Here is a 576,716-nt window from a genome sequence, read left to right on the forward strand (position 1 = left end):
GGGCAGCTGTCTGGGCACCACGACCCAGCAGGGCCCACTGCTGCTCCATGCTCTGGGCCTTTTTTTTTCTGGACTGATGCTTTAAGCAGTGACAGGCAGCCAGATCCACCCTTCTAATTTTCCCAAGGTGCCTCTGATTTAGTGATGCTCGTAGAAATTGGGGGAAATTAACACTGCTGTCCAGTGCTACAATCTCAAGCATGCCATTATTCAGCTGAATGGTTTTTTATTCCTCTCTCCTAACCGCATATTTAAAATCTGGAATTTGCCCTAGAGGATTTATGGATCACCCTGTCTCTTCAATCAAATTCTTTCATTTTAAAAGCCAGAATTTGCCTTAGTGGGTTTATGAATTGCTATCCATTTTGAATGCAATCCTTTCATTTTGACAACCAAATGGTGGGTGGCTGTTAACTTTTTCCCTCGTCTAAACATATTCATCTAGAGGTAAACCCCATTAGATTCAATGACACTTACCCTTGAGTAAAATGTTTTGGGGTCTGGGGATCACAGCCTTTACAACATCATAAAGAAGACTAAAATGTATTTGGTAAAAAGAATCACTTACCATTCTTAAGAGGTCAAATCCATCCTTATGTTTCATAGTTGTGGCTTGATTAAGGAGAAAAACAGAGTGCATTAACTTTTTGCAGGTTATTGCTGTTTAAACGTTCAGTTAATCCAAAGTTTTGGAGTACTTTGGTATAACTCCTGGGCACACAAAGTCAGTTCTCAGTATAACACTTTTTCTTCAACAGCAAATGTTTTTCCATTGGCCTCTTTAGGCTGGCTGGATAGTTCAGTCAGTGAAGCTTCCAACCTGCTGCCCAGCTCGCTCTGGACAGAGTCAGCCATGTGGGTAAAGGAGACATAATTTCACTGAATCTGTCACCAAGATTTGTCGTAGCCAGTTTCCTGTACCGCAAACAGAAATTGAAAACCTAAGTCTTTCCTTTGGACTTTTAGCGACTCTCCTCTACAGCAGGAGGGGGATGGGGTGCAGCTCGGCCCAGCAATCCCAAGCTCTTTCAACGCACACATGGAAAATGTGTTCAACTGTTTAGATAATCTCGCATCCATGTCCCTCTACTCATTGGTTAACTGGCTGCTCCTATGTTTATGTAATTGCATGGTTCACTTCAAATGTAACACCTAAAAAAACCTTGCCCAAGGTTGAAATGAAACGATTCATTTGTTTGCTATTTTTTTTTTCAGAGAAGAGAGGGAAAGCCAACACACTGCATTCATTTCAGCCTTAGTGAAAATGGCTTTCATAGATGTTTGTGTGAAAAGCATCAAGGAAGGAGTAGGTGAATGAATGAAAACTCTGTAGTGATCAGCAGCGCTTAACAGTGGGGGGACAGAAGTAGACCAAAATACTCCCAAGAACTGTATAAAATGTGGCAATAATGCAAAGATTTTGGAGCCCAAGTGTTCCTCTGCCCCCCCCCCCGTCTTACATACACACTCCCTAGCTGGCTTAAGAGTTTATTCAGCTGTTTTAAATCATGTGCTTTTCAGTTTCTCCTCCTCTACCAAGGGCTCTTACCTCTTGAGCATTTCCAGATGGAGGCTTTTGTGAGGGACAAATGTCCCATGCACCCTTCACCTGCAGTGCTTTTCCTTCATCCTCCACTCCACCCTCCAATGCCTCAAACTACTACAACCAGTTGCCGGAAGCCTCAGGAGGGGAGAGTGTTCTTGCACTCAGGTCCTGCTTGCGGGCTTCCCCCAGGCACCTGGTTGGCCACTGTGAGAACAGGATGCTGGACTAGATGGGCCAATGGCCTGATCCAACAGGCTCTTATTATGTACAATTGGCCTCTGTGAGGAGGTCATGCTTAATCCTATTTTACAGATGCAAACTGAGGTTGAGAGTAAGGATGGGGGAAGAATTTGATTCAGTTCACAATTAAAGGCAAACTTAGCTAATTCGCACTTTCCGAAACAAGATGCAAACTGAGACAAAGCCACCCTTTGAAATGTGTCCTTCTCTGAATTTTGTAATGCAGTTCTCCAGGCACATAATGTGTACAAAAATGCACACACTAAGGTAAAGTGTGCATAAAATGTACACATTAATGAAAATAATATACAAAGTGGTTTATATCTGGGGAAATTGCTTTGCGAAAATGTGTGTTAGGCAATATTTCATACAAAATGTGTTTATTAGGAAAAATTTGCACTAAAATACTGATAAATTTTTATGAGGACTTTTTTCTTTTAAATGCAAATTCAGTGGAAATGTGGAAAACTGAATTTAAGGTTGGAAAAATGAGAAGGTGAAAGTAGCTGAAATTGACATATTCGCCCATCCCTAGCTGAGAGTCTGTGAAGTGCGTAAGACTTCCCTCAAGCGCACACACATACAGGGATGAGGGATCTGTGGCTCTTCAGATGTTGGACTCCAGCTCCCATCATCCCTGATTATTGACCATGCTGGCTGGAGCTGATGGGAGTTTTAGTCCAACAACTCTAGAGGGTCACATATCTCCCATCACTAATGGAATATATTTAAATGTGATGAATCTTACTATGTCAGGGTTTTCTAATCTTCTCATAGTTGGGCCACATCTTTTTTTCTGAATTAAAATTGAAGGCAATGGCGCACCAGGTAATAAGTTTTTAGAGGGGGGCCCTCTGGACATAATGGTCTTACGGGGGGGCTTGTTAGATGGTAATGTGATTGCTTCACTTACTTTGAAATGTTGTAAGAGGGCCCCAGCTGTGTTTGGGGACCTTCCTGTTCATTCTGCCAACTGGGTCCTAGACTCCAAATTCCTGCCTTGAGTGCACTACTGATTGAAGGTATACTAAGTGTCATTATTACACCAAAAAGAAAGAATTACCCACCTTCAGAGAAGTTCACCATTGTGTTTTTGAGTGAGTCGCTGTTCTGAACATGACTCCTGATTGGAAAAAGGTGAGAGTTGTGACTCAGGCTGAAATGAAAGAGTCTCCTCTAAGGGTGATTGATTGATTGATTTTTTTTGCATCTTTAAATTAATGCTGATGGGATGCTCCAATCAGACCTGGTGCAGAGATGATACAAAAGTATATGCCCCCAGTGGAGAATTATTAAAAGGAGGAAGACTAGACCAGTACATCAACCAGAGACAAAGTGGGCACACTCCTTGGTTGGGATAAGTGCCTTGGTTTCATGGTGTCCCAGTGTAATTAATTTATTTATCACAGTGCTGTTGCATTTTGCATTGTCTGAGAATCAGAAGCAGCTCAGCAAGTGGAGCAGAGTTATTATAGGAGGTTGCTATTGCTTACCGAGAGAGATGAGGCAGTGGGGAGGTCACCGGAAGGAGCACCAAGTTGGCTCCTTTGGTGCATTTCTACCACACCAACATCCCAACTATCTTCCCCTCCTGCTAAACAATTGCAACCCACCTGCTGGGAAGCTAGTGCAGAGGTTGGAAAAGTTACTTTTTTGAACTACAACTCCCATCAGCCCAATCCAGTAGCCATGCTGGCTGGGGCTGATGGGAGTTGTAGTTCAAAAAAGTAACTTTTCCAAGCTCTGAGCTAGTGTAGCAGTTCCGCCCCACCTGGGAAGCCACTGCTGCTGGGAGTTGCTAAATTATGTAAATCTGTGGTCCTAGCTTCTGCCTCCTCCCCAAATACCCATTGGAACAATGCTACACTATGAAGTAGTGAGCAGATGAGCCTGACACTTTTACACTCTTTATTTTTAATTTTAATATTTTTAGTCCTTTCAGTATCACTCCCCCATATATGTATGCATATAATGTGTGTGTGTATGTATGTGTATTGTATTTTATGCATTTTAATTGTACTTTATGTATTTTAATTTACTGTAATGTTTTGTGTTTTTATTGTGTATAGTTTTATTATGTATGTGTGTGATTTTATTGCAAGCCGCCCTGAGTGCCCTATTGTAGGGTAGAAGGGCAGGATAGACATATTTTAAATAAATAAAATAAAGAAATAATGAATAGTGTAGTTCTGGGTAGAGGGGGAAACTAAGGGGGGAAAGTTGGGGGGGATGGAGAAAAAAAAATTTCCCCTAATTTTTTCCAGGTCTTCAACATCTCTAGTTCTGGGGCATTCTGGGGACAGCAAAATGGCAATAGAGACAGCACCTTTTGAGTCTTTGTGGGCCCTACCCTCAAAAACTGGTATCCTGAAATGCAAAAGAAAGGAGACATTTTTATTTCCTCTTTCACATGCACCTCCCCACCCCATAAAAATTTGCCCCAAAGTCCTGAAGTGAGAGCTTTCGGCCTAACTCAAGAATACAGAATTTTTTAACTGTTAAAATTCTGTGAGTCACTAAATCTAATCTTCAATCTGCTAGATCACATTCACAGCTTGCAATAAAGACTTCCTAGGCTAGGGGATTCCCCAGGAGTAGACCGCAAGTCTGACTAGGCCTCCAGTTGGCTCCACCAACTTTTAATTAAGAGGTCATTTTACTAGCCCAGCTCCTCTCTATTTTTTACTTTTAAGGAAAAGAAGCAACCAATCCACGTGCATTTTGTAGAGATTGTTTGCCTTCATGTACGTATTCTGAATTGGCAAGAATCTCTGTCAATATAGCTCTTGAGGGCAACTTATCCTACAGTCCCCTGACTGAGAACAATCAGGGACCAGGAATCAGGTGTCTCTTCATCAGGTGATGGAGGTAAGGCCTCCAAACCTGAAGGGGAAGGGCATGCAAGGCCAGTCCCAGAACCACTGCTACCAAATGGACCTGTGGGGCTAGTGCCCCCTTCCCCTGGCCCAAGGATGGGACACTGCCTCCCCTCTGACTCAGAGGACTCCACAGCAGAAGACTCAGGAACACCTGAGGCTCCCCAACTCCACCCCAGTATGATTGATTGATTGATTAAATTTATATCCTGTCCTTCCTCCCAGAAAGAGCCCAGGCCAGCAATCTCCAGTAGATTACTGGAGAAGACTGGGCCCCTTTAAGTCAAGCAGCATCTTGCAGCACAGGTGGTGCTAACAACCAGGCTGCACCTGCTGTTGCTGCTATATAAGGGCTCAGCTTGTTTCTTGCTGGTGCAACTTCAGAGCTCTGTGTTCTGAAAGACCTGTCTGAACTGTGTCCTGCCTTTCACTCAGTTTGGGGCTTGCTACAAGGACCTCCTAGTAGCCCAGTGCATGTGTCTTAGGTATGAAAGAATATCAGTGTTGTTATTGTAGGCTTGGACCTCCCGCAAGGAAGCTGTGTTGTTCTGGCCTCGGGCCAGTGGTGCTGTCAGTACAGGGCTTTGGGGCAGAAGTCCAGGGCCTTGAAAATCAGAACGGGAGTACGAGGGGGCCCAAACATAGAAGGGCTGGCTTACCACATTTTGAAAGAAGTGTAAGCAAGATACAATCCTGTCTAAAGAACATTAACCCCAGAGTCTAGAATTACCTTGCTATATTGCTGCCTCAGATGAGCAGAATAAATTAGCAATCTGTGTTCTAGACCATAAACTTCTCTCTCTTGAACACTAAAATCTTCATTATTCCTCAACATCTTGAATTTATTTAATTGAGCAACTTTGCTTTTGCCTTTATTGAGCAAACTGAGAATTTTGTTCATCAGGTGTCAGGGCTGGCTTGACCATGGAATTAATTTAAGCTGTTTGCATCAGACAGCAGATTCCAAGTGGGGTTTTTTGGGTTTTTTTGCCATGTTCTTGCTTGGAGCCTCAATCTCTCTGTAGCATTTTTAAAAATAAAAAGTGGGAGAGGGTGTCATTTTTTTCTTCAAGGGCCAGAATGACCAAGGCAAACATCCAAATGCAGCCCTGCCTGGAACATTTTCAAAAGAAGAAACTGATCTGTGGTTGCTGGATGGGGAATTTGTAAGAACATACAGCAGCTGGATGGGTAGGAAGGAGAAGTTGTGTGTGTGTGAGGGAGAGGGAGAGGGAGAGGGGGAGAGAGAGAGCATGTTAGATGAAAACTTGTTTCAGTTTTTAAGTACATAAATAGCAGTTCTTTCCAAAACATGCCAGGGAGGGTGGAAGGCCCAATCGTTAGTAGGGATGGGATCTGCTTGGTAGTGCTGGTTTTTGGATCACATTCCACTGAACTAGCAGGTGGTTATGGTCCATTTTCATTATCCTTCGCTGTCCTTTGCTTTTACCGATTTGTTTTTTCCTCCCCCCAAAATACTGATATTGTTATAGTTATTTCTAACAATGTTTTCCTATCAGAAAGGAAAGTGGCTTTCTCTCTGCCCTGTGGTCAACCCAATCCCCCCTTTGCTTCCTCCTGCTCCTGAACCATCGAGGATCTCTCCCTCCCCCCTCCCCCAGCCTTGGGAGAAAGCAAAAGATTGACTGGTCAGTTACTGTGAGAGAAAGGGAGATTGCCTCGTCAGTTTCACTTTAGCAAAGCAAAGACCCATGGTGACCAGTTTCATGTTAACTCAGCAAAGACCCATGCTGGTCAGTTTCATGTTAACTCAGCAAAGACCCATGCCGGTCAGTTTCATATTAGCAAAGAGGCTGATCAGTTTAAAGTTAGCAAAGCAAAGGTGCATGCTACACAGTTTCACCTTAGCAAAGAAAGATTCACGCCAGTCAGTTTCATGTTAGCACAGCAAAGTTCCATGGTAATCAGTTTTGGGTTCCCACAGCAACACAGTACAGAGAATACAACAATAATATGCTTTTTAAAAAAAATCCAGAAGAAAAGCTGCAGAAGTTCACAGTATTCAGGATTGGTCCATAAAGACCGTGAATGTGCAAAGTGTGGGGAAGTCCGGTGCCAAGTTCAATTTTAGCGAAATTCTCATCCATCCCTAATCCATATTCAGCAGTGATGGGGAGCCCTCCTTCAGCCCAAGGGCTGCATTCCCTTTTGGGCAATCTGCTGAGGGCCACATGCCAGAAGTGAACAGGACCCCAGGGAAAAGTGGACAGAGCTATGAATGTAAATTATACCTTGTACAGTAGGCTAGGTTTAACAAAGACTCACATGCCCATCTCCACCCTCCATCTAGGAAAGCAAGGAACATTATCCAAGTTCAAGGACACATTTCAGCCAGGCAAAATCACAAGAAGGGTTCAAAGCAGGGCTATTGAGAAGTGTGGCTTAGGAAGGTTGTAGCCTGGGAAGAGACCCAATGGCCAGACAGAGAGGCCCAGAGGGCCACAGTTGGCCCAAAGGCCTCAGGTTCCCCACCCTGAAGTACAGTACACTGGATCCATAAATCAGGTTGGCACCCTGTAGCCTTGATAGCAGGAGCCAGAATTTGTTTCTTTTCCCCCTCTGATAGTTTGGATCTATACTTACATATTAGCATATGCAAGTTTGCACCATGAGTTTGTGCCCCGAATCCTTTACGTACCCAGCAGTGCCCCTGCTTCCAGGATGAAACTGTTTCACCTAGGAAACAGTTAAACCGCCTGGCCAACTTCTGCCTTCCTGCAGAAAATGCTAAGCACACTTTGTCCATTATATAAAACTCAATCTTGGTTCATATTTTCCTCTCATGCTTTCATAGCTGGGCATGGGAGGAGGACCTTGTGACATCCTCCAGATACTTGAACGGGTTGGTTATAAAAGCACAGACTCTCCAACAGAAAACAACTCTTGCTTCCAACCACACCCTCTCCAGGCCCTTGCTGTGCAGATGGATTTCCCATTTTCTACACTTTAGGCTCAGACTAAACAATGCAACGTTGGCAGATCTGGTCGCTATTTATAGAGAGAATATATCTATCGCTTGTAACTAAGGAGATGGATGGCTATCTCCCAAGGAGGCAGGCTTGTGACAAACCATAGCATGATATTTCCACCTGGAATGTGCTATCATTAGGGTAGTAAATTCCCAACAAATTGGGGGGCCTGTTATGCCAGGTTCATAGCTGTCTTTTGCCACTTCATAGTGAGACACTCAACAGAGCTACAAACCAATCTGCATGTTCAGTTTCAAACTAAATGGGAAAGTAGCAGGCTGCCTCTTCTTCTGTGCGTGATGCCAACTTCAGAGAAACCTCCAGATTTTTGAGAACATTTTCCTCTTTTGTTTTCATTCCATGGGGAAGGGCCATGGCTCAGTGGTAGAACATAGGAAAACTGCCTTTATACTGAATCAGACCCTTGGTCCATCTAGCTCAGTATTGTCTACACTGACTGGCAGCAATTCTCCAGGGTTTCAGGCAGCCTTCTCTCCTGGCCTTACCTGGAGATGTTGGGGATTGAACCTGCAACCTTCTGCATGCAAAGCAGATGCTCTGTCACTGAGCTATGGCAACTGCTTTGCATGTGGAAGATTCCAGGTTCAGCTAGGAGAGACCCCTGCCTGAAACCCTGGACGGTTGTTGTCAGTCAGTGTAGACAACACTTAACTAGATGGACCAGTGGTCTGACTCAGGATAAGGCAGCTTCCTATGTTCCCATTGTAGTCTTAGGGCCCCAGATCACAATTTAAGAACCACTGGGCTTAGACTTATCACCTGTTGGGACTGGCTCCAAGTTTGAAGAGACCCTGGGCAAAGTAGTTTCCCATGGGTCCCCACCTACGTTAATGGGATCTGGTAGGCTTACCTGGTGGCAGGCTGTAGTAGAACTCAGGGTAGCTGAATCTAGCTGCCATTTTAATTTCCTGCAGTACCCTTGACATGGCGTCACTCCAGGGCAATGTGGGAAATTAAAAACGTAGCCTGGTAAAAGAAGAATTAAATGGGGGGGGGAACAAGGGAGGCACCAATGATTAGCTGTGCCAAGGCACTGGGACTTCAGCAACCATCCACGGATGCCAAGCCACCCGTTCCTTACTGCATGGAACTGTTCCTTATTTAGTATTGAAATGTAGTGTTACTTTTCAAGTAAAGATGTACCATTAACTGCAACACTTTTACTTTAATACATTACAAAGATTGATGATGATGATGATGATGATGATGATGTGGTCGGCCCTGCAGGTGTTTGAGAGGATTTCTCTCTTTGGTTTTCATTGCATGGGCCATGACTCAATGGCAGAATATAGGAAACTGCCCTTATATTGTGTCAAACCATTGGTCCATCTGGCAACGGGTCATCCTTTGATGTCCTTGGAGCAGACCAGAGCAGAAGTCCTCTGAGTGGTCTGCTCCCAGCCCCACTCTAGGAGTCCACCAAAACGTTCTGTTGGCTCCTGAAGACCAGTACCACCCATGTTTCAGTGCTGCCAGGAAGGACGCCAGGATGGCATAGTCACATAGGAAGATGGCCCCACTTGCTCCCTCCACCCCGCCTGCATGGGAGCACAAATTGGGGTCCCTAGTAAGTTGGGGACTCGGGACTTAATACATTACAAAGACAGATGGTGATAATTATGATTTTATAATTGCTTCTTATGAAATTTCCCAAAGCAATTTAAAAATGCAAGCATCAACAATAGGTCATACTTACATACAATTTCCAGGTCAGTGAAGATACAGAATTGTTAATGTATACGTCCCTTTTTTGCAGTCCTATTTGGGTATTCATTGTTTCCCTTCCATCTCAACCGTTGTCTGTAGAGTGGCAGTGCACTGCCAAACTCTGCCACCTCTGGCACCTTCCCATCTCCCATTTTCCAGCAGTTGCTAATGGTCCCTAGCATAGCAGTGATGGACCAGGAAGTCCATGATAAAAAACTGAATTCTCATTTCTGCCCTCAACTTGCTAGATGGCCTAGAATCATAGAATTGGAAGGGGCCCATAACAACATCAAGTCCAACCTTCTGCTCAATGCAGGAATCCAAATTGAAGCATACCCAACAGGTGGCTGTCCAGCTGCCTCTTGAATGCTTCCATTCAAGAACGATTTAAGCCTCTCTGTCTCAAACTCCTACACACACACATGAAGAGGTTGCCAGATCAGGCCAGTAGCACATCTAGTCCAGCATCCTGTTCCCCCAGTGGCCAATCAGATGCCCATAGGAAGCCTTGAAGCAGGACCTCAGTGCAAAGAGCACTCTCCCCTCCTGCAGTTTCTGGCAACTGATGCTTGGAATTGGATTGCTTCCAACATCTGTATTTTGGGATAGTAATACAAGTTTGCTTTAAGAATTGCTAAAACAATTTTGAAAAACATGGGCACCCACAGGAATTTTTCCTAGGGCCGGAGGCAAAGTAGAACACTGAAAGTGGGGAGCGGGTGAGTTTTTCCCTAAAAATTAGAAGAATGGGGCCTGCAAGTTTTACCTCATATTTCAGATTTTACGAGGCCCTTCTTTGCGTGGCCCCACTGAAGGAGGTGCAGAGAGTGGCAACACAAGAACAGGCCTTCTCAGTGGTTTCCCCCCCATTTGCAGAATGCTCCCATCAGGAAGGTACACTTGGCACCATCACTATCCATCTTTTTGCCAGAGCTTGGCAAAGTTACTTTTTTAAACTACAACTCCCATCAGCCCAATCCAGTGGCCATGCTGGCTGGGGCTGATGGGAGTTGTAGTTCATAAAAAGTAACTTTGCCAAGCTCTGCTTTTTGCACCAGGCAAAAACATTTCTCTCCTCCCATTGGCATTTGGTTCTTAACATTGGAAGTTTTTTGGAGGGCTTCTGTTATGTAGCCTTTCGAAGAAGCGCTGCTCTATTACCTTACGTACTGTTTTCGTTTAACTTTTTAATATATTTTTCACTCTTTTATTTTTTATTAACTGTACGTTGCTTTGCGTGCACACGTGTGTGTAGAAAAACGACTAACAAATGTAATTAATTAAGTTCTACTCAAAGTAGATCCATTGGAATTAACAGACCTAAGTTGTTCATGTCTATTAATTTCAGTGGGTCTACTCTAAGTAGGACTAGCATTGCATACAACCCTGGGAATTATGATTCATCCATGAGGGGCAACTTGCCCTCCTCCCACCCCTGTTCAGAAAGCGCTTGGAACACTCAAACGGCTAAATAAATGCTACATTTCCCTTCCTCCCTTCCTTCTCATTTGTTATCTCCATCTTTTGTTTTTAACCTAATATAGTCAGAATCCAATGTATCTCTTTAAATGCTTACTGTGCAGCTGTTTAGTAGTGTTATAATGTGCTTCCCAGTCTGTTTTCTAATAGAGTCCCAATATTTGGTTTTCCTTACTTTTTCTTTTCATTTTTAACCACTGCTGTGAGCAGAAGTTTCCACTGAGCGGTGTACAGTAATGCCTAAGCCTATATTTTTCTTTCATGAGTGGTTAATTTAGAAATAGAACCTATGAGTATGTATGTGAAGCCCAGACTCACTTCAAACTTGCATTACCTCACGCTAGTGATGAAAAGTCCTGTCGATTTTGGTTCTGTCAGTTTCTCATTTTTCCAGTCTTCAGTTCTCCACGTTTCTGCAGCAATTGGTAGGTGTGTTTTTTTTAAAAAAAAATCCTCATGAAAATTCTCCAGCATTTTAGTGCAAATTTCTCCTAATAAACACATTTTTATTGGCAGTTTTGACTAATGTACACTTTTTTTGCAAGCCATTTCTCGTCATGTAATGCATTTTGGCATGTTATTTTCACTCATATATTAATTTTGATGCACGCTAACGTGCATTTTTGTAAACATTGGTTGGCGAACTGCATTGCAAAATTCAGATAAGTACAAATTTCAAAGGATTTTGGTTCTCATCTTGTTTTAGAAAGTGTTAATAGGATCGATTCAACTTGAAATGCGAACTGAATCAAAATTCTCGCCCAGCCCTATTATCAACTATGTTAATTCACTGAAATGCATTGTAACAATTCCCTATTGTTACCAAACATTGTGGTTGATCCAAGACAGAGTGCTTAGATGGCAGAGGTTGGTGAGTTAAGGCACAGGGCCTCCAGCAATTTTTAACTGTCCAGGCAGCAACCTGATTGTGAGAACTTGCAACCCTACTCCCTAGTCTTTACAGCCATTTGCAAGCTCGCTCAGATCACTTCCAGATGACTTGTTTACTGAGCATTCATTCTGCTTTGTTTGCACGACAAAAGCATCAAGCAATTGCTATCCCACAATCCAGTGCATTTTACCATCACTTTCCTTAACCGCAAAAAGTTTTGGTTTGGAAGGAGGTTTGTTGTGCAAGAGTGCCAAATCCACTTTAATTGCGCAACCTGGCTCTGCCGGCATACGATTAAACCCCACCCCCAAAATAGCAACAGCCTGGAAGCGGCCACACACACAAAACAGACAAATTAGCAGACACCAGAAGGTTAGCTGTATTGCCGCAGCAAAAACAACCAACTCTCCTGACTTGGCAGTGTAAAGACTAACACATTGATCATGGCAAACACATTCCGCAAAGACGTCATTGTTGGAATCAGCACCTTTGTGCCTTCAAACACTCTCTTTAGACTTAGATTTGTTCTCATTCCCCCCTCCCCCCCTCTGATTTAAATTAAATTCAAATTAAAACCAGCCTGTCCTGATCCCAAGTAGAGGTGCATTTGTCCAGATTCTGCCAGTGATATAATTGCAAACCAAGACAAAAAGGAAATAACTCACTCACTCACCTGCAAGATGGTGACCCTCCTTGTTTTCAGATTTCCAGAAGACATGTGTCCCCCTATAAGCATTGGCTGAGTATTAGCAATGTGGCCACATTTTCCCTACATTTTGTGGAAACTGAGTTGCCTTTTTGATTTGGTGAGGCTGGCTCCTCCCACACATTCCTTGACTTGTTGCTGCTCAGAGATCTCGCCTGTCCCAACTTCAGTGCTGCCATACCAGCCTGATGGGACCCTGTCTGTGCATGAGGCAGAAAACTACAGGGAGATCATGCATGAGCACCCATGTTGTGGAGGTTGCACAGGAACATAAGCGTCAGTGGTTTTCACAGTTTATGAAAAGAAAACTCAAGTGTAAATCATTTCATAAGTGTGCCTGGGCAGAAATAGCTTTTAAAAAAGTTGTTTCTTATGAAAATGACCTCTATTTACCCTGCGCTTTCTGAATTAGCATCCTATTTATACAACGGGCTTTATTTTATTGCAAAAAAGCAACAACACCCTGAATCGTGTCCAGCCCACACATGCTATGAACAAAAAGAGCTTTCAGTTTGATTCAGGTCTTTATATAATGTGTAGTTCTTGAAGCTAAACAGCTTACAGTAGTGTTGTGTAAGAGGCCTAATGTGCGGCATAAATCAACTTTGCCCGCTGGAGTTGGACTGGGGGGCAGGGGGGAGAGAGAGAGAGAGAGAGAGAGAGAGAGAGAGAGAGAGAGTCTGTGTGCATGTGTGATGAATGAATGCTTTGTTCAGAAAAAAAATAATTGCTTGCAGGGGAAGGTTGAGCACATTTATGCACATGCTGGCATTATGGTACAAATGGCTAGTCCCCATCTCCTTGTAATTGAATTTCATAGAAAGCAGGCGCAGGGGTTTGTCATTCTTTCAGTGTGCTTATGCAAAGTATGTGTTAGAGTCTTTCTCTTTGAGTGACACCTGGAGACAAAATTCTGCCACTGCCTACAAGAGCCCTTAAAAAAAATGATGCAGGCCAGCAAGAGGTTTGACTCTCTAAACTCAAAAGACCGTCTGGAGTTTTGGCCTGAGAGCTTTTAAAAGGGGAAATGGGGAAACGTCAAATGCACAAAGGAGTCAATTTCCCTTTTGAAAAGTGCATGCATGCAGCTCTCAAAATGCTTTGCCATTTTGGGGTGTTTGGGAACAGTTTGGGAGTTCTTCTGCAGGGACAATGCTGATTTTCCCTGACAAAGCTATAATTCCCAGGGTTTCCTGGAAAGAACAATGGGCTGTTAAACCACTCTGGGAATGGTAGCTCTGTGAGGGGAATAGGGTCTCCTCACAACTCTCAGCACCCTTAACAAACTACATTTCCTAGGATTCTTTGAGGGGAAGCCGTGACTATTTAAAGTGATATGATACTGCTTTAAATACTATAGTGCAGATGGGACCTAGGGCTAGCATGGGATACAACTTTGTCTCTCTAATCTTCAAATGTGGACAGGCAGGAAAAGGCAAGTGCACTTTTCAGACGGCAGTCATGTGGACAGCAATATCTGATCAGTCTGTCTGTCCACCTTGCATGGTATTGTCTTGCCGTGACTGACAGCAATTCTCCAGCAGAAAGAGGTCTTTTCACATCACCTCCTAGCATCTAGCTGATCCTTTTAACTGGGGATTGAACCTGAAACCTTCTGCACAGAGACCATGTACTCCATCTCCCCATGGTCCTAGCTCAGGATTCCTCTAGCTGTGGTTCCTCCTTAACTTTCACGGGAACTGAAAATGTGCTCAGGAATTCACCCAGAGAGTGCACAGGAGTGTTTCACACGAACCCTATGACTTCACATAGGGTACTGCCTTAGGAGTTGTATCTACCCTTCACTAGGGATGGGCAAGAAATGCAATTAACTTTGCAGTTCAAGCTACTTCTATCAAATCCACACTTTCCAAAACTCTGTGAGAACTGAAACACAGCCATCCTTCAAAATTCACACTTCTTCAAATTTTGCAGTGCAGTTCACCACCCTAACAATGTTTACCGCCCTGGGCTCCCGCTAGGAGGAAGGGCGGGGTATAAATTAAAAAAAAATAAATAAATAATACAAAAATGTTAGGGTAAAGTGTGCATAAAAATGAATACTGTATATGAGTGAAAATAGCATACAAAAACATACATTATATGACAACAAATGGCTTGCAAAACGTGTACATTAGTCAAAACTGGAGACAAACATGAATTTTCATGAGGATTTTTTTTAAAAAAAAAATCGCAAATCGCTGCAGAAACATGGAGAACTGCATTTAGGACTGGAAAAAATGAGAAACTGAGAGGACTGAAATTAATTGATCTTTTCCATCTCTGCCTCTCACTGATCCACAGGCCGAACAGAGCCATGCAGGATCAGAAGGTTTAACACTCAGGGCTCATCCAGACGACTGCAAAATGTGTGACACGCCCGCTACGTGTGTTCATTATTTTTTGGTCGTCCAAATGACGTCTCGCGCGGTTACGCATTTTTGCGGATTAAATCCACTCCTTGCAATAGCTGCAAAAATGCGATTTGCTGTTTAAAATTGGGAATCATCCGCTGTGCCTTCAGGAGTTAGGATGCAATACCGCAGACTTTACAGCTGATGGGCAGTTCTTGGGCATTTCCCCTTGCCCCTTCTCCTCATTCCAGCCAATCACATATCTGCACTTTTGTGCATGTGCGAGAATAAGCCCAGGAAAATTGAACCAATCATCGCAATGGTGGGGTGTTGGGGGGGTCTGCAACTACTGTGCAGATGCATTTTATTTTTTGCCAGCCTGCAAACTGGGCGGCCGCTCTGGGTGAGATCTGCAATGCACAGCAAGCGAGAAAGAGGGGATGGTCGGTTTCAGCCTGCCTCCGGAAAGCTTTGTCAATTTCATTGTACTTGCTGGGGTTTTTGCTTCAAATCAGAAAAGCATACATTCGTTTAAGTGTAATATTGCAAATACAAACTTAGAAAAGGGCTTCTGGTCGGTTCCAAGCCTGCTCCGGAAAGCTTTGTCAATTTCATTCTCCATGGGAAGGAAACGGAGAAGGAGGGGGGGTGACATGTCTTGCTTTTTTGGAGAAATAAGTGCAATTGCCAGCGTGTGTATCTCCTTAAATATCAATAAAGGCAGAAAAGCATACATTCATTTAAGCATAATATCGTAAATACAAACAAGGCAGGCGTGAAACCGACCAGTAGCCTTTCCTTCGGAGGCGAGAACTCCAGCCATATTGTGCTTTGTTGCAAAGGGGGAGAGGAGCATATGTAATTTTTTTGCTGACCAATTGGTTGATAGGGGGAGGTTTTAGAGGCGGAGCTTGGAAAAAGCAAAAAGAATGTAAGGGTCTTACCGCTGCGTGTGCGGGTGCAAAAAAGCGTTTTTTTTTATTGGGAAAGATGACAATCAGATGACAAACCGAATATGGAAACCGTGGATTATTCCGCTCCGTTTGGATAAGCCCTCAGACTGGGCTTGGCTGGGCTAAGGTAAGTGGTAGGGACACAGGACTGAAGAGGAGGAAAGGTGACTCCCATCAGCCCCATTCAGTATGTCCAATTGACAGAGATGATGTTGGATGAGATGTCCATCAGTGTCTAGTGGTTTCTCACCCCTTCCTTGGGGGATGGACTGCAAAAAGAACTCAACCAGAGATTGAGGGTGCAAGGCAGAATGATGGGTTAAAGGGAGCTCAAGGAAGCTGCTAAGTCTGGGTGGAACTCATCGGGTCAAGGAGCATAGCCTTGAGGAGTCCAGCAGGGCACAGCAGGGCACAGCAGGTTATATTTCTGCATTATTTCTGCTGCCCTGGGCTCCTACTGGGAGGAAGGGTGGGATATAGGACTTGGAGAGAATAATCATCTACAAACAGATGCTGCAATGTGGCCAACTATACTTAAAAGACTGGGGAAAATGAGAAACTGAAATTGACAGATTCCATCCTTCCCTACCCTTGTCAGCATCTCTGAACCAGCTGAAGTGTGTTAAACAATTGTTTCGTGTAATGTTGCATTTAGGAAGAAGAGAGCTTCTGCCCAAGGCATTCTTTCAGCTGGAACTGACTGTACCACCAGCCCTGCTAAAAGTTAGAAACGTCTAGATTCCTGAACTGGGTGGTCTGACTCTGGTCAGCTTTGCTCTGCTATTCCATGAGTGGCAGGGCTTGACATAAGTCAGAAGGCAAGTCCCCCATCAGTACATATGCAAGCATATACCAGGAATTCCTCTGCGTAAATTATCCTTCAGCAACAGAGCTGGAAAGCAAATGCTTTCCAGGTTCTTGACTGTTAATATGTTACTTACCATAGACTCCTTGAACTGACAAAATGGTTTAGAAAGCCCAGAGGTGTGAGAAAGCGGGTGGTTGATGGTGGGACAAGCCATAGTCTTATTTGAGATGTGCTCCTTGGTCCAGAGAACATGGTTACTCGTCCTTAGGGATGAACAGACCCGTTTAAATTTATTTATCTAATTATAATTATATTTGTATACCGCTATTTCATGAAAAGAACATTCAAAACAATGGATTGATTCCATAAAGGAATCCACAGAGCTGAACTTACAAGATCTGAAAATAAATGTAAATGTACTGCCTTCAAGTTGATTCCGACTTATGGCGACCCTACGAATAGGGTTTTCATGAGGCTGAGAGGCAGTGACTGGCCCAAAGTCACCCAGTGAGCTTCATGGCTGTGTGGGGATTCGAACCCTGGTCTCCCAAGTCGCAGTCCAACACCTTAACCACTACGCCACACTGGCTCTCGAACAGGGTGGTTTATAACAGATGCTACTGGAGGCTGCCGATTCATGGGGTCGCCATAAGGTGAAATCCCCATCTGCACTATACACGTAAAGCAGTGTCATACTCCTTTAGCCAGTGATAGCTTCCACGAAAGAACCCTGGAAATTGTCATTTGTAAAGAGTGCTGAGAGTTGTTAGGAGACCCCGATTCCCTTCACAGAGCTACAATTCCCAGAGTTCCCTGGGAGAAGAGGGATTGATTGTGAAACCACTCTGGAAATTGTAGCTCTGTGACGGGAATGGGGGTCTCCTAACTCCAGAGCACCCTTAACAAACTACAGTTCCCAAGATTTTTTAGGGGTGAAGCCATGACTATTTAAAAGTTGTATGATACTGCTTTAAATGTACAGTGCAGGCGGAGCCTAAGGCCATCTCATTTCTATGCAGATTTTAAAAGGAAATATAAATATTAAGTAAATAAATGAGTAAAAGTCCTTACAGGGTGGTCTGCTGGCTCCAGCACTGCCTCTGCTCTTTTGTTTTATTTTAATGGTAAAAATTTGGCAGCAGACATTTCCCCCCCCCATTCATTTCTCCCTGAGAGCAACGGATCATCATCAAGTCGTTTTGCTCCCAGGGGAATGTGCTCTGTTCCATTCAGAGTGTGCAGTGGCAAGAAGCCCCTCGTGCTAGCCACTGCTGGCTGTGAGCAGCTGGATGGCTTCCGGAGCTTTGTAAAAGAAGACAAAAAACATTAAAAACAAAGAGAAGCTGCACTGCAGCCCTCTGACGGCTTCGTAATGGGATCTGCAGGATTCTAACGTGTACTCTAGCGGACTCATGGTCTGATCCAGGTCATGATCCACCTGGATCGGATCAAGTAAATCCGCTTTGGAATCCAAATCCTGCCGATTCCTCTTCCATTCCTATTCAACTTGTATCTGGATCAACCCTATACCTCCTCAGTGCATAATGCAAGTTTTGGAGTTACACAGAATACTTCTATTCCGCAGTCAGACCGGAATGGAAAGATAGCTAATTCACAGATCTAGGGCATGGGCTACAAAACAGGGGGAAGGGACCAGGATGAAGGGCTGAGCAAGATACCATGAGTGGCAAGTGATAGATGGAATAGTCATAGAGCACACAAGCTGAAAGCGCACCCAGAAAGTCATCAGCCCAATGACTCACACAAACAAACTGAGCCACATGACAAACTCATAAGAACATAAGAAGAGCCTGTTGGATCAGGCCAGTGGCTCATCTAGTCCAGCATCCTGTTCTCACAGTGGCCAACCAGGTGCCTGGGGGAAGCCCGCAAGCAGGACCTGAGTGCAAGAACACTCTCCCCTCCTGAGGCTTCCGGCAACTGGTTTTCAGAAGCATGCTGCCTCTGACTAGGGTGGCACAGCACAGCCATCATGGCTAGTAGCCATTGATAGCCCTGTCCTCCATGAATTTGTCTAATCTTCTTTTAAAGCCATCCAACTCTTTGTAAAAGAGCTCTGCTTTCCAACCAACTCTCAGTGTTGCAGCAAAAGGATCGCGTTACCATTCTCTGCACCAATAATGCGTTCTAATTGCATGGCTTAGTTAAACTTGGTTTGGGGCTAAGTGAATAATAATATGGCCATACAAAGGGAACCCCATGGTGTATTCATCTCTAGAAAAAAAGCTACAAGGGCCACCAGTCAAGACTGGTCCAACACATATCCATGTTCAAATCATGCAGGTAGTGATCAGTCAGTTGAATTCTCTAACAGAATGACAGGAAACTTGTCGCCCTCCAGCTCTCATGATCCCTGACTGTTGGCCTTGCTGTCTGAGGCTGATGAAAAGTCAGAGTCTCAACAACATCTGAAGGGCATGTCTTCGGGAAAGGTGCTCTAACACATCACAGACATATATCGATATAGCCTAGTGACATCTGGAAGGCACTATGTTGGCTACCATTGATCTAGATCCGCCTTAGATCATTAAACTGAAATAAACTATTCTTCCTGTGATTAACCTTCCTTTTAAAAGACGCTGCCATCTAGTGGTGATCAGGATAGAAAAGTGTATAGTGTTTGTCAAAAGAACATGAGATTATGAGTTTGTTGATATTGTATTTGGGATTTCTTTTTCTTTTTTTACAGAATAATGTTATTTATTTATTTATTTATTTATTTACATTTCTAGACCGCCCTATAGCAGAAAGCTCTCAGGGCGGTGTACAACAAATAAAATCACAATTAAAATATGAGCAAGTGTGGAAAAATATATATATATATAGTACAATTATAAAACATTAATAAAATTGCCATTGATGTTTTAAAATATCCTTGTGTATTTGTTTAGCTTGAATGGAGAAAAAGTGAAGCACCCTCTAACTGCCAAATTTCATCTTCAGATCTCTCTCACACATGAACACAAGCAAAACAGAACATTTATATAGATATATATTTTTAAAGCATGGATTTTAACAGGGGTTTGTTTCTGTGTTGAGTTCACTGTTTTGTGCTCTCCTCTCCTCTGATGGAGGCTTAGGTCTATTGAACATTGTAGTTGATTCGTTGCTAGGATTTCCAGTAACCATGACCCAGTGATTCTTGTCTTCTTCAGCTCTGTGGGTATCCAGATAGGTGTGACAATTGACTTCATACTCCTTTCCAAAGTATGTCCTTTAAAAGAAGACAGCAGAAATTTGACCAGTGGTTGGGAGGGAGGGAGGAACAGCAAGGTGGTGTCAATGCTTATGTCTTGTGGCAGCTAGTATAGATGGGACTTTGAGATATCAGGAATTAGGGTTGAGCAGGATTACGGTTTAGAGCAAACCTTCCCATTTTGCTGCCTTTGACCCATGCATGGTTGGGAACACCGATCTGCAGATTAACCCACATAATCAACAGACTGAACCGTGCACAGGTCCATGCTGGACTTACGAGGTGACCCAAGGAATGCCTCCTTTTTGTATATAGGTACAAGGGGGCAAAAGGCTGATATAGCACAGAGGAGAGGAGAGCCTGGCTGGGAGTCCAGAGTCTGTGAGTTCAAATCCCCGCTCGTGTCTCCTGGGTGTCAAGGGACAGCTAAAGATCACCCCCACAGGGAGTGGCTCAGGGGTTACGTGCCCTGCCACCTGTGCAGCCGTGGGCAAGCTGCATAGTCCCAAGGAGCCCAGTTGCCCCCTAGTTGGCAGTTGCGGACAAGGAAGGGGCTGGCTTGTGCAGCTGTGGCAAGCTGAGCAGGCCCTCACCAGCTGGGGAGGACTAGCCTCAGAGGGAGGCAATGGTCAACCCCCTCTGAATACTGCTTACCATGAAAACCCTATTCATAGGGTCGCCATAAGTCGGGATCGACTTGAAGGCAGTCCATTTCCATTTTCACAAGGGGGCAGCCATCTTTTCTTCTGTATAATTTCCTAGGAAGGGACTGCATGTTATGACATACAGTCACTCTTCCTCAGAGCATATCAATTTTTTAAAAAAAATATTGTGTGGCCACAGACCTGCTCTACGCAGCTTAAAAGGCAGAAGGAGGAAGCCCCTCAGATCACCTTATAAGTACTTATTTTTTTCTTTTTGTAAAAGTGTGAGGATTTTTTTAAAGGATGTTTTGTTTTTGCTTTGTTTTTAATATGTTTTTATTGTTTTTGTTTGCCGCCCTGGGCTCCTTCTGGGAAGGAGTGGGATATAAATTATTGTTGTCATTGTTTGTTTTAAAATATTTTTTTTCTGGGGGGAAAATCCACTCATGAACAGGTCAAAATAGAGCCAACTGGAGGAAAAACCTGAACCAACATTGGAGAAAAATATGGCAATCCATCCATTCCTACCAGGGATCAACACACTTGGGCAGTATAGGTCCCAAATGTGATATGAGTCACAATGCAGCAGCATCAGTCACAACGCTCCAAGATGCTCAAACAAGAAGTCCACAGCCTTCCTGGCGCCCAACACTGTGGCCATATCTACACCCTAGATATAAACTGGTTCAATAGTAACTCCCCTTCCGCTGGGAACTCTGGACCCTGTGGTTCTGTGAGATGGGAAGAGGCTAGAGGACTCTTGCTGAAGTGTTTTCAGCAGCCTCAACTTTGGCCACTTCCATACATGCCAGTTTGGAAGCTGTTCATGTGGGCAAACGTTGCACAGCTGCCGCATGACGTCCTCATTAAAATGCGGATTTGCTGTTTCTGCGGGGAATCCAATAAGTGAAAAATAGACAAAATGCTGGAATTGTAATTTTGGATTAAATGGGGGTGGGAGGGGGAAAAAGGGGGTGGTATTTTGACAAGGATGATATCATGTGCACACCGTGCAAAACTTGCACGGGTGAGCAGCACCGAGTCCACCATAAACTGTCGTGTGGAAATGTCCCAAATTACAGTTCCTAGGATGGTTTGGGTAAGGCCTTTGGGGTTAAAACTGGTATAAAGCCAGAACATATTTGGAGTGTAGATATGCCCCTGTGGCAAAAGTTGCTTACCTGATCCAGAAGGTCCTAGGAACTGCCAACCCCTGATTTGTATGGCTGTGAATAATGAGAATCTTTGTGTTTGCCTAGAAATGGGAGAAGGGGGGAAATGAAAGGGGGGAAATAATAAAGGGGAAGAGGGTTTAAATCCTAGGGTTGTGTCCAATGGAACACTAAGTTAAATTTGCTTATTAGTATACTTGTTCCACAGGCAAAATGATTTGCACCAGTGGAACACTGTTGCACAAGAGCATACCTAAGAAGGTTGCTGGTAACTTCGTTGCACAATAGGTCGTGTAATCTGTTGTACAACGAGTTTCCACTAGCTCAACTATTGCATTGGATTCCTCTGTTGCACATTAAAGCTTGCCCTTGTGCAAGCAGACAGAGAACATTGGATGCATCCCCTATTGTTGACACATAAATTTGATCCAGAATCAAAACCAAAGTAGCAGGGAGAGGTGTAGCAAGAATGGAAGAATTAACATTTGAAAAAGTGTAGAAAAGGTGAGGTTATGGAAACTGGAGAAGAGTTGGAAGCAGAAGATGAAGATGGCTTGATGGATAAGGAATGGAAAGCTGTTCCCAAAATATGGACCAACTAAGAGCTGCGCCCCTGCTCACTCTGCTCACCAACCCCGCCTACTCCCCACCAAGCCCCCTCACTACCTCCCTCCTCCCTTGGCAGATCACCAAAGCTCCCCACCCCCTACCTTTACTCCTGCCTGCTTCTGTCTCCATCTCACTGCTCCACCGGTCTCAGATATCTGTCATCACGCTGTAGTTTGCAGTGCCACCTGTTGGCAGCCATGCAAACTGCAGCTGCATAATGACTTAGAATTTAGTATGTGATGACTTAGAATTTTATGCATATAGGAAGACAATATAGCAGAGGAAAAAAGAGATAAGGGTTAAAGGAGGCAGCTAATGGCTTCTATAGCACAGGAACTTTTACAGAGCCAATACAGCAAAAGTGGAAGAGGTGGCTGAGAAAGATGAGAGAATTGAGTCAGGAGTCAAGGTACTCTTAAGAAGCTCTATATCATTTTCTTACAGGAACTGGGAACCCTTCATACTCCATGCGAAACTGTGGGTCCAGAAATGTAGCTTGCCAAGAAGCCAGATAAGAAAGTTCATCCGTCAAGAATGCAGGCTGGCAAGACGATTTCTTAGCCATATTTATAAAACTTTTGTGGTCGCTTGCTAGAAATAGCTGAAAATGGAAACATGCGTGAATGATTTGTCTGGGAATTAGATGGACAATGTTGTAGATTGACAGAGACAAAAGAACAAGCATAACAAATACTACCTAGTTACAAATCTGGGTCTAGCATTACATTTACATCATACTGTATTCTGGGTGATCATCACATGTTGTGCTCATCAGTTTGCTATATGAACTAATCTGGTGTGAATGATTGGGTGGGAAGTCTTTGCATAACTTCAGGAAATTAGAGGCAGTGTTGAAACAGAGTTAGAAACCCAGTCCTTGCCAAAAAAAAGAATTCTACCCAGTTGCATTGATCAAAGCCATGCAAAAAACAAAGTTAACCATTAGCATCCAGCCTGATGAAGAGTTCTGGAGATTTCAAAAGCTTGCTCACTATGTTGTGACAATTTGACCCAAATCAGTGGTGTAAAAAAGGTAAAGGTGTCCCCGCACTTATAGTGCGAGTCGTTTCTGACTCTTAGGGTGATGTCTTGCGACGCTTACTAGGCAGACTGTATATATGGGGTGGGATTGCCAGTTCCTTCTCCGGCCTTTCTTTACCCCCCAGCATATGCCGGATACTCATTTTACCGACCACAGATGGATGGAAGGCTGAGTGGACCTCCACCCTTTTACCGGAGATTCGACTTCCTCCTTCCGTTGGAATCGAACTCCGGCCGTGAGCAGAGCTTCGGCTTCAGTGGTGTAGTGGAGTAGAAATGCGGGGGAGCATAGCTCCAAAACATTTTTTTAGAAGAGGAATTATGATGCCATCTGCTGGAGCACCAGAATAATTGACGGTACAAGCTTGTTTTGGCAAGTAATGGACTGCTGTCAAGTCTATCCCAACTTAGGCAAGTAAATGAAGTGATAATAAGGCTTGTGTGTGCGTGCGTGGTCTGCTGCTCTGCATTTGGACACCTATTAAAACAGCAGTTCCCAAACATTTTTTCCCACAGACCACTTGAAAACTGCTGAAAGTCTTAGCAGACAGCTTAATAATTTTTCTGTTTGTTGCACCAATTGTAACCCCATAGAATTCACATTGTAATAAATACAATATCAAAAATAAAATAAGCAATAAAATGTAACTACATCAATATGACTATTTCATGGGGTGGAGGTGCCATCTCCTATCTTTAACCAGAAATCCACAGAAACACAGCAGAGCATTTGAATGAAGTTTGCAAACTACCATTTGGGAACCGCTGTCTTAAGATATCGTAACCAAATTTTGTGTGATGGTTCCTGAGATGAAGCAGCAGGTTTGTGTCTTTGTTTGGATATGATTGGACACCATTTTGAATCAAGATAGCAGAATGAACCTTTCAAACTACACTGATTTTAACTACTGATTTCAAAACCACTGTTTTTTTTTTATTTCTTAGAATTCCCAAACAGTGCAAGTTTCAAAGCAGCTAAAAAAAACTCAGAGTGGTATGACAATGGAACCGATGATCTAGGGAGGTGGCAGACTCTCCAATACTGGAGCATTCCTGTTGGGTATGCTTTAATTTGGATTCCTGCACTGAGCAGGGGGTTGGACTCGATGGGCTTACAGGCCGCTTCCAACTTTATGGTTCTCTGATTCTATGAGTTCTACCTGAATGCCTCAAAACATCTAGAGGGCACCAGGTAAGCAGTTCTGAGCTTGGTGACATTCTTCATGAGAGGCTGGTTAGGAGTCCCAAGTAAGCTGCTCTGAGCTTTCCAAAGGGAGGGGCAGGATACAATGATGTAGCAGCAGATGATAATCATAACTGTAAGCTGTACTAGGCAGTAGCAATGGGGACCATTAGCAATCACCATTGCATACTACATATGTTTATGGTAACCTAAAATTACAGAAATTAACATTATATGCACTATACTGTTACGCCTATTTACTTACCATTCGATCTGGAAACCCTCCTGTTGTTCCAAGGCCAAAATTCTGCCCAAATCTAACCGTCTCTCCCATTGATTGTCCTTCAGTGCTTTAATAAACAGACAAAAGTCGGTATGTTAATAGAAGATATGTTACCTATCATTTATTAGGAGTGTGCAGCAGATTTGAATTAATCCCAAATTCCAAGCTAAAGCAAGGGGCTCCTGAGGAATTCTGGGCTTGTCCAAGGCAAGGCAGGATCTGTACAAGATGCCCCAGACTAAAGTAGGTGCCCCCACCCCAAAGCGCCTTATGGCACCTTGGCAGTACAGACACACAAAAAATCACAGTAGAAAACTTGTCTGCTAAAGTAAAACTAATGTCTCTCAGCTTACCATGTAAGAAAATGCCAGGGTAGCAAGGGGGGGGAGAAAGAAGAGTCCTTGTTGGGACTGACAGATCAAGCTTTTAATCAAAGGGAATGATTTTACCTGGACTCTGCAACCCCAGTGGTCATGGGCTTCTTGTTCACAAAACACTAGGGAATACTGATTCTTTTTTACCCACTGGAACTGTGAAGGCTGCACTAATGAGAAACCCATTGCAGCCTTCTGAAATTGGACAGGATTCAACCATGCCTACAAATATAATCAAATTCATTTATAGATGTCTCCTGTTTTTTTTTTTAAAGAAATCTAAACTTTAATAGTGCCCATCCCCCCAAAAAACCCTGATCTATTTGCCTGTTATTTGCCAGCGTTATCTACTCTGGAGTGGCTACTGTGCCTGCAAATTTCATCCGCCTCTGTCAAAAGGAAAATATTTATAGCCATTTTTTAAAAATTTCCCATACATCCTACAAATGAAATGAAACCTCATTTGTTCTGAAGCGGACTTTGCCTGAGCTTGAATCAGGCAGGCTCCAAAGCATGTTGGACTAAGGCAGGCTTCCCCCCGCCCCAAAAAAACCCCACCAAATCAAGATCCAAACACAATCCTGTGGTCAGTGCACACCCCAATTCATTTATACTGCATCACCAAAGTGTATTGTATTTTACAGTATGTGTGTATGTGTTTCACACCACACACTCAGTGGCCATTGCTGTGTTATGACCTCTGTTACAACACTAAACTTATAGTGGCCATTGTACCTTGACCCACACTTGAGGATCAATATGGTATAATGGTTTGACCAAGAGCAGGGTCAGTTACCATATCTAAGCCAAACCTAAGGATATCTTTTTTCAGTGGTGGGGGTGGTGGAGCTCTGTATGTTGCCTTGAGCAGGATATCTAATAAATGGCTATATTAGGGTTGGATGTGTTCTATTTCCAATCTGTATCACTCCTGTGTGTGTCCATTCATAAACCTGTTTTGTCCTGTTTCCACATCAATCTGCAATTTTTTTTTAGAATCTGCATGAAAATGTGTATTTAAATATGTGTTTTTGAACACATGTTCTCAAAAAATACACGTGTTTTTTCTCTTAAGTACTACAGCGGATTGCCTTCTTCAACAGGGTGTTGGACTAGATGAACTTTTGAGTTCCCTTTGAATTGTTTCTATGTTTCTGTGATTCTAGGAGTGAGTATAAGGCAGTCTCCTGTGCTCCTGTGTTGGAACCAATACATTTTGGGATTTAAGAAAAGCAAAGGAGAGAAAGACAGAAAGTTCCACTTCTAGGAATTTATGAAATGATGCAACCAGAGAGTCTCCCACCTTATAATCCGAAATGCATTCCGGCCAATTGGGGCCACACTTTTAACTGCGCTCAATCCACAGGGGGCTGTTAGTTCAGTCGCTGTATGCACAAGCATGTCACTAGGATTAACAGCCAGGGACAGATTCCCGGTCACACCATGTTCCTTCTCCGCCGGCGATCTGCTGTTTTCTAGGCTCACCAGCAGAACCGTATCTCCAAAGTGAATAAATCCATCTTTTGAAATGGAGAGCTGTTCCTGTTGTTTAAGAGGGGGTGGAATCTCAGCAGATTATACCATGTCGTGAATGTTCACGTCAGTTGTTTCTTAACTCTGACCCCCATCTGCACTATACATTTCAAACAGTATTATACCACTTTAAACAGCCATAGCTTCCCCCCAAAGAATCCAGGGAATTGTGGCTTGTTAAGGGTGCTGAGAGTTGTTAGGAGACCCCTCAGAGAGCTACAATCAATCTCTCTTCCTAGGGATCTCTGGGAATTGTAACTCTGCAAGGGGAATAGGAGTCTCTTAACAACTCTCAGCACCCTTAACAAACTACACTTCCCAGAATTCTGTGGGGGAAGCCATGAGTGTTTCAAGTGGCATGATACTGCTTTCAATGCATAATGCCAATGGGGCCTGAATATGATCAAGTCACACTATCTACTGCATTCACCAAGTACAGGTTGCAAGATCTACAAGTACAAGTCGCAAGGCCTGGCAAAAGCAGCATCCAGTCAGGGAAGGGCTGTAGGTCTGTGGCAGAGCACATGCTTTGCATACAAATGGTCCCAGTTTCAAACCCTGGCATCTACAAGTAAGCCTGGAAAAAGAGCCCTACCTGCAACCCTGGAGAGTTCCTGTCAGTCAGTATACATCAGCCTTCTCCCATTCTGGCGCCCTCTAGATGTTTTCAGGTGCAACTCCCATCAGTCCCAGCCAGCATGGCTAATGGTCAGAGATGATGGGAGGTGTACTCCAAAACACCTGGAGGGTATCAAGTTGGAGAAGGCTGGTGTAGCTGAGCTAGACTGAACAGTGGTCTGACTTGGGTATAACGCTGGTTCCTAAGACCTATTCAACCATTTTGCCTTATGTGCTAAATGAGTCCGCTAGAGGGGAGAGGAGGGACGGTGAATGCTATACCTCCGCTCGCTTGTAAAGAGTGGCCGCACCTGCTGCCAGCGTGTAGACCTCAGAAGAGTATGGAGAAGGGCTGTAGTTCAGTGGTAGAGCATCTGCTTTGCATGCAGAAGACCTCAGGTTCAATCCCCGTCATTGCTAGGAGAGAATCCTGTCTGAAATCCTGGAGAGCCACTACCAGTCAGTGTATGCAATACTGAGCTAGATGGGCCAATGGCCTGACTCATTATAAGGCAGCTTTCTATGTTCCTATAGACAGGAGTAGAGCAGGCTCTCAGCTGTAGCTGGTTGCCCTCCAAGTCTTCATTATGGAGGGTGATGAGAATGGCAACAGGAGATGGAGAATGGGTGCTTGCCTCCACTGAGTGTGTCCCCCCTTGGCCCAAATATGGCTCCAGACTCTCTGTCTTCAGGGAACACTTCCACCTCTCTATCTTCAGGGAACTCCCACCTAGACTCATCTCCTGAAGAACATGCTTATTTTTTCACTCGTATTACATACACACACACACATTGCCATTACTCCCAGTTTGGTTTCATCTGGAGATCTGATAGGCATAATATGTGAAACAAAATCAATGCCAGATTAATAATAATACAACATCACAAATGAGGACCCTTTGCATGCATTCCTTGAAGGCACATAATATTGCATCTTTGCTAAAGCTAAGCAGGCGAGGATCTGGTGGGAAATGGATGGGAAATTATCTGGGAACCACATGCACACCACCTTGAACTCCATCACAGAAGAAAGGTGAAATATTTATTTTTTGGTTGTTTGTTTATTATCTGATTTATATCCCACCCTTCCTCCCAGCAGGTGCCCAGAGTGGCAAACAAAAGCACTAAAAAAGCTTTAAAACGTCAGAAAAACAGACTTTAAAATATATTAAAACAAAACATCTTTAAAAACATCTTTTTAAAAAAGGTTTAAAAACATTTTTAAAAAAAGGTTTAAAAACATATTAAACAGCAGTTCCAACACAGACACAGACTAAGATAAGGTCTCTACTTAAAAGGCTTGTTGAAAGAGGAAGGTCTCTTATTGGAAGAGGAAGGTTTTCAGTAGGCACAGAAAAGATAACAGAGATAGCACCTGTCTAATATTTAAGGGGAGGGAATTCCAAAGGGTAGGTGCCACAACACTAAAGGTCTGCTTTCTACGTTGTGTGGAACGGGCCTCCTGATAAGATGGTATTTGCAGCAGGCCCACACCTGCAGAGCACAATGTTCAACTTGGTATATAAGGGGTAAGGTGATCTTTCAGGAATCCTGGTCCCAAGCTGTATAGGGCTTCCTGCACCAAAACTAGAACCTTGAACTTGGCCCGGAATATCAATGCAACAAAAAATTGGTTACCTTCTTTAAAAGGTTCTCTTTAAGTTTTTTTGATCTCTGGATTAGAAGCTCTCCTCTTTCTCTTTTATATAAGAAGTCTTTCAGGAGTTCCTGTTTTAAAACAAAATTTTAAAATGTGAGCTCGGTGATTTAACATTATTGCTGCTTGGTCTGAATATTACAACCTCCACCCACTGCAAACAGTGGAAAAGGCAATCGAACCCCAGAAGACTGCTGCATTTCACTGTAATGAAGTGTGCAAAATTATGACAGGCTCCCACCAAGTTGACCCAGAGGAGGTAGGGTTTAGAAAGCACAAAGCAAATGACAGAACCCAGAGAGGCTTTTACAAAATCAGAAAAGGGGGGGGGGAATCAAAAGAAGCATTTTTCTTCACTGCCTCAAATACGGGGAAGCTCACAAACAAACCTGCCTTTTGTTATGGACAAAGCATTTATTATAAAACTAGGGGAGCAGAAGATTAGTCAAACGTACTTACAAAAATGTGTTTATGATGAGAAATTCGCACTAAAATGCTGAAGAATTTTCAGGAGGATTTAAAGGAAAAAAATCTGCAAATTGCTGCAGAAATGTGAGAGCCAAATTTAAGATTAGAAAAATGAGATATGGAGAGAACCAAAATTGACAGATTATTCCATCCCTACCTGGAAATAGACAGATGTGTCCATTCCTAACATAGGGGCTGTTCAGACAGGATATTGAATATGCATAGACAAGAGGCCGGAGTCCTTGCCATGATCCTCCCCCCATCCCCAGCATTTGCTGTACAGCTTTTGAAATCTGCATAGAAACATCGCGGCCTAGGGAAATCCAATTCAAAAAGTATATGGAATACAGCAGGGAGTTTTCAGTTACCTCTTCCAGACACACATCTTCGTTCCAGTTGCCAATAAGCACCCCAGGGCTGTACTCTCTGCCACTCATGCTAGTCCTCACGTTGAACATGCTGGCTGTCTCAGAAGTGGCCCACTAGGCTGGCCTTAAAGTGGGGGAAGTGGGTGCCGTTGATTGAAAAAACACAACACCCTGGCCAAGGCGGTACAGACTGCCATTCTAAGCGAGAAGGATGATCTCTGTGTTGGGTTTACGCAGGTTGCCATGGGGACCATGTGTGCCTGGGATTGGCCCTCCTGGAGGAGAGCTGTTGGCCAATCAGAACAAAATAGAATAGATGAGGAAGGAGGTGGGAGCTCTGGCATCCCTTTAGCTATGTGGCATAGCTGTGGCCAGGCACAGATGGGACATATATTTTATAAATAAGAGAGAGGGAGAGAATTGAATTAATGGTCTGGTTTTATTTTTTTAAGGGATAGTGTTACAAAAGAACTGTGTCAGCGAAGACACACCTTGCAGCTCAGGTTTTACCTATTCAAACTGGATTTGAACATTCCGGGTGGGATATAAATGTTAACCCACACACAAAGAAAGCCAATGGATTTGTACTTGCCAGCTGTGTTTGTTTTGGCTGGCATATCATCATCTTGCATTTAAAGCTACAAATCCTTCCAAGACAACTTACAAGTAACATTAAAATGCAATAGTAAAGGGTTCCTCTTGAATGGTGTTTTTTGCAGGTGTATTCTACAACCTGTTATTGACACGATAACAGTGCATTAGTGGTGGATTTATCCTGAATTGTCCACACATTCCGCTTTATTAGTAGTTCTAAGATGCTTCCACAGTTTCAGTTGCCAGGCCCAGCCTCCAAGATGTCTTCTGTATCTTTAAAAGTTGTGCAGGGGAGAGGGAGAATTCCACCTTGTGGTTTTTCCCATTACAGTGTTGCAAGAACACCTGCACTTGGCTGACTTTCTCTTCTCCTAAAGATACAGGATCAGTCTCAGGCCCTGAACCTGGCAACCCTAATTGTGAGGTAGAGGTCCGGGTAGTTCTGCTGAAGCCAGCAAGTTTTGATTCCATAACCATGCAAAAATTAAATCAACTGAATTTTGGGAGTAGGATCTGCACACTGGAAGTGAATATATAAACACTCATAACATCTGAGTGAAAATGCATACCAAAGTTTGCTAGGAATAGCTTTAAATTCATGTTTGAATTCTTTTTTAGCCTCCTCAAAAATGTCCTGTTTGCTTGATTTGCTTACTTACTGTATCATGCTAGAAATTCCTAATTCACCTAATCTGAAATACCTGTTTTCCTCAATCACATGTTGAAGATCAACATTGTTACTGCATCTAACATTCTAGGTGCTGAGATGATTGTGTGGACCAATAAGAATTTTAGTACAACAGCTCCATCTTGTGGTTTATTTGGGTCAACCCATTTTCTTGCTTATTGACTATGCTCATTTTAAAGTGGGGTTACAAACTCCTCCTCTGTGTGGCTTATATAAGAGGATGAATAAGAGTTAGTTTTGCTTAAGATTATTGATATTGCCAAATCAGAATTTTGGAAGCAATGTGAGTGATGTAGATTTTGTACCATTTAGCATAACTGAACAAAACTCTTCGGCATCATAAAGAAATTGTGTTTTAGAATCTGAATTTCTCATCATCTTTGAAAAACCTAAGGTTTTAATTAGGATGTCTGGTTTATCTCAAGAGCCTTTGCACAGATGATGTTTTAGTTATATATGCATGTGACTTAACTACTTAAAAGGTAAGTTGCTTCTGATGAAATCATTTTTCAGTTATATGGAACTGGATCTCTGGGTATTCATTTCTTCTTTCCCTTCACAATCAAGCCAATGTTTAATTAACTTCCTCTGTTCACCAACATAGTTATGCAATAATGCAAGATATCCTACAGATGTTTTTAACAAAGCACAAAAAGAGATGCTTATAACCTGCTAGCAAACTGGTTTGCAGAATTATGGGTGGCTCATGAATGATTTCTTCTTTGTGAGATTGTAAGTGTTAGAAACCTGGTGAATGTTGATATTTACTGGTGATTCTTAAGATTTTTAAGAGCCCTAGTGGGAAATGCTAGAAACATTTGTGTTAAGCCTTCGTTTTGACACTTGCAGCCATGTCTTTTAATGATTAATGGTGGAAATGTAATGTTGCTCATTAATATATAAGCCCCATCCGCACTATACATTTCAAGCAGTATCATACCATTTTCAACAGTCATGGCTTCCCCCAAAGACTCCTGAGAACTGTAGCTTGTGAAGGGTGTTGAGAGTAGTTAGGAGACCACTATTCCCTTCCCAGAGCTATAATTCCCAAAGTTCTCTGGGATGAGTGATTGGTTGCTAATCTACTCTGAGAATTCCCTGCTCCCAAGGCTTGTGAAACGTGACATTAATAGTTATCTTGGGGGTCACTAACCTGGCTGTTCCATTACTGCCAGATATTCCTGCTTTCATTTTTTAAAATTTAAAGTATATTAGAAATTACCATAAAAACAATACATTTAAGACTTTCAACCTTTTTACCCCAGAATGACAACAAACTACATTATGCATTACATATATTACTTACATGAAGGAAGGTTAGAGGAATGTACAGTTTATCATTTATTTAATTTTATTCAGGGGGGCAGGGAAGTTTTACTCATTTCCATTAAACGACACCATATTTCACCAGGAGCACTAAATTGTATTTTGTTGGGATGATCCATCCATGTGATTGCCTCTCCATATAAGACAAATAAGGCCACCAACTGGCAATAAAATTCATGGGATCTCCTGCGCCCCGTACTTGATCAGTCAGTTTTTCGGATATAGCTATGAATAAGACTTGTCTAAACCAATTATCCAACTAAGTTAGATGCATCTTTCCAACCTTGAGCTATCAGTAAGCATGCCACAATCAGCATATAAATAATCAGTGTCTTATAGGGTAATCCAGAATTTCAGTCAACAAACAAAAGTAGAGATAATGTAGGATCCAGATAATTCTCCAGCCTAATAATAAAACTAATCTCCTTCACCGCTATGTTCCAAAACTCTTGGTCATATTCACATTCCCACATCATTTGGAAATAAATGGTCCTCTCTCCACAGCCCTGCCAAACCAAAGGAGGCCCCAAGTGGAACATATGTGATATTTGAACTGGAATTAAATATCACCAATAAACCATTTTTGACCGAGTTCTTCCAAATGCTGACGGAAACTGAGAGAAAGAGACTAAATCCTATTCCAGCATGATGAGTCTATATCTAATCTGCAATCAGTTTCCCAAGCCATCTGCAGAGTTCCCATAGACTAAAATTGTACATTTAATAGGTGTAAACATATTCTGGATGCCAAACCCTTAAAATTATCCAATGTTTCTAACACATATTTTTCAAGAGGTTTGAGTTCTGTAGTTGTCCCATGCTTTTACTTCCAGTTTTGCAATAAAACGGCTGATTTGCCTGACCTGAAGCCAGTCTACATTAAAATCTCATGAACGAGTCATTAGTTGGGTTCAGATAAAGGATTATTATCAAAATAAAAATCACACAAATGAGAAAAAAATCCTGCCTGTTCTAATATTGCTGATAAGGCCTCCTTATAAATCACCTGAAATGAAGGAAAAATGGTAGTGGAGTTAGAGGTGATCCCATGCATATAAATTTACATTGCCATTTTTCCCAAGTCTCCAAGGAACATTTTGTATGTGGGTTAACCACACAACTCCATAAGGTATGTGAAATTGGCATAAGAATCATAATATTCAATGGAAGGGGGAGAGGTTCCATTCCTACTTTCATTTTAGTTATTTTTTTTTACATGTATGTCCTGTCTTTTTGTCCTATCGGGTCAAAATGCTTTTGATGATAATGCTTATCCTTTTATTCCTCATAGTGGTGTTGCTCGGTACTTAAAAGAGACTTGAGGGGGGATTTGCACACCATCCACCCTGTAAGCAAAGTTTTTTTCCCCCAAGTTTTTTTTTAAAAGGTGGGAAGGGGCAGGAGATCTAGGGCCACCACCACATAGCAACACCCTTAATTCCTCACTGGGGTGTCTAACTGCATTGAATTGAATTTCCACCTGTTTTGCTAGGATTTCAATTTGTCAGCCAGTGGAATACAAAGCTAGGGGGAAAGAAGTAACTTACCTGAGGTCTAAAATAGAGGTGGAGGGGGCGCATATCATTGGGGAGCAGGGCCAGAGGTAAAAGGATGTGTATGTGACCTTTGTACAGTATGTTAGTTTCTACACACACTCACACATCCCTCTCTGTCCTTCAACCAAGCAAACAAGAAGCATTATCAGTTCAAGGGCTTTTTCCAGCCAGGCTTCAAGGAAGATGCAAAGGGCACCCAGTGTGTCTAGGAAGGAGGTGTGGCCTGCAGAAGGTTCCACAGGCCAATTAGAGAAATCTAGAGGGCCACATATGGCCCCCAGACTTGAGGTTCCCCACCTCTGGTCTAGAATAAAAATTGGAGAGGGGATAGAACTGCCACCATTAGGTAAATGTTGAGGCTTTTCAGTTCCCTGTTTGGGCTGGGTGAGGGAAATGAAATACAATATGGTGGATATTTAAGTACACAGCATAGTTCCCTAGGGGATTTTGAACGGTTCTGTTGTGTGTGGGTGGTTAGGGCTGGGAGAGAGGGGAAGACGTCCGGCCTTTCCTACTGTTGCTTATCAGTTCAGCTCCTCAAATGGTAATAAAGAGTGGGAAGTCTTGGTGGTGCAGGCCTGGGCGTTTGCAACTGCCAACAGCACTGTAAACATTGTGGTGTGTAGATCTTCAGTTAGCAGCTGTTCAGGCCTCCGTCTGCCTAGATTAGCTCTCTGCCAGGGGACTGCGGCGAGACGCTGGTCACTGCGGTTCCTTCTCTTCTTGAAGCAGGATCTTGTCAGCCAGAGTTAGCGTGCCGTGCTGTGGGGAAGTCCAGGATCAATTCCCTCGTCAGCCCCACAGCATGATCAGAGCCGGGCCAAAACACTCGAGGAGGATACAAAGCAGAACTTGTGAGGGGTGTGGCTCAGGAGGGTGTATGGTCTGGAGAGAGTCCCAAAGGCAAAGAGAGAGGCTGTGTCTGGGCCAGCATGGGATGGTTGCTATCTCAAAGCCTAACTGATCTCACAGGATTGATGGGAGGATAAAAAGGAAACTACTGTGTCCCCTGCCCCAATCCCTTTTGGAGAGAAGTCAGAGCTGCAGCAGAGCTTTAGTTCTAATAGCCCCAAGACCCTGGAACTATCTTTCTAATAAGGCTCATCAATAGCTCTGCCTATTCACCTTTCCAAAAAGGGCATTTGATACCTCAGACGAGAAAGTTGGAAGACTTTTTGCTTTCTAAAACTGTTTTCACTTACTTCTCAGATCTTATATTCTCCCTGGGGCTTTTTTAAAGAGTGTTGTTTTTACTATTATGCTTTTTCATTGTGATGACTTTGATGATTTTCTAAGCCACATTGAATGGGGGTAGACCAGTCTTGTGTTTAACCATTCTCCTGGTTGCCCATGGTGACCAGGAATCCCATCCGGGCGAGTGCTTGGAATTCCCTCCGGGTAAAGGATCTGGTTAGCAAAGCCAGGTCGGAGTCGTCTGCATCTCCAGTCCGATCAATTTCTGTACTGGCAACGGAGGAAGTAAAGCCATTTCTTCTGTAGCCAGTACATAAGCCAATTAGGCCAGAGAATTGGGGACAAAGTATTCTGCTTTGCCGGCCCAGCTGGCTTCCGTGCAAGTGCTGGATCGGGCTACATCTCACCCAAGTTTTAAGGTCTTCTTACTTGCATGTGAAGCTGTAAGCAACTCTGGACTTGGTTACCGGAAAGACCAACTTCCCCGGTAAGAGCATTAAGATGCACAAACAAAAGCCGGCTAGCATGGCTTTTTCACAATTGGCACCCATGTTGTGGAATGCACTCCCTGCTGAAATAGGAGAGACCCCCTATCTGTGCTGGTATTTTGCTTGCTTTTGAAGCGGTGCCTATCTACATAGGCATTCCCTTGATCTCTCAACCTGAGTCTCCTGTTTTAATTGCCATGTTGCTGTACTGGGATTGTTTTATTGCTAATTTCCATTATGGGTAGTTATATGTTAATGTTTGTGCAACTGGTTTTTATACTTTGGAAAGCACTTAGAAGCCTATGTTAGCATTAAGCAGTACATAAATTAAATGATGATGATGATGATGATGATGATGGCAGGTGATAGCTGGAGCCAGTACAGGAAGCACTTTCCGGCAAAAGAGAGAGGGTATGTGCGTGCAAGAGGAACAGAAGGAAGAAAAAAGAGACCTTTCCTTCATCACTGCCTGTTAAGAGGAGGGAAGAAGAGTAAAATAACCAGGGCAGCAGGGGAGGAAGAGAAAGCAGGGTGGGTCAGCATGGGACGGTTGCTATCTCAAAGCCTAACCGATCTCGCAGGACTGATGGGGTTAGGGAGGGTAACAGCAACTACACTTCTGCTAGCCTTCAAAATATATAGAAAGGTTTTTTGCAAGCATTTTATTGTCATATAATGTATTTTTGCATGTTATTGTCACTGACATATTCATTTTTATGCACACTTTCCCCTAATATATACATATTTTGTAAACATTGCTTAGTTGGAGAACTGTTGGAAAATTCAAGAAAGTACAAATTTCAAAGGATGGGTGTGTTTCAGTTCTCATATTGTTTCAGAAACTGCGGATTCGATAGGTTCAGCTTGAAATGCAAACTGAGTCAAAATTCTCGCCCATCCCTAACACACACAAACACACACACACACACACTAGCCTGCTTCTTTCTCGTAAGAACACCCCACCTCCATGTGAGTAAAAAAATAAGCAAATAACTTCTACGGGGTCAGTACCTGGGAGCGGTTTGGTCTAGAGGAGAGGATGAAAATGCTTTAAAATAAATAAGTACTATTTAATAAACTATTTATTTAATAACCACACTCATATCTCATCCTTTAGCCAGAAAAGGCTCCCAGAGCGACTTACAAAAACTGAGTCCCTGCCCTTGGGCCGACAATCTAAAAAGATATGACACGCAAGGAGAAAGGAACTGGAGGGAGGAGGGGGAAACCAGGCTCGCTGATGTCAGTGGCTGTTGGCAGTTGTGGGTGTTTTGCCGTTGATAAAGAGGGGTCATTGTGTACCCCCCTGATCAGATTGAGGTGCAGAGCAGGTGACAATCTCCAGGACAGGGCAGCTCCTGCCACACAGTTTGAATCATGATACACTACCAGAATCACAGTAAGACTATCATAGAACGGTAGAGCTGGAAGGCACCTGTAAGGCCACTGAGTCCAGCCCCCTGTTCATTGCAAGAGTCTAACTTAAAGCACACCCGACAGATGGCTGTCTAGCTGCCGCTTGCCTGCTTTCAGTGTTGGAGAGCCTCCCTAGTTCCATTGTCGTACCACTCTAACAGTGAGGACGTTTTTCCTGATCTTCAGCTGAAATCTGGCTTCCTGTAACTTGAGCCCATTATTCCATGTCCTGCACTCTGGGATGATTAAGAAGCGATCCCGGTCCTCCTGTATATGGTAACCTTTCAAGTATTTGAAGAGTGTTATCCCCTCAGTCTTCTCTTCTCAAGGCTAAACATGCCCAGTTCTTTCAGTCTCTCCTCACAGGGCTTTATTGTCATTGATGTGTTTATGATATAGAACCAATCATTTGTACATCCACACCAGTAGACATCAGAAGCCCTTATCGGGGGGAGGAGGGCAAAAGGAATCAGTGAGGGGTTTCTCCCTCCCCACCTCCTATGTTTTGTTTTGTTTTTCAACAGGATGGAGAAAATGCTGAAGGATCTGTTACTTGCTTTAAAATTTAATTTTTATTTAGAAGGTCTCCTGTACACAGAGCTGGCGCTCGATCAGTTCTATTTTTAATCAGAATGACTGCAAGAGCTCATGTTTGTTGCCCTTCAGTAGAGGAGTGTCAGCTAAATTCATCTTTGCACACCCATTTTGGCTGTCCATTTCCTCTTGAACAGGAAGTCCTCCATCAGGGGGATTTTTTTTAAGCTTTCCACATATTCATGGTGTTGGGAAAGGACCCACCCAGCCTGCCCCAACCCTCCTAGAAGCAAAGTCATTCTCCGAAGTTCACAGCTGGAAAGATAAGCTCCATAAAGCTACCACGGGAATCAGGAACTGTTTCTGACTCTTCCCACTGTGCCTCCTCCCACACACACACCCTGTTTCCATTCTCAGCACTCATTCCTGTTTTCTCAGTTCACCTTCCTTCCTTCTTTTTATGGTCCAGATTAACAAGTGGAGAGTAAAAGCAGAACACATGACCTTGGCAAACGTATGTTGCCAAACTGGGCCAGCTCCAACCTTAAGAGGGGCCTTGGGAAAGAGACCTAAGATAGCCCCTCCGTACATCGATGGGCCCTGGTGGTCTTAGCTGGCATCAGCAACAGTGCTCTGAGTAAGCCCTAGGTGGCCGGGGGGCAGTAATTTAATTGTCCACAGTGCTCCCATTGTTACAGTGCTCTGAAGCATTGTGGGAAATTAAAATGACGGATCCCAGAGCCAGTCACCCAGTGTCCTGCCTGAAGTCGCCACCCTGGACTACTGCTAGGAGGATATAAATCAAATAATAAATAAATAAGTCGAGGAAACCAGGCTCAGACTCAGAAAAAATGGAAATGGACTGTCTTCAAGTCGATTCCGACTTATGGGCGACCCTATGAATAGGGTTTTCATGGTAAGTAGTATTCAGAGGTGGCTTACCATTACCTACCTCTGAGGCTGAGAGGCAGTGACTGGCCCAATGTCACCCAGTGAGCTTTGTGGCTGTGTGGGGATTCGAACTCTGGTCTCCCAGGTCGTAGTCCAACACCTTAACCCAGCCTTTCCCAACCTTTGGCTCCCCAGATGTTGCTGGAATAGAATTCCCATCATTCCTGACCATTGGCCTTGCTGGCTGGGGCTGATGGGAGTTGTAGTCCAACAACATCTGGGGACCCAAAGGTTGGGAAAGGCTGCCTTAACCACTACACCACACTGGCTCAGGCTCAGACTCAGCTGTGGCTTTTTCTCTTTTTATTAAAGTAATAGGTGCATCTAAAGCACTTCGCCTCATTAACCTAACTACTCTTTCTATTAACTTGGTACCGCTCTACCTCTGACTGAGTATGACTTCTCAACTCTAAGATGTTGATTCAGCAGCTGGGTCCCCCCCCCCGAGTCCCCTTAAGTAGGCTTGGATCTTGTGCACAAACAAAGGCTTCTCCTCAGTGAAGTCTGTTGAACTTCCCACCTCAAACACCTCTGAGCACAGGGCAAACGTGGTTTGATCTCAGCTCCCCCCTCTGACAAAAGGGGGCTGCTAGATGTCAGATCAGGTGGGCAGCACTTGGCTGGGAAACATCTGATGTGCAAGGTTGAATCTCTGGTGCCAGCGGTGTGTCCCGTTGAAGAGTGTCAGATGCACCAAGTGGTGCTTCCATAGGGCAGTCAGGAGCTGAGGTGGCTGAGCTGTCCAAGACGGGGGCTGTCGCACCCTGAGAGTCCATCCCACTGTCTACCCCCTTCCCAGGTTTCTGGTCCAAGTCCTCATCCTCTGTGTCGCCCTCATCTATCCGCCCCTTCCCTGCTTGGCTCATGACACCCAGCCCTGATTGGAGGAATGCTGATGGGAGTGTGGTGGGGAATTAACAGCAAGCATCAGCAGTGGGCCTCACCAGACTGCTGGGGGCATCTCTGCTTACCCCAAACCTGGTGCCAGACACGGAGTTATTAGAAGGTGGCCAAGATACTCCACAGGTCGAGGGCTTTGAGGAGTAGGGAGGGCCTCCTGGGACCAATGGTGAGGATTCCCTGGAGGAGTCCTCCATTGGGAGACCTGCTGAAGAACCTTTGGAGCTGCCAGAGGAGGTGGAGGACCCCTCAGCCCTTGAGAACACCAGTGCCATAAGGCCCAAGTCCAGGCGGAAGAGGGATGAGGTAGCATGCGCCTATGAACCCAGACTCATGGTGCAGCTCATGAGTAAGGGGCATACTCATGAGTAAGTAATCCCTCGAACTCCCTTACTATCAGCAGCTGAGGTTAGAGTGTAGTCTATAAGGTCTCCCTCTTGAGCCTTCTAGTTGCTAAAAACAGCACATGTTTCTGGCTTCTTGGTCCTGATGCTAGGGTCTCTTCCTTGCTGAATTTCCTGTGATATTTCTTGAATTATTTCTTGCCCTTGCTTTTGGATCACATCTGGACCAGAACTGATTCCCTGTGTTTGACCTTGGTTTATTTGGTCTGTGCAGTGGCAACTCTGTCTCTGTTGGAGAGTACTTTGGTGACAGGCTGATACTTCTGGGAATGGGACCTTAGTCCCTGAGGGCACACCCTGGAGTGTGACAGCAGCTGAGAGTGCCATGTGCTGACATTGGGTGTGTTCTGACACCCACATTTGCCATGGTGGGATGGAGTAGGCCAGCTGTTTCCCCATTCTCTGGCAGGAGTGATTCAGAAGCTGCTATAGCCCACAACTTGCCGTGTCATCTGAACCTGGAATTGTGGCTAATCTTAACTATGGTTAGGTGAAACACGTTGGCTTTCTAAACCATGGTTGGAAATTGTCTCCATAGTTAGGATCAACCACAGTTTGCCAGATTTGGCTGACACAACAAGCTGTGGCTAATTAAAAGCAGAAGCAAAGGTTTTTAAACAACTCCTTGTGCCTGTGCCATCATAAGAGGAAAATGGAAAGCACGTGAGCCTGGAGGGAGACTAGGCTCAGTCACGTCTTGCTAATCCATGATTTAAGATTGTGTCTGAATGTTAAAAATGTGTGTAGTAGTCCTTGGACTTTCTAGAGTAGGTATCTTGGGCATTTGTTTCCATTTTTTAAATTATTATTATTTATGGCTTGATTTTCTCACCAAGTGACTCAAAGCAACTTATATTTCAAAGCTCAGCAAGTTTCTAGCCCTTAAGAAGTCTGTGAAGATAGACTTAAGAAGTCCCCTTAAGAAGTGTGACATGAACATCTTATGTGATTTTTGTAAAATTTGAAATGCTCAGGGTTTCAATACCTTCGATAATTATTTGTCCTTCCTATGACTATCAGAAGCAGAAACTCTGCAGAATTTGCATGGTAAATATAATACATATCGAGTTCTTGCCTTGGCACAGAATTTTGCATTTTTCAAAGTGTAAGGTGCATGTCTCAATTTAAATCACGCCTATGTACTGTAATTTCTATGTGGGTCCCTGAACGACATCAAAGTGCAAGCATAGATCTAGAATTCTGCTTTTCCTTTTTATTGGCCAACTTGGCCCTCTGTTTTAGTTCCCACCCGTGTGATATAATTCCTGGAAAAATTGCCCTTGCATCAAATATTTGACACAAAATCAGTAAACCACTGTGAAAGCCAATGTTCTGTGCTTCTGAGGTTTTGGCAATGTACAGATATGACTAAAATGTAACTCACTGGGTTCCCCTCTGGAGTCTTGTCTTGGGAGGTTTGCAGAGAGTGGAACCATTGTGAGTCATCACTGGACAAGCGGGAAGGGAAATCACAGGCCTGGGTTGACATGAGACCTTAATGACACTAATAATTAAAATATTAGCAATGTCACTATTGTGATATTAGCAACTTCATACAGACACTATTACAAGGTTACAACAGGGGGTTATCAGAGCCCCAGAGCACTCTGTTATCTCAGGGTTCACCTGGTGGGTCTTTAATGCCCAGAGAGCCATGTCATCGCAGAATTCCTCAGGGATCAGCTTTACAAAGACACCCGAAGTCAAACAAATTACTGGCCTGCTACTGTGCTTTCGGATCAGAATAAATTTGCACATCATTCCCCAGCCAATGAACATTCAGCCTTCGCTCTTTAGGCTCTCATACATGAAACCCAGTCCCTCTGGACAGAATCTTATTACCCCTCCAGGGGTGTAGTTGTCCAGGGTCTTGGGGTGGGGTGTCTTAGATTCCTTACTTTTTGGGGAGCAGGGTCCCTATGTCTCCAGCCTTCTACATGACCCAATCAGCATGAAAGGGGGTGTGCTGGCCACTGAGAAGAGTCTTCTAACCTGCTTCCTTGCCCTTTCCTATTGATTGATTGGAGCCAATCGGAGTGAAAGGAGGTGAGTCAGCCACAGAGAAGACTCTTTTCAGTAGCTAACACTCCCTCATTTCATGCTGATTGGCTCCTGGGGATGTCTGCTATTGTGGGACAAGACATTAACAAGGATCTCATTCTCAATCCAGCAGCAAAATGGGAGGTGTTGCTGTGACTATAATGAAGGGTCTGAATTTGCCACTCCACTACTGTTCCCCTCTCTAGTTCCCATACCTTTTGTCTGCAATTCTATCAGTCCATCTGCTTTTCTCCTTCTCTGGCATGTGCTCTCTTTCTCTCCCCCTCCTGCCCTCAATCTTCCTTCTCTTCCACTCTCAATCCCTCCCACACTCTCTCTTTCTTTTACTCTCATGCTTCATCTTTAGCACCATCCAAATGGCACTTTCAAGCAGCGCTCCAAACTGCCCTGTTCCTGCACCCCCTTGCCTGCCAGAGCTCATCCTGTGTGCTGCAAGATCCTTTCCCTGCTTGCTGGGCCGCTTCCACCGGGTCTGGGAGGGTGAGGTCCTGAGTGGTTCCAGCTATAAAAGCTGCTGTTCCCTGAAGATGCCAGAGGCCATCTTGACAATGGGGGGTTGTCTAGGGCAGCTTTTCCCAACCTTTGGGTCCCCAGATGTTGCTGGACTACAATTCCCATCATCCCTGATAGGGCTGGTGCCAGAAGGTGGCCAGATTGGGCCCTGGCTGAGGGCCCCTGCAGGTCAGAGGGGCCCCTGAAGGGCCCCTCCTTAGGGTGGTGCTCCCATTCCATGATCCGCGGCAGTGTCGTGTCCTGCAATCTGACCCTGCTGTGGATCGTGGAGAGGGAGCTCACAGGCACACACACACCCAATATGGGCTTCATTAAACCCACATGCATACCCCACCTAACTCTCCTGTCAGTGTGAACGTTGTGTGCACTGTGCGTGCACGTCATTCACACAACACAAGAGGTAAATGGGGTGTGCAAGCAAGCTTATTACTCCCGCACCTCCTGTATTGGGGGGCTTGGGCTATGGTACCATGGGCCCAGGTCAGGCTGGTGCTCAAGGGCCCAGTCCTACCTGGTGCCGGCCCTGATCCCTGACCATTGGCCCATGCTGGCTGGGGCTGATGGGACTTGTAGTCCAGCAACATCTAGGGACTCAAAGCTTGGGAAAGGCTGGTTTAGGGGCTCATTTAATCAATTGGCATATTTTAATCAGCAGTTAACGTTTGGTTTGCATGAACTGTTGATAAAATTACCGTGCAGCCCAGAATCTAGGCCAATTCTTGTAATAAATCCTATCTATACAATTTGGTGGGGGTGTTGCTATCTCATTCTTTGTAGACTATTTGGGGAGAGGCAAATAAGGCTTGAATTCAGCTCTGCTGCTGCCTGTTTCTAATATTAGAATGGAGGGAGCAGTTCACTTCCTGGAAGCATCAGCTTGCTTTTTGTTCTTCAGATTTTCTTTACTTAGTCTTACTCTTCCCCTCACCCCCACCAGCAGTTATCAATGAGCATGTGGAAGCAATTATGATAAACGGCTTATGATTAAATGCAAAGTACCACGAAGATTTGTAGCAGTTGAGCCTTCTATTGGGTGGGGAGGAGGGTCTGCGAAAGGCATGGGAATGGTTACATCCTTAGATTTCATGATTATTTATTGGATTTCATGCCCACCCTTCAGCAAAAGGTCCCAGGGTGGGTTGCAGTTATATGAAAACACAATCAGTCAAAACAATTTACGGTCAGAAGAATTAAGCTGTATTACTATCTCAAAGCACTGTGTTATTTTCATTACTAAATGTAGTATTATTAAAAAATAATAAATCTTTTTAACAAGCCTTCTAAGGGGAGATTTTTTTAATCCCAGCTGGTATCTGCATGCATTTGAAATTGTTCTTATATGCAGTTGTGTTTATATAAGCAATTGTTTTAACTGTTTTTATAGGTACAAGTTTTGCATATGATTTTTATTTTATTGTGAAGATCGCTTCAAGATGCTTCCTAGGAAGCAATTCATAAATAACATTAATTATGAAATCATCATCAAATGGTAGGTGATTCATATTCTGTCAGAGTAACTGGCAACGTTCCCCACTGATTTGGACAGAACAGGATTACACAAGGGACAGTGGCCTGCGCTATCCATGCAGAATTTCCCCAAAGGTGTTATACAGAGTAATCTTAAGTCTTCAGACAGAGGCCAGACAGCCATCTTTTGCAGATGCTCAGCCAGGGCTGGCACCAGGCATAACTGGACCCTTGGGCATCAGCCTGCCCTGGGCCCATGGCGTCCTACTCCCCAACACCCCTTCCTGATGATGTAGGCAGCATGGAGATTAAATAGGCCCACCCACCCCTACCTATTTCCAGTGTCATTGTGTCAGCGTGCTAAAGCACTGCTTCCACATGCCTGCCATCACCCAAGATCGTGGGGGGTCAGCCCTTTACGGACACCCCCACTGCCATCTTGAGTGATGGCGGGCATGTGCGCTCAGCATGCTGATGCAACAATGCAGGAGGTAGGTGGGACGGGTAGGCTTATTTAAGTCCACTGCGCCTGAATCAGGGGTGTGTGTATGTGTTGCCTGGGGGTTCCCACTCTGTGATCCAAGGCAACCCAATGCTGGTGCGGATCACAGAGTGGGAGCTCCACCCTCCCAGCCTAAGGAGAGCCCCTTCAGCCTCAGCCAGGGCCCCACCTAGCTGCCCACTGGCACCAGGCCTGTGCTCAGTTCTGGGTTTCCTGTGTTGCACCCACCCCAATCTCTGAGCTGTGTGAGGCTGCAGGTCAGTGGAGACTGCAGTGTCTTTAGGATATATGGTTTGTTTACACACATATACAACCTGAGTGTGAGAAGGAGGGGTTCTCAGCATTAACAGTCCAACAGATTGTGGTTCCTCATCAGGTTTCTAGGGGAGTCCTCCAAACCATAGCTTGGGGTTCAGCAAAGAGAGCAGGTAAGCTTCTCTGTATTTCCAGCTTCCCAGCTTCACCCCAGACAAACTCTAACTCACACAGACCATTTCTTGGCTCCAGGATGAGGACGCCCTCTACTTAGGTGAGGCAGGGAGGATGGCCTTTCTCCTGAAAAAGTTCCCAAAGCAATAGGACTACTCTGGGCCACCTCTTTTTGATATGCAGGTCAGTACATCAAGTAAACCAAGAAACTAACTTGGCCAGAACAATTAACTGATGAAAGGGACTGGTATGATTAGCTCAGCAGGCTCTTCTACTGCAGATCCCAACTTCCAAATACAGAATTAGAGGCTTGAAGGTGGTCCATATAAATCATCCATTTGAACCCTATAAACACCTGTATCAAGCAGTGACTTGGACCAGATGACCTGCAAAACCCTCACACCTCTTATGATTCTGTGTCCCCCCTCCCCCCCAATGGAAAGGTGTGAATTTCTAAAAGTGGTTGCGTTTTGGGTTGCATATTGTTTTGAAAAGAGCATTTTTGCACTTCAAATGTGAACTGAATCAAATTCCTCCTCCATCACTAACTTCAGCTCCAGCTTCTCCTCTCTTGCCCCGCTGAACTCTTTGCCCGGCAGCCTGTTTATTTGCAGACTGGGAAATCTTAACTCCAGCTACACAGGAAGTGTCTGCCTAGCGAAGCTAATACAAACCAGCAGGACACTTTGCTTCCCAGTGTACATTCTCTCACTATGATGTCACCCCATATTGTTGGCTTGGGGGCAGAGACTTTCTTATGACTTTATCTGCAACATGCCATCAAAGTGGATGGACCATTTGAACACTGTCAGTCATTGGTGGCAGCTGACACACGTGCAGAACATAAACTGGATGAAGTCCGTTGAATTTACATTACTTCAAGAATAATTTAACCTTCCCCTTCCCTGCCACCCTAAACTGGGATGGGCTTGCCGTAAAACTGACTGACACTCCATAAGCTGCAACATACATATACATAACTATGTATGCATGTAGAAACATATCAGTGTCTCACTTAATATTGCACTACAGTCTATAAGAAGAGCCTTGATGCTGGATCAGGCCAGAGTGAGTCCATCTAGTCCAACATCCTGTTCTCACATTGGCCAACCAGATGCCTGTGGGGAGCTCACCAATCCATCTGTGCAGACTCCCTTGAAATGATTTACACAAAACCAGGGCCGAATCCACTGGTTGTGTATCACCTAAGCATTTGAACCAGGCCTGAGCACTCTTCAGGTCTATCCTATTATGTGTAGGTAAAGTGCACCCAAGATATCATATTTGTGTTTATAGGCTTGCATGCCTAAGCATTATGCTCTGTTACAGAATTCAGGGGGGAAACTAAGGGGGCATCCCCCCCCCCAAAAACAGCACAAGAACAGAATATGCTCAATGGTGCAGAATGCTGAGAGTCTGGGATGCGGGGCAGAATGGTTCCAACAGAACTCATTTTTCCATCTCCAAAAGCTCCTCCTAAACTGTCTTTGTTTATTATGTAGTTTAAACTGGAAATCTAGGAGAAATGGGAGGATCACTACCTGTTATGAATGATTACCTCTTTTAAAATAATGAATAAAATGTTTTTAAGGCAGTTTTAAATTCTCAAGGAACTGTGGTTTGTTTAAACTGTGTTTTCAGAACAAGCCAGGATCTGAAACCATGGTTTAATCCTGGCATCTCCTCACTAACCATAGTTCAAACAAAACACAATTCCCCAAGTTCAGCTTTCATGGGGAACTGTGGTTCGTTCAGAAATGGAAGCAAAAGCTTCTAATCCCCTCCTCACTGCTAAAAAAAAAAAAGGAAGGTTGGAGCCCAAGGCTTACCATAGCTCATATACTCATATACAGTGTGCTAGCATGCTGATGCAACAACACAGGAGGCAGTGGGAATCCATGGTTTTCCAAAACATCCGAACTGTGCATTGAATTGTTTTTCTGTTTTTCAGGACCTTGTAAACCCCATTGTCTTGCCTACCAAGACAATCCTCACTAAATGAATATGTCTTGCAATTCCTTACATATGTTCATTAAATTAAAGCAGATTTTGGTTTCCCTTTTCCATGAAAGAAAAAAGTGGACTGCTCTTACTAAAGGTGTGCAATTTCAAAAATGCTTTTGGGTTGCATTTGGTAGGATTGCATGGATTCAGGTTAATCAGTTTCCTGCTTTTTGCCCAGATCAGATTAATTGGTTTCCTGGTTTTTCACTGATATCAGGAAATAATGTGCACTGATATCAGGAAAATGTGCAAGTAGAAGAATGATAGCATTAGCATCATGATGATACGGCATTACCAGATGCTGAATGTAATATCACTAGGCCATCTTTCTGCAAAGCATGCAAACTACACTTTGAATCGGCTTCTTCCAGATTTGAACAAAGCAGCTGAAACCAAGGTTGTTCCCTCTTCTGTAATTTGGTAACTACCATCCTTCTTTTGATTCCCTCCCTTCCAGAATAGTTGAAGGTTGGGTCTTGCCAAATAGTCGTTATGACAGTCATTCATTTCTTGTTGACACCATTCTTCCTGAATTCAGCAAACTCCGCAGGAAGTCTACTCATAGGAGCTTTAACGCTGTAGGTGTCAGCCTATCCTCTGGTATCTGTCTGGCATTTTATTGGGGGGGGGTGAGGAATGCAAACTGCAAGTTCAGAGAAAGGTGCAGGCAATTTCACAATGCCTCTAATCACAGTGATGAAGACTACAGTATCAGCCCTTCCAGATGCTACTGGAGGAAGACCTTTGACAGTTATTTCTGAAAGGCTTTCTGTGGTGAATGAATGAAGTGAGTTCTGGAGGTTGAACATTTCTTGATGCCGTCTAGTTCTTTAAGATGGATTCTGTTCCTTAAATAGATAGGACATTCCATTCTAAAGTTTATATCAAACTTTATATCAATTATGTTTAATTCTGCCAGTGGTGGTAGACTGTCTCTGTTGTTCTGCATTTCTTTGGGTCGTCCTGGAATCTGATGTAATGTTGAGATTTGCAGTTGCTCCTCTATAAAGCAAGGCAGGGGGGCTTGTGGCCCCTCCAGATGCTAGTGGACTACATCTCCAGCACCATCCTTCATTACCAGCCAAGCTCACAGGGACTGATGGGAGTTGGGAGTCCAACCACATCTGGAGGACCACAGGTTCCCCATCCCTGCTCTAAAGGTAATATCAAGCCAAGCTGACAAGCTACATATTGTGTTGCTGTATTGTGCCATTGTGTTTTCCTTACCCCAAATACAGAAATTGGCTGCTTTTGTTCACAAGCAGCTTCAGATATAGCAGCATTTGGATTCAGCAACTGAGGTTCTAAGATGCATCGGTTCAGGTTTTTACTCATCCTTAGAACAATATCCTGTGATCCCAGTTTAAACTGGCCTGGTATCAGCACCCAACACCCTTGGGCAGCTTCCAGCAGGGCTCCTGTGCCAAGTCAGGGAAGGGCTAATATTTTCCCTGCCACTCTCCCCATGCATGGATCAGCTAAAAACAAGATATGCTTAAAAAACACACAATAGAATTATTGTCCCTTTCCCCATCTCTAAATTTTATACAGACTCAATCAGTTGATTCATTACTTGAGGCCCCAGTCCTGAACCTGCTTACCTGAGAACAAGGGTGGTTGTTTTTTTCCAGTTTGCAGTTGGAAAGCTGATAGTGCGAGTTTGAAAAAGGAGTGGGTGGGGATTACACACATTAGATTAAACATTTATTAAGCACTTAAATGACAGGCAATGTCAGGAACAGCATGTACCCAAATGATGTAAGGGTAGAATGCATTCAGTTTCTATACTTAAGACAAACTGTCCAAAGCATATTAAAACACCTTTGTTTTTGCCAGAACCTCTTCTGCACCTTCATATTCCAGCAGGTAATGCTTCATTGCATCCTTGTAAATAAAGGTGTGTTTGCACCTGTTAGTTACTGAACTACGGCAGATTCATAAATGAACTGTTGCTGTATAGTAAATACCGCAAATAGCAAATTTACTATTTGCTGTATAGTAAATAGGTAGAAACCGCCTTTGGAAATATGTGCAGTTGGAAAATCTGCTTCTAAAAAAGCCCAGCCCAAGAGCGAGTACCATGGGATTTAGTGGAACTTTTTTTCAAGTAGAAATCCATAGGATTGTACTGTAGAATTAATATGATTTATCGAGTAGGATTAATTTTTCGATGAGCATTGAGTATGTATTGGGGGGGAGGGGAGACCCTTTGCATTTCCAAGCATCCGATACGACAGCACTGCCTGACAATCTGTGTTTACTCAGAAATAACTCCAACTGAGCTCAATAGGACTTGCTCCTAGGACATGTGTTTAGTAGGGATGGGGGAACATAGGGAGATGCTGCTGGTTCAGGCCAGCGGCCCATCTAGTCCAGCAGCCTGTTCTCACAGTGGCTAGCCAGATGCCTATGGGAAGCCTGCAAGCAGGACCTGAGCCCAGGAGCACTCTCGACATTTGGTTCCTTATTTGTGCTTCTTGAAAACATAAGTAGACGCAGACACGGCTATCCTTTGACGTTCACACTTCTCTGGATTTTGTGATGCAGTTCTCCAAACAAGAAAGGTAAACTCAAATGTGTACGTTAGGGAAAGGTGTGCATAAATTGAAGATGTTATTGAAAATAGCATTCAGGAATGCATATTAGGCAAAATTGCATACAAAGTGTGTATATGAGGAGAAATGCTGAGGGATTTTCATGAGGTTTTTTTTTTAATGCAAACTGATGTGGAATTCTGGCAAACTGAACTTAAGACTGGAAAGACAGAAAACTGAAATTGAAAGAGACCACCATCACCATCAATGCTTAGGAGTGTAGCCTTAAACCAAGAGTCCCTTGTGAGCTGTGTGGCTGGATTGGCTGCTGCACACACACACATTTATTTATTTATTTATTTATTAGATTTATATCCCGCCCTTCCTCCCAGATGGAGCCGTTTCTTGCCTGGCATGTGTTTGTGTTTAGCTTGGCATAGGCACTGGGGGGCGGGGGCTAATCTCTAAGCAAGGCAACAATGTCCATGGAGGTTCTCTCTGCATGATGAGAAAACAGCCCTGTTCCCCCTGCCTCTAGCTAGATTTCTGCCCAGAATTTAGGAAAGTGCACAGGGTTTGACGATCTGGTCTGGAGTTTTAGGGAGGGCAGGTTGCTTCCCCACCCATTGCCCCAGGCCTCCTTATCAATGCTGGCCCCTGATGCCATGAAAACAGCCATTGCTACTTGCTAGGATCTTTATGTTATTACAGAGGCACGAGCGTACCTGCTAAACGTGGTGCGGTGGTAAGCAGTGAGTTGCCAATTTGGTGAGTGTTGTGGAGAAAAGATGCCATTTGAGCAGGTGTGCAGCCATCAGTTGTGCAACCCTGAGCCAAATTAGATGCGACATTAAATGCGGCTTTGAATGTTGGGGTATATATTGCATTTAGAGATGAAAGGATAGATCGACTTCGGGTGCCATTTCTCCTGTCTTAAATTCAATTCTCCGGGTTTCTGCAGCAATTTGCAATTTTTTTTAAAAAAATCCTTATTTTATTTATTTATTACATTTATACCCCTCCTTTCTTTTCATGATAGAAACCCAAGGCTTACATATGGTTCCCAAGCAGTCTCCCATCCAGGCACTGACCACACCTGACCCTGCTTAGCTGCAGCAGGGTGCTGGCCTCATTCAGACCATAGCTTGGGAACCTTCAGCATTTCAGTGCAAGTGTCTCCTAAGAAACCAATGTTTACTTGCAGTTTTGACTAATACACATTTTTGCAAGCAATGTCTCCTAATATAATGCATTTTTGTATGTTATTTTCAACAATATATTCATTTTATACACACTTTACCCTAATGTATGCATTTCTGTAAACAGTGATTAGCTGAAGAACTACATTGTAAAATTTGGATAAGTGCACATTTTGAAGGATGGCTGTGTTTCAGGTCTTGCATTGTTTTAGAAAGTGTGAATTCAATAAATTGGCATTAAATGTGAACTGAATTGAATTTCTCCCCCTTCCGTAGTTCTCAGTTTGGGTTAACAGCAGTGAGGATTTCTCTCTCTCTTGCTTCCCCTGATCTCTTCATTTAATAGTGAAGTTATTTATAGTAAGCATCTTCATGCAATGTTCTTGCCAGTGAAACAGATGTCACATGAATATGCTATCATAAAAATAAGGGTGAAAGGCTAAGGGAAAATATAGAAAGCACCCACCTTTTATTTGAACTCTACAATAACAGGCTGGGTGTGTCTGCTGTAAAACTGCAACTTGTCCAAAGTTTAGCAGAAGGGGAAGTGTATGGGAATCCTTTCTGGTTCCATAATCTGTTTTGGTTAAAAACACATCTGACACTGTGGCTTCACTGAATGAAAGTCACCTTTGATATTTTGAAATACAGAAGAGTTTCTTTCCCTTAGCTTCATTTTATTTTATCCTTGAGGAATTGTGAATGAATTTTGCAGAATGCGTGAATTTGTTTGGGGAGAGGGAGTTGTTGTTTTTTAAACTGTCTTCAAGAAGAGATCCTGAGCAGAGTATCAACCTATTGAAAGATGACCCCGACAGCACAGGCTTTATGCTAACAGTTGTTATGAAATCTAATGCTATTTCAGTCTTTATGAATGAGGCGTTCAAGCTGTTGTTTACTGAAGACATGTCTCCTCCAATCCCATTTGGCAGGGTAGGGTGAATGAAATTCTCTGACATTTGAACAAATCAGCAGTAGAAAAATACAGTTCAACCACAGAACCTCATAGATAGTGAAATTAATTCTAGCAGCGTAAAGCAATCTTGCAAATAAGCCCACAAACATAACTAGTCTCATATTAATATTTACCAGCCCATTTACTTATGATAGTCATTTCTGGCCTAAAATCAAAAAGGAATCCACTTTTCTGACGTTTTTCTGTCTGATCGCCTGGAGACCATTCTTGTTCACCCCCAGAAATCAAGCTAGAGGCTATTTACAAGGGCAGCTTAATGCTGGAATAAGGCAATGGGCAGTGGTAGCTCCATGTCAGTGGGGCAGTAGAATCTGCTCTGGGTTTTTGTCCAAACTTTCAAGGAACTGTTCAAGGTGATGAAGCATCTTGGACAGTTCGTTGTAAGTTTGGACTAAAACCTGGAGCTGATTCCACTGTCCCACTGACACGGAGCCACCAGCCGCCACTGGAAATGCATCCCAAGAACATTAGAAGAGAAGCTGGACTAAAACTGCGCTGCTGAATCAAACCAGTGGCTTATCTCATCCAGCATTCTACTTCCCACAGTCACCAAACAGAAGCTCCCAGGAAGCCCACAAGTGGGACACAAAATCGGTAGCCCTCACCTGCTGTTTTTGTCCCCAGTATCTGGTGCTTACGGAGATAAGAACATAAGAAGAGCCTGCTGGATCAGGCCAGTGGCCCATCTCGTCCAGCATCCTGTTCTCACAGTGGCCAACCAGGTGCCTTCCTGTGAACCTCCAGATTCTGTCTCACTAGCACTGATAATAGCCCATTTGATTCTTGTAACAACTCTATGGAGTAAGTTAGGCCAAGGGTTGGAGACTAACCCAAGGTCATCCAGTGAACTTTATGACTTTATTATTGTCCATTCAAGATTCAGATTGGACATTAGAAGGAACTTCTTGACAGTAAGGGCAGTTCGGCAATGGAACCGACTGCCTAGGGAGGTGGTGGGATCCCCTTCGCTGGATGTCTTCAAGCAGAGGCTGGACAGCTATCTGCGGGAGATGCTCTAGCTGTGGATTTCCTGCTGTGAGCAGGGGGTTGGACTTGATGGCCTACAAGGCCCCTTCCAACTCTATGATTCTATGATTCTATGATTTTATATCCCACCCTTCTTCCTGAAGGAGCCCAGGGCAGCAGACACAACGATAAAACATTTTTTTAAAAAAAATCTAAAAACAATTGAAAACCTTCTCTCAACCAACAATCTCAGGGTTGCCAGGAACAGTGTCTTTCAGCTTTCCAAAGTCTGGGTAAACAGGAATATTCCTCCTGAAAATAATGAGAGAGACAGATGCACCTCATCAGGGAGGACATTCCATGAATGGGGAACCGCCACTGAAAAGACCCTGTCACAGGCAACACCGACTAGGCAGCCCCCTGTGGTGCCACCACCAAGTAGTCTTCACCTGTTGATTGTAGGGTGCCAGATGGTTGACACTGGAGCTTTTAGGACCTTGGGTCCCAAGCCACTTAGGGCTTTATATAGGGCCCCTTGGGAGTGGTCATCAGGAGCTTTGGGGCGAGGTATCAACAGTATGCTGACGATACCCAGCTCAATTTCTCCGTAACATCTGAATTGGGAGAGGCCGTGCAAGCCCTGGACTGCTGCCTAGACTCGGTGGTTGGCTGGATGAGGGCCAATAAACTGAGCCTAAATCCTAGCAAGACAGAGGCACTGTGGGTTGGTGGTTCCCAAGTTTGGATAATTGGTCAATTGCCTGCTTTGGATGGGGTTGTACTCCCTCTGAAAGAGCAGGTCTGTAGTCTGGGGGTGCTCCTGGATCCATCTTTGTCGCTAGTGGCCCAGGTGACCTCCATGGCTAGGAGTGCCTTTTACCAGCTTTGGCTGGTAAGACAGCTGCAGCCGTTTCTGGACTGGGATAGCCTGACCACTGTTGTCCATGCACTGGTAACCTGCAGGCTGGATTACTGTAATGCAATCTATGTGGGGCTGCCCTTGAGGTTGGTCCGGAAGCTGCAGCTGGTGGAAAATGTGGCGGCAAGACTGCTCCCTGGGGCAGGGTATTGTCAACATGTCACCCCGCTGCTGAAAGAATTGCACTGGCTGCTCATTTGCTACCGGGCCAAGTTCAAGGTTCTAGTTTTGGTGTACAAAGCCCTATACAGCTTGGGAGCAGGATACCTGAAAGACCGTCTTTCTTCCTTTCTTTCTTTTACTTACTTACTTACTTACTTACTTACTTACTTACTTACTTACTGCATTTGTATACTGCCCCATAGCCAAAGCTCTCTGGGCGGTTTACAACAATTAAAAATATTAAAAACAAATATACAAATTTAAAAACACATTTTTTAAAAAGCAATTCCAACACAGACACAGACTGGGATAAGGTCTCTACTTAAAAGGCTTGTTGAAAGAGGAGGTCCAAAAAGATAACAGAGATTGCGCCTGTCTAATATTTAAGGGGAGGGAATTCCAAAGGGTAGGTGCCACAACACTAAAGGTCTGCTTTCTACGTTGTGTGGTACGGATCTCCTGATAAGATGGTTTTTGCAGGAGGCCCACACCTGCAGAGCACAATGTTCAACTTGGTATATAAGGGGTAAGGTGATCTTTCAGGAATCCTGGTCCCAAGCTGTATAGGGCTTCATGCACCAAAACTAGAACCTTGAACTTGGCCCGGAATATCAATGCAACAAAAAATTGGTTACCTTCTTTAAAAGGTTCTCTTTAAGTTTTTTTTATCTCTGGATTAGAAGCTCTCCTCTTTCTCTTTTATATAAGAAGTCTTTCAGGAGTTCCTGTTGTTAAACAAAAATTTAAAATGTATGTAGTGAGGAACGGACCTCCTGTTAAAAGATGGCATCTGTGGGAGGCCCTCATCTGCAGAGCAGTGATCAACTGGATATATTATATAAGGGGTAAGATGATCTTTCAGATATCCTGGTCCCAAGCTGCATAAGGCTTTGTACACCAAAACCAGAACCTTGGACTTGGCCCGGTAGCTAATGGACAGCCCATTAAAGACTAATCTCAAATTAACAAACACTCTAGGCTTGTTCAGACATTACACCAAATGCTTTCTCTACACAAGTACAGGTGAAAGTATACGGTACAGATTTGTGCAGGTCAACTCTAGTGTAAGCAGCTACACAGACACTACACTTGTTGAATATTAAAGGTGAATAAGTGCACATCTGTGTATGCAGATTACATTTGTTGAATGTGTGCACACTGCTACTGTAAAAACTGTGTTGCCCTCATCCAACTTGCCTTTCCACCAGCATGCAGAATTTAAGCAAGTTTCAGTGTTAACCATTTTCAATGACTTGTTGGCATTACAAATGTCAGCCCTAGCTTATCTGACATTGAAAAATGGCTCTCTGAAAATGAGTTTTCTTGAGTGCCTTTCTTAATTTCTCAAAGGGACCCTGAGAATATCATCCGAGTGTTGTGTGGTTTAGCTTTTGGCTCTCTTCCAGTGTGTATCCATAATCCCTTTTCTACGTGGGTTGTTTGAAGTTTCATTTGCATTTGCAAAGGGGCATTAGCATGTTGATGGGAGAAGCTATCGGTTTGCCAGTCTAATTATGGCTGTGCGAGGGCGGGGTCAAAAAGTGACTCTGCAATGTTGGTATTGTACGTGGAAATACGATGTGGAAGTGTGTGTTGTGCAAGAACGTAAGAAGAGCCCTGCTGGATCAGACCAAAGGCCCATCTCATCTAGCATCCTGCTTGCCCAGTCGCCAACCAGGTAGAGGAAAATAGGAAGCTGTCTTATACTCAATCAGACCACTGATCCATCTAGCTCAATATTGTCTGCACTGACTGGCAGCAGCTCTCCAAGGTTACAGGCAGGAGTCTTTCCCAGCCCTACCTGGAGATAGTGGGGATTATTATTATTATCTTTATTTATACCCCGCCTTTTTTCCAAACTGGAACTCAAGGCGGCTTCCAGATAAAAATAAGTACATATCATTGAACCTGGGGCCTTGTGCATGCAATGCAGATGCTCTGCCGCTGACCTATGGCCCTTCCCCTTCAGTACCCATGAGAAGCCTGCAAGCAGGACCAAGCCTCCATATCTGTGAACTGGGAAATGGCTAGTGTAACGCCACTTTTAAGAAAGGGATCCCAAGGGGATCCTAGGAAATACAGGCCAGTTAGCTTAACTTCTGATCTGGAAAAACCGGCTACTGCCCCCCCAAGAGTGTGCTTGCTTTGCACTAGGAAGGACCAAGTGGGTCCTCAGAATTAGGCATTCTGAGTGGAGTGGCTGTGAATGCACCTGCCTTGCTGCAATTTGCTGCAGCAGCTAATGATGCTTATAATTAGGGGTGCGGAAGCTTAAAAGTTGATGTAACTTTAAACTTCAGATGAGGCCACATGGATATTCAGGAGTTTTATCACCAAAGATTTTCTATAGAGAGTGGCCAAGTTGCTATCTCGCAGCCTAACCTATGTTACAGGTTGTTGCGAAGATAATGTGCTAATCCCATGTATACTGCTCTGGTCTTCTTGGAAGAAAGATGAGAGAAATAAATTTTAGGAGACCATCTGACTATAACATTTATGAGGAGAAATAACATAGCCAAAGGACCCATTATTAATAACAGTTTAGAACAAATTGCATTCACTAGAGTGAGTGCTAAAACATGTATATCTCAGAGTCAAAAGTCAGGGTGAAGGAGGCACCACCCTTTTTTGGATGGTGGACGCATTTGGATTTTTGAGCAAATGTTTTCTCTCTGGTCCTTCTCTCCTTCCTCCCCATAATCTATCTCTCACACATGCACACACCACTTTTTCAAGGGATCTGGGTAAAAGTCTGCTCCTGTAGAATTAATCTTAGCCTTGAAAAGTACATAGAGCTGAAAGAGGAAGTGGGAAAGAGTGTCACACTTCCAACTTCCTCTTTCAGCTCTGTGTACTTTTCAAGAGAGAAAAAAGTTACCCCTCTGACTACCTCATGGCTAGGGATGGAATGATCTGTCAATTTCACTTCTCTCCATTTCTACTCTTAAATTCGGTTCTCCATACTTCTGCAGCACTTTGCATTTTTTTAAAAAAAAACTCCCAAAAATCCTTCAGCATTTTAGTACTAATTTCTCCTAATACATACATTTTTGTATGCAGTTTTGACTAATGTACACATTTGCGCAAGCACTTTTTCCTAACAGAGTGCTTTTTTATATGTTATTTTGGGCAATGTATTCACTTTATGCACACTTTCCCCCGATATATGCATTTTATAAGCACTGCTTGGTTGGAGAACTACATCGCAAAATTTGGGTAAGTGCAAATTTCAAAGGATGGCTGTATTTCAGTTTTCATATTGTTTCAGAAAGTGCGGATTTGATAAATTTAGCCTTCAATGCAAATTGAATTGAATTTCTCACCCATCCTTACTCATGGCCAAGCTCAGAGGCTTTGTGGGCACCAAGGGAAGACCATGTTGGTGACCCCCAATATATAGCATCAAGAGAAGATCAAGTGCTTTCAGGTACATGGACCAGCCTTAGAATCATTCCATATTAGCTGGTGTTACTGGAATCGCCCATTTTTGCCCCTTTAAAACTGACAGGAGACCTTTTTCCTTTTTTTGAGTTACTTGAAAAGGGGTTTGATGAATTACTTTCTGTTGTGGGCACATACGTTTGTTCTACCGAACAGGTTTTGCAGGTAACAATACAAAAAAAAAAACTTGCAAAATTTAATGGAATAAACAGACACACTGTGAGCAGAAATCCCTTGATGCTCTGATGGTGAGGGATATATCATCTTATATGACTTATACAGGTGACTACCCAAGAGAATGAATTTAGTAACTTCATTTAATTAGACTCAGAGAGCTTAGCAGCTACATAAAAACTGCAATCAGCTTCACCAATTATTTCTAGCCCTATCATATCATGTGATGGTTGTGAGCTTTTTTCAGTTAAGCACTGACATTGCTCTGCTTTGGGGCAACCCTGCCCTTGTTACCTCTATGTTCTTCCCAAGGACTACGTACTAGGTCGTTTGAAAGGGGGTTATTCTGACCCAAATCCTGCATCTGCTTAAAGCGCTTAAGATGCTTCACTGAGTGTCCTGAACATGTTCAGGCTGTGTTTTTACTTGGTAAAGCAGGTGTCAAGGTAACATGCAATGTAATGGATAACTCAGTTGAGGTGTAGGGCTGAAGCTTTAAAATCCAATCTCAAGTCTGATTTTTAAAAAAAACTTCAAATTTCTCAAACATGGATGATGAGAGAAGACAGATGTAATATTCTTATGAGTGGTCACAGCGGATTCTTCACCTGAGTGGGAACCTGGCTTTGCAACTTGGGCCACTTCCAGATGAACTGTTTTATTGAGCAGTCGTCCCAATTTGTTTCCACAGTGCTTGAAGGGAGGTTCAGCGATGTTGGCTGTTTGTTGAGCATTCATTCTGTTTGCAGGGAGGTTAGACAAAGTTGAATCAAGTAAATGTTATCTCACACTTTCCAGTGCATTTCCTTGTTGCTTTCTTTATTGCAAAAAGTCCATTCATGGGCAGAAGTGGATTTGTTGTGCAAGAGCTCTAAATCAGCTTTAACTGTGCACCCCCAAACCTGCCATTATACAATTTAATCCCACTCAAGGAAGCACCCTTGGTGTGTGCATGTGGGCCCGCCTACATCTGTGTAAGTCAATTCGCATGCAAGAAGAGCCTGCTGGATCAGCGCACAGGTCTATCTAGTCTGTCGTCCTGTTTCTGCAAAATAGTCAATTGGATGCCTCTAGGAAGCCCTGCAAGGAGGGCATAAAGTTAATATAACCCCCTCCTGCTCTTACTCCCCAGCAGCTGGGGAATTCAGGGATACAGGAATACCCCGCATTAACGTACGCAATAGGTCCAGAGCGAGTACGTAAAACGAAAATGTACTTAAAGTGAAGCACTATCTTTTTTCACTTATTGATGCATATACTGCACTGCAATCGTCATATACGGGCATAACTGATGTAAATAACGCATTTATAACTAAAATATACACAGTAGGCCTTATTTTAAGAAAAAGTTTGTAGTTGGAAACTGATCGGGCGGTGGAGTCATGCCGTTAAGTGTCCGTTCTTGCGAAGCGAGCGTACGTAAACAGGGGAATGGTGCTACTGTAAATATGTCCGTACCGAGTGTCCGTAAAGTGAAGGTCCGTATAGCGGGGTATTCCTGTATGCCTCTGAATCTGGAAATTCTTCAATCCTGCTGCTCTTCTGGAGTGTTTGAAGGCTGCTTTTGTCATCTATATTTTGAAGTACCAAATACACATTTATATGCACATTCTTTTGTCCATCATCTCCCCCCCCACACACCATTATGAGTATTTTAAATACAGCTGCAAAACTGGACATTAAGGAGAGTGCTGGTGATGTCGCAAGCACTAGCCAAGAGGCGCCCAACACAACCAACTTTGACTGCAGCTGACTTTCCCCCAGCATGCTAGAAACCTTCAGAACCATTTTGTTTTGAGCTGACTCCAGGACATTCAAATGAACCTACAATCATCATCCTACTTAACATTTGTATAGCACTTTTATGTGTTCAGATTGCTTCACGTGCATTGTCCAGTTGTAATCCATACGACAACCCCACAAGTAAGTTGGTGTTATTACAATGTGGGGGATGGGACAGACTGAGGCTGAGAGGGAGTGGCTTCTGATGACCTGGTGACCTCATGGCAGAACCATGAAGACAGGAATATAAGGCTTACCATGAAAACCCTATCCATAGGGTCGCCATAAGTCAGGATCGACTTGAAGGCAGTCCATTTCCATCTTAAAAAAAGAAAATTGCAGAAAACAGGACAGAAGCAACTATGATTCAATGCAAGCAAATTTGACATGGAATGGAACTAGATGGCATAACCCTAGGGACCCTTCTGTGTGCAAAGAGTACCACTGCTGTCTGAAGCATTTGATGTGGGCATCTTCTTTCTGGTCTGAAGTTCTGTACCAGTTTTTGCATTGGTGAAATCCTTGACCTATACTTGTAAATTATAGGCCTGTGGTATGGGGATTAACAGCAGGGCAACAAAAATGGTTTTGGAGAGCTTCTATGGTTGCCAAGAGACGTATGCTTCATGCCTGCAAAGATAAACATCCGCCATCTATTATGCAGTGGTCTGAAGACCTTAATGCCCTTGCTACCTTCAAATGCACTTTTTATAAATGTCAACTTTTCTGGATACCTATGTAGATAGCATATATTGAGTTGTATGTATAAACTCAGATGGATGTATTGATGGTTATTGAGTTGTTAATGTGTGCTGATGGCTTTTTTGTTTTTTCTGTTGTTTTTGTTCATTTTCTCTCTTCTCCCTTTTTAAATAAAATTTGCATTAATTTTTTAAGCTGCTTCTCTGTACTTATGAGCCCTTCCCATGACATGCAACTCCCCCACATTTTACACTTGAGTAGGGATGGGCAAGAAATTCAATTCAGTTTGCATTTCAAGCCAAATCTATCAAATTCATGCTTTCTGAAAATATGAGAACCGAAACACAGCTATCCTTTGAAATGTGCATGTCTGAATTTTGTGATGCAGTTCTCCAACCAAGCAATATTTGCAAAAGTGTGTCTGTTAAGCAAAAGCTTCCATAAAAATGAATATACGAGTGAAAATAACTCACAACAATGCAGCGTATGACAAGAAATAGCTTGCAAAAATGTGTACATTAGCCAAAACTGTATTAGGAGAAATTTGTATTAGGAGAAATTTTGCACTAAAATGCTAGAGGATTTTCATGACTTTTTTTTTTTAATTGCAAATTGCTGCCAAAATGTGGAGAACTGGAAAAAAGAGAAATTGAGAGAATTGAAATTAACAGATCTTTCCTTCCCTATTCTTGAGTCAGGTGAAGCTTTTTTAAACACAGGCCATCAAACCAGAAAAGTGGTGTGTTGGGGGGGAGAGAGATCACTCTTTTACACATACAGAAGGCATTACGTCACTGAGGGGATGGAAATGGAGAACTCAGAGGGAGTGGGCCAGGCATTCTTTCCTCTTTTTATACAGGAAATGGGTGAAGCCTTGCTTGAAATCATTACTCAGACTTATTTCTCTCTCTCTCTGTTTTGCTGTGAAGGAAACGTCTCCCGATAGCACAGGCTATTGGTTTCCTGTTGCTAACTAACGGGGGGGGGGGTTGCTGTTGTTTTTTGCAAGGCCAAGAATGGAAAGGAAGGACAAATATTTGTCACCATGAGACCCTGGGATTATAAGTTCAACATTAGCTTGCATTTGGGCTGAAAAGGAAATTGCACAGAAGCTTTTAATGAAAAAGCAGGCTGGTTGATAATTAATAGGACATTTTTATCCCTGTGGGATGTAGTATGGGGGGAAGAGAGAGAGCAGGGAGGAGGAATGCGTGCATGCGAATGACTCTCCCCAGCAAGTGCTCCCAAACTTAACCAGGTACAAAAATTTTCAAGTGCTGTTATTTAGGGTGGTGGTAGGGAATGTCAGGCCCACCAGGGATTGCTGTCTGATCCTTGGGGTAGAGATCAAAAGATCTGTCCATTTTGATTATCTCTATTTCTCATTCTTCCAATCTTAAATTCAGTTCTCCACATTTCTGCAGCAATGTGCAGATTTTTTAAAAATACTCGTGAACGTTCTCCAGTGTTTTAGTGTGAATTTATTGTACTAAACACATTTTTGTAGGCAGTTTTTATACACTTTTGCAAGCAATTTCTCATAATGCATTTTGAATGTTATTTTCACTAACATATTAGTTTTTATGCACACTTTCCCCTAATATATGCATTTTTGCAAACATTGCTTGGTTAGAGAACTGCATCGCAAAATTCGGATACCTGCGAATTTTGAAAGATGGCTGTATTTTGCTTTTCATGTTGTCTTGGAAAGTGAGAATTTGAAAAAAAAATCAGCGCCAAATGTGAACTGAATCAAATTTTTCCCACCCCTACTCTTGGGACTCTTGCCCAGGCCATACCCCTCACCAGCTCTATTTCATGCCCTCCTTGAGTGTTTTAGCCTGGTACTCTGTCTCTGTGTGTTAGCCCTCTGTACAAAGGTACATGTATTACTCCACCCACTTTTGCCTCTGGCTCCCACAAGGTTGCCCAGATGAGAATGCGGCCCTCAGTTTTTTTGGAGGGGAAGGTCCCTCAACCATGTTTTAGAGGAAGCATAGAAAAAGGGCAAATTCTTTAGCAAGCTATTAAAGGCACAGGCCACAAGGTCCAAGATGGCTTTTCCTGCATAAGGTCTATGGAAATGATTGTGGGTGCACCTTTTGGAATGTGGTGCCCCCTGTATTGTTCTTTTGGGCACCAGGTAAAAACCATTGCATTTGCCCAGTGGCCTTTTAAGTGTTTCAAGCACCTGATACGGCATGGTGGATTGATTTTATTGCTCTGCGATGGTTTGTTTTACCACAATATATACCATTTGTTCTCTTCATCCAATATACCCACGGTGGGAAACCCGTGACCCTCTAGATGTTGGTGGACTACAGCACCGATGATTCCTGACCCCCTTGCTATGCTGGCTAGGGATGACTGCAGTTCAACAACATTTGGAGGTTCTCCAGCTCTGCTGTATACTAATAGCAAGCCCATTCTCCAAATGTGGGTTGTTATATAGCCAAAACAAAGCCACACAGAGAGAGGAAGGTGTCAAGAGGGGAAACGCCAAGGTTTGCAGAAGTCGAGAAAAAAAGTAGATAAAGAAACCTCCAAGGGGATTTCCCCAATGAGGACTCAGCATGGTCAGTGAGCTCTGAATGCTGACTGTTGGAAGAAAGGGCGGGAGAGAAATGGCAGGGGAACGGAATGGAGTATTCTGGAAAAGGGCATGGCTCACTGGCACAGGAATGCATCTTTTTTTCTCTTTTTTGAAGATTGTTTTATTCTGTTGCAGACTGCACCTTCCATCAGCTCTGTGAGGGGAATAGGAGGTCTCCTAACAACTCTCTGCTCCCTTAACAAACTACATTTCCCAGGATTCTTTGGGGGACGCCATGACTGATTAAAGTGACATGAGATTGTTTTAAATGAATGGTGCGGATGTGGCCAAAATATCCTTCCTATGCGCCTCAAAGTGCCAGATTTTCCCACTGTCCTTTTGGATTTTATAGAATTGGATTTACAAAGGGTGGGAAGAATGTCAAGCTGCCTTTCTTTCTAAAAACAAGAGCTGCTTTCAGTTAACTTTGATTTGGGAACTTTTTCAAAAGAGGGGAAGAAATGAGAGAGGGAAGAGCCTTCTAAACCAATTTTGTTTATAGCCAGACCTGCCAACATTCCCTTAGAAACCCCTCAAATCAGAACATTTTCCCAGCACAGAGTGTGATGCACCTGCAGAAAACCCCACAATTGTATGTAGCTTTTGGCCTGTTTAAAGTGAAACTCCTTCAACTGTGGAGTCATTTAAGGACATGGCAACTCAGTGTGTTGATTGTTTCTGCCATTCATGGAAAAGCGTCTGCACTCTTGAACTTTCTATCAGTTGAAATTTTGTCAAAGAATAAGGCAGCCTTGCTCACTGACATCTCCTTCATTTTCACCACTTTCTTTTTTCCAATTTAAAACCAGTTTTGACATCAAGAGCAGGCAAAAGGAAGAGAGAGAGGTCTAAAGGTCCATTGCTGGGAGGTTTATGGTAGATTGATTTTTTTTAACAATAACAAAAGGTCCCCCCCTTGCAAAAAAAATTAGGCTGCTGAAATGAAGACAACTGGGGAAATGGTTTTGCATGAAGGAAAAAAGGACCCAGAGTCTAGCTTAAGCCTTAGAATTTAGAACCTGCATGAGCCAGGGTGTCAATTTTGGTTTCTCTCTATGTCTAATTTTCTTCAATCTTAAATTCAGATCTCTACATCAACATGCAATTTTTTAATTTTAAAAAAACTCATGGAAATTATCAGAATTCTAGTGCAAATGTCTCCTAATACAGTGGTTCCCACCCTTTATGAGTATGGAACTCCCTTTGTAAGTTCAACATTTTTGTGACCCCACCCACTGATTGTAATTTTAATCTCTGTTAATTGAAAAATGATGTGTGGCAAAATCTCATCTCCAAATATCACTTTCCATAAAAAGCTCCCTGCAGACAGGGAGGTGTTGCTTTCTTTTCTTAATGCAATGGTCCAATCAAATGGGTATCTCCTTCCCCCACACAGTCTGAGGATGTACAGTCCTGTCTCCCAACACCAGCAGGTTACAGTGTTGCACTAAGAGCCAGGTTCAAATCCCCAGCCAACCATGAAGCCCACTGGGTGACCTTGGGCCAGACACAGTCTCTCAGCCTGACCTAACTCACAGTGTTGGTGTAAGGATAAAATGGAAAGGAGGAGGGACCATGTGATCATCTTGAACAACTTGGAGGAAACATGGGATATAAATGCAATAATAATTAAAATGAATAAAAACTTTCAGCTGCAGTATGTGGACCCCAGCCTCAACCAACCTGCTGAGCTTTTTAAAAATCATCATCATCATCAAGAAGCAGCAATGTAGTAGCAGAGGGGATGCTAGGTTGTAAAGACAAAAGGGTGGATAGATTGAGGAGGGGGGTTAGTGCTTTTAGGCCTTGGGATGATCATCGCAACTGATGACTTGGTTAGCGTGCACTTGGGGAATGAAAGTGGAGCAAAAGACAGATCAGTGCATGCACACACACAAGCACACCTGCCCCTCCTGCAAGCATTTGCAGGTGTGCATGCATTTGGGCACGTGGAAGGGGGGAAGCCCTTAACTACTGCAGCATCTTGGAGAGAGAGGCTGGGGGCGGGGCAGAATGTAGGCGGAAGAAAGAAGAGACACTGGCGCACACACACTTAGCCTCAGAGATGGGGGGGCGAGCAAGTCCTGAGCTTCCTCACTGTTCCTTGGCTCCATCTGGGCCAATGGCAAGATCTGGGCAGCCTCACAAATAAGAATAATTTTTAAAAGGAGGTGGCAGCAAAGCAGGAGTCAAGAAAGGCAGGCAGGCAGACTGGCTGCCAGGAAGGAAGGGGGAAAGCAGCTTTTCCTTGCAGCCTCGCTTCTTTTTACTTCACAAAAAGCCCTCTCCTCTCATTCCGAGTATGGGCAGCAGCAGCAGCGGCAGTGCGAGGAGACGGGAGTTGGGATAGTAATCCCCTCTCAGCCTACTTTGGCATCTGCCATATGTGGTGTAGGCTGATGCCTGCCCTTGGCGCTCCTGAAAGACACTCTGGGGATTCAGCAAAGTCCTCCCCTCCCATTTGGAGCAAGGAGGGGAGATGTCAGCAGCAGCGGCAAAGGGGAGCAGACAGCGTCCAGGGAGTGAAGCGTGTTTTTTTTAAAAAAAAAATCATTTGTTCGCAGCCCCCTCTGGATCACTTTGTAGCCCTCCTGGGGGTCACTGCCCCCAGGTTGGGTACCACTGTCCTAATAGACGCATTTGTCTATGCAATTTTACCTAATACAGACATTGTTGCAAGGAATTTCCTGCAATATGTTGGATTTGTGTATGTCATTGTCACTAATATGTTGTAGACATTTTATCCTCGAATATGCATTTGTGTACATATTACTTCCCTGGAGAACTGCATTGCAAAATTCAGAAGTGTGAATTTCAAAGAACTGCCATGGTTCAGTTTGTGTATTGTTTCAGAACGTATGAATAAGGGTATTAAATACAAATTAAATATAAATGGAATCAAATCTCTCCCCCAACTCTAGCATGAGATAAGGGCTAGAATGGCAGGAGGAGCTAATCTGTGGCCTCCCAACACATCAGCTCTATCACCCAGTATAACCAACAATCAGGAGGACCACAAATATCTGGAGGACCACAGGTTGATGGACACGTAAACATTTCCATGAATAATCCCTTCTCAGGGCAATACTCAAGAGAGTATTAGTGGAGACTCTAGAGCAGCCTTTCCCAACCGGTGTGCCTCCAGATGTTGTTGGACCACAACTCCCATCTTTCCTGACCATTGGCAATGCTGGCTGAGGCTGATGGGAGTTGTGGTCCAACAACATCTGGAGGCACACTGGTTGGGGGAAAGGCTGCTCTAGAGAGATGAGAGCCGGTGGGGGAGGAACTGGAAAAATTTGGGGTGGGTGGATGGGAGACTTTTTTCTAGTTTTTTTCTGGGCCTTTACATTTCTAGGAGACTCATGCACATAAGCATCCTTAATTAACTCTGCTGGTGTTGCCATGTTTGTGTTAAACTTGTACAGGGGTTCCCAAACTTCATTCAGGTAGTTTATTTATTTATTATTTTATTTATACCCCGCCCTTCCTTCCAGCAGGAGCTCAGGGCGGGCTATGAAGAACACTTTCAATTAGAATTCTATGGAAGTCAAGCTAATACAAGAAAATAAATTTTTAAAAATGCAGTTTAAAAAATCATATAGTATCTTGGCCAGCACATTACAATTGCTACAAGAGGCAGAGAAAAATCAATAAGCGGTCCACCAAGACTCTCAGCAATTTTCAAATGGTCCATGGGGGGGGGAATTGGGAACCCCTGATCTGAAATGGAAAGTCGATTCCAAATAATGGTGATCCTATGAATAGGGTTTTCATGGTAAGCAGTATTCAGAGGTGGTTTACCATTGCCTTCCTCTGAGGCTAAGAGGCAGTGACTGGCCCAAGGTCACCCAATGAGCTTCATAGCTCATTGCATGCTTTGGTTACATCCCGCTTAGACTACTGTAACGCGCTCTACGTGGGGCTGCCTTTGAAGACTGTTCGGAAACTTAAATTGGTACAAAGAGCTGCAGCCAGAGTGCTAACCGGGGCTGGTTACAGGGACCATACAACTCCCCTGTTACAACAGCTCCACTGGCTGCCAATTTGTTTCCGGTCACAATTCAAAGTGCTGGTTTTGACCTACAAAGCCCTATACGGCTCAGGTCCAGGCTATTTGACAGATCGTATCTCCCTACATGAACCTGTCTGGGATTTGAGATCTTCAGGTGAGGCCCTTCTTGTGTTCCCCACACCTTTGCAAGTACATATGACGCGGACACGAGATAGGGCCTTTTCGGTGGCCGCCCCTAGGCTGTGGAACTCCCTTCCGAGTGAGGTACGATTAGCTCCCTCCTTGCCGTCTTTCCGGCGACAAGTAAAGACTGTTTTATTTCAACGGGCATTTGGGAGAGAGAACGACCAAGATTAAATGTCATAGGATTGGTGACTACAGTATATGATTTTATTATTTTAAATTGTCCGCTGTTTTTAACGTATGTTTTATGGTTTTTAATTTTTCTCATAGTTTAATTCTATTTTAATTGTATATTTCTGTATGTTTTAATGGTGTTGTTTTTAGCTGTAAGCCGCTCTGAGTCCTATTGGAAAAAGGGTGGGGTAGAAATAAAGTTTATTATTATTATTATAGCTGTGTGAGGATTTGAACCCTGGTCTTCCAGGTTGTAGTCCAACACTCACCCCTGATCTAGTACATTAATATTTCCTTTTTTTCCTTCATGGAACTCAAGGCAGCATTCTATATAAGTGTCAGGCCCAGGATGTGACTCAGGAACCAGACCAACGGCTGTAGTTAATTCGTGTTTTATTAGGGTAATGTCCAAACAAAGACTGTGTTTTCTCATGAAGCAATACAGGGATACAGGTCCTGCGGCATTGGGAGAAAGTTGACAGAGCAAGGGACTTCTTCCCGCCTGTTCTTTAAGAAGGGGCCAAACGGGCGCGCAATCTTTCGCTCCTCCTTAACTGCCCCTCAGGTACTGCCCACCTTCCCCCCTTCTCTCCTGTCTTTTCAGCTGTCTGCGTGTGCGCGGTGAGGGGGGAAGCATCACCCCCTCCTCTTCTGAAGTTTCCGATTCCAGGATGGGGGATAGGGGAGGGGCTGATGGTAAACTGCCTCCCTGCTTTTTGGCTGTGAGCAGCCCTCCCTCTTTCCCCTCTTGCTCTGAGCCTGAAAGAGGGGGAGGCGTGAGAATGTCCAGGGAGGGCTCAGGCTCCCCGTTGCTAAGCGACCTTATCACTGGCAGTTCCTCTGTTTTGTCTTCGCTCCAAAGGGGGGAAGTTCCTCCCCCTTCCCTCTGCCATCCATCCGAATACTCTTCTCCCAACTCTCCGGGATCCAGCTCCCCGGGATTGGGACCCCAGCTCTGCCTTCCGACACCATCCCCCCTCCCAGGCTGTGCCCCCCTCCCCTTGTCTGGCTTGGGACGGTGGGGAAAACGTTGATGGAAAAGTTTTACCAATTCTGGAGCATGCACATCAGCTGCATCTTCCCATGATCTGTCAGCCACCCCATAGCCTTTCCAGTGAATCAAGTACTGCAGCTTGTGGCGTCTGATCCTGGAATCTAAGATCTCCTCAACTTCAAACTCAAGCTGCTCATTTACCAGGAGTGGAGCTCCGGGAGGATCCTCCGGCCGTAACTCACTGGGAGGGGTGGCTTTCGTTAAGAGGGATCGATGGAACACAGGATGTATTTTAAACGTGTCAGGCAGCTTCAGTTGGTATGCCACGGGATTGATTTGAGTTTCTATTTCGAAAGGACCCACCCTCTTGTCTTGTAATTTTCTACATTTGCCCGGCATCTGGAGGAAGCGGGTGGACAGCCATACCTGGTCTCCCGGTTGAAGGGGGGGGGCCCTCCTTCCTGTGCAGGTCAGCAACTCGCTTGTACTCCGTTTTGGCTTCGTTTAACTGCTGTTTCAGTGTCTGTTGCGCCGCTTGCAATTCCTTAAGGAAGTTCTCAGCTGCCGGTACCAGCATTCCTTCTGAGCTGCTTAGAAAGACTTTAGGATGGAATCCATAATTAGTGAAGAACGGGGTTTGTTGAGTGCTGGAGTGCAGAGAATTGTTGTAGGCGAACTCTGCAAAATGCAAATATGATACCCAGTCAGTCCGTTGATAGGACACATAACTTCGTAAATATCTTTCCAAAACGGCGTTCAAGTGTTCCGTCTGCCCATCTGTCTGGGGGTGATGGGCGGAGGAGAGTTTTAATTCCGTCTGCAACTGTTTCCACATTGCTCTCCAAAATTTGGCTGTGAACTGAGTTCCTCGGTCTGAGACTACGCTGTTTGGCAATCCATGCAGCCGGTAGACTTCTTTTATGAATAACTTGGCCGTTTCTTTAGCCTCTAAGGCCCCTGCACAAGGAAGAAAGTGTGCCATTTTGGTAAGTAGATCCACCACTACTAAGATGGCTGTCATTCCTTGGGACTTGGGTAGATCAGTTATAAAATCCATGGAGAGGTCCTTCCAGGGTTCGTGTGGGACAGGCAACGGTTGTAACAGTCCTGCTGGTGTCCCTGTTTGTGTTTTTGTCTGCAGACAGACAGAGCAGGACTTTACATAACTCTCAATATCCCGACGCATTTTAGGCCACCAGAAGTCCTTGGCCACGTTCTGAACGGTCTTGTAAATCCCAAAGTGTCCTGCTGTGATGGAATCATGACACTGGCGTAGGATTCTGAGCCTTAATTCCCCTTCTGGCACATATCTGGCGGTTTTGAACCATAACAGTCCATTTCTCCAGTGAAAGGTTACTTCTGAATCTTGACCTTGTCCCGTCTCCTGCTGATATTTTAGCATGTCTGCATCTTCTTGTTGTGCCTTTTTGAGTTCCTCTTCCCATGAAGGCTGGCATACTCCCAACGTTAATTTCTCTGGCGGGATTACGTACTGAGGCTGGTCCTCAGATTCACTTTCTTTGTATTGTGGCTGTCTGGATAAGGCATCCGCTCTCTGGTTTTTGGCTTGGGCATGGTAAGTAATCTGGAAGTTAAACCTAGTGAAGAACTGGGACCATCTTATCTGTCTCTGGTTCAGCTTTCTGGCGGTTTGGAGGCTTTCAAGATTCTTGTGGTCGGAGCGCACTTCAATTCGATGAGAGGTCCCCTCTAGGTATTGTCTCCAGTTTTCAAAAGAGTCCTTGATGGCCAGCAGCTCCTTCTCCCAAACTGTGTAGCTCTTCTCTGCAGGCTTTAACTTCCGAGAGAAGTACGCACAGGGGTGCAGCTCCTTCCCTTCTTGGTCTAATTGTAGCAGGACCCCCCCGATGGCAAAATCTGAAGCATCTGCTTCCACTACGAAAGGGCGGTTCGGATCAGCAAAGCGCAGAATGGGCTCAGTAGCAAACCTTCTCTTCAGCTCCTCAAAGGCCTCGGTGGCGTTCTCTGTCCATTGAAACTTCTTCTTCCCCCTTAAACAGTCAGTCAGAGGAGCTGTTAATTTGGAAAACCCTGGAATGAACTTTCTGTAATAATTGGCAAACCCCAAAAACCGTTGTACATCCTTTTTGGTGACAGGTTGGCCCCAGTCCAATATGCAGCTTACTTTCCCTGGGTCCATCTCCACGCCTTCCGCTGAGATTCGATATCCAAGGAAGTCTAGAGACTTGAGGTCAAATCCACATTTCTCTAATTTAGCATACAGGTGATTTTCTCTCAGTCTCTTCAACACCGTCTTCACATGCTGGTGGTCTTCCTGGTTCTTTGAGAACACCAGGATATCATCTAAGTAACAGATTACATACGTGTCCAACAAGTCTCTAAACACATCGTTCATGAATTTTTGAAAAATTCCTGGACTTCCACAAAGCCCGAACGGCATGACCAGGTATTCATACTGTCCGTAAGCGGTCAAGAATCCTGTTTTCCATTCATCTCCCTCCTTCATTCTGATCAGATTGTACGCTCCTCTCAAATCCAACTTCGTGAAGATTTTTGCAGAGCGCAGTCGGTCCAGCAACTCTGAGATCAGGGGCAGCGGGTAGCTGTTGGGGATGGTGATCTGGTTCAATGCACGATAGTCGTTACAGGGTCTGAGTTTCCCCCCCTTCTTTTTCACAAACAATAGTGGCGCTCCAGCAGGGGATTGTGAGGGGCGTATGAATCCTCGCCTCAGGTTTTTATCCAGGAATTCCTTCAGGGCCTCCCTCTCATTCTCTGTGAGAGAGTAGATTCTCCCTGATGGGATGCTGGCTCCTGGCACTAGGTCAATCGCACAGTCGTAAGGGCAGTGGGGGGGTAAAGTCTCTGCCTCTTTTTCATCAAACACATCTTTGAATTCTTCATACTTTGGCGGCAGGGTCACTTGCTCGATCTCTTGCACTGCCCCCGCTAGGGTGTTCTTGATTCCTTCAGGTTGACAGTTCTCCTGGCAATACTGTGAGGTGAACCACACCACCGCCTCCTTCCAACTTATTTTGGGTTCATGCTTTGCTAGCCAGGGCATTCCCAGAATCACCTCAAAGTTCGAGAGATCTGACACGTATAGCGAAATGAACTCTTCGTGCCCAGGGATTTGAAGTTTCACTTCCTCCGTGGCTTGTGTCACCCCTCCTGACTTCAGGGGTCTCCCATCGATAGTCTCCACAGCTAGGGGAGCGTCCAGTTTCCACCGGGAAATTCCATGACGCTTGACTAACTTTGCATCAATAAAATTTGTGGAGGCTCCACTGTCAATTAAGGCAGTGGAATTAAACACCACTCCTCTGGAAGTTGTAATCCGAATAGGAAAGACCAACACCCCCTTTGAGGGAGGTTGGATCGTTGGGGGGCCTTTATACAACGCTGCCCCCAGTCCACCAGCCTGCACGTGGACTGGGTGTTCTAGTTTCCCGACGGCTCGGCTTTCCCCCCTTTCAGTCCACAGTCTCTGGCCACATGGCCCGGCTTTGAACAATAAAAGCATAAACGTTCCCGGCGTCGTCTTTCCTTTTCTTCTTCCGACAGTCTTGGCCTAGCCCCTCCCTGTCCCTCAGTTGCATTACCTGCCATCCCTGCAGTGGGAAGGGTCTTGTTGCGGGATGCCGAGGCTGAGTATCTCGGGACCTCCTGCTTCCTTTCCAGGCGCCTTCCTTCCATCCGGTGATCTATCTGTAGGCATAGCCGGATGAGCCCTGGTAGGTCAGCGGGGGGGGAGGTCCTGGCCAACTCATCCAGGATTTCAGCATTTAATCCACTCCGGTACATAAACATCAGGGCGGCGTCACTGTAACCAGTTTCCTGGGACAGAATTTTAAAAGCGTTAGTGTACTCGGAAACAGTCCCTTTAGCTTGCTTCAGAGCGCCTAGTTGCCGCGCTACTGTTTCAGCCCTTTGCAGGTCTTGAAACATCTCGGTCATCTCCTGTATAAATCCTCTGTACCTTCCTAAGACAGTATCCTTTCTCACGAGATACGGAGTCACCCATTTTGCAGCTTCTCCCTCCAGGAGGCTAATCACGAAAGCTACTTTAGCCCCATCGTCTGGAAATTCCGTGTGCCTGACATCCAGATATAACTCACATTGAGCCACAAAGGTTGCCAACTGATCACTTTGTCCCACGTATTTTGGGGGCAATCCAATGGGAACCTTCACTACGGCAGCTGGAGGGGCTGTTCACATCTGGTCTATCGTGGCCTTCAAGGTTTGATTATCAGTCTTCAGCGCCTTGACTGCTGCTAGCAGGGCTTGAACATCCGTCTGCAAATCAGCTACCTTAGTCCTGAAGAGTTTCACTTCTTCCATCTCAGAAGTGGGGTTCGTCCCCCCCGCTGCTTCCTTTGACATCTTGTCCCAGTCAAGTGCGTTGAGGGTGATTTAGGTGGCTCTGTCAAGCTGTCAGGCCCAGGATGTGACTCAGGAACCAGACCAACGGCTGTAGTTAATTCGTGTTTTATTAGGGTAATGTCCAAACAAAGACTGCGTTTTCTCATGAAGCAATACAGGGATACAGGTTCTGCGGCATTGGGAGAAAGTTGACAGAGCAAGGGACTTCTTCCCGCCTGTTCTTTAAGAAGGGGCCAAACGGGCGCGCAATCTTTCGCTCCTCCTTAACTGCCCCTCAGGTACTGCCCACCTTCCCCCCTTCTCTCCTGTCTTTTCAGCTGTCTGCGTGTGCGCGGTGAGGGGGGAAGCATCACCCCCTCCTCTTCTGAAGTTTCCAATTCCAGGATGGGGGATAGGGGAGGGGCTGATGGTAAACTGCCTCCCCGCTTTTCGGCTGTGAGCAGCCCTCCCTCTTTCCCCTCTTGCTCTGAGCCTGAAAGAGGGGGAGGCGTGAGAATGTCCAGGGAGGGCTCAGGCTCCCCGTTGCTAAGCGACCTTATCACTGGCAGTTCCTCTGTTTCGTCTTCGCTCCAAAGGGGGGAAGTTCCTCCCCCTTCCCTCTGCCATCCATCCGAATACTCTTCTCCCAACTCTCCGGGATCCAGCTCCCCGGGATTGGGACCCCAGCTCTGCCTTCCGACAATAAGGAGAATATATTCAGCTAAGTCCTACTTAGAGTAGACCCACTGAATTTAATGGGCTCCTTCTGGGAGGAAGGGTGGAATACAAATGTAATTAAAAAAATAAAACAATGGCCCTACCTAAGCCAGGCATGTCTATTAACTTCAATGGGTCTACTCTGAGTAGGAGTAGCACTGATTATTATCCAGGGTTCCCAAATGGCCTCCTCGGCTGAGAGCAAAACAAAACCCCAAAGCGTCTGAAATATTAAAACTACTCCCCAGGGAGGAACAAAGAGGATCCTCCCTTTAGGCACACCCAGTCCTTCCTTAAATTAAACACACGTTCTGGCCAGGCTCTCAGTCAGTAACTAAGGCTGTAAACACACTAGTCGCCAGAACAAAGTTTTTCCATTACTTCCACACCTGGAGGGGGAATGGGTTGATCTGCCAATCAGTTGCAAAATCTCTTGGAAGCTGAGTTTTAAAAATCCCACCAGGTTTTACAGTAAAAAGGGGTGGGCCCTGACCAGAGTCGTTTTCAGAAGAGAGAGGTGGAGATGCACTAGAACCGGCAGAACAGTGAGTGTGTTTCCACCCTTAGAAACATTTCACTGCTGCTACTTCTTGGTTTGCCATATTTGTGGCCCATCCACAAGTCCGATGAAATTCTAGACGCTGGGCTTAATGGTCATACACGCACGCACACACCCTTTACATAGCAATGTACATTAGGCTCCGTACTCACCCTACATTTAAAGTGCATGACTTTCCCCAAAGGATGCTGGGAACTGTAATTCCAGCATTAATTCTCACAGAGCTACAATTCCCAGCACCTCTAACAAACTAAGGATTCTTCGAAGGAAAAAATCATGTGCTTCAAATGTATCGTGGACGTGCAGCCTTATTTCAAAATGTGGTAAACTGGCCCTATTGTGTTTGGGTACCCTCACACTGCTGAACAGGCTGTGTCATGCCTTAGCTAGAGGATTCCTCATCAGAGGACAACCTGGAGTCCCTGCTATTTAATGAAGCCCAGGACCCAACTAGATTTGGGGACAAGGAGGAGTCAGGACTCTCAGATGATGCTGTTGCGGCAGGGGGAGGATCCATGCAGCAGGAGAGTTCCGCTTCAGAACCTGAGCTCAAATGGACCCCCAAGCCCATGTGACCAACCGCACCTTAAAAGACAGCTGAAAATCCACCCCGTAAGGAGAAGTGCCAGCCTTCAAGGAAAGATTCGGGCGTCAAGATCTCCCCATGAATAAGATCCTCCTCCCAAGGAGACTCTCTTTGACAACTACTTATGAAATTCAGCTGGATCCTGGATGTGGTTCCAGCTCAAAGGCCTCAGTGCCAGGCTGGAAGAGCCACTGGGACAGTGTATTTCTACCAGCACCGTGGATTCTGCTTGCCTGAGATCGGATCATGGACTGGTCTGCTGCTGCCTGTATCCACAATACCTCTGTTATCTGGAAATTCCCCTGCAACCTGGGACCTAAGGAGAACAGGACAGGATAGGACGCCTCAAAGTCCTCCCCTAAAGGCACTGTGCCTGAAACACACATCATTTCCCATTTTTCATTACCTATTATGGTGTTAAATCACAGGAAGAGGCAAAGGAAAGCAGAGCATTTGATTCCATTCACACACACCCCTTCAAGACCATTGGAAAGCTTCTATTCATCCACCCTTCTGGCTTCTGATGTTTCATAAGGCATTGCTGCTCCCACACTTCCTAACATATAAGGAACAGAAGCTTGCTTTTAAAGGAAAATGAAAACTTAGATTTTCAGAAAGCTGAATTCTGCAGCCAATACATTTTTGGTGCACACCTGCACAGCCTTGACTGCAAAAGTTGTGCTGATTAACTGCTGCACCCATAATTATTTTTTTAAAGGCAGTAAATTATGCAAGATGCCTCTCTACCCTTACCGTGGACTGTTTCATACAAATTCAGAACTCACTTTGGGGAAACAATTAAGAAAGCAAGAAACTGCACAGTTTTAACAGTGCCTGCCTTTCTGTGAAATCGACCTGCTCCCTGCAACACACGCTTTCTTAAGAAACAGTAGCATCTGGATTCAGCACAGAGTCCTGTTTCCCCCTCCTCTCCCGCCCCACAACAAACAGGGGGGCACGCGCTTGCAACAATTCAGACTGGAAGAAAATAAGTCAACATTGCACATACACTTGCACTAATGAAAATATTCTAAAATGTGTCTCAAATTATATACCTGCTGCTTCGTTTCTGCAGGCTTCCACGCAGGTTTCTGAGTTCATTAACCTTTTAAACCTTTTAAAAAAAAATCACTGCTTAGATCGGCTTGAATCGAAGATAGCAACCCAGAGCTGGCTCCTCAACATCCCCAGACCTGCAAATGTTCAAGGTGCTTGCCAGCTCTTAAGCAAGGCAGAAGGGATTCGTTGAAGGCAGCAGCCTTAGACTTAAAGCTGAAAAACTGTCTTGTTCCCTTTTTACCGGGCTTTGCAGGCCGGAGTGCATAGAAAATGGAATTCAAAAGCTGTTCCAAACCAGCCTGAACAGCTTATTCACACACGACATTTGCCGGATTGTGCGCACACACAGACACGTGCTACATTTTAGCAAGAGCTGGACAAGGGGATCCCTTCTGTGTAACTGCAGAGCAGCAGATGGGGGGGGGCTGGCACTGGAAAAGGCAGGGGGACAGCTTAGATTCTTCTCCTTCACCAGGGGATTGCCTTCATTAATAAGTAGAGGCCAAAATCTAGCTTTTTAGGCCATGAAAGCAAAACTTGGCCCGCCAGCAATGAATAAGTGCACGCGTGCACTCACACGGGGGGGGGGGACTGAAATGGCTTGAGAGGCCTTCAAACCATGACTTCAGCAGGAAATTAGTGGGAAGGGAAAGGGTGTGGTCTGACAGGCCCACAAACATACTTACTTCTAGGAAAACCTCTCCGAGCTTGGGCAAGATGCAGCATTTTCGCTCTCTCTCCCCAGAACTGGTTTGTCATTTTGAAGCCTTTAAAAAAAGCTAACTCTTTAATCGAGCCAACCCTGCCATTAGGGAGCGAGGTGGCTGCAACAGGCAGCTAAGTTTGGTTTCTTGAAAGGGCAGCAAATTGTTATTTCATATATTATTGTGCTTTTAGCTTCCAGAGAAAGGGGAGCAGATGCTTTGGGGGGGGGGTTATGCCCAAATAGCTTGGCTGGTTACTATGCACCTTGATGGGGGCGGGCAGGGGCGCTTTGCTAGTATGCCACAGAGAGCAAGATATGATGCCCCCCCCCAAGTCTTTCCACCTGCTACTTGATCTTTCTAACTGGAGACGACAGCGACTGCATGATCTACCGAGCTGTGGTTTTTTTTATTTTAGTTTTTTTGTAAGTAGATCATACAAGTGTGGTCACCAAAAGCAAATCTGTGGAAAGCAATTTCACTGAGGCCTGGTTCACACCGGGAGGTCAGAGGTTTGCCTGGCCACTCACTTTAATCTCTTTTTGGTGTCGGGCAAAGCCTTGTTTTCTCCCAGGCTTTTTAATCATTTAAATGTCTTTCACCAGCTGAATATTTAAAACGTAATTTTTTTTTGTTCGCTGTTAGCAATGGCAATCTCTGATGGCAATGGTTTTTTGCTTGTAGACCCTTTGGCTTCCTTAGTTTTCACCAGCTTTGTTGTGGTTCATTTTGCTGCTGTCGTTTTAACCCAGGGATGGGGAATCTCCAGCCCACGGGCCGAATTAGGCACAGGCTACAGTTTGGCCCACAAGGCCATTTCTCCCAAATCACAATCGTCTACCCCACACCTGACATCAGGTGCAGGGCAGATAGAGACGCAGTTGCCAACAAATAATTAGGAGCCGTAAAGTGCACTCCTTCTTTGGCAGGGCTTGCTGTCAGTGCCAATCAGCTGATCAGCAGTGACAGCAAGCCCTGTGGGATCAGCAGCAACCCCTGGCTAAAGTGGGCTTGCTGTCAGCACTGATCAATGGTGATAGAAAGCCTGCTGGGATCTGTGCTACAGAGTCCCTGATGAAAAACTCAATAGTGCAGCTGATCAGGGCTTACAGCAAGCCTTCAACTGGGGCGTGCTTTTAAGCGCAAGTATTCCTTTGCATGAATTCAAGCCAGCAATGCAAAGGATCTCAAAGCTGCTGAAGCTGCACCTGCAAAAGGAACTTTGTGTTTTGCTTTGGGTCACCTGATGTCATGGTGACATCAGGCAATGGACAGGTAGGTGGCCCCTCCCACCTGTCAAAATGGCCTGCAGGGCAGGGTGCAGAGAACTCCTTCTGGGAGGAAGGGCAAGACGTACATCAAATAAATAAATAATAGAATGACCTGCCAGCTGGAAAAGGTTGTAACCAATATTGGCATTGATTACAGTATACCGGATGCTTTTAAAACCACTTTTATTCTAAATTGCAGGGAAACTTCAGCAAACGGCAACTAATTAATTCAAGGAATGATAAAATGAGGGGAAAGGAGCAGCTTCTGCTTCTGGAGCTGCTGTCAGCTTGGGAGGCCCATTCCAGTCCACTTACCCACACTACCATTTGCCTACTCACCCTCTCACAGCAAGGAGAGTTCTCACAGTGCAGTAAGTGAACAGGCAGCCACAGCAATTTGTCCTTCTCCAGGGCTGTAAGAATCCACAGCTGCTCAAGGGCAGGCAATGGCAGACAGGGCCGGAACAGAGTCCTCCAGCTGACCGTAGCAGAACCGGGTCCTCCCACAAACTGGAAGGCTTCCAAAGAGGCAGAAGCTCTGTGTAAACGATCCTAGATCCTCCCCTTTGGGGAAGTGCTGGGGCTAAGTGGCAGAGCATTTGCTTTGCATGCAGAAGGTCCTAGGTTCAATCCCGGGTATCTCTAGGTGGGGCCGGGAGAGCCTCCTGGCTGAAACCCTGGAGAGTCGCTGCCAGTCAGTGTGGACAATGCTGAGTTAGATAGACCAAGGGCCTGACTCAATACAAGGCAGCTTTCCTACATCTGCAAACTAGAGCAGGATGCAAATCTCAGTTAATGAATATTTCACAGGAAGAGACAGAAATAATGTTCTTTTCATGCATTTTAATACGTATCTGGGCCAAAGTGCATATATAAACATTAACCATGGGCCTAGTGATAACATGCACCCTACTATAAGCAGCAATGGTTTAATTCTTGATTCTAAATTGGTTGCAAAGCTGTCAAACGCAAGTATAGTGGTCTAGAGTGAATGCAGTTACATTGGCAAACTAATGGCAAGAATATACCCATCCCCCAAGTCCTGTGATTATGGGATGCACATTCCCAGAGCTATAAATCACACATATTTGCATAACATTTTCGTAAGGAAAGGCAAATACTGCGCAACACTAAAGCTCTTTTTGCCCTCAGTTGCCAAGAGTTCACTTGGTACTGCCTATTCAAGGGTCACCAACGGAGCGCCCATGGGCACAATGGTGCCCTTAAGGTCCTCTCCTTGAAAACTGAGCCCCTCCCCCACTCACTGCCCCCTTGGTCTCCAGGTGGTGAGGGTGGTTGCCTTTCCCCTCTTGAAAAGTACACAGAGCTGAAGGAGGAAGTTGGAAGAGTGACACTCTTTCCTACTTCCTTTTTTTCCCCCTCTATGTGCTTTTTAAAGCTCAGATTAGTTCTGCTGGAGTAGACTTTTACCCAGTGCCCACAGTTCTTATTCAAAAATAAAATGTGTCCATGGGCTTTTAAAGGTTGGTGAGCCCTGGTCTATGTCATAGCCTTGCCCATCCTGGAGTTCTCCAGATGATTTAGACCAACCTTTCCCAACTAGTGGGCCACCAGGTGTTGCTGGACCACAACTCCCATCAGCCTCAGCAAACATTGCCAATGGTGAGGAAAGATGGGAATTGTGGTCCAACAACATCTGGTGGCCCACTAGTTGGGAAAGGCTGATTTAGACCAACTCCCATCAGTCCCAGCCAGGCATCATGGATGATGGTCAGGGATAATGGGAGTTCTGTCTAAAACAGCGTTTCCCAACTAGTGGGCCACCAGATGTTGTTGGACCACAATTCCCATCTTTCCTGACCATTGGCAATGCTGGCTGAGGCTGATGGGAGTTGTGGTCCGGCAACATCTGGTGGCCCACTAGTTGGGAAAGGCTGGTCTAAAACATCTAGAGGGCACTAGGTTGGCAAAGGCTGGCCTACATTGTTTGAAACTTAAATATCTGCAACTTTAAAGGATAGACACAGAATCTATCACTTGGGTCACTTGTGAAAAAGGCAACTAATAAATCCAGAGTGGTTGTTTTTTTAATCAACTCTGAAATTTTCAAGATTCTGTAACCAGTCACTTCTGGCCAGTGTGACCACGGAAATGATACAGCTGTCCTTATGAAAGATACACTGAATACATGCATCCGAGTGTCACTAAAAACCTAAGAATATAAGAGCCCTTCTGTATCAGGCCAAAGACCCATCTAGTCCAGCATCCTGTTCTCACAGTGGCCAACCCAATGCCTCTGGGAAGCCCACAAGCAGGACCTGAGTGCAACAGCACCTTCCCCACTTGTGATTCTCAGTAGCTGGCATTCAGACATACTGCCTCCAACAGTAGCACTAAAGCTACAGTCCTGCATCCAATTATTTTACTTTTGAAAAAATTGTATCTTATTTTTGGAAAAATATATATAATTAAAATCTATGAACGTCCAGGGAGCTAACAAAGTACAAACTTGCATGTTTACCTTGGAGTATGCCCAAGTGCATACAATAAAGATTGTGCTGTTGATGTTCACTGGATTCGTCACACATATATAAGCTGAGACCACAAAGCCATAGGTTGGGATATATGAACTCTCAAAATGCCTATTGTGTTCCATTTATTCATCAGATTTTGAAAATCTTTTGCCCCCTGCTAAACTCCCCAAGCACAGGGGAAGCTGGTCTGTTAGGGCAAATGGGATACTGCCCCACTAACCTCAGCCTGCCCCCAGCCAGTCCCCAGCGGGCTACCTTCTTCCACCCAGCCCAGGTTGTCAGCTTCCTTCTTGTAGTTTCAGTATTGCGCCCTTGTAGAACTCAGCAGGGAAGAGGACAAACCTAGAATTTGTTGGCTCCTCCCATCATTGGCTCTGGCTCCACCTACTGTTGGGCTCCCTGCCTTCCGCCCTACCAGCCCCAACAGGCAAAGCCACTGTGGTTAAGCAGTCGTCCACTTTGGCTACTTTTAAAATACGAAAACCACCAATGTACTCACTGACAGTGCAATCTGATACCTGTCTACTTCAAAGCAAGGGTCATCATTTTTAAAGGCGCTTACTCCTCAAGGAAATGCTTCTAGCACTGCAGCCTAAGTTCAGCTGCTGGATCAACTAGGACCGACCTGGAATGCAGACTTTGCAAGCTTGTTTTGTTCGAACAGAAGTTAAAAACATGTTTCCTAATTTGCCAAGCTAATGTGTCATAGGTGAACAAAGAAAAAAAAGCATTAACTTTTGCTTTCTGTTCCGAGGCAGAAGTTGCCAAAGAAGGAGCGAGAAGGCTCAGGGTCTCTCTCTTTGGTTTTGGTTAATGGATCATACTATTGCCAAAAAAATAACAACAATAACGATAATGATGATAATCTACCCCACACTATTTCTGCATTGCAAAATACACTTGTAGTACCTTTCACTGGTAGATAAATAAACTTCCTTTCACACATTCCAGATAAATAATGGGGGGGGGGGGAACGAGCAGAAACCTGTACAGGGTGAGGCAAGACAGACATACCTACACACTGAAGGAGCCAAACCTTCGAAAGATGAAACAACAGAGAAAGCTTGAGGCATCCCGGGATTATAGAGCAGTACTGAAAAGTGCTCATTTCCATGCTTCCACCCAAGTCTTAAAAACAAAATGAATCAAATTTATAGCTAATTCACTGAAATCCACTGCCCAGAGAACCGTTTGCCATGTTGGTCTGCTACCCCGGAAGCAAGCCCTACGGAGCTCAGCAGACCTTACTCCCAGGTAAGTGAGTATAGGATTGCAGCCTAAGACTCACTGAATAAGGGGCCTTGCTTCTGAGCAGAGATGTAAAATTTCCGGAAATTTTGAAACCATAAAAAAACCAAAATTTTCAGAAAAATTGAAAAATGCAATATTAGCACTTTTTACAGATTGAAAGTCACTTTGTTACTTCAGGAACATCAAATGTAATCATGTACAAGTTGGTTTGGCACAGAATTATCACATTTGGTAATTCTGTACATTTTATTCAATTATTACAAACTGAATTTATTTTTTAAGATTTTAACTTTTTTTTGTTAACAAACGGATCTACAAGATCCTGAACTGTAAGGAATACCTGAACTGCAGGAAACCTCTTTCATTTTGCTAGTTTATGAGGAGCAGGCAAAAAACAATTTTTAAAAAACCAGAAGAAGCCATCAACATTAATAACAAAGAAAATTATTTATGTCTCCGCTAGTCCTCCAGTGTCAAGCAGACATAAAGCATCCATTCCCATAGAAAAAACTGAGAAAAGGGGGGGGGGACCAAGATGCAATGAAACATTTTGTTCATCATGCTAAAATAAAACATTCCATAATCCATTTTTCTTCATTTTTTTCAATTTTTCCAATTTTTCAGAAAAAAAACAAAAAAGGCTTCGAAAAAAAGGGGGGGACGTTTTCCTGAATTTTTCTGGGCCTTCACATCTCTGCTTCTGAGTAAACATGCATAGGATTGCACTGCATGGTTGCTATCTTAGGCACAGTTAGGCTGCAATCCTACAATACTTAGAAGTGGCTTAGAAGCCATTCCAGCATGTATGTGGTATATAAATTCATAAACAATACTACTACTTACCTGGGAGTATGCCCCAGTGAACTCAGTGGAGCTCACTTCCGAATAGGCACATCTAGGATCACACTGAAGTGCACCCAAGTCCATAAATTTTTGCTTATCAAACTCCACAATCAGGCTGTTAGACTTAAAGAATTAATGTTTACTATTAAGTCCTTGGTAATGGGGGGGGGGGGGCTGAACAAACAAACAGCAGCCTCAAGAATATTTAACGAAGAACATTCAATAAATGAAAGTAAAAGTCTCATCAGGCAACAAGCATAATTATTAAAGACGTAGCTTTTGCATAAGAAGCCCAAGAGCTGGAAAGAGAAGACAAAAAAACCCCCTGCAGATCCTACAAGCACTGCTAACATAAAGAGGAAATTGCAGAGGGTTAAGAGAGTTCCAAGGCCTGGCAAGAAACCAGGAAATTTAAAGCAAAGACTCAAACTTCAGCATGCCTAAATATAGTCTCTCCCATAGCATATGGTATGGCAAAAATCATTTACAGTACATAGCCCCGCAGAGCCAGCTAACATTATTAGTGGCTCAGTCTGCGTCAGCACATGGACAGGCCAGCCAAATCCAGAGGCCAAGAGGTATTTTGAGAGTTTCAGTGGAATGATCATTTCACAAAGATGGCAAAGAGTGAGAAGCCCTGTGTGTCTTTCACATGCCCAAACAACATCTAGATGAACCTTCCCCAAGTTGGTGGCCTCCACCCTCAGTCCGCCCCCAGCCAATCCCTACCCGGCTTCCTTCTTCCACCCAGTCCAGGTTGTCAGCTTCCTCTTCCTTGTAGTCTAAGCAGGGAGGAGGATGGGAACAAACCTAGAACTAGTTGGCTCTGGCTCCACCTACTGTTGGCCTCCCTGCTGTCTGCCCTACCAGCCCCAAAGAGGCGCTAGCCACCATTGTCAGGTGGTCTTCCACTTTTTTGCTCATTTGAAAACCACCAATCTACTCACCAAGAGTGCAAACCTATACATTGGCTGGGGCTGATTAGAGTGGTAGTCCAAAACATCTGAAGGACACCAACTTGGAGAAGGCCGATCTAAAGAAATGGACCCAATATCCCAGTATCGCAAGGAACCCTGCTCTACATCACTTCCTGCCACCGGTAGGGAAACGTATGGAATCATGACGTCAGGAAACAGAGAAAGCTTGTCTAGGCATTACTAAGGGGAGGGTGGGCAGAAGAATGAAACAGGGTGCCATTTTTGGCAGTGGTCCCATTGTTAGCATATAGCCAGAGTGTGGCACAACAATATTCTGGACAATGAGAGCCGCTTCAGGTCCCTGCCTGAGCCCAAAAGCTGAGCCGGTGGTCTTGGATAAGTTGCCATCACTGAGCCTAAACAATCCCATAGGTATCGATAATCCCAGGGGTGCCAAGGACTGAAGGGGGCTTCTATGCACATTCATCTGAAAGCCCATTGGCCCATTACAGCAAATGGGCACTGCCTACATATGTCTTTACCTGCCTGCCTTATATCCAGTCCAGGGGTTGGCAATGACTTGTCAGCCTCCCCCTCCTTAATCTCAATGTGCTGCCCCTTGTAGAATCCAGCAAGGAGGATAGGGGCAAATCTAGAATGAGTTGGCTCTGCCTGTCATTGGCTCTGGCTCATCTACCCTTCACCTCCCCACTTTCTGACCCGCAAGTCTCAATGGGCACCAGCCGCCATTGCACAGAAACCTCCGCTTGACTGGGCGCACTGATAAGGGAACACAACACACTCAGAAGCTCCCTTCAGACTGAAGCGGAACCTTCAAGGACTGAAGAGCAGTCTGCAAGCACAGGGGTGTCCGGAGTGGGGCTTACATGCATGGCCCCCCTCCCACTCTAAACCCTCACCATGTTCAGGCAAACAAGTTTATTATGAGGTGGGAAGGATGGGTGTATCCAGCACTAGTCCTATTCACAGTAAACCCACCAAAATTGACAAACTTAGGTTCCTCAATTTCAATGGGTCTACTCCAAGTAGGACTTAGTTGGATATAGCCCCATTCCCTTCAACACCATCCCAAGCCTTTCCTCCTGTACACTTTGTCATCACCACACACAATCATATTAATCCAAAATGATACCCCCGTGCACCTAGAATTAGGTACTTCCCTTGGGAAATACAAATGCAATGAATATGAGATAATGATAAGTTAGAAGTTACAGGAAGTCTGATTTCAGCTAAATAGCAGGAAAAACGTCCTACCTGTTAGAGCAGTACAACAGTGGACCAATTTACCTAGGGAAGTGGTGGGCTCTCCAACACTGGAGGCAGCTGGACAGCCACCTGTCGGGGATGCTTTAATTTGGATTCCTGCACTAAGCGGGGGGGGGGGGTTTGGACCTGATGGCCTTATAGGCCCCTTCCAACTCTACTATTCTATGATTCTATAAACCCACTTTCACAAACCACAATTTGAGCTGTAGGTCCATTTAGAAGTGGGTCACATACAGAAGCCTTTCTGTAGGTAGGTTAGTAGGCCCTGGATTTAAACAGATGGACTTGTGGCTTATTGAACAGACAGCTGGATTAAATGAAGTCAGGTAAACCTTTTTCAACCTGTGTGCAACCTCTCCAGGAGTTGCATGCTAGTGATGGGTGTGGTCACCACTAGGGATGGGCGAATACAGTGAGGGCTGGCCATTGGGGTAATGCCCCACCAACCTGAGTTTGTGCTGCCTGCCTGCCTGTTAGCCTGCTCCTTCTTAGTGTCAGTGTTGCCCCTTATATAATTCAACAAGGAGGAGGATGGGGACAAAACTAGAATTAGATGGTTCCGTCTGCCATTGGCTCTGGCTCCACTTACTGTTGGGCTCCCTGCCTTACGCCCCACCAGTCTCAAAGGGCACCAGCCACCACTGGGAGAATATGTCAGTTTCTGTTTCTCTCCGTTTCTCCTTTCTTAAGTTCAGTTTTCCACCTCAGTTTGCAAATGATTATTTTTTTTTAACAGACTTCGTGAAAGTTAGTCAACATTTCAGTGTCAATTTGGAATGTAGTTTTGCTTAGTATATGCATTTTCACAAAGCAATTTTGCCTGCAAAATGCATTTTTGTGTGTTATTTTCTAACATATTTATTTATATGCACACAATACCCTAGTATATGCATTTCTGTAAGGTGTAATTGACTTGAAGGCACATAACAACAACTTGGCTGGACAACTTCACTGCAAGATTCAGAGACAATTTTCTGCCATCCAACTTCTAGTTCTTGCACTTCAATTTTTTTTGCCTTTATATCCAAAAGCAGGCTGGGTATATTTGGGTCACAGCAAATGGTGAAAAATGAGGGCTCAATGACCCCTTGGGAGCCCAACCTTAATCAGTCTTATCATTCCATTATCACAGATGAGTTATGCCTCAACAGTGTGGAGTTCCCAACTATGTGTGCTCGCTTTGTAAAAGAATTAACATGCCGTATATCCATTGATCACAAGGGCAAAGGAGCCACTTTGTACTATTTGTCTATCTAGTATTGTCTACTCTGATTGGTAAAACATCTTTCCAACTGGAGTTGCCAGGGATTGAACCTGAGATCTTCAGCATGCAAAGCACGAGTTCTACCATTGTGCTATGCTCCCTCCCCATTCCAGTGAAAGAAAAAAAATAAACCATGCAAGATATGAAGCCACCTACTATAAATCTCTGGGAACCAATGCCAACACCTGGATGGCCACAGGTTCCATATCCCTACCTTACAACTTCAACCCTTCACTTCAGCCAAACAGATGATGCAGGATTTTACTACAATGACCTTTGAAGAGTTCAAAATATGAGTTAGGCTTACAGGGGAGGGGGAGGACAAAGGAAAGGAAGGTATCAAGCAGGGCTGTGGAGTCAGTACGCCAGACCTTCGACTCCGACTCCTCTATTTTTCTACTGTCCGACTCCGACTCCTTCATAAATGGCAAATGTATATTAACTAGTAATAACAAATTTACTGTAGTAAAATGGTAGCACAAGGCATTTCATCACCACCACGTGAATCCAGAGGTTGGAAAAGTTACTTTTTTGAACTACAACTCCCACGAGCCCAATCCCTGGGGCTGATGGGAGCTGTAGTTTAAAAAAGTAACTTTTCCAACCTCTGGATTCACGTGGTGGTGATGAAATGCCTTGTGCTACCATTTTACTACAGTAAATTTGTTATTACTAGTTAATATACATTTGCCATTTATGAAGGAGTCGGAGTCGGTACATTCTACCGACTCCGACTCCACCCAAAATTGCTTCCGACTCCACAGCCATGGTATCAAGCTTGGGGATGGGAGTTTTCAGCCCAAATCTGGCTCAAAGCAGACAGGCCAGACAGATTCTTTACCATTTTGCTCAGTGGTGGGGAACCTCTGGCCTGCAGCCCTAATTTGGCTCACAAGGCCATTTTCCCAGAGCAACGCCCACCTGCTCTACACCTGATGTCACAGGTTTAAATGGATAGTTTTTATTATGTACATAGTGTACATCAGTTAAGAGATTTTAAGAGCAGTTTAGAAATGCTTTTAACTTAGTAAAAATAATTATGTATGGAGCAGGAAAAAGACATGGCTACAAAGGAACCACCAGGAGCCTTAAAGCATGCCCTCATTGCTCCTTGGCAATTGGAGCTTGTATTCATTCAGCAACTCACCAAATGAAAAGCCGTACTAGGTACACATTCACACCATACATTTATTCCACTTTAAACAATCGTAGCTTCCCCAAAGAATCCTGGGAAGTGTAGTTTTTTTAAAGGGTGCTGAGAGGTCTTAGGAGACCCCGTTCCCCTCACAGAGCTACAATTCCCAGAGTTCTCTGGGAACAGAGACATTCACTGTTAAGCCACTCTGGCAATTGTAGCTCTGTTGAGGGGAATTGGACTCTCCTAACAACTCTCAGCATCCGTCACAACCTTTCCCAGGATTCTTTGGGGAAAGACATTATTTTTTTGAAAGTGGAGTAAATGCATGGTGGGAATGTGGTCTAGGATTGGTTCCGCTTGGGAGTTCCCAATCAGAGTTCATGAGCGGAGCCAATCCCTGCTGAAGGCGAAATTTCTGGGCACCTGCAAACCCTTCTGGAATTGACTGTGCTCTGAAATTCCCAAGTAAAGTTGCTTTCTGCCAAGGCAGGGATCCTTTCCTTTTACTCAAGCCAGACTGTAGAGGATCCTTGTCAAAGCATAGTTTGCACGGCCCAAGACTCTGGGCCCCATCTGACCTGTACATTTAAAGCAGTATCATACCACTATAAACAGACATGACTCCCCCAAAGAATCCTGGAGAGTAGTTTGTTAAGGATGCTGAAAGGTGCTTCCCCTCCCAGAGCAGCTTCTCAATCAATCCCTTTCCCCAAGGGTCTGTGAGGGGAACTGTAGCTCTACAAAGGGAACTGGGGTCTCCTAACAACTCTCAGCACTCTTAACAAACTACCATCCCCAGGATTTTGTGGGGGAAGCCATGACTGCTTAAAGTGGTATGAAACTGTTTTAAATGTGTAGTGCAGATGGAGCCTCTGTTTTTGCTGCAAGAGACTAACACAGCTACCCCTCTCAAAATTCAAGACCACCAGAAACTCCCCAAACCGTACTTTTTCATGGTTAAATATAAAGACTAGGGCAAGTTTAAACATTGCACTACTTAACAATTCTGTAAAACTGGATTACAAATCTTTATAACTTGGAATAAAGACTTTGCAACTGATTCAGTGACATACATTACCAGAAAGGCCCCTTACCATTCTAAAAGACCTTACTTTGATCTATGGGAAGTGGGGATTGGCTCTTTAAAATGAAAGAGGTGAGGAATCCATGTCATTCATGACACTTTAGCTGCCCTAATGTCTCCTGTTCTACTCTGGAGGTTGTTGCATGGACAGACCCCAGCAAGTCAAGACACTGGGTTGTATTCAGCTCAGTCCTACTCAGAGTAGACCCACTGCAATTAATGGACCCAAGTAAGCCATGTTCATTAACTTCAATTGGTCTTCTCTGAGTAGGATGCATTGAATTCAACCCACTGCAACCTATTAGGGATCATAGCTCAGGCTTGCATGCTAGAGTTCTCCAGTTCCAACCTTGGCATCTTCAGCCAAAAAAAAAAAGAAAATATGGTAGAAAAATGGAAACGGACTGCCTTCAAGTCAATTCCGACTTATGGCGACCCTATGAATAGGGTTTTCATGTTAAGCAGTATTCAGAGGTGGTTTACCATTGCCTTCCTCTGAGGCTGAGAGGCAGTGACTGGCCCAAGGTCACCCAGTGAGCTTCATGGCTGTGTGGGGATTCAAACCCTGGTCTCCCAGGTCCTGGTCCAACACTCGAACCACTACGCCACACTGGTGATGGTAAAAACCCATGCCAGAGACCCTGGAAAGCCAATGCCAGTCAGGTCATATCCACACCACACAACACATTTAAAGCGCATGGCTTCCCCAAACCACAATTCCCAACACTCTTCACAAACTAAAGTTCTCAGGATTCTTTGGGGGACGTCATGTGCTTCAGATGTCTAGTGTATATGTGATCTCATTTTCAACAATAACACTGCCCCCATCTAGCTTACATAGTATGATCTGGATCAGTGATTCCCAAACTTCCCACACACACACACACACACACACACACACACTGACGACTTAAAAATTGCTGAGGGTCTTGGAGGACCACTTAATGATTTTTCTGCCTGCTGTACTAGGTGCTGTATGATTTTTAATTGCATTGTTATTGCATCTTTTATTTCTTCTATTGTATTACGATTTGCATCCCACAGAATTCAAATTGTAATTTTTTATTTCTTGTATTTTCTTGTATAGTATTACAGTTTGAATTCGATGGAATGCAAATTGCAACAAGATACAAAAAATAAAAGTAGAATTGTCGTTATACGCCTTCAAGTCGATTACGGCTTATGGCGATCCTATGGATCAGTACCCTCCAATAGCATCTGTTATAAAATACAATTGAAATCGATTGAATATTTAACATGCACATGCCACAGACCACCTGAATGAAGCTCAGGGACCACCGTTTAGGAACCCCTGATCTGGTTTAAAGCAACTTCCTATGTTCTATGCCCAAGGTGCAGAATCTGGTACACCCTCACTATCACTTATCTTCTTCCACCAAATGACAATACTGTCTCATTCCAAAGGGGCGAGGCCACAATTTGCTCTCAATACACACACAATTTTACGCATCGGTTCAATGAGCCCAAACAGCCTCCCCTAATGAGAAAATGCAAACTTTGCTTATTTACAAGTAGATGCCAGCCACATACAGATAGCTCTCACCTGAAGTAAAAAGCTAGCTGGCTGGATGGAATTACAACAGCAGCAACTGAAATGCATCAACAACCAGCTTGCTCTAATCTGGTGGCTTTCAAAACCTCCTGCCTCCAAGGGCCATTTTCAGCCTAGGCACACCTACCACAGAACCTTTGTACACTGCAGAGTATTCTGAGGAACGTCCTGTGAGGAAGGTTTTGAACTGCAAAAACAGGTCAGGCAGGGAAGTGTCCAGATCCACAGGACCTCTGAGAATGTGCCCTATAAATGTATCCAAAGCTTATCCAAGTGATGATCAATAATGTGGGGTGGAAATTTTTCCAGGGCTTTATTTTTCTGTGGGAAAAAGCCCCTGTTTTATAAGTTCATTTGTAAGAAAGCAGGAAGAAATCTGCTGAATTGCATCTTGTCATGAAGTCCAGCATCCTGTTCTCACAGTGACCAACCAGATGCCTATTGGAGCCCACAAGTAGCACCTGAGCACAACAGTATTTTCCCCACTTATGACTCCCAGCATACTGTCTCCGACAGTGGAGGGAAAACAACGAATGGATGCCAATGGCAAACAAAGCACTAGGCAAGCTTGGCGGTTTTAACTTTGTATGCTGAATGCAAGTAAAAGGAACATGCTAAATTAGATCACTCTCTAGATCATTAGAAAACTTTCCAATGCAAACCAAAAATTTTCCAATGCAAATTTTGCAAAGGAAATCTTTTCCAGAAAACTCTTATGTCTGGTAAAGATTGAGAATAACGGGCAAGCTCTTCAAAGAAGCTTCCCTACCATTGCCAAACTTCTCACTAAGAAACCTTTGATCAATTTCCCGGGAACACCTTTGGAAAATCAAATCACAACCCTGGGCAGCTCCAACAGGAGTGGACCAAGAAGCACTTTGAAGAAAGGTTCTAATGGAAGGATCAGACAGATACAACTGATGCTCTGAACACTCATCAGCACCACCCTAACTAAAGGCAAGCCTACCTTCAGGACACAGAGAGTCAAAAAGACTGCATGGTATTTCAAAAACAATATAAACTCAATATAAACCCAAGGTCAATGCCATTTTTAAAAAATCATATAATCCAAGGCACACCTCTTGAACAAAGCAGATCAATCCATGTATTCCAGACTACAATTCTAACTCCTCGGAGTTAGATCTAGATCTGGATCTAGAACCTGCTCCTATATATGTTTACCCAAGAACAAGTTTCATTATTATTGATTCCGCCTGTATCCCATCCTTCCTCCAAGGGTATCAAGGCAACATACATGTATCTCTCCCCATTTAAGCTTAACAACCCTGTTTAGGAGTGTACTTCAAAGCCTGAGAGACAGCAACTGGACCACAGTCATCTAGTGAGCTTCATGGCCAAATAGGGACTCAAACACAGATCAATCTAAGTCCAAAACTCTACCCTCTCCACCCCATCTCCAGTGGATCTTATTGCCTATAGGCACACATAAGACTGCAGGTCTATGATGTAATCCTATACATTTCTACTAAAAAGTCCCAATTGAGTTAAATGGGACCTACTCCTAAACTCCTTCGAAGGCTGCAATCCTAAAACCACATTTTAGGAGGTAGCTCCGCTGAACACTGTAGGACTTACTTCTCAGTACAGATGTAAAGGATTGTGGAGCATGTCTCAACAGTGCAATCCTATAAATGTTTACTTTGATATAAGCGCCATTGAGCTCAATGGGATGAAGAAGGTCCATCTAGCCCAGCATCATGTTCTCATAGTGGCTAATCGGGTGCTGACGGGAAGCCTGCAAGCAAAAACATGAGCACAGCAGCACTCTCCCCCATTCATATCCCTCAGCAACTGGTATTTGGAGGCATCCTGCCTCCAACATAGGAGGTAGTACACAGCCGTTATGGCTAATAATAGTCACTGGTAGCTTTATCCTGATTAGCCTTATGTCAAATCCCCCTTTCATTGAACTTGTCAAGGATTATCAATACCTCGGCACAGTGATTAACCAAAATGGAGACAATAGTCAAGAAATCAGAAGGCGGCTAGGACTGGGGAAAGCAGCTGTGAGAGAACTAGAAAAGGTCCTCAAATGCAAAGATGTATCACTGAACACTAAAGTCAGGATCATTCAGACCATGGTATTCCCAATCTCTATGTATGGATGTGAAAGTTGGACAGTGAAAAAAGCTGATAAGAGAAAAATCAATGCATTTGAAATGTGGTGTTGGAGAAGAGCTTTGCGGATACCATGGACTGCAAAAAGACAAATAATTGGGTGTTAGAACAAATGAAACCATAACTATCACTAGAAGCTAAAATGATGAAACTGAAGTTATCATTCTTTGGGCACATAATGAGAAGACATGATTCATTAGAAAAGACAATAATGCTGGGAAAAACAGAAGGGAGTAGAAAAAGAGGAAGGCCAAACAAGAGATGGATTGATTCCATAAAGGAAGCCACAGACCTGAACTTACAAGATCTGAACAGGGTGGTTCATGACAGATGCTCTTGGAGGTCGCTGATTCATAGGGTCGCCATAAGTCGTAGTCGACTTGGAGGCACATAACAACAACAAGGTGGTCATCACTACTTCTTACGGGAGTGAATTCTATAGTTTAACCTACTGAAACCCTTAGGCTAACTCTGTAGCAGTGGTTGTCACACTCGCACCCTCCAGACCACTTGAAAATGGCTGAGGGTCTTGGCAGACCACTTCATTTTTCTGCCGGTTGTAGCAATTGTAATGTGCTGTACGATATGTTATTATAGATTATTGTTAGACATGCCGTGGACCACCTGAATGAAGCTTACCTGAACCATTCAGACCAACCCACTCTCCATTTCGAAGTACACTCCTAAAACCTCCCATTTCTCCAATTCCAACTTTTTAAAAACATAAACACACCCCAAAACACACCTACATAAGAGGGGGTGCACTGTGGCAGAGCAGAGGAAGAAGGGAAAAGAAAGGCAGGAAACCAGAGTGGGAAACTGAACCAACCAATCAAAATAAGCACACTGTATTTCTTTCCTTTCCAAGTAAGAGTGGCGAAGTGTTTAGAGTACTGGACTAGGGCCTAGGAGGCCAGGGTTCAAATCCCCACTCAGCCACAAAGCTCACTAGGTGACCTTGGGCCAGTCACTGTCTCTTAGCTTAACCTACCTCACAGGGTTGTTGTGAGGATAGAGAAAGAGAAACATGTATGCCACCTTGAGCTCCTTGGAGGACAGATGGGCTATAAATGCAACAATAATAAAAAGTGTGGTGTTATTTTTAAAAAAAGAAAATTAACGATCAGAGAATGAAAGTCTACAGAACACTCAGTTTGAAACCTGTAGTGGCACCTGTACTACTCATCCCCCCTAGGGATCAAGGCATACAGTACAAAACAAGGGGGCTGTTGTCATATATGTATTAAGAGAGCCACAGAAAGACATCTGAGAAACAACATTTTAATAGATGAAATAAATACTCCAGTACATGCAAGATTAAAAAAAAGACACTGAAAAAATAATATAAAAAAACCAAATCACTTTCTTCTTACGAGTGTAATTTCTCCCACCCCTGTTTTAAAAACACTCACAGTAGCTTTTTCCCCCCCAGCTTGAAAATCACATCCAGTCTCCGTTCCTTTCTCACTCAACACATCAAATGCACTTCTAACCTAACACTTGATTCAAAAGTAATCATACAAAAAACAAAAAGGTAGCTACATCCATCATTTAAAGTTTTGCTTCTTTCAGACTGTATGAAAACTGAGGTAACAATTTTTTTCCTTCCTGCACAACTGAACAGTAAAGTTTAGAAGGGAAATTTTTGGAAGACCAAAAAAAAGTTTTAAAACCGCATCCAGCGCGATTAAGGCTCTCTCTCTCTTTTTTAAAAGATTCTCCCATCTCCCTCCCAACCTATAAAACCTTAGACTGTTGTTGTAACCAATTGCTTGTTTGTAGACCTGGTTTTAAAAACCTATGTAACTGAACCAACTTTGATGGTCTTAAAAAAAAAAAATCCCTCTCCCCAAAATACCAGCCATTCACTGTTGGTTTGTTTCTACATAGGTTAAAAGGTGACGCTTTTTGCTGCCTCATTTTTTAAAAATTTTAAAATTAAAAAAAAGTCAAAAAATTGGGCGCATCGACACAAATTCTTTGGTATACATAAAAAAAGGGTCAGGAGAGGGAACCTAGTATGTTTGTGTTAGCAGTGACCATGGTATATCTAAATTGAAAAGATTAATTCACAGAAATTGAGTTCGCTGGCGGTAGAGTCCGAGGTGAAGATCTTTCCCTTAGTGCCTGAGATAACAGATTGCAACCATCCGAGACGGCGCAAGCAGAGTTCCGCAATCGTTCCCTGTATTCAGTTGTTTTGGAGCTACTTTCGGAGTGTTGGGCTATATCCCTGAGGCATTGGGTCAGGAGCACGCATGCGGAGACGACGCTCATTGCGCCCCCCAAAATGGCAGTCTGCACGGCTTTGCCCTCTGGGTTAATGGTGGCCGCTTTGCCCAAGAACTGAGGCTCGGTGGCAAAGCCCACCAATGCACAGACAGACTGCACCAAGGGTCCACTGAACAAGACACACCGATTGCGCGTCAGCTCGCTGGGCGAAGTCTTGACTTCCTTGACACAGGCCAAGAGTGCCGAAGCACTGGTGCTCATACACTTAACACTGAGCTTGAACTGCTCCTTGGCAAACTTATCCTTGGATTTCTCACTGGCTAGGACACAGATGTCCGTCAGGAATTTCAAATTCTTCGACATGTTCTGGGAGACCTCCAGCAGGAGCTGAGGGCTCATGTCAGCCAAAGGGGTGATCTTCAAGATCCCGCAGCCGTGCTCCACCTCGTGCTTACACCTGGTCACCTTGTAGCGATCCACCAGGCCAGGTAATGCTGGCTGAGCCCCTGGGGTCTCCACCGCAGCCAGGTAAGCAGCATGGGCAGAGCACTCCGTCAAGGAGACCACCAGGTCCCCCATCTCCACCAAGATGCCGCCCACCTCCGCAAAGCGTCCCATGTTGAGCTGGCTTTGGACATCATGGGTCAAGATGGACAGGCCTTTTGTCCTGGCAATGATGGTGTCCCGGCACTTCTCGAAGGACTCCCCAAAGACGGACAGACTGTCCGTATTGACCGGCCGGCTCTCACTGGACAGCAGGAGCAAATCCGCCACGAGTTGCATCTTGATCTTGCAGTGGTCACAAATGGAGATGAGCTTCTTCCTTTGCAACGTGCCGCTGCTGGGGGTGGATGCCTCACTAGTGGACTTGCCAGAGCCGCCGCTAGCCATAGTGCCTGGGGGGCACTCGCATGCCTCTTTGGACCCCGCTGCCGCCACCGCCACCACTCCCACTCCTGCCACCTCCTGAGGAGTCCCCACTCAGCCCAGCAAGATCTCTCTGCCTTTTCCGCACCATCATTCCATTAATCTCCACGAGTAAAAATAAAGTCTTTGCGGGCAGGAGGAAGAGGAGAGAGTCGGCGGGCGATCAGCCCACTCTGAAGGGAACCTGGTGCTACTCCACCTTCACAGTGAAATGATACAAGCCTTGGAAACAAGTTTCGGATCTCCTCAGCCCTTTGGCGGATGCTAGCAGTAGCTCTCAGGAAGAGTCAATCCCGGATTCCGCAATGGCATGGTCAATTACCTTGTCTTTTTCCCCAGGGATGGTCCTTTGGAGAGAAGCGTTCCTAGCAAAGAATCCAAACAATGTTTCAGCTGTTGCAAAAACAACAACAGTAACAATCATGGGGGGGGGGAATCAAAAATAAAAGTTTCCTGCAGAATAAATTACAGAGGCGGGTTTCAATTCGAGAGAAAAAGAACCAGGGCGGGGTATATATATATTTTAAAAAACATTAAGAAAGGTGGGTGAGGAAAGTGACGATCCTGTTACCGTTTAGCTCCTTTCCAATCCAAGCTGTCCCCGCGGCCCGGAAAGGGGCGAGCCAACGCCATAGGCTCCTTTAAAAGCTCCCGAGAAGGCAGGCAGGCATCTCTCCCTCTCTCCCTCTCCCCGTCGCTATCAGGAAGAACAGCAGAGGGTGTGGCCCGGCTGAGCTCTGGCTGGGGAAACTGGCCGCGCGCAGGAGGAGGAGGGTCGCTTTGATTTGCTCGGCTGGCCCAAAAGTGTTTTGTACGCACCTCACCTCCGGTGCAAAAGAGGACACGGCCGATCGACGAAGGCTAGGCGTGGAGGGCGGGCGGGAAGCAACGATTTCCTCTCCCCTCCCCACCCCCGACACACACACACACGGAACCCAATCCAGCAGCTGGGGAGGAGGGAGGGATCCTCAGGGTCACTCGCCGCGCTTGCTCCTTTTCTTTTCGCTGCCTCCCCCCCCCTTTTTTTTTTGCTGCCGCCGCCGCCGCCCAACTGGCTTCCCCGGCTAAGAGAAAAGAGGCGTCCTCCGACGGCCCTCCAGGGGCGCGGGCGCATCCGATCGCCGCCGGGAAACAGAGAGGAACTTCAGGCTCTCCCCGCCAGAAAGGGGGGCGGCTGCGCGGGGCTGCCTTTGCAACAGATGGGGCAGAATCCCAGCCGGCCGCCCTGCGCCTCCTCTCTTACCCTATTTCCTCCCTCTTCATCTTCTTCTCTCCAGCCCTCCCTGGCTGAATCACCAACTTCAGGGGCTGGAAGGAAGATCCCCACCCTCCTCCTGTCTCTCTCTTTTCCACTTCCCAAACTCTTTTTAGGAACCGGCGGCTCTCATCAGCTGCCTCGGCCCGGCTGCTCCTGCATGGCTGGGGAAAGGGCGGGCGACTGCTGCCTTTTTTTTTTTCTCCGCCTCCGCTCTAACCTCCCTCCTAAGCCTATAGCGATCTTTTGTGCGGCCTGTCGCCGCCCTTCATTTTAAACGCTGCCCTCCCCACGGCGGGCGGCTCCACGCCCGCTGCTGCCTTAAAAGCTCCACCCCAGGAGGGGGAGAAAAAGAGGAGGAGGCGCCACCATCGCCGGTATAAAATAAGCGGCGGCGCACTTGCAGCGGCCGCCCCTGTTACGCACGAGATCCGCTTTGGGGTCGGCGCGGTTGCTGTTCACATGTGGGAGCGTGCTGGCCCCTGTCCAGCGCGAGCTTAACCATGTTTGGTCCGAACTAAGCCTCCCCCCCGTTGCTTTTTCTCATTAAAAGGAGTTCCTTCCCCCCCACCTTTCTTTTTTTTTTGCAGCGATTCAGTGAAAGGCTGTCAACTGTTACCAAACATTACCGGGAAGTCCTATTGAAATCGGGTTTATTTCTAAGCATGCCGACCTAGGAGGAGGTTGCTGAGGCTGCTTTGTGTCTTTCACGCACACGCACCTACATCAGCGTATTAAAGCTCACTAAGATCTTTGATCTGCAAAATGAACGGTGCCAATGGTTTAGCTGAAAGCGTTTCGAATAGAAGCGGATTTGTTTTGGGTTTTCTCGTTATGGAGAGGAAAACAACATCAGTGAGGTCAGCCTGTGGGCATCGCAACCTGATTGGACTGTGGATTTCTCGTTGGCCAATTAGGCGACAACAGACTCGCTCTTTTTTGAAAAAATCAGTATCCTGTCTTTCGTAGTTGGAACATTTTCTAGCTTTACTCAGAAGTAACAGTCCACATAAAATGATCAGAACTATGCATAATAAGGAGAATTAACACAATTTAACAAGCTGTGACCACGTCAAGGCTGTGGGAGACTGAAAGCAGGCGTTTTAGCCACACCAACCATGTGAAGCGCATCCAAGCTGCATTTAAAGCACTTGACTTTCCCCAAAGAATCATGGGAACTGTAGTTATTATTATTATCTTTATTTATACCCCGCCCTTTTTTCAAACTAGAACTCAAGGCAGCTTCCAGATAAAAATAAGTACATATCATTAAGAACCTATAAAAATATATAAACATATAAAATCAGCATTAAAACAGGATTAAACTATTAAGATGTTAAAACCAATTAGATATACTCTTAAAATACTGCAACCCAGTTTAGGAGCATACAAGTAAAACAATAACATACAGCATCCTCTTCAGTCACTACCCTTAAAACCTTCAGTTCTAAAGGCCTGCCGGAAGAAAGGAGTCTTTAGCTGTAGGGAGGGAGTTCCAGAGCCTAGGGGCAGCCACCGAAAAGGCCCTATCTCGTGTCCCCACCAGTCACACTTGTGAAGGTGTTGGGATCGTGAGAAGGGTCTCTCCTGAGGATCTCAGGGCCCGGGCAGGTTCATATAGGGAGATATGGTCTGACAAATAGCCTGAACCTAAGCCGTATAGGGCTTTATAGGTCATAACCAGCACTTTGAATTGTGTCCGGAAACAGACTGGCAGCCAGTGGAGCTGTTGCAGCAGGGGAGTTGTATGGTCCCTGTAACCAGCCCCAGTTAACATTCTGGCTGCAGCTCGTTGCACCAACTGAAGTTTCTGAATAGACTTCAAAGGCAGCCCCACATAGAGCGCGTTACAGTAGTCTAAGCGGGATGTAACTAAAGCATGTGTCACCATAGCCAGATCAGACGACTCCAGGAATGGGCGCAGTTTAAGGGTGATCTGTGGGGGAGAGCCCAGAATTCTATAGGGGAAGTCATGTACTTCAAACGTGCCTTAGATGTGCTTTAAAGGTATGATGTGGGCGTGCCCTCAGTGGCATGAAAGAATGCACAAAGGTGAGCTCTGAGAAAGGAGCAGGAGAGAAGAGGGGCTGCTCTTATATAGGCTCTGTTCTGTGACCCCTCTTCCCCCACACAAAGATGTCTGGAAGGGTGTGACAACTATATTTCTTTGTTTAACAAGATTTGTATACAGCAAATCAGAATTGACTTAAAGGCAGTCCATTTCATTTTCATTTTTAAAAAATCTTAAGAGGTTTACATAAAATAACATAAAATATTCATTTACAAACAGTGATAAAAACAAACTTTAAAAACAAGTATACATAGTGGGTGGTACCCAGTGCTAGTCTTACTCAGAGCAGATCCATTTAAGTTAATGGGTGTGACTGACTTAGCTTCATAGGACTTCGTTGGATACAAGCCAATAAAATGTTTGAAATATAGATATAATCTTTAGTTTTAAAAACAAATGTACCTGTAAAACAAGCATGTGTCTGCGTAGGCTTGCCTAAACAAAAAAGTTTTAGCAGGTGTGAAAAACAGTACTGCGAAGACACCTGCCCGACAGCAATAGCCAGAAAGTTCCAAAGAATAGGGGCTGCCACGCTAAAAGATGGATTTCTCATATGCAGGGAGCAAATGTTATGTGACACTTGTAAAACTTCCTGTTCCAGACTGATCTTTGTCTATGCCAGTGTGGTGTAGTGGTTAGAGTGTTGGGCTGCGAGCTGGGAGACCAGGGTTCTCAACGAAGGCTCTCCTCCAGGTAGGGTTACCATCATTTCGTCATTTCAAAAAGAGTACATTTGGCTTCGATAAGTGAAAAGTAAGAATATGCTGTTGCACCATCTCAAAAAGAGTACATGTACTCTTAAAAGAGTACGATTGGTAACCCTACCTCCAGGTGGACCTGCCCTCTGAGGCGAGGCAAGTGGTCACCAGACCTTTTTTACCCCCAATCTTTCTCCCTACTGGAGCTCTCTCCCTAGAGATACTCATTTCACAGCTCCTCTGTTATCTCTTTGATGCCAGATAAAGATTTGTTGTACTTCCACCCTAGTCAGAGGCAGCATGCTTCTGAAAACCAGTTGCCGGAAGCCTCAGGAGGGGAGAGTGTTCTTGCACTCGGGTCCTGCTTGCGGGCTTCCCCCAGGCACCTGGTTGGCCACTGTGAGAACAGGATGCTGGACTAGATGGGCCACTGGCCTGATCCAGCAGGCTCTTCTTATGTTCTTATGTTCCAGGCTTTTAAAGTTTGGTGTCTTTACCTACTTTTAACTGCTACCTTTAATTGCTTCTATGTTGGTGGCTTTATTATAATCCCTTTGTTTCATTGTATTGTATTGATTTTATTGTTGTTAGTCTTTAATTATGAACCACAAACCCAGACAGGCAACAAACACAGGAGAGCTATGGGCTGGTAAGTTGCATTTAGTTGTGCAGACTTGTTTTAACTTTTAACTAAACTGTTCTAGTGATATGCATGAACTTGTCCTATAGCAATTCAGGCCATTGGCCCATCTAGTCCAGTATTTCCTACTCTGGCTGGTGGCAGCTCCCCAGGGGCTCAGACTGTGGTCTTTCCAGCACCTGCTAGTGGGAGGTGATTTATGTATTTGAAGCATTTTCATCCCACTCTTCAGCCAAGAAAAGACAGTTAGAGCAGGTTATAAATCTCAGTCCTGCCCAGGGGCAGCGCCAGAGGGTGGCCAGGTCGGGCCCTGGCCCAGGGCCCCTGGGGCCTCCTTAGGGTGGGTGGGTAGCACTCTCTTCCATGATCCATGGCAGCATCGGCTCCGAACCCTGCTGCGGATCACAGACAGGGAGCTCCCAGGCACTCCCTCTACTACCGTGCAGGCACGCAACGCCCACCTGCATGCCTCACCTACCTTTCCCTTGAAGTAAATGCTGGCTGTGCTGCAGGTGCATGCCTGCCATCAACCAGGATGGCAACTGAGGTTTCCCTAAGGGCTGATGCCCCTGCTGGCACAGCGCGGGCAGCATTCACTTCAAGAGAAAGGTAGGTGGGGCATGCATGTGGGTGCCAGGGCCCAGGGAAGGCTGGTGCCCAAGGGCCCTAGCATGCCTGGCGCTGGCTCTGGTCCTGCCCTCAGGCTTACAGTCTAAAAGAGGGGTTCCCAAACTGTGGTCTGTGGACCACCAGTCAGTGGTGGCTGGTGCCCATTGGGACCAGTGAGGCGGAAGTCCAGGAGCCCTACAGTAGGTGGAGCAAGAGCCAATGACAGGCAGAGCCAACTCATTCTAGTTTTTGCCCCATCCTTCTCCCTGCTGAGTGCTACAAGGGCAACACTGAGATTGAGGAGGAGGAAGCTGACAACCAAGGCCACCCCCTGGGCTGTGGGGGCTAGCTGAGGGCAGACTGAGCTTGGTGAGGCAGCGTCCCACTAGCCTCCACTGCCACCAGTGGCCCATGAGCTTCATTCATGTTGTCTGTGCGTGTCTGTGGATTTGTGGTTGAAGATGGGAGACAGCACGCCCATCTTACTGAATATTCATATTGATTTTTAATTTTATTTCATTGCTTTTAATTTTTTTATTTTGTATTTTATTGTATTACAGTTTGATTTATATGGAATTACAATTGCTACAACAGGCAGAAAAAAAAACCTTAAGTGGTCTGCCAAGACCTTCAGCCATTTTCAAGTGGTCCATGGGGGAGAATATTTGGGAATAATCTAAAATACAACACAAAAGAGAGACTGGGAGGATTTAGAAAAAAAGAAAATTCAGACACTGTTGTTGTTTTTTTAAGTTCTAGAGATGCTCAAGATTGAATCATGGTTTCCAAACCTTTCATAGAATCATAGAGTTGGAAGGGGCCTTGTAGGCCATCAAGTCCAACCCCCTGCTCACAGCAGGAAATCCACAGCTAGAGCATCTCCCGCAGATAGCTGTCCAACCTCTGCTTGAAGACATCCAGCGAAGGGGATCCCACCACCTCCCTAGGCAGTTGGTTCCATTGCCGAACTGCCCTTACTGTCAAGAAGTTCCTTCTAATGTCCAATCTGAATCTACGCTCCTGCAACTTAAAACCATTAGACCTACCCTCTGGGGCAGCAGAGAACAAATCTGTACCCTCCTCTATGTGACAGCCCTCCAGGTACTTAAAGAGTGCAATCATGTCACCCCTCAGCCTTCTCTTCACCAGACTGAACATGCCAAGTTCCTTCAACCTTTCCTCATAAGACTTGTTCTCCATACCAGCTATCATCCTCGTCGCCCTCTTCCGAACCCGCTCTAACTTGTCTATATCTTTCTTAAAATGAGGCGCCCAGAACTGAACGCAGTATTCCAGATGAGGCCTGACTAATGCAGAATATAGTGGGACTATTACTTCCCTCGACCTGGAAACTATAGCTCTGTTTATGCAGCCCAAAACCGCGTTTGCCTTTTTTGCCACAGCATCACACTGCTGGGTCATGTTCAACTTGCGATCCACTACAATTCCAAGGTCCTTCTCACATGCACTACTGCTAAGCCGGGTATTTCCCATCCTGTACCCGTGCATTTTGTTTTTGTGGCCTAAATGCAGAATCTTTCATTTGTCTTTATTGAATTTCATTTTATTAATTTCAGCCCAATTTTCTAGTCTATCCAGGTCCCTTTGGATTTTATTCCTGTCTTCCATTGTGTTAGCTATCCCTCCCAGTTTCGTATCATCCGCAAACTTCATAAGGCTTCCCTCCACCCCATCATCTAAGTCATTGATAAAAATGTTGAAGAGTATCGGCCCCAGGACAGAACCCTGTGGCACTCCACTCGAAAACTCCTTCCAGTCTGAAGCAGACCACTCTTTGAGTACGGTTTTCCAACCAGTTGTGAATCCACCTGACAGTATTTCCATCTAGTCCGCATTTGACCAGTTTGCTAATCAAAAGGTCGTGGAGGACTTTCTCCCCAACAGACCACTTGAAAAGGGCTGAGGGTCTTGGCAGACCACCTAAGGTTTTTTTCTGCCTGTTGTAGCAATTGTGCTGTGCTAGATGTTTTATGAATTTTAATTATAATTTTTCTTGCTTCTTGTATTTCTTGCGTACTGAATTTTATTCCATACATAGAATTCTATAGAATTCAAATTGTAAGTGTTCTTCACAGAAACATTGTGGAACTGAATGAAGCTCATCCACGGATCACAGTTTGGGAACCCTTGCTGTAAGAACAAGGATGGGGAACTTCTGAAGTTCATGTGGTCATTATGGCAACCCCCATAACCACGCCCATTCTAAGATTATGCAACAAGAGCGAAGCATTGACCAACGCAGGCTTTATGGCTTCCATACGCTGGGTTGCATTCAACTAACTTTTACTCAGAGTAGACCTATGAAAATTAATGGCCATGCCTAACTTTGTTGTTATGTCCCTTCAAGTCGATGACGACTTATGGTGACCCTATGAATCAGCGACCTCCAATTGCATCTGTTATAAACCACCCTGTTCAGATCTTGTAAGTTCAGGTCTGTGGCTTCCTTTATGGAATCAATCCATCTCTTGTTTGGCCTTCCTCTTTTTCTACTCCCTTCTGTTTTTCCCAGCGTTACTGTCTTTTCTAGTGTGGGTCCATTAATTTTGATGGGTCTATTCTGAGTAAAAGTTAGCTGTTTACAAACCCAAGCTAGCTTTTTTTTCCCCCTCACCCCCTTCCACTATGCTTAACAAAGAGTATTCCGATGGACTCAAAAACTTGCTTGTTCTTTTGCAACATTTTGCTTGGTTGTAAAGGGATTTTGGAATTTTGCAAAACGAAAATGGCAGTCTAACCCTTAGACATGCTTGGTAAGGTCACCTACCTCTTCAGCTTCTTTTTTGGTAGATTTTTCTCTGAGCAAAGTTTACTTGTTTGGCATGCAGAGGACTGGTAAACAGTGCTCCAGGTGGTGTCATCATTCTCCCTTCTGTGAAATAAGTGATGGCCACAGATTCCCCATCCCAGATCTAGGACTTTCAGCATGCAAAGTATGTGCTCTGTCACTGAGCAATAGCCTTTCCATTTATATGCATTGTTGCTCACACCCTCAATCCCATAACAGTATTTTGTCAAGAGCCACTTTGAGGAGGGAAAGCCAATTAATTAAGCTCTGATAGCAGTCTTAAGGCAGGATTTCATGTGAATGGAGCTTTTCCTAGCAAGAACAAAGTGGCTACTTAAAAATTATAGCTAATCTATAAGTCTAGAGAACACAAACAATGCATCTGTTAAACGTCCATTTAGAGCATTTTAATACACTCCGGAAGGCACCCAGAGTTGCTGCGGGACATAACACTTCAATTATATAGCACAACTCAGGAAGGGTGGGAGTCTGCTTATTTTGTGCTTAAGCACTTTGGTCTCCTTTGATGTTAACAAAAACAGGCCTGAAGGGAGGGTCTCAAATTCCTGTTCATGGTGGTGACCCTTTTTTTTTTTTCAGTCTGTTGTTCATACAGACTGACCTGGCAAAGTGCTTCTGTTTTTCAACCCAAGGACATTGTGGGTAAAAACATCCAGAAATTATCTGTTTTGGTGTGTAGATTGATCTTTGTCTATGCCCCAAATTGGTCACCTGATTGTGCATGAACCACTAGCAAAGGTAGTTAATTTTATTTTTTTCTTCAAAAGAAATTATATTACCCTGCGAGAAAATATATTACCTTTTGGAAAGTAACTAACAGAGCTATCCTAACTATAGAAAATGAATGTAATTTATGCCAGTGTAAGTTACTACTATTAAGATACCCTTCCTACGGCCTAGGAGACCAGGATTCGAATCCCCACACAGCCATGAAGCTCACTGGGTGACCTTGGGCCAGTCACTGCCTCTCACCCTCAGAGGAAGGCAATGGTAAACCACCTCTGAATACCACTTACCATGAAAACCCTATTAATAGGGTCACCATAATCTACTTGAAGGCAGTTCATTTCCATTTCCAAGAGGTATTTGAAGGAATTTGACACCATTCTTTTTGCCAATGTACATTCTTCTGGTTTGCTAGAAAACACTTACTGTAAAAACACACTTACTGTTCTGCCGGTTCCAGTGTGTCTTCATCTCTCTTTTCTGAAAACAGGGCCACGTGATCACTCAAACCCCACCACTTTTTACAGTGAAACCTGGTGGGATCAGCTAGAGTGCATTTTTTAAAAAAAAATTCAAATAGATTTTGCAACTGATCAGCAGATCGACCCGTTGCTCCTCCAGATGTGGTCAATGGAAACACTTTGCTGTTGGCGACTTGTGTGCTCGCAGCCTTAGTCCCAGCAAAGAGCAATCACATCACCAGATATGGGTGCAGAAGAGATATTTAGTTGTTTTATTTATATAGCTTCTTTCTGTCAAAGTGCCAAAAGCAGCTTCCAATCCCAAATATAATAAATGGGTTTCCTAGAGTGAGCGATATTGACCCGCTGGAGTTGATGGGACTGCTCAGAGAGTGAGTAAAGACCTAGGCTTCAAAAAATTTACAAGGTATAGCGTGAAAAATTTAATTAGGGACTGTGAGTCTCAAGACGTCAAGGGCATGTACAGAGTGCAGCTCCCTTGCCAAAGAGGAACCTCTGCATTTAATAAGATGATTCCACAGTACAACAGGATTCTCAGACCGTGCTGCTTTATTGCTAAAAACACTGTATCCATGTGCAGAGTTTCAAGTTTTAAACAATTATTTTTTTACAGTGCCTAATGAATAATTCTTAACATCCCTCTTTTCTTCCTCCAAGATATTAAAAACAAGCTGACTTTTGGAAACTTCAATGAGTTTTTTAAAAAACTTGGGAGCTGCACCCCCCCAACATTCCTAAGAATTTGGGTTGAGATCAATGACAACTTTATAAGCTCATCAAGAGGTCAATGAACTCGGAAGTTTGGGAAACCCTGATATAAAACATGGAGTAAGAGTCCTCCCCGGGCACCTGACTGGAGCTGATAGTATGTGCTTCCAAGCTTCAGACTTCCTTCAGGATGCACAGGTCTTAAGCAGCACCTGGGAACTTGAAGGGGGACCAGCTGTCCGAACAGTCCTCTCAGGCCATTGACAGTCTTTTCAGGAGTCGATGGTATGCACTCCCTGGCCTGAGCTTCCTCACTTCTCAGTGTTCAGCCCAAGAGGACAGGACTACTTCTTGGCCTAGATCCTGCTGCAGAAGGGAGGGTCCCAGTCCAGTTGATGGAGTTGCCACAGCCGGTGGAACATGGCAATGGCACGAGTGGCCTCCATGAAGGGAACATAAGAAGAGCTCTGCTGGATCAAGCCAGTGGGCCACCTAGTCCAGCATCTTGTTCTCACAGTTGCCTCTGAGAAGCCCGCAAGCAGGACATGAGTGCAACAGCACTCTCCCCACTTGTGATTCCCAGCAGCTGGCATTCAGAGGCATACTGCTTCCAACAACCCCAACAACCTGAGTGGGGCCCAGTCCCAAGCGACAGATCAGTAGCCCATGGTGACCATGCTCCATAGAATATGAATGTGCAAGCCTCTCTCAGGCACGGAGTGGCCATTCATCCTACTTTACAGTGGACAGTCCTTTAATGTAGCTGAGTGATAGAGCATCTGCTTTGCATGCAGAAGGTCCCAAGTTCAAGCCCTGGCATTTCCAGGTCGGGCTGGGAATGCTCCCTGCCTGAAACCCTGGAGAGCTGCTGCCAGTCAGTGTAGACCAAGTGTGGGGAACCTTTGGTCCTCCAGATGTTGCTGAACGACAGTTCCTATCATCCCTGGCCACTGGCCATGCTTGCATGTTCAGTAGGATCTGGAGGGCAAAGGTTCATCACACCTGGTGTAGACAATACTTTATTGAGGTAGATGGCCCAACGGTCTGACTCAGCAGAAGGCAGCTATCTATGCTCCTATATTCTGCATTCCTATTTGAAGGGCATAGGGCAGTCCTCTATTTGAAGGGCTGTCTAGCAAGTCCAGTTTAAAGATGAAGAACCGTAAGAAGAGATGGGGGGGGGGAGAGCCTTGAAGTTGCCCATCGGCACCTGACAGCAAGCTGAGCAATCACACGGGTCACAGTCTTTCTCACTACCGTGAGCTGTTTCTTGTTTAAACTCATAGTAATTATTTCTAAATGTGCAATTAGCACGTGCCAATCTCCATCCTGTTTTCTGTTATTCTTTTCGAGGCAATGCATTTCCTCTTAGCCACGGAGTCTACACATGTAGGAGAATGGAGCGCTAGAACTCTGAGATCTACCACTTCAGGCTGCCATGTTGAATGGTTTCCAAACGGTGGTGGGGAAACTCCCTGAAAGTTTTTATTTCTTTATTGAAGGCAACTTAACACATCGGACAGCCTTCTGTCCTACTTTGCTGTGCTAGCTTACCAAGTCAGGCAGGTCCAACTAGCTTAATATTGTCTACCCAGTGATCAGTAGCATCTCTCTAGGATTTGGGGTGGGGGTGCCTTTCCTAGCATACCTGGAGATGCTGAGGAATGAAGCGCCTGCATGCATCTGCTCTACCACTGAGCCACCTCTCGCCTCTGGTGAAAAAAAGTGGTTCACAGAGGTGCGGGCCTGGGGTGGGGTTGGAAAATAGTGTTGCCTTGATAGCAAAACCTGTCCTTTACCCTGATACTGTACTGTATTGCAATAAAGATTTATCTTGCAAAAGGATAAGCAAATCTAGAAATTATCATTATCATTATTTATTAGTTTATAAGAACATAAGAAGACCCTGCTGGATCAGGCCAGTGGCCCATCTAGTCCAGCATCCTGTTCTCACAGTGGCCAACCAGGTGCCTGGGGGAAGCCCGCAAGCAGGACCCGAGTGCAAGAACACTCTCCCCTCCTGAGGCTTCCGGCAACTGGTTTTCAGAAGCATGCTGCCTCTGACTAGGGTGGCACAGCACAGCCATCATGGCTAGTAGCCATTGATAGCCCTGTCCTCCATGAATTTGTCTAATCTTCTTTTAAAGCCATCCAAGCTGGTGGCCATTACTGCATCTTGTGGGAGCAAATTCCATAGTTTAACTATGCGCTGAGTAAAGAAGTACTTCCTTTTGTCTGTCCTGAATCTTCCAACATTCAGCTTCTTTGAATGTCCATGAGTTCTAGTATTATGAGAGAGGGAGAAGAACTTTTCTCTATCCACTTTCTCAATGCCATGCATAATTTTATACACTTCTATCATGTCTCCTCTGACCCGCCTTTTCTCTAAACTAAAAAGCCCCAAATGCTGCAACCTTTCCTCGTAAGGGAGTCGCTCCATCCCCTTGATCATTCTGGTTGCCCTCTTCTGAACCTTTTCCAACTCTATAATATCCTTTTTGAGATGAGGCGACCAGAACTGTACACAGTATTCCAAATGTGGCCGCACCATAGATTTATACAACGGCATTATGATATTGGCTGTTTTATTTTCAATACCTTTCCTAATTATTGCTAGCATGGAATTTGCCTTTTTCACAGCTGCCGCACACTGGGTCGACATTTTCATCGTGCTGTCCACTACAACCCCGAGGTCTCTCTCCTGGTCGGTCACCGCCAGTTCAGACCCCATGAGCGTATATGTGAAATTCAGATTTTTTGCTCCAATATGCATAATTTTACACTTGTTTATATTGAATTGCATTTGCCATTTTTCCGCCCATTCACTCAGTTTGGAGAGGTCTTTTTGGAGCTCTTCGCAATCCCTTTTTGTTTTAACAACCCTGAACAATTTAGTGTCGTCAGCAAACTTGGCCACTTCACTGCTCACTCCTAATTCTAGGTCATTAATGAACAAGTTGAAAAGTACAGGTCCCAATACCGATCCTTGAGGGACTCCACTTTCTACAGCCCTCCATTGGGAGAACTGTCCGTTGATTCCTACTCTCTGCTTTCTGCTTCTTAACCAATTCCTTATCCACAAGAGGACCTCTCCTCTTATTCCATGACTGCTAAGCTTCCTCAGAAGCCTTTGGTGAGGTACCTTGTCAAACGCTTTTTGAAAGTCTAAGTACACTATGTCCACTGGTTCACCTCTATCTATATGCTTGTTGACACTCTCAAAGAATTCTAATAGGTTACTGAGACAGGACTTTCCCTTGCAGAAGCCATGCTGGCTCTGCTTCAGCAAGGCTTGTTCTTCTATGTGCTTAGTTAATCTAGCTTTAATTATACTTTCTACCAGTTTTCCAGGGACAGAAGTTAAGCTAACTGGCCTGTAATTTCCGGGATCCCCTCTGGATCCCTTTTTGAAGATTGGCGTTACATTTGCCACTTTCCAGTCCTCAGGCACGGAGGAGGACCCAAGGGACAAGTTACATATTTTAGTTAGCAGATCAGCAATTTCACATTTGAGTTCTTTGAGAACTCTCGGGTGGATGCCATCCGGGCCCGGTGATTTGTCAGTTTTTATATTGTCCATTAAGCTTAGAACTTCCTCTCTCGTTACCACTATTTGTCTCAGTTCCTCAGAATCCCTTCCTGCAAATGTTAGTTCAGGTTCAGGGATCTGCCCTATATCTTCCACTGTGAAGACAGATGCAAAGAATTCATTTAGCTTCTCTGCAATCTCTTTATCGTTCTTTAGTACACCTTTGACTCCCTTATCATCCAAGGGTCCAATCGTCTCCCTAGATGGTCTCCTGCTTTGAATGTATTTATAGAATTTTTTGTTGTTGGTTTTTATGTTCTTAGCAATGTGCTCCTCAAATTCTTTTTTAGCATCCCTTATTGTCTTCTTGCATTTCTTTTGCCAGAGTTTGTGTTCTTTTTTATTTTCTTCATTTGGACAAGACTTCCATTTTCTGAAGGAAGACTTTTTGCCTCTAAGAGCTTCCTTGACTTTGCTCGTTAACCATGCTGGCATCTTCTTGGCCCTGGTGGTACCTTTTCTGATCTGCGGTATGCACTCCAGTTGAGCTTCTAATATAGTGTTTTTAAACAACTTCCAAACAACTTCCTAGTTTATATCCCGCTTAATGCCAAAATAGGTTTCTAAGAGGTTTGCAAAAGATAAAAAACTAGTTACACAGACATTAAAATGCAGCCATTCATAATTAAAATACAGAATAAAACAATTCCATTAAAACATTGAAATATTTCATTTCATTTCATTTTATTAAATTTATATACCACCCATAGCCGAAGCTCCCTGGGCGGTTCACAACAATCAGCATAAAATACAATGAAACACATATTTAAAACAGTTTTTTTAAAAGCTTAAAATTTAAATTTAAAAACATAAACGTTTTTACACATACTAAAATATACACATCCATAACTGAAATACGCAATAAATCAATCCCATTTTTTAAAAAATGCCAAGCTTTGCTAGGTATAATCTGTGTTTATACTTGTTATATTGCTGTTGGCTTTTATTTCTTGTGAGCCACCTTGGTATTTCTTCTTGAAATGAAAGGCGGGATCTAATGATGACGATGATGATACAGGGTTGTTGCGAGGAAAAAATCAGGAGGGGGAGAACCATGTTTGTACGCCACCTTGAACTCCTTGGAGGAAAGGTGGGATATAAATGTAATAATAAAAATAAAATAATGTATTAAGGGGATTGTTTTGCTGGATTCTGCTTTGGTCACCTACACTTACTTTAACAATCAATTCTCAGGTTCTCTCTATGTATCAAATCTGTCATGAGCACGGAATATAATATTGTTTCCTTTTTGTTTGTTTCAATATCAAAGGTAAACTGTTCGGTGGTGGTGAAGCAAAAGATTTTTTTTCATTTAAAAACCATGATTCTTCTCTTCCATCTCTCCCCCCCCCGCGACGTAGTCTAAAGTGGTACAGCCCAACCGCCCACTGCGGTGGGTGGAGCGCTTCGGCTCTTTCCCACCACCCTCCCCTTTTCTTAGCTTCAAAGATCGTCCCGCCCTCTTTCTCCTCGCGCCTGCGCAGAGGGGGCAGGCGCGAATGGGCCGTGGGGTCATTCTTCTCAGTCCCGCCTCCCCGCCAAGGGCCGGGAGAAGATGGCGGCCGCCTGCACCTGCTTGGGCCTGGTGTTGGTACTGTGCGTCCTGGTGGCCGCCGCCTTCGGGGCGGAAGAGGCGAAGGGAAGCCCGACCAAGCACGCGGCGAAAAAGAAGGACATTCGGGACTACAATGACGCCGACATGGCGCGGTTGTTGGAGCAGTGGGAGGTATGCAGAGAGGAAGAGGAACGGGTCCGAAATGGAGGGGGTGTCTGTGGGGAGAATAATGTGAGGGCTCTAGTTAGGGTGGTGGAGGAATGCCATGGGGGTCCAAAATGGGGGAAGGGGAGAGCGATGTGTGTTGAGGGGTGTTGGTTTCCTTAATTGGTTTCCAATTTCTTGGAGAAAACTTGGTATTGGACTGCAGGTGAGTAACTTGCAAAAGGCTGAATCCAATTTCCATCCTACAAGGAGAAAAACCATTGGAATTAATGAACCTAAATTTGTCCTGCCTGATAATGTCAATAAGCCTACTCTGAGTAGGGCATAGTTGGATAAAATCCAAAGAGGGAGAGAGCGGTTCTGGTGAGAAAAGAAGTTGATTTGAGGGGTGGGTGGATTGACGTCTCTGCTCCAGAACCAGTTTAATTGAATGCAAGAATTATGATGGCACAGTCTTGGAGGAGAGACTGCCTCTGAACATGTGCAGAGCGTATTCCTCATTGCTGCTGAAGAATGGGGCTGCTGCCAACTGAAGAACTTTGAAAGAAGAACTGTAACATGGGATTGTAAGAAAACCTTGTGTTGTGTGGATCAAAGCAGTACTTATATTGGTCTACTCTTCTTGTAATGTAGCTGGGGGGTTGTGCGTACAGTGTGACCCAAAGTGTAAAGTCCAGTGTAAATTGCTATCCACAAACTGCTATTCTGTTTTATTTGGATTCAGGTAAGTACATAATAATTGCTTTTAATACAGATTGATGGTTTTTAAAAGAGTGGCAAACTGACTTGTGGAGTGGGCTGCTTGGCACATAAATGTACACCCGACACTTGCTATGCTGAGTGCTAAATTGAAAAGCAGATTTCTATTTCTATTTGTGCTCTGTTGTTGCAGCAGTATAAGAGACAGTAAGAAAGATACATCAGATAGAGTGATACACGGAAAATCTCTGGTATTTAAAACTCAACCTCTTTGAATAAGTCTAGTTTTTCTAAGACATACCTTGTTGCATCTGAACTCTAAAGTATCTCCTGTTTCAAAATATTCTTAAGCATTCCTGTCCTTTGTTTCCAACACAGAAAGATGATGATATAGAAGAAGGAGACCTTCCTGAGCATAAGCGTCCATCTGCGCCAATAGACTTCTCCAAGATTGATCTGGGCAAGCCTGAGAATATCTTGAGGATGACAAAGAAAGGGAAGACTCTTATGATGTTTGTCACTGTGTCGGGAGAACCTACAGAAAAAGAGACAGAACAAATTACAAATCTATGGCAGGGAAGTCTTTTCAATGCTAACTATGATGTACAAAGGTAAGGTTTTTGTATTTGAGTTGCAGACCTGCTCCTGCTACCTGGTTTAATTTTAATTTGGTATGATCTCTGTTTATACTGTAGGGCCAGAGAAATTACCACCTCCTAAACAGTCAGTATGGTTTTGACATTTTAAGTTAATACCTTCTATCTTTTAAATATATTAATGAGAATATGATTGTTTTGTTTAAAAAAAGCTCAAAAGAATGTCAAAGAACTTAGAAAGATTGATACACCTGATAATTCATAGGTTTATTATTCAATCATTTTCTTTTTCCTGACTCAAAAGATGAAGTGCTTATTGTAATGTAATGTACTGTGAAAATTAGTTAATTATTAATAAAAAATAAAGTCTGATCATTTTCATTTGGTAAAAATAATTAGAAATAACCTTGCATTTCTCCTGTTGAGGGAAATAATCCAGAACCCTTTTTAAAAGAAAGTGCATGCATTAAGGCTGCAATCCAATATACATTTACCTGAAAATAATCATCATTGAAAATAATCGTCATTTATTGTTGTATAAATGAACATGGGATTTGAGCTATAAAGCAGTTGACTCTAGGAAGAAGGTGCATTGTCAACCTGCTTGCAGTAGGCTTCAAAACAAGAGCATGGAATTTCAGTTTGCTAGTGGGTTGTGACCAAGATGGACACATGTGCCTTTAATGTTAGTATTCCATTTGGGTATGCATGTCCTTCCTCCTCCCAATTTTGGTTCGAATGAAGAAGCACTAGTAAGAGCATAAGAAAAAGCCAGCTGGATTAGATCAAAGCCTATCTAGTTCAGCATCCTGTTCCCTACAGTGGCCATCCAGATGCCTGTGGGATGCCCATAAGTAGAAGCAAACTCAATAGCGCTCTGTCTGTTGTGTTCCCCAACAGTTTGTAGTTAAAGATTATCTCTAGAGTTGCAGGCAGTAGTACATACAGTCTTCATGACTTATCCACCATGAACTTGTTTAATCCCCTTTTAAAGCCACCCAAATTGGTGTCTGTCGCCACATTTTATGATAGTGGGTTCCATAGCAACTCTGCACTGTGAAGAAGTGCTTCCTTTTGTCTGTCCTGAATCTTCCACCATTCTGTGGAGGAAGCCATTGTGCAAGTAAACAATTCTTTATTGTGTTGGTTTCACCTCCACCCAAGAAAACCCTCTTGAACCAAATGCCTGCACTTGATAGATGTAACTCATGAAAATATGCTTGAGAGAAGCAGAAAGGACTGCCACATTCTCTTCTGGGCAACATTCAGAGGGCCACATTCTGGTGGTGGGTGGGGCCAGAGGCAATAGTGGACAGAGCAATGAATATAAACTACCTTTATACGTTAGACTAGTTTCTACACATACCCCTCTCTGTCCTCCATCCAGACAAGCAAGCAAGAGGCATTATTGCACTTCAGTGACACATTCTCCAGCCAGATAAAAACATTCAGGGTGCAAAGCAGGGCCAGTGAGGGGTGTGGCCTGGAGACAGTTCTGAGGGCCAGATAAGGAGACTTGAAAGGCCGCATTCAGCCTCTGGGCCCAAGGTTCCCCATCCCTTGCTGCTGCTGTCCTCCATCCCTGTTTTTTGTTTTTTAACTTGTGAAAATTCAGCCTATTGCATATCCAAGGCAGTAAATCACAGTAACAATATTTCTGAAGTGGATAATAAAGCCTGCAGTGCAGAAACGCTTCCACCCCCCCCATTCTGAGACAGGCACTTCTTGCTTTCAAAAAAAGCAGATATACCACTTAAATCCTTCAGATCATCTATCCTATTTTTGGCTCTTTGCTAATTGAAATGTAAGGTTTTAATACTTCAAAGACCTTGCACTAATTGAATGCCTTTGGAAATCTAAATCTAGGTTTATTGTCGGATCAAATCGTGCCATCTTTATGCTGCGTGATGGAAGTTATGCGTGGGAGATCAAAGACTTTCTAGTAAAACAGGAGAGGTGTGCGGACGTAACTTTGGAAGGTCAGTTGTACCCTGGTAAAGGAGCCAAGGAAAGCGAAGAAGTAAACAAGATCAAGCCTCAAAAATCCGAAAAGAAAAAAGATACAGAAAAGAAAACTGGATCCCTCAAAAATGACAACCGTGCAACCAAACCAAAAGAAGATCTATGATAAGTTAATTGGACTGAACTCTGTAAAGGAGGGCAGGCAAGGGGTTGGGGTGGCAAGTTCAGAAGGAGAAAAATAAGGTGGCTTTTTGAGTTTCAAATACTGATGATCAAGGAAGCCGTTTACTTATTAATGAGAGATGCTTAGTAACACCAGTGTTAATGCTTAACATCAGTGGATTGCCTCTTTTATATTGTGGCTTGTTTACTTTCAAGCAGTTGGTTTTCAAGTTTAACTTCAGTATTATGGACTTTGCTCCAAAGAAAGAGAGGAGGAGTGTCTGTACTGTTTGAAGTACTGTTGCCAGCTATTTTGGAGGGGTCAGTGCTATGAATGGTTAATAATTGGTGATGAGTACTTGAGAAATAAGGTTTTCTATGAGTTTCTACCTTTCCAATATTTTCATTAATGAAAATAAATGATACACTTTGAGAACCCTTGAATCTTGAAAGTGACAACTTCAGAATGCCAGTGATGGTGCTGAAGCAGATTCTGGGAAGCACAGTTTTGAGTCATGTGATGGGTATTTTTTGGTAAGTTGGTTTACTTCCCTAAAATGCTAGTGTTCGAATGCTGCCCCAGCTGAAGTAGGAAGAAACTTTTCTATTGAATTAACAGGTTTGGGGTTTCCCTCGTTTAATGGACCAGTTCATTTATTCCAGTCTTCCTCAGCCTGAATGTTTCGGACTACAACTCCCATCATCCCTGACCAGTGGCCATGCTGCCTGGGGTTGATGGGAGTTGTCCAAAACATTTGGAGGGCACCAGCCTGAGCCACATGATTTAAATAGGGTAAAAAGGAATGTAAGAAGAATGGTGCAGTTAATCCTGACACTAATTTAAATGGGCTTGAGGCATTCCAGGATTTCAGTTATTATAAACTGGGGGCTTGTTCTGTTCAGACGCACCAGCCATAAATGGAAAGCTTTGAAGTTGTGTTGATTTCCTTCATAATGTTAACCCAAAAGAACACTGAGTTAGCACAGGTATTTGAGATTGGTGGTCACGATACCAGATTGGGTGATTCCACACTTGATTGTTCTGAATGTAATTTGTATTTTTATGGTGCCAAAAATGCTTCCAATATTTGGAATGTCCTTAATTGTTTATATATTAAAAATGTTTATATATAGATAGATAATTGGGGAGATCTTGCCATAAACGTGTTTTGCCAAAAGTTTTTCCCTTCCTTGAGGCAAGAAAGTTCAGGATCTGAATTGCCATGAAACTCACTTGTGAAGAAGGAAATGTAGTGCTTTATTGAAGCAAAAACTATTAGTTGTGACAACCAGGCCCTAAAACACTCAGAGTTTATCTTATGTTCTCTGTGTCGTCGTCGTCGTCCTGGAAGCCCCAGACAGCTGACAGAGAGATCCCTTACAGCCCTGTTTAGATTTACACCACTCCACTCTTCCCTGCAGGCTGGTGCCGAGCTTCTAGCTGGTGTTGAGGCTTGTGTTCATTCTCTTTCAATATTTCCTAGTTGTCCAATCAGGACAACCACCTCCCATACACTGGGCCCTTGTGCAGGCCCCAGTAATGCTAGCAGAGCACCACAGTTGTGGGATGGAGCCCCTTTCATCAGTCATGCTCTCATGCCAGCAGTAAGCAGCTGAGCATCAAATCCCTGGAACCCAACCTGATAAATACTTGCCTGCATGGCCATGGCTCTCAGTTGCTCTGTGGCCTCATCAATATTACCTATGGGGCAATTGTTATTCCCAGTCCATTGGGGCCGGGTACCTCCTCTGAATCGAGGCAGTGCACTGCTCTAAAAGCGTACCCATTGTCCCAGGAGTTGGATTTCTAAGCAACTGGTTAATTAGAGTATCCTTTGATAAAGCTCCCAGTCTAGTTTACTCTTCTGCAGTCATATGAGTGCTGCCAGCACCTTGATCCCATAGTTTCAACACCGGCTGGAAGCCTCGGTACTGGCCTGCAGGGAAAGAGCAGCAAAGTGAGTGTTTTAGGGCCTGCTTGTCACAACTGATAGTTTTGCTTCAATAAAGCACTACATTTTCCCTCTTCACAAGTGTGTTTCATGGTCATTCAGATCCTGAACGTTCATGCCTCAGGGAAGGGAAAAAACCTTTGGCAAAACACACTCTGAACACTCCCTCCAAAATGTCAATAAATTTGTACATTTTTTCCCCAAGCAAATTGCCGTTTGAAACATAAAGTACTGTGGATAGATGCTGCTGTGTCTAGTGATGCTTGTCAGTTCAGAATGGCCACTGGATGGCACCATTTTTGTGCCAAATCAAATGTTGAGACATTCTCAATTGCTTCTGCCCTCCCTTGCTTCAAAAGCAAGCAATGTAGATGCTTTTTTTTGTTGCTCAGAGGAGCTTAAAACTTGTCATGTGCAAGACATGGCACTTTTTAAAAGATGGCATCTGTTTAACATATTGCCTGCTATATTCATCTAGTGAGTGCCTGATGGAAAGCAGGCTGGTCACCAGTGGTAAGTTTTTTAAAGAAAACAACCGACCTCCAGGTAGCAGCATTTTTAGGTCACAAATGAATGAAGGTGGGCAGTTAGCAGGCTAAGAAATGTCTTACGGGACTTACTTGCATGGCTAATAAGCGTAGAGATTTGCTGTGGCTCTTCTGGATCAACAATTTTAAACTTACTTGCAGTGCGGACTCCACAAATGCTCGTTTACAGCATGGGCCTTCAGCCTGCGAGTTGGGATCCACAAGTAGGTCCCATCGTTAGCACTGAGCAGACAAAAGGTGGCAGCACCAAAAGCAAGAGAGGAACAGTAGAGGCAAACCTAAAAAGGCTCTGGGAAAGTCAGTGTAGAACTTCATAAAAGTGTGAAAACATTGGACATTTTCCTGTTTTGTTCAAGTTAAACATAATTTTTTAGTCACCATTTTGAAGTTTTGCCTGTCTCCCCCCCTGCCCCGCACAACAGTGGCACCATTTTTCCTTTTTTGTTCAGGATTTCTTTTTGCGGGGAGGAGCGAAAGGGAACAAAGAGGGGAGGCAGCTGTGCCATGGCGGAACTGTGAATAGAATATACCTTGTTTTTATGGTAAGCTGCTCCTATTTAAAGGGTAGAACATAAATCCTGGTAGTAATAAATAATAAAACAGTAATTTAAAAGGGTGACCAGCTGCCATGGAAGGATTTGGATCTGGACTGTGGTGCTGTGGGTAAATCTTAACCCTTGTCATACATCCCATTTTCTTCCACCCCTCCTCAAAATCTGGTGTCTGCCCCATGGAGTTATGCTTTCCCCTGTGAGCAAATACTAGGACTCTTTTGGGGGGGTGTCTTTGAGAAAACACTTCAGGGGAAGAATTTAAATGCCCTTCCCTAGTGCCATGGTCCTGATCCAAACTAACCTTCCGTTGTGGCTGCCATTAACCCTTTATAAAAACCATGGGAGACTATTGACTTATTTGCAAGGCTGACTTCATTAGCTGCGTCATTATTTATATTTATTATTTGATTTATATCCCACCCTTCCTCCCAGCAGGAGCCCAGGGTGGCTTGTCCTTAAGTTTGTGAAGCTGGTGTGGCTTCTCAGCACCCAACTGCCTGTGTCTATTGCAATGGGCTTATATGCGGAAGTGAGTTCTGTGAAGTTTATTGTCTTCATAAAAAGATTCTCCAGTTTTAAAAGTTGCAGAAAAGTGGCTCTGCAAGTCTTTCATTCAAAAGTGATTCTGTAAGTTTCTTTTGCTCACCCTTGCATAATCATAGGTGGACCTTGTACATTTTCTAATTGTGGAGCCCATAACCCTGGCATCTTCTTTGCATGTAGAAGCACCCAGATTCTCTTCTGGGTATTTCTTTTTAAAAAATATGGGAGGAGGTAGAGGGGAGAGAGATTTGTTATATGCCTTCAAGTCGGTTACGACCTTTGGTGACCCTATGAATCTTTTTGGATGTATTCATCGGGTTTTCATTGTTAGAGGTATTTAGAGGTGGTTTACCATTGCCTTCCGCTCTAAGCCTACAACACCTGGTATTTCCATGCAGTCTCCCATCCAAGTACTAGCCAGGCCTGACCCTGCTTAGCTTCTGAGATCAGATGAGATCGGGCATGTTCAGGGTAGTATGGCTGTAGGCTGTGGACATAGTACAGCTGAGGAAAAATCTGCCTGAAACGTTTGAGATCCACCAATAGTCGGAATAAACAAAACTATTACTTTGACCAGCCAGTAGTGTGACTTGGTGTAAGGCAGCTTCATACACAGGTAAGTACGAAACTGCATTTTTCTCAGCTTGATTAATTGTTGTGAAACCTATAGCCATTTCAAGGACAAAGCATCCTTTGAAAGAGAATCTGATCTTACTTTACCTATTCAGCTGCAGTACAGCCAGTGCCATCCACCGTCGGCGCTTTGGCAAAGAGACAGAGGTAATGATGGTTTTTGTAGCAGCTTTGGTGAGTGACAGCTAGGATTTGGAGGGCAACTTGTTTGAGTAATGGTGAAATTTTAGAAACGGGAAAAACTAATGAGGCTAGCATAAATAAATTGGGACAGTTGCTGCATACAAAACAAGATTAAGTAATAGTTTACATGAATGCAGAATAATTTCTGCGTAAACATGCATAGGATTGTGCCGGTAGTCGCAGAAAATAAGCCATCTCAAGTGGGAGAGAGGCAATAAATACTGTGGCAGGTCTCTTTTGCCCCATTCTGTAAACGGAAGAAAAAGGTAATGTCTGCTCAGCTAACTTGACTAGCTCTGTATTTGAGGCCTAAAAATCTGGAAATGGCCTGTTTTGCTTAGGTATGCGCATGCATGCCATTCTCTTCATGGATCCAAGTCCATCAGGCAGATCCCGTGAGAGTTTTTCTTTGCTGAAGCAACCTTCCTCTTGCCTTAAGAGCGCCCAGGGCTTTGGTGGGATGTTTCTCCAGCTGCTGCTTGCACCTTTGAGAGAGCATGTATTTGTTGTTCAAGCATACCTTCATCTTTGGGTTTCCAAGGTCTGTGTTTGCCATTTAATTAATTTCCTTGCATTTTCAGCAAAGGAGCTCTGACTGGAGTTGAACCTGCTAGGTCTACGAGAAGTGGGTGAGTGTGCTCTGTCAGCAGCAAGCCACTAGAGGGTAGTCAAGCAGAGAGAAAAGCAGCTGCAATTTACTGCATTTGCTTGTTTGGCGCTCCAGCATGGCCATCTAGCATCCTTAAATGCCTTGGCCAGGTTTTCTAAAGCTTTGATTTCTTTAGGCCCTCCAGGCTGTGAGGTTTTTTTATGCTTTGTCTCTGTGCTATGCTTAAAACATCAAAGGCAAATTTAAGTGTGTTGTACACAAAATCCCAAGCAGAGTTGCCATTTAGATCAACAGCTGGGGCAACTTCTGTTTTCAATATTTAAATCATAAGGGAGGGATTGTCTGCTCATTTGGCGAACTTAAATTGGTGGTGGTAGTTGGATGGACCTGGAAAATTTCATTTGTGCCTCTTTTGGGGTGATAGAGTTGGAGGGGGGAATTGTTCGCCGAGCTGCCCGGCTTGTGTTGGTATAGGTCTTTTGCCAGAGGAGCATAACACAGTTAAAATCTTGACTGTGGTGCTGTTGAACTACAACTCCCATCAGCATGGTCAGTGGTCAGGGATGATGTGTGGTGTTGTCCAGCGGGAGGGGGGAGAGAACAGGCTCCCCACCCCTGTTCTAAACAATCCCTACAGTTCACTAAGTTTCCTATTACTTCAGCCATGGAAGCCGTTCCTGCCATTCACCCCAGTGTCCCTGGTCATCTTCCAAGTCTTAACCCTGTCTTCATGGCAGCCCCAGAAATCTATTCATATTCTAAGTTTGACCGCAAACCCAGTCTGTGGAGGGAGCTGGCTGTTTTCCATAGGCTGTCCATATTTCACCACACCCCTCTCTCCTGGCATCCCTTGACTATGGCAGGGAAGCTCTCCTACATTTCTTCCTACTGTGCAGTTTCAGTCTTTTGGGCCCAGCACAGCAGCTACTCATTAAGTAATGAAGACAGTTTGTGCTATTTCTAGCTACCTCCCTAGTGCCTATCGTGTGCAGTTGCTCATCAAACTCTAGCTCACTTTTTCCTAGCCAGCTCACCCATGTAGCTGCTTTGGGTTATCAACCTCTAGCAGCCCAGGCAGGAAATCTCTATTGTTAATTTGAATGCTCCTCCTTTCCTTCTCAGCATCTCCTCTGTTCCAATTTCAATTTCCTGCCACCCATGCAGATGCTTTTGTTCCTTTTCCGTCTTCGGTTGCTCTCTACTGTGATGCAGTCCACAGTCCAGACCCCTACAGTCGGCAGTTCTGATCTCCTGCATAGATTTAATCCTATGGGCCAGGGCTCGCACCAGACACCTCCAGTGGCTCCTACCTCCCCAGAGAGACATAGGAGCCAAATTCCACAAGACTATCCTCAAATTCCTCAAGTGGTAGCGTCTACACAGACATCTCCTCAAAGGAGTTCCAATCAAATTTCCCTAATGAATTATAGTCACAACAGATGCCAGCCTTCAGGGCTGGGGGCCCCACAGTCTGCATTACATGGGACACGGGGCACAGGAGAGAAAAGGCAGAGCACAGATTGGCTGGATCTCAGGGCAGTGGCCATAGCCTTCAAACCCTTCAGGAACATACTTCTTCACAGGCATGTCTTGGTCCTAACGCCTTGGCCATACCATTTGAACAAATGTGGCTCCAGATCATGCTCCCTTCAGCTGGAGGTGCAGAGCATCATGGAATGGGTGGAACAAAATTTGGCCTAGCTGACAGTACAGCACACTGGGGGAATGTAACAATGGACTTTCTTACCAGACATGTGCTTCTCCCAGGGGAATGGGGCCTCAGTATCATTCAAACTGGGCCATCCAGTCCTTCTCTGCATCTCATCTCAACCACAAGACTCAAGTTTTTCTAGGAGTGGAGCGAAGGTGTGCACTCAGCACCCTGTGGCCCCAGGGCCACCTCTTCACCTTCCCTCCAACTTTACTTATTGCAAGAGTACTGCAAAAGGTCAGGCTAGAACAAGCAGAGACCATATGGTGGCTCCTCAGTGGCCCAGGAGACTGGTTCTCTGATATGCTACCCCTAGCAGCGTCTTCACTACTAAGGCTTTCTCTGTCCACAGATTTTCCCGTGCAAGGGCCCATTGGGCATCCAGATCTGGGGTGGCTCAACCTAGCTGCCTGGATATTAAGCAGCAGGCACTCAGCAAAGCAGGACTTGCACCAGCAGTTATAGACACCACGTTAGCATCCAGATGGGTGGCCGTTAACAGGTTATATGAGGCAGTGTGAAAGCATTTGTCAGGTGGTGTACAAAGAAAAAAGTGGACTTTCAGAAACCTGACACTAAACATTTTACATTTTCTACAGGATGGCTGTGATCAAGGTCTTAAACCCAATAGCTGGAAGTGCCAACTTGTGGCTCTTTCTTCACTCTGGGCCAGGCCATGCTGTCCACCCATCTGCAAATCAAGCACTTTTTAAAGGGGCAGCACTACTTTCTCCACCTGCTATTCATAGGTTTCCTTCATGGAATCTTCACAAGGAGCTCAATGCCCTTTCTATAGCCCCATTTGAACCTCTGGCCTCAGTTTCCCTGAGACTCCTGACTCTCAAGAATAGCCTTCCGGATGGCTATCACCTCGGCCAGGAGGGCAGCAGAACTGAGCACCTTGTCAGTTCAGGGCAGCCTCTCCGTTTTTCATCCAACCAAAGTGATACTTGGAACTAAACCTTTTTACACTCTTTAAGTTAATTCCACCTTTCATAGGTCTGACAAACTGATCCTCCCTTTTGCCTGAACCCTTCACATCCGTCAGAAAAGTTATGGCACAAATTGGATGCGACGCTGGCACTGAAAATTTACTCTTGAGTGCACCAAGTTATTTAGTTGTTGCTGGGAGGAAGGGCGGGACAATAATAATAATAATAATAGACTAACCACTAGCCTGTTTATTTCTGTTCATGTTTCCTCTGGGGGAAAGAAAGGTCAACTGGCAACAATTGTAAAATGAATTAAGGCCTGTTTCATCCTATCCTATGAGTCCCAGCACCTTCGGTCTTCCAGTCACATCTCACCTCACTCCACTGGGGTGGCAGTGACCTTGCTGGCATTAGCAACTAACCCTAGCAGTGTTGAAACCTGCAGAGTGGCCACCGGGGCAGTGCCATCTGTTTTTATTAGACACTACAAAGTGGACATGGATGCTTCCGCTGAAGGGTCTTTGGGCAACATGTCCTGCAGTCAGTGGTATCTTCACAGTGAGCTCAACTGCGAATTCCCATCCAATGGCTTTAGGCTCTGGTTGGTCCCAAAGTGGCTATGTGGGAGAGTCTGCTAGGAAAATCAAACACTGGTCACTAACCGTGAAAGGGTCTTATATAGCAGACAAAACCCACATAGCCACGCCACACTCTTCACTCATGTGCTCACTGCTGCAACATATAGATTCTTACTGTTAGGCTTAGGTGTTAAGTGCTTTTTGTGGGGGCATGGCCCTCTTTCTATGTTGTTTCTAAGGTTTAACTCCAGATACACACAATCTTAGGGCTTGGCCAGAATGGAAACTGACACAGAGGAGATGCTGATAGGGAGAGGAGGAGGAGCATTCAAATTAACAATAGAGATTTCCTACCAGGGCTGCTAGAGGTCGATAACCCAGAGTGGTTATGTGGGCTTCGTCTGCTAGAAATGGCTTCATTGTAAGTGACCAGTGTTCCATTTTGTATGCCTGAACTATAATGTTCATGGAGAGTAGGGATGGGGGAGAATATCTGCTAAATTGGACTTGGTACCAGATTTCAACTGAATTCAACAGTTTGCTATCTTTTTGGACCAGCATCGATTTTTTGAGGTGGGCCATGGCTGTAATCAGCACGGCTTCCCCCCCCCCCAATTTTACGCAATTGTCTTTGTAATTTCATCTATGCAGATGCATTTGTAACAGTGTGTAGGTGTGAAAATAAACCACGTGGAACACTGTGATCATTTACCCAGCATTTATGCTAAAAATTACACCATTTTTTTTTGCAACCAAAAAACACACAAAAAATGGAAATGGACTGCCTTCAAGTCGATTCTGACTTATGGGCGACCTTATGAAAAGGGTTTTCATGGTAAGCGGTATTCAGAGGTGGTTTTACCATTGCCTTGCTCAGGCTGAGAGGCAGCAACTGTCGCAAGGTCACCCAGTGAGCTTCATGGCTGTGTGGGGATTCGAACCCTGGTCTCCCAGGTCCTAGTCCAGCACCTTAACCACTACACCACACTGGCTCTCTCAAAAAACTCCCACAAAACAGTGGATCAAATTGGCAAACACCAAAGCAAGCAGGAACGAAAAAAGGGCAGATTGGGATGGACTATCAGAATGCAAGCATACTGGAACTAGGTGGCAAACCCCATCCCTAATGAAGAGAGATCTAAAGAGGCACAATTGGGCTTTGCTTCACTCTCTTCCCCAAATTACATGTGTAACGCTGTTTTACTAGTGTATCCCCAACCAGCCATTTCAGTGGGCCTAAATGAACACGTGAAAACAATTGACTGATGTGACACCATTCTAAGACTTTGAGAATTCTGTCTGTGCTATCAGATCATTATGCTAAATAATCAAACACAAGAACACGGTTGTAAAAGTTCCATTGAAAATTTATTCCAATAAATGTGATGTATTCCAAACAACTAAATGTTAATTAAGTTGTAAGCAAAAACTCTTGGAAATAACGTTCCAGGAGTTTTTGTCCTCATAGAAACAGGCTGCAGCCCTTAGAAATTTTCAAGTGCAAAGCAGATTAGCTGAACATTTCTACAATCTTGTCACATTGTAAAAACAACAACCCATAACAGCATTTCTGTCTCCAGCTTTAATCTTCTTTGTGCCTTTTGCAATAAATAAATAGAAAATATATCTATTTCATCAGGAGCTTTAAGAAAATATACAAATCACTATACAAATAGTTCCGAAAAAGGACCAGCTATTTCGGGTAAAATATTTGGATTGACATGTGCACAAATGAAACAAACAAAAGATCTCATAATGCTGACAGCTGTGTATGTTGGCTCACTGAAAACTATTTTGCTACAATACAACCTTAGAAAAGCAATGTTTAACAGATTGTGAATGGTCACTTACTATTAATCAGTACTTAAAGAAGGGGACACATTGAAGGCAGTTTGTTGATCCTTAAATCCTTTCTCCTCTTCCTCTTATTTTAAATAAAACCTTCTGGTTGATGTCTCACTACGGGTGCCGTTACATATGGAGGGGAAACAGATACTTTAATGGCTTTTAAAAAAATTAATAATAAAGCTGGTAAGATTCTTTGAAGCTGGAAAAAAAGCTCTTAAGAAACTATACCATTTGCCCTTCATAGTGACCAATTAATAAGTAACTATTTGCCCACAGGGCAGACTGCTATAATTTGGTTCTTTGCTTGACCTTTGCAAACTGCCTTTTGCATATGGCAGTGACAAACTCTGCAACAGCCTGCAACCATCTGCAACCATGGCAACATTAACAGATAATTGGTATATGTACAGAAATAGGATTTGAGTGTGATATCACCTTGTGCTTATAAAATTTGCTGCTGACAGTGAGCACCAGCACACCAGAAAGTTTGTGAGAAGATGAGGAACACTAGCATGATCAGCAAAATATTGTCAGTTTTTGCCATCCATCTAATACTAACTTCAGCTTACATGCTCATATATACATAGCCAGGATCTCAACTTAGAAGTGCATGTGTGTTTTTTTTCCTGAGTAGATGTCTGAACATTCGAGATGAGTACTAGAAAGTTGAGACTAGAGAAGGAGCACTTTGTACATGTCCACTGATTCACAACACGAGACCCCTACGGACGAAGGAGACCATTGCCCTACACAGAGGCAACAGGATGTGAAACAAACTCTCATACCCCAAATAAGTTTGTGAGAGGACAACAACAGACCTATTACTAACACATAGATCAACAAACTGCATCCTAGACTACTTAAGGAATGTTGGTTGTCTGATGTGGCCATTCAACTCATTCACAATAAGATTTATTTTATGTACATCAACAAAATATATTACATCTTGAGTGTGTCATGGGCCCTGATGCATTCTCTGTTGAGGATGTGCTAAGGAGCAGAAAGACAATTCCTCACAATTTCATTTTCTTTACCACTGGAACTGGCAGAGCTTGGAAAATCCTCACTGCAGTGTCATCCGTCTTCAGTTTTACCCAGAATGGCCGGAAGCTGCCCTTGTAACCAACAAAAGCCATTTTATCTGGGGGGGGGAAAGTAAAAATGATAGATGAGGAGAGAAGCTCTTTGTTGTCTCAGGCTTGCTTTGCAAAACTTATAGTTACTCCTAAATGACTGTGCCCTAGAATAGTCAGTCACAGAACTGACCAGAAGGGAGGCAACCATGGACTTACTCTTAAATGGCACCCAGGACCTGGTGTGAAATAAGGGTTCTCAAACTGATTGGGATCATGGCGTTATCAAGTACATCATGTCTATAATACAATTGCCAGGGAAGTCAAACACAGTCACATTTGACTTCAAAGGAGGAAACTCCTCAAAAATGAGACCGGTAAAAAGGAAGTTGAAAGATAAAGTGAAGGAGGTCCATTCTCTCTGAAATGCTTGGGAGTTATTTAAAACCACCATAATGAAAGCTCAGGTAGAATGTATACTGCAGATCAGGAAATGTACCACCAAGAGCAAGAGGATACCAGCATGGTTAACAAAGCTAATAAAGGCAAGAAACCTCTTAGAAAACAGAAGTCTTGCCCAGATGAAAAGAACACAAAGCTTGCCAAAAGAAATGCAAGCACAATGCAAACAAATAGTGAGGAGCACATTTTTAAAAACATTCCTGAACCAATATCTGTATTCTGCAACATTTCAGAGTGCTTTTCCAACACAAAGCCCTAAGGAGTGTTGCCTCTTTAATAAAAGAGGTCTCCCTGCCTAAAAATATTTTTGAGACGCTGTTCCTTCCCCTGAATTTTCTGAGCTTTCACATCTTGAAACTCAGTGGAGTTCCAGCAGCTCAGTTCTACTGAGCCTAAAATCTGATGTGGGGCAACACTTCCTCTGGCCCAATATTCTTCAACAAGATGTTGTGGACTACAACTCCCATCATCTCCAGCCAGCCTGGCAAATGGTTAGGAATGAGATAGGTTGTAGTCTAACATCATCTGCAGTTTCCAGGATTTGAAGAACACTGTGCACTGAAACTTCTAATATGGAAATGTATCTTTCACAATTATAATACTTCAGTAACTATAAAAAAGGGTCTGTTTTGGTTTTTTTAAAAGTTATTTACCTTTCAATTTAAAGCCCTTCTCTGCTCCAAGTTTCTCCAGGACATTAGTCCACGGGCCTTTTGAAACGAGCCTTCCTTTTGATGTCATCACTACTATAGAACTGTAGGAGACAAAGACATTTATCAGCAATCTATTCCTCCATTAAGTGATTTATTCAGCGAAAGCTACCAGCAGTGCAACTCTAGGATGCTGGTGCCTGTATCAATCCAATCATGCATAATTTGTTTTGAAGGTTAGCAAGCATGTAGAATAGGATCACTTTACATCTGATTTCGGAAATAGTTGGTATGTTTAATGTCTGGAGGAGAGTTGAGAGATTAGCATAGCGGCTGTCCTATAGCATGTGACATCCACACCCGTGGGTTTTCCAGCTGTTGCAGCTGGTCTGTACATAACTTTGAATAAGATTATTCAGTCAATGCGTGCAAGAACACAGATTTATTGAACTTTTTGAAATCCATGCATGGCTTTCGCCATGATACAGCAAGTTTTTACCCAAGGCCATATCATAAAGCAGAACTCGCCATGCAAAGTGGAGTCATTGCAGAGTAGGTTTTCCCACACCTGCCTGCCATTTACATGGATCAGGAGTGGGACAATCTCCACTCACACTAGGGATGGACAGATCAGTCAATTTCCTGCCCATTTTCGGTTTGAATGTATTCATTTAAACTTGTTGCGTACTGTTTATGTATTATTTTATTAAATAATAATTATAAATATAAATATTATTAAAATATTTATAAGCTGCACTTTTCGTAGAATTGTATCAAGGCAGCTAACAATACAGATACAATATTTAAACATTTAAAAACCAGTAAAAACATTAAAAACAATAATAAAAGCATAAATAAATACTGCATTATCATGTTAAACAGCCTGTCTAAAAAGTTCAGTTTTCAAAAGACGCCTGAAAGAAAGGAGGGATGGTTCCTGCCAAACCTCTGTTGGTAGGGAGTTACAAAGGGCAGGGCCTGCCACAATAAAAGCTCAGTCCCTAGCGGAGGCCAACCAAACTTCAGGGCTGTGGGGAACCACCAAAAGTGTCCTAACAGAAGATCTCAATGATCAAGATGGAACATAAGGAGTCACTTGGCCCAAGCTTAGGGCTTTGTGAATTATCACAAGTACCATGAACCTGTCCTGGTAGCAAATTGGCAACCAGTACAGCTCTTTCAGCAGTGGAGTAAAATGTTGCAATAATCTGCACCTGTGAGCAGTCTGGCCATTGCATTTTGCACTCGTTGCAGCTTACGGAGCAGATATAAGGACAGCCCCACATAAAATGTGTTACAGTAATAGAGTCTTGACGTTACCAACTCATGAACCAGTGTGGTCAGGCTATCACGGTCCAGGAACAGTCACAGTTGACATACCAGCCGAAGCTGGCAGAAAGCACTCCTGGCCACAGAGCTCACTTGAGCCTCTAGTGACAGAGATGGATCAAGGAGTTTCCCCAAACTGTGTGCCTGTTCCTTCAGAGAGAGTGCAACCCCATCCAGCGGAGGCAATTGACCTGTCTCCCAGACACGGGAACCACCCACCCACAGGGCCCCTGTCTTCCCAGGATTCAAGCTCAGTTTATTGACCCTCATCTAGTCCGCCACTGCATCTAGGCACCGGTCCAGAGCTTGCACAGCCTCTCCTGATTCAGATGTAATGGAGATATAGGGCTGGATATCATCTGCTTATTGCTCACTTTGCTCCGAAGTCCATGATGATAGTCCCAATGGCTTCATGTAGATGTTGAATAGTACTGCGGACAAGATAGTACCCTGTGGTACTCCATAGTGTAAACTCCAGGGGGCTGAGGAGCATTCTCTCAATATTACTCTCTGCAGGTATGAATGGAGCCATTGCAGCACAGTGGCACCATTGCTCATCCCACAAAGCCAGTCCAGAAGGATACCATGGCCAGTGGTATCAAAAGCCACTGACAGATCAATCAAGAGGAGCAAGGTTGCATTCCCCCTGTCCTCTCTATAAAGGCCATCCGTCAGGGCGATCAAGGTTAATTTGGTTCCAAACCCAGGCCTGGATCCAGATAATCAGTCTGCAGCTGTTCTGCCACAACCCCCTCAATCACCTTTCCCAGGAAGGGAGTATTTGCGATTGGGCAACAGTTGTTACAATCCATTGGGTTCAATTCTGTAATGTTTTTGGGGGGAGGGGAGATGCATGAAATTTTGCCTGTTTTGTATGTACTCTACCTTCAAATACGCATTTGGAGGCATATTTTGAGCCAAGAACTATGTCACAAATTTTGGAGACGTGCAAAACCCGAAGAATAACTATGTCCTGACCCACACATTAGTCTGAGGAATGTGAATTGGATTGGTTTGCTCAAAAATGGAGACTGAAAGAAATCTTTGAGCATCCCTAACTCACTTGGTGAATGAATTCTGCTTCACAGTATGGCTAGGGTGTGGATTAGAGATGTGTTCATTTAAAAAACATTCTCACCCTAACTTTCTGAAAGCTCATGGCTTCCATTTTGCCATGGGGAGTGCTGTCCCATGACAAGAACAGTCATGCATGAGTTGATGGCACAGGCCACACAACTTCCCCTAATCCATTATTTCTGTTTAGTGCTCAATCTCCAGGATTTTTTCCTCCCACATGCAAGCTTGCACCCCAATTAAGATATTTACGCCTTCATGTAATTAGCTATTTTTATGCTTTCTCTGTTCCTGGCCAACCTCTCCTCTTCTAACATCAGGGCATTTGTTTTCCATTTTTAGTGTTGAATTTGTGAAACCATTCACTGTCTCTGCGTACATACTTAGCAAGAGACGGTGACGCTATTTCAACAGCATCTTTTTGCCCATAGGTGACATGGAGATCAAAGCGGCGGGAAGCTTCCATGTCTTTGTGGATCAAGGCAAGTGGCTATTGAACCCTGTTGCATGACAGCATTTTTTAAAAAAATACTGCCGAAAGGGTTAATCCTCTTTCCAGAGCTCCTTGAAGCGCCTTTATTTCTCACTAACTTACTTTTCCCGGATGTTGTTGACATAGTTGTCTATCTGTGCCGGGATTCCTTGTAGAATGGAGTTTCTGAAATTCATCCGATCAACAACTTTCCCATCGTGCCCGTCAATCACAACTACTTGGATGCCATCATCAGAAAGATAAAACTTCCTGCCATCAACCTGGGGAACAATTCATGCTCTTATCAGGGAGACCAGAACAAAAACAATTCATAATCCTGGATGTTCAGAGACAGGTTGGTTTCAAACACTTTGGATTTTTTAAAAAAAGAAAATATATATATTGAAACATTCCCCCCCCAAAAAATCTTAATTGTGTGTTGTTGCCTTAGAAAGAGTAACACTTAAAATTACCCAAAATTTATGTTTTGCACATCCCCCTTTACTGTATGCTATTGAATTGTGTTTGTTGAAATATGACTTTTTTTTAATACGTATTTTTTATTTTCCTTTTACATGTGATGAAATGTGGCAGCCTATGGCTTTAAGCAATAAAGATTCATTTCATTTCACACTCCCCATTTCTGTTTGTATTAAGCATCTGAAAATAATGGCAGGGGAGTGAAATAAAACAAGATCTAACAACCCCATACATTTTTATTTTTGAACAAGCAGTTCTGAAAGTATTACTGGAAAAGAAGTGACAAAACAGGCTGATGGGAATATCCTAATATACAAAGACTTGGATAATGATACTTGCACATATTAAGAAACTTTTAGGGTATTTATTGCCTTTGGCTGCCATAAGATCAATATTTTCAGGGTATTTATTGCCTTTTGATCCTACGGCAGCCTTGTTGGGCATTAGAACCATACCACAAATTAGAAGCAAGATGGTTGCCTTATTTTCATGGTAGCAGAGTTCCAAATTGCAACAAAATGGAAAAATAAAAAAAATTCTAACCAACGATGGCGCAACCATGAATAAAATCATATCAAATTTAGTGATAGTTTTGTAGAAAATGGTGCCTAGTTCTAAATCGACTTCTCTTACTAGAAATATAAAATTAACTGTGATTCTCTTCCATCTTACTTTAAAAGAATTCAGTAACAATTTGTTACTGAATTCTTTTAAAGTTCTGTTGAAGAGAATCAGAGTGGATTTTGTATTTCTAGGAAGCTTCTGGATTGAAAGACTTTATTTCTAGAGATTCCTCCAGACAATCCTTTGGAATAATCAAGACTATGAGAGATACAATTTATTTCCTTGATGCTTATTTGTTAATTTACATATTTTATTATAAATTGTGACCCACAGAAGAGAACTGTGTTACTTATTTTAAAATAAAGTGAAAAATGCATCTTAAAAATATAGCAAATTTGTGTTGCTTTTAAATGTTTTTATGTTGCTGTAATCCACCCTGATGTTTTGTGAGAGAGTGGTATATAAATACTTTTATAATTAAATGAAATAAATAAATTATTTAAGAGCAAAGAAACACTTACTGAGATATATGCAAAATCACCCCTGAGATGGAAGTATTTGGTCTTGTAGCTGTCAAGCTTCAGTTCCACAAAATGGTCCTTTTTGTTCTATTTAAAACAGAAAATCAAGTTGGTATTTGCACTGGCTCCCAAAGCCATTCTAATAATGTGTTTTTTTTTCCAAACAGATTGGTTTGGGGAGTCACTTTCACGTGTTTTGTGGTTCTAATTCAGTGATTCTTAAGTGGAGTGATCTACAAATCTGCGGAGTGGGAATTCAGAACTTTTGAGGGCTAATAGGGAGCATTCCGGATTTTAGACAGTCCCTTGTCTCCTCTTGCAATACCTTCTGACAGCCAGCAGAGGAAAACTCGTATACTAGTCACCCTGCCCTAAGGATAAAATCTCAGATCTTAAGATTTCTCTCCCAGACCCTTAAAAAATTGGCCCACAGCAAAGAGAAGGGCTGTGTGCCAGAGCATCTGCCTTGCATGCACAAAGTCCCAAGTTCAAACCCTGCCGTCTCCAGGTGGGGCTAGGAGTATCCCCTGCCTAAAACCCTGCAGAGCTGCTGCCTGAGGTAGATGGACCAGTCGTCTGAATCAATATAAGACTTCCTAAATTCTGAGCAGGGATAAGCATAAGTTTTGAGTTTGTGGGGTTGTGCTTTGCTTCCTATTCTACTGGGTTGCTGCTGAGCAAATTGAATCAAAATTGAAGGATCCAATGAAGGTTGATGCCTAGGCCAGAATTCAGCATGGTGTACATGAGCCCTGACTGGATTTCCTGATTAACAATGCCTCCTTCCTACTTGGGACCAAAACAAAATGAGTCCTTTTTTTGGCCATAAAATGAGACTCAAGTATGTGTGATGAGCTTCCAAGAAGAAAACATTCAAACATTTAATCAGAAACGAAGTCCATCCAGGAAAATTGAAACAGTAAATCAGCTACTCTACCAAATGTGTGCTCGGCAGCTTTTTAGGCATCGGAACGTCCACCAAAGGTTTCTCTGCATATTTTGGATAAGCCTTTGCTTGGCAGTCACTGGTCCCTGCTTTCTTGGGGATGTTTGCTTTGATCCTGATTCGCTCACAGCCTCTGATGGAGCAGAAGGCGAAAGGTTCTTTTTCATGCTGAGCCTTTAACTTGAGAAACAGTAACCTGCAAAAAAGATGAAGTGCGATGAGCATCCCTGGCTTTGCCAGAGCAAGAACGGGATATACAATGGCAGACATAATTTCCCTTTCCTCACTGACAGAGGCTCAAGCATTTCCATGCACACAGATCAGGTGTGCTGCTCTCCTGTGCATCATTCTCGCTTGTAACTGCTACGCCTCATACAGTTAGAGGCTGCTCCAGAGATCTCCCAGCATTTAGGTGTGGCAGTATGTGTGTGTGGAAGGCAGCCTTTGCAAGCCCTCCAGCTGTTTTGGGACTACGACTCACATCAGCCCCAGCCAGCACAGCTGTAGGCATGCAAGGAACACCACTCTAGCATTTTCAAGCTGATCTCTCTTCCAGTGTCCCTTGGGTGCCCCTTGTCTTTCAGCCACTAAGCAAGAGGGTACATGGCGTGTCTCATTCCACAGCACTGTGGCCCTTTAAAGGGAGGAAATGTATGAGGCACTCCCCAGAGGCACTGCCAGGTTTGTGGTGCTTTGCATGGACCCCCTCCCCCATGCCATGCTGGCTGTTCCTCCCCCCTGTTACTCAAGCCACTTTGCTTTCTCCCACCCTGCTGCCGTTCTTGACATGCTTGCCTGTAAACAATTCTGCTACTGCTGCTCCACTTTTTTTCCCCTTAAACACGTTTGGGGGGCGGCTGGGCCAACCTCTTTCTTTCCCTCCCTCCACACTACCATGCAGCCTGCTTGCTTTTTAAAAAGGAAAATGGACGGATGGCTTGGCACGCTGCAAAGTGCTGCGACAGCCAAAACTCCAGCTGCTTGCCGTCTTCATTTTCCCAGAATGAGCCCCTGAGCCCCACACATAGTCGGTGCAGAGGCACGTTTGGGGAAATGACGTGTGCAGGCGGCTGAAGACCAGCAGGCACAGGGCTTTGCAGCACACACAGCTTCTTGCTGCTGCCACCACCGCCCCGTTAGCTAAGCGCCCAGCTACCACTGGTTTTCTGGCATCAGTCCCAAGGTGCCCAGACGGAGCCAGCCCTAGGATAAGTAACGCCCCGGGCGAGGAGTGCCTTGGCGCTTCCCCCTTTGATCAGCTTTGCAGGGCCACCCAGAGGGTTTATGGGGCCTGGTGCAGGTGTGATATTCGGGGGACCCTGCTGCTGCCCCCCACCAAGGACCCATGCATGTGTATACAAAGCTGGGGGACACATGCAAAAATTACTGCTTTTTGCCACCCTAGCTCACTGTAGATAGTACATTAAAAAAAAGCCACTGAGCTCAGCTTGGTGCCTGCTGCAACTCAGCTTGGCAGCCCAGGCAACCACCCACCTTGCCCACCCCTAAGACCAGCCCTGTGCACAGATAACAAAGTGACTGGGCACTTCCCCTTGACTGTGGGGCCATAGCTCAGTGGCAGAGCATCTGCTTTCTATGCAGAAGGTCCCAAGTTCAATCCTGACGTCTCCAGGTAGGCCTTGGAAAGTCTTGCTGTCTGAAACCCTGGAGAGCTGCTGCCAGTCAGTATAGACGATACTGAGCTAGATGGACCAGTTGTCTGACTCAGGAGAAGATGGCTTCCTATGTATAGTCCTTGAAGGGGGCACAAAGGAGGTTGCAGCTACAATGGCTACTAACCACAACAGCTACGATCTGCCTCCACTGTCGGTATGCCTTTGAATACCATTTGCTGCAAACTGCAAGTGGGAAGAGTCCTGCCTTCCCATAGGTATCTGGTTGGCCACTGTGAGAACAAGATGCTGGACTAGATGGGTTCTTCTTGTGTTCTTATGAAAATTGATCATCCCACAGGAAAAGACGATCAAATCTCTAGAAGTGTGTGCATTGGTGGAGGGGGGGGGCATATATGGCATTGCTTTCCTTGCTGAAGAGGAAGGATCATCAAAAGGGGGGAATGGTCAATAGAGCTGAATTTGAAAGATAACATATAGACAAGACACGAGGATGCTGTTTGTATATTCGTTAAAAACAGCCCCACACCCAACACATCTCTGTGCTACCCGCAAAACAATTCTGTGCTTCAGAGAACTTTAGGACATGGGACATTTTTGCTCTTTCCTTACCCAGTGTCCTCATCCCAATAGTAGTATCCTTTGGAAGGATATCGATACTCAAGCTTGTCCATCTGAAGTGCCTGGTAGAATGTCCCAGTTTTGTTGGTTTTCTTCAAAAGGCGATCATGGATGTCAGAGAGAATGGAGAAAGTTGTCCCTTTCGGATAACAAAGCCCAACTTGGATCCAGTCATTCCTAAATAAATACATCATCATCACATCACCCCATATTATTAAAAAAACCAAAACCCCACCCCCAACTCTGTGACTTTTCCAGAACATGTCTCAAGCCAAGTCAAATCCCTCTCTCCAAGATAAAATGTAATTATTTCAACGGTGGCTAAATGTTTAGGTGTTGGGTAGAATCAGTTCCAATAAATTTAAAGATCCTCTATAGCAATACAGAGCAATTCCTTGGTAGTGGTAGTGAGTCGGGGATTAATCTGGCCCACACAGTGTCTCAAATATTTCTTGGAAGAATGATGTCAGATCTGGAAGAATGCTGTGGCCTTTATGACATCTTCCTTTATTTCTTTTTTAAACAATTTGCATCTACATTACTGGATTGGAATGCTCTTTTTTGGGGGCATACACTCACTTGTTGAAGTTAATGAGCCAGACAACCAGTTCCTCAGGAGCGGTCTTGTCCCAATGGATAGTGTAGCCTTTGTGTAGAGTGATCACAGGCTGGTATTGCTGGTAGTGGGTGCTTTTGCTGAGAGCCCCCTCCAAGTACAGGGGATGTGTATAGAAGTCATTTTTGATTATTTTCATCCTCAGGTTGGCCGATTTGTAGGCTTGAATGTACACCTGAAGTAGAAAAATCATTTCAGTTGGTTGAAGTACATGGCACAATTACTTACCCCAATGGTTTTCAAGCTTTCTACAAGCAACTCTTGCCATTTACTTACTTACTTATTGCACTGATATCTCGCCTTTCCTTCACAGAGTTTGAAGTGGCATGCAGTGGGCCTCCACCTCCTTACATTTTTTGCACCAATGCTGAGAATGTGTGGCTAAACAATGGCCATCCAGTGAGCTTCATGGCTGAACAGGGATTTGAGCCCAGGTCTCATAAATCATAGTACAACACTCTAATCTTCACATTTACTTGCTTGCAAAGCAACCTCTGACTGTCTGCAGTGGATTGCAAGCACATTGTAGAGGATTCCAGGTCATACTCTAGGACAGCCGTCTTCAACCTTTTCAGTCCCAGAACTCACCTTTAGCCCAAAAATGTATTTGGGGACCCACCTCTTAATTTGTTTACTATTTTATTTAATTTCACTTAATTTTTTACATACATGTGTTTGTATGGTGGTAGCGCTACTGTTGTGACTACCTTTTGCAACCTAACAGGGCTCCCAAACCACCAGCTAAAAACCAGATCTTCTAAGGCAGGCATGGGGAACCTTTGTCTCTCCAGATGTTGCTGAACAACAAATCCCATCACCTTAGCAAGCATGGCCAATGGCCAGGGATGATGGGGTGTGTGGGTCAGCAACATCCGGAGGGCCAAAGATCCCCCCCACCTGTTTCTAGGGCCTCACTCCTTGTGAATCGAGAGTGCCATGCTGCAACTGCAATGAAGGGGGAGCCTTGGGCTGTAAATACCAGTCGCCAGAACAAAGCGTTTTCATTGGCCAAACTTGGAGGGGGAACGGGTTGATCTGCCGATCAGTTGCAAAATCTTTTTGAAGCTGAATTAAAAACAACAGCAACACTCAAGCTGCTCCCACCAAGTTTTACAGTAAAAAGGGGCAGGGTTTGACTAGTGTCGTGTGCCCCCATTTCAGAAAAGAGAGGTGGAGACACACTGGAACAGGCAGAACAGTGAGTGTGTTTCTGCCCTTAGTAATGGAAGATGAGTTGTCTTTGAAAGATGCTTATCTGCCTTTCCTGGTAGCTCCCTGAAGACTCCCTGATAAAGCTTCCTTGGAAGCCGAGAACTGCCTGGAACATCATTTTGAAAAACACTGAGTCATATAATAAACAATTATTAAATTCACACAGGCTAGAAGTACCACTGGGTTTTCCCACCCCAACAGAGGCTCTGGGGCTACAAAGGCTACATGAGTCCGAAACTGTCTTTTGTATATGTGACTAGTAAAAATCCCCTTCTTCAGAACAGATGAATGAAGATGAGGAACAGAACTTCTTGGTTTGGAAGTGCGATTTCTTGCGGGAATGCTAGATCCTGTGAGATCATTCTTTGCTTTTCAAGAGCATGGCAATGAGAGAAAGGGAGTGCAGAAGAGAGAGACCAGTAACCCTACCGTGATGTTTATTGTCTTTCACTTCAAGCCCCACCCTGCTGTGAAGATCAGAAATGCAAAAGAACTGCGAACCAGCAGGCTCCAAATCCATACGCCCCAGCAGTCTTACCTGTGCATATCGTCCACTGCAGATAGAACCCCTCCAGTCAGGGACATCGATGCAGTCTGGATGCCTGATCAGCCAGTTATCTTCCTTTATAAGATACGACCCAGGATACTCGGACACAGAGCCATCTACATCATGGAAAACGGATGTTTTATCCCCATCCATATCCAGCCCGTTGAACCAAGGTCCTGGTTCTCCAAAAAACACTCTAGAGGTTAACTGAACAGAAGGAGGGGAAAGAGACACTGACATATTAATTCTGAACTGATAGCTTAATAACTGCTTGGATCTATTATTTTTTCAATCCATAGCTTAACACAGGAGAGCCAGTGTGGTGTAGTGGTTAAGGTGTTGGATTACGACCTGGGAGATCAGGGTTCGGATCCTCACATAGCCATGGGCTCCTGCTGGGAGGAAGGGCGGGATATAAATCAAATAATTAATAAATAAAGAAAATGAAGCTCACTGGGTGACCTTGGGCCAGTCACTGCCTCAGCCTCATGAAAACCCTATTCATAGGGTCGCCATAAGTCGGAATCGACTTGAAGGCAGTACACACACACACAGCTTAACAGAGCAACTACAACAGGACTTGAATAAAAAATTGTTTGATAACCTCATAACATTTCTGAGAAAAACTCATTCAGACTTCCGAGAGAATAAAACAGAATGGGCTTCTCAAATGAAATCTAGTGAAATTCCTACTGCAGCTGTTGTTCTCGGTAATGCTTTCTCTTTCATTTTTATTTATTTATAGAAACTGTCATAACTTGGTATGAATTAATATGAATTAAAATATAAACCTTCACAATTGAAATAGACAATAATCCAATCCCATTAAAACATCACAAGGTTGTATTTATGCAACAGACTTCCATGTGTGCGGTGGAACTTCCTCTTCCTCTCCTGCCACTTGCACTCCTCCACACACACTTAAAATTTGCTCGAGAGAGTTGGGGGATTCTGGAGTAGGTTTGGGGGCATGTGGGAGAGTGGAGAGGAAGGGGAAGTACCATTGCATGAGCGTAAATCTGCTTGTGGAGCATTAGATACAACCCACACCAATTAAACAGGAGGCTCAGGCCAAGAGATCAAAGGAATGCCTGTATAAACTTGGGATAGAATCGTCTCCTTTTTTACATTTCATTTAAGTGTAGCCCCCAATGGTTGTTAATAATCCAATTCCCAATTCCTCCGATATCTTTTCATTTTTCCAGTCTCTGATTGTTTTTGCTTTGCAGAAAGTTATCTATATTATAATCGTTGTTTATTCATAAGTCTCCACTGATACCAATATTTATTCTGAATTCTGTAATTATTGCCTGTTTACATTCCTTTTCAAGTGCATTGCAGAGCAGATTAAGGCAGATAATCAAGTCACTGTCTTCCCCCCTGCTGTTTACAATTAACACCTTTTCCCCTTTGCTGCTTTTTGTCTGTCAGTTACAATCAACACTTCATTGACATCAGTGAAAGGGAATGCACATTTGAAGAGCTCACATAGAAAGTAGACTAATAAAAGTATCACTCACACTATCAATGATTTCAAAGTGAATTTAAAAATAAAATTGGAAAAAAGAATTAATTGGAAACCAGGCACAGAGAGTTGCAAATTCTCTCTGCAAAAATAGAGAATATCAGAAATAATAATCTGATGGCAAATCCGATTATTGTAGAAATGGAGCCCCTCATTTGTGTAAACAGGTGCATCTTCAATTGTGAATGCATTCTGTAACACTGGTGCTACTGGTGAAAAAACCTGCCTCCATGTTACCACAACTGGATAATTATCAGGCTATGACAAGACTAACCAGATTCTATTTGTTGATTGTAATACCCTTACCAGACAATGGAGGAGAAGGTCTTTCCACTTCTCCCAGGCATTTTAGCATGTGTTTTTAAGTTGTTTTTTTAAAAAATAATAATTGTTTTTTGTGTTTAAAATTTGTATTTTTGTTTTTGTTTTTAATTGCTGTAAACCACCCAGAGAGCTTCGGCTATGGGGCGGTATATAAATGTAATAACTAAATAAATAAATAAATACAGCTTTCTATTTTTCAATGGCCCAGTTGTACATAATAATAGGTGTGTGAATATGCCACCCCATGTGCATCGATCAGGTCCTTCCACTGGAAATAATATGGCAGCTCTTGCAAATAAAGCAGTCCTATTCGGGAGGCATGCTACTGTAAGTCACCTGTCCCCATCCAGATGCCCTCAGACTACAGCTCCCATCATCCCTGACCTTTGATCAAGCTGGCTGGGGCTGATGGGAGTTGGAGGGCACCAGATTGTGGAAAGCTGCTGTAAACAATCCCTGAATTCTATTGACGGTGTATAAGGAGCTGCCTTATTCTGAGTTGGATCACTGGTCCGTCTAGACCAGTATTACCTCTGCCTCGTAGCAGCTCTCTGGCAGAGAGATGCTTTTTACAGACTGATGTTTGTGTCACAAGCAAAGCTATCGTATGAACAGGTATCAACAGGCCAAGGATGGTGAATCTGGTGTCCTCCAGATGTTGTAGGACTCTAAGGCCACATTCACACCAGACATTTATTATCCCACTTTAAATACTCATGGCTTCCCCCAAAGAATCCTGGGAAGTGTTGTTTGTGCAGAGGGCTGAGAGTTGTTAGGAGGCTCCTATTCTCCTCAGAGAGCTACAATCCCTGACTGGCTTAATAATCTCTCTTCCCAGAGGACTCTGGGAATTGTAGCTCTGTGAGAGGAACGGGTCTCCTAACAACTCTCAGCACCCTTCACAGTTTCCAGCATACTTTGGAGAAGTCATATGACAAAAGTGGAATAATAGTGGAAAAGATGTACAGTGTGGATGCAGCCTAACTCCCATCAGCTCCAGTGAGCAAAGCCTGAGGTGAGGGATAGTGGGAGCTGTAATCCAGCAACCTCTGGAGGGCCACAGGTTACCCACCCCTACTGTTGCAAAGAAACTGCTTCAAAGAAACTGCTTCCATACAGGGCCATAGCCCTTGTGAAGATATACAAATAAGCAAACAGGCAGTGTTCTGCCCAAGTTGGCTCTTGCAACTTCCAGAATTGACTACATGGAGCTGCCTTTTAAAATGGTACAGAAGCTTTAATGTAGGGGTGGGTGGGTAACTATATTTCTGATTTTTGTACACCCTCTTGGGGATCTGTTTAAAGGGTAGGGTAGAAATCTCTATAAATCAAAATCAATCCCTTAACGAAACTATTCACTAAGTTATTTTTTTAAAAACTGCTTCCACTTTTGGGTGATCAGAGGCAAAAGAGGACAGGACAGCTTCCCCTTTAAAGTTTCTGGAGAAGAGAAAATTCCCTCTCCTACGCAACTATTAAAGGAGCAAGACTCCTGTCCTCTTTTGCACTGGCTATCCTATCCACTGGCCAATAACTACAAATGCATTGAGGAAGCTGATAAACCCTAAAGGTAAAGGTAAAGGTGTCCCCGCACTTGTAGTGTGAGTTGTTTCCAACTCTTAGGGTGACGTCTTGCGACGTTTACTAGGCAGACCGTATATATGGGGTGGGATTGCCAGTTCCTTCTCCGGCCTTTCTTTACCCCCCAGCATATGCCAGGTACTCATTTTACCGACCACGGATGGATGGAAGGCTGAGTGGACCTCGACCCCTTTTACCGGAGATTCGACTTCCTCCTTCCGTTGGAATCGAACTCCGGCCGTGAGCAGAGCTTCGGCTGCGTTACCGCCGCTTACCACTCTGCGCCACGGAGGATCTTGCTGATAAACCCTAGACACTTAAAAAAAAAAGTTTCATTAATATTAAACAGAATTAATTAGGTAAGGTATGTTTAGGTTCTGGGTCTTCTGCATCCAACCATCACCCCAAGTGTCCTCTTGGATTCCCCCCTCCTCTGGCCACAAAAGCTTCCGCTTGTGCACCCTGCTTCAAATATTGCAGCATCTGAATCAGCCCTGAGCTGCCATTTTAACACACTAGCTTGTCCCTATGAATTGTTATCTGTGCAGGGCAACTCATCCTCAAATTCACTAAACCAGGGGTGGGGAGCCTCAGGCCCAGGGGTTAAATGCAGCCCTCCAGGTTACTTGATTTGGCCCTCAAGACTCTAGGCCATGCCTCCCCCTGAAGCCACAACTCTTCCCCGGCCCTCCTCAAATTTTGCACAGTCCATCGTTCAAAGATAAGAGTCACATCTTTTGCTCCACTCACCACTACCATGCATTCTCCAGAAGGCTGCCCATAAAGGAATGCAGCAGTTGGGCTAAAAAAATAATAATTCCACCCACCCACCCCCACTAAAGCCTGTGATGGTAAGCCCACATTGAAAGCTGACTCACCGGGACATCCTCAAAGAATATGCTTGTGACGTTGTTGTTGGGGCAACTCTGCCAAGCGTTGTTCAGGCGGAATGCTAGGGCACTGGTGTGGCGGCCTTCCAAGGCCGCAAACTTCCGGAAGGTGCAGTTCTGGACATTGATTGGCCCGTCATAAAATTGAATGCCTCTAATAGGGAAATTCCTAAAACACATTTTTTAGAAAAGAAAGGAAATGATTGATCTAGTCACAACGTGCTATTGTAAACATAAAATTAATTGTAGCCACACATGGACCCTGAACTTCTGCTGACAATTTCACACTCAGTTGGAAAAATCAGCTTCTATAATCTCTAGGTCTTTTTTTTTATGTTGAGGGAAACCTTGTGATTCTTATTAGTTCAACTTGGGGTGTCTCATGTCTTGGCAGATCCTGCTTGTTTGCTTGGCGTTCTTAGAAGGAACTTTGGGGGAATTTAGGCCACTGACCTAAAAAGAAGGAATAATATCCTCAAGCCAGTCAAAAGCAAAATTTGGCTCATTGCTCCAGTCTATTAAGCAGTAAGCTGCTTTATTCACAGCAGGGATAACATCCCAAAACAGAGACTTAATGAGCACTGAAATACAACCTTAAACATAGCACTATTAAATGAAATGAAAATGCAGCTGTTTTGTCAGAGATGGTTTCAAATTAGCTGAGATACTCCAGAGCTTGCTGGGCACAAAACCAAACCCTAAATACCAACTCTGGAGTAAGAGGAGGGGGAGAGGAGAGAATATTTCTTATATACCTACTTCTAGAACAGATTCATACCTTATTTGGGTGTTATGGGAACCAGTAGATGCATTTTAACGATGACCAAAACCTCAATATAATCACCTTTTTGAGATGCTGGACTGCAAAAGCTGTGTATGTGTACCCCAAAATTTGTATGTTTGACCCTAAACGATGCATTTACATTTTTGTATGTATTTTAAAATATACTTTTGGGTGCACTTTGTTATTGTATTGCAAAATTGGAAGTGCAAAAACCAAAGGAGAATTGTGTTTTGATCTGCATATTAGCCCAGGAAGTGTGAAGCAGGCTCGTTTGCTTGGAAGTGCAGACAAACCAAAAGCCTTGAGAATCTCTAATTAGAAGACAAACCTATTTTTTGAAAGTTTTCTTTTACAATTTCTCATACCAATAACACATTAGACCAAAACAGTATTTGGGTTTTTAAACAGATGTGCACTTAACTCACAGTCCTACCCCTTAAAAATGGGTCCAACCAATTAATCAACTGAAACTATCGTTGGGTAATCTACTAATCAAACTGATGGAAAGGTACAACTCTACACAGATGACATTGTTGTGAGGTTTTGTACATGGGGCTGCCCTTCAGGACAGTTCAGACATTTCATTTATTACAAAATGGGGAGCTACACTATTAACTAGGGTGTATGGAACACATCTCACCAGTCTTAAAATAAGTCTACCCTAGTTCCGGATCCATTTCTAAGCCCTACTCATGGTGCTGGTTCTAAACTTTAAAGTACCAAATGGTTTGGGACCAGATTATATAAGGACTGTCATGTTCTCCCGATTACTGAGAATTTCTTCAGAGGGCTCTCTTTGAGTCCCTGATGTCAGGCAGGTAGGGAGTCATGAGAGGGCCTTTTCAGTGGTGCACCATGACTTTGGAATTCTCTCACTAGGGAGATTTCCTAGGGCACAGTCCTATGTCCTTCAGGCACTAGGCAAAGATTTTGCTGTTTGCCCGAGTGTCTTAGTGTTGCATTTGGAAGTGCTGTTTTTACTTTGGCCAACACTCCCGCTCTGTGTTTTTTTTTTTTAAAAAAACTTCTATATATTTTATGCATTTTTCTCTTCTAGATTATGTTGTTTGCTACTTTTTGAGAGGCTTGGGCCTGCTAAATTATTTTTTTTAAAAACCGTAAATTAATAAAAATTACAGGAGTTTTTAAACTATGTGCTAATTGCTGTTTGTTAGGGCTCATGAGCTGTAAAGGCCCAGGGATCCCCTCTTGCTCTCTGCACCAGTCTCCTCCGAAGAGGCTGCTGCAGATCAGGGGTACTGATCAGCAGGGCTTGGCATCTGGAATGTCTTAGGAGCAGCTGCCCATCATGGAATAAAGGAAAAGAAAGCAGGAATAAGGGAAAGTCCATTGCATGGTTGTCCGTCCATTTGCATTATGCACAAAGGTGATTTGAAAACACACGCATACATACACAATTCTACACTGCTCTGGGAGCCTGAACAAAATGGAAAATGCCACAAACTAGAGTAAGACGCACTGGCCAATGGGAAGAGTCCGTCCGCTGTGGTCCAGGCCCCCAGGCCCCCAGACATTGTTGTCCATAGTTTCGGTCCCCAGGTTTCCACTTTCACCTACAAAGAGGCTGTTTTTTATTTCTTGTTTTGATCCATCATCGTGTGGGAAGGTTCCACCACTAGAAGAGATTGAGCATTGCATGTTAGCAAGACTGCTTAGGTCAAATCCTGCTTTCAATGACTGGTGTAAGTAAAAAATACACAGAACTTAAAAAGAGAAGTCGGGAACGCTTACCTAGCCAAAGTGAGTCCAATGCCATTGTCAGCAAACCTGCAAGGAAAAGAACACATTTAGAACAGATACCTGGTGGGCCTCAGGTTCAAGATGGTACAATGATTGGGTCGCCTAATTTCTCTGTGGGTTACTCTCATCCATTGTGTAGAAATATTGGCATTTCCTTGCCTCGTGCAATTTGACATACAAAAAGTCTTGCTCCTATCCACGCTGGCTTGATGCTAAACCATGGCTTGTGCCAACCATGGTTAGGAACCAACACCATGTTTTATGCTTCCTGACCTACCACAGACATAACCATGGTACTGAGTAGCTTGCCTGATTTTGTTCCACATCTACTGAGTTTTGTGAGTTCACATCTGTTTCCATGCATAGCAGCCTCTTGAGGTAGAGCAATGGCCATAAGTGTGGTTTGTCAATGGTCTGTGAACTCAGACAAAATAGCAAACCACAGTTGTGCATGGATAATGGCTGCAAAAGAGCTTTAAACTGAATTTAGACCAGTCTTTGCTAACTTGGTGTCCTTCAGATGTTTTGGACCACAATTCCCATCAGACCCAGCCAGCCCTGATTTGTCAGCCCCAAAGAAACCCTCATCTTCAGGCAGACATTAAAAGATGATGCCATGATTAAACTAAACAAACCATGGTTTTGTGATCTGATTTCTTTCTGCATCCCAATTTTCTTTGTGCATCCAGGTGTACACCAAGAACTTCCATCCATACAGGCTGCCCAGATCTCTCTGCACATCAGAACTGTTGTGCTTGCAGCACATTGCTGGATGAGAGTGAATGTGGGCAAGTATATCACTTGATTTTTCTGCCACCACTCACCATATGCTCAGAGGCACATGTTACCAAATTCTTCCAAACTACACAGGAAGTGAATTGGACTGTGAAAGCCCAACCCAAATTGTGTTTGCATTTGACAAATTTGTAGGGCAGTACAATATCTCAGAGAGGAGGTCAGGTCTCCTGCTCCCCTGGTGCATTTACTATAGCTGCCCAATTTCCCTGCTTTTTAAAGTTTGATAGAAGTATCTGTTGACTATAGGTACATTCTTAAACTGCAAGGTTTTTTGCCTATTAGTGAATATTCATTTTGGTCATAGTAACCAAATCTTTCATTATAACTTTGTTTACAAATGTTTGGCTGCAGCCTTCAACACACTTACTCTGGAGTAATCCCATAAACCCCAGAAATAATTAGGGATTGTGTCTCTGAACAGAGGAAAATTACAAATATGATTTTATCGCAAGCAAAGTGGAAGGGGGGAACGAGGTTGGAAATCACTGAAATTATTACGCCACAAGAGGGCAGGCATGTTACATGACTACTTTTTGCACAGAATTCCTGCAGCTTCCAAGGCTGCCTATAAATGTTGAAAGATGTGTGTGTTGCAATTCACATTAGCATATATTTGTCCTGGTGTGATATATTACAGTAACAAATATTAAAATGGCCAGATCCCTATGTCTATAAAAATGCTAGGTTATGAGAGTTGGAGGCTGATTTGGAAGAAATAATTAGTGCCAACAACTTAACAACATGGAAAATACTTTCATGCTCTGCTGAAAACTTTGAGATATTAGAGTTGCTTGTAAACACTCAGCTATGAAGACATTTGGGGTGGCCGGTGGAGGGGAGGGCAAGTGATTAAAAGACAGAAGCAACCACGTGTGCATGCAGGACTAGACATCTTCTGCTCTCATTTTATTTGTATGCATGCTACACAACGGCTGGCACAGCAGTCCAAACCTTCTTTGTGGCACCCTGGAGGTGGGGGTGTTGGGTTGGGCAAAAGCATCCCTCCCTTCATCACTGCTGGCCTCTGCCAGTGGAGTGACACCAGCGTCATTCCGCCAGCACAGAGCTCACTTCCTCCCAAACGTGCAGGAGGATGGAAGTGCTACTGGCAGAAAGTCACAAAACGGGGTATTCCAGGGGTAGGAATGGGCTCATCTGGCCTGGGATCCAGATTTACCTCCCCACTAAAGAGCGTTTGCCAACTAGTGGGCCACCAGATGTTGTTGGACCACAATTCCCATCTTTCCTGACCATTGGCAATGCTGGCTGAGGCTGATGGGAGTTGTGGTCCAACAACATCTGGTGGCCCACTAGTTGGGAAAGGCTGGACTATAACCATCCACACCCGGCAAAATGGACTGAGGTAGCATGGTGACATTGGCAAAAATCTACAGTATGCAAAATAGTGTATCGCCTTCCTCACATGACCCAAGAAGGGCACAGCCCTTCGTGACAGCAAAAGGGGTGGTGCAAAGCAGGCTGTCCCCACAACATGCTCATTGTATAGACCTGTCCACATTCACACAATGCTTCCGGCATCATTTTCTCCGAGTTGAGGCTGGTCAATAGGAAAACGGGCACTGTCCCATCAACTTCAGTCTGCCCTCAGCCCACCTCCACAAGCTGGGGTGGTTGAGGGCCAATAAACTGAGTCTGAATCCTAGCAAGACAGAGACTCTGTGGGTTGGTGGTTCCCAAGTTCGGAAAATTGGTCAGTTGCATGCTTTGGATGGGGTTGTACTCCCTCTGAAAGAGCAGGTCTGTAGTCTGGGGGTGCTCCTGGATCCAACTTTGTCACTAGAGGCCCAGGTGACCTCCGTGGCTAGGAGTGCCTTTTACCAACTTCGGCTGGTAAGACAACTGCGGATGTTTCTGGACCAGGATAGCCTGACCACTGTTGTCCATGCACTGGTAACCTCCAGGCAGGATTACTGTAATGCGCTCTATGTGGGGCTACCCTTGAGGTTGGTCCGGAAGCTGCAGCTGGTGAAAAATGCAGCGGCGAGACTGTTCACTGGGGCAGGATATCACCAGCATGTCACCCCACTGCTGAAAGAATTGCTAGGTACCAGGCTAATTTCAAGGTTCTAGTGTTGGTATACAAAGTCCTATACAGCTTGGGACCAGGATACCTCAAAGACTGTCTTATCCCTTATATACCCAGTCGATCATTTGCTCTGCAGATGAGGGCCTCCTGCAGATACCATCTTATCAAGAGGTCCGTTCCGCACAACGTAGAAAGCAGATATTTAGTGTTGTGGCATCTACCCTTTGGAATTCCCTCCCCTTAAAGGTGCCATCTCTGTTACCTTTTCGGTGCCTACTGAAGACCTTCCACTTTCAACAAGCCTTTTAAGTAGAGACCTTATCCCAGTCTTTGCCTGTGCTGGAATTGCTTTTTAATATGTTTTTAAAGCTTCTTTTTTTTAACAAAGAGATGTTTTTGAAGCTTTTTAAAAATGCTTTCAAAGATGTTTTGTTTTAATATGTTCTTAATGGTTGTTTTGTTTTGATATATTTTAAAGTCTGTTTTTATGATGTGTTAAAGTATTTTTAGTGCTTTTGTTTGCCGCCCTGGGCTCCTCCTGGGAGAAAGGGAGGGATATAAATCAAATAAATAAATAAGTTGGGCCTGCCTTCTCCTGAACATAATAGTAGAGGAGTTAAAACCTCTAGACATATGATTGGTCCTCTGTGGCAGAGTGGCCAGGTTGCAACCTAGAGATGCTGTCTGTCTCTTTAAGGCGAGGACGAGAACCTATGGCCCTCCAGATGATGCTTGACCCTGACTCCCAACAGGCCCAGCCAGCACGGCCAGTGGGCAGGTAGGGCTGGGAGAGCCCCCTGCCTGGAATCCTGAACTGCCAGTCAGTGTAGGCAGCACTGCGCTAGATGGACCAATGATCTGACTCAGTGTAAAACAGCTTCCTCTGTTCCTAAAAGTTACAACTGAATTTTTCAGGGTGGCGCGGGGCTGCAACTTTGGAGCCATGAGACAGACAGGTAAGATCTCCAGGATGCTACAACCTGGCAGTTTTACCCCTTTGGAGAAAGAGAAAAAAGAAAGAATCTGCTACCCTTTCCAGACTTTTCAACTGACCGTTATTTACACAGCCCTTCCACAAGCTGCACATGTCTTACCTCCCTGGCACTCGGATTCTTGGCAATAGCATCCTACCACATAAGACAAAGCCATGAGCCCAGCTGCTTATATTTTATTTCAGGCTCAAGCAGATTATGTAAAGTTCCTTTGCTGCTGCAGCTTATTATAATGGGTCTCATACTGACACACACGCATGGGTATACAGACTAGACACACAAACACTCCTACAAGCCCTGCGCTAAAGGCAAGTCAGGTTTTGTTTCTGGGGGGGAAATCCCCAAGGTGGCTTGCTTCCTTGCTGTTTTTCATTTTTTGCATTAATCTCAGCCAGATGAAAGATGCCAAGCATTCTAAATAGGCCTCCCTACTCGCTGTAAATATCAAGCTGAACTTTGGAGGGTTGAACGGAGGCAATACTCACTGGCAGTCGTCCAACCACACATCTCCTCCCCTCAGCCAGGCTCCATGGTCCTGGTTCTTGTAAGCAATAAAGCGTTGAATGATAGCAGGTTCTCTGGGCTTCAAAGGGTCGGCGTCTTTATGTGGGCTGTACCTGGAAAGGCAACAGGCGAGAAAAACGTAGTCAGCAACAGAAAGGGCTGGGTGACCTCTAGAGCTTTTAGAGGTGGTGATGTGTGGTGCTCCTATGACCATTTTTATTATTTACTTCCAGTATTTCTAGAGTGCTTTTCATCACAGATGGTCTCTGTACGTGGGACCGCAGTATCTTGTGGAACGCCTCTCCCGCTATGAACCGACCCGGTCACTTCGCTCAGCGTCTAAGGCCCTCCTCCGGGTACCAACCCATCGGGAAGCCCGGAGGACAGTTACTTGATCTAGGGCCTTTTCTGTAGTGGCCCCCGAATTGTGGAATAGCCTCCCCGAAGAAATACGCCTGGCGCCGACGCTTCTATCTTTTCGGCGCCAGGTTAAGACCTGGCTATGCTCCCAGGCATTTTAAAGCGTTTAATGTTACAATTTTAAATCTCTTTGTTTCAGTTTATTTATTGTGATATTTTATATTTCTGTACTTTTAATCTTTTGTACACCGCCCAGAGAGCTATTCGCTATGGGCGGTTTAAAAATGAAATAAAACAAATAAATAAAATAAAAATTCAGCATCAAGTGCAAGCTTCTCAACCTTTTACGAAACAAAAAGAGAACCCTCCACTCCCCGCTGTAGCTTTGCACGTGCAACAATTTATCTGCAGAAACTTTCTCCATTATCACTGTAGTCTGATAAATATAAAATGTAATGGAAAACACAGGAACAAGATAAGAACATAAGAAGAGTCAGCTGGATCCAGCCAGTGGCCCATCTAGTCCAGCATCCTGTTCTCACAATGGCCAACCAGATTCCTAAGGGAAGCCCACATGTAGTCTAGTATTGTCAATAGTGACTGGCAGCAGTACTCCAGGCAGGGGTCTCTCCTAGTCCCACCTGGAGATGCCAGGGATTGAACCTGGGACTTCTGCATGTAAAGCATGTGCTCTGCTGCTGAGCTAGGTAACAGAGGTGATAAACAGGATAGCTGGTGCAAAAACACAACTCTATTTGAACTTGTTTCCTTTCCCTAATTCCCAGTTGTAGCTTCTTCCCCACCCGGCCTCCACAGAGAGTTCAAAGGAAATGTGAAATGGATCGTTAAGGAATGATTTAGTCACCTAATGCTGCAGCCTCTAGGTAAGATACGTTGTTGTGTATATTTGTTAAGCAGAGAATAACAGCAGTCTGAAATGCGTGTGTGCCGGTGTGTGCGTTTACCTAAGTAGCAGGCTTTTACCCTGCATTGAGACCACTGAGACTTAAGACTTAGTAAAATAAGAAAAGCTACTTTATTTATAGAAATACATAGTAGATAGAAAGGCATACCTAGTTCTAACTAACTAACTAAGTTGGAGGCACAACGCCGTGGCTTGGGAGTTGCCCTCATGGCTAGGAGAGAGAGAGCAGAGACAAAGATGTCTCCTATCTCCAGGACAGTCGAAGAAGAGAAGAGGAAGAAAGGGCGGAAGGAGGAGGGACAGATAAGCTTCCTTAAGATATATCAGTCTAACAATGTAAGGAAGTCAGTCAGAGCATCACAGGTAAAGGTAATCAACCTAGCCATCTGGAGGACCCTAACTCTATCTCCCTTCTGGAACATAAACAAAAGAACAAAACAGGAGTTGCTCTTGCCCCACTTCCAACAAGATATAAGTAGTATTAAAACAATCCAATAGACAAAACCAAATAATCAATGAACAAACAAATGAGCTGAGCAGTTAAAGCAGGTAACCCCCGCTGCCCCATTAAAATAAAAGCTAAAGGGGAAAGCCCACTGACAGTTCACAGGCAGCAAGAAAATAAAAGATGCTAAAAGAGTTTAAATATGTTATTTAAAAAAAACAAACTCTCTGAAGGACCTAGAAGAAAAGTGAAAGGTTTTTGCCTGGCACCGTGATTATATTAAGGTAGGCGACAGGCAATCACCCTTGGTGAAAGCATTGTGCAAAGTGGAGGGCCACCAGTGAAAAGGCTCTTTCTCTTTGTTGCCCATCCAATGAACCTCCAAAGGAAGGAGCACTCAGAGGAAGTAAGGACCAGGTAGGCACATACGGAAAGAGGCATCCCACAAGGTTTTTGACCAGTTTGCACACCGTTTCCTGTTTAGTCAAATTCATTATTGGGGAACTCTTGAACTCTTAAAATTTGCTTCAAAAAAACCTTGGTCTTTGCGCTGCCTAATGACAGTGAGTTCTGCAAGAGAACTGTACATTAGATGAACAGAACAACCTCTCCCCTTCACGGGAGACTTTTCTCAAGAAAACATTTGCTTTTGCAAGTTCCTACCCAAGCCATGAAAGACAAGACGTATTAGCTCACAAACGCTTAGTCATAGAGACGTGAAATGCTCTCGCAGCGTTTTGAGGATTTGTCAGGGGAAGCAGCAAAAGGAAGCTGTAAGGAAAGCTATCCCACAGCTGCTGCCTACCAGCTGCCACTCTGGTGAAAGAAATTGAGGTAGCCCTGCAGAATAGACAGCTATCCCTTCTCCCCGCATGTCAGCTTTCTTCAGCTGCACTAAAGTTGATCGCAATGCAGCTTGGACAAACACAACAGCTCAACAGCAGACTTGCACCAAATACCGATAGTGATACTGAATAAAAATTCATGACTCGACAAGGCAGGCAAGAGCACATTTGTTCCGGTCGCTGACAGATATCCAGAGCGTACTTTGTTTCACTTAATAAACCAACATCTTGAGCAAAACTGGGAAATGCAGAGTTCCAAAAAATTAGTCTTATTTTGGCAGCGTCAACCTTCTTGTAATCAGATTGGCCTACATAGCTGGGAAGAGCGATCCCTGATTAAAGGGTTTTTCTTTTCTGTTTTAAGTTGAAGCTACAGGCTGATGCAGATCTGGAGTTGGTCTCTAATAACCTTCTCCACTAGAAGCAGAAGTTACTGAGATGACAATCCAAATTAATGGAAGTGTAATATATTTAAAATTCTGGATCTCTAAAAAGTGTAAGGCACAACTTGAAGCAACTGATGGTAAGGGAATCTAGACGAGTACTCTGAACTTACAAAAGTGCGGGGAGAAGGGATAGCTGTCTATTCTGCAGGGCTACCTCAATTTCTTTCACCAGAGTGGCAGCTGGTAGAAGAGACGTATCTCAGTGGTGGAGCACATGCTTTGCATGCAGAAGGTCCCAGGTTCAAGCCACAGCATGAGAAAGTCCCCTGCCTGCAAACCTGGACAGCCACTGCCAGTCAGTGTGGCAACACTGAGCTAGATGAACCAAAAGTCTACCCTCAGTATAAGGCAGCTTCCTATGTCCCTGAAACCAAAATTCAGCATTAACAACAACAAAAAACGAATCCCTGCAACTGCCCAAATTATGCAGATTTGATTGTGCTTGCTTATTTTGCTGAATTTATTCTAGTGTACTTGGAGAGGAAAGGAGCTATGCAATGCACTTATGGCCATATTCCTGACCTCTGGAAATTCTAATAAGTACCCCTGCCCTGCTCCCCTCCAAAAAAGTCTGGCTCCAAAGATTTAGCTAAGCCTTGTCAATGCACTTTCGGTACCGTTTTTGCAATCATCAGGACCAGAAGCTTATTTCCTGATGCATGAAAAAGTGGAGGTTCTCGGGATGCTAAATGATGCCAAACTTTGGGTGCTTTCTGACGCATGCTTGGAATCGGGCCAAACGTTTCAGACCAGAAGCAACTTGATCATAAAGTGATTATCTCTGTAAGAGAGGGAAGTGGCTTAACAAGAGGGGGCTCCTCCAGGCATAGTGAGCAGCCTGGGAAGCCATTGATATGGCATGAACAAAGGTCAAGGCCCACAACCACAAGAAGAGAAACAGGAAGCGCTATGGAGAGTCTTAACAGAGAGGACTAGAAGCAAAACTGATGCAGGCACGACAGAGGGACAGGGTAAGGACTTAAAAGAACTCATGCGCTGCGCTGGGAACAGGGAGTTAGCATTTCCAGATAAAGAGGAAAGCTGCATGAGAGTAGATCTCTCTCGCCCACACGCATCCCAAAACCATGCAAAGGGTTCCCGTGGATATGAATAGCATTCATTTCCCCGCCTGAGCTGCAGAGAACTCTCCAAATATAACCCACAGAAGTCAGATTACCTCCCCGCAATCAAGGTCAGGATGGGCCTTTTGTCCTTGGCAGACGCTGGTGTTGTTTTAACTCCATTATCTATGATCATTCCAGCCTGGAAAGAAGGGGGGGGGGCAAACAACTTTTGTCAGCCGTATGTACTTTTACAAAATCTCCATGGGCCAAATTCTTAGGAGAACATATATCAACGTATACGCAAACATATATACATATAATATGCACACACATACATGTTTTCACTGGGTTCAGTGGAATCTGGCTTCACACCAGCAAAAGAATTTGGAATATTATCTGGCACGGAACAGATCGTACCATCATTTTTTCTTAGCTACTTTGGGAGCTCCAATGTTTACCAGGAGCCTGTAATAATTAGTTGTATTAGAGCAAGGGTGGGGAACCCTAGGCCCATGGGCCAAATGAGGTCCTCCAGGCCTCTCTTTGAGATTCTTCCCCAGGCAACACCCTCTGTTCCCAGGACATGCCTCTTACGGACCCTTAGAGGCCTCCACGAGTGCTTTTGCCCAGCTAGATTGTGTCCTTGAACTGTGATGATGTTGGCCTGGATGGAGTGATGTGTGGGTTAGAAACCTCTGACTTTTGCATGGCTGGAAAGGTTACAGATCACACCTGTTCCTCCACTCACTTTTTATTATTCTTTATTCAATTTATTTGCCTCTGGCCTCACCCACCATGGGCATACGGCCCCTGGAAGATTGCCCACGAGGCAATGCGGCCCTCGGGCTACAAATGTCCCCCACCCCTGCATTAGAATCAATAGGGATACTATTCAGAATAAATTAATATGTTTCTTACTCCTCCATTGGCCTTTCTAGCATGAAATCTGTGAACTTGCCATCCTGGATTTAAAACCCAATGCAGAGAGATAACACATACTAACCAGAGCAACTGTTTCGGAGAGAGATGCAGAACCTGTGGCCCTCCAGATATTATTGGCCCACAACCTCCATCATGCCTGACTATTGACCATGCTGGCTGGGGCTGATGGGAATCCAGCAACTTTTGGAGAGCCACAGGTTCTCCATTTCTGGTTTAGGAGAGTGGGGTGGGCATAGATCTGCCCGCCCCACTGAACGTTTTTGGTATGTTTGTTTTCATGCTTCTTAGAAACAAAAATCAGAGCACAGAGGAGTCTAGTCAGCCATGGAGGTGTCCAACTACTAGACACATGAAATACATTAAGGCATGTAATGTTTTGTCTCGCTTGGATGCTGACTGCAGTTCTCGTCTCTCACACACATCAGTTGCTGCTTTGCCATATCTTGGCATTTGAAATAACACTCTCATGTATATATAGACAACACAGAGGCATGTGTATGTAGCAAAGCTTACAGATACTGACAAAAAAAATGGAAAGATCAGCTGGGAATTAAAAAGGGGGAAAAGGCCTCCTTATCCATCATTGTCCACCTACACTACAGCCAAAAGCTGGAACTAACAAATGAGTATTTGCAGAGAAAAATGCTGGAGGATTGTTTGCTGTTGATTTTATAGAAGCGGGAATGATGGCCAATAATGGCATTCAGACTCAGAAATTGGAAAAGGAAAAAGACCATTAGGAAAAAAAGAAGAGACAAAGTTAATCCCCATTGCATGTGTACTCACTCGATAGTTAGAATGTGCCCGGTTGTTATAGAACATTCCCATTGGAATGTGCTCGGAGTAGCCAGGGGGGTACATTCCTGCAGAGAGTCCCGTCGGTACGTGATGTAAAACAAACCAAAACCCAGTTTCCTGCAGGAGAAAAACACACAACAGATTTGGCCTATGCTGGATGTTTGATACGTGAGGCATTAAACAGTAAAAAGGAGAAGCCTGGACATTTTGGGTGGACAAAGCATACCAATGCATTTTGAGAAACCATGCTTCAAGAGTAAGCATAGTGTCGTGGTTAGAGTGTTAGACTAGGACTGGGGAGATCTGGGTTCAAATCCCCATTCAGCCATGAAGCTCACTGGGTGACTTTGGGCCAGTCACTCTCTCCGAGCTCAGCATACTTCACACAGTTGCTGATATTAATTTATTATTGTATTAAATTTGTTACTCGCTTTTCTGCACATGTATGCACACTCAAAGCAACTTAATAGAAAATTAAAATAAAAAAGTTATATATGTACATAAAGATAAAAACTGTACGTAAGGCGGTGGAGCAACCCTTCTTCAGAAGGCTACACAACAGAAGCCCTTCAAAAGCCTCCCAAAGTTAAGAACCAAAGCCCTGGGAGAAGAGAAATGTTTTTGCCTAGCACCTAAAAATGGATAATGATGGCACTAGTTGTACCTCCCTGGAGAGGGCATTCCACAAACGAGGGGCCACCACTGAGAATGCCCGTTCTCGTCTTGCCACTCTCTGCACCTCCTTTGGAGGGGTCACCCAAAGAAGGGCCCTCCAATGCTGAGTGCAGGATCCGGGTTGGTATATATAAGGAGAAGCTATAAACGTCTGCTGAATCTTCTTCGGATACATTTCAGTTGATGAGGCCTGTTGACATGGACATAGACAATGGAGGCCTGATGATACATGTCTTTTCGACCCTTGTCCTTTTTAGCTTATTAAAACTTGCTGAGGGGGTGGATCTGGGGTATGGTGAATGTGTCTTTGCAGGAAGGAGTGGTCCCAACCACCCTGAAAGAGGCGGTGATCCAACTGCTCCTGAGAAGGCCACCCTGGACCCACTGGTTTGTTGCGACAACTACCGCCCGGTCACAAATACTCCCCTTTTACGGAAGGTGACTGAGAAGGCTGTAGGGCAGCAATTGCAAGTACTCTTGGAAGAAATAGATTATCTTGACCTATTCCAATCTGGATTCAGGCCTGGTTATGGAACTGAATTGGCCTTGGTCGCCCTGATGGATGAACTTTATTGGGAAAAGGACAGGAGGAAACACTAAAGAACCATATGAAATAAAAAAGAGGGGCAGCCTTGGGAAGGCTGCCTGCTGTGTCTCTGCATGTACCACAGATTCCTTTGGATTCGGAGACATGCTTAGAAGAGAGTGATGCAAGCACAACATGGAGCAGGGTCTCACTTTAGGGAATATAATTCCCCCATGTCTCTGCGCTGAGTCTAATTGGATCATTTCTCATTTTCACTCAGAGAATGCTGGCTGTTTGTCTCTGTGAGAGTCACTACTCTGAGCAATATGGGGATATGCAAGTGGAAACATTGTGGTGGAGTAAGTGTGCAGGTGCATGAGCACACATGCTCTTTTGAAGGCAGTTTACTCTCAATCTTTCATGCGCCAGGTGTCAAGCATAAAGAGTGCCATCAATTTTAATTTGGGTGCAGACAGCAGTATCTCGGAGCTATCAGTTATTTAAGAAACAATGGGTCATTTTAAACCAACAGTCAAAGAATCATGGGAGCTGAACATCTGATCATCAGAACAGAGCTTGGAAAAGTTACTTTTTTGAACTACAACTCCCATCAGCCCCAGCCAGCATGGCCACTGGATTGGGGTGATGGGAGCTGTTGTTCAAAAAAGTAATTTTTTCAAGCTCTGCATCAGAAGCCCATAGGTTCCCCACCTCTGCTGTCAAAAAATGAATGGAAGCGTGCATGATTGACAGGACAGGTGGGGAAAAGTTAGGTAGGAATGGATTTTGTTTCCAGTCCAAACTGGATGAAGTCATTGCATTTGGTTTTCAGAAGAACCCCAAATGCCAAAAAAAACCCCAGGTTTTGTTCCATCAAGTACTTAAAGGATTGGGGAGGGATAGGAATTAAACTCCCAAGGTTATTCCAGCTACTCTAAATTTGTACTCACTTCAGATCCTGCAGCTGCACAGTTTATAAGGTTGTTGTGTGGGTTGGCCAGCCAGAAGGTGGAGACGGCACTGATGGAGAGATCAGAAAAGACCAACGTGAAAAATGATTTCCAAAGGGGGCACGCAGAGGCAGCGGCATTTTATTTACTCAGGCTAGGCCAGGTCAGATAACTGAGCAGAAAAGTTGCCACCTTTGCAGATTGTAGCAACTGGGGTCCCATCCCAATCTCTCTCTCCCTCATCAGGACATGGCCTCGCTCGGGGTAGACCGGTAGAGCATCTGCCTTGCATGCAAAAAGGCCCTGATTCAATCGCTGACATCTACAGGTAGGGCTGGGAGGAAACCCTGCCTATAATCCTGGAAATCCACTGCCAACCATTGCAGACAATACTGAGCTAGATGGACCAATGGTCTGACTCGGGATAAGGCCGCTTCCTACGTTTCCATCATCATGTTCACAGCTGTCACACTTGTGACACAGCTCTACCTTGAAAACCGTCAGGGATCCCAGGAGGAATTTCTATGCCTACGAAATATCCAATACCAATTACATTTTAGGGCATGAGAAATGCTTTCTCAGACAAGCCAACAAAAAAGGGAGAGAAACTCTAGGACACCCTGCGTTTGCCAGGGGTTTGCTAAGTAAGAACTTCATTGTTTCTCTGGGTTTTCTTGGTACTGGAAGTTCCTGAAAGTTTTGAAAAGTGCTGTTGACCTTTCCAGTTGCTGCAGGGTTTTTTTTTTCCCCCAAGTTCTGTTTGTTCCTTCTCTTCCCCATCACCATTAATTTTTGTCCAGCAAACAGTTTGATTTTCATGGCCAGTCACTTACTTTGCCAAGTCCTGGCTGATGCTAGAACTATATCCCATACTGCCTATTTTCCAGGATTCCCATGATTAGTAAAACATGGTAAAATGTTTTGATTTCCACCCAAACATCCTTTATATTATATTGTTCAAATCTCATACACGACCCCATCATAAAATGAGATCTAGTTTGCACACAACTACCCCAAACCATGGCTAAGTGTGGCTGCGAGTGGACAACAGAAGTAAGGCTATCCCTGTCCAGATAGGCCACCAGCCGAAGCTGACAGACGGCTAGTATTGTCTACTCTGATTGACAGTGGCTCTCAGTGCCTTGGGCAGAATCCGGTTATTTTTAAAAACTTGAAATTCCACCCAGTGAATCTGGTGCCTTCCTGCATGCAGAGCATAGGCTCTGCCACTAAGCCATAACTGCACCTGGGAAAAAAATGTCATTAACAGCAAGGGATGACTTGTGAAAGGAGCACTTATCTGAAACAAGCGATTGCCTCCTGCCTGTATGTTCTAATGATTTGACTTATGTAGGAGAGATTAATTGCATGCGCCTAAGTCTCTTCCACTGAGATCAGCAGGATTAAAAGCTTAATTTTGGCTGGATCGCACCCAGTATTTTGTTGGTTTGGTAACCTGCCAGCAAGGCACACGCATGCAAAATGGAATTAAAAATTTAGGTGATTTTTTTTCCCCCAGGAAGGTACAGAAAAAGCTGAACAGAGTGTAGAGATGTTAAATTACTCCCAAACCGGCTATAATGTTATGCTACGATACACCAAGCAAATGTAAGCCAAGGGAAATTAAACAGTTTTATTTTTCAACTTACTTGCAATCTTGTCTAGGTTTAGGGGTGTATCCTGGGTAAGCTCCTTCTGTAATAGTCTTGCACATTCTTGTGTCCCGGTCAGATGGGAGCAATGTGCTCGGTTTCACCAAAAGTCCAAGGCAGTGATCAAAAGTATTGCGCACCTCGGGACCATCTTCAGTAAAAAAGCAGTGCCCCAAGGTGTCATAACCAACAACATCCTTGACCTGTGTACAGAAAAAAAAGGGGGGTGGGCATGAGGCTGGTTTTCCTAAATGCTCACAATAGCCTTTGTTTAGAATGTAATTGTGACGCCCACAGCGTTAATTATGCTCAGCTTTACAACAACCTGTTGCTAGGGTTATCTAAGAAGACAGGAACATGGGAAGTTGCCTTATAGTATTAACTATATCTAGCCTAGTATTGCCTACTCTGACTGGCAGTGGCTCTCCAAGGTCCCAGCCTCTCTTATCACCTATAAGTTCAACCTGATCCTTGTAACTAGACATGACAGGGATTGATTCTGGAGGCCTTCTAAAATGGGTTGTATTCAACTAAGTTCTATTCAGAGTAGACTCACTGAAAGTAATGAACCTAAAGTAGTCATGTGCATTAATTTCAATGGGTCTACTCTGAGTAGGACTAGTGCTGAAATAATGTTCCATCAAGCTTGTCTACATTACAGTTTGGAACCATTTATTTTTTAAACCAATTTAGAGCTGAGAATGGAGACAAACAATTGTGTGGGAATTTTTCCAACAGAGATGAAGGGGGCATGAGATCACCTGCTGTCTCTAATCAGAGTTTTGCAGGATCTGGGATACCGCAAACACTACCATGGATGTAAACTGGTTTAACAGTCATTTTGTTCTCCCAGAGGTCTCTAAGAATTGTTATTTGGGATTGTGTGTGTATGTGCCACTTTATTGCTCGAGTGGTCACAGGTATGCCCGGGAGCATGTACGAAGAGCCCTTCATTCATTCCGTTGCCATTGTAACGAACCCACCATGTGAATACCATGTGAATATCTATAAAAAGAGCATCAGGATGCCCCTCAATGGGTTGGAAACACAGTGAGTTCTTTTTAAAAAAACCACTTTCTGTGCATTTATTTACAGTAGGGCCCTGCTTACCGGCGTTCCGCTAATGCGGCGGCTTTCATTCCCCGTTTTAAAGCCGATTTTTGCGCTTTTGCAGCATTTTCGCGGCATTCTCATGCGACATGTCCCATTATACTCAATGGGGTTCCGATTTATGGCAATTTCCGCTTTACGGCAGGGGGCCGGAACGGAACCTGCCGTATAAGCGCGGCCCGCCTGTATTCATAAAAGTATTTATATACCGCCCACTCACCAAACGTCAGGGCAGTGTACAGCAATATAAAAGCATTTAAGAACAACACAAAACAATCATTAAAATGAGTGGCTAGCTACTCAAGAGACATTTGAAACAGCTGTATGGACCTGTCAGCGCAAAAACATCTTCAAGAGACACCTGAAAGTCAAATGAGGGGACGCCTGCTGCATCTCTGCCAGAAGAGTGTTTCACAGTGTGGGACCGGTGACACTCAGTGCCCAGCCTCTGGTTAAGGCAGTCAGGCCTCTGTAATACAGGGGACAACTAACAGTACTCCTCCGAATGATCTCAGTGATTGGTCTGGGATATATAAAATGTGCATGTGCATATAAGATGACATGGCTTTAAGTCAGAAGGTTTATAGATGTGACATCTAAATTTGGGGGCAAAATTGTCCCTTTCAGCAAAGGAAGAGACATGAATTACATATTGAATTACTGACACCATATGCTGCAGCTTGCTGGCCCTGATGCATATCCCTTGGAGTACTATCCTCTGTGAATCTTGGCAGACACCTTATCGGGCTCCAAATATATCAATATATATATATATATATATTTCTGGCTTGACATACTCTCTCCATTCATTCCGCCTCTCCACAACAAACCTTGGTATAAATCAGGCCAGAATTTAATGTTGCGGTTCAGCAGATTGTAACACACTCATTGGCAAGGTAATGAGGAAAGCAGAATGTGGTGGACTTTTAACACGCTACTTCTAGTGAGAATAATGTTTCAGACATTTTAATGTATAAAGATGGCAAGATCCCAAGCCCATCTACATTTGCTCCGCTAGGATAGAACACGATTAATGTAAGATCATTTTGATACAAGATTAGCTACCCATTTATAATCTTTATTGTGTGAACAATCCAGATAGTTAAAGACAGGCTAAAAGGGGGGAAATCCACATCTTTTCAATGCATCTTATGGTTGAAATGCTGACTATTCATTTATTGTGTCATTTCTGCTGTAATCATTTTGTCAGCACTTTTACACCCAAATCCTAAACCGTTTTACTTGGAAGCCAGCCCTGTTATTTTGGTGGGATTTATTCCCAAATACAGCTGCAATTCTACGCACATTTGCAGAAGATCGTCATGCAAGTATACTTCAAAGTGAGCGCAACTGAGTTCAGTGAGGCTTACTCCCAAATGTGTGTGCAGAGAACTGCCGTTTCATTTTCTTATCAAATTATTTCTAGCTGGCTTGTGTATATATCCAACCACACAAGTAACCTGCAGGAGCTCAACTCCAGATGTAAAGTTGTTCTGCTGGACCACATTAGAAGTTACATTCTGGTTTCAGCAGCAGCCAACATCTGGGTCATTCATCCAAATGTGTGACGGGGTGCATTCCAATGTTTAATTACATACACCCACTTTTCAACTATAATAGGGAAAACAGTATCAGACAGCAGGGCACACAAATTATTTACTAACTATTTCTGCAAACAGCAGAAACATTACAAGAGGGGGAAGGCCGTCGTGCATCCCCTCCTTAAGAAACCTTCCTCGGATCTGGAGGTTTGTGACAACTACTGTCCAGTTGCAAATAACCCCTTTTGGGGCAAGAGCGTTGAGAGAGAGAGAGTAGTGACTGTTCAGTTTCAGGCTTACTTGCAAGACCCATTTCAATCTGGCTTCAGGCCCAGTTTCAGCACAGAACTCCTGCTCCGCAAGGTACTTACCGTCGCGGGGCGAGATTTGAGGCCCGGGATTGAAGCCCTAGCCGCCATGTTAAGGAAGGGTAGGCGCGCCAGGACTGGCGTGATGCCATCAAGGCGCGCCATGGATGACGGGAGGCCAAGCCTATTTAAGCTCACACCGGCCCCCCAGCCACCTCTTCTCTTCTTCGGCACCCGACCTACCCTCCCTCTGCTGCAGTGTGATTAATTTGGTCACTTCGGGGCTGACTAGGAATTTTTGACTTGCCTGCGTATTTTAGCCGGCGGGTTTCTTTTGCCTACTCCATACTGTGGTTAGCGGTGAGGGTGCTCAGGGTTAGCACGGGTGCATTATAGTTATTAGGTTGATTTGGCTGTTTGATCTTAATATCTTAATAGGTCGCTTTATGGCAAGGAAGTGCGGGAAAGGTTAAAGGTGAAGGGCAGCTAGGTGACACCTTTAGGCACCTTTGGAGGTGATTGGCGGTTCTGGAGGCCTGCAGCTCCGGGTTATACGGCCTGAGGGCAGGATACGGGTCGCCTTTGAGGCCAACATGTCTCATCCACTCGGAGTTTCAGGGCACCAGGGGCAGGCGGTGACCCAGGTTGGCCTTCCTACACACCCTATGGGTGTGGTCAGGGCAAGGGGTTGGCAGATTGGCAGCCCCTTGCCTGGCAGGGGTTGAATCTCCCCAATAGCTGCAAGCAGGCTTTGCCTGACTCACCAGGAGAATCCCGCACTTATGTTCCCCTCTGCAGGTTCATTATACAATGTGAATTTGGTTAATAAAGTGGCCCATTATTTAACCCAAATATATATTGTGTCTGTGTCTTATTTCACCCCTGGGCTGCAAACAGTCCTGGTCTCCTGGTTGAGCCTACCATTTGATTACTGTAATGTGCTCTACATGGAGCTATCCTTGACAACGGGTTAGAAACTGCAACTAGCGCAGAGTGCAGCCACCAGAATCTTCAGCAGCTCAACAAGCCTGGATCATATAATGCTGATTACATGGGCAAGAGCCGTCGCTCTGGTAGATTACCTGCAGAAGGTCCCAAGTTCATTTCCTGGCATCTCAGGACGGTTTGGAAGACACCCCTGCTTGAAACTGTGGAGAGCTGGTGCCGTTCAATGTAGGCAAAGCTGAGCTAGATGGACCAGTCTGACTCACTATAAAGGTAGCTTCCTATTCAGAGCTTGGAAAAGTTACTTTTTTAAACTACAGCTCCCATCAGCCCCAGCTAGCATGGCCACTGGATTGGGCTGATGGGAGTTGTACTTCAAACAAGTAACTTTTCCAAGCTCTGGTTCTTATCATTCTGAAGGATCTGCACCAGTTGCCCATATGCAACTGAGCCCAATTCAAGGTGGCAGGCTTGTTTTATTCCAGCAGGCATTTTAACTGAATTCCGATTGTATAGTTTTAACCAATTTGTTTGTTTATTGTATCGAGGTATTTCTGACTGCTTATTGTCATCAAACAATATATATACATTGTCAAAATAAAATTAAAAATAAATAAAATAACTTTGAAAGCCCTGAACGACTTGGGACGGAAATATCTGAAGGAGTGCTTCTCCCTGTGACACAGGACAGGGCCTTCCCTGTGGTGGCTCTGAAATGATGGGGATATTACCCACTGTATGTTTTATATTTGCGTATCTGCACCGGAAGTTTTCATCATTATTTCATTGCTTCTGTTTTATGATATCGAAGGTTTATTGTAGCCTGCCCAGGGGTCATGAAATTAATTAAAGGCAGGTTAGAAATGGAAAACAACTAATAAGTAATAAATTACAAGAGCAATCTTGTTATTTATGCAAAGGCTGTCAACTGATTTTGAAGACTTGCAGTAAAAACTGCAGCAGGGGTCTTAAATAGCTCCTTAAAAACTAATACATTTATTGCAGCATATGCTTTTGTGGATTACAGTCTATTACTTCATTGGATGCATGGGATGTTCTCCTAAATTGGGTGTAAGAAGAAAAAAAGGTATGCAGTGGGGCCAAAGGGCAATGCAATGCAAAAAGTACAGCCCGTGACATTCAATTACAGCTTAAATAGATGCAACATAAGAACAGCAACCAGAAAATCCCTCTAGGTAGCTGTTTTCTTCATTCCTATCAACTTGGCCGCATTCCCCTATTCCTTGCTTTTTGCTGTGGAAGTGCCCAGGAACATGGCTTCTTACCAGAATTTCTGTGAACTAAACATAATTCTTCTTTTTTGAAAAAGGCAAAAATGAGAGGCCGAATGCTTCCAAATCTTCTAAACTGATCCGCCCATTTGAGCCGCTGCAATGTCACACTCTGGATATTTGAGTTGGCAGAGGCACCATGAAAATCAATCAATGCAGGATCAGGGCTTAAAATTAGAATCAGTGATGAGGGTTTAGACTGGCTCTTGTTAATCAGCAGCTGTGCCGCCACCACCGCAGAGGATGTGTTTACGGTACCATAACTAGGAGAGTTTCCACTGCTTAACAGGCCTCTGGCAATCGTTGCTTTGCAGTTAATATATCTATTAGATTCTTGGCTGATCTGACATGCTAACTCTCCGTTTGGCTTCAAATTGGAAACCAGTTGTACAGTCTTATGTGCTTAATTCAGGTAAAGGAAAATTACAGCCAAATGTAAGAGCTATGGCAAAATTATACCTGCTTAATCTAAGAAGAGCCCTGCTGGATCCGATCACAGGGCCATCTATTTCTGGGCTAGCTTACAAACAGGGCCTGAAAGCCACAATCCTCCCCATTTTGGTCCCAATATCTAGTATTCAGAATTTCAGAGGCATTGCTATTTTGGTATACAAAACATTTATTTAGCTTTTATTCATTTAGCTCAGGTGCAGGGAACCTTTGATCCTCCAGATGTTGAGGAACTACAACTCCCATCAGCCCCAGCAAACATGGCCAATAGCCAGCAATGATGGGAGTTGTAGTTTAGCAACATCTGTAGTTCCAAAAGCTCCCCACAACTAGGGATGGAAAGATCTGTCAATTTCGGTTCTCTCCATATCTCATTTTTCCATTCTTCAATTCAGTTCTCCTTATTTCCGCAGCATTTGAAAATTCTCCAGCATTTTAGTGTGAATTTCTCCCAACAAACACATATTTGAGGCAGATTTGACTCATTGCAAGCAATTTCCTGTCATTTAATGCATTTTTGTATGTTATTTTAACTCATATATTCATTTTTATGCACCCTTTCCCCTAACATAAACATTTTTGTAAACTGGCGAACTGTATTGCAAAATTCAAATAAGTGTGAATTTTGAAGGATGGCTGTGTTTTAGTTCACATATTCTTTAGGAAAGTGTGAATTTGATAGAGTCAGCTTGAAATGTGAACCGAATTGAATTTCTCACCCGTCCCTAACCCACACCTGATCGAGCTGTTCCTTTTCCCTGTCCGCATTGCTTTCGCTGCCTGCGTTAACCCACCAACTCCAAGCATCAAGCCATGACAAGCACAATGGAGTACAGCAACAACCCCCACCTGTTTTGTTGTCTCCCTCTGGGTAGTTGTATAGATTGGGCCTGGAGGGAGAAGGCTAACAAGTGGGCAGTTTATTTGGGGGCGGGCAGTGCACAGAGAAGATCCCAAAAGGTTGAGTTGGCACTGACAAGGACAACTGAAAAAAACCCTCTTTTCTTTATGAATCTTCATTCATAGGATGGGTTTGTATGTTCAGCCCTGCAGTTGTGCCTTCAAGTCGATTATGACTTATGGCGACCCTATGAATCAGCGACCTCCAAGACCATCTGTCATGAACCACCCTTGTTCAGATCTTTAAGTTCAGGTGTGTGGTTTCCTTTATGGAATCAATCCATCTCTTGTTTGGCCTTCTTCTTTTTCTACTCCCTTCTGTTTTTCCCAGCATTATTGTCTTTTCTAGTAAATCATGTCTTCTCATTATGTGTCCGAAGTATGATAACCTCAGTTTCATCATGTTAGCGTCTAGTGAGTTCTGGTTTAATTTGTTCTAACACCCAATTATTTGTCTTTTTCACAGTCCATGGTACACACAAAGCTCTCCTCCAACACCACATTTCAAATGAGTTGATTTGAAGATTTATAAATAGTTGAAAATCAAAGAGCTCTCAATGGTGCACAAGTAGAAGTATAGATTAAAAAAACAGCTAAAATCTACACACCAATGTTTTCAAAAAAGCACACACAAATATGCATAAAACCATAATCATACACAAATAAAAATCAATAAGACGTAAGACAAATATGGCCAACTAATTTATATGCCTAGGTAGGCTGGCCAAAAAGGCAAAAAAAAAGTTTCCAGCAGGTATCTAAAGCAAAAGAATTGTCTAAACAACATTTCTTAACAACTATTTTTAATTATTGTTCTTATCAGCATTGACCTTTCACCTGGAGGTCCCACAGCAGGTTACAACAACTAAACAACACAATATTAAAATAATTAAAAGCAGAGTACAATTACAATAATAGGGTGGGTCCTCAAAAAAACCCCTCAAGGGCCAAAGGCCAGGATAAAGAGGTGCATCTTCAGCACATGACAAAAGGAAGGTGTCAGATGCACCTCTGTGAAGAGGGAATCCCACAGCTTGCCAAGAGAATGCCCTCTCCTGGGATGCCACCCCCCGCAAAAGTCTGACGCCAATGGAAGTGCCAAGATCCCCCAAGAAGGCAAGGATGCCCGCCTAATGTCAATGGGCAAGGAGTTCCAAAGCACAGGTACTGCCACAGTAAAAGATTGACTCCTCACAAATGTAGCATGGTGACTGAATCAAAGTTTCTTACCAGCAAACCATTGGAGCCATGGACTGTGACGCAACGAGAAAAGGCATGGTGGATGGCAATGTCTTTCACGTAGGTAGGAGGGTCGTAGCCTCCCTTCTCATCCACGTCTCTGGACATGTGGAAGTGGATTGGGTAGTGTCCCAGTGACTGCTGGCCCATGTGTTTCAGCTCCACCCCTTCCATATGCACAGCTTTAAAGCCAAGACCAATCTGGAAAACAACACACACTGTCGAACCACAGCAGGGAAGTCTTGAAACTTGTTTCCATCCCTTTTTTTCTTAAAAGGACAAGCCACTTTTTAGAAAAGTGTGATCCAGCCTAAGCAAAGCAGTTTTAAGCTTCTCTGACCTTAACGGAAGAGACTGCATATTGTGAGTCAGGATATATCTTGGAGCTTCCCCAGCTGCTTCCGAAGCATTCAGGGGGTTACCTTACTCTGCACCTGGTATCGTGGCTCATTCAACAAGAGCACCAGATGCTTACGCAGCACATTCAACAATTGTTCCTCTACAAGAGGTTTGTCGGGCAGCCACTTGGGCAAACCCAGATACATTGATCAAGTACTATAAGATGGACATTTACGTATCTGCAGCCGTGGGGAGGAGAGTTCCTTAGCAGGTGCTGTCGGGTCATTAAGGGGCACGTACCCACCCACAGAGGTGGTCAGCTCTGGAACATCCCATTTGGGGGTGTCCTGGTGCCCACCATTTTACTCACCTGGGGGCATCAGGACACTGCCAAAGCCCACCCTGAGATGTAACATGAGGATGAATAACACAAGGTAAATGGGGGGAGGTTGAAGGGTCAGGGAACTGACCTAGTTTGCAAGTTCATGTTTCATGTTGGCTTCAGCAAATTCAATGTTATTTTGAGTCATGATGGTACTTGGTGGCGAGGCCACTGAATCATTACACCTGACTCTTAAGATGCTTTCAAAGTGTCCTGCTAGGGGTTGTAGCCAACTAAGTCCTACTCAGAGTAGACTTATTGAAGTTAATTGATCTAAGTTAGCCATGTCTATTCATTTCAATGGGCCTTCTTCGTGTAGGACTAACACTGGATGCAAGTCAACATTTTTGCTTTTTGGGTATGTGTGTGAAGATTTTTGTAAACCACTGAAGAGACTGTTGTTTAGTATTAAGTGGTGTATAAGTATGTAAAAGAAATAAATTCTCATTTTAAAATTAGTGCACTTTAAATGTATATAAAGTACTGGGTGGATCATGCCCACAGCATGTAAAAAAATCTGCCCTCAAGGCTGTAGACACACCATACATGGCTTTCCCCAAAAGAAACCTGGGAACTTTACTTTATCCTTCACAGAACTACAATTCCCAGCACCCTTAACAAACTACAGTTCCCAGGATTCTTTAGGAGGTCATGTGTTTAAAATATATGGTGTGATATAAGATAAATATGGTACATATAAATAATGGCTCACTTAGACAAATTTAAAGTCTGTTTATAAAAAGGGACATCTAATTATTATTTGAGAGCCAGTGTGGTGTAGAGGTTAGAATGTTAGACTATGACCTGGGAGACAAGGGTTCGAATCCCCACATAGCCATGAAACTCACTGGATGACCTTGGGCCAGTCACTTCCTCTCAGCCTCAGAGGAAGGCAATGGTAAACCCCCTCTGAATACCACTTACCATGAAAACCCTATTCGTAGGGTTGCCATAAGTCAGAATCGACTTGAAGGCAGTCCATTCTATTATTATTTCTTTTAAATTAATAAAACATGTATGGTTATATTTAGATACTTCCAAAACTATTTTAACTATGATATTAAATCCCTTGGGTATTATCTGTATGCTCTTTTGTACACAGCTATAAATTATTTGTGCCATTGTGTGTAAATCATCTGCACTACTTGTATAGTACTATTATTATTAAAATTAAAAATAATAATTAAACATAATAATAAATGTACGGCACATGTGCAGCTGGAGATTTGTATACGCTATTTAGGGGCTCAGCATCATGTCAACTGGCAATGTAGAGGAGATGCACCACTGCAGAAAAAAAAAGGATAAATGATACCAAGCAATACCTTGATATGGCCGCCAAAGGTGTCAAAATCAAAGAAGGAACACAGATCACTGTTGTAACTGTAGCATCTGTCTGCCATCTCTCCTATCACCACAATGTTGCGGCTGAGCAGGCCTACTTCGGCCCTCATGTCAACCTCATCAACCACCTCTCCCATGTGAAGATACGTTGCTTTTCCTATATGAGCAGGAAATGAAAATTCGGCATTAGAACAAATCAATCATATATTTAAACTTTTTAAAATTCATTTCTATTTTTACTTAATTTTTAAAATTTATTTAATTATTACATTCAGATCCTGTCTTTCCTCCCAAAGGGAACCCAAAGTGGCGAACAAAAAGTGATAAAACACATCTTTAAAAACATCTTAAAAAGGAATTCCAACATAGGCGCAGACTGGGATAAGGTCTCTACTTAAAAGGCTTGTTGAAAGAGGAAAGTCTTCAGTAGGCACCAAAAAGGCAACAGAGACAGCGCCTGTCTAATATTTAGGGAGGGAATTCCATAGAGTCAGTGCTACAACTTTAATGCTCAGCTTCCTATGTTGTGCGGAACAGACCTCCTGATGAGATAGTATCTGCAGGAGGCCCTCACCTGCAGAGCAGAGTGATTGACTGGGTATGTAAAGGGTAAGACAATATTTCAGGTATCCTGGTCCCAAGCTGTATAGGGCTTTGTACACCAAAAGCACACACATGTATACATACAAAACATTTTTACATTGCTTAATACAATAGGGCCCCGCTTATACGGCAGGTTAGGGACCAGGCCCCCGCCGTAAAGCAGAAATCGCCGTAAAGCAGAACCCATTGACTTTAATGGGTCACGTCGCACGAAAATGATGCGAAAATGCCGCAAAACAGCAAAATCGGCTTTAAAACGGGGAATTTCCCGATTGAAAGCCGCCGCATCAGCGGAAAGCTGTAAAGCGGAATGCCGTAAAGCGGGGCCCTACTGTATTTCAAAAATCTCTAAGTGGTGTACAGTCTGAAAAACAAAGAGTTTTTGTATCCAGTGCAAGTCCTACTAAGGTAGGTTCATTCATTTCAGTGGGTGTACTCTGTGTAGGACTAGCATTGTATATTATCCAAACAATATATCATTAAAACAAAAGCACAACCAATAAAACCGGGATTAAAAACACATAAAGTCATATACAAGCAAATACAACTGAATTTCAGAGGACTCAAAGCACGTAAAACGGTGCCCAGTCTTATGGGTCAGGGAAAGCCTCTACAAGGCATCTGAAGCAACTGATGGTTGCTGCTTCACATAGGGCTGAGGAAAGGTCCTTCCACGCAACAGGCGCTACAGCAGAAAACGCCTGCTTTCGAGTCACCGCCCTATGATATTTTTGTAGGGTGCGGTGCCACAAGTAAAACTGCAGCAAATGATTGAAGTGATGACAGGTCTATGCAAGAAGGGCGGTCGGCCTTTCAGGTTGGATCATGTTTACGATGGCAAAACGATTAGCACAACCAGGCAACACCAGAGTGATCAGTACGGAGGTGGGGAGAGGATGATGGAACAGGGCGGGGAGCAGAACAGTGTGGGGAAGAAGAGGAAGAATGACACGAGAGAGAAGGGGCCCTTAGCACTGAACAGGATGAGTCCAGTTCTGTTTGCTAGCCTTTGACCTACCTTCCACTAACAGAAGGGGAAGAAGCTTCCCCTTCTGTCAGGAGGTGGAAAGACTATTTCCCCCGATTCCTCTTTCCCTCAGCAGCCTCCTGCACCTCCTTCCAAGCTGTTCTGGAGTGTCCCCTTAACTCTCTGGAGCAAATGTTCAGGGGAGGGGGATTGCTAGAAATCTTTTCCAGCCCCTTCCATTGACGGAGGCATCTTCTGGGTCAACAGGCCTTCTGGGGACAACTGGATTCAGTCCTTCAGGGCTTGATTATTCCACCGTGATGCCAAGGAATTTTATAACAGAATCGTATTGATATGAACTTTTTGATTTAAGAAATTTCCAAAAAACTGATTCCGCCAAATGATGCTGCTTTATACTGAGTCAAGCAATTGGCCCATCTAGCTCAGCGTCTTCTACACTGGGAGAAGCCAACATGGTTCTCTCCAGATATTGGACTCTACTCCTTTCAACCCAAACAACCTGGCCCAAGATCAGGGATGATGGGAGCTGTAATCCAACAGCATCTAGAGGGCACCGCAATAGCGACCTCTCGTCTATGTTCCGTGGTGGCTGATGCCCATTGGAGCTGGTGGGGCGGAAGGCAGGGAACCAGAGCTAATGATGGGCAGTGCAAATTAACACTAGTTTTGCCCCTCTCTTCCTCCCTGCTAAACAGTGAGACGGAGGAGGAGGAGGAAGCTGACAGCCATGGCCACTCCCTGAATTGGTTATAAGTAAGAAGGCAGGCAAGTGTGGACTGAGGCTGGTGGGGCAATGCCCCACTAGCCCCAATGGACCAGTCTCCACTGTACACACTGACTAGTAGTGGCTCTGTTTTCAGCCAGGGGACTTTCCCAACCCTACCTGGAGATGCCCAAGGCTGGACCTGGGATCTTCTGCACGCAACGCATATGTTCTACCACTCGGCTATGATGGCCGTTCCCTAATCAACCTAGGCTGCATATGCATCGTACATCCAAAGCACATGACATTCCCCAAACAATCCTGGGAGATGTTGTTTGTTAAGGAAGCTGGGACAACTTGCAGCTCTGTGAGGGGGAAACTGCAGTTGCAGGATTCTTTGAGGAAAGGCATGCGCTTTATATGTATGGTGTGTACATGGCCTTATTAACAGCCTGTTCACTATGAATGTTTCCAGCTAAGTAAGTGCCACCAAGTTCAGTAGGGCTTACTTCCAAGTATGCACACACAGGATTGCAGCTTATATATTGCAACATGAAATAAACGTGATTCCTTCCCGCTTCTTCCCCTCAACCGGTAAAAATACCTGAACCAGAGAAGTCTTTTAAAATCTCTCTCTCTCTCTCTCTCTCTCTCTCTGTGTGTGTGTGTGTGTGTAATACATCTGTGTATTATCCACAAATGGCATATGTACACACCACCTCTCCCCTGATTTGGCTATTTTGCAGGGGGGCGGGAGGAAGCAGCAAAAGATTACATTATAGCCCACATTCTGAACTGGTCCAGTAAAAACAAGCAATACACTCATTAAATAAACACTGTGCTAAATAGGGGGGGGGGGTTTAAAAAAGAAAAAGTTTTACATTTGCACATATTTTGTTTCAGGAGAAGCATACACATATACCTGGAAATAAATGCCAAAAGCTGAGAAATATCCAAGAAAGAATTACTTCTTGCAGAGAATGTATAGGAAAAGGGTTATCTGCCTATAAAAAAAAACTGTTATAAGAATGCTCATCACTCTGACCAGGAGGAGTGAGTATTTCAAGGTCCTTGGAAGCTGCAATTACAGTAAAAAGGGGTTTGACTAGCGTCGTGTGCTCCCATTTTCAGACAGAGGTGAAGACGCACTGGAACTGGCAGAACTAGAATCAAGTTTGCCATTTCATTTGCACAGGCCATTCTGGTTCTAAATTCTTAAACCCTGTAGCGTGGGACTAGGGTTGCCACATTCCAATCCCACAAATCCAGGCAGGCTAATTTGCATATCATGCAGATTATTTGTAGATTATGCAAATTAAGCATATTAAAGGTTGCATTATCCCATTGTTTTGTTTTTATGCCTAGTAATGACCACCAAAAACTGGGGGAGGATGGGAGGAATTAAAACAAAAACTTACATTTTCAGCCTTAAATGCCTTGACTCTAGTTTCCAACACTATGGAATATTTATTTGTTTAAGAGGATTTAGATTCTGCCCTTCCACTGTTAAAAACAGAGCTCAGGGCAGCTTATGAACATAATAAAAACAATAAAAACACACAATCAATGTAAAAGCACAATAGAAACACAAAATAGAAACAAACACAAAAGATGTCAATGCAGCAGTATAAAACAAACACAAACGTAAAACAAAAAGTCAGCAAAACATCAATTAAAAGCAATATTTGACTGAGAGGTTGCCCCCACCAACAATTAGGAAATGTGAAATGAAGACACCACTACAAATTGTAACGCAGTTAGAAATTGAGATTTCAATATTATTAGTTTAGTCAATCATCTTATCTAACGAGAGTAGTCTGAGCATGTGAGCAGTGTCTTTCGTACACTGATTCCCACATACCAGATCAGGGTGAGGGAAAATGCAGCCTTCTTTGATAAAGGCTGGAGCTTGATGGAGACTTGAGTGCTGGCACCTCTTTTAAAAAATGCAGTGAGTTCTAGACACCTGGCAAGCTGTGCTAGCATTAGACAGGGCAGCTGTTCCATTCCTATTGGCCTTAAAGGGGAAAAAGTCACTCCTATTGGTCTCAAGGGGGGTAAGGTTACACCCCCTCTGCATTGAGAAGAGAGACTCGTGTGTGTGTGTGTGTGTGCACGCACGCACACACACACACATATCCCTGGAGAGAAAATGAAGCAAGGTGATCTTTAGTGGGGAGATGCCTGCCCATCATTTTGAAGAAGTCTATGTATTACTAATGTTCATTGTTTTGTGTGCCACCCTGGGCTCCTTCTGGGAGGAAGGGCGGGATGTAAATTGAATAATAAATAATTGTAGTGAGCAACAGAAGGATATGTATTAAAAATACTTTTTAGCCTTTTCTGAACTGCTGCTCTGCCAGGCAACAGGGTGAGCGAGGCTGCATTCCAACACAACTTTACTTGGGAGTAAGCACCAATTAATAAGAAGGGGGCAGGGCCAAAAATGCAAATGCTAATACAGCAGCCTTTTCTACAGAGGGCTTTGCTTTTTATATCTTGTATTTGTTTGGGGGAGGGAGTGTTTGGTGGATTCAGATCCCTTTATTCCATCCTCCATGATGCTCCCATTGCATTCACCACTTAAGGGACATAGCCAGAGACACAGAGGCAATTGAGATGAATGCTGCTTGAGTGGCTCGGGGGTTACGTGCCCTGCCACCTGTGCAGCCGTGGGCAGCCTGCATCGTTCCAAGGAGCCCAGTTGCCCCCAGCTGGTAGTTGTGGACAAGGAAGGGGCGGGCTTGTGCAGCTCTGCCAAGCTGAGCAGGCCCTAGCCAGCTGGGGAAGACAAGCCTAGAGGGAGGCAATGGTAAACCCCTCTGAATACTGCTTACCATGAACGCCCTATTCATAGGGTCGCCATAAGTCGGGATCGACTTGAAGGCAGTCCATCCATCTCCTACCTGACTCAGCTAGTAAGTCTACGGATAAGAAGCAGAGCTGCACGTGTTGATCAAGTGAGCATGTGCAGTTTTCTAAACTGCTAAATTCTTTTTTTTTTTTCAATAATTTTTATTCAGATTTTCATAAAACATACAAGACGAAATCATAAAACATTCAAAGACAAAAAACAAAATCAAAAATAGTTAAACAAAAAGAAAAAAAGAAAAAAAAACAAAAATAAAAAATAAAGAGTAAAATATTGACTTCCCATTTGTCAAAGATCAAATCAGTTATAAGTCTATAATATATAACAATCCTGTCTCTTAAGTCATATTATAAAATCACTTTCCTCCAGTAGTTATCTTACTTAATCATCAAATCTCATAAACATTACTTTATTCTTTCCACAAAAAGTCAAAGAGAGGTTTCAATTCTTTAAGAAATATATCTATCAATTTTTTTTTCCAGATAAGCATATCGATTAATCCATCTCATTACTAATTATGATAATCTTATTGTCATAACCATAGTCAAAATAAACATTTCAATTAATCCATCACATCAGAATCTGTTAGGTTCAGTAATTTCAGTAGCCATTGTTCTATTATCCCTATTAGTTCCATTTTCCATCTTCCATCTTCAGTAGTCTTGTTAAGTCCAGTAATTTCAGTATCCAATCTTCCATTATCAGTATTCCATAATAATCTTGCTGTCAAAGCCATAGTCATATAGTAAGAGTCTGATGGGAATTACCTCTATCCCAAATATTTTCTTGCCATCCATTCTGAATAGGTTGCTGAAATACTGCTGTAAAATCATATCTCTGTTCTTTTTTTCAAAATACACTGGGTCATCTCTTGAAAGTTTTTCCATTGTCACATGGCTGCAGTTAATTCCATAGATTTTCTCTATATTGGGCTCCATCACATCATTCCAGTCCAGAAGATTATCCATGCCATTGATAACTTTATCTCTAGAATCTTCATTAATTTCTTCAGAGATAACATTGAGTTCCAAACAATAGATTTTATTTCTAAAGTCCATAGACTCCAAATCTTGTTCCTGTTCCACGTTTGTTCCAATCTCCGGGATCTCCTCTCTCACAGGGACCCCTGTTCCAGTCTCCAGGGTCTCCTCTCTCACAGGGACCCCTGTTCCAGTCTCCAGGGTCTCCTCTCTCACAAGGACCCCTATGTCTTTAATCTCCTGTGTCTCCAAACAATAGATTTTGTTTCTAAAGTCCATAGACTCCAAATCTTTTTCCTGTTCCACGTTTGTTCCAATCTCCAGGGTCACCTCTCTCACAGGGACCCCTATATCTTTAATCTCCTGCTTCATTTTACTCAATTCAATTTTCAGCTCCTTACAACCCTGTCGCAGGTTTTGTTTCGTTATCTCAATCTCATCCATTATTTTCTGAAACATAGTTATTTCCAGATTCTCAGCCACTTTCTTAATTGCCATTTTAAAAGAAAAATATAGGAAAACCACTTCTTATTTCAGCAACAATTGGGTTAATACTCCAAACTTGGTGACATCACAGTATAAACAGAGCAGACAGCCTTATCTCTCCATGCTTAAGTAAACAAAATGCAGTTCCCAGGATCGAAACAATTAATGGCGGTCGTCAGGAAACAGATTCGTCAAAATAAAATAGACCAAAAAGAGAGTAGTCTCAGACAATATAATATTCTTCAAAATAAAAATCTGGAATAGAAATCCCTCTTCTGTGTATATCTTTAGAATGCAAATCCAGGACAGCTTTTTGCAACAAAAACAGAGATAAGCTATTAATTAGTGAGTAGCAGAGAGAAGTTATGGCTCCCCAGTGAGATGTCAAAAACCGATCAATCTGGCAAATCTCTTTTAAACAGCAACAATTTAAGTCAAGTAAAAGAAAAATATAGAAAGAAGGGTGCTTGCCTGTTAGTGCGTTCTCTCTTAGAAGATAAGATGAACGTTCGCTTTATCAGATAGAGCTTGTTGTTGAAAATCCGTCCCACCTTCGTCGGCTGGACCTCGTCCCATAAATTAATGAGATCTGGTCGTCCCAACAAAAATAGGCTTTGAGGTTAATCTCTTCGTTTCTCCCTACCCGGGAGAAGTTTAATCAGTCAAAAAAAAAAAAAAATCTGACTGATATATCTGAATAAGCTTCTTTTGAGGCAGGAGCCCGTCTCAAAAGCAGGCACAGGCTAAGTCACCCTTCCCGGAAGTCCTAAACTGCTAAATTCTGCATATGCAGCAGAAGGCAGACTAAAATTCTTGATTTTCCCAGGACAGCTGTGGTCTAATTGGCTAAGAATAATGGAAGGCAGGAGTAGACTGATTTTTCACAAAGCAATTGGGCAGAAAACTGCCTCCACATTTTTGCCTTGTATCTCTGGATCCACAAGGGCTAGAGACTTGATTTTTAAAAAAAATGAAAGCTGGGAATCTATGCCACCTAATGGGCTAAGCAGGCAGCAGGTAGCATGGCTAGAATTTGATACAACCAGGCTAACTGGGCAATATGGCAACCCTAGATGGGACAAGGCACATGCCTACAGGACTGTCTTGTTGTCCATTGGGACTAGGGATGGGTGAGAAATTCAATTTATCTTATTTGCACTTTCTGAAACAATATGAAAACTGAAACACAGCCATCCCTCAAAATTCTCACTTATCTGAATTTTGCAGTGCAATTTGCCAACCATGCAATGTTTACAAAAATGCATATGTTAGAGGAAAGTGTGCTTAAAAAAATGACTTTATGAGTGAAAATAAAATACAAAAATGCATTATATGATGAGAAACTGCTGGCAAAAATGTGTACATTTGTCAAAACTGCCTACAAAAAAGAGAAAGATTCACAATAAAATTGCTGGAGAATTTTCATGAGGATTTAAAAAAAAATCGCAAATTGCTGCAGAAATGTGGCGAACAGATTTTAAATTGGAAAAATGAGAAAGCGAGAGAACTGAAATTGGCAGATCCTTCCATGCCTAGCTGGGATATTCGCTGCAAGTCGCCCCCCGTTGCAAAACCGCTATCTGTTCCAAATCTTGCTACAATACGCCTTCACCTTACACAGGAGACAGAGGGAGTTATCACACCCACTATTCACTTCCATTGACAATCGATGGAGAAGGTGGTATTATTTGATCCTGCTGCGACTGTTGTTTGCTGAAGCAGATCTGACCACAAGGTGTTATCAGATGGAGACCTGGCGGAGCCAGAAAGAGGAGATTTCTGCAAAACTTCATACGAAACTTTGATAAGGAGGGCAAAAGAATTCATCTGTGTCCAGTGGTACAGATAGTAAATAAAAACCAGCTCCCCCCCCGTCCTTTTCAGTGTCCATCTATTTTCTGTTGTGGCACCTTAAAAATGGCTTTTCTTTATCCCCAGTATCTGCATTGCTTCATTTACCTCCATTTTCAAAAACATTCTTTAAAACATACCATTAGTTCACTTTTATTATGTATACTCCTGTCAAATTCCTTAAAGGCTGCAAAGTTAACAAGAGTAACATACATGCTTCAGATAATTTGCTATTGACTCAGAGCAATTATATATATTCTGCTGTCAGTTTGCTATGCAGTTTAATAGCATGAGTGCAAAACAAGAAAAAAGAAAAAGCTGGTTTTCAACATCTGACATAAAGACCTGCTATCTGCAAACAGAAAACACACATAAAAACCAAAAGATGTCCCTGGGTAAGGTTCAAGCAGTGGGCAAATAAGCCCTTCAAGTAATCCATTGTAAAAGTTGCTGTATTTATTTTGTGTGTTCTCCCCCTGCAACATTTTCTTTAATCTCCCACAATTTTTGGCTTATTTTCTGTTTAGTCTTGCTGGGCAGATGATGTTTACATGGTAAAACTTCCCGTTAGAATGTTTTCAGTTTTGATGCCGTTGGATTCTTTCTGTGGAATCATTTCACATTTAAAATGCAAATACATTGAAGGGGCGTGGCGAGGAATGGCGAGAAACTGAGTTCAGTTTTACATTTAAAGGCAAAACGATCTAATTTGCACTTTCCGAAACTATATATTATGAACTGAAACACAGCCATCCTTCAAAATTCACACTTCCCCAGATTTTGCGGTATAGTTCTCCAACTAAATAATGTCACAAAAATGCACACACTAGGATAAAGTGTGCAGGTTAAGGCATATATTACTGAAAGTATCGCACAAAAATGCATCATATTAGAGGAAATTTGCTTTGCAAAAATGTGCACATTAGGCAAAATTGCATATAAAATATGTATACTAGGAGAAATTTGAAAAATGAACGGAAATGTGGAGAACTGAACTTAAGATTGGCAAAATGAGAAACCAAAATGGACAAATTCACTCAGCCCTAGGCATGGTACAAGTTTTCTAAAATAATTTTCTTGGGTATCCTACACAACTCGCTTTATGGCAACTATACATGCCAAGGTTTTAGAATAACAAGATGCCAGGCTTGCATGTGCTAGGGTTTTAATTAATACTTGCAGAGACATGCTAAGAATGTTAAATATGCACTAAGAGAGTTCTATATATAACTAACATGCTAGGTGTTTGTTTTCATATTGTGCTTTTGCTGATTTGGTGTGATTTGAGATAAGGAGATGGGTGGTTGCTGGGCTTTCCCCCCTCTCCTTATGGAATGATGATACCATATTCACCCCATACAATAACTTTGAAATAGGATGTAAATGGCTGCAGGAGGTTAATTTTACAAGTTATGCCATCAATGAAGAAACTAGAAATTTATGGATTGCATCCAGCATATCACAAAGTTAAAATCACTTAGCAGCAGGGCTGGCGCCATCCATGACTGGGCCCTTGGGCACCAGCTTGCCCCAGGTGCACGGCTCCTGCCTGTTTCACCTACCTCTCTCTTGTCTCCCATTGCTGCATGCAATCTCTTGTGCAAAGAGTTTCTACTAGTGTAACCGTTCCGTTGGATTACTCTGCTGAGCAACATTAAAACTTGCCCTTGCACTAGTGGACAGAGAACCTTGGATATAGCCCTATGTGGCCAGAACAACATGCATGTGCTTAAATGCATACACACAAAAAAAATATGTAAAAGCCGGTGTAGATGTTCAAAGGAAGCGTCCAGACAGAAAGCATGATTGGTTTGTGCTTCCCCTCTTTACACTTCTGGGTCTTGCATTCAGCTGCCTTGTTTCCCTGCCCTTAAACACCCATTGCTCGCCTCTTCCTTCCTATGCATTTGCGTCTTCCTCTTCCCTACCCAATATTTGCCATAAAACTTTAGATTTTTGCCACAGAATAAATGACACAGAAGAACCTAATGAAAATCTTACTGATGAATCGGTTCTTGCTAAATCTTGGTATTCTGTAAAATTTACAGCACTGGCATCTCACGCAGCTAATTTGCTCCCATCAGGTGTAGTGATGGCCACCAACTGAATAACTTTAAAAGGCAGTTAGACATATTAATGGAGGATAAAGCTTTCAATGGTTATTGGTCACGGTGGTGATGTTCTGTCTCCGGTGTCAGAGGCAGCATGCTTCTGAATGCCATTATGGTATGGGATTATGGGGATCAGAAGTGAGGAGAGTCCTGTTGCACTCATGCTCTGCTTGTGGGCTTCCCATTGGGGAATCTGGTTGGCCACTATGAGAACAGGATGCTGGACTAGATGGACCACTGGCCTGATCCAGCAGGACTCTTCTGATGTTCTTACAATGAGAGAAATCTGGGTTAGGAGCTGCAATATGGATTATTAGGCATACTCTCCTTTTTGCATGGAACCTATGTTGTCTTAGAACCTCTCCCCATACTAGCCCCCCAATCTACCTATCCCATGGTCCTGATCTAGGTTTTCTTGATAGGGGAAGTAGGAGACATTTGTGGCATAGAGCAGAGACTTTTTGGTGGTTGTCCCAAGGTTGTAGAATGGGGTCCCAGAGAAGATTCATTTAAATAGCTTGGTCCCGGCTTTTAGAAAATAGCAGAGTGCTATCTTACTATCCAGAAAGAGTTGCTGGGACATGTGATGCTGCTATTGTTTTCTATTACTTTCATTATTTTTTATTCCTTTTAGCTTTGCAGGGTGTGCATATGTAGTTTTTTTTATGTGGTGTCCATCAGCCTCCTGAAGCATAGGGAGAGGCAGGATCAAATCGCTCTCTTTTTTTAATGCACAGGAGACCTGTCGTGGCACGAATTCTGTTTTGCACAGTGTTGGCTAACATGAACGCAAGGCACGCTGCCAATTTACATTAAGCACTTGGTGCACAGCCACCTCAAGGGGCATATCTGAGAGACTGATGTGAACGAAAGCTGTTCATATGGAGGCAGAACATCTCACCCTGTAGAACTGTAAATTAGATTTGCTGTTAAACAGATGCTTACAGCAAGCACACCCAAGGTTTTTGCTTGGTGAATCCAGAGAAGCAGTTCTTGTGACATCAGCCACTCGGTAAAGTTCTGCACACTTTTCCAAATATGCATAAATTAGGGCATTTTCCTAACACAGAGACCCACATTTCCAGGAGGAGCCATAGCTCTGTGGCAGAGCACATGCGATACGTATAAAAAATCCTTCCTGAGTTCAATTCCTGGCATTTCTGGCAAAAAGGATCTAAGGTAACACATCTGAGAAAGACCCCTGCCTGAGCCACACAAAGCTACCTTATTACTGAGTCACTCCGCTAGCTCTAGCCAGTTATTGCCTGCTTTGACTGGCAATATTTCAACAGAGGGTTTGTTTTGTTTGACAGCAGTGGTACCATATACAGGCATACCCCGCTTTAACATACGCAACGGGACTGGAGCGTGTATGTAAAGTGAAAATGTACTTAAAGTGAAGCAATTATCTATGCATGTACTGCCGGCAATCGCCACTAGATGGCAGCGGCGTCATGCCATTAAGTGTCCGTAATTGCAAAGCACCCGTACGTTAAGCGGGGTGTGGTGGCGTATGGAGCATGTACGTTATAGCGAGGTGACGTTAAGTGAAGCGACGTTAAGCGGGGTATGCCTGTATCACAATGATGATATGTGGGAAATTTAACTTGGGATCTTGACCTCCTACATGCAAAGCGCCCTACCACTGAGCTATAGATCCTGGAAAACAGTCAAAATGGACTGGGCTGGAAAGAACACTCTACATTCTTATGCAGAAAGCAACATTCAGTCCATGAGTCAGGAGGACCACTGATCTGACTCTGCAGAATGCCGCTTTATATCATCATATTTAAGAAATATATTAAACCCACATGCAGATCATCATGTGTGGTAACCATCTACACAGACACGTGAGGTTATGTAGATAATCACATATATTTCACTGTGTGGAAATGCACTGTAACAGCAACAAACTAATTGCATATGCAGCCGTCGCATGCAACAACCTACATATGGGGCTACACAGTATTTTTCCTATACTTACTCGGGCGGGGGAGGAAAAAACCTAGTAGGCACAGAGATAGCTAGGGTGGCATAAATGCAAAAGGGACTGAATGCCAAATATCAAGAAGCAGAGATGGGGGAGAAATTCAATTCAGTTCACATTTAACAGTGAACTTTCTGCATTTGTACTTTCTGAAACAAGACACAAACCAAAACACAGCCTTCCTTCAAAACTCACATTTCTGCAAATCTTGCCGTGCAGTTCTCCGGCAAAGTAACGTGGACAAAAATGCATACCAGGGTAAAGTGTGCAAGTATTAGTGAAAATAATATACAAAAATGCATTATATTAGTGAAGACTGCTCTGCTGTATGTTAGGTAAAAATTAAATGGTATATTAGGAGAAATTTGCACTAAAATTCTGATGAATTCTAGAGAGGACCTTTTTCTTTAAAAAATTGCAAATTGGTGTGGAAATGTGGAGAAATGATTTTAAGATTGGAAAAATGAGCAAATGGAAATGACAGATTTGTGCAGTGTGGAGGATAACACCACCAATTTGCCTTACAGCAGGGATGGGGAACTTGTGGCCCTGCAGTTGTTGGTGGATTATAACTCCCATTGTCCATGACCACTGAACATGATGGCTGGGGCCGATGGGAACTTGGGTCCATTAACATGTTTTCTTGCTCTGTATGTTCAGAGAATCAAATAGAAAAATAAAAAGAAACCTCAGAAAAAGAAACCAAATGCACAGTTATAAGATGGGGAAAACTTGGCTTAGCAATGCTACATGTGAGAAGGATCTTGGAATTGTTGTTGATCACAAGCTGAATATGAGCCAACAGTGTGATGTGGCTGCAAAAAAGGCAAATGCTATTTTAGGCTGCATTAACAGAAGTATAGTTTCCAAATTGCATGAAGTACCTCTTCCCTCTATTCAGCATTGGTTAGGCCAGTTCTGGACACTTGAAAGGTTATCACACAGAAGAGGGCCAGGATTTCTTCTCAATCGTCCCAGAGTACAGGACACAAAATAAAGGGCTCAAGTTACAGGAAGCCAGATTTTGACTGACCATCAGGAAAATTTTCCTGTTAGAGCAATATGACAATGGAACCAATGACCTAGGGAAGTGGTGGGCTCTCCAACATGGAAGGCATTCAAGAGGCAGCTGGATAGCCATCTATTGGGGATGCTTTAAGCTGGATTCCTGCATTGAGCAGGGGATTGGACTCAATGACCTTATAGGCCCCTTCCAACCCTACTATTCTATGATTTTATGAAATGGTACCATGCAACAACATTTGAAGACACCAGCACCACCCATCACTGATTGCTGCTCATTGCCTACTTTATCATATTGCAGCCTTTCCCAACCTTTGGGTCCCTAGATGTTGCTGGACTACACCTCCCATCAGCCCCAGCCAGCATGGCCAATGGTCAGAATTATAGGAACTGTAGTCCAGCAACGTATGGGGATCCAAAAGTTGGGAAAGGCTGTCATCAAGCGTAACTATGGAATAAACACATTGGTATTTGTGATGCAATCAGCCATAAAGGGCCAAACAGTATTATTTCTTCCTTTAAAAAAAAGAAAGGAAAAGAGTATAGATGAGCAAACCCTGAGAAACAAACCCTACATCTGATCTGAGAAATATCCGGCCGCTCTAATGTACTTCTCCCACGATTCCCACAAGTTGAACATGAGCCTCTTCGGAAGTCTGCTGATAATCGGGTTTTTGCAGCAGTCAGATGCGAGATATATGCACAGATGAACTGTAATTGGCCATCTATTAAAGGGTAGGTTGGTCTGAACAATTACACCCACCAGTTTATTCATGTTTTTATCTGGTACATTAAACGAGTGTTGCATCATTTCTGCCTATTTGCAAAACTTATCAAGGGTTGGATGTTTCACATACAGTTACATATCTATAGATAAGGCAGAGGCTTATTGTTGTTTGTTTGATCTTCCATTCTACTCTGTTCCACCCTTTCCTCTTTTCTATATCGCTTGCTTTTGCTGTGTTCATCTCCAGAGTTCTGTGAAGCCCAGATGCGAAGCATCAAAGAGTTTGAACCCATTCCCTTGTGGGACGGGACTAGATAGTAGACTCAAAACACACATGCCCTTCAGAAAAAAAAATCTAATAGTGATTGGAAAGCTGAGAAACATCATTCAGATTAGAGATACTTTTCTGTACCCCTTGGCCTGGAGACAGAAATCTGCGTGCATCAAGTGCATATAATGAAAAAAATGGTGGGATTTTAATAACCTATTAACCATCCATTTCATGTTTTGACAACTTCATACAGAAGCTCCCCACACTTTCTTTTTCTGCCCCTATGAAATTTAAACAGGAAAAGCATATATTGAAAAAGCATCAAACAACCCAATCAAAATCTAGGGAGAAATTCTGAGTAGCTGCTTTATGGCAGGTATTGCACTCCCTCTCTCTGATGCTGGGCAATTTCTGCCTCTTTTGTGACACCAGTTTATCAGTCTTCATTTGGGTGCAATGGCTTATAGCTATCTTCAGCTAGACTATTCAAGTTGTTGTATCTCCATTCATTAAAGGTACGTGTACGCATGTGAGAGTGTGAGATTCTTATGGAGCACAGCTGAACGCCCCACTACTAACAGTCAATAGTTGGCCAATTCCCATCTGTTGCTCTTACGTTTTGTTTATAAAGGAAGAGTAATTTATTAGCAGGAACTGTTAAAAATAGTTCAACTCGTTCAGCCAAATATCCTATGCAGAGTGTATGAAAATATTGCTAAAAGATGAGGACACTGATTATAATTATAATTTTGCTCACTCATGATGAGAGACGTTATAAAACTACTGTTTTGTGGCTTAACCAGGTCTAACTACATTGTATTAGGTGAGTGTCATTAATGCAACAAACCTTTAATACCACCATTCTCTAGCAAGACACCTTTATCTTTTAATAGTGGAAGGGCCTAAATAAATTTAACAGGTATTGTGTTTTCCCTAACACAGAGCTGCAATTATGAGAAAAACCTTACCGGTTGCAATTCTGCCTGTCATGCTGCTTTAAAAGGCTCAGAAGCGCTGTCTATCCGTAACTAGGGATGGAAAGGGCTGCCAATTTCTGCTCTCTCAGTTTCTATTTTTTTTTCAATCTTAAGTTCAGTTTTCCACATTTCTACAGCAATTTGTGATTTTTTAAAAAAAAGCCTCATGAAAATTTTCCAGTGCAAATTTTCTCCTAATAAACACATTTTTGTTTACAGTTTTAACTAACGTACACATTTTTGCAAGCCACTTCTTGTCATATAATGCATTTTTGCATGTTATTTTCTTTCATATATTCATTTTTATACACACTTTCCCCTAATATGTGCTTACGGTTTCGGCCCAGTGTATCTGAAGGAGCGCCTCCAGCATCACCAATTATGCCGCCTGACAAGATCAGCCACACAAGACCTTCTCTCGGTCCCACCAGTTAAACTAGCTAGGCTGGTGAGGACTAGAGAGAGGGCATTTTCGATCATGGCTCCCACCCTCTGGAACTCCCTCCCGTTCGATCTTCGCCATGCCCCCTCCCTGTCATGTTTCCGCCGGACCTTGAAGACCTGGTTGTTCAGGCAGGCCTATGGGATTTCTGGGGTGGGTTAGTCTTTTAATTGTTGTTATTAACTGGTGTTTTATTAATTACTGATTATGGTCCTTTTTGGTTTTTATATTGTATTTTATTGTAATTTGTTTGTCGCCTAGAGTGGCCGTTCACTCGGCCAGATAGGCAACTCAAAAATAAAATTTTATTATTTATTATTATTATTTTTGTAAACACTGTTTGGCTGACGAATTGCATTGCAAAATTTAATTAAGTGCGAATTTCAAAGGACATCTGTGTTTCAGTTCTCATATTGTTTTGGAAAGCGCAATTTGATAAATTTGGCTTTAAATGAGAACTGAATCGACATTCTCATCCATCCCTATCCATAACTGAGTTAGAACCTGTTTTTTTAAAACAAGGCATTTCCAGAATGATCAACTGCAAACCTTTTGAAGTGAGGCAGGATTCAGTATCCCTAACTGTCCCAGAATCTCTATGAGAACTCCAGGAAAGGATATTCTAAAGTCCTCCTGTGTCCAGGAGATGTCCTAGAAACAAGAGGAATTTTCCATCGATGCTACCTAACTATGCAACTGAGGCCAGGACTATGCATTGCTTGCCCAACTTGAATGCTCATAATCCAATACTTCAAAGCAATGCTGGGAGAATGCCATTTGCAGGGGAGAAGCAGCAAATAGGAGGAAGGTGCTTAACTCTTCCCTTGCCACTTTTCTTCTGCAAGGTTTACAGATTTTACAAGGTTTACAAGGTTTTCTTCCCATGGTTTACAGATACAGATGGAACCTAAGAAGACATCCCCTTCCAGTTTTATTTTCATTGACTATCTCCCAAGATTGTTCTCATGATGTAGTGTATGTCACACACATTTAATGTGGTTTTTCCAACCTAAGTGTTTCTGGAGAAAAGGAGAGGGGAAAAACACCACCAACTTTGCTGATACATTTTCTGGCAGGAAGCCTGCCATCGTTAGTCATGAGACTATGATGCATTTGAAAGCAGAATAACATTTCCCTTGGCACAAAGCACCAAACTCCTTTCAGCCCATTCAACAATGAGCCAACAAGAGTTGCTACTGAGCAGGTTATGTTGGAGACAGTGGGACGTAGTGTTGTTAAGGAGTGATCTGTATTTGAGGCCTTGGTTTGATCAAATCTCTCTTTAACAACAACAAGACCACCAGTCTACATTTATATAGTGCTGATTGTTCCAAGTGTCTAACTCACATTATCTCGGCAATCCTTACAACAATCCTATGAGGTAGGCCAGTTTTATCCTCCCCATGTTGTGAAGGGAGGGGAGGGCTTAAGCTGAGGCATAATGACTTGCCTAAAATCACCCACTGACTTTATGGGAGAGGCAATATTTGATAGGTCTCCTCCATTTTCATGCTATTCTACATATCACTCCTCTCCTCTATATCATTTTTTCCTGACTTCTTCACTATTAGGCTGTGGACACACTAGTTGCTTCAAAAGCAACCAGAATGGTTTTTCTGGTTGCATTTTGAAGCGACTCTGCCCTTTGCTGGCCACACCTTCCTTCCCCACTGCTGCCTTCAGACCTTTCAGGACCGCCCACATCAAAGTGTTGGGCCAGTCAGTGTCTCTGAGCCTGCAGCAAAGTGTTTCCATTGGCCACATCTGGAAAACAAAGGGGTCAATCCACCAATAACTTGCAATAGCTCCTTGAAGCTGAATTTTTAAAAAAATGCACTGGAACTGATCCAACAAGGTTTTAAGAGTAAAAAGTGGCAGAGTTTGATTAGCGTCCTGTGCCCCTGTTTTGAGAAAAGAGAGGTAGGGACACACTGGAACTGGCACAACAGTAAGTGTGTCTCTACCTTTACATTCAGTTCAAGCCTTTTCTGAATTGGTCTCTATATCTTGGTCTGTTACCAAGTCTATATCTATTACTTGGTCTCTATATCTGTTACCTTGCTTCTTAGGTTGTAAACACACTAGTCACCAGATCAAAGTGTTTCCATTAGCTACACCTGGAGGGGGAATGGGTTGATCTGCCAATCAGCTGTGAAATCTCTTTGAAGCTGAATTTTAAAAAACATGCACTCAAGCTGCTCCCACTAGCTTTTACAGTAAAAAAGGACAGGGTTTGACTAGTGTCGCGTGCTCCCGTTTTCAGAAGAGAGAGGTGGAGATGCACTGGAACCGGCAGAACAGTGAGTGAGTTTCTACTCTTCCTATCCACCTTCTCTTTTCTTCTTTGCCCCCTTTGTCCATCTGTCACCAATCTTATTTTTAAAACCAATATTTCAACCTCTTTCCTCCAATTTAAAGACACAAGCTTACAAGGAACTATAACAGTTCACTTATTTTTAGGCATAAGGTTTAATAACGCTGGCAAGAGAAAGAAGGCGCTTACAGACTCTCAGCATTTTCAGGTGAGATTTGATCACAGGCTGCCAAATTCATATTGCACGATTAAAGCTGGTTTGGAGCTCTAGAACAACAAACCTACTCCCCCCTCCAAAAACAAACACCCTTTTTGCATTAGGAAAGTGATAGGAAAATGCCCTCGAAAGTGTGGGATAACAACTGCTTGATGCAACATCATCTAACCTCTCCACAAACAGGTCATCTGGAGGCAACCAGAGAAACAATCTGTAGAGCATCCTTGACAAAAAAGAAAAAGAAAAAATGTATTCCCAAATCAAGCATTCCAAGATGATGTCCTACCTGCCACTTTGACTTCATTGGGCCCACAGGCTCTGCATGGCAAGATCTGGAATTCTTCAGCTTGATACATGGAATAATCTGTACTGGCCACAACAATCTTATCTCCAACCTTCCACGATTGCACATTATCGGCCAATCTCAAGATGGTGCTGTTTACATTGGTATCAACCATTACTGTAAGCTTGGGTCTCACTGGAAAACCAATACAAAAAAAGGGGGGGAGGTGTTGTTGTTGGAGAAATAGTAACATACTTCTTCACAAATTGTTCACTTAACCTTCTTTTTTAGGGCATGTTTCACATCAACAGCAGCAAGTGGTTGACTGACCCCAAGAAAATGTGAGACAACTCTTCCAGCTGTGTTGCAGGGTCTGGCTTTTTTGGTTTGCAAAACTCAACAAGTGTAACAAAATAGGCTCCATTCATTATTTACTGGCTGGTGTGTTTTTCCACTAAGCCCTTAACTAAATTTAAAGGCAGCTCTTAGTGGCCTGGCTGCGCCACACCCTCTCAGTCCCAGCATTTATGGTCACCCAGAGCTGTTATTTAAAGATGCTGCAGAAGCCGTCTTCGATGTAATGATGGTTTCTCATTCTAATCAACAAAACAGCCACCCTTTTCCTCTAAAGAATGAAGGTCAAAAGAATTGCACAGAACCCCCACTTGGCTTAAAATGAAGGAGTGCAAAAGAAAACTATTTCTTCCTGAAACAAGTGACGCTTCTCCGATAGTGATGGCATAAAAGGTTCACCAGCAGGAATAAGCCTTCCACTTATTGAAATATTTGATGAGGGGAAGAAATCTCATGGACCCTGTGAAACATCTCAGTGGAGTTTTGACTGGGTGTTAGTTGGATAAAACCCACTGGAGACACTAAGTCCTACTCAGAGTAGACCCATTGAAACCAATAAGCCTAAATTAGCCATGTCCATTAACCTCAATGAGTCTACTCTGAGTAGGACTAGCATTAGATGCCACTTAATATGTCACTCTTGGGCCTGTTAAACACGTACAGCGACAAGGGATGACCACATAACAGCTCCACTGGATCACACCAAAGCTTATCCAGTGCAGTATTCTGTTACCACACTAACCAACCAGATGCCTATGGGAAGCCCTGAAGCAGGGCATGAAGGCAACAGCCCTCTCTTGGAGGTAGCATGCAGCAGCCTTCTTCAGCCTTGTGTTCCCATATACAACTCCCATCATCCCTAAATATTGGCTAAACTGACTGGGGATGGTGGGAATTGTACTCCAACAACATTTGGAGACCCAAGGTTGAAGAATGGTGGTATGCAGCCATTGTGACCAGTAGCCACTGACAGCCATATCCTCCATGAATTCATCTAATTCTCCGGGGGAATCTTGAGGCAGGAGAATGGATTGTACCTCTTCAGACAAACCCTCACCATTTTTTTATTTTCCGCATATTAAAAAAACACCCAGAAAGAACTCCATGCAAGCACAAAATAAGCAGATCAAGAAGCAAAGTTAGAACCTAGCCCTCTCCATCTTGTGCTAGTTTTCTACCTGCAGGGAGTTATTCAAATGCTCCTCTGCACAAAAATATTGGGTTGTATCCAATGCTTGTTACTCATGTCCATTCACTTCAATGGGCTTACTCTGAATAGGACTAGCACTGGATATAGCATTATTTACTATTACTATTTCTAGTAACAACAATATGATTATGCATCTCAGAATTCTGCCACCTCAGTTCTACTGCATGTGTAGGTCACACTACTGCAACAGTAGCATGTGATTTCCTGCATCCTTTAAAGATATCTTTAAAATTGCTGCGTGCTTTGTGACTAACGTTTCACAGATGCATGTGAGGATAAGTTGCTGGACGAGGATGACTAGTAACTTGGTGGGCAAATGGGAAGCTGGTCAGCAGAAATGGACTTTTTTGGGACGAGAAAGACGCTCCAGAATTAGAAGATGTTTCAGACTCAGAAAAAGCCTCCATTACTTAGGTATTTATAGCCCTGAGGTAAAAATCCTACTTCCTTTACAATAAATAGGTCAGTAGAGGCAATTTCTACTCAGAGTTCAAAATGAGTCACATACCAGGTTTGCCACATAAGAAGCGCACTCTGTAGTTATGGCAGCCTCCAGTAGTCTGTCCAGGGCCGCGGCAAAAAAACCTATAATCACGGCCGCTTTTGTAGAGAACCTCTGTTGTCAGTTTCACTCCATCAAGTGTGACTGCCTGAGATGAGAACAGAAATGCAAAGTGGGTAGTAAAGGTAAAGGTGTCCCCGCACTTGTAGTGCGAGTCGTTTCCAACTCTTAGGGTGACGTATTGCGACGTTTACTAGGCAAACCGTATATACGGGGTGGGATTGCCAGTTCCTTCCCCGGCCTTTCTTTACCCCCCAGCGTATGCCGGGTACTCATTTTACTGACCACGGATGGATGGAAGGCTGAGTGGACCTCAACCCCTTTTACCGGAGATTCAACTTCCTCCTTCCGTTGGAATCGAACTCCGGCCGTGAGCAGAGCTGCGGCTGTGTTACCACTGCTTACCACTCTGCACCACGGAGTAGTAATCAAGCATAAAAAATAAAATGAAGACACATGCTCAGCAACACCTGCGCTATGAAAAAAACACCACACAGGCGTTTTGGTTTCGCATGAAACTATGCACTGAAAACAGGAACATAAGAGGAGCCCTGCTGGCCAAAGGCCCATCTAGTCCAGCATCCTGTTCTCACAGTGGACAATCAGATGACTACGGGACGCCCACAAGCAGGCCTTGGATGCAACAACACTCTCCACACCTGTGATTTCCAGCAACTGGTATTCATAAGCAGAGTGCCTCTCACAGTGAAGGGAGAACAAAGGAGAACAGAGACTGAATTATGCCACTATGCAAAAGCTGGTACCTAATTTTTTTTTTTTAAAGGTAAAAAAGTTGGCTTGTGCCGCAAAGACCAGTATCAAGGCTGATATTATTTTGGAGGTTTACTCAGAGCCTACCTCCCCTAACATCTGTTTTATTTCATGCCACTACTTGTTTTTTTAAAAGTACAAGAACCAATCCACCAGGAATAAGTTCACATTTTCAGATCATCATTTAACAAGACTTGGCAGAGTACAGTGGCCAATGCTGCAATCCTATACACCGGGAAGGGGGGCCTATGGCCCTTTGGATATTCCTGAACTACAGTTCCCATCAGCCCTGATCATTGGCCATGCTGACCAGGGAGTTGAGAGTCCAACAACATCTGGAGGGCCACAGATTCTCCATCCCCAGTTCTAACAGATACATGATGTCACCTCAGATGTTGCAACCTTAAAAGGTAAAGACAGCACAAATCAAGCCTTGGAACTGGACAACATCCATCCACATGGTCCTCTGCCATAAGTGGGCACATGAAGTGACTTTAACTTGAAAATGGGAGTTGCAGAATCTGGTCCCATCCACACAATCAGTCATGACTTACCCCAGAGGATCCTGGGAACTATAAATTGTTAAGGGTTGTTCAGAGACCCTTATTCCCCTCAGAGAGCTATGATTCCAAGAGTTCTTCAATAAGAGGGATTGATTGTTAAACCAGTCTGGGAATTGTAGTTCTGTGAGAGGAATAGTGGTCTCCTAACAGTAGTCTCAGCACCCTCAACAAATGACAGTCCCCAGGATCCTTCGGGGGAAGCCGTGACTGTTTATAGTGGTATATGAGTGCTTTAAGTCTATAGTGTGGATATGGCCTCAGTCCTTGAATGAGAAATAGATACATTGTCTTATCTGCCTCCCAGTTGGCTCTCAAAGTGCCTGTCTTCAAGCGTCTCTCTATCACCACAATTTATGCAGAGCAGTAAGAAAATAAGAGGCTGCCCAAAAGCCCTGTGGTCTAATAAAGCATTTCCATTTTCCAGCTACCAATGAAATATACAAAGGTTGGAATGGTCGGTTGCCAACTGGAAGGGAGAAGATTGTGAAATGAAGTGGACGTAGCAATAGGGAGTGACCAGTCACCTTGGCTGTCATACCTGGATATCAATGGGGTGATCACAGACTTCAGGGTGAGCAGCTCTGAAGTCTGAAAGTCTCTCTCCATCTTTGGATTTTGCTTTTTCAGGCTTCTCAAGGAATTCAGTCCATTCAACATCTAGGAGGAGGAGAGGAAAAGCAGTCGACACAAGGAAAGGTCATTTTGGACATTTTGCGCTTCAGAGATGTTGGTGCCAAACAGTGTTAACAAGTCTCTTCAGCAACTGCCCACTCCTTGGCTGTCTCTATAGGTCTGTCAGCTGCTGTTTGGGGATGTTGTGAAGGGCATCAAGCTAGGAGATGGGTTTGGGGTGGGGTGAGCATGCTGTTATTAACACAAAATATGTGGACCTAGCAGAGCTAAAGGTCAGTCAGTAGTGTTCCAGTAGTGAAGTAAAGGCACTCTGGAGAAACCTACACTGCGTATACATCATACATTCAAAGCACATGACTTCCCCTAAAGAATGCTGGGAAGTATAGTTTGTTAAGAGTACTAGGAACTGTAGCTTCGTCAGGGGTAAACTACAGGCCCCAGGATTCTTTGGGGGAAATTGTGTGCTTTAAATGTATGGTGTGCACACAGACTTAGAGCAATTGAAAATGCAACATTTTCACATGTGTTTTAGATTGTGTTTTAATTTGTTTTTAAAAGATGTGTTTTTAAATGTGTATATTTGTTTTTAATGTTTTTAGTTATTGTAAACTGCCCAGAGAGCTTCGGCTATGGGGCAGTATATAAATACAATAAATAAATAAATAAAATAAAACTACAGAATCTAATAAGAAAAGTTCTTGGACTGTCTTGCTGTAAATTGTTGTGGAGATTCAAACACAGGAAAGCATCAAATGTGTCCTGGCATAAGCTCCATATATATATATATTATGTATTAATTTGAATTGCTACCTTCGCTTATTATGGAAGTTTTAAATGTTTGGTATCTAGTTTTACTTTGCTATGGCCCATAGACTAAACATTATTATAGCAATGCAGCCAGTGGACACAGCAACCACCTAGAAAGACTACAGCAAGCTCTTAAAATGGTTTTCTTTCTCAGATATGGTTATGCAGAGACCACATGCAGCTCCCTCCTTTGGTGCCTGGTCCCCAAACCCGAAGAGAGAGAATGAAGGGGAAAGAGGAAGCGAAGGAGTGACCTCCCAGTCTTTTATTTGGCCTCATCCATTGCCACATGTTTGTGGCCCTCGGCCACTAACCCCCAGGGAAATGTGGCCCTCAACTCTGAAAAGGTTGCCCACTCCTGCTCTGAAGGAATGTGATTTATGCATCAAAGGATGGGGATGGTGGGGAAGATTTCCAACTTCATTATTTCGCTGCCTGCACAGTGTCACTTTTCAGATTAGTGAAAAAGGGTGTGGGTATGGGTGGGAAAGTCTCACCTTGAACCCACTCACTGGTTGAAGACACATTGAAATGCTCTCCATTCTCTGCTTGGAACAGTTTGAATACTTTGGCGATGGCTGAGCCTCTGTGTCCTGCAAAAAGAAGAGTACAACAACTAACTAGCAACCCCAGAACTTGTGGGTGATCACAGACAGGCTGTCAACACTTCAACATATCTGCTTCCCTTGGGATTTGGGACAGGTTTGGTATGTACCTGCAACATTTCAAACGCAAGTGCTAGATCTTGGCATAGTCCCTCACATCCATCATGGGATGTTTGCTCCCCTGCTGAAAGGGAGAGTCTGCAAAATCAGCAGAACTGAGTTTGGAGAATTAGAGATTTGGCGTGTGTGTTTTCACTCCTCATCTTATAACTACAGAATGAGTTCTGATGTCGTTTTGCGAGCCTTAAAGAGGCTCTTAACAATACAGTGATAAGAACACATGGATTCCAAATAAGGATGGAAGGATCTGTCAGTTCTCTTATTCTACCCAGGATTCAAAGGCCTTCTGCAGGAGTGGGTGAATCTGTCAATTTCTCCTGCTGGGGGGAAGGGCGGGATAGAAAGCAAATAAAAAACAAATAAATTTCTCTCAGTTTCTCATTTTTCCAATCTTAAATTCAGTTCTCTACATTTCTGCAGCCATTTATGATTTTTTTTAAAATAAAAAAATCCTCATGAAAAACCTTGAGTATTTAATGCAATTTTCTCCTAACAAACCCATTTGTGTATGTAGTTTTGACTGATGTACACATTTTTACACACAATTTCACCTAATATGTATTTTATATGTTATTTTTACTAATACATTCATTTTTATGCACATTTTCCCCTAATGTATGCATTTTTGTAAGCGTTATTTGGTTGGAGAACTGCATCACAAAATTTGGATAAGTGCAAATTTTGAACAATATCTGTGTTTCGATTCTTATATTGTTTCAGAAAGTACTAGAGAGATTTGGCTTTAAATGTAAACTGAATTGAATTTCTCCCCTATCCCTAATTCCAAATTCCAATAATCTTTTGGGATAAACACAAAATTGTCACTTCCTTTTTGCAAGAAATTCAGACATCTTCCCTCAAGGAAGCTTCTCTGTTCAGGGGCAAAACTGCATTATCCTACCATTTAAAATGCTGCCTTTTCTCACTCTGAAACATCGAAAAGAACCAACAAAGAGAGAGAATTTTGTGGAACACCTTTGCGTGCACACACTAATGCATGCCATTTGCATTTGGGAAAACGGATGTTGCTTTGAAACACTCTGTTTCTGCCTCTTCTCCCATCTGCAACGTGTATAGTGACACAAACACACCTATTACAAAGACAACTTAAGTTGCCAGTACTCTCTCTTCACAAGAAAATGGACCCTCTTAAAGGCTAAACCTGGAACTTCCTACTGCTCATGCAGCTGGGAGTGCAAAATGGCACAATATCAGGTAACGTCTAGGTTCAGATGTACCATGAAATAGGGATGGAAGGATCTGTCCATTTTGGTTCTTTCCGTTTCTCATTTTTCCAATCTTAAATTCAGTTCTCCACATTTACACAGCCATTTGCAGTTTTCTTAAAAAAAAAATCATGGAAGTTCTTCAGTGCACTTTAGTGCACATTTCTCCTAATAAACACATTTTCGTAGGCAGTTTTGAGTAAATACATATTTTAAGCAATTGCTCCTAACATAATGCATTTTTGGTGTTATTTTCACGAATAGGTTCATTTTATGCACATTCCCCCCTAATGTATGTATTTTTGTAAACATTGTTTGGTTGGAGAACTGCATTGTAACATTCGGATGAGTGCAAATTTCAAAGGATGACTGTGTTTCGGTTCTCATATTGCTTTGAAAAGCATGAGCTTGTTAGATTCTTTAAATGCAAACTGAATAAAAAATTTTCCCCATTCCTACCATGGAACCAAGGTTTGTTTAGCTAAACCATGGTTTTGCTTTACGTTTGAACCTGCCCACAAGCTGTGGTTTATTTGGGACTGACACTAAGTCCTGAAGCCACCGTTTGGTCTGCAAACTGTGCAAATGGTACTTGTTGCCCTGTCACAATTTACAGACTGATAAATAAAGGGCCACTGTTCTGCCTTAAGAGCTGCTACACAATGGAGACAGGAGAGTCCAACTGAGCAGATAGGATCCAAAAAGCAAATAAGCAGCTCTAAACCTTGGTTTGCCTATGTCTGGAAGCTATGGTGTGGGTTCTTTACTATGATTAACACAAACCATGGTTTCAGGTTATATGCATACCAGGCCAATGCATATAGCATAGAAACCAGAATGACTAATTTGAACCCTTTTTTTCAAGCTGCTTTTTCCTTATAATTACCGTGGTATTCTATGTGGTCTTCAACAGAAGAGGATGGGATCCCTTTTACTGTAATAAAGCTCCAAGGATGCCTGAGAGATCAAAAGAAGAACAATATTGCATATTTATTTATTGCATAAAATGTGTGCACCTTCTTAGAATACTGTTTGTTTTGTGTTCTTCATTTCCAAGCCACCCAACCAACCTGATTTATGAGCTACTCCAACCTAGGTACGGGAAATGCCCTCTTTCCACCTCCTTTTTTCCTCCACACAAAAAAGACACCAGTAAGCAATCCTTTTCCTTATCCAAATGCACTTATTTCCTTCAGGTAGTAACAAAGTAGTTATCATGTTTAACTGAGGATCTAATCCTGCTGATGTCATGCTAGCATAAACCTGGGCTGACTAAAAGGTACAAAATATTCAGACTTGGGAGGGGAAGCTTGTTAAAAGTTCAGTGAGATTCCTCTCAAGAGGGCTGCTTGACGGATAGACTCATAAAGAACTTGTTATGTGACAGAATCAAAGCTTTGTAGAAAAAAATGTCTAAGAAATGGAAAATATTTGGCCTTCGTCTCCACTCTATGGCCTTTAAAAGAATCTAGATTTGGCAAAAGATGTAGTGAAATACAAAATGAATAGTGGGGAGAATCGTATAATGGACATTTTCTTGATTAACTGGCAATCTGTTGTTGTTGCTTTAAAGGGGCTCAGATGAATCTATGCTTGCCAGGTCTCTTGCAAGATTTAGGAATTAGGTTTATATGTTCTGATCAAACCCAGGTGAGTAATATATGCTTTTTGATAGTTGCTGGCATTTTCAAGCCAGATAGCTTTGGAGATCACTAAGAACATCAGCAGAAGAACAGACTGTATAAAACAGGTACAAACAACAAGGACTGAATAATCTTTGTAGTTTGTAGCAAGGGAGCTTTCTCTGCTATCATTAGTTACACAGTGGCAGATTAATAACATGCACCACCACAAAATGAGAAGTGCACTGTGAGAAATTCAAAATGGCAGACAAATTTCTACTGAGGATTTAAACATTAAAAAAACACTTAGAAGGCTACTGACAACTCATTATTCAGAATAATGTTTATGGCACTTTTCACTGTTCAAAATCATATCTCACTGCTCTTTAAAGCAGTTCCTCTTGACTGACACCAGGTGCCTCTGATTGCACCTCTGTACTCCAAAATAACTACCATTCTCCAGCTACAATCCCTAATATGGACTAAAGTCTGTTTTTGCTCACTGAAAAGAACTGAAATGGTGGTAGGGAAGTCCACAAGGGGTTTTGTGTGTGGAGGTAGTGGGGTTGTGCTCTCATGCAGGGGGAGAGGATTAGGTAGTATTGCTTGGCAACAGAAGCAGGAGGCAACTTGGGATGAATACACATGGCTGATGAATGGCTAGCAGAAACCAGTATCAGGGCATGCTCACAACGTCATTGGCTCAGACGGGACTGCCTCTGACCATTCAATGGCAGCACAGGTGCACACACCTCTATTGCCACTAAGCAACATCTACAGGGAATGGTGTGGGATCGATTTGAGTTGAAATATCATAGGCAGGAATGGAAGGAGGGGTCCATTTCAGTTCTCTCAGTTTCTCTTTTTTCCAGTCCCAAATTCAGTTCTCCACATTTCTGCAGCAATCTGCAAATTTTTAAAATCCTCTTGAGAACTCTTTAGACTTTTAGTGTGAATTTATCCTAATAAACAAATGTTTGCCTGAAGTTTTAACTAATGCACACATTTCTGCAAGCAATTTCTCCTAATATAATGTATTTTTGTATATTATTTCCACTAATATATTCATTTGTATGTATACTTTCCCCTAACATATGCATTTTTGTAAACATTGGATGGTTGAAGAACTGCATCCCAAAATTCAGATAAGTATGAATTTCAAAGGATAGCTCTGTTTTGGTTCTCATGATGTGTCAGAAAGTGCAAATTTGATAGATTTGGCTTTAAATGCTGACAGAATCGAATTTCTCTCGCACAAGAATCCAATTCCTCAAGCATCCCTCGTTACATCCCCTGTGCAACAAACCCAGTGGAAGCTACAAACGTAACTGCTTGAGAGGAATCTGCCAGGGAGCCAGGTGTTTACTGCTGGAAATGTTTCCTTCACGCCACATGGTGAAGGCATTTGGAAAGCTGTGATCTCCATCCAAATAAATGGGGTGGGCTGGGAGGAGAAAGGGCATGCCAATTACTTAGAATGTCAGGAGATATTTTTTTTCCCTCTCATGCGTGCCTCTCTGTTAGAATCAGAGCAAATCAAATGAGATCCATTTGGTTAAATCAGAGTGGCCGAGGAAAAATATATTCTTTTAAAAAGAAAAAAAACACAAATAAAGCTCACAAGGTACAAAGGCAAAAAATATGTGGTCCATAGTCAGTACAGAGCAGAGTCTTCAGCAGTGCAAGCCTATGCATATTTACTTAAAGGTAAGCCCCACCATGCACAGCATGGTTTACTACCAGGTAGGGATGGAAAGAGATGTCAATTTCGGTTCTCTCAATTTCTCATTTTTCCAATCTTAAATTCAGCTCTCCATGCTTCTGCAGCAATCTGCTATTTTTTTAAAAAAAAAATCCTCATGAAAATTCTTCAGCATTTAAATGCAAATTTCTCCTAATAAACACACTTTTGTATGCAGTTTTGACTAATGCCAGCTGAAAATAAAATTGGAAAAATGAGAAACTGAGAGAAGCAAAACTGGCAGATCTTTCTATCCTTCCTGTCAGTGGCTCTCCAGACTTTCAGACAGGAGTCTCCCTTAGCCCAATCTGGTGACGCCGGCGATTGAACCTGGAATCTTTTACATGTACAACAGGTGCTCTATCACTCTGGCCTTTCCCCCAAGGTTCCTAGTAAATTCTCAACTGTCATAATAAAACCTGCCCCAGCAAAGTTACTGAATCTCTTTTGAACTGTCTGATTAGCTTCTGAATACTCCACGTGGCAAGGAGAAATAATTTTCACTGTATGAGATGTTTTTGCTATTTTTAGGTACAGGCGGGATACAACAGGGCCTCTGTGTTGGTCGAGTTGACAGAACGGGCTCCTACCGAAATCCAAGGTGGAGGAAATGCTTGCTGCCCAGTTTGGTCATTGCTTTCCTGGCAGAATCATCCACGTTTTTGGAGCCTTCATCATTCACCGCAACCGACAGGATCATGCCATCGCCAACAGCGTTCAAATATCGCACAAAGCGGATGCTTTCGCTTTTGAGTTTGTAGGTGTCAAATCTAAAGAAACAGACAGGAGCACATTAGCAGTCATAGCAGCATCATATAATTGCCACAACATACCCCTCTGTAGATGCAGCTGGAGACAAAATAATAAGAGGAAGGTTGCTCTTTTCTGCAGAATCTCTTAGCTGATAGTGGTGGGTTTCAGAAAAACTTTACTATTCCCATTAGCAGATTCTTGTTGTCACAGAGTAAGCTATGCTGCTTTGCAACTTAGTATTATATTGACTTTTGAGCACGCACATACACCTCATACAGTAACTGTCACAATCCTACAAAAGTATCCACTTATTTTATATCCTGCTGAAACTGTCCAGATATCTTTTTATTGAGCATTCATGATGACTTGTGCCCTTTATGGTGTCGGGCGATTATACTGCAAAAAAAAATTGGGGAATGGGGGATACCACTTTACTTCCAATCCACGCATGTCCTGTAACTTCCTGCTGAAATCCTGGAGTTTTTTTTACCACAGAAGTTCCAGTTTATTTTTTCGTCCTGCTTCTGTTGTGCCATGGTGCAAGAGAGCCACTCCAGGAGGCAACAATGCAGTAACACTGGAGAAGAGTCCTAGGTCACATTCACACCAGACAATTATGCCACTATTATTCCACTTTAAACAGTCATGGCTTCCCCCAAAGAATCCTGGGAAGTATAGTTTGCGAAGGGTGCTGAGAGTTGTTAGGAGACCCCTATTCTCCTCACAGAGCTACAAATAGTAGTTTAACAGTCATTTTCTCTTTCCAGAAAACTCTTGAGAGTGTAGCTCTGTGAGGGGAACAGGAGTCTTGTAACAGCTTTCAGCACCTTTTATAAACAACACTTCCCAGGATTCTTTGAGGGAAGCCATGACTGTTTAAAGTGGAATAACAGTGGAATAAATGTCTGGTGTGAATGTGGCCTTAGAATGACTTATAAAGCAGAATGGTGTGTGGATGGTCCAGTGTAATTCTGTCCCTAAGGTACTATTATTGTGTCATAGGAACTTAAGAAGTGCCTGCTGGATCAGGCCAATGGCCCATCTAGTCCAGTTTTCTGTTTTCACAGAGGCCAACCAGATGCCTATGGGAAGCCCACAAGCAGGACCTGAGCACTAGAGAGCTGGCCCTTCCTGCAACTTCCAGCACTGGGATTCAGAAGCATGCTTCCTCTGACCATGAAGACAGAACATAGTCATCATGGCTAGTAGCCACTGACAGCCTTATCCCCCATGAATTTGTCCATAAGAGTTTTGTCCAACATGTTGCAGCATACACCGAGAAAAGACCCACCAATCCAGTGAGGTCCTATGCCTCAGCAGGCTTATCAAAGCGGCTGACATCGTTAATAGAATACAAGAGCCGATTTTAAAACAATCTAAAGTCAACAGCTCAAGCAAGTAGCAGCGAATTCAAGCTATCACTCCTCCAGGAAAAGCCTTCATTCTCCAGGGAGGCACACTTGGCTGACTCGCTTTTGACCTCCAGAAAACTAGCAAACTCCTGAGAGAGAGAGAGCCACAACAGAACAATCTTATCAGCCCATCTGGATGTACATCTGGAGCATGCACTTGCAATAAACAGTGCAGTAAATCAACAGATTCCTGTTGTAATGGTGTTCTCCTTAACAGCTGCTAGTGTGACAGGTAGAAAATAACTGCTGGAGGGTGCTCATCCCATCCTTTGAGCATGCATATGTAAAGGACCTTATATTTCAGCTAATCCCCTGGCAAAAGCCCTAGAATTTCCCAAAGCTAGCTATGCCCAGGCATGGATTCTGTAAGTGGAACTGCAGAGACCATGAAAAAGAATTTTCCCACAAATAAAGTAGCACTTGCCAAATCTTGTCTATGTTGACTAAAATATTAATGATTAACAAGAGGAAGGATGGGGGAGAAATTAGAGTCAGTTCGCATTTAAAGGCCAATGTACCTAATCGGCACTTTGTGAAACAACGAACGAACCAAAATCCAGCTATCTTTCAAAAATGTGCACTTCTCTGAATGTTGCAATGCAGTTCTCCAGCCAAGTTAATTAATTTGTTTGTTTAGTTTTACACCTATATTCCATCTTTCCTCCAGGGAGCTCAAGGTGGCACACACAATTTTCCTCCCTCTCCATTTTTTCCTCACAGTAACCTTGTGAGGTAGGTTAGGCTGAGAGACTGGGACTGGCCCAAGGTCACCCAGCAAGCTTCATGGCTGAGTGGGGATTTGAACCCTGGTCTCCCAGGTCCCAGTCCAACACTCTAACCACTACACCACACTGGCTCTCTCTAATGTGTACACAAATGCTTATCCTAGGGCAAAGTGTGTATATAAATGCATATTTTAGTGAAAATAGCATACAAAATGCATTATGTTAGGGGGAACTGGGCTGCAAAACTGTAGGTTAGCCAAAATTGTGTAGACAAATGTGTATATTAGGAGAAATTTGCACTACAATACTGAGAAATTTTCATGAGGACTTCATTTTTTTTAAAGCAAATTGATATGGAAATGTGGAGAACTGAACTTAAGACTGGTCAAATGAGAAACTGAGAGAAACCAACATTGGCATACCGACTCACCTATCAGAATGGATAACTGATCCTGTCTTTGGATCAATGACATGGACAATGATCCCGCGATGTCCCCAGCTTCGTTCAAAGTAATAGCCTCCTTCCTGCAAGCCACCTGGATTCAGAGTCTTGTTTAGGAAAGTCCACGATAGCTTTTTTTCACCGTGGACCTCAAGAGTCCCACCACTGATCACGCCAATATACTTCTGCCCAAAGTAGCCATCTGGCTGGCTGCCATCATCAGCGCTAAGGAGTTAAAAAAAACCTGGATCATTTGAGTACATAAAAAATGTGAAGAGCTCCAGAGTTTTTAACAGTCTAGCTGGATCTACGTAGAACTCCCATTCTGATCAGATCATCATGCTTTAAGTATTGATTAAGGAAGATATATGTCACTTGTGCATGCAGGACTGTCAGAGTTAGCCCAAAACGTTTTGCTGGCTGAGGTGGTTCAACAAATGGCACCTTCTCCCAAGTCAAGATGTATTGTACACAAGGTGAGCCAAGTTATTTCTGGCACCAGAAACAGAAAATCCCATAAGTACCTTGCCATGACAGCAATGGAAAATGAAATGGACTGCCTTCAAGTCGATTCCAACTTATGGGCAACCCTATGAATAGGGTTTTCATGGTAAGCAGTATTCAGAGGTGGTTTATCATTGCCTTCCTCTGAGGCTGAGAGGCAGTGACTGGCCCAAGGTCACCCAGTGAGCTTCATGGCTGCATGAAGATTCAAACCCTGGTCTCCCAGGTCATAGTCCAACACCTTAACCACTACACCACACTGGCTCTCCCTGGCAGCAATAGTAGAATTATAATAAATTAAGCAGCTAAGAATGTGCTGCCCCTTTCATGACCTCCAAAATCAGCTGCTTAAGGTAGTTGCTTCACTCTGCCTAATGGTAGGGCCAGTCCCAGACATTGTGGAAGGATCCATTATTTGAACTGGTATTTGCATCTGAGACAGTGTCTAATGACCACATATCATGATAATATGCATTGTGTGAAATGTACAGGTTGTAGCCAAATCTTTTCTACTCAAAGTAGACCCATTGAAATTAATCACCTAAGTTAGTCATGCCCATTAATGTCAATGGGTCTGCTTCGAATACGACAAATATTAGATACAACTGTATACTTTTCTCATAGTCCTGAATGTGGTTGCAGCTTACTTCAATTTTTACAACATCCCGATGATCATCCTTTCCATGCCATTTTGTGTTTGGGAGAAATTGTTCACACTTTATAAGATGTTTATAAATCTGTAGGGGGCTGCCTTTGTTCTGACTGCACTTCCAGACGCTCCTCAGAAGGTTAGCATCTCATTGCCAATGCTTTTATGCCAACTGCACTGTAGCATTTTTCCTGCTAAGTGCATATTAGAGAGCCTCGACCAATGTGTGTGTAAAAAAAAAAAAGGAAAAAAGGCCTTGTAGGCCTAATCTTCAAAATTATGGGATGGATGGAGGCTGTTTAATTACATACCGTCCATACAAGATGATTGTCAGGTTGCTCCGGAAAGGACAGTTCTCACTCCCAACATGAAGCCCTCCATCATTTTCAATCAAAATATGTCGAGTGCGCAAAACAATAGGGTTTGTGTTGTCCTTAATCACTAGCTTTCCTAAATGAAAAAAAAAAGAGTTTTGTTTTGATGGTTTGGTAAGATCTTAAATCAACCAGAGTTAAGCATATCCTTTTGTACTAAATGAACTCAGGTTTCCTGATTGTGCCACTTTTAAAAATGCACAGCATGAGGGCTTCTACTTTCTGCAATAAATATATAGATCAAAATTCTGAACTGAGAAAACCTGAATTCTGGAAGCCATATAAAAAGTTATAGCTACATTTTATTTTGCTTCAGGTAATCATACGGAGGGAAAAGGTGTCACATGGGTCACTCAAACCTACCAGAGGATCACAGGAAATCTAACTAATCCCACCCCAATCAACTTTCTGAAATTTCAGCAGACAAGTATCTTCACACTTCACCATAAGGATTAGAAACTTAAAAAAAAAAACTACCCTGAAAGCTGATAGTCTCAAAGTGCTCAATTCTACATTATGCTGTTGGCACAGAATATGAACATCTCCGGCCTTAGCTCTTATTTATTTATTATTTATTTATTTTATTACATTTTTAGACCGCCCTATAGCAATAAGCTCCCAGGGCGGTGTACAGCATAATAAAACAGGTTAAAATACAAAAACACAATAAAACATAATTAAAAATTTTCAATTTTAAATTCAAATTTTAAAATTTTTAAAATTTTTAAAATGCCTGGGTGAAGAGGTAGGTCTTTACCTGGCGCCGAAAAGATAGCAAAGAAGGCGCCAGGCGTATCTCATCAGGGAGGGCGTTCCATAGTTCGGGGGCCACCACTGAGAAGGCCTTAATGAAAAAAAATGTCAACCCTGCTTAGAACAGCCTGAGAAGTCATACCAATCAGGGATAGAAAGATCTGTCAATTTCAGTTCTCTCAGTTTCTCATTTTTTCAATTTTAAATTCAGTTCTCCACATTTCTATAGCAGTTTGCTTTAAAAAAAAATCCTCATGAAAATTCTCCAGCATTTCCATGCAAATTTCTCCTAATAAACACATTTTTGTAGGCAGTTTTGACTAATGTACACACTTTTGCAAGCAATTTCTCATCATATAATGCATTTTTGCATGCGAGTTTCACTCATATATTCTTTTTATATGCCCATTTCCCCCTAATATATGCATTTTTGTAAACACTGCTTGGTTGGCAAACGGCATCGCAAAATTGGGAAAAGTGCAAATTTTGAAGGATGGTTGTGTTTTGGTTCTCATAATATTTCAGAAAATGCAAAATAGGTAAATTTGGCTTGAAACAAGAATGGAATCAAAATTCTCACCCATCCTTAATGCCAACTGGGTCAGTCACAAGAAAGCACAAGGATGGAATAAAAGCAGATTTCAACACCCTGAGAAAGATCTCTGAATCAGAGTTTGGAAGAGAGAGACAACCAGTGTGCCCACCCCTTGAAGTTAAGCAGGAAAATACTAATCCTCTCCTAGTTTTCCCCTGTGCAAATTAACCGATGCAACGTGGGCCACTTTATTCTACCTACAAGCAGAGAGGTGCTTACAGAGCAAAAAAACCCACATGGAGAAAGTTGTTTGTCACTACCAGTCATCACTGACAACACCAGGGTGCCTTTTTACAGCAGTTTGTGACTTTGTCCCATCTTGTAATTATGTGCCCAGTGCATGATTAGCAGGGCGTTGAAAGAGGAAGTCACAAAGCAACAGTGATCAAACATGTTGGTTTGCCTTTGCAATTTTCCCAGCCAGGACAACAAAACAAGCTTAGCTACTGAACAGAACACACCTGAGTAAATCTCATTCACCAAAACATCCACCACCCCAACACTGAAGCTGGGTTTATCCACACGAAATCTAACATAGCTTTCCCCCAATAAGCTACATATCAGTGGATTTCTCTGCTTTTATCTCTCTTTTTTGTACGTGACCCCATCTGCACTATAATGGCGGCTTCTCAAAGAATCCTGGGAACTGTAGTTGTTTAAGGGTGCTATCTGCTGTTAGGAGAACCCTATTCCCCTCACACAGCGACAATCCCCAGAGTTGCCTGGGAAGAGGGATTCATTGTTAAACCACTCTGCGAATTGTTGCTCTATGAGGGGAATAGGGGCCTCCTAACAATTCTCAGAGCCTTTAACATACTACAGTTCCTAGGATTCTCTGGGGGAAGTCATGACTGTTTAAAGTGGTATAATGCTATTTTAAATGTATAGTGCAGATGGAGTCTCTGTATGAGTGAGCATTCAAGCATGGGTATATGTAAGTCACTTTGAGACTTTTTTTGTAGAAAACAATGAATAACTGCTAATAATAATAATAATAATACAACCCCTTCCTCCATACGGATTACACTGAAGTGACATGGGTTAGGAAAAGATGTACCGCTTGATTTTTTTTATATAAACCACCTTTAGTCTAGATCAAAATTCTGCACAACTCTCTGCTTTTATCATCATGAACAACAACTTCTGCTGCCAATATCAGTTCTGCTACCACCTCAAGCAGCAGCAAACTAAAACTGTGAGCACACTAGTCACCTACAGCAAAGCGTTTCCATTGGCCACACCTGGAGGGGCAACAGGTTGATCTGCCAATCAGTTGTGAGATCTCTTTGAAGGTGAATTTTTAAAAAAGGCACTCAAGTTGCTTCCACCAGGTTTACAGTACAAAGGGGCAGAAGAGAGGTGGAGGTGCACTAGAACTGGCAGAACAGCAAGTGTGTCTCTAAGAAGTAAAAGGTAGAAAGGAAGTGGTGGGAAAATCCAACTGAAAACAAATGGGATTGCAATAAATGAACAAGAGGACTGTCATGTTAACAAATAAATAACTATGGGAAGCCTTTAATAATGAAAAAGAATGGTGTAACTTAACAGAAAATAAATCTTTAGAACACCCTGGGCCAGAGACTGAACGTTGCAATCTTGGTGCATATGCTCTAAGGGTAAGCCATATGGACCCTTCCAAGACAACAGAATGTAGGTGCCCATTTAACCAACCTCCACTTGTGATGATGATGGAATGGACTGTGGCAGAAGATGCTAGCAGGAACTTTTGGCCTTGACTGATGTTCACCCAGTTATCTTCATTATGCCCAGGGTTCCAGAGTTCCAGCTCCGGATCCAAGTCAGGACAGGATGAGACTGCTCGTGCTGGAATATATGAAGGAAACAGTTAACAAAATGGACCTGCTTGTCAGATGTAATGGGTATAACGGTACCAGGAGTCGGCAGACAAAAGGCCTGGCCAGTGAGATATCATCATCTTCATCATATATCCCATCTTTCCTCCAAGGTGCTCAAAGTGGTATACATGCTTTCTCACAACAGCCCTATGAGTTAGTTTAGGCTGAAAAACAATGGCTGGCCCAAGGTCACACAGTGAGTTTCACAGCTAAGTAGGGATTCCAACCCTGGTCTCCCAGGTCCTAGTCCAATACCCTAACCACTTCACCACATACCGCCTCCTTCCCTATAGACCCTCTCAGGTGCTGAGATCAGCAGAGGGGGCCATTTTGGTAGTTCTGCCACCCTCAGAAACTGGGGTGGTGGTAGCCTGGGAGAGGGCATTCTCTGTGGCAGCCCCTAAGCTGTGGAACTCCCTCCTTCTTCTGTAGGGGACATGTCCAAATAATTCCTTTTGTTCATCAGTAGCTGGCAAGAATTCTTTTCACTGATCTGACACCTGAACAAGAAGAATTGTTTGGATACATTCCCCCAAGAAGATTGTTTTGAGAATCTTTTCTCAGAGATTTAGGACTAATGGGAACATATCTGGAAAAGACTTAATGATTGAAACAGATCTATAACCGGTTGTTCTGTAGCATTAATGTTCATTGTCCCATTTTTATGTGTTTGTTCTTTGAAGTACATTACAAGTATATTGACATATCAGTGGGCCTTATTGCTATATACACAAGTGTATCTTAGGAGAAATTCTCACCAAAATGATGAAGAATTTTCATGAGGATTTTTTTTTAAATGAAGATTGCTGCAGAAATGTAGAGAAATGGATTTAAGATTGGAAATTTGAGAGAACCGAAACTGACAGATCCTTCCATCCTTAACATTTCTGCATTGTAAATTCTGAACGGTTGCCTTTGATGGCCCTTGTGCATCATTGCTGGTCAGTTTTTATTATGCTTGTTTTAACTGCTGACTGTAATTATATTACAATATTGTTTTGTTGTATGTAGTTCTATTGTTGCGAGATGCCCTGGGCCCCCTTTGGGGAGGAAAGGCAAAGTTTAACTTTGAAATAAATCTCCCCCCTCACACATCCTGTGATCCTTCTCTCTAAGATACCACAAACTATTAGAGGCTTCAGTAGGCCTGGCCTCTTCTCCTCTCCCCTTATTTTTCTTCCCTTGCTCAACATTCCATAGGTCCTGGAAGTTCACAGGTTCTTGCCAGGCCACATTATGCTTTCTTAAACATTTACAGAATAAATATGCTTCTGTGTACCTGGGGAGACCCTTGAATAAGCTAAAAGCACTAGGTTATTTTTTGAGGGCCCCCATAAGAACATAAAATTGCTGTTGGATCAGGCCAGTGACCCATCTAGTCCAGCATCCTGTTCACACAGTGGCCAGGCAGATGCACCTTTGGGAAGCTGTCAAGCAGGACCTAAGAGCAATCTCCCCTCTTGCGGTTTCTGCTTTGGAAGCAGAGCAAGTCACCATAGCTAGTAGCCATTGATAGCCTTATCCTCAACGAATCTGGCTAATGCTTTTTTAAAGCTGGTGACCATCACTGCCTCTCGTGGGAGGGATTCCATAGTTTAACTATGCTCTGTGTGAAGAAGTACTTTCTTTTGTCTGACCTGAATCCTTCCATCTGGCTTCCCGATAGCTACAAACTGCTGTTAGAGGGTGTAAGGAGAGACTAACTCCAGATACCAGGGACCAACTTCAGGTGAACTTCACATTCATAAACTTCCTTATGACATCTGCCTGTCTGCTCATGGGAGCTGAATGTCGAGCTAGAGGGAACATGGACTCGAGCAAAAGAACAAATTAAAAATGGGATGCTCTGTTGATTGGGCTGTACAAATACTTTCGGAAACCTCCGTCTTGGCTTCTAGAAGGAGATACACAGATGCATGAACAGAAGGGACACTTTTAATAGCCTATAATAATGACAACTTAAGCAAATAATTCAAGTACGGCATGGGAGGATTTTACCTAACCCAGATGGTTGATGGTTAGGCGTAGGAAACAAATCAAAGAACTGATTGCAAGCTCCGTCAGGGACAGGGACAGCTTTACAAGGTACATCTTTGCATCTCCCCTTCCTGCCTCTGTACCCCCTTGCCTCCACATCCCATATGAAATTTCACACCCAGCTATGAATTTCCTCACCACCACCCCCTCCCTGTCCCAGAGGCAAGATCCTATTCTAGCTTTGCTCTGTCATTGCCCAGGGAATAAATAATGGCCCTGTGCATATAACATTAATTTTCACTTCCTAATTAAAACTTCCAGAGAACAAGAACCAAAATTGGTGGTTAAGAGAGGGTCGCCATTTTGAATTCTGAGCATCCATCTCTGGAACGATGTGTCATATAAATAGAGCAGGTTCCAAAGTAGGAGCAGGGAACCTGCGGCCCTCCAGAGGCTGCTGGCCTACCGTTCCCTTCTTCCCTGACCACCAGCCACATTGACTGGGGGATGATGAGAGCTAGAGTCCAACAAGGCCTGTGGGGCACCCATGTTCTAAAGAGTTCACGATGTGGCAGCAACCTTGCTGAAGCTAAATAGGTCTGGGTCTGGATAGTGCCTGGATGAGAAACCTCCTAGGGCCCTAAGGATACCACATTGAATTACATGTTGGAGACATGAAGAGTTCAAACAAAGTAATAAAAAAAAGTACAGCTTTTGGAGGTTTAGGGAGAGATGGATGTAGGGGTTTAAGCTGCTTTGAGCTTATGGGACAGGCAACATATTCCTAGTTTAACATGTTTAACAACTGGGATGCCCGCACCATTATGGCAAATTTAGTATTAAATGGGTGAAGAGGATTAAGGGACACCTGAACGTTAAGCCTTAAACTTGCCCAGGGATTAAGATCTACTGTAGGTGTGGGAACCTTTGGCCCTCCAAATGTTGCTGAACTGCAATGCCCATCAGCCCCAGCAAGCATGGCCAATGGCCAGGGATGATGGGAGCTGTAGTTCAGCAACATCTGGAGGAGCAAAGGTCCCTACACCGTCCTAGACATAAGAGAGAAATCTGATTCAGTTCGCATTTACAGACAAATGTATTAAATTCACACTTTGGCTTGCAAAAACGTCTACATTCGTCAAAACTGCATACAAAAATGTGCCTATTAGGGGAAATTTGCACTAAAATGCTGAAGAATTTCCATGAGGATTTTAAAGAAAGAAATGAGCAAATTGCTGGAAAAATTTAGGGAACTGAATTTAAGATGGGAAAATTTTTATTAATTTATTTTTATTTTTATTAATTACATTTCTAAACCGCCCTATAGCAACAGCTCTCAGGGCGGTGTACAACAAGATAAAACCACATATTTAAAATACGAGCAGGTGTGGATTGCGCCATACAATAAAAAAACATATTTAAAACAAACTAAAATAAAAATAAAATAAAAATTACAAATTACAATTAAATTAAAATTAAAATTAAAATAGCTTAAAATGCCTGGGCAAAGAGGTGGGTTTTTACCTGGCGCCGAAAGGATGACAAAAAATGAGAAACAGAGAGAACCAAAACTGACAGATCTTTCCATCCCTACCCACACCTGCTCTAAAGAGACCCATACAAAAACGCCCACTTGTTAAACATTTCAGAAGGTGCCCTGCTTTCAGGAGAGGCTCCCTTCCCAGATCAAAACTCTTTCAGCATTTACACCCCTATTTTCTTGTTGTTGTAGTAGTTTAAAAAAAATTAAAAGGGCGTTCCTGGCATTTAACATTACGTGTGTTTTATTAATCCCATCATATCTTACTTATCAACCATCTCAGACCCTATGATTGGCAGGGAGAACTTGGTGGTGGTGCCACTGAATGCTGTCCAGTTGGCACTGACCTTTGGCAGGGCCTTTTCAGTGGTGGCTCCCCATTTGCCAAATGCCCTCCCCAGTGAGGTGCATCTGTCTCCATCACTATTAACTTTCAAGAGGAATTTGGTAACATTCCTGTTTACCCAGTGAACGGGGTCTGTTCCTTGCAACCTGAAGTTCACTGCTGAAAGCATGTTTTCCAGTTTTATTATTTATTTATTAAATTTATATCCCACCCATCCTCCTAGAAGTTGTGCTTTAGAATATTTTAAACTGTGTTTTAGAATGTTTTTCATTGCAATTGTGTTTTGGAATATTTCAAACTTTTCTTTAGCATGTTTTCATTTTTTCTTCTCAAATTGCTTCATTTAAGTTTGTCACCCACAGTTCCTTCGGGAGGAAGGGCGGGATATAAATTCAGTAAATAAAGAAATATTATTGTTTTAAATCACAGATTTGTGATTTCTTTTTACAATTGTGTTATAAATGTTTTATTTATAAGCCAGTTTGGAGGCCTCATGCTCACAAAAGCAGAATAAAAAATGTGGAAAATAAAATTAATAGTGTAGCCATTCAATTAAATCCATAGACTTACCCATACATGCAGCAGGGAGCATATATATCAGGGAAACAAAATTGATGACCAAGAACATTTTTGGATATTAAAATGTTCTTTGAAGATATCCCTTGTCTTCTGAAGATCTGTGAAGGGGGAGGAGAAGGAATAATAGTGAGAGAACTGTTCAGATTTTGCACAGATATGTTTTATGCAAAAATTGCATCAAGCATGATTAGGCTTGGTTGTATGACTAAGCACATAGTTTCTCCCTTTCCTTGACTCAACAAAGTATGCTTTCCTCTACACCCACCTCACTTCACCTTTTATATAGTCTTAAGATAACACCAAATATCAGTTGGCATTATAAAAAACATGAATTTGAGGTGGAGCAGAGGAAGAAAAATCATGCTGCATGTTACAGGATAATCCTGAGGAATGCTGTACAAGAGCACACTAATGATAGAGCCCAGCATGCACGGAAGAAAGAAAAAAGTGGCAAAAATTGCACCAAGGTTCAAATTCGACAAACCGGTGTCAGCTCCAAAATGTGCATACTCTTAAAAAACCCCACCCACCACATCACAACAAGCAAAGCCAGTCAGACTGTACATCACACAAGCAGGCATTCAGGAGAGTCAAGCAAACTGGCTACAACAATACTGATGAAAAGTTGTATGAGGCATGTAGTTTTCAAAAAGGAATTTATTGTTTCATTTATATACCACTCAATGGCCAGAGTGGTTTACAAGTACAAAACCATTTGAAGAAAATATTAACACACACAATTAAAATACACAATAAAACAATCTAATCAATGTATGAAAACAAGCATCCATAATTCAGATATGCAATAAAACAAGACCATCAGAACAATGAAAACAGGATGGCCAGGTCAGCCTTATTCATTTAAAACATTTTCAAAAGATTTCTTGGACAGATGGCAAAAAGTCACAAAACACATCAAAGTAATAATCAACAGAAGAACCATTGACAATAGAATAAATCACAGAAGAAATAAAAACACAACAGAGGTTAAGAAGCCCAGGGAAATCAAAAAGTCTCCAACTGATGCCTAAAAGATTTTAGCACAAGGGCACTTCCAGGCTGTTGCTATTTTTGGGTGGGATTCAATCACATATGAGCAAATTCGGGTTATGCAATTAAAATTGATTTCGAGTCTGCGCGCAACAAACCTATTTCCCCCCAAAACCAGTAAGGAAAGTAATGGGGAAATGCATCAGAAAGTGTGGGATAATGCTTGATGCAACGTCATATAACCATCCAACAAACAAATCAAAACCAATGCTCTACAAATAACTGACGTCATCTAACTTCCCTGAAAACGTTGTGCAAACAAATCAGGAAGGGGGCTCAATAAATAGGTCATATGGAAACAACCTAGCAGTCAAGCAAGCTTCCCTAGGGACCACAAATGAGGCAACACAGCAAAGAAGGCATTTTCCCCAACTCAATACGCTGTCAAAATGGTGCGGACTGCCAGACAAGGGTCTGCAAAGGTCTTAAGCTCTTATGGGCAGCTTGATGTGGAAGGTGGCATTGCTAAAGTACAAAATGAATATAGCTGAACACAAACCCAAAAGCTTAAGAGAAGTTTGAGTGTAAGAATCTCTCCCCCGCACCCCTAAATTCACAACTTTCCAAATATTTCCCCGAGTGCACTTTTAGAATTAATTATCCAAGCCAGCAGTGGAGGCTGTTCCATTAGGGCACTGATCCACCAAGTTCAGTCTGCCTTCAGCCACCCCTCACCTGCCTATCTCCTTACTTTCAACCAGTCTAGGGAGTGGCACTGCCCTTTACCTTCCTCCTCCTCCTCCTCCTCAGTCAGTGTCACCCTTGTAGAACTCACAGCAGGGAGGAGGATGGAGACATTAGTTGATTCCATGCATCATAGACTCTACCTCCGCCAACCATTCGGTTTGGCTCCACCTACTGTTGGCCTCCCTGCCTTCTGCCCTACTAGTCTTAAGGAGTATCAGCCTCCACTGCTTTTATGGCTTTGATGATATCATCTCAAGATGTGAACTTTTGAGTAGCATCAACACAGCTACCCCAGAGCAATGACGCAAACTTTAGACTGGCTGAGATATATTGATTAAATAAAAAGGATGCCAGAAAGTTTTTTGGGGGGGGATGCTGGGGGTTGGGGGGGGAGAGCTGGCAAACAAACACACAAAACTGGTAGGAAGCTACTGTGGACGGTTTTACATTTTAGGCAAATCAGAATGCCAAATAGTTTTATAGGATTGTGTTGAAACTAAGTACATGGTTGATGTTTTAACAGTGTTTACATTTTGTAAGCCAGCAAGGTTATAGCAAGGTGTTTCTTCAGTTACCCTAAAGCACAGTGGCCACCATTAACAGTTAACATTGGCCAATTTTTTTAAACTTCAACTTGAAATCCTGCCATTGCATACAGGCAAAAAGTTATGATTCATTACGAAATACATTATCATGGCACTTTAAATGTAGATCAATGGTTAGAGATGGAAGAATCTGTCACTTTCAATTCTTTCAGTTTCTTTTTTTTCTAACCTTAAATCCAATTCTCCACATTTCTGCAGCAATTTGCAAAATTTCTTTTTTATAAAAAAATCCTCATGAAAATTCATCAGCATTTTAGTGCAAATTTCTCCTAATAAACACATTTTTGTCTGCAGTTTTGACTAACATAATATTGTTGCAAGCAATTTCCCCGAATATAATACATTTTGTAAGCTATTTTCATGAACATATGCATTCGTATGCACGTTTTCCCCTAGTATATGTATTCTTGTAAAGTTTCATTGGTTGGAGAACTGCATTGCTAAATTCAGAGAAGTGCACATTTTGAAGGGTGCACATTTTGTTTCAGCTTTACATGCTAACTGATAGATTCAGCTTTACATGCTAACTGAATCCAATTTCTCCCCTATGGCCATGGTGAATCATTTCTTTTTCTTTTTAGCAGCTGCGAGGGCAAAAAGGTTTGGACAGCACCATTCTAGCATAGCATATATGGAGACCTTCACACCTTGTGCGGTTTTACTTCTGGGCTGTTATGGAAGATGACAGAATGAGAGAGAAAAAGCAAAGCTCCAAGTGCAGGGCCCAGAGCATCCTGCTGCTGTCTACAAGTGCCATCCAGGCCTCATCTGCACGATATATTTAAAGCAGTATCATACCACTTTAAGCAGTCATGGCTTCACTCAGAGCATCCTGGGAACTGTAGTTTGCTAAAGGTGCTAAGAGTTGTTGGGAGACCCCTTATTCCTCTTCACAGTCTCTCAGTTACCTGACTCTCTTGGGAAGAAGGATTGATGGGAGTTGTAACTCTGTGAAAGGAAGAGGGTTCTCCTACCAACACTCAGAACCCTTTAGCAAACTACAGTTCCCAGGATTCTTTGGGAGAAGCCGCAACTGTTTAAAGTAGTATGATACTTCTTTAAACGTATAGTGCAGAAGGGGTCTGATTCTAGATGAGCCCCCTGAATTAGTATCTGGAGAATACAGCAGTCCCTGAGAATATTAAAATTGGCCATTCCATTCCTCCAGGACGAAACTGCCGAGTCTGAATTCACATGGCGTTTTGAGCTCAACAGAGAACTGAAATGGCTAGCTCACTACAGAAAATAAGGAAACACTCCTTGGGTGTTTATTCATCTTGCTTTCATTATCAGTTGAGACCGAGTCAAACCCTCCCATCATCCCTGACCATTGGCCATGCTGGCTTGGGCTGATGAGAGTTCTAGTCCAGATCATCTGGAGGCAACAGGTTGGCAAATGCTGCTCTAATTGTTAGAGACGGCAATCCCTACACAAGAGGAGTTGGTCGGGTTTTGAATTACACTGGCCGCTATGTGGAAAGGTCCCTGCCATCATTCTTTGGCAAATGAGACTCTTCAGGCACAGAATTAACAGTATAAGTTCAGAGTCATGTATAAGAATTTGGTTTGGGGGTGGGGGATAATTACATGCTTTCAAACTGGGGAAAAAATCCTGTAGTCTCCTATTTATCAGTGCCTAAAGCCAAGAAGAATGTCAGAATATTGCCAGCTGGCCCTTTTCATAAGCCTTACAACCCCAGAGTCATGTGGAAATAAAGCAATTGCATTTTATCTTAACTTGAACTGCTGGCCTGTTATTAAGATCTACTGTGAAGTAATCATTTCTGTCATCAGATGGCCATATATTTTTTAAATGTTATACAGGAGGGCCAAAGTTGTATATCCACACTAACTTGCCCGCTTGCCCCAGTGATTAGGGATCCTAGACTTCCAACATCCCAAACAACACTCTGACTGTTGCCCTTCCTGGATCCAAAAAATGTACATATCCTTTAGTCAGTTACTGGGTGCAAAGCATAGTGCTGTACCTCCTATATATTTTGGAAAGGGTTTTTGTCTGCTTGCTATGCATTTGGACACTCCTTAAGATATCGTAACCCAAATTTGCATGATGGGTCCTGAAATCAAGGAGCAGGTTTCTTCTATCTCGAGGTACATTTGGATGCCATCTTGAATCAAGATGGCGGATGGAACCTTTCAAAACTGCACAGATTTTAAGCACTGATTACAAAACTGCACTGGATTTTTGGTTTCTAGGAATTCTTGAACATCACCAGGTACAAGGGTGTTAGCTGATGTATAAAGTCCTAAGTGGTCATTTTCTGCTGGGGATCATGGGGCTTAACTCTCTGTTCATAGGAGTCCTCCACCTCCTGTTAGCCCACTTTCCCTCAAACAGTCTCCCCCCCCTCCATTTTTGCTTGGGAAGGGAGGGGACAGGTAGGTAGGTAGGGGACAGGTAGGGAAGGAGGGGGAGCAGTAGCTAAAGAGAATTCTATGGGTGTTGAACACACACACACATAAAATGCAACTTATTTTGAGGACAAGCGGCTGGGTTTTCGCCCATCCCGAATTAAAACAATAATAAAGTAGAACCTATGATAAGTCTCATTGGCCTTCTGTATAACCACCCACAGGAAGACTGCCTCATTTTCAAGAGTTCAGCATGACATCAGATAGCTAAAACATGTTATCAACAACAAACGTCAAGCCCTGCAGACTGTACATAATAGCTGGGTTTCAACCTTCCCGGGCTCCCTACATCCCCCCTTGCTTGTTTCTCAAATTAAGTTTGTATGGATTGGCAAGAAAAATGACAGCAGTGTGTGGAAAGTGATCCTCAGTAACTGGGCCATGATCATCCCAAGACAGACACACATTTTTAAACTTACCTTTATACTGATGTAACCATCCCTAGATCTTTAAAATAAGACCTTAGAGGTAAGAAATCCAATGAAGCCGAATGATGCTAACAACACATGTTTGCTTGTGCATCTCTTATATATGTACATGTGACTGTGCGCGGGCGCGCACACGCAAAAACACATGGAGAGAACAAATCTACACTATCATTTGAAGTTTGCCCCCATTTCCTGCTCAAGGTAGAAGACCCAAATTAGAAGGTTTAGAGGGTTTATAATGTCTATTGAAAAACCCTCACAGCACCCAAAGGGGTTGATCCCATCATCCTACAGGACCATCATCAGGGGACCAGATCACCGAGCACCCAGCCAAGACCCACATCCCTGCTGTAGTGATGTGGTGTAACTGAGAGATACTTCCTTACAGGAAACAAAGGGATGGAGAGAGTTCTCTTCACCTGCATGCAAAAGTGACAAGAGTGAGGGGATGGATGGAGCATCAAAAGGATTTAAGAAGAGCCCTGCTGGATCAGGCCAGAAGCCCATCTAGTCCAGCATCCTGTTATCACAGCGGCCAACCAGATGTCCACGGGAAGCCCGCAAGCAGAACCTGAGCGCAACAAGACTCTCCCCTCCTGCACTTTCCAGGTATTCAGAGGTAGACTGCCTCCCACACTGCATACAGAAAGCACAGCATTTGCCAGCATGCAAGTGCAGTGATGGAGAAACAAGCATCAGCGTAATTTCTGCCTATAAGGCATCTCTTAAAAAGCTTTAAAAAAAAAAAAGTGGCAGGCATATCAGGCAGCCAACACAGTGAAAAATCTTGATAGTCGCTCCAATTCCAGCTGCATATTCTCTACTAGGCAGCAAAAATGTAGCCATTTAAAAGCTGTTTGGCAATAGCGCAAGTGGGATTTGCATCTCTTATTCTGGCTAGAGGCTTGCTTTGAAAAGATTCCCAGCTGTTGGGATGCTTCCAAAGACCAAATATTAGCAGACAATGCTAAAAGTAGATACAGGAAGCTGTTAGTCAGGGCCGTGAACAGCTGTTTACCGCAGGTGTCAATCTCCTGGTATAAAATTACTGCAGAGAAGGGTCTCAGCCTGTCCTAATTCCTGCTCAAGACCCAAATAACAGATTTGTGGGCTTAACAGTATCTTTTCTTTAAAAAAACAAAACCTCATAACACCCAAATATGTTGATTCCTTTCTCTTGCAGTCTTTCTTCCTCTACATTTGCTAGAGAGGGTCAGTAATGCAATAGGTCTGCTTTGCACTCTTCATTTCAAACAAAAACAGATTTTCAAAAAGCTTTAATTTTAAAATTGAACTAATTAACCAGAATTGTGTATACTTCTCATGGCAAAAAGGAATAGGAAGGAGATCAAACTTTCCCACTGTGAAAAGCTGGACTCTTCAATCAAACGATGAAAATTAAGCACATCGCATCTACTTGTTTACTTTGCGTAACTTACTCTGATAATCAGGGGAAAGGGCAAATATACAAGACGCTGAAGCTTTATTGACAGACCACCAGGATAGGTATACAGCCACATAGCAACACAGCCTTCTGAAATTTCACCAGGGGTTAAAGCCTAACTTCACACATAAGGACCAGAAACATGCTTTTTTAAAAAAATTGGAAAGAGTTCTGTGTAACTTAAAAACGTTGGTCCTATAAATAGTGAGTTGTCTCACTAAGTCAGTGAAGGCCTACTGAAATCAATGGACTCAGGTTAGCCGAACCCACCAATTTCAATGGGTCTGCTCCAAGTATGATTTGGTTGGATTCCATCCAGGGTCACCTTATCTAGTGGATGTCCTCAAAACTTGATTTGCCAATGAAGCTAACATTTTCCTGCACCAAAAGGGAACTGCGTATTGTTTCCTCACTATATAGCACCACCTCTGCAAATTCATAATACCAAGTCTTCCACATATTCCAGAAGGTTTAGGCTCCAGTGCTCTACGGCACAGAGCTGATGCACTTATCCAGGAGCAAGTTCCACTGAAGTCAGTGGGGCTTGCTTCTAATGAGACATGTGCAGGATTTCACAGTTATTCTCCCCCCCCCCCAAAAAAAACCCCAAAGTGACCTCCACTATATTTCAAGAATCTACTGCATGCTCACTTGCTCAAATTACTTCTGTCAACCGGCCGTGGAAAATATACTGCTGTTAAAACGGAACCAGAAGATGCTCTGTTCTGGATGTGTCTTCAGAGACCATTGATGTTACCTAGGCTGGTGCACTCTGGATTCTGTAAGGCAATCCGGACACCAATAGATACCCCCTCATCAAAGGCTAAGATGAAAATTATACAACATGTTGGGGTGAGGTCTGACTGTCCTAATCTACTCAGAAAACAAAAATCATTGGAGACACAGACGGATAACAGCTTGAAGGGTACCTGCAATCTGCCCGAGAGACCAGCTGTATTTGGGTTTCCTTCACTGATTCTTCACGGCTAAACAGATTATATTTTCCTACAGGGTGCACAGACGTGCCTTTCCGGTGGCCCAGCAGGTGAACTGCTAAAATCTTCTGCCATTCACTGCTCTTGAAACTGCTTGCCTTTTGAAGGAGGGTGGGTGGAGTGGGGTGGGGGTTGTTTTCCTTTGTGCCTTGGTGGCACCAGCCTTGTTTACGAGTGGCTCACCTCACCTTGCCTCCCCCTCTTTCAGGGAGGATTTAGTGTATGTGTAATTTTCCAGAAGGCCAAGCTTATTGTTTCTTCAGCTTCTGCACTGCCAGTTCTGCCCTTGCTTTGGAAGGAAAGTTTAGGGCATTATCATATTGGTGAGTGAAGGCCAGGCCTCTCAGATAGAGGAAAGGGGGGGAAAGACATCTCTCTCTATCACAGCATATGTTCTGGAACAGTTTGATCTCAGTATAACCCAGAGTGCTTTGATGTAAGCCTGACTCCGCCTTCAACACAAAAATTAATCCCTCTGTTGGGTTAACAAGAAAGGAAGAAGGCATGTTATGTTTCACAATGTGATAGCGGCAGCGCAAATGTCTTTTTGGAAACGCCTAGACAACAATCTGGAGCTGTTCAGATTAGGCTGTGTTTGACAGGTTTGTGGATGAAGAACACCAGAAGAACCTGCTGGAGCAGGCCAATGGCTCATCTAGTCCAGCATCCTGTTCTCACAGTGGCTAATCCAGATGCCTGTGGGAAGCCTGCAAGCAGGACCTGAGTGCAAAAGCATCTTCCCATCCTGCGGTTTCTAGCAACTGGTATTCAGAAGCATACTGCCTCGGACTATGGATTTCTATGTGGGATTGCCCAAAAATTGCTATTGGCTGCAAAGGTTTAGCATTCTGAGCACCTCCAGTTTTGTTTTGTTTCTAACCAGCTTCTTATCCTCATTGGGCTGGAATCTCAGGTGTCAGGAGAGGAGAGGCTGAGCACATCCCCCCCAATGCACATCCCCCCCAATGGCCAAGGGTAAGGCTCCTAAGGTCCCACAGAGTTCTTTGTCTCCTCCCATAACTAATAAAAGCAGAATAAATTTCATAGGATGTTGTGAACCCTAATTGTATTGTTTTTTTTAAAAGTCACAAAATTCCAACAATCCTTGATGCAGAATCTGGATGACTTTGGTGCAGACTTTCAACTTTCTTCTAACACAAACTTACCTGGTTTGCAAATTGGGGCTAGGCTTGCCAGCAGCCCAGGAGAATGACAAATCCAACTCTTTGAGCAGAGGTTTGCATGCAGAAACCTACAGTGGAAGCTTTTCAGGGCCCAGAGTTTAAGGCTCTGTACAAACCATACATTTAAAGCACATTATTTCCCCCAAAGAATCCTGGGAACTGGAGTTACCCCCTCACAGAGCTACAATTGTCAGCTACAGCCCTTAAAATAACATGCTCTAAGTGTATGGTGTCTATGCAGCCTAAAAATGATTGACAGCTGCTAATTGCTGCAGATCAAGTGGTTCACAACACCCTCACCAAATAATAACGCCAAGAAAAACAGAAGGATAAAACTAATATTCATTAGTGTGCATGGAAGTATTTTGAAGGATGCTTGTGCTATGCATTGCTTTGTTTCAGTCCCTCCACCTCTCCTAAAATACTCAAAGATTGAGAGGATACAGTACATTTAGGAATTCACATTTTTGTCAGCAGCGATACATTTAGCATGACTGATGTGCAATTAACTGCTGAGCTATCATTGTCTTGTGCAATGTAAAACATAAGATAAAATTAAGTGTGGGGTGAAAATGTGCATTATGTGCCCCATAAGCATCTGCCCAAGGTCTTCTCTGACATTCCTCTCCAGAACGAAACACACTTCAAAGGAAAAAGGAAGACAGCTCTCTTACCTGCTGTTCAGCAAATCAGTTGCAGGGCCTCCTTCCCCTCTCGCATCTGCTTCCTTTCTGGCAGTCTCCACTGGGGTCTTTCTGCCACACAGCTCTCAGGGGAAAAGAACCCTGTTTTATTTGACACACTTTTGAGTCACATTAGCAAGTTGGTGCTCCGTGGTTTGGAAGCGAGTCAATGACATGATGTCAGGAGGCAGGCATGGCAGCCAGATCGAGAGGGAAACTTACTCACCACCAGGTCCCAGAGCCACATAGCTCTGCTCTGTGTCCTCCTTGCTTAATTGGAGGATGGAGGGTTGTGTGTGTGTGTGTCTAGGCATCTGATTTCTGGGTGGCTGGAATGTAGCCCACTGTACAAAAATGATAGTCTCATCTAGTGCTCCACCCACTTTTTGCCTCTGGCCCCACCCACCATTGGCATGTGGCCCTAGGAAGGTTGCTCATGCGGGAACGTGGCCCTCAGGCTGAGAAAAGCTCCCCATGCCTGCTTTGAAAGTCTTCAAAGTCAGAGGGCAGATAAATTTAAGAAACCCTACCGTGGTTACCTTAGCGAGAGCGATCAGCAATCCATCAAGAGAACAACACAGTGGTGTACCACACTGGCCTCACCAAAAGAACTGCAGCTTGACTTTATTTTTAACAATCTATCTATATAATTATACTGAAGAAGATATTGACACCCTCAGGAAGGGTGAGTGTAAGAGGTGCAGCTTTCTTCGCAACAAGCCTCAGAACACAACAACAAGGTCGTTTTCTATTTGTAGATGTTCCTCTGTTTGCAGCTACAAGAAAGCTTGGGTTAGCATGCCTGACAAGGACCCAGGAGTCTAGGGTTCAAGTCCAGACTCGGCCAAGAAGGTCACTGGGTGACCTTGGACCAGTCCATCTCTCAGCTTGACCTACCTCACAGGGCTATGTTGAAGATAAAATGGGAAGGGTGAGAACCAAGTATGCCACCGTGAGTTCCTTGGAAGAAAGGTGGGATAGAAATGTAATAGAGTAAAAATCATCATCCTAATGCCCCGCCCTCACAAAAGCCTAATTAATCCTCTATGCAAACTCAAGGTAAAGGTGACAACACGCCCTGGGACCTTTTCTGCTAGGGTTTCTAAGTAAAACAGTTAATGTAGGTAGCAGGAGATGGGGGAGCACTGCTCTCAAGTCTTCCCTGACATGGTGCCCTCTAGCTGTTGTAGGATTCCAGCTCCCATCAGCCCCAGCCAGCATGATGGGAGTTGTAGTCTAACTACAGCCCAGAGTGTCCAGACGGCGTCCAGCCACTCTGAAAAGGAAAACAGCTAGAGTAGTAATTAAATGTGGATACTGCCTCATTTAAGGCTACATCCTATACTTGCTTACCTCAGCATAAGCACCATTGGACTCAATTATATTTACTTCTGAGTAGACCCACCTAGGCTGCATGGTAAAGAATTTGGAGCCTGAGCCTGGCAATTTACTCCAAACTGAAATGCTTGCAAATCCACCACAAAACAGATGGATAAAATGGTATAATCCTTCATTGCATGGCACATGCCAAGTTAAGCGGAAAAGGAAACTTTTCCTCTGAAATTAGGGGTTGTATCCAACTACGTCCTACTCAGAGCAGACTCACTGAAAATTTTTGAGACTAATAATTTTTTTATTATTATGTTTATATCCCATCTTTCCTCCAAGAAGCTCAAGGAGGCACACACAGTTCCCCTTCTCCTCATTTTATCCTTACAATAAGCCTGTGAGGTAGGTTAAACCAAGAAACAGACATCCAGTCAAGGTCATCCAGTGAGCTTCACGGCCAAGTGGGGATTTCAATCCTGCTCTCCCATGTTCTATTCAAACATTATAACCACTACACCATACACCGCAATGGTACAATGTAGGCAGTCATTACAGTGACATTCTCCACCTTAGAAGATGTTCTTGACATATACTGCATTTTATTAATCTTCCCTGCAAATTTGACCTTTTAGATCCATTCCCTGATGAACTGTTTTTTGTTTGACAAAAGAACCAGATTGTACTCAGCAGTGAGCTCTAATCTGGTTTTTTAAAAAGACCTTTAGGGGTGGTTCCTAGGGGACATTTGCAATTTTAACATGATCTAGGCATAGCGTAAGTTGTACCTAGCCTTAGAACCAGGATCTGTCAACTCAGCCCTTTGTCTGCATTAGGGATGCAGGCAGACAGCAATTTCCATTCCATGCTGTGTCTGTTACAATTAGCGCTGTTTCTGTTCCACTACAGGTTGGCTTCTGCTGAAACATATGTTATTTGTCTTGCTATCTGCTATGGCTGAAACTAAAGTAATTATGTAATTAATTATGTAATCAACTTCAATGCATTACAATGGAAGGGAAACAGCAAACACAATGCAGAAAATCATGTGATAACATTCGCAGACTAAAAACAACCAATAGCAAATATCACTTGTATTTGCTTGCATGTTTTCTGTTGCTGATCTGGAGTGAATATGCAAATTGCAGTAATTTCTGCTCCCATTTCACTTTTTGGCTGAATCCTCTGACATCCCTAGTCTGGGATTTACCTTGAAGCAACTGCTTCAAGGATCAGATACCAGAAACACCAGCATCTTCCCGATTCTGTGTGTACCATCTGTGTATGCCAAAAAAAAAGGGAAGGGTGCTACAGGTCTGGGCCAGCACCACCCATCCCTAGAACTAGATTGACCATGGCAGGGTTCAGTCCTGACATATATGAAGTGATAATAAAGAGTGCATCTGTGCACATGCAGAGTGCATTTCATTTTTCACGGATTAATTCCACATCTCCTCTATATTTTCAGGATTAAAGAACCAGCCTCTCAGGATAGAGATCCGGCTTCCAGCCAGACTTAAAACCACAGCGCTATTCTGTTTAGAAATGAGCCAAGTCCCAAATTTCAAAACAAACACACACTACACTTTCCCCCCCCCACTTAGTCAGATCAAAATATATTTATTAGCCATAAAATAAAGTTATTTTTAAGATGCACTTCCTGCTACAATCTCATAAAAACAAGAACCCTGGAGTTATGCCACCTCCTTGCAGGCAAGCCAATGAACACAGCAGATTCAGTTGTGTTGGTTTTCTTGTCTTTGTGGTGTTGTGCCGTCCCCTACAAAGTCTTGAGGTTTTGTTGCATTAACTGAGCATCCGTATTCTCTCAACATCAGGGGTACGTAATATTGGAGAGAAGCAGATTTCTGATCAGCAGCTTGGTTGTGGATTTTAATCCAGTATGGTTTGGGGGTTCCTTTATATCCAAGCATTGCAAAACTGCCTATGTGGAGAGAGAGAGAGAGAGAGAGAGAGAGAGAGAGAGAGAGAGAGAGAGAGAGAGAGAGAGAGAGAGAGAGAATTGGATGTGATTACTATCAGAGAGTTAGGCAAATAATTTGCATTAATCAGTACAATGTGCGCACGGTTAGGTTTTCCAAATTCCTGGTAAGTCTTGCTCTCATTCTATGGAAAATGAATTGATGATTGATTGGTATGTAGATAACCAATTGCTTTCTTTCTTTCAATTAATTTAAACTTTCTTTAAATTAGTTCATTAAATGTACAGTGGTTCCCATAAGCAAATGGAGGACTGAAAATATAAAACAATGCCAACACAGTAACAAGACAGAAAATGTAAAAATGCATAACCGTAAATACAAAAGCAATGAATACATAGACATAAATATAAAATCATTGTCCCAAACAGACAGATGTTTTCTTTTATCTTATTGCAACAGTACATAACAAATGCACTTATTTTTTCAAATAAATAGTTAGGTCATCTACTTTTCCTAACCCACATTATGTTAGTTTTCACCATATGAACCAGCTCCCAAACGTTTAAAGTCCAGTCTTCTAGCAATGGGGCTCATATTTTCCCCAACCTCAATTGTGCCATAGAAAATAATACCCTCTCTTGAATTAGTTCAGAAACCATAGCAGAATAAAAGAAAGTACCCAAAATTTAAGTTAGAGTGCAGTAATCACAATAAAAATTAATACATAGAATATATACATCTCCTTAAAATGAACAGATCTTTGCTTATAAAGCAAACTTTACTAAAGAAAGAATATATATGGGGGTGACATGAGATTATGTCAGGAAACATATTGTTATGCACGCAGTTGTTAACAGGTGTATTAATCATTTGTACATCCTCGAATGGAACCAAAACTTTTACATAACCAAATAATATAACTAGAGCATCTGCTGGCAAATCATAATCTGAATTGATTATTAATTTCATTTAGTAGAGCCATCCAGAAAATTCTTACTTTATGGGAGGACCAAAATATTAGATATTATTGACCTTTTTGAATACATGCATGCATTTAAGAAGTACTATTAACAAAAACAATCATGGGTTCACAACTGCAAAGTCATTCTGAGAGTCCCCAAGCAGAAGGTTTGGGATTTGAACCTTAAAAGAAAAGACTCACACAGACAGAATGAAAGGACCCAGGGTTGGTGTGAATCAGTGGTTAGGATTTTGCATACCAATTGTTGTACCAGTGTATATTGCCACGTTAACTTCCAACCCAGTGTTGCTGACAAATATTTAACATCAGACTGTCAGCATTTGTTGATTTGCTCATTTATTTACTAATTAATTATCCACTCCTTTTATGATGCTTTGCAGTGGAGGCCATATAGGGTATGCAGTGGGACCCATAGTCTCTAGAGGGCCCACCAGACCCAGAAATCTTAAGTTATCGTGTGTGTTCATTTGATGGCATGCAACAGTTCTCCAATAATTTTGGTTTGTTTTTAATTTCCCTCTGACCAAAGCATGCCAAGATTGAAGCTTGCCCGCCACTACCAATCAGAGAGGCCTGTAGTGGGAATTTCCCAGATGCTAAGACATGCACTGAGGTAGTGGCATTAGTACACATATCTTAATGCCACTTTCTGCTACTTTTTGGAGAGCTTCTTGCTATAGAAAACCCTGACAAGTCAGAAGTAGGCTTTCCTGTGCTGGTGACTCTCTCTCTTTCTGACTACTGCAGTTATTTATGTTTAAGAACAGAGTGGTAATGTAAAGGCTCTCCTACTATTGGTGTGAACTCTTTTAAAAATTATTACTACTGTTCGACGAAGCTCTCCAAAGTGGAACTTTCTAGATATTTCCAGAAATAAACACAGCTGTTTGTGGAGTGAGTTGACAGAAGCTTTGTGTGTGCTCTCTCCCATCCACATACTAAATTTGGAGGGCTCTCCAATGTATTTTGCACAATGGCCCACCAGAAAGTCTGTCCATCGTTAATGCTTTTCCTAATGTACTTGCAAAAACTCTTATTTAGCAGGGAGCCATGCAATCAAATATGACGTCATGTGATATGATAGGGTACTTCCTGCCATTTTTACAACACTTGGCGAACTTGAGAGACAGGGAATTGCCCTGAAGACTTCCAGAAGAGGAACCATCCCTAAATGTCTTTGACCATGCCGGGCAATTGTTAATGCAAAGAACTTCCCATGTTACTGAAGGATTGCTGAATTGGGAAACCTCCTGCCACAGATGTTTTGAAAGACATCTCTGTGTTGCACCTAGGGATAGATGGATCTGTCAAATTTGGTTCTCTCGGTTTCTCAATTGTCCAATCTTAAATTCAGTTCACACATTTCCACATCAGTTTGCATCAAAAAAAAGTCATCATGGAAACACATCAGCACTGTAGTGTGAATTTCTCCTAATGAACACATTTTTATATGCAATTTTGCCTAAAACACACATCTTTTTGCAAAGCAATGTCCCTAAAGTAATGCATTTTTGTATGCTATCTTCACATATAATTAAAATTATAAAATAATTGTAATTAAAATGCACACTTTAGTCCAGTATATGCATTTTTGTACATATTATTTGACCGGAGAACTGCATTGCAAAATTTAGAGAAGAGCAAATTTTGAAGGATGGCTGTGTTTCATTTCTCATGTAGTTTCGGAAAGTCCAAATAGGGAAGATTTGCCTTTAGATATGAACTGAATCGAATTTCTCCTCTGTCCCTAGCTGGGAGTTCACAGGAGCTTACATAAACAGGCTGCAATGCACATGGAGTCCATGGACACCATTCATGTGATCAAAACCACTGCAAAATGAATGCTCCATTTGCATGTAAATGCTCTACATATTTAAGCTCCTGTCATGAATTCTGATGAATGATTGGGGGCGGCAGGATGGTAAGGAAGGAAGGGCAGGGCAGGTTGACACAACCTCATTGCACATACAGGTTGAATGCCAGCATAAGGCTAATGAATCCACTGACAGCAAAAATCAGGCCTAGTAATTAAACAAAGTATTTCTCTTCCACGCTAGGACGACTCCCAAGTGGAATGCGACAGCCCCTTTCAAAAGTGTAATGGGATTAACAAGTGTGAGGGCACATACCACACACCTTGAAACTGGCAGGGGATGGATTTTTTAATTATCCCAACCATGATGATCCAGACAGGAATTTGCTTAGCATGGAATTTGGGCTATGGAGAGAGAATTTAAACACCCCTGCTCTTTGCTTAAGTATAAAGGAACAAGCCACAGGTGGCCACTTCTCCAAGAGCTCCCATAATCATGAGTGGCATGGTCCCACCAACACCATGTTGAGGAATTTATCTATTACTGAGGAAAAAGAATCAGCTACCAAATGTCCAGTACCTTTTACTTACAAAGGCATTTCTGTGAAGGTGTTTTTCAACTTCTCTCACCCCCATCCCTTACCCTAAACTGAATAACACACAGTGGGTACAAGTGCAGAAACAGAACCCTCAGCTGCTCAGTGATCAATAAGGACCAGAGGCAAAATTAGCTCATCAGCACCTGAACTATTCAGCAATATTATGAAGGTGGTTCGGCGTGGCTACTTTTAAGTTAGGCATGGGAGAGAGTTCCGTATCAGTTAGCATTTCAAGGTGAATTCAAACTTCTTGAAACATAGCTGCCCACTGAACTTTGCACTTCTCCAAATTTTGCAATGCAAACAAAATAAGGGGGGTATAAAAATGTGTGTATAAGGGTGAAGTGTGCATAAAAATACATACATTCATAAAACAAAATACAACAATGCATTATAATAAGGAAGGTTTCTTGCAAAAATGTATGTATTAGGACCAAAAAGCTTTTACAAAAAGTTTGCAAACTGATTTGGAAATGTTGCAAAGTGAATACTGGAAAAATGAGAAACCGAGAGAACTGTCGGATTCGTCCATCCCTGCTTCAACATTACATTTCAGGCTGAATTTCAGACTGAAATTCTTTTATTATAGCATCAGCTTTTCATGGGTAGCACTAATAAAAACCATAGAACGGCGTCCAAAAACCTTAACAATACTAATGATCTCTGACTAGAAATGAAGTTCAAGTCCATCGTTGACCTCTTAAGGAAGTAAGCTGAATCACAGGCAGCTGGCTGGCTGACATTCTTACCAACAGAAGAGTGTTATTCTTTTACACACACACACACACGTCATAAAAACCCCAAACCCCGTGAGATTTGGCTGTATTGCCTGCCTGCTTTTTAGTGGAATAGGTGCAAATAAAAATCAGGCTGCTGTAAGAGAGGTGGCAATGACATTTGCACATAATGGAGTTTATAACACAAACTTAATGTCACACTGGCTGGGACACAGATTTCCTATATGTCCTTAAAAAAGGGATCAAAAAAGAGAAAAGGGGAAGGAAAAGATCCCTACGGAATGAAGGGATTGGTCTTGCTGAGTTTGTTACTCTCAAAAGACAAGCTGCAGAACTGCACCATGGGAAGAGCAGCTTTTAAACACAGTGGGTTGTATCCACTAGCTAGTCCTACTCAAGTCAACTCATTGAGGATAACAGACATGACTAAGGCTGCAATCCAATACACACTTACCTGGGAATGTCCCAATGAACCCAATGGAGCTTGCTTCTAAGTAGACGTATTGGATTGCAGTCTAACTTAGGTTCATTAACTTCAATGGGTCTACTCTGAGTAGGACTAGCACTGGATACAATCCAGTACAGCTTCTCAAAACTGATTCCAGCAAAAACAGCTGTCAGGGTGGTTCAAAGGTATGCAAAGTAAAAATAAATAAATAAGGAGCAGGCACCGCAAGCGCACCAGGCCAGAGTTATCACATTCCTTTAAAATTGTATATCCTGTCCTATTTTGAGCTCTTAGGGTAATTAAAAAGCAAAGACAACAACATCTCAATAAAATTAGGTTAGTTAAAATAAACTCTGCACCCCTTTTCTCCGTCTGTGATATTTTGGGCCTAACATATCCTTGTCCTTAGATGACCTCTGGAGTATGTTCCATCTTTGCACTTGAACTTTGAAAGAAAAACATTCCTGACTTGAACGCCACAAAAAGAAAGCCTTCACATTACTTTTTTGGATATGATGCACAAACAGTCTTATGAATAGGTGGTTCTTGGTCTATCTGAATGGCCTCTAAACAATACAGATATGTAGGGCTTACCCTAGGCTATTTTATAAGCTTTACCCCCGTATTAAATTCTATTAAGTTAGGAAATATGAGAATATGCTTGGTTTACTGTTCACAGTTTGTTTGAGCAAAACACTCATGGTTCCCAGGCTGGATGCAACACTACTTATTTTTTAAATATATATCCCTGCAGCCCCTCCTCCCAAATGAGCCCAGGGCGGCAAACACATCAAACGCTAAGCTTGTTAATGGCTTGTTTCTCCCGTGCTTTAGCAGGAAGCAGCAAAGCAGGCACAACTGACACACTCACAGTAAACTATTGGTGACGGTTTACTGTGACATGCGAACGTACCCAGTGTGTCTCTGAGCAGTGGTGCAGTTAGGTCTGGATTCTTTTCTTAATGGTCTGACCGGGGTGTAGGGACACCCCTCTTTAGATGGCAATGTGTATTACTTTACTTCAAATTGTGCTTAAGTTCAGCCCTGCTGCAACTGGGCCCCCTCCTGTCCATTATGGGGCCCTGGGCATCTGCTCAAGGTTCTGTCCTGACCTCCATCACAGAGAACTACATGTTGGGGACAACCAACAGGGAGGCCTGTTGCCTTCATACTATACTTATGAGCTTCAGGAGGCATTGGGTCTCTTTAGACAGACTGCGTTCTGAATCAGCAAAGCAAGTCATATCTTCTGACCTAGATTTGGGAAGTCAAGTGCTATCAGTGTGGCAACAAGCCTGGGAATAATCACTTCAGTGAAGCCAGTGCAATAACTATCACTGTCAAGCACCCGTCCAGTCAAGGCTAGCTAATTCCATCTGGGAGTCATCTGAAATTATCTGTAACTTTTTGGCCTGAAAGTAAGCTGCTACCCAAAACAACTTCAAGGATACAGCTTAACAAGGACTTGCACACGACCTGCTGGAATATCTGTTTCTAGCCTTGTAAAGCGAAGAAGAAAATGTTGCTTAAAAATAGTCAAAACACTTTGGAAATGTTTACCACGGAACAGGTTTCATTTCTGAACAATCACCAAAAAAAGACAATCAGGCACCTTTCTGTTTTCTTACTCTTACTCTTCCATTACATACTTGCTTCCAAGCTACAGAATTTCCTATTGCAGCAAAATAATAACTGGAAGGTGACAAAAGGCCACATCTGCACCATCCATTTAAAGCATTATGATACCACTTTACCAGTCATGGTTTCCTCCAAAGTATCCTGGGAACTATAGTTTGTTATGGGATCAGAGAGTAGTTAAGAGGGGGGGCCCTCCCCTCACAGAGCTACAATTTCAGAGTGGAATTTTAACAATCAGTCTCTCTTCCCAAGAAACTCTGGTTGCTGGACTACAGCTTCCATCATTCCTAACGATTGGCTATGATGGCTGGGGCTGATGGGACTTGTAGGCCAAAGCACCTCAAAGGCAACAGGTTGGGTGAAACTGCTGTACACGGCCACCACTGCAGCAATGGTGGAAGTTGAAATTGCACTAAATACATGTACAAGCAATTTAAAACAACAACAACAACAACAAGACAACGTTGGTACATTTCCTTCAGAACAATTTTTTGTGAAAGGCAACTAATTCATACAGTTTATATAAGAGTCATCTTTCGCTATATAAGAAGTCACATCATTCATATACTCACCTTTTTTGTGGAAAGCAATGGACTTTGCTGAACCTAACCTTGTAAAAACAGACATCTCAGAGGTTCCCATTGCTTCTGCAGGGTCTCTAGTACATATAAGAACAATTGATCTGGAAGAGAGAAGAAAAGAACAGTAGTTTGCATGGCACAGAGGGATGGAAGGAACTGTCCATTTCAGTTCTCTCAGCTTCTAATTTTTTAAACATTAAATCGGTTCTTCACATCTTTGCAGCAATTTGCATTTTTTTAAAAAAAAATCAGCAGAAAATTCTTCGGGATTTTAGCAGGATTTTGTCCTAATAAATACATTTGTGTATGTGGTTTTGACTAATGTACACATACTTGCAAGCTATTTTTCTTAATATAAGGCATTTTGGTATGTTATTTTCACCAATATATTCACTTTTGTGCACACTTTCCCCTAAGATGTGCATTTTTGTAAACATTGCTTGGTTGCAGAACGGCATCGCATAATTATGATAACTGTGAATTTTGAAGGATGGCTGCGTTTCGATTTTCATATTGTTTCAAAAAGTGCGAATTTTATATATTTGGTTTGAAATGCAGACTGAATCAAATTTCTCCCCCATCCCTAATAGCACGATGGGAAGAACTGCACCCTCTTTCTCTCCGTGGGAATCATTAACAGTTCAAGAAAACCCTTAAACAAGTCTATCCCCAGAATTAAGAAGTAAGCATGAACTCCGACAGGCCCAGAACAGCATTAAGACATGGATGGTGTCATAACCTGAACATAACAGGAACCTGAGGTACGTCAGGCCAGGATTCAACCAGCATGATGTCACAAATCTGGTATCTCTCTCATGCACTCATAGAAACATAGGAAGCTGCTGTACACTGAGTCAAACCAATGGTCCATGTAGCTAGCATCGTCTGCACTGATTGGCAGTGGCTCTCGAGTGTTTCAGAAAGGAGTCTCTCTGAACCCTACCTAGAGATGCCATTAGGGACTGAAGCTGGGACTTTCACCATGCAACACAGATGCTCTGATCTTGAACTACAGCCCTTTCTCTTCAAACTCTCAGACTGCATATACCATACATTTAAAGTACTCCCCGCAAAAAAAAAAAAGAGAGAGAGTTCTGTTAAGGGTGCTGCACACTGCAGCTCAGCGAGGGGTAAACTCCAGATTCCAGGATTCTTTTTGGGGGAGGGATGTGCTTTAAATGCCCTAACTCCTACTAAGTTAAGCCAGCCCTCAGCAAAACAGTCTGGTCTACAGTAGGGATAGCACGATCTGTCCATTTCGGCTCTCTCAGTTTCTCGTTTTCTTAAATTCATTTCTTCACATTTTTGCAGCAATTTGCATTTTAAAAAAAATGCTCACGAACATTCTCCAGCATATTCGTGCACATTGCTCCTAAAACACATTTTAGTGGACAGTTTTGACTAATGTTTTTGCAAGCCATTTCTCGTCATATAGTACATTTGTGCTTGTTATTTGCAGAAATATATTCATTTCTATGCATACTTTCCCCTAATATTTTTGTAAACATTTGTTTGGTTGGAGAACTGCATGGCAAAATTTGGATAAGTGCGAATTTCGAAGGATGGCTGTGTTTCAGTTCTCATACTGTTTTGGGAAGTGCAAATTTGATAGATTCAGCTTTCAATGCAAACTGAATCAGTTTCCCCCCCATCTCTCATCTACAGTATACTCAGTTGCCATTTTACACGTCCCTCTTCCCTCAATCTCTGGGAGAGGGAGTCTCTTCCTCAACCCCAAAGGGTTCTTTAAACCTTTTATATCCCTTAAACATTGTGCAGCTGGGTAGTGCGGTTTCTGTTCACAGGCAGAATTGTGGCATCTGGTTCTTTCTGCCCCCCCTAAGGTCAACACCTTTCATAACCTGGCCCTGCCTTCCGTGGCTCCCTATGAGTCAGCATCAAGTTCTGGCTACAAAGCAGCGAATGAGAGGCTTAATAAGACAAGCCAGACCAGTCAAAGAAACCTCTTACCTTGCACGGCAACAGGCCATTAAATACCCAACTACAAGGATTATTGTACAAGATAGTGCTGGGCATGGAGATGAAGGCATGGGGTCAAATTTCTGCTCATCCACAAAGTCCACTGGGTGTCTCCCAGGACAAGCTACTGGCTCTCAGCCTTGCATACCTCACAGGGTTTTTATGAAGATAAAATAGGCTAAGTCTAAAGTTGCTGCCCTGATCTTCTTAGAAGAAAAGACAGGATGTAAACAAGGCTATACTACTTGGAGTCAGTGTAAAACAGCAACTGCTGTGTGGGAATTAACCTGGGAGAGCTAAGTTTGGTGTAATGGTTAAGGTGTTGAACTTTGACATGGGAGACCAGGGTTCGAATCCCCACTCAGCCAATGAAACTCACCTTGGGCCAGTCACTGCCTCTCAGCCTAACCTGCCTTACAGGGTTGTTGTGATGATAAAATGGGGAAGGAGGAGAACCATGTATACTACCTTAAGCTCCTGGGAGGAAATGAAACAAATAACTGAAAATCAAATAAATAAGTTCAAATCTCTCAGGTTACACAATTGTGTCTTAGCTGAACATCCGTAAGATGTTAGTAGTCTATTAATAAATAGCATTTGCATGATGTATTATTGTTGTTGTTATGTCTTAATTGCTTACTGCCTGGGTTCCTTTCGGGGGAAGGATGGGATATAAATTTAATAAATAAATAAATTAAAAAAATAAATTTAATCAATAATATTCAAAAGAACCTCAAAGCAATGTATAAAACAATATATAAAATAAATATAAAAACTACGTAGAGATTTTTGAAACATTAAGTATCATATAAATACTTTTAAATAAATTAATCAAAAATTCAAAACCTACTAAAACAATATTATACCATTCCAGAATTAATAGCGACCAGCCCAGGATCAGCCTGCTGGAAAGGCCTAGCAGATTAAAAATGGGTTGTATGCATTGTTATGCATCCTCCAGATTTAAATGAATGGATATGAACAATGTCAATGGGCCTACTCTGAGAAAAACAACCCTACATCTTCAAAAGCCATCAAAGGGTTGGTGCCGGTCTGATTGCCACTGGAAGAGAGTTCCACAACATTGGGATGCTTCTGGAAAAGCCATGGGTTGCATCTAACAAAGTCAATGGGCGAGTGGAATGATTTCCACTCTTCCCCTCCATCCCCTCCCCCTGCTCCCCCATCTTGGGCACCTGGTGAAAGTTCCCCCCACATCTCTGGAGCAAATTTGTGGGTGGTACAGGGGGCACGCATGGGGAGGGGAGGAAGAGCAGTTCCTTTGCAAACCCCTTGTCAGTGTCACCACAGAGCAGACGCCAGGGGCATGTGGCATGACGAGAAAAAATCACCGCAGTAGCTACACCAGTTATATTGAGAGAGGTGGTGGCTGCAGAGCACTCAGGTCTGTGGTCGTGAACTGCTCTGGAACGTCCTGGATGCAAAATCTGTTTTCAGGTTATTTGACCTGCTTTTGCAAGCGGCCAGGACTTTTTGTCTATAAATCTCTGTTGTTCCATGTTTATGTGGCGACGCAGAAGAAACCACAAGGAATGTGGAACAGATGCAAATACGGAGAAGATCCAGCCCCACCGCTGAAAACACATCCAAACTGAAAAAGACTCAACAGACAGACCGGGCAAATCCAGTCAGTGACTTGTATTTAAAAAATAAAATAAAAAACGGAGAAAGTTGGTGGAGGAGAGAAAAAGAAAGAAAAAACACCCGGTTTTATTGGAAAGTCTAGCAACACCTCTGATTTTAATCTGCCAAAGAGGGGGAAAGTGGGGGAGAGAGGGACAACCTGGCAGGAATAAATAGGACAAGTTTCATAAATGGGGAAAAATGCAGTTGTCAGCTGCCAGGAAATTGCTGTGATTTTAGCTGGTGAAAGTAGCAGAACCGAGAATGGTTAATAAGAAGAAGACACAAGAAAGTCTTGTCTACTGATTGGTGGAAAAGAAACCGTTAATTTAACAGTGGCTGCCAGCTTCAGCATTGCTTCCAGCTTTCCTGAGCCACATTTCCACCCGCCGTGACCTAGGAGGCAGCCTTCCGAGACACACGGAGCTCGGAGATTTCATTTTCACAAGCTTCTGTCAGATTCTTCCAGGCATATGTTTCAGTTACAAGAAAGTAGGTCATTTCCCATCTCCCACCCCCACAACTCTTGTTCCATCACCCACCTCTCCTTTACAGTTGTTTCAACATAATCGGTTATGGCGCTGGCAACTTTTGAAGTACTGCCTGCATCAAAGGGCTGCCGGCTCACCACTGCGCCGGAGCATGCGTCTAGAACCAGGAACAGTATTCCCCGGTTGTGGAACAAGAAAAGGTCACTGTTGACCTGCAACACAGAAAAGGGTAGAGTTAGCTGCAGGCGATCCATATGCAAATATCAGAGGAATAGATGTGTCAGTTTGCAGCCTTCAGTAAGCCCATCGATGTCTTGGAACTTAACCTAAGCTAAAGATGCATGGAATGGCCTGGGAATCCAGCAAGTTATTTCATTTTAACCCACACTTCTTCCAAAGGACTCAGGGCATCGTAGACCAAGGATTAGGAACTTGCGACCCTCCTGAGGTTGCTGACCTATAACTCATCATTGGCAGTTCTGGGCATGATGGAGGCCAAGTCCATCGTCATCTGGAAGGCCACAGGTTCCCCATCCTTGGCATGCATCATCACTCTCCCCTCCCCATCCTTTCCTCCTCACAGCCACCCAGATGAGGGGGTGGTTCAGCAGCAGAGCATTTACTTTGCAGACAGACAGTCCCAGGTTCAATCCCCAGAAAGGCTGAGACGGTCCCCTGCCTAAAACCCTGGAGAGCAGCTGCTAATCATTGTAGACCAGGTGTGTGAAACCTTTTGCCCTCTAGATGTTGCTGAACTACCACTCCCATCAGCCCCAGCAAGTATAGTCAGTGGTCAGGGATGATGTGGGCTGTTGTTCAGCAACATCTGGAGGGCCAAAGGCTCCCCAAACCTGGTGTAGATAATACTGTGCTAAATGGAACACTGGTCTGACTCCATGTGAGACAGATTCCTACATGGAAGCAACACAGAGACGACTGTTGCAAGGTCAGCCAGTGATCTGAATGGGAATGTAAACCCAGATCTCTCTGGCCCTGGTCTGAATGACTACACCACTTGGTCTCTCACTGAAATGCATTTGGTAACACCAACATGCATATTTCTGCACGTACCTTAACAAAAGCCAGCCTTGAGTAGTTCTCCAGATCTGCCCTTCTGACGGACTGGATTTGGATCCAAACGTACCTAATGGAAGGTGTACTAGTAACAGCCACCTGCATTTATAAAATGACATCCACCTTGAATTAACATACACAAAATTCATTGTCTTGGAAAGTTGCATTTGGGAACCTGTGGCCCTCCAGATGTTGCTGGACCACAACTCCCATCGTCCCTGACCAATGGCCATTCTGTCTGGGGTTAAACATCATAAAGAGGGCATAGCTGGCTATAGAACAAGGATTAGACAAATCAGACTATTGCAAGCTACCTTCAACCCACAGGACAAATACATTCCAGAAAGAGTAACCCCCTTAGTGGCCAATAGCTGGAAACAAAATGGGGCCTGCAACAAAATGTTGCAGCTTGGAGTATTGCCCATTCAGGGTTCCAAGAGTCAGCATTCAGCATGCTCAAGACTCACTGAACTATTCTGGGGTTCTCCTTCCCCCCTTATGTTTCTTGCTACAGTTTTTTTTTTGTACTTCTGTAAACCTTTTGGGGTTCTCCCAAACCTGCTGATACCTCCCCTCTTGGGTGTAGAGGGTGCCACCTGAGGACCTGCCATTCAGAGAATGACGTCGTTCAGTGGTAGAGTATCTGTTCCGCATGCAGAAGGTTCCAGGTTTAATCTCTGGCATCTCCAGGTAGGCTGGGGAGAGACCGTAGTCTGAAATCCTGGAGAGCCACTGCCAGTCAGTGTAGAAAATACTGAGCTAGATAAACGAATAATCTGACTCAGCATAAGGCAGTTTCCTATGTTCCTGTGAGTATGTCGGATGGAATGTCTGCGTTCAGGGTTATGACCTCACTCACAGAGGCTGGGAGAGACCATTCGGAGAAAACAGCTCAGTTCAAAAGGTTGGCAGGCCGGCTGCAACAGTCTCCAGGAGTGTGTGCAGAGTTGCCCACAGGCTTGCACCCTGGTGGGGGAAATCCCATGAAGGCACCAGCTTTACTAATTGGTTGTCTCTGTGCTGTGGTTATACAGCACATATCTCAGCAGCTACATTTATAGCCCAACACATATGGACCAAGGAGCTTATAGAATCCTGTGCGGGCTGGAAGATTTGTTTACAAGCTCAGGCCCGGGGTGGGGCAGGGGCCTGCACAAGGTATATGCATGGGAGACACAGAGCTTCCAAGGCAGCCCAAGCGTGCATTTGTTGTGTGGCTCTCTCTTGAAAACTCCCCCAGTATCTGGATAAACTACCAATGGAGGCACAATGTTAGGCCTTTCATCTGACTCCAACATGACAATTACATTCTTAAAAATGCAGTCAGTGGTTACATCCTTCAACAGATGGTTTTAAGGGTAGCAATTTTGTGCAATTGCAATTTGGGACACTCCTGGTAGTGGGAGAGGACATGGTTTCCCTGCAGGGCAAAGGTGGGCACTGTTTTTCTGTCAAGGGCTGCATTCCTTCAGGGATAATTTGTCAAGAGCAGCACACCAACTATAGACAGGGCTAAACCCAGATGGGGGAAGCCTAGCCCCTTTCTCCCCACCCCACCCCGCTACTTCCTTCTTGCCCCCAATCCACTTCCTCTCCACTAGGGAAGGTCAAAACTGTTAGTTTTGGTTTCTCTCAATTTCTCATTTTCCCAGTCCTAAGTTCAGTTCTCCACATTTCCACAACACTTTGCAATTTTTTTAAAAAAAGTCCACATGAAAATTCACCGGCATTTTACTGCAAATTTCTGTGAATATACACATTTGTATGCAATTTTGCCTAGTGCACACATTTTTACAAAGCAATGTCTCCTAATACAATGCATTTTGTATGTTATTTTCACTATGTATTTACAAGCATGTGTCAGTCCTAGTATATGCATTTTTGTATACATTGGAGGCCTGCACTGCAAAATTCAAAGAAGTGCGAATTTCAAAAGATGGCTATGCTTTGGTTCTCATGTTGTTTTGGAAAAATGCAAATTAAGTAGATTTGCCTTTAAATGCAAACTGAATCAGCTTTCTTATCCAGCTAGACAGCTAGACTGGTGCGGACCAGGGAGAGGGCGTTCTCGGTTGTGGCCCCCACCCTCTGGAACTCTCTCCCTTATGATCTCCGACATGCCTCCTCCCTGGTGGGTTTTCGCCGAGCTCTTAAGACCTGGCTATTCAGGCAGGCCTATCGGAATTTTGGGGTGGATTAGCTTTTTGATATATTATTGGATGTTTTTGATGTTAGCTTAATTGATAATTATGTTTTGATTGTCTATTGTATTTTCATATGTTGTTGTAAGTCGCCTAGAGTGTCCGATAACTCGGACAGATAGGCGACTAACAAATAAAATTTTATTATTATTATATTATTATTATCTCTACTCTCCACCCGGCGAGCTGCCAGTTGAAGGGCAGATCATTCTTGCCAGAGGTCCAAACCTATCTCTTGCAAAGGACTTTTGAAGTTAGACTGAAGGCCAAATAAAATTAGGCTGAGGGCCACAGGGTGCTCACCTCTGTCACAGGGGACCACTGGATCAATCCCCAGTATCTCCAGTTAAAAGGAATCTCAGAAAATACCTCAGCATGAAAGAGGGGGGTGGGACTGATAATTGCATCGACTCTCAATAATCTGCAATCTGCCATAGCAATTGAGGATCTTGCCTTTCAAACAACACACTCTGAGGTTTTTTGAGACACGAGGAAAAAAAGAGAAAAATTAGCAGCAATAAGGAATATCGCTATTGTAACAAGTAGGCAATATTATGACTTTCAAAAAAACCTGTTGCTTCAGTTCAGTACATGATTGATATTCTGTAGTTGACACCTTGACGATGGGTCATTTTCACAAGTGAAGGTAGTGGGGGGAGGTGCAGGAGGACAATACTGTAGAAATTTCCAAACTCTGTTTGGTATGTTCTAGTGATAAACCGGCCTTGCTTGACTGAGCACAAGGAGGTTAAGTGTACCGCCTTCTTGAAACAGAAAAACGGCTAACTGCCCAACTCTGATGGGGAGACTCAAGTATCCAAAGGAATTTTAATTACATTTGCTAAAAGCTTGCAAGCAAGGTATTTTCCACAGCCTATATATTTAGGATGCACTTACAATTCTGCTGTGTAAAATGAAACCCTCATGTCTTGTTGCAAATTGTCCACAACTGACTGAGAGACTATAGAAGGAAAGTGTACACTGAACACAGAATTATAAAAACTTTCCGTAATATTCAGGATTAAAGTACAGGGACTAGAGTCCAGAGGGAGAGTCTGGCAGTGGACAACAGATCCCTGCCTAGTAACTGTGCTCCTCAGAAGGGCTGCTTAGTATGTACTAGAAACTAGGCTTTTAGTGTTGCAGCTTCAGCCTTCTGGAATCAGTTGCCAACTAAATTAGACAACAGCCTACTGTGTGGACAGACCCAAAGTTACCTGTTGAGAATCATGACTAAGTGGGTGATTTGAACACCAGTGTCTCTCTTGCCCTAGCCAAAACGTGTGGATCTGTAATAAGTCCTTTGAGTTGGCACTTTTTGAGAACAAGTTTGTAGGTGTGTTTGTATGTATGGGTGTGTTGTTTTAGAAAAGGTTTCTCCTTACCATGGCAATCTAACCACTATACCCCATGTAGTGTTAGACTTGGACCAGGAAGACAGGCTTAAATCAGCAATGCAGCTCACTGGGTGAGTATGGGTCTGCCTTCCTGCACTTTAAGCCTACTTTGCAGGGCCTAAAATCCAAAGGGCAACTTCAAAGGGCGCATCCAAGGCCTTTGCAGAACCCCACAACTTTCCCCCTAGGAATGGTAAATCCCCATGACATGCCACAAACTCTTCAAGGAACTCTCACTGTTTCAAAGGAGGGTTGCCACATAACACAGAGAGCTACTCTTTGAGAAAAACAAGTCCAAACCCCATCTGAGAATGCAGATCTCTCCACACAGGCCTAGGAATGGGGTAGAAATTCAATTTAGTTTGCACTTAAAGCAGAACCTATCAATTCCTCACTTCCTGAAATAATACAAGAGCCAAAATACACCCATCCTCCAAAATGTGCACTTATCCAAATTTTGCAATGCAGTTCTCCAATTAGTGTTTACAAAAATGCATATATTGGGGAAAGTGTGCATAAAAGGAATATACTAGTGAACATAACATACAAATATGTTCTCAGTCAAAACTGCATACAAAAATGTGTTTATTAGGAAAAATTCGCATTAAAATGCTGAAGAATTTCCATTTTTTTTTAAAAAAAAATGACAAATTGCTGCAGAAACATGGAGAACTGAATTGGAAAAATGAGAAATGGAGAGAACTGGAACTGACATATCATTCCATCCCTACATAGGCTTTTGAATCCTGGATAAGATGAGAGAACAGAAATGGACAGATCCTTCCATCTCTACAAAGCCTGTCCATCTTATGCATGTTTTTATGTATAAATAAAACCATACATACTAAAGACACCTCAGTCTCCAATAACCTTCATTCCAAGGAAACTGAACCCTGGGTAAGCTCTAGAACCCCTGGAAGTCTCTCACTACTCAGAGACTGGGTGTGTGTGTGTAACAGCTTAAAGGTAAAGATGAAGGTGTCCCTGCACTTGTAGTGCGAGTTGTTTCCGACTCTTAGGGTGACGTCTTGCGATGTTTACTAGGCAGACCGTATATATGGGGTGGGATTGCCAGTTCCTTCCCCGGCCTTTCTTTACCCCCCAGCATATGCCGGGTACTCATTTTACCGACCATGGATGGATGGAAGGCTGAGTGGACCTCGGCCCCTTTTACCGGAGATTCGACTTCCTCCTTCCATTGGAATCGAACTCCAGCCATGAGCAGAGCTTCGGCTGCGTTACCGCCGCTTACCACTCTGTGCCATGGAGGATCTTTACGGGTAACAGCATAAACATGCAAATTTAGGGTAGTATCCAATGCTAGTCCTACTCAAAGTAGACCCATTGAACTTAATAGACATAGCTATCTTACATTCATTAATACAACCCATAGAAAAAGCTGTTCAAATTTAAATAGAAACATAATATATCACCACCACCCCAGAATGGGGAAGACTATGACCAGCTGACCTGTGTGCCTGTTCTGTCTGCTGTCCAGGTACTGCTAACTTTTTCATGGGAAACCTCAACCCCCTATTCCCCCAGTTCTAATATTCTTTATCTTAAAAGCAGGACTTGGAATGTCTATCCCTTCAAACAGAAGGCTGTAAAGTAGGACACATGGCCACCCTATGCTATAAACTGGACTATTATACTGAGATCTTGGTTTAAGAAGCAAGCATTTTGTGCAGGGTGGACTGCCAATGTCAGGGAGGGATGAAAAGAACCAAGGACCCCTCCCCAAGAATTCCAAAAAGGCCACCCTTTAACTTTTCCCATCCCTGTCTGCATTAATGCAACAAAAAATAACTCTATACTGTACCCAAGGAGCTCCACACTGACTGCAAGGCACAACCTGGCGCTGAATCCTTGAGGGCTGAAAAGGTTTTCTCCCAATGTCTTTTCCTAAAAAAGGATTAGGAGCACAACTCCAGGGAAGTCTGGAGGACATCACGGCTGTTATTTTTAGGCGTTCGCAGCCATGCTGAGTGCAGTAGCTATGCCCCTTCCGAATTTCATGTGCTTGAAGGTGGACAAAGAGATACCTATTAATATGAAGAGCACGGCAGAAAAGAAAAGAAAAAAGTGAACCACAGTTATTGGCCCAGTTCACACATTACACTAAACCATAGTTGAAAACAAACCTATGTGAATGAGCAGTGTGCTGGTACACATTGCTCAAAAGTTCCTGCAGTGCTTCTCCTCTTGCTGACCTACTGCAGACAAAACAAAGCAGAGTTTGTCTTGTTGCATCATTTTGAATTCACAGTAGACGCAAAATTAAAACCCAGGAGACTTTCCTCTTTGCAACTCCTTCTGTTAGTCATTATATCTGAAAGGGTACCTCCTTCCCTATAGACCAGCCTAGGGATTAAGATCAGCAGAAGTGGCCCTCCTGGTAGTTCCACTGTTCTCAGAGGTTCAGTGCGAGGTGGCTCTTGAGACAGCCTTCTCAACGGTGGCTCCAAGAATATGGAACTCCCTCTCTACTGAAATGCATCCGGCACCATCTCTTTCCAGCTTCTGTGTGCTGAAGATGCACCTCTGGCCTTTAAAAACTTAAGAATTCATTTGGATGTCCTCAATGTGTTATATGGCTGGTTTTTTATGGGTTTTTGTTATTGTTTTAGTGTTTATCTGTCCTATAACTTGTCATGAGACCTTTTGGTGACAGATGGGTAAGAAAATAATACTAATATTAACACTAATAATAATAAGCCTGTCAATATTACTACTTATTAATATTAAGTATTAATGTCTAATTATTAATATTAGAAATTAATTATTATTGTTATGTATTATGCTATACCAGGAAAAAGTGAAAGGAAGATTCCCTTCTCAACCTGAAATATAAGATGCATAAAGTATCATCTGCTTCTGTTAAGCTGTAGGGGAAAATGAAGCATAAATTTGCTGCTACATAGTAAACTTGCTGAACCCTGGAATTCCAGTTCAGGTCAGAGCCAAAACAAACAAATAATCAAATCCATGTGCGGAGCACTCGAAGATGACAATTATGACATGTCATCATAAATAACTGCATGGTGAAACCTCACACTGATAAACAACCTATTTGCATCATTTGGGATAACATTATGTACAGTTCCACAAAGAAGGAGTGGGTAAAAACAATAGTTTCCCAATTCTCATTGTGAACAGTACAAGGTATGAGAGTGCCCTTTGCATTCCGGAACAGACACTCCAGGGTCTGACGGGTCAATGGTGTCATCTAAACATAGAACTCGAGGTTCTATTTTTAGCTCAAAAGCTGACATTTATAAATCGAATACAGCCTTGATAGTCAGGGTTAAGCAATGCAGATACAGAAAACACATTTTTGAACACAATGTACATTTTCCCCAAAAAACTATTCCCGCAGATGATTCTATTGTCTCCCTCCATTCAGTTGGCTTTAAAAAACAAAATTAACTACAAGCATGTGGTTTACGTCGTGGACAAACATATGCAGCTGTTACTATTATTAGTTAGCTTTTTATTATCTGTACCACAGAAGCACCAAAAGTTTGTTACTGAACTTGGGGACATATAAATATGCACATGTGCAGCACATCAGTTACAATAGCACTGGGGCCATATAGGAGGGGCTGTAGCTCAGTGGTAGAGTACATGCTTTGCACGCAGAAGGTCCCAGGTTGAATCCCCAGCATCTCCAGGTAGGGCTATGAGAGCCCCTATCTGAAACTCTGGAGAGCCACTGCCAGTCAGTGTAGACTAGCGGTTCCAAAACATAGTTTTCCTCAGAGCTTGGAAGATTACTTTTAAAAAGTAATAAATTACAGTTACATGGCCCCCAAAAAGTAGTAATTACCGTTACAATTACAATTGCTCTGAAAGTAACTGATTACTTTACTTTACTCAAAAGTAATCGCTACAATTACATTTCAGTTACTTTTTTTTTTAAATACGCCTACAAGGTGCTGGCCTTGGCTGCTGCACATCTAAGTAGCCTAAAACAACATTAAAAATAAGCACATACACACAGAGGGTAGTAGAATTTTTTCCCATAAGATTAACAGAATGGCATAACAGAATCTCACATCCCCTCACCCCACCCCCAGCAATGATGATACCCCAACACACATATTTTTTGTATATATATATTGCCTCCAGCTCTTTTCTCCTTCCATTCCTGTCAATTTTTAAACAACTGTTTTCTCCACCCAGTCTCGCTTTCCACCTCCTCTCTCATCACCTCCTAAGCACCCACAGAGCATGAAGGAAGAACAATGCTGCACAGAAGCCCAATTTGAAGCACATGATTTTTATTCACAGATCAGAGGAGCAGAAGACTTCCCCTGCTCCCCCCAAGTAATGCGCAAAAGTAATGCTGGAAACATTACAATTACTCCTCAAAAGTAATGAAGTTACTACTCATTCTATTACCAGCAAAATGTAATGAAGTTACCCACTCGTTACTCAAAAAAGTAATAAATTACAAGTAATTCGTTACTTGTAACTAGTTACTTCCAAGCTCTGGTTTTCCTCATGGACCACTTAAACATTGCTGACGGTCTTAGTGGACCCTTTAATGATTTTGCTGCCTGTTGTAACAATTGTAATGTGCGGTGCTAAATGCTAAACTAGCCATAATGGCTATGCTCTGCCTCCATAGTTAGAGGCAGGATGCTTCTGAATCAATCAATCAATCAATCATTTATTATGGTCAAAGACCAGCACTATAAAATGTAAAAACAGTAAAACAATAAAACATATCAGTATTATACAGAGGAGGAAACAAGGGCAGCAGCCTGAGATAATATGGTACTAATGGTGTTGAATTAAGGTATCCATGGCCCACCCAAGATTAACTATTATTGTTATTTGCCATGCTTCCGAATATCAGTTGCTGGAAACCTTGGGAGGAGAGAGTACTCTGGAACTCAGGCCCTGCTTGCAGGCTTCCCTTGGGCATCTGGTTGGCTTCTGTGTGAACAGGATGCTAGACTTGATGGGCCGCTGGCCTGATCCAGGAGGCTCTTCGTATGTTGTTGTTGTTGTTATGTGCCTTCAAGTCGGTTATGACTTATGATGACCCTATGAATCAGCAACCTCCAATAGCATCTGTTATAAACCACCCTGTTCAGATCTTGTAAGTTCAGGTCTGTGGCTTCCTTATGCTGTCTGATTTTAACTGTGTTTTTTTGCCTCATTTCGTTCTTATACAGCACATTTTATTGTATTACAGTTTGCATTCTATAAAATTCAAATTCTATAAAAATAGAAGAAGCAATAAAATATAATTAAAAATCCATATGAATATTTCATGCAGGCATGCCATAGACCATCTGAATGAAGCTTGTGGACCACAGATTGCCATTTGGGAACCCCTAGCACAGACAACACTGAGCTAGATGGACCAATGGTCTGACAGTCCCTCTCTCTGTGTAGTCTCAAACTGACGAGAAGGGCTAGGGGCATGCAATACACCAGCCTTTCCCAACCTTTGGGACCTCAGATGTTGCTGGACTACAGTTCTCATAATTCCTGACCATTGGCCATGCTGGCTGGGGCTGATGGGAGCTGTAGTCCAACAACATCTGGGGACCCTAAGGTTGGAAAAGACTGCAATGCACGTGTTAGTGACTCACTGGCAACTTCAGTGGCCAACCAAAAAGTGCCATGTACACAGTGATCACTCACCCTGATGCACTGTCAAAATAATAGAGCCGTTGATCAGTACTATCCAACACTTGATGGTGCGACGAGGCTGCCCGGTAGCGCAGCACGCTGTGTGCTCTGCCCGTCTGTCGCTGGTAAATGTCCCCCACAACAGTGAACACTGTTCCTTTCGGGTAGCACAAGGCAACATGCAGCCAGTCTCCCCTGATGGGAAAAAAAAAAGATCAAACATACTCATTGGCAAAAATGTTTTCAAGCTATTAAAAAGAAACTGTCTCCAGCTGAGTGATCTATCTTCAAGACAGAAAAAAACCCCACAAATGTGTCTTAACAATTCCCAACCCAGCCCTTTCTTTCACATGCCATGGAAGATTCACATCTGCTGTTGGTTACTATTACTGGACTGGCACAACATCCACAGAAGCTGAAAGGAAAAGGCTCCTCTGGATCCTCAGGCCACTGGATTAGGCCTCAGGCAGTTGCTTCAGGACTACCTTAAAATGACTGGCTTCTCATAAACTGTGATCAGTAAAGAGACTTGGTATGAAAATTGAGCATCTGCAAGGGTGGACAAGGGCTGTTGCTCAGTGGCAGAGCATCTGGTTTGCATGCAGTAGGTCCCAGGTTCAATCCCCAGCATCTCCAGGTATAGCTGAGAGAGGCTCCCTGCCATTTTGAAACCCTGAAGAGCTGTTGTCAGTCAGTATAGACAACGCTAGATGGACCAATAGTCAGACTCTGTATAAGGCAGCTTCCTGTGTTCCTGAGCTTGCAATAAACCAGCCTTTCCCAAACTTTGGGTCTCCAGATGTTGTTGGACTACAACTCCCGTCAGCTTCAGCCAGCGTGGCCAATGGTCAGGAATTATGGGAATTGTAGTCCAACAACATCTGGGGGCCCAAAGGTGGGGAAAGTGTGACACTTCCTCCTTCTACCACGTGCATGAAGGAAGGCTGCAGGTGGGAGAATCCCCCATGAGGAAGTTGTTGATAATATTATAAATTATAATCAGGCCTGGCACCAGCAGGCGGCCAGGCTGGGCACTGGCTGAGGGCCCAGCAGTTGAGAGGGACCCCTACAGCTGGGGCTGGGTAGATGTAGCTCTCAGGCAAACCCCCCTCACCACAAGCTGGCTGCACCACTTTCCATGTTGCACCGACAACACCCGGGGCTTAAATAGGCCTGGCCATGGTCAGCATGCATACTTGCCATTACCCAAGATGATGATGTGGTCATCAACACGCCTCCACCACAATCTTGGGTGATGGTAGGCATGTGTGTACAGTGTGCTAACATGCTGATGTGGCAGGGCCTATTTAAGCCCCCAGCAGTTTCACCACACTGCCATTGCCTTTGAGGGCCCACTGAAGTCTGGTGCCCAAGGGCCTGCTGCAGTCTGGTGCCAGCCCTGATTATAATTATAATGATGATGATGATGACCACCCCCTACAAAATTCAAACACGATACACAACTTCCCACAAATGAAACAGATAGGGTATCAATAAGAAGTGTTTCAACTAGCCTTCTCCCCATGCTAGCTTTCCAAATGCATGGAAGTTTTCTGGAGAATTCACCAGAAACAGTGTAGTCCAGAAAAGACCATACCACAAGGTTTTTTTCTGGCAGATATTTGGACTGTCATTAAGCTCTGTGGCTGAAGAGCAAGACACCTAAGATTTAGAGAAAAGCTTACACAATACTGGAGCAAAATATACTGCTATGAATTTGTCATGATATTCTTTATAGTCAACGTTGGTTTGTTTATTAATTTTGTATCCCGCCCTTCTTCCCAAAGGGCCCCAGGGCTGCAACATCAAAATGTAAAAGCAATACAATCTAAAATAAAATGAAACATACCCTAAAGCATTGAAAAACAATTAAAAGCCATCTAGAAACATTTAGGTTGCCATGGCCAATATCTATCAGCCATCAAATGCCTGGGTAAACAGAAACAGCAAATGTTCAAAGAAGCCTCAGTTCAAGTTACCATGAAGCCACGACTGGATTCCAACCTCATCTCCCTCATTTGTATACAAACTCCTGTCTCCCAAAATCTTGTTGATGACAGCCATACAAGGAGAGAGGGAAAATGGTCAACTTTGAGGCCTCATATTCTTGCTTGCCCTCTCGGTATGGCTTTCAGCATCACCATGGTAACACGGTCAAGCAAGGTCTAAACCCTGTATTAAGCCAGAGCCAAGAACCAAGTTATTCAAGGAAATATAGATCAGAAAAACTCAAAACAGTAAAACATTTCCAGCAAATGCCTTCCCAGAATTCATGCAACCTGAAGAAGCCTTTGCAGAACATATTCTGGAAGGCCACCGTTTGATTCCTTTATTTTTAAAAAACCACAAACCAAGATTTCTGTGGTAGTTTTTTGGGCCCTGTTCCATTTTCAAAAACTGTGACTCACTGATGCTATGTGCATTCTGGGTAACAGAGGCAATGGGAAAATGTCACTCTGTTGGTTTGCCCTGACAATACAGCCCTCTCCCTAAATTAATATGTTTCATCAATTATCTCTATTGCTGAGTCCCTATTTCTTTACATCCATCCCTGGTAAAGTGTTGCTCCAATTTTGTCTTTTGGGAACTTTTTTTAAAATGTAGTGAGTGGCTGGATTTAGACATGATGGTTTGTGTGTCCAACTACATTTTACTAACAGTAGACCCCTTGAAATTAATGGATATTACTAACTTAGGTCCATTAATTGCTGCCCTGGGCTCCTACTGGAAGGGCGGGATATAAATCAAATAATAAATAATAAAATAAATAATTTCAGTGAGTCTGCACTAAACAAAACCTTGGTCACGTCCATGCCATTCATTTAAAGCATTCTCACACCGCTTTAATAGCCATAGGTTCCCCCAAAGAAGCTTGTAACTTCAGAGTATTGTGGGAAATTAAAATAATGGTTTCAAGTTGCTTAGTGCACATTGCTGTACTGCTGCTGCCTGCCAATACAGTTTAGGCCACCAGGATCCACAGAGTACTTTGCCAAGAGCCTCCTGAAACCTACAGCCGGCCTCATCACCATCTCTGTCTCTGCATGCAAGATGAAATATTACTTCATCCAATGGTGGCTGGTGCCCATTGAGACCAGTGGAATGAAATGCAGGTATCCCAAACAGTGGGCGTGGGCCAAGCCAATCAGAGGCAGATCCATCTAATTCTAGATCTTCCCATTCTCCTCCCTGCTGAGTTCTACAAGGGCAATGCTGATGAGGTCACATCCACACCAGACATGTATCCCACTTTAAACAGTCGTGGCTTCCCCCAAAGAATCCTGGGAAATGTCATTTGTGTAGGTTGCTGAGAGTTGTTAGAGACTGTTATTCTCCTCACAAAGCTCCGATTCTCAGAATTCCCTGGGAAGAGGGGCTGGCTGTCAAACCACTCTGGCCATTAGAGCTCTGTCAGGAGAAATGGAAGAGGAAGCTGACAGGTAATGCAGCCACATACTGGGACAGTCGTAAGTAAGAAGGCAGACAGGTGGAAGGCTGGGCAAGGGCAGGATGAGGTTGGTGCCCGCCTTGCCCTAATGGACCTGTCTCCACTGACTGCACTGACTTTCAACAAGCCTTTTAAGTAGAGATCTTCTCCCACTCTGAGTCTGTTTTGGAATTCCTTTTTTAGATGTTTTTAAAGCTTTTTTTAAAAAAAGATGTTTTCAAATTTGTTTTGCTTTAATATGTTTTTAAAGATGCTTTTCTTTAGTATGCTTTAAAGTATTTTGTTTTTAAGATGTTTTAGAGCAGCCTTTCCCAACTAGTGGGACACCAGATGTTGTTGGACCACAACTCCCATCAGCCTCAGCCAGCATTGCCAATGGTCAGGAAAGATGGGAATTGTGGTCCAACAACATCTGGTGGCCCACTAGTTGGGAAAGGCTGTTTTAGAGTGTTTTTGTTTGCCACCCTGGGCTCCTTCTAGAAGGAATGGCATGATATAAATTAAATTAATAAATAAATAAATCTAATAGGAAATGTGCTGCATGCATCCCTCTTATTTATTTTCCTTACTTATTTTAAAGTTTAGCAGAAAAACAACAAATCTAAGTTTAGCAGAGGCTGCCAGAATTCAAATGAACAAATTGGGGTTTGGGAGGGGGAAGAAGAGAGATTATTTGCTCCATTTTTAGCACAAAGTCTTTTTACCTTTAACCCATTTTATCCCCTGCCAAAGTATCCATTAGTGTGGGGTCATTCGCTGAACTTATCTGGGATTTTATTTTTTTTTAAAGGGAAATGCAACACCACTTATTATTTCTAAAGCTGGCCATGAAAAACATGCTGGATTTTCAAAGTCACTACCCCCTTCTGTCCCCATCAAACCCCCCCCCCCGGTCAGTCAACTCACTTTGGCCAAACAGCTTGCAATCATTGTAATGGGAAACGTGTCCAGGAATTCTTCAGTCAGCTGTCCTGTTATACCCCATTCCTCCACGTTCTTTATGAATTCTATTTTTATTTAACACTTTTCCTGCGGATGGTGACATCCAAAATGTTGCAATGCTGCAAAAATGTTGCCAAATTGAGAAAGTTGTGGTAGTTCTATCTTCAGGAACTCAGTGAGCTTGAGATAATCAAACATTTTTTTAAAAAAAACCGAAGCATTCCTATAAGAACAACAGGGGAAAGGACCATAGCTCAGTGGCAGAACACATGCTTTGTGTGCAGAAGGTCTCTGGTTCAACCCCCGGCATCTTCAGATAAGGCTAGGAGAGAATCTAAAATCCTGGAGAGCCTCTGCCAGTCAGTGTAGACAATGCTGAGCTAGATGGGCCTGATTCAATATAAGGCATCTTCCTGTGTTCCTAATGCAATGATGATGATGGATGGATGGACTGCCTTCAAGTCGATCCCGACTTATGGCGACCCTACAAATATGGGTTTTCATGGTAAGCGGTATTCAGAGGGGGTTTACCATTGCCTTCCTCTGAGGCTGAGAGGCAGTGACTGGCTCAAGGTCACCCACTGAGCTTCATGGCTGTGTGGGGATTCAAACCCCGGTCTCCCAGGTCGTAGTCCAACACTCCAACCACTACGCCACACTGGATCTCTCCTAATGCAATGAAATGGGGTTATTCTCAGAAAGAAAGAAAATCCAGAGTTGTGGGTCTACAAATTTATCCATATGCAATAATTCACAACTGGAATGGCAAGGACTATGACAGACAACAGAAGGGCTATGAATCTGACTTTGGCTTCCAGAGTCTAGTACAGCCTATCCTTAATTCTTTCTCCCTTGTAAAATATGATAGATTTGTTGACCTACTAGGCAGCATGATGGAAAACCCAGGAATCAAACAGATCATTAAGGCCTGGTTGGTATATAGCCAAATTGCTAATACAACCGAAATGGATGCTTTGTACTCTTTGCATTTCCACACTCCTATCTGTTTGCCCGTTTGTTTGAAAACAAAGGTGACCAGTAACTCAGGGTTGCAGCCAACTATGCTTTACTCAGAGTAGACCCATTTAAGTTAATGATCATGACTAGATTAGGTCTATTCATTTCAATGGGCCTACTCTGAGTAAAATTCCATTGAAGGTAACATTCAGACAGCCAGTATGAGGCTTCTACAGCAAAATATAATAATATATAAGTTTAAAACAATATACAAGGCATTTTGGTAGAAAAATGGCAGCGATTAAGAGGAATTTTCCAAGAGTATGTGGCAAGTTTGTAATATATTTATTTATTTTACTGGCTTTGCCCCTGCAGTCTGTCTGGTAGAAACTTAGCAGGATAAGGCTTTCCCCATCACATCTCCATGGCAGGAAAAGCCTTACCACCTGATGTCTGGCTGACTGGCTGCTGTTAAAGACCAGATCTTTGAAAAGAAAGATAGCAAACCTTACTGAATATCAAGAGACAGAATATCTGTTGAAGCTGATGGTGCACCCAATTAAATGGAACCAAGGCTAGGTAGAAATCAAGCAGATTTCTGTATACTGTCTGTTCTAGCAATATAGTTCAGTTTGCTTGGCAATCAGGATCTTTTTTTCACTTTTTATTTATTTATTTATTTATTTATTTAATTTATTAGTCGCCCATCTGGCTGGTTGTCCAGCCACTCTGGGCGACGTACAAGATAAAAAACAATACATTAAAACGTTAAAATTTAAAACCATAACAATAAAAACCTAACCCACCCCAAAAGCCTGCCTGAAGAGCCAGGTCTTCAAGGCCCGGCGGAAGCTCATCATAGAAGGGGCATGGCGGAGATCATTTGGGTGAGAGTTCCACAGGGTGGGGGCCACTATTGAAAAAGCCCTCTCTCTAGTCCTCACCAGTCTAGCTGTTTTAACCGGTGGGATTGAGAGAAGGTCTTCTGAGGCTGATCTTGTTGAGCGGCATCCCTGACGATGCTGGAGGCACTCCTTCAGATAGACTGGGCTAAAACCGTGTAGGGTTTTAAAGGTCAAAACCAACACCTTGAATTGGGCCCGGTAAACAACCGGTAGCCAGTGCAACTCCTTCAGCATTCTTCAGATTTTTATTATCAAAAAAATATTTGTCTCTCTGCTTTCCATCCCAAATATTTGCTTTTGGAGAAGGGTCAATATTGACTGCTGCAAAGTTACCACCTAGCATGGCAACATGAAACACCTCCATAAAGCTATGTTGAACTTTTGAAAAATTCCAGTGGCAAGAATCTCAACTCTACAGCTTCTCTCCCTGCATCACTGTCATCCAACAATCCAAACAGTGTGCTTCAGAATTGTTTTTAATCATTTATTTACATCCAGTAGCGTAATGGCAAGTTCGGAAGTGCAGGGTCCCTTCGTGTTAGTCACAGCCACCCCTCCCCCTTTTTCGCTGCTGAGTTGAGAATGAGATCCTTGTTAATGCCTTCTCCCACAACAACAGACATCCCTAGGAGCCAATAAGCATGAAAGGGGAGAGTGTTAGCTACTAAGAAGAGTCTTCTCAGTGGCTGACTCACCTCCTTTCACTCCGATTGGACAAGGAAGCATGTTAAAAGACTCTTCTTCATGACTAACACACTCCCCTTTCATGCTGATTGGTTCACAGGATGTTGGAGACACAGGGACCCTGCTGGGACCCTGTTCCCAAAAAAGTAAGGGGACTAAGACCCCCTGAGACCCTGGACGGCCACACCCCTGTTTACATTCTCCTGGAAATGATTGACAAGAAAGAGGCAATTGCTGTTTTGCGGTCCCTCTTTTTAATTGCACAGTTTAATTGACACTTGCAGGGTTGGCATGCTTGAATGAAACACACACACATACCTGGTGTGATACTTTAAAAAAAAAAAAAGCAGTTCAGCAAGTGGCAAGTCAACTGGTTTCATGGAGAAATCTGAAGAAAGCAGAAAAAGGAAGAAATAGCACTTGCAGTGATGCTCAGTGATTTTGTTTCATCTGCATTTTAAAGCTAACCAACCCAATTTGCACTTCCGAAACTAACTCACAGATTGGAAGGCAGATGTTTTAGGATTAAACACAAACAAAAATATAGATTTTGCGAGGGAAATATATTTGAAATAATGCAGATTTTTGTGTACTCCAGTGGGGATACTACCACAAAAGAAAGGGGTGGGATTCAGTGTGGGATATAAAGTAATACTGAGAAACAGCCCTGAGAGTTCACAGTGCATATGCAGCTATAGCTGCACTAGGCACATGTTTACAAACAACAGGCTGCAGCCCTCAAGACCTACTTTTCAAACCAGGCTTGACGAAGCTGTAGCTTCAGCGGCAGAGCAACTGCTTTGCATGTAGAAGGTCCAAGGCCCAATTCCTGGCATCTCCCAGTAGGGAATGGGAGACCCATGCCTGGAATCCTGGAGAATTTCCACCAGTCAGTGTACACCAGGGGCGCCAACCCTTTTCCAGCCAGAGGGCTGCATGGGCAACTTTCTGGGGGCCACATGCTAGTGATGAGTAGGGCCAGAGGCAATAATTGGGCAGAGAAATGGATGCGATTCTTGACCTTTGGTTCAGTAGACTATATTCCAGCCATACAAATTCGGAGCTTGCTTTCTACACACGCCCTACATCTCGCCATCCGCCCTCTGCACAAGAACGCCTGAAAAAGCATTTCAAGAGGGTACAGGGTGGGGTATCTGATTTGGTATAAGGCAGCTTCCCACATTCCTAAGCGTAGATGTGGCCATGGCTAAACCTCTTGTGCCTTTTGTCATTCCACATCAGCTAGGAAAAAAGCAGGCCTTTTAATTCTGCCCCACAACATAAGGGGCTGAGCTCTGGAAATCAGGTCATTTTAGGTAGAGCCATCAGCTGAGACACTAATTGGAATCCTAATTGCAGACTGCATAACAGCATTTAGCAGCTAATAGCCCTCCGGCTTGCCAAGAGGTTCCCCCAGCCATCTTCTTCCTCCTCCTCATTTATTCCTTCCTTAATGATGTCAAACAACAGAGATGATTGCTCATAAGGCGGGGGGGGAGTGGAGAAAGAGAGAGAAAAATAAAATAATTCTGTAAGCTGGGCATGTTTGCAACAAGCGCGTTCAAGCCCTATCCTATTATCCTTGCTTTCCCTCTGGAACGCACCACTGGTAAAGAATTTAATCATTGAATGACTAACAACTTAGAGGGCAAGAAAGAATAACACTTAAAAAGGAGGGTGTGATCAACAGAGGCATGCTAAATGCATGCCCACAAAGTCTGCCAACGTTGCTGCTTGCTCAGAGACAGAACTAGGCATTCAGCAGACACACATGGGGCCAGGAACGCTCCCCTGCCCACAGCTTCTCCCTGCCAGCACCAGGCAAGAGTTGTGGGCGGGAGTTGATTTCAGCACCTGCCTTCCCACACATCACTTCAGATTGAACCTATTACCCACTCCCAGTTGCTTTCTGGCTGTTCAGCAGAGATCTGGGTGCACATCATTTACCTAGCGCTGCCTAGAGACTTCTCTTGGAGGAAGGGCAGCATGGCCTTTGTGTATCCTGGACCAAACACATTCAGAATTCTTATTCTAGCTCAATGGGTGGGTGAATCTGTTCATTTCCCCCCCCCCATTTTTCATTTTTCCAATCTGAAGTTTCCATGTCAGTTGCAATTTTAAAAAAAACCCAGTCCTCATGAAAATTTGCCAGCATTTTAGCTTTGTCTCCAAATATACACATTTTGTATGCAATTTTGCCGTATACATATTTTTGCAAAGCAATGTCCCCTAATACTGTATAAAACATTTTGTATGTTATTGTCACAAATGTATGCATTTTTATACACACTGTTTACCCTAATAAACACATTTTTGTACACATATCTTGGCTGCAGAACTGCATTGCAAAATTCAGAGAAGTGCAAATTTCAAAGGAGGGCTGTGTTTTCAGTCAGGATGTGCTACAGTTCTGCCCAATTCAGTTTTGGTACTGAATTTTCCATTAATTCATTTATTCCCAATAGTTGAAGATCAGATTTTAATGTAGTGAATTTCCACTGCTATTTGTGAAAATTGACTTTTTTAAAACAAAATAATCCCCTTCTCTAAACATTGATTGTAAGAATAATTGATGGGTATTTCCTTTAAAAATATTGGTATTTCCTTCAAAATATCAGTCTTTTTAAAGGGAATATCGATATTTCCTTCTAAATATCAGTATTTTCTTTTAAAATGTCAATATATATTGATATTTTTTCCAAGCGAAATAAAAACATGGATCAGTAAAAGAAGAGGCCAGCGGATAAAGAACAAACTCTAATCGATGCCAGCCTGTTAGGTCAACAGGATGCTTTCAAACCAACACCGGCCAACGGATCCCATCCCTAGTTTTCAATTCATGGTTTCAGAAACTGCAAATTATATAGGTTCACTTTTAAATGCAAACTGAATCAAATTTCTTCCCCATCCCTATAGCTGTGAAAGAAATCCCAATCAAAACAAAACTTTCACGTCTGCCTATAAAACTGAATTCATCTTCTGCTTTCCATGGTCTTTAAATACACATAAGATGATGCCAGTGCAGTGCCAAAAATTCCTCCTGCATTTTGTCCCCAACCATCCTCCATCAATTAAAAAGAAAAGAAATTGAATTCAAAAATTACTGAAGGGAGAGAAAATGTCAGTGAAATTCTCATGGGTGGGGTGCATGGATTTCAGTGTGCTTACTTTGCTTTTGAGGAGGCTGAAAGGTCTTTGGGAAAGCGCCCTTTCTTTGATTCTGCAAATTACCTCATTAGCAGTTCGCAGTCTGCAATCCTTCCAGGCTCCCACACTTCAAATCAAAGCCCAGGAAAAGACATTGTGAGGTTACTCCTCCCATGGGGCTTTTCCAGATAAGAAGTGTGGGCAGCTGGGAAGGCTGCAGAATGTTGGAGAAATGTTTACTGGGAAAAAAGAAAAGAAAATCCACACATTTCTCATCTCACAACCATAACGTAATCTCAGAACTGTCCTACATTCTAAAGGATTTCTAAAGTGGCTTGAGAAGGAGGCAGAAACCTGGAAGCTTACAAGAAATTGGAGTGCAGATTTCTGCACAGCACTAAAATATACACCAGCATTATCACCCCCATACAGCAAATTGAGTGGGGTGTGTGCGTTGAGGCTAAGAGATTAATAAAGTATCCTACCGCTACCTTAGCAAGTTCATGGCCAAGGCAAGATTAAAATTGGTGACTTGCTGGCCCGTGGCTCACAGGCCAGCACTAGATTTTACGGGACTCTAATCCTCCTCTCTTCCCTACTTCCCATACTTGCAATGCATTCTACACGGGGCTACCCTTGCATCTGGCTGGGAAGCTCTAGTGGGTGCAAAACGCTGCAGCTAGACTGTTGATTGTGGATACACTATGGCCAGCACATAACTCCCGTGGTTAAAGGCTTGCACTGGCTACCCGTATGTCACCAGGCCAGGTTTGTGGTTCTTGTATTAATTTACAAGGCCCTTAACTAGCTGGGTCTAGGACAGCCTTTCCTAAGCTTTAAGTCCCAGATGTTGCTAGACTACTACTCCCATCCGCCCCTGTCATCATGGTCAGGAATCGTGGTGGAACTTTAGTACAGCAACACTGGAGGACCCAACGGTTGGGAAAAGCTGGTCTAGAATATACTAAAGATTGCCTGATCCCTTATATCCCAGCCCAATCCCAGAGATCTTTGGGTCTCTGTTGGTGGTCCGCCATAGCTCAGATGCAAGGCTCAGAACTACTAGAAGCCATGCATTCAGGTTCTCAACAGCTGCGATTACCGTACACAATAATGACAGAGAAAGAAACAGAGAGCGGCCATTTTCAGTGGGACCCCTGCTAAAAAGAAGGAGTTTAAGCTCAGGGGTGGAGCATCTGCTTTGCACACAGAAGGCCCCAGGTTCAATCCCTGGCATCTCCAGGTAGGGCTGGGAAAGACTCTTGTCTGAAACCTGAAGAGCTGCTGCCAATCAGTGTAAACAATACTGCTCTAGATGGACCAACAGTCAGATGAAGGCACTTCCTGTGCTTCTGCCTCTCCTGTTCCAGACTCGACCACTATTTCTAGGCTGCGCTCCTTGCCAGACACCCTGAAGCATCCCAGTTCCTGAGGCTGAGCCAATAAATCTCAGCTCAAGAATTTTAATATGTGCATTCCTTCCAATCTTATGTTAAACATTCCAGCACTTCACATAGCCACAGTTTTAGGCTGAACAGTCAATTACAGCCTTTTTCTTGGCCTTTTGTTCTGCTCAGTTAGTTTTAATCTGAACTGACTTGCAATGAACCGGCTAAGATAAGCTTCTTAACAAGGGTCTCTGGTTAATGTTGCTATTGTTGGTTCAAGATAGAGTACGAGTCTGCAGACTTACAGCACTCGCCTTCACTGCCAATTACACGGCAGAAAACACGAGGAGGGTTTAAGATAAGGATCAATAGTGGCAGACACTCAGGTCAGCCCACATATCTATACACTTCCCTCCCAAGTTAGAGGTAGCGTTGCTAACTTTTCCAGAGAGAAACTGCTGCTCGTTTGAACCTTAGATTTGCAATGTGCAAAGTCCACTAACAGACTTGTCCTGCGTCTGTCCGTATCTCAGCCTCGCGGGAATCAGACTTAAAGGTTCCACTTCCATAGTGTCTCCACAGCATGTTACTTTTTGTCTAATGCAAGTTAACGGCAAACATTAACTCACTGGGGAACCAAAGGGGTGAACTCAAGCACGCCATTAGAATGGTGTGTGTGTTCAGATTACACCCTGATTCTGGTCACCTTCCCAGCCTGGTTCAGATGTAACAGCCTGGGGGCCAAATGCAACCCTCCTGGACTCTCTGTCTGGCCCTCGGGACTCTCCCCAGGCCACACCCACTGGCCCTCCTGGAGTGTGTTTGACTGGCTGGCTGGTGGACGGAGAGGGGTGTGTGTGTGTGTGTGTAGAAACTAGTCTACTGTAGAAAGCTAAAATTCACATTCATTGCTCCGCCCACTTTTGCCTCTGGTCCTGCGCACCAGTGGCAAGTGGCCCCTGGAAGACTGCCCAGGAGGGACTGCAGCCCTTGGGCTGAAAAATATTCCCTATCCTTGTGCTAAATCATAGCCCAGCATTATGAGAGCGAGCCTTGGCAAGCCTCAGGTTTGTGTGCTCCCTGCTCTCGGCACTATGGGCACGGTACATCAGATGCTGACAGAGGACGACCCTCATTCTGACCGTAGAGGGACAGTGCAATGGGATGGCAGAAGCACAGGCAGCCTCACAGTCCATGTTGCTCTGACCCAGGGAGCTTTCATAAGGGCCAGGCTGTTCCATCTGATCTCTCCTGGGCCAGTTGTTTTTGAAGAAGCTGCTTAGCTAGTCTGGACCTTTTACACCTTTTGATGGCACAGCAGGTGAATTCCCATTTGACGTTTCTCAAGGTCAAGGCCCACTGCAGGGTCCAGGCATGACAGCTGCCAACACTGTGGGAGGCAGTATGTTTCTGAATGTGTGTTGCTGGGAATCCCAGGTTGGGAGAGCGCTGTTGCACTCAGGTCCTGCTTGCAGGCTTCTCATAGGCATCTGGATGGCCACTGTGAGAACAGGATGCTGGACTAGATGGGCCACTGGACTGATCCAGCAGGGCTCTTGTGTGGTGCTAGTGTGGTGCAGTGATGAGAGCAGGGATGAGGAGCATGTGGCCCTGTAGGGGTGGACTCCAACTCCTATCAGCCCCAGCCAGTGTGGCCAATGGTCAGGGCTGATGGGAGTTGCAGTCAGGATAAGGGAGATCCTGGTTCAAATTGCTACTCAGCCAGGAAACTCAATAAATGACCTGGGGCTACCCCTGCCTCCTCTCTAACTGCACATGGGGAGGTGGAAGAACCACATATGCCACTTTAGAGGAAGGGTAGGATAACAATCAAATGAACATGGGGACTAACAAAAGGACAGGAAGGATGGTTCCACCTTTGGAAGCAAAACAAATAGTCCTTCAGCATTGGAAAGCCGAGGCCACATCAAGCACAGAAAACTGGATACATGACCTTCTGCAGCTAATAGCCCATGAGAAAATTCTGGTCTATAAACTACATTTTTTTTAAAAAAAAAAATCAAACTTCCAAGAGGCTTGGAGCACATTTTTGGAACATTTCACCAAGTAAAATCCACAGCTAGAAGCGGGTAGCACAATGCATAGCAGGGATGGATGCTTCTCCAACTTCAAGGGGTTCATCTGGGACCCCAGCAGAACACTGACATTTGTTTACCGGAACTCTCATCTGACCATGTGAATCTGAACATTGCATAACACGCCAAACAACTGAGCATCAGAAATGAAAACGTGGTAACCGAAAAAGGGGGGCACGAGGGAGGTGGGGGAGCTTGGAGAGAAGTGGGAATAAGGAATTGTACTAATGGGAAAACCCTAATAAACTACAGATTTAAAAAATCCACGTGACAAATTCTCTGGGAAGGGTTGTTATCCAGATTCATCTGTACCCATGAATGAGATCCATGCTAAATAAAGACCTGGCGCCTTATTCAACCAGCCGCATGCCATTAAACATGCCTAGGCTTCTTAACAAACACTGCATGCTTGAAGCCTACTTAACAGCACCTTCGAGACCACAAAGTGCCAAGCACAACCCAACTCTTCAAATTCTCTTGACATTTTTAATTTGAGAACATTTCAACCTGCAACTAAAGCACAGAGAGACCAATTTACTGGAACGAGGAAATGCGATCCATTTTTGGCGCCTTCCAAGCAAGCAAAGTCAAGAGATTCCAACGTGTACACCGCAGCTTGTTGCAACGAGCCCTTACCTTGGTTTTATTCCTGGCCCATGTTTTCACCCAACATTGCCAAGCTGCGCCCATCCTCCCCCGCAAAGTCTCCTTTCGGCAATCTCCTCTTAACAAGCTGAATGGCTATTATGAGCATCAGTGAGTTCTTTGCTGTTTGCAAATGGGCAAAAAGTCATTCTTCTATTGGCAACCTCAATCCTTGCACGAAACAGAACAACAAAAAAAGAGTACACTAAATATGAAGATGCAGTTGGCCTGCCAATAGAAAGAATCCATTGTGTAAAGATCATAGGCCTCTGGACTGGGAAAAACCAAACTTACACTCATAGTTGAAGCAGGCCAAGAACAAGGACCTCAAGTATTTCAATCAGTTCTACAGGAGACCAACTTTCATTCTGAGCAATTAAAAGTTCTCATCGGCATTCACTGTTCTTCAGCCAGAAATCATCTTCTGTTCCCCTTTTCCCCCACACCCCATCACCATGGAACAGGATCAAGAAGTTTTGAATTGCACACAGGTTAGTTGGATTCCCGCATTGAGCAGGGGTTTGGACTCAGTGGCCTTATAGGCCCCTTCCAACTCCACCATTCTATTATTCTACTGCTACATATTATTTTAAACTTTTCACCATTCATGGTGTTTTATTTTGCTCATCTGACCAAAATAATAATAATTTCATTTTGTTCTCAACAATCGGACACTAACACGCCATTTTTTGAATTTTGCAGCTAATACTGATTTCTGCAAGCAGTTGTAGAATAAGAGCCCATCTAGCGCAGCAGAACAGCCCTCTTCTGTGGCTGGCTCCCCAAGATCTGGTATTTAGGCATACTGCCTTAGATCCTGCAGGCCACATGAGTAGCAGTCGTTGCTGAAGCCCTCTTCCATGAATTTATCTCCCTTGAAAAAGCCATCTAACCTAGTGGTGGTCAACACATCTTGCGGCAGCAAGTTCCAAGGTTAATCATGCATGTTGTGAATATGTTGTTTTGTCCATACCGAATCTCCTGCCAGTTTCATTTGGATGACTCCAAGTTCTAGCATTATGAGAGATGGACAACACCCCCTCTCTGCCCATTTTCTCCATGCCACTCTTAATCTCACAAAGCTTTTATTGTGTCCTGTTCCCACCAGTCCCCTTTTTTTTCTAAACTAAAAAGCCCCTTGACAGGTGAGGTACATCAGATCTTTTTGATTGCCCTTGCAGTTTTTTCCAGCATTACAATTTCAGACTAGATATGGGTCAGCCAGAACCAAACACCATATGCCACAGAGATGGTTCTCCATTTCCTGTGCTTCTCCAGATATTTGTACATTTATATTTACACTTATATCCCATTCTTCTGGTGCCTACCAGACCACGCAGGACAGCCACCAACAGTTAAAATCAGCCATAACATACAATTGAAAGAATTATACAAAACAAAAAGAGCAGCATAGATCAATAGGGTCTGTTGGTTCCATGTCACTGGAATCTGCTCTGGGTTTTAGTCCAAGCTTCCAAAGAGCTGTCCAAGGTACTGAAACCTATTCCCACAATCGATTCAGCACCTTGGACGGGTCCTTGAAAGTTTGGGCAAAAATGCAGGGTGGATTTCACTGTCCCACTGACATGGAGCTACTGGCCACCACTGGTGTAGATTAAGGCCCCCATCTGCACTATACATTTAAAACAGGATCATACCACTTGAAACAGTCATGGCTTTCCCCAAAGAATCCTAGGAACTGCAGGGAGTTGTTAAGAGACTTCTATTCCCCTCAGAGAGCTACAATTCCCAACGTAGTTTTAACAGTCCCTCGTCCCAAGGAACTTTGGGAACTGTAGCTCTCTAAGGGGGATAGGGGCTTTCTAGCAACTCTTGCTACCCTTACTAACCTACAATTCCCAGGATCCTTTGGGGGAAGGCATGACTATTTAAAGTGGTACAAAAACTGCTTTAAATGTATAATGCAGATGGGGCCTAAAACAAAAGCACTGGATAAAAGCTTATCAATCCAAACACTTATCTAAATAGAAAGGTTTATGAATTATAATTCCCATAATCCCTGACCATTGTCTATACTGGCTGGGGCTGATGGGAGTTAGAATCCCAACAAGATCCAGCAAGGCCTCAGGGTCCCCCATCTTTGGTATGCAGAGTTATGATCACTAGTGTGTGCTGAATGTCAACTAATAAAGCCGTTCCTCTCCAAAATCCTCTTCCCATTCATCTTGCCATTCCACTCCTTCTCATGGAGTCTTGGCATTCTAGGTTCAGCAGACGAGTTAACCACACAGGTCTGCAGTGTCAGAATTACAGATGACCTCAGGAACTATCTAAATCCCCAGTGTTACATTCTTTATTCCCCCTATGAGCTTTTTCTTAGCCAACACTGAATATTTACTCCAGAAACACAACAGCGGCCTGTCTAAAACATCAAGCATCCCTGCTCTCTCAGTCCATTGGGGTAAAAATAACTTAATTATGCTATCAAGCTGTGCTTAGCAAGACAGGGAGACAGCCATTAAGCATGTCAATCATGCTTCTTCATTTTGCACAATATGCATTTTGCACATTCTTCCCCACATTAAAAAAAAAGGCGTATTGGGGTTAATCATCATCCACGTTGTTTGTACAATTCCCCTATCAACTTAATAAAATGGAAGACCAACTAGAACAGCCACAAACATAACTTGTCTAGTCTTGCTGACATCTGCAATCATTTCCTTGCCAATTCCAAAAGTAACTGAAATGTGCTATTTAAAACTAAAATAGTAGTCAATCTTAGCTAAGGTTGGAAGGATCTGTCTGTTTGGGTTTCTCGGTTTCTCATCTTTCCAATCTTAAATTCAGTTCTACATTTCTGCAGCATTTCCTTAGAAAAATAAATCCTCATGAAAATTCTCCAGCATTTTAGTGTGAAGCTCTACCACACACATTTTAGGTACAGTTTTGACAAATGTACACATTTTTGCAAGCAATTTCTTCTAATATAATGCATTTTTGCTTGTTATTTTCACAAACATATTCATTTTTATGCACACTTTCCCCTAATATATGCATTTTTGTAAACGCTGCTTGGTTGGAGAAATGCATCGCAAAACACACAACTTGTCTAGTCTTGCTGACCCCCGCAGTCCTTTCCTCCCTGATTCCAAAAGGAATGGCAAAGTGCCATTTAAAACAAAAATAACAGTCACTTTTCTTAGCTGACATGGGATGGGATGACTCTTTGGGTAGATGCATTAGTTGATGCCAGCTTATGATTAGAACTACCATTCCATAACAACACACAGAAACTGGTATTAAAGTCAGAATCCAACACAATTCTAGTCCTTAAAAGGGTTGATGCAAGAACCACATCCTGCTATGGTCCTTTCCCAACACCCCAGGCCTTCAAACCCTGACATTATTTTTTATATCAGTTGCTTTTGACTTCTCATCTCTGAAAAACCAGTTTTGCACTCCTTTGGGCCACATGTGCAAACCTTGCCATCTGACCTGTGCACATCTCCTTTAACAGAGAACTAGACTTTCAAACGGACTCCCCAGATGCCAGCAATCAGTTCAGACAAAAGTTACAGTAGCACGCTTTATTGAGGCTCTAGAGAGCTCTAGAGTTGTGAAGACATTATTTCACTGGCCCTACTTCAGAGGATCCTCCAGGCTGAGGAGCTATTGGAGTACCAAAACTATTGGGTTATATTCAACTGAGTCCTACTCAGAGCAGACCCATCGAAACGAATAAACCTAAGTTAGCTATGTCCATTAACTTCCGTGAGTCAACTCTGTGTAAGTCATGCATTGAATACCACCCATGGCCAATACCTGCAAAAAAGACACCCCTCATTTTAAGAAAAATGAGTACGTGAATGAAATTTTTACCTTTTATTTTATTGAGCTGGTTGTTTGTTTGTTTATAGACCGCTTAATGCCAAGATGGATTTATGGTGATATTTCTTTTGCAAATGAAAGGCGGTATAGAAATTATTTTAACAATCAAACAAATAACAAAAACCTGGACTACTGATTTAACCGAAGTGACAGGGAAGCCACATCGAATATAGCTAATCTAACCATAGGAACATATTAAGCCGTACACCAGGGTCAGGCTGCTTGTTCATCAAACCCAGTACCATCTACTCTGACTGGCAGCAGCTGCCCAGGATGTCAACCAGAGCTCTTGCTCATTGCTTCTTTTTTATTTACTAAGGCATGAGGGGTTGAGCCTGGGACCTTCTGCATATAAAGAATGTGCTTTACTACTGAGCTATGCCCCCCATACCAACTGCAAAGTATCACCAGCCTTTTTTCCCAACAGCTGGGTTACATGTTTGGCTACTGGTGACTTGTGCCAATTTTGTCTTTTTACATCAGAGTAAGGTAAAATTAGAACTAAACACCATTTTCAAAAAGAGCTTTAATGTGTCACATAAACATTATGAGGTGGGGTGGTGAATCTGAACTTCAGAAGAGCTCTGCTGATCAGGCCAGTGGCCCATCTAGTCCAGCAATAAGTTCTCACAGTGGCCAGATGGGAAGCCCACAAGCGGGACCTGAGAGCAACAGCAACTGTTATTCAGAAGTGCATTGCCTCTGACTATGGAGGTAGGGCATAGCCATCACGGCTAGTAACCACTGACAGCCTCATTCTCCATGAATATGCCTTATCCTCTTTTAAAGCCATCCAAGTTGGTGGCCATCACAAAATCACAGTGTTATGCACCTGATTTTCAAGATAATTACCATCTCCCAAGCATGCTCCCTGGACTTTTCAAAACTGTGACTCCAACTCGAATGGAGTTCTTGAGTGAAGAAATGATATACAAATTTGGGGCTTGCCTATCTCAAGAAGGAAAGAAAAGGTGATCTGGGCAATGTGGAAAAAACTACCAGTGAATGAATGTATGTATTTTGAAAAACTGTCTGTCTTATGTTGGGGATTGCCTATCTCAAGAAGGAAAGAAAAGGTGATCTGGGCAATGTGTCTGTCTTATGTTGAGTTGTATTGCATTGCATTGATTGTATATTTTATGCGGACATGCTGTGGCCGACCTTAATGAAGCTTGCGGACCACTGGTGCTCCAGGGACCACAGTTTGGGAACCCCGTTGTAACCAAATGTAGCATGATGGTTCTTCGGGTCAAAGAGCCGGTTTTTGACTATGCTTGGATACCATTTTGAATTAAGGTGGAGGATTTAACCTTTCAAAACTAGACTGATTTTAGCCACTGCTTTCACAACTGCATTGATTTTTTTGGTTTTTTAGAATTCCTGAGTAATGCCAGGTATGAGGCTGTGACATACACACACACACACACACACACACATATACAGAGTGCTTTTTTGTGACTGACCAGTACAGAGTACCATCACCTCTTCTTTTTTTTTTGCTGGCCACAACACACACACACACCCCTACCTTAGTAGCCTTTTCATAACAGAAAACAGGAGAGAGTGAAAAAGGTGGGATCTGGGATGGAGCAAGAGCCTAGATTACTGCATATCAGTTCTGAGTTATTTCAGCAAGGAAAATTCTGGTGTTTTGTTTTTGAGGTTTATATTACAGAAAAATTAAATAGTAACAGCAGTGTTTAGACTCCAACAGGAAAAATGCAATCCTGCATAGGCAGTCCTCATAGCCACTGCTGCCCTTTATAGAGAGTGAGAGAGATGGGAAATAAATCATGAGCGAAGCAGCTAGTGTAAACTAATGAGAACAAACAGCATGCCAGGGATCTGTTGGATTTAATCTTGAGGCCAGGATGCCAACAGTAATTTGAACCTCTTTCCAAAAAGAACGTACTGGAAGGAGAAACAACTCTGCACATCAGAGAGATGGCAGCAAAAGTTAAAAACAGAGACATCTCCTTTTTTTGTCTTTTGTTAATGTCATTCTTAGAAGCTTTAAGTAGGCCAACTTTTTCAGAAGGTTGAAGGGGGGGAAAGGCAGCAGGAACCTGGAGCAGCTTTACAGTTTAGAAAATCCCCAGCAAACACCACAGAACCTGTCTCGCCACACATTCTCCACCAATAGTACCTATTGAAGTTGACTGGGTAAAGGACGACATCTTCCGGTGCTCTGCCATCCCACTGGATAATATACCCTTGCTCCAGCATCACCACAGGCTGGTACTGCTGGTATGGTACCCCTCTGTTCACTCCCTGTAGCCTCAGAGGATGGGAATGGTATGCAGCTCTGGCAATTGATAAGGTCAGATTCTCAGGACGCCTGGCTTGAATATAGAGCTTAAAGAGAAATTGGGGGGGGGAGAAAAAGAGATGGACATTAGGACCAATCAGACTCAGCCTTCACATATGCATTTGATCAACAGCATACCCTTTAAAGACTTTTGCCAGCAAAGGCTCTGAGCATCCAGAGTTGAAGGCAGTGGACCACATCCAGCATACACAATGCAACAGCAATGCAAATAGCATTTTGTAGAGCTTTTTTTTCTTTTTAATTACAGGCCGCCTACGTGTCCCAAAAAATGGAAATCAACAAATTAGTTATCATTCCCAATGAGACACCCAGAGAGGGGGCAACGAAATGCTCCTTAAAGGGAAAAATAAAGTCTCTTAACTGAGAACTGAAATTGACAGATCCTTGAACCCTACTTATCAAAAGTCTTTCCCAGTATAAACCTACTCAGAACTTTTTGTCATCATCCAAGGCCCTCCTTGAAGAGCCCCTGTCTCCAGCATCAGTATATTGGGTTGCCACAAAAGACAGGGCTTTTTCAGTTGTGGCCCCATGACTGTGGAATTCTTTCCTAGGGGGGCTTGCCTGGTGCTGACATCGGTCTTACCGCTACCCCCAGACATTTGGTTGCTAACTTACGTGTTTCTCTGCAGTTTGCTGATTTTGTTAACTCCTAATACACATGTTTTTGTATACAGTTTTGACTAATGCACACATTTTTGCAAGCAATTTCTCCTAAGATAGTGAAAATAACATTAAGAATGCATTAATATATTCATTTTATGCATACTTTTCCTTAAATGCATTTTTATAAACATTGGTTGGAGAGCCACATTGCAAAATTTGGATAGCTGATAATTTTGAAGGATGGCTGTGTTTTGATTTCCATATTGTTTCAGAAAGTATGAATTTAATAAATTCAGCTTTAAATGCAAACTGAATTGGATTTTGCCCCCATCCCTACCAATAAGGTACATGTCCCCAATATATGTTAATAAACAGCAATTATGCTAGTCCTGCCTAATGTGCTCTGCGTCATGCTAGAGAAAGCGACAAGTAATTATTGTTTCTCCGACAAGGATGTAGTAAGTGTTACAAGAAGAAAGAGAGAGACTGAGGCAAGCAGCTTTGCGGTTAGTGAGAAATGTTTCTAGACTGACTGCATTTCTAACTGCAGCCAACACATGCAAAATTTCAAGGATTATAATCAAGACAGATTTCCAGCACAGTTGCTTATTTCTAACACTCATTTATACCTGCATATTCATTGTTACTATTTAGACTGGAATGACTGACAAGTCTTATCTTGCACTGCAATGATAGTTAAGAATTGGTAGCATGAAGATGGAATTGCAAAGCTAACCTGAGTGCAGGCTGGGTACAAGATACGGTTTTCAATTATCCTCCCACTCACCCCCCCCCCCAAAAAAGTTATCTAAGCCTGGGTTAGAAAAATGTAGCGCTACCATTTTTCTGGCCTTTTGCCTGAGCTTTTAATATGTGACTGGCAGGTTACAACTGGAAGATTTTCCATTTATTTGAATAAAAAAAATTTCCTACCTTTCAGTGCAAAAACTCTTGCTATAATGATATAATAATGCTATAGCTCATGCTATAAGCTGACACACAAATAGGAGGTCAAAGACCAGAATGCTGAAAAGATATAGCTTTATTCTGTGCACAGAGGCACCATAGATTTCTTGTATATAAAAAAATTCTTGTATAAAATATGTTAAAGCCCAACGCGTTTCAGCTTGTGCAGTCAAGCCTTCATCAGGGGCTAAAATACAAAATATTGAATATTTTTAAAAAAAACTTACTAACAACTTAAACACACACATTCATTTCTGGAAGAACACAGTTACAGAAATGTTGCAGCCAAATGTTGCTTTCATTAATCTCAGAATATAGTTACAAAACTCTAACAACTTAAATACATACTAACAACTTAAACACACACATTTTCATTTCTGGAAAAACACAGTTACAGAAATGTTGCTTTCATTAATCTCAGAATATAGTTGCAAAACTCTGACAACTTAAATACATATCTAATTATAAAAACAATTACAATTACAAAAATAATATTGCAGTCAATATTGCTTCAATATTTTCAAAATATACTTACAAAATTAAACTCTTCAAAAAAACATTAAAACAAACTTTTTCTGGTATCTTCCTTATCGCTGTTGTCATGTGAAGCAAACTGAACCCAAATTCAAAGAATTAGATACTATGATTCCTAATGGGTTAAATGAGGAATTCAACCTGTTACCTCTACTCTAATTCAGAACAAACACAGTCAACTTAAGTCAGATGTGGTGAAGTAATTATCAAGCAGGTTCAACTCATTGCATTTTGCAGAGTTCTATATTTCTTTGAATTTGGGTTCAGTTTGCTTCACATGACAACAGCGATAAGGAAGATACCAGAAAAAGTTTGTTTTAATATTTTTTGAAGAGTTTAATTTTGTAAGTATATTTTGAAAATATTGAAGCAATATTGACTGCAATATTATTTTTGTAATTGTAATTGTTTTTATAATTAGATATGTATTTAAGTTGTCAGAGTTTTGCAACTATATTCTGAGATTAATGAAAGCAACATTTCTGTAACTGTGTTTTTCCAGAAATGAAAATGTGTGTGTTTAAGTTGTTAGTATGTATTTAAGTTGTTAGAGTTTTGCAACTATATTCTGAGATTAATGAAAGCAACATTTGGCTGCAACATTTCTGTAACTGTGTTCTTCCAGAAATGAATGTGTGTGTTTAAGTTGTTAGTAAGTTTTTTTTAAAAATATTCAATATTTTGTATTTTAGCCCCTGATGAAGGCTTGACTGCACAAGCTGAAACGCGTTGGGCTTTAACATATTTTATACAAGAATTTTTTTATATACAAGAAATCTATGGTGCCTCCGTGCACAGAATAAAGCTACATCTTTTCAGCATTCTGGTCTTTGACCTCCTATTTGTGCTTCCAGTGAATGCTTCACACTTTTATCTTGTTATAAGCTGACACAACCTACGATATACATTTATTGATAATGGTAACATAAAATAAGACATCACAAAATAGGACAGAATTATTCAAAGAATATAATGGGGAACCTCATTTAACTTAAAGACACAACAGAAGGAAAAGGTCTCAGCAGTCTGCCTAAATTCCAAAAAAGAGGGGGGCAGAGTTCCACAAGCTGGGTGCCACTACAGAGAAAGTCCTGTCTTGGGTTCCAGCCAATCAGACCTCCAGGGGCAACAGAAGGTGGAGCAAGGCCACGGATGACCCATACAGTGGCCTGATTCACAGGGGTTCACCACCCTGCCACCTGCAAAGACCTTCACTGATGTACCCAGGGAGGGGCCCAAGCTCTTAGCTATCATTTTTAAAAAATATAGCCCTCCTAGAAAGAAAGTCATGAACCAAAATGTGCAGGTACCCTTCTAAGCAATTTCTGTGAAATGAGCCAGCCTGGCTGCTCCCACCTGTCACTATAAGTGAAGTCAGAGTTGTGATTGATAAGTGAGTTGTTTGGACACCAAGAAATAGAAATTCCTGAAGTATGAAAGGGCTTCTGTTTCCCCCTCTCCTTTAGTGCACATTTCTTGCTTCTGTTTTATTTTCTAGTAGCCTTTGGAATCTCCGTAGCTGCCCTCCCTTTTCACTTAGCAACCAGGATGCATCTTGCCTGTCATGGGTTTATCTGAGATCAGGTACTCCCGAGAAGTTGTTTCTGTATATATTACTACAAAATAAGTGTGGGTAGATGTTCCCCAATTAGGAAATGCAACATGTGAAAACTTTGAAAAGAGACTGATGCATGTCTCCTGCTGTGCAAGAGCTGATGTTCATGCACTCATAAAGAATTCACTGTTTGTTAACTTACAATACAATGGTATACATGACTTTTTCAGACATAAGTCTGTGTTTAATGAGGCTCACTCCAAGGTAAGTGGGGACAGGATGCCAACCTAGGCTTTGATTTAGGATTTGGCATTGTAGGAAAACAGAGTTCTTGTGTCTTTAACAGTTGTTCCTCCATAATCAGGACCAGCAAGACATAGCTGACTTCCCATTGTAAAACATGAGGTTTTCAGGGGATTGGGGGGAGACAAAAGCAGCAATAACTATACTCTCTTGAATTTTGTATTATGCTATGCCCCCCCCCCATGGCAGCCATTTTGTGACTGACACCCTCAGCACTCTGTCAAAATTTTAAATGTACCCCCTGGTCCACAAAGGTTGATGACCACTGCACAAAGTCAAACCATGGCTTAGTGTGGGCGGGCTCCCAGAGAGGAGATCACGGCTGCTTTTCTCCTTCCCAGTTGTCCTGCATCTTGAACCAGGCTCATAGTTTAGCACTTCTGGACAAACCTTGGTTACAGCTCATGGTTATTCTGGAGAGAGCTAAACCACAAGCCCGGGTTTGGACACCATGCTAAGCTAAGCCATGGTTTAGTGCAGCACAGCAGCAAGGACAAATGGGGAGAACCAAAACAGCTGCAACTTCTTTTTCTGGAGCTTGCGCATTGATGCTAAGCCATGGATTGGCTTAGTGTGACATGCAACCAGGGTAACGTGGGAAAAGGCACTTGTGACATCCGCCTCCATGCCTCTCCATGATTCTACCTCCTGATACCCCATGCTTGGATCAGAAAACCCCCCATGGGACATCTGCCTCGTCCTGTGTCAGACATATCCTCTGAACCACAAGTTTCAGCCTCCCACCTTTCTCCTCAAAAGGTGACCACTGGTGTACACTGATAGCAGAACTGGAATAGGGATGGTATGGAACTGGACCCTGTTGCGGTACGTACGTGACCAAGCTGACACACAGGATTTAGAACAAACAAAATACTCTATTAATTACAAGATGTTAAATATTATAAATAATTAGTGTTGTTATAGTCCCTATCCACCCTACCTACTCTACCCCTCTAATCCTAATAAAATCCTCCTTCAACACCCTCCCAATCCTATCCCTCCTAAAAACACACCCTAACTCTTCAAGAGCTAATCCCTGTCTCCTCTGACAAACCCGCTCTTCTATCCAAAATTCACTCGCAACTCTCACTCACACACTCCCTCCCACCTGGCAGTCTTACATCATCCACACCTCCTAGCATTCTATTAACTATTTCATAACAGAACACATTTTAAAACAAGGTTAAGCAGGTGGTTTTGCCACAGCGCTCCTTTAAGCATTCTGGTCCCAAGCCAGTTAGGGCTTTATAGGTAATAAGCAGTCTACCATGAAAGATCTGCCACAAATTTTCAGAACTCCAGGCCTATGGCAAACTAAATGAGTACACATGTGAGCACATACATACACGGACATTCAGATGCAACTCTACACAACATAGTGGTGGATTTCAAAAGTTTTAAACTTGTGGGAAATCTACAACATGAACTTTCCCCCTGAAGAGCCCCTAAGCATCTGCCCCAGAAACATTGTGCCTGGCAAGGGATGGGGTGGGGTGAGGTGAGTCCTCCAGGACACCCACACCAGTTTACAGGACCCATGGCCTGTTACAGTCATAAGTAACTACTCCCCTGTGGCCAAGCACTGAAGATGGGATAATGGTGGACAAGAGGGAGTAGTGGATGGACAAACTTCATAGGAGTTATAGTGGGATGTTACCTTAGAGGTCATCCAGTCCAGCCCACAGCTCAGTGCAGGAATCTTCCAACTTTCTCACAAGCCCTGCCCTGATAAGCTTCTGAGAAATTGCAGGATTCCCCAAAACAGAGCTTTAAAAGCCCCTGCATTGCAACATTTAAAACTGTGAGAACAGTATTTGGTTCATAGTGTCCAGCATCATTCCCTTCCCCCATCTCATATACATGTACACACACACACACATTTACACACACATTTACACATATGCATGGACTAAACTCAAGCCCAGCATAAAAATAATCAAAATGTGCATGGACTAAAAGGCAGTTTCACCTTCTGTCCCACCAATGAATGCAGGGTCTTGTCTCCTGGAACCAAAAACAGAAGGGGAAAGAAAAGCAGATTTGGTAATGGAGTTTCCAAAGATCAAAGTGAAGCAAAGAGTTTCATGGTCCTCCATGACTGGATTGGTCCTTTTATCCCTTTCAAGGCTAAAATTCAGAGCATGCACACACCAGTCTGTCTAAAAAAAGACCCAATCCTGAAAGCAATGGCATTTTGAAAGCTAAAATTTGTGCTCTGTTTCAAAGCAAATATCTCTTCTGCACTCATGCCAGGTTCTTCTGATGTCCCCTTCAGTCCAGGCAAGTTCTGAACAGAAGTCCCCACAGTTTATATGCTGATTGGATGGGAAACTCTGGTAAAGAAGGGACAGGTCCCAGAGAAAATTACTGTTTGTTCTCGCTTAAATTCAGCCAAGGAAAGTTTCTAGGATGGAAAAAGGGTCTCACTGCATGGAGTGCTATAATGGGTATATATAAATACATCACAGAAAAAGAAAAGAAACAAAGAAAAAATAGCTTCACTTGTTTGCAGGTCTGAATTTAATGCAGAACCAAACAGCTAGATGCAAAGCCATGATCCATATGAAGGGTAGGGCTGTGGCTGAGTGGTACAGCGCATGTCTTGCATGCAGAAGGACCCAGGTTCAGTCCTTGGCATCCTCAGGGAGGGATGGGCAAATCTGTCAATTTCAGTTTCTCATTTTTCCAATCTTTAAGCTCAGTTCTCCGCATTTCCACACCAGTTTACAATTCCACCCTGCCCGAGTCTTCATGAAAATTCATCAGCATTTTAGTGCTAATCTCTCCTAATATACACATTTGTATGCAATTCTGCCTAGTAGACACATTTTTGCAAAGCAATTTCCCCTGATATAATATATTTCTGTATGTCATTTTTCCTAATATATGCATTTTGATACATGCTTTACCCTAGCATATGCATTTTTGTACATATGTTTTGGCTTAAAAACTGCACCCCAACGATTCCTCAAACGATGGCAGTGTTTTGGTTTGCTTATTGTTTTGATGATGATGATGGACTGCCTTCAAGTTGATTCCGACTTATGGCAACCCTATGAAAAGGGTTTTCATGATAAGTGGTATTCAGAGGGGGTTTACCTTTGCCTTCCTCTGAGGCTGAGAGGCAGTGACTGGCCCAAGGTCACCCAGTGAGCTTCATGGCTGTGTGGGAATTCAAACCCTGGTTTCCCAGGTCGTAGTCCAACACATTAACCAGTACACCACACTGTCTCTCTGTATTGTTTTGGAAAGTGCAAACTAGGTAGGTTTGCCTTTAAATTTATTTTTATTTATTAGATTTATATCCCACCCTTTCTCCAAGTAGGAACCCAGGTGGCAAATGTGAACTGAATCAGATTTCTCCCCCATTCCTATCCTCAGGCAGGGATGTGAATCGCCAAAATGCAGCACGTCCTTATGACCTGTCCATGTGATTGCCATTTGTCTCTAGAAACATGGAGACAAATTTGCACATGGCCAGTTTGCAACATGAACATCAAATTCTGTGTGCCCCATATGTATGACATCACCTATAGTGAATACATATGTGTATTTCACCGTGTTGGTTGTGCAACAGGAAGCTCCGATAGGTTCTTTTGCCAAGTACACATGGCAAAATAAATAGACACATAAGGTGGTTCTTAGTACTAGCCCTACTCAGAGCATACCCATTGAAGTTAAAAAGATATTACTAACAGAGATTCATTAATTTCAGTGGGTCTGCTCTGAGTAGGACTCAGTTGAATACAACCCGTAGGATGGTGTACATGAAGCATCCTCAATCGGAAGCAGAGCGGCAGCTTTTGGATTGCTTCTGAGATTCATGTAAGCCCAAGGGTAGGCAGAAAGTAGATCAGGATCTACTGACAGATTTCTGGCTCACTTGCAGTAAATTGGCAATTCCGACTCTCAGAAGTCTAACAACAAGTTATTAAGTTATTTTCCTCCCTGAATTAAGTTGGTGAAAAAGAAAGCTTGATTGCCACTCAAATAGAATTAGATACATGGTTTGTAGTGGTTTTTCTCCCACACACACTTGGGGGTCAAATTATATATTATATTAAATGCGTACCATCAGCATTTCTTACAAAATTTAATATTAAGTGCAAGTAAGCCCAATTTTCGATGAAACTTGCAAGCACATGGAGCGGGGAGATTTAACCCTTCCCTCCCCAGCTATGATCCTGAAAAATACCCCTGGTGTGGCAATGAGAAAGCAGGGAAAGTTGCCACTGGTGCCCAAGAGAGCCTTTTCTTCTTTTTATGCATGAAATGTAATGTAGGGATGGTGGAACCTGTTGTCCACCAAAGATTGTTGGACTCCAGTTCCCATCAGCCCCAGCCAGCATGGCCAATAGTCAGGGGTGATGGAAGTTGGAGTCCAGCAACATCTGGGGGGCCACCTGTTGCTCCATCCCTGATTTAATGCAACCTGTAGTTTGACCTTTAAAGATGCAGAATATTGACTATGTTTCCAATCAAAATGCTTCAGTTAGTTAGGCAGGTGACAAACGAACAAAAACAAGCAAACAAACCCTACTTTCCTCCAAAATGAATGAAAGTACATAGATGAAGATGCAGTGCGACCTCAGGTCAATCAGATCAGACCTTTGTGTGGCCTTAACATCTCTCTATTGTCTAAATTTACATTTTGGGACAATACACTGCTCTGTTCGACAGGTGATCCCAAGACTGCATGCTGACGGGAAAACTGGCCCATAAATTAAATAAGATGCTGAAGCAGACGCTCGCTGAATCTGAAGCCCAATTTCATGTTTTACATTCCCTAATGAAGTCAGGAATTCTCCTTGCTAATGAGAAAGTCCTGGAGAATGTTAATCACATATCCGAGGCTTTGAGAGACAAACAGACAACAACAACTGTCCAAGCCCTGTTTTTGGCAGCCAACACTCCTGCTTTCCAATCGCTCTTCTAATGGTAACCAGCAGAGCCACATAAAACTTAGCAAAGGGGGGAGGGAGAGCGCAAAGGGAAAGTTAAGCAGAAGGCTCATTGAGCCTTTGGACAAGCATTTATGAAATGGACAGAGAATGACATCCTAAGAATCTTAAAATTTATCATTTCTTCTCAAAGCAAGTTTCTAGCACTCATGATTGCCAGGGTAAAACAAGTGGGCAATATCTGCCTCAACTGCAGAAACAAGAAAGAGCCTTTTGTTCGGGTATCCCTAGGATGGAACCGTAGCTTTCCCCCTTCCTAACCGCAGGCAGAAACAGCTGGTGCAGGAGCAGGGGAGGGGGTCAAACAACCTATGGTTCAATGTCCTTGTTTTCTCTGGTAAAGACAGCTAAGGCTGCTTCAAAGGCAAGCGGCTGACTTCGGAGTGGCAGCTCCCTGGGATTGCTGCAAAAGGCATGTGCTAGAAGGAGGCTTCCAGCTACAGATGCCTGTGCTGCTTGTAGGAAACGTAAGCTAGTACCGGAGCAGAGAGGCTTCTAAACGCTTGGTGCCTTGTTAAAAAGCCAACATGCAAACAAGGCCTGAGAGTATTCATATCGTCTCCAGAAAGAGAGGGCAGACCCTCCCAGATACAACAGTGCTGCTCTCAGTAAACACATTCTACTTCTGACTAGATTGGGGATAGATCTAGGAGCTTTCCTTTGGAGGAAAGTGGTTGGGGGGATGGATACCTTAGTAGGCAGGGCTAGAGTCAAAAGTGAGCAGGCACACCCTTTTTGTCTCTTCCCTTCCCTCTCCTTTCTTCATTCATCATCCATTCATTTTTCCTCTCACACAAGGATACAGAGGCTCCTCCCCTGCCAGCTAGCCTGCCTCCTCCGTGGACCCCCAGCCTCTCCCTCCCCCCCATTCTGCACCCTCCTTTCATATGCACAGCATTGTCAGAGTTGCTTTGCATCAATCCATTGAAAATGTGCAACATCCCTGTATATGCAACAATTGCCCAGAGTTACCTGTGCGTACTTCCCAGCGCATATCATTCCATTCCACCTCGGGACGATAAGGCAGCCTGGGTGACGAATTAGATAGTTGTCTGCCCTGCCCACAAAGGTGCCTGGATACCCCGTCACTGAACCATCCAAATCGTGGAAAATCGAGACTTTGTCACCATCATTATTGTTGTCTCCAAACCACTGGCCTGGCCTGCCCAAGAATACCTTGAGCCCAACCTTTAGAGAAAGAGAAAAAGTAGCACACAGTCATCATTACTGCAACTACTATGCTATATTTCAGGTTTCTAATTGCCATTCATTGCTCATGTCCCACATTCTAAACAAGACCATATTATAAAACTTCCATGGTGGAAATTCCAGGCCTTATCACAAGTTCTCTGTGCCTTTGTCAACTGAATGGCAGGGCAGAAACACAACAAGTGAGGCCTTCCCATCACTGCATTCCTATGCTGGAAAATATGCATTTGTTGAACTTCCGTCTGCTATGTAACTCTTAAAGCAAGGATTGGGAACCTGTGGAACCCCAGATGCTACTGGATTCCAACTCCCATCAGCCCCAGCCAGCATGGGAGTTGTAGTCCAGCAACATCCAAGGACCCCTGGTTCCCTACCCCTGCCTTAAAAACAAAGAACTTCTCTCAAGGCCAAAATGTGGCAATTCTAAATTGCTTGCTTGACATTTTCCCAGTGCTACTGTTTTAAGGTACTTGTAGCCCCCACCAAGGTGCTCCAAAAGATGCAATGGGCTTACACCCCTTGATCCTCACAACCATAATGCAAGTTTGTTTAAAATGAGAAACAGCGACTTACCCTCAGGCTACCCAGTGAGCTTTATAGCCAAGGAACAATCCGAACACAAGTATCCCTGGCCCAAGTCCTGGAATGAAGAATCTGTGGCCATCTAGATGATGTTATACAACCCCTTTCAGCTCCAGCCATCAGGGGATGGTGGGAGTTGTAGCTCAACAACATCTGGAATGCCACAAGTTCCCCATCCCTGCATTGACTGACAGTGGCTCTCTTAGGTTCCCAACACCACCACCCTGCGCGATCCTGTTGGAGGTGCCATGGATGCTGGCATCTCTGCGCTCTTCCACTGTATCTGCAGCCCTTCACCACTGGCATCATTGCACTCCAAGCTTCTATGCCCTCACCATGTAACATAAAATGAAGTCAGGAAAGGAAACTCAAAGCATGATGCCAGACCCACACATTTCATCTTTCCAGATGTTTAGGGGAGAGAAGAGGAGGAGTGTGGCAGGCCCACATCCTCTGTAATGTCCAGTTCCAGCTCAAGGTTTGCAATATTCAAGATGTGGTCTGCAGGATCAGACTCTTGGAGTTTACAGACTCTGCTGTTTGCGTGAGCCTTTGGGCTTGCTCTGCCTGGCTGCTTAGCTCTATGTGCTTATGGGAGGCCACCACCGATGACTGCCTCACCCTCCGTTTGACCTTAAGGGCAACTTGTTTAAACAAGTTGCAATATGTGATTCACTGAAAGGCCTGAACTTCCCTTCCCCACAAGGATACAAGCAGCAGAGAGGTGCATGACACACCCATGCTTTGCACACCCCCAAAATAATAATAATCAGAACATCAGAGGGAAGGTTCTGAGTATTCAGGATGAATATGACAGTCAGTCAAGCACTGAAATGCTAGACAGAAAGCTGCCTTCCATCAAATCAAACCACTGCTTTAGGGTTGCCAGGTCAAACCCTGGAATTTCAGGGGCGGGGCCCTACTATGTGGGGGGCAGGCCCTGGAGCTGGCTGCATCCCATTGGGATGTGTGTGTTAGGAACTGAGATGCAGACAGTTCCAAAGCTGGTTGTATGTGAGACAATGGACCTAAATCTCCCCAGGGAAGGAGAATTTGGGCCCATTGATGTGCCCCCATCTTGGATTCGGTTGCATTCAATGGGGGGGGGTGAAGAGGTGTGGCAATTGGCCTCCCCAGGGAAGGGGAGATTTGGGCCTATTGTTGCACCCCCCTGGCCAAAACCAGAAATTGGGGTGCATCGCCTGGAGACCCCAAAGAAACAGAGTCTCTGGACCTGGCAACGCTATTTTCCATCTACCTCAGCATTGCCTACATCAGCATCCTTCAACCTTGGGTCCCCAGATGTTGTTGGACTACAACTCCTATCATCCCTGAACATCATCTAAGCTAGCTGGGAATGATGGGAGTTGTAGTCCAGCAACATCTGTGGATCCAAGTTTGAAGGACACTGGTCTACACTGGCTGGCAGTTACGCTCCAAGTCTCCTCACTTACACTTCTCTCCATTCTGATCAGCGAGGCATTGTTCTGAGGGCTTATCTGCCAAGCATTCTTCATGAAGAAGCCAATGGCGCTTGCATGCCTGTCAGCGGTGGGGGTAAACTTTCTAAATGTGCATTTTGTCAGCCGGACAGGACCATCGTATATTTGGAAGCCACGTATTGGAAATGTCCTGCAGATGATTAAAACAAAAAACAAAAGCAGAAAAAAGAGGTAGTGTGGCTTGTAGTTATAGCTATTCCTGAAAAGTTACAAATTTATTTTTATCAAGCTTTATTTGCCCTCCAGGGAGCTCAGAGCATTACAAGGGGCTGTCTCATTTCTTCTTGTGAGAATGCTGTGAGGCAGATTAAGTTGGGAGATAAGGGGTGTTCAAATGATCCCTGTCATGTAGAGAGATGGGGAAATCTGTCAATGTTGGTGTCTCTTAGTTTCCCATTTTCCCAGTCTTCAGTGCTCCACATTCCCACATCAGTTTGTGATTTTTTTTTTAAAAAAAGGCCTCATGAGAATTCATAGACATTTTAGTGCAATACTTTGGTAATATACACATTTTTGTATGCAAGTTTGCCTAACGTACACATTTTTACAGACCAGTTTTCTCTAAAGTAATACATTTTTGTATGTTAAGTAACATATGACTACGTATGGGTAGGTGGTTCCCGAGTTTGGATAACTGGTCAATTGCCTGCTTTGGATGGGGTCGTACACCCTCTGAAAGAGCAGATTCACAGTTTGGGGTGCTCCTGGATCCATCTTTGTCTCTAGAGGCCCAGGTGACCTCTGTGACTAGGAGTGCCTTTTACCAGCTTTGTCTGGTAAGATAGCTGTGGCCTTTTCTGGACCGGGATAGCCTGACCACTGTTGTTCTTGCACTGGTTACCTCCATTCTAGATTACTGTAATGCACTCTATGTGGGGCTGCCTTTGAGGTTGGTCTGGAAGCTGCAGCTGGTGCAAAATGTGGCGATGCGACTGTTCACTGGGGCAGGATATCTCCAACATGTTACCCCACTGTTGAAAGAATTGCACTGGCTCCCATTAGTTGCTAGGCCAAGTTCAAGGTGCTGGTTTTGATGTATAAAGCCCTATATTGCTTGGGACCCATAAGACCATATTGCCCCTTATATTCCCAGTCGATCACTTCGCTCTGCAGACAAGGACCTCCTACAGATACCATTACCAGGAGGTCTGCTCCGCACAACATAGGAAGTGGACCTTTAATGTTGTGGCACCGACACTTTGGATTTCCCTCCCTTTAAACATTAGAAAGGTGCCATCTCTGGTATCTTTTTGGTGCCTACTGAAGACTTTCCTCTTTCAACAAGCCTTTTAAGTAGAGTCCTTTTCCCGGCCTGTGTCTGTTTTGGAATCACTTTCTAAAATGTTTTTAAAGATTTTTAAAAATATTTTATTTTTAAAATGTTTTAAGATGTTTTTAGTGTTTTGTTCTTTGTTTGCCACCTTGGGCTCCTTCTGGGAGGAAGCATGGGATAGAAGTATAATAATAATAATAATAATAATAATAATAATAATAATAATAATAATAATAATAATAATAATAATAATAGTACATATGAATTTTTATGCACTCTTGGTGCCAGTATATGCATTTTTTCAAAACTCCCAGCATCCTTCACAAACTACACATCCCAGGACTTGGGCGGAACCATGTCTGCTTAAAGTGGAATAATAGTGGAATAAAGATATGGTATTAATGTGGTCTAAGCCAAGCCACAGCGTAGTAGCTCAGTGCAACAGCAAAAAGCCCAGGGAGGAGCAAACCAGTTGTGATCTCCTCCCCATGAGCCTGCAAATTTGCTCATTCACACTAAGACATGGTCCGACTCAATGTAACATACAAAGCAGACCGGTACATGCTCCAGAAACACCCCCAAAACTCAGTTTTCTACATCTGCTTCTTATTTCTACTCTATGAACGTGCATCTGTTCAACTTTTTTTTTTTTAGTTTGTTAATTCTTTTTGTTTTCACAACACTTCCCCTGTTCTACTCAGTGTATACTTCTCTTTTGGAAAGTTCCACCGTCCTCGCTTTCCATTCTGGATGCATGCCATCTCAATTCCCTGAACTACACTTAAGTCTATTGTACAACATTTCTGTACAATTATTTATCTTTCGTTTCAGTATGACAAAGACCATTGCAATTTATTGAGGCCAGATCCCCCTCACTTTTTCACTCATCTACCCAGAATTTCTCCCCCCCCACGCCCCCCCAAAATCTCACAGTTTTGCTCCAGCTTTCTTCCTTGACTCATTTCTGCACCCAGAACCATCCTTCATAGGAAAACTCCTTGATTTACAGGTGGAACAAAAAAAGCCAGTTACCAGCATTCTATCACACTCTAGCACAGCCCCCCCCCAACATGGTGACCTCCAGTCGTTGCTGGCTTACAACTCCCATCAGCCTCAGCCAGCATGGCCAATGGTCAGAGATAATGGGAGTTGTCATTCACAACATCTAGAGGCAGAGATGGGGCAGAAATTTGATTCATTCTGCATGTCAAGCTGAATCTATCAAATGTGCACTTTCTGAAACGATATGGAAACTGAAATACAGCCATCCTTCAAAATTTGCTCTTAACTGAATTTTGCAATGCAGTTCCCCAACAAAACAATGTTTACAAAAATGCATGTGTTAGGGGAAAGTGTGCATAAAAATGAATATATGAGTGACAATAACATATAACAATGCATTATATGACAAAAATGGCTTGCAAAAATGTGTACATTTGTCCAAACTGCCTACAAAAATGTGTTTTATTAGGAGAAAATTGCACTAAAATGCTGGAAATTTTTCATCTGGATATGTCTGAAGTAAAACTCACAAATTGCTGTGGAAATATGGAGAACTGAATTTAAGACTGGAAAAATGAGAAACTGAGAGAACCCAAATCGAGAGAGCTTCCCATCTCCGTCTGGAGGGCACCACGTTGGCTAACCACAACTCTAGTAGTGCCTCGGGAAATATCAAAGAGAAGGGCTGCAGATAAGATTCCCATCACTCCTCCTAACAGTGAACTTACACGGCTTGGGACCACAATACCTGATGGAACGCCTCTCCCGATACAAACCCACCCGTACACTACATTCAAGATCAAAGGCCCTCCTCCGGGTGCCTTCTCTGAGGGAAGCTCAGAGAATGGCAACAAGGGAGAGGGCCTTCTCAGTGGTGGCCCCCAAATTATGGAATGATTTGGTTGACGAGGTGCGCATGGCGCCAACACTTATCTTTTCGGCGCCAGGTCAAGACTTTCCTCTTCTCCCAGACATTTTAGCATGTGTTCTATATTGTTTTAGATTTTTAAATTGTGGTTTAAATTGTTTTTTAAAAGATGTATTTTAAATTGTATTTGTTTTTAGTTATTGTAAACCGCCCAGAGAGCTTCGGCTATGGGGCGGTGTACAAGTTTAATAAATAAATAAATAAAAATTAACTCAGGTGGAGGGTGCCGAAAGAAATGGAGCCAAGTTGGGGCCACTGAAAAACAAGGGGGAGGTATCACAGTGCCCTGGAGAACCACAAGGTTTGCAGAAGCACCTTAACAGAGAGGAGGGGGGAAAGCAACAGCCCAATGAGGACTGAGCATGCTCAGTTGCCACAGAATGTTGAGTGCTAGTTGGACAAGGAAAAGATGGGGCAATGGTGACAGTGGAGGCCAAAGAGATGGAATGGCCCATTGGAGGAAGGCTTAATTGGCTGGCTGGAACAGGAGGGCTCCTTTGAAACCTCTTGTCCCAGAGTCCCACTTGGTGAGCTCCAAGAACCAAAGTTCATGGGTTGCAGCCCGGGAGATGGGGGGAGGGCAAAATTCAACCCGCAGTCCAAACAAGGTAGGATTGCCCACCAAACAAGCGCATGGCTGCCATTCAGGATATGGGAAGAACAAAGCATTGCACTGGGGACAAAACTGAACAACCCCTGTCAGAAACGAAGGAAGCTGCTTTATACCGAGTCAAGTTGCCGGTCCCTCAAGCTCAGTATTGTCTGCACTGACCGGCAGCAGCTCTTCAGGGTTTCAGACAGGGGACGTCCCCAGCCCTACCTGGAGATGGCGGGGATTGAACTTGAGACCTTCTGTATGCAAGGCAGATGCTCTGCCACTGAGCTATGGCCCTTCCTTGATCCTCACAACCCATTGCCAGATGGTGGCACCGACAGGAACGGCAGGGACTCCAACCACAAATGGCCTGCTTGTCACGACAACGGCAGTAATCATTTTAAAAGCACCCGTGATATGTTACTCCCTTTTCAGGAGGCTTGCATGCTTGCAGGAACTCCCAGTTCGAATACATTTCTCCCATGCCAATTCATTTCCAAAGGAAACCACAATCTGTGAATGACCTACTTGTTTCGGGGCAGTGTCCTATATTCTCCGTTGGCTCCTCTCCCCCAGTAACTGTTTTGCCCTCCCCGGGAACCAACATTGTTGCTCTCGCCAACAAAGACGGAATGAGTCACTTCTAGGCTGCAGCCTTCATCTATGGGGAAAGTTCCATCGCTATAATTAGACAAACAAGAACAAAACAAAAATCAGATGGCAAGTATGAGCACAGTTCAAAGCCGTTCTGCCAGTGGAGGTGCGTTTGAAATCAGGCCCGATTCTGGTGTTATAGCAGGTAACGGCAAAGGGCAACCAAAATGATAGAAAAGGCTGAAACACTTTTGCTCTTGAGAAACAGCTAAAACAGTTACGAGAAGGGTCTTAGCTCAAAGAGCATCTGCTTTGCATGCAGAAGATTCCCGATTCAATCCCGGGAATTTCCATGTAGGGGCTGGAAAAAGCTCCTGCCTATAATCCTGGAGAGCCACCACTGTCAGCAATACTGAGCTAGATGGACCAATGGTCTGACTCAGGAAAAGGCAGCTTTCTACAGCGTGGTGTAGTGGTTAAGGTCTTGGACTATGACCTGGGAGGCCAGGGTTCGAATCCCCACACAGCCATGAATCTCCCTGGGTGACCTTGGGCCAGTCACTGCCTCTCAGCCTCAGAGGAAGGCAATGGTAAACCACCTCTGAATACCGCTTACCATGAAAACCATAAAGGGTCGCCATAAGTCGGGATCGACTTGAAGGCAGTCCATTTCCATTTTTACATTTCCATCATCATTCTCACAGCTGTCACACTTGTGACACAGCTCTATCTTGAAAACTGTCCAGGATCCCAGGAGGAATTTCTATGGCTACAAAGTTATCCAATGCCAATTCCATTTTAGGGCATGATAAATGCTTCCTCAGACAAGCTAGCAAAAAAAGGGAGAGAGAAACTCTAGGACAGTGTTCTTCAACCTTAGGTCCCCAGATGTTGATGGACCACAGTTCCTATCATCCCTGACCATTGACCATGCTGTCTGGGGATGATGGGGGTTGTAGTCCAACAACATCTGGGGATCCAAGGCTGAAAAACAGTGAAACCCTGAGTTTGCTAGGGATTTGCTTAATTAAGTAAGAACCTCATTGTTTCTCTGGGCTTTCTCGGTACTTGAAGTTCCTGAAAACTTTAAAAGGTACTGTGAACCCTTCTTGTTATAAGGTAGCTTCCTACATTCATCTGCTTTATCATTTATAGGAATACAGAAAGATGCCTTAAACCAGCTAAGAGTCTTTGTCCATCTGCTACAAGATGGAGAACCTGAGGTCCTCCAGAAGATGCAGGACTACCACTCCCATCATCCCTGACCAGTGACCATGCAGGCAAGGTCTGATTGGAGTTGGAGTCCAACATCTTCCAGAGGTCACCAGGTTGGGGCCTTTATGGCATCATCTGGAAGGCACCATGTTGAGACATATGTATATGGCTTCCCATTCACATAGATGGACAAGGGCCTTTATCTAAAACAGGGATATGGGGAATCCAAAAACATCTGTCCCCATCCTTGATCTACCTCGACTGGTAGCAAAACTCCAGGTTCTCAGGCGGGGGAAAGAATTGCTCTCTCCCATCACCTTTATGCTTAAAAAAAACTCACCTGGAGATCCTGGGACTTTCCCTAATCAAAACGCACACTCTGGGACTGAGCTATGGTCCCTAGATGATGGCTTAAGCACGGGGCGAGCAGGGATGAGAAAGGTTTACAAAATTATGACTGATACGGTGAGAACTGATAGAAAGAAATTTCTCTTCCACCATAAAATAGTGGGGCATCCAATAAAATGGGCGATAAATTCAGAACAGATGCAAGAATAATTCCTTTGCTCAGTGCATAAGATATGGAATTACTGAGCCTCTGATGGCTTTTGTGCGGGTGTTTGAAAGGCTATGCATTTTCACTTAGGATAGGTCTGTCAGTGGCTATTAGCTACAGTAGCCAAATGCAGAGATGAGGAAACTCTGGCCCTCCCAGAGCTTGGAAAAGGTACGTTTTTGAACTAGAACTCCCATCAGCCCCAGCCAGCATGGCCACTGGATTGGGCTGATGGGAGTTGTAGTTCAAAAAAGTAACTTTTCCAAGCTCTGGACCATCCAGATGTTGCTGGACTCCTATCAGGCCCCATCAGCATGGCCAATGGTCAGGACTGATGGGAGCTAGAGTCCAGCAACATCTGGAGGACCACAGATTTCCCATCCCTGCATCCAGAGAACCACACACACACACACACCCCTCTCATAATTAGAGTACTGGTTTCATACAAACATGACCCTGTTAAGAAAGGAGAACTCACCTGGCTAAAGTGAGCCCGATCCCATTGTCTGCAAAACTAGGAAGGGGCAAAAAAGAAAACATACAAAAAGATGTGAGTTGGAGGAAATGCGGGGTGCTACTTTCTCACCCTCCACCCCCAACCGCACCTTACAGAGGCAGTTCTTTACTGATTTATAGACCATCTACCTGGGAACAATCGCACCTCCAAAGCAGGGTACAAGCTATTAAAATATGGCATCAACTAAGTTATACTCAGTAGACCCTTTAACATTAATAGATCCAAGATAGCCATATATTAATTTCAATGAGTAACACCGGAAACAACCCCCTATCATTATCATACACACCGTATTGGCCTGAATATAGGCCACACTTCCCCCCCCCCAACTTGCTTCTATAAAACCCAAGTGCAGCTTATATTATCATGCTCTTATAGGTAGAGAAGCCATGATTTAAGATGGCCCTTGGGAACCACATGGGACTTTGGTAATTTTTTTAAAGGATCACCGGTCATTCCTGACAGATGGTGCTGGATGCCTAATGAGTTACTCATTGTGAGATGAATCTAGATGTTGCACATTTTTTTTAGATAATAAAAAAACACTGGATGGTGCTAGAGACTGATGAGTCCAGCCTATATTCGGGGGTGGCTTCTATTCGGACCATTATGGTCATTTTAGCACAGGAAGCAGCGGAAAAGAAGTGCAGTGTTTTCAAGACACCTACCCACAGTTGCGGAAGACAATATCTCCACCCCTAGCCCAGGCTCCGTGGTCGTTATTTTTAAAAGCAATAAGGCCATCAATTACAGCAGGGATCCGTGGCTTTTTAGGGTCAGCGTCCTGATGTGGGCGGAACCTGGGGAAAAGAATGAGGTTAAATCACCAAGACCCTAGCAGAATGGGATATTAGATACACAAGCATCAATACAGAAAAAAGCTATCCATGCTCCCCAAATACTTCAACTGAAACAAAGCCTCAGCGTTCCGGTATTTTTGGCCACAGGAAAATGTAAGCTGGGACGCATTCAAAAATGCAAGCTGGGTTTATGACTGCTCATGGTACTGCATGGCTAAAAATAGCAAGTGTTGGAATAGAACAGTAGAAGCCCCAAGGAGTGGAGATAGTTCATCATTCTGGAAGGTGTCCCAGGAAACCCTCCTGGCAACTTCTCATCTCCCTTTCTCTATCCCAGACCATGCATCAAACTTCTGAGGCTTCTCAAATGTGCAGAACCCTGGGCAACTTCAGACATGCATAGAGCATCACGGGATTGGTCTACACCTGTCTGTGTGAGAGGGCTCCACTGAAAAGTGTTGTGTGTAGCTTGATGTGCAAATTCCAGCAGTGGTGTTTGATGGTCTGCAATGGCTTAATCACATGGGCTAGACATGATCTGAGGTTTCAGTTATCAGGTGGCAAATGTGCATGTGTGAGGCAGGCCTGGCCTTTGCATGAATTCCACACTCTGCCACCATAAGTCCCTACCCATCCACCTTGCGGAAGGGGGCAAGGAGAGGTAATTAATTTGCACAATCGAGGCTTCCGGATGTTCTGTCTGGCAGAAGTTGCTCAAAAGTTTGGCTTAAGGGTCAGCCATGAGCACTCATTCTATTTAGAGCCCTCAAAGCAGTGTACAAAAGGTCAAAATAAAATTATGCAAAATTATGGAACAAGCCAATCTTAGGGATAGAAGTTTCTGATTTTTTCCAATATTAAATCCAGTTCTTCACATTTCTGCAGCAATTTGCAATTTTTGTGTGAATTTCTCCTAATAAACACACTTTTATATGCAATTTTGACGATTGTACACATTTTTGCAAACCATTTCCCCCAATATAATGAATTTTGAATGTTATTTTCACTATATATTTTCACTAATATTGCAGCCCTAGGCTTCTACTGGGAGGAAGGGCTGGATATAAATTTAATAAATAAATAAATAAATACATTTTATGCGCACTTTTTCCCTAATATAATGCATTTTTGTAAACATTATTTGGTTGGAGAACTGCACTGGAAAATTTGGATAAGTGCAATTTTCAAAGGATGGCTATGTTTTGGTTCTTACATTGTTTCAGAAAGTGCGGAATTGGTAGATTTTTTTTCATGCAAACTAAATCAAATTTCTCTCCCATCCCTCATCTTGAGTTTTAGATCCTACAACTGGTCTTTGTTTTCCACCTCCCAGAACTGAAAGTCAGACAACCATTTCACAAAGTGTAGACATCGCCTGGCAAGATTTTCATGAGCTACATAATTGATTTATCGCTCATAATAGAATGGTGTAACATGAAATTGACAGAGAAAAAAGTTGCATCTAATAGATAATTGGCAATCTGCTAATTTCGTGTCTGAACTAGGGATGGGTGAGAATTTCGATTCAGTTCACGTTTCAAGCCGAATTTATCAAATTCGCACTTTCTGAAACAATATGAGAACTGAAACATAGCCATCCTTCGAAATCTGCATTTATTAGAATTTTGGGGTGCAGTTCGCCAACTAAACAATATTTATAAAAATGCATATATTAGGGGAAAGTGTGCATTAAAATGAATATATGAGTGAAAATAACATGCAAAAAGGCATAATGTGATGAGAAATGGCTTGCAAAAATGTGTACCTTTGTCAAAACTGCCTACAAAAATGTGTTTATTTGGAGAAATTTGCACTAAAATGGTGGAGAATTTTCATGAAAAAGTTTCATAAAAATTTGCAGATTGCTGCAGAAATGTAGAGAACTGAATTTAACATTAGAAAAGTAAAAAACTGAAAGAACCAAGACTGACACATCTTTCCATCCCTAGTCTGAACACATCAATATGAAGTTCCAACGAGTAGGTGCTGCCACACTAAAAGAACAATTTCTATAGCAGCCAAGTGTTCACAGTTAAATCTTACTTGGACCACAAACTCACCAGATAGCCTTGAGGAAACTGCTATTCTCTCAACCTATCCTCTTATCTGCAAAATAGAGACTAATAATACTGACCAATTTGATTATTGTTAAAGATTACCTTTATAGTTTCTGTTAAGTGTTCTGGACACTCAAATTGTGCTGTACAAAAGGTGAAGTGTTACAGACCGATTCTCCAGCTACCCTGACTTATTTTTAAATTTTCTATTTAAAAGAAGTGGGTGAGTCTATTACAGACAAAGTAAATTCTCAACGTTCTATCATGGACTAGCATGACCAAGAAACAGAACCAGGATAAGGCTAGGCCAATAAGAGCAGGCTTGATTGTCGATGGCAGGGGTTCTTGGAAGCTGATTTCACCCCACCACAGTGGGGTCCCATGAATATGCACACCTTTACTTTTGCAAATGGACCACTGAAGCACACCAGTTATCTGTGGACAGCTTATATTTTATTCCAGTTTTCTCTAAGCAGCTCAAGGCGGTATATATGATCCCCTCCCCATTTTGTCATCACAACAACCTTGTGAGGTAGAGTAGGTTGAGAAAATAGTGATGGGCCCAAAGTTTCCAAGTGAGAGTTTTGTGGCAGAATGGAGATTTGACCCTAAGCCTCCCCAGTCATAGTCTAAAACTCTAACAACTGCACCACACTGTCTTGCAGTCTCCCATCTCATTAGATGTTGAATATTTTGCCAGGTAATAGACTTGCAGACCCTCACACTCCAAAATACAAAGACAGAAGCACTGAACAGACTGAAAATCCGTCTAAAGCAATAAAATTAAACTCAACATGCCGCAAATGGCAGCATGACATTTTGTTTACACACCTGGCGTTATCCACCGTCAAATATTCTCGAGGATTTTCAGCACTGGCTTTCGTCGTCTTGACTCCTTTCCCAATAAACAAGCCAGCCTGGAAAATTATTATACAAGTATATTTTTCACCATCTGAGTTCAATTATTTCTGAACAAGCAAACTATGCCGTACATGGTAAAGAAGATCGAAAGCTTATTGCAAAGGAGGTGGCAATATTAAGGGTGGAAAACCTGTGGCCCTCCAGATGTTGCTGAACTACAATTGCCATCAGCCTCAACAAGCATGGCCAATGGCATTTATGCATTTATATGCACACTTTACCCTGGTATGTGCATTTTTGTATACATTGCTTGGCTGCATTGCAAAAATTCGGGAAGGTGCAAATTTCAAAGGATGGTTGTGTTTTGGTTAGCCTGTTGATGGGGAACGTGCAGATTTGACCAGTTCACCTTTAAAAGAGAACTGAATTGAATTTATCTCCCATCCCTACTAAGGAGTTGCTCAAATATGCAGAAACCATTCTTATTTTGAGGTAGCCCCATTCCACTTCCACACTGATAGGTGATATAGACTGATAGACTGCCCAAGTGTGCTATTAAGGTGAATGATGAGACTTGGGAATTGTGGAAGTAGACAAGGGGAAAGCTATAAAAAGGAGAGAAATCATTGTCATTGGGAGTCGCTTGTGGACACACATGCGCACACACATGGATGCATGCGCGTGTGCACAGGAACATAGGAACCGGCCTTATGCTGAATTAGGCCATTGGTCCATCTAGTTCAGTACTGTCTATGTGGACCAGCAGCATCTCTCCAAAATATCAGATAGGAGTCTCTCCCAGTCTTACCTGGAGATGTCCAGGATTGAACCTGGGACGTTCTATATACAAAGCAGATGTTCTACCACTGAGCTATGGCCCTTCCCCTAAGGAATGCACACATGAAGCACAGCACCATATATACACATTTGCTAAAACATATTGATGTATCTCTGCTGGTTGTGGTAAAGGTTCTGAGAAAGATTAGGGAATAGCCAATGTCAGAGAAGAAGGCAGAGCAAGGCAGAAAATGGCTTCTGACTTACCACTGACTGAGCAGCTCAAATCCTAGAGCAGGGCTGGGAAATCTGTGGCCCTCTAGACGTTGCTGGACTACAGCTCCCATCAGCCCCAGCCAATATGGCCAATGGACAGAGACGATGGGAATTGTAGTTCATCAGCATCTGGGAGGACCACAGGTTCCTCATCGCCATCCTAGGAAAAAGGCAGGGCAGGCAGATGGCCCAAGGAAAAGAGGAACAGAAGCACTAGCTGTATGCAGATAAAGGTCACATCCAATGCTCTGCCCACTTCTGCACCTGGCCCCGCCCACCACTGGCATGCAACCCCCAGAAAGTTGTCCATGATGGAATCGGGCCCTTGGGCTGAAAGTGTTCAGTATTTGCAGATGTTCTGAACGTGCCTTAAAATTGGAATGGACTCTGTTGTTGTAAAATGTCCCCAGAGGAGTTAGTTCAGATTGGCCCGCCGGATATTGTCCTTCAGACTGTCCAGTAGGAACCCGGTGGAAGATGTACCATATTCCAACATCCTGAAGAAGAACAGGAAAATAAAACAAAACAGAAGAATCCTCAGATCCTGCTCTGGCCACATTCTGCCTGCCTGACGCAAACAAGCACAACAGAATTAAACTTCAAAAGACATCTAAAAAACACAAAAGGACATTTAAAAAACAACTGCTGCACACATCTGGATGATTTTTTGTTTTAATAAGGCATCAAAGCACCCTGAAGATGTGCCTACATGATGAAAAATTCAAATCCATTTGACTATTATGGCTTCCCTGCAGAGGAGTCCCAGGGAACTGTACCCTCATGATGAAGACAGCATAGGCCTGCACACACTTTGTAACTTGCCAGTTCGTCAACCACAGCTGAGACATAGCTCAGCGGGAGAGCATCTGTTTGGGGTGTACAAGGTCCCAAGTTCAATCCCTAGTATTTCCAGATGGGCCTGGGAAAGAACCCTGCTTGAAACCTTGGAGAACCACTGCCAGTCAGTGTAGACAGTACTAAGCTAGATAGATCAATGCTCTGACTGTATAAGGCAGATCTCTATGTTCCTAAGTTGCCCAACAGCAGCTCCATAAAAAAACTCTTCTTTTGAGTTTTACAAGCAGTGAAAGTATTGGGGCGGTCAAGGGTAGCAAGCCACTGGCAGTCCACAAAATGTGGCTGGTGGACCTCTTTTGGCATGGCACATCGTAATTTGTGTCAGCCAGTGTGGTCTAGTGGTTAGAGAGTTGGACTAGGACCTGGAAGACCCGGGCCTGGATCCCCACTCAGCTATGAAGCTCATTGGGTGATCCTATGCCAGCCACTAATCTCTTAGCCTAGCCTACCTCACAAGGTTGTTGGGAGGATAAAATGGAGAAGGGAAGAACCGTGATTGCCACCTTGAGATCTTTGAAGGACAGGAGAGAAAAATAAAATAAATAAATTATCCAGGCTTTGTTTAGAGACTGAGAATAGCAAAAAGGGTTTGCAGACACTTTTGGGATATTCCAAACCCATTCCCAGGAATATATCAGTTAAGGGTCTAGTTTTTCTTTGTGGATATACAAAAATATCTAGAAATTGCTAGTATTTCACCCAATGGCTTAGTAAGGAGGAAATCCTACTTCCCAATTTTGTGGTCAATGAATACAAAGGCATCAATATGACTCTTGAGGACACAGTGTTCATATTTCATTTCTTTACTAGAAGTTAAGAGAAAGATAGCCCAGTTTGTACGTAGGTTGTGGTTTCAGCTAACTTATAATGTCCTCACTCCCTGTCTGTGTATTCTTTGCCACAAAATATCTGCCAACAGGCCCGTAGGAAGTTCTTAGCATTCTCACAACAACTACAATAGCCAGAGTTCCACTGGGGGCCAGGGAGGAACCTGTTTAAAGAACATAATTTAAGATTCTAATGCAGATATGCTTTCATGGCTGAAGACAAATGTACAGCCTTGAACTGTCTAAAATGAAATTACCTGAGCACCGGCAGCCGCATTCTCTACAAGATTATTATTCGGGTTAGCAATCCAAAAGGAGCTGACAGCCCTGGGAAAAGAAAGATTTATTTGAAGTCACTACACAGGAAGAAATGAAAATATTATGAAACTGCAGTGACTGGAGCGTGGCCACGATACCGCCATTAAGCCTAAAAACTCCACATAATGCAATAAATTGTATCCTTTATGTGAAGTTAAATGCCTTAAGTGATGTCAGGCATTTCATGGAAGCTCATTACAGGCCCCATTGTAAATCGTAATTAAGAAACCATTAGCAGAAAATGATTTTGGCTCTGCAGAAGAAACAAAAAGCAGTGTAAAAAACCCCCCAACATTTCCTTTCAGTCTATCACCAATCTCTGAACCCACATTTGTTGGGCCAGTTGATGGCAGTCTATCAAGGGTAGCGATTGGCAAATTTGTCAATTTTGGTTTTTCTCAGTTTCCCATCTTTCCAGTCTTCAGTTCTTTACATTTCTAAATCAATTTGCAATTCTTTTAAAAAGCAAGTCCTCAGGAGAGTTCATCAGTGCTTTAGTGCAAATTTCTCCCAAGAAACAGATCTTGGTATATTATTTTGCAAAGCAATTTCCCCTAATGCAATGCATTTTGTATGTTGTTTTCAGTAACATATGCATTTTTGTATACAATATTTGGCTGGAGAACTGTATTGTAAAATTCAGAGAGTGCACATTTCAATGGATTGCTGTATTTCAATTCGCATAGTATTTCAGGAAGGGCGAATTTGGAATATTCACCTTTAGCTTGCTGAAATTAACAAGTCACCTTTACAAACCAGTGACATTTGGTTCAAAATTCTCTCTTGATTTTCTTCAATGCAATTGCAAACAGTGCAACTTAATAGGATATATACACACTAGATACCAAGTGCATTACTGTGTTCTGTATTGGCCACCCACTAAACAAGATGGGTAGGTAGTGCAATAAACAATGTACTACTGTAAATAGTCTAGATTACTGTTTTTCAACCTTGGGTCCCCAGATGTTCTTGGACTACAACCCCCATCATCCCCAGCCAGCTTAGCCACTGGCCAAAGGATCATGGGATGTGTAGTCCAACAACATCTGGGGACCCAAGGTTGAAGAACACTGGCCTATACAACCATTTTTACTTTTCACCCAGCCCCTTGTTTAAATTAGGGGGGGGGAGAATTATTGCATGTATTCTATGGATGCATGCAAGAATTTCCTCAGCTGAAGTTTTACTTACATGCAGTCCATGCTCGGGACAGGAACATACCCACCATAGACGTTCTCACGTATGGCAAGGCACATGGCTTCATTGCGGTCCGTTGGCAAGATGGTGCCTGCCTTGGTAAGGAGCCCCAGGTTGTGATGAAATGTATTCCGCTGCTCCGTCCCATCTTCCAGGAAAAAACAGTGCCCCAGGGTATCATAGCCAATAGTATCTTTCACCTAAACAAACCATGCACACAGAAAAAGAACTATGCTTGTTAAAAAAATATAGGGTTATTTTGTCTCAGTGGAGACTGGTGGCTCCAATGTCAGCGGAGCAGTGAATCCACTCCCGGTTTTAGTCCAAACTTTAAGGAGATGTCCAAGGTGCTGAAAGGTGCTGAAACCACTGACATTGGAGCCACGGGTCTCCACTGTCTTCTCTAATGAAAAGTGTTGCATCCAAAAATCCAAGTGTGGCGATGGCCAACATGCTATTCCAATAGTATCTGGAGGGCTCAACTCCCAATGGCCCCAGCCAGTATGGCCAACTGTCAGGGATGATGAGAGTTGTAGCCCAACTTTAGGAGTACAAGTTGGTTTCTCTTGTCCTAGTGGGTCAAGATGTGTCCACTGATAAATATTCTGGCCTCTATCCTCAAACATTCAGCATTGTTTTTTTAAAAGGAAAACTCTCTTTAGTCTAAGGCTGAGCCAAAATCCAATGACAAGCACAGGAAGGAAAGCCGTGTGCATGTGTTTGTGTGTGAGGCAGAGGGAACTACAAGCCTCATCTCTCATTAATCTTTCCCATCCATCCGCCCTGTTTGGTGGTTCTTGTGGTACAGCAATGAAGTGCCCTACTGCTTCAAAGAGCTTTTATATTGTTAGCCCACATGATGCCAAGTGAGGATTGGAAAAATTGTCATCACTCCAATCTGGCTTTAGTGTACAAGGACCATTACTCTCATCAGCCCCAGCCAGCACTGTCAGTGGTTGGGGATGATGGGAGCTGTAGTCCACCAACATCTGGAGAGCCACCAGTTCTTTATCCCTGCCTTAAACGATGGCAACTGGCCTGGAAACTACCCAGTCCCTTGTGGTCAAGCAGAGTTTTGAATTCAGATCAAATGTTCAGTCTATTACACCACTTAATTGTATAAACAGCCTTTTAGGATAAAATCCTCTCAAGGCAGCTTTCAACATACAAGTCCACAAAAAACACATGAATGTTTACAATCCCAAATCATAAAATAATGCAACGGATAAACAATCTAACAAACATACTAATCAAAGAGAATTCAGCGCAGAAGAATGAACGAATATAAATAATTCTCAAACAGAGGAGCCCCATAAAAAGCAGCCTCAGAGATCCTCATTCGAGGCAGTTGAATAGGCCTTTAGTCCCCATTTGAACACCTGCAAAGATGAGGCATGAAGCATTTCAGTTGCAACAGAATTCCTTAGGCATGGGGCCACAGTCAAAAAGGCCCTATTCCTTGGGTGCACAAGCCTGATTACTCTGACAGACACATATATGCACAATGTATCAAATCACACTGGAGGACAAGCATTTGGCATTTATTTTTAAATTTTAGATTTGACAACAAAAAAACACCTTTAAACATATGGGACTGCTTTTGTTAAGGTTTGTTTTGCATTGACTTATGATCCCTCCTGCTACATACCCTCTGACACTACACACACACACACACACTTCTGGCTATAGGCCTGGATTATGCATTCCGATAAACATTTTGGCCAGATTCCTTCAGCCTCATGTTGCGTGATAGGTTGAGTGTCAAAGCAAACGATGATAGAATGTCATAGAACAGCCATCAACACACATCGCTGGAGAGCTCGAAGGTCATTTATTGTGTTGCAGAGCTATATATAAATTTGCTGTTTGGAATCATCCCAAAGCATCTCAAATTTAAAAGCTCAGATGGGCCCTAAATTGCTAGAAGGAACAGACTTTCGCTATGTATTTGCCCTGCTCTCGTTATTCCAAGACCTTTCAAATATGCAGTAAAGCATTATCTACCCTGACATAATCAATCCAACAATTAACCTTATTTAGATTTCTGCATTTTGTCCTTCCTCTTTCTGTATGGAATGCGGACATACCGCAACACACACATCCACATCGTTTTCAAATGCTGTGTTCTGTTCTTTTAGGAACATAAATCAATAGGACCGTCTCCTAAATTTTGCCTGGATTGCATCCCATGGGACTAGGCCATCTTAGCAACAACAACAACAAAATACTTTTAATCTTTTTTTGCTAATTAAGGCATGTTAAAATGGGTGGTAATTTGGAAAACCTTTGACAAGGAGAACATGAAAGACAGATGACGGAATTTCAGATAACAAACTGTAATAAAAGTGAATCTGGCTGGACATCAGGGCTATAAGAAAGCATCATTTTCTGTTCCACCCCGTATGTATCACATGCAGCCCTGTTTCTGTTCCTCTGCAGTCTGTCTTCTGCCAAAACCCATATTATTCATCTTGCTGTCCGCTGTGGTGAAATTATATCTTATGTAATTTACATAACTATGTAAATTACATTCTCATTAATTACTCCATGCAAAGAAAATTCAATGCAAAAGGGGGCGGCGGCATGTAATCAATTACATATTATCTGTGGACTAAAAGAATCAACCAGAAATATTGATCATATTGATGTCTTTTCCAGACATAAGATAAATAAGCAAATATTGGCAATTTCTCCTCCCATTTTCATTGGCGTTCTCTAACATTCTTAGTGGCATCAGCAGGAAAAAGGAAAACAAATGCCTACCAAAAGACCATTGGCTCCGTGGACGGCAACACATCTTGAGAAGCAGTGGTGAATGGCCAGGTTGTCTAGGTAGGATGGTGGGTTATAGCCTCCTCTCTCATCCACATCTCCCGTCAGGTGGAAATGTACAGGATAGCTGCCCAGTATCTGCTGGCCCATGTTCTTCAGCTCCACTCCTGCCATGTGGACAGAGGCAAAACCCTTTTGGATCTATTGAGACAAAGAGACATCAAAGGAAAGAGCGCGTGGCAGAAAGAAGAAGCACAAAATGATACTTGGACAAGCACTTTTTTCCCCCCACTGAACAAAGCGTGTGCAGAATTTTTTTCCAGTTTGAAAGGTAGCTCAGGATGGTAACCGTGGTGAGAAACACCGAGTAAATATACATGTCATCTAAGCTGGGTGGATGGCCTGATCCCGCAAGCTGCTAAACAATGAAGAAGAACTCGGCATGAGGCACCATGGATAGCTGCACCGTTGCAACTTAGCAGCTTCACCCTAGGATTGCAAGTAAGATCCAGGCTGTAGCATAGAAACAGCCGCGTAGGTTGAAGCTTCTGATGCTTTGATTTGGATTCCTGCATTGCGCAGGGGGTTGCACTTGATGGCCTTATAGGCCCCTTCCAGCTTTACTATTCTATGATTCTATGATTCTGTGCTTGCTATGTTTGGTGACCTGTAGTAGGTACTTTCGGTTTTCAGTTATAAAGCCCCATATGAATGGAATTCAGAGAGTCCAGCCACAAGGTAGGGAGCTGTTCCCATCACTGGCAGAAAATTTAGGGGAGAGGCAGAGTAACTTGGTGCGCATTGCCATCTTCAACTACCACCCCCTCTTCCTCTACTGCAGGGATGGGGAACCTCCCATCAATTTATTTATTATTATTATCATTACTGGCCATGCTGGCTGGCACTGAGAGGAGCTGAGTTCATCATTATTTGGAAGGCCATAGGTTCCACATCCTGTGCTCTACCAGAAGAGCCTCCAAGAGAGTGATGATACTCTAGAGTGACCAAACAAGGCTTCTCTAAGGTGGCAACATCTTGCACAAGATAGAGATGTGCTGGGAGTAAAATACCAGTGCATGTTATAAGTGACCTGAACCAGTGGGGAACAACTGCCCTTTTCCCTCTGCTGATTTTTCCTCTGAAGTGTTCATTATTTTTGCAGGATTTGCTCCTCCCCTTCCTCCTTCTCTTCCTGCCTTTGTTCTCAGTTAGTCACGGTTCCCTGAGTAGAAGCCACATGGTTGCTTCAGCATGTATGGCTCTGCCTTGTCATAGTAATAAACTGTAAAATTTCTTTACTCTTCTAACTACCCGTCTTAACAGACCAGTTATTTCTGCACTCTACTGCACTGTATACCTACCCAAAACTCTAACAAAATGCCCTTACGGACTTTTACGAGAGATGGGGGGGGAGGCAACAGTTACAAACAGCTCTCATTTCCAATTTCCATTTGAGCACCACTCATACGTGCAAGATTTTGAGATATTGAAAAACAGGAGACATACTCTAGTCCAGATTTCTAAGATATCATGTCCCAACTCTTTTACACTGGCTCAACTGAGAACCAGTTATCAAGTGTTACACTGAATCTCCTGACTCCATGATCCTTACTGGGCACCTTAGCAAAGTGGTGCCAGTCTGGGAGACACTTCCTCAGCCAGCTGAGGAAGGGAAATCAGCCAAGTAAGGAAAAAAATCAAGGCACCTGTGCCAAAGGCAGAAGTTTGGTGGGCAGTGGCACAGCAGTGATTGACAAGGGAAGGAACAGTAGCCAGGGGGTGAGGAGCAAGAGGAAATGGCTTTTGACTCTTGCTTTGGAGCCTGGAGGTGCCTGCCATGGACAGAACCCTAGACCTACACAATTGTGTACATTTTGTTAACCAAGGATTATATCCAGCTGTCCTACTCAGAGTAGACCTGTGGACACTCATGAACCTAAGTTACTCACATCCATTCATTTCAGTGGGTTCATTCTGAGTGGGCCTGGTATTCTGAGTAGATGGGATGATCTGTTAGTTTAAATTCTTTCGGGTTCTGATTTTTTTTAACTTTAGTTCTGAACATTTCTGCAGCAATGTGAGATTTAAAAAAAATCCTCATGAAGACTGTTCAGCGTTTTAGTGCTAATTGCTCCTAATGCATACATTTTTAGGTGCAGTTTTGACTTGATGTATACTTTTTTTGCAAGCAATTTATCCTAATATAATGTATCTTTGTATGTTATTTTCACCAATATATTTCTGTTGGGCACACTTTTTCCCCTAACATATGCATTTTTGTAAACATTCCTTGGTTGGAGAATTCCATCGCAACATTTGGATAAGTGTGAATTTCGAAGGATGGCTGTGTGTTGCTTCTCACATTGTTTCAGAAAGTGTGAATTTGATCAATTCGACTTTAAATGCAAACTGAATCAAATGTCTCCCCCAGTAGGACTAGCACTGGATACAACTCCCAGACTTTTGGGTACTTCTTTTTAAGACTGGGAGATTCAGATCCCGAAATATCTGGATTGGGTTTGGTCGATGTTCACTGAGAATGCACTTACTTTAATTTGCCCTCCAAAGGTATCAAAGCTGAAAAACTGGCAGTGGTTTAGTCCATAACAAGAATCCTCCATCTCTCCTTGGATAAGTATATTTCGGGTCAAGAGGCCGACCTCTGCCCTCATATCTACACCATCTACAATCTCACCCATATGAAGGTAGAGAGGACTTCCTGGCAAAAAAAGGAAAACAAAGCAAAGATCCACCAATCTGTAATTATCCATAAAAACCATTACAAAATATCAGGGGTGTAGTGGTCCAGGGTCTCAGGGGGTCTTAGACCCTTTACGTTTTTGACAGCAGGGCCCCAATGTCTCCAGTGTCCTATGAGCTAATCAGCATGAAAGGGGAGTGTGTTGGCCACTAAGAACAGCCTTCTAACAAGCTTCCTTGTCCTTTCCTGCTGATTGGAGCCAATCAAAGTGAAAAGAGGTGAGTCAGCTACTGAGAAGGCCCTTCTCAGTAGCCAACACACTCCACTTTCATGCCGATTGGCTCCTAGGGACTTGTTGTGGGAGAAGTTGCACGTGGAAAGACCTCTGGAGTCTGGAGATGACAACTGAGAGTGAGCGAGGGGGCATGGCTGTGAGGGGACGTGGCATGGCTGTCATGAAGGGTCCCTGCACCTCTGAATTTGTCACCACACCACTGCAAAACATTTCTTTTAAAAAACCAAATCTAACTATCTTCCTCATGTCCCATACCAGTCCCATTTGGCCTGCTGCTCTGGGTGCAAAACTGAGTCTTGTAATACTGATCAAGAACAAATGAGAAGGGAAACAGTAAAAGTCAGTCTGCAGCCCCTTAGAAGTGAAGGAAGGGGAAATCATTGGAGGGATAGAGTATGTGACCAGCATTTTCCCAAGACATTCAATAGAGGAAGGGCCACAACTCAGTGGTGGAGCAACTGCCTGGCAGGCAGAATATCCCAGGTTCAATCCCTGGCATTTGCAGGTCGGGCTGGGAATGCCCCTTTCCTGAAGAGCCAATATCAGCCAATGTAAACAACACCACTATTCTTGAATGGATGAGCGTACATTGCCCTATCCACAGCATCAGTCTTTATTACTTGCAAACAGTTTCCCTGTCATCTGCTCAGTGATCTTGGCTACCTTCATTCATAACACTGGGAGCTGGACAAATTCAGGAGCTGTCTCTACCAAGGAGAGTTTAGGGAGGCATGGTCGCTCATACCATCAATCTTCACTTGGTTCCTCTGACATTCAGGGCAAGGCAGAAGATTAAACTCTTCAGCTTGATGCATGGAATAGTCAGTGCTGGCAACGACGACCTTGTCTCCAGGTAGCCAGCTAGTCACGTCATCCACCAAATCCAAAACGATGCCTTTGGACACTTCCACTTTAAATCCGTGGTGGGGTACTCCTGGCAAGGGAAAAAAACAGAGTGGGGTTGAGACATGAGCCCACCATCCTTCACAGTCTTTGTATCACCCTTCACCAACTGGGCACCCTCAAAATGTTTTGGGGAGCACCAGGTTGGTGAAGGTTGCTTTATACCCTCCAAGAAAAACTAACTTTCTGACCAGGGACTTCAAAGTGTTGATTTAGTGGAACAGTAACAAGGATAGATAACAACTGGGAGGCAGAAGAGAAACTAAGTTGAACTGTTATCACTGAGAAACAAGATTTTGACAAGAGATACAACTGAATACTTCAACAAACAGACAACTAACATTATTAACAGACTTACACCATTGGCATGCAAGAGATCAAACAGTTCTCTCTGGCTTTCCCCCCCAGAAAAACCTAAAACATCCTTTCTAAATGTGCATGCGTGCACATGCATTTTAAATGGATATAGTCACTGTAAGAGATCAGGATCCGTTTCTGCATGGTGCCATGCTAACAGAGAGCCACTGTGGTATAGTGGTTAGCATGTCAGACTAGGGGCCACATCGGCACCATACATTTAAAGTAGGATTTTACCGCTTTATGGCTTCCCCCAAAGAAACCTGGGAAGTGCGTTCTGCTGCTTGTAGCTATGACTAGCACTATCTTTCTATGTAGTACTATTTAGGGATGTGCTAGAATTCCTGCCCAATTCAGATCTGGTACTGAATTTCCCTTTAATTCACTTTTTCTCAATCATTGAGGATCGGATTTTAACATCGCGAATTTCTGCGGCTTTGTTTTGAAAGCAGACTTTTTTTCAAAAAAAATCCCGCCTCTAACAACATTGATTCCAGAATAATAATTTATTGATATTTCTTGAAATTTGATATTTCCTTCAAAATTAATATTAATACTGATATTAATATGAAATATTAATATTAAAAACCACAGATTGCTCAAAGCAGCAGCTAGCAGATACAGAATGAACTCAGATCAGTGCCAGCCTGTTAGGTTGATGGAATGCTTTTGAACCAGCGCTGGCCAACGGATCCCATCACTAGTACTGTTTCAGTGATTTTTATAGTGTATTGTAATATATTTCAGTCTCTAGTTTGATTAATTTCCCTTTCATTGTTCGCCATCTTGAGCAATGCTGTTGGAAAGGTGGGAGAGAAATATTCTTAATAAATAAATAATAAATAAATAAATTGTGCTTTTTGCTTCAGCCTGTTGCTTTATTCATATGCAGATTTAATTGATCAAATACACTAAAGCTTTCTGTAAACTAAGTGACAGTTCAGAATGGAGGGAGAGGCTCATACCCTAGCGAACACCACTCTTGCAGGCAGGAGAAAGACAGCATATAAAGCAAAATAATACTTGAATAAGAGATTAGGGAAAGGGCTTTAAAACCTTTGATCCATCCACTGTAAGCGGTGACTCTAAAGGCAATGCCATCGTAGGTCTTAAATTCCTTTGTTGCTGTTGCCATCCATCTTGTCCCATTTCCTTGAGATGGCTTTGCATCCTCTGTGATGGAAGACGCATCTCCGCTGAGGATCCCAACCAGGACCCAGGGTTGTCTGGGGGGAGGAGGAGAGTTAGAAGGGGCTTGTGATGCAGAATGTAACACCCAGGTATCAAAATCCTTTTCGCCTAGTTTTAATTTTGAATTTACACACGGCCACTCCTCTTGCCACTTCAATGCACGCAAAATGATGTTCACTTTTATTTAGTCAATATAAATAAGTAACAATGCACAGATCTATATTCTAGTATTTTTTTAGAAAGCTAGTCTGAACAAACTTGTACCCAGGGACAATACTTAGGGTGGAATTTGCAGATCCAAAGGGAAAAAGTGGGGAGTTGTATAGTACCTAGTTCCATGCTAGCATGCAACTGGATAATAGGCTCAAAATTCAGTTCTTTTTCTTTTCTTTTCTTTTCTAGTTTCTAGTCCTCATTAATGTAAATAAGACTTTACAGCAGTATGTGCATGTCTCCACCTGACCCACACTCAATGTCATATATGACATCAGGTGTGGGGCAGGTCGGCATGGTTTGGAGAAAATGTCCTTGCGAGCAAAATTTAAACCCCTGGTGGCCACGTTTGACCCGTGAGCTGCAGGTTCCCCACTGCTGCTTCACCCACATGTATAGGACTGAAAAGGGCACAGCAGTAACCTTTTCCATCTTCCTAAAGCACGACAAGTTCCTCCAATAACTATGGCTCCCATCTTTGCTTACTATTAACACCACTTAGAGACAATTGTACTTGAGCAGTATAGAAGTTGACTAAATAAATAAAAAAAATTAATTGGCCATTCTGACTAAGGCATTGAGAGCCAGAATCCATCATCAACTGGAGGGCCACCAGTTCCCCGCTGTAAATGTTTGTGATCAAATATATACTGCAAGCACATGATGTTCTCTCGGAAATGCACCTGCTTCCAGGGAACTAGACGACAGGAAGGAATCCTCAGAAGTGCAGCCTTATGAGGGCAGTTGGTTAGACAATTTTGCCATGGTGGACTGACAGATAAATTCAAGAAGTTCTGATTAAGCATAGAAGCACCCTAACTGCAAACAGCAACAGAGCACAATGGCTATTCTGCAATCAACCTGTGGACCCAGTAACCACAATACAGCCAGCCTCACAGACAGCTGGTGAAATTCACCAGCAACAGTGTACAGTTCATCTTGATCGAGTGAGCACAGGCAAAGCCTCCATGGAGGTTGCACCCAGGATGTTTGAAGGCAAAATGGGACCGTCTACGAGACAGAATGCAACCTCGGCCTTTAAACAACAACACAACAGCAGCAAGATGAAGTAGGCTTTTGACTTTTGATTAGTTCAGAATTGCATGTTGGATCCTGTACTCAGGAGTGCAAGCACAAGTTCTCTCAAGCTCTGAGATCATCTACCTTTGGCGCAAAACTTCCACAGAGTGCAAAAGTGGAAAGACTTTTTGCACAAGTGCAAAGAAGAAGAAAAGAGAAAATGTGTGGGTTGGACAGCAGTACGTACAACTGTTAGGAGAAAAGGCCAGGAGCTGTCCATGGTGGCACTACAGGTTTTTCAAAAGAACCACTTTTTGAATTAATTTGCTGCTACATCCACCGACTACAAGCATGCACATGGTCTCACTCTCTCTTATGATAAGTATCACACATTAACAGACTTCAGAACAGTTTTGCTGGGATACCCTACACTGCTGTAGCTGGATATCCCTACAACCTCATTTAAGGCACCTTGGAACTGCTGGTTACATTCCTTCTGATCAGAAGCCAAGACTATTAAAAAAACAAATACAGGGAAAATGCCAGTTAATTCAATTGGCAAGTGGCACAGACAGGAAATGTGGGAGGTTTTAGCCCTGAGGCAATAAACCCAAGTATCTTTATTGCCTATGGAAGAAAACAGGCCATAGAAAAAAGTATTTCCATTGCTTCTTAACCTTGTAGGGTTTCATTTGCTGACAAACCTGACACCCCAGTTCACCCCTTCCTTGTGGTCTCTTTTTGCATCTATTTCCACACTCTAAGCCCTTTCAGGCAGGGATCTTTCCTCTCATTGTTTAGAAAGCACCATGTACATGGATGGCACCAAACCACCATCAACAACCAGTTAATCCTAGGTGCCCAGTTAGTGTTGATGGATGACATTTATAAGCAAATGCTGAAGAAACAACAGCATCTATCAGTGAAAACAAGCATAACATGTTAATGATCTAATTCAGGGAGGGCAATAGGGAGGTAACATCTACGTGGCCTGCAGAGCACATCTGGAAGCCTCTGCAAAGCCATTTGCCTGCAGCAAGATCCCTTAGCATTTTGGCAAAGAAGCCACCCCTCACGGGCATTCTCATATTGGCTGCTAAGCTTTAGGGCCGGTAGAACAGGGATGAGGAACCTGTCCCCTGCCCCGATGTTGCTGGACTACAACTCCCATCATCTCTGCCCATGCTAGCAGGGGTTGATGGAAACTGGACTCCAACAACATTAGGGAGAGCCACAGGTTCCGTCTTCCGTCTGGTGACTCCATGTCAGTGGGGCAGTGGAATCTGCTCTGGGTTTCAGGCCAAACTTTCAGGGATCTGTCCAAGGTGCTTTAAATGCATCTCTGCATCCTGTGTTTGGGGGCCCCATAGCTGAAGAATCCCACTCTTAATTGGGACTGCTTCAGCACCTTGGATAGTTCCTTGAAAGCTCAAACTAAACTCCGGAGTGGATTCTGCTTCCCCACTGACATGGAGCCACCAGCCACCACTGCCTATCCCTTTAGTGGAAGTAGACTCCAAAGCACAGCACAGTTTGAGCAAGATTTCCCACTCAAGTCCAGAGGACTTGAAACGACCCAGATTACCAAATGATGGCTGGCTACATAAGCCAGGACAAAATTTGTGGACATTTGCACCACCAACAAGTCCAAGAAACAAAGCTTTTAATGATGTTTTGTTTTAATATATTTTACATTCTTTCTGTTTTAAAGTGCTTTGAGCGTTTTTGTTTGCCTCCCTTCTGGGAGGAACGGAGGGATATAAATTGAATAAATAAATGAAAGTAAATTAATAAACTCCTAGAGGGCAAAAGGAGTGGAGTGGGCCAGGGTGGGGATGCTCATCCCCACTTCCTCCTCTACACATTGTTAATTACAAAAAAGCAACAGAACCCCTTGGCAGGGCTCTTTATGACTGAAAACCCCAAGAAGAACGTAAAGCCATCTCCATTGTGATAAGCTTCCATCAGGTTTCCCCAACCTGGTGCCCACCAGATGTTTTGGACTGTACCTCCCATCATCCCTGACCATTGGCCATGCTGGCTGGGACTGATGGGAGCTGGTGCCCACAGCTATATCTGGAGGGCAAGTACGTTGGAGAAGACCGGCCTACATGTTTGCAGAAGGGCAGGCGTGCAAATTAGAAGCCATGCTTTTAAGATTACCTGTATTGCAAGTGCTGGATGTATTTGCTGTGTAGCAGGCTCCTGAGGAAGTGTCTGGTCTCCAGGGTTAAACTCTTTGCTGCAGAATCCCCCACGGCCACCGCGATCACATTGCCTGGGGCTTGATGGGCAAGGAATTCCCTTAACCTGCGGCTTTCATCGACAAGGAGGTGGGTGTCAAAGCGTTCGGCGGCCACTACCTGGGCTGTGCCCACATCCACTATCCGAACGTTGAGGCCGCGGCTACTCCAGTGCTTTTCAGAGGCGTACGAGCCATACCGGAGCCCCCCTGGGTACAAGGTTTTCACCAAAGGGGTCCAAGAGCGAGGCTTCCTGCCATGCAACTCCAGAATCCCTCCTCTGCCCACTCCCAGGAATTTTTTGCCATAGCCTTCCACGTCGGCTCCCTCAGTGGATTTCCCATACAGAGAAATGATGGCCTTGGAACGGTATGGGCAGCATTCAGAGCCCACATAGAGCGCCCCTCCATCCTCCAGAAGGATGCTGCGAGCTCTTAAAGTGATCGGCTGTTCTGGATCATCTGCAAATACCAAGATCCCTGGAATGGAAGCAGAGGAAGGCAACAATGTTCTGAGATATGTGGGCTAGTATAGCTCAGTGCAGAGGTGGGGGAACCTCTGAGGCTGAAAGATGTCTTAAAACCACAACTCTCAACATCTCTGACCACTAGACCATGCTGGCTGGGGCTGATGAGCCAATAACATCTGGAGGTTCCTTGCCTCCGGCACAGCAGCGAAGCAAGTGAGCTACAAATTGGGAAGCCCCCAGTTCAAATCTCACCCCTGCCATGAATGCACTAGGTGGCCCTTGGCAAGCCAGTCTGAGTCTCCCCATCTGCAAATCAGGGGATAATAAGAACCTTACAGGATGGTTGTAAGGACTAGAAGTGGACACTGCACGTGAAACACTTTGCATATCTGAAAGCACTGCACAGTGTTAAGAATTATTATATTATCCCTTTGGTTGGCAGCAAGGCTAGGAACCAGCAGAGAAAGGCAGTGAGCAAAGACCATTACTTAATTGCTGGATCACATCAGCCACAAGGAAACCAGGCAGGATTCATTCAGACATGCATGTCTCTTTTCACTTGATTTCTCTGCACTTGACGAGTGGCAGCTGAACGTGTGAACTACTCCATCGAAACATATTATGTTGGAGAGAACGTGAGCGTTCTTTCACAGGCACATGTCATTGCTTGATGCTGTGCTCACCTGGTGACAAATAAGCATGTCTGAACCAACCCATATAGTCAGTGGAAGCTGGTGCCCAATGGGACTGGTGGGGAGGACGGCAGGGAGACCAGCAGTAGATTGAACCAGAGCCAATAGCAAGTAGAGCAATCCCCTGAATGGTTGTAAGTACAAAGGCAGGCAGACGAGGGCAGACAGAGGTTGGTGGGGTGGTGCCCCATTTCCCCTAATGGACTAGCCTTCAATCCACATCATTTCACAATTGCTCGGTGGATCAAGTGCTGGGCTTGTAAGACCTGGGTTCAAAGTCTCACTTGGTAAGATGCTCACTAGACAATTGGCCAGTTGCTATCTTTACCCCTAAGTCACCATGCAAGGTTGTTAGGGATGTAAGTGCGATGTTGAAGCAGTTTGTACTATATTAAAAAAAAGACCTGTCTGAAAGTGAATGAAATTGTTCAACAGAACAGGGAGCAGAAAATGACCCCCAAAATGCCTTATCTGCCATCTCTACCCAGATTCCCATTAAAACCTTTATGGGGAGGGTGCTACACTCCTTTAACAACTGCATCCTAGGTGAAGCAGCTACACCTGTTGAATGTCAACTTGCAAGCATGCTGTCAAAAGATAGAGCAGCAGGCTCAAGAGAAACTTCTGCATTGCACTGGCAAATCAGACACTGGTTTTAAAACATCCCTCCACCTGTTCTGGGGAATGACAAAAGATAAAATGTGCATATGCACAAGGATCAAGTCGTTATGTCAAAGGCAAAAAAAGAAAAGGAAAAAAGAACCACTCCCCTCCACCACCACCTCTGCAAAAAAAAGAGCCTGAGGCCCCTTAAGCATAATTGTGGTCCAAGCTTTCAGAGATGCATCTAGCAAATGTTGGCTCTAACCCACCAACTTTACACCAGGAAGAGGCAAAAGGTAAATCCAGATCTACCAATAAATCTCTGGGTGATCTGGAAGGATTCTCTCAGCTGTTTTAACAACCACCACCACACCACACTACTTCCAACTTTTTCTTTGTTAGGTGGCAGAAACAAAAAACAGCTTGGGGACAAACCAGGTGTGGATTTGTGCGTGGAAAGGCCGAGAGAGTTTAGTGCTTGAATTGAAGGGGGGGGGAATCCTGGATTGAGCATGTGCTTAGAGGCAGCCCCCATCCCTCAGTTCTAAGTGTATGTCTTCTCCCCCCTCCCTCCCTCCCATTTCACACGTCTCTGGGTTTGAGTCTTAGTTCTAGGAGACTCTATGCAACCTCCAGGTTCAAGAAGCAAAATACCTCCGAGTACCAGGAAAGGGCTTTGTGTCCCACTGTGGCTTTCCAGAGGCATCTGGATGGCCACAGGGTGCTGGACTCAGTGGGTCATTTAGATGTGAACCAGCAGGGCTTTTCTGAAATTTTTATGGGTTACTACCCACACTTCACAGACAAAAAAAATGCCTGAAAGCATGAAAGGGGAGAGTCCTAGCTACTGAGAAAACTCTTCTCAGTGGCCGACTTACCTCCTTTCACTCTGATCAGCAGGAAAGGGCAAGGAAGCATGTTAGAAGACTCTTCTCAGTGGCTAACACACTCACCTTTCATGCTGATTGGCTCACAGGATGCTGAAGATGCTGGGACCCTGCTCCCAAAAAAGAAAAGGGTCTATGACCCCTGAGACCCCCGACCACTCCACCCCTAATCACCACCCCCAGGGTTAATAGCCTCCTGCTCAGCCAAAGCCTCCCCTCCTTACCCCCTTCCTGAATGAGCAGGGAGTGGAACGTGGCCGAGGTCTCCAAGCGCAGAGCCGTCCCTCGGCCCACGACGGCAGCGTAGGTGCTGTTGTGTCCTGGGCGCCACGGGACGAAGTGCGCTGCGGGCGACGGGCAGTGGCTCCCTGCAAAAAAGAGAGAGGGACCCAGGCTGCAATTCTTCCTAGGCGCGGTTCATGGGGAGTAAGCCCCCTCGAAGAGAGCAGAACTTACTTCCCCAGTAGACATGCAAAAGAACGGAATCGACACCCGCTGGGCTCGAGAAGCGCCCGAGCGTTGCAGTTACCCACCTGCCTGCGCGCTGCGGCTCCGCTCCAGGACTCAGGCGCTCGTCGAGGACTGCTCAAACGCTACCGTCTGCGGGCTCCCGAAGGAGCAGCTTCCTGGCCCATCGCGCACAGGCCAGCCTCTCCAAGCAGATCCCGCACCTGCTGGAAGGCGACCTTTCCCCTCTAGGTACGCAGCGCCGGCAAAGCGCGCCGTCGAAGCTCCTAACTTGTAACAGCGGTTAGGACGCGCGTTTTTCTTGCGGAAAGCAGCCGTCGAACGCACCCGGGACCCTAACCAGAATAAGCCCGGATCGTCCGTCTCTGGCATCGGCGCGCTCATGGCCAGCAAAGGCAGCGTTACGCACACGCGGCCGCGCAAACCGGCGAGCGCTTTCCCCTCTCCGTCCGTGAGCGCTCCCTTACCTCGCGGCTGTAGCCTACGTCCGCCTCCGCCTCCAATAACCTCTGCAAAAGCTTCATCATGATTATCATTATTGCACCGAATTAAGATCTCCCTTCAGATCATGCACCAGATCACGCACGCACACACAAGCAGAAGTGGGAGCTGGAATATTTTAGTCTCCCTTTCTGCTCCCACGGGCGCGCACACAGACATCCCTCAGTTGCCGGCAGCGCCTCTGCGCTCCGGCATCCCCGCGTTTCCACCAGCAACAGCACCTCCTGGCGGCGGCGCCTCGATTTCAAACTCTTGGGAATCTAGAGAAAAGTCCATCATCTCTTACCTATCTGCTAGACAAGGCGCACGCTTTGACTGAGCCCTTTTGCAACAAACACTTATTTTTCTCCCCCCTCTTTTTCTCCCCTTCCTCAAGACCTCTCGAAGGGTTCTTCCGCTGGCGATCGCCGATGCTCCTTTTCGAAGCGGGATGGGTGGGTGATGTATTTTGAATGTTATTTATTTATTTTAGACGGGTGCTCCGGACCCCAAATGCTCTCCGTGGAGCGCTCCGTTGCCCGGCTTTTTTTCCTGCCACCAGCTTCCCTATTTATAGGCGATCGCGGAGCCGCGCTGTTTACACCAGCTGAGCGCTTGGCTCCGCCCCGGCCTGTGACGCCTTGTTGCATTCTGGACATACCGCGCGGCGGCTGGCGCCGAGTTCCAAAAAAAGGGGGGAGAAACCCCGTTAAAAAAAAAAAAAAAGACCACGCGGATCTCGATCTCTCTCTTCCTCCCTCGTTGCATCTCGATTGCTAAACCTCCCCAGACCAGCTGCAGGAAGCAAATCACTCTTCCCCACGTTCGCGGGTAGAGGTGATGTCAAATCCAAGAGCTCGGAAGCGAATTGGTTCGGGTCCAAGCTTGTGTAAACCTTGGCGAGGATTCGGAAAGGAATACACCCCCCCAAGAGTTCTCCTCCAAGCAGATCCACGCGTGCGTTTTCCTAAAGGCGCCTGCCTGCTTCCTCTCGCGTGTCCCCACCTAGCGCTTTTTTCAAGGAGGGAGGTGCGAGCGCGTGGGCAGGACGATCCTATGCGCAGCAAGAAAGCCTGCGCGGCTCGAAGGGGCTTGCGCTCAGCTCTGCTCTTTTTTGCCCAATTACGCTTGCCTACCTAAGAAACAGCCAGTCTTAAGGAGCTGCCTACAGGGTTGGCCCGGAGATCCGTAAGGTTTCTCTGAGTCTGACCTGACCTACCTCACAGGGTTGTTGTGAGGATCAAATGAGAGAGCGGGAGAACCATGGAACCTGCTGCCTTGAGATTTTTGGAGAAAAGGCAGGATATCAAAAGGTAATAAATATCAAGATTTGTTTTCCTTACTTCAAAGCAGCAAACTTGGGGTTATTAGCTGGGGGGGCGATATAGGAAGCTGCCTTATGCTGAGTCAGACCATCTAACTCAGTATTGTCCACACTGACTGGGAGCAGTTCTCCAGGGATTCAGGCAGGGGACATTCCCCGCCCTACCTGGAGATGTCGGGGATTGAACTTGACACCCTCTGCTCTACCCACTGAGCTATGGCCCTTCCCCACAAACTGTGTCTTTTCCTCCCCTTAGCACAGCTAATAGCAAGGGGGCTAACTTTATTTATATCCCACCTTTCCTCCAAGGGCCTCACGGTGGCGTACAAAGATGGTATACAAGGTGGTGTTCAAGGTGGTATACAAACATGGTTCTCCTCCCTTCATTTTATCCTCACAACAATCCTGTGAAGTAGGTCAGGTTGAGAAAGAGTGACTGGCCCAAGATCGCCTGGTGAGGTTCAGGACCAAGGAGGGATGTGAACCCTGGTCTCTCAGGTCCCAGTCCAACACTCTCACCAGGACACCACACTTTGAACTCTTCCCACTGCTGTCTCCCTGATCAACTTAGCAGTTGTCCCTGTGCCTCCACATCTATGCACGCACGCACACACACCAAAGTGTACTGAGGCTTTGCAGTAACAAAAACACCACTGGGAGATCAGATCCGTGGCACTGGGGGAAGTTAAAACCATGGCTGTGCCCCAACTCTGCCACTTGATCCTAGGGAAAATGGTTCAAAGGGATTCCTGAGCAATGGGGGAGAGGGGTTGCCTGGGACGGTGTGTGGTGCTAAAGCCAGGCCTAGGCTTAATCCCAAAGGAGGGGGCATAGGATTGCAGCCCTAAGTTCATTTTGCAAAGCCAGAGAAAGAGATGAAAGAGAACATTTGAGTCAGGATGCCAGTGGCAAAGACGAGAGAGGAATAGGTCAAAGCAGCCCCTTTCCATAAAAGTATAATGCACGGATGAGGAGAAGGGCAATGGCTCATTGGCAGAGCCCTTGCTTTGCATGCAGAAGGTCCCATGTTGGGCTGGGAGAGACCCCTGCCTGAAACCCTAAAGAGCTGCTGCCAGTCAGTGCAGATGGACCAATGGTCTGATGGGTACAAGGCAGCTTCCAGGGTTTCCACGGGGCTCTGCTACTCTTTTCAATGAGACAGGATGTACCGTCTCTTCCAGAAGTACTATCCAGCTGTACTAACCTGAGATACAGACAGAGAGAGAAAATGCATCATCTTCTGGCAATGGAAGGGTTGCAATGCAGCAAGACATCCATGATGAGAATTTGTACAGAGAAACATTTTGTTCTTTCTTCCACAATTAAATTACTCGGGATGGGTACAAATGACAGACATTGGGAAACTGGCTTGGAAGAGGCATTTATAGACTTGCTGTTTTCACTCCACCATGATGCGTACATACCCTTGTTTCTCCTGTTACCACCCTGGTTTTGCACAATTCTGCAGCTGTAGGCCTCAATCCTGAACATATTTACCTAGGAGTAAGCCCTATTGAACACTGTGGGTCTTTCTTCTGAGTAGGCACATACAGGATGGCACTGTCAAACTTCTAGGAGGAGAGGGGAGAGGAAGACATCCAAATCGGCAGAAAGAAAAAAGGGGGGGGGACCCCAGGATGACGAAAGACCAACGCGGGTGAATGATGATCAATAATCTTGTTTATTGAGAACGTTATAAAATATATGCCCAACGCGTTTCGGTCAGATGAATTCCAGCCTTCATCAGGGGCTATAATACCCAAATATAAAACCTAATTACTCAACTTTAAACATGAAATTACCACTTACAGCATTCTGTTTCATCATGTTAAGAAATTTTTAAAACATCTTTATACTCACGTACCACAAATAAGATATCTTAGTTATTCAGAGTTTCGTACAAAATCAATCCGGAACAGTGTCTCAATATCATCAAATAAATCTGGTAAAAACAGAATGGTGAAACAGAATGCTGTAAGTAGTAATTTCATGTTTAAAGTTGAGTAATTAGGTTTTATATTTTTGTATTATAGCCCCTGATGAAGGCTGGAATTCATCCAACAAACACGTTGGGCATATTTTTATAACGTTCTCAATAAACAAGATTATTGATCATCATTCACCCACGCTGGTCTTTCGTCATCCTGGGGTCCCTCCCTTTTTTTTCTTACTATCAGACTTCTAGCAAGGTAGTCATCTTTGAATTATATTTAATTTTTGACAGACCAATGTATTACCATAGTTTGAGGGCTATTTCCCCCCGTTAAATTGTTCTTGGTCTTCAAAGATTAATAAGGGCTTTTCAGGTCCAAGTTACAACTAGACCAATATTCTGTTTCCATCACTGGCCAGCTAGATCCCTCTGGGAAGACCACAATCAGGGCACAAAAGCAGAATCCTACTCACGTTGCTTGTCCTCAGTATCTTGTACTCAGAGATACAGTGCTTCTGATTATGGATGTTTCATTAAACTATCCTGGCTAACAGCTGTTGATCTACCTAGGCTCCATGAATTTCCCTAAACCCATGCTATCTATTGTTTTACTGTTTTCAGAATGCTTTTAAACTCTTTTTTAAATTATTGATGTTTGCCAGCCTAGGCTCCTTCCAAAGGAGGGAAAGGATATAAATTGAATGAATTAATATCTAGTGTTCCTCACCACCAGCATAAAGGCTAAGAGATATACACTGCAACCCTATACATCAGGAATGGGCAGATTATGGCCCTTTAGTTGAGCTCATTAGTGGCCTCAGGCAAGCTACTCTCAGGCTTCCACCTGCAATGTAAGAACAGCACCACTGACATACCTTACAGGGCTGTTGCAAAGATCACAACATTATGCCTGCAGGAAGGTCCTGAGCTCAGTGGCAGAGCATCTGCTTTGCACCTTCCTAGTGTTTTTGCCTAGCTGGAACATCTCATTGAACCTCTTGCTTACCTGGATAGAGGACAGAAAGGGCAGTGGAAATGTGTATCAAAACAAGTCTATTAGACAAAGCTGACATTTACATACATTGCTTCACCAACCTTGGGCCTTTAAAAGATTTGACACCCAAAGGAAAAATCAACTGATGTTCAGTTTCATCATCCAACATTGTGGAATGATATCTGTCAGTTTTCTCCTGAATTGGAGAAGACACGCAACCTGGTTTACCTAGTCATTAATCTAAATTCTTTCACAGTCACTGTGGGAGGAAAAAGGTTCCCCACCCTTGGAATGATATGTATTTGTTTCTCCCAAACTGACCACTGGGCAGAACAGCTAATATTGTATCGAAGGAAGTCCTGGGACTACTGACAAAGAGGAAACCTGTTGAAATGAATGGACCCCAAGTTAGTCATGTCCATTAACTTCAATTGGTCTACGCTGAGGATGGATGCAACCTCCTAACCTGTTTTCTTGACCAAACCCAATCTAGGTTTACTTTACCTAGTCATTCATCTGAATTCTTTCACAATCGTCCAACATTGTGCAATTACGTCTACTGGTCTTCTCCCAAACTGACCACTGCGGTGGACACCCAACCTGGCTTCTTGGCAAAACCCGATCGATATCTACTTAATCATTCATCTGAATTCTTCTATAATCATTTTTTTTATCTTGAGTTTAGTAGTCATTTTAAGATTTGAGAAATGTCCTTCCCACAATCTGGGGTACAATCACTAATGTCCTTGAAATTGTAATATTTTTGCAACACACTCAACAAATCTTGTTTACTTGTATGTAACTCCCACAAATTTCAATAGGGCTTACTCCCAAGTAAGTGCACAGAGGATTGCAGCCTCAGGCCACTTTTGTTTTATTAATATGAATGTCTTATGACTTTGCTTTGATAGACAGTTGGTTTTATAATCCTTAGTCTACCATCTGAATAAACAAAGTTTCTGAATTCTTCATGTCTTTGGAAAAATAACATAAACAGCCTCCACCCCCCACTCCCCACTATCTAATGTGGAAAAGCTTGACTACATGATTTTGCTGACTATATAAACCAACTATATATGTAAAATTGAGCACTATATAATGTTAGTGCTCAAATTGCAGGGTTGAAGAGAAACCCCCCAGCCCCCTGACATTTTGACACCAACCTTCTTAGCTATGGTTTTAAAAGATGGTGGAGGATGTTTTGGCTGAAAAGTGGGGGAATGAATCAATGGGTTGGTCTTAGGATAGGGGCCTCCTTCCTTTTTGCCCATACTTAGAGATGGGCAGATTTGTCTGTTCTGGTTTCTCTGAGTTTCCTATTTTTCCATTCTTAAATCTGGTTCTCTACATTTCCACTTCAGTTTGCAGTTTTAGAAAAAGTGTTCATGAAAATTTGTTAGCAGTTTCATGCAAATTTCTCCAAATATACACATTTTTGCCGAACAAAGTCCCTAATATTATGTGGTTTTGTATATTATTTTCACTGATACACATTTATATGCACACTTTACCTTGGTAGATGCAATTATGAACACATGACAACTTGCATTGAAAAATTTGGAGAAATGCAACTTTGAAAGAATGGCTATGTTTCAGTCTTCATATTTGCGTCAGAAAGTGCAAAGGAAATGCCAGTACATCTCTCTTGGATAAATCAGGTGCATTCCTCCAGATGCTGGAGAGGATGCACATCAGCTGGCACTTACTGCTGTATGTGGTGGGAGTGCACCTGAGTATAAATATTCTGGAATTCAATATTCAATGAAATTTAACTAATAACTTCCCAACATATAGACAGAACTCCACAACTGGCAGTATTAGATTTCTTTGTAGGAATGAATAAAGATATAATAAAGAAAATGTTGATAGGTCATTTATTGATGGCTGCCAGAATCACCATAGCGACACATCTGAAAACACTGCAAGGAGGCACAGTGAATTATTGATATCAAGATATATGGTATTGGCTTTTATGGAAAGCTAACGGCTAAACTGAGAGTATCCCGAGGCATTATTAAGAGGGACAACTTTTTTGAAACCTTTATATAACTTATGTATACCAGAGGAAGCATGGTAGGAATCCTCCACCACATTGTGATCGGATTTGGAATGCATAATAGTTTTGTATTGAATTTATATGTTGATCTTTGAAGTATTTTTTATCAGCTTTAGTAAATGTCCAATATGAATAATTGGGTGTTAGACCAAATTAAACCAGAACTATCACTAGAAGCTAAACTGATGAAACTGAGGTTATCATACTTTGGACACATCATGAGAAGACAGGATTCACTAGAAAAGACAATAATTCTGGGAAAACAGAAGGGAGTAGAAAAAGAGGAAGGTCAAACAAGAGATGGATTGATTCCATAAAGGAAGTCACAGACCTGAACTTACAAGATCTGAACAGGGTGGTTTATAAGAGATGCTATTGGAAGTCGCTGATTCATAGGGTCGCCACGAGTCGTAATCGACTTGAAGGCATATAACCGCTACCTTGTATTTATTGTGTTCAATGATAAGTGGCGAGGGAGATCATTCTTGGGTTGTTATATATTTTTCCTTATGTCGTGCTGTACTTGCATGTGGGGACTTGGCTGATGTATATTTTTGTTTTAAAAAGTTAATGAAAATTAAATAAATAAAGAAGTGCAAAGTTTGTTAGTTCACATTTAAATAAAACTAAATCAAATTTCTCCCTCATCCCTGGTGATGGTGTCTCTTAATGAGAATAGCCACCAACTGCATCGTTTTACAGAAAACGGAAGCTCTGGGTTGCTTCCCACGACGCTAATCAAACTGCCTTCTTGAAAGATCTGGAAGAATAAAAATCATGCAGGAACAGAGAGGAGCGGACCTTTCTTTTTCTTCCCCCCCCCCCACCGGTCCACTCCCTGCTGACTGGCCTCCTGTTTCCTCCCTTTTGCCCAGATGGAGGAAGGAAGAACTAGTCACTTTTCACCGATGAATGAGATTCACATGCATCAAGCCAGTAACCACCCAAACTGGGCATTTCTCAGAACCCTCTCTCTGTCTGTCTGTGTGTTTTCCATAAAGAGTTCCTCTTTAAGATGTGCAATCCAACAGTATCCCAGTAAAAACTCCACTGAGTTCATTTGAACTTGATCTCAAGTAGGGCTGGGGGAGAAATTCAATTCAGTTTGCATTTAAAGGCAAATTTACCAAATCTGCCTTTTCCAAAACAATATGCAAACCAAAACACAGCTATCTCCTTTGAAGTTCACACTTCTTCAAATGTTGCTGTGCAGTTCTGCAGCCTAAGACTGTGTACAAAAATGCATATCCTATGGTACAATGTGCACAGAAATGCCTCGTTTGGAGTGAAAATTACACACCAAAATGCATTATATTAGGGAGAACTGCTTTGCAAAAATGGGTACATTAAGCAAAATTGGCATATAAAACATGCATAGTAGGAGAAATGCACATACAAAAATGGATGAATTTTCATGAGGACTTTTAAAATAATAATAATAATCACAAACTGATGTAAAAATGTGGAGAACTGAATTTAAAATTGGGGAAAAGGAGAAACCAAAGCTGATATTTGCCCATCCATACTCTCAGGTAAATGTGCTTAATACAGATACAGCCTTCCTGCACTTTCTGCCCTAACCATGCCTCTATTCCACAAGTCAGCACATGTTATTGGGAGTCATAGCAAGTGGAACCTACAACAAAACATTGCATTCTTCCGTCTTAATGGCCCCATTTTGACTCCACCTCTATTGGCACTCGTCACCTGTGATTACTATTAGAGGGAGAGATGGTTACATATGGAACCTCCAGGTTCAGAGGCCAGAGGCCACTGAGTACCACAACAGTGGAGGAGAGCTGTTGCCTTCATGCTCTGCTCGTGGGCTTCTCAGAAGCATCTGGCTAGCCACAGAAGGAAACAGGACACTTCTCCTGATCCAGCACGGGTCTTTCTATGATTAGACAAATTCAGGGAGGAGAACTCTTTCAGCAGCTATTGGCTATGACAGCTAAATTGAACCTCCATGTACAGAGGTAGTACATCCCTGAACACCATTGTGGGAAATAGGATGCTGGTCTGACTGCGTACGGTCCTTACGTCCTTAGATCTGGCACACAGGAATGTAAGAGGAGATTACTAAATTCCTTTTTTCAGCCTGAGGGCCACATTCCGTTCTGGGTAACCTCCTGGGTACCACATGCAAGTGGTAGGCAGGACCAAAGGCAAAAGAGGGTGGAGCAACAAATGTAAATTTTACTTTTGCACAGTAAGCCACTTTCTACACACACTCTGTCCTTCACCCAGACAAGCAAGAGGCTTTATCAGAGTTCAAAGACGCACTCCAGCCGGGTAAAAACACTGAGGGTGAAAATCAGGGATAATGAGGGGTGGGGTCTTGTTGAGGGGGCGTGGCCTATAAGTTCCAAGGCTCAGATAGAGAGGACGGAAACCAAACATAGGGAAGCAGATTAGAGTTGCACGATGGGCCCTCTTGCAGGTTTCTCACGAGCATCTGGTTGGCTACTGTGAGAACAGAATGCTGGATTAGATGGACCACTGGCCTGATCCAGCAAGGTTTTTCCAATATTCTTACGTCTTCTGGCATAGCAACTGTTAGGCCAATATTGAGCCAAATATCAGAGCAGCGTCTTTGCAATCTGGCCAATAGATTGCACTTAATAAATTTCACAATGGCTCAGTCATAGTTCGGGAACTTAGGAAGCTTCCTTATATCAGGTGAATTTAACTGTCATGACTTCCCACCCATCCTCCACCATGCTAGGAATTGCAATTTGGGGGAGGGGGTGCTGAGAGTTAGGAAGCTGCTTCATACCAGGTTAAAGTGTTCATCTGGCCCAGCATTGTCTAACCTGACTGACAGTCGTTCTCCACGTTCTCAGGCCAAGGCTCTTCCCATCTCCTGCAACCTGATCCTTTCAACTGGAGGTGCCAGGGACTGAACCCGAGACCTTGCATATGCAAAGCATGTCCTCTGAAACTGAGCTGTAGTCCCACACTTAACACTGGAAGTTGACAAGATGGATTTATCATCTAGTGACAGAATACTATCTTGCAATGGCAGCTGGTGCTTCAGCACCTCGGACAGCTCCTTCAAAGTTTGGACTACAACATGGAGTGGATTCCACTGCCCCACTGACATGGAGCCACCAGCCACTACTGCTATCTTGGCTTCAACTTAGTTTAAATGTACCAAAAATGGCAATTCTCTTTCATTTGATGTTGCACAGCTGCCTGCAATCAGCCAGGAAATCTATTTTGGCATGAAATTGTTTTACTCTGCTTCTTGCAGATTCTTTCTTATGCTGCATTATACTCTTATTGTTAATCATTTTATTTTTAATTTAATTTTAATTTGTCTTATTCCTTGTTGTAATCCCCTTTTGAGAATTCTGTTAGAGGGCAACCGATACATATTGTTCATGTAATGAGCCAGTGTGGTGTAGTGGTTAGAGTGCTGGGCTAGGACCTGGGAGACCAGAGTTCAACTCCCCACTTGGCCATGAAGCTCACTGGGTCACAGTCCTCAACCTAACCTGCCTCACAGGGGTGTTGTGAGGATAAAATGGGGGAGAGGGAGAACTATGTATGCCACCTGGAGGACCTTGGAGGAAAGATGGGATATAAACATAACAATAAATATAAATACATTTGGAGAAAGGGGAAGAGAAAAGAGAGAGAAAGTGAGAGGAGAAGGAATCAGATTTAAAAAAGAAACAAGCATGGTTATCAGTTTTGCAGGTAAGGATTAAAGCTGGGCCCTGGTGATCATGCCTGAAAAGACTGACAATCTTATGCAAATACTTAGGATGCTGCAATCTCACTTTCACCAATAGAGGTCTCCTTCACACATCAATCATGTTGCCTTTCCTGTTGATCTCACAGAAAATGTTTGCCCGGGTCATCATACTGTGTATGTATTCCACTTAAACCAAGTTCATAATATGCCGGCGCAAAGGCCCTTGCTATAGATACCAATTTAGATGGAAATGGCTTATAGTAAAATAAGGAAGTAAATAAATAAATGTCAACAACAGAATTCCCCTCCATTTCCAATGTTCAGGTCTAGAGTGCAGTTGCTTAAGTAGACAAAAGGGCACCATGAACACACAAGAGGAAGGTTGCAGCAGGAACCCCAAGGTTTGCAGAAGCTGCAGCGAAAAGATCCTAAGGGGGGGACCCCCCAAACAAAACAGTGTGGGCTGAGTGTGATCTATGGCCATGGAATGCTGACTGACCATAGAGGAAGGAGATGGAATGGAGTATCCTGAAAGAAGATATAACTATAACCCTGGACAGGAGCACATTACTCTGCAACATTTTGTTGCAACTCCCACTTGTAAGTATTACCAACATTTAAAGACAGAAACTGGAGAGAGAAAGAACTGTGAGAGTTCACAGCTTATTGACCAGCACCAGTATTTCTACATTTACATTTCATCCCCTCCCATGGAATAGCACATACAGTGGAAAGGAAACCAATGTCAGCATCTAGGAAATTCATTTTCCAAACCACTTTGTAGCCACATCTTAGCAGAACAGCAGCTTCTCATCTTATGTAGCTACCCCTGGTGATGTGGCTTTAAGAACAGCTTGATTGCCAAACATTTCCAGACAATCCTATTTATCCCCAAGCTCTGAAAAGCTTCACATACTGATTTGAACAACTCAAACTCCTGCTAAAGGCAGAGGAGCAGGACCAGCAGCCCCACCAGTTGGCAACCCTATGAGAACACCCCGAGTTCAAGTTCCTCCCACCTTCAGGGCAGGGGTGGGCAACACTTTTGTTGTTGTTGTTGAGGACTGCAGTCTCTTGGGGACAACCTGCCAAAGGGACTTTTGGCAGTGGGTGAGCCAGAGCTGGTAATGAACAGAGCCAGGGACAAATGCGTCTTGGACTAGTTAATCCAGAATAAAAACTACTCTACTTCAATTTTCACTATAGGCGGCTCAGATTAGAATTCCCAATCCTGTGCAGGTTTACTCAAAAGCAAGCCCCACTAGGTTTGATGGGGTTACTCTCAAGTAAGTATACAGCAGATTTTTATTTATTATTATTATTACTATTATTTAGAAAATAGACCAATACAACCACTGTTCTTGAAAGCAAGTGAAAGCAATTCCTTTCTGATTTTAATGTGCTACACATGCATTTATATGCATGCAAGATATGCATCACACATAGAAGTGCTTGCAGAACCTTTAACCTGCAACATAGTATTGACACATAAATGCTTATGTACACAGGATCTGCTCACTCACGCAATCTGCCCACTGGGACAGAAGAAGCTGCCTTCTACTGGGCCAAAGTATTTTTCCATATATCCCAATACTAGCAACAGCTCCTGAAGGTCTTAGGCTGTGGACCTTCCCATCACCTGATTTTAACCAGAGAGGCTGAGGCAGCAAAGCCCCTAGGGCTAGACTAGGGGACACAGGTATGGAGCCCCACAGTGCCCAATGGACCCACAAATGCCTCAGTGGTGCCACAGCCAAGGGGTCTTCATTTTTCTTAAAAGGAGAAATGCTGTACTTGCTTGCAGCAGCAGAGCTCTCTATGTGCTATCATGTGGTCATGTGGGTGACCTAGGAAGCGCTGCTGACCTAGAAGCCTGCATCAAAGCCCTGCGCTGCTGTGAGCAAGCGCAGCACTTTGGCTTAACAATTTAACAAATAGACCCCTCAGCTACCTTGTAAAGCAGGCTTGGAGAGCCTCTAGCAGAGGAGACTGGTGGCTCCGATGTTAATGGGGCAGTTAATCAGCTCCAGGTTTTACTCCAAACTCAAAGCACCTTGGGCATGTGGCACTTGGCCTGACTCCATGTGGCCTTCAGAAAGAGTGACAAGGTGCAAAGAAAAAGTTATGCATTGCTGCAAACTCTGCCCAATTCTGACTCTGGCCCCACCCATTGTGGGTTCTGGCTCCACCCACCACCAGCTGTGGGCTCTGTTCGATTTTTCCAGGAGTCAACACCCCTTCACTGAACAGTGGCCTTCCCCTTTACTACAGAGAAACAGACATAATCTCCTTGCACACCTACCATTGTGTTTCACTTCAGTCTTAGCCAGAGGTTTCCTTGTTGCCAGCATCCGTTTCCTTAACAACGAGGGCATCTTGGATTGATTCATTTCGACCACCACGCCCATGTTTCTCAGTAGCTGACAGACCCAGTGTAAGGACAAAGGTTTTATTTTGGAATGCAGGCGCTTTTGGGGATGAAGACGGAGTTGGGGCGGGTCGTCCGGATGGTCACAGGTTTGGCGTTCAACAAGATCAGCCGCCAAGCTAGGTCCAAAAGCTTTCGCCAATACATGTCGGGAAAACTTCAAGAGCAGATCACATGTCCCAGGCTCACCTTCCATCTTTGCTGTCAAGTTCTGATTAGTTAACAACTGCTTTTGCTCCTCAAGACTCAGTGGGCTGTTACTTCCGAGCAGGTCCATGAGTTTATGAGATTCAGGGGCCCCAGGGAGAATCCTCTGAAATAGTTCCTTACAGTCTGTATCCCATAAAGAACTGTTCAGATGCGGGCTGTTTTCTGAAACAATCATAAATGTGGTAAGAACTCCACTCATGACACTTCTTTGCCCCTAAAAACATTTATTTTCCTGACAGATTGTCACAAAGTGATTCATTGGACTACATACATCTGTGTAAAATGCACCCTGTTGACATACACACCCCTTTTTTTCCTTTGAACCAGATAGATGATCTGGGACCAGAGTAACTTTTGGAAGTGTCTTATCCTATACCTATGTGCCTGTTCTTTAAGTTCAGCTCAGAAAGGCTTGTCTTCCATCCCCTCATAAAGTAAGAGCCCTACTAGATTAAGCTAAAGGCCCATCTAGTCCACCATTCTGTTCTCACAGTGGCCAGCCTATGGAAAGCCCACAAGCATGGCATGAGTGCAGTAGCCCTCTCCCCACTTGGGTTCTCCAGGAACTGGTATTCGGAGGCATCCTGCCTCTGACAGTGGAGGTAGAACAGGTGTGTGGGACCTCTGGTCCTCCGGATGTTGCTGAACTTCAACTCCCATCACACCTGGCCATTGGCAATGCTTGCTAGAGCTGATGGGCATTGTAGTTCAGCAATTTCTGGAGGACCAAAGGTTCTCCACAACTGAGAGAAGAATATAGCCTTTCTGGCGAGCAGCCATTGACAGTAAGAGTGCCCAAGGCAGAGCCTCTTTGCAGTGGTGGTGTGGCAGGTTTTGAATAGTCTCCCCCAAGATAGGCCTACTAGGCAACAGCACCATTTAGAACAGGGATGGGAAATAAGTGGCCCTCCAGATCAGTGGTGGCTGGTGGTTCCACGTTGGTGGGGCAGTGGAATCTGCTCTGAGTTTTAGTCTGAACTTTCACAGAGCTGTCCAAGGTGCTGAAAGATCTCACCAGACTCCAACTCCCATCGGCCCCAGCCAGCATGGCCAATGGTCAGGGATTGGAGAAGTTGTAGCCCAGTAACATCTGGAGAGCCACAGGTTCCCCACCCCTGAAGTAGAGCTTTCAGTGTCACCTGAAGATTTAGAAGCAGTGTGGTGTAGTGGTTAGAAAGTAGACCTTGGGCAGGAGAAATCCAGGCTCAAGTCCCTGCTCGCAATATGACTCTGAGCCAGCCGTCATCTCCTAAGCTTTCTCCATATCACAGGGCAGCTGTGAATCTAAGAGGGGGAGGGGGAGCCACGTACACCAGGGGTGGACAGAAGGCAGACTGGGATGTACCCGATGGTTCCGGCAGACTTGCAACTTGGGCTTGTGACTCCTAATTGTTTAGCAATAGCAACAATAAAAGTCTTTCTAAGGCTACTGATATGTAGTAATTGAGATGTCGATTTGGACGTGGGTACATATTGGTAGGGGAGATTTAACCCTTCCCTCTCTCACCATAATCTCGACATAAAAACATCAAAAGAGCCTGCTGGATCAGGCCAAAGATTCATCTAGTCCAGCATCCTGTTCTCACAATGGCCAACCAGATGCCCATTATTGGAAGCCCACAAGCAGGATTTGAGCACAAGACCCCTCTCCTCTCCTGTGGCTCCCAGCAAGTGGTGTTCAGAAGCATGCTGCCTCCCACCATGGAACAACAACAAAATGCCCCCTTGCACTGCAGGCAGGATTGAGGCAGCCAGTCCGGGGCCCTCCAGATATTGTCGGACTGTGGCTCCCATCATCCCTAACCCCTGACCATGCTGGCTGGGATCTGGAAGGCCAGCAAGACCTGGAGGCCACTACATCGGCTACCTGTGACTTAGGGATTCCTATTGGCACCGAAAAAGAGAGCTCGTAGTGGCATCAATGGGACCTTTCCCCCCTCCTAAGCGCACTGGTTGTGGATGATCTTCACTGAGCTTGCAGTGCAGGATGGGAGGGTTAAACTTCCCTTCCTTGTGTGCTGGCTGCTGTACTGATAAACAAAATTGGGAGTTGGGGCACAGCTGTAATTCAAGAAAGAAAAAACAATGTGATTTCAAGTGATGCAAGCAGACATGTGTAAACAGGCCCCCAATCTATGCCTCATCAGTAAAGACAGGAAGGCCTGGAAAAAAACCGGATAATTTTCAGGAAAAAAACACCCATTTTTTCTGTTTTTTCCCCATTCCCCCTTTTTTTCACTTGGGAGGGAGAAACAGGAAAATTTGGGGGAGGGAATGTGCCCCCCCCAATTTGTCCAGGTTTTTCCTGGCCTTCACATCTTTACTCCTGGGGATCAATATGCAGTTGGTTCTACCCCTGAGTCATTTTGCACCTGGATCACTGATGGACCTGGGGATTCTAGTAATAAAGGAAAGGAGATACAGCAGTTATTTAGTCTGTCCTTGCCTGATATATAACACCTGAGTTTCTTGGTTGGGATTTAAAAAATGAAATGGAAAAAAAACACCACCATTTCCACTGTCTAGGGGCTTTTTAAATGTTGCGCTGCTGGCTTGTGCTATGCTGGTCTTTTAAAAAAAATGTTTTATATCGTTTAGGGGGGGTTGTATACTGCCTTGGGCATTTTTAAATGGAATAGTTGGTTAGTTAAACATTATGAATAAATACACGTACTATACGTAATCCTGGACACAGCATTTTTTCCTAGCTAGTTTACAAATTCATTTTTGGGGTGGGAAGTGTTTAAAGAAAGGGTTTAAGAAAAAACTGCCTGACGGCGACAGACCACTGGTCTATTTAGCCTACATTGTTTACACCAGGGACGGAGAACCTGTGTAGAGGTGTGAATGCCCTGGGGGGGGGGGGAGAGGTTTTCCCAGTTTTCCCCAATTTTTCAGAAAAAACCCCCCTGAATAGATTAGGGGGGGAAAAACATTTTTCCTGATTTTCCCCCAGTTTTTTTTCCCCACGCCTTCACATCTCTAAACCTGTAGCCCTCCAGATGTTGTTGGACTTCAATTCCCATCAGCCCCAGCCAGCATGGCCAATGGTTACGCGTGATGGGAGTTGGAGTCCAGCATCTGGAGGGCCACAGGTTCCCCACAGAGTGGCAGTGGCTCTGCAGGTTTTTGAGATGGGAGTCTTTCCCAACCCTACCAGGAGATGCCAGGGACTGAACCTTGGACTTTCTGCCTGCAAAGCAGGTGTTCTGCCACAGGACTGCAGGCCCTAACCGAAATCAGGATCTAACTCTGCCTGAGAACCGGAAGAGCTGCTAACAGTCAGAACAGAGAAATAACTGGACGAGATGAATATGCAGCCTTGACCTGGAACAAGGCAGCTTACGATATGCCTCTTTTTGTTATGTGACCCTTCACTGTGTCTTTTTCTTGCAAGGGGAGAAGGGGTATTGGCAGTCAGCAGAAGACCACTGACAAAGGTGAGAAAGAAACATGAAGGTTTATTCATTGCTAGCATGTACATCCATCTCTCCGAGTAGCAGGTCATAGAGACACATCCTCACAAGACGGAGAGAGGAGAAGGTGTGGTCCACGAAGAAGCAGGAGGAGATGCTCAACCAAACAAAGTGGTAAGTGAGAGGAACACAAGCATTACTCTTCCTGTCTAGCACCCCTCATCGGTTCACGTCACTGACAAGCGTTGTTGTCGTATTCTGACACCCCTTCTCAACCATGCTTGGTCAAGTCCACAAAGTTTGTCTCCTTCCAACAAAAGGAAAGCGTCAGCCACAAAGGGAAGTCACCTCTGTTGCTCCACCCAGTTCTGCCTCTGGCTACACCCACAAATGGCATGTGCCCCCCCCAATATTGCCCATGAGGGAATATGGCCCTCGGGCTGAAAAAGGTTCCCCCTCCCTAGTGTAGGAAAACACCCACGATCACAAAAATAGGAGATGCTCGCTCGGGTTCTGCTGGCCATTTATGGGTGAAGCAGATTTATTTTATCAGGGCAATGGATTGAAATTGTGGTTGAAATTTCTTACGTAAGCACCTGGCCGGCGAGCAGGCAGACAGGAGGAGGAGAAAGCTGGTCAGTGCCAGAAGACCAGAAACAGGCACATGGTGGTCAGCTTGGACCTTCAGGTGAGGCAGAGTTGTTTGGCAAGGCAGTTTCTCTGATCTTCTTTCTTGCCAGAGGGAGGGTGACTTTGAAAGACCAAAAGGCAAGAAACTGGCCCGGCGAAGGGCTGTTGCTGCTGAAGGCAGCGGCTTCTTGGAGGGACGGAATAGAGAAAAAGCAGCCGGAGGCCAGGGAAATCCTGCAAGAAATGTAAAAAAGACAGCTTTCCACAGCGGCATTCCCACACTGTCTTCCTCAGCAGTAGAGCGTTTGTTTTGCATGCAGGTCTCAGGTTCCATCTCTGGCATCTGGAGGTAGGACTGTGAATGTCCCAACTGAAACCTTGCAGAGCTGCTGCCCTATTGCCAGTGTAGATAATATGGAGCTAGACAGGATGTTCCTATCAAATGTATCTCCATGTGCAAATGCAGGGGGAGGAGGGCAAACCTCCAGATTCATATGATAGTCATTAGAACTCATTTTCTGCATTGAAAATGCAAAACAAGTACCAACACACACACACCCAATGCCCAGTGCAATCCTCACTGCAGGTCTGCAATTAGGCACACTGGTTTTCTCTTTTAATAGGAGCAAGCCAAAGTGGAAGTAGACATCCTTAAAAGAAACACAGGCTTCCCAACTCTGCTCTCCTCAGGAAGCAAATGTGGGGTTGGAGAGGGGCGTTTGGAGGAAAGATGTGCGGGTACTGAATTGATCACCTGCCAGATTCTCTCCTTGCAAATCTTCACCCCACCCAACACACACCTATTTCCAATGTTTTTCTGTTAGGCCACATTCACGCCTTACATTTAAAGCACACGGCTTCCCCCGAAGTACCCTGGGAGCTATAGTTTACCCCTTAGAGAGCTACAATTCTCTGCACTCTTAACAAACGAGAGTCCCCAGGATTCTTTTTTTGGGGGGAGGGGAAGGCATGCAAGTTAAATGTGCTTTAAATGCAGATGTGATGACCCCTGAAGTACGCTTCTTCAAATCCCTCCTCCAAATCCATTCTGAGAAGCCATTGGAAACAATCTCTGACTCTTTTCTCTTTCTATGGAAACCACATCAAACGCGTATGCTTTCCCCACTTACCCTCACCCCTACTGCCCCTCATGTCAAATTTTAAACTGTAAGCTTTTTGGGCAGGGACCTGACTTCTTCCATGTTCTTACTACACAATGAAATGATTTTGGCAGGAGAGAAAAGGGCCCGAAGAGTCGCCTCAGAACCTCTCAGAATTGTTATCTTGTCACAGTTAGGAACACAGGCCCCGTATAGCAAAAAAGTTTGTTGGACAAGGACTTGGGAGACCCTGAGTTCATAGAATCACAGAATAGTAGAGTTGGAAGGGGCCTACAAGGCCATCAAGCCCAACCCCCTGCTCGATGCAGGAATCCAACTCAAAGCATACCCAACAGCTGCCTCTTGAAGGAGAGCCCTTATTCAGCCACAAAGGTCACTAGGTAGCCTTGGACAGATTAACCGTAGCCAGCTTCAGCACCAGAATCCCCAGGGCGCTGCCGAGATCCCAGCACCCAGCCATGGCCTGCTGCTGATGCCAGTCTTTGCCCCCTTGTGCCACAAGAGTGGTTCTGCGAACCACACAGCCCTTTAATTATTTACAATGTTCTGGAGTGGCCCTACACTGAGGGCATTGGTTTGTCTCCAACCAAGTTTTACTCAAGAGTAGACCCACCTAAACGAATGGATTTGGGTTAGTCATGTCTATTAATGTCAGTGGATCTCCTCTGAGTAAAACTCAGCTGGATACAACCCATTATCATTGCAATGGGTTACTTACAGACAGCTCCTTGAAAATTCAGACTAAAACCTGGAGCGGATTCCGTGGCCACGGAGCTATCAGCCGCCACTGCTTACAGGTGCCCAGTTCAGATTTACGCCTATCCTTTGGAAACACCCAGTCAGGGAGCCATTTGGAGAGGGGCCACAAATGTAGGAGGCCCTACCAGTGGACACTTTGCTGGGGACCCCCTCAAACGTGGAGCCAGCCCTGCACGTCAGAGGGAACATAGGAAGCTGCTGTATAGCAAGTCAGACCACACGCCCACCTAGCTCAGGAATGTCACGGCTGGCATTCCCAGCCCTACCTGGAGATGCCAGGGATTAAATTTGGTAGATGCTCTACCACTGAGCTACGGCCTGACCCCAAGGGTTGTTGAATTGCAATGCAATGCAATTGGACTTTGGACTTAATAGCCTTGGAGAAGGCTATCCAGGCTTGAAACGCAAGGATTTTAAGAACACAGGGACCCAAGGAGAGCCCTGTTGGGTCAGGCTAGTGGCCCACTTAGCTCAGGATTGTCTACCCCAGTTGGCATTCCCAGCCCTACCTGGAGATGCCGGGGATTGGATGTGGGACCTGCTGCATGCAAAGCAGATGCTCTACCCCTGAGCTACGGCCTGACCCCAAGGGTTGTTGCAATGCAATGCAATTGGACTTTGGACTTAATAGCCTTGGAGAAGGCTAGCGAGGCTTGAGACGTGAAGATTTTAAGAACACGGGGACCCAAGAAGAGCCCTGCCAGGTCAGGCCAGTGGCCCACTCAGACCAGCATCCCGTTCTCACAGTTGCCAACCAGATGCCTATTATGGGGAGCCCGCAAGTGCATCGGGGTTCTCCCTACTGCCCAGCAACTGGCACTGAGAGGCATATTGTCTCTGACAGCAAAGGCAGAACATAGCCATGGCGGCTAGTAGCCATTGATAGCATTTTTATCAGGGTGGGGAACTGTATTCCCTTCTGGGCAACCTTCTGAGGGCCGCATGCCAGTGGTGGGTGGGGCTAGACATAAAAGTGGGTGGAGCAATGAATGCAAATTTTGCCTCTGTACAGTAGGTTAGTTTCTACGCACGCACACTCTCTGTCCTCCATCCAGACAAGCGAGAGGCACTATCGGAGGCCAGTGACACGTTCCAGCAAAGCAAAAGCACTTGCGGCATGAAGCAGGGCCAGTGAGGGGTGTGGCCTGGAGATAGAGGATGTGGCCTGGAGATAGAGAGTGTGGCCTGTGGAAAGTTCCAAGGGCCAAACAGAGGCCTGGAGGGCCATGTTTGCGCCCTGGGCCTGAGGTTCCCCACCGCTGCTCTATATTTTACTTAACTTTTAAAATGTGGTAAGCCCAGCTTGGGACCCTCCGGCTCATTCTGCTGCGTAGGGCCCCAGCTTTCTGCTCCAAAGCAGTGGCGGTTTGTGGCTCCATGTCAGTGAGGCAGTGGAATCCGCTCTAGGTTTGAGTCTGAAAAAGGAGCTGTCCTAGGTGCTTCAGCACCTTGAAAGTGCAGACTAAAACCTGGAGCGGATTCTACTGCTCCCCTGACATGGAGCCACCAGCCGCCACTGCCCCAAAGTCCTGTCCTGATGGCGCCGGAGGAATGGCTTCAGGATACCTTTGAGAGACATCCCTATGGATGGGAAGCTTCTGCAGAGTCCCTCTGCACAGGAAGGCCAGCTGGTTAGAAAGTGGCCGTCTCAAAGGTGACAGTGCAGCTAAACTGGCTTGCCAGTTGCAAGGCCTGGATAATCTAGGGATCCAGATTCAACAGTCTAGGAAGGAGAGGCATATCTGAACCAACCTGGCCCTCAGCCTTGGGTCTGCCTTTGCAATATTTGGGAAGAGCGGAACGGAGAGAGGAGAGCCAGAAGTCAGCCCAGCCGTTCCTTGTTGCTACTTGCTGGCGCTTCCCTTGGAAGCCTAATTCTTTACAGGGCCCGAAAAGGGTTGGGGGCTTCCTAGTTTAAAAGAGCGCACTGGCCTTGGAAGATCTTCGGGGCATCTTTCTCTCTCCTTCCTCTCACACCCACCCGACCTTTTCCAACCAATTAACTAATTTCACAGCGACCTCTGCCCTCCCCCAAATCAGAAGCATTCTGCAAGGTGCTGGGCGCGTCAGAAGGGGCCCAGGTCGATTGGCCGAGGCGAGTGGGAATGCGCACGGCTCCGATCCAATGCACAATTACTCGGAAGAAAGTCCCACTGAGGCCAAAGTCCTAGCAAGCGCGTCGAGGTTTGCAGCCTTGCGACTCGACCCCCCCCCCCGGCACAGTTATACTTGGAAGGCACGTCCCACGGGCTAACTCAAATCTGGCTTGCTCCCCAGTAAGCCAGCCGCCCAGCCCGATCCACGTTACTCGGAAGTCTACCCCACGGAGGCCAACAGGCCGGGGCCAGCTTTCTCCTGATCATGCGCAAAGTGATAGGCTTTTGCAAGGATCTCTTCCCCGGAGAGGGGGCGGCGCGCCCCTCTTCCGCTCAGCCCCCTCCAACAATTTGCGCCCGGGATGACGGCGAGGGAGTCCCTGGGCGTAACTGAAGGACCCCGGAGGCGGAGCCTAATCTTCGCGGCTTTCCTGCCCCCCTCCCCACGTGGAGCTGGGGTCACAGGCCTGCCCTCTCCTCTCCCACCTTCTCACCTGGAGGATCCGCTCGTCTGCGCAGCATCTCGCAAGGGGCGTCGACGGCAGCGCCTTCCCGCCGGGCTGGCTTCTCTCTCCGCAGCAGTGCCGCGTGCGCTTCAGCCAACTCCGCAGAAACGCTGCGCGCAGGCGGAAGAAGTCGACCAGCGGTTTAGGTACCGACGCTTCGATGCTTATATTTGGAGGTTTACACGCTCGAATCGAGGCTGTCCAGAAGGACGAGGAGGCGTGAGGCCGCCTCCCTCCTCGCGTAGCTGCGAAGACAAGAACGAGCTTCGCGCCGCATCTCAAATAAGACCGGGGACTTTATTTGGTTCCCGCCCCCCGTTTCTAGCCCGCCTTTAGACTCAGGGAGCCCTCGAGGCGGCCAAACCCTTAAAAAAATAAATATAAATATTACTCATCGTAATAAACACACGCCGGACATGCACCTCGGGGGTGTTTTTTTCCAAATTTACTCTGCGGCTTTACTTTGGACTCACCTGGCTTGCGTTATTTATTTTCTTTCTCTCCCTTGCAAAGGTTTCAGGAAGAACCAGCTGGTGGTGATAGGAAATGCCAAGCCGCGTGCCCTGCATTCTGCCCAGCGTCCAAAACGAAAATAATCTTTGGCCAAAGTCAAAAGAAACTAGGGCTGCAATCCTGTTCTTGCTAATCTGGGAGTAGGAGTGTAGTCGTCCGAGGTCTCTGGGGGTTTTAGACCCCTTACTTTTTTAGGAACAAGGTCTCAGCAGGGTCTCTGTTTCTCCAGCATCCTACAAGGAAATCAGCCAAAAGTGGAGTGTGTTGTCCACCAAGAAGAGTTTTTTTAACATGCTTCCTTGGCCTTTCCTGCTGATTGGAGCCAATCAGTGAAAGGAGGTGTGTCAGCCACTGAGAAGACTCTTTTCAGTAGCTAACACTCCCCCCTTTCACGCTGATTGGCTCCTAGGGATGTCTGCTTGTTGTGGGAGAAAACATTAACAAGGATCTCATTCTCAACTCAGTAGCCAAAAAGTGTGTGTGGCTGTGACTGTCATGAAGGGACCCTGCACTTCTGAATTTGCCACTACACTGCTGACAAGATATCCATTATCAGTTGTTTCCTTATTGTGAATGGCTACTGTTAATTACATCATTAACACCAACTCTGTTTTGCCTTGCATTTCCTTCTAGCCCCACTGTTTTTACCACCACCCCATGGGTGTATCTTTTGTTGTTGTTATGTGCCTTCAAGTAGATTACAATTTATGGTGACCCTATGACCTCCAACAGAATCTGTCATGAACCACCCTGTTCAGATCTCGTAAGTTCAGGTCTGTGGCTTCCTTTATGGAATCAATCCATCTCTTCTTTGGCCTTCCTCTTTTTCTACTCCCTTCTCTTTTTCCCAGCATTATTGTCTTTTCTAGTCAATCATGTCTTCTCATGTGTCCAAAGTATGATAACCTTAGTTTCATCATTTTAGCTTCTAGTGATAGTTCTGGTTTAATTTGTTCTAACACCCAATTATTTGTCTTTTTCGCAGTCCATGGTATGCGCAAAGCTCTCCTCCAACACCACATTTCAAATGAGTCGATTTTTCTCTTATCCGCTTTTTTCACTGTCCAACTTTCACATCCATACATAGAGATCGGGAATACCATGGTCTGAATGATCCTGACTTTAGCGTTCAGTGATGCATCTTTGCATTTGAGGACCTTTTCTAGTCTCTCATAGCTGCCTTCCCTAGTCCTAGCCTTCTTCTGATTTCTTGACTGTTGTCTCCATTTTGATTAATGACTGTGCCAAGGTATTGGTAATCCTTGACAAGTTCAATGTCCTCGTTTTCAACTTTAAAGTTACATAAATCTTCTGTTGTCATTACTTTAATCTTCTTGACATTCAGCTGTAGTCCTGCTTTTGTGCTTTCCTCTATCTCTCATCAGCATTTGTTTCAAATCATTACTGGTTTCTGCTACGAGTATGGTATTGTCTGCATATTTATTTGTTTGTTTATTGATTGGATTTCTTATTCGCCCATGTGGCTGGCTAACCAGTCACTCTGGGCGATGTACAAAATAAGCAAAATAGCACAAAATGACACATCAATACAATACCATTAAAATCTAAAAGCAATGATGTTAAAATCTAGCCCACCCCAAAGGCCTGCCTGAAGAGCCAGGTCTTAATATCTTAAATTATTGATATTTCTCCCTCCAGTTTTCACACCTCCTTCATCTTGGTCCAATCCCCATTTCCATATGACACGCATCTTACACCCTCATAATCTAATGGAGGAGGAATTTTAAAACATTTAAATGTTTACCCAGGCATTTGTTGGCTGAAAAATACTGTTCCCAGCAATGTTGAAATTATTAGCTGTGAGGGTATTTTGGTAAAATAAGATTATATGTTTTGTTACTAGAGTGCTGCCAAAGCTTCCTGTGTCTATTATGGAGATTGTTCTGTTCTCTTTTCATGGTTTATTCTTGCAATGGTCTTTGGACTAAGCAATAAACAAATAAACTTTTCATGGTTTAATGTATTTATATTTCACATGTGTTGTAAGATGCTTGGAGACCTTCAGGTAACAAGCAACAAACAAGTATAAAATAATTATTATTTTACAATTATTTCATAATTGTAATTATTTTACAATTATTTTATAAATTATAAAATTAATCTAAAATTATTTTAGATGTTTTTAATGTTTATAAAAGTTTTAAATGTTTTAATGTTGGTTGTTTACCACTTTATTTGCCTCCTTTATTATTTTTGTTGTTGCCTCTGCTACTAGACATGTCTGAATACCAGTTGCTGAAAACCACAAGAGGGGAGATTGCTCTTGCACTCAGGTCCTGCTTGTGGGCTTCCCACGGGCATCTGGTTGGCCAATGTGAGAGCAGGATGTTGGACTAGATGGGCCACTGGCCTGATCCAACAGGGCTCTTCTGATGTTCTTTAGAAGGGTGAGACAGAAATTTAAATAATAAAATGATGAAGGGACTGTAGTTCACAAAAGCTTACCCGATAATAAATTTGTTAGCCTTTAAGGTGCCACAAGCCACTCTCAAGAAGAAACAAATCTGTTGTAATGAATGGGTCAATTCCTCCCATGATGTAAGAATTTATTGCATCCAAATTTACTAATTTTATATCATGCTAAAAAAAACTAGCAAAAAGTTGAAAATTATATAAAAATTGATGGGTGGGGGTCAAACCTTGCTTTAGACAGTATTTTATGGCATTTACCATGGTTGTAGAAAGAGTTCAAATTCAAACTCGGAACATAAAGATTTACAGAGCAAGTAATTTTTGCCAATTCCATCCACCCTCTCTGCCCCAAACTGATATAAATTCAGCAAGGATGAAAAAAACTGAAGCTGCTGCAGTATAACACCTCCATAGTTTTTTTTTTCTATAAGAGATCTCACTACAGTGCACTGGAAAAAAAAACCCCTAGATATTATGAAATATGAGGAGGTAAGCATTTCAGCAGAGTAAGCAGCACTACTGCAACGATGGTGAACACATACTGCGTGCATAGATTGTGCATGAATGAGACTAAAGGGGAAGTGGACACAAGACATTGCATGTAACCCCACCAACCCCCATCTGCTCATTTCTGCAGGTATTCACTTATTAATGAAGCTACTGTAGCTGGTCAATTACTGTTGTTATTGTTATTATTTATATTCCACCCTTCCTCCCAGGAGGAGTCCAGGGTGGCAAACAAAAACACTATAAAACATCATAAAAACAGACATTAAAATATATTAAAACAAAACATCTTTAGAAACATTAAAACATCCTTTAAAAGCTTTTTTTTTTTAAAGGTTGTTTTTAATAGTTTGAGACTGTTCTGTTCTTTCCTCTAATTTGAAACAGAGGGCACATAATCTAGTTACAGAATGAGAGAACACATTACAGAATGTTCTTGGGTGTGAAGAACCTCTTGACCATGGAGAGCTGCCTCCATGCGTGTCTTCCTATACTCTGATCTTCCTTGGTGCCTTCTCTGGATCTGCCTGCCATCTAGGATAGGGCAAGAGGTTACTGGGAGAAGTTTTCAGTGCCAGCTTTGAAATGTACTCCCCAGAAAGGCTCACCTGGCACCCACTCCAATATCTTTCTCCAAGCTTCTTAACTTTTCCTGTTTTGTTCAACTTGGATTATTTTTTAATCCTCTATTGATTTGTTGCTTTTAGCTTATTTTAATGTATTAGTTACTATATTTCCAGAAGGTTACTAGCATTAGCCTGTTGCAAACACAACAAAGTCTTGTGGTACCTTAAAGACTAACAAATTTATTATGGCATACATTTTCCAGGATTACACAAAAGCTTATGCCATAAGTCACTGTGGTGTGGTGGTTAGAGTGTCAGACTAGGACCTGGGAGACCAGGGTTCAAATCCTTGCTTGGCTATAAAGCCTGCTGGGTGATCTTGGACCAGCCCCTGCCTCTCAGCCTAACCTACCTCACAGGGTTGTGAGGATAACACTGGGAGGGGAAGAACCATATTTGTACACCCCTTTGAGCTCCTTGGTAAAAAGGTAAGATATAAATGTAACAATATTTGGTGGCCTATTTAAAGTGACACAAGACTTTGTAGTTATTTAATGTCTATTGAAAGTCCCCCAGAAAACTTGAAGGGTGGAGTATAAATCCAAATTAAATAAAATAGCTGGATATCACGTTTAGATTGGATATTCTAGAGACTGACTTGCTGACTAGATGCTGTGGATTAAGAGTTTTCATCTTGTGCATTCCAGGCATTGGAAGGAAGCGCCACTATAATGTTAATTACTTTGCCCCTGCTGTTCCATGAAATCAGTCTAAGGGGATATCGTACACAGTATTGCACTACTGATATGAGTTAATTGCATTTCTGTCACAACAGGACTATGATGGCCACAGAAACACAAGTACCAAGCTGTGATTTCCAGTAAGTAAATAGTTACCTCTGAGCTGATCAAGTATCACTCCTATGCAGTTGAATTACACAAGTTAAAAGGCAGGCTTCTGCTTTAGCATACTGTCACATTTATAGGTTACTCTTTAGCATGAGGCTGGTGTATATCAGACTCTCATAAATAGCCCTCTGTGGTGTATTAGTAAGAACAGTTTGCAGTCTGTGTTCTGAGGAAACCCAGGGCCCAATCAGCAAGGAATTCCTCAATGACAAGTTCAGAATTGATCCCAAAAAGATAGTTTGCAAGCCCACTGCTGATCTTTCCCAACAATTGTGGACATGCAGGTCCTGGCCAGTGCGCAACTAACTGTGCATCCTAGAACATGTCCCCAAATGCAATCTGCTGGAAAATCCTAAATAGCCCTCAGTTCCCTAAAGTTTGAATATAACAGCAACCTAGTGAGCTTTGTAGAAGAAGATGCCATATCATTTTAGTCAGATCATTTGGCAGCTAGTCTGAGGCCAGAGGGGGAGGGGTTTCAACATGAAAATCATGTACTCTGTCAATGAACCCTCACTAACAAGGACTGAAGCCTTGTATGCAGGACCATGGCCAGTGTTGTGCAGAGGTTGGAGTGTCAGATGAACCTGGGAGACCAGGATTCAAATCCACGCTTGACCATGAAGCCCACTGGGTGACCTTAGCCAGTCACTGCCTCCGAGCCTAACCTACCTCACAGGGTTCTTGTGAGGATAAAATCAGGGGGGGGACCATATTTGTATGCAACCTTGAGCTCTTTGGAGAAAAGGTAGAATATAAATGTAGCAACAGGTTGCAGGACTACATGGGCCACTGGTCTGATACAGCAGGCTCTTATGTTCTCTGGATTCAAGCCCAACACTGTGGCCATTACACTATACTGGATGTTTATTTATTTATTAAATTTATTAGTTGCCCATCTGGCTGGCAATCCAGCCACTCTGGGCGACGTACAAAATTGAAACATATAGTTACATTAAATTAAAATCTCAACCAATCATAATAAAACCTAACCCACCCCAAAAGCCTGTTTGAAGAGCCAGGTCTTCAAGGCCCGGCGAAAGCTCATCATAGAGGGGCATGACAGAGATCATCTGGGAGGGAATTCCACAGAGTGGGGGCCACAATTGAAAAAGTCCTCTCCCTAGGCCTCACCAGTCTAGCTGTTTTAACTGGTAGGATGGAGAGATGGTCTTTCGAGGCTGATCTAGTTGAGCGGCATCGCTGATGATGCTGGAGGCGCTCCTTCAGATAGACTGGGCCGAAACCATGCAGGGTTTTAAAGGTCAAAACCAACACCTTCCCAAACTGTGGTCCATGGATTGGCAGTGGTCTATGAGCTTCCTTCAGGGTCTGTGGATTTGTGGTTGAAGATGGGAGACAGCAAATCCATTGCATGAAACATTCATAATATTTTTAATTGTATTTTATTGCTTCTCTTACTTCATATACTGTATTACAGTTTGAATTCTATGGAATAACAATTGCTACAACTGGCAGAATAATCATTAAGACGTCTGCCAAGACCCTCAGCAATTTTCAAGTGGCCTGTGGGGGAAAAATGTTTAGGAACCGCTGCACTACACTACACAGTCTCTAGTGTACACTGTCGCACAATACTAGCTGTAGCCAAGGTTGCCTCTTCATGTCCTCACATTTTGGTGGATGCCAATATGAGTGATATACTATCTACGGGTTCTATCAAATGCTAGCCCTACTCATGGTAGACCCACTGAAATTAGTGAACCTAAGGTAATATTTATTAACTTGACTGGGTCTATTCTGAGTAGGTCAAGTACTGAATACAATCCTGTGTGCGCTTTTGGTACAATTTGATTAAAGGACAAATTGAAGCACAGTCCAATATTCTCTATTCCATGCATCCTTTATTCCATTACAATCACTGTTGTTGCATTCTGGCAACAAAAGACAAACCATAATCCATCGCAATCCATTTTTACAACAATCTGAGGCTTACAGTACATTTAAGGCCATACAATTTGGGAAAAAACCTTAGGCCTCTTAGTGTAATAATTTTAATTGTCTTGCATATTCTGTGCGATTCCAGTGTCAGAGAATGAAAAATTTCCCCTAAACAAAAAGGATCAGTTTCAATGAAAGTTTCTTACATAAATTCATCAAAAACAAATGTGTAAATATTTATTAGTTGTCCTGGAAACCTTATAAAACTTTTAATAGCAAAATAATGCAGGGATAAAAACTTTAACAAAATGTATTCATATACAAACCAGAATTTGTTAACTTGACTTAAATTTAAAACTACCAGTCAGGAGTTATGCATAAATGTAAATTCACTTATGTACAATTCTTTTAAAAACCTCTATAAGGAATGCTTTACACAAGGAAATGCCGAAGTTGGCTCTTATTCAGAGTGTAAACATCATCTGAATAACTGGGTTTAGTAAATTTACACTTTTTTTTAAAGTAAAAAGGAGTAAAGAGTTTAGCTATTTAGTCATTATTCCTTTAGGAATATTTTGTAAATATGCAGAAAACTGATGACAGGTCATTTCAGAATTAGCCCCATTTAGAAATTATTTGTGTCCCCAGGAAATTTTCATTAATTAATTTACTTAGGAAGGTAAGATTGCCCCCCCCCAAATAAAATAAAGCACAATGAGAAATCACAACAAAAAACCTTTCCAGTTACAATAGCACAGCTAGAAATTTCACATGAAGAATGCTCTTAGACTGGTTCCACCAATCAGTAAGAAGCTGTAGTCCAGACTGTAGGAAGATTTTCAGAGAGAAAGAAAAACATTAAGAGACAAGCAACTTGAAGGATGGGGTGGGAAAAAGTTTGGAAGTATCATAACTGCATTAGATTAAGTAGAATCCCTTAAATTCAGCCAGTATCCCTTCCACAACTCTGACACTTCTAGCAAAATGAGGGTAAAAAATATTGGGGATTATAGTAGTGACTGTTGGAATAATTTCCTGATATAAAAAGACAGTCAAGAATTGATTGGATAAACCCTAATGAGAGGGCATTTCTTCATGGTATTACAGCTAATCCAGTTAATGCATGTGCAAAAACAGGTCAATTCTTCCATTCACAGTTAACTGAGGTAAAAAAAAGGAAAAGAAAACAATTGAGGTGAAGTAGGTTTCTTCAGGAGTTAGGGAGTTCGTGAGATATGAATTGTTTTAGTCGTTCTAGGTACTGTGCATAAAGCTCTATGTCGTTGTGGCCAGCCCCTTCCACCCAGAGGGGCTCCACTGCCCGGGGGCATCGCTCATACATTGCCAAACCGTGTGAGAAATCTATTACTTCATCTTCGGTACCATGGATCACCAAGACAGGAGAGGTTACTTTAGAAATCTTGTCAATGCTGAGGAACAAAAACAAAACCAAGAAACCATTACAGGTTAGTTCAGTAATTAGAAAAAACATTTAACGTAATAAACTGTTTTGGATAACTTTGGGGTTCCCAAGGAGGTCGCCTATGGCAGACCATTCTTGAAAGAGAGCTCAGTCTTCTACTATTACCACTCCTTAGCAACAAATGGCTACAGGAGGGCATTGTGTGTTTTCTGCGGCATTCTAGTGGCAAGGGCATGGCCCATCAGGCCTCATCCGTGTCCTAGATCATGGTCCAGAATTTTCTGCAAAGTGCATGAGTTGTCTGGCAACCAAGTGGGCAAGGCAGTCAATGGCTGCTAGTTATGATGGATACATGCAAACCCCAGGTTTCAGAGACAGCAGACCTCTGAAAACCAGCAAGAGTAGGAAAGGGCTATTGCCTTAATGCCCTGCCCACGGGCTTTCTGGGAGTCTCCAGTTGGCCGCTACATGGAAGCAGAGTGGTGGTCTAAATGGAGTATCAGGTCTTATCCAGCAGAGCTGTTCTTATGTAAGGGGTTCCAGACAGGTGATTGAAAAGTCACTGGGATACATTAATCATATTTATTGCTAACTGTTTCCTGCCTGCCCCAAGAAGAAAGTTTACAGCTATTTCAGCCTGGCCACTTCTGAAGCCAGGAAAAGGGAGTTGTGGTGCTGTTAAGCTACACTACTCTCATGTTTAGAGCTCTATACTCTGTGTCTACTCTTGCTACCAATATGCTCCCAAAAAGAAAGTGCCATTTGTTCATTCTTTTCTGCCAAGATTGCCCAACTGTGCCAGGTTTGAAGGCTACACCTGTTCTTTCTAAGAAGCAACTTGGAGGCTTAACGTGGATTCTAGAGATTTATAATAAATACAAGGAGGCCATTAGAGGCTCACGGCTGTCAAAGTTTGAGGCAGCTATGGACAGTTGCTGTAGAAGATGAGGGAACTTCTTGCGGTCTCTCCCTGCACAAATAAATCTTGAAGAGGCAGTAAACATACAATCATGTTCAGCCCTCCCTGTTGGTACAGCATAGAAGGCTGGATATCAGCTCCTGGCCATCTTTTTTATATAGAGAGGCCATATTTTGAATTGAGCAAAGGGTGCTAGCGACACTGGCTCTCCTTCTGACTCCCACAAGCACTGGAGAACAGGTAAAGGATGCTTTAACCCTCTCCACCCCAAAGAGCACAGCAACAAAGGCTCTATCAGGAATAGTCTCTCCCTGTGCAACTCAGCAGCTGACTTCCATGTGAGCACATAAGAAGCTACCTTATACCATGCTGGATCACTGGTCCATCTAGCTCAGTACTGTCTAGTATTGGCAGTGGCCCTCTGCAGTTTTCAGACAGGGAGCATTAGCAGACCTATCTGGAGATACCAGGGACTGGACCTGGGAGCCTCTGCATGCAAAGTGTGTGCTCTGTGCAAGGTCTTGCTTTCAGGCTTCCCATGGGCATTTCACTGGCCACTAGGAGAACAGAATGCTAGACTGGCAGGCCATTGGCCCCGATCCAGCAGAGCTCTTCTGACGTTCTTTACCACTGTCCGTGCCCCTTCCCCTGTGTAGGGGATTGCATCTGAGAGCTAGTGCACTGAATAGTATTGAAGTCTGCCAGCTGCCTACCCCTACTGCATGCAGAGTTGCTTGCCTCAGATCAGTGCTGAGGTTCAGCAAGACAAAAAAACCCCAAAGGCTGGTTTCCCCTGACAGTCTCTTGGATCTCACCACCTTCTCATAAGTGCTCAGGGCAGGTTATCTTCGCAAGGTAGCAAGGCAGATCAGAAAACTCCATGCCTCAGTAGGGACCATGTACTTAAGAAGTCTAGTTCTAAGCACCGCACCGGCTCTCCGGGAAATGGATTAAGGCTGCAGTCAATGTACACTTTCCTGATAGCATGCCTCACTGAATTTAGTGGTACTTCCAAGTACACATGCATTGCATTAGAACACACATCAGTTTAAATCCAGGTATACAGGCGGTAAGGACTTCAATCGCCTGACACACAAACACACCCTGCATGACCTATAGCAAACTTCCCCAACAGCATAGTCAGAGATGATGAATGTTGTGGTCCAGAGGTAGCCAACATGGTGCTCTCCAGATGTTGCAGGACTAGAACTCCCATCATCCCTGATCATTCATGACACTGTCTGGGGCTGATAGGTGTTTGAGTCCAACAACATCAGGAGGGCCCTACATTGGCTATCCCTGATGTAATCCAGCAACATCTAGAGGGCCACAGGTTTCCCCATGTTTGGGCTAAGAGAAAGTGGCTGGCCTAAGGTCATCCAGTGAGCTTCATGTCCAAGTGGGGATCTGAACCTGGGTGTCCCTGGTCCTAGTCTAGACTCCAAAACTATTCAGTACACTAGCTCTCAGATGCAATGCTGGTTAAGGATACACATCAATATTTGAGGACTGCCTATATACGTTGTTACACTAGGCATTCCCCAAATCAAGGTTTGCATTCTGAATTGTTTTCATTGTTTTTAAGTACCTCTTTTTAATGCCCTAGGCTTTTTATTTCTTACAAGGTAGTGAACATGTGTGAAGTTTTAGTCTCCCTTCCCGAAATACTCTTTTTAAAAAGCACACTAGTATCTATTTTTAAAACACTTAAGTAGAAAGGACAGTGCAAGACAAATGCATCTTGCTAACATAAGATTTAGAGCCAGATTCCTGACCCCCACCACAAGTGGGAACCTCCCAGACATGTACAACATGAAGTTACATATGCAAAGTCTTTCATATATTCTTAACAGCTAGATTGCAGGACATCTCCTTTAGGAAACTTGGGGGATGCCTCTCCACTGTGGCGTTTGCATAATTAGTGTCCTTCATTCCTCATCAAGCATTTCAGCAAAACAATATTTGTCGCTTGCAAAACCACTGGAAGACATCCCACTGCCAGCTCAGCTGCTTGGGAAGGCAGCATTCAAAGAGCACATTAGCCTTACTTGGTATTCCTAACCACATCGTTCTGCAGCTAGAGAAATCTACAGAGACTACACTCTGATGGAGTCCCAACATCAGCAAACACAAAAGATTTCTGTGTAAATGGCAATGAACAATTCTCTCTCTCACACAAGGCAGGGATGGAGGCATTCATTCCAAGTACCAAAATGTTTTAACATACAAAGTGAATTTAGACCATGGGTGAGGAATAGCTCTCTAGAAAGCAAAAAAAGAACATCATATAATACCTCTGCTGTTAAACTGGTCTCTACCACGATGTTTTTCATCTCTTATTTGACTTGGCCTATTCCATCCAAGCTCTGTTCCAAGCCTTGTGAATAATTTTTAAGAGCCTGAATGTTCAGAGCAAAAGTTTGTCATATTGTAAATATTTGTAACTTTTAGAAAGGCAGGAGGGGCGAGTGAATTACACCAAAACACGATAGCAAAGCCACATTATTCCACTGCACCCCATCAGAAATTTCCCTGCAAGAACTGCCTATTAAGCAATCATTTTCTCTACAGCTACAGTTCTAATTCTCAAAGCACACTATGGTTTGTTTAAAATTAAATGGATCTTGCACCACCAAATTTCTTGAGCTCCGGACCGTTTCAAACTTGTTAATTGCAAACTCTACTGGAAAGCACTATGAATTCCCTCATAGCGAATGCAACACACCAGTTCATGTGACTTTTCCTATTTTTCGGGGGGGGGGAGGGGGAGAATTAGTACATACTGAAGTGGATGCCTGCTAGGGAGGTAAAATTGGTTTTCCTAACCAATCAACCACTGCCATAAGCTGTAGGCAGTTATACACATCATTTTCATCTTCAAGGTCAATACAAGCTTAAGAAAAGTTAAACTACCCTTCCCCACCACAAATCTTCAGCCCTGTGCCATCACCACTTCCTCCATCATAGGGGACAGGGAGAGAATACAGTGCTCTGCCAACAGTCTGCTGGACTTAGCCTCTGCCACTTCCCTCCCCTCATGCTATTTTTTCTTGGGCATCCCACAATGTTATTTAAAGGTCACATTAAAAAAAAAGCATTACAGCAGGAACACAGAACACATTTGATCTGCAAAGCTCAGAAGTGGATCCACACTCAAGATGCCAGTTCAAGTTAAATAGTACAGTAATACCTTAGTCAACTATCCTGCAGGAACCACTCTCTTTTTAAGGAAGGCTTTTTTAAAGGTGAAACTGACTAGTTTTGCTTTGCTATGGATAAACTGACACTGCCTGTGCTTTTGCTTTAAGGTGAAACTAACTAGCATGTGCCTTTGGTTTGCTAGAGTGAAACCAACTAGATTGTCAGTTTGCTTTACATTAAAAAGATCTCTTGCTCTCTCCCAGGGCTGGGGAGGGAAGGATTCAACACCATTCAGAGGAGGAGGAGAAGGGGAGAGGGAAGGGATGGGTGCTAGGCAGGCACCCTTTAAAGCTGCCCCCACCATCTATTAGCAGATGTAAGAACCTAGCCTTATTCTTTCCATGTTATTTCTACCTCTGGTACAAACGTTTTTGTTGAAGTAGTAATGTCCAGGAACACATCTATTTTGTTGACTGAGGTATTACTGCATATAGCGACTACCAACATTACATGGGAACATATGAAGCTCTTTCTACTGTGTTGGACTATGGCCCATCTTGCCAAGCACTATCAACTAGCAGCAACATTCCAAGATCTCAGAGGTCACTTCCTGCCCTTCACCCCAAGTCTCTGGAAACTCCCTCCCAGGGGAGATCAGGCAGTCCCCTTCCCCAAGAGCTTTCAGGAAGAATTTGAACACATTTCCATTTGCCCAGGCTTTTGCAAGGGAATAGGTACAGTTAGGCACTGCAGCTTTCATATCTTTTTCATTATTGTATATTGTTACATTGGATTTTATGTTATTTGCGACCCTGGGCAGCCTTCAGTGAAGGTGCCAAGCGCTGAACCTGGAACGCTTCTGCATGTGCTCTTTCCCTGAACTGCAAGGCCACCCTCATTATGCTTCAGGATAAACATTAAACGGAAGAGATGGCTAGCAAAAAGAACTGTCCAAGTATCACAGAGCAGGGGGATTTTTAAGAGCTAACAGACTCATACTCCTGAGGTTACCACATGTACTATTGGTTAAGTAATGTATCCATAAGTAATGTATCCAGGACCTTGCTTGGTTATTTCTTAAAAGGTACACATCCAATTTATTAGAAATGAACAATACCTCCATGGGAGCAAGTTTGGCACATACCTTGGAAAAGCATCAAAGCAGTATGTTTTCCTAGTGTCTGGGAAAGCTACCCGCAACCCAGACATCAAGGGTGAATGAAGGATTACAGCGGCACACTCATACCGAGATGCCAGGTCCACAGTGGGAACGGTTCCAATACTCTGTCCATACAGAATGATGTTCTCGGGACTGACCCCATACCTGCAAGCATAGAAAGGAGGAAAACAGAAGTGTATCTTATTTACAACAACAACAACAACAGAATATTCCAGGAAAAATAAACTGAAGGTTTTATTCTCTAGATGTAAACTTCAAACATATTTTTAAAAATGGTCAAATCATGGGATTTTGAAAATCTTAGACCAGGGATAGCCAGTGCAGTGCCCTCCAGATGTTGTTGGGACTATAACTCCCATCATCCCTGGCCATTGGCCATGCTGACTGGACCTTATGGGAGTGGTAGTTTACAACTTCTAGAGGGCCCCACGCTGGCTACCCCTGCCTTGGACAGACAACTTGTTTGGATCTATAATCTTTTAAGTGCTCATTACTCCAGTTATTTCATTCAATTCTGCATTTTAAAAAAAATCCTACTTGCTCCCTTAAGACACAGAAACAGGAATGTATACGGGGTAGGCAAATGGTATGGCAGATTGCAGCCTTGCAGTCTGACAAGACTTGCCATTTTGGCGTTAAGTCTCCAACACCAGGGCTGCGGAGTTGGTATGCCAAACCTTCGACTCCGACTCCTCTATTTTTCTACTGTCCGACTCCAACTCCACCCAAAATTGCTTCCAACTCCACAGCCCTGGAAAGGGCTGTAAATGTCTTTTTAAACTGGAAGCTCTCATAGGAGCATTTTTATTGCTGCCTGAATATGCGCTGATCTTGGCATCACAGCATTTGTCTTCATCTGGGTCCTGTGTCATACACTGACACACAAAATGTTTTCCATCTTGAGTTATGGTGAAATGCTCAACTACAGCTGACTTCATGGGAAACTTCTTTGACATTTTGAATTTATATTTTAAAAAATTTGTCAATCAAAATTTATTTTGAAGCTGGAGTCGGTACATTTCTACCAACTCCGACTCCACCCAAAATTGCTTCAGACTCCGACTCCACAGCCCTGTCCAACACACCTGGACCATGACCGCCACCACAGGCTTCTTTGTTGCATAAACAAATTTAATATATAGCCACATTCCTAGAAATACATTTGAAGCCAGGGACATCAATCAGACTGCTGCTCAAAGATGCGGAGTTTCAGTCAAGTACAAAAGCCTTATACAGTAGGACCCCGCTTGTCAGCATTCCACTAACATGGTGGCACCAGCGGGGCGATCAGCTGTAGTGCGGGGAGCTCCAGCCACCATGCTCCAGCTGACAGTGATCAGCTGGAGTGCGTGAGCTCCCCATGCTCCAGCTGATCATGTGCTACAGCTAACAAGGATCAGCTGAAGCACACAAACTCCTTGTGCTATAGCTGATCGCAGGCTCCTGCTGATGAGCTGTAGCATGTAATCAGCTGTAGGGTGGGGAGCTCTTGCGCTACAGCTGAGTAGGGCCCCACTTTCCGGCAGTTTTCGCTTTTCGGTGGAGGCCTGGAACCGAACCTGCCATATGAGTGGGGCCCTACTGTACAGTCAACCATCATAGCTGTTGGAGCCTTCAAACCCTGTACACAGGTGGAGAAATATAAAGACAGTTGAGCAAAGAAGGGAGAAGCAATGGAGATGTTGACAGTGAGCTGGCAGTTTTTGCTTTTCGGCTGAGGCCTGGAACCGAACCTGCCATATGAGTGGGGCCCTACTGTACAGTCAACCACCATAGCTGTTGGAGCCTTCAAACCCTGCACACAGGTGGAGAAATATAAAGACAGGTGAGCAAAGAAGGGAGAAGCAAGAAAGCAATGGAGATGTTGACAGTGAGCTGGCTTAGTGCACTGAGTAGTATAAGACGATAGGAAAAGATCTGGCAAGTAGATGTGTTGAAAACTATAGGCTTCAATTCTTAATACTTATGATCATGAAGCCAAAGTTCTTTACTAATGTCGTGAGTGGCTTTGAGATAGTAGTTGTTCCTAGCTCAGTTTTCCTACTTGTAATATGGGAGCCAACATTCATTTCATAAGGCTGTTATGGAAGATGAGTGAACAGCCATAGCAGGACAAATTGCCAGTGTATATTGTATCTTACAATCAATAATGCAGGATGTTTTCTTTAAGGGTACACAAGACAGCTTCCTAGATGCTTTTGAATATTCAACAAGGAAGTTTTGGAGTATTGCTCCAACACAAAAATATTTGACCCACAGTATAACTATCTGCTTGAAGCAGACCATCTTAGTCAGCTCCTTGGTGGTCTATCTTAGAGAGAGTGCCCAGGGCATTTTCAAGGAGGGTTACAGAGTAGCTCCCAAAAATACCTTCCTTGAATCAAAAGGGGTTTTGTCTCTGAAAAAAACAGAAGTCCGTGTGACTAAATGGAATGTCCAGGTTATAATTTATGGGTATGCAACTGAGTTCCTCCTGCAAAGATCATCTCCTTAGAAGAGTCCCAAAAACAACAGATGGAAAGCACACATTTTAAATGGGGGCGGGAGGAGAGAGACACACAGTGGAAAGATACTACATGTTACACTTCAGCTTTGTATTCTGAGCAATGTGTTGAGACAGGCTAACTGGAGATTTCATGTTGATGACAAACACACCAGGTTTTATTTACACAGAGTTCAACCAGAGAGTAGAAGGGGTGAGGGAATAGCTCCCAGCCACCTCTGAAATCAAGAGGTTTTAAACACAGCATGGTTCTAATGAGGAACTGCTCCAATTAGTAAGGCTGTTGTCGCACTTTCTTCAGCATCTGAACACGTCTTCCCATTTAGAAAAGCTAGGGGCTGGTCAGCTGGCACAACTCAGCAGAAACGTTGATCTGATGCACACACGGAGTGACTGTGACATCAAGCTATGAATTGCATGTGTGAAGGAGCCATCACAGCTCTGACAGCCCTAGGTAGAACCGTCACATCTTCTCAAATGCAATGCTTTTCAGTGGAGCATCCCTTCACACATCCAGCTACCTATCGTCAACTGTAGAGAAATCAAGCAGTGTACAAGCATGTGTAAGCCACCCCACAAGTCTACATATAACTACCACACAGGCTAACCCAAAATATAATTAATTCCCAACTGGTTCAATGGGACTTGCTCCCATGTAAGAATGTTTAGTGTTTCAATCTTAAGTGTTTGCCCACATTTACATTGTAGATCTTGAATCATCGTAACTGCAGAAATACCAGAAGTACTCTTCAGTTTAGAGCCTGCTGGGATTCTCTGCTGCACTTGGAACAGTACAACCACATTCACCTTGAAGCCTCCAACCAGGCCCCACCGCACTTGCCATGAGATAAACTGAGATCAAGTAGTGAATCTGCTTGGCTAGACGACATCAGCTAGTCTCATGAATCACCAATATCTGATCTGAGTAGGATAGCTGCATCCTCCTCTTGAAACACAGTGTTTCTGCTCTATTAATTTCTAGTTGGCAACTAGTTTTACTGGGGAGGCACTGGAGGGTGGGGCCCAGATCCACCTCAGGAAAAAAGACTGCTACACCAAGTCTCATGGCTACGGAGCCCATACACACACCAACACATACTTCTAGATTGACTAATGCAGGGATGGGGAAGGTGTGGCCCTCTACATGTTGTTGGACTACAGCTCCCATCCTCCCTGACTACTGCTCCCTATCTCTGGACTAAGGGAACTGGATAGTAGTGGGCCAGATCTGGCCCTGGAACTGCCAATTGTTGATCCCTACTGTATCTTTTAACAGCATTTATGTCCCATGTGTTAATGGAAATAGCTTGCCTTTAAGACCTAAAGACTGCTGGGTTGTTTTGCTGAAGCATCCTCATCCTTGAGACACTATAAACCCAGATAACAGATCCCCATTCAGATGGCTATTCTATCTCTGTTGCCACAACATTTTCTTCATCATTAAAAAAACTCAGATGCTTTGACTTAAGTCTACATAGCTAGATACAGCCAAACGTCTTATGCTCCCATCCTCCCCAAGTTTTTAAGGTACTATCAGAGAACAAAACTCTGGAATGAAAATAAAAAGATAATGGGGAGATGGCCAGTCAAATCTGTACACTATAAGAACTAATTTACTCAAAAGTTCTGCTCTTCCTTGAAAGGTGAGCAAATCTTGCAAAAGTTTCTGAGAATTCTGACAATCTGTGACGTAAAACTATTTTGCGCTCCGACAGTTTTAGAGAGCTAGATTGAAAGCACTCATTCATTTAGCAAACGAAAAAAGTGCAAACACTAGCAATAATTATCTCAAGATATTCAAGCACCTAGACCAGAATGTTTAAGCAGCTTAAATTCTGTTAATATTGAAAGCTGCAGGCCAGAACCTGTTTGGGTCCATGGGGTGAAGGGGGAGGAGGAGAAGAAGAGAGGACATACTGTTCCCTTTTATGTCTGAAAATCCCAGCCACAACTGTGCCAATTTTGAGCCCTCCTGATTACTTTTACCACGACATTCAAACCACCACCAAGAGAGAATCAAGTGGCAGTACAGTACAAGCACCAACATATAGGTGTTTTTACATTTGTATATTTGTTTTTAATGTTTTTAATTGTTGTAAACCGCCCCGAGACCTTCGGCTATGGGGCGGTATACAAATGAAATAAATAAATAAATAAATACCTACCAAAGCAAGAGCTGGGGGGGAGGGACATGCAATGACATAAAGGCAAAAAGATGTGCAGGCTCAAGCAAGAGGCCTGGAATTGGCTAGAAACAGAAGGTAACTACAAACTGACTTGGAACAAAAGCCTGGAAAGCCTTTTGTTGTAGGATCAGGCACAAAGTGAATTCCTTCCCTCCCCCAAAGGGCTTTTCTTGTGATGAATGCACAGCACAATCAGCAGAATTCACATAAAAAGGCCGATGGAGGACCAGAAAGTTTGGAAACCAGCTGTTGTTTCTACACCAGCACATCAAAAAGGAAGTTGTGGTACTGCGTTCGATTCTGCATTATTTGCACTATCATAACACACACATTTACGAGCTGCTTATTTTGGTAGTAAATACAGAGTTTAATGGCTTTAAGACCACAACTGCTGTACTTTTGTTTTTTTTAAAGGACATCAACGAGGAATGAAGGAGCAAGTTTGGTTTCCTACAAAATATACTTTTATGTTTCAAAGCAAAATATCCATGCTGGTGCTACTAGGTGCCCTGCTGTGGTGAGGCTACTGAGGCATCAGACACCTGTCTACTCTGCTATTAAGGAGGCTCTCGTGTAAAGACTGCCAAAGGATTTTCTTCCGTACAGTTCAAAGATAGATAGGCAAGCATGCAATGGATGAGTCTGCTCATCTTACTTTCTGTTCATTTGACTCCTGTGATGTGTGTGAACTCCTTAACCCGTGGAGATTTCACCCTTTAAGGCTGACAAAGAAGCAGAGATGCTGTATAGTACAGCAAAGAAGGGGAACAGTGATATAATCAAGCAGAGAAATGAGTTGTCAGCCAACACTTTAAAAAAAAACAGGCTTGACAACAGCAATGTGAGGGGCTCATATAGTGGTTACACCAGCCTTCATCAACCTGGCGCTCACCAGATGTTTTGGACTACAACTCCCACCTGCCCCCAGCTAGCACAGCTGATGGGAGTTGTAGTCCAAAACATCTGGAAGGTGCCAGATTGAAGGCAGTTGGGTTAGGTGAAGCTGTAACCTGCAGTCTCTCCTTGAGATGTACAAATTCTGGAAAATTTGAAGCCATGGAAAAAACCCAGTTTTTTTCCTGGAAAAAAATGGAAATTTTCAGAAAAATTGAAAAAATACAATATTAGCACTTTTTACATATTGAAAGTCACTTTGTTACTTCAAGAACATAAAATGTAATTATGTACAAGTTAGTTTGGCATAAACCAATTTAAAAAAACAACAGAAGAAACCATCAACATTCATAACAAAGAAAATCATTTATGTCTCTGTTAGTCCTCTACAGCGTCAAGCAGACATAAAGCATCCATTTCCATAAAAAGAACTGAGAAAAAGGGGGGACCAAGATTCAATGAAACATTTTATTCATCATGCTAAAATAAAACATTCTATCATCCATTTTTTCTTCATTTTTTTTTCAATTTTTCCAATTTTTTGGAAAAAAACAAAAACGGTTTCAGAAAAAAATGTTTCCCCCCCCCCCAAATTTTTCCATTTCCCCCCCAGGCCTTCACATCTCTAGTCTCTCCAGCTCAGGGCTGACACAAATAGGTGGTGTTAAAACAGCTACTAGTCTCTCAAATTCAGACTGCGCATCTGAAATACTGTAGGAGGTTTATAGCAGCCAAGCCTACAGGGCTGCTGTGAGGACAGACATAATATGAAGCACTTCAGGCACTGGTTCCCCATCGAAAAGGGTGTGAGACAGCAGTGTAGTTTATCACCCTGTTTGCATATATTTGCATATATGTTCTATATGCGGAACATATACAGAACATATACTACTAGCAGAAACCAGTAATGATTTGAGACAAATGCTGATGAAAGTTAAAGAGGAAAGCACAAAAGCAGGACTACAGCTGAACATCAAGAAGACTAAAGTAATGACAACAGAAGATTTATGCAACTTTACAGTTGACAACGAGGACACTGAACTTGTCAAGGATTACCAACACCTCGGCACAGTCATTAACCAAAATGGAGACAATAGTCAAGAAATTAGAAGGGTAGGACTGGGGAGGGTAGCTATGACAGAACTAGAAAAGGTCCGCAAATGCAAAGATGTATTCACTGAACACTAAAGTCAGGATCATTCAGACCATGGTATTCCTGATCTCTATTTATGGATGTGAAAGTTGGACAGTGAAAAAAGCGGATAAGAGAAAAATCAACTCATTTGAAATGTGGTGTTGGAGGAGAGCTTTGTAGATACCATGGACTGCAAAAAAGACCAATAATTGGGTGCTAGAACAAATTAAAGCAGAACTATCACTAGAAGCTAAAATGATGAAACTGAGGTTATCATACTTTGGACACATCATGAGAAGACCTGATTCACTATAAAAGAGAATAATGCTGGGGGGGGGAAACAGAAGGGAGTAGAAAAAGAGGAAGGCCAAACAAGAGATGGATTGATTCCATAAAGGAAGCCACAGAGCTGAACTTACAAGATCTGAACAGGGTGGTTCATGACTGATGCTCTTGGAGGTCACTGATTCATAGGGTCGCCATAAGTTGTAGTCGACTTGGAGGCACATAACAACAAAAGATGTTTTGTTTTAATATGATTTTTTAATTGTTGCTTTGTTTTAATATATTTTAAAGTCTGTTTTATAATGTTTTAAAGTGTTTTAGCGCTTTTGTTTGCCACCCTGGGCTCCTACTGGAAAAAAGGCTGTGTGCTCCTCACCCCGAGACTGCAGGTCCTCATACTGCCCGAGGGCAACAGCTGGGCCGCATGGAAGCTTGTGAGCAACAACAGCTGGAACTAGAGTTGTTATTCAACTTAAGTAACCATTTATCTTGAACACTTCCAGAAGGACAAGTGTGTTAGAGTGCTGCAGCTAAACCCACCTTAAAACAGGGAGGGAAGCCTCGGGCCTCACCATCTCGCCCTCCTGATCTCTCATTGGTCCTACTCTGCACTTTCCTAGAAAGTTTTTGCCTGGCTAGAATGTGTCCTTGAACTCTGATGATACCTTTTGCTAATGTGAAAGGAGGATAAAGAGGGATATGTGAAAGTGTGTAGAAGCTAATCTACTGTCTAAGGTAAAATCCACATTAAATGTTCCACCCACTTTTGCCTCTGGCCCTGCCCACTACAGGAATGTGGCCCCTGGAAGGTTGCAGAGAAGGAAATGTGGCCCTGGATTTGAAAATGGTTCTCCATCCTTGCCTTAAACACTAACTAATTTAGGACAGCATAAGCTTTCACATATCACAGCCCACTTTAAACGAATGAAGTGTATTCCAAAGTCAGCAGGCATTTATACACACAGTGAAAAAGAACAGTGACCATGTATGTATTTTGCATCAACTTGTACTATGCTACTTCCCTAACATAGTGGCTTCATTTTCCAGGGCACAGCAAGGAGATAAACACCAATATCCTATCAGTGTACACAGCTTCATTTAGAAAACCACACTACAGTCACACTAGTTACTTTAACTGAGTTAGTTGCATTTAATTAAGGATGTCCTTTAGCAAAGGAATGTTAGAAATAAAAAAACTTACTTATCACAGGCAGGAAGCATTTGCTGGCCGCTAAGGATTCCCTTCACTGACCAAAGTATGAATAATTCAGAAGGGCCGAGCTACATTCCATTATATACTTTTAACTGGTTCGGTGTATGAGATCCATACAAAGCCAGTCTCTGGGGAATTTTTCTGCAACAGATACCCTCTGAACAAAGTTATCTTCCCCAATCTTTAGGGAAGTACAGAATTCATGATGTTTTCTAAAATAGGAAACATGTGTCTTTAAATGGCTTTGCCATATGGATGCTTTATTAAAAAAGAGTTACTCTGGCTTTTAAATAGCTACTCACCTATGGTAAGCAGCGCTTTGGGAAGATAGTTTTTCTTGATTTAGAAGTACAGAAATTTATGTATAAATCAAGTGCCTCCAGGAAAGCAGACTAGTTTTTTTGAGCATGTGTGCATACCTGCAATATTTTTACTAGCCTGCCTATATACAACAACCACTGTCACTATAACATCTGTATGAAACAAAACAAAGTATCAACTTTCCAGTTTTACAAATTAAAAAGTTGTTTTTTTTCTTTCAGACAGATGATACTGTGACAGCAACTTAAGACTGCTTTGAATGAGTGGGCAGGCCAGTTTAAAAAAAGTGAGCTAGTAACTTTTCTAGACTTATTCTTGGAGCATCACCACTGCACAGTGATGCAATGATTTAGTCTATTGACTAAAACCAGGAAAAGATAGGCTCCTGACCCCAAATGTCCAATCCCGACTAAAGTCTTGGATTTCTTTAAAACTAGAGTCAGTGTGAACCAGGAAATGATCTATTCAGACAATGATAGATGTCTGTCCCATCCAGTTTTTCAGGCTTGTATCCTTGTAACAAAGTCAGCCAACATGCTCAGTTCTTATTAGGCAGGTTTTTCCTCCGAAGTTTTTTTGTACTACTGTAAACTCCAGTCTATTGATATCTCCTTGTGTGGGGCTGTTGTCACTTTACCTACAAAAGCAATTGCACTTAAAAAAACTGAGTCAGAATTACAATATTCAGTCTCGCCCAAATAATTTTCCTTCATTGGTTGTGCATTATTTTTTCAGGAAGTTGTAACACTTGTTGACACAAACACACAGTAGAATAATTATTATGCTTACTCTACCACTGCTGAGAATCACATTACCTGGATGTAGACATATTCCCTTTAGTACTGGTGGTGGTGTACCTCTCCCACTATAGTTGATTGTCATTGTGCTATTTTCACCGGCTATATGCAAGCATTTTTTTCTCATGGAAATGAATCCCCCTCCCACAATAATAGTTATCATGCCTTATGATGCTTTTTCGTCACATGAACATTTCCAACAACAGTTATCACCTGCTATTAACTTCATTATAAACCTTAGCCACTTGAAAAATCCTACTAGTTAAGCAGAAAGTATAAGTCCATCTCATTTCGCTATTTGAAATGGGAGCCGAAATCTACCTAGAGGTCCAGGGTGAAACACTACTACATCTTACAGAATTTGGACTCCCTTGATGTTTTCAGAACGGTTTAAAAAGTATTACAGTATATATGATATAGCAAATATTCCTGGATCCCATACACATACAGGGTATCCTAAACATGCTATAGCAGGACTGCACAACTTGTTATCCACAAGCCATATATCTTGACCACCCAAGTGCTTGTTTCTGTAGCTCCAGGGAGCAGCAAAACTGGGAATCTGCTGCATTCAGTTGGTAGGTTCCACACTGTGCAAGCCAACACTACAGGATTAAGGAGCACTTTCTACTTTCTACTGCTACCTGCAAAGTACTATTGTTTGCTATCGTCATAAACTGCACTCATATAGCCATTTCTGAAGTCCCTCCAGCTTCTCTAAGTGACATGCAGCAACCTGCAACAAGCAAGGATATTTATGGCATTCACAGGTTAAAAAAAATGTATTCAGTTATGCAGAGTTCCATTCAAGTTCTAAAATAAACCCCAGTGCTGTCAAGCCAACCCAGCTGCAATTTGAAATTATGGACCTAGAGTATTTAGGCATGTGAAACTGGACACAGATCTCACCAAGTTAACCATTCCAGCAACTTTCGGAAGCTTGTATCTAGGCAACTTGAATGCCTGAGGAATTAGGCTAGTCGGAAGCATGTGCATCTTCCTACTACTTGCAGGCTTCTGTGCTACAGATTATGAATAGTGAACTATTGTATGCAAGGTAATAAGTTGAGAGATTTGTGCTGTAGTGGCCATTCCACAGAGAAGAAACAAGATGAGCCCCAACTCAAGGCTCTGGACAAAAAAAAAAAGCATTCTTATAAAGAATCACAACTCAGCTGATGAGAGCTTCTACCACCTGAAAAGGAAGCAAAAGCTCATCCTGTTGGACCTATCTGTTGGGGGCCTAAAGCCAGTCATCTCAGCTATCTCCTGATGTACACTGAATGGTCAGTTTTTGTGCACAGGACACAACCAATCTATTCCATGACAAAGAAAAAGATGGCAAGACTAGTCTGGAAGCAAGTATTTAATTCTGTTCTGGAAGAACGTAAGTATTTGAAGTGAACAACCACCTTTTAAAAAAGTAGACACATGAGAACATTACGGTCACTTCAATAAGCCACTGAAAAGGGTAGTTAGGCAAAATGGCATGGCGCCAACATGGCCACATTTCTGTCTGCACTGCTTTTCAGGGGCACAGCAGTATGGGCAGCCCTTATTGCTAAAATGAACATGGTATGCCAATATACACTGCCTACCATACTTGGGTCTGATCCAACTTGCACCACTCAGTGACAGACTACTGTGGATGGTCCATGGCAAGACAGCCTCCATAGCTACTCGGCCTTCCTCCTTTTCCCTCCTATTTGTGAATAAGTTGGCCGAGATGCCAGGGTGGCAGCATCTCAACCCAGATTCTGAGATCCAATATGTGCCACAGCACTCACAGATTCCAAGCTGCCTATGTTGGTTCCTAACAATCTCTTGTCACTGTCTAGCAGAAATGACTGAAGTCTAGTTTTTGTCTTTGCACCCATAAGTCCCATAATTTATTCTACCATCATTCAGAAGGGCTATTATCATATAGCCAATATAGTCTGTTTTCCCCATGTCCCAACTGAAAACTGCTTCGTGCCCTCTTGGCACGTGGCAGCTTAACATGATACAGCATAGATCTGTTATTAAAAGGCCATGGGGATTTGCCTTTCTGGTAATTTACCAAGCAAACAAGCTTTTGCTGTCACAAGATTTAATAGTATGGCAGGTTCTTGTCTATTGGGTTTCTTTTTAGGCTTGATGCAGATGTAATGACAGTAATCATTTAACCATGGTTAGGCAATTGGGAACATGCTGCAGACTTCTCCCTGGTTACAGTTTTAACACTAACGATGGTGCAGTGTTAATGCTACACTGACATGAGGCACGTGCAACCACTAGCTGGGGTTGCAAAGAGCTTCTGCCCCGGTTTCATTTATTTTACACCCCCGAACTATCTGAGCTCTACAATATGTTCTACTTTCACAGAAGTAGCGCTTTCATAATCAAACTGCATGGTGAACATTTGCTTTCCACCTTATGGAAAAACGCTACTTTTGCCCAGTAATTGCCAGGCCTTGCTTCTGTAAAGTTCTGAACAGGTAAATCCAATCCTATGCATGTTTACTTACAAGAAATTCTGAATTGGGACTTATTTCCAGGTAAATGGACCTAAGACTGCAGCCTTACCCTTCAGGCAAGTCATCTCGCTTAGTAGCCTTGCCATCTGTCCTGCATACTGCAGAATTTTATCTGCAAGTTTGTGACCAAAGGGTTTAATTATGGCCCTAGGTTATATAAACTCTCTATTTAGAGCTGGCCAATATGTTGTTAAAGCAACCAGTTAGTATTATGCTAGTTTAGGAAATTTTGAGTTTGATTTTAATGTTCTCTCTCAGCCCATTGAAAAGTAAGAATTAAGGCATTTCCTTCCTCTAATCCAGGAATGAGGAACCTGTGGTCCTCCAAAGGTTCTTGGATTCGAACTCCATTGGCCTGCGTAGCCAATGATCTGGGACGATGTAAGTTGTAGTACAACAAATATCTGGAGGGCTGCAGGTTCCCCAACCCTCCTCTAATGCCCTGACAATGTTAATGGTTAGCAGTTCACTTTTAACTTTATGGTAAGTTTTCTTAGTACTCATATGAATCAGCGTTGCAAGACTCCACAAAGATTTGTTAGCCCACATGCATCTATTTTAGTAATATGTGCCAGAGTGATGGTACAAAGAAAGAACCAACTCTGGGGAAAAAAATGTCTGGATTTGGTTGCTTGCAGGAGAGTCTTACTCACCACAGGTAACTAGGTCTGGCTCCAGATTAATCAAAATCTGTAATGTTCCATCTGTGTATCCCTGCCCCCACCCATGCATACACAAACAACAAAGTGAAAGTCTTTGCATTTAACGAAAAACACGTAATCCATGTCTTACAGCATAATCCTATAGATGTCTCCTCAGAACTAATTAAGCCACATTGAGTTCAATGGGATTTACTCCTAGGTAGGTAGGTACCTGCACCCTTAACTGTAACAAAGCATATAGGTCAACTCTTTACAGCTCAGTTTTAAAAGGTTATCACTGCTCCGTTTATTGCTATTGAACCTGTAGATCCAGACTGAATTATTACACTCATAATGAACTTCTGAAAATTTAGCCTAGCATGAAATGCACAATATTAGTATTTTTATATATGGGTTTGGAAGAAAATTAACTCTCCAAGCTATTGTTCTGGTATTGGGGGCGGGGGAGGGAACAAAGAATAGGCAACAGGCACCATTTTATACCACTGTTTATGCTAAAATAACATAAAGCTAGCCTGAGGTGATTTTACATTTCTACCCAAATTATCTTTCACTCACTGAAAGCAGAGGCAGAATTTCATCAAGATGCTAAAGATCACAATCTCAAATAATGGATACTATGCCATTTTATATTGTCTGCAGTAGAAAGAAAGAGGCAATTGTTAATGTCCTGAAGAATGTAAGTGCATTGAAGAATGCAATGCAAAAATCCTAAATAGATTGTAGTTAACTGTACACCTTAGCCCAAAGCCGGATTTAATTTTCTCCAAGCCAGACTTAAATCCTCTTCCATTATGCACATAAATCATTAAGAGATACTATTAAAACAAACTATAAACCTACAAATAAAAAACTATCGGAGGAAACAATATTTTTCTGAGATTACTCTTCAAATGAAAAACTTATTCACACAACAGAAACATATTTTCCAAACTTATGTATCTAAGTATTTTATTTTTTCAAAACAAATTAAGGCAGAGGGACCTAAATTAAACTGAACCTTTAATGCCAGATAAGTGAAGGTTGTTAGATGGAGAACTTCCAGTGGGAAACAATTTACATTGTATTTTAAATAGAATCTGCTTTTTAGGACAAATGTCCTCACAGATTAGCTTCCGTAAAACTAAAGTACAATTACAAATAAATTACAAAAATCATTAAAAAAAATTCACAACCATAAAAATAAACCAACTAAGCCATAAAACCGGTCACACCCAATTTCTTTTTAAGAACATTTAAACACCAGTAAAAATCAATAGGATCACAGCCCTTATTTAAGAAGTGTGACCTGAAATAATTATCTGCCTGAAGGCCTGTGAAGAAGGGGCCATACACACCCCACCTGGGAGATAATTCCATAATTGTGGGACCCCCACTGGGAAACCAGCCCCAGCGTCTCTCATGCCCACCAGCCTCATTGAGGTCTCACAGGCTGGCATTCAACAGGGGCCTCCAAGGTCCATTTCAAAGCACCAGCAGTCTAGTACCGAAGACACCCCTTTAAATAGCCTGATCCACAATGGTTTAGGGCTGTTTAACTCACCAGATCAAGATTTCATGCCAGGGAACTGTAGGTGGATCCATCACTCAGGAGTCTTAAAATACAGTTCCAAGAACGACCACAAGAAATTAGGCATATATTTTACAGATAATAAGTTCACCAAGTCTCAGAATCTGATTTCTAACAGAACATTCATCGGATGCCAAAGAACCAAAGCTTTCACTTAAACAAAAAATCCATGTTAGAAAGATGTTTTGCCTTTTAAAATGTGAATGTAAGCATCTTGTAATTAGCTGGTAAGGTCACCTTGAGTACCATTAATGGAGAAATGCAACATATAAATGTTTTAATTAATACTACTGCCACCACATACTCAAGAAAGAGAGCGCCCAGATTTGAGACTTAATGGCCAGAAGTCCTTCCTCATTTATCCAGTCCCAAGTGTCTTCCTTCCTGGCCTCTAATAATGTTCAAGTTCCATTCCTTCTCTATTACTGCTGGAACATTAATTTGTAATTAAGACAGAGCCTCCCTTAGTATGGATTATGCTAGCTCAATTAGTCTCTTCTCAAACTGAATGGATTAGCAGCCTTACTTTTTACATCAAACACACATAATTAACACAGGTTATACGCAACTGATTTTTCTGTTCACGTTGAACACACAGAACTTAGCTTTCTGGGTTAGAGAAGCTTGGTTTCTAAGTTAAAGAAAGCTTAAGGATCAGTATTGGGACCTGTACTTTTCAACTTGTTCATTAATGACCTAGAATTAGGAGTGAGTAGTGAAGTGGCCAAGTTTGCTGACGACACTAAATTGTTCAGGGTTGTTAAAAAGGGATTGCGAAGAGCTCCAAAAAGACCTCTCCAAACTGAGTGAATGGGTGGAAAAATGGCAAATGCAATTCAATATAAACAAGTGTAAAATTATGCATATTGGAGCAAAAAACCTGAATTTCACATATATGCTTATGGGGTCTGAACTGGCAGTGAATGACCAGGAGAGAGACCTCGGGGTTGTAGTGGACAGCACGATGAAAATGTCGACCCAGTGTGCGGCAGCTGTGAAAAAGGCAAATTCCATGCTAGCGATAATTAGGAAAGGTATTGAAAATAAAACAGCCGATATCATAATGCCATTGTATAAATCTATGGTGCGGCCGCATTTGGAATACTGTGTACAGTTCTGGTCGCCTCATCTCAAAAAGGATATGATAGAGCTGGAAAAGGTTCAGAAGAGGGCAACCAGAATGATCAAGGGGATGGAGCGACTCCCTTATGAGGAAAGGTTGCAGCATTTGGGGCTTTTTAGTTTAGAGAAAAGGCGGGCAGAGGAGACGTGTATAAAATTATGCATGGCACTGAGAAAGTGGATAGAGAAAAGTTCTTCTCCCTCTCTCATAATACTAGAACTCGTGGACATTCAAAAAAGCTGAATGTTGGAAGATTCAGGACAGACAAAAGGAAGTACTTTACTCAGCGCATAGTCAAACTATGGAATTTGCTCCCACAAGATGCAGTAATGGCCACCAGCTTGGATGGCTTTAAAAGAAGATTAGACAAATTCATGGAGGACAGGACTATCAATGGCTACTAGCTATGATGGCTGTGCTCTGCCACTCTAGTCAGAGGCAGCATGCTTCTGAAAACCAGTTGCCGGAAGTCTCAGGAGGGGAGAGTGTTCTTGCACTCAGGTCCTGCTTGAGGGCTTCCCCCAGGCACCTGGTTGGCCACTGTGAGAACAGGATGCTGGACTGGATGGGCCACTGGCCTGATCCAGCAGGCTCTTCTTATGTTCTTATGTTCTTAAGTCAAAATAACTTGTACCAAAAGAATGCAGAAATTATCACAGACGTTAAAACAGGTATAATGCATCCAGCATAAAATCATAGAGTTGGAAGGGACCTGTAAGGCCATCGAGTCCAACCCCCTGCTCAATGCAGGAATCCTAATTAAAGCATGCCCGACAGTTCTACCCAGGTGGAAAGAGTCACCACATTCTGAATAGGTTTACACAATCTCTCCCACTAGTCAAACCTCAAGACCATGAACGTGTAAATAAAGAAATTTGAGCTGAGAGGTCACAGGTGTCTCATCAGGATAAGAAAGTTTGTTTGGAGGGAGGAGTGGGAAAGAACCACACTTAGTCATTGCTACAACCTGGATTTCCACATGCAATGATGTGTTCAGCAGACTCCCAGCTTAATGGAGTTTGGACTGCATGTGTTTAAATCATGGATGGGAAACCAGTGACAATCCAGATGGTTCTGGACTACAACTCCTATCATCCTCGACCACTGGCCATTCTGGCTAGGCTGATGGGAATTGTAGTCCAACAATATTTGGCAAGACAAAGGTTTCCCCTACCTGGTTTAAATGCTTGGGCCAAAAAAAAAAAATCACAATCAAGAACTTTTGACTCTTCATAGGGTAATATTACAAGACATTAAATTTGTTTTCAGTTAAGAGTAGGAAGTCTATGTGTTGAGAAAACTGCAAGAAAAGATGACTTTGACCTCAAAGCCTATTGGCATTCTCGGTCAGCACCCAACCTGGAACAGTTTTTCAACATTTATGCTCAAGACTACATCTACTTGACATTAGCCTCAAACTGGACATTGATACACAAGTTGCATCTAGGGCAAGACCAGCCTTAGCTTCTTTGGAGCAAATTCTCAACTCAAAACTACATCATCAACTACCTGCCACGGGCTAAACCTAAAGTAAAGACAAAGCCCTAGAAACAAACTATGCTATAAATATCCTTGTCATAGGTTGTTAAAAATGTATCTGAACTTTGGATCTCTTAAAAATAGACTTTGAGGGTGAAAGGTCTTTGTATAAATTTCCTCATGTACTGATTAGATTAAGGACTCTGAACAGTCCAACACACCAGCTGCGTGTACCTGCCTCAGTACTGAAGCAGCTTCATAGTGTGAAATGATACGACTGATACATTACATCCTTGGCAATGTTACTAGTCTTAGACTACTACTGTAAAGCTGTCATATTTACCCTGTTGCACTGTCCAAGAACACAAAGTATTCATTACATATAGTAATTAGCCACTGTTTTGTTTCTATTACCATTCTTTTGCACCATTTAGTTCCTGTGAGTACCTAGAACAAGCTATGTTCTACTATTGGACATAGTATGTCTCTGAATACCAGTTGCTAGGAATCCCAAATGGGAAGAGCACGTTTAAGAAGTGCTTGAGGGCCTCCCATACAAATCTGGGTGGCCACCATGAGAACAGAATGCTGGACTAGATGGGCCTTCGGCCTGATCCAGCAGGACTCGTCTTACGTTCCTTAATGCCACATTTTTATGTCATCTCTCATTTCTTGCCCCACAATCACAGCAGCAAGCTGAGGCCACCACCAAGAATCCAAGGATCAAGAATCTAAGATGTTACTTCAGTTACAAATAAGACCTCATGTGTACCCTCCTATTATAGCTCCCAATGCCATGGCACAAAATGCTTTTTAAAACACTTTCCATTTCAGAAGAGATTTACTATGCAGCATGTGGGGCTGCTGTTCAAGGAACATTTGTTTCCTTGAATGCGAGGAGCTTGTATGATCCTGACAAGGTCATGCAAACAATCACCACCACCAAAACAATGAGTGGGCAACTTAACTGCATCAAAAGAGGACAATTTATAGTGGTTCCGCAACAAGGGAGAAGTGGTGTCGTACAAGCAGCCCACAAGGTATCATTAGAAATACCCGCCACCATTTTCATGGGCATGTTTAGCCAACATCCATTTACCTTGTTCTGAGGGCCTGCCAAGCTGCATCGATGTCTGCATAAAGATTTTTCTCAGACGGTTTACCAGTGCTCACTCCATAACCAGAGTAATCATAGGAAAAGACATTGCAGTTGATGCGGGAGCCTAAGCCAATATAGAAGCTGCACATCTGGCCCAGGTCAACAGCATTGCCATGGGAGAACAGTAGTGTATACCGGCTGGAAGGAGCACAGCGTACAAACATGCATCCCAGCCGGTTATCCCGGGCCGTACGTGAAAAAAAGACTTCCACAGCATCCAGCTCCCTTTGGGAATACTGCCAGTCCGCCCGCTCAGTCAAGTGCAGACTGCAGCTACCTGTTGGTGTCCCTGCTGCAGCCCCACCTTCCTGCTGTTCTGGCTGCATCACAGTGTACGTGGGCTCTGGGGGCAGAAAAGCCAGCTTGGCAGCTATGCGGCTGGGACAAGGTGGGCAGCAGAAGAGCCAACATAGCTCGCCCAGAGAGAAACCGTTCATTCTGGGGCCTTGTTCTGGCATCAGAGACGCTTGATGGAAAACCACACCAAGGAGAGACGGGAGAAAGTCACAGCTGATACTGGATGAACTGTCTTACCTAAAACGATACAGGCTAACCACAACTTGTTTCATTAACTATCAGGCTGAATCTAGTCCTCCACATCCAAAAAGTCCATTACCTACTAGGAAACCCAAGATGACTCCCAGCATCTAACACCATTCTCTGTAACTCCTTGAAAAATGCCTGCCCCCCAAAGGGCTTCTTTCTTCCAACAACCTGCAGCACTGATGTTCAACCTCCCACCTTACACGCTGCAAGACCCTCCTTGTTCTCCAGCATTCAAACTGTCACCTCATCCATATTTGGAAACTCCGCATGGCCCCAACACAATCTTGTCACTTCAGGAGCCCAAACACACTACAAATATTAGCTCTCCCAACCTATACTACACAGATCTACCTCAACTGGACAGGAAGAATCCCCTCCTAAAGCCCAGAAAAGAACTGGAACTCCCCCTTCAAACAGAACAACCCTAACACTTAAAGACGTTTCCAGTTCTTATATATATATATACATACACACACATATATATATATACCCCCAATTCTTCAGATTATCTACCTAGCCTCAGCCTAAAGACCCTCCCTTCTTTAGGCTCCCATGGGGTCCTGGAGCCTCGCTCCTTAACAGGCTAAAGCCCACTCACCCACCCAAGCTCAAAAGGGAGCCCCCCCTTACTGAGACTCCTTTCCGCCGCCCTCTCTCTCACATCCACACCTGGCCAGAAACACCCTCGAGCCCTACAAAAGCAGCCTCTCGCTTCCTTTACACTCAAAGGGGGCCTTGAGGGAAGCTTACAGTGGAGCCCTCCCGTTCCTCCCACAAGGCAGGTGGAGGGTGCCAAGGCTGAAAGAGGGATAGCTGGAAATCTGTCTGTGTGTCTGTGAGGGATGGAGAGTCACTCAGTCCCCCCTCAGCCGCGGATGCTCCCTGAGGCGGGCAGGTCCATAGCAGGGCAAAGAAAGGCCGGTGGGTCACAGGAGGGCTCACACTGAGCTGGCGGTGGAGGCGGCCATCACGTCTTGGGTCCCTCCTCGTCCTCTTCTTTCCCTCCCCCTCCTCTCGGCTCCACAGCACGCTAGGATTCACTTCCGGGTTAAAGTCCTGCCCCCCCTTCACCCGCTATACAGTACTTTCACAACCATCTCTATACTGTAGTTACCTCGGGCGGGGGGAGGGGAGGAAGATAGGGAAAGGGAGGGGGAAATCCAAGCGAACCAATCAGAAGCGTTGGCTGCAGCCGCTCTGCGCCTGGGCTCGCTGTCCCATTTTCCTCTGAACCATAGAGTTCTAGCAGCCGCTCCCTTCTGCCCCTTGGACTGGCGCAGGCGCAGGTGTGACTGTAATTACTGCCACAGCCGCTGCCTTTAGCGCGCGCCTGAACGGCGGCGCTGGATTGGATGAGGGTGGTATCGGCCTCTTTTAAGGAACGAACCAATCCCTGCTCTTTGTCTTCCCCTGACGTAACTGGCACAGGAGCTGGCGGAGTGTTTCGTTTTCTCTCTGTCTCTCCCGTTTCCCGTTGACCGACGTGTCCTTAAAGGCAGTGGATAGTTTCTGACCCCATTTCCTCTCCCCCCCCCCCAGCAGAAAATAAACTAAGGAAGAATTAGAGTGTACATTTTATATACAAAAATAAACGTGTCTGCTTGACATTCTCTGGAAGGAAGCCTTGCTCCTTAATTTTCTTAAATTCTCGGATTTAATTCTCTTAAATCTGTTCAGTGATCAGGAAAGGGCACTCTGTATATGCTCAGGTGTACTCTTCCCCTTGCTATTTATCATTCCTAAAGTGCCTAAATTTTTACTGAACTGCACAGAATTTAAAAACGAGACTGGCCTTTACTTCATGCAGCCAATCTTAAAATAAGGATGGGGGACTTTTTTCAGCCACGTTCCCTTCTGGGTAACCTTCTAGAGGCCATATGTAAGTGATGGGCGAGGCCAGAGGCAAAAGTGGATGGAACAACAAATGTAATTTTTTTCCTTTGTACAGTAGACCAGTTTCTGTACACACTGTCATCTATCTAGCGTCATCCAAGTCAGCCTCCCCTCCCCAAAAAAGCTAGGACAGTGAGGGATGTGGTTGGGGGAGGAGGTGGCCTGGGGCAAGTTCCAGAGCCTGGATGAAGACACCTGAAGGGCTGCATTCAGCTCCAGGGTTCCCCATCCAGGTCTAAGACATGAAGCAAGGAAAACGAGATGGGGAGGGTAGACAAAAATAAGTAAACTCGGGCACCAGTTACACTGTTGTTCTTATCATGAATGGAAGCAGTTGAGAGGGCTCATCTACATGGGAGCATTTCTTCATAGGAAATACACTTCTTTCACCTTTGCTTTTCATTTGCATCATCCACAGTTCCTGCTCAATGTTAGCTGCCAATTCCTTTTTCCCATTCACACAAGCAAGCATTCCTCTGGGTAGGATTAGTCCCGCTGTTGCCTTGTGGCTCCGCCCTCTAATATTACATTTCCACTCCCTCTGGTTGCTAAGGTGACCGAGCATGCTCAGTCTGTTCTACCAGCTTCAATAGGTTCCTTTAAAAAAAACTCAGAACTGCAAGCATCTGCTTTTCCTGGTAGGATACAGCTGAAATACAAATATTTGTTTGAGGAGTGTTATGCTTTTGCACACAACTTAAGGGAAAAGAAAATAAAGGCACTGTTTGCAGCAACAGAAAAAGGCCAGCAGAATGGAGGAAAGCAACTGGAAGTTGCTTGTCAGCCTACAGGAAATAAAATGAATGAAGGGAGGAGGGAGTGGGCGTTGAGAGGGGAACAATTGACACACCCACCTAAAAGCATCGGAGCAAAGTGTCTGCAACCACTAGGGAAACAGAGTGGAGACTTTTTTCCTTCCCTCTTTGTATTATCAGTAAATTGGGTTAGCACAGATTTACAGGCGTAAAACTGTGATATCTTCTGTTTGCCAGTAGGGTCATCTGAACCATGGAAATTTAAAGGAGATGTGAGTAGCACTAAACACACAGTAAGCCGCCATGTAGATGAACCCAGAGAGGGAGTTAAATGGCAGCTGGTCCTCTCTGCTGAGCCAGTGGAATGGACTCCACTGTCCCATCTCTCTGCTGCAGCCACCTAGACTGGCACCCAAGAGATGACTAATGGGGACCATTTCTTTAAAGGAGGGACATTTCTGCTGACAACTTAGGTTGTATGACTTTTTATATATTGTTTTACAGGTTTATATATTGTTATATAAATATATATATTTATATATTGTTATATAGGTTTTTTTATATTGTTGAGATTTTAATGTTTTAATGTATTTGTATGTTTTTATTCTGTACGTCGCCCAGAGTGGCTGGACAACCAGCCAGATGGGCGACTAATAAATCTAAAAAATAAATAAATAAATGTTGTTTAGCAGATTAAATTAGATGAGTTTTCTGAATGTGTTACAGAAATCCCTTCAAACAAATCCTTTTGCAACCTCTCAAGCTGTATTGAGTTGATTTTTCTTGCCCACCTCTGCTAACAGAACTTCATCGTAAACAGAATGTGGTTTCAATTTTGAATAAGCTAAAGAGTTTTGGAGGGCCACCAAATATTTTTGATTGAGCAGAGAATACATAGTGTAGTAATTTTGTGTTTACTTTTGTCTGATGTGACAATAGATGTAAATGTTAATCACTGATAGGCTATAAAGAGGCATTGCCAAAGATGGGGTTGGTGGTGCTAAATAGGCCCAGTTAAAGGAGGTGATGTGTAGCCACTACGAGATCTAGAGCAGGGGTGGAGAACATCGGGGCCAGGTGTCTCTATCCGGCCCTCAAGACTCTCTCCAGGCCACATATCTTCTCTCTGGACCACATCCCATCTTCCCAGGCAACACCCATCACAAGCCCTGCTTCGCATCCTCCGTATTTTTACCTGGCTGGAATGTGTCATTGAACTCAGATTCTTGTTCACCTGGATGGAGGATAAAGAGGGGTGTGAGTGTGTGTTTAGAAGCTAGCCTACTGTAGAAAGGTAAAATTGATATTCATGGCCCCATCCCACTTTTGCCTCTCCAACCCACTGGCATGTGGTCTCTGAAAGGTTGGCTTTGAGGGAATGCAGCCCTAGGGCTGACATCCAGAGTTTCTACAAGAATTCTTGGTACTCCCTGTGCCACTGACATTGATCCAATTTTACTTGTAAAGATATGTAAGGGGTGAGGAGGAGATGAAGCCCGCCAGATCATCATTATTCTCTCCTCCCCCCCCCAAAAAAAATCTGATTTCCTCTTGAAGGGAAATGATGAATGCTTCATTTGATAATGTGTTCACCTCCAGGAAGTGTTTTAAGGTCACTGGAGAGAATAGTTGTAATGCAAACAGAAAAGTGAAAGTAAGCTTATGCAAACATGCCGCCTACCAAGAGGAATCACAGCCTGGCCTGCAGTTTTGGAAACTGCTGAACTGTCATCAAGGGAATCGACCCTTGGCACTCGGACTGCATAAAGGACCCTGCTCGGGAACATCCAGCTTAGAGTTAGAGCCATTTGCCTACAACACTAAAATAAAGTTTTGGAGAGGATCCAGTCCCACAGCTGCACTAGAAACATAGGAAGCTGCCATATACTAAGTCAGAGGATTGGTCTATCTAGCTCAGCTCTCCAGGGTTTCAGATGGGGGATATCCCTGGCCATTCCCCTCGCTGGATCGTCACCTTGTAGTGCTGAGTGGGCTTGCGTGTTCCAATGAACCCTGTGAGCGATGCCGTCGGGAGTCATGTGCTCCCAGCAGGGTCACCCATGGCGGTAAGGTCAAGGGAGAGGAACCAGACAAAGAACGATCCAAGAAAGTCCTCAACGGCAGAACAGGCAGAGGATAACAATGTGTACGTTACAACGGCTGTGAAGGCGGATGAAGGCTGCAGCAGATAAAGGACTTCCAATTGTCATGGTACCCATGCCATTGGATCACAGCCTTTTTCTGTCAAGATTGTGTGTTGATCGTGGTGCACCGATCTCCCCACATCAAACAAATTCACGCACAGGCGTCTTCCATAACAAAAGTCCCATGGCAACTGGCAAATGGCGACAGGGGCAGGACTGTGAAATCCAGAAACCCCTAGTCATGGTCTGGTACATTGGCGGTGGATACAGATTCAGATGGATCCATTGTTAAAGACTATATTTTGGAAGACAATCTTACTTGGTCATGAGTGATCGCCAAGAGGAGAAGAAGAAGATCCCTGGCCGTACCTGGAGATGCTGGGGATTGCACCTGGAACCTTCTGCGTGCAAAGCAGGTGCTCTAACATTGAGCTACATCCCTTCCCAGCCCATCTGTTTTGTCCAGATGCTTAGAAACATGGGTGCGGATTCAGGCAAAGCATAATATGTTTGCAGTCTTATTCTAGTCTTCCTTCCTTGCATTCAGTCACAAGCAGACTCTCCCTTTCAGAATCTCCTTTTGCCCTGCCTGGGAAACTATAGCCACCGTTCAGTTTTAGTCCCCGCAGTTGTAGATCCAGGAAAGGTACAGAAAAGGACAACTGAAATAAATAAATAAACTCCACTACCAAGAAATGCCTGAGGCTTTTTCAGTTTAGACCAGAGGTGGGGAACCTCTGTTTAGCCCTGGGGACTCTCCCCAGGCCGTGCTCCTTGCCAAGTATAATGTGTTGTATTTCACAATAAACACATCTGGTTCCTTTATCAATAAGAATAGTATACTTTAATCACCATTCCATAGGGCACAGTCTTTACATATGCTTATGCTGTGCTTCACCCATCTCAACTGAACTCCAACTGCACTTAACTGACAATTCCAAGACCTTAAAGAGATATTACAGCACATCTCTGTTCTGTAACAATAAAACAATAAAACAAATAAAACAAATAAACCAATACAACAACAATAAACCAAATACAGAAATATTACAGCACATCTCTTCTGTAACAATAACAATAACATTAACACACATAATCTTTATATTTCAGTGGAGGACTAATAGTCCTACCTCTAGATGTTACATATACATCAGGTTTATTTTCAAAATGAGAAACACTGACTTTATTTATTACAGCTTCAGTGGTATGATCTTAATGTGATAATCTCATCAAGGTATTCACAGAACTAGAGCTAGGGCAGCATCTGTGATGTATTGGCCTGGCATGTGCAATGATATTGAAAAAGAGATTGGAAATTGTCTGGTGTGTGCTCGTTATGCTCCATGTAATCAAAAAGAGCCACTTAAGCCGCATGAAATTCCTAAATTACCATGGCAGAAAGTGGGTGTGGATATTTTTGAATATAAATCTTCTCCTTTCCTTCTTGTAGTAGATTATTTTTCAAAGTATCCAGAAGTGTTAAGTTTATCTGACAAGACGGCCAAGAATGTGATTGTTAAACTGAAAACTATTTTTGCTCCTCTTTTTCAATATCATTGCACATGCCAGGCCAATACATCACAGATGCTGCCCTAGCTCTAGTTCTGTGAATACCTTGATGAGATACATGAAGCTGTGAAAGAACACCTTGCCTCTGGGAAGCAGGGATAACTACTTTGTTTCCCAAGTTAATAATGCCATTATGATAGCGCAAAGAGTCTTTAATATGCCAAAAAGATTTTGCAGCACTGGGAACATCCTTCAAATACTGAGGCCATCCCTTTTTTATAAACGCTGCCACTTCTTGAAGTTAGGAGTCATGCTTAGTAGCTTCTTGTATAATAGCCACCCCCTTTGGATGAATGACAAGTGTGCCCAATCCATGTACTACTCTCTCTCCCACCATAGAATCCTCAACATCTGTAAATACATCCACAGGAGCCCTAGATAATGTATCAGCAATATACATATGCTTACCTGGGATATATATCACATTAAGATCATACCACTGAAGCTGTAATAAATAAAAAAGTCAGTGTTTCTCATTTTGAAAATAAACCTGATGTATATGTAACATCTAGAGGTAGGACTATTAGTCCTCCATTGAAATATAAAGATTATGTGTGTTAATGTTATTGTTATTGTTACAGAAGAGATGTGCTGTAATATTTCTGTATTTGGTTTATTGTTGTTGTATTGGTTTATTTGTTTTATTGTTACAGAACAGAGATGTGCTGTAATATCTCTTTAAGGTCTTGGAATGGTCAGTTAGGAGCAGTTGGAGTTCAGCTGAGATGGGTGAAGCACAGCATAAGCATATGTAAAGACTGTGCCCTCTGGAATGGTGATTAAAGTATACTATTCTTATTGATAAAGAAACAAGATGTGTTTATTGTGAAATACAGGTTATGTACATTCAATACACCTTGGGGACGATATTGTTTTAATTGTTTGCCATTTGGGCTTAAGTCTTCTAGTGAAGTGTTTCAGCAGAAAAATGAAGAAGTTTTTGGTCATATAAGAGGGGTTTATATGATAGCTGATGATATGATTATTGCGGCAGCAACCTCAGAGCAGAATGATCAGATTCTTTGTCAAGTTATGGATACAGCACGTACTAAAAACATCAAGTTTAATATGGATAAAATTCAATTTAAGGTTGACTCTGTAAAGTACATGGGTCAAATAGTTACTGCTCAAGGAGTATGTCCCGACCCTGATAAAGTGAAGGCTATTGCTGAGATGAAATGTCCGCAAGATAAACAAGGTGTTTTTAGATTGTTATCACTCACAACCATGCTCGGAATTCCGTGACGAGCAAAAATAGTTTTCAGTTTAACAATCACATTCTTGGCCATCTTGTCAGATAAACTTAACACTTCTGGATACTTTGAAAAATAATCTACAAGAAGGAAAGGAGAAGATTTATATTCAAAAATATCCACACCCACTTTCTGCCATGGTAACTTAGGAATTTCATGCGGCTTAAGTGGCTCTTTTTGATTACATGGAGCATAACGAGCACACACCAGACAATTGAATTTTATCCATATTAAACTTGATGTTTTTAGTACGTGCTGCATCCATAACTTGACAAAGAATCTGATCATGCTGCTCTGAGGTTGCTGCCGCAATAATCATATCATCAGCTATCATATAAACCCCTCTTATATGACCAAAAACTTCCTCATTTTTCTGCTGAAACACTTCACTAGAAGACTTAAGCCCAAATGGCAAACGATTAAAACAATATCGTCCCCAAGGTGTATTGAATGTACATAACCAGTATTTCACAATAAACACATCTTGTTTCTTTATCAATAAGAATAGTATACTTTAATCACCATTCCAGAGGGCACAGTCTTTACATATGCTTATGTTGTGCTTCACCCATCTCAACTGAACTCCAACTGCTCCTAACTGACCATTCCAAGACCTTACCAGACCCACTTTCTGCCATGGTAACTTAGGAATTTCATGCGGCTTAAGTGGCTCTTTTTGATTACATGGAGCATAACGAGCACACACCAGACAATTTCCAATCTCTTTTTCAATATCATTGCACATGCCAGGCCAATACATCACAGATGCTGCCCTAGCTCTAGTTCTGTGAATACCTTGATGAGATACATGAAGCTGTGAAAGAACACCTTGCCTCTGGGAAGCAGGGATAACTACTTTGTTTCCCAAGTAAATAATGCCATTATGATAGCGCAAAGAGTCTTTAATATGCCAAAAAGATTTTGCAGCACTGGGAACATCCTTCAAATACTGAGGCCATCCCTTTTTTATAAACACTGCTACTGATGTGTTTATTGTGAAATACAGTTTATGTACATTCAATACACCTTGGGGACGATATTGTTTTAATCGTTTGCCATTTGGGCTTAAGTCTTCTAGTGAAGTGTTTCAGCAGAAAAATGAGGAAGTTTTTGGTCATATAAGAGGGGTTTATTGTTGTTTTATTGGTTTATTTGTTTTATTTTTTATTGTTTTATTGTTACAGAACAGAGATGTGATGTAATATCTCTTTAAGGTCTTGGAATGGTCAGTTAGGAGCAGTTGGAGTTCAGTTGAGATGGCAGTGTTTATAAAAAAGGGATGGCCTCAGTATTTGAAGGATGTTCCCAGTGCTGCAAAATCTTTTTGGCATATTAAAGACTCTTTGCGCTATCATAATGGCATTATTTACTTGGGAAACAAAGTAGTTATCCCTGTTTCCCAGAGGCAAGTGTAAGAAACAACGGTTCTAGAGAGATTCACAACAAGATTTTTAGTGAAGCAGCATTAACATGTTTATTATACGGTCTTGCAAGAACGGGTGTCCACTACAAGGTAGGCACACCCAAGTGACATTGGTACAGTCCTTTTATCCTAAAACCCGACGCTTTGGTTCCCTCCCCTGTTTCCTCATTGGTCGAGTACTTCAGGGTTTACAGCCTATCCGTGCCGCCTTTTCATGTCACATGAAGTCCCGCCCCTGTTGACATCTCCCATTACTCAGATTTTACCTCCCCTATACTCTTATTTACTTTTATCCATATTTGGTATTTCTCCTCCCTCTTAATGTCCCCATTACATCAGTCGGAAAACCCCTTGCTATGTTTGTCAGAGTAGAAATCCCCTTCAAGCAAAAACCCCTTCTGGGTTATTCAAGCGAAGCAGAACTAACCACAAGCTGTCTAGGACATCTATTTTAGCTTGCCTTCTAATTTCACTACTTAACTACATATCTTTTCTAGCAGCTTCTAACTACAATCTACACAAAGGCACATTTCTATGAAGCACTGCATGAAAAGCTATTTTAAATATGGCCCTAGACAAAGTTATAAATCATTCTGCAAAAGCAACATATTTCGTGTATATCACACAAGGTGTTCTTTCACAGCTTCATGTATCTCATCAAGGTATTCACAGAACTAGAGCTAGGGCAGCATCTGTGATGTATTGGCCTGGCATGTGCAATGATATTGAAAAAGAGATTGGAAATTGTCTGGTGTGTGCTCGGGCTCCTGTGGATGTATTTACAGATGTTGAGGATTCTATGGTGGGAGAGAGAGTAGTACATGGATTGGGCACACTTGTCATTCATCCAAAGGGGGTGGCTATTATACAAGAAGCTACTAAGCATGACTCCCAACTTCAAGAAGTGGCAGTGTTTATAAAAAAGGGATGGCCTCAGTATTTGAAGGATGTTCCCAGTGCTGCAAAATCTTTTTGGCATATTAAAGACTCTTTGCGCTATCATAATGGCATTATTAACTTGGGAAACAAAGTAGTTATCCCTGCTTCCCAGAGGCAAGGTGTTCTTTCACAGCTTCATGTATCTCATCAAGGTATTCACAGAACTAGAGCTAGGGCAGCATCTGTGATGTATTGGCCTGGCATGTGCAATGATATTGAAAAAGAGATTGGAAATTGTCTGGTGTGTGCTCGGGCTCCTGTGGATGTATTTACAGATGTTGAGGATTCTATGGTGGGAGAGAGAGTAGTACATGGATTGGGCACACTTGTCATTCATCCAAAGGGGGTGGCTATTATTCAAGAAGCTACTAAGCATGACTCCCAACTTCAAGAAGTGGCAGTGTTTATAAAAAAGGGATGGCCTCAGTATTTGAAGGATGTTCCCAGTGCTGCAAAATCTTTTTGGCATATTAAAGACTCTTTGCGCTATCATAATGGCATTATTTACTAATGTACATAACCTGTATTTCACAATAAACACATCTTGTTACTTTATCAATAAGAATAGTATACTTTAATCACCATTCCAGAGGGCACAGTCTTTACATATGCTTATGCTGTGCTTCACCCATCTCAGAGATGTGATGTAATATCTCTTTAAGGTCTTGGAATGGTCAGTTAGGAGCAGTTGGAGTTCAGTTGAGATTATTGCTTTATCAAAAAGATAATTTTGTATGCAAAGATTATTGTTGTTGTATTGGTTTATTTGTTTTATTTGTTTTATTTGTTTTATTTGTTTTATTTGTTTTATTTGTTTTATTGTTACAGAACAGAGATGTGATGTAATATCTCTTTAAGGTCTTGGAATGGTCAGTTAGGAGCAGTTGGAGTTCAGTTGAGATGGGTGAAGCACAGCACAAGCATATGTAAAGACTGTGCCCTCTGGAATGGTGATTAAAGTATACTATTCTTATTGATAAAGAAACAACCCAAAATGGACACAGTCCAATACATCACAGATGCATCCCTAGCTCTAGTTCTGTCTAAAATTAGAGGGCACCTGGTTGGCAAAGGCTGATCCAAGAAATAGTTGATGGAAACTAAAAAATATTGGGTTGTCTCCAACTATTTCCTGAAATGGAAATGGACTGCCTTATGGCAACCCTGTGAATAGGGTTTTCTATTTCCTAGACCCATTTAAATTAATGGACCTTGTTTACCCATATTCATTAATTTCCATGGGCCTACTGAAAGCGGAGACAACCTATTTAACTGACATTTCACACAAAATGGGGCACGGACCTAAATATGCAGATTAATTGTTTATTTATTACATTTATGCCACATCCTTCAAGAACTGCAGGGCAGCATACATGCTACTTCTCCCCTACCTCTATGTTATCCTCACAATAACCCTGTGTGGTAGGTTAGGCTGAGGGAACTGTTGGATGTTTGGACCGTGCACAAGCAGATGCCCAGGATGCAGAACAGAATAGTGACAGGCTAGATCCCAGTTGAAGTACTCAGCCAGACAAGACATAGGTTTTTAAGAGTCACTTTTACTGACATGAAAAGTTTCAGGATACAATTACAAGCTCTTTCTCTCCACTAACAAACTCCTCGACCCCCACACTCTGCCAGTTTCAGTTTCCAGCTATATACTGATAAGACAGCTGGTTGTCCTGGCAACGTGTCCTTGAGGAGTGCACGTCCACTCCAGCCTTGTGAGCTACTTGGCCTTGTAACTCTGCCATGGAAAAATACTCTTAGGAACTTTTTACTTGCCAACACCCCCCACCTATTTTTCCATAAGCAGCACCTTTTACATTTGTTCACATTTTTTTTGCTTCCATTTGTCATATATACATTTGCATCATCATTTGTTTTATTCATCTGATACATTTCCTTTTATTTCAGTTTATATCAATTTCATTTGTAATACAGTTACTCCATTGCAATCTCAGCATCATTTTTATTACATTTATTTCAGCAATTATTTATTAATCTTCATGATTTCCATCATCCCACCTTTTCCAGTTACTGAAGTCTATATGTTTAATGGAATTTATTTTAAATCTAACAGGTGGAATACCTTTGGTTGTTCTCTCTGATCTGCGTGGTTGTATTTCTGACTTTGTGTCTGTGTCTGTGTCTGGCGATTCCTCTGTTTCTCTCTCAGAGCTAGAACTTGATTCACTACTGCTGCCTGTTTCTTCTTGTTTTATTGGTACTGTGTCTGCCTGTTCTTGTTCATTACTAACTTCATTGTTTCCCAACTCCACATATGTTTTCTCTTCCCAATCCTGCTCTATTGCTTGCACACTTCTGCTTAACACCACAGACCTTTGTTTTGGCATCCAGATTCTGAAATACGTGTTTTCAAATCCTAGCATGAACCCTTTGTCTGCTCTCCTTTGCAGCTTCCCTGTCCTTTTACTTTTGGGAACATGTACCCAGCATTCTGCTCCAAACCTAATCAAATGTTTTAATCTGGGTTTTCTGTCATACAATTTTTCATAAGGAGACATTCCATTTGCCTTATGAAATATTCTGTTTTGAATATATGCTGAATACAGAACACACTCTCCCTAGAAACTGTGTGTTAAAGATGAGTCACACAGCATTGCTCTCATTGAGTCTTGAAGTAACCTGTTCCAACATTCAGCTAATCCGTTTTGATGTGGACTAAATGGGGCTGTTAACTCCTGTTTAATCCCTCTTTTGTCCAAGTATTCAGTAAAAGAGTGTCCTGTGAACTCTCCTCCTTGATCTGATCTTATTCTCTGTATTTTGACACCAAACTGCACTTCAATTTTTGTAACAAATCTTTTCAGTTTTTCTGCAGCTTCACTTTTAGCTTTTAGTAAATAAACAGTGCAGAATTTTGAAAAATCTTCAACTATCGTCAGGAAATATCTTGCACCCCCCTGAGTAGGTTGAAATGGCCCCACTAAATCCACGTGTATTAACTGATAAGGTGCATCAGTACTAGGCATGGCTTCTTTGTTCTTTGCAGCCACAACTGCCTTAGTTTGTTTACACACATTGCAGTCTACATATTTTCCACAGTTTCTTAACTTCACATCATTACTATTCTCTGTTGTTTTCACCACATTTTCATATCCTATATGGCCCAATTTTCTGTGCCATAAATGTACACAATCATTATGGGGTTTCTCATTAACACACATGCGTATATGGTTTGTTTGCTTCAAATTTAGGTAGAACAATGAATCCTTTACTATTCCTTTCATGAATATTTTTTCTCCTCTCATAATATGAACTGAACCCCTTTTGAACATCACATTGAACCCCATTTCATTGAGTTTTGACACAGCCATAATGTTGCATTCAATGTCAGGAATAAACAGCACATCTGTCATAATCGTATTAAAACCTGCTAATTTCACTGTACCCCTAATTTTGATAAGTTTCTTAGTTCCATCAGCCATTATTACATGATCCTCTACGTCACAAAATGTATGAAACATTGATTTATCTTTGATTATGCTATTTGTAGCCCCATTGTCAAGAGCCCATACATCATTACATTTATTTCCCTGCTCATTGTTAATACATTGCTTATTCTTACTAGCATAGATCACCTGTACACATGGTTTTCTTCCTCTTTCTCTTCTTCTTGCTTCACAATTCCTTTGAAGATGTTGCCTGGAACCACAAAAATAACACGCCTTATGTCTGTACAGTCTCTCCTCCGCTGCTTTGTTGTTCAGCTTTCCCAAGTTGTGTTTAGACTCAGTCCTTTCCTGCTTTGCCATTTCTTGCCTTCTTTGAAATTCTTGTAAAAGTTTTCAATATAGTCCATGGTTAGGTTTGCGTCATTCATCGCTTCCATCGAACTCACCAGAGCATCATAACTTGAATCAAGACTTGATAACACAATATAAACTTTTTGCATTTGAGAATGTTCCACGTCACGTTCTGTCAACTCAGCAAATAGTCTATTCATCTCCAATAAGTGCTCTGACATGGTTGTATCTCCAGATAAGCGCATCTGATATAATCTTCTGGCAAGATAAATTCTACTACTAGCAGTCTTTTTCACATGAATATTTTTCAAAGTTTCCCAGGTTTCCTTTGCTGTTACTGCGTCACGCACGTGTAGTAGTTGAGAATCATCAATAGCAAGAACAATTAACGCCTTTGCCCTTTCATCCAGCCTTCTCCAATCTGCTGGTATTGGCACTACGGCGGGTGGGTCTTCTGCGATGGCTTTCCAAACGTCTTCTTTCACTAGAAACGCTTGCATTCTCTGTTTCCAACTGCCATAATTTTTCCCTGTCAGCCTTTCCAGGGGAATCCCGGCCGATATCCCGGTAACAGACATACTTTCACTTTTCACAGTTCACCGCTTTTGTAATTAGAGCTTCTCACCTCCGTCCTTCAGTCAGTTTTCCCACGGCTCTCTCACAGCTTTCAGCTCAGCTGTCAGTTTCGCCGTCTCTTCATACGCCTGTCCTCTTTACTTCTCTTTTGTCTTTTCTTCGGACATCCGTCTGCGCATTGTAACCATCCTCTGCTACCACTTGTTGGATGTTTGGACCGTGCACAAGCAGATGCCCAGGATGCAGAACAGAATAGTGACAGGCTAGATCCCAGTTGAAGCACTCAGCCAGACAAGACATAGGTTTTTAAGAGTCACTTTTACTGACATGAAAAGTTTCAGGATACAATTACAAGCTCTTTCTCTTCACTAACAAACTCCTCGACCCCCACACTCTGCCAGTTTCAGTTTCCAGCTATATACTGATAAGACAGCTGGTTGTCCTGGCAACGTGTCCTTGAGGAGTGCACGTCCACTCCAGCCTTGTGAGCTACTTGGCCTTGTAACTCTGCCATGGAAAAATACTCTTAGGAACTTCTGTGATTGGCCAACAGAGATCAAGCAAGAGAGACCAAGCAACAAGAGATCAAAATTCTACATAATAGTCCTTCAGATATTTGAAGATTGTTATCATGCCTTCCCTCAAGTTTCTGTTTTCTGGGCTAAATATATCCAGCTCTTTTAACTGTTTGTCATAGGACTATGGGTTGTATTCAGTGCTAGTCCTACTCAAAGTAGACTCATTGAAATTAATTTACCTAAAGTTGTCAAGTTTATTAACTGTGAGTTTCCTGTGAGTAGGATTAGCATTGGATACAACCCTTGGGTTCTAGACACCTTACTATCCTGGTCACTTTCCTCTGAGCACACTCCAGTTTATCAATGTCCTTCTCAAAAAAAGGTCCCAGAACCAGACACAGTGCTTCAGCTGCAACCTGGCCAGCAGAGTGGAATTAGTACTTCTTGTGATGTAGACATTGCTAAGTTACTTCTTTTTGCTGAACACAGCAAAAAAAAAACAGCATCTGTGTTGTCTAGGAGGCAGTTTTTAGTGGAGGGATGGAGATATATAATGTGATGTAGACTAGAGTGCTGGACTAGGGCCTGGGAGACCAGGGTTCAAATCCCCCGCTCAGTCACACTGGGTGATCTTGGGCCAGTCACTGTCTCTCAACCTAGCCTACCTCACAGGGTTGTTGTGAGGTTAAAATGGGGAGGGGAAAAAACGTGTACACTATTTTGAGCACATTGGAAGAAAGGTGGGATACAAAAGTAATAATAAATCAAAAATATTATTGTTTTTTACTTATATTGTACATTTTTAAAAACATTCACGCCCCCCTCCAAGATCTTCTATGCCCCCCATGGTTAAGAAACACTGTTCTAGTGTTATTGTCTCCTAATTGGCTCCTTAGTACAATGTAAATATCTCAAAGCATGTTTATTACTCTATACCTGTCTGTCTATAGGATTTCTGCACTGAGGTCACTGGCAGACAAAAACATGAGCACCTAGATTTTATTTGCTGAGATGATTCCATAGTTTTTCCCAGTAAATAAGTGACAGGGTTTTATTAATAACTTGCAGTTAATTTCAATCCAGAGCCAGTGTGGTGTAGTGGTTAAGGTGTTGGACTACAACCTGGGAGACCAGGGTTCGAATCCCCACACAGCCATGAAGCTCACCGGGTGACCTTGGGCCAGTCACTGCCTCTCAGCCTCAGAGGAAGGCAATGGTAAACCTCCTCTGAATACCACATACCATGAAAACCCTATTCAGAGGGTCGCCATAAGTCAAAATCGACTTGAAGGCAGTTCATTTCCACTTCAATTTCAATCTCAAGACTAGTTGCTTTAAAGAATTGATGGTAGATGCAGCTGCATATCTTGGCTATAACGTTCACTGCCTACCAGGTGTAGAAATTATCGTGGTAGTTTCAGCTTGCCAAAGTCATCAGCCATATATTCTCAAGGATAAGAAATCAAATAATATAAAATATATAAATAAATAAAATAAATAAATAAGTACAATTCACTAGCCCCATCTGATGGTGGTTGCTCTTGCTCCACTTCCAACATCTTCATCTGGTGTGTTTTGCTTTAATTTACCATCTCTCACCCACCCATCGCCACCACAATATTTTTTGTAATTGTGCAGGCATATGGCCTGGTCTACATATGCAGCAGAATGAGGTGCAGATGAGATGGAAGAGTTCCCCAATGGATGGGGACCATTTCAGACGACAGCGATAGAGACTTGCCCGCTGCCCCACCAACCTCAGTCTGCTATCAGCTGGCCCCCACCTGCCTGTCTTAGTACTTAGAAGCAGGGATGGAAAAGACATTTGATTCAGTTCATATTTAAAGGCAATCTTACCAAATTCGCACTTTCTGAAACAATGTGTGACCCAAAACACAGCCATGCTTCACCGTTGCACTTCTCTGAATTTTGCAGTGCAGTTCTGCTGCCAAGTAATGTATGTAAAAATGCATATAATAAAGTATGGTTTGCATAAAAATTCATACATTTGTAAAAATAATATACAAAATGCATTAGATTTCTGGAAATTGCTTTGGAAAAAGGTTATTTTAAGGGAAATGTGTACTAAAATGCTGATAAATTTTCATGAGGATCCATAGAATCATAGAGTTGGAAGGGGCCTATAAGGCCATTGACCCCCTCCTCAATGCAGGAATCCAAATTAAAGCATCGCAGACAGGTGGCTGTCCAGCTGTCTCTTAACTGCCTCCAGTGTTGGAGAGCCCACTACCTCCCTAGGTCATTGGTTCAATTGTCATATCACTCTAACAGTTAAGGGAGTTTTTCCTGATGTTCAGTCGAAATCTGGCTTCCTGCAACTTGAGCCCATTATTCCGTGTCCTGCACTCTGGGACAATCAAGAAGAGATCCTGGCCCTCCTGTATGTGAACAACCTTTCAAGTACTTGAAGAATGCTATCATATCTCCTCTCAGTCTTCTCTTCTCAAGGCTAAACATGCCCAGTTCTTTTAGTCTCTCCTCATAGGGCTTTGTTTCCAGTCCCTTGATCATCCCCACTGTCCTCCTCTGAACCCATTCCAGTTTGTCTGCATCCTTCTTTTTTAAAAAACATTTAAACCGCTGTGGAAATGTGGAGAACCGAATTTAAGAATGGACAAACCCAAAATCGACACATTAGCCCAACTTCCCATCAGTCGAGGGGGTGCCTGTCACCTTCCTCTTCCTACGTCTTTTTGGACTCCAACTCCCATCAACTCCAGCCAGCATAGCCAATGGTCTGGCATGATGGTAGATGGAGACCAACAATATTTGGAAGCCCATACGTTGTAGGAGAAGATAGACAGGTGGCTTATACTGAGTCGGACCATTGGTCCATCTAGCTCAGACACTGACCAGCAGCGACTCTCCATGGTTTCAGACGGGGCATTCCTAGCCAGAGCTTGGAAAAGTTACTTTTTTGAACTACAGCTCCCATCAGCTCAATCCAGTGGCCATGCTGGCTGGGGCTGATGGGAGTTGTAGTTCAAAAAAGTAACTCTTCCAAGCTCTGTTCCTAGCCCTGCCTGGAGATGCCGGGAATTGAACTTGGGACCTTCTGCATGACAAGCTGACATTCTACCACTGAGCTACAGCCCTTCCCCTGGCTCCATCCCTGGCCCAAATGGAAACAGTTGTCCAAGGTTCCAGAGACAAGGGTCATTGCCAGTGCTGGCTCCAGATTTTGGGGGTAGCTTGGGCAAAATACCCTCAATGCCCCCCTTTCTTGACTGTCACAGCTGATTATTACCTTGTCCTCTACATCCACTTTGCACCATTGGCTAAAGCAGAGGTGGGGAAGAATTTTCAGGCTGAGGGCCACGTTTTCTTACGGGCAACCTTCCGAGGGCCATACGCCAGCGGTGGGTGGAGACAAAAGTGTGTGGAGCAACAGCTCTGACTCTTACCTTTATACTGTAAGAGCCAGGGGTTGCTACGAACAGCCATCTGCTACACACATCTCTCTATCCGGCAAGCAAGAGATATCCTCCCAGTCCAAGGTCATATTCCAGCCAGGCAAAAGCACTTGGGGAGGGTGCAGAGCAGACATGGGAATGGAAGGTGTGGGCCTGAGAAGGAGCATGGCCTGGGCAGAGTCTCAAGGGCCAGATCAAAAGGTCTGGAGGGCCGCATTGGTCCCCCAGACCTGAAGTTCCCCATCCTGAAGGGAGAAGGCAAGGTAAGTGGAGGCTGCTGTTGTTTCAAGCCATTGTCTCTGTGTAGCAACAGTAAGGAATAGCAGTGGCAGGGCTATGGAGTTTGGCAGTGCCCTCTCCCTGCTCTGGATTGAGCACTGGCAGCTGCTCAGTAATGCCAAACCTTGACGCAAGCCCTGGTCTTTCCAGCACTACCTGGAGATGCCGGGGTCCTTCTGCGTGCAAAGCAAATACTGCATCAGGACATTGCTAACTGCGTGGGGGTAGGGTCTTTGCATGGCTTATTCTAACATGTGGCTAGACATATCTTGTGCAATGTCAAACCATTTGCACAGTGTAATTTTTATGCAGTTGGGGATATGGGATTTAATAAGGAGCTAGGTTGTTTCTCAAAATAAAATAGATGAGAATAATATAAAAAGAACTAGAAACAAAGATGGAAACTCTTTTCTATTTTCATCACCTTATTCTAATAGTATATTCCAGGACTAATCATGACTAATCAATGACATCTATTGACTTATATTGAGCTGTACTTAAAGAGTATAGGTAGGAATGCAATTGTTACAAAACAGTACCAGCAAAGAAATGAAGATTATGGGTGGTATGCAATGCTAGTCCTATTCAGAGTAGACCCATTGAAGTTACTAGACATGACTGACTTGGGTTAATTAATTTCAGTGGGTCTACTGTGAGTAGAATGTAGTTAAATACAGCCTTACGTGATTGATGCCTCCCCTTGCACTATATTAAACATGTCAACATCTACTTTGTGTCAAGATGGTTTCATTTTTGAAAATGTACACTCAGAGTCTTCCCCCCTGCCACGGCCCCTAATCTGTTGTATTTAGGATTACAGCTCAGATTGCTTTCAGTGCAACAGGGCTGATGGGAACGGAAGCATTTTCTGGGGTGGCAGGGGAATTGAATCAACTGGATGTTGCATCCTGCCCGTCTGAATCAATTTACTGAAATTAATCTAACTGCTGCTTCACAATCCAGTCCATTTACGAAGAAATTAGTAACAAAAATCCCAGAGCACAGATTTCGATGGCACAGTTGCCAGCAAATGTCTCTCCATTTAGGAGGATGTTGATGCCTTCAGCTGTTATTCCATTAGAAATGTTAGGGGGCATTAACAGACAGGAAACACAGGGGGATCTCTTGCGCAATGGGGAGGGTGTTGGCTTGCCCCATTTCTCCTGGAAATTGGATGTATTGTTGGGCACAAAACCACAGTTCACAAAGGAAGACGACTGTTGACGCATCGAAAGGCTAGTCACCTAAACAAACAGTGCTGTAGGAAGAAGAGTCCTGTTGACGTCACAACGCGAGGAAATGACTCATCCTTTATTCTGTAACATTTAGGAATCAAGGCTTCTCTCATCCCCCCCCCCCCCGAGCTTTGACAATATGACTGGATAGGGCAATGTACAGTAGGTCAGTCTTCTCTGTAGTTATTTGTTCTGTTCAAATAAATGCTTAGAAGGCAGAAACACCACTTGATCGCAGCTCAGAGTGGTTCATATTTTTATAGGTTTGACCACAGCAATCACATCGTGATTACTTCGTCTTGCTAGCATGCAGAGCAAAATGAAAGGAGGTCATGAAAGCAGATAGGGAAGAATGAGTGGAGCTGGAGACAAGCATCCTTTTCTCTTTCCCAATGGAACGGCTTCCTTGTAGCTATTTGATAGGCCTAAAGGTGGGTTTTATACCACCTTCTCTGTTATAAGGGCCAGAGCTCAGTGGTAGGGCATCTGCTTTGCATGCCAAAGGTGCCAGGTTCAATCCCCCGGCATGTCCAGGTAGGGCTGGGAGAGACCCTTGTCTGTAATCCTAGAGAGCCGCTGCCAGTCAGTGTAGATAATACTGACCTAGATGGACCAATGGTCCGATCCGGTATAAGGCAGCATCCTATTTGGGGAAGAGCTGGAAGAGCATCAGCTTTGCATTCAGAAGGCCCAATCCTCAGGATCTCCAGGTAAGACTGGGAGAAACCCTTGTCTGAAATCCTGGAGAGCCGCTGCCAAACAGTGTAGACAATACTGAGCAAGATGGACCAATAGTCTGATTCAGTGTAAGACAGCTTTCTATGGTCATATTATTTTTCATACAGTTGTCCTACTAATGATTACCTTGTAGCATGGTCAGGTCAAGAGCTTTTGAGCCAAGTACTGGGTCTCTCCAGTACTTCTGTCCAAAGACTGGATGAAACCACTGTATGTTGGAGCTATAGGAAACCTGGGAACAGAGGCTTAAGAACATCATCATTGCTGCTGCTGCTTATTATATTTATTCATCACTTGTCACACAAGAAGTGTCCCAAAGCAACATACAAATGGATAAGATCAAACTAACATGAAATCACATACAAAAGCAATCATAGAACAAAATACCCCAAAATGCTCATCCAGGAACGTAGGAAGCTGCCTTGTACAGAGTCAGACCATTGGTCCATCTAAGCGCAGAATTGTCTGCACTGACTGGCAGCAGCTCTCTAGGATTGCAGGTAAGAGTTTCTCCCAGCCGCACCTGGAAATGCTTGGGGTTGAACCTGGGACGTTCTGCATGCAAGGCAGATGCTCTACCCCTGAGCTACACAGCTCTTTCCCTAAAAAGGAACAACAACAAAGGGATAAAAAAAAGATGAAACCTGCATAAGGGCATAAGAAGAGCCATGCTGGATCAGGTATAACTGTGTTGTATTCTGGTACAGAGAATTAACTCCTTAAGTACAGCCCAGTCTCCAGAGGCCCCTCATTTCTCCAGGACTGGACTATTAAACCTTGACTATTAAATTTAGATTCCACGGAAGTGTTGATAACCCAACAGGGTTCTATACAGTTCCGTTGCAGGGTTCTAAGGACAGGCCTGCAGCAGGGCTTCTTGTGCTACAGGTCTGTGTTTAGAACCCAGTAAAACCCTGTCCAGTTACCTATACCCCTGTGGAACCTGAATTCAGTAGTGAAGGTGTAACAAACAGTGGAAAAAGTAGACCGGGTTTCCCAGGAAGATGCACAGTTAGGGTGGAATCATTTTAGGATGCACGGTTAGGATGGAATCACTTTGGAAACAGACCTGCTTTTTTATATATATAAAACAAACTTCTATAGGCCACCCAAGTTTGGACACCTGATTGTGTGGGAAAGTATCGTACAAAGTTGAGGAAATGGAAGGTTTGCAGGGCTATGTGATTTTTAACAATTACAAAACAGAGTTACTACATCTGCAAGAGCACAATAAACCTGGGAATTTCTGGGATACGGCATCTGCCCTAAAGAAAAAGACGCACTAACACAATAATTAAAGAAAGATGATTGCAATCATTTGCCAGGAGTCAAATGAATAGAAGTTCCGATTTACAGTTGCTTTTGGCCAAGGACATTTCTCAGGCTTCAGCTGCTCTACTTTTGTTTTCTTGTTCATTCTGAATCATACCATCTCTGCCTTACCCTTTTCCTCTGATTGCCACAATAGTTTGGAAACGTCATGTGATGCAGAAACACCAGTCAACAGGCTTTGTAAGGCTGGGAAGCGCCTAAAAGGAAATGTATTCCAGGTAAATTTGCACGAACAATTTCTCCTGCTGTGAAATAATAATTGCATTCATATAACTTTCCTTTCCCATTGCTGGGAAAATTTGCTCTGGCTCAGAAGTGACTAAATTGAATCTTGGGATACTGAGAGCCCGATTCACCTTACAGAACTACAATTTCCAGGGTGGTTTAACAATAAATCCCTCTTTCTCCCAGTGAAAGCAGGAAAATATCAGTCTCCTAAAAACTCTCGGCAGCCATAAAAAACTACAGCTCCCAGGATTCTTTGCGGGAAGCCACGCCTGTTAAAGTGGTATTGAAAAATGAAAATGGACTGCCTTCAAGTCGATTCTGACTTACGGTGACCCTATGAATAGGGATTTCATGGTAAGCGGTATCCAGAGAGGGTTTACCATTGCCTCCCTCTGAGGCTAGTCCTCCTCAGCTGGCTAGGGCCTGCTCAGCTTGCCACAGCTGCACAAGCCAGCCCCTTTCCTTGTCTGCAACTGCCAGCTGGGGAGCAACTGGGCTCCTTGGGACAATGCAGCTTGCCCACAGGTGGCAGGGCACGTAACCCCTGAGCCACTCACTGGGGGGGGGTGTGATCTTTAGCTGGCCCTTGACACCCAGGAGACACAAGCGGGGATTTGAACTCACAGACTCTGGACTCCCAGCCAGGCTCGCCTTCCCACTGTGCTATACCAGCTGTCTAAAGTGGTATTACAGTGCTTTAAATTATTAGTGCGGATAATCAGTGGTGGATTTATTCAGCTTTAGTTCTGTGATGTTTGCTACCACATTATTGCTGTCTGGAGGGGCTATAGTGCAACAAAAGCAGGACAAAAATAAACCAGAACATTTCTGGTACAGAAAGTTACAGATTTTAGCCAAAAGTTGTATGATATGAATTGGCTGGAAATGGAACAGTGTGACTGCCCTAAAACAGTATTGAAAGTGGGATCGCGTGTCATGTGATTGTCCAGATAGCATCATGATCACAAGTCGTCATGAATGTGCAATGAAAAGGATGTTCAGAAAGGCACTTGATGTGTTTTATAATGTGTGCGGATCACATATTATTTGTCTCCTCAACTTCAAAATGCAAAAAATATTTGTACTGTGCCTTCCATTCTCCCCAAATGTGAGGTTCAGATGGCCAGTTAAAGCCAGTTATAACAAACCACAATATAAAACAGTAGGAGATAAAATTCACTAACAAGCAGCATAAAAATAACAAAGTTACCAAAATGACAAGGTTCCAGAAATAATGTGGGGCCAGTTTTATTTAAAATGTTGATATACTGTATTGCCTTTCATTGGAAATCACAAAGCAGCATAAAATCACCATGTAAAACAGCAGCTGATACACCAGGGCAGACATAAAATTAATAACGAATGAGACCAACTAGTACTGATGGCCAGCAAAAGCCTGAGGGGAAAAAAAGAGAAGAGTTTATAGCATCAGTGTTGCTGCTTGGAAGGAACTGTTAATTTCCGTTTCTCATTTTTCCAGTCTTAAATTCAGTTCTCCACATTTCTGCAGCAATTTGTGATTTTTTAAAAAAATTCTCATGAAAATTCTCCAGCATTTTAGTGAGAATTTCTCCTACTAAACACACTTTTGTATGCAGATTTTACTAATGCACACCTTTTTGCAAGCAATTTCTCCTAATATAATGCATTTTTGTATGCGGTTTTCACCAATATATTCATTTTTATATAATCTGTCCCCTGATATATGCATTTTTACAAACATGGCTTATTGGAGAACTGCACTGAAAGATTCAGAGAAATAATAATTTCAAAGGATGCCTCAGTTCTCATGTTCTTTCAGAAAGTGTGAGTTTGATAAATTCTGCTTTAAATGTGAAGTTAATAAAATTTCTCATATATATATGGATTCCTATTATTGAGTGACCTTGGGCCAGTCACTGCCTCTCAGCCTCAGAGGAAGGCAATGGTCAACCCCCTCTGAATACCACTTACCATGAAAACCCTGTTCATAGGGTCACCATAAGTCGGAATCTACTTGAAGGCAGTACATTAAATCTTGACAGACTCCTATTTCTCTTGGACTAAATTTACCTGCCAACTAGATTTTATACTTCTCTAACTGTTGCAACAGTTTCTGACAGGTTAAATGCATTTATTAATACATTTTATTTCATTACATTTATATCCCACCTTTCGAGCTCAAGGTTGTGTACAGTTCCCCTGTTCTCCAGTTTATCTTCACAACAGCCCTGTGAGGTAGGTCAGACTGAGGGACTGTGACTGGCCCAAGAACACAGTGAGCTTCATGGCTGAGCGGGGATTTGAACCCTGGTGTCCTAGGTCCTAGTCTGCCACTCTAACCACTATACCACACTGCATTTAAATATATATTTAAATTTATATTTTTGAGATTTTTTAAAAATAAAAAGTCACTGATTAATACAGAAATTATGGGTAGACAGAAGATGTGGAAGAAGCACCAAAAAGAGACAGATTTGCTCATCTTTGTTTCAGCCTGCAGGAGAGGAATTATATCCTCAGATGCTCGCCCATGGGGAAAAAAAAAATCCTTACACAATATACACATAGAAAAACAGGTACAACATGCTGAAACGTTCTCCCTGACATGCTGGTTTCACACTTGCAGAGTTTTTCTTTTCATGTGAAAGCATTCCAACGTGCAGCTTGCTCCCCCACCCCCTGCCTGCAGCCCCAAAGTGGTGGTTTAATCCAGAAAGGTCTTACCTCTTGAGCGGCTCTGTGAGTCAATGGGCTTTTTTGAATTGCTCTCTCGTGACCCCAGGAGAGCATTGCTGCTTAGGAGACATTTGCCACTGTCAGCTGCAATTGTTTTGGTCTAATACACTTGGGTCTAGATTGGCTTCGTCTCAACGTCACCCATCCCCGTTTATTTACACACCTGCCAGCTTGGAGCAGCATCATTTTCTTCTGTGTTGTGTTCTTAATGAGTCAATGTTGTTCACACTCTTGGACCATTGATCTGCCCCCCCCCCGCGAGCCTCATAGCTTGTACAGTCTGATCTCACACGAGAAAATGCATTTTGGTGACCGTCCCATGCTGATATGCAACACCTTCACATCTGACAAATGAAAACAGGGACCTGCTGATTCAGGTTGTAAAACGCTGCTCTCAAGCCAAGGATCACTGCCTCAGCCATCCCCAGGAACAAAGTGGCTGTGTTTGGATGTCACACGGCATAAACCATGCCTGACTGATGGGAAAATAGGATTTTTATCAAGCCCTTGATGGGCCCCTTAACACTGGATGGTGCAGTTTCTCTGAATTGGAAGATGTGGAGCTTGGGTCGAGGACTGCGTTCAGACATGGGGTTTATTGCGTTGGTATTACTGTTTCTGTCCCAATTTCTAATGTTGCTTCTGCACTGCAATACCTGTTGCATTATGGAACTGTGGCTTTTTGCTCCATGTACCGCCATGTCATGCTAAATTTCATTCACACCAGTGGTGGTGGCATGACACAACAATGAACATTGGACATGTCTCTACGCCCTCCCCCACCTTTTCCGCACATGTGCACTTCTGTTCCCCCGTGAAAATGGCAGGAAAGGACTGTATGCCAATATGCCAGCCTAAATTTTGTCACCTTTTGGGGGGTTAATGGGATTGCAAATGAATTTTGTTTTGGAAGCAGTTAACATGGAAATGAGCGCTAATCTTCCATTATATTCCGCTAAATTTCCAGAAGTGTCTTTTATGTTGTGTAAATTACAAATTATCAGGCAAGGAAACATTGGGAAGACAGAATAAGCTGCTGTCTGAATGTAGCCTAATAAAGGACTGCCTCTCTAAGTGGTTACAGGAGAAGTGGGGAACCTCTAGCCTGCAGGCCAAAGTAGGCCTGCCAGGGGTTCAAATTTGGCCCATGGGGCCATTTCCTCCAAATCACACCCCCGGCCACACACCTGATGTCATGTGAGGTCAAGCGTGGGTCAGGTAGAGATATAACTCCCAATGCACATTTGGGAGCCTTAAAATGCGCTCCTGTTTGCACATTGGCAAGGGAAAGCAGGCAGTGGTTCTATCGCCCACCAATGGAAGGGTGGTAAAACTGAAGCCTGATGGATCAGATGCAAGAAGAAGATCCCCCTGGGGAACTCTCTCATGATCCAATGCCTGCAGAAAGCAGGTTTCATGCTTGCTGCTCATCAGTCCAAGTCTCTTGGATCGGCTATGTGCGGTGATTTGGTCCACCTGACGTCATTGTGATGCCAGGTAATTGATAGGGTGGATAGCCCAGCCCCAAACCTACCCCCCTATTCTTAGGGTTTTCTGCTAAAGATTCTGTTCTTCTGTGAACCTCAATTTCCCTGAACCTGCTGCCACCTCCCTTTTCCGCATGGGTGGTACACTTGTTAGGGGCAGGGACCTCAAGCACCAGAGGCTGAATGTAGCGCTTCAGGATGGCTCTTGGGACTCTCCCCAGACAATCCCCTTCCCCAGCCACCCGCTTCTTCTCCTTCTCCCCTCACTTCCGATTCACATCCTGAGTGCTTTTGCCTGGCTCAAGGGTGGCCTTGAACTCTTGCTGGACGATTCAGGACAGATACAAGAACGGGCTTCTTCACACAGCATGTAGTTAAGCGATGGAACTCTCTTCCAGAGGAGGCAGTGATGGCCACCAACTTGGATGGCTTGAAAAGAGGATTGGACAAATTAATGGAGGATAAGGGTATCAAAGGCTACTAGCCACGATGGCTATGTTCTGCCTCCACAGTCCAAGGCAGTATGTTTCTGAATACCAGTTGCTGGAAACTGCAGGAGGGGAGAGTGGTCCTGCGCTCAGGTCCTGCTTGCAGGCTTCCCATAGGCATCTGATTGGCCACTGTGAAAACAAGATGCTGGACTAGATGGACCATTGGCCTGATCCAGCAGGCTTTTCTTATGTTCTTTTGATAATGCCTAGATGGACGATAGAGAGGCGTGTGTGAATATGTGTAGAAACTAGTCTGCTGTACAAAGGTAAAATGTATATTCATTGCTCTGCTCGGTTTTGCCTCTAGCCCCACCCACCAGTGGCATGTGGCCCCCGGAAGGTTGCCTGGAAGATAATATGGCCCTTGGGGCCAATTCGTTTCCCCAATAAATGACCCCTGGGACTGCAAATAGAGGAGATAGCATGGGGAGCTTTTAAATGTCTCCAGGATGGTCATCTAATCTATCCAAATATTTATGGCTATTCATCATCAGTCTCACTTCAGAAAAGGATTTATGTAAGCTTTGAACTGCTGTGCTAATTCAGGCCGCGAGACATGGAACGTTTTTATTTATTTATTTATTTATTTAATTAAATTTATATCCTGCCCTTCCTCCCAGAGTTAGCCCAGGGCGGCATAACTGACTTAATAAAGGGTGATTTTGCTGGTGCATTGTTGTCTTGTTGGGATTGTTTGTTATTAAAGAAGTATTTTGGAAGCTGGGAGGGTTAGGGGCAGATGTCAGGACACCTTTTTGCCCCCAAATGCAAAAACATTCTCATGTTTTGTTTTTGGTTCTTCAATTTGAATCTTTATCTCCCTGTGGGCGTTTGGCAGGGACGGGGAAAGAGTGGAGATAAAAGGCAAAGAGAAATGAAGAGCACAAGGGTTTGCTCTCTCTCCTTTTTTGCAGTGTTGTGTTATTTTTTTATTCTTTGTATATTTACACAGCTGCTCAGCTACTGTTAAAAGTAACTTAAGCATAAAGTAACGTAAGTGTTCTGGAGTCTGGCACAGTGGTGGTGGGGAACTACCAGGATGGACCTGGCATGGCCCAACAGAATTCTTGGGCAACTGTCAGGACCCACCACTGGCAAGTGCTCTGTGCCCTCCTTTAAAAAAAGCAATGGGCAGGTGGGAGCTGCCATTTACATTTCTTGCAATGCCCCAGAGCAGGGGTGAGGAGCCTCTGGCCCATGGGTCAAACCTGGCCCACCTGGATTCTCCATTTGGCCCACTAGACTGTTTTTCTCAAACCATACTCACCTGGCCCACATCTGACATATGGGATGTCACAGGTTGGTAAGGCAGACATGCCTGGAGGTCAGGATTGAATTCCCTACACACATCAACTGGGGAATTCAATCTTGCTGGGTTTGGGCATGCCTGCCAGTTATGCCGTCAGTCAATATCATGTCAGATGATTGACAAGTGGGTGGTCCCAGTGTCCTGCTGGGGTGGGGGAGATAAATAACGATCTGACCCTTTGGGTCAAAAGTAATCTACATCCAAACCCCAGAGTGATATTACACTGGGGGCATTGTGGGGAATTTAAATGGCTCCCAGTCACCCAGCACTAATAGAATACTGTCAGAGCACATCTAGGTAGGAGGGTGTCCAACCTTTGTCAACAGTTACCTCAGTTATGGATGCCATCCCTCCCCTCCTTCATACTGGCGCTAGCACCTTACTCCATCACCAACAAGGAAAACACCTTCAAGGTGGTGGCAAGTGCTTGCAGTGTTTGCTTTCATTCCTTGAAGGAGGCACCCTCTTGAACAAGGTCAAGATCCGCTCCAAAACTGAGAGGGCCCTTGTAAAGTTTAATTATAACCTATTTTATTTATGTTTTTAACTGAGTCCCAGTTCAGAAAATGGTGGGATATAGATTTATTTATTTGTTTGTTACATTTATACCCCGCCTTTCTTTCTTGATGATGATGATGATGATGATAATGAAGATGGTGTGCAGGATGAAATGGCACATGTGGAATGTTTTGGCCATGCAGATGTACTACTGTAGATTTCCTCCTGTATATTGTTAATTGGAAGAGATGTCCGAGACGGATTTGGCAAACACTGCAGCAGTCACTCAGGGCAATGGATGCACAAAATGTAGGTCAAACTAAGGTAAGTAAAAGAACTCCTAAGGCTAAAAGGATTTGATGTGACAGTGTTTTCTTACCTTCCCGCTGAGATCACTGACCTTAGATCACGAGGTAGCCATGAGAGGCTATTAACAGGCAATTCCATTTCCACTACAATCACTTTTTTGGATTGGATGTTGCTGGGAAATTGGACGCTACTTTAACAATTTTTACATGACTTTTTATTTCCTCCCTTGCTTGCTTAAATAAGAGCTTGCCATGAATATCACCCCTCCTCCCCTTATATAAAATCCCATATGCGTCTCTCACCCTCTGCATATTGAGATAGCTCAGAGAGATCCTATTCAGACTTCCTTCTTTTAATAATGCTTATAATGAACAATAAACACAATGGTGTTTATTAGAAACACAGCCTTCTCAGTGGTGACTCCAACAATAAGGAAGGCCCTCACTGCAGGAAGTATGTTCAGCCCCATCACTGCCAGTCTTTGGGAAACATACAAAAACGTACCTGTGTCATCCCGTTTAGACAGTTGTTCTACAAACTGCTGTGGGCTGATTTTAATTCCAATTTGTTTCTCATTTTAGGGTTTCTAGCTGTTGCATTATTATTGTTTTTATATTATTATTAATTAAATTTCTATCCTGCCCTTCTTCCTAGAAGGAGCCCAGGGCAACAAACAAGAGATATAAAGCACTAAAAAAACTTAGAACATCTTAAAAATAAAACATCTTTTAAAAAATCAGGATATTCCTTTCTTTTGTACTGGAATCAACAGCAGACTTGCATTCATTATGCCAGGAGGTGGGGGAGGGCCACATTTCTTCATGGGGAACCTTCTAGGGGCCGCATGCCAGAGGTAGGTGGGCACAAGTGGTAGATCAATAGGTGTGACTCTTACCTTTGCACAGTAGGCTACATTCCAGTCATGCAAAAGCCAGAGGTTTCTGCATCACACCCACACATCTCTCCACACTCCATCCAGGCAAGTAAGAGACATTATTACAATTCAAGCACCCATTCCAGCCAGGCAAAAGCACCCCAGGAGGGTATGGAGTATGCTTGGCAAGGAATGTGGCCTGGGGAGAGTCCTGAAAGCTGCACAGCATCCTGAAGGGCTGCATTTGGCCCCCAGGCCTGAGGTTCCCCACCTCCTGCACTACATGACAGTAGTAATCAACAGAAGCTCACAATGCTTTATTATTTTAATGAAAATTGAAAAGGCAAGTTATTAATTATACAGACGCACAAAACTGGTTTTGCTATACAGAACAGTACAAAACACACTTTTATCCACAACACAGTTCCACACTGACATAAAGGAGTTCCAACAGATGCGGATGGAAATGGTACGAAAGTCCATTAGAAACACACACACGCAGGAGGGGAAGGTAGGGTGCATAATCCAGATCTTAAAACTGAGCATTTTCATCTCTCAGTGGAAGAGAGTTAAGCACGTGCTTACCTCTTCCCTGCTGAAGTCAGTGGGGATGATCCTGCCAGAGTTAAGCACATTGTTTTCAGTGAGAAAATACTGTTGACAATGCTTGTGTGTTTTTTAACACTTCTTCCTTTTTGCCACCTAAAGCGGGTTTGGAGGCTGAGCCAGGGCAGAAGGTGGCAGGTAATGGAAAGAACCCAAGGGAATTTAGCTGATCAAGAGCAGTAAAATGTAAATGTACTACCTTCAAGTCGATTCCGACTTATGGCGACCCTACGAATAGGGTTTTCATGAGGCTGAGAGGCAGTGACTGGCCCAAGGTCACCAGTGAGCTTCATGGCTGTGTGGGGATTCAAACCCTGGTCTCTCAGGTCCTAGTCCAACACCTTAACCACTACACCAAAATCTGATGTCCAGAGATATAGAGGCAAGCCAGGGGGTGGAGTCAAGAGAAGGATGAGGCAGGTCATGGGAGACAGAGCCTGCCAGAATCTTGGGTTTACCGACTTGTTAGATCTCACCACTGGCTACCGGACAGAGCGTGATCAGACCAGCAAATATTTTTATTGTAAAATACTTATAGAGCATTTCCCCAACATTCAAAGCAGTGTATAAAAATATAACAAGAGTAATTTAATGCAGCACTTAGCATCAAATAATAATTACAAAAACAGCTCTTGACTTACTAAGTTGACCCAATGCCTGCCAAAATAACATGTGGCAACTTCTCACATCTAAAGGCACGTCATCCGAAAGCCTTGGGGCCACTGTGGTAATAGGTCTGCTTCTCACTGTCACAGTTAGAGATGTGAAGGCCCCCCAAAACCCAGAAAAATTTGCGGAAAAAAACTTACAACCCCTCCATCCTCCCCCTTCATTTGGGAAAAAACTGGAAAAATTCAGAAAAGAGATCAGTGCCCCCCCTTTTTCTGTGTTTTTCTTTTCTTTTTGGGCCATCACATCTCTAGCTACCGTTCTAACCGGCTGCAGTAAGGGCAGCTGAAGCAGGGCTTGATCAGCTGACCACAGCTGGCATGCTGGTTAGATATACCACTGAAATCAAAAAAGTCTGGATTGGGCTGGATTGGGTTCAGTAGTATTAAAAGTGCTTAACTTTGGCTGGATCAGCCCTTTAATATATGCAAAATGGCCTGTGTCTATACAATTGTTAATCCAAAACAAAAAAACCTGGGCTGACAATTTAGGACAAATTTGCTCCTATATTCATAGCAAAATGTTCTCATTTTGCCCTTAGCCTGCTCACATTTAGCAGAACCTTTCAGCCCCGGCCTAAAGAGCCAAGGTCCAGTCTTGCCTCTTTGTTTCTAAGTTGAACACAGCCACAAAAACAAAATCACCAGCTCTAAACAAATCTGTTCGTTGCCTATCCTGCGAGGCTGCTAATCAGACATGATGACACTGATAAGGCATTGATGGCTGCCTAGCAAAAACAAGGATACATTGTGTAAAAAAACATGTTATGGTACATGGAGAAGACTAATACTGTTCTTAACATTGTACCAGCAATGAATTAGGAGCTTTAGGGAAAGCCGATATTTGTAATTCCATAGTGTACCTTAAGGCAAAGAAAGGCAAGCAAACCAACTATATGGAAGCGGATTATTGAAGGTATGGATGGAACTACATGTTACACTCATTGTGAGACTTCCGCTGAAAATGGGATTGCTGTGTCACGTTTAGCCCCCTCTCACCTATAAGGATGGATGAATCTGTCAATTTCAATTTCTCAGAGTTTCTCATTTTTCCAGTCTTAAATTCAGTTCTCCACATTTCTCCAACAATGAGATTTTTGTTGGGGGGGGGGGATCCTCATTGAAATGCTTCAGCATTTTATGCACATTTTTCTTAATACAGTATACATTTTTATATGCATTTTAAGCAATATATGTTTTGCAAGTAATTTCCCCTAGTATATTGCATGTTTATGAGTCATTTTCACTAATGTATCCATGCTTTCTCCTAGTCTATACATTTTTGTACACACTTTCTGTCTGGAGAACTACATTGCAAAATTCAGAGATGCAAAATTATAAGGATAGTTGCGTTTCAGTCTACATATTGGTTCAAAAAGTGTGAATTAGATCATTCCTCATTAAAATGGAAGTAAAATCTCCCCCATCCCAACTAACCTGTAATGTATAGAATCAGTTATCTATCCACATGATATCATCATACTGAATGTTTCCTTGCCATTGGCCGCTGCTGGCTGCGGCAGAGAAAGAAATGGCAATATGGGGATTAGCCATTCTACAGTAACAAGTGAAAATGGGAGAATATGACACGGGGATGCTATTTTTGACAGCAGCCCCACATCAAGAGTAACATGTCTTTCCACCTTCTATTTGATAAGCCTTCTGAACTAGTCTCTTCAATAGAAGCAGCAGCACCATAATTTTGATAGTGAAAGTGGTCACTGGAACAGGCTGTGCCCTACATTAGAACCTGCCCACTTCCAGAAACCAACGGTCCAAGACAGCAGCTGACTATAATTATTAGACATGTAAAGGCCCAGAAAAAAAAAAGGAAACATTTGGGGGGGGGATGTTCTTCCTGGATCTTCACATCTCTAGTTATGACTGCGAAGTTACTTGCAGATTTCCTGCTTAGCTTGTTTTGTAAAAAATAACTAGTTTTTAAAAAAAAACTCTATTAAGTAGCATTTTGGGCACAATCCAGTTCCACATGGAAGCAGGGTGCAAAGGCGCTCTGCACAGAAAGGTTATCATAATGCTCTACTGACATATGGCATCAGTAACACAAGAGTTGATGATGCTCACTAGCTTAGGTGGCTTTAAAAACAGGATGCAACAAGTTCATGGAGAATGGATCCATCAAGAATCATCAGCTGTGAAATCTAAATTGAGCCTCCATGTTCAGAGATAGTACATCTCCATATCAGATACTGCAGTGTATCCCTGGTGACTACGGTGGTCTATATGCTCTTTGCTCGCATGCTTCTCAGAAGCACCCACCTGGTCATTGCAGAAAAAACAGATTCTGAACTAGATGGACTTTCAGGTTGATCTAGCAGGAGCATCCTTATAACCTTCTCATTTCCGATATGCCCGCCCAGCACTAGATGAACTGTTGGGGTGTTGGTGCTGCAACATGACTGGGACACAGCAACATGCTTGGCTGATCATACAAGCAGAAGCCCTATGAGCATCCAGGTGTCAGGGACTAGGAGCAGGTGTCCTCTTCAGGTGATGAAGCCAAGGACTCCGAAACAGTAGGGGAAGGGCCTGCAGGGCCTGCCCCAGAAGCATTGCCCCCTAATGAGCCTGCAGGGCCAGTGTCCTCCTGGCCAGAGGATGCAGCACTGCCATCTTCGGCCTTAGAGGACTCAGTATGATTAGGGACTTGTGGAGACTAAAAAACTAATGGAGAAGGCTGGGCCCCCTTAAGCAAAGCAGCATCTTCCAGCATGGGTGGGCCTCACAAACAGAAGGAAGATGTTCTGCTGCTCTATAGGGTTGAGGCTTTATTCCCTACTGTAGCAACATAGGAGCTTTGTGTTCACAGAATACAGCCTGAACAACTGCATTCAGCCTGAATCCTTCTCTACTTAGTCTTGCCTAATTTTGCCCGGTACCCAGCCTGAATCTCAACCTCACGGCAATCTCTTGCTGGACTGTTGTGCATCAGACAGTAGAAATTTTGAAATCCTCCTAACATGTCTAGAAGATAGATAAGCCAAGATCTTCCATCTGGCATTCTAATTTAGTATGTGCAGGGAATTTTGTACGTGGGTGGGGGGACATTCAGACATAATTTTCATCCACATTCTGGAGAGGCGCAGTTCAGCAACAAGCACATCTCACGGCACTGGTGATGTGCACTAGGGATTGGGGAACCTGCAGCCCTCCAGATGCTGTTGGACTACAACTCTCATAATCCCTGTTCATTGACCATGCTGGTGAGATTTAGGAGTCCAACAGGTTCCCTCATCTCTGGTGCACAGTAATTCTTTAGCACCCGGACTTGTGTTTCAGCCAGCAATGTGGTAATAATAGCCCTACAATCAGGCCCTGATACATGGGATGGGAGCAAGTCTTTAGACTGGTTCATGAACTCACTTAGCCAGGAATTCTACATGTGTGATCAATCCTTGTTAAAGTGTTATGCATGCATGCACTGCCACAAAAGGTGGCCCAAGTGGAACCATTATTCCCTTCTTAAAACCAATAAGAACATCATCTAAGTCAGGTTTATGTGGTATGACTTTTCACATACTGGCCTAATTCGCACATAATGCTAGGCTAAACCATGGCTTGGCAAGTAATTGTGCAAATATACCCAGCGAGAAAATCACGGCCATTTCACTTCTCTTCTTCTTCTGTGCTATCTGGAGCTAAGTCATGGTTTGGCTTGTTCCCTACAAACCATAATCTATAACCCAGGTTCGTTCTTTCCTGCTTGTGATTTGTTTGGCCGCATCCACACATAATGCTAAGCCAAATCAAAGCTTCGGATAGCACAGTGGCAGGTCTAGGGGAGGAGTGAAGAGACTGCTGTTTTCTCCTTGGATACCTACACTCTTGCTTGTTCTTCCTAAGCCATGTTTTAGTGGGTTAAAGGTACATGCAAATAAAGTCACAGATTGCCATTGCCATGTGTCTCCTCGTATGGCCGGTGGAATGGTGTTCCAAAGGGCATATAGGGATTTCACAGCCAGGTAAATGTGTGACCCGTCCTCTTAACTTGAAGCCCTACAATATACTGTTACCTTTTTCACACACATCTCTCCCTTCTGATGGACTTTCCTTGCATAAGTAAGATTAAGAATCCAAAATCCAGAACCCACAAGTTCAGTTTGTACAACACCAGATATACAGATAGTATTAAAATGTACACACGTTCAAGGCTAGCTGTGTTAAAATGAGATTGGAAAGGTGCTAGAATCTCGTGCCAGAAAGGCTAACAGTTACAGAACCTTACATTCAAACTGGCCTAAAATGACCATAAAAAGATCAAAACGGCTTTGATCTATGTTGTCAGGAAACAAACAAACAAACCCATGTGCAGGGCCAAGAACAGATATTCTCAACTGTTCTGCTACTTTTCCAAGGACCACCAGAATGGAGCTCATTGACCACCAGTGGTTCTGCGGACCACAGCTGGAGAGCTTCAGATCTAGAGGTCTTATTTTCCAAGTAGCATGCAGAGGGCTGGAGTGCTTATTTCATTATCTGTTTACACAAACAACTTTCTCTAAAGGGAAAGTTAGAAATGGTTCACATTCATATATTAAAGATCTGAGAGAAATTTCACAGTCTCCTCCCATCCCTCCCTCCCTCCCTCCCACGCACCCACCCCCAGATCTCAAATGGGAATGAAATACACAATGAATCCTTACATGAATGCTGACTGGATGGTGTTAAATTATTTCATGAGAACTTGCACGGTCAACACTTGGAAGGAAAGCAAGTTATTATCTGAAGTATGAGAATGGGGGGCTTCTTATTTTAATAGCTTCTATGATAATGTTAACACAGGGAAAGCAGAGCCCAAACTACGTTGGTATGTTGATTTCCCTCCCAGAATGTAATTTCAGAGGTTATCTTGTTAGGTAAAAATTTACTCAGAAAATGGAGGAAACATGCCCAAATCAGCAAAATCTTCAATGTTGTAATTGCCAGTCCCCTGTGTTGGATCTCCTGGAATGGGCAGCATGTCCTAGATGATAAAATAAAAGAAAAATGGAAATGTGATTTTTCTTGTATCCTTATCTAGGGTAAAACCAACTTTTTATCATTTCCCTCCCGAAATGCAACATTACCTTTGTTGCTTAGTTGTGCAGTAACCAATGGCAAAAACAGCAAAGCAAATTAGACAGGACAGCTTTTGGTTTAGAGGAACAAGTGCTCTATGCAAACCTCAGGGCTGGTGTCAACACCTAGCACCCTTGAGGAGCTGCTATTCATTCCCCCCATCAGCACCCCAGTAGGGCTGATACATGCTCTGTTGCTTCCCTATAATGGGCAGCTATGAGTTGCCATTTTAAATTTCCTACAATGCTCTGGAGTGACATAACAACAGATTGTGGGAAATATAAAATGGCACCGTGTAACCACGTGCCACTGCCAACAGGTAAGACCACCATCAGGGAGATTATTTGATAAACAAGGGGTAACTCAGAAGACACTTGATGAGGATCCCCTCAAACCTAGAAACTGGCCCTGCAAAACTGACAAAATATTCTGGATCATATTTGCTCTGCTCTCCACACGTGAGAACCTGGAATCCTTGGGCAGAGTAACCCAGTGTTACTCAGCCACCCTGTGCTGCTTGGAGCACCACAGCTAGGTAAGTCTACCAAGCCCTGCTGGGAGACTTAGGTGGCCCACTAGAGCAGGAGTTCCCAAACTGCAGTCCGTAAACTACCAGTGGTCCATGTGCTTCATTCAGGTGGTTCATGGTGTGTCTGTGGATTTATGGTTGAAAATGGGAGACTGCACATCCTTTGCATAAAATATTCATACTGATTTTAATTGTATTTGTATTTGCTTCTTTGTATTCCTTATACTGCATTTTATTATATTCCAATTTGAAGTCTATGGAATACCAATTGGAATACAATAATATATATATTGTGTTACTATATGTATTCCATAGACTTCAAACTGGAATACAATAACATACAATATATAAGAAATAAAAGAGCAATGAAAATACAATTAAAAATCATACACCACCGAGCAGAGCACATTATAATTGCCATAACAGGCAGAAAAATCATTAAGTGGTCTGCCAAGACCATTAGCAAGCGGTTTTCAAGCGGTCCATGGGGTAAAAAGTTTGGGAACCACTGCACTAGAGGACACCTTCCCAGGGCCCCCTTAAATCTGGAGCTGGCCCTGAACTGACGTTTCTGTAGCCCCATATACAATGCATTGCCATAATTTAGCCTGGATGTAACCAAAGCATTGATGACTGGCCAGATCATTTCTTTCCGTTCACTAGAAAAAAAAACGTTAATAGTTTGCTGCCTTTTAGAAGTACCCCAAAGGTCTCCTGCAAGAGACAGGTCATCTTGCCGAACCACATCAGGGGCCAGGCCTGCAACCAGTAATGCGTGGCAATGAGCAGAGCTACCTCATCAAGATTAGCCTTACCACAGCAATGGGTTGATTCCTCAGACGCTCAGTTTGCACAAAGCCCTAAGCCAAACCACGTCTTAGAATGACCGAGCAAATGTGCAGGTTCCCAGAGTGATTATCAGGCATGCTGCACTTCTCCTCCGGTCCTGCTGCTGTTGCCGTACCTGGAGCTACATTATATCTGAATCTGGGCTCGTGGTTTACCTCACTCCAGACAAGCCACAAGATATTGTTCAAGATATTGTTCAAAGAAGGTTTGTTCTCAGTTTATTGCTCGCGGTTGGTTTGGGAGAGACTAAGAATTAAATGCCTCTGTTTCCCTGGGAAACGGCTCCTTGTATGCCCTTGTGTGTGTCTAAGTGAGTCAAGACTATGGGTCTGGCCCTGCCTACTAAACTGCAGCCCCTGGCAGCTTTCTCCAGGGGTAATGAGGTCCTCCACCTGAAAGAGGTTCCTTGCCCCTGCTTCAAAGGTTGTATATTGCTTTGACTTTTGTTACAAATCAGTACAGTTGGCATCAAGCAATGACACTTTTGGCTGTAGTCACCTGGAACACTTCTGTCTGGCTAGTTTGCTGGTGAGGGTGCTGCTCACTGTTTTGCTGGTTATGGTGTTGGCTTTGCCACTGGGACCACACCTCTGAAGGCCTCCCTTGAAACTGTCCACTGCTTTGGCTGCTTTCAGCTGAAAAATAAAACAAAATTACAAGAATGGATATTTTGACATCTTTTTCTTTTAACTGAGCAAAATATTAATTCCTGCCAACCTTGTGCTCATTTCTCTGTGCTTAAGGTTTACAGTGTTCCTTCATGAATTCAGGAGCATCTTCCCCTTTATAAAGTTACACGCATGCCTGCAAATGTGCACACTCACGCTCATCACTTGTTAAGGTCAGAAGGAGAGGCTGTGCTTTTATTCTCTCTAGCCGGGAACTGAAAAGGGCCTTTTCTGTTATGGCTCCTCAGCCCTCAAAAGAGACATACCAAAATCCAACTCTGCAGCCATTCAGGAGGAGTGTATGTGTGTGTACATATACATATATATACATAGATACATACATACATTTGAGCAGGATATAAATTTAATAAATATAAGTAACTAACTAACTAACTAAATAACATGACATAATATAATGCAGGCATCACAGATAATTGAGAGGCTTTGCCTCTTGTTTGTTTAACACTTGTTTGTTTAACATCTTATAAGAACATTGCATTTTACTGGTTTCTATGGATTTGCTAATTGTGAAAGCTGCCTTAAGCATCTTGAGAAAGTAGGAGGGACTGGATATAAATGGTATAATAAAGACATAAGTGCTATTCATAAATGATCAATAATTTGATCCTGTTTGAAACCAAGGAGTGGGTTGCAAATGTATAGAACTTTTTTAAATGCAAAAGGAAAGAGAAAAAACTGGTCTTGTATTAACTTCTGTACTTTTAAGAGGAAGATAAAATTTCTCCTTAATAATAATAATGCTCTGAATTAACAGGCACAAAACAGGTGTTTGCCTCTCACCGACATGCACCTGGAATCCTAGCAGTACTGTCAGGATTGGACTTTAGGGCAGAAGTCTGGGGCCCCACTCAGCAGAATGAACAGGATGGGACCAGACACAGCAGGGCTGGCTTACCGCATTTTGAAATAAATGAAGTAATATGCATTGCTACCTTAAGAGCAGTAGTGTAACTAGCTTTTCATGTGGCCTGTGCAAGGTTTTATTTATTTATTTATTTAATTTAATTTATATACCGCCCTAAGCCCAAGGGCTCTCTGGGCGGTGTACATACAATAAAGCAATCAAAATATATAAATACAATAATACAATAAAATCAAACCAACAAAGGTAAACAAAATAATCAAACAGTAGCAAAATACATCAAATACATTGTCAGCTCTACACTGCATCAGCAGTGTCCGGGGGGGCTGGAAATTCCTGGGTCTTTGGCAGGGAAGGAAAGTCCTTAGCCAGCAGTCGGGTTGTAAATCTGCCAGGCCTATCCGAAGCGTACTTGCCGAGTCAGAAGTTCAGAAGCGAGGTCAGTGGAGGTCCGGGATCAATTGCCAAGGAGGTCAGTCAAAGAGATGCTGCAGGGAAACTAGGTCTACACAAAGCCACGCCTGACGTTGCAGTCAGCAACAAACTGCAGCCAAGGTGTGCCTTATAAAGAGCAGGATGGACAGCAGGTGTGAGCCCTCAGCGTTTGGGCCTTAAGGAGACAGGCCTGCCTCTCTTCTGCCTGACCTTCTGCTGTCTACGTTCTGCAGGTGAGGGGGGAGTATCCTGTTCACTGTCTGTGTCTGGCTGCAGGGCCTCTGCTGTCCCTGGGGTGCTCTGCAGCTGAGGGGCAGAAGGAGCTGGATTCTCAGGAGGCTCCTCCGTGTCTCCTGCTGCTCCTGGGTCTGCTGCTGTTACTCCCGAGTCGTCCTCATCTGAGGAGTCCTCTGACGGGGCCATGACATACATATACTAATACGCATTAAAATGCCTGGAAATATAAAAAGGTTTTCACCTGGCGCCGAAAAGATAGCAGCGTCGGCGCCAGGCACACCTCATCGGGGAGACCATTCCACAGTTCGGGAGCCACAACCGAAAAGGCCCTATTTCTAGTCACCACCCTCCGAGCTTCTCGATGGGATGGTACTCGGAGGAGGGCCTTAGATGTTGAGCGCAGTGTACGGGTAGTTTCATATTGGGAGAGGCGCTCCACCAGGTATTGCGGTCCCATGCCGTGTAAGGCTTTATAGGTCAAAACCAGCACTTTGAATTTAGCCCTGAAACAAATAGGAAGCCAGTGCAGACGAGCCAGAACAGGTGTGATATGAGCGGACCTTCTTGTCCGCGTCAACAATCTGGCCACTGCATTCTGGACTAACTGTAGTTTCCGAACTGTCTTCAAGGGCAGCCCAACGTAGAGCGCATTGCAGTAGTCCAATCTAGAAGTTACCAGAGCATGAATGACTGAGGAGAGGTCGTCACTGTCCAGATAGGGACGTAGCTGGGCTACCAATCGGAGATGGTAAAAAGCATTCCTTGCCACTGAGGCTACCTGAGCCTCAAGAGACAAGGAAGAGTCGAAAAGAACTCCCAAGCTACGAACCTGTTCTTTCAAGGGGAGTGTAACCCCATCCAGAACAGGGTGAACATCCACCATCTGGGCAGAGAAGGCACTCACTAACAGCGTCTCGGTCTTGTCTGGATTAAGCTTCAGTCTGTTAGCTCCCATCCAATCCATTATAGCGGCCAGGCAACGGTTTAGTACGTTAACAGCCTCACCTGAAGAAGATGAAAAGGAGAAATAGAGTTGCGTGTCATCAGCGTACTGGTGACAACGCACTCCAAAACTCCTGATGACCGTACCCAGCGGCTTCATATAGATGTTGAAAAGCATGGGGGACAGTACCGATCCCTGTGGGACTCCACAATGGAGAGTCCAGGGTGTCGAACAGTGTTCCCCAAGCACTACCTTCTGTTGACAACCCACCAAGTAGGAGCGGAGCCACTGCCAAGCAGTACCCCCAACTCCCAACTCCGTGAGTCTCCCCAGAAGGATACCATGGTCGATGGTATCAAAAGCAGCTGAGAGATCAAGGAGAATCAACAGGGTCACACTCCCCCTGTCCCTCTCCCGACAAAGGTCATCATACAGGGCGACCAAGGCTGTTTCGGTACCAAACCCAGGCCTAAAACCGGATTGAAACAGATCAAGATAATCAGTGTCATCCAAGAGCCCCTGGAGCTGGCCGGCCACCACCCGCTCCAGAACCTTGCCCAGGAACGGAACATTCGCCACAGGTCTATAGTTGTTCAAGTTATCTGGGTCCAAGGAGGGTTTCTTCAGGAGTGGTCTCACTACCGCCACTTTTAGGCAGTCAGGGACCACTCCCTCTCGCAAAGAGGCATTGATTACCTCCTTGGCCCAGCCGGCGGTTCCGGTCCTACCAGCTTTCACCAGCCAAGAGGGGCAAGGATCCAGCACAGACGTGGTCGCCCGCACCAGTCCAAGGATCTTGTCAACATCCTCAAGCTGCACCAACTGAAACTCATCCAATAAATGAAGACAAGACCGTGGTCTGGATGCTTCATTGAATCCAACTGCTATAATATTGGAGTCTAAGTCCCGACGAATGCTAGCGATCTTGTCTTGGAAATGTCCAGCGAACTCATCACAGCGGGCTACAGATGAATCTATAGTATCCCGAGGGCCAAGATGTAAAAGCCCTTGTACAGTTTTAAAAAGCTCCGCTGGGCGAGAGAGTGATGCCTTAATACTGGCAGCAAAATATCTCTTTTTTGCTGCCCTCACCGCTGCTGTATATCGCTTAGAGCAGGCACTTACCAAGGCATAATTGCATTCGTCAGGAGTGCGCCTCCATCTGCACTCAAGCCTCCTCCTCTCTTGCTTCATCGCTCTCAGCTCCGGGGTATACCATGGGGCTGTATGAGCTCTACATAGGAGGGGGCGCATGGGAGCGATCGTGTCAACCGCTTTATTTTTGTATTTTTGGGCCCCTTACTTTTTTGGGGGGGGAAAAATAATAAAACAAATACGATATAACAATTGTTTATAAATACTTTTCATTTCAGCAAATCCATTTCAGGGGCCCCTTCGCCCTGTGCCCATGCACCTGTCTAGTTACGGCACTGCTTAAGAGGGCATTTCTCATAAGACCATTCAGTCTAGAGTCAAAACTGACCTAACTGCAACATCATTGTGGAGTCCCAAAGGGAGCGCAATTTGCCTGTCCAGTCTCGACACACTGTAAGCCTACGCCCACCAATTACATCGGTTGAACAAATCCAATCTTGCCCAACTTGACCCTATCCCAGGATAGAATAGCCAGCTTGAATAAGAACAGCTTCCATCACTCCTAGAAGATGCACAGGCTCAGAGTTTGGCAAGTCTTCCATGGAAGGGAAGAGAATTCCAAAGCTGGGAGGCAGCCACTGAGAAAGCCTCCCCATGTGCCCTCGGCTCAAGGATGGTAAGCTAAAGACAGCATTACAGTCAATCATTCTTTAAAAGTATCCAATTCATAACAACTGAATTAGGAAACACATCCAAAATCTAGTAAAGCCAAAGCAAAGGACTCTTTCCCAATGAGAATATCTTGGCTGAATTTTGAGCTTCCTACTGTGTGACTTAAAAACAGTAATAATACTCTTCTTGCTTACTATAGGATTTGGCATCTAAAGTGATCTCTCTTCACCTTTTGTTCCTGGCACTTGCATCCAAGCTGCTACAACTGATTCATGGCCTGTCCTGAATTATCTGCTAGAGATGCTGTGCTCGAGATATACTCTTCAGTTTGCTGACATAAGAAAACATCCATTCAGGCTCTCCCCCGCTCCCCTCAACACCGACAGCATTTCCTCCAAGTGCAAACAAAAGCAGACTGCCAGATGAAAAGGCTGAAGGTGGATGCGCTCTGTGATGACCACTGTTCTGAGCACCATATATCTCCTCTGGCCCAAGGGTAGCCAGCATGACACCCCTCCAGATGACGTTGGACCACAACTCCCATCATCCGTGACCATCGGCTCTGCTGAGTGGGAATCATAGGAACATGAGAAGCAGCCTTATGCTGAATCGGACTGTTAGTCAATCTACCTTAGTACTGCCTACACTGAGTGGCAGTCGCTCTCAAGGGATATTCCTAGCCCTACCTGGAGATGCCAGGGATTGAACCTGGGACCTTTGGCATGCAAGACACTTGCTCTATCACTGAGCTACAGCCCTTCCCTAACAAAGGTATCTGATGGGAACCAAACTGGCTACCCCTGCTTTAAGACAGTGGCCCCTATACACACACAGAACAGAGAGATAATGGCTGTGACCGTCACCTCTCAGGCTAGTAAACATACAATCATGCATCCTGTTTATTTTCTACATTTATATCCCGCCTTTCCTGCAAGGAGCTCCAGGTGGTATAAAGGATTCCCCCCACATCTCACTGTATCCTCACAACAACCCTGCAAGGTAGGCTAGGCTGAGACAGTGATGGGCCCAAGGTATACATTGTAATGGTCTTTGGCTACATGAAATAAAGGTTATGACTGACTGGCCCAAGCTCACGGCTGAGTGGGGGATATGAAGCCTGGGTCGCCAGTGATTGTTCCTTCAATACAGACCAAGCTGGTCTCTGGTTGCTCATCCTTATTTACCAGTTTAGCTGCTTGGCTAGTTATATAGCCACACCCTACATTAAAAGCACATGGCTTCCCCCAAAGAATCCTGGGAAGTGTAGTTTGTTAAGGGTGCTGGGAATTGCAGCTCTGTGCAGAGTAAACTGCAGTTTCTAGGATTCTTTGGGGGAAGCCATAACTGTTAAATGGTATAAAAGTGCTTTAAATATCCAGCATGGATACTGCTTGCCTATTCAAACCTTGTTTTGCCTCCAGACCACACTAAACCCTGACAGTTGCACAGAATAGTTGGCTTGGGTCCTCACTGTGGGCTTCCCGTTGGGGCATCTGGTTGGCCACCATGAGAACAGAATGCTGGACTCGATGGGCCACAGGCTGATTCAGCAGGGCTTTCGTGATGTTCTTAGTAAGTTGAAGAAAAAATCATTCTTGTACAATGAGCTTTTATTTAATGCACGGCAGCCAGGTTTCATACCTACCAAATCCTGTTGTCCTGTTAGCTAGGCTGGAATAGGCATTCCCGCTTGGAGAAGAGGTGGTGGGGCTGGACAGGGGGCTGTAGGATGCTGGGTCAGCTGGGTAAGTATGGCTGGTTCCAATCGCAAAGGGTGAAGACTGAGCCTTGCCAGACTGGGAAGGAATTTGCTGAATGGGGGAGTGAAGACACAACAACAACATAAAGATTTATTATTTTTCCTGCAGCTTTTGACACAGGAACAAAGTGGTGCAACAGACCTCAGCAAGGAAAGCCTAGGTGCAAAACAAGCATCTTTGCAGAGCTAATTAGGTGGATTGCTGGGCTTCAGTGCATGGCCATTTAAGTTCAAGAAACCTGAAGTATATTGCAATGTTACACGCATAGCAGTTGCCCTGCCACAAGGTGCTTATTTTGTCCTCTTAGGTCAGGGGTGAGGAAACTTTCTTAGCCTGAGGGCCACATCCCCTTCTGGCAACCTTCCAGGGGCCACATGACAATGGTGGGTGAGGTCAGAGGCAAAAGTGGGTGGAGCAACAGATGCAAATTTTACCTTTGTACAGTAGGCTTCTTTCTACACATAATACACCCCTCTCTATGCTCCAACGAGGGAAGCAACAGGCAGTGTCAGAATTCAAGGACACATTCCAGCCAGGCAAAACCAATCAGGGTGCAAAGCAGGGCCAGTGAGAGATGCATCCTGGGGAATGTTCCGAGGGTAGACAGAGATGCCTCAACGGTTGCATTTGGCCACCAGGCCTGAGGTTCCCAACTCCTCGCCTAGGTTGTTCAGAGCTTGCTCCAGGTTTTGTGGGGCCTTTGGATGAGATAGGCTCAATAGGGCACCCTCTCTGAGTGGGACAAAGGTTAGTTCTGCCACCCTGGACTCCTACTGGGAGGAAGGGTGGGGTATAAATATAATAAATAAATAAAACTGCATTTGGCATGGCATACATCTGTGTAAGACAAGTTGTGAAGCCAGCTTTCAATTTGACATGTGAATGTGAAGTAAAAAACAATGTAAAATAAATAAATAAATTCAAGTTGAAGTCCCTGCACCATTTGGTTTGGTGAGTGCATTAAAGGGATTGATGCCCAAACATGAACTTATTCTTTCTTTCCCAACAATTATAAAGAGACACCCTTTAATTAACTATCCTACCTGACCTGGGAATGGAGGGCGACTTCCCGTCCAGGCAACTTGACTCTGATTTAGCTGGCGAGAGATCTGGGACAGGTTCTGGCCTGTTGATGAAGATGACTGGATGTCATTGACGCCAGGCACGTGGACCACAGATGAGCTTCAGATAGAAAGAACAGAAATGGGTTTGAAGGTACAAGGGTGCTCATTGGGTTGTATCCAATGCTAGACCTACTTAGAGTAGACTCACTGAGGTTCATGAGCATGACTAACTTAGGTCCATTAATTTCAATGGGTCTACTCTGGGTAAAACTTAGTTTGCTACAACCCATTGTTTATAACAACAGCTTTAATATAGTTTACAATCACCCAGTAAACCGGTCAAACAATTCAATTTTTGGGAAACACAGAATACAACTTAAATGCAAAATATGTACACCATTGCTCTTACTAGACTGAATATCCCAGAATAACTCTTTCATCTTAAGTAAACTGTTTCCTTAAGTAAACTGTCATGGTCACAACTGTAAATTCGGCAGGTTTTTTGATTGCTTTGTTGTCTATATCAACCATCAGTAAAGATATGTAGAATGCTGAAGGAGTTAACAAGGAAAATATAAATGGCTGTTGTAAGTCCTTATACAACTTCCAGTTGTAATTTGTGCCACAGATCCAACCACCCAAGCACCACATGGACACGATATATCAGTCAATGGCATCCCTCCGAAATGTCTATCCACTGAATGTGATAAAAGAGCATTTAGCAATTCGAGAGAAAATTCTCTGATATTTAGAAACTGTTGAACTCCAAAAATATTTAGCTGCCAGAAATCCCAGCTTAAAATCCAAATTGAGACTTGTAGTTTATTCCTCCTGATAAATTTGAAATTTTGTATTATGTATGCTTTTATAATTGAAAATTGCCTTTAGACATGCTATGCGGTAGGCAACAAATGCAAATAACAATAATGTCATAACATGATTAATTTTGTTATGTTGTGTATTTTGTAGATCTTTGATATTTTTGACTGACACCTTAGATTTAACAAATGCTTTCATCCTAATTTGCTATGTATTGTTGCACACTGACACTTTCAGAGTGTGTAAGACGAAGGAATATCTGTCTTCAGAGATGCCCCCCCCCCCGTGTTTCTGTAGGAGTCACTAACCTGGGTATGCCTTCTGGCTGGAAGTAGCAAACCCAGAGAAATTACTCGTGCAGAGATACAACAGGCCACATCTGAGGATGGACCAATTCTGTGGCATTTCTGAATGATCTAATGATATAGTTGCAGAAGAATTCCTTCTACCTCTTGCCCCAGAGGCTTGTTAAGAGGAGGTATGGCTAAGAGCAGTGAATCACAGAAAGATGCAACGGGCATCCTCTTACACAGGCAGACATTCTGGACTCACAGAAGACTCTTAATTATTTAACTTAATTTATTTCTCATGGTACATTAGCACTGCGCTCACGGCAAACTCTAGTGTACTCTGGCAACAAGTTTTGGAAATGGCTACACTAACAGACCCAGAAAATTCCAACCAAGAGACTCAAATCTTGGCAGCACTTGCATAAAGTTTGAGATGAAAACAACATCCCCCCTCCCTTGCAGGTGTTTTTAAGCTCCAAGTATCCTCTTCAGCCTGCTTGAGCACACATAGTAGACTACATTCTTTTCAATCCGATCCAGTCAACCTCCGTTCTGTCACTTTACACAGACTGGCCAAGACAGAACTGAAGGCTGGATTTGATTAACATATTTGCTATGCATTATATCTCCAACCCCTTCTGCACTGGTTTGAAAAAGGATGCTATTCATAACGCTGCACTTAATTTTAGCAAAAACAAGTGCTATGCAGCCTAATGGATCTATCCTTATCCACTTCTCAATTCACGATCTGTTCTCCATTTTTACTTTATTCTCTTCGAAGAACAGTAATGACAACACTTCACATTCATTTAACAAAAGCCAAGTGTTCAGAGTGCCTTGCAGATATTCTCTCAGTAATCCTTAAAACCTTCCTAGGAGGACCAAGGTTCAGTGGTGGAGCACAAGCTTTATATCAGGCACAGGGAACCTTTGGCCCTCCAGATATTTCTGAACTACAACTCCTCCTAAGTCAGTTGTAGAGAACCTTTCTTAGCCTGAGGGCCGTGTTCCCTTCTGGGCAATGTTCCAGAGGCTGGGCCAGGGACGATGGGAGTTATAATTCAGCATCTGGAGGGCCAAAGGTTCCTCACACCTGTTTTATATGAAGAAAGGTCCTGAGTTTAATCCCTGGCACCTCCAAGCAGGGCTGCGAAATACTCCTGCCTGAAAAAGCATGTGCTGTATTGCTGAGCTATGGCCCCTCATTGGTGGGCAGAGAGATTATGTGGCAGGTCATGTGCCGTGAGGACCACATGTGACATTCTAAAGAGTAGGAGAGGCATGCCCAAGGCCCATTCCTTTATGTTTCTGTGTTTCATCTACACACAAAGTAAAACAGTCCACAGTTATGTACCTTCTGGGAAGACCCAGACTACAGTTTTTCTGAACTTACAGAGTAATCTTATGCATGACTACTTTGAAGTAAGCCCTACTCAGTTCAATGAGACTTACTCTTCCAATAAGTGATTATAAACATGTATAGGATTGCAGCCTTAGCAAAGCTCATCATCACAGACTTTGTATCTAGTTAAACAATCCTGGACAAATGCAATACATAAATTTCTTACTTTGATTTCCATGATATGATGTACCTTTTAGAATTTCCCTGAATGGAGGATTGAATCAACATATACTGTCTAGGCAGTTATGTTTTGTTATAAATTTGTCCTGTACTGTTTATTAATCTGTTGCTGGTTTGAAGAAAAAGGGGGATCCGAGATCTCCTTGACTATTTCTGTTTTCATGATTATGTAATGTTCAAAAGCAAATCAATACTTATTAACTTTACTTGTCTGACTTTTATGTCGAAGACGCCCAACAGAATAGCATATAAATCTAAGCACAACCTTCAAAGAAGACAATTCAAGAAATCCAAACCTCAGGATGGCAATCAGCTGCACTATAATGCAACTCCAGCTTCACATATTGGATCTAATTAAAACATATTTTAATCCTGGCAATATCCTCTAGGGTTACTTACTGACTGGTTTTTCATTCAGGCAATAAACAACAAGGAAGGTTTTTCTTTCCAAGAAAAGCATTTCCTTCCCAACAACACTATCAGTTATACGGTCAATACTCAAAACTAACCACACTCACTTCTACAAAAACATAGCTGGCATTTAATTTCAAATTTCTTCTCCTATGCAACTAACTGGTATAAATGGTGCTCTCTCCTCTCCCGCCCCCCCACCTTCTTTTAATTGCGCTGTCTGTATCACCTAGTTCTTAAATTTAGGGTTGCAACCCTATTTAATAAAATATTGGGGCCTCTCCAGACTATTGTTTTATTGTGGGCATATTCTGCAACATGCTCTTTTACATAATAATGTTGTGTTAGTGGTGGATTTATTCTGCTTTATTTGTTGTTCTGTGATGCTTCCCCAATGCTACCACATCATTGCTATCCGGAGGTGCTACAGTGCAAGAAAAGCGGAACAAAAATAAACCAAAATACGTGTGGTATAAAAAGTTAAAAGAATTTCAGTAGGAAATTACTGACCAGAAAAGCAGTGCGATCACCTCAAAGCCTTTGCAGGCACAAACAATATTGAAAGCATGACCACATAAGACCACCCTGATAGCATCATTAGCACAAATCATCATGAATATGCATTCAATTATTTATTTATCTGCAATATTTATAACCTGTAATAATGTAACATAAGCTCTCTGGACAGCTTCTAATAAACATTAAAACAAATAATGCAAATGAGAAAGCAATGCAGTGCACTTAGATAGCAATGGCACTCAGGCTTTCATGGACATTGTTGAGCGTCTATCCCGTTAGGTCAGGAACCATGAACATAAATGTGATGTGCAAAACTGGCGTAGCGCAGTGACTAAGATAATGAGCTATGAATCAGGAAGTTCCTGGCTTGAATTGTGTCTCTGCCATGAAACCACCAATTGCAGTTGGGCAATTGTCAATTGGTTTATGATAGAACTTTTTGCCTGTACGTGCAGCCCCTTTCACTCCTCCCTTCATAATGTGAACAAACAAATAAGAAAGTTTTCAATTAACCATAGTTTCCTAGTTAATCTGAACTGGGAAACCATCATTATTAGCTTCAGACCATGGCTTGACATTGGCTTAATATCTTGGTTTGTTCCAAAGCTGGTAACCATAGCATCCCACGTTGGTTGAAATGGAAAGCTATGGTTAATAAGTCTCTTCCTGGTTTTATCACAGCTCATGCACAGGGAGAAGCAATGGGCTTGCATGTGTGGGGAAATACTTGAAAATGCTTATTAAGCTGAGATATGTTCATCCAAATTGTTCCACTAAATGGCTTACAGCAAGTCGCTCTCTCTCAGCCTAAGTCCCCCATTAAAATATTAGAGATAATACCGTACAAGGTTGTTGTGAGAATTACAATTAGAGAATTCGTGTGAAGGGCTTTAAACCTTAAAAGTAGTATACAAATGTTAAATAGTAGTATTATGTACATCGGAACCTTGAGGCTTATGATCAGAGTTTGGAAGAAACTGGTTGTTCAGCAGTTCCAGAAAAATCTCATTTGTGGATGATTGCAGGGCAAAGTTAATTCTGGAATGTGGTCACCGTGCTTCTTTCCAATAGGGGAAATTATGTCATTTGGCTGTGAAGGATCAAGGGCCGGCATTATCTGTAACTCGAACACAATTGTGTTTCCTTTCTTGCAATTCATTCTGCTGTCAGATGCAATACCTGAAAGACTTTCCGGAATGTCCTGGCTGGAAGGGGCTCCCTTGAGAGTAGATCTGCTGGTTTCCTGCTGTGGATGCTGAAGGCATCATCTTTTTATCTGCTGTAAGAACAACCGCAGAAGAGTAGTTTCATGAGAACAGGATAGACTAAATGAATGCACACGATATGCACCTTGCTTGGCAATGGAAAATGGTCCCTTATAACCAAAAAACACACTCATGTACAAACCAACAGCTGGCAGGACTCCCTTTGGATGGTACCATTAAAAATAATGTGGAAATGAACAGCGTTTCTTTAGGCCTAACAGGACAATCTTGTCCTCCAGGTATACCAGCTGGATAGCTACTAAATTACTTAGGTCACAATTATGCCTATGGTATTTGGAGTCCAATCCTCACCATATTTACTCAGAAACAAGCTCAACAGAAATCAGTGGAGCTTACTTCCAAGTAAGTTACCCAAGACTGCAGCCTCAGGCAATAAGGGAAAAAGCCTTCTCAGTGATGGCACACCAATTGTGGAATATCCTGGCACCAATACTCTAATCCTTTTGGTGCCAGGTTAAGACCTTTATATTTGCCCAGGCACTTTTAACTATTGGTAATGCTGTTAGTCTGCTATACTTAACAGGTTCAAAATGTGTTTTACTGATTGTTCTGTTGTTATTGTTTGGATTGTATTTTATGTTATTACATTTTACCTTGGAATGATCAGCTTGGTAATGTCCACTGTGTGCTGTTCTGGTATTCTTAAGGATGAAAGATGGCTCAAAAATATTTCAGGTAAATAATGAATCCCACTGAAGTCAATGGAGCAGCCTAGTTATGCACAGGGCTCCAGCCTAAAGCATGTTTATAAGTGTCCTCTGAATGGGACTTACTCCTCCTAGGAAGAATGTTTAGGGTTGCATCCGAAAAATTCAGTCTAAAAGTAGCCTCCCGAAGTTCATTCTGATGTACTTAGGACTGCTGCCTACATTTCTAGTTAGGGAAAATCCACAAGACGTCCTTACCCAATGCATATGTTACCTATGGAACTCACTGCAAAATGGTGACCACTAGTTTAAATGGCTTTGAAGAAGGGGTTAGACAACAGGTTTATTGTTAGCCTTGATAGTGGAATAGAACACCCATGTACAATGCCAGTATACCTTTGACAACCAGATTCCAGGGACATGTAACAGAGTTCACATCCACACCATACGATTAAAGCACATTTATACCCATTTAACAGTTATGGCTTCTCCCAAAGAATCCTGGGAACTGCATCTACATTGGAACTGTTCTCAGATGTTTTAATTGTGTAATAGTTTCTGCAGTTGCCACCCTAGGCTACTATAGGAGGAAGTGCTGGATTTAAATTAATAATAATAATTAGTTTACACCTCACAGAGCTACAGTTCCCAGCACCCTTAACAAACTACAGTTCCAGGATCTTTGGGGGAACCCATGTGATTTAAATGTATGATGTGGAAGGAATGTTGGCATAATTTGTCAATTTCTTTGCAAGCTTCCTGAACACATCTGGGTTTGCCTGCCATTGTGGGAAACAAGATTCTGAGCTAGATGGACCTTTGGTTTTATCTAGCGGGGCTCTCTTAGTTTCTTTGTTTTAAGTAGTTATCTGTTTGCTTAAAAGCTCTATAGACCTGTCTTGTATTTAACAACTTGCCTGGTAGCCATGGGCGACAAGGAATATCATGCAGGTGAGTACACAGAATTCTAGGTAGACAAGTGAACTGCTTGGTCGGGTACAGAAAGGTCACTCTGTCGCTCCTTTGCCAGCTTGCTTGGTTTCTGTGCTGGCAGGAAAGGATTGTCTTGTTCTGCAGCCAGCATGGAAATGAAATGCAGCAGGCTGCTCCATTCCTCCTCCACTGACCCACTTGGACCAATGGTCTGATTTGGTACAAGGCAGCTTCCTGTGTTCCTAAATCATCTAACCTGATATAAGGCCATTTCCTGTGTTGTTTTGCTCACAAGCCACAAGTTGCTCCTCATGCCCACAAAGTGCAAAATGTGTGTTTCTGTGCGAGAGCCCCATGACACATGCAAAGCAGAGCAAGCAGCTGAAGCATATGAGCAGAGGACTCGGCTGAAGCATCTGTTGCTGACCTCACCAGCAACTTGTGTATGTTTAAACAGCCCTTTGCCTGGCTTCTGGGAGTGAGTCATAGGCAGAGCTGGTTGAAGAATTAGTTGCTGACCAGGGATGCACATAGTTCAGTTTAAGTCTATTTGTCTTCTTGGCCTTAAGCCATTAACAAACATATAAAATACACTACAAACAACAACTGCAAATGTTATAAAGAACTATAACTTCACATGAAGTCATTGCACAATTAAAAACCATTTCCTCGAAGCTTAATAACGCAGTATCACTACTGTTCTCAGATACCTGTAGACCAGTGGGTGGATAGCTGGAGAGATTGAACTATGCTAGGGTACAGTGGTTGGAGTGTCAGGCTAGAGACTAGGGAGATCCAGGTTCAAATCCTCAGTCGGCCATGAAGCTCACTAGCTGCCTTGGGTCTCTCAGGCTAAGCTACCTTACAAGGTTGTGGTGTGGATAAAATAAGGAGAGGGAAAGCTCCATGGAGGAAAGATGTGGGATTGAATTTAATAAATATGTAAAAAATACTTTTACCATGATCTCTTTGTTTTTGTTTGTCAATGATTATTCCAGCTTTTGCCCATTAGACTCTCCAGAAACTCAGAGTAGTGGCAAATTCAGAAGTGCAGGGTCCCTTCATGATAGTCATGATAGTCATAGCCACACCCCCTCCCATCTTTTCTTTTTTTCCTGCTGCTGCTGGGTTGAGAATGAGATCCTTGTTAATGCCCTCTCCCACAACAATGTCCCTAGGAGCCAATATGCATGAAAGGGGAGAGTGTTAGCTACTGAGGAGTCTTCTCAGTGGCCGACTCACCTCCTTTCACTCTGATTGGCTCCAATCAGCAGGAAAGGACAAGGAAGCATGTTAGAAAACTCTTCTTGGTGGACAACACACTCCCCTTTTGGCTGATTGCCTTGTAGGATGCTGGAGACACAGAGACCCTGCTAAGACCCTGCTCCTAAAAAAGTAAGGGGTCTAAGAGCCCCTGACACCCCAGACGACTACACTCCTGCAGAAACTGTGAAAATAACTTCTGTTTTAGATTCCGTGAAATTGGACAAAAACACGTAGTACCAGATACCATCATTACTGCAGACAGGAACACCCCACCCCGTCCGCGAATGATCATACAAAAACGAAGGAATGTTTTAATATGACCCAGAAACTACTCCTGATTCCACAAACTGAAATTCAAGTTGGGTAAAACCTCTTCTTAATTAGGATTTTCACAACTGCAGCAAAGAAAGCTATCAGGCTCACATCTAAATTAACCTGACACACTCCAGTAATGTTAGGAGGAGGCAAATCAGACTGAATTAATACATTGTGAACTCTCGTTTTACACTTTTGTTTTTGAAGCAGCATCATTTCCTTGGCTGGGAACGTCTCTTGCCTGAAGCCCTGGAGAGCCGTTGCCTGTCAGTGTCGACAATACTGAGCTGGATGGACCAATGGTCTGACTCGGTATTAAGCACCTTCCTTGCTGAACTACAACTCCTGTCAGCAGCAACAAGCATAGCCAATGACCAGGGATGGGAGGAGCTGCGGTTTAGCAACATCTGGAGGGTCAACGTTTCCCACACCTGTTCTAATTGCAATAGAAGATTGATGGGGCGGGGGGAAGGAGGGAATGGAATGGCTGAAATCCAGAACAGCGGCTCTTCACAATGCAACTTTTTTTTTTGCAGGTCCCACTTGCGAGGCCAATAACTCATCGTGTATGCCAATGAAGTGTCATCTAATGAAGCTTCCCTAGCAAGTATGATTTCTGGTATTTGGCTGTGTGTTTCCACAGAGGCAGGGGGTAATGGAGAAGTCTCTTATTTTTTAATTTGGACTCTCTGCGAGTACAGAATCTCTGACCTCAATCCATGTTCTTGACAGTTTTATATATATGTATCTGTCTCATAAGACCTGCTGCTTATAAACACATGGATCTTTTTTCATGCTAACATACGTGCTTGACAGCTGCACGGCAAATGTCCCCACCAAGATTGCCCCCTCTGTGTGAGCTCCAGCTATTTGCACAAACTGAACCAGAGAAAGCTGGTCCAAAATCAACACAATACTAAATCCTAAAAGTAAAGTGCAGGTTTGCCTGTAGATTTTTTATTACGTCTCAGTGAAAAGTACTACATTTTTATCATTTAAGGGAAAAAAGGGTACCATTATAAAATCTCCAATGTTGCCTTATCAAGAAAGAGCCATAGAAGGAACTTATTAAGAAACACACACGTAAATAGAAAAGTGTATTGCACTGTTCGTCTTAAGTCTTATAGCCAAACTATAACCTGGGCTCCTGCTGGGAGGAAGAGTGGGATATAAAACAAATAATAAAAAAAATAAACTTCCGCCCCCTGCATACTCGGCTTAATTAGTTCCTTCTCGGTATGCAACACTCATACAGACAGTAAACTACAGTTTCCTACAAACAAGGATCAAATCAAGACAATTATTGCTTGGAATGACACAAACGGATGCTCTAGGTTGAAATCTTGTTGGCTTCTAATGGATCCTTCCTATGGCATCCCAGACCTACTTTGCAAAGAGCAGTAGAGGCAAGCAGAATAACAGGAGATACCCAGCCTCAAGGAGACCTGAACTGCTGAAATAATGTTTCCCTTGTTGGGAAAAGGTCACTGTGTACCTAAAAAGGACCCCAGGCAGCTACCTCCTCATATCCCTTTAGTTACAAAGAGTGGGATGTTTTGGACTTAGCTGAGAGCTACTTGCATGATGATTAATTCAAAACGAATGTAAGAACTTCATCATCAGCAGGGAAGGTCAGGAACAATAAAAAAGAGGAAAAGATCACATCTTAAAATGTATCTGAAAAAACAACCCAGGAAGAGACTAGACTTATTTACTGATGGAATTACAACCCACTGCCCAGTTTATTAACCATGCTGACAGATTTTCCTTCTACTAAATTTACTTCCCTTATTAATCTGCCATATTATAGAACTTATCCATGGCCAGAGTTACTTACTGGGTGACTTTTGTTGAAAACAGCAGAAAACAGGTTTGCAAGAACTTGGCTAGAGATCTTTGAGTTGCACCCAAACAAGTTTAATCAAACTAGACCTATAAAAATTAATGGACATGAGTTACTTAGCTCTATTAATTTCAGCTGCGATGCTCCGAGTAGAACGTAGCTGAATACAACCCTATATTACTTGCCGCAGCTGAAGCATTTATATATTTATTTATTTATTAAATTTATTAGTCGCCCATCTGGCTGGTTGTCCAGCCACTCTGGGCGACGTACAAGATAAAAAGCAATACATTAAAACGTTAAAATTTAAAACCATAACAATAAAAACCTAACCCACCCCAAAAGCCTGCCTGAAGAGCCAGGTCTTCAAGGCCCGGCGGAAGCTCATCATAGAAGGGGCATGGCGGAGATCATTTGGGAGAGAGTTCCACAGGGTGGGGGCCACTATTGAAAAAGCCCTCTCTCTAGTCCTCACCAGTCTAGCTGTTTTAACCGGTGGGATTGAGAGAAGGTCTTCTGAGGCTGATCTTGTTGAGCGGCATCCCTGACGATGCTGGAGGCGCTCCTTCAGATAGACTGGGCTAAAACCGTGTAGGGTTTTAAAGGTCAAAACCAACACCTTGAATTGGGCCCAGTAAACAACCGGTAGCCAGTGCAACTCCTTCAGCACTGGAGTGATGTGATCTTGCCGGCGGCTGCCTTTAATCAGACGAGCCGCCACATTCTGTACCAGTTGCAGCTTCCGGACCGTTTTCAAGGGTAACCCCACGTAGAGAGCATTACAGTTGTCTAGGCAAGAGGTGACCAGGGCATGTACCACCGGTAGGAGCAGATGGTTGGGAAGGTAGGGGCGCAGCCTCCGTATCAGATGGAGTTGATACAGCACCGCCCGGCTCACAGCCGAGACTTGAGCCTCCATGGACAGCTGGGAGTCAAGAATGACCCCCAGGCTGCGGACCTGGTCTTTCAGGGGCAATCATACCCCATTGAGCACCAGGTCCACATCCCCCAGCCTTCCCTTGTCTCCCACAAACAGTACCTCGGTTTTGTCAGGGTTCAGCTTCAGCTTATTTCTTCCCATCCAGCCACTCACTGACTCCAGGCACTTGGACAGGGTTTCTACAGCCAACCTCGGTGAAGATTTAAATGATAGAGCTGCGTGTCATCCGCATACTGATGACATTGCAGCCCAAATCTCCTGATGATTGCCCCCAGCGGCTTTATATAGATGTTGAACAGCATCGGGGAGAGGATGGAACCCTGTGGCACCCCACAAGTGAGAGGCCAAGGATCTGAGACCTCATCCTCCAATGCCAATCTTTGGTACCTACCAGAGAGGAAGGAATGGAACCACTGCAATACAGTGCCCCCCATGCCTAACCTCTTCAGGCGGTCCAGGAGGATAACATGGTCAACAGTATCGAAAGCCGCTGAGAGATCAAGGAGGACAAGGAAGGTGCATTCGCCCCTATCCCACGCCCTCCTCATATCATCTACCAAGGCGACCAAGGTTGTTTCAGTCCCATGTCCAGGCCTGAAGCCCGACTGAAATGGATCCAGATAATCCGCTTCCTCCAAGTGCGCTTGCAACTGCTTTGCCACCACCCGCTTAACCGCCTTGCCTAAGAATGGAAAATTTGAGACTGGCCGAAAGTTGTTCAGATCTTGGGGATCCAAGGAGGGCTTCTTTAAGATTGGTTTTATTACTGCCTCTTTGAGCACTGATGGCATTACTCCCTCTTCGAGAGATGTATTTACTACCATCTTGATCCCCTCACCCAGTCTATCTTTGCAGCTCATAATGAGCCACGATGGGCAAGGATCGAGTAAGCAAGTGGTTGGCTTTAAGCATGGGTTGGGGAAGCTCCCCAAAGCATTACCATGAAAAAATGTGTACTGTTTTAACAGAAAGGACATTGAAAGTAGAAATAAAAAAAGCTTTATATTTTCATATATACTGGTACATAAGTAAGGATACCACTAAAAACAATTTAACTAAAATATGTATATTGAAATTTAGCTCTCTCTTTTTTTGAATTAGAGGTCCCTCATAATCTGAGGCCCTAAGCCAGCCTTTCCCAACCAGTGTGCCTCCAGATGTTGTTGGACTACAACTCCCATCTTCCTGACCATTGACAATGCTAGCTGAGGCTGATGGGAGTTGTGGTCCAACAACATCTGGAGGCACACTGGTTGGGAAAGGCTGCTCTAGATGTTGTTGGACCAGCTCCCATTGTCCCTGACCACACTGGCAGGGGCTGATGGGAGTTGTAGTCCAACAACATCTGGAGGCACCCTGGTTGGGAAAGGCTGCCCTAAGCTATAGCTTACTTAGCTTGTGCACGAACCTGTCACTAGCACCAGGGCTTTGTTCGTCACACAAACCTAGCAGACTGAGCTGTGTTTTCTCAAGGGTGCCATCTAGACTGCAGAATGAGTCCCGCCCCCTGACTGAATGCTCAGCCAGCTGACCACAGGGACAAATCCAGCTCCACCAAGCCCTATAAAGGCAAGCCCTGAGACTGGGCCTTCTGCCTGAGTAACTAGTCTTGCTGTGAAAGGATCCTTCTGTCAAGCTGAACACCTACTTGCTTTGCCACCCATTGCTCCCTTTGGAACTTGATTTCCTGCCTGCCTCAGACTACTCTGCTTGCTTCATGCCCTTCAGCTGCTGCATACAGCACTTGATCTCTGCTAGTTACTTGACTCTGGCCCCAATTTGACTGAGACCTCCTCCATCCCCAATATGGAAACCTAATTGCTTGGGACCTGTCGGCCATCCGCAACTGCCCCCCTCCCAAACACAATGTGTTTTCCTTTAGAAGGGGGTGTTTGGTCTATATCTTTTCATGATACAACAAGTACTTAACATCAGAATAAAGGATTGCACATAACAGCAATTTAAGAAGCCACCAGTCTAAAGAGCAGAGAAGTTTACTTACAAGTAGTTATGCCTGCAAACATCTCAGCAAACCTTGGATCCCTCTCTTGGGAGAAGATGGCATCGGGTTTCTCCACTGGTTTCCCACCCTCATGAACATTAGACTGTATACTTGGAACAGGTACCTATTTGAAACAGGCAGAGAGAAGAAAGTCACACTTCCCTTTATGGCCAAGACTGGTGATAAGCCTCTGACGGCTCTTTAAAAGACAGCAGGCAGAGGCATATTTCTGATCTTACTGTGTGGAACGACAACACTAATATCGGAAACAAGCTTCTGCTGATGCCTTTTACTATCAAAGAACAAGCAGAGACTTATCTCCTATCACTGCACCAAGGGTAGAAACATACTCACTGTTCTGCCAGTTCCAGGGCGTCTCCACCTCTTTTCTCAAAATGGGGCACACAATGCTAGTCAAACCCGGTGCCTTTTTACTGTAAAACCTGGTGGGGATCAGCACAAGTCCTTTTTTTTTTTTTTAATTAGCCTCAAAGAGATTTTGCAAGTGTTCGGCAGATCAACCCGTTCCCCCTCCAGGTGTGGGTAACGGAAACACTTTGCTGTAGGCGACTACTGTGTTCACAGCTTTAGATATTGGAGAATAACATCTGCCTGCTTCCTTGGCATGAACTTCAAATCTCTCAGTTCATATGATGTCAAGTGATTGGTCACCCACTTATCAAAAATGGCCTGTAGGGGATGGGCTTGATCTGGATCCAGCTGTTCAGTTGGATTGTTGCTCACCTCTGGATTATGTGTTAAGGTCTTTTATGTGGAGGTGTCTGGGCCTGGGCACCTGGCGCAGGCATGCTGGGTACCAAGCAAAATACATTTTGTATGTGTGATGGATGAATCATTCACTGCAAAGAACTGTGGGGTTTGTCTCTCTCTCAAACCAGGGATTCTGGCAGCCGGCACTTTACTTCTTGTGCTAGCAATGCTCTGCTCCTGCAGCACATTAGGCTATATAAGTCAAGGGCACCCTGGTTCCAGCCTGTATCTGGTCAATTGATTCCATAAGCCAACTGGAAACCACCAGGCCTTATCATATATACTAATAATGAACTCATTTCTCAGAGTCCTGATCATTATGTAGCCAAGACAGCATCATCCACGTGCAAGTATCGACAGACTTGGGGAACCCAAGACTGCAGAAATACAAAAATGTTTTGGAAAAGAAAAGAAAAACTAAGTAAGTGTGTGTATATGGGGGGGATGGGACACAAAAACAGCTTAGTGAGAACTGAATATGCTCAGCAACCACAGAATACTACGTATCTGTGTGTCAGGGGGGGATCTAGAAAAGTGTGGGGAAGAGGATTGGGATGGAGTATCCTGGTAAAGGGCATGGCTGGCCAACTAGAACCCTGAACCAGAGCACTTCACACTACTTTTTGTTGCAGTTTCCCCTTATAAAACTCTGACACCCAAGTCAACTCCTCTGTCAGAGCAACTCATCTCATTTGCCTCGCCACTCCATCTGCCTGAAGCCCTTTAGACCTTAGTCTGCCCATGCTGGATTTGGACCCCGAGCTGCAGCTTGTTTCAGAGCTTGTCTGAGGCCTGACACTCTAATGTACATATGATTCACCTGATTCTCCCCCAAGATCACACAGAGTCTTCCTGAGATTATACCAGACTCCACCAGGAAAAAAAAAGAAAAAGATCCTGACTACCTGAACTGGGCTTTTAGTTAGATTTAAAATATTGCCATTCCTCACAGGTTTGCCCCTGTATGAGAAGAAAAAAAAATGGGGATTATTCTATAAACTCCAAAATGAAACAGTGGAAGATGCTTCCTTTCAAGAAGCTGCTCTCTGCCCAGTTCCTTCTGCACAGGAAGATAAAAATGGTTATACTCTGAATTGTCAGCATTGTCTGTTTCAAGTAACTCAGAGGAAACAATGAATGACGGCGGAATCTCCTAGGAGTAATTTTACAGTATATTTTTTGCTTGTCAGGTATGGACCCAACAAAGGCAAAGGCACATCAAGCAACAGCTGCAGTAGTAAATGCAGATATTACATTTGACACAGTGGCCTGGTTCGCACATAACACAAAGCCAAACTATGACTTACTGTAAATGAGCAAGTGTGCTGGTGCACAGGGAAAAACTTGTGGTCATTTCCCTCCTCCCATGTTGCTGTTGTGTTACTAGGAGCTAAGCCATGCTTTGGCTTAGTGCTACATCTGAAGTCAGGTTCATTACTTATTTCCCCTTGAAAGGGAGAAAACATTATTGGTAAGCCAAGAGCAAACCTTGGTTACAGCTTATGGTTGGTTTGGAGCAAGACAAAGCATGAGCCCAGATTCGTATGCAACACTAAGCCGAACCATGGCGGCAGCAGAAATGGGGGATGAGTGAAGTGCCTGTACCAGCACACTAGCTTGTTTATGGTAAGCCATAGTTTGGCTTAATGTTATGTGGAAACTAGGCTAGTAAGTTCTGTTGTTTAGATATCTCCTTCCTGCTATTTTTGTATACCAAAAAAAAATCAAAATCAAAAGAGAGATTGCCTTGCCAGGTATGTCTCACCTGAGATAAGTCATATGATGACAGTCCATCTCTCTGGTGTACTTCAAGCTCTGCTTGTTGCTGCTGAAGTTGCCTGGGAACAGGAAAGAGAAACTATCGCTGTAGGTTCCTTCGAGGCTGTGGTGCTATATTTAAGACAAGATGATGGTTTGGCTGGCTGTTGACTTGCCAGCAAAATACCCATCGTGCACCTCCTCGTCCTGTTCATTCTTGGTCCAAACTGCACTTTCCTTGCTGGTTAAAGGAAGCAGAGTTTTAAATTTTGCCCCAGAGTAGGTGAGGAAAGAAGGGTGACTGAGGGGACCAGGAAGGAAAAAGCAGGAGACACTTCTGGGCTAGGAGTGCCATGATTAGACACTTGCAGGTAGTTGTAACCTTTCCCCCATAAATTGTATTCTAGCAATAAATATTTTTTTCAATTTAAAGAAAAGGACATTTGGAAGAAGTGCAACAGAAAGCTCCTGCTTCTTTGCAGCAGGCAATTGAAAAAAAACTGAAATGTCAATTGCAACCTACTAAGACTGAAGGAAATAAAGCCATTTGAATGCATAAGGGGCACCCTGCAGGCGATATCTTTAATCCAATTAGGAGAACTTTGGAAGTAAATTACACTGTGCAGTAGCTACAGAGCCTACATCAAAGGAAATTGACACATCCAATAAAGGGGAGGTGAAGTGAAACAGAATCAGGTAGAGAAATCCATCAGAAAAATGCCTGTATAAATCTCTCAGATGCAGACATAATCTATGTCCGGTGTCAGGTGCTTTTAAGGAAATGCCAAAATACAGTTTATTTGAAACCTGTTAAGGCTAGTTGATATACCATACAGTTTTCTCTCCACATGGATATTTTCAGTTAGGACCAGTCCATGTTAGGTCTGTCATCCAATTAAAGAAATCTTAATCCATTAATCATATGAGATTTGCATGTCAATTAAAAAAACCCTTTTCAGACAAGCTTCATTCATATTCGTAATGCTCACGAAACACCTTTCTTGTTATCTGTCCATACAGAAAATTTAAGAAATTGGCCCCTTTCACATCTCATGCTCAGTGGTGCATGTGGTGAAACCCAGTGTTGCTGTGGAGCATGTGGGAAGGGGCAGCAGCTCTGAGGCAGAGGACCCGCTTAGTGTGCAGAAGCCCCCAGGTTCAATCCCCAACATCTCTAGGTAAAATGATCAAAGGATCGTAGATAGCAGGAGATACGAAATATCTCTGCCAAGGATCCTGGAGAGTCGCTGCTAGTCAAAGCAAATGATACCGGGCAAGATAGTCAAATAGTTTGACGTGGTATAATGCACAATGTGAATGAGGCAACCATGCAGGTGATGCATAGGACAAACTGTTTAGGTTGCTCCTAACATCGGCAAAGGGGCAGGGAAGAATACTTACAATGATCAAGTGGATGAAGCACCCTCCCTAACAAGGAAAGCGAAAGCATTTGGAACTCTTCAGGTGAGGCTGTCAATGTGCTGAATCGGTGTCTGGCTGCAACAATGGACTGGATGTGGGCTAATAAACTGAGGCTCAATCCAGACAAGACTGAGATGCTGTTAGTGGGTGGTTCATCTGACCAGATGGTGGATGTCCAACCTGTCCTGGATGGGGTCGCACTCTCCCTGAAAGAGCAGGTTCATAGCTTGGGGGTTCTCCTAGGACCATCTCTGTCACTTGAGGCTCAGGTAGCTTCGGTGGCACGGAGTGCCTTTTACCAACTCCGGTTGGTGGCCCAGCTACGCCCCTATCTGGACAGGGATAACCTGGCTTCAGTTGTCCATGCTCTGGTAAACTCCAAGTTAGATTACTGCAATGCGCTCTACATGGGGCTGCCTTTGAAAACGGTTTGGAAACTGCAGCTTGTGCAAAATGCAGCGGCCAGATTGGTAACAGGGACCAGACGGTCCAAACATATAAAACCGATTCTGGCCCACTTGCATTGGCTGCCTGTTTGTTTCTGAGCTCAATTCAAGGTGCTGGTTTTAACCTATAAAGCCTTACATGGCTTGGGACCACAATACCTGATGGAACGCCTCTCCCAACACGAACCCACCTGTACACTACGCTCAACATCGAAGGCCCTCCTCTGGATGCCTACTCCAAGGAAAGCTCAAAGGATGGCAACAAAGGAGAGGGCCTTCTCAGTGGTGGCCTCCAAATTATGGAATGACATGTTTGACAAGGTGTGCCTGGTGCCAATACTATTATCTTTTCGGCACCAGGTCAAGCCTTTCCTCTTCTCCCAGGCATTTTTTAACAGCATTTGAATAGCACGTTTTTAACTTGCCTATCGGTTTTTATGGGTTTAAATTTGGTATGGGTTTAAATTTGTATACTTGTTTTTAATTGTTGTAAACCACCCAGAGAGCTTCGGCTATGAGGCGGTATATAAATGCAATAAATAAATAGATTATCTATTTGATAAATAAATAAATAAATAACAACAACTACTACTCCTCTGTTAGTCATCCATCTTAACCTTGCCTGGGCAGGGCAGAAGACAGGTGTATGTGGGCACTGCAGAAAGATCCAGATTGGGCTTCTCCCATGGATTAATGGAATTCACTGCCAACAGGATGAAGAATGACAAGCAGAAATTTTAGAATCACATGGCTAGATCTCATCAGTCCCCTCCAATAGAGTTTTTTTCCTCTATCTCCCATAGTACTATCATAATACTAAAACTTGGTGTCATCCAATGAAACTGAATACTGGGAGATTCAGGACACACAAAAGGAAGTACTACTTGACATGGCACATAGTCAGCTTATGGAAATTGCTACAAAATGTGGCAACCTCCCCAATGCAGATGGCTTTAAACAAGTATCTGACAATTTCACTGAGATTATTAGTGATGATGGCTATGCTGAACCTCCATGAGCATGCCAGTTGCTGAGGAGACACAGTGTAGGAGGGTGATCACCTCTGTGGGCTTCCTAGAGGCAACCTGTGGGAAAAGGGATACTAGACTAGATAGGCCCTTGATCTAACCTGGCATGGCTCTCGTCCTGCTCAACCAGGATGTAGGACAAAGTTAGGTTTAGGCTAGACATGAGACAGGGTTCCGGCTACACTCTGGGAAACACAGAACTCTGACGTTCCTCCAGCAAGGAACAATCTGCAAGATTGCAAGATGCTGCTTGATTTAAAGGAGCCCAGCCTCATCTAGAGACCTCCTACTGCAATGGCGTGGGGGAAGGTTCAGGTCTTCCACAGCGGAGTTCTTGGAGTCAGAGGATGACCTTTCCACATCCTTAGGCTGGGGGGGGGCACTAGCCCCACAGATTCTTCTAGTAGCAGTGCCTCTGTACACCCTTCTCCCTTCTGCTTGGGAGTCCTTGCCTCCCTCACCTGATGAAGAGGAATCCTATTCCTTGACAGTTCTGATGTTTTCATCATACTATGGAGAAGCATCTCTTACTCTGTTGTAATGTGTGAGGGAAAGGGGCAAAAGGACTATTCAAGATGTTTAGAGCTTGTATTTTTAGTGGAACAAATGCGCTTGCCATGTTTTCTTTTGCTGAAAGTTATTCTAAGTCAATACAGATGGGAACGTAGTGGGAAGACTAAATTTTTCATGGGACTCTCCTTTGGAGCACAACATAGCATAAATGCTGAATATTAAATCCTTTGCCTCTCCAGGAAGTTCATTTTGGATGGCTGTGCCCAAAATAAACTTTATTTATTCTTTTTGTTTTTGGCAGGGAAATAAGTGAACATTTGAACTTAATGTTTAGTTGTCTTTCCACTCAGAAAGCAGATATGGAAAACTGATGGCTTCAAGCCGGAAGGCAATATCAAATAAACACAACCAACTAATGCAGTCATCAGCTCCCCCTACAGCCTCAATCCTCCGCAAGAATTAAAAATAAATAAATATAGCCACTGATTTTATTTTTTTACTCTGATAGTTATGGATAGTTTTTCACTCTGATTCGTATTCAGATAGCCTCTTGATTTTAAGCCAGGGAACTTTATACCATTTTTTCCTTTCTTTTCTGGTCTGAGAGTTCTTATAAAAACATTAACAGTCACTAACTAGATTTATTATTGAAATACATTTATATGTATCTGCCTCTTTTAACAACAAATCTCAGTCTAAAGGAGTGGGACAGGTAATTGCACTTAGTCTTTAAATAGTCAACAGGAATACTGCATATCAACTGCATATAAAGAAGCTGCAGAGAGCTTTTGGAAAATGCCAGTACCCTGCTTAGTATTTAGCTAGGCCGAGTGATAAAACCACGACTAACTCCAGGTTTGAGATGGTCCTTGGTACAGTGCTCCCTGATAGGCTTTGTCCTATGTCGGTAGACACTGCTGGAGGGTTTACCCAGCAGGGGCAGTTCTCCTACAGTTGGCATTGGGCAGCCACCACTTTAATTTCCGACAATGCCACTGGTGTAGTATTGTTCTGGGGTATTGTGGGAATTTATAATGGCAGGACAATCATTTAAATTACCCACAGTGCTCCATAGCAATGTTATATCGTGGGCATTATGAGAAATTAAAATGGTGGATGTCAAGTACTGAGCACCAGAATTTGTTTTAAGAGGTACTACCAGGGCACTGGGGACTTGGCATCTGCCCAAGAATGCTTGTGTAGCATCTGTTAGGTCACAGCAATTCAGCCAATGGCAACCTGCCAACCGTAGCATCATAGTGACACAGCCAACGACAGTTAAGAGAAATCCTGAACCATCCATCACTGTTAGAAAATGGCTTATCACATTTTGACATAGAGGTCAACAGATGCCAACCAAGACAGGCTTTTTATCTTTATGGGCAAAACTCTCAAAAGATGAACAATCCGTAAAAATTATCAACATCTTAGCTCCTTCTAATATTTATAATTCTATAGCTGCTTTTTCCCAAAAAAAGAAAGGTTGTCACATCATCTTTAACATTACTGTTTCATGAGGAAAGCATAATAACAATGCATTAGCCGGAGTCCTAGCAATGGCCAACCACCATATTAGGGCAACAAGACTGACTTGTTTTGTGAAGCCAACTGAGGATAGCTATGACAGGATCCAGGGAAGGCCCCTACCACTTCATTTCTCTCAGAATGCACTGCAGGGCCTGTGTACGCAGCCTTGAAAGGGAAACGCTGGCAGAACAGTCAACACTAGCTAATTTAAAGGCCAGGCTTCTGGATGATACAGGAACAGAAACTTGTTTGTCAGTGTTCGCTCCTTCTGCTTCTCCAGTCTGCCGATGTGGAACAGACACTGATTTATTGTCAAGTTTCTAACCCCTCTTTGGACCTCAGTCAGGCCCTCAATATGGCTTACGCGTCAGAAAAACAAAACTTTTAAAACCACATTAAAGGGGAAGAAGAAACAACAACAGACGATTAAAAAACAGTAAGCATAAAAACAACTTAGGAAAACAAAATATAGCATAGAGATGAAGGAGGATTAAAAAACACCACCACTACCATAAACAGTTTAGACACCAGTCCAGCCTCAGGTGTCAGTTCCATACTATACATTTAAAGCACATTTAACGCACACGGCTTCCTCCAAAGAATCCTGGGAACTGTAGTTTACCATCACAGAGCTACAATTCCTAGCACCCTTAACAAACTACAGTTCCCAGGATTCTTTGGAGGAAGCCGTGTGCATTAAATGTGCTTTAAATATATGGTGTGAATCTAGCCTGGTATTTGGAGCAGGGGTTCAGGCCTGGCATATGGCTCCTCTGTCATCCCCTCCCCCTTCTCTTGCTTCGCTCTGAGAAAGGGCTGAGGGGGCAGAGGGTCCTTCTTCAGAGCCAGGCATTCCGGGCGAGGTGTCCAGAAGAATGCTTGTGCTGCTGCTGTGGCTACAAAGAGTTTTTAAACTTAGGGTTTTGTTTTTTTAAAAAGCTGAAAAATAATAGTCTAAGTTTAAAATGCCTCCCTAACTGATGTGGCAGCTTTTTCCTGGCCCAGAATGCCTAGCTCTGAAGAAAGACCCCCTTCCTTATTCTCAGAGCAAGGTGAGGAGGTGGAGGATTCATTCTGCCTCATTATAGGGCTGTCCCTGCAAGTATTTCCATCACCCCCTCCATCTCCCCCTGTACTCATGATTACGTTGTTCTGCCAGTTGAGGATAATACTTCAAGGATCAAATGAAGCTGCCTATAGTCCACTGAAAACTTATGCCACAAATTTGTTAAAAACTTTTTAAGGCGCTAGAGGACTCTTTTTCGGGTTGCAGACTACAGAATTTGGGTAACGGCTGCTCGATCTCCGTAAGCATACATGGAATTTGATTGTACAAAGTAACAAGTCTATTTGGTTCTGTTGATGCCTTACTCTCAGCATCAACAGGGCAGCTTACCGGTGTAGGGACTGGCTGGCTTGAGTTTTACTGCTCTACAGTGCCTCCCCCCAACCAGTGGTGGAAAGGGAAACTGCAGCCAGTCAGGGCAGAGGGAACCAGGTCACCTGGGAAACCAATAGCAGACCTGTTGAACTTATAAAAGAACTCTCCTGAGCTTGGCTTCTCAGTCTGAGCAGTTCATCTGTGAGAGAAGGTGCTCAATTAATACCTGTCTTGCTCTGGCCTGCTCCAGAACCTGACTACCAGCCTGTTTGGACCACAGTGATTGACCCTACTGGGCTCTGACACCTAGGCATAGAAGGATCACTTTGCACATTACAATTTTCCTAGGTGCACATTAAGATTGCTGAATGTATGCATAAGAATGCCAAGTGTGAATGGAGACACATGTATCATACAAGTATAGCACATCCAAAAAACCTGTGTTAGCTTGTCAAGGGAGGACAATAGCTCAGATTTATATGCAGAAGATCCGAGGTTTAATCCCAGGCATCTCCAGGTAGATGGACCAATAGTCTGACTCCATATAAGGCAGTTTCCTATGTTCCTAAGTGTACACTCAGTGAGAAGCTTGGGTTGACTGTCACGTAATGTGCAGGATGGCACAGAAAGTCAGCATAACTCTGGTATAACTTTGTCTTTAGAAACACACACATATGGCGCAGCTAAAAACAAGGATATAAAAAATGTTTTGGAGCAGGTAACGCATTGGGAAATTTCAGATTTTAAGGACAAACCACATACTTTACATTAGTGTTGGTGCAGATGATGTATTCAATCTCATCTGAATAAGGGTTCTGAAATGTGAAGCTGCTGGTCCGGATTAACATCCATTCCCGGTTCTTGGTACGAAAGCGATACATCACAGAGAGCACCTGGCCTTTCAGTTTAACAACCTGTGGAAGCCATTGTAAAAATCATGGAGAGAAGGCGGTGGGTGTGATATCAGTAACTAATATTATATGTTGCGGTCCAAAGGAACAATATATGTGATGGTAGGGGAGCCGTATACACAACTGAAGCTGCTGCTGCTGCTGCTGCTTTTTTTGCATAGTTCTGTTGATCCTCCAGTTGACAAGGTAAACTGCTTGTACAACTGAACAGTAACTTGCCTCATCAGCCAAAATAACAGAAAACGTTGATACGCATATACCTTAAGTACACACAAACATTAATGGTTCCTTTGCAGGCACTGGCATGGATCTTCTTAACCGGATGGCCTCCTTGATATATACAGTTCACAGTTCAACTTAAATCCAACTACATATTTGTCAGGGAAATAGCAGACAGGGCCTTCTCATCTTCAAGGCATGGACTAAGTTGACATGACCCTCAGTCTCAAGATGGCCACCTACTTCCCACTGTGGAGTTCTTTCCCTTGTACATTTGCATTGGGGTTTCCAAACAGACATCTTCCACTTTGTTTACCTGAATGGAACCTACTTCATCACAGCGAGTTAGTATTATATATTATTACATTTGTATCCTATTTGTCCAAGGAATTCAAGTACATTGTCCCTCTTTGTTATCCTCTCAACAACCCAATGAGGTAGATCAGTCTCAATAACAAGAGTGAGAGTCATGGCTGAGTGGGAATTTTGAACTCAAGTCTCCCTGTATGGAGATCTGTGTACCACACCACACCGCTCATGTCCATACCATACATTTAAAGCACTATAACTTTAACAGTCATGGAGAAGCCTGGGAACTGTAGTTTGTTAAGGATCCTAACCTCAAGAGCTACCATTGCCAGCACCCTTAACAAACTACAGGTCCCAGGATTCTCCATGACTATTAAAGTGGTATCATAATGCTTTAAATATATGGTGTGGACCTGACCATTGTCTCTTTGGATCAATTGGTTAAGGGAGCTGCTATAAACTGAATGGAATCTGAGTGGAATCTCCAGTCACAAATAGAACAGGCAGAATTGGAAAAGAGGGGATATATATTTTTTTTTACAGTTCCCAGAAATTCTGGGCCTGGGAGAAAAAAACTCCAGAGAGCTAATGTTTTATTTAAAACAAATCTCTAGCTTCAATCAGATGAGGCATATCCTTTGAACAACAACTTTCTACCGCCACACCCAACAATGGGATCATAAAATGAAACAGAACTTGTGTGTAAATGTCCAGCTGAACCATTTCCTAATGGATATTAGATAGCCATCCTCTCTGACTTTTGATACAAAATTCTACTTGTTATTTTTGGCCGCTGAGTGTCTCGTTCAGACTTAATTTTTCCCACCCCTGACAAATGACTTTATCTTCACCAGGATGTGAAAACCCTGAAACAGATACTGGCCACTGGCCAAACACTCCAAAAGCCCTCCCTGGAGGGACTTGCACTAAACTGCTCCTGATAAGGCCAGCAATTCGAAAATGTCCAGTTTTCTATGGCTTATTGCACATCCATTAATCTTGTAACAACATACAGTATCAGTCACTGGGGCCTTTGATGAGAGGATCTCATTTGTATCTGAAAAGGATCCTTACATAATAATAAATCACAGAAATTAAAACAAAATCTTTGGAGATCCATTACATCCCTGAATGAAGTTATCCAACTTTCATTTTTGGGAGCAAAGATTGCATATACAGATAAACATCCCAAATATAATAAAACATTTCTTTTGCAGACCTGTATGGCAAGGTGAAAGATAAAAATGGTGATGTTTTGTGCACAGTGTGAAAGTTAAGCAAATTGCCAAGGCCAGAGTGGGAAAGGTGTGCAATAGTTTGGGCAATAAAGCAAGCTGGTCAGCAATCTGAATATGCAAATAGGATGTACAACAGCTTGGCAACCATAAGGGATAGAATTACTGTTAGCAATTTCAATGGAGAACAATGACAAGAAATAGCCTGTGAAATACCAAGCCAGCCAGCAACATGAATGGAGAATGAGATTGGCTAAGCCTATTGCACATTAGTTAGGAATCGAAATAACTATTCAAAAACCACAACCTTATGAAAATTACACATACCCTTTGGCCAATAAGTATCTTGAATAAGCAGGGTCATTCTTTTTGGGCTAGGCAAAAATATTTGGGGGCAATAAAACAGAAAGCATTTTCATCCTTCATATATAGCCCATTAAAATTTACCATCAGCATTTCAACTGGAAAATTTGAAGTCTAACAAGCTGAAGGCAACACATACCACTTGCTGTTAAATATGGCATGAAAAGTATCTGGAAGGTGTGGCTGGTAACACACCAAACTGCTTGGCAAAATACCTGCTGGATCAATCAGAATCAATTTGTCTTACAATGACAGGAATTCTGATTATATATATCTCTGGTGTTCTGGAAACCCGAAGCTTAGCTGGGAATCGCTTCCATATGTTTGTATGTTTCTGCTGGAGAATCTTTATGCTGCATTTGAATTCATTGCATAGAAAGCCAAAACATTCAGGAACTGTACATTTATTCTTGGTGATTTTAAGTAAACAATTGCTTAACAACCAATTATATCGTACGGGTGGTATTTTCTAAACAAGTTAATTGACAGTTTAAGTATTTTTGGTCCAGTCCAAATTGGCAGGAAAACACCCACTGTCTCCTGCGATGAGAGCTGAGCTAACACTGCATATATTTTAAAATCTTGCCTTTTAAAAATTTGGTTAACAGGCTCAACTATGGTTGGTAGCAATCAGGGACAGTGACTCCTTCATGGTGGTTCCGAAGCAATGGAACTCTTTCTGTAGGGAAGCCCACCTAGCTCCTTCCCTGATGGCCTTAAGGCAGGTGTGGGGAACCTTTGGCCCTTGAGATGTTGCTGAACGACAGCTCCCACCATCCCATACTTGCTGGGGTTGATGGGAATTGCTGTTTAACAACATCTGGAGGGCCAAAGGTTCCCCACACCAGCCTTAAGGGTTATTCTGCCTGTTCTTTTTGACAGAGGTGAGGAACCTGTAGCCCTCCAGATGTTGTTGGACTTCAACTCCCATCAGGCCCAGCCAGCATGTCCAATGGTCAGGGATGATGAGAGCTGTAGTCATAGTCCAACAATATCTTGAAGGTCAGATCCTTGGTCTATTTGCAACTGTTTGCTGCTTTTACCGTTTCTGCTCTTGGATTTCATTTCTTTTAGAAAATGTCTAATGGAACACATCACATGTTGGCAGACCTACACTGTGGCTTGGCATGATGTGAACTGGCCCAATGGTGTGCAGAAGGTCCCTGGTTCAACTCTTGGCATTTCCTGGTAGGGCTAGGGGACAGTCCTACCTACAATCCTGGACAGTCTTTGCCAGTCAGTGTGGGCAATACTAAGCTAGATGAACCAATGGTCTGACATGGTAGAAGGCGGCTTCCTATATTCCACTTGTGCAATGGCTATTTAAGGTAGTAATCCATAACCCACTTAGATGTTCATAAAATTTAGTGTAATGGGATTCATGAGTGAGGGTGTTTGAGGATTTTAGCATTAACACAGAGAGCCTGTGTTACCTAATACGCTACTTGTTTTTATATTATAAATAAGGATTATATATTTGCCTGTCAGTATTATATCTACACATTAATATATCTATAATGTATCTATACATTTGGATAGCATCACTTAACAGTGTGAGTGTTCAAATGCAGGATGGGGAATGAGGCTGAGTTTCTAAGTAGACTGTTACCTGCTGGAAGCTCTCTCTCAAATGGCTTTGATCTTCTGGATGGCAGAATTCTAAAATGTCTTTTCCCAAAAGGTCCTAGCAAACCATTCACAAAGGAGAAAAACAACGAAGTAAAAATTACAAAGCAGTTTCCAAATTCTACAGGGCATTGGAGACCCAGTTTGGATATGCCTCAATATCAGTACAGCTTTCTTTTTTTAAAAGAAGACAAAATGCAGCAGCCACTCTAAGTAGGATTTGCTTTTGTTCTGCTGCTCCTAGCCTCAAAACATATCCAGTGAATAGTACTGTTACATTTATTGCCCACCTTTCTTCCAAGGAGCACCCCCCCTCCCATTTTCTCCTTAGAACAATCCAGTGAGGTATGTTAGGCTGTGTGAAAGTAACTGACTCAAAGTCATCCAGTGAGTTTCATGAGTGAGTTAGGATTTGAACTCTGTGATCTCGCAGGTCCTAGTCTGATACTCTAACTACTATGCCACACTGGCTCTGTTCTGCAGTAAGCTGTATCGGGGTGTTGCTAGGTACTTAAAAGACTCAAGCTACAGGCCCAGGATACAAATCTGCATAAATCTTCAGTATATTAATTTATATATATAGATGCCTCTGGGAAAAGATGGTGGGTGGCTGATGTCTCATCAGCACTGTGCTCTACAATGCACCCAGGCACCCTAAAGCAGATTTTAAAAAAAAGTTTTAAAAGGGGGTCGGGAGGCAGGAGTTTTAGGCTCACTGTAAAAGACCCAAGGCTGAGGCCCCCAGGTCATTCCTCAATAGCACCCCTGAGCTGCATTAGGATCAGAGCCTTAAATGTGAAAGCTAATATATGCAATTGAGAAAGTGGATAGAGAAAGGTTTTTCTCTCTGTCTCGTAAACTTGGGGGCATCCAATGAAGCTGAATGTTGGAAGATTCAGGACAGACAAAAAGAAGTACTTCTTAAAAGAGGATTAGACAAATTAATGGAGGATCAGGCTATCAGTGGCTATGTTCAACCTTCCTTATTATGCTACTGAATGTCAGTTGCTGGAAACTGCAGGAAGGGAGAGTGGTGGTGTACTCAGCTTCTTCTTGTGGACATCTGGTTAGCCGCTGTGAGAACAGGCTGTTGGACTAGATGGGCCACTGGCCTGTTTCAGCAGGCTGTTCTTATGTTCTTAATGGCATTAAGTAGAGGGAAAAAAAATCTCTTGGAGCAACTGATAGTCTTAAGGATGCAATCCTACACACGCTTACACGCAAGCCCCATTTATCTCTATGGGACTTACTTTTGAATAAAAATGCATATAATTGCACTTGTTATCGACTTGTAGGCTTTTAATTTCCCCCCCATGCCCTTTTAGAACCAGATACTCTCTTCTTTAGCCATGCTCTTTCTTAAGTCAAAGAAATATGGGGACAAATTATCTTCCGTAAAGACCTGTGGCTGGTAGCCAATAACGCTGATGCATCTTGGATCCACAAAGGTGATGATTCCATCAGAGTTGTGTCTTGATAAGAATTCCGTGGGGACAGACATTCCATTCATGTCCATGCACACTGGAGAACTGGTAACCTGGAGAAAACAGTTAGGAATGCTCAACTTCAGGGAAAGAGGAAAAGATAACCCAACTGAGTCTGCTTTATGCCTACAATGAAACCTGTTGAGATATTGCCCACTTTCTAAAAGTTCATTCCAGCCATACAAAAGCCACAGATGTTTACACACATACAAACCCCTCCATCCAGGAAAGCAAGAGGCATCATTACAGTTCAAGGACACACTCCAGCCAGGCAAAAACATTCAAGGAAGACATGGAGCAGGGCCAGAAAGGGGTCTGGCCTAGTGACAGGGGGGATAGCTTGGAGAGGGGTTTGATCTAAGGAGAGTTCCAAGGCCCAGATAGAGCCACAGCCAGTCAGTGCAGATAACACTGAACTAGATAGATCAATGGCCTGACTCAGCAAAAGGCAGATCACTGTATTCCTTCTACACAACTGTATGCTAGCCACATTTTATGTGGAAGCACCAGTATAACACCACTTCCACACATGTAGCAATTTGTAATGCGTGGAACTGCCTTCCAGGATCCAGGATTGGCTGGAGCGACCAATTTTGCATCATCAACGGCAAGCCCATGACTGCTGCAACGCAACATGTGTAAAAGTCATTGCTATCAAACAAACTGGATTGAGGGTCAAAGTATTTATTTATTTATGTTACATTTATGTCCCACCTTTCCTCCAAGGGGCTCATGGGGGTGTACATGGTTCTCACCTTCCACATGTTATCCTCACAACAACCCTGTGAGGTAAATTAGGCTGAGAGACCTTGACCAAGGTCACTCAGTGAGCTTCATGGCTGAGTAGGGATTTCAACCCTGGTCTCCCAAGATCCCAGTCCAACACTCTAATCAGAGCACCACACTGGCTCTCTGCAAGTTTCTACTGGGCACTGTTGGATTTCTACAGCCATCTCTTCCCGGAGCTGCTCCGCCTTCCTCCTTTGCCGTCTCCGAGAGGCCTCTGAGGGAACAAGTGATAGTAGGTCCAAAGCCTCATGGGCTGGTGTTTTCTTCTCAGTTGGAGACAGCTAGGTGTGAACCGCCAGAGGAATAACCAACCTCTGCTAAGCTGGTCCAATGCGAGGGATATGAAAGCGAAACGTGAAAGGGAAAAGAGCTGCCGCCCCGTCTTTCTCCCGTAGGCTGCTCTCCTGTACCTGTACGCTGCATGACAGGCACAGCCCAAGAGGTGAGGCTTTACCGGGAAGCGCCCCTGCAGCTGCTGCCATCCTACCATCTGGCCTTCGTCCACTTCACCCTGGTATCGGTTGTGCTCACACCCCAGCGCCTCCAGCTTCTTCGAGAAGAACTTCCCTATTCGTTTCGATTTCGAGGGGCTTGTTTCCCCGCCCTCCTCCCTGCTGGAGCTGCTGGACATTAAGATCAGGGGTGTGTGTGTTGCTTTTGGGCTTGCAAACGGACTATCACCCACACCAGTTTCTATGCCAGTGTAGGAAGACTTAACACCAGGAGCTCCATCTGAGGACACACCTTCAGACCACACAGGCGAGAAGCCCTATCATTGAAACTGTTGGCCTCTACCTTATTGTTTTAGATCTATTGTTTAGTCTCTTGTTGTTCTGATGTTTTTGCTTTGTACGTCGCTCAGAGTGGCTGGGTAACCAGCCAGATGGGCGACTAATAAATCGAATAAATAAATAAATCTGCTGAAGGCCTATTGCCCAAATCCTAGTTGGGATTTTATATGAAGTTCAACAGTCCACAGCATTCAATTTACAGAAACCAGTACTTACCTGAAGCCTCCCTATTGCCACCAAGCAATATTTGCTGCCTTGTCCCACCTCAGCATCTTCTTCTGGTATTGTCATTCCTAAAAATATCAACAACATAATTCCACTGTTATATCATATATTTTTTACATTTACACCCTGTCTTTCCTCCATGGAGCAAAGGGCAGCATCACACATGGATCCCAGCCCCTCGTTTTCCTTCACACCAACCCCCCAAGTAGTAGGGTAGTGAAGGGGAGCCCAACTTTGAGACTTTTTTCAGACTATGAAGTCATTGACTAGAGCAGCAGAGTAGCTAACAGACCCTCCTTGCAATGGCATGCGAATGAGGTGATAGAGGCTTTCAAGGTTTATCCTTGTTTGTTTCAGATTAGCATAGCGAAAACAGGAGAATGAGGAGGATAAGCAAGCACAGTTGGATACTTCTTTCCTTTTCTTGGATGGGGCTCCTACTTCATGCTAGTAGTATTACCTTTGCAACATTTGTTTGCATTTTTTAATTAAAAGAGCTTAAGATCTTTTGTTAGAGCTCAATGTGTTTTACAAGGTGTACCAATGTGGTCAGAAGTAAGCGCCACTGAGTTCAGTGGAGATTACTCCTAGTCGTTTCCGACTCTTAGGGTGACGTCTTGCGACATTTACTAGGCAGACCGTATATATGGGGTGGGATTGCCAGTTCCTTCCCCGGCCTTTCTTTACCCCCCAGCACGGATGGATGGAAGGCAGAGTGGACCCCGACCCCTTTTACCGGAGATTCGACTTCCTCCTTCCGTTGGAATTGAACTCCGGCCATGAGCAGAGTTTTCGGCTGCATTACTGCCGCTTACCACTCTGCGCCACGGAGGATTACTCCTAGGAAGCATTTATGTATCACACTTGCTTAATCAGGGCAGTTGTAAAACAAGACCTCTGTATTTTCTAACAAAAACAAATCATCAATATATTTTGGATGTTCCATATACTGGAAAGGAAACAGCAAACTGAAAAAACATGTGGGTGTTTCATTATGCTTTCTGCGTTTTCAACGTTTTAAATGGGATTTAATGTTCTAAACATGAAAATAACAGAAAGGCATTTCAGCATACTATTTTTGGTGCCTCGGGGTTGCACAAATAGTGATGTTAGGTACATTATCTACCCACTAGTTTTTAAAATCTTTAAGTAATCAGATTACCCAAACTGTGTTTTGGGGCCATAAACTTCCTACAAATGCATGAGTGATTTTAAGATATTTAAAGCTCAATTCCCTAGAGTTTCTTGGATTTATGTCACGCAAAAGTGAAGAATTGCTCAAAATATATTTTGACATATTAGCCAAGTTGACTGGAAAGTGAACCAGTATTTTAAAAAGAAATTCAATTCAAAATATTTTAATCCCTATATGGGCAGGGTGGTGTGTGTGTGAGTGTGTGTGAGAGAGAGGGGAGGGAGAGGGAGACAGACAGACAGACAGAGACAGAAAGAGCTCTGGCTCTAGGATTTTGGGGACCTGCAGACACAACACCTTTGTACCCTCCTCACCTGGAAAAAGCAGACCATACAAACAGAATTCTCTTGCATCTGAAGTTTTGAATATTCTGTGCAAAGTGGAAATGATAGCACTGTTAGGATGGTGGACCCTCTTGCTGGCCATGGGGCCCTGGCAAATGCCCACTGTTCCCCTTCATCACCAGGTAACAACATAAGGTCAGTACATTGGCACATTTACTGTGGGTGGAGCTGGTTGAGAAGAGGGCCTGTTACAACAGGAGCTCTTCACTGAAGTAGGTTTTCTTCCCCACCAGGTAATAAAATAAAAGTTAACAACCATCAAGTCCTGCTTGTGGGTTTCCCATAGGCCTCTGATTAAGCACTGTGAGATCAGGATGTTGGACTAGGTGGCCCTTTGGCTGGATCCAGCAAGGCTCTCCTTACATTGTTATAAAGCTAGCACCTTGGCAAGGGCATGAGCCTTTAGCATGAGCCGAAGGGCTCTTGGCCTTTGACTCTTAGCCTGTTGCCTGCATCCTGAGGTGTAGCAGCTTGGCAGCTAAAGAGACTTTCCATTTTCCCTACACATAGGAGCAGCCAGCAAGTACTTGGGGGACTGTACTTGCCTTGAAATCATGGGGTAAGATGTTGGACCCTTTTCTTTTGCAGTTTTGAAATCAGTGGTTAAAATCAGTGCCGTTTTGAAAGATTCAGTCTGGCATCTTGATTCAAAATGGCATCCAACTGTATCCAAATAGAGACGAAAACCTGCTGCTTTGATCTCAGGAACCATCATGCAAAATTTGGTTATGATATTCTAAGAATTGTGTCCAAATGCATAGTGAACAGACAAACAACTTTCCATAATATATAGCAGAAGAGACACAATGTGAAGGGGAAAAGGGATGGGGAGGAAAAAGGAAAACTCAGGCTGCCGTTCTTCATAGTTGTTTTCTGACCAGTGGAACGGGCACTGAGGGAGGCACTTGTGGAAGAGAAGGAGCCAAATGTGAGCCCATGGTTTAGCATAGTGGTTAGTTTGCAGAGCCAGTGTGGTGTGACGATTGGTGCTACTGATTCTCCTGCTGCTTCAGCACTATTCTCACCATCACCACCACGGCATTAGCGCTGCTGTCACCTTCCTGGATTAGCCACATGTATGCTTCCAGCCAGTGAAGGTGTTATGTAGTGAAGAGGATGACATCACTACACCACACCACCAATCAAATCTAGCTAGATGATGAAATCACTGAGGGGAAATGAAGTCAACCAGAAAGAGAGAGAGCAATGCAAATGAACAGGCAGGCACTTTCAAAAGCAGTGTGCCAAGTCCATGATCTACCATAAACAAAAAGCAACGTAAATAAATGTCCAAAATTAAAACCTAGCTGAGAAATGAGATTCTTGACAGATGGAGCATTGGCAACGAAAAAGGTGTAGATTCGAGTTTCTTTAAATGAAAGATACCGTTAAAGCTACACACACCAACATTGGAAAATTTATTAGCTGTGCTATCCCACCAAATAAACAAGTTGTAAGACAGAGAGCAATTGGTCTGGATTAATCAGTCGATGATTTGCTAACTCTTTTAGAGGAGATATATGCCAAACAATTAATCTAATCACGACTCAGGTACTATTATTGGTAGGAGTCCATTGTTTATATTTCTGTCTTGGATAGAAAGCCTTTTCTTCTCATTGATAAATGCAAAAAGTCATTTTTGTGCATTAACATGGATTTTTGGAGGATTACCACTTTCATAGCATTACATATAAATTCTGCATGCATAGATATAAGCTTACAGCAGAAACTGGTCCATTGTTTCATACTGGAAACAGGGGTGAACCTGAATGTACACCCTCTCAATTCACAGCACCGTTTGCCAGTGGTAAAGGTGTGTGTGTGTGTGTGTGGGCATTTTGTATATTGCGTGATGGCAAAATCTGTTGCCACTGTGGAAGTGGGCTTACCATGGAGGCACGGCTAGTGGGTAGCAGCAGACTTGCTCTTTCCCTTATGTGTCCCAGACTCAATGTTGGAGAAAAAAAATGGAAACTGCTACAAAAAATGGTGGCCAAGAAACCAAGGGGAAAGCTCTGCTACTGCCCAAGGGCCACATTCTCTTCTGGGAGTCATGTGCCAATGGTGGCCGGGGACAGAGGCAAAATGTACAGTAGGCTAGTTTCAACATACACACTCCATCCACCAACCAGGCAAGCAAGAAGCATTATCAGGGTTGAAGGACACATTCCAGATGGAAAAATGCTTGGGGTGTGAAGCAGGGCCAGTAAGAGGTATGGCCTGGGAAGAGTTCTGAGGGCCAGAAGAAAGGCCTTGAGGCTGCATTCGGCCCCCATGCCTGAGCTTTCCCACCTTGGCTAAGGGCAATTTCCCCACATGATGGTGATGAATTTCAAACATGAATTTCAAACTCCCCAAAATAAACAAAACAATCCATTCTGAGGGTCCATTTCATTTCCCCTTGCCAAAATTTTAATTTTGGAGATATCTGTCCAAGCCCTAGTTGGAAGAAAAGCAGTAGGAGGAGGACGAACCAGCATAATGGCCCAGAGACTAAAGCTATATAAACATTTAAAATAAATAAATGCTTTTAGAAATATGTTTATACTTTTCTGTGGTGGTTTGATGCATTGATGTTCGGAGATATTGTTGTTTTAATATATTTGATAAACTGCCCCCTGGAATTTGATAAGAAAGGGTGGTATATAAAGGCATACTTCAAATAAATAGATAATAAAAACAAAAGCAGTGAACAAGGAAGTCCCGGTTTTCAAATTGTGCCTCTGCCACAGGGTGGCCATGTGTCTAACTATACAGAGGACGATCCTCTGTTTGAAGGGTTGTCAGTCCACTATATGAATGGTTGTCTGGTTCAAGTCCAATTTAAAGATAAAGAACCAAAAGGAGGGAGATCCAGGTGGGGGGGGGGGCTTTGAAGTTGCCCATCAACAGTGAGCAGCTCCTGGACAACAGAATGAGCAGGCACACAGTCTTCCCCACTATGGGGTGATGCAATTTGTTTCGACTTAAATGATAGGAATTATTTCTAAATGTGCATTTATATGTATGCATTGGCACTGTTGAGCCCAGGCCCTCTCATGAGGAGCAGGGAGGTGGAAGGCATGAGTTTCAGGTGCCACAGCAGTTAGAAAGCATGGACGTTCCACTTTGAGTAGTCAAATGCTGGAGACAACAAGCTGTATAGGAGTAAGGATATCCTAACAACTCTCGGCACCCTTAATAAACTCCAGTGCCTAGGATTCTTTGGGGCAAGCCGTGACTGCTTAAAGTGGTATGATACTGCTTTGAATGTACAGTGCAGATAGAGCCTAAAAGGAAATATGGGTTTTTATTTTATTGACACTTGGGCCTATTGTGGGTCTTTCTGCATGCAACGTGCACTGGGGAACTGTCTTGACGAGAACGCTTGGCTTTGATTTAACACTTATAAAACTTCCTACACACACACAAACTCTACAGTCTCTCTCTCTCTCTCAAACAAATATTTTCCATCAATTGTTATGCGATGAATAAAACCGATTAGGAAAAAACATCATATGGACTGCATAAAAATTCATTTCCTCCTCAGAAATATGAGATGCCTTAACTGAAAGCGGGAGCAAAAGGGGAAGACAAAACCTTTTAAAAATTAAATTTAGAACTAAAAATATCGAGGGGCAGTGTGGGGGTATTTCATTTCTGTATTTCATGGGCAGGGTTAATGTAACACTTTATACGCACTTGTGATGCCCAGCCAGCCAGCTAGCAGACAAAGCAAATGGATGATCAAAGGTTTGAGCAAAGAACTCATTTCAAGCAAGGCGTCCCTTCCTACTCATAGCCCAGTACTGAATTTCTCTGTTTACTATAACATATTATGCATAATAGCCTGCTAAAGTGAAATCGCTGGATAACAGAGGATAGGTTTTCATGAAGCAATTTTGAACATTTCCCTTTTGGGGTCTAGAATTAACACTTGTTTGAGTTTACTTTATATGGTGATGTTTTTTGGGGAAGGACGCTTGCTACATTCAGATAGAAAGACAGCCCTGTCCAAATAAACATACTGGAGTTCCTTGGCAACCAAGTCAATCATTGAGCCTCAGCATGCTGCAAAGATTCTGGGGCATGCATTTTTATCCCACTCTCCTTCCAAGAAATTCAAGGAGGGATATGTAGTCTTCTTTCCCATTTTATCCTCATAAAAGCCCTGTAAGGGAGGTTAGGATGAGAGAAAGGCCCAAGGTCACCTCATGAGCTTCAAAAGGAAAGTGGAGATTTGAACCCAGGTCTCCCAGTCCTCCTGCACAACTCTCAACCAGGAGTAGCCAACATGGGTAGTGCCTTCCAGATGTTGTTGGACTCTAACGCCTATCAACCCCTGCTAGCATAGCCAATGTTCACGCATGACAGGAGTTAAGAGTCCAACAACATATGGAGGGCAGTATGTTTGCTATCCCTGCTCATTACACCAAAGTGACCATTGTTCTAGGCCCCACACTCTATTCTAGGTGGCATGCACTGTCACTCCAAATGAAGCTCATGGATGACCTCTTTAAATTACAAGGTTACGCCAGCCTAGATACATGCTACACGCCCTTGCAGTGCCTATTAGAAATGGTGAAGGAACAGCCTTTCAAGGGAATCCAAAACTGATCTTCTTATCAGAGCAACTCCTGATAAACTTCTAAGGAATGTTAGGAACACAATTTTTAAAACCACTGCCATAGAGCAATGAGACCCATTACAAAATCTTAAGTAAGATTTTAAATTTTGTGTAAACCGCCTTAGAGGTTTTCTGACAATCAAGTTGAATATACATTTTGTTAAATAAAATAAATAAAAATAAAATTATCCCATAGCCTTGTATATCAGGCCTGGTCAGACAACAGTAGGTTAGAGGCAGAATCGACTAATTCTAGCTTTGTTCTTATCCCCCTCCATGCTGGGTTGTACAGTGGCAACGCTGAGGCTAAGAGGCAGAAAGTTGGGCTTGATGTGAGTAAGAAGGCAGGCAGGTGGGGGCCGGTGGAGGGCAGACTGAAGGTGGTGGGGCAGTGCCCTAATGGGCCAGACTAGACTGACTGACTGGGCCGTGTGTCCCCAAACCACAATTCCCAAAATTCCTTATACGAACTTGAAACATTTGTGGCCTATTCTCAAGAGAGGGGATCACGGAGGCTGAAGTAATTATCATGAGGTAGTTCTGGAAAGGAGTTGACACTCTGCAACTCCTTCCACTCATGAGGAAGAGTTCAAGGCACATGCCAACCCGTTTTCTCAAAACTGAGAGGGAATAAAAGCAACCCTTCCTTTCATAATGACCTCCAGACAAAAAGAGGTGAAAAACTGTGAAATTAGGTCATATGTTTGCTCATTAGAACAAGCAGCCTTGTGACTCTGATCTCAGGCAAATTCAGCAGGGGAGCGGGGGGGGGAATGCTGCTAAGGGTACTTTGCTGGGGGAAAAAAACATGTTTTCTTCTTTGTTCCCTGAACCTCTTATTAGCTGCCTCCTATATTGTTGGGCAGCAGAGTGTGTAGCTAGCAGAATCTGAGGCAAAAGTCTGGTTTCATTTAAGCTTTGAGACATCTGTTTGGTACTATATAAATAAGCAGCATAGGACCTTGAGGAATGTTTGGCAGGAAAAAACCTAAATATATATATATATATATATATATATATATATAGACAGATACGGGGATAGAGTGAGGGTTAGTCTCTGAGGGATCAACACCAGATCTGGACATAAGCAAGTACACCAGTCATGAAAGGTCAGCTCAGTTTGGTCTCCAAGGCAGAGTCTAGATTTGTGGGGGCCCAGGGCACAGTGTCATCTGGTGGGCCCCCTCTACATCATACCCCCTCCACCAGAAGTCCTAGTAGCACCCTGCGGAAGAGTGTCAGGTCCCTTGGTGAGTCACTATTTCAATTCTTTACAGTGTCTTGCAGCATCCCTGATATAGCATTGTGGGAATGGTAACCCTAAAGGCCTCCATCTTAATGTCCCACTATGCTACACCAAGGCACTCCAGGGTATTCTGGGAAATTAAAGTCACCAGTCGGTACTCACCAGAGCCCCGGAAAAGGAGAGGGTGGAGTAGGCATCAGCCCTGGCAGACATAGTAAATGAAGTGGTAGAATGCTGAGATGGCAGATGCAGAATGAACAGGATAGTTTCAGACTGCAGGTGGGGAGAACCACATATCTGACTGCTCATCTATGCTTTAAAAAACTCTTTGGCTTGGATCCTACGATAAGCAAGTTAGTGGAAGCGATGTTTCCTGCTCCCTTCTTAAGTATTGCTCAGTATTGCCCACACTTACTGGCATTAACTCTGTGGGGTTTCAGGAAGGGTTTTCCCCCCAGCCCTACCGGAGATGCTGGGGATTGAACCTGAGACTTCATGCCTGAAAAGCATATGCTTTGTCACTGAGCGACAACATCGGGCGGAGCAATCCAAATGTAGGGGAAGCTGGCAGAAGGGGGGCCAATGGAAAGCTCCACGGGATCCTTGTCCTGCTCGGTAGCCGCCAGCCCAGTTAAACGCCGGCTTCATTGGCGCACTAATCAGCCAGAAAGTGCCGGCTCCCACGACCAGGCCTCCTGGGGAGTATGCACTACCTGTATGCTACAATGGAAATTATCTTACTGCCCCAGCCTTTTGGTTGGTGGTGTTTCCAGGTAGAGTAGGACTCGGGAGAGGGCTCTGAATGCGAGGAGGATGTCGTGTAAGTCCCCCACCACCACCACACCCCTGGAATGTTCCATTTTGAGGGTTCCACCGGCCCTCTGTCCGCGGGGCTGGCCCCTGGCACCATCAGCAGGCTCCTGGTGGTGCCATGGTTCAGCTGCAGTGGAGGGCTGCTGCCAGCAGAGGCCAGCGGAGGATGGCGCAGCTGGGAGCCTGCCGGCACAGCCAGGGATCTGCGGCATCCAACTCACCCCAGCCTGGCGGAAAGGTGAGTTGGATGGCACCCTAAGGCAGGGAAAAAATCAAAATCAGACTCTTGCTCAGTACAGTGACCGGCAGCAGCTCTCCATGGTTTCAGACAGGAGTATTTTCCAGCCCTCCCTAGAAATGCCAGGGACTAAACCAGGGACCTCTTGCCTGTAGTCAATTTGGAGGGGCCATGTCCTAACCCTGGATTTATTTCTTTAACTTCTATGACACTGTTCAAAATATTCTATCTTTCCAAGGCAGCTTACACTTGCATTTAGTATCATCATCCACTCAAAGGAATATCCAAGTATAGACACTTGCCGCATAATGTTTTTACACAGCCTATTTTAAAAGTGTAATTTCTCAACAACGTAAGTCAGAATATTTGTACATCTAATCCTGTATTGTCTACTCTGACTGGCAGTAGCTCTCCAGGGTCTCTGGCAGAGGATGTTTCCCATCACCTGCTACCTGGTCCTTTTAAAATGGAGACACTAGAGTTTGAATCTGTGACCATACCATGTGCTCTACCACTGCACTGTGGCCCTGGATATCTGCTTTGCATGCAGAAGGTCCCCAGTTCAATCCCCAGCATCTCCAGATAGGGCTGGGAAAAATTCTGGAGAGCTCCTGCCAGGCAATGTAGACAATACTGAGCTAGACGAAGCAATGATCTGACTTGGTATAAGGCAGCTTCCTATGTTCCGATAACAGTTTGCAAGGTATGCAAAAAGAAAACATTTTACATTAACTGCTTACGTTTAATATCTTTGAGATAACACTGCACATATTTAGCTTCCAAGAACAGTAGCAATTGGAAGTAAGCTATTCAAAAAAGAGGGGCTTGAATTCCTCAGTTTCCTGGTGTAAATCCAAAGAAAAGCAAAGTGATGAGGCCGTGGCGCGCCTGCTTTCAAGGTTACTGGCTTCAGCACTCAGAACAGGTTGTTCTAAAGGCTCCCTCGAAGCAGGCCAAAGCCAGCTGTTTGCTGCTCCCGATATATGACCTCAACAGCTGCAATTTCATTACAAGACAGAAGAATGTGAACAAATTTAATTTCTCTCTGTACCTAACATTATTTCGCATGCTATAGAGAGATTCACACATGTCTCCACAGGAGATGGTCTCACTCTTGCTAAAAGCTACACAGCCAAGAGCCAGCTTCCTCCTCCTGAGCAATTTATGGCAAGAGTGGGAAACCTCAGGCCCAGTAGCCAAATGTGGCACCTCCATCTGGCCTTGGGACTCTCCCCAGAGCACACCTCTTCCCCAGCTACACCCTCTCCCCAGACCACACATCTCATGCTTCACAACCTCCTTGAGTATTTTTCCCTGGATGGAATATGTCCTTGAACTACTCTGATAATGTCTTTTGCCGCCTGGATGGAGGACAGACACACGGGGGGGGGAACTAGTCTACTGTACAAAGACAAAAACTGCAATCCTTGCTCTGCCCACTTTTGCCTCTAGCTTGCTCACCACTGGCATGTGGCCCCCAGAATGTTGCCCAGAAAGGAATGAGGTCCTCAGGCTGAAAAAGGCTCCCCACCCCTGATTTATGGGAACATCAACGGTCCACATGATAATCTCTGGTATACAACAAGGCAAAGCATGGTGTAAAGATGTAAAGTCCAGCCCTGTTTTGTGCAACTTTCAGCCTGAGGAAGCGTTCTGGAGAACTCGACAGCTTGCTTTGTGACATTTTAGTTGGTCCTAATAATGATATCGCCTGGCTGTATAGTTTGGAATAACAGAAATTCTCATCCATTTAATACTAAAGCCAGATATAGGGCTAATGAAAGTACCAAATGCCCCGTCTTCCTGGAAGTTCTTCCTTCTGGTGTAGTTGGTCCATTCAACAGGCTGAATCGAAAATGGCTGAGATCCATCAAAGCACAGGAATAGCACTCCATACATGTTTAGTGGCATCCATGTGTGCCTTACCGATTTACCAGCAAAATGCGTATCAGATGATTAGAATGTGTTGGGAGTGACTATAATGGTTATCCTTCACCTGCACATACCCACATTCATTCCTGAGACCCAGCTCTCAGGTCTGTTAAGCATGGAAAGCCTTTGTTCAAGACCTGTTGGTTGCTAGGCATGCAAATAGGTCTGAGAGGAGGGTATGTGGGGTAATAGCAATAGGTGTCATAAAGGCCCCAAAGCCTCCCTAAAGAAATGAAAAGCAGAATTCCCCAATGAAGTTACTAGAGAAAAGGGGCATTTGGGAGGCTGTCCCCAAGGCAAAAGCCTGCATGTTTCTTGTTAGCTGTCCCTTCATTTCAGCTTTCCAGCCATACACACCGTCAGCAAAATGGTCCAGAGGGATAAGGGTGGACAGAGAGGTATGATACATTTCTACTGAAGATTTTTCTTGGCTGCTGTTTAAATGGCATAGCTGCCTGATATCTTTTCAAGTAAAATGTCAGCACTTGCTCCCAGCTCTACTCTCCTACACCAGAGGTGGGAGTATCCTTATGATAACCAGGCACGGCTACACCCTATCTGGCCTGACTCCAACCCACCAGTAACTTGACTGAAGGAAATGGGATGGGGCTGTTGACAGATGGTCAACACTTGCACTTATTGCTTGCTGGCTAAACTTTAGGCTGCTACTGTGGATTTAACCTTGGGTTTATATTCAGATTCCTGCTTGTTCCTTTTGACTACGAGATGCTTTGGACTAGGCTGGCTTTTGAGGATTTGGTTTTGCTTTGTCTGACTAAGCTCCCACTACGAGATGTATCCAACTAAATACTACTCAAAGAAGACCCACTGAAATTAATGGACCTAAGTTAATCGTTGTGTTTTAATTTGTTTTTAAAATATGTGTTTTAAATTATATATTTGTTTTAATGTTTTTGATTGCTGTAAACCACCCAGAGAGCTTCGGCTATAGGGTGGTATACAAGTGCAATAAATAAATAAAATAAATAAACAAACAAATGTCTTTTAGTGTGATGGCATTTAGCCTCTGGAACTCCCTCCTGCTGCATACCAGACAAGAGCCTTCTCTATTGTCTTTTCGGTGCCCACTAAAGACATCCCTCTTTCAACAACCTTCTAAAATCTTTATCCCAGTTGCCATCTGCACTTGCTTTGCATGAAGCAGGACCTGGGATCAATCCTTGGCATCTCCAGTTAAAATGATCAGGTAGTAGGTGATAGGAAGGACCCCTGCCTGAGATTTAAGAGAGCTTCTGCCAGAATACTGGCTGGATGGACAAATAGTCTGATGTGGTATAAAGGCAGATTCCTGCGTTCCAATTATTTTGTCGCTCCTTTCTTTTAAAACCAAATTGAAATGTTTTTGCGATTTAAAATAACCCAACAACCTTGTTAAGTGCCAGCTGGAAATGCAAAGGAAGAATTCCGCCTTCCTCCCCACACTACACTTTCTGTTGCTGAAATATACACAGCTGCCATGTGATGTGAATTATGTTAATTTTGTTTAAATGGCTTCTGCAACGCCAGAAGAATGCATTGTGTGCCATGTCTATGCATGCATTTGAAACATGTACACACCATATAATAACCAACCTATCTTTACAACTGTCAGAAACACAGAAGACAATATGATGCACCAGAAATATGTACATCCATAAGTTAAAATTAACTCAAACAGCATATGGTTTTAGTGTTATGGAGCTGTGGGCATTTCCGGGGGGGGGGGGGAACCATCACCAGTGTGTGTTTGTGGTATGTTCAAACTCAGACTACAAAAGGGCAGGATAGCTCTTGTTCTGATTCATATCAGCAGCAGCTGTCAGAAGGAAGAGGAGTTCTTCAGCTCATCCAAGTGGTAAGGTCAGCCAAACCATCCCTTAGCAAGGCTGGATCTCCTCTTAGTCTCCTGTTGTTTTCCACATTTTCCCATATGAAAATATTCCCATGTCAGCTATTGAGTTACTGGTGTGTGTTTTTTGAACACTGCAATGGGCCAAGAAAAGAGAAGAAAATGCTATTCCCAGAAGCCCTCATTCAAAGTGTTTTAAAAAAAGGAATGACTTACTGCAGAAGTAGAGGATGCAATGTCTGGGCTCTATCTAAGGAGCTACTTCAGACGCAGGTAAGCCTTATGTGCATGCACTCACACACAAAAATGGCAAGTGTCCAATGGGAAAGACCAAAAAAGGAGCACTATCTCAAGAGATTGCAGAATATTGCAATTTTTACTAACGCCCAATGCGTTTCAAACAGAACAGGCCTTTCTCAGGGGCTTTGCAGTTTTCTTTATAGACAGCCCCAAAACAGCAGTTCTGGAATCACTGCAAGGCAAAATTTGCAGTGATTTCAGAACAGATGCTTTTGAGCTGTTTATAAGGCAACGTAAAAGCCCCTGAGAAAGGCCTGTTCTGGATGAAACGTGTTGGGGATTAACACTCTTCAACGTTTTATGTAGGATTTCCTTTGAACATTAGCATCTCCTTTCCCAAATGCTTTTATCGCAAGCTGCCTCTGAAACATCCCTCAGTTTCAGACTTGGTTTGCAATCAGAGATAAAATGGCTACTGTTGAAGAAACAAGGCCAACTCCAACAAGCAGCTGCTGAAGAAACAACAGCTTTGTATTTAGCTATGCTGTCTCTCTCCACAACAGACATTACAGGGTTAGCCAACATGCTGCCCCCTAGATGTTTTGGACGACAACTCCCATCAACCCTGGCTGATGAGTGTTGTAGTCCACAGCATCTGAAGGGCACCACACTGGGATATAGCTAAGCTGTATTCATCCAGGAGTAGCCAATGTGGTGCCATCCAGATGTTGTGGACTGCAAGTCCCATCAGCCCCAGCCCTCCAACCAACATGGCCAACGGTCAGGTATGATGGGAGCTGCAGTCCAAAACATCCAAAGGGCACCACATTGGCTACCCCTGAACTACTAGAATTTAAGCCTTGAAAATGGGAATGGACTGCCTTGAAGTCGATCCCGACTTATGGCAACCCTATGAATAGGGATTTCATGGTAAGCGGTACTCAGAGGGGGTTTACCATTGCCTCCCTGTGAGGCTTACTATACATTTAAATCACTCTTGTATCACGTTAACAGCCATGGCCTCCCCCCAAGAATCCTGGGAACTACAGTTTGTTAAGGGAGCTGGAAACTAGCTCCGTGCAGGGAATAGGGGTCTCCTAACAATGCTCAGCACCCTTAACAAACTACAGTTCCCAAGATTCCTTGGAGGAAGCCATGGCTGTTAAAGTGGCATAAGAGCACTTTAAATGTATGGTGTGGATGTGACCTTACCTATATCCCAATGGTCTGCATGCCCTCACCCACTCAGTATCAGTTGTGGCTGCTAGCAAGGGATGGAGGGCCAAGGCATGGCTGTGCAGCTGGATTGCCACCTTCCTTTATATGCATTACAAAGTGTTGGTCAGTGACGCAGGTTGTGAGACTCACAGACAAGGTTTTTAGCAGAGAGAGAGAAACCTGAAGCAGAAGGGTTAAGCTGTGAGAACAGAGTTCCAGACAATCAAGGTCAGAGTGGCTGGCTGAGAGTGTGATAAGGTGGGAACTGGCAGGATCTCAGAGTGTGGGGGAAGCAATGTCAATGGAGGAAGATGTCTCTAATGTCTTTGCCTAGTAAAGACTCTTACATGAAACTTGCCTGGCCTGTCTTATTCCTGTTCTAAACGGCTTTTGAATTCAAACCACGTCTGACCTACACACGCAACTCACAACAGGGGTTATGGGCCCAGATTATGAGGCGTGGTAGCGGGTTCGAGAGCTGGTGAAGTGGCGTTGTTGCAGAGAGAAACAAAGCGCAAGTAAGAGGCAAGTAAGAGTGGGCAACATGGCTGTAAATCTATTATCCGGGATGCCGATAGAGAGACTGAATGCTGTAAATTACTCCAGCTGGAAGTGGAGAATGAGAGCTGTTCTGATTAAAGAGGATTTGAACACAAAGTGTGGCAACACAAAGTACCATTGGAATGCCAGATTTTTCCGAAGAAAAACCCTACCGAACCCATCTGAAAGCTTGGCCTGGACTAAGGGTGACAGGTGCTGGGCTATACAGAGGGATGGATGAGCAGCAGGTAGCTTGCCCCTGAAAATGAATCAGAGCCCCTTGAGAGGCCCAATCCAACACCAAAGTTCGACCGGGTCATTTGACGGCCCCCGATGCATCCCATTCACCAGCCTGATTCCTTTTCCACTTTGGTGGTGTTTCAGAATTCAACTGCACTGCCTGAGGGGCACTGGTTTCCTTTAGCCACCTCCAAGCCCACTGCCTCCTTCACCTACTTGCTTGCTCCTTAAATGGGAAAAAGCAGATCCGATCCCAGCTTCGGAGTAGAACTCATTTCACCACTTGCATTAGCAGGAGTGTAGTCATCTGGGATGGTGAGGTGGTGTCATAGACCCCTTACTTTTTTGGGAGCAGGGTCCCAGCCCAGTCCCTATGTATGAGCCCATTAGCATGAAAGGGGAGTGTGTAGCCACTGAAAAGAGGGCTGATTGGCATCAATCAGAGTGAAAGGAGATGAGTCAGCCACCAAGAAGACTCTGCTCAGTAGCTAATACACAGCCTCCCCTTTCATGATTATTGGCACCTGACTGTTGTAGTGGAAGTGTGGACATGGAGATGACAGCAGCAAGGGAGATGAAAGTGGAAAAGGGGATGTGGCTGTGAGGGGGCATGGTGTGACTATCATGAAGGGACCCTGTGCTTCTGAATTTGCCACTACACTACTGGCCATTAGCATTTTCCACCAGGGACAAGGGGAACTGTAGTTCATCCCCCAGGTGGAAGGAGACACTGTAGCGTCAAGACACTGCAAGGAATCTCCAGTTTGGGAAGTAGCTTGTGAGGAGGCTTTTTCCATTCCATAAGGAGTCCCTGTACTATATTGCTTGCCTGGACCTCAAGGTAAGTCTTCCCTGTCTTGGGGACCAAGAGTTTGCATGGGCATGAGTAAACTTGGGGTAGGCTATGCTTCATACCTTGATTCTGCTTGCAGAAATCAACCAGGAACATTTCATTATTTATTTATTTATATCCCACCCTTCCTCCCAGCAGGAGACCAGGGCGGCATATTTGGTTATGGGAGCGCTTATACTCAATCTTTTCTGACATCCCGTGGGCTGGGGGCACATTTGGAAGTCTAACGAACTGTTGGGGGCACCACAAAACACCCATTTCACAGACGAGAAATTGGCAATGCTCAAAATCCCTTCCCCCAAACAGGCAAAACACCAACACAACCTCACAACAAATTAAAACACACCAAGAAAAGCCACCAAAAAGCCTTAAGTTTTGAAAAATAAAGACATTGGGAGAAGCAAGGGGCCTTTGTGGGAACCAAGGGGAATGCCTGAAGCACACTGGAGATCTTATCTCTAGCTACATGTGTAATAAATGCCATAAGTGCATCCATCCTTGCAGAGATAGCTGGTACTCATTGAGAAGATGGAGCCAAAGTTAATGACAGGCAGAGCCAACTAATTCCAGTTTTGTCCCCCATCCTCTTCCCTGCTGAGTTCCACAAGGGCAACACTGAGACCAAGGAAGAAGCAGCTAATAAAGCAGCCCCTGCATTGATTGTAAGTAAGAAGGCAGACAGGCGGGGACTGGCGTAAGGACAGAATCCCATCCCCTTATGGAGCAGTCTCTACTGGTCCTTGGCCCATCCCACCAATATGCAGCTGTGAGGCCTGCATATCTGAGTGCTCCCTCCATGTAACATATACAATCTCTGCATGCAAAAAACCTAGTATACGAAGGGAAAAAATAGGAGATGCCTTCTCCATACAGAGAGTGTCCCCCATTCTGAAGTCTTCTTGGGGCTGCAATTGTGGCCAAAAGGTACATTTCACCAAGAATGTCTGGGATGTAAGCACACAGCCCAAACCAAAAACATTTATATAAAAGTTATAAAATTATGCCTTGCCTATTTTACCTGCCGGAGGCCAGGCCTTAATATAACCGGTACAGTGGACCACAGCATATTGGGCCTCTCCTTCTTTCACTGGGCCAAGGCCATTCCTAAATGGAAAGAAATCGTTCTTGTATTAAGTCAATAAGATTATGGTGACAGAGCTAAAACACAAGGAAACACTTTAAATAAAAACCCAAGAGCACTGTAAGGCCAACCTACATGATTCTTCAAATATCTCTTCCCTGTAAGCTCTACTTTTATCAAACTTCAAATAATTTTGTATGCTCCCCAATAATGCCCATACCGATTTCTAATTTATATACCGATTGTAAAAAACGTCTACATGGTTTACAAAATTATGAGCCCAAAGTTCTCATTTGAGAAACTTTGGGTCAGCACTAGCTCACTTCAGATGTCACACTGAACCATAGTTTGCACTAACCATAGTTTAGAACCCAAAATATGATTTAAAATAACTTGTCTGCTTCCATTCTCTATCTAATTCAACCCTCTGTTCTCTAAGTTCAGTGACATCTAAAAGCAGAGCAATGGCCCTAGTGGTAGTTGTTAATTCAGGAAGCAAGCCAAACAATTAAAAAACACTACTTGCAAATCAACTTTGAACTACCATTGTTAACTTGGCTTTGTTGGCTAGTTAACAGTTAACCATGGCTTGTTAACAGAATGCTAAACCTTAAAGCTTCCTTAACTATGGCTTGACTCAATGACTGAATTGAGGCATTAGTTTAATAACCAGTATAAAAGTAGAATAAGCTCTGCATTGCAGATGGTCACCCTTCAGCTAGTGGAGGGCAATGGGGATGGCAACACAACACAAAGCTAGTGTGTTCATCTCCTCTCTCCCCAGTTCATGTGCTGATTTAACTCTGAAGATGAACACTTGAAGGGCTTATGATTAAAGTTTTATTTACCTAAGGAGGTATGCAACACATATGCGTTTTTAAAATTATGTTTCTAATTAAATATAATTAACAAAAGAAAAACACATTTAAAATTAAAGGAACACAGCCAACACGAGAAAATTCGTAGCTTTACTAGAATGCAGAGTGAAAGCATGAGATCAGTTCATTGTTTGCCATAATTCCACTCACTTGCCAGTTGTTTATTTCAATTGGTCTGTTAAAATTAAATCAAGACATTGGCACAATCATTGAATTCTTTAACCTCCATACATCAAGTAATTAACACCTTTCCTTTACCATGCAAATATGATCGCTGGCCAGCAAAAATGTAAAGTGGCCCTTATGAAATTGCTTCCTTTATCCTGAATCACAGCCCTCCTCTATGCAGCCAAATATTGGGGTGGATCCAGACTTAGTCAAACGTCAGACCAACAGAAATCAATGTGACTTAATCTAGACATGACTAACTTTAAGTCCCATTGATTTCAATGGGTCCACGCTAAGTACGACTAAATCTAAATCCACCTCAATGTCTATTCTGAAAAGCAACAACTCCCCACAGTCTCAGGTGGAGACCAAAGGACATGGATAACCAGATAAGACAGAATCATTTCAAACCAGCAAATGGAAAGACATCTACCTGTATCTTTTTCGCATGGTGGTTATTCTGTTTAGAGGCAAGTGATCCAATGGGGCATTTCCACACCTGCAAGTGAACCAGCATATAAACAAGTTCAGTAATACTTGACCGGGGGGGGGGGGGGGCGCGAAAGAGGACAAAGACATCATGTGCAGCCAGGAATCTTTTTAGGAGACTTTTTCTAACAACATTAGTCGGAATGAGAACTGTAAGCTATTTTCTTTGAAGCTCTTGCTGCTATTGTCTTTTCCTTGGCCTGTTCTCTCTCTCTCTCCCCCCCCCATCTGCCTCTGCCAATCTGGTGCCCTCCAGAATACAGTTTCCATCAGCCCCAGGCAGAATGGCTCTGCTACCTGAGGCCGAAGGGAGGTTGTTTAGAACACCTGAAGGTACCAGGCTGTCAAAGTTTGGCCCAGATGTTTTAATTACTCAAATTAGAGAGGGATGGGGAAATTCTGAACAGAAAAATCATAATTCACAAAAGAAAAAAGGGAGAGGGAACAAATCGCATGATCAGTATGCAGTCTTGTAAAAGAGTTCCTAGCCCACAATTCTTTTTTAGTAGCCCATAATCATAGTTTTACCTGCACTATGCCTGTGTTAATCATTTGTGATGTACTGAATGAAAATGAAAGAATCTTCTGATCTGCAAATGTTCTCTCTTCCGAGTGGTCACTTGGAGGTGATATATTTTATCTCCAGGTGGCTGACTATTTGGCAAGATTGACCACTAAATACAACAATTCACAGCAGCTGGTTTCCAATACTTGGGAGAGTGGGCTCTGCAAGGACTTTAAACTAGAACTGAGCCAGAATTTCTCAAAAGTCATTTTTTCTGAGAAAATTTCTTAGATTTTTCTTTTCCTCACTCCCCACCCCGAGACAAACAAGATGACTTGGCAGACTTTTCTCTGAATATTTGCCACCATTCTGTGTGTGTGTGTGTCTGGCGGCCCTTTCCTCTCCACAATACAGTGGAACAATGCCAGGGTGATGCAAAATGGTTGATGCTTCAGCCGGTTTTTTTAGCACATTTATACCCCCTTTCTTTTCATCATAGAAACCCAAGGCGGCTTGCAGTGGTGGTGGGAACACACACACACACACATATACAGACACACCTTAGGGAAAAAAGAAGCTGTGCTGCTGCTCTTGCTAACATGGAGAGCTCCATTTTTGAGACACAGTTGGAGAATTTCTCTTGCCTCTGGAGAAATCATGTGAAATGGTCCCCTCAAATTCTCTGCCTACAAATACGGTGGATAATATGAAGAGGCCATTTTCTAACTGGTGTATTTTACCTCCGAATATTTAGCTAATATGGCTTATGGCAGGGGCAGGGATCCTCAGACCCAGGGGCCAAATGCATCATCTCTATCTGGCCCTTGGAACTCTCCTAAGACTACCCACCCACTCCCCAGGCCACACTTCTCACTGGCCCTGCTTCATACCCCGAGTGTTTTTGCCTAGTGAGATTGTGTCCTTAAGCTTATGTGTCTGGATGGAGGACAGAAAGAGGTGTGCGAGTGCGTATTGAAACCAGCCTCCCGTACAAAAGTAAAATTTACATTTGTTGCTCACTCACTTTTCCCTCTGGCTTTGCCCACCACTGGCATGTAGCCCCAGAAAGATGCCCAGAAAGGGATATGGCTCTTGAGCTGAAAAAGGTTATCTACCCCTGGATTATGCCTACTGAGGGGCCTCTATGCAGTGAATTCATTATTTACCTAATGCTCAGCACTTCAATTTGAAAAACAGTTTATGAAATACAACGGTTAGAAAAATTCCATTTTTTTAAGCCAAACAATGGGTTAAACCATAACCCACGGACCCATGGGAAGCTTAATTACTGCAAATGCAATTTTGGCTGAAAAATAAAATATTTAAAAGATAGTCACCTAAGAAGTTTGAACATTGCAAAATGAAGATGTTCTGAAGATTTGCTCATGTGCTAAAATTAGCTGGTGATTAATTCTTCTTGCCTTTCAACATTTTTAAAAATAATAATATTGGTTGTTGAGACACAGAGTACACAGCCACATTCCTATTCTATTGTGGAATGTTTGGGTACCAATTTAAATAGTCACACATTAAGATGACACAAAGGATCACATTCTGGTGGTTAATTTGAAGCATTTTTCCCCCCCTGAGTGAGCACAGGAGAAAATTAAGTTCTGGTAAACACCATTGTGGAAAGGATATGAGCTGTTGATTGCTTTATTTATGACAGAGAAATGCAAAATTCAGATTTATTGACATGGTAATGAAAACTAGCACAACAGGGTTCACTAAACATCATACGCTACTTACGGGTTGGCAACCATCCATCTTCAGAAGACAATATGCTTGTAGCACATTGAAAGCAAGAACTGGGCATCTTACTCATGGTCTTCTGTAAAGCCTCACCAACGATAAGGAGACTTGTATTTGAACACAGGAATGGAAGCTGCCTTATTAGTCAGACCACTAATCCATCTAGCTCAGTATTGTCTGCACTATGTGATAGCAGCCAGTGGGGAGGGGGTGGCACTGCACAGCTGGCCCCCCGGAAGCTGCATTGCTACTGCGTACCATAAGAACTTTAAAAGAGCCCTGCTGGATGAGACCAATGGCCCATCTAGTCCAGGATGCTGTTCTCACAGTGGCCAACCAGATGCCTACGGGAAGCCTGCAAGCAAAATTAATGGGAAACAGGAAGCTGCCTTGTTTCCGGTCACAATTCAAAGTGCTGGTTTTGACCTACAAAGCCCTATACGGCTCAGGTCCAGGCTACTTGGCAGATCATATCTCCCTACATGAATCTGCCCGGGATTTGAGATCTTCAGGTGAGACCCTTCTTGTGCTCCCCACACCTTCGCAAGTACATATGACGGGGACACGAGAAAGGGCCTTTTCGGTGGCTGCCCCTAGGCTATGGAACTCCCTTCCGTGTGAGGTGCAATTAGCTCCCTCCTTGCCGTTTTTCCGGCCACAAGTAAAGACTGTTTTATTTCAACAGGCATTTGGGATAGAGAACGGCCAGGATTAAGTGTCATAGGATGGGTGACTACATTATGATCTTATTATTTTAAATTATCTGCTGTTCTTAAACGTATGTTTTATAGTTTTTAATTTTTCTCACAGTTTAATTCTATTTTTAATTGTATATATTTCTATGTTTTAATGGTGTGTTATCTTTTAGCTGTAAGCCACTCTGAGTCCTACTGGAAAAAGGGCGGGGTAGAAATAAAGTTGTTTATTATTATTATTATTATTATTATTATACAAAGTCACATCATTGGGAGCGTTTCCTCAGGGTTCCAGGAAGGGCTGTCTCCCAGCCCTATGTGGAGGCGTGAGGGATTGAAGTTAGGACCTTTTGCACCCAAGGCAGATGAGCTACAGCCCTTCCCAAGGGCAGTGAGGGAGTGGGGCAGGGCGATGGCAAGGTGAAGGCAGTGCAGGCACAGTAGTGAAGCCAATCAGCGCTTCCGCCAGTGTGCCCAAACTGCCCTGACCTTGCCGCACCACCTCACCAGCCCGGGTTGCAGCAGTGACAATGCTGCAGGGAAGCCAGGTCGACAGGACTGCCCCTTCCTGCCAGCTGCTTCTCTTCCAAGTTTCAAACAGGGCTTTCCCACCCTGGAGATGCTGGGGGTTGCACCTGTGTCCTTTTACATGCCAAGCATGTGCTCTACAGCCCTTCTAAATTTGCCAAGTACCTGCGTTCCCCGCACTTGATTGTACAGGCTGAATCCAAAAGGAACGGAGCCATCAATATGTCTAGATGCTGATTGCTTCCAATGGTTTGTTGGGAAGCATGTAGATTGTTTACCTATTGCCCAATGCAGTCCCATTCCAAATTTGTTTTTTGGTTTTTTTGGAGAGGAACAATTCCTAAGACTCCTTGCTGGTCCAGGCGATGGTCCCTCTGTTCCAACATCCTGCTTTCTACAGTAGACAACCAGATGTTTATGGGAATCCCACGGGAGAGAAATTAGCTCAGTGGTAGGGCAGCTGCTTAGCATGCAAAAGGTTCCAGGTTCAGTTCCTGGCATCTCCAGTTAAGAAGAGGTTGGAAACCTTTTTCAGCCCAAGGGCCAATGGAGGCTGGTCTACTGAGGCTACTGCCCCACCAACCTCTGTCTGCCCTAAGCCAGCCCACACCGCAGGGCGGGGGCACTGGCTGTCAGCTTCCTCCTCCTCCTTAGTCTCAGTGTTGCCCTGAACTCGGTGTAGAACTCAGCAATGAAAAGGATGGGGACAAAATATAATGAGCTGGCTCTGCCTGTCAATTGGCTCTGGCTCCACTTATTGTTGGGCTCCCTGCCTTCTGCCCCACCAGTCCCATCACTGCCATGGGCCACATTTCTTTCTGGGTGCCAGTAATGGGTGCAGAACAACAAATCTAAATTTGAACTTTGTACAATAGTGTGATTTCTACATACACTCACACACTCCTCTCTGTACGCCAGCTAGGCAATATTCTAGCCAGGCAAAAAATACTCAAGGAGGGTACAAAGCAAGGCTAGTGAGGGCCTGGGGAGAGGGGGTGTGGCTGGGGAGAGTCCCAAGGGCCAGATGGAGAGGTTTGGAGGGCCACATTTGGAGCTGAGCTCTCTGGAGGAGTCTCTGTTGCTGCTTCCCCATGGCTCAGGTGCACAGCTCATAACTACTAGAAGCCGGGCACTGAGTGCTATGGGCCCATGCCTGTGAAGCTCCCTCCCAACTGACACTAGGTAGGTACCCCTTTGCTGAACTTCAGATGTGTGGCAAAGACCTTCCTATTTCAGCAGGCATTTTAAAGTGTTGCTTGAGTTTACGTCTGGTGTTATGGTGATTTTTTTCATTGCTTTATTCCGTGTGATTTATTTTTATGCACATCACTTAGAAATGCTAATGGTTAAGCAGTATATAAATGCTTTAAAGCATGACTTCCCAAACTGTGGTCCATGAACCACCAGTGGTCCATGTACTTCATTCAGGTGGTCTGCATTCAATATTCGTATTGATTTTAACTGTATCTTATTGCTTCTTTTCTTATATTGCATTTTATTGGGTTGCAATTTGAATTCCGTAGAATTCAAACTGTAATGTGACAGAATGCAGATATATAAAAAAAGAAAGCAATAAAAACACATGGAAAAATCACACAGCACCTAGTGCTGCGCATGACAATTGCTACAACAGGCTGAAGATTGACTAAGTGGTCCTCCAAGGCCCTCAGCAATTTTCAAGGGGTCCATAGAGTAAAAAAGTTTGTGAAACACAGCTTTAAATAAGTAAGAAATATATGAAACATTTCATGACTGAATAGAATGGTATACCTCATTCTGCATATGAATGATCGCCTCGATCCCATGCACATTCTCATAGAGGATTGCTGGCCCTCTTTCTTCACTGTCCCAGTCTTCAAATCCAAAATCCTCCCTAAAAAGATTGAAGGACGGGGGGAGAAAACAAGGAGAAGAATGAGTCAGAAGTCTACCGATCTCACCCAACATGAGTAATTGCACCCATAATCCCAAAGCAAGAGACTTTTGCAGTGATAACAGAGCAATATCCCATCTGCCTGCAATCAAGGAATTCAATCACATTTTACAGTGCCAAATGTAAAAGTTAGGCGCTGTGGATGCAAAAGTCCCACCCTTCAAGCAACCTTTTCCACACCAGCTAGCCTGCTAACTATCTGCCATGGAGCCCGTGCAAAGGGTTCTGGGGCATATTTGTTAGCAATCTTGTGGCGTCCATTGCCCCATGTAAACTGAGAATATCCTCTAGAATGCACATATAAGCTCACTGTGTGTTGTGTGGAGGGAATTGCAATTCAAGGGAAGAGGGGCTGTGCCTCCTGCTGTGGTGCTCTGTGCCGAGGTGAGGTGAAGCTGAGGCTGGGTACCAGGCAGGCTAAGGCAAGACTGGGGTTAGGAGGGTTCCTGCTGAATACAGCGGCTCAGGCTGTGCTCTGCAACCACAAAATCCCTATGTTGCTTCAGCAGTGACCCGAGTCTCAGCCCTCTATACAGCAACAACATGGCTGCCTCCTAATCAGGGCTGTGGAGTCGGAGTGGTGGAGTCGGAAGCAATTCTGGGTGGAGTCGAAGTCAGCAGAAATGTACCGACTCCGACTTCAAAATAAAACTTTCATTGGAATTTAGGAAAGTTTTCTTGTTCAGAAATTTTAATCAAATCAATATATTTTATGTTCTAGCAATCTAGCCTGATGATTCACGTGGGGGTGATGAAACGCCTTGTGCTACCATTTTACTACAGTAAATCTGTTATTACTAGTTAATATACATTTGCCATTTATGAAGGAGTCGGAGTCGGACTGTAGAAAAACAGAGGAGTCGGAGTCGAAGGTTTGGCGTACCGACTCCACAGCCCTGCTCCTAATTGTGAGCTTCATCTGTACTGGAAGATGTTGCTTTTCTTCAAGGGCCCAGCCCTCTCCGTTAGAATCTTGCTGCGATGGAGTAGGGGACTCTCTGGTTGCACTGGGTCCTCCATGGAGTCTTCTAAGTATGAGGAAGGTGGGGCAGGGGGCGGGACACTAGCCCAGCAGGTTCCTTGGGTAGCAACATTTCTGGGGTGTGCCCTGCATGCCCTTCCCCTTTTGTTTTGGAGACTTTTGCTTCATCACCTGAAAGGAACCCTGACTCCTAGTCCCTGACACCTGCCCCCAATGTTGCATCCCCCAACATCCACATGTTGAATACTGACATCTGCAAAGTGATATCTATGTGGGAGCAGCTACTCATCTGTAAACGTTTCATCTGATCATACCATGTGCATAATCAGGGGTCCCACTTGCATGGAACACCACTAGATAAGCACCTAACTTATGCATAGACACCCCTTTGCAGATGTCCAGGTTCACTGCATGGACTTTGGTGTGGTATGGCACAGTGCACAACACTGGGGTGATGCCCACTTCCCTTTAATCACGTGAAGACGACGACAAATGTACACAGAGCAGGGGGAGATCTGTAGTGGTAGGTAAGCAGCCTTGCATGGAGGCTTGTTGGAAGATTCAGAACAGACCAAAGTAAGTACTTCTTCACACAGTGCATAGTCAAAACTATGAAATTCGCTCCCACAAGAGGCAGTAACGGCCACCAATTTGATTGGCTTTAAATGAGAATTAGACAAATTCATGAAGGCTATGGCTATTAGTGGCTACTAGCCATAATAGCTATGCTCTTTCTCCATGGTCAGAGGCAGTATGCTTCTGAATACCAGTTGGTGGAAACCACAGGAAGAGAGAGTGCTCTTGCGCGCAGGTTTTGCTTGCAGGCTTCCCTTGGGTATCTAGTTGGCCATGGTGAGAGCAGGATGCTGGACTAGATGGGCCATTGGCCTGATCCAGCAGGGCTCTTCTTAGGTTGTTATCTTTGCTATTATCTTTAGACCTGAATTAGAAAATATTTCTGTTGGGTCAGCATAATTTCAGTTTTGTTTTTATATCCTGCCAGTTTGCTTTTTTTTTTTTTAATCAGCCTTTTGGTTTTCAATCTGCTGCTGTTCTGTATGTTCTGCATTTAAACTTTTGTAATGTGTGTGTGTGAGAGCCAGTGTGGCATAGTGGTTAGAGTGTCGGACTACGACCTGGGAGATCAGGGTTCAAATCCCCACACAGCCATGAAGCTCACTGGGTGACCTTGGGCCAGTCACTGCCTCTCAGGCTCAAAGGAAGGTAATGGTAAACCACTTCTGAATACCGCTTACCATGAAAACCCTATTCATAGAGTTGCCATAGTTCAGAATCAACTTGAAGGCAGTCCATTTCCAAATGTGTGTGTGGTTCTTATTTTATTGCAGTCTTACACGTATCTACTCCAAAGTAAGTCCCTTTGAGTTCATTGGGTTTCAGCCTCAGTGTTAATCTTAAAAACAGCTTTACGTGTCTTATACCAGGAAAGTGGAATAAAAATAAACAAATAGTAATACCAAGTAAATTTACATAGAAGCATTAGTTTCTCAAGTTCTAGGGAGTAAAACAAAAATAACCTCATATTGATTCAAACTGTTGTATGCAATGAAACAATGTTTAATTTAACTTTTTATGTGGAAAAAGTCTATTCTGCTTTTCAAGCCAGTTTCAAGGTGGCTTACAACAATTATTGAAAACAATGACATGAAAACAACTACAATGCCTCAGATAAAGCTAAATGAAAACAGCAAAGACCACAGATCAATGCTGAAGGGGTTAAAATGTCTGCATAGCCATGCAAATCTCCTATCCATAGCAGCAGGAGATAAAGGGCTAAAATCAAAACAACTGCACATTTTGTAGAACTGCATTAACCAATGCACATGCTTGCAACAAGAAAACCTTAATAAAAATGCCTTTCAAAAGAGCAATAAAACATGCTTGATTTTATGATCAAGGCACATACGGGAAAACTTACAAAACCTTCTCCCTTTCTTCTCCCAGCGCTAGACAGTTATGAAAGTCCTAATTGCCTCCATGTGAGATTCTGGCATGGGACACCTTAATGAAGCATGCTACCCACAGTCATATTTTTGACCATTACATCTTCACTTTGGAATGCCTTTAGGTGCTTCAAAAGGTTACTTGCACGAGCCAGATCTTGCCCTCAATTACACCCCGTGCAACCCCAGTGACCTACTTTTGAGGTGTGACTCAGAAGACTATTTGTGACAAGGGAAAAGATGACAGGGATCTCAAACGATCCGAGTTTTGGTTGCTACATTTCTTAATCCAGAGATGCAGAGGGCTGATTCTCTCAATGCAACTGATGCAGGCAAGAGTCATTCAAATCAAATTCCACAGGAGTCCCTGGTGTATGGATAAATAACTGATACATGCTCAGCTTAGTGGGGAAACCACCATGACCCTTCCTCAGAATGCTATTATTCATATCCCCAAAGCCTCACCCATGTAAGGAGATTGCTTGGTTCAAATGAGGGATATACTCAAGAGTGCAAGATCCTGCTTTGGATTTCAGCACCATATTACTGCCCTTCTCTGCATCTTGTTGTTTCCTGAGTAGAGGGATTTGGCATGATGGATTCCATTATTCATCAGCCAAGAAGCCCATTGGCGAGTCACCAAAAGCAAAGCAAATCCAGGGGACAAACTTGGGAAGTACGAGCAAGGAGCTAGATGTCAAGATCCAAGAAAAATCAAGAATACAGGAACACACCAGAGTTCAGGAAGACCTTGTTGCTTGAGCAAGGCTCAACTGGAACAGTATACTCAAAGCTGGCCCTACCATTAGGCAGAGTGAGGCGAATGCTTCAAGTGGCTGATACTGACGGCAGTGGCAGCAGCTCTCTAGCTGCTCTTCCTGGAAAACATAGCCTGTCCTGAGTCCCCTAAACTAGCCTGCTGCCCCTGGTGAGATGGAGGATGCTATTTAAGTTAAGGTTCAGATGCCAGTCCAGTCAGCTTTCGTACATGGAATGTGATGGGGGTGCTATCTTGTCCTGCACCTTAGGCAGCACAATGTCGTGGACAGGACTTGAGTATACTCTCATACTCCCCCATGTCCAGCAGGATTCAATAGCTGATCAGGCTTAGAGATATAAAGGCCCAGGGAACCCCCCCCCCAAAAAAAAATTCTGGTTTTTTTCCAGGCCTTCACATCTCTAGGTAAGGTGGCGTGGAGTCAGTTCAGGGCCTGAACATAGTTCACTGAGAAGCTGCCACAGATAATAATAATAATAATAATAATAATAATAATAATAATAATAATAATAATAATAATAATAATAATAATTTAATATTTAGGCCGCCTATCTGGCCGAAGCCACTCTAGGCAGTGTACATAACAAATTCAATAAAATACAATAATACAGTAATTACAGTAAATATAATAAAATGCAAATAATCAACAGTGACAAATAGCAGCAAATGTGACATTTAATGACTCATCTCACACAAGAGATAAGTAGATCTAACAGCATCTGACATAACAATTTTACCCCACAACAGATAGGGAGCAGTGCCACTTGGGAAGGAATGGAGCGGGAGGCACAGTAGTGGCAAACTGTTTTGCAACCTGGCAACCTTAATAACTGCTTCCTGAATTGTTATTCCCAGCGCTAATTCAGAACCTGGTCTCATTCTCTACAATTCCAGCCCCTTCTCTTCCTTGCTTGCTTGTCGGTGTCTGCCTACCACCTTCAGTTGTCATTTCCAAGTCTGTGCATGGTTCAGCTTGGTCTAAGGGAGGGACTGTAGTTCTGTGGTAGAGCTCATGCTGTGCATGCAGAAAGTCCCAGGTTTAAGCTCCAGGTCACGTAGCAGACAATGGGAAAGACTTTTCTCTGCCTGAGACTCTAGAGAGCTGCTGCCAGTCAGAGCAGACAATGCTGGGTTAGGAGAACAAATAGCCTGAACAGGAAAGCTGCTGATCTCTTCTTCAGCTTCAACTCAGTCTGTCTTGGATTGTGATTAATTATCATCACCATAACCATCATCATCAATTAAATTTATATCCCTCCCTTCCTCCCAGGAGGAGCCCAGGGTGGCAAACAAAACACTAAAAACACTCAAAAACGTCTTAAAAACAGACTTTAAAATATATTAAAACAAAACATCTTTACAAACATCTTTTTTTAAAAAGGTTTAAAAACATCGTAAAAAGAAATTCCAACACAGATGCAAACTGGAATAAGCAGGATTGGTGCAATATAGATTAAAATCTGATGTTAACTCATCAAGGAAATATCAATAAGGAAACTTTGCAGAACATAAATGCAGATTCATGTGATTTCATCTTGTTACTTAAGGTGTGGAGTTCGCTTGGGAGCAGGAATTGCTTTACACCAAGAGATGGGGGAGAAATTTGTTGTTTCACCTTTTCATAAGAACCTAATTTGCAGTACCCAAAACAACGCATGAACTGAATCACTTCTCTGAATGTTGTGATGCAGTTCTCCAACCAAATAACATGTATAAAAATGCAATTATTAGAGGAAAGTATGCATAAAAAACCACAAATAAGTGAACATAATGTACAAAAAATTCATTAATTTGGGGAACTTGCTTGCACAAATGTACATATTAGGCAAAACTGCATACAAAAATTTGTACAATAGGACAAATTTGCACTAAAATGCTCATGAATTTTCATAAGAACTTTTTAAAAATTGCAAACTAATGTAGACATGTGGAGAAGTGAATTTAAAATGGGAAAAATGAAAATCTGAAAGAAATAGAAATTGACAGATACATCCACTCCTACTAATGCCAACCTGGTCCTCCTCTAAATGTTTTGGACCACAACTCTCATCAGCCTCAATTGGCATAGCTGTGATGGCTGGAAAGTGTAGTCCAAAAAAATCTAGAGGGCACATTGGTGAAGACTTTGTTTTAAGCAAGATGTCAGTGTCTGATGGGAGGTTTCTAAGTTGAAAGATGTCTAGTGAATTGAGAAGGGGCATGTCATTTCAGAAAGTATGAACAACGCTATCAGGTAGTCAATACACAGAATATAGGAAGATGCTTTATACTAAGTGAGAACACTGATCCATCTAGCTCAGTATTGTCTACACTGACTGGCAGCGGCTCTCCAAGGTTCTAGGCAGGGTTCTCTCCCAGCCCTACTTTGGGCTGTCAGGGATTCAACCTGGGAGCTGCTAGTTGCAAAGCAGATGCTCTACCACTGAGCAACAGTCAGTTTAAGACTTCCTCCCACATATTAAACTCTGACATTTTCAAACTCTAGGGGCATTTGGGCACAGCTTCATGAATATAAGACACGTCCTGTTAAGACCAGGTTGAAAGACCCTTCCAGTTCAGCATCATGTTTCTCAGGGTGGCCAACCAGCTGCACCCAAGAAGACCATAAACAGGACATGACGGCAACAGATCTCTCTCACTGTTGTACCCCAGCAAGTGGTAAAGGCAGGCTGTCTCTGATCTTGGGATAGAATACAGCCATCAGAGCTAGCAGCCATTGATAACCTTATTCTCCTCCTTCTCTGCTTTTATTTAATTTTTCATGCTGTGAGAAATCAACAATTAGGTCCCTGGGAACTCGAAGAACCCACCCTCAATGGAGATTCCTCACTGTTTCTCTGTATGAGTCACTGCCAGGGTCACCCCAAGATATCTTGCTGCCTGAGGTGAAGGACAGGATGGCACTTCTCATTCCACCTACAGAAGCAGACTGGACTGGTGGCTGAAGTTTACCTCAACCCTGGCAACGGGAGAGCATCCTCCATCACACCTGAGGCAGCAGGCCAGATTAGGGGGTCATTTGACTACTCAGGAGAATGGCTCGGGGGCGAATGGTCAGGGGCTGCTGCTGCTGTCTCATATCTGTTGCTTGAGGCAGTCACTTCACTTTGCCTAATGATAGGGTTGGCCCTGGTCACTTCTTTACCCTAGTTTCCTTTCAGTTAAGCCTTTTTTGGGGGAGAGGTTGCAATTCTGCTGCATCTCTGTACTGGGTACAACTGAATCATTCACTACAGATTCAGCACAATTATCTGATCCTCTTTGCAAGAGTTATTGCTCTTTGCTTGCTCCCTTCTAATCAGGCCAGTATTTCATGCATTTTCTCTGAGGGTGAAGTACTTCTTGCTCTTGTATGCTTCAAAAGGACACAGGACACCGCCTTTCTAGCAAGATGGACCTTTTGCCTGTCTTTGCCCAGTACTGTCTACCTGGACTGGCACTTGCTCTGCAGAGGTTTCAACAGAGAAAGTGATATCCCATCACCTGCTACCTGATCCTCCTACCTGGAGATGCCAGGGGAAAGTATACCTTTTGAGCTGACAGAATGAACTGCACCTCACCTGCTGCAGTTTTGAGAAAACACTTATTTAACTCTCTCTCTCCTATAGTCCACTCAAGTGAATAATGTAACAGTGAGGAAGAGCCATATGGAATTTGGCTTATCAGGTCTTGTGAGCAGGGATTTCCCCTTCCTCTAGTGATGTTCTGCTGACACAAACAGATAATGTGCATGAGTAGTTAAATGCTCGTAACAGCAGTTAAGTGCTCGTACTGAGCTGGCAAATGGGTGAATCTAAACATGAGAAATTAGTCTTCTAATATATGCAAGTTGGCCACCAATTTATTGTTTCCTGGGGCCTTAAGATTTCCTCCTAGATAGAAAGAGCAGTGAGTCCATTTCCTGGATTGTTATTCAGTCCAGCATGACAACAGAGGCCCGTAATCAACAGCAGCTGCACAGCCCAATTATATTACTCTTTGCGTTATAAAGAAAGGGAGGGGAAAATAGTCAGCAGATGGCTCACAAAGAAAAAATAAAATACTGTCTCAATTTAGGTTGAATTTCGAACAGTGAAAATTACTTTTGATAGTCCAGGTCTGACATACAGCCTGATATGAAACCAGCAATTAACCAGCTGTCCTCCACTGCCAAAGAGCTGCTACAAGACAATGGCTGGCAAGGCCCAGGCAATATACAGTGCACATGATGAGAAAGGTCTCAATGTGGCCTGTAATTGCTTGTTAGAATTCTGAGAATCCTCTTGTGATTTTAAATTGCCTAGTCCTCATGGAGGGCACAGAGAAAGTGCTAAAAGAAAAAGCAGGCCAGTAAACAATTGTGCGGATGCCCTGGTAGGCTGTGCTGTAGTTGTTAAATTTATATCATGCCTTTCCTCCCAAATGGAACCCATAGCTGCAAAAAAACGATAAAGTATTAAAAACCACATCTTAAAAACAAAAAGTATTTTAAAACATCTTTAAAAGTATCTTTAAAAAACAGTTCATTTATAGATGCAAACTGGGATAAAGATCTCTACTTAAAAGGCTTGTTGAAAGAGGAAGGTCTTCAGCAGGAGCAGCAAAGGCAACAGAAACGACACCTTTCTAATATTTAAGGGGAGGGAATTCCAATAGGTAGGTTCCTATATTGTGTGGAACAGACCTCCTGATGAGATGGTATCTGCAGGAGGCCCTCACCTAGAGGGCGCAGTGATCAACTGAGTATATAATGGGTAAGACAATCTTTCTGGTATCTTGGTTTCAAGCTGTATAGGGCTTTATACACCAAAGCCAGAACCTTAAATGTTACTGTCATGTTGCAGATGGTGGGACAAATGACAAACTAGATGGTAAAAGCAAACCTGCAACACCCACAACACAAAACAGCAGCTGCCTGTTCTGCTCCCACTCTACCTTCACAGAGTTTAGTCACAACCTGCTTCTATCCCACACCCCTCGCTATAACTTAAGGGGTGGGGAACTGGAGCTTCCCCTCTCTGTGGGCCACCTTTGATATGTAGGACATGACCCACTGTCAGTCACCTGACATCATAACGGCATCAGGTGACTGACACTTGTCAAAGTTAAAAGGGGATCACTGCAACAGCTGATCAGCTGATGGGTGGCTATAGTGACTTGGAAAGCATGCTCCCAGCACCAATCAGCTGTTTGGCACTGTGAGTGTACATTGAAAGGGGCTTGTTCCATTAGTGCAAATCTTTTTGCATTGAAACTGCTTGCTAAAACAGAACTTTGTTTCCTCTGCAGAAGAAAAAAACCAGCTCAGTTTTGGCAAGCAGTTTCAATGCAAACTGCTTCAAAACAGAGCCCGTCAGCTGCACTAGGGAGTCCCAACTGGGAATTTTCTAGCACAGCAGATTCCAGTGGGTCTCAGTGCCGATCAGCTGATTGGCACTGAAGAGAGACCCGCTTTCAAAGGAACAATTGGGCACTCACTTTAAGATCCTGATTGTTCCTTTATAGATGCATTCATACCTGCTCTACACCTGACCTCACATATAACACACATGAGGCAAGTGGGCATGGTTTGTGGAGAACGGCCCCAAGGGCCATATTGGGACCCATTCTGGGCCTCCTTATGCCATAGTCTGGAGGTTCCCCCTTGCTGCTTAAGAGAGACTGGAGAAAAATCAGAACATAAAGGAAGTTCTACTACATCAGCCTTCCCCAACCTGGTGCCCTCCAAATGTTTTGGACTACAATGCTCATCAGCCCCAACCAGTATGGCCAATGGTCTGGCAGCTATCATACAAAACATCTGGAGGGCACCAGGTTGGGGAAGGCTGTACTAGACATTATGGAGTGGGGTACTAAATAGGAAGCTCCTATATTTAGTAGTAAAAAGCGGGGGGTGGGGAGAGAGAGGGCAGCACCAAATACAAAAGAAAAAGGAGGCCAATCTCAAAAATGGCACTGGACAATTAAAAGAACTGTGATAAGTTGCCCAGGAAAGCTTGCTCAGGAGATCTGGAAGAAAACAAGCCATAAATCAAATAATATATAAAGTAGAATCACTTTCAGTTGCATTCAGAGTAGTGCTATGTTAAAGTCGCTTATGTTGTACAGTACTTGTGAAATGTTTTGCACCAGCGGAACATTGTTGCACAAGAGAATGCATAAGCAGGTTGCCGGTAATTTTAATAGATCGTACAATAAGTTGCACAATGAGTTTCCACTAGTGTTGTGTTGAATTCCTCTGTTACAGCATTACACCTCATCCATCTGCAATTGCGCTACTGGACAGAAAATGATGGTTACAGCCCTTTATATATTATTTTCATTATGATTTGTTGTTATTCTTATTCATTCATAAAAATATTTACAAATTTTAGAAAAGCAATAAAATAGAATTTGAAACAATATGGAGTATCATAAAAGTAACTGGTTCATCTTAAAATGTTTAAACCACTGAATAGGCCTACTGACATATTGAGAGCCATCTAAGGATTAGACATGAAGCATCCTGCTGAATCTCTGCTAGAAGAGTGTACCACAGTATCACGGGACCGACGGCATACAATGCCCGACTTGTAGTTGAAGCCTTGTTCTTAAAGCAAGTGGTAGACAATATACATAGGCTCTAATTATGACCAGACAGTAAGTTGGATAGTTTTATGCACCACAAAAAAATAGTTGCTACTGTGTTTGCGCCAATGTGATCTTTAAACTCCCCTTATCTTTTTCATTACCTCCATTTTCTAGTAAGGGGGTTCAACAGATTGTATTTATTAAAAGTGTGGATTATATCTGGCTAACTTGTCCACTGATTTCAATGGCTTTAATCAGAGTATGACTGAGTCATATCCCACCGTTTGTTTCTATTTTTTTTACGTTTTTATCCATGGAGGAATTTATAATTTTAACATTGTGGTTTTGGAGTGAGCAATGTAATGGGTTTTACAATGCAACTCTATGCACGTGTACTCAGCAGGAAACCTCAATGGGTTCAATGGGGCTTATCCCCAGTCAGAGGGTACAGAACTACGGCCATAGGCAATCCTATATTAACTTACCTCTAAGTAAGCCCTACTGAACCCAAAGGGGCTTCTTTTTGAGCAGAAATGCAAGGCATTGCACTGTTAAGTCTTGCAGTGACAAACAAGTCAGTAAGATGTGGTTGATGCTGCTTTATGGCTAGTGCAGACATGCTCCATTTTGCAAGGTTTTTTCAATACTTTTTTTTTTAATATGGTCAGGCTGATTATAATTAACGCTTAAGTGTATTATAAACAATATATATTATGAACACGTTTTTATATGGTGCACATTGGACAATTTACTATATTAAAATTCCCTACTTTTCCCAATATTATTTTGATACTTTTTTAGTTATTGTTCTTTTCCCCACAGAAGAAGCAACAGCCACACATTTAGCGCGACGCCTAAGTTTGGCTTGAGGGACAGTTCTTTGCCTGAAATTACCTAGTGAGTTCATGGATGGGACAAGATTTGAATCCAGGGCTTTCCCGGTTCACAGGTCACGTAGCCACCACTACACATAGCTCTTAAGGATACCAAAGAGCACATATAATAGGACATGCAATATATTCCAATGTCCTTGCTATTGCTTTGCAATACTTGAGGTGGAATCCATCCATCAAGAGCTAGACGGTCTCTCAGTAGCCAGGGATTCTTCCCATTCTGGCGCACCGGCTCCAGCCCATCTCCACACAATAGGAGCACATCTCAAACAGTGTGTTGAAGTTTGTGGGCTGATAATGAAATGCAGCCCCTGTTTTATTGCCCAGTTTTCCAGTCTCTCTTATAGTTCCCACGAGGCTGCTAAATCTAGCTCCTAATTCAGTCAGCCTTCTCTTACTCTTTGGGATTCCTAGATTCTGTAGCGCTTCTTCCCAGCACCAAAAGATTTAAAAAACAGGAGAAGGAATATAGAGTGTACTTACAACAAGCCAGCTTTCATCAACTGCCCTAAAATAGCACATCATAACTCCCTGCTTCCCAAAGAAAAACAATATTGTTCTGGGGAAGGGCTGTAGCTCAGTGGTAGAGCTATGCTTTGCACGCACAAGGTCCCAGTTTCAGTTCCTGGCACCTCCAAGAAGGGCTGGGAAAGATTATTGTGCGAGACCCTGGAGACCCACTGTCAGTCTGTATAGGCAATACTGAGTTAGATGGACCAATCTGACTAGGGATAAGGCAGCAACCTTTGTGTGTTGTAGATAGCAGGTCACTACAGAAGGGCTGTGGATACCTCGTGCTTTAAAATAAAAAATTCTGTATCAAAGCAATGCAAATTCTACATAGTGTGCATAGTTTTATCACCTTTTGCAGAATGTATTCCCCCCTTCCCCCCCCTCCTGTTTTGCATGATGTGTCCTCCTTTGCTAGTGATGGGAACCTATCACACAACTCCTGTTCCCAACCACGGCAGATCTTATTCAACCATTTCTCTGGCTTCAGAGATTCTCACACACTGTGAAGCATGTCTTTGTAGCCATGAGGGATAGAAAGATGCTGTTTTTAAAAAAAGAGAAAGTAGAAATACTTAGGAAGGTATGTCCTCTACCCATTACCACAGTCTACACACCTTTCTATGTTGTTGTGGAATGGAGGCGCACATACAAACTTTCTCTAAATTGCTTTGACATTCTATTTACAACCTATACAATCGCTATATAAATTTTGTTAGATAAATAAACAAAATAACCTTGCAAGAAGACTTTTGTTTCACAAACGCATTTCTTCCTTAAATTCCCCATCTGGCCACATAGGTGACAAATCTTGCAACAGCACCTTGCTGTGACAGAAGCGATCGCTGCTCCAAAGGCTTTTGACCATTGTCCCTTGTAAGTGTAACACTTAAGCATGGTTGGGCGATTTTAACTTTGGTCAAGATCCCAGACATACAGCATGTCCATGGTTTAGGTCAGTGGTTCTCAAACTTTTTCCCCACGGACCACCTGAAAATTGCTGATGGTCTTAGCAAGCCACTCAATTGTTAATTTTTCTGCCTGCTGTAGTCATTGGGATGTACTGTGCTAGATGCTGCATGATTTTTAATTGTATTTTATTGCTTCTTTTATTTCTTATATTGTATTTTATTGTATTACAATTTACATTCCATAGAATTCAAATAGTCATATCATAAAATACAATAGAAGAAATAAAAGCAATAAAAATACAATTAAAATCAGTATGAATATTTAATGCAGACCACCTGATTGTCGTTTAGGGACCACAATTTGGGAACCCTGGTTTAGATTGCTGAGCTAAGTCCTGCCCCTAGAGGGCATACTGAAAGATTCTAGCAGGAAGTGGGAAGCTGCTTTAACCATGGTTTGCTGGTCATAGGCGTAACCTCCATCAATACAAATCGCTATTTGCAAACCGATGTCAGGCCATGGTTTCACATCTCAGTTTGCTGCCAATTTTTAGCAACAATTAAGGAAAAAACAAGGGTTAACCATCAGCACAGAACTTGCACGAACCAGCCCTAAGTTTGTGTAGATCACTCCTCCTTCTATAGCAGAAATTAGTGTCCCACTATCTAACTAAAAAAACAAAAAGTGGAATCTTCCATCAGTTATCCTGACCCACCTCTTCCCCTGCACCCTCCTGAATTTCCGCCCTACAGCTTTCCCTTCAGTTGAAATAAAAAGAACTGGCAAATTAGTTTTGTTTGGACAAGATAACAAAAGATGACTTTGTACTCCAAGAAAAATACTCCACAGGCTGCTCAGAAAAGACAAACAGAAAACAGGAATAAAAGCTACCAGAAGAATCCTGGTAGAATCCAACATCATCTTTCTCTTGGTGCAAGAAGGTGGGGAACTGGGAAGGGAGCCCCCAAGACAGAGATGTAAGAAAACAAAAGGAAATTATGAAAAATGGAACCAAAATGTTAAGCAACTAATGCTATCTGATGTGATTCCAATTAGAAGCAGACCTCTGGTTTAAACGCTGACCAAACAAAAGTACCAATTGACATCTGTGCACCTAACAAACATTTTAGTAACTTCCCAAAACAAGTCTTGTTCTTGGGCCTTTGGACAATATCTCTTTCGAGCAGGGCAGGGAGCCTCCAAAATTTCTTTAACAGGTACAGCAGGGGCAGGGAACCTTTTTTCAGCTGGAGAGCCACATTCCATTCTGGACAACCTTCAGGGGGCCACATGACACTGGTGGTCAGGGCCAGAGGCATTAGTGGGTGGAGCACAGATTGTGGTATGAGTTTGGTTGCAGCATGTGTGTGGTTCGTACAACAATTTCTCCAGTTTGCAAGTGTGCCCACAGGCCCCAAAAGCTTGGCGACCCCCCTGCAGAGTAGCCTCACACTGAAGCATAGCTGTAACATGGGAAAGGTGTGGAAAAGAAGCATTTCTCCCCATAGATGTCCAATGAGGAGCCGGAGGTTCTAACATTTGCTTTTCCAATATGTGATCTGACCTCGTGCTTTAATTTTACCTCTGTCATATCAGACCTGTTGATGGATGGAGGATTTTTCCTCCTCATGTTTTCTATATGAACTAAATTGTTCCCTGTGTCGTAGTCTATGCAGAATTTTTGGCCCTCCAGATGTTGCTGAACTACAATTCCCAGAAGCCCTAGCAAACAGTAATTATGGAAGTTGTAGTTCAGCAACATGTGGAGGACCAAAGGTTCCCCACACCTGGCCTACAGCCTTCTTCTCAGTGCTTCCAAAACAAGGTAAGCCAACCAGCATGTCACCCATGATCCACTGCAATGCCAACCCAATTCTCAGTGAAACTGTCTGGGTCTCCATGTGTTAGCAGGGACTTCATTGGATTGCCCCCCCCCAATGGTTATATAACTTTTAATGGCATGACGTCATATTGCTACAAGGAAGCATGGAACCTTATCAAGGGCAATAAAAGCAAAATGAAACATGACTGAAATATAGCATAGTTCAGGGATATTTATAGACATTGCTGGCAGGAGCTACAGCTGAAGCGGAGCAAGGGAATTGTAAAGCAGCCTTTTCGTCTCAGTTTTTTCCCCTCTCTCCCAAGGATGCCCATTCCAATGTTTCCTTCATTTTGCTCAGAAGGCCAGCTGGGATTTCCAAATGAATGTGCCTTGTGCATTTGACTAACTAACCTAGATTGTGTCATTTCTCCAGTTAGAAGGAAAATATGTGTGTCTTTGAGGTCTTGCAATAGAGCAGATTTTTCAGAAACATGCCCTCTCCTATAAGTATCACAGCTAAAAAAGATATGTAGTGCTGGAAAGAAGCTATGCTCAGGATTCATTTCCTATTTTTAAAGTCTTCTGGGTCTGGTGGTGGTGAAAGAAAAAAGATATCTGTATCAGGGTCCAATACTGTAATCTAAGCAGACCTAAGCAGATTTGGGACTTCCTCTAGTGCAAGTTTCCCCCCCCAACATCCTACATTTGGGGTATCCTTTCTCCACACAAGTCCCCAGTAGGTCAGCATTAATAGCTGATGCACTGGACTCAGACTGGTGCGTCAGAAGTTCTGGAAGATTGATCTGGACCAGTCACCATATAGTTTTGTCCTTCTTGCCAAGGGAGCTGGAAAAATTGCCAGAGATCTTTCAGAAAGAAATGGGAAGACGTGGGTAATTTCCAAGTAAATCAGAGTCTATCTCTACTCAAGAGGTTGAGAAGCTTAAAGGCGATAAAGGTTAGGATACTGCGTACCTCCAGATTACCTGTTTTATTGAGTATCCATCCTGTTCGTCCTGATTTGCTTGCACAAAGCTTATTTGGAAGTTAGACTATGACCAGGCTTTATTGAGCATTTGTTCTGATTTGTTTGCAGGGAGGCCATACAGCAATAAGCATTCATCCTGATTTGCTTGGGGGATGTGTTTATATGTCTTCCCATTAGTCATCCCACACTTTTCAGTGAATCTTGTTTGTTGCACTTGGGTGACAGAGTGCTTTAATCCACTTTAATTGTGCAAACCTAAAGTTCTGGTATGTGCTTGGAGCCCTCCTGCAAAGAAGTGACAGTCTGGAGATGGCCACTATAGAAACATTTCTGCATAGGAGGAACAAAATCTAGCAGTCCAGAGCTCCTAAGCATTTTCAGGCTGGAACAAGGGCAACTGGCAAGCGTGTATGGAAACGGTTACTATTTATATATCTTCATAATTATTAAATATGCCAGAAAGTTCATAAAGGCTCATAACTCCGCTGAAAAACATGTAATGTGCTGATGTGGTGGAGTTAAGAAGAAAAGAAAGCTAAATACCCCAGATTTTTAATGTTTTAATGTATTTGTATGTTTTTATTTTGCACGTCGCCCAGAGTGGCTGGACAGCCAGCCAAATGGGCGACTAAAAAATTTAATAAATAAATAAATAAAATCCCACAGCTACAAATGGGACATCTTTGGGCATTTCTATGGCCAAAAGACAAAAACAAGAGAATCAAAAAGTTGAATCCTTAAGGGTTGATATATATATATATATATATATATATATAAAATCTACACCCTCTGAGACGTGTGGCAACTCCAAAGCTTTCCACACTTATCTTCCTTGTGAGCGTTTAGCTATATGAACTGCTGGGTAAAGACCCCTATGGTCTTTGCAAGTAGGAATTTGGGTCGGGTTCTAAAGCAACACACAGTTCATTGTCATCATAAGAAGAGCCCAGCTGGACCAGACAGACAGGAGGTCCATCTAGTCTGGCAACCTTCTTCCATCATTGACTTAACGGGAATCCAACGAATAGGGCACAATGCAATAGCCATCCCCTGCACTATCCCATCCCACTGAGCAACTGGCATTCAGAGGTACACTGCCTTTGAACATGGAAGTTCCATTTCCATGAGTTAGGAAAGAACATAGGAAGCTGCTGTATACCGAGTCAGACCAACAATCCATCTAGCTCAGTCCATGCTGACTGGCAGTGGCTTTCCAGGGTTTCAGACAGGGGATATTCCCACTCCTACCTGGAGATGCTCAGGATTGAACCTGGGACCTTCTGCATGCAAAGCAGATGTTCCACCACATTTACTCCCCATTTATGAAGTGAAAGTGGCTACATATGTCCTCTCTCTTCTGTCCTTAAGGCAGAGGGTTGGTTGAAATATCTTTTTAAAGCAAAAATGAGAAACCTGCGGCCTTCCAGAAGTTGCTGGACTGCAACTCCCATCATTCTTAACTGCTGGCCATGCTGGCTAGGAATTATGGGAGTTGGGATTTCCAAAACATCTGGAAGGCCACAGGTTCTCCTGTTTTAAAACTAGCTGACACCTGCAACCACCTCCTGTGACAGTGAATCCTACCAGTTTTGTGTTGTGCAAAGGAGTAGTTCCTTTTGTCCATCCTAACGTTTCACTGGGTAGATCCCAAGGTCTGACATTATGAGAGAGGGAGAAAAACACCAGTCTCTACCCATTCTCTTCTGAGCCAAACTCACAAGACAGTTGGGCAATAAAGTATTAATCAAACAATCCCAGAATCGGCATGCTAGAAGATCAAACCAAGATCCAGCTAGCTCCTGCATCCTCTCTCCTATACAGGCTAGCCAGAAAAAAAATCATAAAGCCTACAAGCAAGGCATGGGCAGAAGGGGGAAAGGCCATAGCTCAGTGGTAGAGCAATCACTTTGCATGCAGAAGGTCCAGATTCAATCCCAGTTAGGGTTCAGTATATCCCCTGCCTGAAACCCAGGGAAGTTGCTGCCATTGACAATACTGAGCTAGATGGACCAACAGTCTGACTCAGCACAAGGCAGCTTCCTGTATGAAAGTTAAGTTAACCTCTGGTACGCTAAGAGCTATTGTGGTGTAATGGTTAAGGTGTTGGACTATGACTTGGGAGACCAGGGTTTGAATCCCCACTCAGCCATGAAGCTCACTGGGTGACCTTAGGCCAGCCACTGTCTCTCAGTCTAACCAAACTCACAGGGTTGTTATGAGGATAAAATGAGGAGGGGTCGAACCATGTTCACCATCTTGAGCTCCTTGAAAGAAAGGTGGGATATAAAAGTAAGAAATAAATAATAAATAAATCATTCACAGGTATGCCACTTCAGAACATGGAGGTAATGCTGAACTATCACAGCTCACCTGTGGATAAATATCTCCCAAGAAATTGTTGAATCCCTTGAATCTCAGTCAGGTTGCCATCCCCCTGAAGTTGTGGCAGCAAATTAACACACTGGGTCAAATATAAGATTCTGAGAGAGAGAAGGAGGGAGGCAAAGACCACCTCAAGGCTTGCTCTAGCTAAACTTTCATGGCTTCTCCTCTGCAGGGCAGTCTACCATAGGGATGGGTGAAAATTTCAATTCAGTTCACATTTCAAGATGAATCTATCAAATGTGCACCATCCAGAACGATATGAGAACTGAAACATAGCCATACTTCAAAATTCGCTTATTCGAATTTTGTGATACAGTTCACCAACCAAACAATGCTTATAAAACTCCATATATTAGGGGAAATGAATATATGAGTGAAAATGACATGCAAAACTGTATTATATGACAAGAAATGGCTTGTACATTAGTCAAAACAGCTTACAAAAATGTTTTTATTAGGAGAAAATTGCTCTAAAATGCTGGAGAATTTTCATAAGGATTTTTTTTAAAAAAAATTGCAAATTGCTGCAGAAATGTGGAGAACTGAATTTAAGATTGGAAAAAGGAGAAACTGCAAGAACTGAAATTGATCAATCTTTCCATCCCTAATCTACCACTAACTACCCTGTGGGGAAAATTCCTGTGTTTTTAAAATGTTATTTGTAAGCTGCCTTGGTAGGATTTATATCCTGAAACGCATATCAATAATATCAATAATAAAAAATAAAACTTCTTGTTGTCTTATCCTGTACCTCCTGCCATTAAGTGATGCAACCACCCCGGTCTAGTGCAAGGCTGGGACAGACTGCATGCCTGTAGGTTTACTTTGTGGCTGTTAGCTTTTGTTTACTAGAACCCCAAAGTCTACCAACCAGAGCAAAATAGTGGATCAGGCGGGGTAGGGAGGACAGAGAATGTACACTTAGTATTAAAGGAGCCCAGAATATCAACCACTCCAGGAATTTGTTTTTATGATCCCTCAACTGAGTTTTCAGTTCTTTCAAACACAAAAATCTGTTCCTGATTTCCCTTCAAGCTTTCTTCAAGTCCGCAGTCTAATTTCAGGAGAGGAGGGGGAATACTTTCAACTGGGAGCAAGGATGGAAAACCTCTTGGGCCCTCCAGATGTTGTTGGGCTCCCACTCCCGCCTGCCCAAGCCAGCATGGCCAATGGGACTTGTAAGCCCAACACTCTTTGAAAGGTGGCACGTTCCCCAACGTTGGTCTTTAAGGGCAATGGCTCTGTGGGAGACATATGCTGTGCAGGCAGGAATCATCATCATCATCCTCTGATTTGTTAGTCGCTTGTTACCAATGAAGGTGCCAGGCAGTCCCATCTCTGACTTCTCCACTTAAATGTAGAGCTATATGATCAGGTAGCAGATGCTGGGGGACAAAGCTGCTGTCAGCCAGACAATACTAGATTAGATGGACCAATAGTTTGGTCTATTATAAGGAAGTTTCCTATCCTATCTACTAATGGCAAACTCATTATCCTAGTGTGGATTCTTATGTAGCCAAAACGACACCACCCCCACACAAGAGGGAGGTATCAGCATGCCAACCCCAAGGTTTGGAGAAGCACAAAACAACTTTAGAAAAACAAAGCCTAAGGGGGAGGGGGGGCAATGAGGACTGACTATGTTCAGTAGCCACAGAATGCAGAGTGTCTGTTGAGGGGAAATGGAATGGTGTTTCCTAGAAGACAGCATGGCTGGCTGGCACATTTCGCAAGACACTTAACCTTTTGTTGCAAGTCTCACTCATGTTCCCAAAATCAAACTAACCACCCTTCATTGCTATTGAAGATAAAACATTCCACTTTGCGTATCCCAACACAAAGATTCTTTTAGCAACCCTGTACGTATCAAGAGGATCTTAATCCTGACCTAACAACGTACATTCCAGATTTTAGGGATGGGATTCGTTTGATTAAGAACAAAACAAAAACAGCTCACAGAGGAGGAAAAGTAAAGTAAAAGAAACAGTCTCTCTCTACTGGGAATGGGATTAAATACCACCACTGTGTGTGTCAGGCCACCACCCCAATACTTCACCAGCTTGGGCAAGATGATCGGTGACAAAAAAAGGGCAGATTCCCAGTTTTGGCAATTGTATTCCATTCTCAATGGCAGTGTATTTATCAAAACAAAACAGGCTTTGGTTATTCCCGAGGCGCTTCCCAATGCACTTTGAAGCAGAATGAAATCCAGGGAAGACAACACTAAATTAAAGCTGGGCTGGATAGAAGCCAACTCTGGAGTCACTCCCAGTTCAAAGAACAATGGTCACAAGAGAGGGAAACTGTGATGCTGGAGTCTTCCTACTTCAAACCCCAGATGGTCATAAGATACAAACAGCTGCCTGATATGCAAGGCTAGTTCGGACATGGTACGGCCCTTGGGGTTCTATCCTAAGTGAGACGGGAAGCAGGCTTATGCCCAGCAAGACTCCTTTTCCTTAGAGGTGGGAATTATAGCTTATTTGTAGACCGTATACTCTGCATGCAGGAAGGTCCCAGGGCAATTTATTTAAGACATTTATATACCGCTTAATAATTAGCATTTCTAAGCAGTGTACATAAAAATAAACCATACAGAAAGCAACGCAATAATAATTCATCATAAAACCGAAGACTACCTTAAAATGCCTGCTGGAACAAGAAAATTTTTCTTAGTCATGTGCCTGAAGTTCATGAAGGAGGCTGCCTGTCTAATCTCACTTGGGAGGGAGTCCCATGGGCTTGAGCCCACAACACTGCATGTATGGCTTCTAGCAGTTCCGAGCTGTGCATCTGAGCCATGGGGAACCGCCAGCAGAGACTCCCCCAAATAAATTAATGGCTGGGCTGGGATATAAGGGGTCAGGTGGTCCTTAAGATATCCTGGATCCATGTGGCTAAGGGGCTTGTAAATTAATTCAAGAACTGTGAACAGCCCCGTAACATATGGACAGCCAGTGCAAGGTTTTAAGCATCACAGCTATGTGTTGGCAGTAGTCTGTCCCCATCAACAGTCTAGTCACAACATTTTGGACCAGCTGGAGCCTCCGAATCAGGCACAAGGAGAGCCCCACACAGAACGCATTGCAGTAATCAAGCCTTGAGGTTACCAATGCATGAATCACCGCAGCCAGGCTATCCTGGCTATCCTGAAAATGGCCGTAGCTGGCGCACTAGCTATAGCTGGCAAAAGATACTCTTAGCCACTGAGGGTACCTGAGTCGATTTCTGGCACCTCAACCTAAAAGGATCAAGTAGCAGGGAAACACCTCTGGCTGGACACTCTGAAGAGCTGCTGCCAGTCAGAGTAGACAGAATAGTCTGACCTGGTAGGAGGCAGCTTCCTATGCCTCTTGCTTTGGGGCACAGGCATAGCAGCTCATCTCCCATTTCAGCACCTTCTTTCCCACATTCCAAAAGCAAGCAGAGCTCTAGCAGGAACATAAGAATCCACCTTATACCAAGTCTGATTATTAGTCCATCTAGTTCAGTAGGGACGTTTTTTCAGCCCAAGGGCCACATTCCCTTCCAGGCAACCTTCCAAGGGCCACATGCCAGTGATGTGCAGGGCCCAAGGCAAGGACAGGTAGAGCAACACATGTAATATTTGCCTTTGTAGAGTAGGCTATTCTCTACAAACACATACACCTCTGTATCCTCCATCCAGACAAGCGAGAGCCATTATCAGGTAAAAAAGGATCAGGTAAAGACCTTTCTCTGCCTGAGACCCTGGAGAGCTGCTGCCAGTCAGAGTAGAGAATACTGGGCTACATGGACCAATGGTCAGACCTGGTGAAAGGCAGCTTCCTTTGTTAAGGATCATTTTCATTTACACAGAGTCTAAAATAGCACTCGGGAGAAAAACAATCACGAGTGTAGAAATAACATCACACGCTAAAAAAAGTATTTGTGATCTTTAAAAGAACACAAACAACACTATTTCTAAATTTCCAGCTCTGGTGCTATTTATTCAACAATCTATAATAGTGATCTGTAGACTCCTCTCCCCCCCCCCCCGCTTTACTGCATTCTCTTTTTGGCCTAATGTCCCAAATTGCTTCGAAGTTGCTTTGTTGATTAATTAATCTTGCATCACACACAGACAATCTGACTCCACGGACAACATCTGGATTCTCTCTGGGTGTGCAAACTTTGCTTGCTAACAGCATTCCTTGCAACTGGACATAAAATTGAACCCGGGTGCAGCTGTTGAAAGTATCAACATCTGCAGATCTTATGGCTTCCAAATGGAAGGTTTTCCCTCTTATCCTGATCTCTGCAAACTCCCTACTGTTTTACAAGGCTCAGATTCCAATATTACAGGCTAATGCTTTTTGTGCAAAGTCACTGCAGAACTCATGCTCCTTAATTCAATAAAAGGTGCCTAATCAAAACAATCCAGTCTTCACTCTCTATCACTGTTTCCATTATAAAAGCTTATTTCCTGTTATAGCTCCTCACAAAATAACTGTGAATGGAGAACGCAATCACGCTCGTGCCAAGCAAAGTAAGATTGGTTAAATCTGCTTAGTCATGCTTTTCAATTGCACAATAGGAAAAAGGCACAGACAGTTTATGTCTTTGATCATCTGCTGTCCTGAAACTTAAACTTATCAACATTTCTCAGAGGAGACAATACAAGCCACAAGCTTGATTAGGGGAAGAATTCACACACAAAAAAGAAGAAAAAAGAAACCACATCTCCTCCAAAATTAACCCAGATGGCATAAATCATAGACACTAATATGGTTTTGAATTATTTTTCTTCATCAGTCCTCGAAAACAAGCAATTGACATAAGCCTGTTGTAAAAGAATGCTTATAATCCAGTCCTCTCCTACATTCTTTATTATCTGTGAGTTAGGAGACAAAGGGAAACACACCAACATCTACCTTACATAGAGTCAGATCAATTGTCATTTAGGGTAGAGACACACTTACTGTTCTGCCAGTTCCAGTGCGTCTCCACCTCTCTTTTCTAAAAAAAGGGTCATGCAATGCTAGTCAAACCCCGCCCCTTTTTACTGTAAAACATGGTGGGATCAGTTCAAGCGTTTGTCTTTTCAAATTCAGCTTCAAGCAGATTTTGTAACTGATCGGCAGATCAACCCGCTGCCCCTCCAGGTGTGGCCAATGGAAACACTTTGTTGGATCGTGCTCACAGCCGTAGTCTAGTGACGGGACAAAAAAAAAAAAAAAACTGTGGCTTTCCAGATGCTGTTGGACTCTAGCTCCCAACAGCCCTAGCTAGCCTGGCCAATGGTTAGGGGAGATGGGAACTGAAGTCCATCAACATCTGGAAGGCCACAGGTTCCCTATACCGGGCCTAGTAGGACCATTTTCTCAAGACTCTTTGCTTTATATCCCACCACCAGCTGTGAGATAGCAGGTGGGTAGATGAGACAGGACATTCTCAGTAGTGGCACCCACTGTTTGTTTGTTTAAATTCACTATAAGCTGCCTTGTGGATTTTTATGAATGGAAAGGGGAAGAAGGTAAGAATTCCTGAAATAAACAAATCTGGAATACAAAGATGTGTATATGTTTCACCTCTAAGATATGATAGCTGCTTCACATATATTCTCTCTCTAATCCTTACAAGCAGCCCTGTAGCCTAGATCAATACCGTTATCCCATATTGCAGACATAAAGAAGGTTCATGGTAGTGGCTTGGCTAAGGAAAGGGTCATAGTTCAGAGGCAGGGCACCTGCTTTGCATGAAGAGGTTCTAAGGTTCGGAAGAGCCACAGCTCAGTGGCAGAGCATCTGCTTTGCATGCAAAAGGCCTAAGGTTCAACACCTGGCATCTCCTGGTACGGCTGGGAAGATTCCTGTCTGAAACCCTGGGGAGACGCTGCAGGTCAGTGTGGACAAAACGAAGCTAGATGGACCAGTGATCTGACCTGATATAAGGCAGCTTCCTATGTTCCTAACTTTCAATTACCACCATCTCTAAGCAGAGCCAGGAAGATCCCTGTCTGAAAAGCCCTGGACAGCCGCTGTGTAAATTTGTACCCCCACATGATAGAGGGGGAAACACAACACAGGACTGTTCTTTGGGGGGGGGGAGAGTAGTAGCTCTGTATTTATTGTAGCTGAACAACATCTGAAGGGAACCAGGTTGTATAAAGCTGGTCTAGATCAATTTCAGTGGATGTAGATCTGGTTTTGAGATGTCCTACACAGGAAGAGAGATGGGAGGATTGATTTTTTTGTATGGGAGTTGTAGTCCAAAACATCTGGGGGTCACCTGATTGGCAAATGCTGAACTACAGTATCCTTCTGGTCTCTCAATCGGATTTGGACACTGAGGATAAAAATCTCTTTGTCTCTGTATTAATTGTTTCTGAATTGTATTTTTAAACTGTTGTAAGCCATCTAAGAACATAACAGGATCCATGCTGGATCAGGCCAATGGCCCATCTACTTCAGCATCCTCTTCTCACAGTGCTCAAGTAGATACCTATGGGAAGCCCACAAGCAGGACCTGAATGCTACAGCACTCTCCCCACTTGTGATTCCCAGCAACTGGCATTCAAAGGTATACTGCCTCTGACAGTGGAGGTAGAACATAGCCCATTGCGGCTAGTAGCCACTGATAGCATGATCCTCCATGAATTTGTCCAATCCTCTTTTAAAGCCATCCAAGTTGGTGGCCATCACTGCCTCTTGTGGGAGTGAATTCCACAGTTTAACTATGCGCTGCATGAGGAAGTACTTCCTTTTGTCCGTCCTGAATTTTCCAACATTTACCTTCTGAACATTTTTCAGCTGAAAGGCCATCACAAATGACTGAAAAAATAGAAATAACTAGCAGTTCCATGCTCAACAGCTCTTGGGACATGCTTTCACAAAGTTCCCTTCAAAGCTGTGGGGCAGATTCCGCTGGTTCCCTGAATGGCCTTTCTCCTGAATAGCTGCCAGTCACGGAGAACGTTTGAGCACATTGAAGTTTCTGGCTGCCTGTGGAGAACGAGGCTTTTCTGTGTGCGCGCAAGGAAAGAAAAAGCCAGAAGCCAATCAAAACAACTGGCTACACAAGATGCTCTTCTTTCAAGGCTTCTGCTGACCTTTTCTTCAGTACATAACTGGTTTCCCTGGAAAAAAAGGAAAAGAGAAAGGCCTGGGGCTGCCCAAAGAGTTTGCCAAAGTTCCGAGTTCAAGTATCCACATAGCTCTCGATTCCGCCCCTTCCAAGACCATTTTATTTGATATCGTTAACCCTGACTTCACTCTTCCAGCCTGCCAAACCATACGAGAAGAAAATGAAACAATTGGATTAAAATATAAATAAATAAAATACTACCCCGTTGCAATGTTTCAGCGGTTACCCAACCAAAGCCGGCTGGGACAAGTTTTTACTTATTCTTTCTAGACGGATGAAATGTCAGGCCTAGATTGGCATCATGGGTGAAGGAGTCAACACAGCTGGTGCACCTCAAGACAGAAGGCCCTTTCCCCTGTAGTCCCCATAGAACTTACTTCCTGAGCAGATGGGAGTTTAAAGGGGAAGAGACGTAGCTTAGTGGCAGAACACTTGCTTTCCGTGCAGAAGGTCCCAGGTTCAATCCCTGGCACCTCCAGGTAGGGTTGGGAGAGATCCCGTCTCTGAAACCCTGGAGAACAGCTGCCAGTCAGTGTAGACAACACTGAGTTAGATGGACCAACATAAAGCAGCTTCCTATGTTCCTAGTTTTGCAGCAAGTGAGGAGGTGCCTGCACTGTTCCTTCATAGGGATAACTCTAATTAAGCTGTGGGAAACCTGTGGTCCTCCAGATGTTTTTAGACTCCAGTTCCCACTAGCCCCAGCCAGCATGGCCAAAGGTCAGGGAGGTGGGAGGAGGGGTCCAGCACCATCTAGGGCAGAGATGAGGACCCTCTGGCCCCAGGGCCAAATGTGGTCCTCGCCTCTCTATGTGGCCACATACCTCACCAGCCATGCTTTGCACCATCCTTGCTTGTATTTGCCTGGCTGGAACGTGTCCGTGAACTCTGTTGCTCAGTGGCAGAGCATCTGCTTTGCATGCAGAAGGTCCCAGGGTCACTCCCCGGCATCTCCAGGTAAGGCTGGGAATGTCCCCTGTCTGAAATCCCCAGACAGCTGCTGCCAGTCAGTGTAGACAACACTGAGCTAGATGGACCAATGGTCTGACTAAGTATAAAGCAGCTTCCGGTGATAATGTTTTTCACTTGCCCGGATGGAAAACAGAGAGGGGTGTGAGAGCTGCATGTAGAAAACAGCCTACTGCACAAACATAAAATCCATTTTAGTTGCTCTGCCCATTTTTGCCTCTGGCCTTGCTCATCACTGTCATGTGGCTCCCAGAAGGTTGTCCAGAAGGGAATAAGGCCTTCTGACTAAAAAAGGTTCGCCATCCCCGACTTAATTCAATGGCTATATGGGTCTCCTTCAGGTTCAGGTGCATTATACCACTGAAAAACAGGGAGAGGGCTATTGCCTTCATGCCCTGCTCTGTGGGCTTCCGGGAGGCATCTGATTGGCCACTGTGGGAACCAGGATGCTAGACTAGACAGGCCTTTGATCTGATCCAGCAAGAGACTTCTTGCAGGATGATGAGCCCAAAGCACTTAGGCTAGGTTTCTAACATTTCACATCATTTTATCACCTGCCATTTTGCAGTCTAGAGAAGATCACATCCTGTTGAGCCTCAGCTCTCCCAGAAGGGGCAGGAAGGGGGGAGGCATGAGTTTCAGGCACCTCCGCTGCCAGAAGACTTGGGAGTTGTTGAGTCTGAGCAGGACCTTGGGGGGGGGAGCGAGCCTGAATTCCAGCCAGTTCCCACAGATGGCGCGATCTCCGAGGAGGAGAGCACGCCGCTCCCAGTTGCTGCTGAGGACCTGTTGGGGGAAGCTCCAGCGAAAGTGCCAACTCCTCCCTTACCAAGCAGTTCCCAGGATGCCACCAGCGTGACGCAGCCCCCTGACCTCGAGGCCGTTACTCAGGAGCAGGTGTCTTCAGATGAGCCGTTAGAGACACGCCCCCCCCGTCACCGCGCTCCCGCCGCCGCGAGAAACGGACAGGGCAGAGACAGGACTTGCAAAGGAGTCAGAGATTACGATCGAAAACATTCCCTACTTAAGCGTGCCGCTCACAGTGGGGAGCTGCTGAGTCAACTTCCTTCATACGCCGCAGAGCATGTCTAGAGTGTAGTTAGGGATTTTAGTGAGTTAGTGCAGGTTTTTCTATGAAGCGCAATGCCTTTGATGTATCCATTGCTTTAATAAGACGAGATTTAATTGCACCCGCGTCTCAGCCTTGTAGTTTTGGACACATCCCATCAATACAGAACTTACTACTGGCCAGGGCTTACTGAAGGCACTTTGCTATCTGAGGCAGAGCAGCAAACTGTACCCCCATCATCCCTACCCTCCCCCCCCAAAAAAAAACACTTGGGGCCAGGTTATCGAAAAGATCACCTTCTCCCCCATATGGGTGGCCATGCAAATAAAAAAACAAAGTCAAGGTGCAATGGAACTAAATGCCTTTTAAGTTATTTTAGCACACGAAGAAGAAAATCTCACAGCGCCTTTTCCTTTCCCTGGCCATAAAAACAGCAACAACATAAAACATTTTGCTGCCGTTTTATGACACCCAAGAAACAGATGGCTCACTCTGCCTAACAGCAGGACCAGCCCTGAGCTTTTTAATTTACTGTTAAAGAAGAATAAAATGGGGGTGGGGAGATACATTATGTGGCACCATTAAAATGTGACAGGAAGATAAAGAGGGTGATTATCTGTTGGGGGAAAACTAGACATACATATGGAAGGCTTAGGAGAAGAGTAGCATGAGATGTTACCTCATAAATCAAGTCTCGCTACTTGCCTGGGATGAGGAACAATAACGTTTGAGAGAGAAGGACCACATTCACATCCTGGGAAGTGTAGTTTGTGAAGGGTGCTGAGAGTTTTTAAGAGACCCCTATTCCCCTCACAGAGCTACAATTTCCAGATTTCTCTGGGAAGAGGGACTGACTGTTAAGCCGCTCTGGGAACTGTAGGGGAAGAGGGATCTCCTAACAACTCTCAGCAACCTTCACAAACTATACTTCCCAGGATTCTTTGGGGGAAACCATCACTGTTTAAAGTGGAATAATAGTAGAATAAATGAATGGTGTGGATGTGTCTTAGGCTGCTCAAGCACAAGACACAAGCAAGCAAGAGTGTTGTAGCCTGGTAAAATTTTCATCCTACATACTAGTTGTGGAGAAGCTTTGGCTGTCCAGGTGTTGTTGAACTACAACTCCTATCAGCTCCAGCAAGCATGGCCAATGGCCAAGGATGATAAAAGTTGTAGTTCAGCAACATCTGCTACATACTCCTGCTATATATTCACTGCTATATATTTACATTCTCCAAGTGTGAATCTTTATGTGGCCAAAGTGGCCCCAAATCACACAAACATGGAGGTGGCAGAAGGGTTCAGGGAGCCTCATGTTTTACAGAAGTACCATATAAAAACCCTGATAGCTCAGTTAGGACTGAGCATGCTCAGTGGCCATAGAATTCTGGCTGGGGGGAGCCTGGAAAACTAGGAAGCAGAATGAAAATGGAAAGGAGTATCCTGGAAAAAGGCATGGACAGAAGTACCATATATTATTATTATTATTATTTATTAAATTTTTACCAAAATTAAATTTATCTCCAAAAGGCCCTCAAGGCGGCTTACAAAAACACGAATATAACAACACATCATAATACAGCAATACAATACAATTCTCAAAATTAAATAACAAATAACATTATTAAAAGAAAAGCAAAAACATTTAAATGTGCCACAATAATGTTGTTATTTTATTTAATGTTTTGTAAATTGTATTGTTTTTATTGTATTTTTATTGTATTCTTATAACTGTGTCTATTTTTCTTTGTAAGCCGCCTTGAGGGCCTTTGGCCGAAGGGCGGGGTATAAATAAAATTTAATAATAATAATAATAATAATAATAATAATAAAAACCCTGATAGCTCAGTTTGGACTGAGCATGGTCAGTGAGCATAGAATTCCGGAGAATCCTGGGAAAGGGCATGGTTGCCTGGCATCTTGAACAGGAGGCACTGCAACATTTTGTTACAGGTTCCACTTCTAATAAATACACTGAAGGATCAAGCTTTTGTTGTAAACTAGTGGTTTACAACATGGATGGACAGTCAGTTTGGTGTAGTAGTTAGTTGCTGGACTAGGACTGGGGAGACCCAGGTTCCAAACCCCATCATGAAGCTGAATGGATCACCTTAGGGCCAGTCGCTCTCAGCCTAGCCTATATGTCAGGGTTGTTGTGAAGACAGAATGTGAAGGAGAACCATGTAAGCTGCTTTAAGCTCTCTGGAGAGCTATAGATGCAATCAATAAAATAAACAGAAGCGCATAAGAACAAAAAGTGTGTTAAGTTTTTCAGCACAGGAAAGAGCAGGAACACATACTGCCAAACAGCCACATATGATCCTGAATTGCCAAGAATCAGATCTTTTGGAGCCCTTTTAAAATTGCCTGCAAGAAATTTTTACAACAGAAGAACAGAAATATATATTTGAGGAAAGCAGACTAAGTTCAAGGTCACCATCATAAGGAAAAGGAAGTTAAACTCATGAACACAATATGGAATCATAAAAAAAGAGGAAAAAACCATGTACATGGATCCAGAAAGACAGACAGGCAAGCGTGCACGCACGCACGCACCACACACACACACACACACACACAAAATGCAACTTGATGGAAATTCAGCAGCAAAGCCAAGTTGAATGCCAAGCAACAGCCAACATAAAGTTGAGATGGTGGCTAAGATAAAAAGCATAACAATAACAGACTCCCTACATCAGCATTATACCGCCAGCAAGAAAATGTCAGCCTGTCTCTTTGTTCTCCTTGACCTGAATTTCAATTAAAACCATCGAAGAAAGGTTAATTTGAACGAGCCTATCTTGTCTGTATTACCAGTTGGGACCAAACTATACATTATATTATTCATGCTTTAAAAAACAAAACAACTTGCTTAAAACTGGACATTTTTATTTAAAATGAAAAATGTGACGTTACTATAGTAGCAAAGCTGGAGATTAATTTTTGGCAGCACATTCAAAAGCCAAAGAGAGAAAGAGGAGAAGCCTGAGAGAAGCCGACTATCAACATTTTCGCAACAGAGGGACGCGAGGGAGAGGCAACAGTGAACACGGGGTGGAGTGTGGGGCAGAGGGGAAATATGTGCAAATGCAATTATGGATAATTCGGGTTTGTCTTATCTGGAAATTGTCTGGATGTTATCTGATGTTCTGGAGCAGAGCCCTGCGTCTGCTTTTTCTTCAGAATAAAAGTGACCAGTTTAAGCACTTTTTTTCCTAAAAGAGTGAACAACAAAATGAGCTGGTTCAGATGATCATATATCAGCTTATTAAGTCACATTTTATTAAGCCATATCTGATGAAGTTGAGATATGCATGAACGTTTTGCTTGCGCACAGAGCCCCTTCACACAAGCTGCAATTAACCAGGAAGTTTCTATTTGACCATGGTTTCCCATTTTGTCTGAACTGGAGAACAGTGGTTAGCAGCTTTGGAGCGAGCCAGGACATTAAACCAACTTCAAACCATGGGTTTATATCCTGGATTGTTCCAAAGCTGGTAACCACAGTTCCCTGGCTGAGTCAAAAAAGGAAACTATGATTAATCAGAAGGTTCCTGATTTATTGCAGCGCATGACAAAGAAAAGAGCGACGGGGCTTTACATACGGGCCTATCATGACTTAATAAGCTGAGATAGGCTCGTTCAAACATTGTCAATGTGTAATTTGAACCTTAGGATGCACTCCTAAGCATACTTATCTGAAAGTAAGTTCCAATGAACTCATTGGTATTTACATCTGAGCACAGATGTTTGCAAAGAATCAGGCTGTTTGGGCATTTTCACACGCAACACAAACACCATAATTGAGATAAATGATGACGTAACTGAGTGGTTATGAGTGGGAACTGCTAAACACCCCTTCATAGCCACAAATTCACTGACTGGCCTTAGGCACATCACTCTCACTCAGCATTATCCCCCCCCCAATTCCCTTATTTGTAGTATGGGCTGATAGCACTGTCTACATCATAGGGTTGTAAAGGTTATTGACATTAGAACATGGTTACAGTCTTAATTATTAGACAACATTACTACTCACCATTTATACAGTATCTTACACAGCACTCAGGGCTCTTCACATACATTACCCTTGGTCACCTTTACAACAATCTTGTACGGTTATTATGCCCATAACACAGACAGGGATGCTCAGGTTAAGAGAACTTGGCCTAAGGCTACCTAGCACATTCCGGGGGGGGGTGAAGAAGGGACCTCCCAGAGATGCTCCAAGACTTTTTGACAAAAGTGAATCCAAAATTACCCCGAACACGGTGGTAACAATAGAATAATAAACTAAATAACTCACAGTGTGTGTTGACCTTAAATGGCACCATCTATTTCTTGAGATGGTTTGCCTTGGGCTGCCCCGTGATAAGGCCGGCAGTTTACAGCACAATTTTAACCACTGCCTTGCACTAGCTACAAATAAGGAAGTTTGTAAGATGCCAGCAAGATCAAACAGGGGAGTCTGAAAGCAGGGCCCAGGCACCTCACTCTCTGCACCACCAGGACAGCTTACAGGGGTCAGGACTGGCTGGCTTCAGCATTACTGCTTCGCAGCACCCTCCCCTGCCAATGGCAGGAAGGGAAACCATAGCAGTCACCCCAGATGGAATCAGGTGACTTGGGGAGCCAATAAGAGGAGACCTGCTGGTCTTTTATATAACAACGGTCCTCAGGTTGTCTCCTTGGTTTTAGCAACTTGTGTCAATGAGACAAGATGCTAAGCATACTCGTCTCACCTGTCAGGAACCTGACCATCAGACCCATTTGGACCATGTTGTTTTCTTCTGACCCCACTGTGTCCTAACAATGTGGCAACATGATAGAAAGTAGAAGAGAGCTGAAAATATAGGGGAGAGATCACCAACACAGTGCCCGTGGGCACCAATGTGCCAGTCAGGATCTCCTATAGTTCCAGCAAAAGGTCTCAGTAAATATTTCTTCAAAAAGCCACAATGCATGAGAGACTGTACCTACTCAGCCTCTCTTACAGGGAACATACCCTCTTAGATATGTTCTCACTTCATTGGACATCCACCCTCCCACCCGTCTTCAACAGAGGAGAGGTGCAAAGCACTCGTGGTCTGTGGACGTGCCTTTTCCCCACTGATGGAGCGGCTGAACGTGGTGGGGATGCTCCTATCATTTTGTGATCCTGTCTCCTTTTGTGCTCTTTCAGATGTGGCCGGCTGTGCCACAAAAAGCCATTTTGTGACCGGCACTCATTGAACTTCTGAAAATTCCAAATGTGTCCACTGGCCTTAAAAGGTTGGCGACCTCTGGTACTGGGGTTTTCAAAAGGGAGACATGGAAAATGTCAGAACCCACTGAAATATCACTTGGAAAACACATGAAAACTTGATCCAGCTGGAAAGGAAGGAAGGAAGGAAGGAAGGAAGGAAGGAAGGAAGAGTCTGCAACGCCAAAGCTGTAGGTGCACAGCCAAAGAAAGACAACTGACCTGTCATTGAGTTCTCAGATGTGCAGAGTTGCTCCCTCAGCTTCTCCACATCATCAGGATGGACCTGCTCGTAGAGGGTGCTTCCAAACCACTCTGACTGGGGCTGGTTGAGAACAGGAGTGACAGAATCGGAAACGTAGATCACTCGGCCCGTTTCAGCAGCAACAACAAAGAGGAAGCCATCTGCTGCTTCGAGGATGAGGTGTTTCAGTTCCTTGTCGGTAAAAGGAGAAAAAAGTATTTAGGGAGCCTAAATAAAATGTAACATACTTGCATGCATGAGCCTCAGGTTCATAAGCTTTCCCCTTCCCTGCTCTGGTTCAGGTGAAAAGAGATCGGAAGCTTTTGTTATGTGCAAACCTGGAACTGTGGTTTAGGTTTCTCTAAACCAAGGCCAACACTAACCACATTCTCGGCACCCCAACATGTTCCTGAAATTTGGATCAAATGGGCAAAAAATAAGTAGATCCCTCTGCCAATCCCTTTGGATCTGGATTGTGCCCACTGCTGGTCATTTAGGCAGCACAGACTTGCTGGTAATAACACTTAGCATTTATATAGCACAATTTAAACATCCAAGGACTTCACCTATATCTCAGTAACTATTTCAGTTTGTTCTGTATGATAGACTAGTATCATTATCCTCATATAAACAGATCAAAGCTCAAAGACATTGGCCTGGTTCACAAAATCTGTTCCCAGCCTAATAATCCAGAATATGGATGAATCCAGAATAATTCAGGAGCAGCCCAGGTGCATGTACAAAGCTCCTTTGCTCCCCCCACTTCACACAAGTAGCTGAACAAACCAGGATCCATCTCTTAACCATTGCTTCCCATTATGTGGAAACTATGGTCAATGACTTCCAGACAACCCAGGATCTTAAGCCGTTGCCTGGTATCAGTGATGGATTGGATGGGAGCGAACAAGCTGAAATTAAATCCTGACAAGACAGAGGTGCTCCTTGTCAGTCAAAGGGCGGATCAGGGAATAGGGATCCAACTTGTGCTGGACGGGGTTACACTCCCCCTGAAATCACAGGTTCGCAGTTTGGGAGTTCTCCTGGACTCGGCCTTGAACCTGGAGGCACAGGTCTCGGCTGTGGCAAGGAGTGCCTTTGCTCAACTAAGATTGGTACGCCAACTGCGCCCGTTCCTTGACCTGTCAGACTTGACTATGGTGACACATGCCTTAGTTACATCCCGATTGGACTACTGTAATGCGCTCTACGTAGGGCTGCCCTTGAAGACTGCTCAGAAACTTAAACTGGTACAAAGAGCTGCAGCCAGGATGTTAACTGGAGCTGGGCTCAGAGAACATACAACCCCGCTGTTGTACCAGCTCCACTGGCTTCCAATCTGTTTCCGAGCACAATTCAAAGTGCTGGTTTTAACCTATAAAGCCCTATACGGCTTAGGTCCAGGCTATCTGTTAGATCGTGTCTCCCTCTATGACCCTGTCCAAGCTTTGAGATCATCTGGTGAGGCCCTGCTCAATATTCCATCTTTCTCACAAGCTTGCTTTGTAAAAACACAGAATAGGGCCTTTTCAGTGGCTGCCCCTAGATTGTGGAATTCCCTCCCTAGCAAGGTTCGACTGGCTGCCTCACTTTCATCCTTTCGTGCCCAGGTTAAGACTATTTTATTCAGACGGGCTTTTAACTAATATTGTCTTTTTTAACTTTTACTGATTTAATCTATTTTTAATTGTTTTAAACTGTATATTGCTTGTTTTTAACTGATTATGGTTTTTATTTGTAAGCCACCCTGAGTTCCTTGGAAAAAGGGCGGGGTATAAATATTTTAAATAAATAATAAATAAATAATGTTTTAAATGTAATGTCCTGGCTTGTTTGTAAGCTATTAACCATAGTTTCTGGGTTCATGGGAAGCTATGGTTAAGAGCTGAATTCTGGCATGTTCACTCACTTGCTCGAAAGGAGGGGCTACATGCAGGTCAACACTGCTATTTTATATCCTGGATTTAATTGTGTGAATTCTCCCAGCAGCTGGGTTCAAGCATAATGCTAAATCAGGAATGGGAAAGCCATAGTCTTCCAGATGTCATTGGCCTGAAACTTCCATCAGCCCCAGCCAAGATGGCTGATGGTCAGGGATGATGCAGGTTGCAGTCCAACAATATTTGGAGGGGCACGGGTTCCCCATTGCTCTACTGAACTATGGTTTAATGTCACATGCATATATGAGCCTTAGGCTCATGAGCTTCTCCCTCCCCTGCTCCAGTTCAGTTGAAAGGAGATTGGAAGCTTTTGTCTCGAACCAATCGTGGTTTGTTGTTATGGGCAAACCTGGAACTGTGGTTCAGATTTCTCTAAACCAAGGTTAACACTCCACACATTTTCTCCTGCCTCCTCATACCCCCGCCCCCAAACAAGATCTTGTCATATGGATCAAATGGGCAAAGAAAATAACTCGGGGCTATACGCAGAGTCACATATATATCTGGCTTACTTTACCAACCTCAGTGGATGAATGAGAAAGTAACATAAAAGTTTACTACCCAGAAGTCATTTTCAAAAGTCAGCAATCATATAATATAGCCAAGAAAACCAAAATAAATACTCAAAAGACGACACTCATTCCAGCTCAACCCGCAGCAACCAAAGACTCACCACAATGACAAAAGATTTCTTATGCTGCTTCGGAAAAATGCTGACACGAGTCTGCAGAGGAAGGGGGTGTTCCAAACCTGTGGAGCAAGGGTGTGTGTGTGTGGGGGGGGAGGGAATTCCACGTGCACATGAAGGGCCCTTCGTCTCATGTTATGCTTTTAGGTGTAATAAGATGTTTTATGCATATTCCCCCAAAACATGAAGTGCAAGGCTGGGGCTACACAATCTTATGGCCCTTGCAGCATGCGGTGGAGGACTCTGATGAGGTTCAGACTACTTCCTTGGGGGGAGAACTGCCAGTACCATATTCAGAGCCCTGCCAGTCAGAGGCCACCATCCTGCCATCATTCTCTGACTCAGAGGATGGGATCCCTGTGGTATCTCCAGCCTCACAGAGGGCAAAGGATACTAAATAAGGCAAAGTCCCTTTAACCAGCCAGTCAGTTCCCCCAAGAGGCAGAGCTTACCACACTCCGGGCCTCCTTAGTCTACTTAAGGCTTCAGCAGGCTCTAGCTCTCTGCAGAGACAACATTTTGAGTAGTTGCTTTAGCAGGGATACTTGGAGCTGCCCAGGGTCCTGCCTGTTCTTGTCTGCTTGGCTGGACACTGCCGGCTTTCTTTGCGAGCCTCAAGCCCCTATGTAACTAGACACACGATGCCCAAAACACACAGCTGCTGGCAACAGGCAGCCATGTGTTGTGTGTCTCTCTCTCTGCTTTGTAATATTAGTACAACTTGTCTCGGGATGCAACCTCACAACGAAGCCAGATTTCGGCTGAACATCAGGAAAAACTTCCTAACTGCTAAAACAGTACGACAATGGAACCAATGACCTAGGAAGGTGGTGGGCTCTCCAGTACTGGAGGCATTCAAGAGGCAGCTGGACAGCCACATGTTGGGGATGCTTTAAGCTGGATTCCTGCATTGAGCAGGGGGTTGGACTCGATGGCCTTATGGGCCCCTTCCAACTCTACTATTCTATGATGTGGACTTCCTCCCACACTTCAAAAGGCAATTACAAGGAGCAAGGAAACATGGAGCGCCATGATACAAAGAACATTACACAAAAGCCGGGCAGGAAAATAAGGCACCTGATTGCCATTTTCAGTGGCAGCTGTTTTTCAGATAACATGTAGCTCTACGCACCCCTAAACACAGTAAAACAACTGCATCACACTAGTAGACTGAAAGGTGTGGGGGCTCCAAGGGCAGTTTTTATCCATTTCACAGTAGCAAGGCTAGGTTTGCCACCCCGTGACAGTGGTGCAGCCAAAAAGTGGCCTCGCTTGACCGCACCTCACTGTTGCGGATGTGGCAAATTATGTTTGCTCCCATGTAATGTGTGCCCTCAAAGCTCCTACACCTAGCTCAGGGCCACGGCCTTTTTCTTCAAAAAAAGCCACCCACCTGCTCGGTTAGGAAAGAAGGCTTATATGCTCCATCGGTAGATTTGTTCCCAGTGCCCCTCATAGACTTCATGTGTGACACTGCCATGCGGAGAATGGTCAGCTTGTCAGGTTTGCGCGCCAAGGCGCTGCAGGTGGGCACCATGTCAGAGAGCTCGGTGATGTACTGGGTCATCTTGTTCCTCCTGCGTCTCTCGATCTCACTATGGTTCTCCCTAAACGTACATAAGAAGGAGCAAACCGAGAGAGAAAGCGAGATGCTGTCGGTAAAAGATGCAGTGCTTGGAAATCATTACAATAATCAGAGCGCATAGGAGGGTTGCATCAGTCTAGCATGGCCAAGAAACAGAACCCAGGAGGAGAAGGCTATGCAGAGAGCGGAGAGGAATTGACTCTTGACAATTTCAAATATGTACTATGGGACCAGGTAAATCTGTTGCAATCTGCAGGAGTATTGGGTTAGGGCAGGTGTGGGGAACCTTTGCCCTTCCAGTGGTTGCCGAACCTCAACTCCCATCAGCCCCAGCCAGCATGGCCAATGGCCAGAGGTGAAGGGAGTTGCAGTTCAGAAACATCTGGAGGACCAGAGGTTTCCCACATCTAGGATAGGATAACCTTTCCCAATCTAGTACCCTTCAGCTGTTCTTGAACCATACTATAATTCCCATCATTCCTGACCATTTGCCATGCTGGCTGGGGCTGAAGGAAGTTGCAGTCCAACAACATATGGAAGATACCAGGCTGGGAGAAACTGGGTTAGGGTTGAGCAGTTTTAGCCCAAATCCCATGATGGGGAACCTGTGGCCCTCCAGATGCTGTTGGACTTCAGCTCCCATCAGCCCCAGCCAGCATGGCCAATGGTCAGAGATGACGGGAGTTGTGAAGGGCCATAGGTTCCCCATCCCAGTCTCCCTATAGCCGCAATCCACTTTTATGAAAACAAGCAATGGCTTTGGTATAATGTTGCATGGGGATCAAGAGTTACCCCAAGTTCCACCAAGAGGACTCTTTTGAGGAGATGTTGGAAGGGGGATGGAGAATTACATCTTTGTATATAGAGCACACAGAGATGCATTGCACCTCCCTCCCCACGTCCCAAGTCCCCGCAATGCACATATTCTTTCCCTGCCTGTCATAGCCATGCCATTTTGCTAGCAAATAATACTTCACACTTATTGCAGCACTTTTCATCAGGGACCTCAAAGTGCATAACAAGGTAAAAGCATTATTGTCTTCCATTTTGCCTTTCGGAAAACTAAGGCAAGCAACCCCAAATCCAGTGATTTCGTACAGGCACAGGAGCACACATGGAGCCCCCCTGCCCACAAAGCCTGATATTTTTAATGGAGGAAGTAGATCCACGTTCATATTTCTTTGCATGGGCAGATCTTCCTCCTCCACTGAAATGAATGGTGTGGATCTCTGTAGGCCGGGGAGCTCCATGTGTGCATTGAAGTAAACACAGAGCTCTACGTTGAGGCAATACATTGTTGAACACTTGGGTCATGTCCCATTTCAAGTCCAATCTGAGCTGGTGAGGAGAGAAGAAAGCAACAGAGCTTCAAAAACAGACTTGCAGGATTCCAAAGCTTGAAAACAAAGCTTTGAAACCAGTGAGGAATACAACCTGTTCTCCCCTGTCCCCCCACCCCAACTTCTCTATGAAGCTCGTGAATATAGCTACAGGTGATGTTCTCCCTATATTTGACCCAATCTTTCCAGTGAAATTTTATATTACTGCAAAGAAATATTATGTTCAAAGCCAAGTGAACGCCATGCTATTTTTTTAAAAAAAATTAAAGATAAAAATAAATTCTGACCCCAGGCAACCCAAATTAAAAATGTCAGTAATTAAGTGGTATAAAACACAGCTGAAATAAATAATTAATAAATTAATTAAATTAATAAAAATTCTGCACCATAAAAAGCCAAATTCTGCAACATGCATAAAAAACACAACTGAGCAAATGTGATTTATTTCAGTTGCATAAACCATTCTAGCTTTGCAAATCACGGGGAGGGGGCAAGGAGCTATGGAAAGCACTGAAATTCTAGCCAACTCCTCATGCCCCACCACCTCAAATAGAAATCTTTATTCAGTCACCCCTTGAGCTTACAAGGTTTCTTCAGGCACTGCCATACACATGGTTTTCAAACTAATATTTCAAAGCATAAGGTCTAGCAACTTGTTTTGGTTTTTTTAAAAAAATGTAAGTTGAGAGTCTCAGGAACCACAACTCTTCACCTATTTTGCACTTTTTATGCCATCTCAGACTGGCAGCAGACACAAGGCAGTCCAGATTATCATGTTCTAATCTGTATCTTGTTAGGAAATGTGTTAGACTTTGAACGCTTTGCAGGAGAGGGGAATGACATCTCTCGGGAATGCCTTTTGCATTTTGTTCTGAAGCTTTAAGAGGAGGACAACTCTCAAATGGAAAAAGGAGAAAATATATTTCTGCATGATTTTAAACACAGAATCCATCCTTAGATAGCATGAGAGTTCATATGGAAATTTTATATAAATATCTGCTTTGAAGGCATGTTTTACATTTTTCACAGAGGTCATTATGTCCTTACGATGAAGGGGTGTGTGTGGTGAATACGGGACAGAGTTATGAGGGGCGTCAGAAAGTGAACTGTGTCCTTTGCTATCCCCGAACTTGTGAATGCTCAGCACACATGATTCGACATGAGACACCCACGCCCACACTCCTTTTGCGGAATAAGACCGTTTGCATGCATCCATGGCATCCAAGCAACACCTCAACACAAGAACATAGGGAACTGCCTTATACTGTCCATCTTGCTCAAGACCATTTACATCAGGTGTGGGGAACCTTTGACCCTCCAGATGTTGCTGAACTACAACTCCCTGTCTCCCTGGCTATAGGCCATGCTTGCTGGGGCTGATGGGAGTGGTAGTTCAGCAACATTTGGAGAGTCAAAGATTCCCCACACCTGGTCTACATGGACTGGCAGCGTCTCTCCAGGGTTCCAGGTGGGTATTGTTCCGTCCTACCTGGTGATGCTGAGGATCGAACCCAGGACTTTTTGCATGTAAAGCAGATGCCCTACCACTGAGCTATGGCCCTTCTTCTTTACCCTTCCCTCAAAAGTGAAGAGATCTCTCAGAGCCCAACCTTCTCAAAGCAAAGATGTGCTTCGACATTGCAGTGACATCTATGCTGCAGACGCTAGATGTACCAGCGACGGTTCCGCACGCAGTTGGCTACGCTTTGCCTTTGGTGTACAAATCATGTGCCTCCCCAGAACCGCTTATCCAGGTCTAGGCAGTAGCTGGAGAGTGATTCACAAGATGTAAGCAAAAAGCTAAGCTGGGATAATTTCAGCTATCTATAATGTGGGGTTGGATGACAATAACTCCAATCCAGTTGCATACTTGGACCATGAAGCATCCACTGCAGTCCCCACTGGCACACATGATCCTAACCACTGATGGAGATCTTAATCTGAGACCCTACTCTGAGTGCCCCTGCTTTTCAGGACTTAGGTGGATGACTACTGGTGAAAAGGTCTTTTCAGTGGTGGCACCATGGTACGTCTTCCCTAACTAGGCAAATTTGCCTGGTGCTGACATTGCTGTCTTTCAGACACCAGGCCCAAGCCACAGGAACACAGGAAGGTGCCTTGTACTGAATCAGAGCGATCTAGCTCCGTATTGTCTAGACTGAGTGGCAGCGGTCTGCAGTCCTGGAGAACCGTTGCCAGGGTTCTCTCCCAGCCCGACATGGAGATACCAGAGACTGAACCCGGGACCCTCTACATGCAAGGCAGATGTTCCACCACTGAGCTACGGCCTTTAACAAACGGTCCACCCTGTTTTCCCAAACTTTTTACACCTAAAATGAAAAGAGATTGTTTAAAAGGCAAGAATTGTTGAAAGGCCTTCAGAGGTCAAACTGGGAGATGTATCTAACAGAGATCTCTGCAAGCTGTTTTTCAATTTGACCCCTGAAGAAGGCCTTTAAGCCGAAACACATTAGGCTGTTTTGAAAACAGAATCCTCATTTTTTTCAGCATCTTGAGATAAAATTTCTTTTTGTTTTGGGGGTTCATTTTGAATGCTTTCCAGGTTTTTGCATTTATTTTGTCCAAACTTTTTACATCAATTAATTATTTACTGGCTATATTAATATCCAGTATCTGCTATAAATGAGTTTTTAGCTTCTTTTTATTTATTTTTTAAAACTGAAACCTAGGAAGTTGCCTTCTACCACGTGCCTGTTTGTCCATCAAGCCCAGTATTGTCCACTCTGACTGGCAGCAGCTCTCCAAGGTTTCACGAAGAGAGGTGTCTTTCCCAGCACCTGCTACCCAAGATCCTTTTAACTGGAGATGCCTGGAGCTGACCCTGAGACCTTCTGCCTGCAGAACCTGCAATCTGTCACTGAGCTGCATCCATTCATTGTACGTTGCCTTAAAGACTTTTGGTAGTGGAGAGGTGGGATGAAAAATTATAAAAATCAAATACATATTTCTAAAGTACTGCAAAGCAGATGGGAATATGCATTCCCAAACACTAACTTGGGAAGCAAGCGACAGTAGCCTGGATTGAGACCAACATGTACACCCATCCAAAGATTGCAACACTCAAGCTATTCACCTCAGAGTAATCCCCTTAAAGCACGGCCAAGTTTGACAGGTGGGCGAGGCCCTCACCTATCACCTGATGTCAAGCTTACATCACCACATGGACAATCAATGGAACCTGCAAACCCCTTTTGATCTAGCTGTATCTTGACCTGCCCTATGCCTGATGTCATTTGGCTTGGCCAAAATAGCCTTGAAAAATGGAAATGGACTGCCTTCAAGTCGATCCCGACTTATGGCGACCCTATGAATGGGGTTTTCATGATAAGCGGTATTCAGAGGGGGTTTACCATTGCCTTCCTCTGAGGCTGAGAGGCAGTGACTGGCCCAAGGTCACCCAGTGAGCTTCATGGCTGTGTGGGGATTCAAACCCTGGTCTCCCAGGTCGTAGTCCAACACCTTAACCACTACACCACATTGGCTCTCAAAACAGCCTTGGAGTGGGCCAAATGGGGAGGCCTGGTGGGCCTAATTAGACCCACTAGTTGTATTCACCATTTGTATTCTTCCTATAAATGTGCCAGCACTAGCTCTAGTACAAATAGATTCCATTTTCATTTTACCAAATAGATCAGAAAAGGTACAAACTTGACAGATGGCTTTCTTTTTCTGGATCAACCATTATTTTGACTGCCTAAATAGAAAACAAAGGAATTGACTCTCCTGTGCTAAGAAGCAAGAGACTGAAACGTTTGGTTCTGGTTTAGGATAGGATTTATCCCTCACTGTTCTCTCAACGCCTACCTTGCGTATCTTTCGTTATCACCAGAGATTTGATCATCATACCTGCAAAAGAAAAAAAAGAAAAACAACATGGTAAGTAAAAAAAAAAAGGGTTTGCTGGGAACTAGCACGACAAAGATGACAACTTATACTCACATTCAGAAGCCTGTACACAAATGGCAATCTTAAAATGTTAATGGTAAACCATAGTTTAGCATTAGGTGCATGAGCCTGCTGGAGCCTCAGGTTTGCACTCCCCTCTGTACAGCACCACGAGAAGGAAACTGGAAGTTCCCCCCCCCCATTTTTAAACGAAGCACAGTTCTGTGTTACATCTGAATGTGGAGAACTATGGTTGATTTAAACCAGGGGAAGCCTACATGGTGCCCTCCAAGGGCTGTTGGACTACAACTCCCATCAGCACCAGCCAGTATGGGCCAGTGGTCAAAGATGATGGGAACTGTAATTCAACAACATCTGGAGGGCACACATTGGATTCCCCTGGTATAAACTATGGTTAGTGAATAAGCCAGGACCATCAGCCACAGCATGATCTGGGCTTGTTTGAATGAACTGTAGTTTAAACTGACCAGAGTTTCACTGAGTTCAGATGCAATGGGGAGCTGTGGTTAGTTTGAAGGTGGGATCGGTTGCCTCTAATCTCCCCCTTGCGGGCACCAGAGGATGAAAGGGGAGTTAGACAGCATATGGCTCACTCTGGGTTGTGAAAAAACACTAAACTATGTTATAATATTGCATCTGAAAAGGCCCAGATGCCATTTAACAACACTTAACATTGTCACACATATCCATCACATATAGATGTTTTTAAAAATTAACATAAGTTCTTTGTAGGTCAAAAAATCTAAAGCCATCTTTTAAACCAGTGATGGGGAACCAGTGACACTCCATCTGTCATCAACTACAGTCAACATGGCCAATGATTAGGGTTCCACTTGTTCTCTGGAATGCCCTTCCATATGTTGTTTGTGAAACAGTGACAAGTTTTAAATACCTCCTGAAGACCTATCTATTTAAGCAGGCTTTCCCTGGCTCCTAAGTGTGTTCTGTGTAAACCGCTTAATGATTTTGCATATTAAGTGGTATATAAAAATTATTCATGATGATGATAGTCCTTACATTATGTTTTGGAATGTTTTTAACTGTTTCTAGTAAACTTTTCATTTTCTTGCTAAATATGTTTGCTGTCCTGGGCTCCTTCAGGAACAAGGGAGGGATATAAATTCAATAAATAATATTAATAAATAACAATTTTAAAATGCATTTCAGACTTTATCATGGTGCTGCAATGAGACTCAATGAACAATGCAAATATCTGAATGTTTAAAAATACCAGTTAGCAATGCATGCAGCTGAGTGATATAAAAAGTTGTTCAGACAAATAATACTTTGTCATGCCATTCATTTCAAGAAAAACTGCTCTCAGGTTATGGGAGGACAGTGCAATAAAACCACAATAATAACAAAGCTTATGGAGTTTGACATATTACAGGAGATACCCTGGTCAGTCTGATTTACTTCCAATACATTGCAGCCCTATGGTTTGCCAAAGCATTAAAAAATTACTCTAGCATCCAAATAAACCTACCACCTTTAACTCTTCCACCTGAGAATTAGAAAGGGGAGGTATAAATTCTGTACTAAAATAAAATGCTAAAAATAGGTGTGGAATAAAAATGTGCAGGCCCCAGCTTTGGTCAAAACCTTGCAGACACACAAGGGGTGATGGGTAGGATAGCATTGAATTGCTGCAGAGAACATGTACAGTACGCGTCAGAGTGTTCCGAGAAAAACTGCTGATGCTCAGCCTTCTAGAAGGCCACAATTAGATAAGCTTATGTGCATAGTTCGGGCATTCCTTTTCCAAGTAGTGGAAATGTTTACGTGATGATAGAAATCTGCTTGTGTACACCTTACAAATTTTGCTGTAAGGTTCTCTATGGCAGAGAACCTTTGAAGGGACTTATGCCTGCCTGAATTTTCTCTCCAAGCAGCTGTTTGTGCTTTGCCTTGTTCTGTTTGTTTGCTTTGTTTTCTTTTAATAAAAGTGGCAAGTCTTGTCGATTTAACACAGCATGAAGCTCTATTTTCTTCCACATAGGGCTACAGCGTTGAAAAGATTAACTGATTGCATCAACCGGTTTAAAATAATTCTGATCAACCAAAAAGGCACCCCTGATTCTTCAGGCAGCAATTAAACACAATTTACAAAGAAAGTACTTATGAAAACTCCTGACGGCAAACACTATCTTAGAAGAGGCACATTATGGCCTATGTATGAGAAAATACAAATGCCATTTTTAAGGGGATCGCTGCTGCAACACATGCAGGCATCATCTAAAAACATTTAGCTTGTAAACCTGTGTTGATTTTTAAATGTTACACAACACCAAGCAATGTTATGCATAATTACAATATTACAGAGTACACTTTTGTCTTCAGAATTATTAGGAATATAGGAACACTGAGCCTAGATCACTGATTCATCTAGCTGGGACTTTCTGCATCCAAAGCAGAAGATTTACCACGGTGGCATGGCCCTGGATTTCCATGCAAATATATGCAGATGTGATCTATTAAAACTCATGCACTTCATTGACTAACAGAGCTATCTAATACATGTCTACTCAGAAGTAAGCTCCATTTTGTTCAATGAGACTTGCTCCCAGGTAAGCGTGTTTTGGATTGCAGCCTAAGCCATCTTCAGCTGGGTGGCAGCCCTACCATTAAAGGTAGGAAATTTCAGCAATGACCTTGACAGACCAATAATCTAAGTTAGTTTATTTCCTCCAATGACAAGTCCCTTGTTGAGCCATTTTTTATTTTTTATTTTTAAACTCACCTTGAAAATTTGCTGGGCCCTTCACCATCTTCGTCATCAAACTCCATTCTGAAAAATGTTAAGTTTTCTGAATGAGTTGCTCTGATTGTAAAGAAACAACTGGTTAAATGTGGCCTATTTCTGGGTTTGTTTTCACCCCCTTCTTTTCTGTTTCTATTTGCTAATACTGCTCCCTTTAAAAAAAATGAAACTAGATTGCATTAACAGCTCTATCCAAATCCCATTTTACTGAACTAATTTGAAAGAGATACTGCATCATCATGTAAAGGAATAATTCCACCTCAGCCCAGCCCTGTTTCCAAAAGCACGATTCTGAAGCCACCTTTAACCCACCATGGTTTCTTTGGCTGCAGCTTCCCGGCAGACCCTGTTAAAAAAGGAGGAGGAAGAAACTGCAGGGGCAAGAGATATTGACAAGCTAGGTCCCAGAGCATTCTTCTCCAGGTGTTGTGGCCCAATGTTCTGCAAAACTTACCCAGTTTGTTTGCCCACGGCTTTCCTCACAACCTAGTCAAATAATTTTTGGCCTACTCCCTAGTCACAGTCTGGTATATCTTAACTTTCCTTGGAAGCCCACCAAGAATTCAGAACAACACTCTTATATATCTGCATACCCTATACTGTTGTCACTTCCTTTGGATTCTGAAAGATTTAAGCACTGTCACAGGTATTCTCCCGGGATGCCATGCACTTTATAACTGCAGGGGAATGCATTCACAGCCATATGGAGATCAGAATTCCAAAACTGCTATTGTCAAGGCACAATTTGAGCCAGAAACTCTTTAGGCCAGTCTTCACTAACCTGGTGCCTTTCAGATGCTTTAGACTACAACTCCCGTCAGCCGCAGCAAGCACAGCTGATGAGAGTTGTAATCCAAAGCATCTGGAGGGCTCCGGGTTGGTGAAGGCTATCTTAAGAGTTATGCTACTACCGGTCCTTGAGCAACGTGTCTTAAAAGTGCTTAACTTTAACTTAACAGAGTTGATAATCCCATCACTTATATATTCCTTGAGAGAGAGAGACCGCATGCACACCATACATTTATTCCACTATTATTCTACTTTGAACAGTCATGGCTTCCCCCAAAGAAGGGTAGTTTGTAAAAGGGTGCTGAGAGTTGTAAGGAAATACCTCTTCCCCTCATTGAGCTACAATTATTTATTTATTTATTATCTATTTTATTTTATTTGTTAGTCACTTTTCTTCACAAAAGTGAACCCAAAGTGACTTACAATCAAACTAACTGGATAAATTCCTATAAGACTTAATTTCTACTTAGAAGGAGGTGGAAAAGCTACCTCAACTGGAAGTTCAGGACAGTATTATTTTTTAAGCCAGTGCTAGTCAGACACAAAACAATGAGAAATGTACACGGATAGTTTTGGTGTTGCAGAAATTCTCTGGTAAGGAAAAGAACACAGAACATGATAGGTAAATTTACTGTTTGTAGCCAGTGGCCATCACAATATAGTACAACCAATCAAATAGGAAAAGGCAAATAAAATCATATAAACGATAAAAGACTCCTATTACAAGAGATCACACACAATACCTAAAATGCATTAAAAGAAAAACAAGCCAAGGGGCTTATAGTTAAAATAGACTAGTCAGGGGCGGGCTCCAGACACATACCCACAGTTGCTAAATGACCAGCTCTCAATTTCCCTGCCGCCAAGGCAAATTTTGCCACTTGAAGTGCTACCCATGGATCGGAGGGAGCAAGAAGAGCACACGTTTGCTCCAAAGGTGGTCTGTATCTCCAGGAGTATAAAATGGCGGCAAGGAATTTCCTTCTAGGCTCGGTATACAGCGCACATCGTAGTAAATAGTGCCCGATGTCCTCCACTTCAGGAAATTCACAAATACAGAGTCTTTGATGAATGGGGCATTTTGCGTATCTCCCCTCCAAAAAAGCGGAGGGCATAGTTGGAAAGTGTAAGGCCATAAAGGCCTTTCTTAAAGCAGTGGAGGTCAGACAGATGAAATATTGTTCAAACCCAAAAGATGTTTTAACTAAGGGATACCACCGGGAAAAGGCTGACTGAGTGGAAGCAAACACGTCCTTCCTTCTTGAGTAGAACAGAATTCTGTCCTTATAAAGAAATCTTACTTGGGGGGTGACACAGGAGGGCAAAATTTCTGTGTTTATCCCATATGAAGATAACATTAATTTAGCGTGCATAGCCCAAGTGTTAGAAGAGGGGCTCTGTAGCTGCTCCAGAAAGCAGTTCTTAATAAGGCGGGCATCATTCAAGGATGAGAGTTTTAGCCAGTAACTGGCAAGGGCCGCATGCACAAGGGATTCTATTGACTGGAGCCCAGTTTCCATCCTTAAAAGAGGGGCAGGCGTGCCTCTTGGGAGGGCAAGGATGGAGCGCAAAAAGGAATTCTGTATTGTCTCAAGAACGGCAAAGTTATTATGCCCCCAAATTTGGGCTCCATAAAGGAGCTGAGGGATCACTTTTCCCTGGAAAACCTCAATCATAGCGGAAACTAAACTGCCCCCATTAAACCTAAAAAAACGAAGAACAGAGTGAACCAAGGGAACACAGAACGTGAATATATGTCTGGTACAATTACAGAGCTGAAGTGATGCTCAACAAATGCACTGCCTCTTTTTTGTTTTGTTTTTTAATAGGGATTTATATAAACATTTTTTATAAGGCACACTTTGTTTACAATCTTTCTTTATAACGGTTATACATTTTTAACAACCCAAAATGCGTTCCACATAAAGAAATGGCAAGTTACGTAGCTATCAAAATTTTACATGTAGTTTTCTTATTTTTTTTGTGCAATTGCATAGATGTGTAAAACCTGCCATTGTTAACAAAACAATAACAGACTTAAGAAACTACTAAAATTTACAGTGTAGTACCACTGTGTGTGTGTGTGTACTGCCTTCAAGTCGATTCTGACTTATGGCGACCCTATGAATAGGGTTTTCATGGTAAGTGGTATTAGGTGGTTTACCATTGCCTTCCTCTGAGGCTGAGAGGCAGCGACTGGCCCAAAGTCACCCAGTGAGCTTCATGGCTGTGTGGGGATTCGAACCCTGGTCTCCCAGGTCCTAGTCCAGCACCTTAACCACTACACCACACTGGCTCTCATAGTACCACTACCTTTGACAAAAATATATATTTGTTTTCATGTAAACTCTTACATTCTAATCCTTTTGTCATATGAATATGATAAAAACCATGCGAGTACTAAAGTTGTAAAACACATCTTGTTCTCTGGGAAGAGGGACTGACTGTTAAACTGGTATGGCAATTGGAGCTTGGTGAGAACAGGAGTCTCCTAACAATTCTCAGCACCCTTCCCAGGATTCTTTGTGGGAAGCCATGACTGTTTAGTGGAATAAATGCATGGTGTGAATGTGGCCAGAGAAATAGCACTCCTTTCATCAAATCCTGCATTCGTTCAGAACCACTTAATTCCTCAGTGCGTCCTGCAATTGTATCCTGCTGAAGAAACAGATAATTCCTCGGTGAGTCCTACAGTTGTATATTCGTGAAGAAACAGTGACATCCTGTGGCCAGTTTGGCAAACTGTTCTTCTTCTCTTGGTGATCACTCGTGACTGAGTAAGATTGTCTTCCAAAATATAGTCTTTCACAATGGATCCGTCTGAATCTGTATCCACCGCCGATGTACCAGACCATGACTAGGAGCTTCTGGATTTCACAGTCCTGCCCCTGTCGCCATTTGCCAATCGCCATGGGACTTTTGTTATGGAAGACGCCTGTGCGTGAATTTGTTTTATGTGGAGAGATAGGCGCACCACGATCAACACACAATCTTGACAGAAAAAGGCTGTGATCCAATGGCATGGATACCACAATGATTGGAAGTCCTTTATCTGATGCAGCCTTCATCTGCCTTCACAGCTGTTGTAACACACATTGTTATCCTACGCCTGTTCTGCCGCTGAGGACTTTCTTGGATCGTTCTTTGTCTGGTTCCTCTCCCTTGACCTTACCGCCATGGGTGACCCTGCTGGGAGCACATGACTCCTGACGGCATTGCTCACAGGGTTCATTGGAACACGCAAGCCCACTCACCACTACAAGGTGACGATCCAGCAAGGAAGGGCAAACTGTAAAGTGAGCTTGGTTCACATCCAGCTCCTGTGCAGATGAGCATTCCTAAGAACATCCCGTCAACCCAAGAGAGCCTGAAGTCAGACTGAGGCCATGTGTCCCCTTCTTTGAAGGTCTTCAGCCATCATATTCACAGCATCAGCAGTTTTCCCTGCATAAGTCATCTTCAAAACAAGCGTTCCTGCAATCTCAACACTTAGATTTCACTGAATGTCATTCATTTGCCACAAATGTATATATCCATTTCCTTAACAATTTTTCTCATTTAAAACCTCAAGATGAGAATGTTTAGCGTGAAACATATGTACTAATGCATTTTAAGAGTGGGTGGGTTGAGATATTAGCTTCTTCCTTTACAGAGAACAGCCTAAGAGAGCTGTGTGTAAATGGTCTCTCAAAATTCTCTACTCACTTTGGGGGTAGAAAAATTTGAGTGGCAAGGAACCATGTCACTAAATTTCTCCAGGGTGAGGAGAAATTCTTCAACTTTTCCTCAGGAGTGGGCTCGTCACTGGGAGTGGCAGTAACACAGCTTCTCTCTTCTTTTCCTTAAGGCGTTGGCAGCTTGGCTACCATGTTACACTCACCACAATGTCTTTGACCCAGTGTTCTTCCGGAGTGCTGTGGGAACGGGAAATGGCGGCTGCCACAAAAATGTGTTGAAGAAAATTTGGAAAAAACCCTACAAAGTGCCCGTCTTTCTTTCTCAAGGGGTAGGAAAAAGAAATACATTATAAATTCTCTCAGAAAAATGTCTTCCATCATGCTTCAAAGACTGGGCTATTAACCTTTAGGATTGTACTACACACTGGGAAAAACACAATTACCATCTGACTTTGACCCCATCAGATGAGATCCTCTAGCCAGAGAGAGTAAACCGCATGCCACACAACAATGGCAGAAATAGTTCCAAGAAGACAAACCATACCACTGCAGAGACGTTTTTTGTTTTCTTTTCTCAAGTACAAACAAAAAGAAAAAATGGAAATGGACTGCCTTCAAGTCGATCCCGACTTATGGCTACCCTATGAATAGGGTTTTCATGGTAAGCGGTATTCAGAGGGGGTTGACCATTGCCTCCCTCTGAGGCTAGTCCTCCCCAGCTGGCTAGGGCCTGCTCAGCTTGCCACAGCTGCACAAGCCAGCCTCTTCCTTGTCCGCAACTGCCAGCTGGGGGCAACTGGGCTCCTATGGACTATGCAGCTTGCCCACGGCTGCACAGGTGGAAGGGCACGTAACCCCTGAGCCACTCTCTGTGGGGTGATCTTTAGCTGGCTCTTTACACCCAGGAGACACGAGAGGCGATTTGAACTCACAGACTCTGGACTCCCAGCAAGGCTCTCCTCCCCACTGTGCTATACCAGCTATCTAGGCCCCCTTTTTAAATGGAACTTTTCAAAATGAAGGAATAAATCTCATTTCCTTATTTCATACATTAATTGCCTATTGTGAAAGGCCAAAGGAAAAAACAGAGGGGAAAAACTAATTTGAGTCCTCAGTACAAAGTTGCTGGGTGTCTAAAATGTTGTGTTATAAGAAAAAAACACATTAACGTTTTAAAAAATAAAGAAAGCCTTTTAGACTGCAATTATGTGGGTTTGCTTACATGAGAGCAAACCCCACTTCATTCAGTGGGACTTACTTCCAAGTAGATATGTATAGGCTTGCACTGTTAAAACAGATGACTGACATTAAACTGATGCAAAGGTGAGAGGCATACATGATCTGCTCAACCCTTTGTGAAAAAACAAGAAGTACTTTAAATATTATTCTAGTGCAATTTTATTTTTAAGAGATTTAAGGAACAAGTTCCATCTCTTAGTCCAGAATCAAGTTACAAAGCTTTGCTTAGGACAGAACCATCTCAAGGCTGCAGATGGAGACTTGCACATTTGAATGTCACCCCATGAAAATACATCTATTACACAAGAGTGGGGGGAGAGGGAGGGAGACAGAAATTGAGGCAGAACACTTCTTTCTGAAATGCTGGTTTTCTATGGCTGCTTTTGAACATCACAATAAACCATGGTTTATCTCAACAAAACTGAGTCTAGCACATCCCCCAGTCTTGTGAACTCCCCACTGTCCTCCTCTAGCACAGCTCTGAGAAGGTTAGACACATTTCTGTTTCGAATGACCATAGCTTATTGTGTCATTCAAACCAACTGCAGTTAATCTTAACAATGGTTTGCCTGAAACCATGAGTTATGAAGTGACTTGTTTCAACATATCATAGCTAACATTAACTAGTTTTAGAGTTCCAATGCAATGCTAAATTGTGGTTAATTGCAATCGGAAGCAAACTTGAAATCTCTTCACGCCCATGATGGGGGGCATGGAGTAGTGCAAGCACCTAAAGGAGGCAAGGCTAATTCCCTTCATGTTAAACCAGGGGTCAGGGAACTGAATACAGTCGGTGGGCCAGAGTGGGCTACTTTGCTGGGTGGGCAGGGACCTGACAACATGTGACTCATGACATTGCCTTCCTATGGGGAACCCATATTGGGAATCCCAGAAGATTTGCTTTCATTGCCAATCAGTTAAATACTGGTGAGGTAAGCAAGCTTTCCTTGCCAATTAACAACTGGGGGCACACTTTAAGGTTCCCAATTGTGCTATTAAGACATACTTCTCCTTGCTCCACACATGATGTCATATATGGCACCATATGTCGGGGCAGGTGGATTCGGTTTTGGGGAAATGACTTTGTGAGCCAAACTGGGACCCGTGCCAGGCCTAATTAGGCCTTTAGTCCAAAGGTTCCCCACCCTGCGTTAAACCATGGTTTATTGTGACATCCAAATGCAAACATTGCATAGAGAAGCCCACCCCAACAGAATTGCATGCAAGCATGCAAGTATCCACATGCAATTTAAAGAGATGAATAGAGAAAACTAGTAGTCAAGCTATTTTCTCTGTGCACAGAAGTATTTCTTTCCTCTTTCATTAAAGAAGAATGAAGAGCACCATATTCAGGCATTCAAATTTGTCATCAACTGCAGTGCAAAGGACTGGCTTTTAGCCATAGATTAGGAAAGGGAAGCCTGTGGCCCAAGGGCCACATGCGGCCCTCGGTCCAATTTCATGTGGACCTTGGACTAGTTTCATGTGGGTAGGGGGAGCAGAAACAGATGGAGCAATGGAAAGGGGGGAACTTCTCTGTAAATGCTGTCTTTAGACCAGAGGTGGGGAACTTTTTTCATCCCGAGGGCTGCATTTCCTTTTGGATAACCACATGTCAGTGAAGGGCAGGGCCAGAGGCAAAAGCAGGCGGAGCAATGGTCCATCTAACTCAGTACTGTCTACACTGACTGGCTGCAGCTCTCTGACTGCAGCAGGGTTTCAGACGGGAATCTTTTCCCTGCCCTACCTGGAGATGTCGGTGGTTGAACCTGGGACTGTTTGCATGCAAAGCACATTCTCTACCACTGAGCTATAGCCCTGCTTCATGTGTTGCCATCAACCCCATCTCAGATGAGGGCAGGAAACAGAAGAAGACATCTCCTGATTATTTTAGTTGCTGCCACATATCATATGGGAGAATACCATCCTGGTGATGGGACGCTTGCTTTCACACAAACTCTTCCTTAAGTGCTGAGCTATCTTATACTGTTCACACATTATTCAGCTGTTGTAGATCTGGTTCAGACTTGAAGAAGCAGGATGATCTCAATAATAATAATAACAACAATAATAATACCATCACTAATACCTAGCATTCAGAGTGGTTTTATAGCATCCAAAGCACTTCCCGTATATGATTATCTTGTAAAGATTACAGCTGCTATGGCAACATGAGAACGGGCCTTTTCAAGGGTGGCTCCCTACTTGTGGAATGCTCTCCCTAGGGAGGCACACCTGGCACCTTCATTACCTATTTTTAGGGCCCAGTACGCTCAGGTTTTCAGACCTTAACTTTGGAGTATTAGGTATATTTGTGGCCTCTTTATCATTTAGTGGGGTGGGTTTTGTTAGGGATATTATGGATGTGTTGCCAGATTTTCATTTGGTTTTCGTTTTTTACACTTGCTTTAATGTTTGTATCATTTTGTAAGTTGCTTTGGGTCACTTTTTGTGGAAAAAAGTGAGTAATAAATACAAACAACAACAACACCCTGTCAGGTAGGACAGTTTTATTATCCCCATGTGGGGTTAAGCCTAAGAACAACTCTTATGCTGTCTATAAAGTTCATGGGAACGACAAGATTCAAAAATGGGAACTTCCTAATTTCTTGATCAGGTTCTTAGCCACTGTACTTTCGCTAGCTTTCTCATATAGTCATTGGGTGGTAATCAACACTAGTCCTACTCAGAGTAGACCCACTAAAATTGATAGATATAATTAACTGGACTTCTGGACCAGGTTCAAGGCTCTTGTGTTGATATACAAAGTCCTGAACAACTCCAGTCCAGAATACCTTAAGGAGCGTCTGAGTCCTTACATCGCAGCTCGATCACTGAGTTCATCTGGAGAAGTTATGTTAGTTGTCCCCTGTGTTACAGAGGCTCACTGGCCTCAACCCCGAAGTTCGGCATTCAGTGCTGCTGGTCCCAATCCCATGCTGTGGAATGCTCTTCTAGCAGAGAGTTGGCAGGCATTCACACTTTTGACTTTCAGGTGTCTCTTGAAGACATTTTTGTGCCGAAAGACCCATGCAGCTGTTTAAAATGTCTCTTGAGTAGCCAGATATTTCAATGATAGTTCTGTATGGCTTTTTAATGTTTTTATGTTGCTCTGCATCACCACGATATTTTGCAAGAGGGAGGCATATAAATACTTTGATGAATAAATAAACTGAAATTCATTCATTTCAGTTGGACTACTCTGAGAAGGAATTAGTTCAATACATCTGTGCTCAAAGTGGCTCTCATAAAAAAAATACAGTACTACAGTAACATTACACAACACAATGTAAGCCATCACTACAACATAACACTAGAAATAAATAAATCAACAGTTACCAGTTCGTTGAACATACATCACAACTTAAGTGAGCATAAAGCTCATCAATGGGTTAAGTAAAACTACCCAATAGCTTCACATCCAAAAGTAGCCTCAAAACTGGTAACATCAGTATCTAGTAACTACTTCCCAACCCACCCAAAAATATTTTATGTCTCAAACCCAAAAAGCCAGAAAACTCCCTCCAGAGTTCTTCCGGAAGCGGTATATGTTATTTTACAAAGCACCATCTAATCTAGTCATTAAAAATACAGATAAACTCTGTATTAAAAACAAGTTAACATAAACATTTAAATATAAAGTGTTGTATCTAACTACATTCTACTCAGAGTAGACCTTAGAGACAACCCAAAATCAGCAATTTAAAGGAATTATATGTAATAAAACTGCAGGTTACAACTACATGCCTGGGTATCTAGCTCCATGCTGTTTGGGGGGGGATGGGAAGTTCCTCCCTCCCCTGCCTTAGATCTACATACAGAGAAGAAATTTTCAACTTTACTTCAAACACCTGAACTCAACTTACCCTGAGCGCCTCTTTCCTCCTCTAGCAGGCATGGATCCTGCCATTCTCACTTGTCCGGCTGCCATAGGTGCCACAGGCAATGTCACAGACCCAGGTATGTCTGACGCCATCTCTGCAAGGTAGGCCAAAAAGAAAGAACCAACTTAGCAAAATGGGTTTAATGTGGGGGGAGGGAGTCAAACACCTCATCCTGCAGCTACCCAGAGACCAAACCCAGCATTTCTGAATCAACAGTTTTAATGGGGGAAGGGAGTCAGAGGCATGGCTCATTTCTAAAATGCTCCTTGCCATCCAACCCCAGCAGTGCCACGATTACCCTTTACAAGCACTTCTGCTGTTTTAGGAAACCACTAAAATTGCAAAGTATAATAATAATAATAATAATAATAACAACAACAATAATAATAATAATTTATTGCGGTCACAGACCCATAGTATATACAGAATAAAAACGAAATTAAACTATAATGCAATGCAAAACACAATATAATCAAATAGAGCAGAAATAAAAATAGTGGCAAGTTGAGTAGTACCCAATATCTTACTAACTAGTAGTAATAGCTCTGCGTTTCTGTTGGACCACATATAAAAACTTTGCGACTTGGGTGGTAATCTCTTTATTTGAGCCAGATAAAAGATAAATTATCATGGATTCGGGAGACTTATGAGGGACACTTGCCATTAAGGGGTTTAGGAACTTACTGCGTGTCCAGGAATATAAAGGGCAGGGAAAAAGCATATGTTGGATAGTTTCAATATTACCCGCTCTGCAGGGACAGACACGTTGTTCATAGGGAAGGCCCAAGAACCTCCCTTCCAGAACTGCAGAGTGTAGAGAATTAAACCTAGCCTTAGAAAAGGCTAAGCGAAATTTGGGGACTGTAAGAAAATCCAAATAAGGGGCGAACTTACCACATTCGAATCTTAAATTCAAATGAAGGGGAGAACATATTTTGGAAGCCATGGCAATTGAAGTTTGAAAATCAATGTCCCTAAGTCAGGACCGGATAATGGATTTAGCAGAAACAGGAGAATGAGAAGATAGATATTCTCGAGAAAGGCCATTCCGTGCCAATTTCGTCTCCATTTTTCTGTTCCAAATAGAGAAAAAATTGTCGCTCCAAAGGAAGGATAAAAAACCAGAGGGGGAGGTCAAACGATAATTTGGCCCAGTAGTTAGCAGACATCAGCCAAGAGTGACACTCAATCGAGGTAAGCCCGCATTCTAATCTAAGGGCAGCCGAGGTAACACATCTTGGGACACCTAATAGTCGGCATAAAAAGGTGGAAAGCACCGCTTCAACTGAAGAGTTGAATGCATGGATCCAAATTGGGACACCGTATAAAAGTTGGGGGATGATCTTGGTTTTAAAGATCTGAATAAGTGCTGGAATGAATTGCCCTCCTTTGTAAAAGAAGTAACGAAGCAGACCCTTTATGGTATTCCTGGCACTCAGCACCACCGCCCTTATGTGGGTGGTCCAGTTCAGCGAGGAGTGAAAGGTAATACCAAGATATTTGTAATGGTCAACCTGTTCGATTTGGTGGCCATTAATAGTCCAAACAGGGGTGGTTATTCGTTTAGGAAACACTAGGATTTTTGTTTTAGCATAGTTAATAGTTAAAAGGTTCTCACTGCAATAGGCCATAAAAGCGTGGACAGTTCGCTTAAGACCCACCTTCGAGAAAGAAAGAAGGGCAGCAGCATCTGCACATAATCATAGGGGACAGCTTAGTGCAGCGATTTTAGGAGAATGATGGTCGTGAGAAAGACAGCGAGCGTTCAGGTCATTTAAATACAGGTTGAATAACAGGGGAGCTAGAATACATCCCTGTCTCACCCCAGTGTCTGTAGAGATAGAATTAGTTAAACCGCCTTCGCGTCCGCAGCGAACCCGCAAGGATGTATGTTGATGCAAGTTGTAGATCAAAAAAAGAAGCCTTTTATCAATGGAAGTTTTAGCTAGTTTGGTCCAAAGTTTATCCCGGGGGATAGAATCAAAAGCAGCTTTTAGGTCAACAAAAGCAACATATAAGCCGTTGCCCCTTTGACTTCTGTTTTTTTCTGCAAGGTGGTTCAGGAGAAGACAATGGTCAAGGACGGAACGTCCTCTCCTGAACCCTGCTTGCTCCCTTCCGAGAATATCATGTTCCTCCATCCAGGTAAGGAGTTTTACTTTCAGGTAAGAAGCATATAACTTACCTATTACAGATAATAAACTTATGGGCCTATAATTTGTGGGGTCCTCTCTATCCCCTTTTTTGAAAATGGGTATGATTATTGCTTCACGCCAAGCTGCAGGGAAATGACCAGTATCATTGAATCTAGTAAATAAGTGGGCCAATAGTGGAGCCCACCAATCTTGAAAGTTTTTTAATAGCTCTGGAGGCATATTATCTGAGCCAGGTGCTTTACCCATTTGTAGCCCAATTATCAAATCCCTTATTTCATTCTGAGAAACGGGTAACCATACCGGAAGCAACGAAGAGTCCGGGGGGAGAAAAGAAGATGGGGCATTGTGTCGAGTGTTCACGTACATAGCTGTAAAGTGCCGTTCCCAACTTTGAGGGGGAATATTGCATGGAGCAGAATGCGAAAACCTAAAGGCTTTAGAAATAATGGACCAGACATTTTTGGAGTTTTTGGACCTAGATGCTTGAATCAGGCTATTCCACTCCTCTTGGACTGCCAACCTCCTTTTGATGGCCAACGTTGATTTATATTTTCTTTTTATGGCATAGTAATCGGGAGGGAGATAGTTAAGATTTTGATGACGGTATTTTAGATAAACATTCCTTAACTGCTGTTTGAGGGACAAACATTCGCTGTCAAACCATTTTGGACTAGCACTCGTTATTGCTTTGGGACCAGAAAGCTTGGGAAGCAAAATAGTATTTAAATTCGAAATTAGGGAATCATAGTCACTAAATAGGGATTTTAAAGAGGAGGAATTCATTAAATGCGCTCGGTAAGACATGGCTTCGGGGGATGAGAGAAAAATTTCAATTCTGGAGGCTAGAAAGGGAGACCAAATAGACCGTTTATGGAAAAAGTAAGAGCGATTTACTGTGGTATTGTAATTAGAAGTTAAGCGCATCTTCTCTGATAGGTGACATAGGAAACTAAGGGGGAGATGATCACTATTTTGTCTATTGCCAATGGCGAATGCTGATGTTAAGTTAAGTAACTTAGAGGATATTATTGCGTAGTCGATTACACTGCTGCCATGATTGGATATGTACGTATATTCCGCACAGTCATCTATATGGTCGAGGTCATTTAGGATGGTCAGATTGTGACAACCTACTAGCCGAGCCAGGCAGATTCCCCCATAGTTAACCCTAGCGTCCTTCGATTTCCTATTTGGGACGGAGGCAAAACGGCCGCAGTCTTCACCGTGCCATAGTTTTGAGGTGAACAGAGAGATGTTATTTGACCCAATCCTAGCATTAAAATCTCCCATAATTATCATTTAGGCTTTGGGGTAGGTGGACTCAAGATCTAGTAAATAGTTATCTAGCTCTTCCCAAACCTGCTCTATAAGATTCCGCACAGATAAGGGAGGGATATATACATTAATACACAGTAAAGATGTTGCATTGAAATGCATAAGGACTGCCATCGCGGTGGATTTCAAGGGCTGAAGGGCTTTGAATTGGATAACCAAAGAGGTAGAGATCAATATCGCCAGACCCCCTTTTGGTCTGCCTTTCGTTGAGTCCGAAGGCATCGCTGGAACATGTATTGAGGAGTATCCATTCAGAAGAGGTTTATAAGTGGTCCAAGTCTCTTGCAGGAAAATTATGTCATGGTTGTTAAGATAGAAGATCCACTCTTGATCATTTTGCTTGGCATTCCAGCCAGCAATATTCCATGAAAGAAAATGAAGAGGGAAGTTGGCCAGAAGAGAGGACCCAGCGTTGCACACAAACAGTGGAGAGGTATCAGAGTCAGCTCGTGAAGCAGAACTTTCCACTGGCAGAAGTTGTCAGTTCAATTCTGCAATTTGATTTAGAGATCCGGAGACACTTGTAGGCGAGCCTAGTTCCTCAGGGTACAAAAATCTTACTTTATCCCAATCCTCACCTACCTGAATTGACCTATTTAGGGGGGAGGGACTGACACTCCTGGTACATCTGGAGGGAGTATTTGAAGAGCAATAAATGTCCCCCGCTGGTATTATTGTAGCAGGATTAACTAATGGAGCTGTAACAGGTACCGAAGACCTAAGACGTTGGATCAATTGATGTAACTTGTTAATAAGAGCCGCCCGCTCGATGTCAGGCAAATGAGAATAGAGCTCTGTGAGCTGCCGCTCCTCAGGTTCCATTTCCTGAATAAGGACAGACATCATTTGGGATTGGTCAGCCAGAGCAGAATGACTTTCTGACGCCCCAAAAGACTTCTGTAGGAGCATCTGGCGGGTGTTATTGGTTGGAGTTGCTGCAGATAAAGAAGTACTAGGTCATGTGGTCTGTATAAGGGGAGCTTCCAGCGGAGTAGGAGGGGCCACATTAGTGTAGTATCTTTGTACTGATAAGCCCCTTTTTCCCAAGATGTCTCTCACTCAGAAAATTTGGTTGGCCACAATACGTGAGTGGCAGGTAACAATCAAGCGCCACTCATGTGTGTTAGAAGGGAGGATCCTCATGGACCTGATGTAGTTCATCCGCTGTGGTGCCTGCAGAGATTGACCGAAGCAAGTGTCCAAAAATGGGATACTCAGGAACGAGGGTCGCCGCCCATTGCCTTTACAGTTGTATGAAATTACCAACTTATCAGGTTGTAAAACTAGATTCCAATGAGGCGAGTAGCGACCTTTGATAACAGTCAAAGAGACTAGGAGACTCCTCGGGGGTGGAAACTTTCTCTTCGCCTCCTCACTAGAGAGGTTGGGATCCCAAAGGGTAGATTTGGAGTCATGAAGTAGTTCTGACTTTGAGGGAGAACAATTTCCCATTTTGGACAAGCGGCACTGCTTTGAAGAGTTGCACGCCCTTTGGGGCTCCAACTGTTTAAATAGTGGTTTAAAGTTCATTTTGTTTAAATGGTTGGTCTTAGGATTCTTGATATTTTTAGATTTCTTGGCTTTCTTTGTATTGGGTGGTTGAACCCTGTTTCTTTTCTTATTCTTACGATTACCAGATCCGCTAGCATGGCCACTCAAATATTCAGAGGAGGAGGATGGTGATGCTGCAGGTTCATGCACTCCATAAATTGCAGACGGAGTGGACCTAAACGTCTGCACCAACGTTGTAAGTAATTGGTTGGTTTCTGAAATATATGCTTTGACAAGCTTTAATTCGTCAAGCAGTAAAGACTGCCATACCTGATCAGAACCAACCGGAGAAGAATCATCCTGTTCTTCCCTCCTGTCAGGAGGGGGCGTTATCTGTCCCTTAGATAGTTGGTATGAGTCAATAGTTAGAAATGCTGACGGGGTGGCATCGTTTACCGAGTTCAAAGAAAAATTAAAACCAGCGTCCTGGAGCTCCTCAGCAAGATTTTTGGAGGGTGGGAAGGTCTTATAGGATTTGACAGAGAGAGGATGATCTAAAGTCCATTCGTGAGAGTTAACAGTCGGTGGATTCACTTGATGTATTAAAGGAGACTGCAGCTCCGAGTGGAGTGGGTCACGTGAAGAAGGAAAGAATCTCGTGATTTTAGGTTGAGACGTACTTGTCACTACATCGCCCTCAGTGGGAATTCCCAACTCCTGGTAATTTCTCCTAGTCATTACCATTAGGCACAGCACTCAAAGTGGTTGTATAAAAAGTGAAAACACTTTCAGAATCCGGCAGGTTGTCTAAAGTCTCAAGCTGTGACTGCTATATGCAGAAGAAAACACGTCAGCTCCTTTCTGGATTTAAATTATTAGGCGGTGATATGTGGCAGTAGCTGTCTCTGTAAATACTTGAGTTTGAAACTTCTGGGCTTCTACAGCGGAACTTTTATGGGCTATAACAATCACAGGTAATTTATGGCAGCACCTCCCGCTTGTTGATAGCCAGAACGCCGAAGATAAAAGAGACCAGATGGTTTGAAGAAAGGGGTGTTATGAGATTAAATCAGGTTTCAATTTGGCATTCTTAACTCCTTGTCCGTAGTTCAACTGCTATAGCAGCTCCAAATAAAGGAATTTATAAGTTTTTTAAGCTAAAAGGTCGAGAGCATAGATAAGTACGTCTTACCGGAAACAAAGTTAACCGGAAGTCCTTGCAAAGTAAATCAAACATATTTAAAGTGACTATCTGAACTGTATCAACTGTCTTAATATTGTTGCTTCATCTCTGCTGAAGTAAGATCAGCACAGCACATGTCTTGTTTGTGATATTTGGGCTGACTGCAGGTGTTGCCACCACTCACCATACACTCAGAGACACGTTATCAAATTCTTCCAAGCTACACAGGAAGTGGATTGGACTGTGAAAGACCAACCCAAATTATGTTTGCATTTTTTACAAATTTGTAGGGCAATACAATATGTCAGAGAGGAGGTCAGGTCTCCTGCTCCCCTGGTGCATTCACTATAGCTGCCCAATTTCTCTGCTTTTTAAAGTTTGATAGAAACATCTGTTGGCTATAGGTACGTTCTTAAACCGCAAGGGTTTTTTTGCCTATTGGTGAATATTAGTATAAGTGCAGATAGGTTAGGAACATAGGGAACTGCTATATACTAAGTCAGACCAACGGTTCATCTAGCTCAGCACTGTCTACATTGACTGGACGTGGCTCTCCAGGGTTTCAGGCAGGAGTCTCTCTCAGCCCTACCAAGAGATGCCAGGGATTGAACTTCGGAACATCTGCATGCAAAGCAGATACTCTACTACTGAGCTATGGCCCTTCCCAAACTGGGATACAGAGAAGCAAACGGGAGCTTCTGCCACCATCTCCTGTTAACAAAGGAAAGCTGCCCATAGGGATGGAAAGACCTGTCAATTTTGGTTGTCGCAGTTTCTCATTTTTCCAATCTTAAATTCAGTTCTCCACATTCCTGCAGCAATCTGCGAATTTTCCTCATGAAGATTCTCCAGCATTTCAGTGCAAATTTCTCATAATAAACACATTTTTGTAGGCAGTTTTGACCAATGCACACATTTTTGCAAACAATTTCCCATCATACAATGCGTTTTTGTATGTTGTTTTTCACTCATATATTCATTTGAATGCCTACTTTCCACTAACTATGCATTTTTGTAAACATTGGTTGGAGAACTGCATCACAAAATTTGGACAAATGCAAATTTTGAAGGATGGCTGAGTTTCGGTTCTGATATTGTTTCAGAAAGTGTAAATTTGATAGATTCGGCTTGAAATGCAGTTATTTCTCACCCATCCCTATTCCTAACCATTCTCAGCACCCTTAAGAAACTACCAGAGCTTGGAAGTAACTAGTTACAAGTAACAAATTACTTGTAATTCATTACTTTTTTGAGTAACGAGTGGGTAATTCCTTTACATTTTGATTGTAATAGAACTAGGAGTAATTTTACTACTTTTGTGGAGTAATTGTAATGTTTCCAGAATTACTTTTGGGCATTACTTGAGGGGAGAACAGGGGAAGTCTTCTGCTCCTCTGATTTGTGGATGAAAATCATGTGCCTCAAACTGGGCTTCTGTGCAGTGTCGCTCTTCCCTCATGCTCTGTGGGTGGGTAGAAGGCGACAAGGGAGAAGGCGGAGAGTGAGACGAGGTGGAGTGGAGAAAACAATTATTTTTAAAAATGGATAGTGGTGGTGAAGAATGGAGTGGAGGGGAAAAGTATCTGGAGGTCAAGAACATGGATAAAGGAGAAGGAGGCAGCAGCAGAATGGAGATAAAGAACTGTGGAGGAGAAAGATGGTGTGTGTGTGAGAGAGAGAGAGAGAGAGAGTGTGTGTGTGTGTGTGAGAGAGAGAGAGAGAGAGAGAGAGAGAGAGAGACAGAGAGAGAGAGAGAGAGAGAGAGAGAGAGAATACTGTGTTTGCACTTGGCACACAAAGTGGCCTCCACCACCCTCTCTGGCTACTGTGCTGCATTTGCAGTATTTTAACTTTTTTGCATCTCAGGGGAAAATGTTTGCTTGAGTGAGTGTCCTTTAGTTGGTGGCAGGACAGGGTCTGGGAGGTGTTTATGTGTGAGAGATTATGCTGGCTGGCTGAGGGGGGGTTGCACCTGGTTTGACGTGCAAAGATCTGAGTAGTGGCCTCAGCCTCCTTCCCCACCACCCTTACCAGCAGAGAGACCACCATTGCTATCTTATGAATAAAAATAATTATTCTACTACCTCTGTATGTGTTTGTTTATTTTTAATGTTGTTTTAGGCTACTTAGATGTGCGGCAGCCAAGGCCAGCACCTTGTAGGCTTTTTTCAAAAGTAACTGAAATGTAATTGTAGTGATTACTTTGGAGGAAAAGTAAAGTAATCAGTTACTTTCAGAGCAATTGTAATTGTAACGGTAATTACTACTTTTTTGGGGCCATGTAACTGTAACTGTAATTTATTACTTTTTAAAAGTAATCTTCCAAGCTCTGGAAACTACAGTTCCCAGGATGCCTTGGGGGAAGCCATGACTGCTTAAAGTGGCATGACAGTGCTTTAAATATATGGGACAGATGTGGCCACGGTTTATTTATTTATTTATTCATTTATTTGTTAGATTTTTATACCGCCCGACTAGCATAGCTCTCTGGGCGGTGTACAGCAAAAATACAAAAATACAAATACATACAATAAAAACCCATAATAATACAACAAGAACACATATAAGAAAATGAAAAATCTAAAATCAGTTATAGCAGATTTTAAACTAGATTAGAATTAAAATTAAATTAAAATGCCTTAGAAAAGAGGAAGGTTTTAACTTGGCGCCAAAAAGATAGCAAAGTCGGCACCAAGCGCACCTCATCGGGGAGACTATTCCACAGTTCAGGGGCCACCACCAAGAAGGCCCTAGTTCTTGTTATCACCCTCCGAGCCTCTCTCTGAGTCGGGACTCGGAGGAGGGCCTTCGATGTAGAACATAGTGTACGGACAGGTTCATATCGGGAGAGGCATTCCAGCAGATATTGTGGTCCTGCACCGTGTAAGGCTTTTTAAGTCAAAACCAACACTTTGAATCTGGCCCAGAAGCATATTGGCAGCCAGTGCAAGCGAGCCAGAACAGGTGTTATGTGTTCAGACCGCTTGGTCTTCGTTATCAATCTGGCCGCCGCATTTTGCATGAGCTGCAGCTTCCGAACTGTCTTCAAAGGTAGTCCTACGTAGAGTGCATTGCAGTAATCCAATCGCGAGGTTACCAGAGCATGTACTACTGATGTTAGATCCTCCCTGGTCAGATAGGGACGTAGCTGGGCCACCAACCGAAGTTGGTAGAACGCATTCCGTGCCACCGAGGCTACTTGACTCTCAAGTGACAGGGAAGGATCTAAAACAACTCCCAGACTATGAACCTGTTCCTTTAGGGGGAGTGTAACCGCGTCCAGGACAGGGTGTATATCCACTATCTGGTCAGAGAAACCACCCACCAGCAGCATTTCAGTCTTGTCAGGATTGAGCCTCAGTTTGTTAGTTCCCATCCAATCCATTATTGCAGCCAGGCAACGGTTCAGCACACTGACAGCCTCACCTGAAGAGGATGAAAAGGAGAAATAGAGCTGCGTGTCATCAGCGTACTGATGGCAACGCACTCCAAATCTCCTGATGACCGCACCCAACGGCTTCATATAGATGTTAAAAAGCATGGGGGACAGAACTGACCCCTGCGGGACTCCACATTGGAGAGCCCATGGTGTCGAGCAACGCTCCCCAAGCACTACCTTCTGGAGACGACCCACCAGGTAGGAGCGGAACCACTGCCAAGCAGTACCTCCAACTCCCAGCTCCGCGAGCCTCTCCAAAAGGATACCATGGTCGATGGTATCAAAAGCCGCTGAGAGATCAAGGAGAATCAGCAGAGTTACACTCCCTCCATCCCTCTCCCGACATAGGTCATCATACAGGGCGACCAAGGCTGTCTCAGTGCCGAAACCGGGCCTAAAACCCGATTGAAATGGATCTAGATAATCGGTTTCATCCAATAGTGCCTGGAGCTGGCCAGCAACCACTCGTTCCAGGATCTTGCCCAGAAATGGAACATTCGCCACTGGTCTGTAGCTGTTGAAATTTTCTGGGTCCAAGGAAGGTTTTTTTCAGAAGCGGTCTCACTGCTGCCTCTTTCAGGCAGCCAGGAACCACTCCCTCTCGTAAAGAGGCATTTATCACTTCCCTGGCCCAGTCAGCTGTTCCATCCCTGCTAGATTTTATTAGCCAAGAGGGGCAAGGATCTAGTACCGAAGTGGTAGCACGCACCTGTCCAAGCACCTTGTCCACGTCCTCGAGCTGAACCAACTGAAACTCATCCAATAAAACATGACAAGACTGAGCTCTGGACACCTCATTAGGATCAGCTGCTATAAACTGAGAGTCTAAGTCCCGGCGGATGCATAAGATCTCATTCTGGAAGTGTCCAGCAAACTCATTGCAACGGGCCACCGATGACCCTACCATGTCCTGAGGGCCGGAATGGAGCAACCCTCGGACAACTCTAAAAAGCTCCGTTGGATGGGAAAGAGATGACCTAATAGTGGCAGCAAAATGTTGTTTCTTCGCCACCCTCACCGCTCCTAAATACAGCTTGGTAGAAGCACTTACCAGCGCATGATTGCATCCGTCAGGAGTTCGTCTCCACCTTCGCTCTAGCCGTCTCCTATCTTGTTTCATCGCTCTCAGCTCTGGGGTGTACCATGGAGCTGTATGAGCTCTACACAGGAGAGGGTGCGCAGGAGCGATCGTGTCAACAGCCCGGGTCATTTCTGCATTCCAGAGTTCGACCAGAGCTTCGACAGGAGCGTCAGTCTTATCAGCCGGAAAATCCCCCAGAGCCCTTTGAAAACCTTCAGGATTCATTTGTCTCCGGGGGCGGACCACTTTAATAGGTCCCCCACCCTTGCAGAGGGGAAAAGCCGCTGTGAGTCTAAACTTCAGCAAGTGGTGATCTGTCCATGACAACGGGAGAGATGTAAAACTCCCCACATCCAGATCACCATCTCCCTGTCCAGTGGCAAAAACAAGATCTAGAGTATGCCCCGACACATGTGCTGGGCCACTAACATATTGGGCCAGCCCCATGGTTGTCATGGATGCCATGAAGTCCTGAGCCGCCCCGGATAAAGTAGCCTCAGCATGGATGTTGACATCCCCCAGAACCAGTAGTCTGGGGGATCTCAGCAATACCTCAGAGACCACTTCCGTCAGCTCAGTTAGGGAAGCCGTTGGGCAGCAAGGTGGGCGGTACACCAACAAGATTCCCAGTCTGTCCCTCTGACCCAACACAAGGTGCAAACACTCCAGACCAGTAACTGCATGGACATGGTGCTTGATGAGTGAGATGAAACTCTTATAGACCACAGTGACCCCACCTCCCCGACCCTCAGATCTACCATGGTGCTGAACCAAGTACCCCGGTGGGCAAAGCTGGGAAAGACTAACTCCTCCCTGTTCACCCACCCAGGTCTCGGTTATACATGCCAGATCGGCCGCCTCATCCACAATCAAATCATGGACGAGGGAGGTTTTATTATGGACCGATCTGGCATTTAACAGCAGCAGCTGGAGATCCGAGAGTTGGCTGAGAGGACAACCAACAACCCTGCGGATGTGAGAAGAACCGGAACAAGGCACAGCCACTACATGTCTGGTCCGTGTTCCCCTTACCTGGCACGTCCTTCGCACAGCGCCATACCTCCCTCTGCCCGTCACTACACTAATTGGGGCTCCTTCAAGTCCCCCCGATTGATGAAAAAGCCTCTTTCCCAGGCACATAATAAAAACTTATATACAGACACACACACGCACTCACTCCAATCACATATACACACCAACCTTCATTCAAAACCCACCGACCAAACCCACCAACACAGTCCCACACTTGATATCGCTGGCCGAAGAGGGGGCGTCGTGACACGTCACCGATGTCACTGACCGAAAGGGCACGTCATGCCATGCAGCCGATGTCGTAAATCACAGAAAGACATGCCGTGTCAGGCCCACTGCGCCGTATCCCGCCGCCACTGTCACGAACCGAAAAAGGGGCACCCCACCGAGCCGCTGACACCGCTGCGCCACATCACACCGCCGACACCGCGGGCCGAAAAGGGCACGCCGCCCGCGCCGCGGCCAAAACGGGCGCGTCTCGTCGTGTCACCGATGCCACAGCCAACAGTGGGCGCGTCACACCCTGCCGCCGATGTCGCAGGCCGGAGGGCGCGCCGCACCCCGTCGGTCGCCCCACAGCCGAAACGGGCGCGTCTCGTCACATCACCGATGCCACAGCCGACAGTGGGCGTGTCACACCCTACTGCCGATGTTGCAGGCCGGAGGGCGCGCCGCACCCCGTCGCCCACGGCACAGGCCGAAAGGGACGCACCGCACACCGCCTGCCACCGCAGGCCGAAACCACACCGCACCACACCGCCACCACTGCGGACCAAAGGAAGACGCCCAAAGAACGAAGGCCGATGCCACGGGTTTGTTGGGGGGGCACCTTTTTCTGTTTTGTTTAACCTGTATTGTTTCAAATTGTTTTGCTTTGTTTTTTAATTATAGAAATGGTATTGCTTGTTTTAAATTAGATGATTATACTGTTGTGGCCTGCCCTGGGACCTTCTGGTGAAGGACAGAGAATCTTATGAAAATAAATACATGCATATGCTGATTTGCAAAGTGTCTCTCTCCCAACTCTTCCTGGAGATGCTAGCGATCGAACCTGAGACCTTTTGCATGCAAAGCATTTTCTCTGTGACTGAGTTATTTTTCATCCCTGATTTTGCATCATGGTTTATTTTGATGACATTTTTATGATTATTATGATTGTCACGGCTTTTAATGTCATCTTTCTGCATCAAGGCAGCATACAATAGCTATTTTTTTTGAAAGCACACAAAAGGTTTTTAAAAAATCAAAAGCTAAAAGCAAGTATCAAGAAGAGGTGCAAATCAAATGCAGACAAGAACTCAAATGCAAATGAGAGATCAAATCACATGCAGACAGAAAAGGCCCTTAGGGGAACAATTAATTATTAAAAGCCCAACGGAACAAAGTTGTTTTCAATAGCTGCTGGAAAATGATAAGACAGGAAAAAAAGAACACAAACTGTGTCCGCAACAAGTTGGCATTAAATCACATGTTGTATTATGGTGTAGTGAAGAGTGTCATACTAGGACCAGGTAGACTAATGTTCAAATCCACAATCAGCCATGAAGCTCACCTTGGGACATAAAAGCTCTGGATTTCAATTTCTATTTATTTCACAACATTTGATAGTAATAAAACCTCTAAGCGGTATTTCATTGTTGCATGTTCCACTGTGTTGTTTGTGAGAGTGTTTGGAATATATTTCTACAGTTCCTTCTGCAAGATTACAAAGATTGGTCCAACCAACTGAAAGCAGGAGAAATAAGGAGACTTTGACTGTGGCTGCCTTTGCTTTGGCAGCTGCAAAACAGCAACAAAAATGTGCTCATTCACATGCTATAGATCAGGGAAGCAGAGCCTGTGGCCCCTTAGTGGTAGGAGATTCCTGATGGAACTGGTCTTCTGGGATGAGCTGGAAGATGCTTCCCATCTCTCCAACTGAGGCATCCTGATGGAATGGAATAAGGATGGTGTCCAACAAATCTGGAATACACCACACTGGCTACCCCACCATAGTTTGCAAGCATGATGTTTGTCATCAAATGTCAATTGATGGTAGACTGCTGTTACTTTGTACGATTCCTTAAGATGGCTGGAACAAATAAACTGAACTGGTTTTTCAGTGCTGTAGCCAACTAAGTTACACTCAGAGCAGACCCACTGCAATTGACAGACCTCAATGAGCTACATCCATTAATTTCAGTAGGTCTACCCTGAGTATGACTAACATTAGATACAACTGAATGTCATCTTTGCTCTGCCGGCCACATGCAAGCCATAGTTTACCAATTCAGGCATCACATCAAACCACAGTTAAGCTTAACCATAGTCTGGTGTGAAGTTTAAGCTAAGCCAAAGGAACGTAAGATTTTGACATTTAAGGCAGATCCACTTTGTCTGGAGAACTCGTTAAAAGACAACCTATAGTGCATACAGCCACAGTGCAATATTATTATTATTATTATTATTATTATTATTTATTGCATTTATATACCGCCCCATAGCCAAAGCTCTCTGGGCGGTTTACAACAATTAAAACATTAAAAACAAATATACAAATTTAAAAACACATTTTAAAAAGCAATTTAAAAACTCATGCTAAAATGCCTGAGAGAAGAGGAAAGTCTTGACCTGGCACCAAAAAGATAACAGTGTTGGCGCCAGGTGCATCTCCTCAATAAGATCATTCCATAATTTGGAGGCCACCACTGAGAAGGGCCTTTGATGTTGAGAGTAGTGTACGAGTGGCATTTTATGTAGTATTATTGCCACTGTATGTTACTTTGAGGAAATTTGCCTGATACATCCCCTAATGAACTAGGGGAGCTCTTAATCAGCCAAAAGTGCAACAGAGCAGAGAGGCTGAAACAGTGAGTTTTAAGAAGAAATCCAGTGCAGAGACATTTCTATTTTATGCCCCAAAGATGCAGTCAAGCTGCAACTGAAACCTCTGATATGTCAACAATCTGTAATGTGCTCTATAAGCACAACTAATTACACAGGGTGGAACATCTTCTGCTACTATATTTTTCTGCAGAACTTTCCCACTTTTAGAAATTTCATAAAAGTCAAGTCAAATGGGAATGGAGACAATACCAGTCAAATCCAAAACCAAGGTTTTAACTAACCTTTTTGCTCTTCAGATGACTATCCCTAGGAAGTACTTTTTTTTTATCCACCCAGGTCTTCACATATGCTAAAATTAGGATGCTAACCATTTTCAATGCCTTCATTTTTATTCTTAAAATCTAAAGTCAGGTGAGTGCCATTGAGTTGTCATGTTTTTATAATATTACAAGTATTCAAATAAAACTAATTTATCAAGTAAAGTTTTGCCTTTGTTTTAATTGAACCATACTATGGCTACAATGTGACACTCACTTATTCCCAGGTAAATTTCACTAAATTCAGTGGCTGCATATATTGGCTTAATATACTATTTTTATGTAAACCCACACAGAGATACTTTTGTTTAAGCAGTTTATAAATTTTGCTAAATAAATAAAATAAGCTGAGATATGAACAAACCTTCTCCCTTCTTGGTGTACTGCCATAAAACCCAGAACACTTCAATTAACCACACGTTCCTGTTTCATCCAAATTAGCACACTATGCTTACCAGAATAAGAACAAGCCAAGATGTGAAACCAACTTCCAACCATGGTTTAAGATGCTGGCTTGCTCCAAAAAGTTTAACCTCAGATAAAAATGGGAAACTATGGTTAACTGAAGAATTCTGGGTTTTGTTTAAAAGAAAACGCAAAAAAAAGTTCCTTCTTTTTAAATAAATTATATATAGTAATACAGTAAGCAAAATGCCAGCAGTTCTGAATTTCAAAGGAGAGAGATGCCAGGAGTTCAGGGGTGTCAGATGCCATGCCACCTATACTAAAACGTAGGACGACACCGGTAGAAATAACTCAATAAAGAAAAGGCATTCTGCACATGCTCAGTGTGACCATCTCCTGACATTATATGTTCTAATACTCAACTCATAGGACTGAAAGATCCCAGGGCTGCACACCAGAAGCTCAGGCATTACATTAAACTTTGCAAGGAATTCCATAATAGTTACTAGCCCACAAACATCATTTAGTAGCATATTTGGCCACACACTTCTAGTAGTTGGTTGTGGCCCATAGATGGCCTTAAGAGCAAGGTTTATCTTCCAAGTTATGTTCTGGTCTGGTCACCTAGAAGAGATCTGCATTCACCTGAGGTGACCAGGTATCTAGAGAGGCACTGTTGCAATTAGAATGCTGAATTAATCTTAGATGTGATCCTGCAGGAGTCTTACAGATGGCTGTTTACAAGCCTAAATTAAGACCTGGACACCAGGTTATCAACCCAATCTTATCATCTTTACTTGGAAGCGAGTCCCAATGAATTGGGAACTCTCACACTTGCATCATACTGCAGCATATGAAAAAGTCCAAGGTGTATTTTTTAAAATACAAGTCTTACATTTTCGGCTGTGTGCCCTGAATTACCTATTCCTTCCAAACAAGTCTCCATTTTACATGAATACCAAGAAGAAATCCAGATGTTTCTTGACTGGAATCCACGTTAGAAAGCAGACTAATAATATTGAGTTTTGAGCCATGCAACTTATAGCCCTCTTGCCGTCAGCAGTACCTGACAGTTAGTGAAAGAGGGTTGTATTCAACTAAGACTTACTCAGAGTAGACCCACTAAAATTAATGAACCTAAGTCAGCCATGTCCATGAACTGAGAAAGACTAGTACTGAATACCACCCAGCAGTTAACCATCAAACACACAAAGATTTAAAGAAGGTCGAAGAGAAAAAGAGAGAATGCTATGCTATCTTAGAACTTGGCAGCAAGGGACTCAGTAAAATAAAAGCCTCACAAGAGCATCCACTGTAAAAGATTGTTGTAAAAAGGCTGTAGCTCAGTGGCAGAGCATCTGATTTGCCTGCAGAACGTCCCACGTTCAACCTCCGGCATCTCCAGGTAGTCCTTGGACAGACCTGTGTCTGAAACCCTGGAGAGCTGCTGCCAATCAGTGCAGACAATACAGACCTAGATGGGACACTGGTCTGACTCAGTATAAGGCAGCTTCCTATGTTCCTATTCACCACCACCACCCTTTTTTGCACACCAATTATCGGTACAATATAAAAATGAATCGCACAACTGCAGTGAAACAATGAATGGACGCAGAAGAATATTTAAGTATATACCTTTTCTAAGAAAAACTTCAAACCAACAGTTTTTAGCAAATTACCTCCTCTCTCTCTCTCCCCGCACACACACACACAAATTACTATAAAATGCCCTCAAATCCAGACTCAGTAACACTATCCAACAGATCAGACCCCCCCCCCTTGCAAAACATCTCCCACCTTTGCAGATAAGAAGTCCTGCAAAAATAATAAATAAATGCTGCTTTCTCCTTGGAGCCAAGCCCTCCCTTCAAAAGGAGTTCATAAGAAATGTCGGAAAATCTCTGGGAAGAAATACAGCTGCACTGGTATTCTGCTCAGAAAATGTCATCACAGATCTGTTTACCTTAACTGTGGACCATGATTCAGCTGGTGACAAATGCCTTGCATACTGATCAATTTATTTCCAAGGCGAAATTAATGCCACTTTCTACATTAACTGCTTGAGTTCCGGTGGTGAAAAAAATGGGATGAGGGAAGAGGCAAGGAGGAGAGGTGCTTTTGATGTGTGTCAAGCCAATGTTCTAAAAACTCAGGCACCCACAAATCTCCTTGCCACCTCACCAGGGGCATATGCCCTTCTGGCAAGAGGACATCCGGCACCCCAGAGATCCCTATCCTGGAGGTCTCACTTCCACTGCAGTTTTTGAGCAGGTAAGAAACAGCAGGCGTCCCTTCTGAGCAGCAGGAGAGAGACTCCTGCTGTTCCCTGCTTTCTCCATACCCTGCACAAATAAGAGATGACCTTGCCTCTCCCCCAAGCCCTCTGTGCATGCCAGAGGACACAAGGGAGGGGGAGAAGAGGCCTGATGGTGACCACAGATAATGGCTGGCTAGGACGCCAGGCCAACGTTTGTGGTGCCCTGCCAAAATTCCAACAGAACAGTAGTTCTCTAGGTCAGAATGGGACTTCTCAGTGGTGGCTTCCCGTTTCTGGAATGCTCTCTCCAGCGAGGCAAGGCTGGCTCCATCGCGGCCTGGTTTTAGATGCCGAGTAAAAACGTTTTTATTCACCCAGGCCTCTAAAGTTTATTTTTCTCTTGTTTTTAATCAAGTGGGAAGGAGTTGGATCTTGCTTTTATTATTTTGTGAGGATGTTATGTCTTTCTTCTTGTTTATATGTTTTTAATTAATGCTGTAAGTTGCTCTGAGTTTTATTTTGCAAAACCCGACTACTAAATATAATGAATAATAAACATGTAATAAATTACCTCCCCTACCTCCTTGCCTGGCAATCTCAGAAGGTCAGTGTTCTCTTCTATTGAGGTTGCCAACCTTTTTTGTATCAATGGGCACATTTGGATTTTTAAGAGAGCGCCATGGATGCCACTCTCTCTGATCATTTCTCTCTCACTTCCTCCATATCACACACATACACACACCTCTTCAACTGTCAGAAACAGAGATAAATACATTTTACTTTCCTAAGGGATTTGGGTAAAAGTCAGATCCAGCAAATTTAATATGGCCAGATTTATCACTGTCCACTGGCCATGCTGGCTAGGGTTGGGAGATAGAGTCCAGCCTTGGTGGGGGCAGGGGTTCCTTATCCATGGTGTTCATTGCCTTGGGCTCTTGGGAGGAAAATTGGAACTATTCCAATTTCCTCCTTCAGCTCTATGTACTTTCCAAGGGAGAAAAAAGTAACCACCTTCAATACCTCATGTCCAAAGGGCTGGGCAGGAGACGTTCAGAGGCTTTGTGAGCACCCGGGGAAAACCTCAAGGGCACCACTGCAGTCACAGACGCCATGTTAGCAACTCTTATCTATTAGAAGTAGGGTTTACCAGGGGAGTCAGGAACTTGGCTAACCCACTTGTGTGGGGGTGCTTTATTTTGTTTTAAACTGTTTTTAATATTGTATTTTAGATTGTTGTGACCTGCCCTGGGACCTCCTGGTGAAGGGCGGGTAATAAATTTAATGAAAATGGAAATGGACTTGCCTTCAAGTCGATCCCGACTTATGCTGACCCTATGAATAGGGTTTTCATGGCAAGCGGTATTCGCAGGGGGTTTCCCATTGCCTCCCTCTGAGGCTAGTCCTCCCCAGCTGGCTAGGGCCTGCTCAGCTTGCCACAGCTGCACAAGCCAGCCCCTTCCTTGCCCACAACTGCCAGCTGGGAGCAACTGGGTTCCTTGGGAGGATGCAGCTTGCCCACGACTGCACCGGTGGCAGGGCATGTAACTCCTGAGCCACTCACTGTGCGGGTGATCTTTAGCTGGCCCTTGACGCCCAGGAGACACGAGCAGGGATTTGAACTCACAGACTCCCAGCTAGGCTCTCCTCCTCACTGTGCTACACCAGCTATAAAATAGGATTATTGCAATGGGCTTTGCGTGGGGCTGCCTTTGAAAACAGTTTGGAAGCTTCAATCAGTGCAGAATGCAGCTGCCGGTTGTTGATAGGTTCAAGGTGAAGAGATCATAGAACACCAATCCTGTTCCAGTTACACTGGCTGTCTGGACACTTCCAAGTCCAATTCAAAGTGCTGGTTTTGACCCATAAAGCTCTTTACCGCTCAGAACCTTAATGTCTTCTGGAACGCCTCTCCTGATATGAAGCTATCCAGACCCTTACATCTTCTTCTCCATGCCTGGTGGTGACCACAGATAATGGAAGAGGCTCGGCGGGTGGTGACAAGGGAGAGGGCCTTTTCATTCGTGGTTCCCCATCTGCAGAATGAGTTTCTCTATGAGGTCTGCCTGCTGTCTTCATTGACATCTGTTTGGCACCAGGTAAAGACTTATCTTTGTCCCCCCCAGGCATCTGATAGACGGAGATGATGTCTTTGTATTAATGTGCTGCCAAAGCTTTCTGTGGCTATACGGGAATGGTAGTGGTTGTTGTATTGTTTTGTTTTTACAGTATGGTACATTTACTTTTGTTTTTAACAATGCTGTAAGTCCCTTGGAGATCTTCGGATAACAAGCTACTAATAAATCTAATAAATAATAATAATATCATCATCATCTCTGAACCAGTTACCATAAAGGGGGGGATATAAGCCAGCATTTTGTGGTGGTTGTTAGAATTCACTCAGACAGTTCCAGCAATCACCCCAAATACAGGCTTATATTCACACACACCCAAACCTCTCAAATTGTGGCAACCGGTCCAGAGATATGAAAACTACTCAGGCATTTCCCACTCACGTTTCCCTTCATGTGAGGCAGGGAGGGGAGGGACGAGGGTATGGTTGCTGAACCAGCCACCCTTTCTGCGCAGGGCTGGACACCTGCAGCAGGGAGGCAACTCTACTCATGGAGCCTCCCCATACAATTTAGAGCCCTGTGCCACTTCCCACTGCACTGGGGGAAAGCACAGTTTTTGTTACGCTACACTTTCAAAACCACCAACAAAAAATATTGGGACACACATGAATATTTTATAGAAAGCTCTAGCTGTTTCAGTCTTGCTGGATCAGCAAGCCAGATGTATCTTGCCTGACATCGGAATAAATGAATTGGCCTTTTATCTGCATCTGAGGCCCTATTCAGCAACACAAACAAGCTGAATCAAACTTCTGAAGTGGATTCTTCAGAGTATATATATAGGGTGATGTAGTATCCCTTGCGTAGCTTTATTTTATGATGTGCATATCAAGGTATTTTAGTTTACAAATGCACACACAAGAATTCTCCTCCCCTAGAGGAAGTTGAGGTACCCAGTGCATCAGTTCCTCCCATTTAAATTAACGGGGGACTCCAAAAGTAGTGGGCACACAGGCACCATGAGAACAGCGCTGTGCCAAATCTGTCGTCCAAACTTTCTTCAACAGTTTTCTTCCTGTGTGAAGAGGTTTCCATTTTTCTACCTTGTTCTTGGAGTACCTTAGAACTTCTCTGGTATTTCAGTGGGTGCACAGTGGGGTATGCTTTGTTATCCTTTGTGTGTGTGTGTGTGTGTGTGTATTTTTATCTGATTTTTCCTAGTTCCATACTATGCAAAATCATATAGAAATCCAATTAATTAAGGCAGGTGTGGGGAACCTCCAGATGGTACTACAACTCCCATCATTCCTGGCTATTGGCCATGCTTGCTGGGGACTCTGGCAGAACTCTATCACATCACCTGTTATCTGATCTTTCAGGTCAGGGGTGGGGAACCTTTGGCCATCCAAATGTTGCTAAACTACAACTCATCACCCCGGTAAGCATGGCCAAAGATGACAGGAGTTGTAATTCAGCAACATCTGGAGGGTCAGGTTCCCCACATCTGAATTAAGAGTTGTATCCAGTGTTAGGCCTTACTCAGAGTAAGCCCATCAAAATTAATGGACACAACTAATTTGGATCTACCAATTTTTATGGGTCTACTCTGAGTAGGACTAACATTAGATACAACCCAATGTTATTAAGCCATGCTTATATCTCGTTGTTTTATTCATACTCATAACCCCAGATTTTTCTTTACATTAAACATCTGTCCAACACTCTAAAGCCACTCCAGCTGCCTGGGCTTCCTGATCTGAGGAGGAGTTACCTCACAATGTCTTCCCCTGGGCTTTATTTAAAGTATGCCACCCAGGAAGGCTGCAGACTGCAGACCATAGGTCATATGACTTACAGAATGAAAGAACAAAACTCACAAAAAAGGGCAGGCAAGAATTTCAATTCAGTCTGCATTTCAAGCCGAATCTATCAAATTTGCACTTTCAGAAACAATATGAGAGCCAACAGAGACATCCTTCAAAATTCGCACTTATTCAAATTTTGCAATGCAGTTCACCAACCAATGTTTACAAAAATGCATATATTAGGGGAAAGCATGCGTAATGAGTGAAAATATCGTGCAAAAATGCATTATCTGATGAGAAATGGCTTGCAAAAATGTGTACATTAGTCAAAACTGCCTGCAAAAATGTGTTTATTAGGAGAAATTCACACTAAAATGCTGGAGAATTTTAATGAGGATTTTTTAAAAAGTGAAAATCACTAATTGCTGCAGAAAGATGGAGAACCACATTTAAGAGTAGAAAAATGAGAAACGGAGAGAACTGTAATGGAACTTTCCATCCCTACTCACAAACATTGTTAAATGCAAAAAAAAGTCTTGCACTCCAGCCATAAGAATTTCACCACAAATTTATCTTCCCCTATGTCTTTTCTCACTAATTGATGGAGGATTGCTGGGGTGGCAGGAGAAGTGTTTGGCACAGGACTACATCAGAATTCTTGTACCAGCAGAACGCTGCTTAGCTGGGGACCTCTTTAGGAAACAAACAGCAACAGTAGTACCTTGTCAAGGGTTAATGCCATAAATTCAGGGGTGGGGAGCCTTTTCCAGCACAAGGGCCACATTCCCTTCTGCGCAACCTTCAGGGGGCCACACGTCAGTGCTGGGTGGGGCCAGAAGCAAAAGTGGGTGGAGCGGTTAATGCAAATATTACCTTTGCACAGTAGGCTAGTTTCTACACACCCTCGCACACCTCTCCCTATCCTCCACCCAGGCAAAGAAGAGGCACTGTCAAGAGATCAAGGACACATTCTAGCCAAGGAGGGTGCACAGCAGGGCTGGTGGAGGGGATAGCTGGGGGGGAGTCCCAAGAGCCATCCCCCAAGCCTGAGGTACCCCACCCCATGCAGCAATTCTGTTCAAGAATCCAAACTGCGACCGTAGCCCAATACCTCTATTTAGGAACAACTAAAAAGGAATAAAAAAGCAGAAAATAAAACCTATGAGTTTAAACATAATTCTCCTTCAGGCTGGCTGCTAAGCAAAACACGACCACAAGCAAGGAAGAAAGATTTTGCTGGGCACACTGTTGCTTGGGTTTCTGTAGTTTTTGTAACAGTCTAAAAATGGAATTGAAAACTGAAGGGATTAGATCCATCCGTTCATTCAAGATGTTTCTAACCTACATTTCGGCCACATGGCCCCCAAGGCAGCTCCTAACTGAAATCAATTACGGTATCTACATAAGATAACCAAGATGGAGTATAGAAAAAAGGCGGAACTGAGCAACATTTATAACAAGCGTGAACTTCCATTATAAGATGCCTGAGACACACACGCACACACAAAAAAACCCTCACAAAAAGCAAAGGAAGCCATACCGATTTTGCTAGAGAAGCAAAATCCAAAATGAAGAGTCAGGCAATACCTTTCTTTCTATCTTTCTTCTGTGGATAACACATGCAGTGAAACTAATCTTGGCAGGGGGAAGAGAATTGGCACGATCCTTCTGAGAACACAGAGGGGATGCTTGTGCTCTTTGCAAGAGTGGCCTGCACTGCACGCCAGGAGCCTGGAGGAGTGCAGCCTGCCAAATCAAGTGGATATGAGGCACGAGAAAGATCTCCTATTTTCAAGCATCGCCTTGCATCCTGCACAGCGGGGGAGAGGGGCTGCCTGGCTGAGGACAAGTGGCAGAGGGGAGGAGGAGAAAATAGCTCAGTAGAAACTCATGGGGAACCCACTCTGCATGCAAGGACTCTGCTCACGCAGAATGGGATAGATCTAGAACGTGACCTTTAGACTGAGATAAGAACGTAAGAAAAGTCCTGATGGACTCAGGCCAAATCTAGTCCAGCATCCTCTCGTCACAGTGGCCAACCAGATTCCTGTTGGGAGCCCACAAGCAGGACCTGAGTGCAACAGCACTCTCCCAATTATTTCCTATTCCAAGCAAACTGGTATTCAAAGGCCTCCCACAGTGGAAGCAGAACATCGCTATCGTGGCTAGTAGGCCTTGAATTTGTCTAATCCTCTTTGGACGCCATCCAAATTGGTTTTGTTGTTACAGTATTATTTATTGGATTTATACCCCACCCTTCCTCCCGAAGGAAGCTGGCAGCCATCTTGTTTTCCTCTGTGAGGCCACTTTTATAATTTTGCAAACTTAAAGAGGGACACTTGGCAATGTTTCTTTCAACCCCTTTTAATGCTCTCCCCCTCTCTCTGTAGACCAGGGGCAGGCATCCTGTGGCTCTCCTAATGTGTTGCTAGATTACAATTCCCGTCATCCCTAACTGCTGGGTCATGCTGGCTGGGGCTGATGGGAGTTGGAGTCCAACAAGATCTGAAGGGCCGCAGGGTGCCCATCCCTGGTATTCTGTTTTCCCCTATACCCACATACCTCTCTGCAGCCCCATTTCTCAGTTAACCAGCTCTTTCCTCTCTGTCCGCCATAGCAATCCCCTCTCGTTGTACCGCAATACTTCTGTTGCCTCCTTTTCTGTTTCACCAGCTCACAGATCTCACTCTCTGCATCCCACTCAGCTATCCCTTCAATCTTCTCATTTCCTTCCTGCCTCACTTCTCTACAGTCCTTGCTGAGCACAGCAGCAGGTAAAGCACACAAGGCTCTCACTCTCCCAACAATCCATACATTGTTAGGTCATTTATTTAAAAGTATTTATGTACTGCAGGTGCTGGGAACCTTTGGCCCTCCCGATGTGGCTGAACTACAACTCCCATCAGCCCCAGCAAGCATGGCCCGTGGCCAGGGATGATGGGAGTTATAGTCCAGCAACATCTGGAGGGCCACAGGTTAGCCACTCCTGGACTATCTGGAGCCTACCCATGTGCACTTATATTTGAAGACCTAGTTGTTGCTTTTGTTAGACAATGGGGAGCAAGAAAGCCCTCCTGATCTATTGTAAACCAGCCAGAGATCTACAAGGAGATCCTGATCTGCCTTCTATCAATGGCTATTAGCTACCATGGCTATGTTATATCTCCAGGATAAAAGTTGGTATACCTTTGAACACCCGCTGCTGGGGATTGCAAGAGCGAGAGGGCAATTTTGCTTGTGTCAATTGGCCACTGTGAAAACAGGATGCTGGACTGCATGGGCTATTGGCTTGGTCCAGCAGGGTTCTTCTGTGTTCTGCTCATCCTCACTCTAAGCTGACTAAAACGGCAAAGAGGTTATCCAGGAGGTTCTTTGCTTCATCAGCTGTTGCGAGAAAATGTTTCCAGAATTTCATCCTTCTAACAGTGAGGAAACTTCCTTCTCAAACCCAGCCCAAAAGAAAGCAAACTGCCTGAGGCTACAACTCTACAGGCATTTAGCTGGGACAGAATAAGCTTCACTGAACACAGCGGGACATTTCTGGAGTCAATATGCCTACGACTGGGCTGCAAGGAAATGGAGCAATTAAACAAGGAGAAGCACCATCAGCAAATAATAATGAAAAAATCAAGCTACATTGTTACATTAAAAGCAACGTGTAAAAAGAGGGCTGTTAAATAGTTAACCACTTTGGGCATCAAGAGGGAACAATGGAAGTGTTTCAAAGTGTCCACTAGGAAAGCTAGTAATTAAACACTTTCTCCTCTCTGCTGGTTTTAGTGAAGACACTAAAGCGGTATAAGTAGTTGGTGCACTGATTCTCAAATGGACATTCCGCAGAGTCCTGCAGCCTGACCTTAAGCAACATTCTTGTTTTTAATTTATAGTCATGGGCCCCATCCACACTATACATTTAAAGCATTATGATACCACTTTAAACACTCGTGGCTTCTCCCAAAGAATCCTGGCAAGTCTAGTTTAAGGGTGCTGAGAATTGTTAGGAGACCCCTAACAACAATCCCCAGAATAGTTCAACAATCAATCCCTCTACCCAGGGAACTCTGGGAATTGTAGCTCCATGAGGGGAATAGGGATTTCCTAACAACTCTCAGCACCCATAACAAACTACACTTCCCAGGAATCTTTGGGGGAAGCCATGACAGAGCTCCAGTTCCCAGAGCTCCCTGGGAAGAGGGGTTGATAGTTAAACCACTCCTTTGTACAGTAGGCTGGTTTCTAAGCACACTCACATACCCCTCTATCCAGGCAAGGAAGAGACATGATCAGAGTTCAAGGTCACATTCCAGCTACGCAAAAAAAAAAAAAAAAACAGTCAAGGAGGGTGTGGCTGGGGAAAGTCCTGAGGGCCAAAGAGAGAGTCTAGGAAGGCTGCATTTGGCCCCTTGAGGATGACTTGGAAACGTCAACTGGTCCAAAATACAGAGGCCAATTTACTGGGTGGGGTTCCCTTTAGAACTCATAGAACCCCTGGTTTAAAATAGCTGCATTGGTTGCCAGTTTGTTTCTGAGCCAATTTCAGGTGTTCGTGCTAGTGTTTAAAACTCTCAATAACTTAGGCTCCAACTACAGTAGGGCTCCGCTTTACGGTGCTTCGCTAATGTGGCGGTCTCAATTAGACGCAATTAGACTAAAGCCCCACTCACACGGTGCTTGTTCCGTTTTTATGGCGGTTTTCAGGCATCGCACGCCATTCTATTCAATGAGTTCTGCTTTTCAGCGTGGGTCCAGAACGTAACCCGCCGTATGAGTGGGGCCCTACTGTATCTGAAAGACTGCCCCTACAGCCCCCCTCTGGTGTTAAAATCGATAGAGGGGGCCCTGTTGGTAGCTCCTCCCCCCTCAGAATTTCAGGAGGGTGGCCCAGGAGAGGGCATTCTCCAAGATATAATAATAATAATAATAAAAATTTATTTTTGAGTCGCCTATCTGGCCGAATTAACGGTCACTCTAGACGATGTACATTAACACATTAATACAATAAAAACCAACAATCACAATCAATAATTATCTAAAAACACCCTTCCAGTTAACAGCAGCATAAAGGTTAATCCACCCCAGAAATCTTGTAGGCCTGTCTGAAGAGCCAGGTCTTTAAGGCCCGGCAAAAACTTATCAGGCAGGGGGCATGGCGAAGGTCAAATGGTAGGGAATTCCAGAGGGTGGGAGCCACAAACGAAAATGCCCTCTCTCTGGTCTGCACCAGCCTAGCGATTTTAGCTGGTGGGACCGAGAGGAGGTTTTGCGTAGATGATCTCGTCAGGCGGCATAATTGGTGATGCTGGAGGCGCTCCTTCAGATAAACTGGGCGGAAACCGTATAGGGCTTTAAAGGTCAATACCAACACCTTGAATTGGGTCTGGTAGACAACTGGTAGCCAGTGTAGATCTATTAACACCGGAGTGATATGATCACAGCGGCGACTGTTCTTAATCAAACGTGCTGCTGCGTTCTGTACCAGTTGTAATTTCCGGACCGTTTTCAAGGGTAACCCCACGTAGAGCGCATTGCAGTAGTCTAAGCGAGAGGAGACCAGGGCATGTAGCTCCTAAGTTGCGGAATTCCCTCCCCACAGAGGTGCATCTGACACTTTCATTATATACTTTCCAACCTATGCTGAAGACACACCTCTTCACACCGGCCTTTAACACTTGAGAGATGTGTTTTCAGGACCCACCCTATTCCTGTGACTGCAACTTGTTTCAACTGTCTTTAATATTGAATTTTAGATCAGGTGTGAGGAACCTTTGGCCCTCCAGATGTTGCTAAATTACAACTCCCATCATTCCTGGCCAATGGCCACACTTGCTGGGGCTGATGGGAGTTGTAGTTCAGCAACATCGGGTTCCCCATACCCGTTTCAGATTGTTGTAACTCACCCTGGGACCCGCTGGGGAAGGATAAGTAATGAACTGAACATCGACACGGGACAACGTATGAGCAACACAAAGCTATGAAACTACACACACATATGCACCCACATCTAAAGAGTACATTAGGCTAAGAGGCCTAAGACCTTTTTGAAATAATAAATATTTCACATTTTTTTAAAATGTTTTTAACATTGTTTTGTTTTAATGTATTTTAAGGTTTTTATGATGTTTTAAAAGTGTTTTTAGAGTTTCTGTTTGCCGCCCTGGGCTTCTGCTGGGAGGAAGGGCGGGATAGAAATCAAATAAATAAATAAATAAATAATAAAATCTTGCACCAACAATTAATAAAAACTTTGTGCTCACATTGTCTATTTCAAAAGGACAGGCTGAGTGCCGTTAGCGTTCGGGGACAAGGTTCTCCTTTCCTTAGGGAGAAAGCTGGCTGGCCGGCTCTCCCGGCTGATGAGAACTGGGATTTCCTGAAGTGCTGTTTAAAGCACTCCAGAGGGCCTGTAATACAACGCCAGCATTCATTCAGATTTAAATCATGGTAACAGAGAAGAGAGAACACTGCTGAGCTTGGCGCTGCAATCGTTGTAAGAAATTCTGGCAGGCAGCTACAGTAGCTGTAAAAGATTTTTTTTAAAAAAGAGAGGAATGGAACGATGGGAGAGTAAGACGTTTAAAAAAACAAGGAGAGGATAAGGGGGAGAGGAAACAGCGAAGAGATTTTAGCAAAGGAGAACTAGGGAAGGGAAAAGGGAACAGAGAGAGTATCAGAATAAGCAAGGCAGGATTGCAGAATTGGGCAAAGGTAGAGAGAATAGTGAAAAGCAGTCCAGGGGAGGCCTCTGGGCTTCCCAAGGATGTAACCATGCCTGCAATATCCTCTTGTTTGAATTCAAAGGGCCTCCCTTTCCCAGGGTGAGGATACTATTGCGTCAATTATTTAAGTTCAACAGATCCTTGAAGGGAGGACTGCCTGGAACTGGAACCGTATAGTAGGCAAAGGTCCTGCTTTAAAGACGGCCCCTGATGCAGCCTTTTAAAAACACATGCACAAATCGGCTAGTCTCCTAGCCACAGAGTCACTTCCCTAACCAAAAAAGGATACTAAGAGGAAAGCTTTATCATCTTACCTACTGCTGTATAGCGGCTAGAGTGTCAGACCAGGACCTGAGAGACCAGGGTTAGGAATACAGGAAGCTTCCTTATACTGAGCCAGATTCTTGGTCCATCTAGCTGGGTACTGTCTACACTGACTGGCAGTGGCTCTCCAGGGTTTCAGACAAGGAGTCTTTCCCAGCCCTACCTGGAGATGCCAGGGATTGAACCTCGGGCCTTCTGCATGCAAAGCAGACGCTCTCCCACTGAGTGACGGCCCCACCCAGCCATGAAATGCACTGGGTGACCTTGGGCTAGTCGTCTCTCTCTTTCGCTCAGCCTAACCAATCTCACACAGTTGTTGAGGATGAAATGGGGAGGGGCAGAACCTTGTACGCAACCTTGAGGTGGGATGTAAATGAAATAACAAATATATGCTGCCTTGTGTTCCATGTTGGAAGAAGTGTAAGAAAGAAATAAAAGACAAAAACAATCAGATCTGTCATATTACAGCAACCAACTGCCTACATCAGTGGTGTAATTTTGACATGCAGTACAATTCTGTTTGGTGTTTACTCAGGGGTAAGTCCCACAGTGTACAATGGGGCTTACTCCCTAATGCAGGGATGGGGACCTGTGGTCCTCCGAATGTCGTTGGATTCCAACTCCCATCAGCCCCAGCCAGCATGGCTGTGATGGCTGGGGCTGATGGAAGTTGTTGTCCAACAACACCTGGAGGGCACCAGGTTGGCAAAGGCAGGAATACAGTACACAGCCAGATAGTTAAAAGCCTTCAACGCTGTGTCAGGGTGAGGCTTGCAAAGTGATATTTTGGATAGCAATAAAGGTGTTGCAGGCATGTCCCCATTTTCATTTCTGAAATGTTGGAGGGTGTTCTCTGCTGCCCAACTTTGACAAATAAAAATGGCAAGTAGGCAAGGAAACCTTCCATAAACTGGAAGAGAACATCAGAAGAGCTCTGCTGGATCAGGCCAGTGACCCATCTAGTCCAGCATCCTGTTCTCACAGTGGCCAACCACATGCCCATTGGAAGCCCACAAGCAGGACCTGAGCACAGTATCACTCTTCCTGCAGTTTCCAGCAACTGGTATTCAGAAGCATACCGCCTCCGACTGTGGAGGCAGAGCATAGCCATCAATAGCCTTCTCCTCCATGAATTTGTCTTTTAAAGCCACCCAAGTCGGTGGCTGTTGCAGCCTTTTGTTTACAGCTCCATATTTTAAGCTATGCGATGTGGGAAGGACTTTGTTTTGTCTGTCCTGCACTTTCCAACATTCAGCTTCATTGGATGTCCGCAAGTTCTAGCACAAGAAGAGAAAAAGGGAGAAAAACTTTTCTCTATCCGGTCTCTCCACGTCATGCAATTTTATAACCTTCTATCATGTCATCTCTTACCTGCCTTTTCTCTAAACTAAAAAGCCCCAAATCCTACAACCTTTCCTCATAATGGAGTCGCTCCATCCCCTTGATCACCTTGGTTGTTCTTTTGTGAACCTTTTCCAACTCTACAATATCCTTTCTGAGGTGAGGCAACCAGAACTGTACACAGTATCCTAAATGCAGTTGCACCACAGATATGTACAATGGCATTATGATATCGGCAGTTTTATCTTCGGTACCTTTCCTTATGATCCCTAGCATGGAATTTCCCTTTTTCACAGCTGCCGCACACTGGGGCGACATCTTCATCGAGCTGTCCACTACGACCCCAAGGTCTCATTCAAGGACTTGCTTTTTTACTCTCCTTCTGGAACCACAAACGCTTCAATCAAAAAGCTTAGGAGTGTACAAATACAATTCCAGATAAAACACAGCTAAAATCCACAAAACTATTAAAATATAAAACTAAAACGAGGGATAAAAAATCAGTAGAATGTTTAAAAGGAATACAGGCAACTAAATTATATGTCTGGGTAGGCTTTCGAATAAAGTTTTTAACTAATTTTAGATATGTGTTGGCAATAGGAACCCATTAGCAGACTCATAATGTGTCGCTATTTGCACAGGTACTTTCAAATACTAGTTAAAAGAAACCCTCTTTAGTGTTTAATTATGGTTAACGCTGATACAGATGGAAACTTTAACCATGGTGTAGGTCAGGGGGGGCGGGGGGGGGAAAGATGTGTGCAACTTCGTAGTTCATTCCTGCTCCTAAGCAGGGGTAAGAAATTACATCTGCACTACTCCTTGGCAACCGAGCACAATTTAAGCCTGTGCAACGACATTATTTTGTCCAGATCTAAGCCTCAATCTCAACAGCTATAAAGCTTTAAAAATATACATACCCAAAGCTTTGGAAATCAAAGAATGGGCTAGAGTCTGTGTCTCTTTTAAAAAGGGGGGAAAAGAGAGTAACCCCCCACCTCTCCTACACTGTAAATCAAGAATGTCTGGAAAAATTGCTGCCCTTTATCACAAGTTATGGTTTTGCTGACAGTTTTAAAATTAAAAGCTATATCACTGGATGACTTGGAGTAATGCATGGATGCCCTCCACACACAAACACGCACACCCTCCTCTTTGCTCGCTCATGCTAAGTTGGCACGATCTCAGTGAAAATATTGTTTTTGCAAAAAAGGAAAATATTTTTTGCTCACAACTGAGCCACATCACAGCTCGTTTTTCACAGTATAGATCCTCCTGCTTGAACCCCAATGTCAATGGACTTCTGGACTTTTAACGGATGTTGTCGGGATGCTACCACAGCAGCAATGCATATATTTGTGAGCTTCTTGGAGGCAAACAGGTGCAGAGATTAAAACTGGCATTCCTAGATCAGAGACAGCAAGTCTCACCCACTTCCACCTATATTTTTAGCCCACAAGATTCTTATACTGCCGTTCAATATAAAACTTGAACAATGATATAAAAAACCGAAAAAATATCTTCCAGCAATATATTTTTAAAAAACTGAACAGAAACATCGGAAAACACCTTATACCACGTCAGACCATCGGTCCATCTAGTACAGAACTGTCTGCACTGCCTAGCAGCAGCCCTCCAAGGTTTCAGGCAGCAGACATTCTCAGCGCTATCTGGAGATGCATGGGTTTGAACCTTGGGCTTTCTGCAGGCAACGCTCTACCACTGAACTACAGAGTGCTAAAAAAAAAAAAACAATAAAGAAATCTCTAAGAAGAAAAGTGTAGTCACATCTGCACTATACATTTAAAGCACTGTGATACCACTTCAGCAATTATGGCTTCCCCCAAAGAATCCGGGGAACAGTAATTTGTTAGGGGTGTTGAGAGTTGTTAAGGATGCTGAGCGTTGTTCCCCTCCCAGAACTACAATTCCCAGGGTGGCTTAACAACGAATCCCTCTTCCCAGGGAACTCTGGGAATTGCAGCTCTCTGATGGGTTTGTTGGAGCATTGGGATGGCTTCAGATTCAAGTTCTTTCCTGGTTTTGAGCTAATCTAAATCTCTCACTGATATGGGAGCATATCAGATCCAAGCCATTTCTCCAATGATATATTCTTTTTAGTCTGAAGTTGTTCTCTATATTAATCTTGTACTGGGAAATCCTTGATATTTGCAGATATTCATGCACATTTAAATTATATTCTTGTGTTATTGGAGCTAACAGCTGGGCAACAAAAGTGGACTCTGCAAGCCCTTATGGTTGCTAAGAAACTTATACGTTTGAGTCTGGAAGGATAAATACCCACCTTTTATTATGCAATGGACTGAGGACCTACCTGTCCTGGCTACATTTCAATATATTTCATATAGATGTCAATTTTGAATGGATACCTATTTGGACATCTGGAGGGCTTATATTGACTTATATGCTTAACTCAAGATGTATGTACTGATGGTTTCTGAATCTGTAATGTAAACTGATGGTGGTTTATTGTTATTAGTAACAATAGTAATAGTATTCATATATTAGTAGTAGTAGTAGTAATAGTATTTATTTATTTTTGTACCTTCAGTATTTTTATATTTTTTTTTCTTTTCACTGTTACATTTGCAAATAATTAAAAAAAAAAAGATCCAAGCCATTTTCCAGTCCCAGCCCACCCCTTTCTTGCCCTACAACATAGCTCCAGCATCAGTTGTGCCAGGGCTGTGGAAGCTGCCACTGCGGGGATGGGGGGGGGAAGGGATCAGACTCTTCAATGGAGTTGTCTTTGACATCAGAAAGGGAGCCCCACTGTATCCTCTGGCCTCTCAAAAAGGCTTCCCAGTGCCAGAGGATTGCACTGTTAGCTGATTATACTTTGTTGTTTTGGTTCTTGGGTTTTGTTTCCTTTTTGCTTTTTGACTCTTACACATAAAACTTTTTTTTAATTGGACTTAAAATGTCAAAGCAGAAATGGGGAATCTATGGCCCTCTAGGTGTTGTCAGACTTCATCTCCCATCTGCATGGTCAATGGTCGGAAATGATGGAAGCTGGAGTGTGACAACACCTTGGACAGCTCCTTGAAAGTCTGTACTAAAACCAAGGGTGGGTTCTACTGCCCCACTGACATGGAGCCACCAGCTGCCATTGGAAAGATCACTCTTGCCAGAGAACTGCACTGACTGCTTGTGGACAGCTTTTAGAATTAGGCTAGGGGCCGCAAAAATTACCCTACTCCTGACACAGGGTCCCACTCCTGAAGAACACCCCAATGCATCCCCCAAATGCTTATTAGCAGATTATTTAAAATACTAGAAGTCTAACATGTATTATCTCACTTTGTTTTTGCTCTGGATTGTAGCCAATGTTAGTCCTACTCAAGAGTAGGCCCAGTGACAACAGACCTAAGTCAGCCATGTCCATTAATTTCAATAGGCCTCCCCTGAGTAGGACTAACATTGGATAAAACTCTTTGTTTTTCATTTCATCAGAGCAATGAAGATATTAAGGCTGGACTCCTATATGCAATTACCTGGGAGCAAGTTCTGTTGAACTCAGTGGGGCTTAATTCTGAGTAGATGCGCATCGGATTGCACCTTACGATTGCCATTTGTAAAGGAAATTCTTTATATGTTGCTTAATTACCAAACTGACTCTCAAATTAAGAGGAGGAATGACCTGAACAAACTTTCACTGAACCATGGAATGCAATGGACCTTCAAATGAATGCATGATTTCCAGAAAAGCAGCGGCACTTTCACAAATTTCTTGTGTAGGCTGCATGTAACTTGTCTTTCATTTCATGTGTCACCCTTAATTTAATGACAGAGAAATCTCAGTCTTTACAAGAACATGTATTTAGGCTTCCTACACACTTTAATGTTTTGTTAACGACTTCAGCTAACTTCTACGTGAACAATGAAAAAAAGAAGCTTGTAACCACGACTTCAACTGTTGGGATTAAAATGGGGAAGCAGGATAAAAAATTCTTAAAAGTTCTTGATCCATTTCAGGACCCTAAGCACTAGAACCAGATCTTAGATCCACATTATGCCTGGCATGCAAATTTCCCACCCACCACAAGCTCAGCATTCCACAAGACTGCTGTTAATCCTATGTTACCTCCGGTTTTAGAAATGCATTAATTGTTTCGTGAAATTATTAGTAAAACTGTAGATATGGGCAACTGTAATGGGTACAATCTTGTTGTTCTTGTTATATGCCTTAGGGCAACCCTATGAATCTTTTTTGGATGTATTCATAGGGTTTTCATGGTAAGAGGTATTCCAAAGTGGTTTACCATTGCCTTCCTCTAAGCCTACAGCCCCCAGTATTCCCAGGCAGTCTCCCATCCAAGTACTAACCAGGCCTGACCCTGCTTAGCTTCCAAGATCAGACAAGAGCAGGCGTGTTCAGGTTAGTATGGCTGTAGATGGGTACAATCTTAGACAGATCTAAAATCATTCACTTTTCCAGGTAACTATCCCTAGGAAGTACATCTATTTGTGTACCCAGCACTTGAATCATGATAAAATTAGTAAGTCAGTAGTTTTCAGGGCCTTTCAATCGAAACAATTTAAGGGAAACATATGCTGTTAAGTTCTCATGCCTTTTAAAAATATTTAAGAAGCACTCCAATAAAATAAATTTCCAAGTAGAGTTTTGAATTTGTTGCAGTATAAAACATTTAAACCGTGCCAAGGCTGCAATCTTATATACTTACCTGGAAGTAAAGCTAAGTGAGTGAGTGGGACTTACTTCAAAGTAGACATGCATAAGATTGTACTATAAATGCATCTTATTTAATTGTTTTTTTAAAAATCCTGATCATGTATTTCAGCACAACTAATTTGGGTCACTGAAAGAAATGAGATATTTATAATACAGCACATAAAAATAATGTGGCATACTTTTTTCTTTTAGTTCTGTTTACTAAATATAAGTCAAATAAACATGCTAAACTGGTACGGCCAATATGAAATTTAAGGACAAAGTGAAATTTTCCTGATTCAATCCTTCCCACCCCGAAAACCCACATCACTGGTAAGGTTAAAGCCCTACGCACACTTACCTGTGAATAAGCTCCAATGGACATGGTGGAACTTACTCCAGAATAAACATGCATAGGTTTTGCTGCATGCTAGATCACAGCCTGTCATCCTGGGATCCCCCTTTCCAGCCTTGGAATCTTTGACAACTGGTTAAAATTAAGCCAAGTACACTCCTAATCTCATTTTGAGAATTCCCAATTTAAAAGCAAATGCAAACAGGCAAGATCAACTGGTGGCACAACCTGATCTCTGTCTGACCTTGTAAGGTCTACCTGCAGTTTAGAGCAGGAAAAGCAAAACAGTTCACCACTTCACTTTTCTACATTCACTCACTTTGGCTTTTACGGAGGTCAAATGAATTTCACCTTTTTAAAAACAGAAACAGAAACAAAACAGCAACACAGACATGAAATCATAGGCTAGGAAATAATTCACTTCATAATACTTTTCATCAAATATTGTTTTTTATTTAAGATTTAAAAATAGATCTCCAGGCCAGTGATCTGTTTTGTCCTCGTTTTCATGGAGCTGCAGTTTCCAACCAAGAGAAACTATTGTTTCAACCTCAGCAGATTTATAGGGGTCATAACATCGGCAAATGCCAAGATCCTTCAGTGATTAACAGCCTGATCCTAAGCATGTTTATTTGGAAGAACATCCCAATTGTTTAACTGGTGACACAGGAACAGCATTCCAGTTTTGAAGACCAATCCAGTCCATCCGTACACAGGAGCAAGTCCCTTCACAGAGTTCAACAGGAGTTTCTCCCAAGCAAGTGGATACAACAATGACAGCCATAGATTTCTATTAAATCATTCAGGCTTTCGTTCTGTTAGAGACCCCTTAGTTAGGCTGCCTGTTCTCAAATTTTCAGAAGAAAGAGGGTTGGACACCAACTCCCATCAACTCCAGTCAGAATGGCCAATGGTCAGGGATGATGGGAGGTGTAACCCGACAACACCAAAACACCAAGAGGGTACCTGTTGGCTTCACCTGAGTGATGAGGACTCATAGGATTCTGGCATAATCTCAGTTAATACATTCAGGTTGAATTCATGTCTTGCGCTTGGTACAAGAGAAGCAGAAGGAACTGGCAATGTTAGCTTAGAACAGGGGTGAGGAACCTCCAGCTAATGTGCAGAATGTGGCCCTCTCAGACCTCTCTCTCTGGCCCTCAGAACTCTCCTCACTGGCCTGGTTTTGCACCCTCCTTGAGTATTTTTGCCTGGCTATGCGTCCTTGAACTCTGATGACGTCTCTCGCTTGCCTGAATGAAGGACAGGAAGGGGCGTGTCAGTGCATGTAGAATCTAGCCCACTGTACAAAGGTCAAATGTACATTCATTACTCCACACACTTTTGCCTCTAGCATGAGAGCCCACAGGCTGGGCTGCAACACACAGTGACAGCGTCTCCCAGAATGGCGTCTCCCAGATTGCACTGCTAACCCCTGGCTCAACAGCAAAGCGATTTGCAAAGGCACAGGGACTTGAATGCGCTACGTAAGAAAAGCCTGTTGGATCAGGCCAAAGGCCCATCAAGTCCAGTATCCTGCTCTCACAGTAGCCAACCAGATGCCAATGGGAAGCCCACAAGCAGGACCTGAGCAACAGCACCCTCCCCACTTGTGCTCCAGTGCTGCTGATACTGGATACAGCACACAGATCTCGTGGCAAGTAGCCATTGATAGCCGTCTCCTCCACGAAGTTGTCTAATCCCCCTTTAAAGCCACACAAAGTGCCGTCATCCTATGCTCTGGACATGTGGCACACTTTAAGGCTGGCCAATACTGCAGGAATAGTTTTCAAACATCTCACAAGAATTGACTCTTTTTTTTTACACTAACATAACTGATAGACAATAGAAGCATAAAGTTACAGCAGAATGTATTTAGGTTCTGTATCAGTCAAATCTTCCAAATTCTAAAAATGTATGAAGCCGTTGACCAGGAAAGTGCAGATATTTTCTCCCATCAAAAGAGGGCAGAAGGTCCAACGCCCTTCTGGGTCAACAGTTTCAAAACATAATCACAAAAGGCCAACATTTCTTCTAATCTAGTCTAGGGCTTGAAAAAAAGAAAATACTAGTGCCTACGTTTCTCAATGGCTGTAGGTGGTTGGCTCCTACAACTTCTATACTGGATCTTAAAGTGTGTGCAATTCCAGCCCCATGGATAAATTCTGTCCAAAAGAACAGAGAAAGAACTGGATTGCAAGGCTGCCAACTTTTTAAGTATCCCCAGCTCTTCTGCCTTCCACAACTGCCTGATCTGCAAAGATTAGCAGGTGATAACATTCATCAAAAACTCCACCAACTGATTGTTTTGCACATCAAGAACACAAGAATAGCACAGGACCGGGCTGTGTTTTTTTTTTAATGATCAGTTGGCAACCCTAAGGGGAAGGGCCCATTATCTCAATGGTAGAGCACATGTTTTACATGCAGAAGATCCCAGGTTCAATCCCCAGCACCTGCAGTTTAAAAAAAGGCATTTGATTGTGGGAAAGATCTCTGCATGGCACCTGGAGAGCCAATCAGAATAGGCAACATAAAGCAACTTCATACATTAAGGAAAGATCCTGATGATTTCTTCTGGGTCCCCACTGCAGCACAATAAATGCTTCACCGCTATGGGGATGCATCCTTGGGAACATGAAGCATCTAAGCATGCCTACTCAGAAGCAAGCCCCACGGGATCCAAGGAGACTTACTCCCCAGGAAGCCTACAGATGACTGAAACCTTTGAAAAACAAAAAGGCCAGAGATGGTGAAGGCTGATGACATGACGGAGATTTCCCCAGAGGCAATCCCTCCAGGGTGTCGCCCTCCAGGGTTGGTGGGCGGCGGGAGAGTAAGGGTGTGCGTGCGTGCGGGCGGGCGTGCACACTTGGGCGGGACTGACTGCACCGGTACCGTCCAAGCTAAGACGCTACACCGCAGCGGCATTGTTGACCGCAGCTACTCACCGGAAGGATTAACAGCCGCCGGCGTTGCCATCTTGTCTCTGGAGGAATTAAAATAAATGCAAGCTGGGGGAGGAGAGGGGAGGGGATGGCAAAGGTGGCGGACGGAGACGGAGGAGGGAGAGCTGATGTTCTTTGCAGCCTAAGGAGACGGAGACCGGGGAGGGACGGAAGGTAGGCTGGCTGTGCGGCCCGATCGTCGCCGCCTCCCGGCCTGCAGCCACACAAAGGCGGGCGTCCGCGCAATAGCTCGCCGGCTCTGCGCGCAGGGAGGTTGGGAACGCTTGCGGCGCTCGATCTCCTCGCGCGCGGCCGCCCAAGATGTCTGATCTAATGAGAAGCCCCTTTTCTCTTTTTCTTTTACAAATCGTTTCTGCTCATGCTCGGCGCAGCTCCCTCCCCGTGGTGCCCACCCGAAGTGAGCATGTGCCAAGGGCCTGCACATGTGCGTCGGCGGAGTGAAGCTGCTGCCCTCACGTTTTGCCCTCACCCTCGCTTGTTGTTGGGTACCTTTCTCTTCAAGGGCGCACGCAGCCACCGCCAGAGGTCTGTTGAAAGCTAAGTTATTCAGGCAGGCCTAGTGTGGAACCTCATTCACCAGCACCACCCACCTAGCTTTTTACTGATGCTTTGATTCGTTACTTCGGACAAAGTTACTGTGGTTTTGTATGTTGTGTATCACCTTGCTGTATTTGTTTTGTAAAGTGTGGTCTATAAATATTTAGATAAATAAATATAAATGTTTCAATAAAGAAATGAGCGCAGAACGCTGGAGCACGATTGCTGACAGCAGTGAGAGTCTCAGCAAAATATCAGGAAAAACTTCCTAACTCAGATCGGTACAACAATGGAACCAGTACCGGATTTTAGGCATAAGCTAAACAAGCTACAGCTTAGGGCCTCACAATCCGCAGGGGCCTCAAAAAAATTCAGAATTTTTTTTTGGGGGGGGGGGCTTTTAAAATTTTATGTGTACTTATATATATGGTGTGATTTTTTAACAAAGGGCCTCCAAGCTTTATATAGCTTAGGGCCTCACCAAGTCTAAATCCGGCACTGAATGGAACCAATTACATATAGAAAAATTACTGCAGTTTTGTATGTTGTATACCACCTTGCTGTATTTATTTTATTTTTTTAAGTGTGGTTTACACATATTTCAATAAATAAATATAAATATTTCAATAAAAATGTTTTAAAAAGGAAGCACAAAAGGCTGCAGCACAATTGCTGACAGCCTTGAGACGAGTCTCGGCTGACCATCAGGAAAAACTTCCTAAATGTTAGCGATATGACAATGGAACCAATGACCTAGGGAGGTGGTGGGCTCTCCAACACTGGAGGCATTCAAGAGGCAGCTGGACAGCCACATGTTAGGTATGCTTTAATTTGGATGCCTGTATTGAGCAGGGGGTTGGACCCAATGGCCTTAAGCTCTATGATTCCACATATTACATCTGTGCCCAAAGATCAGCACTGGCTGCCAGTTTGCAACCAGTCTGAGCTTAGGATGCTACTATTGGTTTATAAAGCCCTTAACGTCTTAGGACCAGTTTACTTAAGGGATCACCTTACCTATACTTGATCATTTGAATCTGCAGAACTACAACAGACCCAATGTGGTATAGTGGTTACAGTGTCAGACAGGGACCTGGGAGAGCAGGATTCAATTCCCCATCTGTCCATGAAGCTGACTGGGTGACCTTGGGCCAGTCACTGTCTCTCAGCCTAACCTACCTCACAAGAGTTGTTGTGAGGATAAAATCGGGAGCGGGAGAACCATGTTTGTACACCACCTTGAACGCCTTGGAGGAAAGATAGCATATAAATGTAAAAATAAATAAATAGTGCCACACAATGTCTGTTCTGCAGTTGCAAAGAGTCATGCCCTTATGCAGTGGCACCTGTACTTTGGAACTTGACATTGTAATTGCTGCTTTTTGTAAATTGCATTGTTTTTATTGATGTATTTTTATATTTGTGTTTATTTTTTTTGTAAGCCGCCTTGAGGGCCTTTTGGCCAAAAGGCAAGTTAGAAATAATAATGATAATAATAATGATAATAATAGGCGCCATCATTGTATTCTTTTAGATGCTTGCTAGATTGTATGTTTTGGTAGGCCTATCCAGACACATACTTAGTTACCTGCTTTATTGTATTTTATTGGTCTTTAGATGTTTTTAAGTGTTTTAAATATGTTTTTATTTTTATTTTATTTTATTGCAGCTGTGTTTGCTGCCTTTGGCTCATTTGGGAGGAAGGATGGGATATAAATGTCAATAAATAAATAATAAGAGGCTGGAGTTGTGCTGGTTCTTACATTCTAATATATTCTATATCAAATATGCAATAAAAATAATCTTAAATGCTATAACATTTAGAATATAATGTCATTATATACTGCTAAAGATGCGCTGGAGGGTTTTTTTTCCTGAAATAAAAAAATTATCAAACGCAAAATATAACACTAATATATGATACAAAGAAAAGACATCTTAAATATCATTATAGTATTTAATACATGATCTCATTCTTTACTGATGTCCTTAGCCGTCAGTTTCCATATACAACCCCCTAAAATATTACAACCTTATTTAATTTTCAGCAGCAAGATGTTTAACCATGTAAAATGGGACAGGATTTTTCAAACCGTTTCTTTTTCTGTCTTCCCTCCATTGTACCATTTCTGTTAATTTATGCTGGTTTTATTTTGTTGACTTCTTTTATTCTTAATCTGGTTGTGCCGATGCTGCTTTAATATATGTTTTGCTATTGCTTACTAATAATGACCCAATTTCCCTGAGCATCATGGCAAATTTACATGACAGCTCCTAGAACCAGCTACCAAGCACTGCTGCCATTGCTAGGTATGTCAGGGGGCTGCCAGATGACATATTGCTGAGTAGGCCTCCTTAAACATACAGAAGACCCTAATGGAGCTAGCTTCCCCCACTAGATTGGTTGTTCTCCCAAAGTAAAGTTTACCCTCGCCATCCTACAGTTCCCAGCACCCTGAACAAACTACAGACCCCAGGATTCTTTGAGGAGGAGGAAATCATGCACTTTATGGTATCTACTAACTAGAGACTGAAAGATCTGTCAACTTCGGTTCTCTCAATTTCTCATTTTTCCAATCTTAAATTCAGTTCTCCACAATTCTGCAGCAATTTGAGGTTTTTGTTTTTTTAAAAAAATCCTCATGAAAATTCTCCAGCATTTTAGTTCAAATTTATCCTAATAAACACATTTTTGTAGGTAGTTTTGACTAATGTATACAATTTCTCATCAAATAATGCATTTTTGTATGTTATTTTCACTCATTAATTTTCATGCACACTTTCTCCTAATATACGCATTGTGTGGTTGGTGAACTGCATTGCAAAATTCAAATAAGTGCGAATTTTGAAGGATGGCTGTGTTTCAGTTTTCATATTGTTTTGGAACATGCGAATTTGATCGGTTCAGTTTGAAATGCCAACTGAATCAAATTTCTCCCTCATTCCTAGGGTGTATGCGGGTCTGCAAGAAAAAAATAAAACTAGTAACCCTAGATTTTTAGGGCCTGATGATAAGTTTTGCAGGGTTGCACAGAAACACTCTAAACATGCCAAAATACATCCTTTTTATCTGGATGTTGACTTCTTTAGAAATGGATTTGGCTTCCTTCCTTGTTGGGGTTGACACTTCACTATCAAACAGTAATGCAATTTGGCAGTGCAAGTGGGTGCTGCTACAGTAGACAGATCTACTCGCCAGAGTAAGAAGTAATGAAATACAGGGTAGATCTTTCATCTACTGGATGAGTAACCTACATTTGGTTAGTCATTAAGATGCAAATTGGGATAGAAGGTTATATTTCATCATGCACGCTAGGCCAGAACAATAGTGAAGTGCTCCATCCTGAGAAAGCCTTTAAACTCTAGCCCCTTGTTTTGTTTTTATTCTTAGAAAATAAATAATTAAAAACAATAGAATATTACACAATATACTATATGTGGTGCTCCCTTTGGGAGGTTTATGAAAACTAATAGGACTTCTGTCTTTTGAAAACACAAATGAATAAAGTTCCTTTAAACAAGGGATGCTGAACTTTTTTTTTTTAATCAACTTTTGTCTTTCCCCCTCCCCCATGAAATGAGATTAGGAGATCTGTGATTAACCCTCTCCCAGCAATACAATCCTGATGCAGTTTGAGTGCGAGGGGTCCTCCATGGCTGTTTCACCAAGCAAAACATCTCCAAGACTTGCAAATCAAGGTGTTTTTACACAACCCCCCCCCAAAAAAATCTTCAATATTGCATAGAAGTTTTAATTTTACACTCTTCAGGAACAGGGAGATCAATAATTACAAGCCATTGAAAAGGTTCAGCAAACTTATCAAGTCTTGGTTTAAGAGGCTGTGGGGCCACAGTGCAATGGACAGGCTCATTTGACATGAGCCTGAAGGTTATTAAAAGTTTTGCAAAACCTGAAACGTATGCAATATGGTACCTGTTTTTGAAGTATGTTACTCATACATGCCAGACCAAAGTCACTCACCACCACAAACAAAACCCTCATTTTAACGGAACCTGTGGACCTCCAGCTATTGTTGGACTACAATTCCCATCATCCCTAGCCAGCATGACTAATGGGCAAGGATGATGTGAACTGAGGTCCAACAACAGTTGGCAGAACACAGGTTCCCCTTTTCTGCTTTATAACAACTTGCTGCCCAACTAACAGTGCAATCCTATACACATCAATAAATCCTGCTGAATTCAGTGGGGCTTGCTTTTCCAGATAGTAAAAAGATGCGCAGTCTGCGTCTGTGTTGGAATTGCTTTTTAATACTTTTTAAACCCTTTTTTAAAAAAAATATCTTTTTAACCTTTTTTTTAAAAAAAGATGTCTTGGAAGCTTTTTTAAAAAAGGTTTTTAAAGATGTTTTGTTTTAATGTATTTTAAAGTCTGTTTTTATGATGTTTTAAAGTGTTTTTAGCGCTTTTGTTTGCTGCCCTGGGCTCCTGCTGGGAGGGTGGAATATAAATCAAATAAATAAATAAAATAGATGAAAAAAATGGAAATGGACTACCTTCAAGTCGATTCTGACTTATGGTGACCCTATGAATAGGGTTTTCATGGTAGGCGGTATTCAGAGGGGTTTACCATCGCCTTCCTCTGAGCTAAGAGGCAGTGACTGGCCCAAGGTCACCCAGTCAGCTTCATCACTGTGTGGGGTTTCAAACTCTGGTCTCCCAGGTCGTAGTCCAATAGATAAGTGGGTATAAAATTGCAGCCTAAGAGAACACAATTACAATTCAAAGGTTTTGTGATTCTGCACTCTATGCATCCTAGCTACATTTCTTTTTAAAATTCAGGGTTAACCAGGGTTTATTTTATAGCAGAGCATGCTTCATAAAAAAGAGCCATCTTGGAGTTATTTTCCAGGTGGAGGCTTAGTAAACACACACATAAACACGCACACACAAAAAAAACTTGAGGGACGACAGTTTGAAGATACAGCCTGAAGCTATGCATGTTCACTCAGTCACAAGCGGGGACAGAAAGATCTGTCAATTCTGGTTCTCTCAGTTTCTCATTTTCCCAATCTTAAACTCAGTTCTCCACATTTCTGCAGCACTTAAGATTTTTTTTAAAAAAAAACCCTCATGAAAGTTCTTCAGCATTTTAGTGCAAATTTCTCCTAATAAACACAGTTTTGACTAATAGACACGTTTTGCAAGCCATTTCTCCTTATAATGCATTTTGTATGTTATTTTCCCTAATAAATTCATGTTATGCACATTTCCCCCAATATATGTATTTTTGTAAACATTGGTTGGACAACAGCATTGCAAAATTCAGATATGCACAAATTTTGAAGGTTGGCTGTGTGAATTTGATACATTTGGCTTTAAATGCAAACTGCATCAAATTTCTCCCCCACTCATCCCTAGTCACAAGCAAGACCCACTGTGTTCACTTGGGCTTATTCCCAGGTAAAAGGGGCATAGGATTGCACTGTAAGCCTGCATTCCTATGTAAATCAACTCAGATGTAAGCCCCATTGATGTCAGTGGGGCATGTTTGTTTATTTATTTATTATATTATATTTATATACCACCCCATAGCCGAAGCTCTCTGGGCTGTTTACAGCAATTAAAAACATTGTAAACAAATATACAAATTTTAAAACACAAAATGTGTGATTGCATTTAATGTAATAATCTAACAGACCCAATAAGGACTAATAAAGGTGTTAAACAAGGTTGCCTTCTCGCACCTTTGCTATTTAATCTGTATTTGAATGACATTGTTACTGAACTTACGGGCCCAAAATTCTTCCCTCCTTCAGCCGGGGCCAGGAAGATCTCTATGCTCCTTTATGCCGATGACATGACCCTCCTCTCCCTTACCCCTATAGGTCTGAGAAGGCTATTGTCGAGTTTAGACATCTATTGTAAAAATGAAGGCCTCTACATAAATTATAAGAAAACAAAAATAATGGTATTTGGTAAGAGGCATCAAACGCATAAATGGTCCATTGGATCTTATGCAATAGAACAATGCCGGTCTTTCAAATACCTAGGTATACATTTCCAAGATACCCTTGTTTGGACAAAACACTTGTTAGCCACTAAACTAACAGCTGTGAGAGAGGTAGGGAAAATTCTCAGATTCTACAGGACTTCGGGGGGTCACCTTGTGGCCCCCGCCCTAAAAATCTTTCAAAGTAAGGTAATCCCACAGATTACCTATGGAGCAGCAATCTGGGGATGGATAGCCCCTTCTCTAACACAACTAGAAACGATCCAAAATAACTTTTTGAGACGCCTTCTTTGCCTACCCCCTGGCACTCCTGCCGCTTTTTTAAGAACTGAAACTGATTTGTTCCCAGTTTGCGCTCGCATACATAAATCTCTAATGTCATACTGGACATCTTTATCTAACTCAAACTCTAAGATCTTGGCGAAGACTTGTTTTGAGGTGGCTATACATGATAATTTTTGGTCCTCTAAATTCCGGGCAATCCTTGCTGAATACCACATTCCAACAATGTCTATTAAAGCACTATATAAATATAATATCCACGAACAGTTAACATTCCACTGCTCTTGGCTGGACGACCTGAAAATTTCTAACTCCAAATTTTCTAGATGGTATGGACTTTTTAAACTGGATCATAAAAGGGCAAACTATCTAACTTACCATCTACCAATCCATTTAAGACAGGCCTTCACTGCCCTGCAGTTTCAAACCATGCCCAGTGCTATGCTAACTGGGCGCTATCAAAACATTCCATATGATCAGCGACTCTGTATTTGCCAAGGTGGGAAAGTAGAAGACTTGATCCACTACTTATTTGAATGCCCGATTTACGAGCACCCTAGATCTAGATTTCTAGACATATTAATTAACCGGATTGGTCTTGGAATGGTTAACCAACGTATTTCTTATCTTTTAGCTGATAACAATTACTGGACCACTTATCAAGTGGCCCACTATGCCCTTGCAGCTCAAAATCTGAGAGCTAAATATCTAGTTAAATTTGGTGTTCAGGTTGGCTAGAGTTTTGTATTTTGTATAGTTTTACACAGCCTTTCTAAGTCATTTTATGTTTTTAATGTTTTTAAATCAATTTTAATATTAAGTTAAATTTGTAATTGTCAATTTGTTATGCTGATGTTGTTTTTCTGACTGTTTTATATGTTGATTGCGATGGCCTATGGCCTGCAATAAAATCTTTGACATTTGACATTTAATGCATCATATAGTTTGGCCCTCACCTTAGCTAGGTTAGGATGCAGAATATTGAAAGGGCAGAAGTAGTAGTTTTCTTCTTTTTAGCAGCACTGAAAACAAGCCCCCTAAAAGAAGGAACATTTGAAAAACTGGTTTTAAAAAGGCAAATGACAGACAGGCTCTCAGTCTTTCTAACAGCAACTGTTATTACGATGCCAATGACATTTCAAGCTTAATTCAATTAAGCCTTGTAGATGAAAGGAGCGGCAATCCCCCCTCAAGAATAGCTCTGTTAATCAAACCTCTCAGTTGTATTGTTTGATCTTGAGCAGACTCTTAGCCGTTGTGATTTTACGACTCAAATGGAAAACATACAGGAGATACAAATGTCTATTACACAAGCAGCATGAATTAAAACTGCATACAATATAATTTGAGAAACAGACATTGAGAAATTTGGCAATACAGAGTTAGCCACTGGATAACCGATATTAAACAAAGCTTGGGGTGTGTGTCTTTACTGCGTAATTGCTAGGAAGACAATTAAGCATTGACCTGCACAATATATTTACCACTTTACAGAAGGCAGATCTATCCGTCTGGACAAGAACAGCAGACATAATTTATGTCTCTGAAGAAACCCCAACATCTGGCGATATTTTCAGTATAGCAAGGGACAGATTATAAATACACTGCTTAGCCTCATACACAATAAATGATGCTGATCAATACCAATAATGCTAGGACAGTGACCACATTAGTAATATAGCCGGTTCCAAAGCGATGTGCTCCATTGCAAGATCCCTTCTGAGGAAGACTCACTCATGCACATCAGCAAAATGCCCTGTGGTCCTCTCCCCCATGTACTATTCCAGTTGTGTACAGTATTCATACGCCCATCATCAGATGCCCCCAGAAACCTGTAACACTGGTAGGCTAATGCTGCATGTAATTGGGCCAGCATTCGATGGGGTAGAAATGGTCAAGCATTACCCCTGCCCATGGGTAATGGCTTTCACCCAGGGCTGGTACAAGATGTTTCAGTGCCTCCACTGGAGAATCTAAACGGTACCCCCTTCCCATTAATTTTACAGGGGGCGCAATCCACCATGAAGTTTGTCAGAAGCCCCACTGAAATGCATGGGTGCCACCCAAGTCTTCCTTATATGGAAGGCACTCCAAAACCTTAATAATTTTGGTTGCCCCCATTTTGCACTTTGGTGGTGCTTTTTGAGATGAAGCAACCAGAACAGTACACTGTATTCCAAATGTTACCATGCTATGGATCAGGGTTAGGCAGAAGATAGATCTGAGTCTACTGGTAGATCTCTGAGTAATTTGCACTAGATCCATAAGGGTTTCTGGTCTCCAATTATTTAACAATAGCAGTAACAAAAAGTCCTTTGGGACTTCTTTAGTTTAGTTTACAGAAAAGGTGAGTAAGAGAAAGCATAATAGAGATGTATAGCTTCTTTGGCTGAGCATGCGTTTAGATGTGCTGCATTTTAATAGCCCTCCCAGTGACTATTGTACGCCTGGCTCCCGTTAATGGATCCCATGGTTCTATTAAATCCTGCAATCTGCCCACCCCTGCCACTGATGAATATTTTTAAGTATACTCCACTTCTTTGGCCACTGGAAATTAGTTTACTTTGGGAGGAGGGTAGTGTTTTTTTTAATATTTGAGTTTATTGACAAATACATAGGTTGAATACTGGTAGAGGCAAACAGCTTAAATGTGCAAATAGCAAATTCCATTGCCCCACTTCTAGTCTCCAGAAAAGCTCCCTGGCATTCCCAGATACAGAGCTCAAAACCCAGGTCAGCCTCTCTGTAAGGAAGAGCCATAGCTCAGTGGTAGAGCATCTGCTTTGCATGCAGAAGGTACCAGGTTTAAGCCCCAGCATCTCCAGATAGGCCTAGGGAAGACTCCCTGTCTGATACTCTGGAGAACAGCTGCCAGTCGGTATAGACAATACTGATTATGAGGAGAGATTGAAAGAACTGGGCATGTTTAGCCTGGAGAAGAGAAGACTTAGGGGAGATATGATAGCACTCTTCAAGTACATGAAAGGTTGCCACACAGAGGAGGGCCAGGATCTCTTCTCGATCGTCCCAGAGTGCAGGACACGGAATAATGGGCTCAAGTTGCAGGAAGCCAGATTTCTACTGGACATCAGGAAAAACCTCCTAACTGTTAGAGCCATACGACAATGGAACCAATTACCTAGAGAGGTAGTGGGCTCTCCGACACTGGAGGCATTCAAGAGGCAGCTGGACAGTCGGGAATGCTTTGATTTGGATTCCTGCATTGTGCAGGGGGTTGGACTTGATGGCCTTACAGGCCTCTTCCAGCTCGACTATTCTATGATTCTATGATTGAGATTGACCAATGACTTGATTCAGTATGAGTTTACTCTGTTTGGGGCAGAGGCATGTGGATCATCCCAGCTTCCTATGTTCCTATGTCACTCCTCAACTCCACACCACAATTCCTATTACTTGTTTTCACACAGAGATATAGATCACATAATTCTTAGCTCAGGATGGGAAAGGTCTGTGCCCTGCCTCCTTCTCCATGCCACAAAGCAATCTTTTAACAACTAGCTTCCATCGAGGGACATCTCCTGACTATCCCAGGCTTTTAACATCCTTTGTCAAAGCCCAGACTCTGGCCAGGTACTATGGCGATAGTCCTATTCAGAGAAAGCTTGTAGCAAAACTCACAACAATATAAAGACATTATGATCGCATACTTGACATCTTACTTTCAGTCTCTTTCTTGAAATGGATTTTGCCTTTTTCACTGCTTCTTCTTCTTCTTGCGTGAACTGACTATTGCATCCTTACCTTGACAGTCAAGGCCAGTTCAAACCCCAACATTGTACATATGAAGAACATAACAGAAAAAACGCCCTGCTGAATGAGATAAAGATGCATCTAGTCCGCCATCCTGCAAAAGCAGGCAAGCCCTTTAAGGAGTACAGGCAGCTCCTGCCAAAGTACGGAGCCAAGGCCTCAGGTGGCTCCAACTCCTTGCTGTGATAACATTCCTCCATGTTGTCTAATAGGAAGGGAACTCCATCCAGATCAGACTCACTGGGAGCTCTCTGAGGTACTGATCTGGTTATTTGACTTTGTGAGCTCTGTGAGTGTAATAGATATGACTTTGGTGAATAAGAAAAGAAATCTTGGACTCATGCAAACAAGACATCATCAATAGATCCTGCATAACTTTGCCTAATTCCCATTGCTACACCATCAAGAACACAAGAAGAGCCCTGCTGGATCAGGCCAGTGTCCCATCTAGTCCAGCATCCTGTTTTCACAGTGGTCAACCAGATGCCTGTGGGAAGCTTGCAAGCAGGACTTGAGCACAACAGCACTCTCTCCTCCTGCAATTTCCAGCAAGTGGTACTCAGAGGCATCCTCCCTTTGACAGTTGGAGGTAGAACATAGCCATCAGAGTTAGTAGCCACTGGTCTTCTGGAATTTAAAATTTTAAAAGGTGCTTATTTTGGATGTACTGAGTGGAAAGTTTGCCATTATCTCCATTCACTGGGAAAAAATAACAAAAGGGATAGATGGAGATCAGAGACTGAAGACCAAAATGTCCAGATGACTCAGATTCTTCTCCAAGAGCCTTTCTCTGTAGACTGCTTATTTGGGTTTCAAAGGTATTGGATTCTAAGCCCAGCTCAGTAGATAAGTTCAGCTTGTAGACTGTAATAGAATTGCCTTTAACTGAAGACAAAGTAAACCAAGTTAAAGCCCTCCAAAATGAGAACTTAAGAACCTGCTAGATCAGGCCAGTGGCTCATGTAGTCCAGCATCCTTTTCTTGTAATGGCCAGACAGAACAGGTTGGAACAGGGTTGCCAGGTCTCCTGGAGCTCAGACCTGAAATGCAGGAAGTGGACCCTGGGAGGTCAGAGGGTGGAACTTGATGGTCATGGTGGTGACTCCATGAATATCCAGACAAGGGATGTATGAGAAGAGATGTGTTTAGTGCAGAGCTAGGAAACCTGCAGTCCTCCAAATGTTGCTGGACTCCAATTCCCATCAGCCCCAGGCAGCATGGCCCAATGACCAGGGATGATGTGAGTTGTAGTTAAACTACATCTGGAGGGTCACAGGTTCCCCACCTCTGGTCTAGTGCATTGGTCTTCAACGAGTGGATCAGGACCCCCTGCCAGGTCAAAGCCTCATCTAAGGTGGGTCACAACAGCAGCACTACCAACATGCAAATATATGGAGTTGTATCCAACGCTAGTTGGGGTAGACCCATTGAAATGAATCAATATGAGTTTCTTAGGTCCATTGGTTTCAGTGGGTCTACTCTGAGTACAAGCCATGGTAAAAGAGAAGAGAACTCAAGAAAAGAGTCTCCAAATGCATGTTTGCATTAAAGGTGGGTCCCAGATCTGACAAGACTGGAGACTAATGGTCTAGTGTATCTTTTTGAACCATGAATGTTAATAAACACTATTTCTTTTTTTCCAGCCAGAAATAAAAGGTTAACATCTATGCCTTAATTTCACAGAACAAAATTAAAAGTGTTGCAAATTCCAGAACAATATGTGAGAAGACAGGCAGGCTGGGGCTGGCTAAGAGCAGACTGAGCTTGGCGGGGCAAAATGGACCAGCTTCCACTGGTCAAGAAGACTGAAGACTGATGCTGTGTGCTGTGCGCTGCGTCAACAGCCAAGGCATAAAAGCAGCTAATTCATGTTAAACAAACAAACAAATGGCTACCTAACAATCAACAAAACTCTAGAGCAGATTCTCTGGCTGTCAGGACTCTCCCCAGGCCTCCCTCCCCAGCTACATCCCTTCTTCCCAGACACATCCCTGACTGGCCCGGCTTTGCACCCTCCTTGAGTGCTTTTGCAGGCCAGGGACGTATCACCGAATGCTCTTCCTTGCCTGGATGGAGGACAGAGAGGGGTGTGTGAGTGTGCATGGAAACTAGCCTGCTGTAAAGAGGTAAAATTAGCATTCATTGGTCTGCCCACTTTTACCTCTGGCCCCACCCACCACTGGCATGTGGCCTCCTGAAGGTTACCCCACAGAGAATGCTCGGGTATTCCTTGAATGTTCCACAGTTTATAAATCCTGAAATTTAAAAAAAATAAAAAAAGTGGGGCTGAAAAAGGTTCCCCATCCCTGCTCTAGACCAGATATGGGGGACCTTTGGGGCTTCAGACGTTGCTGAACTACAACTGCCATCATCCCTGGCCATTGGCCGTGCTGGTTGGGGCTGATGGGAGTTGCAGTTCAGCAACATCTGGAGGGCGAAAGGCTTCCTGGACCTGCTCTAGAGCATCAGTACAGTATGCGACTCTGTGGACTCATGAAAAAAATATCTGAGAAGATTCTTCTCAGTAGCTAACACTCTCCTGTTTCATGCTTATTGGCTCATAGGGACGTCTGTTGTTGTGGGAGAAGGCATTAACAAGGATCTCATTCTCAACCCAGCAGCTAAAAAAGGGTGGAGAGGGCATGGCTATGACTAACATGAAGGGACCCAGCACCTCTGAATTTGCCACCACACTACCTGACACCTGAGATGAGGGGTGGAAAGATCTGTCAATGTCAGTTCTCCATTGTTTTTTTAATTTGATTGTACGCTGGATGGCTTTAAAAGAAGATTAGACAAATTAAGAACATAAGAACATAAGAAGAGCCTGCTGGATCAGGCCAGTGGCCCATCTAGTCCAGCATCCTGTTCTCACAGTGGCCAACCAGGTGCCTGGGGGAAGCCCGCAAGCAGGACCCGAGTGCAAGAACACTCTCCCCTCCTGAGGCTTCCGGCAACTGGTTTTCAGAAGCATGCTGCCTCTGACTAGGGTGGCACAGCACAGCCATCACGGCTAGTAGCCATTGATAGCCCTGTCCTCCATGAATTTGTCTAATCTTCTTTTAAAGCCGTCCAAGCTGGTGGCCATTACTGCATCTTGTGGGAGCAAATTCCATAGTTTAACTATGCGCTGAGTAAAGAAGTACTTCCTTTTGTCTGTCCTGAATCTTCCAACATTCATTCTTTGAATGTCCACGAGTTCTAGTATTATGAGAGAGGGAGAAGAACTTTTCTCTATCCACTTTCTTAATGCCATGCATAATTTTATACACTTCTATCATGTCTCCTCTGACCCGCCTTTTCTCTAAACTAAAAAGCCCCAAATGCTGCAACCTTTCCTCGTAAGGGAGTCGCTTCATCCTCTTGATCATTCTGGTTGCCCTCTTCTGAACCTTTTCCTACTCTATAATATCCTTTTTGAGATGAGGCGACCAGAACTGCACACAGTATTCCAAATGCGGCCGCACCATAGATTTATACAACGGCATTATGATATCGGCTGTTTTATTTTCAATACCTTTCCTAATTATCGCTAGCATGGAATTTGCCTTTTTCACAGCTGCTGCACACTGGGTCGACATTTTCATCGTGCTGTCCACTACAACCCCGAGGTCTCTCTCCTGGTCGGTCACCGCCAGTTCAGACCCCATGAGCGTATATGTGAAATTCAGGTTTTTTGCTCCAATATGCATAATTTTACACTTGTTTATATTGAATTGCATTTGCCATTTTTCTGCCCATTCACTCAGTTTGGAGAGGTCTTTTTGGAGCTCTTCGCAATCCCTTTTTGTTTTAACAACCCTGAACAATTTAGTGTCGTCAGCAAACTTGGCCACTTCACTGCTCACTCCTAATTCTAGGTCATTAATGAACAAGTTGAAAAGTACAGGTCTCAATACCGATCCTTGAGGGACTCCACTTTCTACAGCCCTCCATTGGGAGAACTGTCCGTTTATTCCTACTCTCTGCTTTCTGCTTCTTAACCAATTCCTTATCCACAAGAGGACCTCTCCTCTTATTCCATGACTGCTAAGCTTCCTCAGAAGTCTTTGGTGAGGTACCTTGTCAAACGCTTTTTGAAAGTCTAAGTACACTATGTCCACTGGATCACCTCTATCTATATGCTTGTTGACACTCTCAAAGAATTCTAATAGGTTACTGAGACAGGACTTTCCCTTGCAGAAGCCATGCTGGCTCTGCTTCAGCAAGGCTTGTTCTTCTATGTGCTTAGTTAATCTAGCTTGAATAATACTTTCTACCAGTTTTTCAGGGACAGAAGTTAAGCTAACTGGCCTGTAATTTCCGGGATCCCCTCTGGATCCCTTTTTGAAGATTGGCGTTTCATTTGCCACTTTCCAGTCCTCAGGCACGGAGGAGGACCCAAGGGACAAGTTACATATTTTAGTTAGCAGATCAGCAATTTCACATTTGAGTTCTTTGAGAACTCTCTGGTGGATGCCATCCAGGCCCGGTGATTTGTCAGTTTTTATATTGTCCATTAAGCCTAGAACTTCCTCTCTCGTTAACACTATTTGTCTCAGTTCCTCAGAATCCCTTCCTGCAAATGTTAGTTCAGGTTCAGGGATCTGCCCTATATCTTCCACTGTGAAGACAGATGCAAAGAATTCATTTAGCTTCTCTGCAATCTCCTTATCGTTCTTTAGTACACCTTTGACTCCCTTATCATCCAAGGGTCCAATCGCCTCCCTAGATGGTCTCCTGCTTTGAATGTATTTATAGAATTTTTTGTTGTTGGTTTTTATGTTCTTAGCAATGTGCTCCTCAAATTCTTTTTTAGCATCCCTTATTGTCTTCTTGCATTTCTTTTGCCAGAGTTTGTGTTCTTTTTTATTTTCTTCATTCGGACAAGACTTCCATTTTCTGAAGGAAGACTTTTTGCCTCTAAGAGCTTCCTTGACTTTGCTCGTTAACCATGCTGGCAACTTCTTGGCCCTGGCGGTACCTTTTCTGATCTGCGGTATGCACTCCAGTTGAACTTCTAATATAGTGTTTTTAAACAACTTCCAAGCATTTTCGAGTGATGTGACCCTCTGGACTTTGTTTTTCAGCTTTCTTTTTACCAATCCCCTCATTTTTGTGAGTTTCCTCTTTTGAAGTCAAATGTGACCGTGTTGGATTTTCTTGGCAATTGGCCATTTACATGTATGTTTAATTTAATAGCACTGTGGTCACTGCTCCCAATCGGTTCAACAACACTTACATCTCGCACCAGGTCCCGGTCCCCACTGAGGATTAAGTCCAGGGTTGCCGTCCCTCTGGTCGGTTCCATGACCAACTGGTCTAGGGAATAGTCATTTAGAATATCTAGAAACTTTGCTTCTTTGTCATGACTGGAACACATATGCGGCCAGTCTATGTCCAGGTAGTTGAAGTCACCCATTACTACCACATTTCCTAGTTTGGATGCTTCCTCAATTTCATATCTCATCTCAAGGTCTCCCTGAGCATTTTGATCAGGGGGACGATAGATCGTTCCCAGTATTAAGTCCCTCCTGGGGCATGGTATCACCACCCACAACGATTCTGTGGAGCAGTCCGCCTCTTTTGGGGTTTCCAGCTTGCTGGATTCAATGCCTTCTTTCACGTATAGAGCAACTCCGCCACCAATACGTCCTTCTCTGTCCTTCCGATATAGTTTATATCCAGGGATAACCGTATCCCACTGGTTTTCTCCATTCCACCAGGTCTCCATTATGCTCACTATATCAATGCTCTCCTCTAAGACCAAGCACTCCAGTTCTCCCAACTTGGTTCGGAGGCTCCTAGCATTAGCGTACAGGCACTTGTAAGCAGTGTCTCTCTTCAAGTGTCTTTGGCACTTGTGGTTTGGCCTGTGGTAATTTTGCTCTTCTGAATTTATATCCTGTGCCCCTGCTCTCACAATGCCTCCTTCTAGGCCTACCCCTTTTAAAATTTCATCATTTCTTTGGTTTTTATCCCAGGGGGGAGGTTTATTCCGAACCGGACCTTCCTCAGTTCCTGTCGGGTTTCCCCCCTCAGTCAGTTTAAAAGCTGCTCTGCTACCTTTTTAATTTTAAGTGCCAGCAGTCTGGTTCCATTCTGGTTCAAGTGGAGCCCGTCCCTTTTGTACAGGCCCGGCTTGTCCCAAAATGTTCCCCAGTGCCTAACAAATCCAAACCCTTTCACCCGACACCATCGTCTCATCCACGCATTGAGACTGCAAAGCTGGGCCTGTCTGGCTGGTCCTGCGCGTTGAACCGGTAGCATTTCAGAGAAAGCCACCTTGGAGGTCCTGGCTTTCAGCATCCTACCTAGCAACCTAAATTTTGCTTCCAGGACCTCACGGCTGCATTTCCCCATGTCGTTGGTGCCAACGTGCACCACGACCACTGACTCCTCCCCAGCACTGTCTACCAAACTATCTAAACGACGGGTGATATCCGCAACCTTCACACCAGGCAGGCAAAACACCTTGCGGTCTACACACCCATCACACACCCCACTGTCTATGTTCCTAATGATCGAATCACCCACTACAAGGATCCCTCCACCCCCTGGAGATATATCCTCGGCACGAGAGGATAGCTGCTCATCCCCCAAGGAATGGGTCCCTTCTAAGGGATCGTTTCCCTCTTCCTCAGCTGGACGCTCTCCTTCCCCGAGACCATCGTTCTCCATGATAGCAGGAGAGCTATCATCGTTGGAGTGGGACACAGTTATAACGTCCCTGAAGGCCTCCTCCACACACCTCTCTGTCTCTCTCAGCTTTTCCAGGTCCGCCACCTTGGCCTCAAGGAAATGAAGTCGTTCCCGGAGAGCCAGGAGCTCATTGCACCGAGAGCACACCCACGACTTCTGTCCAACAGGCAGATAGTCGTACATGCTGCAGGCGGTGCAAAACACTGGAAAGCCCCCACACCCCTGCTGGCTTCTTACCTGCATAGTTTTGTTTAAGGTTTATTACGTCAATGGGTTGGAGACTGCGGTTTAGTTGAGGTTAGGGAACAGACGGGCAGACTGGGGGGCCCTGGCCTGTCAGCTGGGGCCTTGACGCTTCGTCAGCTGCGGGTCCCTCTAGCTCGTGGAGCAGGCTCCCTCGCTAGGGTGCTCTGACTTTATATGTGTGGCTGGTTCCTCCCAGCTACTGCTGTCAGCCAATGATGTGTTACTTGAGGCTGATGGCTCAACTATCAGCTGGGGCTTAACTCTTTAGGATTATCTCAGGCTTCCTTCCTTTGAAGGCAGGAAGGCAGGCTTCCTTCCTGAGCGAGGGGCGGGGCTGTTTAAGCTTTTGGCTGCTTTTAATCTAAGCAAGGAGCTGCAACTTCCAGGCAAGTCTTTTTTGTTTGTTGTTTTCCCACCTAGAACAGCCTGACCTTTCTTTAACCTAGGGAAACGGAGCTTGTGGTTGTGTTTCAGGAAGGCTAAAGCTGCCGTTTTTAGCAAGGACTGATTGTGTACACAGATACACATACACACAGAATATATGAATACCTTGGACTCATATCAAGTTGAAGAGGTTGCCACTGGTAATTCCCTATCTGGGAACTTACTGATAATGCAGCACACACAACCTGTGACAGTATTACCGATCCACATCCCTAACAGCAAGGAAATGTTATGATGCATTCATCTTTTCCGTGCGATGTTTGCGAATGTGGAGGATTATAGAAACTGGAAGTTTTAAAGCGCAATCATTTGAATGAAAATGAGCCTGAATCTGGTTATACCGTCTAACAGAGATGATAGATACAAGGCTTTTTCAGTCAGCAGTTTGACTGCCGTGGATCCAAGGGAGGGGAGACATCATATACAGCCAACAGTCAAGAGGGATGATACACCACAGGAATCATAAGCCTCTAAGTCAGAGGCGGGATCCTCACCCATTCTGAACCTCCACTGTCAGAGGCAGTATGTTTCTGCACAGGGCTGGCACCAGAGGATGGCCAGGTTGGGCCCTGGCAAAGAGCCCCTATGGCCCAGAGGGGCCCCTGAAGGGTATCTTTGGTGTATTCCTTAAACACCTAGCAGGGGTGTGTACCTTTGGTGTATCCCTTAAACACCCAGCAACTGGTCACTGTTGGTAGATATAGCCCTAGGGTTGGAAATAGCATACCTCAACCTCCAGTATCCTCAGTTCTGCACCATACAAGCTGCTTCACATTATTATTTTCCTGTTAAAAAACATGACTGCCAGCAGATGCCCAGATGCAAGCAGATAGTGCCAGCTTTTCACCCCATTCGTAGGAGTGCTCACTTGCTAACACAGTCCCGTTCAGAGAAACCTTCTCCATGCAAACAGAAAGCCCACCCTGAGGCTATTTAAAGGGTCTCAGGGGGGGTGTCTAATCGCTGCAACGTCTTAGTGTGAGTAGTAGCCGTGCCTAATTATGCTTGTGTAGAGATGCAGAGTTCTGTATCATCTGCACGCTGATCTACAAAATGCCCTAAACTGAGAATCCACATTAAACATAACGGAGAAAAACACACAAGTGAATCCAAGTCTGAATCCAACAGGTCGGCCAGGACAATAGGAGACCCCTTAAATTATCCTCCTTAAGGGTTTCTGCCTGGCTGGACCATGTCCCTGAACTTGGATCCTGGATACAGGATCGGAAGGTACGTGTGGAGTGAGTATAATAACTAACCAACTGTACAAAGGCAAAATTTTCATTAACTGCTCTGCCCACTTTTGCCTCTGGCTCCACCCACTTCTGACTTTTGGCCCCCAGAAGGTTTGCTTGCAAGACTGTGGCCCTTGGTCTGTAAAAGGTTCCTCACTGCTGCTGTAGATTAAAGTCCCCAAGGCACAAATCGAAACCTTCAGTGTTACGGTCAATGCCAAGCATAGATCAGTGACATAAAACTCTCGCGAGAGGAGATTATTGTAATATATAGAAGCATAAAATGGGGTAAGGAGGCACAAATTTAGACACCAGAGTTCGTTTTGAGGTTTATTCCAACGTGCAGCTAGACACATTTTGTGCAGTGTCAAAAAAAAAGCTGTGCAAGGTAAAGCAAGTTTCTGTGCAGTTGAGCATATGGGATTTAATACGGAGCTAGGTGGTTTCTTCAAATGTAAAGATGTATCACTGAACACTAAAGTCAGGATCATTCAGACCATGGTATTTCCGATCTCTATGTATGGATGTGAAAGTTGGACAGTGAAAAAAGCTGATAAGAGAAAAATCAACGCATTTGAAATGTGGTGTTGGAGGAGAGCTTTGCACATACCATGGACTGCAAAAAAGACCAATAATTGGGTGTTAGAATAAATTAAACCAGAACTATCACTAGAAGCTAAAATGATGAAACTGAGGTTATCATACTTTGGACACATCATGAGAAGGCATGATTCATTAGAAAAGATAATGCTGGGAAAAACAGAAGGGAGTAGAAAAAGAGGAAGGCCAAACAAGAGATGGATTGATTCTATAAAGGAAGCCACAGACCTGAACTTACAAGATCTGAACAGGGTGGTTCATGACAGATGCTCTTGGAGGTCACTGATTCATAGGGTCGCCATAAGTCGTAGTCGACTCGGAGGCACATAACAACAAAGGTGGTTTCTAAAAAAGAAATAGATGAGAAAATATACAAAGAAATGGAAAATGAAGGTAGCTACTGGTTCCTTTCAAATCTTCATAACCTTATACTACTAGTCAATGCTTTTTCGGTAAAAAAATAAAATGAAAAATGAGGTGCTGGTACTTGCATCTTGATAAAAGTGCTGTGGGTGACAGGACAAAATAGTTGGCATGGGCAGCAAAAAAAAAAGAGATTCCATACTGGTGAGTACTGTCATCCCAATAAAGCCCTATTAATAGTATATTATGGGACTAATTACTTGGCTAGTTTGAGGGCAGGCAGTGAACTGGCTGCTTGTGCAGTAGGAACAAAAGCTTAGAATAAACCCTGGTTCATTTATTTTCAGATTGTCACGTCACGTTAAAAATAACAGGCTGTAGAATTGGCCGGGGGCTACTCTTGAGCTAATGTCACACTGACTCAGTGTGCTAAGGCATCCATTCCACTTAGCCATGGGATCATGAGAAGGAAGCAAAAAAAAGCAGATGCAAAATGCGAAATCTCTTCCCCTTCAAAGAGTTCCTTTCAAGGTCAGAGTTGAAAGTATTGGCAGGACACACACAAAAAGAAGCAACAAAGCACATACGACACACTTACTAAAAGGCTCAAGATTTTCCCTGCGCTTCACAAGTGCTGCCAAGGTATGAGCAACTCTCTCAGCAGCATGAAGGGAAAGATTTCCCTATGTTCTGCCAGTCTAAAGTTTTTCCTTTGCTTTACCCAAATGGGAAGTATCTATGCCATTGACCAATGGGGTGGCCGTGGGTCCTCCTCCATTCGAAGGAGTCCTCTGTTTGAAGAGCTGTCCCAGTTGGATTGGGATGAGCGCCTGATCCCCACTTTAATCACACAAACTTACATTTTTGATATCAACTTGAATCCCTTCCGCAAAATGCTGATAATGTGGTGGCGACCCAAGTTATCAAACAGGCAGAAATGCTTTGAGCTGAAGGCACCTAGCGAGGTACAGATTCCTCCCTCTGGGGATCTAATGTGGGCCAGGAGATCTTTTGCCTACTAGGAATGCGATCCTGATTGCCTCCATCTATGCTCTGCTTTTAAATATTTGGTTTATTTACAAGTACCACCGCAAGTACCCAGTGACCTTTCCTTGAAAAAGGAAGGCAAAAGATGCCCCTGGAACTTCTCACCACTTGTAGCTGTCCAGAGTCTTGGGTGGGGAAGAGTTTTAGACCCCTTACCTTTTCGGGAGCAGGGCCCCTATGTATCTAGCATCCTACAAGCCAATCAGCATGAAAGGGGAGTGTGTTAGCCACTGAGAAGAGTCTTCTAACATGCTTCTTTGTTGTTTCCTGCTAATTGGAGCCAATCAAAGTGAAAGGAGGAGAGTTAGCTACTGAGAAGATTACTACTGAGTACTCTTCTCAGTAGCTAACACTCTCCTCTTGCATGTTTATTGGCTCCTAGGGATGTCTGTTGTTGTGGGAAAAGGCATTAACAAGGATCTCATTCTCAACCCTGCCACAAAAAAGGGGGGGAGCGTGTGTGGCTGTGACTAACATGAAGGGACCCTGCACTTCTGCATTTGCCACTACACTAGTGCTCAGGAAAGGGGGGACATGTAACTGTATGTTTATTATTCAAAGTGGGGGCCCCTCCAGACATCCTTTTTGTTGTGCATTTATGATCATGATGGCATCAGGACAGTTACGTGCAATCCTACTTTCAGTACTATTTTGCTTGCAAAATTTTCAGGGCAGACATGCTGCTTGGTTTCCAGTCCCACAACTTCCTTCTGAAATCCTATAACTTCTCAAACCACAAATTCCCGGAGTGGGGGTTGTCCTGCTTTTGGTGCACTAAAGTGCAACAGTGCTCCTCCAGACGGCAATAGTGGAGTGACACTGGGGAAGCATCGCAGGACAACTAAAAAAAGCAGAATGTGTGGACAGTCCAGTATAAATCCATCACAAATGCACTGTTGTTGAGTCAATCACATATTGCCACCACGCCAAAAGAAAACCACCAGTCTGGAGGAACCTGCGGACAATAAGGGTACAATCCTAAGCATACCTGCTAGGAAGGATGTCCCATAGAACACAGTGGGACTCGCAGGGGGAAAATATGCACAGGATTGCAAGGTAAATGCATGAAAGTCCAAAATTAGGAACAGAGGAAGCTGCCTTATTGCCCGCACTGACTGGCAGCAGCCCTCCAGGGTTTCAGGCCGAGAATTCCTCCCAGATCCACCTGGTGATGCTGGGGAATTGAACCTGGGAACTTCTGCATCCAAGACAGTTGCTCTACCACTGAGCTATAGATCTTCCTCTAGTTAGTCATCGTTTTTTGTTGTTTAAAAAGCATGCTCTAGATCAGAGACCCATGGCTCCTTTTTCTTCAAAATAAAAGTGGTCCGTTTTCAAGCCCACTTTAAAAGGCGCAACTAACGTAAGACGTAATTTGGCCTTTAAGTTTCTGTTTTGATTTTGTGTGATGTACCTTTTCCCTGTGGGCCCTCAGCGCTTCCCTTGTATTTAATTCACAAGCCTGGAGAGAGAAATAACTTCTAATTCCTCCTCCTCACTCAAAATACCAATGCGATTTCAAGACTTAACCTTTCTCTTTTGCTATCCCTTGTTATGATGTTGGGGGAGGAAAGCATTGGCAAACTGGACTCTCCGGAGCTGCATGCAAATTATAGGGGAGTGCGGGTGGTAGAGAAGGAACACAGTGCAGGTTTAAAACAGGCAAAGGGGTCTGTTTCATATGGTACAGGAACAGTGCCTGCTGGCTGATGCAAATTTTTAAAAAAACTGCTTTCTTATCTGGTCCTCAGTGCTGTGCATCTTAGCTTCTTCCTCAATGGACTGTTTGCTTAGCACACACCAGAGCCTCTGCCTAGGCCAAGGCAGTGACTGCAAGGCAGCACAGCCCAGGACAGTGGTGTGAATGTGAGGATCAGGAACACACAGCTACTCAGGAGGTGATTTGTGCAGAGCAGAAAACGGAAAGGGGGGGAGAGCCACTCCGGCTTGACAAAAGCAGGTATAGCTTAGAAAATCAGCCACACTCACTCCGCTGCGAGACTAATGCAGCAAGCCGCTCCGATATTGCAGCAGACGCTGTTTCCTGCTATTAGTTAGCAACTGGAAAAACCTGGCTTGCTTTGTGGCAACAAAGAGAGAGGCAGTTTCCAGACCTGGGCTGGTGTCAAGAGCAGAAGGGAATCTCTCATTGGTCCTCTGGGGTTTCGTGGCTCAGCTGGAGGAATTTCACCGCTATGCAAGGATGCTTCAAGATTTTGCATCGACGCGTTGCAGGGGAGGGCACCTCGCTTGGCACTCCTGGACTGAACAAGTTCTGAGAGGTTGGTATTTTCAAGTTCTGAGAGGTTGGTATTTTCTAGTTGTTTCCTAGAGAAAAAGGTTGCTTTGTAGCTTGCTGGCTGTGCTCACCTGTACTCTGAATTTCAAACAGTGAAATCCATCAGCTATGAAGCAAAGTGTGTGTATATAGATTGGCACTTAAGCTCTTGGACTGTACAAGTGACTTTCCCACTGAAAAACTAGCAATTGCTGAGTTCCATTTGTCAATATCCAGGAAGGAAGAATGAGATTCCTTATTTGACTATACTGTCTGTGATCAGTTTCTAGTTTTTTGTCTACCTGAGGGTCTGTGTTGCAGGTGAATTTGTTAGAAGCTTGCATGCGAGGGATACTTTAGCAAATACAGGTCAGAAGCAGATGTTCAGAAATGGCACACCAGTGTTTTGACACCAAGCTGGAAAATGGTGTAATGTAAAGTTTGACTTTGTAATGGAGCAAACGAACTGTTTCTTATCAATGCAGTAGAAGTTCAAGTGAGCATAAGAGTTTGGATTTTAGAAGTAGGCTTGCAAAAATAACTCAGCCTCAATTATAGGGGTTCTGCCTAATCCTGAAACTATATAACTACCCATTTAGGTGTTTTTTATTCTGGCTTTATGACAGCAACTCATTATTGCATCACTAGATTTTTAAAGAGACAAATATGTGGATTTAAAAAAAACGCTGTTTTGAAATATACTCACCTTTTTATATTGCACTAATATATAGCATTTTTAAAAAAATGTATAAACTAGAGGAAATTGTAATGCAGTCATCAAAGTCCCATAACAATTAAAGTGAATGATCTGTCTTTATTCCAGTTACACAAACGTCTTTGATTTTGCCATCAAAACTCAATAAGAAGCATTAAATTTAGGCATAACTAGATTATCTAAATCAACTGGATAGGTTACACATCTTTCTCTTACCATCTATTTCTGTGAAGGGATGATATTTACAATTTCTTATAAACTATACAGCATGATCCTAAGTCTGTTTATCAGGACCCAAGTGTCACTGTATTCAGTGAGGCTTATTCCAAAGTTAAGTATTAGCAAAACTGCAAAATGATTCTTTGAAAAGGCCATTATAATGATAAATTACACCATCAAGGACTAGTAGCTGTTCCTTTTTATATACCATGTATGTAACTGATATTTAAAAAACAAAATGTAGTTATACAGAAACTTTTAATAGCTTTTTCCCTGTGATTGAGAAATTAAAAAATGTTTCCCTTTCAGATTACAGAATCTTACTTTGTATAGTCCTGTCTGACAAAAGCCATTAAACTGCAAAAGAAAAAGAAAAACTCAAACATTAAAGCTATTCCGCTGTAACAGTGAAAGTAACAATGAATGTGAAATATTAAATGGTGAAAATCTGAATCTAAATGAACTGCCTCGCTGTGGCTCACCCATCTGTTTCAATGGAATATGTTAATTTATCTACTCCAGATTTATACAAGGCCTGATGCATAAGTCAAGGGATATGGTTCACTACACAGAGCCTGGTAGCATTATGGAACCACAAGTTAAATTGCAATGTACTTGAGCTAGAGCCCCAGCAAGGCATGGCAATCCCTGGCATCCCCAGCTGGGCTGGGAAAGAAGCCTGCTGGAAACTCTGGAGAGCTGCTGCAAGTCAGTATACAGAACATTGAACTAGATGGACCAATGGTCTGACTGAGTATATGGCAGTTTCCTATAACCTTATCGGTTTGGGGAGGCCATAGGTCAATGGTAGAGCATCTGGTAGGGCACCCTGGACAGCTGCTGCCAATCAGTGTAGACAATAATAGAGCTAGATAGGCCCATTCTCTGACTTAATATAAGGCAGCTTCCTACCCACTCATAATCATGCAAAGCATATTTGACTTGTGGAGTTCATATTCATAGGGTTGCCATAAGTCGGAATCGACTTGAAGGCAGTCCATTTCCATTTCCAAGGGGTTGGCCCTAGCTTAAGGCGATATTTTAATGGCCTGAATGGGTTGATGGAGGATAGCTCGATCAGCACCACAGCAGCCAGATGAATCCTCCATGTTCAGATGCAGTGTACCTATGAATAGCAGACACTTAGATGACAAGGAGAAGATACCCATCCACATGATGCCCCTAGCTTCTCAGAGGTACCTGGATGTCCATCACATTGAGTAAATGGGGCTTACTTCTCAGGTAAGCAGGCATAGGACTGCAGCCTTATGTGAAGAATTCAGCAAGGAATAACCATTTGGTATACAGTTTAGCATTTGTTGTCATCAATAAAACCTGAGATGTGGGACCTGTGGCCTTCCAAATGTTGCCAGACTACAATTCCCATCCTCCCCAACCTATGGCCATACTGGCTAGGGGGCTGATGGGAGTTGTAGTCCAACAACAGCTGGAAGGCTGCGGGTTGTGCATCTCTGTTCCTAATCCCTAGATTACAAGTAGAGCTGATCCGAAATTTCTCCCTGAGATATTTTCCTGAGAAAATTTCTGGAGATAATCTTTTTCTCAATGCCAAGCCACCACAAAAAAAAAAGATCTTAGCAGAATATTGCCCTGTCCCTTGCAGCAGCAAAACAATCAAGTTTAAAAAAAGAAAAGAAGTTGTGCTCCTGTCACCGCTAATGGTAAGCCCCATCCCCAAGAAAGTGTTGGAGAGTTTCTCCTATCCTTGGAGAAATTCAGTGAAATGGCCTCCCCAATTTCTCTACCTCAAATAGGTTGGAGAATTTCAAGAGGCAGTTTGCATGCAGCTCTACCAACAAGGTTCAAGAGATGATCTGGCAGATGCAAGACTTTCATGGAAAGGAAGATTATGAAAAAAAGACAATGTCGCGTATGACTTACCTCTGCTAAATATTTCTCTGGAAGTCAAATCTGTGACCTGAGAAAACAGAAAGAGAGTTAGGAAATGCAGGTAAAATAGTTTAAACAGCAGAAAGTCTCCAGACTGGGGAAGTGAAATGTGGATTAAAGAGATAAGGGGAAAACAAAGCTGTTACTTGTTTTTGTTATGACATTTTAAATGTTGGTATTGCATGTCTGGCGGCTGGAATGAGATCGTTATCTGCTTTTTGTTTTCTAGACAGAAAAATGAGGTACACATGTATTGAAATCAAATTAAAATGAATGGAGATGGAGGGTTGAAGAACAGAAACTTTGTGAGTGTATGGACTGCGGACTTATTGCTAAAGATACATGAAAAGCATCTAATAAGTTACTGAGTTGGAAAAAAGGCCTCCTCCCAAGCTGGGAATTTTTCAGTTCAAGGTGCACACTCATTGTTTTTTACGTTCATATCCCATCCTCCTCCAAAGAGCTCAACATAGAGTACAAATAAGTTTTGCCTCCATTTTATCCTCACAACAACTCTGTGAGGTAGGTTAGACTGAGAAATAATGGCTAGCCCAAGGTGAACCTTGGGCTCGTACACTCTTCCTGCCTCCCCCGCCTCTTTTGCATGCCAGAGAAGGAAAATGAAAATGTCCACTTTTAAGCTAACCACTATTGGCTGTAGTGTCCAAACATGGGGAACTATGGTTTGCTTAAATTAGGGATGAGGAACCTGTGGCCTTCCAGATGTTGCTGGACTACATGACCGTTGGCCATGCTGGCCGAGGCTGATTAGAGTTGGAGTCCAACAACGTCAGGCGCTACATTGGCTACTCCCAGTTTAAGATCCTTGCTTGTTCTTGGTAACCATAGTTTAAACAAGCCATAATTTCCCAAGTTCTGATGTATAGCAAATTGTACGTAGTATAAAAGTGAAAGCTTTTGATCTTCTCCTCTGGTGTGTGAAAAAGAGAAGAGAGGAGTGCACAAGCCTGAAATCCAGGCAGACTCAGTCACATACTGGGAAGAAACTTATGATTTGGATTCCTGTTAGGTCTTAGCAGAGCCTAGCTACCTAAAACTTGCAAATATATATTACAGGAAACCAGATTTCAGCTGAACATCAGGAAAAACTTCCTAACTGTTAGAGCAGTACGACAATGGAACCTATTACTTAGGCAGGCAGTCAACTCTCCAGCATTGGAGGCATTCGAGAGGCAGCTGGATAGCTACCTGTCAGGTATGCTTCAAGTTGAATTCCTGCACTGAGCAAGGGGATGGACTTGATGGCCTTATAGACCCCGTCCAACTCTATTATTCTATGAATACACACACACACACATTCATATATGACAACTTGAACTTATCATTTTTTGGTAACATAATTCTTTTTCTTTTCAATTGTATTACTGAATGGTAGGGAACTTCTGGGTGATTTTACAACCATCTGGAGCCCTGAGAGATGTTTTAGCAATTCCTCTTTAGCTAATTAAAGCAAAGCAAAGCATCCATTATCATTGCTCTTCCTCCTTGATTGCAAAGTTTATTCTAGTTTTACTGATGAGGCACCTCACCCCCCCCCTGCAAAGTCATTGCCTTTGCTCAACAATTCATGGCAACATTTTTAATACTCCACCTTTTCCCCCTATAAAGACAGGGAATGTATGTAGCGTCAGTACAGTAATGTTCAAGGAGGATTAAAGGGCTCCCACTGAATACTTCCCAAATGTTGCTGAATGAGCGGTTTCCCCTAAAGGGAAGCAAAAGAAATAATTTACTCTCCATTTTCTAAGTGAAAATTGTAGCATAGCTCAAAAGAATAGTTCCTGTGCAAGGAAAAAAGGAGGGTAACAGGGAGAATCTACAGAAGTGATTGCTAATGATTGCTGAACACCTCACACGACAATGAACTGACCTTCAGGGAATTAAGGAGAAGTGGGCTGTATTTCCTAAGAGCACTTCCATACTGTCACTATTTTGGGGAGGGATTCAATCACATGTCAACAAATTCAGCTTGATGGGGAGGTCTTGCGTATCAAACCTGCTTCCCCCAAAGATATGGGCTGTTTGCAATAGGGAAAGCAACAGGAAAATGCACTGGAAGGTGTGTGATAGCACTTGCTTTGATACAACGTCACCTAGCCACCCTGCAAACAAATCAGAATTAATGCTCGTTAAGTAGCCAATGCTGTCTACTCTCCCTGCAAACAAAACAGAAGGAATGCTCAATAAACAGGTCATCTGGAAGCACCCTTTTTAAAAAAGCCACTATGGTGTCTCTGTGTGCTGTGAATCTGCTAGGATGGATCTTGCATGGCAAGATCAGAGGCAAACAACAGAGTCCAATCAGGCTGGTGTTTCAGAGGGGCAAGGCTGAAATAAAAGGTGTCCGAGTACCACCCGTCTAAAAGTGGGCGAACCCATCCATTTTGGTTTCTCTCTGTCTCACTTTTCCAAACCTAGGTGCAGTTCTCTACATTTCCACATCAGTTTGCATTAAAAAAAGTGCTTATGAAAATTCATTAGCATTTTCGTGTGAAATTTCTCCTAATATACACACTCATGCAATTTTGCATAATCAACACATTTTTGCAAGGCAGTTTCTCCTGATATAATGCATGTTTGGTAGATTATTTTCCACTAATACATGCATTTTTACACACACTTTACCCCAATGTATGCATTTTGGTATACCTTCCTTGGCTGCAGAACAGTACTGCAAAAGGCAGAGAATTTTGAGGGATGGCTATGTTTCCATTTTTGTACTGTTTCCAAAAATGCAAATTAGATAGGTTCACAATTAATAGAGAACTGAACTGAATTTCTCACCCATTCCTGCTCCCCTCACAGCTGAGTGGCTCCGACTCGGGAACTAACCCTGCAGCAACAGTTATATAGGGCCAGCCACATCCCAACTGGCTCGGCAGTCAGAGGCAGTAAGTTTCCAAATACCAGTTGTTGGAAACCACGGGAGGGGAGAGTGCTCTTGCACTCATGTCCTGCTTGCTGGTTTCTCATAGGCAGCTGGTTGGCCACTGTGAGAAGAGGATGCTGGACTAGATGGGCCGCTGGCCTGATTCAGCTGGCCTGATTCAGTTGGGCTCTTCTGATGTTCTTCAAGCAGCTCCCAAAACAATACATGAACTAAAGGACAGCTAACTTTTGAAATTCACACTTCACCAAATTTTGTGGTTTGCCTTTAAAGTTGGATACATCAAATTCACACTTTCCAAAATCCAAACTTCTCTGAATTTTGCAGTGCAGATGTCCAACCAACC

At 43.5% G+C, this 576,716-nt stretch overlaps 8 protein-coding genes, 1 non-coding gene and 1 pseudogene across 27 annotated transcripts in view; 2 read left to right on the top strand and 8 right to left on the bottom strand.

The window, feature by feature from the left end:
* Window positions 1-19,372: 19,372 nt before the first annotated feature.
* On the bottom strand, window positions 19,373-29,921 carry CFAP161 (cilia and flagella associated protein 161). Its single transcript, XM_061595706.1, has 7 exons — window positions 29,740-29,921; window positions 28,885-28,974; window positions 26,399-26,637; window positions 24,704-24,788; window positions 22,657-22,815; window positions 21,615-21,688; window positions 19,373-19,807 (listed from the first exon to the last, which is right to left on the bottom strand). The coding sequence occupies exons 1-7, from the start codon at window positions 29,827-29,829 to the stop codon at window positions 19,606-19,608; spliced, it is 939 nt and encodes a 312-aa protein (XP_061451690.1). The 5' UTR covers window positions 29,830-29,921; the 3' UTR covers window positions 19,373-19,605.
* A 62,152-nt stretch (window positions 29,922-92,073) lies between these two features.
* TLNRD1 (talin rod domain containing 1) lies at window positions 92,074-95,542 on the bottom strand. Of its 4 annotated transcripts, none has more exons than XM_061595673.1 (2): window positions 95,214-95,542; window positions 92,074-94,335 (listed from the first exon to the last, which is right to left on the bottom strand). In XM_061595673.1, the coding sequence occupies exon 2, from the start codon at window positions 93,932-93,934 to the stop codon at window positions 92,876-92,878; it is 1,059 nt and encodes a 352-aa protein (XP_061451657.1). In that variant the 5' UTR covers window positions 93,935-94,335; window positions 95,214-95,542; the 3' UTR covers window positions 92,074-92,875. The 4 variants fall into 4 exon arrangements, with proteins under 4 accessions (XP_061451657.1, XP_061451656.1, XP_061451655.1 ...); XM_061595672.1 differs by having other exon boundaries at window positions 94,795-95,542; XM_061595671.1 differs by having other exon boundaries at window positions 94,790-95,542.
* Window positions 95,543-109,033: 13,491 nt separating this feature from the next.
* Window positions 109,034-113,153, top strand: MESD (mesoderm development LRP chaperone). The gene is made up of 3 exons (XM_061595569.1): window positions 109,034-109,304; window positions 110,376-110,608; window positions 112,460-113,153. The coding sequence occupies exons 1-3, from the start codon at window positions 109,134-109,136 to the stop codon at window positions 112,719-112,721; spliced, it is 666 nt and encodes a 221-aa protein (XP_061451553.1). The 5' UTR covers window positions 109,034-109,133; the 3' UTR covers window positions 112,722-113,153.
* A 3,530-nt stretch (window positions 113,154-116,683) lies between these two features.
* On the bottom strand, window positions 116,684-116,802 carry LOC133370120 (5S ribosomal RNA). Its single transcript, XR_009759072.1, has one exon. It is a non-coding gene; the product is annotated as a 5S ribosomal RNA (ribosomal RNA).
* A 5,514-nt stretch (window positions 116,803-122,316) lies between these two features.
* On the bottom strand, window positions 122,317-304,345 carry CEMIP (cell migration inducing hyaluronidase 1). Of its 2 annotated transcripts, none has more exons than XM_061595567.1 (29): window positions 304,121-304,345; window positions 207,240-207,346; window positions 202,622-202,774; window positions 199,540-199,678; window positions 198,064-198,300; window positions 195,334-195,513; window positions 192,267-192,337; window positions 189,927-190,022; window positions 188,528-188,646; window positions 186,602-186,743; window positions 184,533-184,724; window positions 165,676-165,851; window positions 163,621-163,830; window positions 155,842-156,047; window positions 154,193-154,262; window positions 152,030-152,158; window positions 150,415-150,500; window positions 146,198-146,329; window positions 141,867-141,902; window positions 141,595-141,750; window positions 139,319-139,499; window positions 135,002-135,217; window positions 133,215-133,426; window positions 132,627-132,812; window positions 130,372-130,576; window positions 129,435-129,521; window positions 127,993-128,150; window positions 124,998-125,098; window positions 122,317-123,950 (listed from the first exon to the last, which is right to left on the bottom strand). In XM_061595567.1, exons 2-29 carry the CDS (start codon window positions 207,295-207,297, stop codon window positions 123,823-123,825), a joined length of 4,062 nt encoding a protein of 1,353 aa, XP_061451551.1. In that variant the 5' UTR covers window positions 207,298-207,346; window positions 304,121-304,345; the 3' UTR covers window positions 122,317-123,822. The 2 variants fall into 2 exon arrangements, with proteins under 2 accessions (XP_061451551.1, XP_061451552.1); XM_061595568.1 differs by lacking the exon at window positions 304,121-304,345 and adding an exon at window positions 216,749-216,809.
* LOC133369860 (inactive cell surface hyaluronidase CEMIP2-like) lies at window positions 219,693-325,815 on the bottom strand. 9 transcript variants are annotated; one of them, XM_061595558.1, is made up of 26 exons: window positions 325,460-325,815; window positions 324,975-325,231; window positions 320,463-320,738; window positions 316,123-316,620; window positions 303,090-303,233; window positions 300,135-300,693; window positions 296,604-296,773; window positions 295,033-295,221; window positions 293,841-294,010; window positions 291,283-291,492; window positions 288,514-288,719; window positions 287,262-287,331; window positions 285,688-285,816; window positions 284,237-284,322; window positions 281,217-281,348; window positions 280,510-280,545; window positions 278,195-278,347; window positions 273,821-273,998; window positions 271,548-271,763; window positions 261,468-261,676; window positions 241,273-241,455; window positions 237,434-237,656; window positions 232,011-232,112; window positions 230,991-231,151; window positions 226,816-226,925; window positions 219,701-220,028 (listed from the first exon to the last, which is right to left on the bottom strand). In XM_061595558.1, the coding sequence occupies exons 2-26, from the start codon at window positions 325,000-325,002 to the stop codon at window positions 219,820-219,822; spliced, it is 4,647 nt and encodes a 1,548-aa protein (XP_061451542.1). In that variant the 5' UTR covers window positions 325,003-325,231; window positions 325,460-325,815; the 3' UTR covers window positions 219,701-219,819. The 9 variants fall into 9 exon arrangements, 8 of the variants coding, with proteins under 8 accessions (XP_061451547.1, XP_061451548.1, XP_061451546.1 ...); XM_061595559.1 differs by having other exon boundaries at window positions 324,975-325,250; XM_061595560.1 differs by having other exon boundaries at window positions 219,833-220,024.
* A 5,943-nt stretch (window positions 325,816-331,758) lies between these two features.
* On the bottom strand, window positions 331,759-357,974 carry ABHD17C (abhydrolase domain containing 17C, depalmitoylase). The gene is made up of 3 exons (XM_061595583.1): window positions 356,262-357,974; window positions 338,443-338,622; window positions 331,759-333,245 (listed from the first exon to the last, which is right to left on the bottom strand). Exons 1-3 carry the CDS (start codon window positions 356,777-356,779, stop codon window positions 333,026-333,028), a joined length of 918 nt encoding a protein of 305 aa, XP_061451567.1. The 5' UTR covers window positions 356,780-357,974; the 3' UTR covers window positions 331,759-333,025.
* A 34,553-nt stretch (window positions 357,975-392,527) lies between these two features.
* The window catches only part of ARNT2 (aryl hydrocarbon receptor nuclear translocator 2), a 211,745-nt gene continuing 27,556 nt past the window's right edge, over window positions 392,528-576,716 (bottom strand). For 3 of the 7 annotated variants that reach the window (XM_061595760.1, XM_061595759.1, XM_061595763.1), the window contains 20 exons: window positions 573,454-573,490; window positions 567,158-567,274; window positions 509,345-509,456; window positions 499,753-499,800; window positions 491,554-491,767; window positions 487,514-487,727; window positions 454,959-455,061; window positions 449,653-449,718; window positions 448,102-448,196; window positions 431,770-431,846; window positions 429,892-430,026; window positions 428,473-428,547; window positions 424,589-424,740; window positions 417,517-417,589; window positions 414,981-415,104; window positions 406,928-407,027; window positions 402,107-402,245; window positions 400,949-401,114; window positions 394,869-395,005; window positions 392,528-392,897 (listed from right to left, as the gene is read on the bottom strand). In XM_061595760.1, the coding sequence (XP_061451744.1) occupies window positions 392,799-392,897; window positions 394,869-395,005; window positions 400,949-401,114; window positions 402,107-402,245; window positions 406,928-407,027; window positions 414,981-415,104; window positions 417,517-417,589; window positions 424,589-424,740; window positions 428,473-428,547; window positions 429,892-430,026; window positions 431,770-431,846; window positions 448,102-448,196; window positions 449,653-449,718; window positions 454,959-455,061; window positions 487,514-487,727; window positions 491,554-491,767; window positions 499,753-499,800; window positions 509,345-509,456; window positions 567,158-567,274; window positions 573,454-573,490 (2,283 nt within the window). In that variant the 3' untranslated portion in view covers window positions 392,528-392,798. Of the gene's footprint in view, window positions 392,898-394,868; window positions 395,006-400,948; window positions 401,115-402,106; window positions 402,246-406,927; window positions 407,028-414,980; window positions 415,105-417,516; window positions 417,590-424,588; window positions 424,741-428,472; window positions 428,548-429,891; window positions 430,027-431,769; window positions 431,847-448,101; window positions 448,197-449,652; window positions 449,719-454,958; window positions 455,062-487,513; window positions 487,728-491,553; window positions 491,768-499,752; window positions 499,801-509,344; window positions 509,457-547,141; window positions 547,553-567,157; window positions 567,275-573,453; window positions 573,491-576,716 lie in introns of those variants that run through there. The other 4 variants (XM_061595761.1, XM_061595764.1, XM_061595766.1 and 1 more) reach the window with 4 other exon arrangements.
* On the bottom strand, window positions 543,441-543,559 carry LOC133370093 (5S ribosomal RNA; annotated as a pseudogene).
* Window positions 570,550-576,716, top strand: part of CTXND1 (cortexin domain containing 1) — a 36,673-nt gene continuing 30,506 nt past the window's right edge. The window contains exon 1 of the mRNA XM_061595777.1: window positions 570,550-570,621. The gene's annotated coding sequence lies outside the window, so the exon portion shown is untranslated. The remainder of the gene's footprint in view (window positions 570,622-576,716) is intronic.

The sequence above is a fragment of the Rhineura floridana genome, chromosome 14 (assembly GCF_030035675.1).
Source record: "Rhineura floridana isolate rRhiFlo1 chromosome 14, rRhiFlo1.hap2, whole genome shotgun sequence".
In the NCBI taxonomy this organism is placed as follows: domain Eukaryota; kingdom Metazoa; phylum Chordata; class Lepidosauria; order Squamata; family Rhineuridae; genus Rhineura; species Rhineura floridana.

Bases quoted from the DNA above. Each gene is read 5' to 3' on its own strand.
- CFAP161 (XM_061595706.1), bottom strand. From the start codon at position 29,829: ATGTTCAACGTGAGGACTAGCATGAGTGGCAGAGAGTACAGCCCTGGG. The intron at 26,638-28,884 runs GTAACCAATTTT...CTTAAACAACAG, and splicing joins AAGAGAACCTTTTAAAGAAG to GAACAGCTCTCCATTTCAAA. The intron at 24,789-26,398 runs GTGGGAGACTCT...TGTTTATTAAAG, and splicing joins AATGCATTTCGGATTATAAG to CACTGAAGGACAATCAATGG.
- TLNRD1 (XM_061595673.1), bottom strand. From the start codon at position 93,934: ATGGCTAGCGGCGGCTCTGGCAAGTCCACTAGTGAGGCATCCACCCCC.
- MESD (XM_061595569.1), top strand. From the start codon at position 109,134: ATGGCGGCCGCCTGCACCTGCTTGGGCCTGGTGTTGGTACTGTGCGTC. The intron at 109,305-110,375 runs GTATGCAGAGAG...TTTCCAACACAG, and splicing joins GGTTGTTGGAGCAGTGGGAG to AAAGATGATGATATAGAAGA. The intron at 110,609-112,459 runs GTAAGGTTTTTG...ATCTAAATCTAG, and splicing joins GCTAACTATGATGTACAAAG to GTTTATTGTCGGATCAAATC.
- CEMIP (XM_061595567.1), bottom strand. From the start codon at position 207,297: ATGTTCTTGGTCATCAATTTTGTTTCCCTGATATATATGCTCCCTGCT. The intron at 154,263-155,841 runs GTAAGTTGAAAA...TCTCTCCATCAG, and splicing joins AAACCTAGACAAGATTGCAA to TGCCGTCTCCACCTTCTGGC. The intron at 130,577-132,626 runs GTAAGGAAAGAG...TCTTTTTTGCAG, and splicing joins TATTGGGATGAGGACACTGG to GTTACTGTTTCTCAAGTTAA.
- LOC133369860 (XM_061595558.1), bottom strand. From the start codon at position 325,002: ATGCTGCGCAGACGAGCGGATCCTCCAG. The intron at 296,774-300,134 runs GTAATCTTAAAA...TCCTCCCCCCAG, and splicing joins ATCCAGCACTTGCAATACAG to ACAACCCTGGGTCCTGGTTG. The intron at 280,546-281,216 runs GTAGGTGTCTTG...GCCCCTTCCTAG, and splicing joins ATTGTCTTCCGCAACTGTGG to TTTTGCAGACAATGGGATCG.
- ABHD17C (XM_061595583.1), bottom strand. From the start codon at position 356,779: ATGCCAGAACAAGGCCCCAGAATGAACGGTTTCTCTCTGGGCGAGCTA. The intron at 338,623-356,261 runs GTAAATGGATGT...CTATGCTTGCAG, and splicing joins TGGCAGGCCCTCAGAACAAG to GTATGGGGTCAGTCCCGAGA. The intron at 333,246-338,442 runs GTATGTGCCAAA...TTTGTTCCTCAG, and splicing joins TGCTTTGATGCTTTTCCAAG to CATTGACAAGATTTCTAAAG.